General features: G+C 41.2%; 7 protein-coding genes and 1 long non-coding RNA gene across 37 annotated transcripts; 4 read left to right on the top strand and 4 right to left on the bottom strand.

The window, feature by feature from the left end:
• Positions 1–196,180: 196,180 nt before the first annotated feature.
• On the bottom strand, positions 196,181–201,399 carry SPRY1 (sprouty RTK signaling antagonist 1). Of its 4 annotated transcripts, none has more exons than XM_068680671.1 (2): positions 201,240–201,399; positions 196,181–198,423 (listed from the first exon to the last, which is right to left on the bottom strand). In XM_068680671.1, the coding sequence occupies exon 2, from the start codon at positions 198,366–198,368 to the stop codon at positions 197,406–197,408; it is 963 nt and encodes a 320-aa protein (XP_068536772.1). In that variant the 5' UTR covers positions 198,369–198,423; positions 201,240–201,399; the 3' UTR covers positions 196,181–197,405. The 4 variants fall into 4 exon arrangements, with proteins under 4 accessions (XP_068536772.1, XP_068536774.1, XP_068536773.1 ...); XM_068680673.1 differs by lacking the exon at positions 201,240–201,399 and adding an exon at positions 199,902–200,260; XM_068680672.1 differs by lacking the exon at positions 201,240–201,399 and adding an exon at positions 199,616–199,861.
• Positions 201,400–224,291: 22,892 nt separating this feature from the next.
• On the bottom strand, positions 224,292–412,898 carry AFG2A (AFG2 AAA ATPase homolog A). Of its 5 annotated transcripts, none has more exons than XM_068680657.1 (16): positions 412,560–412,896; positions 412,222–412,346; positions 411,522–411,679; positions 407,853–407,911; positions 406,178–406,807; positions 403,771–403,900; positions 403,043–403,099; positions 402,051–402,174; positions 400,492–400,747; positions 388,444–388,598; positions 381,298–381,507; positions 370,260–370,313; positions 369,784–369,863; positions 356,684–356,810; positions 260,522–260,686; positions 224,292–224,624 (listed from the first exon to the last, which is right to left on the bottom strand). In XM_068680657.1, exons 1-16 carry the CDS (start codon positions 412,759–412,761, stop codon positions 224,448–224,450), a joined length of 2,709 nt encoding a protein of 902 aa, XP_068536758.1. In that variant the 5' UTR covers positions 412,762–412,896; the 3' UTR covers positions 224,292–224,447. The 5 variants fall into 5 exon arrangements, 4 of the variants coding, with proteins under 4 accessions (XP_068536758.1, XP_068536759.1, XP_068536761.1 ...); XM_068680658.1 differs by having other exon boundaries at positions 412,564–412,703; XR_011096056.1 differs by lacking the exons at positions 224,292–224,624; positions 260,522–260,686 and adding exons at positions 314,917–315,080; positions 315,557–315,664 and having other exon boundaries at positions 412,560–412,898.
• On the top strand, positions 412,760–426,478 carry NUDT6 (nudix hydrolase 6). Its single transcript, XM_068679358.1, has 5 exons — positions 412,760–412,860; positions 412,913–413,451; positions 418,086–418,141; positions 421,869–421,923; positions 425,170–426,478. The coding sequence occupies exons 1-5, from the start codon at positions 412,760–412,762 to the stop codon at positions 425,556–425,558; spliced, it is 1,140 nt and encodes a 379-aa protein (XP_068535459.1). The 3' UTR covers positions 425,559–426,478.
• FGF2 (fibroblast growth factor 2) lies at positions 421,289–452,195 on the bottom strand. Of its 3 annotated transcripts, XM_068680667.1 has the most exons (4): positions 451,826–452,150; positions 432,690–432,793; positions 426,010–426,238; positions 421,289–425,539 (listed from the first exon to the last, which is right to left on the bottom strand). In XM_068680667.1, exons 1-3 carry the CDS (start codon positions 452,010–452,012, stop codon positions 426,053–426,055), a joined length of 477 nt encoding a protein of 158 aa, XP_068536768.1. In that variant the 5' UTR covers positions 452,013–452,150; the 3' UTR covers positions 421,289–425,539; positions 426,010–426,052. The 3 variants fall into 3 exon arrangements, with proteins under 3 accessions (XP_068536768.1, XP_068536771.1, XP_068536770.1); XM_068680670.1 differs by having other exon boundaries at positions 421,289–426,238; positions 451,826–452,195; XM_068680669.1 differs by lacking the exon at positions 451,826–452,150 and adding an exon at positions 448,840–449,041 and having other exon boundaries at positions 421,289–426,238.
• A 417-nt stretch (positions 452,196–452,612) lies between these two features.
• On the bottom strand, positions 452,613–505,450 carry BBS12 (Bardet-Biedl syndrome 12). 19 transcript variants are annotated; one of them, XR_011096071.1, is made up of 15 exons: positions 504,730–505,450; positions 504,108–504,213; positions 496,482–496,580; positions 494,240–494,397; positions 491,113–491,231; positions 480,829–483,431; positions 476,996–477,202; positions 476,798–476,888; positions 472,768–472,889; positions 466,566–466,606; positions 465,932–465,983; positions 464,501–464,635; positions 461,875–461,962; positions 454,309–454,495; positions 452,613–453,031 (listed from the first exon to the last, which is right to left on the bottom strand). XR_011096071.1 is itself a non-coding variant. In XM_068680661.1 (2 exons), the coding sequence occupies exons 1-2, from the start codon at positions 485,816–485,818 to the stop codon at positions 481,274–481,276; spliced, it is 2,415 nt and encodes an 804-aa protein (XP_068536762.1). In that variant the 5' UTR covers positions 485,819–485,847; the 3' UTR covers positions 480,092–481,273. The 19 variants fall into 19 exon arrangements, 1 of the variants encoding a protein (XP_068536762.1); XR_011096073.1 differs by lacking the exon at positions 494,240–494,397 and having other exon boundaries at positions 496,493–496,580; XR_011096072.1 differs by lacking the exon at positions 504,108–504,213.
• Positions 485,737–489,888, top strand: LOC137855944 (uncharacterized). Its single transcript, XM_068680666.1, has 5 exons — positions 485,737–485,888; positions 486,305–486,460; positions 487,558–487,686; positions 487,786–487,923; positions 488,142–489,888. Exons 1-5 carry the CDS (start codon positions 485,886–485,888, stop codon positions 488,229–488,231), a joined length of 516 nt encoding a protein of 171 aa, XP_068536767.1. The 5' UTR covers positions 485,737–485,885; the 3' UTR covers positions 488,232–489,888.
• A 1,632-nt stretch (positions 505,451–507,082) lies between the features above and the next one.
• On the top strand, positions 507,083–510,790 carry LOC137855946 (uncharacterized). The gene is made up of 2 exons (XR_011096075.1): positions 507,083–507,253; positions 508,458–510,790. It is a non-coding gene; the product is annotated as an uncharacterized lncRNA (long non-coding RNA).
• A 25,877-nt stretch (positions 510,791–536,667) lies between these two features.
• Positions 536,668–542,157, top strand: IL21 (interleukin 21). 3 transcript variants are annotated; one of them, XM_068680665.1, is made up of 5 exons: positions 536,668–536,802; positions 536,929–536,964; positions 540,682–540,819; positions 541,268–541,348; positions 541,452–542,157. In XM_068680665.1, exons 1-5 carry the CDS (start codon positions 536,668–536,670, stop codon positions 541,464–541,466), a joined length of 405 nt encoding a protein of 134 aa, XP_068536766.1. In that variant the 3' UTR covers positions 541,467–542,157. The 3 variants fall into 3 exon arrangements, with proteins under 3 accessions (XP_068536766.1, XP_068536765.1, XP_068536764.1); XM_068680664.1 differs by having other exon boundaries at positions 541,268–542,053; XM_068680663.1 differs by lacking the exons at positions 541,268–541,348; positions 541,452–542,157 and having other exon boundaries at positions 540,682–541,222.
• The last annotated feature ends 34,559 nt before the right edge of the window (positions 542,158–576,716 follow it).

Genomic DNA, 576,716 nt, shown 5'->3' with positions numbered 1-576,716 from the left:
ATTTATATTATTGAGTCATCCATCACATCCAGATTTGATGGGATAATCACAACGCAGAACAGCCAGGAAAGAAAGCACCTGATGGACTTGGTCAAATGAAGGTTGTAGCCAACTTAGAGGAGAATTAAGCAAAGTAAAAATAAAATAAAATTAAAATAAAAAAATAAAAAATAAAAAATAAAAAAAGTGGCCCCATGATTTCTCTCCCCATTTCAGGGAAAAAAGAAAAAAAAAAAAAAAGAAAAAAAAAAAAAGGTTTCTAAGGCATTTACTTATGAATTCACATTGGAATAGAGTAAGGTAGAAGAAAATCAGACTCCAGATTACTTTGTGGATCATGCTTACAAGCCCATCCATTGAGGAGAGGAAGGGACTGAAGGGCCAAAGGTGACTGATGAGACTCTTGGGAGGCAGAGGAGCACTGGTGCTCAACTACAGCCTCCCAAGAGTGCCTCAAAAGGTAGTCCTGCTCACCAACCCACGTGCCAGGTGGCATGCAGACACAGAGCAAAAAGAAAGGCCACACCACAAGCTGCAGGAGAAAAACAGTAACATCAGACAGGCATGAAAGCAAAAAAGTAATGTGAAACAATCCTGGTCATCACACCCACAACATCATCCTTCCCAAGGTTGTGGACTGGTAGCATGTTAACGAAGAGGAGTCTGAAGGACAGTAGTGAAGTCACTTTCTGCATGTTTAGAGATTTCCAAGCCTGCACATAGTTAAGAAGTGCTTGTTGGACAAATCAAGAGATCAACATGGCATTATAAACTAGATGGAGACATCACGATAGTGACTAATAGAGGGGAGAGGAAGGGCCTTCAGACTGAGGACAAGCAGATAGCAAAAAGATGCCAAGGGAAGGGGACTGTATTCGAAACATCGATGTAGGAGTGTAATCTTGGCAACCACATTCTGGGGGAGCTGCACAAGGGAGGACTGCAGTTGTCATGGAAAAGACACAAGGAAGAGCCTAGTCAAATATTTTAGCTGGATAAAAACTGCCTTACCATTAAGTTAATATAAAACAGAGAATCTACAAAAGTTACAGCACAAACATAGGTCAAACTGAAGACTGAACTCAGATTACGGGTGACAGGTTGGACCATGGCAACATACACTGTGATCGAGAAAGGAAATACATTCCAACTTGGAACTGAGCGAATGCATCATTTCACCTCCCCTCCACCCCTCCCTGTTTTTGAAAGAGCTAGCATGGAGTACTTGATAGCTGCTGTGACAACTTCCTGGCATGATCTTTAGTCACAGATGAAGAATGTTGAGGTTTAACTAAACCATCTTCAGAGAAAAATTAAAAATAATGGTCAAAAAAGCCCTGAGGAATTAGTTAATTCAATAACTCTCCATACAGTGTCGTGATTCTAGTGCTTGACATCTTAGTGCTACAGGAGGTCAAAGGCCTGAACACAACTGCTGTCTGCTTCCACATGAATGTGGAAATCCTCCCTTTGCCATAACCTTAACTTCCTACTTCTTGCTGTGAAGCTAACTGACCTGGCCAGAAGACAAGAATTCCTCCCCATGAAAAACACTGAGGTTTTGGCATTTGCCATTCAGACAAAAATGAGGGATTTCAAAATATTTCACCACAGGGGAAAGAATGTCTGTGAGCTACTCCAAAGCAGCACTGAATGCACTTGTCTAGTGGTGATTCAAGTCTGCTCTTCTCAATTTCTGTAGCTGACTTTTCAAAGAAAGAGGGGAAAACATCCAAATCTTCCTTTTGGATTCAGCTGTTCTTCTGAATAAAATTAAAATAGGAGGCTGAATGTTTCGTTCTCTGTTTATGACAGGCCATTATTTACGCATTCCTGAGATAAACTATGGGAAACATAAAGCAGGGTGATTTCTAACTGAATCAATAAAGATGAAAGAAGATGAGAATAGTTTTTGTATCTGGTATACAGAGTATAGCATCCAGTTAAAAGCTGCGCAAACTGCCAAGTGACTTAATAACCAGACGCACTTGGTGCACAAACAATCACTGAGTACAAACGTGTCATGTACAGATGACAGAGAAGTCAGGGCAGGAGCTGAACACCCATATGTCATGGAGTACCTTGTGGGTACAAATCCACACACCGCCTGCACAGGGGGTGACAGAAGCACCTAGGAAAAGCTCAGCCCACAGATGGGATAGTTGGGACTAGCTAGGAATATCACTAAGTTAACGGATAACATTATCTGTCTTGGCATCCCGTATAATTGTGGCATTTAGCTCGAGTTGTTGGAAAGGGGCTGAAACCAATCACATTCTGGTTAATCTTACTTGAGTAACTGCAGCTGGCTGGCCGGAAGAGAATTACTCTAAGATGAATTTGTAGTGTCTTATAATAAGGGTTACCGTTACCCAGCAAGAAGCATTCCTGGGCCAGCCTTGCCCCATGTTCTGAAAGACTTTGAGGAATGTGAGGGAGGAGGAGAAACTTTTTATTTGAATAACTTCTGAATTTTTTCATGCTTTGCCTTGGTCCTCCTCTCCTTTTCCCAGCCACCTTGTTCTCACAGCAGCTGAGACTCTCCAGTGAGACCTGCTTAGTTATCTAGATATTTTTCTGGATAAATTTGCCTTGTGGTTAAATAGATAAGAAGTTTTCTCATTTAAACCTGTCTCGGAAGATATCTGTAGTAAAAATGAGGCTACTCTGTTTCACTACACACCTATCCAACCGAATAACTGCTGCATGTTTCTTAAACCCAGAATACAGAAGTACATGTGTGGTTTTATAAGGTTACATAAAAAGTTATAAATGTCTTGTGTAAGTATTTGTCTTGTTCATAGTCAATGGGAACTATTTGTACATGTAAGGCAAGCAAGATTTACCCTGTAATGGATAATCCTTTCTTCATTTAATAAATAATCCTTTGTTTACTTTTCCTCAGTTCTCAAAGTCAGTCTTCAGAACCTAAAAAAACAACCCATGACCTCATTACCTTCTCCCATCGTGGTGCTGGAAGCCTAGGGATGACTGAGCTTATGTTAACATGCTTGCAATAGCAATTAGCCTTTTTTCCTCTCCTTTGAAATTGGCCTTCTGATGAAGGCTGCTCTGAGAACGGTCATGATGTTTTATACACGATTTGAATGCAAATCTGTTTCACTTACCCAAGGCAGAAGCTTCCCGGAAATTGTAGACCTTGCTCCCCATAAAGATTATGTGAGGTAGTCCAGAGGGGAGTTGTCCGCTACTAAATCTACTGCTGGCCTGCACAATGCTGAGTAATGCAGGTAATGCTGACAGGAGGGGGAGAGCAGTGCCTGTGTTCAGCTGACCCAAATGGGTCTTGGCTGCGTACTCACACCCACACACAAAACTAGTTCAGAAGCTCAAGCAAGCACAAGTAGCTCTGACCATGGTGCAAACACAGTGTTAGAACTGTGCAAACCCTGGGCAGCACCCAGAACACCGAGTACCTTCATTTAGGCACACTGGCTAGTTGCCAAACCAAGAAGGCCAGCATCAAGGCAGCTTTTAGCTGCAGGTCCACTAAGGCCTTATGGCTGGTATTTGGACTCAATATGCCTCCACACAGCAAAGACAGGGCCAGTATGGAGTCAAAGGCCCTGCCTGGAAGAAGATGATGACCAAAAAGAAAGGTGCAGCAGCTCCAGAGAGACGTGCTTGCAGCTACAGGGCTGGGAAAGCAGGCTGTGGGCTGTCGCTTGCCCCTGGCCAGCCCAAGGTGGCCAAAACACTTGAAGGGCAAGTAAGTGGGCACGGCTGTAGGGGCAACCTGTAGGGTTCTCAGCAATATGCTGACAATATGGGTCAGCCCTACCACCTGCCCTGCCTTGCCACCAGGCATGCAGCAGGATTGGGCATGGAGGAGAAAAGATAGATTTCAAAACAAGCAGGAATTTCAGGATTAATTTCAATGGCTGCTATTTCTTTTTTTTATTTTATTTTTATTTTTTTCCGTGTTTCAACAGCCTTCAGCTTCGTGTAACTTAGTTTTCCCACTTTCAGACTCTGAAACCTCCCCACTACACACCAGGGGCATACCCTAGTCAGCTCCTTCAACTTAGAAAAATCTGCTGTAAAGGGTAAGAAATTCTGCTTGGACTAAATGATTTCCTATCCAAATGAAAGCCCCTTTAACAATGCAACAGCACTTTACTATATATCAACATAAATATTGACATGATTTATTTTAAAATGGTTATTAAAATTAGGCTCCTAATCCCACACTGAAGCATTTAAATCAATGTCAACCTTTTCCAAAATGGCAAGTATTCAGCCAATACCCCCTGAAATATATGGCGGCCAGCACTTTTGAATGTCAGGCCATTAATTTATGTGGCTATCTTTCAGCATCCAATTTTGCTTGACCTATATTTCAAAGATGTCTTATAAAAGCTGGAGAAGGAGAATTTTAAATTCTGGCAACATTACAGCTGTTGCTATCAATGAGGACTTGATTTAGTAATAACATTGTTGTGAAACAGACCATAAGAAGATGTTGTTTAAAGTGGGACAAAATAACTCATAAGGTTCCTTTTCTTTTTGGTAAATTATGTACAGTGCTGCCTGTATTCCAGTTCCTGTAGCATACTTCCTACCATCTGTTTTCCATTTTTCTTTAATTTCCATTCATGCCCTTTGGCCTATTCCCTGTGTTCGGAAGAAAACAGTAATTAAAGTTGACATTATCTCTGTGCCTTTTCCAGACTACATAAGTTGAAGTTTTGTTTTTTTTTTTTTTCCATGTCCTTATACTCTGGCTCATATCTTTTACTACAAGATCAAGCCTACTGTACTTTTTTTTTTTTTTTTTTTAAGGATCAACACGTAGTGACCGATTACAGACTGTCATCAACCACAGTAATGAAGAGGTCTGATTTTTACTACATCTGAGTTCTATCATTCATTAGCACAGGTTTCAGTAAATAACCTGTTTCTTGATTGATAGAGTATAAAAAATATCTTTTTATAAATATAGAGCAACATAAGACTAGCACTACATTTCTGACAAGCTCCTCACACTATCAGTAGCTTTCTGAGGTAAAACTTAATATGTGCATTATTTTTGTCCCATAAGCTCAGAATAATTATTAATTTTCCTATTTTGTATTCATTTCAGGTACAGATAAAATAACATCTTACGGCCCATATGTAAGAATAAACTCTGAATAAAGCATCTGTTGACCCAAGAGACTGTCCCACACTGAAAGTGTGATCTTTCTAGGTAATCCAGGACCTGCTCTTACTGAAATTAAGTTCATTTTCAATCTATAATAACCACAACTTTTATAAGTCTGCTTTGTCCATAAAATTATACACAGTGATTCAATAACAAGGCTTTTGTCCATAGATTAGCTAGAAGGTAAAGAAATACTGGAGTGTCGTTACTTGAACCCAGTAGTCACAGCATCCAAAAGGGCACAAGTGCATCGGTTTACAGGGAACAAATTAAAAGAGGAACCTTGCCAGCTCGGCTGCCTTAGGATATTTCTGCAAGGACAGAGAATGAGAGAGACAAGCGTGTCCCCTTCTCATTATGTACATTCTGTAGGACAGAAAGACTTTGATTCTCCAGATTCAGAGTCATTTACACAATAACAAAGGTAAATGAAGGCTTTCAGCTCACAGCTGAACTTGCCTTGGAATTGAAGATCTGCGTGATCTCTCCCTTATTTCTTAATTTTCGGTTTTTAGTCTTTGCAGTTTCTAATCATAAGGTTTGCACATAACATAACCAAATCACCACCAGAACTTTACTTAAGAACAACTAGTCACTGTGTCTTTCTCTTGGAAAACAACATTTGACTTTCAGTTAGTCTTATATTAAGCCATATTTCATTACAATCGTGTCAAAACACTAAAATACAGCCTTTCTTTGACACTGGAGTTGTGTTATATGACCGCAGTCTTGTGTTTTGTGGCTGCCTTTCTAAAGTCATATATTTTAAATCTGATATATGTATAAATCACTTCTCGGGAAAGGGAAATAGTATCATTAAAAACGTATATATGAACTCTTGAAAGATTTCCTCAGTAAATACTGTCTTACAATAGCTACAGATAGTACACAGACACAATACACAAAACATATAAAATGTGTTTGTAATATACCAAATAGTTAACTGAAAATACATGGAGGATGCCCTCATACTAGCCTAAAATAAAAGATAAGTATAAATTCAGAAGCCATAAATTAACTTCTCAAACACATAACAAATAATGAACCTGCCTTCTAATTCCAACATTTCTATGTACCACATAATATAGTTCAAAACCCATAAAGCACCACAGAAATATTCTCAAAACTGTAAGGTAGAGCATATCTTCCTAAAAAGGGAGAAAAAATGGTGACATAAAGAATAAGGTACAAAATTATATGAAACAAATAAATAGGATGCACCGTCCTGAATTCTCACTAAATACCCATCATTAATGAAGTCATCCTTTGGACAGAGATTTACATAAATTATATATGTATACATGAACATGCGGGTGTGTTTTCCTATCAATTTTGTGGGTTTTTTTGTTTGTATTGGAAATATATTACCACAGTATTTTAAGAGCTTATTTTCTAATACTAAGTTATTTTCTAATGCTATTTTCTAATACTAAACTCCTTCAGAGTAAGCTGAGTTTAAAGCCTAAAAGGGGATTATAACTTTCTGTTAAAGAAGCTGTTTTCCGTGAAACTAACAGTCTCCCAGCCTGCCCAGTGGAAGAGTTCAGAGCTGGTTAAACATCCAGCCACTACACAGCACAATGGCCCGTGTGATGATCACTCAGATGATCACTTCTTTCTGTTTTCCCACCCCTTAGCAAACTTTATAACATCACAGAGAGCCAGCACGATAATGAGAACAGACAACTTTCATCATCATTTACATCCCTGCAAAACAAGCCACTGGTACAACCAGCCTGAGACCCCATTCAGATGAGCAGGTGGAATGAATTCCTTCCCTCACCACTCATTCAGTGAATCACTCCACCATTTCACTTCAAACCTCTTAATTCTCCTCCCCTGTCTTCTTGCTATCTTTTGTCTGCTCTTTCTACATTTTTCATTCGCCATTTCATTTTCACTTCACCATTTTGTTTTCTGAGTTCACTTTCCTGAGGTGTTTCCAGACTGTGGCAATGAGCACACCAAAACAAGGATACCACAACATAGCTGGCCAGAGGTGAGCTGCAGATGAGGAACTCATACTCTGGGCACTTCCACATTTATTACAAACATTTTGCTCATAGCTGTTAAGATCCAACCATTCCTCAGTTTCAATAAATTTGTTACTTTCCTCTAGCTCACTTTCTTTTAGCAAAAGGAACTTCAGCTTTGTTTGATATTTCATAAAAAATAATAATTTTCTGAGTGATCTCTAGGTCAAACAAATGCCATTTGTTGATTCCTCCATGCTGATTTCAGACAGCTGTATACAAAATCAGTGTAGTTAAAAATGTAGAGGTTTGTTTTCCTTCATTTTAACATGGTTTAATTTCTGTAGGCAGGAACAGATAGATAGCTAAATTGATAACATTGCCCTGACAACCAGCACTGGGCTTGGGAATAGAGTCTTCCAGCTTCTGATGTCAGCATTGCCTTCAGTGAAACTCTTAAGATGCTCAAAACTATGCACACTAACAAGTATTTCCTATGCCAAAGGCACAGGAATCAGAAACAAACAAACAAACAAGAAATCAAATATTCTAAAAAAAAATAAAATAGAAACAAGTCTACTATGGCTAATTTTTCAATGTAGAGGTAAGCACATTATTTTGTAGTCTCCTATGTTGCAGCTGATCTTTGGAGTTAAGGCCACGTGCTATTCATTATTTGCAATGTTTTAAACTTGTCGAGAAAATCTGTCAATATTAATCATAACTCTCTTCATAACATATATGAAGCTCTGTCAAGTTTCTGGATAGTGAATTGTGATGTAAAATTAATCTTCAGTGTAGGGTGTGAGGGTTTTAACTTTTTAAGCTTGCTACCAAAAAAAAAAAAAGTGCTTTTTTTTCATTGGATTTTCTTTGGTCCATCTTACAAAATGTTTTTCAGAACTCTACAGAGAAAGATGTAACTACTGGAACTGATTTCCTTGTTTCCACATTCCCCCAGTTCCCTGGTATCATATCTTTTGCATATTTCATCTTTCCTCGCACTTGTTCAAGGATATAGTGAACAATGTTGATGTCTCTGCTCTGATTAAAGCTGAGTGTAGATTCCCTTCAAACATGAATTAGTGCTACACAGAATGAGGACATATTTCAATTCTTAGAAATACAGCTTGTTTCTGCAATATTCATTGCATCCAGATCAATAAATCATTTAAATCCTACAGGACTGAAACTTCCCGAGGTACAGAGGTCAAGCTACAGTGGAACTAGCAAATACCAATTTCTCACAGATGTGCAATTAGAACATCTGTTTGTGTCCTCTATGCCTAATAAGATGTTTATTCTGTTAATTGTAGGCAAAACATAGTGAGCCATTGCATTTTTGTTTTTGTTCTAACATGAGAAACTTAGCATCCTATATTCAACTTAAACAAGCTGTCAGCATAGCAATTAGTCACTGTCATATCTTCAACGGAGGGTATTAAGCCTAGCAAAATTTTGGATCACGGATGCCAGTTGACTCAAAAGTAGTTTGCTACAGTTTCTGCCCTAACCAACAAACAGCAGACATGTCAGTTGACTGAATCACTTTCTTTTTATGTTTCAATCCAATGAGTTTCTGTTCTGTAGATATAAATGGAAGCTGTTGAGATTTTATACTGCTGTTGATATCATATGAGTGAATTAAAACTAATCTGATCTCTCTTAGATTCCAGTCTTACAAACATGTACTTGTATTTAGCTTCCAAGTTGTGAGTAGTTTGTGCATTCTCATCTGTAAGATTTGCACCCTGACAGCATTTGCATCATACAAAATGAATGAAAAGTGTCGTAAATGAAACTCTATCCATAGTGGTAGATACCTGGAAAGTGGAGCCAAGGCCTTTGAGTCTATTCATGCAAGACGGAGGTGTTACAAGACAGAAGAAGGAACACCAGACTGAGTCCAGAGTCTTCTCCAAATCACTGTTTGCTTGTGACAGAAACTTGGCATGCTATTTAAGTTCCCTTTGTCTCAGTTCCTCTGTCTATCTCTGCAAAACCAATTAAGATCCTGAGAGAAGAACCAGTTTCTCTAAGTGCTAAGTTCATTATTATTGCTCCTTTGGGGGCAAAATTCCCTTACTAGAGAGGATTAGGATGCCTGTTGTCACTTATTAAGGCTAACAAGACACAAACGTAGCAAATCCATGCACTTTTGCTACCTTTGTTGTTGACAAATAACTGCAGTGTCTTAAGAGGATGCATGGTCTAACTGGCTTTGAACTGAAAACCAAAACTTCCATTGGCATTCTTGCGTGAAGGGAAGAACTGTGCTGACCCAAAGCGCCCAAGGCAGCAATTGTTGAAAGTATGCTGATCTTCCTACCTCTGTTATCACCACCCAGTTCAGAAGGTGCCAGACTGAGACATCGGTTCATGACAAACAAGCTTCTATAAATCATCTTCTGCTTCACCTGCCCTCCTAAAAGTATAAGCATTATTTTTCAACCAATTATTTCTCAAATGCATAATCATTAGAAATGTCAGTAAAATAATAACTCGAGGGTGCTTCCTGTTAAATTTGTTAATAACCACATCCTCTGCTAATAAACACCTAGGCCTTTGGCCTCAAGTTTATTTAGCCCAGGATATGGGTATTATTACCTCATTAAGAGGAAACACCCTCAAGATATTATTTAAGTATCTCCAGAAGGAAAAACAGCTGAATGAAAGGGATGTATAGGCCAGCTGTTGAAAATTCACTGGGTGAATTTTAAACAATTCTGCAGAAACCAAGGCAATTTTACATGTAAACCATCAAAAATTAGATTTACATTACACAAAGAAATAGCTACTTCTTACATTATAGCATGCAGTTTCCTGTGTGTTTACAGGAACAAGCTGAAGGCAGGGAGAATTAAGGAAAGGCCCTTATTAAATTACCTGTGCACTGAGCATTTATCAATAGGTTGATAACTATTGGCTTTTCTATTGTTCTCCTTTGCTGTTATGCTGGAAAATGTTGGAGATGCTGTACTTTACTTTCCCCTAGCAGAAAAGGCTGCTTTTAAATGAAATGTGATAAAACTGTTCCTATAGCACTGTTGCTTCAATTCACATACTTAAATCTCACCACATGGGTAAGTTTTTATAGAATCTAAAGCTGGGATTTTAAGTATTATCATATCCTTTTGAATTGAAAACAGTTTTAAAATATCTTAGGTCTATTTCTAGTACCATTTTATATCTTCAAATAGCGCAGCATCATTTTATACATTTCTCCAGATAGGCACCCTTTTAAAAGGGTGGTTTTTTTTTGTTTGTTTTTGTTTTTTAATTCTTAGCAATGAAAAAGTAATGATGTCAGGCAATGATATGAACAGTAAGTCTTAGCTCCTCAAGAACAAAATGTTTTATATATTTTCAATGCATATTCATTTTAAGAATTACATAGCAATATTTCAGTAGAGGCAGGGACTGAACAGATGCTCTCACTTCACAAATCATATTTTGAAAGAAAATTTTTAAAAAACTGACTGTAGCACTTAGCAATGTGTGTGAGAAGAATGTCTACAATTTGCAATGTGAATGCCACTTTTGATGAAATAAGGACTTGAGAGTCACAACCAGGAATGGAAAGTGCTAAGAAACAAGATTAGTTCCAAGAGAAATGTATATGCAGTATACATCAATTCAAGACAATTGCTTTAATCTGGTGTAGTTGTATGTTCAAAAAACACATTTAAAAAATCCACTAATAATGACCAGCATCAAATCTGCAATTGAGAGAGGCTTGTTTCCCTGCTTTATGCTCTTGTTAAGTCACTAAAACTCAATATGGAAAGTCAAGCCCACTGCCACCCACAACATCCTCATTGACAAACTGATCAAGAACAGCCCAGATAGCTGGACACAGAGGTGGACTGAAAACTGGCTGAACTGATGGGCTCAAAGGGTTGTAAACCAGCAGCACAGTATCCAAACAAAGGCCAGTCACTAGCAGGCCTAAGATGCCACAATAATTTCATCCTCATTTACAAACACTAAGTCTTAGAGTTATTATATACAGTATTTGACTCATTCACACTCAGGTCAATTCTGTAGTAGAACCAAAGACATCACAGAGGACTCCTGATGACCATTTTACTCGTTATATGGTAGGTAAGTGCAATGACTCTACTACAGTTTGGTTAATGAGCAATAATGAGAGCCCTTCGGTATTCCTGCAGTTACTGCCACTCCATTTTCAACTACAGCTCACTCAGAGCTCCCCAGCCTGAATGTTCACCCCACTCCCTCATCAAGCATTTGGAAAACAATTAAAATATAAAATGACAAAATGGCAAGGGTTCCTTTATGCCATAGCATTGATAGAATAATGGAAACTTTACCCTTAATTTGGAGGAAGTCTGAGGATGATTTTCACTATAAATAAGAATAATGGCTCCAAATGCTTTTACAAATATTTTACTCATGTTCGAGGTCCAACAAAACAAGTATCCACTAATACCAGGCTTTTGCTTTATCTTCTCCTGTTTTTCTAACAGGTGCTCTGGCACAAACATAAGTCTAACTATAAAAATTTACATCTCAGTTCAAGTTTATTCACGTTTTATAGAAGCTTGCTTGGTTTGTGGTTTTTTTTTGGTTGGTTGGTTGGTTGGTTAGCTGTTTTCTGTTTTTGCCTTCCCCATTGCTGGGCCTTCTGCAAGCTTTTTAGTGGTATTTCGTCTGCAACTCTCATAGAATAGATGAACGGACGTAACAGAAAAGCCATTGTATTTTGTATCGCAGTGTTCACAATCTAAAAGTTAGAAAATGAAGTTTGACTATTATTGACTAAGTTGACTATTATTTTTTTTCACACTGGAACATAAAAACTACAACAGCAGAGCAGCAGAAAAACTCAGGGACATCTTTTGTTGACTTTGGAGAATCTAACAGTGCTGGAGATGAGAATGATCAGTAAGATGAAGCTGAAAAGGGCAGCAAGGGAAAAGAAACACAAAATGGAAGTGGTTAATTTGAAATACCCAAGGGATCTCTGCAAGGGACTGGTTGCCATGTCTGCACGCCTCAAGAAGGACTAAGAGCTTGTGTTCATCCTAGCACACAAAAAAATCTCACCAACCTGTCCATTAAAGAAGGGGGTGGAGGGGGGAGGGAATGACAGGATTTGCAGAACCAGCCACAAAGAGCTATTTTTGCAAAAGCAGAGGTTCCACTACAGGGAAAGAAACCAAAAACACTCTGACCTCTAAGCTCTTCCTGACTTACTCATCAGTGTTTATGGCATTAGGGACTTGACAGCGGCTTTCATAAACCATGTCACTATCTTCCTAAATATTTTTTCCAGAACCACACAGCCAGGTGTTGTAAAAAGTGACCCCACCGTTCACAGACAGAATGTGATCATGGGCAAAGAGTACTCAGGAAAAGCCACTTCACACCACAGGTCCTGCATAAATGCAAGTGGTGAACACAGTAGAAATGTCATTTTGAAAAGAGTACAAAAATGTGGTTTGGAGAATGTCAGTATCCATCAAAATAGAAACTTTTTTTTACAGCACCTGCCTCTTCATCACCTGCCTTCCTTTCTCCTCCACTCCCAAAAAGGAGATCATAATTCCATTTTGATCTTAATGCCTTAATTGTGTAGTAATACAAATATAGTAATTTTTAAAAGAAAAATTGATCAGTTTTTGAAAACATAAGGTTTAGGATGGTTAAGACACACCTTCAGCTTTCCTAATGCAAAATGTTGGAACATATTACTACGCATATTGAAAATGGGAGGGTTTTTCAATAAATTGGCCTTGTAGTAGTTCATCCGTGTAATAATACCAGATGCTATGAAATTGTGCCAATTCTGTTACAAGACGTATTTTTTTTTCTTTTTAAGGATTAATATAAACTTAGCAGGCAGTTACCATTAAACAGACAAGCAATGCTTTTCTGAGACCATCATTTTTATTTATTTATTAACTTTTTGTATGTTCATCTAGAGAGTGCATATTACCCAATTTGGATTTGAATTACCCAAGAGTGTATATTACCCCATTTGAATTTTACATGGATGCCAGGAATTACCCCTAAAGGAATTATGTCTCTCAGGAATTACCTCTAAAAGATATCAGAGTATGTCAGACAAGATCACCTGCGTGTTAAAGCTAGCTTTGGAGGACATCTTAGCACAGAACTTCTCTCCTACAGAGACAGGACTACCACAAGGGATATATCAGCTTTGTATATGCAGCACTTTGGATTACATCTGTTCTGCTTATTGCATTAGTTTGCTGTATTATTTAAAACTTTAAAACTCTCACGAAGATACTGCAGCATTTCTGCAGATGTTTCAACACCAAGCAGCATGGAGAGGATCTGTCTGTACACAGGACCTGGCACACAGTATGACTGGCACATATCAGCCTCAGCTCAGAAATTAGCATTTTGATTATGTAAGTACATTTTGCCTTCATTTTCGGTTTCTGAGCTCGTTATGATTCAACAGGAATGAAGTCAGGCAATGTAAGCGGAAGCCAGAGGATGATGCTATTATTGCAGGCTAACTTTGACACAATTGCTCCACAGCGATCATGTATTTTACATATGGGCACAGGAAGGGAGGGAGGAAGGGAGGAAGGAAGGAAGCAATCATCTTATGTTCTTCTTAAAATTTTATGATTTGTTAATTTTGACACAGATTGCCCTGCAAAGAAGAAAGTTTGGAAAAGGAAAAAACAAAACAAAACAAAAATTTCAAAACTAGAAGAGAAAACCGCTTGATTGCACTAAAACTATGAACATGAGCATTCATGAGACAGATTTAAGTGAGCCCCTAAGGAAAATGTAACCATAGGGCTGCTCAAAATTCCCTGTCTGCCGCTTCTTTCTCTTTGGGGCTTCCTTAGCTTCCTGCATTCAAATCAAACCATAAGTTTTTTGTTTGTTTGTTTTTGCGATTTCAATACAAAACAACTGGCAAAATACGGATCATTCTGTGGGAAGAAAGAGCCACATCCTGGCTCTTCCTCTAGAGCTAATGCTTTCTGTCTCAAAAACTGCAAAACTGAATAACAATTCCTCCCATTAGTTTCCCCGTGTTTCCATTTTTTGCATGCATGCAACAAATGAGTTCAGCATTTCTTGCAGCCTCAGCACATTGACCTCCCAGCCGAGTGGGAGGAAGAACCTCAGGTATGCTCAGGAGACGGCTGAAGATCACGGCTGTGCTACCTGCGCTCCTTCTCACTTGAGCAGCACCCACCTCCAGCTGCCTCTCTGTCAGCATACCAGAGCCGTGAAGGAATGGCATGTTTGTAAACTAAACAGGAAGAGGAATAAGCCAGACACTTACATCACCTGACAGATGTGTTTCTCAAGCACGCAAGTTTATTTAAGGCTTTTTCATGGTGTGTGTTGACCCAAAGTCAATAAATAAATGAATAAACAAATAAAGGTGGGGAAGAAAGGAAGGAAGGAAAGAGGGAGGGAGAGAGAGAGAATTGGTATCATGCTCAACATGTATTGCACCCTGTAAAAGGGAATTAAATGACTCAAGCTCCCCACCCCCCTCTCCCTTTATGTCTGGAAGTGAGCCCTTCTGAAATCCTATAGCTACTGGCAGCACAGCCACACATAATAACATGGTAGCAACACATAAAACTGTCAGTCTTCGATGGAAATGGATGGTTAGGCTGAGGGGGTAAACAGACTAAATCAATTTGAACATGCATGTTAAGGACTGTGAAAGGGCAGAGTTTAGTGCTGCTAGGCTGGAAAACATTTGTCTCTGTCTCGTTGTATTTCCCTGCCATTCAGCGGCATCCACCCACAGGCCTCTCACTTGGCTCCAGTCAGGCTCCATGGCTGATTAATGGCAGCTGGAGGTGTCCAGTAATTTCCTCACCTAATAATAAACTACAACCCAAAACAGGGGTTCCCCTCAGGCCCACATTTAACATAACTCTACTTACTACCAGGAGAAAGCCAATTACCATGTGTCTGCTCACGTCTGTGAGATAATGCACGTTTAAGTGGCTTTGAGAGGTTACTTAGCTGACTTTGGACATATCATCTTTGTCTATGGCAGAATAAACAAAGCTCAGATAACATCTGCATCACTCTTTCAAAGGAACTGTAAAAGAGACAGAAAAAACAGGGGGTGGGAAGAGACACATCCTCACAACTGGAAAATAGTCTCCTCTAAGAAATCTGAACAGCAACATGACCTCAAAAACAGAGCGACTTTCTTTCTCTTATCCTAATCCCAAGGTCACCAACACACACAATTACAATTTCAGTGGCTGAGGCTTAAGCAATCAGTCTGGCTCACCACTTCCAAGGGTGCCCAATAAAGCATTTTATATGAAGACACATCCTCAACAAGAACTTTTCCAGATTTTGTTAGCAATTAAAGCAAAGCCTTGTTACAGAGGGAGTGGAATGGGTTTGTGCCTTCAGTATTATGACTACAAAGACAATATTGTTTGCATGGGTATCATACTAATCACATAGTACTACCTCTACATTAGTAACTATATTATCTAATAACTAGTCATCAAATCGTGAGACTTTTTTATTATTATTATTCCCTCCCTTTATTTTTTTTAATGTTACTTAGGTGTGTGACATTTTAACTTCTATAGATTCCTTGACTGAAGGGACAGAGATTTGGCTGACAATTGATATTGGTATTCAGAGCATGTTATCATCTATTAATCCATTAAATGGCAAAAGTTTAACATGTAAAAATGCATGCAGGAATATTCCATTGTGCACCCGGCAAACCCCCTTGTAGTCCAGGTGCCCTTGTGACAGTATGATGTATTTTCCTGTACCTGATTGCACAGTTTCTTTTCCCCAGGATGTGACTGTAACGTTGACAAAACTAAGCTGAAACTGTAATATTTCAGGACAGTATACAGAAATGCAAGTCACTTCATGGGTGATGCATATTTATCTATGCAGCACCATCTCTGACATAAGTAAGAGTAATGCAACAGATTATTTCATCACAGATTTCAAACTCTTATATGGATATATGAAACAAATTATATAGAATATACAAAAATACTGAACTAATATTCAGTTTATATTGTCTTGCATGTCTTACAAAAAGAAGAAGCCTGAGTATCCCATTTTCTCCGTGCATGGACTATCACAAGCAATGCAGATGCCAACATTTTTGCAGCAGTTCTTCCTTTCTATAGGGACAGGACATACTTGGTGCCAAAAAGGAAGTAAATGGTGTTCCATATGGCTTGACAGGTCCTTACAGTTCCTTAATCTCTGTCAAAATTTGAAAATGAAAAAATGCATGTGTTTATGTGCATGAGTGTGCTTCTCCACAGGAACAAATCTAATTAACATGTGGACACTGAGGAAAGATTGTCAGACACAGACCACTGCTGGCAATATCTGGTCACACAGGCAACTGCTGGCACTAGGGGATTAAAAGGTAATATAATGATTTCTTCAAAAGTATTACAACAGCTTGGGAGGAAACTGATTTTCCAGACATCTGTGCAAATGGATTTTCCATTCTCTTCAAAGGTTTTTTTCTATCCCTTCCCTATCTCCCCTCCCTGAGGCACAGATCATCAGAAGGAAATTTAAAACAATCCCGGAGACTGTTTTTATGTTATTCCCTATATAAAGGCATAATGCCATTTCTACCATAGATGTCACTACACATAACCTTGCAATATATTAGGAACTGAGTAAAAAAAACAACAGTGAACAAGGAGGCAAATGCAGATACAAAGGCAATACTTTAGGAACTGGTGTTTTCAATCATGTTAGAGCTAAGCCATTTCACAGAAGGTGCTGGTTCTAACCAGTAAGTTGCAAGCAAGGCCACCTTTATGCAGCACTTTCTAAAGGGCTGGAAGGAGACAAGCTATTTTTTTCAAGAGCAAAACATCTCATCTTTTTTCACTGTTGTTCTAAAAGCTGAGGCTTATGTGTAGAATCTACATCTCCTCTCAAAGAGGGATACCTACATAAAATCTCCAGTTACATTACTTTTCCCATCGCAAACGCCTACATATGTGGTAGGTCAAGCCTACACGTTAGTAACTACAGGACCATAGTGGAAATTATGCTTTCCACAGCCACAGAATTAATTCTGTTTAGAACCACAAATGTATTAAATTCAAGGCTATGTGTATCTCCTTCAAAGATACACACACACACACATCACACAGCTTATTTTCTAAGTATATCCTAATCTTCCTGACTGATTAGTAGACTTTCTCCCATGTTGGGCAGCAGAAGGTAGATACAGAGGCAGGTATTGCACATTCCCAAATTTGCCTCAGGAGTATAGCAATTTTGCTTACATTTGCCTCAAGAACAAGCAAATACAACAGTTTAATATTACACAGTTAAGCAGCTTCCTAACACAAATTGCAATCGCCCCACTACTAGAAGTTACAGCAGGGACTCCTTTAACTAGCAAATGAGCTGTATAATTACCATAAACCAAATAAGAACTGAAGCTGATGAGCGTTCTGACATCATCAACAATATAGATTTATGGTGGCTTGCTATTAGCACTTACTGTATTATGTTTTGTATTAAGGAGCAATAAATATTTTTTCTCTGTATATTAATTATACATTTTACATATGTTTAAAATAAATGCTTTGCTTTCTCCACATGGGACAAGTATTAATATGCTCTGTGTTTTTCTTTCAGTATTATGTCAAAAAAAAAAATGGATCAGTTCTGTAACTGGACACATCAGAAGCAAGCTCAGAAAGCACACGATGCTGCCCAAGAGAAGACTGCTCAGTGTTTTGCAGATGTGAGCTTTCACCTGCCTCTTCTGCAGTTGCCTGTCCCCATTGCTCACAGACAGACAAAGCACCCCAAAGTAGGCTGCTCCATGGCACATCAAATACTGATTCAAAGAGGGGCAGTTGAGGGGACAATGATTTCTCCACAACCAGCCATCTTCCGGCCAAGCTAGTTGTCTCAGACCCCCACCTCCAGGGTCAACAAAGAGAGATGGTAGCTTTTAATACATGATTCACATGATCAGTTTTTGACTTCAGCATCAACTACATGACAGAACTAGCCCGTCCTACAGTAGAAGTCCCAGTATTTCCCCATTTACTGTGAAAGGGGCTGCGTACAGCAAGTTCAAAGACGTTAGAAGTGTGCACCTAGTCATGTTACTCCTTTACATTTTCAGCTATCCACTAGCAAACCTGGTGATCACACTCCTCTCCTGCATCACCACTTCGACATTCAACAGCTTCTTTGACCATACCTGTGCTTTGCTCATGAAAACAATTCTCTTAATTCCAGCTCATGGTTCTGTTTCACATTTTTGATGGCTGCCTTCAGCTGCCAAGGTGACCAATGAATCTGAGATATTAATGACGATATTACTTGCACTCTCTGAAAAATTATAAAGGCTCTCCTTTTATTTTATAGATAATAAATCTTAAGTGAATGGTTGGAACACATGGGAGAAAAGGTATCTTTTGTTGTAAAGATAAAACAAGCCATTTGCTTCTTTTTCTGTCAAGATATATAGCAGTAAAACTATCCAGGAAAAAAAAAAAAAAAAAGAAAGAAAAGAAAAAAAAAAAAAGCTTCCATCTTACCAGAAAAATAAAAAAGGGGGAAAAGAGTAAAAGCAACTTTTACCCACAAAGCTTCCAGTGATTTTTTTATATTTAGTTTTACTGCTAGTAGTATTTATATGGCTAAAATAGTCCCAGATGCAAAACCCAGCAGTAGAAATACTGACCTGTTAATCTTGCATACACTGAGGCAGCTCTGTAACAGTTAAACTGCACCTAAAATTCAGGTCTGATTTACTTTTCTCTCCAACTTCACCTTTTCCTGGTTTCATAAAATATCATGTACTTACAGAATTACTGATTTGTCATATCACAGCTCCTATGTGACTGTGTTCAGCAAAAAATCTTGAGCGAGTAAGCAAAACCCCCAATTATTTTGGGGGACAAGAACATCTAGACATTTCTTAGACAACGGTGAGCTACTTTACATTATTCATCAGTGAAGCAAAAATTCATCATGATCATATCTGTATCCTATTTCATAGGCCACACAAGTCCTCTCTATAAACAAGAAAAAGTTTATGGGTAGAATTATATTTTCTATTATACTAATTGCTATGTTGGGAAAAAAAATCTTCCAGGCACAAACGCCCTTTTTAAGATCTTGCGATCTTATTTGGGGATTTTTTTTCCCCAAATAAATCTGTACAACTAATAAAATCTGCTTCTCCCTTCTTATCTTTCCTCCCTGATATTCTTTAAACATAATATCTATAACAGCACTGAGCTCTCCTATATATGACTCCCTCTCTGACTCCCTCTCCTCTATCAAATGAAACATAAACTGCACTTCTTGCAAAAAATGGTTGTAAAGCTTTTTTTTTTTCCTGTATCCACATTCAAATCCCTTCTGAAACAACTCTTTTGCCATAAGGACTACTAAAAACATAGGCTGCTGATGTGCTGTGACAGCTGCTCTGCCTCTCCCTGTATTTAGATTGCTGGTTACAAAAGGCCTGCAGAAACTGGTTTTTCGTTATACGTTTTTCTGGTTTTGCATCTAATCCAACAGGCCTCTGGGTTCATGACCCAGGTTCCTAAGCAATATAATTAAACAAATAAATAATATTAATAAAGGTAGACTGCACGCTGCCTAGGCCATCTCTGTGTGGACTACATTTTGGGTTATTTGGATATTTATTTTTTTTAAGGACAAAAAAAATCAGATGAAATTAAAGACCTCTCTCTCTATGATAAACCTGACTGTTTCCAAAAGGAGGTGCTAGTATAACTGTAAAAGAAGATGGCACAAAAATATAATGAATTTACTTGGGATTATTAACCTAACTTGTCACACCATCCTTTCTTCTTCAGAATCACGCACATATAACACACATAGACACTGTTCAAGAAAACCTTTCCCTACTACACCTAGAAGAGAAAAGCACACGCACTGTTCTGGAGATTTTCTCCACAACAAAGCCACTTACTTCAAACTTGATCTAATGCCCACCACTGTCAACCAGAATTTTCTATCAGGTTTAATACACACGGGGTTCTTTGACAACTGTAATGGAATTATTGGGGAAGCAATGTTCATCAGCTTGGAAAAGACTCCCCAGTAAAGAGAGCTGGGAAATGCTAAAATTTTGGCATTGAGTTGAATCTGCCTCAAAGATGGATGCAAGCTTGCTTTTGTTAATTTTATGTACTGAGGCTCTGGTTTACAAATCTGTCTTTGAACCCAGGGACCTTGCAAAGCCGGCCTGTGCTGGCAAGGGGCTGAGCTCTTTAATGACCTCCCCAGCTCCTTCAAACACATCTCCTAAAGCCATAACACTACTCCTTCTGTGCCCAGATTACGTGTTCCCATACTAGGGAAGGGGCGAACAAAGTCCAAAAGAAAAAGGAAAGCTGCTCTCCTGTCAGAGCCTCGGCTTATCTCAGCAGCCCCCTATTTTTAACTCGATTGCAAACGATATCTGTGATCAAAGGGCCAGAACCCCTGGAGGAGCTTAGGCGAACAGCGTGGTGGCCGCAATTCTTCCTGATGATTTGTAAGCAGGAAAGGACTTTTGACATGAAAGACAGCTTAAACAGCACAAGAATAGCAATAAACCAGCTGTAAAATGCTTAACATTGCCCTTGAACTAATGCAAATTGTTCCAAACAATTTTCTTTTATTTTTCATTCTTCTTTTTTTTTCCTTTTTGCAGTCCCTGGATGCCCTGCTGGGACATTTAAACAGTCACATGCTCACCATACAAAAGCCTATATAAGTGGGGAAATACAGTGTACTAATGTGTTTAGAATAAGGGAACCAAACAAGGTCCACAATTCAGATCTGCTGCCTTCCCTTCTTTTGTACGAGAAAGTGTTCATTAATGACTAGCTTGTTTTGGATACTGACTGAGCTTCCAGACAGAAATGTTGAAGGGTAATTTATTGGCTTAAAATACTCAATTAAGCAATTGAGGAGATAGTTAACAAAGTAAGTAGAAACTGAATATTCTGAAAGTAAATTAGTTGGGTCACTGAATATTCTAGGTGTTTAAAAAATGATGTTATTTACATTCCGAACTTCAGCAATATTAAAGAGGAGCAATAACAAATGCTTATAGAAATTATATTTCAAGGAAGTGCTCTCTACCATAATTGCTCCCCACAGAAATTATACTACACGAGTCCTGCAGAATCCTTTAAAATCACCTTTCAAAGCTTCTTTTTTTCCCCATCCTCATGGATCTATGGTATATTTTTCATTTCAAGCAATAATACATATCCTTATCACCAGCGATTAGTTTTAATCTTTTTAAAAAATCCAATACAGAATAAAATATAACCATGTAGCAGTTAGAGATGGGAAGGACCAATGAGGTCATTGGTTCACTTTCCCAAAATGTTGAGTACTGTGATAGCTCTGTAAGACGGGTATATCAGCTTTTACAAAATTAGAAGTAATTAGAAGTAGTTTGTTGTGTACATGTATTTAATACATTAAAATTCTCTGGTAAATCTGTTCTCTTGTTTCTATTTCTTCCTAACAATGTTTGTGACTTTTATTTTCTCTCAAATCTTTTTCATTCCTGAGATCTCTGTATGAAGGATTCATAGTAAGAAATGAAGAAACATAATGACAAAAGATATGGTATCTCAAAGAGCACTTAAGTATCGACTTAACTCAGATGGAAGAAAGTGGAGCTTAAACAGACATTTAAAGTTAAACAACGTTCAAATTTAGAGTCCTGATTGGAGAGTGCCTAACTCTTTGCAAGGTTATCAAAGGCTGTGGTGGCAAACGGGAAAGAAATTAGATATTTTTTAAAGATTTTGTTTACTTTATGTTACTGTTAAATTGGTTAGAAGACCTTAAATCTAAGTTTAAATTGAGAAAAAAAATACATTCAAGATGTTATTCATAACTTGACACTGTATTTTAATTCATAGGACAGCAGGGCTCAAACAAGCCCAGGGTCACAAACACTTCTATGGCCCCTGTATGTTATTCTTCTACGTTATTCTTCAATTTCCCTAATTACCTTATTAATCAAATTAACTTCAGAACAGTATGGTAAGAAACACCACTGCTTAACTCTGCAAGTGAGGAGCAGGAAGAGAGAGGTGTGCATCCATGGTCATAAATATATGAGGTTTTTGACCAGTCTAGGGTGTGACCTCAGGAATCCATGTTCCAGTATATCAAGCCATGTTTTTTCTGATTTCATCCCCTGGAGATTTTCTTAACAATGACAGGATATGCACTTTTGCTAAATCTGTGTAGAGTAGGAACCTCTTTAGCTCTTATTTCTGGTGATGCTGTAACCACTCCCTTTCTGTACTAAGCACTTGGGTCTTGGAATAGTTTTAACTAGGATTGTTTGAGGGCCTGAATGTAACCATTAAGTAAAGTATCTAAAATGTTTTTGGCTCTCAAATATGATGTCAGTGAATACAGCTGATTAACATTTTATGTTAAAACTCAGACTCAGTCATTTTTCTTTGATTCTAATGATCTTATGCTCAGCAAAAGCCTTCTATTGTTCTACTTTATGTAAAATTTCAATAACTTAAGAAAAGCTGCAAGCATTTTACTGACTTCCGTTGTTCTTACTTTGTTTCACTTTTTTCCCAATGGATACGTTATGAAATAACTATTAAATTTGCAAAGTTTTACAGCACCTTGCCCAAATAGCAAAGAAAAGTCACTGCCTAGCTTTGTCTCCGTTTTCCTTAAGACTAATTTTTTCAAGTGTTAGAGGTTAATAACACTTATTTCATCCATTGCTTGGATCTAATAAAAGCAGTGGGGCATAACATTCTGTAAAACCAGGCAATAGAGGAAATAACACTAATGTTAACCTCTAACATAAATGTAGTGGTAATTACCCTGGTCTACTTTTAAAATGAATGCCTTTTGTAGTCTCCCAAGGGGCATGGAAAAAAACTTCTCTCTCTCTATGTTCTAGTTTCCCAGATCAAGAGCAATCTATCCATTCCTGCTTTTCATATACCCTTTTTATGCCATACTTCTAGGCACACTGATACAGATATAAAAGGAACAAACAGTGATAGCTACCTTTAATGTATGTATTTAAAATGCAGAGGCAGCTTCCTGCCAAAAGGCAACATTTCCCCTACTTTTCTTCTGCCTGAGATTTAAACAAATTGGAGTAGCATACACTAAAAGGCAAATGATATCATTCAAATTCACTCATAATGGCCTAATTGAGAAGATTTCTTCTTGTGACTGCTTAGATATATATTTTTATTAATTAAAAACAGAATAAAATTGTATTTTACATAAACTTTTAAAAGCTGTCTTCTATAGTTTTGGGGATAATCCATCAAGTGCATGAATACTGTTTGTTACCTAAAAGTCCCTGTTGATACAAATAGGACAGCCCGTCTTTGTGTGCTGATAGTAAACATTGAAAGTAGAATTTCACCTAAACTCATAAATTTATTCTCAGGATTAACCTTAATTTCCAGGTGTCTTCATGCATGGCAGGAAAGACCATAATGCTTAGAAGTCTAAGTCATTACATAACACCTTCTACCCTAAAATGGTCCTCACCTAATGGCATTAATTTTATAATAGATATATCAGAAACAACAAAAGGTTAGATGTTGCTAATTTAAATGTTGCTGATTTTAATATTACACAAGGGAATAAACAAAATGGAAATAAGTAAGTATTATTCTTACTCATTTTAGTGGATGTGTTGATATGGACCATAAGACATTTTACACTTCCATGTTACATCTCTTCAAAAGACTTTTCGGTGTTAGGAGCTCAGCATGCTACTGCTGATAGATACCACAGAACTAAACTAGAACAACACATTCAATTACAAATATACTATCATTTAAAAAATGCCTAACCTCTGGTTTCAACAATACAAGATTCAGTCACTACTATAACTATTCCTATCGCAATCTACAACTTCCTCGTGAGGGGAAGTGGAGAGGCAGGTGACCTATTCTCTGTAATCACCAGTGATAGGACCCACGGGAATGGTGTTAAGCTGAGGCAGGGAAAGTTTAGGCTGGACATCAGGAAGAGGTTCTTCACCGAGAGGGTGATCGCACACTGGAACAGGCTCCCCAGTGAAGTAGTCACTGCACCAAGCCTGTCTGAATTTAAGAAGAGATTGGACTGCGCACCTAGTCACAGGGTCTAAAATTTTGGGTAGGCCTGTGCAGTGCCAGGAGTTGGACTTGATGATCCTTATGGGTCCCTTCCAACTCAGGATATTCTATGATTCTATGATTCTATTATAATAATAATTTGTCAGCCTGCACCAAGAACCTCACAAACAGAACAGAATGTCTCTGGGCACTCAGGTCTTTGCTCTCCTGTTGCTGGTCTTAGCATACATTCTGCTAAAGCAAAACAAAATTAAATCAAACCTGGTAAAAAAAAAAAAAAAAGTGGAATTCCTACTTCATCTGCTTAGACCTGCAAGCATAGATCTAGTCACACATTTCAATTCTTTTCAGTGAAAATGTAAATAGGATTATATCTCTAAGGTCTAGAAAATTTCTAGACAGAAAGAAAAACTTATGCTCTGTCCTGCCGTGTTACAGATGCACAGCATCTCTGGGAGATCAGACTGTGAGACAGAACACAGGAGGGAGGTTAATAGTAATTTGCTTTGGTGGAGATTATTTTCAAGGTAACCGGCCATTTTGTTTCACCTTCACATGTTCCAAGGTGCATCTAAGAAATGAAACACACACATGCAACTAGATTAAGGACCATCTACTTTAAGGAACATCCAGCAAAACACACAGATTCAAATGAGTAAAAGGTGTATGGATGTGTGTACATAGCTATGCACGTGCATGAACTTACCAATAAAGTTATATAGGCAGTATACCATAGAGATACACTCACAGCTCATGTGCAGAGAGAGGTTCTATGAAGAAAGAACAGACATATACTTGGCTGCAACAATAGTGTTGTAGCTTTCTGGGGCTCACCTAAAACTTTGAACCACTGTTATAAAGAAATGCTCTCTTATCCCTCTCTCTGGCTTTGAAACATTTAATAATTCTCCAACTCAGTCAAAGAAAAAGTGAAACACTGTGACCACATCTTGCAGTTCTCCAGAACAGTTACTGTACCGTATTTCACTTTTGCAAAATCCATTACTACCTATTAGGACCACCAGACTCAATTCCTGAATCTGGTGCCAAGGATTTACTTGGTAGATACAACTTAATGACTGATGAAGACGATCAAGAGTGCTTCAGGAAGAATACTTCTTCATAATGTGCACCTTATTACTATAGGTATTAACTAGCAGAGTGGACAGAAAAAGTTGAGTGCAGGATGATGGTGATTATAAGCGTGTTGGCAAATAATCTTTGTTCAAGTAAATTAAAGGAAAAACATAGAATGATGGGTGAAAGCAAAACCAACACAAAGTAGTGAGTAACTTCTGCAGAAAGGCCAAAACTTGAAGTGGAAAATGAGAATGAAAAAGATTTTGAGGCACATACCCAACTTCTCTGCATAAAGGTTGTTTTTTTTCCACAGCATAAAGCTAAAATGGAGAAACCTGAATACCCATCCATCCCCCGTGAGCTACCTGGTACAGAGGGAGACTGAGACTGCTGTGCTGCCACATTAATAGTCTTCAGACGCATTACATTCACTGAATTCTTTTCTAATAAGGCAAGACAGCAGAGTTCTTTTCTCTTGACATTTATGAAGCCTGCAAAGTGGAAACAATCAGTACTTTGTCAACACCTGACATTTAGCCTGACCTTTTTTTCATAATTATATTAGAAGGCTAGACTGGACCCCAGAACATTTGGAAACCAGCTGGATTTATAAACAATAAAGTACACTTAAATCCACTATACTGAACTGAGCCAGTTCAGAGTGGATTCCTCAAACCTTAGTAGACATATACACAAAATTGCAGCATTGTAAAGCACCTTTTTAAGGAAATGGACCCAAGTTTGGTGCATAAAATATAAGTACAAACATAATCTTTCCATCACTGTCCTCACAGACTGATTTTCCTTCAGGATGTACAATCATAAAGGGAAAGCACAGTCTTCTGAAAGCTTTGCCTAAATCCCCCAAGACCTTTTCTGGATGCTCAGTCTCTCCCATGTAAGACATGGATATGGCTGCATGACAGACAAAAATCATTTCTAGTGATTGATTATTATGTTATTCACTTATATATTTCACTTATTTCATAACTTCATTATATTTGCAGGTCTCCTGCAAAACATGCTCAAGTGGAAATATGCCCAACAGCTTCACTACATCCAGGAACTGATTACATCTTTTTGCAGAGAAACAACTCTTCACACCTTCATTACTCTGTTATAGGACATGTTTGGACACACCAATGTAGATATCATCCCTCCCTACGTCACAGACTTTTTACTGTCTTCCAAAAGCAGAACTGTAGTCTGATTATCTCAGTCCTCTACATCATTACCATTTACTTTGCCAATAGCTATGTCTGTGGAATCTCATCTCTCCCGAACTTCCTTGTTAATTAGGGGATGTTCTCCCCTGCCTTGTTAAAAAGGCATAGCCTGAAAGGAAGGAAGAGAAGATGTCCTGTACTGGAAACATGGGCTTTTCCCTAGCGTAGGAAAAGCTATGCCCCAAAGAAGTATTTGAACAAAATAATCTTTCTAATGCAAGAGAAACAATATTATCATAGTCCAGCAGCTATGAAAGAAGGTATTCTGCTGTACCTGCTGTGAACAAGGCCCCTGCTTTAATTATGTCTGAAGCTTGGTGGCAAATATCCAATCCCCAACTGAAGGAAAGAAAAGGAACCATTTATTTATTTTTTTTCCCATTCGTTTGTAGGCTGATTATTCCAAGTCTTTGATACTTTGACCTTTTGTCCTTTATGAGTGTGCCCTGGGTATACCTATAGGGTCAACTTAAACTGGCCAAGAGCAGTTAAACCTGGCTTTAAACAGTGCTTTAAACACTCCACAAGTATCCAGTGCCTCCCGCCCTCCCTCCCTTCTTCTTCTCCTCTCCTCCAGCACTGAAGGACAGACCCCAGTCCTACCGGTTGGTAAGAGCCAAGTACTGGTGATCATATTATATTATATGGTGAGCATAGGGTAGGAAGGCTCTGCAGGAGGATCTGGATAGGTTGGACCGATGGGCTGAGGCCAACTGTATGAAGTTCAACAAGGCCAAGTGCCGGGTCCTGCACCTGGGGCACAACAACCCCAAGACCCCAAACAGCACAACAGGCTGGCAGATGAGTGGTTGGAAAGCTGCCTGACAGGGAAGGACCTGGGAGTACTGGTGGATAGTCAGCTGAATATGAGCCAGTGGTGTGCTCAGGTGGCCAAGAAGGCCAACAGCATCCTGGCTTGTATCAGAAGCAGTGTGGCCTGCAGGGCTAGGGAAGTGATTGTCCCCCTGTACTCGGCTCTGGTGAGGCCACACCTCGAGTACTGTGTTCAGTTTTGGGCCCCTTGCTACAAGAAGGACATGGAGGTGCTCAAGAGAGTCCAGAGAAGGGCGACAAACCTGGTGAGGGCCTGGAGAACAAGTCCTACGAGGAGCGGCTGAGGGAGCTGGGCTTGTTCAGCCTGGAGAAAAGGAGGCTCAGGGGCAACCTTATCGCTGTCTACCTTAAAGGATGCTGTAGCGAGGTGGGGGTTGGTCTATTCTCCCACGTGCCTGGCAAGAGGACGAGGGGGAATGGGCTAAAGTTGCACCAGGGGAGGTTTAGGTTGGATATTAGGAAGAACTTCTTTACCGAAAGGGTTGTTAGGCATTGGAACAGGCTGCCCAGGGAAGCGGTGGAGTCACCATCCCTGGAGGTCTTTAAAAGACATTTAGATGTAGAGTTTAGTGATGTGGTTTAGTGGAGGACTTGTTAGTGTTAGGTTGGAGGTTGGACTCGGTGATTTGGGGGTCTCTTCCAACCTAGACAATTCTGTGATTCTGTGATATTAAAGATGCAAAGTATTTCCTTTGTGACAAAACATGAGTACAAGCATCGCTAGCTGCTATGACACTGCATACATGACAGTAGTGCTGGCTAGTCACTGATCCTAGAGATTAACTTTGTTGATGATCACAATAATAAAAAGGACTTAGAGAGATACCAGTATGAAATTATTGGCCTCTAAGGAAGCCCTCTGTCCAAATGCAATCTGCAGCCAGCTTTTGGGGACAGATGTCTCGTTAATGACTTCAGAAAGCACCACACAGGGAATAAAAAAAAAAAAAAAAAAGGAAAAATCAGGATAAGGTACTTCAGAAAACATTGTTTCAAAAGCCTAATTGCACTGAAAGGTTTTGATCCCAAACATCAGTTGTGCATTATATATTTGACATTGCTCAGACAATTCCAACTGCCCTAATTGAAGCTGAAAGGAGATACTCTGGCAAACTCTAGCTAAAGGATTGAAAGGTAGGAGTGTAGGAAAGCTTAGGAGAACAGTTTTGCTACCAATATTGGTGTTCTTCTGTGCATTAGATGCATAGGGAGCCTTGGGAAACAGCATTTCTAAACCAGCATCTGACTGGTGTGCCCAGAATTAGGCCCGAAGAATAACAAGTTAATACTGCCCATGAAGATGTGGTAAACAGAATCTATGTGGCAGGACTTCTCTTATACCTGTGTCCACAATAGAAAAAGCACCATGCTTCAGAACACATAAGCAGAAGTGCTAAACATATACATAAGCCTTTTCAGGCCTACAAACCACTGTACTCACTCCTTTTCTGTTTCTATTCATTCTCCCTCTATTTTTTCTCATATTTTCTCCCATGTCTTACACTTTCCAGGGATTTCAGACACCTTTAACGTCCACCGCATCCAGTGCATTCAGAGGAGCCATATACTTCCACTAAACATTTCCACTCAAATGTATTCAGAACAGAGTTGAGCAGTTGCAGCAACTCCCATGCTACTAATTCAATGCAATTTAGCTTTACTTTGTAAATAAACACATATCCCCTACTCAGATAAGAGCCCTGCAAATAAATAAATACATTAGTACATTAGGTTATGCACCAATGCACTCCAAAAGCAACTGTTCAGTGGGAGGAACCCATTACCATCCCAGTTGATGAACCACAGATACAGTAACTGACGTAACCCAAATGACCCAATTTCTCTCTCAGTCAGATAAAAGAGTTATACTGCTGAAAGCCTTGTGGGAAAGCCAAGATGGAAGTTCACAAACAATCCTATGACTGGTTACTGGCCTGTTCCTGGCCTGTTCTGTAGCAGAAAAAAAAGGGAATGCTAGGTTTGATTCATCAGCATTATGAAGAATAGCTTTATAACTCGCTATAAACGGCAAGTCTGTAAGAGGCATCGAGTGAAACCTTCTCTACAATAACCACAAACTAATTAACTACCCCCTAAAAAAATAATAAAAAATAAATAATAAAATAAAATAAAATAAAATAAAATAAAATAAAATAAAATAAAATAAAATAAAATAAAATAAAAAATAAAAAAGCTAGGAAAGACTAGAAATTAGGAAAGACATGAAATGGTACTTAATGTACAGATGGAGATTTACATTAAAATGGATGGAAATGGATGGAAATTGGATAGTTCTGCATGGAAAAATACTGAAATCACTAAGTAAGTACCAGTGACCCAGCCTGTAGCATGCAGCCTGTCCAAAGGAGGCTAGCACTATGCCCAGACTAGTCAGAAAGGAGATTTGAATCATTCTGTGTTTTAGCTTTAAATAACCATGACATTTGGTATTCAACAATTGAATAAAATAATCTTCATTTAAAAACTGTTTATAATTTAAAAATGGGTTATTTAAAATTAAATTGTTGGCATTCAATCTGTGGAAAAATGTCTCGGTGCTGGGTTTTCATCTATCCTGTAAATCTATCTTCAACTGTCCTAAGTAAAACTTTGTAATTCAACTGTCACTCATTTAGGAAGGTGGGACAGATCTGTTACTGGACTCCCTCCTCAGAGGCCACTGCATATTGCCTTCTCTTCCAATCTGCTGTGGGATTTTCTGGTGCATACCCTATGGGCAGATGTTCCAAGAGAATTACTGTATTTGTTTAAACAAACTGCAATAAAATAAAATAAAAAAAAAGTTAAGGCAAGTAATGATGAAAAAAAGCCACAAGTTTTCTACATCTGTTTTAGTTACACATGGTAACCAGGGAGATGAAAATATCCACGGTCCTTGGTTCTGCTACTCATAACAAAGTGCTTCTGCTTTATACACTGAATGGTTTCATTTGATTTTTTTAAGAGACTGAAAATAAACACGATCTCTATGCACAGTTTCCTCTGTTTTCAGGAACTATGACCTTTGACTCCTGTAAATCTATTTAAAGCTAATGTCTAAAGTTGTGTTGTTCCAAGGATGTACAAAATATACCTAAGATTTATGTAACAGTAAATCTTTTCTGGGCTTTCCTTTGTCAATTTCATTTCATTAACCAAAGCCAGTAACAAAGCCAGTAACCAAAAGAGCTGCACATCCTCTGGAAGCTATCTAATGGGTTACTTATTTTTATTAGAAACAAGTATTTGTTTGTATCTCATATTAATGTTGAAAGCAGGTGAAGACAGTTAGGATTTACTGTCACCCACACACACATGTGCAGTAGCATTACAAACAAGCATTATTATTACAAGAACTTGTTTCATGCCATGATAGGCATTCATCTCTGAAAGCAGCCCCATTAAAATAATACATGAAGTGCATGCTACTGCAGATAGCACTCTTGAAAACAGTGTTTTCTGCCTTCTGGAAGTTGTCATGGGAAACATTACAATATTAACATGTTAAGATTCAGTTTTTGAGATCACCTTGATCCTTTTATTGTACCCTTAAAACTAATGTGGCTGCCTCCATCAGCCACAGCTTAACAATTTAAACTGTTTTAAAAATATTTTTTCTTCAACAAGAATTATTGAACAACAGCTACCTCCAATGCTTTGGACACACCAGAATTTTATGAAAAAAGCCTGACATAAACATCATAAATAGTAACAGAACTGCAGTTTCAGCTGCACTACTTCGTGCTATATCACAATGTGATGGGAATTATTATTTACTTCCAGAAACAAACATTCTGAGAACCACACATGGGATCAGAAGGAATGAGGTTGAGATACTTTTGTGCTTGTCTGCTTCCAGAGTAAGAGCTCCTAAGTTCATCCAGAATCACTGGTGGCATGCTGAGCTAACTAGCACATTAGCCTGCATGGCAAAATCATACTGCTCGGCAAGCAGGACTGGCTAGAGGGACATAGATGGTTATTTATACATATATAAACTATTGCTTTAAAACAGCTCACTTCACAGAGACAAGGAGAAAACGAGAAAAAAAAAAAAAAAGAAAAAAAAAAAACTGGGAGGAGAAGTTGCAAGGGAAAGAACAAAAAGAACAAGTGAACCAGCAACTATTTAGGAAAAAGTCTATCATATGGGAAAAGACCACAAAACCATACACAAAGAAAGACAGTATCTTGATTAAACCACCAGCTGCATCAAAATTAAGACAATAATGGAGGAGAATAGATACAGTACATAACTCATGGAAAAATAGCAGCCAGCAATCCATAGAAATCATGAATTATACACAGTGCAGAAACCTGTCAAAGAAAGCTTAAAAATGAATGATAGTGGTCTTAAGGACAGCAAGTGTTTTTTTTTTTAATAAATCAGCCAAAACAACAAAATAAGTCATCTTAGTAGTGAGATCAGGGTCCACCATAGTTAGCAACGGTTAAAGTGTTAATATCAAGGCAGAAACAGCAGAAGCCTCCAAGCTTGGGGGGAAGGAGTGTGGGGTGGAGATCACTGGATGAAGTTTAGGGTCAAGGAAGATGGTATCAGCTACCTATAACCACATTAAAACCAATTGACTCCTAGAAGAGTTGGCTGACTATACATCTGGCCCGATGAAGTAATTTTAATAAATCTTTTAATAATGGGGAAATTCAAGACAGGAAGAATGCTAACGATTTGCCAGCACCCACAAAGGGCAAGTTGGATGACCCAGGTAATTACAGGCTGGTTAGTGTAACATCTATTTTAGGCAAAATAATGGAAAACCAATAAAGGGTTTTTGATAAAGAACTCACAGATAGGAACATAATTACTGCCAGTTGGCATGTTTTACTGGAAAGCAGATCTTGTCAAATATATCTTATCCCATTCAATCCTTTCAGGAGATTATATATTTTATTAATGAAAGTAACTGTACAGATGCAATAATCTTGGACTTCTGTAAGACATGCAGTTCTGATTTCTTTAGCATTACCCAATGTCAATGAGACATATCAATGGATCAAGATGTAGCTTAGAATCATTTCTCAGTGAGGGATAACAACTGAATGGAAGATTCCTGAGGAAGCTCTGGCAAATTGGTATAGGTGCAATAAAATTCAACGTTTTCATTGGTGATTTACTAATATTAATTTCTACTCACCTCCATAGTGGGACTTTCACAGAGACATGTATATAGGCCACCACAGACCTATACAGTGGGATGCTAGATCTTTAAAAGCAGGAATAGAAAGGGATTTAAGTGTGAATGTATAAATTTAAATTGGGCTTGATGCTTTAACAAATATAAAGAAAGAAACCCTAGATATATAAATGGAGAAGTATTGAGTAGAAGTGTGTTTTAACCTGTAGAGCTGATTAATCCACTGAAAAATATTTGCTCACAGTTTTAATGTTCACTTTCTAGAAAGAAGATAGGAAAACCAGAACAATTAAAGTGGGAAAGCTACAAAAATGAAGGCTGGATGGGATACACTTCAAGACCTTACTTTCTTCATTTCAACTGATAATATTTGAGCAGAATAATGATGTATAAATACCTTCATTGAGAGAAAATACCCGACATTAAATAATTATTAAATTTAGGGGGAAAAAAAAGCTTTAAAGATCCAATGTCAAGAAACTGATGCTGGACATATTTAAATTTAAATAAGGTATTTTAAGTTAATTATTTACTCTTGGAGAGGGAAAGAGGAAGTGGAAAAAATTCTCCATCTCTACATATTTTCTAATCAAAATTGGTCTTTTTCAGAAGATACACTTTAGTCAAACATTACGTTACTAATAGGGTTCAATACAGAATCAACTGTCAGAAGTTGACAGATTGTATTGTGGTGCTTCTTGTATTAAGCTATATAAGCCTATGACTGAAGCAAAATTGTTTTTCCAAGCTAGTTAGGGGAAATATTTAAGAGACTTGAAAACTGGGTGTATAAACCTCATATTGGCTCATCTCTGCATCACTGAGAGGTAGACACTAATTGCCATTGATGGTCCTTTTCTAAGGATGACCCAGTGAAAAGCTCAGAGAATGCTATGTCCAAACTTAATTCTGTGTAATGTTTAGATTCAACTTTCCTTAACTTGTACAGGGCAGGCACTAGACCCACTGAAGCCAGTCAGTTCAAACAAATCAGGGCTTGTAAATAGGAGTTTATTGTCTTTGATTAAGCTGTGGCCCCCTTTTCTTCACAACACCCCCTTTTAAGGCAGTTCCTATGTTCCCTTCTGCAAAGGGAATGGGTAAATAGCTGTGCTAGGTCCTACCACAGATTATGTCACTTCCCAGAAGGACCTGCAGGACGTACTGCTGAAGGGGTTGGTACCGCACATCCAAACATTGCCTCTTATAAGTGAAGGGGAGGAGTTTCATGTTAGATCTTGTCTTCAAGCAGGAAATGACAGAAGATTGGAACTTTTAATTAAGAAAAAAAAAAAAAAAACTAAAACCATTTCACTACTATCTCACAGTACATCTAAGAGAACATTCCCAGCCTTTTCTTCCTACCACAATAATGTTTTTTTATTTATCATCATTAAGCAATAGATATTCAGGAAGGAATTGCTCCTGACTTACAGGTCTACAAATTTCAGAGGACATAAATAACATGGAATAACAAAAAGGGGTCTTTTAAAGTGCAAGTCGCAGATGAAACAGGAACCTTAAAAAGACTTGAGTATAAACATATAAGGCAAAACTTGCAAGCCGACTCAGGCAGGCTGTTCTGTTCAGCAGGGATGACATGAAAAAAAAGATGGTGATAATATGAGAAGCAGATGGATTTGGGAATACTGGAGGAGCAGATGGGGAGGACCGGGAACAGGAAGTTTGATGTGGGAGGACAGCTAAGGAGGGCAAGCTGTTCTTACACACAAAGCTATGAAAGTGGTGGCAAGCTGTTTAAACCTGACACTGTTAACAGATGAGGAGCCAGTAGAGAGATACAAAAGAGGGACACAATGTGATCAAGCTAAGCAAAAGCTCGGCAGATGCATTTCATGTTCACTGGAAAGGGTTCTACTTGGTTTAGGGAAGCCAAAGCAGTAGATGGCACATGGAGGACATGTAAAAAGAGAATCTGCGGGAACCAACATCTATGCGGATTTAAAAAAAAAATAAATCAGTTGGCTCACACTGCAAGAATTACTCGTTGTTAGATTTGGGGACAGATGTTTAATTGATGGAAATCAGAGAAGCTATATGAGTTTCAATGGAGCTATAGCAATTTACAATTACTGGCAGGTTTAGCCCTGTTTCTCATTAACTAACAACATATCATCAACAAATAGCATACTTTGTATATTTACAGCACTTAAGGACTATTATTTTTAGACTGACAAAGTTATTTTCTTTTCAAAATGAGCTAAGTTAGCTGATGTTTCCTCCCTTTCATAATACTGCTGCTACCACTAATGGCCATTTTCACTGGCTTTAGCTTAGTAAATATTTTGTATTTTCTCAAGTATTATGTCATTTCTCAGTATACGGCTCACAATCTTGTTGCTTAAATTTATATGGCATGCATTAGTCAATTGGAGATTGACATACGAGTTTGATTTAGGTTAAAAAATATGAACCAGAGCAGAGGACGAAGAATTCAATTTATAACCACTAAGATTGCAAGGAAAATACAGCCGAGAACAATGTTGGCATTCCTCAAAATAGCAAATACAAGTGTGGTTGTGGTTAGGAGAGGGAAGTCAAAGGGGAGGATTTTCCAAAGTAATGGAATAGAAATTTTACAGTGGTTTGTCTGGTCCTTCTATTCAGAGAGTTTGTTAACTGCCTAAATAAAGTAAGTACAGAATTGTAAGTACAGTATTTGCATTCTGAATAACAGCTTTTGCCTGAGGACCTAAACTTATTTTATTAAGCAAATGAGCAAATAAGTAAGTAGCAAACACATCTAGAAGATAAAAATTAATTCTAGCAGAATGTTCTCAAACTGTGAGACTATGACCACCTAAGAGGCCTTCCACCTTGAAAAAAAAAATCAAAATCTGTATATTTTCTCCGTTTTGGTTTGTTTTTTAAAAATAATTTTAAAAATATATCTTTGATTCATTCTTCCAATCTCTGCATTAGCAGGGAGAATTTTACTGTATTTAAAAATTTTCATAATTGAAAGAAAAAGGCTTCACCAAAAACTGCTGTCTGGAATTTCTTGAAAGTCGGCCCAAGATATATCTTCATACATGTATGTACACACAAACCACAGACATGAATGTATGAAAGACAAAATTCATATCTGTGTCCATCAATAATTTCTAAAAGAAAAACAGAGATCAGGTATAAGGAGACAGCTGTCTAGAAAATGAACATTTTATGTTTCTCTCCCAAACTAAGATACGAGGAGTTTGTTCATTTCTTTCTTTCCCCCACTTTCCCTCACTGGTCTTAACATTTTACTCTGTATCTCTGTATGTTGTACGAACATAACACCTTAAAAATAGCATTTTTTTTATTTTTTTTGCCACAGTCTCATCTAAAAATACAGATTTTAAATCAACAATAACCTGATTCATTACCCTTGCCCGTGTAACCAGACCAGGTAAATTTTTCCTCCTTTTTCCTGGTATTCCATCTCCTTTAAATTTTATGTCAAGTCTACTACTGTCTTATTTCTTCTCAATATGCAAAATGCAGCTGAAGTCTGTCTCTTTGACTGTGGTGGGTTAACGCATGTAGGCAGCTAAATATGACAGAGCCACTCACTCCCCACCCAGTGAGATGGGGAAAAGAATTGGAAGGGCAAAAGTGAGAAAACTCATGGCTTGAGATAAAGACAGTTTAATAAGTAAAAGAGAAAAAGGACAAAACAAAACAATGTGAACAAGTGAAACAAGTGTAAAAAACTGCACTCACTAAATCGGCCATATGATGGCCAGCCAGTCCCTGAGCAACAGCAACCCCTGGCAAATAACCCCTATCTCCGCTCCTCCCAGTTTTATTGCTGAGCACAATGTTCCACGGTATGGGCTATTCCTTTGGCCAGTTGGGGTCAGTTGTCCCAGCTGTATTCCCTTCCAGATTCTTGTCCATCCCCAGCCTACTCACTGTGGGTGGGGGCAGAATGAGAAACAAAGAAAGCTCTGATGGCATATAAGCATTGTTCAGCAACAGCTAAAATATTGGTGTGTTATCAACACAGTTTTGGTCACAAATCCGAATCATAGAACCATACAAGCTGCTATGAAGATAATTAACTATCACAGCCAAGAATAGTACATTGACTCATCGGTTTTGACCTTATCAACCTTCATTTTCAGAGCCCTTTCTAATCATTGGTTGCAAACTTTAATTTTACTTCCTTGTCATCAGTTATATGGTACTATCTTCTTGACTCTCCTTGTCAAGCTTTGCGCTACCATCCACATGTGCTAATGTTCAATTTTGTCTACTGGTCTTTCTGTCATTTACAAATCAGTTCTATTATTTGTTTTGCAAGTATCTTCTCTGGATAGAATAAGGCCTCATGTGTTTTTCTTTCTCTACTGATATTTAATGCCCCCTTAAAATCTCACCTCCTCCATCATTAATTGAGATTAGTTGTATAAAAATCACTGGATTTGTTATCCTAATATCTATTTAATGTCTGTTCTTTTACAAAACCTTAGTAGCTGCATTTGAGAAGACGCATGAATGGGTGCCACAGAATTATTAATAAAATGAAAATAAAGAACATCACAGCCCACACATACACAGATATAAATTGCTAACAATGATGATGATTATGGCAGTGTTCAGTTAAAATCCCAATGGTAAACTTTTAGCTTCTTAAATTTTTCAGATCTCAAAGACACAATTTTTATTTAGGTCTAAAACTAAGCCAAATGATTCACTCCCCCAAATTTATTACTGGTAACTAACCATATACCCGTGGTTACATAGTCAAATAGAAGTGCTCAGAAGGATCTTTTAAAAAGACAATGCATTTTGAAAGAGAAACAACGGGTTACTGATTAGCAACAGAGCAGAAACTCTGGTCAGGAAATGTCTTAAAGTATTAATAACCAAATACACCTAGATGAATATAAAATAACACATCTGCTCAAGCCATTATAAAGTCATAGAAATACATTTGTATTGGGCACTTACAGTTTCCTGCTTGTCTTCTTCCTGTTCCCCATTGATTCCATAATGTATTGGCATTGCTGAACAAGCTCCTGGGAAGTACAGTTAAACAGAGTTTCAGAAGCTGAAGAGGAGGAAGACAAAGAGAGCTTGATTTAGTTTGCAGTAATGGCAATAAACAAAACAAGAAAAATACTTAGTGAAAGAAGTGTTTTTGTACGGAAATCCTAGCCGTGGTCATTTTGGTTCTAGCAAAGAATGTCAATATTGAAGTAGTTCAACTTAGTGGAAACATATAATTCTCATGAGTGCAGCATTCTAAGAGATCTAGAATGTCCAAGCTAATAAATATCTCAGGTCAAATCAGCGTGGCGGCATTGTAGGGGTTTAATTTTATAATCTACATATAAGTTTAGAGTACTGCAATAGACTTTCCCTCATTTATTTATGCCTGTACCAACATTCATCCATTTAGCAACTCATAATGTAATCAAGTTAGGAAAATAAAGTCCTGCACGCCATGTTAGTTTTCATTATACAGCTCAGGATTACATTCGGCCTTTGTATTTCTAAATACTACCGTATTCGGGGTACCTGTACAGATCTGTGATAGCAGCAATGGCCTTCTCTCAGTTGGTGGGAAATTAGAGATTTATCTAAGTTCTTAAAGGCAGTTGAAAGAAAGTTGTCTAATCTTTTGTGGTAAGAACAATGTAGCAGGGAGAAGATGCCAGCAGAAGAGGAAGCAAGACCACGGATGCACATATGGATGTGTGTGCTGAGCATGAAGCTAGCTGCAGACCGCACAGTTTGACTGATTTCCGGGGATACAGAGCTGCTATGACAAGGTATACTTTCAAGGTGACATTCAGTCTGTGCTGCCACACTTTTACCTCAACCCTGCTGATTCCAAATCCAAAGATAATGCAGGACTGACTATGTTCAATCAACAGAAACTTGAACATAATTAATACATAAAATGCAAATAGAACTGAATGTAATGGAAGAATACATGAAAGTGAAAATTCTTAGTATTGAGGAGCACGAACATGAAAGATGTGACTAGGTTATAAAAATTAACACCAATAAGACAGTTTAAAACAAAAACAAAAAACAGTTTATGGAGCGTTTAAAGCCAGACAGCTAGAGATTCACGCTAACTGCTACGTAATTTGTTTGTCCCATGGCAATCCCTTCAGTTTCTATTCCCAAACTCTAGATGCACCATCAGGTGTGACCTGTCCTGGAATATTACCATCTCCCTCCATTTCCCACATCTTACAAACAAGTCAGCCACAACTAATTCCCATAAATTTATTTTCTATATAACTCACAAAGGCTAGAGATTACGCTGAGATGATAGCCACTGATGCAAAAAGGGTTCTTCAAATAAACTGTCAGATTTATTTCAGACATTCAGAGTTGGCAACCCATCTCTTGTTAGACTCTTTTCCAACCCCATAAACTAGGAATTATTTCTGAATTTATGCTCACTTGAAATTTTGGCATTTTGATGTACACATCATGGGATTTTTTTTCTTTCCCATACTGATTATTGACTCATATTGCCTGAATTTTTGCTACAGCACTTATATTTGAACAGTCATAACCTAGGAATAGGCATAGAAGTCACCTTTTCCTACATCTTCCTAGAGATTTGGGCTAGAACTGCCAATAATTCAACTCCTTCCTTCTTCCCAACCCTATTTATCTGCCATCCTATGACTTATTAGTAAAGGGGTTTGTCCTCACCAGGATCCTTAGGAAGCAGTATTCCTGCACACTAGAAATGCAAAATAGTCTGAAAAAAAAAAGTGTATTAATATTTTGCACTACCTGACCATTTTTGTACGGACTTTCTGGGAGAGATGGAGGTAAGTTTCTGCATGACCTAAATGCTCCGGTTAAAAATGAAAGTTAACAGTAAGATACCATGTCTAGAATACTCTCTCTTGTGAAGTGCAATTTTAATTTCCTGATCACTTTCCTCAGTCTCATATAATCCAACAGTCAGTTTTTCATAGCTCAACTAGGTATAGTCAGTCAGGTTTACTCTAATTATGTTTTTCTTATATTGTAGTCTATCTTTGTCATCAAATAAACTCACCACCATCCAACACTAGCAGCATTTAAAACGTCTTTTGCAGCAGCTCACTGCAAAAACATTTGGGCAGTAGACTATTCCTGGAGTTCATATCAGAAATCAGCCTCTTCTTGTGTTCATAGTACTTTACATATTCTCCCATAAAAATGAAATGCTAGCAACAGTTGTGAACACTGTGATAAGGTGATAAGGTAGATGATAGTCTTTTCAGACAGTTTCACAGATTTGGGGAGGATATCTTTGCTTTTTTATTTTTAATCTCTTTTTTTTTTTCTTTTTTTCAGGCAAGTTACAGGTATCAGACCTTCCCCATCTCACGTGCACAGGATGCAAATAGGTTCTACACCATTCTGAGAAACAAAGCATAGGAAGGCCTAGCGGCAGGGAGAAAAGGGATCGAGGGAAAAGCTGGTATTGCCCACCTGTGTGATAATCTGCATGTGTCTTACATCTCAAAGACTGCACAGCTAGATAGTTATTGTGCATTAACATTCGCTCAAAAAATGCATGGTTCTTAGGATGAGGACACTGGCTGCTGGAAAAAATGCATGCTTTGGAGAGTGAAGAAATTAACTTCCTTTTTATATTTGCTATTATAATTATACTGTCCTGATTTCAAATTAAAGACACAATAGCTTGTGCTATTCCACTATGTAATTATAGATTTCTGTAAACATTCTTTCCTTTAGTGGTTTGCTCTGCGCACACACTTTTTTCAAAATACATAAAGCAAAATAAATTCTGAATCAAAACAGAGAGAAAACAAATGGCGCCTCAAATATTCCTTTAAAAAATAGCTCTGTGCATCATCTGCAGGCACTTTTGTCATCTGTTGCTATAATAATAACCACTTTGATTACATGAACACTCACCAAACTGTGCTTGGCTGACTATTGGGCACTTCCCAGCAGCTAAATGAATAGCTCTAAAGTACTGCTCATTTCCAACTCAATACCAGATTTTGTCCTATCATATCAACAGCCACACAGCCAAGAAACTGAGCTTTCTTGCACATGGTCTCCATGGTGTTTATGTGTTTCTTCCCTAAACAGACAGATGCAGATTAAGCAATGCATGTCAATCTCATTATGAGACTGTGAAATGTGCAGAAAGTTTGTTACACACTCATGCAATCATACACATTGTGAACATCCTGTTTATTTGGACTGTTCTCTGATGATTGGCTGTGGTGTTTCAGCACATTACTGACAGCTGGGAATTGCTCCAATGGAACATGCTTTTCCTATGACAAAGATCCAGAGAGCAGCAGTAACAGTAACATGTGTCTGCCCATTATTTCAGCCATAAGGGGGAAAAAAAAAAAAAAAAAAAAAAGAAAGAAAGAAAGAAACCGTCACAGTCCCTCCAAATGAATAGCACATTGGTTGTCTGGGTTGTACTTGAGCACCACTAGACAGGCCCTCGACGACCTTTGGAGGCCATCTGAGATAATAAATCCTCGGACCCCCAGTTCCGGAATGCTTTGGGCAAGGTCAGGATGGCAAATTTCCCACTTCCACAATATCAGATGTTACGGTAATTCCTTTTAGCTAATGTGTAAGAGCAAAGGAATGTCTTCAAACCTCATCTAGGCCCTGTGGAATCTGTTGAAAATGCATGACAGCTGCGGGCTTTGGCTGGGGTCTGCCTGTGAATATATGAGATTTGGAAGCCTTTCAGACAAGGAAAGGAGGGAATGACTGTACATTCAATGTGTACCATTGGTCTCCCGCCCTCCCTTCCCAGCCCCATTTCACACAGCATAGCTGTATCACAGCTCTATGGCCATGGCTGTCATGCATTCTTTACAACTCAGTGTCGCGGCTAACATCCAGCACAGAAAAATACAGATGTGCACGTGCATACACCTACACACACTCACAAAGAAAGGGGGAAAGAAAAAGAAAGAACAATTTCCCTAAGGTCTGAGAACAGGAAATTGCATAGCTCATCCATTTTTTTTATAAAATGGTAGACAGCAGAAGTAAGCGACTTTGCTATGTCTGGATGCCCAAGATGAGGAATCCCACATGGATTCACTTGTTACCTGTTCTCCAGAACCCAGATAAGACACCAGGTCATGCTAAAGATCATGGCCCCCTCTGACATTCTTACTCACAAGAAAAAGTTCAGGGCCTCTTACACACCTATTTTCATATCACTAAGAGTGGGTATATTTATCTCTTTTGCAGTCTTGTGCTTTCCAAGGACTTCAGTCTTGGCTTCTCTGATTTGATCCTCTGAATATGTGGGAAGCCCTACTTTCTGTGTGCATTGCTAAGATACAATGCAAAGAAGGATCAAAAAATTGTTTTAGAGATCTACCTCCACTATACATAACTTTTTCATTGTAGTAAACAGCCCAGACTAACACAGGCTTTTGAATGTTTCTGAACCTCAATGGTGTGAGAAAGCTCCTAGGACATGGGTCTTCTTCAATTACTGTTAGTACTCCACACAGTGTTTCATAAGCTTTATTATATTGCATTCTACCATGAAGCCACCTGCATACACAATGCATACATCTTTTACACTCATATTAGCAAGACCCTGTTTTATGAGCAAGAATAGCCGCTACATTTTTTTTCAGTAGTAGTAGTATAAAATGAAGTAAAAGGACAGATTCAACAATATATGAATGCAATGCACTTGATGATGAGAGACTAGGAGCAAGTGCTTTCCCCAGATTCCAAAAGGGATCTTTTGTTGTCAGAAGAATCCAAAGTGATCTTTTGTCTCCAAAAGCAGCATTGAAAGGACTGGTATTGAGAACTTGAAAGCAGATCTCAATATATGTGTTGGCCTGTCATGCATGCCATGTAGCAAAGAGGGAAGAGCAACTGGGAAATTAGAAGCACATTAATTATAAAGACTCAAGTCAGCACACCTGTGCTTCTTGCAAGCAGCTGAAAAGTACAGTAAGTCTAAATTTATCAGCAAAGACTGTTAACAAGAGGTAATGGTGTCTTGTAAAATCTAAATATACTGAAAACTTTTCCCATTTTTGTCAAAGGGAGGAGGGCTAGAGAGGTTGTAATTTATCCCAGATTTACATGGGAGTAGAAGAGAAAATAATTTCCTTGATCATTTTAATGTAAAGGCAGTTGAAAGGACTGATTTAAGCAGAAAGATAGAAGAAAAATAATGTTTTGTCTACTTAGAATGCTGGTCCTGAATTAGAGAACTGTAGCTGCTTTGTTCTGCCACATATCTAACAAACATCTATCTACATGCATGTAGCTCTACTAAATGTGTTTTAGATGAAGGACAGTATAATTATCAAACACTGAAAAACAATGTCATATTTGATACCACAAAACATTTCAAATCCCCTACACACACATACTTGGAGGATTATAACCAGTATCTACAGATGTAACCTTTTCAGGTTTATAGAAGTCTGCACCTGCAAAAATAGATTTATCTTTATTCTTGCACTGATCACTGTGTTAAAAGAACTCCACTCTCTAGCATTATGCAGAAGGAAACTCTGCTGGACGTTCACTACCACTTTCTAATTCATCCAAATATGTCTGAGGCCCATTTTGCACTACATTTAGCTAAGTGAATATTACTAGTCCTTCCTGTCTCTTTCCTCTGCTCATGATTTTCAGAGCAAACAATATATTTTGAGGCAAATTAATTGTTCATTTATTCATCTGCCTTTCCTCAGCTGAGGATGCCTGATCTCACCTCATGCCACCTTGAATAATTCTTTACCTCCAATGCAAACAGGCTTAGCGTGTTCTAGTCTTGATTCAGAGTCATTGTAAAGGATACTGTATGTTGCAGTGCTGGAGAGTACAGACACAAACAGTTGTTTTATCCAAGCATACAAAAAATACCACAGTACAATACTGTCTTGAACACACAGGTGTCAGTGTAAATTGTATACTGTCCTAAATGCTTTAATATCTAATATTTGTATATATATACTCAAATATATATAATTGCATACTCAAACATGTATATAATTGTATACTGCTTCAGTAGGTAAGACACACTTTCAGATTTGTACTCATAGGTATGTAGAATTAGAATAATCAAGGTCGGAAAAGACCTCCAAGATCATATGGTCCAACCGTCCCCTAACCACCACTATCAGCCACTAAGAAGTGTCCCTAAGTGCAAGGTCCAACCTTTCCTTAAATACCCCCAGGAATAGTGACTCCTCCACCTCCCTGGACAACCCATTCCAATGCCTGACTGCTCTTTCTGAGATGAAATTTATCCTGATTTCCAAGCTGAACCTCCCCTGGCATAACTTGAGGCCATTCCCTCTTGTCTCATTGCTACTTATCTGTGAGAAGAAGACAACCCCTAGCTAACCACAACTTCCTTTCAGGTTGTTGTAGAGAGCAATAAGGTTTCCCCTGGGACTCCTCTTCTCTAGACTAAATATAAGTGTATATATAGAGAGAAGTTCCTGTACTTATACAGGAGTTCCTAAAGGAGGGGCCCATAACCTGAGTGTTGACCCATAGCATTGCAAACCAGACAACAAAGCGGTCTCTTGCAATATGTTTCAGACATGTCTTAGATTTTCTTTGCCAACATCAGGTCATATCTGAAAGTCATTTCTCAAGACACAGTGTCATCACACAGGTAAAGGAGTTAAGAGAAGACTCCGGTGGTTCTGAATTAGGAAAGGATTTTGTGAAGGGCTGTTTGCACAGCACTTATTTCAAAACACTGAGTAACACAAATGATGGGAAAGCAAATGGAAATATAGCATGCCAGGAAAGGAGATACCTCATACATTGGTATGAGACTTTGCTCAATGATCCTCCACCACTGTCTCTTCCCTTCCCAACACATCTGGTTCAGAGGAAGGACAAAGACAAGTCATTTAGTCTCTTCTCTGATTTTGTTAGTTTCTCCTTCTTTGAATGAGTACTGTAAAGTGACATGATTTCATATACAAATTGCTTACATGTTGATTTTGCCAGAAAACACTTAGTCAGGGAGCCACAGACACATAGTATTTCTTAATCTATTCCCAGATTTTCTTCTTTTAACTGTGCACAGAAAACTGATTGGATCATCAAGCTGGAAAGTTCTTATCAGTCAACCAGTTCTGAACCTATCCAAAGATAAAAAGGGAAAAATAATAATAATATTTAAAAAAAAAAAAAACAAAACACAACACATAGGTCACTGAATAAAAGAAGTCTCTTCATTCAGTGATCAATAGGTCTAATGCACGTCTGCCAAGAGAACATCAGCAATAAAATAAATTTTGCAATTGCTATAATCAACATGAATCAACCACACCGATTTGTTTTCTGAAGCAGCAATATTTCAGAGCTGATGTAATCTTAAAAAACAAAGTCTAATTGTTCGTTCGTCATGCCCCTGGATATAGAAGTCCTCCAATCATCAGCACAGGAGAAGGAAAACAAGAAACGTGTGAAGAACTGGCATAGCACCAGTCATTTGAACTTCCATTTGCTTTTCCCATTTTTCCTGGGAACACGTACCAACAGACCAGTTTTTGCTTTACCAGGATAGAGTCCTTTATATGCAATCCTTATAAAATACTACAGCAGTCTAAGAAATGAACCAGAACATTACCCTAACACTACTGTAATGGTTGTTGTCATTAATGCAGATTATTGTACCACATTGCTTTTAAGAAAACGGGAATGACAGTACACTAAGTCAAGTACAATTCTCTTTTTAGTGTGAAAAACTAGCCACACCTTATTAATAGACAAATTCTCCACAGATATTATTAGTCTGTCTACTGCATTAGACATGGTTTGTAATCTTGACTCTGTTTAATTGAGAGTTTTACCCTTGATTTCAGAGGGATTTTACCTACTGCCCCTGCTTTTATGCAAACTTCTTGACCCCTGGTAAAGTGCATGAAGAGCCTAAAGCGAAGGAAGAGCTCCGTTTTGAACACACTATCAAGCTTCAAAACAATCTTTCTAAAATTACTGCTACTGGAAGACTTCTTTTCACAAGTCTATGGACATGCTAATTTTTTTCCATAGTAAATTATCAGACAATCCCTCCCACAGTCACAGCTGATTTGCTTCCATATTCAAGAATTTTCAACAGAGCTTAATCAATTCAGCAAAAGAGAAGTTGCATTAAAAATACACAGAATTCATGAGGATAAACTTTCATTATCAAATAGCAGAGGATTTCTTGTGTGATCAGTGACTTTCAATTATATCACTGGGGCAGATTAAGCACTCTAACTCAACAATAGAAATATAGAATAAATACACAGGGTTACCTTTGTCTCAGGGAAATTCACCCAGAGTTATACAACTGCCAAAGAAATCAGAATTTCACCCATTCTTTAGATTATAACATTTCAATAATGTGTTTGTAATGTGATAACAACACTGTTTCAGAGAATCCACTTTTAAGAACATGATAAATAATAGTCCATTTTTTCAAACAATGTAGAGCAGAATTCAACTTGCATGCTAATATATAATAAAAAGAAGAAGAAAAAAAAAAAAAAAAGAAAACCGCTACCAAAAAAAAAAAAAGTGTAACACCAATATGGGCATACATATTCAACCTGAATGCCAGAGAAGCTGCAAAGTGCTTCACCACAGCAGCCATTCCCCTCTATGTAATATTATTTTCCAACGCTGGTCTACACAGGAAACTTGCACATGTTTAAAAGGTAAAGAGAGTATAGAATCCTCTGCTAGGAAATATTTGCTGAACGTCAGGTGATGCCAATACTAAAGAGATGTGTTCTGCCAAGAAGACTTCCAAGGGTTTTTTCAGTATTCATCTTCTAGTCTGCATTTAGATAGAAAAAAAAATCTCTCTCTAATGCGTAAGTAGAATGAAACTGTAGCAGCCTTTCCAAACTTCTAATTGTATAAATAGTCATGATTCCAAACTGCATGTAATAATTAAAGTAGCATGTTCTACTTCAGGAAAATCCATTTTTTATATTGGACATCACCCTTGGTTACACCGAGTGGAAGAACATTTCTGCTTTCTGTTACACATGCTTTTCATTTGGTATCTAAAAGTGATACTGCCATATGATATGTAAGCAAAACAGCAAGTGGGTGGAAAAAGTACTTTGGAGACTAGCATTTAAATCTTCAGGGCCTGCTCCTAGCAAAACAGATCCACTTTTAGTCAGTTTATCCCAATGCTGACCCGAGAAGATTGTCTTGTTCTGTCAGTTCCTAGGACCTGTCCACATACCTGAGAGCTGCTCTGAGAGCTCCTTGCCTAGCACAGGCAGCCCCACATTCCTTTACTTACTTCCCTTGACCCAAGGACTCCATCTTCTGCTGAACACCTTCATTTGCCCACACTGAGCAAGTCTGCACTGCATAGACAAGGTCAAGCATACCAAGACCATCTCTCAGCTTACCTGTGATATGACACAGAAAGAGAAAGAGTGGTGCCAGGCCGCGAGGTCCATGCTTAGCAGGACCTCCTCATGCAGAATCCACAGCTTCTCTTGACACCAAGTTTCCCAAGGGACAAATTCTCACCTCCACTTACTTTAACTCAGAAAATTTTGAGTGACATAAACTTTTTTTTTCCTAACACTTGTCTCACTGAACTGACTTGTTCTAAAACTAGGCAACACTACCAACAGCTTATATACATTCTTGTCTCTACAGATCTAGCTGCACATCTGACTCTAGACAGACTTGTTTACATAACCTACCATTTTTTTCAGTAGGAGATAAGTAAAGTAAAATTTACACTACATTGTACCGAATGCATTACTGTTAACAAACACAGTATCTTGGGACATAAACTATCGGAGGCTTATAAAAGAGTATTTAAAAGATGTGGCTTGGAAAATGCAGAAATACAGAACAGGAAGAAAAAAATACCCGCAGTAATCCCAAAATAAACATGGCAGCAACATTTGCAAATTGGAGGCAATTTGCAAAAGGCAAACTTCCTTAGGTAAAAGTACTTACTATTCAGGATGGCTTAGGTTTCCAGTAAGCAGCTCGTTTGAGATCTGCTTTTATAATCATTCCTGTCTCAGAAAGAAATATTTCTAACAAACCTGTATCAGCAAAATCACATTGTCTACAAAGTCTGACCAATTAGCTGGCAGGCTATAATCTACATATTCACTGTTTTCAATTGCATTGTGTCATTTGGGCCTTCTCCATTTGCAGGGGACACAAACAAGAAAAGTTTTGATGTATGCTCATTGATGTTTGTCCAAGCATTATGAAGCAATAATCCACACGAGCCACAGAAGCTTTAACAAGGCAAAGTGAAGTGAACAATCAACGTTTTCAGTAGATTACTGCAAATCCACACCCCACCAAAACCAACTTAGAGCTTGTCTTCTTGCCACAGTGATTCTACAAATACAGCATTAATAATGCTTTGTATTAATCCCTTCTATTATGTAGCCCTGCACACTGTCTCAGGAAGCAGAACACAGAGCCCATAATGCAAGTCTCCATAAGACCAAAGCGTGTTTCATGGCCATCTTATCAGCTGGTTGGTACTAGTTAGCTTTAAGTTGGGAATCAACAAAACTTTTTGGAATTGTTCTTTTGGACTAAAGCATTTTTGTAGAATATGAGGGAAAATCAACCTCCCATGATGAGGCTGTGCAAATTCTTATGCCTTTGATTGCATAACAGAAAGTCATTAGTATACACGTATCTTTTCCTTTTCTAAACAGGGCATGACGTACTGACAGTTCAACAGAAATTTAGTTTAATCTTCTCTTCCTCTCCCTCATAACACATTGGATTTTCAGATCAAACGCTATTGTGAAATCACAGACAAAAACATGAGAAACCTAACTGACAAAAATCTGCTTATGGCCCTTTTTTAAATCCATTTATGTGCCAATGTTTTACCTTTTTTTCTGTAACGTCTCCATTTTTACTCATAAGATCATAATTTCAAAAGAAAAAGGTTAGCCCAACAGTTATTCATATAGTCTTGCAGCAGGTGAAAGAAATTATTAAATTATTCTTAATGACAGAGCAATTAGGATCAGACCTCATTAAACTCAGCTGTATTTGGCCTGATATTATCAGCCATCTAATACCCCAGAATTACATCCTCATATTGTAAAGGACTTCAGTCATGCCAGAGTAGCATGAGGCAAAAAATTATCTTTGTTCCTCAGGACCAGCACCCTCATTTATGCTGTGCCTCACGTTCTCTCAGAAAAGCAAACCACACAGTGCCTGAAAAGGTTCAAAATACATCTACCTTATCACTGCTATATCCAAGATGGTCACTCATCAAAAGAGACTGGTAAGAAGAGAAAATATTCTTTATTGTTCCAGGTGTTATTACTGCAAAAATAGGGGCAAAAAACGCCAGAAACTTGATGTAGTATTTCAGCTGTTCAGCTACAGTATTTCAGTAGCTCTGTCAGAAGCTGCCCCTACATATCTCAGCCCGATCAGAAGTACTGGGACACTTCATTGTGCTGCTCACACAAAGCCACAGGGGTCTTTTCAACAACCCACTACTCAATGGGCAAAGTAATTCATTCATGGTCCTCCTCTGGTGCAAATCAGGAAAATAAAGTAAAAAAACAAACAGTAGTCTTTTGATATATTTTAATTTTCAGACTCGATTTAAAAAAAAAAAAAAAAAGTAAAAAAGTAAAAAAGAAAAGGAAAAGCACAACCAACAGGAGAAAAAAAAAAAAAAAAAAGGAAAAAAAAAAAGACAACTTTAGAACAACATCTCTATCCAGTCTTTCAGTCTTCCTTTTTGGATTTAAGTAGGAAATTTCAAGGAAAGCAGATAAATAAAATAAATGAACTATGCTTCATTTTGAACCAGTACATTTGGTGATGTTTCATTTTAACTCAAGTGACAGCAAGGCTCAAGTTCAGAGAGCTGCTAAATAATGCTAGAAGTTAAACATAGGAAAGATCTGCTAGACTGTTCAGTCCTACCACTACCAGTCCAGTGCTCTGTGTATTGGGGCATGCTTTCGTTACTGGTATTGATAAAGGGTGCAAAAAGTACTGTTTTTTGTCATTTCCTTGGGCATTTACTCTTTAATAAGAGACACCTCAGCATTAACCTTCATATAGTAGCCCTTTAGAAGTTATGGAGGATGAAACTAACATGCCACAAAAAGAATTTATATAAATTAATCTATTAAATTAATTAATCTATTAAATGTAGTAAAAATGGTAAACATATTTTTTCAAGGTTTTAAAAATAGATCCTATATCAGGAATAAGAGTCTTTACTCAGTTGTAAGAAGGTTCAGAGACTTTACATAAAAAGTATCAAATCTAAAGGCTTTCCTTACATATGCTCACAATGGTACAGCACTTATTTCACAGCATTATAAGCAAGTAATCTTCTCAGTTACCAGGGATAGAGGGAGTTTGTGGGTTTGGCATGCAGCCGAACAGGATATGAACTGCAATGCAACAACAGGCAAATAAGCAGCATTCTCCTTGCAAAATCCTTTAGTTCCTGAACCTAGACCCAGAGACTCCCAAGAGACTCCCAACACTTTCATACAGGCATTTTGGAGTTAATACGATACTTCTGGTTTGATGAGACTGCAGAAAATAAAATAAAATAAAAAAATAAAAAAAGCTCTCCATGAAGGCTCATCTCCTGTCACAGATATGTTATGACAGATCCCAAAACACCATCACTGTAACCAGCACTCTGAAAGGCTGCTCACCACTGGCCCCCTAGTTCACAGTTAACCCTATTTGACTGCACATGGGAAAAAAGGAAAAAGACAGAAGTCCACACTTTTACTGAAAAATAATAAAAACACTGATCAAAACAAAAATTAAAATTATTTCAACTAGCAAAAGAGTTTTAGTGGGGGAAAAAAGGCTGATCCATAGCCAAACTCTGTTAGAGAACTGGAGAGTGTAGCTGGCCTGAAGCATGCATACCCTGCTCTGCTGCCTGCTAAAGTAAAAATAATGTTTACATGTACAGACAATGAACTCTGCACGTAGAGTTCAGACCTTGGGCTTTCAACCCTGCCATCACAGCGCCTCAGATCCAGGCTAGAGAAGCATCAGGTTTAGATGCAGGAAGCAGCAGGCTGTTACCACAGAGGACCAGCTGTCAGACTAATCATATTCACAAGAGCCTACAGCTCTTATCCTTAATTGTTGTTTTAGATAACGGAACAAAATAAATTCTGTCCTTCTCTTATTGGGTATTCACAACAAAAAGCTAATGCTACAAATACTCACCTATCTATTGAAAGTATGACAGGTAAACTCTAAATGGCTCGGTTTTGTTTCACATTTTATTGTATTACACTTCACATGGCATCTCACAACAACTTTTCAATGAAAAAAAAAAAAAGAGGTTCAAAAAAAAAATGCTCACCCAAATTGCCTCCTGCTCACCCAAATTGCAGTGTTACCAGGTCAACACAAGTTACTGTTTCTAATAGCAAGTAAAACAGTAAGCAAGGACTTGAAAAAAGAACTGAATAGTATAGCTCTCGTCAGGTCACTTTCTCTTTTTAAGTAGCTTTCACCAGGAGCCAACCACCACATCAGCGAGATGCCATCTTCTTTGTGAAAGACTTAATACAAAATTAAATAACTCCACAGAGCTATTGGATTAGGTAAACACAACTTGTCAGAACTCAAAATTCCCTTTTCTGCTAAGAAAATTATGCGCAAAAGCAATATGATAGAAAAGCCTGACTTTATACAGTAATTTTAGTTTTAGTAAGATAGCTCTGCATGAGTAGCTGTATGCAAAATATTGCATACAGCAAAAAAAAATGTTGCATGCAAAAGCAAAAAAAATGTTTTGTATGCAAAAAAATTTACAATGGGATATTTTCTACTGAAGATGGAAAGAGAAAATAGGAGTGGTTTTGATTTTATGAATTGTCAATGTCTAAGGTGTTATTTTGCAAATATAAAATCTATAAATTCTTAAAACTTAGATCCCATTGTTCATGATTTGTGCTTGCAATTCAGGACTTTATTAAGATGTTTCTTATATTCAGGGGTGGACTCACTTTTCTTTCTCTACAGAGAATATACATTGCAAAAAAAAGGGAAGAAATATATCTTCTACCTGCCTTCTACCTAAGTATTCAGGAACTCACAAGAGCTTAAAATGATTTCATATCAAGAAATACAGAGCTGAAGTGCTGCATTTTCACCACTGAAGCTGAGAAAGCCAGAAGACTTTATGGACTCTCCCTTGCACAATGAGTGTCGCCAATACACCAATATAAACTTCTTAAGCCGAACTGTCTTGCAGGTGACAGCCTGTAAGTTAAATTACACAGTCACACCATCACAAGCACTAGAACTACCCCAAATCTAAGGCAGTTTAGAAGCAAAGCCTTGGCTTTGTACATACCACATGGTGACAGCACTACCAGAGTAATACATCTAGATTTCCTGTTTCCTTTTTGTTCTAGTAGAAAGGACAACTGATGAACAATGGAAAAATAACTGAGACATCCCATACCGCAAGGGCTGCTGAAGGCCAGGTCATTTGTCCACAGCCAGAGCAGGCGAGTGTCAAAAGATGTGATGTTCAGGCGCTGTTTGGATGCGTGCCCTGAGCAGATGCACAGCTTACCAAAAGTGCTTAAAAGGCACTTACTAAGAACACAGCAATACTTTTGGCATTTCTGCTTTCTGCCTCAGCCAGAAACAGAAACACAAAGGGAGCCAAAAGAACTCATATACAAGCATTTCAGTACCTTACACTTTTGTCTAAAGACCGGTTACAAACCCAGAGTGGCTCAAGGTGTATGTGCTAGCCACCATATTTACCCAGTGTGATTTGTTTCTCCTCACTGTGGGATGAAGGACTCACTAACCAGTTTGCATCACAGGCATGATTTCAAACATCCCACTGAAATCAAATACCTCATGTCATCAAAATCTGCCTGCAGAGACCAGTAGAGAAAAAACAAGAAAAGTACAACAGAAGGACAATTTCTTTGGAGAGTCACATTTTTGTTTGCTCTTTATTCAACACATTTAACCATTTCCATGACCCATAAATGCCATGGTTTCGCTTCTTCAATTTCCCTTTATTCCCACTGACTGGCAGAAAACGTCCCACCTATTTAAACAAGTCTTAGGACAGTGATGTTGATACCCAGAATCAAATAATTTCAAACTGGGGCCACTTCAAACTATTGCCCACCAGAAAACAAGCACCTTTCATGATGTGCCCCCTTAGTAAAGCTCTGTACTTTACTCAGAGAACTTCATCACTGCTCAGGGTTACTGAAGTTCACCAGCAGTAAACATACTAATAAATATATTGACTTTTTTTTTTCTTTAAAACATAAAGATCCCAGAGAATAACAAAAGAGAGTGCTTCAGTAAAGGGGGACAGGACAGTTTCCTTCTGAATGGTTAAAGCAAAACCTTCAACCTTCAGAATAACCGAGGTGCAATGTATACACTTAATTTCAGCTTTGTTTAGCTTTCTTAGACTCCAAGCCACCCCACTACAAGATCCTTTTGTTTTTAAAACTTTGGGTAATAAAAGAACCATCCATCAGCTGTCAGGGGAGCTATCAGGAAGCAAGTTTCTAATCCCCACTCATGTATCGCAGGCGTTTCCTGGAACACCTGCACTGACAGTTTTCAGAAAAACTACTGGGTGAAGGCAGAAAGCTTTGTGGGGGCTCAGAGCAAACCACGTAAATAGCAGCAGTGGCAAAGCCACAGGAATTTCTGTGTGCGCACGCACATGTGTGTATGTGTATTTGAGGACTCTAGACAAATTTGTTCTGGGATCAATATGGTTTGTGGATACAGCCTTTTCACCACGCTACCCTGCTGTTTTCCTGGCTTTTGGTAACAGATGATAATTGGATACACTACCCTAGAGTAGGAAGCACATAATATGAGAAAGCTGCTGTTAATTCAACACACAGGTCTTTCCCTGAGCTTGGGGACCAATGGTTATGAGCCTCATTACAGATGACTGGGGGGTTACAATTTGGCACCAGCTTTGGAGATTTTATCATCTGATGCTAGTCCTCTTAGGAGCAAAACCAAAATCTTCTGAGTGCTTATGCAAAAGACAAACTTAGCACAAGATTCTTTTTTTTTTTTTTTTATCTGAGTGTCAACCTGAGTTTTTCAATTAAGAAAAGTGGGTGACAGTGTTTACCTATGGCCAAGGATGTGAGAGGCCCAGGTTTGACTTCACTCAAATCAAAGCAGACATTTCCCCCAAACCACAGGGCAGCTAACATCCACACCCCTCTCCTGAAAATAAATGCATGTTACTGCCAGTCTTATTCATGGCGGGGAGATATGGAGGGAGGCAGAGGGGCAGCTTTGTTATCATAAATTCAGAGAGCAAAGAGAAAGTAGCATCGCGTGTCTTAGATGATACTGCAGAAAATAGATAGCTCTGTTAGCAACCATTCTCTCACCATTACCATCCCACTGGAAGCACACCAACTGAATGAATGAGGCTACTCTGTAGGACAAGACTGTTTGCCTTTCTACAACTGCATACCTTGGGTCCAAGAAGCCTAATTCCTAACCCTATTCCAATTGTCATTTTCTTTCTATTACACACTTTAAATTCAAAGTTTCTACCTATGGATCACCACTGCTCAGCTGGGATACTGCTGTTTGCTTCTCAGATCTTTCAAAATTCAGAACATGATGATCACGTAGCATCTGTGGAAATCAAAATTCCCAAGGTAAACACTTTACTTGCAGCTGACAGTTCTACTGGGCACTTTCATTCCTGGTGCAAAACTTAGTACAATATAAAAGGGAGTTATAAGACATCAACTTCCCGAATCAACCCTGCAAAGTTTAAAATTGATCTAACAGACATCACACTTTGCATTACGATCACTTCTTTAACATGTGTTTTTCAATACTTACAAAGATACAACTGTAATTACCAGTCCATTACTACATCTGACTGCTCCAGAAAAAGGGTCACGTGGAGCTTGCCTTTCTAGAGCAAAACCCAAAAGCTTTGCCTAAATAGTTTGTACTTGCTTAACTGGCTATATCTTGGACTGGCAAAACACATATTTATTTGTTTAAAAGAAAAAGTTAAAAACACAAAGTAAAGAAAAAATAAGTTTTCCAATGACCAAGTTTGCATCAAGATATCTTCCCAAAGATATTAAAGAAAGTTCCAAGTCCTACAAACACCATTTTTTCTACAGGAATCATGTTACCAGATTCACTCAATTTACACCAGTATACATAAGAGAAGAAAAACGTTCCAGACATCTATTTCAAGTAAATTATAAAAATGGAGAGAACGGATTTTTTTTTGCCTAGAATTTTAGGACTTTTGAGATGGACCTTTCTGAGCTATCTATGTGATGTCTGAAGAATGTCTACAGAAAAATATTCTCCATTGTTTTCTCCTATCCGCCTTTATTTTCAAGTTGCTTGATGACTGATAAAACCTGCACAACTTTTGTTCCAATACATGCCAGTGAGTCTGTTTAAGTGGTTTCAAACTGCAGAAAAAAATTCAATTCCCAAATTCAGCATAAAACAACACGGATGAGGAAGCATTAAATAAGATCCTCTAAAACATGAAATACCAGAAAAGAATGACTAAACTGACCCCTAAAGATTAACCAAACCCTCACACACATGTTGTTATTCTTTTCATCCAGGCAGTTAGGCAAAATTCAGGATGAGGTGGGCTGTTTCCAGGAGGAGGTAAAACAGGCAGTGGAGCCAAGTGACTTTTATGCAATCCTGCTTAATTACAAAGAACATGCACAGCCCTGTTTTCTTGCTGAAACACAATGTCACTTTTGTTAGACGTTTTTCTTTCCCTTTTGACGACATTTGACAACAAGTAGCAGACATCTTGATGTTTCCTTTCATGCCTTTCTATGATAGGTTCCTGGAATACCAGGAAGACTTTTCTGTACAACCTTCTTACACAAAGGAATGTCTGCTTCTCAATTGACATGACTACACCCACTCAACAAGAAGTCTAAAGAGATTTATCAGTTAACATTTTGGGTTCCTTGTATAATCAGTTGCGAGAAACAAAGCTCATGTCATCCTAAGGTAAAACCTAACATAGGTCAAGTGAATGAATCAGTCTATAAGTGCCTATAGAGGAAGCCTAGACTAAATTTCTGTGAGATAAAGCCTACCTTTTTTTTTTTTTTTTTTTTTTTTTTTTGAAAAAGAAGAGAAACATTATTTCCTGCTTTGGGAATGATCCCAGCAAAACAATGATGCTGTTGGATTAAGATTCTTTGTCAAACAGGGACTGGATAGATAAAGTTAATCATTGTCTGAAAAACAACTAAGAAGTCTTCAGTACAAAGCAATAACCCAGCATTTCTGATGTCCAGGATATCAGCAAACCATCCAATGGGAGTCATCTGACATCTGACTGCTGTATTAGTATTGTGTAGGTTGATATCCTGTCCCAATTGTAAATGTTATTTGTGGTGTAATCTACCTCTCACAACAGCCATTTAACACTTTGGCTTTCATGGGAAATAGGTAAGTGAAAAATCCAGAGAAATATGAAAACGTACAACAACATAAAAGGAGGAAAATCACTACCCAACTTGAGGAGAGGTAGAAAACTGATTATTCATCATTTATAACATAAATATTACAAATACGCACTTACACTATATAAATGTCAACACAGTATTGGGCTCCAACTCTTTGGAGCTAGTTATAGAAAACAAGTCCTCTGCAGAAAGAGGCAGTCCCTGTTTAAGTGGGGCTGTCCCTAATTATGTGCCTATTTTCCAGCACCTCCAGAGTTGCTGTTCCAACAAAGAGTATGAGTCGAGCTGACATACTCTATGGCTCTTATCAGAGCTTCTGGTTATGGCTTAGCACTTTGGAAAGTGAAGAGACAGACAAAGGCTAACAAAAAAAAAAAAAAAAAAAAAAAAAAAAAAGATAAACAAGCCAAAGATGTAACTAATAAGGAAATTATAAACTAAGATCAAAGATAAATAGTTGCTTTGTACCATCTGCAGTGTGACACTATATTCCAACACAAGAAGCCATCGCACTAACAACCAGTCTCCTGTCTGATGCTGAGAAACACAGATGTTCTGCATCACCAGCTTTCCTAAAAAACGAATCTGCCACCACATGTTTCACATAACAGTGTTTTGTTGTTGTTGTTTGTTTTTAATGGCAAAAGTCATTTATCCTGGACTTTTCTGCATTACAATTGAAAACGCTCTTAACAGTATGTAGTGTTTTTGTGAACTTGTGCCATCATTGAGGAGTCCATACTGCAAACTACCTTGACACACCAGAAGCTCCAGGTACCTCAGCCCTCCATTTGGGTATTATTTCACATTTTCAAAACTGCTACTTACTTTCTTAGCCTTACGGTTCACCCTACTTTTCTCCAAAGGGGAAAAAGACTTCTATTTTGGGTCCCTCAGAAAGGTGCATTGTGTTAGCCAACTCTGTTCTACACAGTGATCCTGTCTGAAGGATCACCAACCCACATGTTGCACCCAGCACACGAGTATGCAGCCCACAACAAATTCCACAAGGCAGCACAGAAAGGTTAAATGTCACAACACTGAATCAACCAGCAGCCTGCAACTTTCAAGGATGCATTTACCATGCTCAGACACCCCATGCTGCTCTCATAGCAAAGAGAAGGAGGGTGTCCAGTACTGAAAGCAACTGGACTTTGGAAGAAGCACATAATCCTAGTTTGCATGAAAACCGGAGTGAAATTCTGGTTCTGATGAAGACAATTGGACTTTTCCAGTTGGTGTTATTGAACTGGAGCTGACGTTCCACCCTAGAAACTTCCCATTGAAAACATACTACTGTAAACTTTCTTTCCTCGATCACATATTAACAACAACAACAAACAGAAGACTCATAGCAGATGGAACAAAGGAAGTCTCAGAGGTAAACTGAAGTATAAGATCAGATGTAAACTTTGTATGCAAAATGTCTCATGGTTAGATTCCCAAATTCATTTTCTAACGTGCTAAAGAAGCACTTCTTATCAATGTGAGTTAAGGTTAAATCTCTTATGTCTGGAAAGAGAGAGAGCAAGTACAAAAATTGCTTTTGATAATCACTTATTGCCTACACTGGAACAATAACTGGACTGTGTCATTACTTGGAAGAGATGAACTGATTAAAAAGAAGGAATGACTGTATCATTAAAAGCAGAAGAATTATAATTCATTAACTATTTTGGCACTGTACCACCATGTGTTGCGTGCTGTATCTTGCATCCTCTATGTTGTAATTTAGATCCTCAATTTCAATATTATTATCAGGGGAGTCAAGGGATGCCATTGTACGTCGCTTTACATCTCCTTTTATTTAACTGGCAAGTACTGTTCAATCTTTCAAGAAATGCTAATATTTTTAGTTTTAAGCTGCTGTTTTTTCTTGAGAGAGCTGTAACAAGTAACAAGGGGATTTGTTCTCTGCTGTAGTATCTCTAACTAGAATTAATTCTTGGGATAGAGTCATTGCACTGGCATTGCTCTTCTAGCAGCGTAGGAAAGAAAACAATGATGAGGGGGAACATCTTGTATGCTAACCAGTCACACAACTGGTGAACACAGTCTTAAGTAAACTAAGAACATACCCAAACTCCACATCACTGATTTCTCATCCAGCAGGAAACTAGCTTGCATGACCAGGAACATCTGCTACCACTCAGCCATGGGATGATAAAACTTATATAAGACACCATCTTATACTGTCAACAATTCTGTTTTTCTTTCATTATTCAGGTACTGGCCACTGCTAAATAATTACAATGGGATTTTCTCAAAGAGCAGGAATGTAACCCTTTGCTACATATATAGATTCCAGCATATCCTCTCTTCTGTGATGGCCCTGACTCCTGAAGTATGAATGCATTTTATTCACATTAATATGTAAGATAAAAATCATCTATCCCTGGCTGCTGCTCCCACAGTTACACTGAGGCTGGATTCTCAAGAAGAGGAATGTTGATTTGGAAACTTACATAGCACACAGGCATTTTCAGCATTTCAGTACATGCTGCTCAATGCTTTCATACTGCTTTAAAGGCCAGCAGAAAAACATTGTATTAGCTGTATTCAGGCCTCTGCAGAGCTGAGTTTAAAAATCATCAAATCTGTGTTGAACTAAATATTATCATGAATAGGATGTAATCCTTTCCAATGGCTGCAGGAATAGTATTTGCAATCCAGTACATTTTCTATCTGGGCTTTTGCAATAACATTTATTATTACTCTACACATGAAATTCAGTGAGAGAGGAGGGATCTACAACATTTCAATCTAGGCTCTCTGACTGCATTTACATTAACTTTGTCATTCATATCTAAAGCACAGACTATAATGTACACAGTAAAACATACTCCAGAAACGTACCTAATGCACTCTTATCACTAAAGGGTGTTGAGTCCCTAGATCCAAATTAAATACAATACAGCACAGGCACCAGGTCCTCAGTGTGAACTTTTCCACTTTCCAGATCCACTCCTACTGAGATTACTAACTGCTAATAGACACAGCCTGTATCCACAGACTGCTGAGAGCAGTCTCCTGTCAGCAGCATATCTGAGCTTCCCTCTTATAGACACAATAGACACTTAACAGTCTTCTTCCCCACCAACCAGGTCATGTGTGGTGGGAGCCATCACACGTGATTAAACAAAACACAGAAGCGTACCGATTTCACAGGTAATGGCAAATGCCATGAGCAAAATAGACGGCACCCTCTGCTGTACTCTCAGAACATTTTCTGAATGTATTTGTTTAAAAAGAACAAAAGTTGTTTTTATAATGATTGGGGTTTTGCTCACCACTAGCTGAACAGCCAACTTCATGGTGTAGTCACATGAACCAATGTTTCCTTTTGCCCCCTCTGTCAGAAAATATGTTCCCTTGCTTGTATTTCTACTGCTGCCCTTTCTACCTGGGTGCTTAACACATCTTGCTTAATAACACATCATTTAAGACCTCGGAGAGCCCAGACATTTCATTGAACCTTGCAGCAGCATCTTTTTGCTACAACCTGAACTATGCTGACTTGTAAGTTCAGGTAGTCCACATAAACCAGTTGCCTGACATCTTGTTCAAAGTCATCCTCCTCCCATTGTGAGCCCTTCTCTAAAACAAAGACAAATCACAACAGCGTGCTCTGCTCCAGAGCTTTTCAATATGTGATGGCGCAGAGAGGGTCAGAAAGCGATCAGAAATAGATCCTGGGTGATTTTCCATCCTTCTTTTTTGTCTCTGCTTGTGAAGACTTTTGAAATACTTGTAGCAACATACAAAACTAGAGATTGCTTTGCTTCTATTTAGCTCCCAGCAAATGACAAGAAGCAAGGAGCACCCTGCTTCTCGGCACCACAGAGCACCAGAGCCACCCATCCGCTTGCTGCCCTTCCCTGCTGCTCTCAGCTGTTTTCACTCTTACAGGCTCCAGTCTCTGGTTTCAGCTTCCATGGCAGGCTTTATTTTTTAACAGAGCAGTAATTGTACGTGTTAAGCATTAGAAACAGCAGCCCATTAACAATGTGAAACAAATCTGAGAACTGAAATGACTATGAGGCAGCTAAACCCAATGCAGCAGCGTGGTTAGACTGCTCCAGGTTTAAGTGCTCCAGAAAGAGGTAATGAATGGGTTCTCAGTGACATGGTTTTCTGCCAGAAATTTGCCAGACTTCCTGGAAATGATGTACATTTCAACAAAGAACTTAATTGGGATGGAATAAAAGAGATGACCACCACATAGTTACTTGTGTTGTGTGAAGAGACAACCTAGAAAGCACTCAGCACAGTATTTAGAGTGCATCTTCCTGAAATGGCAAAGATAGCAGTTCACCTCTGTGTTCTCTGCTAGAAAAGGACTAATTCTGAAGCCAGGTTCTCTCTCAGTATAGTGCACTAACCACAGGACTAACTACTTAACTACTCATAAAAGTCTTGCTCTTCCTTCACGAAAGACAAAATAAATGAATAAATAAATGTGTCTTGGTTTCACCCTCATGGGGATATCTTGGTGACAAAAAATCTGAGAGACTAGATAACCATTTCTTCTCCATCTATGGCTTCCTTCTTTTACTGAAAACCAAAATTTCACCTATCACAGTGATGCAAAGGCTCCAGGCCCAATTCAACTCTTCATGAAATGTGAATGGCCAGATGACACTGACATGTAAGTGAGATTTGTTTCATCAGTTTGCTTTGCCCTTTCCTCCCATATGCATGATCTATGCAATTCTCATGTGGCACGGGGTCTGCCAGTTGTATAGGCAGTGAGAAACTCCAGCTGGCTTATCCTGTAGCTGTCTGTCTGCTCCATCACCTGCTTTAAAGTCCTTCCACTGGACACCAGTTCTGGTTTTAGTTTAATTCCTTGATCTTCTTTCAAAACAACAAGAACAAAAAAATAACTGAAATTTAAATATCTGGAAGACTAAAAATCATGAAAGACTATTCTGGATCTCAGAGAACTTAAAACCCAAAGAACTGGAGAGCTGAGAAGAATTCCCCTCTCACAGGAGGTTTATCAAGCCTTGGTAAATTTGTCAAAGAGAAAAAAAGATGAAGGTGGTATGACAATCTTACAAAATACACTAAAATTCATTCAGGATCACTAAACATAAATGCACAAAATTCATTTCAGGATGTATCACTAAATCCTTGTCCTGGTCTTGCAGCCTTCACTAGAAGGCACTATTCCCTACTGTTGGAAATAGCATATTGGGCTACAAAGACCTGAGGTCTGAACAAGAATGGCAACTCTTTTGTTAAATACTTTTGAAACAACTATATCCTCAATAAATAAACACTCATACTACTAAATCAGCTCTAACCAAGTGAATGTTTATAACCACAGCTGAAATAAAAATATCTCAAGATTTTAGTCCTGAAATTACAGAAGTGTTAGAGATCACATGAACTCAATAAGTCTTCATTATTTTTATTGAATTGATGCTAGATTCTGAGTATCACAGGGCTGTTTAACTGAATAAAATAAATGGAATATAAAACAGAACATTTTAGAGAGTATAACTGTTAGCATCAAGTGACCATCTTACACTCTTCCTTCTTGATAAACGCTTTCCACAATTTTTCATCTTTTAACACTTCCCAGAGATTACTTATGCTACCATCTTCAAATTTTTGTTTCTACATCTTTACACTGTATTTCTACATCTACTCTGTAAAGATTTAGAAACTTTCTTTCTTTCATCTTTCTTTTTGACACTTGCTTCTTCTTATAGAAAACATTAAGTACATGACCTTTAGCCATCTCAGCCTCAGAACAGATCCTTGAGTCATTGCTACAGTCACAATAAAATAAAATTATAAAATATAAAATATAATACCACCTCAAGAAAAAAAAAAAAATAAAACAAACAATAAAAGATTCTTTACTCAATAATTCTGACATAAAACAAATGACAGTAAATGTAATGACACAAGTAAAACAGTAGTAGGAAATCAAATGCAAAACAGAAAGAATCTCATTGACTTGATGCACTCTTGTAACGTACAGAGTCGGTGAGCTGTGTGGGATTATTTTGAATGTATGTAAATGAGTTAAAATCATACTTTGTTTACAACCGTTCATTGAATATATGAAATACATATAGATCTCACTATCACAGGTTGTCTCATGGCATAGCATGTTATATTAAAAAAGCAGAAAACTGTTTTTTTGCAGTTGTTGGTTTATATATATGAGTATCTAAAAATTATATTGCCTTTTTAGTTCTCAAAGAGCTGCAGAACAAACCAAATTACTTTAGATCTATAAAAGTAATATTTTTTTAAGGTGAGCCAATGAAAAGATTAATGTTTCAATTTGTGACAAAACAAAACAAAAAAATCAGTTCTCTCCTTTTTTTTCTGCAAGTCAGCCTGGAATAAGGAGTGTTGTCTCAAATAAATGTGATTCAGGAAAACAAACATATAAAAAAATCAGTGTTATTCAAAGACAGCTAACTGGTGGATTTATTAGTGACCAGTCAATATGCAGCCTGCTCTGCGTGACATTTGAAAAAGTATTTCAAAATTTCATTTTAACACATACTCCACTAGTAATGAAAAATGTGCTGTCACTGATAAGTGGCCTTACCAGAAGAGTTTGTGGTGAAAAGGCTTTGAAAGAAGGAAATGGAAAGGGTATGGCCTTTCATTACATTAGGTAAATCTATTTGACCACAGAGAGGTTGAGACTCTGCTGCTGAGGTTACAAGCTAAACAGGCCATCAACTTAATTAATGTACGACTTTTCAACCAAGGGCACATTTTAGCTACACCCAACGATCAATGTAATTCCTTTACAAGGTTAACCCTCTGCCACCAGAGCCGACTTTGGCAGGTAGCCCGCGAGCAGCCCGGCACCACTCGCGAATCTCTCCTAAACCACCTTGGGGGAGCAGCCAGTTCTCAGGCTGCGGGCGGACAGCTGCAGCCAGCTGCACGCCGAGAAACGCAGCCCCCAGCCAGGCTGCGAGCTCCGTGCCAGATGACTCTCTTCCCTCGGAAAATGGTGGAAACAGCAGCAACTCCACTGCCTTCAAAGCCTGCCCTCCCCTCCCCTACCTCGAGTGAGAAAGGTGGCCAAAGCTGGGTGATTAACCAGAAGATGTTTCCCACAGTCTGCCAGTAAGCACATCCTGTACTTTGATAAGTACATTATCCTATTCTTCAATTCTGCCTTAAAATCCCATTCTTCTGCCTGACAGCTCCTGTCTCGCATACAAATCCAGTATTTTGGATTCCTGGTTGGGAGGCTGTCACTGGGCTCTTGAGGCTGGAAACTGTTACTCACGCAGAAGGCTTGTTGTGAAACCTGAAACCAGGTGAAAATTCACCGTTTCCTCCTTCCCTCCCTCTCCCCAGCCCAGGGGCTCACACCAGCTCTGCAGAAGCTTTTGCCAAGTTTTGGGAGCATTTGAGCACACCTGGGTTGAGCCTCCAAAGCCAAGGATGTGTAGATGTTGATAGAAATTATGCAAAGCAAATGCAACCCTCCCAGACATTTCACATCACCTCTGCTCCTAGTCACTCCTGCTATAGTCAACACAGCCTCCCTGGTTGGATGAATACTACTTTTAAAGCTGTATTCTGATCCACTTGTGTTGTTGGCTAGAAACACACACAAAATGTGTGCCTTTCTCTGCTTCCAAATAGTTTCATAAAACTGAAGTTTGGTGACATTAAGCACAAGAGCACCATTAAACCCAAACCACCTCTATGCGGTAAAGCAGAGGCATTTTCTGCACACACCAGGGACCTGGTCCAAAACAGGGCTTGGCTCATATGCTCCATGGTCACCCCTCACTTCTCCCTCTGGAAAGTCCTGGACTATGGGCCCACATCAGAGCCCGTGTGCCCTGGCTCTTAACTCTTAGATTTCCTAATTTCACTTCAAAACACTGCAACCACTAACTTTGTGTGAAACCTATAGACCATATTTAGCCTACAGCATCTACCTTCTTAGGCAAGGTATTCAAGTTTTGATTTGTAGGCATTAAATGACAGAGGCACAAACCCATATTACAAAGGGCACTATCTAAATAGAAGTTACATACATGATAACTATAGCTGAGGCATGGGTGCTCACCGCCCTTCTCTCTGAGACACTCACATTCGGAACAAAACACGTTTGAAGATCATGAAAGGAGGTACACAAGCCTAAATGAGAGAGGAAATCCAGTACTGTGAACAGAATTTGCTTATGCTATTAGTCATTTATGAAATAATTAGTGTTATTTATATGTTATCTCTACCACACTGAACACAAACACTGGGATTGTTTCCTATATTTCTCTCTTCTTGTACGGTATTTAAAAACAAAAGAGAAGTTGGGGCAATTTGAAAATCTTTTCTCATCTGCCAGCATCCCACCTTCCTATACCATTGCCACTTGCGTTTCAGCAACCAGCACCAGTTTCCTTTTTTTTTTTTTCACTTTTTTTTTTTTTAAACACCAGCAACTGCTTTCACGGAAGCGATTGATGGTCAGTTGCCTACTTCTGTACCTCTTCACACTTGGGCAGGGAGGGCACTTCCTTTACCTTTGGCTGTTCACTGCTGTGTCCCCTCTACATCACTTTTCTCACTTACACTCCGAACAGCATCAGCATTCACCCCTACCTCTCCCTCCCCTCAGGATCACTCCCTACACTCTCCACAGCAGGAGGAAGGGACACAGTGCTTCCACTGTGCAGCCTCACATCACAAGGGCACAGCCCACCAGGCAGACTGTGGCATGGGGCAGGTCCCCAGTGAACATCCCATAGACAAAATGCAGGGAACTTCTGTCTCCTTGCACAGTTAAGTCTGCTTTAGCTTGCCATCTTTGAGAAAAGGGTGATGGGACTTTTGTGCCTGAGGAGTGATGCCTGTCTGGACTAGCAGTGCAACAGCAGCACAACCAATAATGACAGACCCAGAGACCCAGAGCTGGGGTTAGATCAGCTGCAGACAGTTTTTTAAGGATTTCCTGTCATAACCTCACCTCCTTTAAAAGCACATTTGCATGCAAGCACATCTCTCATAAAAGCACATCTCTGTGTGTCACTGAGACTGGCTTGGTCTGGGAAAGCCAGGTAGCAAATGTGATCCCACTTGGAGCCAGACCTTGCTTTCTTTTCAACATAGTAAGAATGGGTCAGACAAAGCATCCTGATTTACTCAGGTGGAGGGATTTTTCAGAGAGGAATGGAAAAGGAGTGGGTGCGGTGGCTTATGCTAATTATCATCTATTTATTTTGGGAGATAAGCTACTTATACATGGTATGTTTGGTTTGGATTAACTTGGGCAGACACAGAATGACTGTCCACAGTTTGACCTTGACATGAGTAACTGGCCTTTGGCAGGGAGGGGGGACATTGACAGATATTGCCTGAAGAAAGGGATCAGTCACAACCCCAACTGCTGCAGAAGTTGCTCTGGGCAACAGATCAGTGCTGGGAAACACTGGCTGGAAATGGCAGAGGGGGCAGGGGAAAAAACACAAACCTTGGTAGGAAAAAAGGGAGAGCGGGGAAGAGAGGGTTGATGTGGGGTGCAGACACCTCCTGTTAATATAGTTTGGTTTGCAATGACAATGTTTGTACCGAGCTGAACTCGAGGACAGGAAGAGGGAGACAATAGCACAAGGCTGCTGCATTGTTCATCGAATGTGCTCTTTTCTTTCCCCTTGGCTTACCCAGCTGATCATTATGTAACCGATCAACTGGGCTAATTTTCAACCTGTCCAGGATATTCTCAATTATGTATTCTTTACAGAATGTCGTGGCTTATTTTTAAAAGGTCCAGAATATTTCCTGTGATTAATGTCTGGATTAGTCGTTGTTTTACATGGTATATAGACTTGGGTAACAAATCTTAATCCCGACTGAAAGGGCAGTTCAACATGAGCAAGCTTTTAATTTAAGTATCTTAACAAAGGGATTATATATTCTTCCCCTTCCTTACAAATCTTCAGAGGAAAAATACAGCGATGGCAGATGAAGTGGGGCATGAAACACATATTGTTTTCTGTTCTGGGAAGGTCTGCTTAAAAACTGAGCAGATTTCAAAATGACAAAACAATTTTTCCTGGCAAGTTTGGTATCAGGCTTTGTTTTGCTAAACCTGATTATGTACTTTGGCTCCACAGCACAAGCATATGTTCCAAACCAATTTAGTCCCTGCTCAGAATGAGTCTCCTTATTTGTCCAACAGCTTCGGAAATCATTTTTTCATGCTGACTTTGAGTGACCGTTTAGCACACACTGCAAAGGTATTCCAGGGACAACAGACCTCTGCAGCAACTGAATGTCCAATTCATGCCTCTTCTTTTACACTTCTGGTCAAGTTGCTTTAATAAAGCTTTCCCTTTTCTTTTTAAACCTGCTAGCTGTATCACACGGGTTCCAAAGGAAAAAATCTCAGACTGCATTGACTATACTGTAAAACATGGCAGACATGGATAAAAGGGATGAAAAAAAATTATAATGGCCAGGATTTCAAATATAGTCCTCATTTCCATGTGTTAACACAACACAGAAGTCTTCATATGTGCAAAAGTCAGAATTAAAGATATAAAAGATGCCCAGATCTGCGTAACCTTTCCCATAACCTCTTGCAAGATTTTGGCTATTCTGAGACACTTCTAGTGTTCTGTCTAGTTCAGCTTCCAATTCCCGAATGAGACATATGTGCTACCTTCAGGCAGGAGGGACCAAAGGAGAAGACTGATGCACAAGTTTCACTAGCCAGAACCATCCCTCACAGTCAGCAGAAAACTTTTTCAGATTAAGTGCATTCTCATATTGGCAAAGCTACTAAAATTCTGTTGGATAGTTCTTTATCTTTTGCAAAGGCCCGTTCATCCACACTAAATGTTCCCCTTCACTGTTATTCATATATTTCCCATACACTAAATATTTACAGGACGTCTTCCACTCTGAGAGATATCTGCAAGAACAAAACACAGTTGTGCTTGCTATGAGAGCAATGCATCTTAATATGGAGACCCAAGAAAACCAAACTAACAACCACTAGCACAGTCGCCTGGCTTGACTAGACAAAGGAAACCAGTCTCTCTGGGACCAGCAAAACAGTACTAGCAGAACTGGATCTCTCTGTGTGTAAAAAATCATGGGGCACCAAAGTGGCTGGCACTATTAGCCAGCTTTGCTGTACTTTCTGGCCAACGTGACTATCTTTGTCAGCTTAGGAAAACCTAGGCTGGGCACATTACCAGAGGCTTAAGACTCACAGTTGAGCTGGAGACCCCTTCCCTGGCAATTTCATTGTCACAGCAGCGTCACCACTGGACCTTATCAATGGGTTGGACAGGCCACCCAAGATAACCCATAACAGGCAGGCAGAAGCAGTGCATACCAATACTTTTAGCTACGCACAGTGACAGTGAGCAAACAAACTCTATTTAACACTTTGTCCAGTGCTAATATGACTTGGCTAATACAAGAGATTAACCTCTCTCTGCTTCAAATCGCTCTTCCTGCAAAGAAAAAAAAAAAAAAAGTACACCAACTTGCATACCTCAGGCAAAAATTTTAAGCAATAGTGCTTGTTGACAGATCGGCAATATAACGTATCACACTCAGCTTTCCTTGCTCAATGGGAATGACAGATATTTCAGAGTTTCTGATTGTCTTTCACCAGGACAAGCAGCCCCGGCACAAATAAGGTTGCTTCCTTTGCTTTCCCGTGGAACTGTTTCTGGAAGGAAAGGTTAAGGTGTTCAGCGCTATTAGCTACTATGACTGGTGGACGAAGAAGGCTCTTATTAAAAAAAAAAAAAAGAAAAAGAATATTTCCAAGGGTACTAAGAAGTCTCAGTTTCCCAGATCCCTATGATGGAAGGGGATGGAGGCAGGGATTTGTCATGCAGAGCAACACAAAAGCTTCACTCCTTAATTAGTGCAAGATAACCTGTGGGTACAGGATGGAGAAAATCCAAAACAAGTCCTACCATCCTCAGCTCCACAAATCTGAGCACCATCAAGCTCTTGCAGTGTGATCTCCAAAGACTTCAGGAAAAGCCATGTAGCTTACATGAGTCTTCTATAAGAGGAAAATCACTCAGCATATTTTCTTGAAAGCCACTTACTGGTGGCTGGTCACATTTACAAGAGATCAGAATAAGGTGTCTAGAATAACAGTCTTCAACAGCAGTGCCGACACACATCTTTGCAGGAGATTACAACTTTGATTAAAATTTCTAGGCCTCCCTCCATTACCCACGATGGCTTCTGCCTCCAGGTGCTGAGCTGAGGGGTACAGGCCTGTCATACTGACAGTTTCTCAAATGTGACAGGTTTCTGCTACTCATGCGTGAACTCACTCCAGGATCTTCTTGTAACGTTATCAGGCTGAAATAAACTCTTTTAGTCTGAAGTAATGGATTGTGTTTCCTTAGGCTCAGGAAAGAGAGGCCTGGAATAGATAATCTTTTGTTGCTGCCATAGCAGTCCTACCCCGGGCACCCTCTGGGGACATGACAGGGCTTTGCACTCAATCAGCTTCCAGCTTGCAAAATCTGGGTGGTCGACCACACAGCGCCTGCTGCAAAAGGCTCAGCCATTCCTCTGGTCCAGGAAAGTCCATCCCTGCACTGTGGCTTCTCCCAGAGAACAGCATTTGGACAAGCCAAGCCCAAACTGATCTTCTGTAGAAGGTCATCAAAGGAAACAGGACTAATGGGCACTTAACTCTGTCCATTAGGGCCAACAAGGTTGCACTCATGGCAATAGTCTCAGCAAGCTGAAAGTAACCGTAGTCCACTTTTCTCAAGTCCAGTGTGACATGACAGAGCAAGCCCACTCCTTACCCAAACTGGATGTCTAGAAGCAGCAGGGGTCAGGCTGACAAGTCCAGTGTGGATCAGGAGAGGACATGGTTGGGCACAGGTACACCTATGATGTAGCTCAAGCTCATCTCTTCATCAGGTCCTGACGACTGTCATATCTTGGGACATGAAGTGTTCCTTGAGATCTTCCAGAAAGAGTTCAAAATGCCAAAGTCATTTCCAGCCCAAAACAAACCTCTCAAATCAGACAACAAAAGTGAATTATAGATATACACTATTTCACTTCTTAACAGCTTTTGTTTTAAAAATATTCCAGAATTGTTGTCACCAAGAATATATACTATAGTGTTACATGCTCACTATGTGACTACTCTGATCAGGAGGACTCTAACACAGCAGCCCATTTGTCAGTCACTGAGTTTTACCACTTCCTTTTCTCATCAGTTCCCTCAGTATTTTGAGGAAAGCCTTTAGGTGACCATCTTGGCTCATTTTCACATTTGACAGCATACTGAAGTATGAATTCTGAAAGCAGCAACCACTTGTCACAGCTACCTTTTTTTTTCTTTTTTCTTTGCTCCCCCATTCCCAAATTCTCCATTTTGATTATGCCACTGGGCTGCCACAAACCATAGAGGCAGCTTTTATTTCTTCACCTGGTATTTGGTAGGCATTCCAGACCCATACTGTCCTGACGAAGATCATTTGCACTTTTGGCCCTAGACTCTCTGAAGGTGTAAATAGGTCATGATCCAGTGTGCGTAAGAGTATAGAAAATTCCACTAAGTCTGACAGGAGGTTTACCGCCTCCTTATCTAGGCTGTAGTATCCAAACAGCTAACTGCATTAGGCAGTCCTCAGGCAGCTAGCTCACAGTCCAAGTTACAAAAGTCCATTGGTCTGACCAGAAGTACTCAATGCAGACAGGTAATGATTACCAGCTCTAAGGAACAAATACTGTCCAAATAATAGAGAGCTGTCATATTGCATCTATCAATATCCCACAGTTTCAGCTGTTCTTGTAAGGTTCATCTTCACCCATGGCGATTGCTAAGTCAGAGGCAACACCTTGCCGTAGCTATCTCCAGTTCTGACAGGACACCTTGATATTTTCACAGTACAAATAAGCAAGCTGTTAAGTCTGAGCTTTTCTAATAACAGTTTTCTCTTGGATGGAGTGAAGGAGGAAGAGGAAAGGGGAATGTTATTTCAATATCATGGTTGTGGTTATACACTGATATCACTCTATTCCCTAGCTAAGTTTGTCCCATGGAGTAGAAGGGTCAATAGAAGTCAATTTAATTAGTTTTCCTACATAGAGTAACTACGTTTGTGTGTTAAAGATCTTGCCTAGCAGGTTTAACAGCTTGAGATTCAAAGCCTGTAGGACAGTCAAGTGAGACAGTGACACAGAAGTGGAATTTGAGGACAAAGGCAATGGACCAGCCCTAGATGAATGACACCTGCTTCCACCATTTATTTTAATTTACCTTGAATATAAGGTAAGAAGGAACTTTTCACCAGAAAGTGATGAAATTTGTCAAGACAGTGTATGCAAGCACGAGACTGTACAACTACGTGCCCTATAAACTTAAGCACAGTTATTTACATTCTGCTTGTTTTAACACTTCCGTTCAGCTGCTTGTAACATCAAGCTTTTCTTTTTGTTCAGATAAACCCATTTCTTCTGGAGTGTTACTACCAGCCGACGACTTTATTTCATAGGTAGCTGCATTCCAGTTCTGAGTGAATTGCTTCTTCCAAAGCAACTGTGTTTAGCCAGCATGAATTGAGAAGTGCTAGTGTAAGGTACACGACATGGCCTACCTGAGTACATTCAGTCAGACTGTAAAGAGATGTGGGGTCTCCTAGACCAGGACTAGAAGCTTTTGCTCAAGGAAACTTGCTCAAGGCCTGCTTATGTGAATGGGCAAGACGGGGTTGTTCAATCTAATACTGATTTTCAACTTTCTACTGCTGTAGCACTTAGACACAATTCTCCCTTGTTAATTAAATGCAATTCCACTCTCTACCAAACACATATTTATTTCTAAGCATTTGTTTTTAAGCAATTCCAGGAAAGAAGCCCTCTTGCCTGTTCTTCCCCCTCCATCAGAACCATCTCCCCCTCCATTTGCCAGAAAGATGCCTTTTAATTCTGACCCTCCACGTATCTCCAAGCTAATCCACAAACTGCACTGAGGGGAAAAAGCATGACAGCCCTGCTTGGGGCCCAGGGCGGTGAGCTTTGCAGAGACCCTTTTGTTGTCCCCCAGGTAGGATGTTTAGCTCTCCATCCATGCAGCCCAAATTCCTTTCTCACCACACCCAAGGTCATTTTAATGAAAATTCCAAAGCCCATGCCAGGGGGATAGAATTGCTCCTAATCCTTCAGCAACACGTCATTTGATCCCCAGGCCCACTGGGGTTATTATTGTGTGTCTGCAGAGCACAGCAAAGCAGACAGGAGTAGAAAAATGGCAACCGCTGCAGGAGATCCGCTTCCCTTTCCCAACCTTTCTTTCAGATGGCTTTTTTTATTTTCCTCCTCCAGAGCACATTCACTGCCTGCCAGTTTTCAAGGGATAATGCCATGTTTTAAGTCACCCTCTGCCATTCCCTAGAAGCTGCACAAGTTTTTAATGAAATTAATGAGGAAGTTTAATTTTAAAGGCAGATTGTTTCCTCTGGTTTGCATTTTAAAAGGAACTGCATGTCTGTGTGGTCCACGCCTTACAGTACTGTACTGATGTTTTACATCTGTGCTCAAGCACTGCTTTAGCATCATGAACAACAACACAAAAACAAAATTAAAGCAAAGTAGCATTTTTGGCAACATATATAGAGGAGGAAAAAGGAGCTAGTGAGTCCAGTACAACTACATTTTTTTTCTGGAATTCTTCCCACATTGATCCACGGGCCTGTGTTTTATACAGACAGCTTTTGGTAGATAAGGTTTAGTTCTTCTTTGGTTTACTTTCCACCCCATGGCCTATCTAAGCACTACTTCCCTTTCCCTATCATGCTGAGATCTGGAAATCCACTGTGTCCCTGCCTTAGGATGCCCCAGGCCTCACACACATCTGCTTGCCTGTTCTTATTAGCACCACTTGACTCTCTGGCACAGAGATTTCAGACATTTCTGCCCCTGCCAAGATGCACATATATAAATTAGCAAGTTTCCTCTCCTAGATTTAAATACTTGTAGGGTTGGGCTCACTAGCTATTTACTAACCTTTCATCTCTTCCCAAAATGTGAAAATTTCCAGTGTGTTTCCTACAAGGAAATAGGAGAGGGAATTTCCTTCCATAGAAGCAATACTCAACTTACATAAAGGCTGTGACTACTCTAAAACGTACTACAAAAAAATTTATGATTTTCATTAAAATTTGCCCACTTCTTTTCTGCTACCTTTCACTTGAAAATCCCAAAGCTGGGCACAGCTGAGATGGGTATCATTATATCAAAGAGGAAGTGGTAGCATAAGAAAGGCAGCTGCGTGGCCTGCTGTGGTTGAGGCAGGAACAGATAGCAAAGCTTTCAATCCAGGCTGGAAATATATCCCAGCTTTCTCTACACCTGATAGGGACTGTGAGGGAGCAGTACCTTGAGCAAGTCCTCTTCCAAATAGCTGCCCAAATCACATTGCTCTGGGATGAGGGGTAAGCAGAAAGCTTTGGTACTTTTCTGAACACTTTTGATCATTTCACCGAATCTGCAAGCACATAATTTTCTTCACTGCAGTCAGCTAATTGTGCATTGGCTTCACTCTGAACTGCTAAAGAAGCATTGTTCCTACAAGTTATAGAAACACAACAGTTAAAGGTACTTTGTCCCATACCCTAGAAGGTAGCACAACTGAACCAAGCTAAGCTTCTCCATCTGCTCTTCTCAGTGCAAATCCTGTAACGTTAATGTTACCTTTACGCAATTGATCCTAGCCCTCATGCCACCCCATATTCCTAACGCTTGATAAACTTCAGAGGAACAGGTTCAGCTACACTGATTATTTTATTAAGTTTTCTAAAGTGAATTGAAAATACAAACTTGACAGTATACTGGCAAACTGATGGTCCCTTATGACAGAAAACAGAAGTTATTATTGCACATGCTATCAAATAGACTACTGTATTGCTACCAAGGCCTAAGGAAGTCAGTTTATTTCCCTATAATTATTTTTTTTTTAATCTCATTTTTTAAAAAATCAGAGTTGAGTCACATAAATATATAGACTTTAAAGTATATTTATAAATAAAACCTTCTAATTTTTACCTTTTCTTTTTTTGTAAAAATTAGTAGCTATCTGAATGCCCACCCACCACCACATCCTTTGTCCACGTATGGAGCTCACCGTGCATATTATCTCTCCCTTTTTAACTTAGTTTCATTCACTACTAGCTTTCCATAACAATATTATCCTGCAAATCATTCTTGTTTTATGTGATATACTTCACCGTTAGCTGTAAAAAAATGGTAAATAGGGCCAAATCTACTGATAAACTGAGCTAGAGCCAGGGATGATGTAAACACATTTACTCTGCCAATCCACCTTCTTGCATCCTGACCTGTCGTACTTCTGTTATTCTAGGCCTGGGCCCGATCAGAGACAGTTCTTTGTGCCAAATGATTAGGTAATCACACTCACATACACACAAAACTTAATGGAAAAAAAGGGAAAAAAAAAAAAAAAAAACATAATTAAAAACATTCATCAGATTTTAGTTTAAAAAAAAAACAATTGACAAAAGAGGAGGGGAGGAGGCCATTGGGGGTGATATGTAAAGAATAGGTGAATTTGTGTTTTGTTTTGTTTTTTTATGTTATTTTACCTATTTTTTTTATTTACTAGGGGGAGGGAGCAGTCTGGCTTGTGTTATCCTGTAGCCGTTGTACAGGATGTTAGGAGACTGATTGATTGATCACAACTCAGCTTGTCAATGACCAGCATTATAAAGGTTGATGTATCCCCTGTGGAGGAACTGTGCAGACAGACTTGACTGATGGATTGAGTATAGCAGAGTCCCACACTAGTCTGAATTGTAAAGGTTAATGCCATACCACGCAGGGGTCCTCCTGATTGATAGGATGTTTGACTGGTTGGAGCCCAGTCCCACAAGGATCACAATTCTGGGGGTTTGTGGCATGCTGAATTCCTCAACCCAACACAAAGCCAGGCTTCAGTTCACATGGCTTTCTTACATGCTAATCAAGAAGGTTAATTCATGACAGGTGAGGATTGCTGCAGCTTTCTATTTGTTAAGTAAAATGAAGAAATGATTTAACTTGGCACCTATCTTGTGGATGGCTGCTCAGTTTTGGAGACAATATCTGCAATGTCACTGCTTTGTTCACAAAGGTGCATTGTAAAATCACCCAAGAAAACTTGGAGTGGTCAAATCTTTCTTCAAATCAAGCAGACTGTCTTTGCAGACTGCGTCTTACTGTTGAAGAGAGTCCTTGAGCCTTCCACATTGTCTCAACATAGAACCTTATACTCTTGCAGAATTAGGACAGCTTCATGCCTTTCTACCGTACTGCGTTCATGCCAAAATAGTGAGAAACAGAGATCTGAAATAACTGTTTACACACACCAAACAGATATTCTCCCAAGATCTAATATACTTTTAGTATAAGAACATTGTAGTTACTTTAGAAATAAATAATAATGTGGCAGAAAATTCCAAAATTATCTATGCCATCCTGAAGCATGAGTTCTGTATCAAAAAAAATATGTTTTGGAGCACAGGTTGCTTTTCAAAAGTTCGGGCTCCAAAAAATTTTGAATGCATTAGATCTCACCACTTACTACGATTCATCTACTACGATTATGAAAGATGATTTATATTTTATTCAGTATCTTTCAGTTTTAATATCAAGTTTTCTAGCATGCAGTCAGAAAACTAGAACCTTGTTCCTTTTCAGTATTTTCCCTATCTATTAGTGTGATTTCAATAAGGAACAACGTAAACAATATATTCACTCAGAATAAAATTTCAAGTAAATTTACTTATAAACATAACAGTCTATATGTCCTCCAGATATAAACTCCATCTCCAAACTGACAAAACTCTACTACTACCTTGATTTCCCTTTCTTCCTTTGGTACTTGGTTTCTCAGAGAAGAAAAAAGGAATCCTGAGGTGTAGTGAGGTGTAAACCTTTAAACAACATGAAAGTAAAAGTACCAAGACTCGTAGACTTTCACTGTTTTCCTCACTTCTAACGTAACTGAATTCCCATGGAAAGTCTCTGCTGCTCTACATGTTTCCTGATGTGCGTGATGTATTTTGTATCTAGATTCTTCAAAATCTCAAAGTGATAAAAGAAAAGTGATATATGGCAGCACTGCCCATTATTGGCAAAGAAACAGTGCAAATCAAGTGCAGATATTTCATGTATATTGAAAGTACAGCAATATATTGCCAGAATTCCTTCAAAATAAGAAGTAAAAACAGTCATCACAGTCCTCGTACAGAGCAGAAAGTGCAGGCTGAAATCAAACCTAAACCCTGTGTAGCCTCCAAGGTTACATAAAGTCCCAGTGTTCTTGCTGCTGCTGGGGCCACTGAGGAGGGAACAGGAGGAAATCCCCACCTGATTTTTTTTGGGCCACTCCATTCCATACAAAGGAAAAAAGAAAAGGGATTAAAAAAAAAAAAAATGGCAGGTTGGAAACCACAGCTGTTCCCCCAGAGGGTAGCACACTCTAGTTGGCAGAAGAACAGCTACACAAGTAGTAAGTGGAATTCTTCTACTACAACAGAGTGAAGCACTGCAGGCCATTTTGAAGAATAGGTGTAGGTGCAATCCTTGAACAGTTGCACAAAGAATCAGTGTCTGCAATTGACTGTCACCTGACAACCAAAAGATAACTGCAGTTAGAAAGTCTAAGGGCCTTAGCTGGAGACACAGAGACACAAGAGAAAAGGAGAAAGATTACATGTTCTAAACTGAAAAGTACCAATGCTAGGAATCAGTGAGGTAAAACTAAAAGTATCTGTAATGAACCCATAAACCTTTGGGCTTGGTTCATCATTAAAATGTGTTTCTGTAAGCCAGTTAAGTCCTCTGGAGCAGAAATGGGAGGGGGGGGAGGGGGTTATGAATCAGGGCATAGTTGATAGTAGCATGAAAAGATGCACATATTCCCAGTTCTGACATATGAAAATCCAAGAAGGAATTATTTTGAAGTCATCATCCTCAGAAAGAAATAATTACTGTTACCGGAAATCATGCTTTCTGTGACCTCAACTGATGTGGTTTAGATGCATGTTTGTTTAGGAACTTTTATGATTTAAAAGACAGAAAAATATATACCTAAGTATATGCAAATAGGAAAAACCTTGACTTCCACTTTGCAAGACAATTGTTCTGGAAACAGTTATACCTTTTTGACCAAAGGTATCTTAACAACCTACCTTTAATTTTAATATATTCGAGCATGTGTCATGCAGAAGGAACAGGAGCGTTACCAGACATGGAAAAGACTGTGGGCAGGTCATACAGTATTTGTACTGAAAGCACTGAATACTCACAAAGGAAATGTGACAAAATCTATCAAACTGCGTATGACTTCCTTGCCGTGAGTCAGATAGGTTTTTACCTCCATGATTGTATTCCATTCCTCCCACTGTTAAGAAAAAAATATCTTCTCCATTTGTGGATAGAAATAAGCATGAGTTCCACCCTTGACTCATACCTTGCTTTTCCGACTCCTTGCAGCTGAACAGTCTGAAGGTACACACAGCAAAGTGTAACTAATTGCAAAGATTCACTTTGCCAGAGTAGTTCAGGCCAACGCTTACCCAACATACTTTGCATCATTCCCTTGCTGTAGACACTGCTCTTCCCTCCTACACAATTATGTTCCCCTGTCAAGTTTTGTTTTTGTAGCTGTGTTATCTTCTTCACTGGAAGATCTGATATAGCAAGAAGAACTCTCGTTTCACATACTACTAGACAGTCCTGGCACAACCAGAGGCTTTTTTTTCTTTTTTTTTTTTCACCCCTCTCACCAATAAGCTTTTGAACCCTTCTCTTTCCCAGACAATCTGATTCTCAGGCAAACTCTATCAGCTGCAGGCTAATTATCTAGATGCTTCCTCCTAGCTAATGTGCCATATTGTCTAGAAAAATTGCATTCCCTGAGCTGTAAGTTAAATATAAACAAGAGGTCTGGCTATCCATGAGAGTATGTAAACCTTGATTCTTCAACCTGTTTCAGAGGCAGGATTTAAATCCAGGTTTCTAGAATGAGCCTGACTCTAAAACCTGATTCTCCTCTTATTTTCATTCCCCTTTGTATAAATATCCTAACATTCAGTGGATACCCATATGCCATATGAACAAATACCTCAACAGTGATGTTAGTCTCCCTTACTCTCTCCCTCTGTCCTGATCCCGTATCTTTTGCCTAGGCATCTTACTACCTCTTTTAGTCAGCAAGACTTTTGCCCTTAGGCTGGATCCACCCAAATTGCAGCCTCAGGTTGATAACACGCATGGATACCTAACTTAGAGCTGCAGATACCGCATGGTAGGGGGATGCCCAAAACCCAGACTGTTTAGCCTGTGTCTGTTTATGCTATAGCTTTATTTCCTTCCCACCCATCCTTTCTATCAAAGAAAGGATGGTCTGTAATATACCTTCAGGAAGAAAATAGATGAAATTAGTGGTAGCAACTGGCATTTTTGTTAACTACAGTCCTAAAAATACAAAAGGGTTATTTCAACCAACTGGTATATAGTTGGAATCCAAAACTTCCTTTCACAAATACCAAACAAACAAACAAAAAATAAAGAAAGCTTTTATGCTTGCTGAAAAGAAAATTAAAACATTCTTCATGAAATAAATTCCTTACTACATCTCACATTGTTTAATGAGGAGTTTTGTACTGAACGTGTTTATTGAAGGGGGGGTCTCCAAATAGCATGTGGAAAGAATGCAGCTAAGACCTGGGTGGGGAGTGGGTGGCCTCCCTGAAGATATTTTTCCTCTCTATTCACATAGCTACTGTGCAATCTTCCTTCCTGGAACTTAATCACCAAACTAACAACGGAGTTTCCTCCCACTCTACCCCGACACATCACACAGTTGACCCTTCCAGAAGATGTTACTAGCCAAATTACATTTTTCCTCTTCATGTTCATTTCCAGTATAATCAAAAGTGGGGGGAGATCTTCACTTAACAGAAACTTGGGAAGTCTGGCTTTCGGCCAGAACACATTTGCAAATAGGTGCCATTTCTTTTTTTTTTTTTTTCTCCAAAGGAAGAACTTCAGAGAAGTAGGTAGGGAAGAGTTGCATACAGTTACCGAAATAAACACCAAAGGAAAATGACAGAGCCTCAGGGACAGGAGAAGAAAAAAAAAAAAAAAAAAAAAAAAAAAAAAAAGAAAGAAAGAAATTATTAAAGGATATGACGCTTCCATTTGATTTGTTTCACACCTTCTTCTTGCATGTGACTCCCACTAACTTAATGGAGATCAAAAGTCATGGTCATCTGTGTGCTCCCTGAATCCCTCTGTTATAATGCATATGGTGTAGAAGTCCAGTCAGTCCTAAACACCATTTCAGCTTACACATGCTCCTACTAGGACCCTTAACACAATCAGGACTCACATCACAGGACATTGCTTGGTATCTGGTCCCTCTAGCCCAGTCTTAGAAGATCTGTGAAGTAGGACACTAACAGTTTACTTGACAATGAGTCCTCTCTTTGCATGTCTTTAACCAGTTAAGCCTGGTTTTATAATTGCCCTTTTACAATGCTCAATTACAAGCCAAAGAAATGAGCAGAGGTAAAGCAGAGCATAAGCTTAGCTCCCCTTGGCAATCCTGAAGAGCCATATATCACAAGAAAGAGCCAGAACATTACATCACCATCTCAACATATGTTGATGCAGGCTCTGACAACCTCTTCACGTCCCTGTTTTTCCCTGTGTCATTATACTTGAGTCTCCCTTTACAGTATGGGAAGCACTTTCTGGCTTTGTACAGTTGGCACACTTCAACTCAGGTGAGATGAGTGGGAGGGGATAATACCTGCTTTGACATTGCGCTAGCTGAGGCCTAACAACTCTGTGCTCTCAAGATTTGGGTGGCAGTGCAGGTATGAACTGGCAAAAATAAATTTACCAGAAGTTCTCAAGCAGTTATGCAGTGGCAAAATGAACAAGGGATTTTGGAGACCTAAATGGTAACTCCTTAAGTATGCAAATAAGGGAACAGAGAATATGAGAATTGAAGACTGCATTATAAGGTCTAACCAAAGGCCCACTGTTTGTAATGTCACATCTACAACAGTGATCAATAACATATTAATAGCAAAATATCAGAACTGGAAAAATAACGGTATTTTCCTGGTATCCTCTCCTGGCCCTGAATTACAGGTCAGGGTCTTCAAGCCAGAAACAAAACCTTAAATGCATTTTCCTACCATTAATTTGTTCAAATGTTTTTTCTGAACTGGTATTGCAACATTACCATTGGCAAGAATTAGAAAAGAACCCATAAGCCCTAAACTGGCTTTCCTTATCATGAAATATTTTACTATGTCTCCAAAGAGAAGTAATTAGACAGCCAAACTAGGTAGTGTTAGCTCATTTGTGGTCAGTGACAAACAAAGGGAAGCATGTAAAAAAAAAAAAAAAAAAAAGGTGTTTTGTGTTCAGGATAATGTATTTTCCTTCTATTGATCTAACCACCAAATAACATTTCCACACCTTAGGCCTCATGTTATTATCATAAGATAGTTATTGAGCTTATAAACTGCCTCATTTTTCTAGTGGTTGGCTAGGTACATTGTGTTTCTTTAGCTTAATCCCTTTGGCACTGTAATTTTGACATCTGTAAGCAAGTCACAGGTGCCCAAACCATATAAAACAACATTACTGTTTGAAAATTTAAGCAAATAAATATCCAGCGTAGATTTTAAGTCAGTCTGTGAGGCCTGTCAGCCCAAGTACGTATTCTGGATCCCATTTTCTGCTTTCCTGCCACTATGATGCCCAAAAGAGCACCAGAGACATAGGGACATTTCTCTTTGACCATGCATTATGTTTGTGACAAGATAGGGGGGGGGGAAGGCAGGCCGGGGGGAAGAGCTCTGTGCTGTGCAAGATTTTTGTAATTGTCTTAAATATAGATCAATGCTATTAAAATGAACACTGCCACTCACAACCATGATTTCATTTTGTTGTGTGTCAGCTTTATATTAATGCTCAGGCATAAAACTTGCATAAAATATAGTCCTTAAAAACATTGTACGGCCTTAATTTTCACTTCGAGAAGAAGCTCTTCAGTATCTCGCAGAGATGCTATCAAAAGGAAAGTGCTGGAAATTCTATTCCTGTCTGGAAAACCCATTCCCAGATGACCAGAGTATGTGATTCTGAAAACTTCCTATGGTTTACAGTGGCATCTTTGAAGAGTAGGATTAAAATGCTTCTAATTCTCTAAATGACTTTATGTCATCAATGAAAGCCTGAAATCCTATTTTAGGAATTCATCCTGCCCCTTCAATCCTAATTCTTTGCTTATGAGACTTCAGCTAGCATACACCCTGCAAATTGTTCAGGTCAAATATATACATATACACACGCATGTATTTAGAAAAAGACAATTCAACATATAACATTAGCAACGTCATACTCTCCACTGTGAAAGGTCTGTGTGGATACAGTGAATGTTGGTTCACCTTGGCAAGTTCCTTCTTTAGTACATGGTATGTAGAGTTAGGGCAGTGATATATGTTCACGGTTTCTAAAAGCTGGAGAAGCTTGCAATGGGCAAAAGTATGGTTCTAGTGTTGCAGAGTCCTTGAGGGCTCTGACTCAAGTAAGATTCCCCACACACCCACCCTACACCCACCCACCCATGATTTCTAGGGTTCCTTCCAGGAATGATAAGATCTTTCTTGGAATTAGATAAGGAAGTCGGTGAAGAAAAAGAATAATGGAAAAGTAGCAAAGCAATAGGGACAGCAGCCAACACACTTAGTAATAATGAATAGAGTTGGGTAATTATTCAGTTCTTTTTCCAGAGAGTATTTATTTTTCACCGGAATGGCAAAAAATAACTCAGACTATACAAAAGAAACTGTGACCATCTTGTTTCTGAACTCATCAAATATTTCTAGCAGTTTGGGGGGGGGGGGGGGGGAAGACTAGATAAACACAACAGTTGTTGTTCCCTTGTCTTGTTTTGTTCAGTTAAATTTGGGTTTCTCAAAATTTACTGTCTTTCTTCTGCTAAAGGGAACCCAAATTAGGATGCTCATCTTGTGAGGAATACATTTCTGGCTATGGATATTTGCAGTTCTTCTTGTTGAATCTGATACATGATGTAAAGCTGAGAAACAGCCAAATGAGGCAAAAAACTTTTCAGCTTTTGCTTTGGTTAATCGTTCAGGGATGACATATCACTCATATCACTGTCCCAGGTCTTGTTTCAACAGGTGGTCTCCCACTGAAGTAACATTGAAGAAGACCAGAAATTAAGAACAGCCTTGCAGTGAGCACATTTACTCTCAGAGAAGAAGGGGTAACAACCTGCACCAGTCTGGCAGATAAGACACACCTGGACCTCCCACAGGTCAGGCTAACGAACCAAGTCTTCTCACAGTCACAACACAGCTTTTTTGAGTCCAGTCCTTCATTTCACTTTCAAGTGCCCAAAGCACTTGTGTGGGAAGGGGAAGACTGGCATGCATACATATTGTTTCATATTAAAGAGGAAAAGAAGGGTGTTTAGGTACCTGGTCCACACAGAACTTCATCAGTATGACAGCCAAAAACATTAAGCTTCACCTTCTGAATTGTTATACAGAGGTCAGCTGCATTTCCTCATAGCATCCACCAAATTTTAAGCTATATCTACTCATCAGAAAAGTACAGGAAATGCTCAGAAAAACAGTTGTCAGGTAACAGATTTCCATTTCACTGAAGATCTTGAAGCCTAGTTTCATTCCAGTTAGGAGGAAAATATCCGTGAATATCAAAATTTTGCTTCATAATATCAAAAAGGCATTTCAGCCTTCTACATTTTCTTCTTCAGAACACTTAATGGAAACAGTTTCACAACCTGCCTCAGTTTCACTGAAACTGAGTTTTCTGAGAGAACCCAAATGATCTTAAAAGGGAAAACAAGTGAAAAAGAGCATCTCAGCTCTATTTCTAAGTTGCAAAGCCATCTGTCACTAGCATTAGTATTGATGGGGACAGTTGTTTGCTATGTATTCTGGCAGCCTTGCTACTGCACAGTCTGGGAACATGGCCTTTATAGCTGCGGTACATATAATGTAACTACATGGTTGCTCCATAGGCTTTAGCTAAAAAGAAGCTCCAGTGGGGAAGGAAAAAGCAAAAATGACCTCTATACAGTTGCTTTTCACACTCACTTCAATAAACAACTTTACTTAAAGGAGTGGCAGCAAGAAAGGAACCTTTTATAAAAATATGTTTATATATTAACCAAAATCAAATTAAAATGTACACTTCAAAATCAGGACTCTATTCCTTGTGTTGCACCCAGATAATCAAGACATGGATATGATACCAATGGATATGATACCACAGGATGCAGAGCCATAAATTTTGTATCCTTGCAAGTCCGAAACAAATGAAGACTGGATGTTTCAACCTGACGTCTCATTGAAGATTTCTAGAACAATGTACATTATGAAAATGATTCTTCTAGATCACCTGCTACACAGTTCTGAAAAATAAAAGTATTTGACAACTGTAACTTGTATGTAGCTCACATTCAGAATAGTAATATTCCTCTCCTGAACTGCTATATCGCTATTCACCAAACATCACTTTAACTCCATGCCTGAGAAAACGCCAATTAAAACACTAAAAGAGGAAGAAAAACAGTAAAATTATATATATATTTCTCAAACTCCAAAATTCCAAATTATATCCAAGGCAACAAACAATGCAAGGTACTCAATACCTCTGTGAGTAATTCCACCCACCAAACTCCTTCACAGGCAGCCTCACTATCTCTTTAGGAAGTCTGTAATAATAATAATAATAATAATAATTGCAGAATTTGCTTTAATCACAGAAGATTGGGTAAGATTTCAGATTTACTTAATTTATGAGTAAAGAATGCACAAGTGCCAAAGCAAGATGTCTGCAAGTGAGTGGTAACATGGTAAGAGTTGTACCATTTACACCAGCTTTTCCTTAGACACAAGGATCTCATCTCACGTATGTAACAGGTCAATTGTTTGGATAATCCTTGGCACCTTTTGAAATCTAGTCCTGAAGTCACTGATCTAATCTCTCTAGGAAGAGGGGCCTACAGGTCATATTCCTACAAATCCTCTTACACCGAAGACACAGCTCTTATGAGGCTCACCCAGGCAGAATGGACTTCCTGAAGCCCAGGAAGAGATGATACTACATAGATAGATCTGTTCATCAATGGATCTTGGAGGGTTCCTAAATGGAAAGACAGCAGAAGTACCAGCAGGGATGGAGTTTCATTATTTTTTACAATGATCTATTTGGCATAAACTCAGTTTAGCGTGATAGTTACAGTTAGGGCATTCATCGCTATAGTGCTTGTCAGTAAACACTCATACTAAAATTGGTAGGAAGGTTTATGCTCATAATAGAATTGAAAGCTTTTTTTTTTTTTCAGGAAACTCAATCTCATTCACATCTGTAAAACTGTTTCATGTCCATCCCACCATCTTATTTTGTACAGTATACTCCCATACATTTGAACTCAGTCCCTGTACACTAAAGGCTACTATTTGATCAGAGAAAAGACACAAATCCGATGCTGAACATTAGTCACAAAGCTTACAGAAATTCAAGCAGTTAGCCCATCACTGTCTCATTGCTGCAGTTTTTGTGACTCATGATGAAAGTCTGTCTGCACCTACCTTAGTGGCTGTAGGGTTATGTTTGCTCTGGTGTCACTAGCAGCCATGCTGTTAGCTTCTACAGGAGACCCAAGCCACTTAATTTTCTTTCCCTGACAATTTTCATGAGGAGTTGCTAACTCACTTTCTCTATACTTCCCCATCATTACTACATTTTTTCAATGGCCCCAGGGAATAGAGGTGATTACTACTAGTTGACATGAATTGACTAATCTTGCAATTTGCCCTAGTCCCAGTAATGGGAATAAAAATTGTATGCGTTCAGTGTCATCTTCAGTAAAGCAAAAAATATGAGCACTATCATTGTTAGATGAAGCTCTCAAGTGGTAAGAATTAATTTCTCCCCTTAGCTATGAAAATTTTCTCACAAGGGGGAAAAAAAGCTGGGGGAGGGGTTAGAAAAAAAGAAAACAGTACAAAAGGACAGTCTCTGATGCAGAACAGTTATTGGCACAGAACTAGCCTGAGTCACACACCAGCCTTTAGAAAAGTTGGTTGATATTTCTGCAAGCACTATCCACATACTCTTACCATCTACAAGTGAGAACCACCCCTGTTCCTACTTCATATGACAAATGACGACGACATTAAGAACTAGACCCAAAAGGAGTTAGCTCTAATTTTCTGTGAAAATATACTTCATACCTTTTTTCACATTGAGTCTGAGAACACCAAATATCAGGATGACTTGACAAAAAGACTAGTTCTTCCTCCTCTCCAAGAAAAAAAAATAAAAATGGAAAAAAAAAAAAAAAAAAAGGTTTTTCCTCCAGATGTAATTCTTCTTCCCTAAATCAAAATACTATTTTTTTCTTCCAAGTCCAGAGAACACTTCTCTTGTGACTCCCACCCACTTGAAACCTCCCAACAACTGTTGCAAGGACACCAACATCCAGATTGTCATAAAATAAATAAATAATGCCACACTATAATGATCTTTTTTTCTGGTTTAAATCTTTAAGGTAAAAGCTGAAGATGCTGAAGATTAAAACCACAAACTTGACACTGATCCTCCTTTTTGTAGCTTTCTCATTTGGCAAGCTACACACTAACATGCCTCCTCACCTGGTTGTCCTTATTCATGCAAGTCTCTTACATTTGTAGCAAGACTGCAAAATTCTTTTCATGCAACCTCCTTACAAAGAGGCATTTTGTTTAATTGACAGACATTTTGCACTTTGGTCAAATCCTAAAATGGCTGCAAACCCCGAAACTGTGAACAGTGTATAGCTACCAAGTCCGTGTGATTGGGCTGATATATACCATCTGATAAACTGTCACAATTACCTTTTTCTTCTGCATCATTTCTTCAGTAGTTAATAAATGAATTATTTGTGTTCAAGCAGTTTTTCAGAAATCCCTTCCATTGCAACCTCCCTCTTCATCAGAAAGTGCGTCCTGAACTTTGATGAGTCATTCATGCAGTAGAAAAAGAAAATTGGGCTCAAAGCAGTAAAACAGCAAGTGCCATGTCAAGAGCAAGAATTTGTAGCAGATACTGTGACTTGACTGGTTTATTTATCAGTATCAAGCACAACTGCTAGTCTCAGAGATAACATTATTGAAATTCCGGCTCTGCATGAGCAACATGCTGCAACATGTTTCCTAGCACAGTTTATCACCAAGTACTTCTTACAAGCAATTCAACAGACTTCTACCCAGAATTGGGGCATTTTCACTTTCTAGATTCAGGGTTTGGGGTTCCAGAAGCAAAATGAGAGTCGGAAAACACCCTTCCCCATTTTTCCGAGACAGAAAATCAGCATGAGTGGAACCTCTGGATCTCCAGTTCTGTGAGTGGCTGGTGCAAAGAGAACAGTGAAGATTTTTATTTTATTTGAAAGAAACATTTCCAATTATAGTAATTCACTTTTACTCTCCACAAAACAAGCCTCTAAAAATTTTTTTTGCCTCTAAAATTTGGACATCAAGAATTCAAATACCTTCACTTTTATTTCTCTGACAAGGGGTGGCTTAGACCATTATAGATGCTCCCAGGAAGGAGTATTTCTACAACAGTGTTTTTCCCCTCAGTAACTGAGGCTTCTTTGAGAAATCCAATAATTAAAAAAATAAAAAAATAAAAATGAAAGTTAAAGTTGTGGAGAAAGAGTATGCTGGAGGAGAAGTGAGAAGAAAAACACACAGCTTATGCAGCCAGCCATCTGCAAAGCTGAAGGTTTCACAAAGAAAGAAAAGCCTCCACTGTTCCTGAATCAATGACTTCCCATTTACAAGCTAGCTGTATAGAAAAAGATTCAAAATGGCTCTCAAGGAATTCATGCCAACCGTGAGGTCTGTTTTCTTTGCTGTATTCCTCCACCACCACCCCCCTTTCTTTCACAGTCACAAGGATGTAAGTATTTATCAGTCCTGTACCCCTGCCAGCATACACTGGAACGAGTCAAAGAGACCTGGCATTGAATCACAGGGATTTGTGTTGCTAATAAATACAGCAGGCCCCATCCATTGTTGATTAATTTTGACTGAAATCTAAACACCAAACAACAAACACTCTTCTGAGCTGCTTTGGTACCCATTAGTTTGATGTGTTTATTAGACAAGACTGTATTCTTTCAAGTTTATTAACAGCAGATTAGAGAATCTGCAAACAAATATAGGAGTTTTATTATTTAAAGGTGTGGGCACCATACACTAATATTTTTAGGATTTGACAATAAATCAAAACAAAAGCCAGTGTATCATTATAATTAGCGAGAAGAAAAAAAAAAAAGAAAAAAAAAAGAAAAAGAAAGAAAGAAAGAAAAGGAAAAAAAAGATCTTAATGTTGAAGAACAGCACAGTGACAGCCCTTAATATTTTTTTTCCATTTCCATTTCATTTACATATTTAGATATTTCATTTCACAAGATGCAGAATAGCACCTCTGGAGAAGTGCATAGGCCAAAATAACAAAAACAGAACTGGGGTGGAACCACAGAAATTGCATTAGTTCCTAAGGAAGTCCACAGTAAATAGCAGGGTTTGAGTATTTTCATAGTATATTTTGTAGCTTAAAAAAAAAAAAAAAATCTTTAACACCCTGCATTGTTTTAGATGTTTTATTTTCCAAATCAACATAAGAGCAAGTACTCCAGCTGAGCTCAGCAAAAACAGATTTCACTAGTGAACATTTCAATTTCTCCCCCCTCTCCCCAAGATCTTGTCAGGAAATGAGACAGTAGGGATGCTGCAAGTTTACTTAGTCCCTGTCAAGTTTACTTAGTTCCTAAGTACATGGTCAATCTTACCGCGGCCTCTAATGGAGCTGAGCACACCCAGCCAACTAGTGTCTTCCCCTGCCTATGGCATACTCATAGAGCTTTCTGAACAGGAGGAGGTACGATCTTGGCACCCAGCTTGTAAGCTTAGAAAGGTTAAGCTTCCATTGCACTGAGAAAATGATTTCTTTTCCCAGCTTGGAGTTTCTTACAGCTTTATGAACTCTTGAAATACTGCATTCCTCTGCCTTAAAGCTACAAACGCAAAGAAGGCAAGCAACCTAACTGGGCTTGGTTAAATAACTGGGCAGGTTACACCGCCTCTGGAGGTGATACCATATTTCTAGGATTATCTACATGCATTCTCAAAACAAAATACAGAAAACTATAAAGAACCTCTCTTTTGAAGTCAGATAGAAAATAAAACCTTTGTCTAGGATGTGAGTGGTCACCGAAGAAGAAAAATAGGGAAATATTCATCAATTTTCTACTTACAGTATCCATTCAAGACCCTAAACAATACAAAATGATGTCCCTTAATCTCTTGACAGAAATAAAAAACAGGGTTTTGTCTGCTCATATTTTAATTCATAGACCAATAAAATATATAAGATTTTTCACGAAGAGGGTGGTCGGGCAGTGGGACAGGCTCCCCAGGGAACTGGTCGCAGCACCAAGCCTGCTGGAGTTCAAGAAACATTTGGACAATTTTCTCAGACATTATCTGTTTTTTTTATTATTTTTTTGGGTGGTCATTTGGGGACCCAGGAGTTGGATGATACTTGTGGGTATCATCCAACTCAGATATTCAATGCTGTTTGTTTCTGTCATAAGTTTTATTTTAGTTATTTATTTCTCTTCAAATATTCAGAAGCCTTTGAGTTTCAATGCCAATAAATTAAAGTGCATCATTATTACTTAGATGGATGACAACACTAAATTACCCTCACTGTTTTCTCATATGGCATTTTAACCCAATCAAGGATCAAACCAAGGACAGTTCAAAAGAATTAAAATACAGCCTTCTTTGTTTGATGCGCTGAAGTCAAATACTGATTTCTGCCTCAAGGGAAGCATGATTCATAACCATGAGTTAGAAATATTTTATAAAAAACACATACTATTAGAGTTTGCAACTTAAAATTTCTAGAACCAGCAAAATTCCACTTTGTTTGTATCTGTGCATCCTTGACAGGGTGGACACTAAAGGTGTTTTTAACAGCATAATGTATCGTTTCTCCTTTTCTTTAACTCAGTCTAACTTTATTATGAATGCCACTGTGTATCAGACAGACATTTTCACTCAGTGGGCTTAAACTCCTAAATCTTAAATGTATCTAAAACTCAGTAACACGTCATTTTAAAAAGCAACACTGTTTTCCAATAAGAGAAACCTTATGCTTCTACCAGAAAATTTATTTTCCCATAGTGTTGTCTTCTCACTAGTTTTATGAGAAATTTTGGACTGACCTAATAAATAACCCTTGATACAGTCCAATATTTGTTCTGCAGATCAAATAGCCAAGTACCCAAATAGCTTTTCAATTGATGGACTCTCCCAAGCATTATTTCAATATGTTGTTTTCTCATAACAATATGCCAATGCCTGTTATTGATGACCATAAACTCATCCAAGAGGAAAAGGCATGCTGATCTTTACATGGCTTATTAGTTTTCATTATAGATTCAAATCTTATAACTTATTAATCTAGAGATGAAGGGTGTCTAATAGAAACTTTGTGGGATTTAAGAGCTTGTTTTGTATTACAGTTTTCCAAAGATAAGGAAATCTTTTGGCAGAGTATCTTCCTATTGTGTTGACCAACCTATCTGCACAATCAGATGTGTATGTCACTACAGACAAAAACTCATAGGAGCGCTTCACATCAAAGGCTTATTTGTTAGGGTTTTTTGCCATCTCCACTCTGGCTGCTGCTTTATACAAATCATCTCATGTGTTCCTATTTAAGATGGTTGAACACAGCCACTCCTCCAGCTTTTCCAAAGTTCTCATAATATGTTCTGCTGCCGGAGACTGTAATTGCCATAAGGAGGTAATGCACAGGAAAATAATCTTTTTGCATTTTCACTTGCACATGACAGACAACCTATATAGCAGAGTTCAACATACTTCAGTTAAATCCAAGTAGTTGTAAATCTAGTTTTAAAGTGATTTCAGTATCTCCAGTTGATTTCAATTGAAACACTCATTACTTTTGCTGCTATAACTTCATTATATTTACTCCTTGTAAGCCATCCCACTAGGAAGCATTGGTCAACATCTATATTTCTATACAAATTAGTAGGAAGTTCCAACTGAAGCCCACAGCAAAACTCCCCAGAAAGATTCCGGAAATTCTACAGACGTTATGCAGTGACAGTATGCTTTCTGTACTGACATGGTAACATTTTGACATTTACATATGAGAAAAATGTAGGAAGATAATACCAAGTCACTGCATTGAATTTGGAAATGACTTGCCTGGGAACAAAAGGAGAGAAGTCACCTTAGTGCTTTAAAACTTTGCCAAACTACCAGAAAATTCAATTGTGACTATGTCCCACAGATTCTTGAAGATGGTCTTAGCTTTTGGCAAGATAACATCACATTTGCGTTGCTGGTTGCTTGCATCGCTGTTCAGGTTTAGTAATATGATTTTCAAGTAGAACTGTGCATTTCACCCAGACAGCCCACATATTTAGGTCTACAAAGCTGTCTTACCAAACACAGTGAGTAGGCTGGATAACTAATAAACTCTAAAAAGACTCTCTGATCAATGCTGTGCAGGAAACACACAGCCTTTCCAAAACCAAAGCATTCTTTAATTAGTTATTTGGTCCTAGACAATCTGTATACATTTACTTGACAAAATGTTTACCATCTGTAAATGTTCGGCAAAGCAGACAATTTCTTCAGACAATAAATAAGTTTCAACAGACTAACTTCCCTTAAAAAACAGTCCCCCTAACTTGAAGGAGAAAGTTTTCTGCTAAATTTATCTTATTGAGCTGCATCTCAGAATCTGTTACCAGGTCAAGAAGAATAAATATATTATAAATCAGGCATCTTAGCAGGTTTTTCAAGCAATTTCCAAATCAGGCATCTTGTCTTGAACTAGTCTTCCTTTCCCAGCTACTCCACGTAAACATACAATCATCTCTTGACTAAAGTCAATACAGTCACAGAAGGACAGAGGTTCAACAGCCGAGTCAACATATGAATACTGTATTATTAATTATGACAAAATATTTATGAGAAGACTGCTCCAAATCTACTGCATGGCAGGGAAGGATGATGAGGTTACACCTGAAGGTTTTTGATTACTCAAGAAGCCCAACTGACTTGATTATAACAGTAGTTCTGTTGAACATTGTCGTGAGTACTGTATTGGTTATGTTAGCCTAAAAATAACACCAGGTGGAAAACGCCCCTGCTCAATGATAACCTACTACCACTAATGCAGCAGATTGTTTCTAAAATATTTCTGTCATACAGAAGATTCAAGTACACCTAATTTTAATTTGTAGATATTAATGTTGCTGAGCCATACTTTCAGTCTGTGAGTCAAGATAGCCTCAAACCTAAAAGCAAGCCAACTAAAGTCGCTCCATATTACTCAGTTTGAGCTATTATCATGAGAAAGTTTATTCACATGCATTTTCCTCCCCTTTTCTAAATCTTTACATTGCCTGCTCACTGCTTAGAAGATTGCTTTAACTTTTCTCCTAACAAAATTACCGAAGACCCCAGGCTAACCTTGAACACCAGGTTCCCAATAGCTCCTCTAACAGATGAGATGTATGTAAGGGTAACCTGTGTTCAGCTTAAGACAGTGCTATGAAATAATTCTCAGCCACTAACAGTTTGAGAGTGATTTTTACATTTTTCTACTATGCAAAGGAATTTGGCATGCACAGCATCAATTTTGAAGGAGGCTAACACTGCTAATGAAGGATTTTCCAAACAGCACAAAGGAAGCATTTAATTACATTTGGGCCTGTTGAGCACCCAAAGCCTAGTAAAACAAGTCAAAAGTGAACTGAGAATAATAAAACAGCATCTGTGTTTCACTCTGATTCCCTGAGTGAGATGGGGAATTTGCATAACCTTTTAACATAGAGTAAAACTGCAGCTCTAGGGGTTAACTCCTTTCAGTAACGTGCTAATGAGACGAACACCTTACAGCTAACCATGCTAATGATCCTACGTAAAATTTTAAATAGGGATAGGATTAGACAGGAAACTCCTCTTTTGCATGGTGAATTTGGAAGATCTAAAGAGATTTGTAGTGCCTGCAGAGGCATGGAAGTTAAAGCCCAGATATAAGAAATACTGAGCTCATTATTCAACTGAGATGGCTACTGTAGCCCTGCTTTATTCAGTGCCTGCTTTATAAAAAGTAATTTTAGACGCTGTCTCCAGGGATGTTTCAAATGCTTAGTTCATTCTTACGTTTCTTAAGGTTATACTTCCTCACATACTCCTTTCCTTAATAACATATTAATATCTACAGCTTGAAATACCTTCATTCCTCTATTAATTAAAACTAGCAACTGTTCAATTAACCCCAATATGTCCCATATAGTCATGCATTTCTAAGCCACCTAGCAGGATCTTGCAGTTGGAGACAAGCTATTAAAATCATCCAGTCTTATTACAGTAACTGCTGGAAAGTAATTCACTGAACTGAGTTATTTGAGGGTCGGTTCACAAAATGATACCAAAACATTCATGAAAATTGTTTGCTGATACCAACAAGTATTTTGTAGGTATCTGTTTTAAAATTAACTAACATAAACGTTTGGGGGGGGAAGGGGGGTGTTTTTTGTTTGTTTGTTTTGTTGTATTTGCTTTCAGATCTACAAGCTAGCACTACTTTTAATTTCTACCTTTAAAAATCTTTCTAGAATTGCAAACTGGGGCACAACTGCATCATATCAAGACCATTTTGAGACTTCTTTGCTCAAAACAGGATTTGAAGGTCATCTTCCCAAATCTGTCTTGGCGCGTATGCCTATCCAAAAAGTTTGAGGATTTGATACTTCTATTTTATTTATTTATTTTTTTTTTTTATAATAGGTACTTTTCCCCTGAAAATGTGATTAAATGGGCAATGATGTCCAAACATTACTACGTCATTTGCAGCATAATCACACGCTGACCTGTTTTATATCTTAACTGAGGTGTCTGCAGTCCCTGTACAGTCACTGGAGAAAAAATCCTCCAAAAGATAACAACGATTTTTGTATGTTTAGAGGTAAACTGTTCCCTATTACTTCACAAACTCTCTTACAGGGCATAAATAAATTTTTACTTCCTTGTGTTCCTGCCAACCATTCTTCTTTCAGCACTGATCATTATTTCATACTTTTAAATGCCAGCATCCTCAACTTAAAATTAATAAATGACCTTTCCGCTGTCTGGGCAATGCTCTGTTCATGTTCTTCTATGGTGCTGCCCCCATGAAGAACTCCTTGAGGCCAATAGCATCATTCTCAATTCCCTTTTCCAGGTCATACACACTACAAATTCTTGCAACTTAATATGATCCATTGCTGTTCTCCAAATATCAGGCATCATCCTGCACAGGTTATCAAAGCTGGCACAGTTCCATGGGCTGTTCTGCATGCTGTAACTGAGTTTTACATGCCTTTCTCAGGTATCACTACTTTTGTATCATGGATTTTGTCAAGTTTTAGCACATTTCAATTGCTTTCTTTAGTGTTAAAAACTTTGAGTGTTCATTAGCAACCCCTGGAAATTTATATTCCACAAAACAGTCTTGCATTTTATCAGACACTCTGTTAACCTCCCAAAATTGCAATATTAGCTTTTCAGCCTTAAAGCATTTAATGGCTTGGAAAGGCCTTACTGTCTGTGCTGTCATTATTCTTCAGACGTTACAACACTGTTTTAGTTAGCTTCTTTTGCCTAAAGTTACCAGAGGTTTTAAACAGTTTTCAGCACAACTGCCTATTGTTGGTGGCCATTATCCCAAATATGGTTGGAAACATTATGTGCTCTTTATTTGTCATCTGTATCACCAAAGAGTCTCAATGGTGGTAGATGAGGTAACTGCTCAGTTCTAAGAATATTTATCTTTGGTCACTGCATTTTTGCCACTGTGTATTTGTTCAGTAATCAACCAAAGCTTTTGACAGAAGCCTCTCTATTGTGTACCTGTGTTCCACAGCCATCACTGCTATTTACTGTGGTTACTTGCACAACACAAGTTACTTTCTGCTGAAGTCTCTTAATAGCTCTCCCCCAGCAATCGTCTTTCAGATAACCCCTTTCATCACTCCTGATCTTTACAAAGAACTGCAGTCATGTCAGGTTTAGACTAGCTACCTGTAGAGGTACAGAAAAGGAGTAAGAGATAATAAAGACATTTTTATTAAAGCTGTGTCTGTAATATGCATACTAACTCTACAGATCTCTTTACAAAGATATTATAATTTCATACCCTTAGATTTTCATACACAGCAGAGATCTTTAACCCCTGCAACATCTTATTGCAATGGCACAAAACCAGCCTCAGAATGGCTTAGAAGCAGCAACAGGCTCTGGAAGTTTCAAGGCTTTGTAGCTTTAAGTCCTAAATATTTTAATTTCTATAGCTATTAGTTTCAAGATTTGAGACATGACTGTCTCAGCAGTTGGGGAAAAAAAAAAAGCAAATACTTTTCGCTCTGTAGATTATTTAAAGCAACAACAACAACAAAAATCACTATAAGTTTATTTGAAATAAGAGTTAATCAAGTTATCAGTGTTCTTTGAATTGTCCAGAACTTACTTCATTGGGATGGAAGGAAAGAAGGCAAGACTTCAGATCTAAACACTAGAATAAGAGTCATTTAGGCAAGTTTACATTTGAAGTTGTTTCAGTTCACCAAGCAACTCCCTCTACTGAGCCTTTACACCACGGTACCACAGAACAGGTAAGGTACAATTTGCTGTCTGACCTCAGTAGGATGAACTCAATAAGCAAAAGCAATGGACAAAACAGCAACACACAAACCCCAGGGACTGACTTCAGTACTCAATGTACTCATCGTTACCTATTTCAGTTATACCTGCACACTGTGCTACCCTGGCAAATCCACAAAGAACCAATACAGTAAATGATTTATTACCCAAGTACAGATTTCTTTTTAAAAATAAAGTTTTCATCATGTTTTGTTTTGTTTTTGTTTTTTTTCCCCTGCCTGTAAACACATTCAGAGTACTTGTACAGTATGCTGCCTCTGTCTGGAAGAAAACTTGGAAATTCATTCAGTGGTCTGTAATTTATCTGGTTTCCCTCTGGCACTAATACTCTGACTAATGACATTCAGAAAGACACAGTTCAATGTTAAAAAAATAAAAAAGGAGGCTGAAATTATATCACAATCAGTACCTCACAGGCTAACAAACTTCAGACCTCTATATTTCAATTAATCACAATCCATCATGCACATTGGAAAAGGTATTTCAGGCTCCATATCAGTCACCATAATTAATTTAAAGAATTAGACTCATGACAGGCAATATAATTAAAAAAGGCAGGCTTAAAAGGACTTGGAGGGAAAGATTGTTGTGTTTGGATTTTATTTTTTCTTGTATTTTTTTTAAAACAATGTCATCTTCCAGTAACTTTCCTGTTTCATCCTCTTCCATCTCAGCCTCAGAGGTTACAGACTTTGCTTCAAAGAATTTCTTGGCACTCTCATAGTCATAAAACAAATATTCTATAACTTCCAAGATCAAACACACTTTGGTGGGATGCAAAATAGCTACCTCTGCTCCAGTTTGGGCAGACACGCTTGTAAAGTATTGAATTTTTGCCTCTGCACCTGAGCAGCACATGATATATCATGAAATATGCAGGTCTTCATTATGTTTGCCTTTCAAAAGATTGCTGCTTGTCCTTCCCTACAATTAGAACTAGTATCTATTTGAATCTGCTTTTCCAAAATGAGTCAACCATATGAAAAACATTCATGAAGAACCACTTCTACTTCAGAAACTCTAAGATTTTGTCTAATTCCACTTGCTCCCATTTGATATCGTAAAAGTTGCTGTCTGCTAAGGACACTGTTCCGATATACTGGAGTTTTTGAAGAAAATAAGGCTTCTTATTTGGGAAGAGCCTTTTACATTTAGGAAAGAACATTTGCTGATTTGTGGTAGAGGATGAGGGAACAGAAATTGACAAAAGGAAAAAAAAAAAAGACAAAACTCTGCGTAGGTTCAAGTACAAATATTCCCTCTCCATGTTTGTCAGTAAAAATTGGACAGGAATAAGTCTAAGGGTGAATGGTATTTAGAAGCCTTAACATTAAGCAAAAAGAAAAGATGAAGACTTGAGATAAAACAAAGTAAACTACATAGGGATTTCCAGTAATTGAAGCCATTCGTGTCCCAAGAGTCCTTCTTACAGACATGCCTACATTCAAAAGACACGCACATACATGCAAGGTTCAAGATAAAACAGCAAGATTAGCACAAGTATTCCCAAAGGACTGAATTCCCTGATCCAAAGGTTGGAAAGAAGTAAGGTCTCTAAGCCACTCTGCATCATCTTCTCTCTTTTGCTACCTAATTCTGGGCCAGTAAGAAGTAAATATAGTCCCTGCATAACACATAACCACCAAGTGCTCCTCCCACTCCCACCTTTCTTCCTTCCTGTAACACAGTGACGACATCACAAGCTCCCCTAAAGTCAATATAAATCTTCCCTTTTGTTAAGGCAGCTTCCCAGCTGCTCCGCGCTACAGAGAGGAAAGCTACTGGAGCAAAGACTAAGCACCTTACTGACCTGCATGTACTGTTAAAGCAATCAGGCGTGCAACAAACAGGTGCGTGGTCATACTAGAGAGATGGTATATGCAGAAAGAGGCCACACACCAACCTGCAAGGCCGTTGTCCAACAGTTCTCTTCAATAATTTAGATTGTACTGCCAACACTTTTGGCTACAACAGCAGGAATCATTTTAAATTAATTTAAAAAAAAAAAAAAAGAATATGCATATAATTAGTAAATTATAGTCAGAATACTATGATCCCATGGAAGGGACAAATGCTGCAGTGCCATTAACTCCTTATAACCTTTCAACAGAAACCAGGTGAACTGAGTTACCTCCAGTATTAGCTCCTAAAACGTTCTCATGCAACAGGCATGGTAGGTTCCCAAATTCACTGGTTAAGGTCAGGGTCTTAACAGTATAGCATAATATACATAAATCTTTCTGCTCTTTTTTAAAGACCAAATTCAAACATTCTAATGACCAAATCTAATTATCAATATTTAATGCAATGTCTAAAACTATTACAGTAGCTTGACTTAAAAAGTAAATAATAATAATAATAATAATTCAACTTTGTAACGCAAAATGAAATCAGACACATAACTTTTTATGAAGAATTCTATATTTACACATACATGCATGCGTGTGTTTATGTACACAAAAATACATACCCCTCCATTTGTTCTTCTAACATATAAGCTCAGAATTTTGTTCTATAGAAAACACTGACTTGGAATAGAAACATTTTTCAAGTTTCCGAACTGCCACAAAACTCAAATACTGTTTCCCAGCATGGTTTCTGCAGTAATAAGTGCAATGGAAAAAAACAAGGAGAAAATTAAGAAGTTAGTATTCAAAGCAGGGTTTGAAAAATACACAGTGAATGAGTCACAGGCCATGTTTTTGAACAAAAAAATAGAAAACAATATAGAATTCAGTAAGAACTGATGTTTTCTATGATGTAGGAATTAAGGAATCTGTAGGAAAAAGAATGGGCTAACAATTTTGGCATTTTTTAATTTGTTGCAGAATAAAATACTCAAAAGTTCTTTAAATACTATTTGCGAGCAAGAATACAGTCTCTGAGAAAACATACTTATTCCCAGCTTCTAGCATTTTTCAACGTATTTCTAAACTGTGCAACTATAATGTGACTTTCTCTGCCTACACCTATCAAGGAAAAACAAGTGCAGTTCGGTATAGATTATTAACCCCATTTTACAGTTTGGAAAGTTGATATGCAGAGGTGAAGTGAGCTACGAAGGTCAAAGACAAACTGAGCAAGCAAGAACAGAAAGAACACCAGTTCTGACATGGGATTTGCTGTTTTGTCAGTTGTTGCATACATGTTAAAGGTCTGCTTTTTTCTCCACAGTGAAGAAAAAAATTTTTCTCTTCCATCTATAGAATAAGGTGCTCATGGAGATGACAGATGTCCAGTTAAACTCCTCAAGGCTGATTTTTAATACCAGTAATCCTCAGCGAGTAATTCTACCAGGGCTACCAATACTATACCAAAGGACACTGTTGCCACCACATTTTCTGAACAGTCCTATGGCAACACTGCAGTGCCATTATGGCCATCGTACCACCACAACTGGAAGTGTTGATAATCCAGTGCTTGGAAAGACCATCTGCTTTGGAGATTGGTCACACACTCTTAGTACATTCAATTAATATCTAGTGCCATCCTATTCCATATGACCCTGCAATCTTTCCGCAGATTAAGGGGATAAAACTAATACACTGTACTAATAAATAGGCTTTACAGTCAGGAGGATCTCAAGGACCAGCAAAGGGAAAGCTAAAACATTTAGTAATAATTAGAAAGCATTAGATGAGGAGAGATAATGAGACAAAGATTTGTATAGACATGAGTCTCCAGCACTCAGGTGAGCTCTCTTCCCTGTATAATTTTCAAGCTTTCTTCAGAGATTATTGATAGGGACTTACTAGCAAAATTGTAAGGCAACTAAAAAAAAATAAAAATACTGCTTTCCATATGCAATTAATACAATTTTTCTTTATTATAGTAACAGCCAAAGAACAAGGAGGGCCTATTGTAATGGGCCTCCTCCAGATAAAGATCTTTTTCCCCTGAAAAGTTTACAATCCAAGTAGACCAGACAACAGACAAGGGGAGGTACACAACATCACACATCCTACCAACAGCACACAGCACCTGAGGACCACAGTGTCAGTCTTTCTGCTGAAGGTGATCCATACCTTACCCCTGAGCAGAAATGCCATTTTCCTACTTTTTCTATCTAACCACATTGTTCTGCATGGAAGGTCTCTGAAAACCCAGGATCCCAGAGCTTCTCACCCTCAGCCCATTTCCATTGCAGTCATTCTTTAGAAAGCTGCATCAGAATTATATCTTTCATATTTTGTGGTGCAGGACAATGAATCACACTACTCTGTCTTTTCAGCAGTCTATGTTTCTCCATAGCATCACACTTTCCAGGAGCTATTGAAGCTCTGAAGAAATGGCTGGCATTTAGACGACAGAGTATTGAAAAGGTCAGGGCTGTGCGGCACAATGAAGCCATTCACAGGGCACATCAGCTGCTGAAATGCCATTCCTTCTTTCTGATGACAAAGGCCACAGAGCACAACAGGAAACAAACCAGCATAATCGCATGCTTTCACAAACTAACAGGCTTTGATTTGCTTCATAAATCATGAGGTAAGAAAGATCATCAAATTCTTTCAAATGTGGCTTCTTGAGCTTCCAGCACTCACCACTGTCTGCTGGGCATTGTAAGCCAGTAGTTTCTTGCCATCTTCATCACAGACTGATTTGGTTCCCTACTGATTTTGTTTCACTTTGGAGGCAGGACTATCTCCTCACACCTGTCCACTCAAACCATGTTTAAACCGTAGCCCTAGATTAGGTACTTAGGCTATCCTGCTAAAACTTTCCCTGCCTAATATTTCCTATCCGAACTCTCCAAGGAGGAAGGGATACCAGTATAATCTCTTTTCTAGGTAGGCTTAAAATCATAAAGCCCCTTGAGATCTTCCAGTAAAAATGCTTGTGGACAGCTTTTGCTCAATTCTTTTGTTTCTGCACACCTCAACAGACCTACAGGACTAAACCTACTGGTGGTGCTAACTTTCTAGACCTCACAAATTTCCCGATTTTGAAGCACAAAGTTCTTCATTTAAAAACAGAGTGATAAAATATCACAACTTTCATTAAGAATTGCTGAATTTTTTTTTAGATGTCCTTAATTTGTCAACTGCACTTCTGAACAAGGCCAAAAACCTCTCTACAAAATGCTGGGGTCAGTGCACAAAAATCCTTTCTTTTCAGTCAAAGCTGCATGTTGAGTCAAAAAAATCCCTTTCAACTCCCTCAGCTAAGCCTCCCTTAACAAGAAACAGATGTCATTTTCAGATGAGATTGAGGGTAGCTGATAAACTGGGAGGTGAGGGCTCTGCTTGCCTAATTAAGGCATGAAGTAGGATGCTCATATCAACAACAATCCAGCTACATTCACCGCAACCCAGACTCTGTTTGGAACCACCACAGAAATTCTATGATTCACAGACTTCCCTGTAAAGTTTGTAGCATTCTTTATTCTCTTGCATATTACACTTGAAATTGAAAATAAAACACTTTGGTATTTTGTTCCGCAATACCTCACCAATCAAATTAAAGCTAGACTCCAAGGCAAAGTAAGACAACCTCAGTACAATTAATAGACTTTAGAGCAGCATATGCTTTGGCCCCAATTTCTTCTCATTCTTTCACCAGGTTCTCACATGTAACTGCAAAGACTACTGTGAGGAAAGGCTCTTAACATTTCCAGAAAACAAGTCAGTAGTATGGAGAAAGATGTCCTCTTGCCAAAATTTGGTGCCAAGACAACCATTCCATTCCTCCTGCTCCAGAACCACTCTTACAACATATGTAGGGGAAAAAAAAAGATTACCAGTCCTTACTGACTTTGTATGAGGCTTCTTCACCACTTTTGCTATCATTTTGCACACATGAAGATGAGAAAACATTCAAGACCAAGTTTGTGATCCTTCTTCATTTTTCACAAGACATTGGACATACAACCTAATGGTTCCACAGGCTCCAAAGTCCTGAGTAAACTATTTCTAGAGGAGCAGTGTTGTCTGAAGAATTGTTTCTAGGACAGTAGAATCATAGAATATCCCAAGTTGGAAGGGACCCATAAGGATTATCAAGTCCAACTCCTGGTACCATGGAGGTCTACCCAAAAATTTTTCATCCAAGGCTTTACTAATCTGTCTAGAGCATCTCTAGCAATCCTTTAGAAAATAACTATGACTTCCAGTGAAGAAGATTCAGTAAAACCACATAGGGAAGAAAAGATTCAACTTTTGTATAGATTTCTTAATTAAAATCCAAAATTAAATGGAATTAACTACATAAAAATATTTAAGTTTAGGCTGGATTAATTCAGTGTTTTGCAAAAATATTGGTTTCCTTCAGAACAGTACAACTGTAGGCTTTCAGGTACCCACCTGCTAAGTCTTCCACATGTAAATGGCACACACCTTGATGCAGACCATTAACTTGGGTCAGAAACCTCTCCTGTGTTATTGCACTGTGATCAAGGTTTGGTGCCCTTATGAACAGAACAAAACAGAACTAAAACCCACCAGGTATTTTTATTTAACTCTGTATTGAGATTATTAGAATAATAAAAATTCTGTAAAGAATCAAAACCATACTGTGACCCTCATACTTGAGTCCCTCTCTAAGCACATACTAGAAACCTAAAAGCTGCAAGTTTATTTTGTTTCTTTTATTAAACCTCCTTCTAAACATTTTGTAATTTTAAGTGTTAAAAGACAGTCACTGTAAGAAAGGCAACTGGGGTTGACATTTTCAGTGTCAAATATTTAGAGCTCAACTGTTCAAACTATAGCAAGACATACAGCTTCCAGTAATGCACAGCACTATCCACTCTCAAGAAAGCTTTAGGAGACTGCAGCATACTTACCATCTGTGAAAAATTGTACTAGGTTGCTGAAATTCTTCGGTATGGAGACAATAGCAGGCAAGTAAATTTAGAAAATAGTACAGATGGGCAGACACTGAAGAAAGATTTGTTTTTCTCACACACCGTGTCACAACCAGTTTAGACTCCCAGCTTCAGTAAGCAAGACGGACAGGGTTTTTTTAGGATACCTTTTATATGTTTATCTTAGTTAGAACTACATTTGAAGTCTGAAATAAAAAGATAGCTTTGGGGCAATATATTTCAATTCATGTGTCATAGTTCCACAGCTGAAGAATGTGTTTTTGGTTTCCATAGTCATATTTATATTTCATTTATAACTCAGTTTAGCATGATGTTTATCTGTTTTCACATTTCATGTCCTTACTGAGGTAGCTTTGTAAAATACACCTGTCAAATTCTCTCCTCAACCTTAACCTTCCTACAGATGCAAATTGAATGCACTGCATAAAAGCCTATTAAATGAAGCTAGTACTAATTCAGTAAAAAGACCTGTGACTGATTAAGATGCTTTTCATTTCCCTTGGTTTATGTGGAGAGTAAAATAAGAAAAACAAACATAGAAGATAACTGTGCTCTGTTAAATGACAATCCTTAGTATAATAATTATCTAGAAGTATTGAGTGCCACAACAGGCAAGAATCCAGTTAGTATTCAGTAATTATGTTCCCTCTTATTTATGAGAATTATGCTCTGACATAGGTTAAAGTCATTTAGAAATGCTCCCATTCTCCAAGGCCCCAGCTATATTTATAATGCTGTGTCCCATACTATTTCTCCTGGTGTTATGGCAACAAGGAATACAATATTTAGAGAGCTATCAAGTTCTGACAAGGCCAGGCAGCAGGCTCTGCATCACCACATCATACTGAAGAGGGGTAGGATGGGTGTGAGTGTGAGAATGTGTACACGTGTGTGTGCCTCTCTGCACATGGAGGCACGTCTGTCAGGTCTGCACAAATAACAGGCACAGAAATGGTAAAATGGGAGGATGGAGGAAGGGGGCTAACGAAACTGTTTCTTCTTTAAATCTCCTGGCTAGAGGCACTTAATCATAGTATAGATTAGACTGTGCTGACTCATTTTAAAAAGGCCTTGAAACTCAAGAAAGCTCAATTCCTTCCTACTTAATTTTATTGTTATTATAATAGAGTGAGGCTAGACTTACAAGATCATTGAAAGCTACAGAAAGATTTCTTTCTACCTCAATAACCGAGAGACTCCTGCACATGTTTCTACCTCTTATTTTTATTATTATTTCTTACATGTCAGTGAACACAGCAAGCAGAAGACTCTCCCAACCAGTTTGCATGTCACTATGGAGTATGTTTTTAACTAAATGGACATTCACATCTTCATCCAACTTCAGTTTTCCAGCACACTCAGTTTGCACCAGTCAACAGGTTCAGATCTGCATTCACCCACATGGCAGGTGACTTCACTGTGCTAACATCAACAGATCAGCATGCACTACTGCATATGGAGCCTAACCAATCAATATTGCTACCACCAAGAAGCTGAAGCAGGGGGATTGCCCCCACAGTTTGTTTTTTTATACCTCCTCAGTCTCCCAGCCACTTCAGGCAGTTAGTTCACAGGATTTCTTGAGTAAACTAAACTGTCTTGCAGAACAGACCAGTCCAACTGGCAACCCCTGCTAAGCATCCTGGAACCCTAACTCTGAAGACTTTGTGCATTGTCTCTGGACCTCAACCTTAATTTTTGGTCCAAATCTTAAATTTGATTTGGCCAATTTCTTTTCAATAGTTTGTGGGGACGGGACAAGGGGTAATGGCCACAAAATGGATCACAGGAAGTTCCGCACCAGCATGTGAAAACTTCTTCATGGTGAGGGAGACAGAGCACTGAAACAGGCTGCCCAGGGAGGTTGTGGAATCTTCTCTGGAGATATTCAAGGCCCATCTGGACGCCTACCTGGGCAGCCTGCTCTAAGGAACCTGCTTTGGCTGGGAGGTTGGGCCCAATGATCTTTCAAGGTCCCTTCCAACCCCTACAATTCTGTGATTCTGTGATTAACATGAGCAATTGGCCTTTCTGGATGTCAGGATATTAACATACCCTCCTAGAGCAATAAAACAGAGCAGAGTCACAAACGCACCAAATGGCTGAGGTTGTAAAGGACCTCTGGAAGTCATCTGGTCCAACCCCCTGGCTCAAGGCAGGGACACCTAAGGCAGGTTGCCCAGGACCATGTCCAGACAGCTTTTGAATATCTCCAAAGAGGGAGTTCTTTTTCACAGAGCCATTATCCTGTTCAGGAAAAGCTGAGGTTTTACTCTCACTCAGGCTAACTTCTGGAAGCAATTACTAATAGATGAACCAAAATTCAGCTGAGCTGTTTAAGTACTTCAAGTTTTCTAAAATTAGCAACTGTCATGAGTTTTGACACATGATAGAGATTCTCTGAAGGCTGGGCTTCAACAACAGTGTTGCTCAGTTACAGCCATGTCAGCAATACCACAAATCCACTGCCATCTGCCATTTCTAAAACCTGCTAGAAGGATGGGATGTTGTGAGGGGAAGAGGAATGGTCTTCTTTTTGTATGTTACACATGTGTAAAATGTCAAAACAAGTCATTGTGCCATTCCAACACTTACTATAGAGGGGCAACAGGACAGAGCAACGTCATCAGGACTATCCACTGCCCAGATCCCATTCCAGTTTCAAATGTTCACACTGCCTCCATTCTCCAGCCAAAGCTTTTCAACCTTTGCATGCAACAGAAATTTACAATTGCCTCATAATGCATCTCAGTTTACTGTCTACTGAACTTCCAATTGTGAAAATATTATGTAAGCTGCTAGTAGCTTTTGTAATAAAAAGAAAAAACAAACAAACAAAAAACACTTAATTGTTCTTATTCAAAAATATAAATGTAATACGTCTCGCTCCCTGAATTCTTGTTATAACTGTCTTATTACTTAAAAGTATAGTTACTTATTTGACCAGTCATGGAATGTGAATCACAAAGGTGTAAGATTCCCCTTCCCACCCTCCAAAAAAAAAAAAAGAAAAAACAAACAAACAAACAAAAAAAAAAAACGCAAAGGTCCTTAGTTAACTTCTGGTTTTAGTCCAACTACAAATACTAACAAATAAGGGGCTCTGAAGCCACTTTTTCCTTTTCAAGACACCTTTCTTTTGGTTGTCTGTTCTTTAAAAAATAAAAAAAAAAAAAAAAGCAGAATTAAAACCAGAAGACCAAGTAGGAAAACCTGGGTTTCCAGTTCAGTTGATAAAGATCTTCAAAACAACATCCTACACTTGAGAAACAAATTAGATATTTTATATTTAATACATAGTGTAATCTGAAAACATAGAGAAGTATGTAGACTTATGCAAAATGACCTCGCAATAAATAAAAAACGCTGTTCATGTCATGACTCCATCAGCAGTCTGTGAAGTATGTACACACCGCAATATTTACACAGCACATTTGTAGCCAGACAGCTCCCTCCTGGATACCAGAAGAGGCTCTGGTGCCCACTCCTTTCTCCTTGGTGAGGGAAAGCTGTACTAAGGGCTCTGGGCTTGGCACATTGTCCTTCCCTCATGGGGAAGGACAGGCTTGTACCACTTCTTCTCTGGCAACGGAAGTCACCCAGATGAAATGGGGAGAACTAAACTGTTCGTCTCCAAGGACTATTATCATAGATTTGTTTCCCTTCATCTACCTACTGTAAAGAGTTAAAACTGATGGATGAGTGAAAGCAGTAAGAATGAACACAAGACACCCTAGTGGATCAACTTTATTCCAGTATAACATGACAAACATTCTGGTCTTCCTTCTAAAGGGACCACTGACTTCAGAAGAGAAATGTATGAGCTCCCATTAAAAAGAAATGGTTTCTAATAGATTGATAGGGGATCTTCTACATAGGGACATAGGGAGTTTTGAAACGTGTCTGTATACTTCTTTAGTACATTAAGAATTTTTCCTTTGGTACATTAAGAATCTATTTTACAAACCTTTTCAAAGCACCTTGTTCATACTGTAAAGAGAAAAAAAAAAAAAGAAAAAAAAAAAGAAAAGGAGGAGGTGGATAAACCAGTGGAACTGAGACTGCACAAGTAGGTCTCATCTGTATCTAAGTATATCCAGATACACATTAAGTGCCAACTCCTTAGTAAGCTCGATAATAAATCTAGCACACAAGTGTAAGAACTACATACAGGAACTGAGACTTCTTCCATTAAGAAGTGGACTGTAAGCGCACACAACTTTTTTTAAACCACTAAGCAAATAATAAACACACACCTCAGCAAAAAAATAAACAGCAGAACACAGCTCTGCTTTTGCCCAACTGTTTTGCCTTAAATTACCTTTTACCATTGTCTGAAGGACTTAACTGTTTGAATTACCCTTGTTATTTATTTTTTTTTTCCCCATTATTTTTTCCCTCCAGCATCATCCAGCTTGAATAAAAGACCCATTGCCCTCTTGTGGCTCTGTTACTCGTGAGCAGACTCTTTTCACAAGGAAGCTGAATCTGAGAATAGCCCATCGCAGACTTTTTGTATCTCTTAAGATTTGCATCATGGAAGGAAATGCTGGCTTATGTCCAGTTCTGTGATTTACTGTAACGTTCCAAAGGAACATCCAGTTGATTAGTACAATTTAGTAGTCATGCCAAAAACAAAGAATAGGAATATTTCTGGCATGTTCTTTTTCCAAACATCCAAGCATAATGAGAGAGATTGTGCCTGTTTGCTATTTCTGCATTCAGAACCTGAGATGTTGTGTTCAGTTCCCTTATTCTTATTTGAAGTCCCATTTTTGATGTGGCTCACTGATGTGTCAGAGACTGAAACCTCGCTGCTGAAAGGAAATTGTTATTATTCCCTCAGATCAATAGAAATGCAATTACATTTGATCAGATGAAAAAAAAAAACACCACACAGAATGCATGGAAATATTCACCAATACAATGCACCGACCATGTAAACCACAAAAAATAGGCAGCAAAACAAAATGTAGAAATATGTCTTTTACTCCCAAATAACCCTGCTTTTTCTGTTTTATGGTTTCTAATCAGCACAAAGACTCATGTCAACCAGCGCTAAAACACTTCAACACTTCTCCCCTTCTCCCTCACATCACATCAAGGAAATATCGATAATTTGCTCTTCATACCTACTTTCTCTGAATCCAACCCTCACACAGAATCCTTCACCTTCCCAAGAGGGTTTCCTTCACTGCAGCCATGAAAACAGCAAGATCAAGTGGAAAGCAATAGAGCAGGTTATTTTTTCTACACCTTTTGTAGAATAAGTATGTCAAAGGACTAAAATCAGACAGCAGATAGATGTAACTGACAACACCAGTGTCTTTATATTATTTCCACAGCAAAATTTCAAAAAATATTACGACATCAGATACAGTGGTTATCAGATTTCTAGTCATCTTGTTCAGTTACAACTTGGCTGTACTTAATCACTATGACCTACCTTTATGAAGATCATAAATTACTCATCTAAGTTGCTTTACTCTCATTAGCTGACCATTTGTACAATAATATATTCAAGAACCATTGCAATGTCTGGATTAATCTGTGAGGCAAATTTAATAAAATTCCAAGTCATCTTTCTAGGTAAACTGAAAAGTCTGAGCTGAAAAATGCCTGGAACTTACTGGGGCAAAAGAATCACTGATTATTATTTTTTCCCTTAAAATTGTATTCCGTTCACTGCCCCAAAATTCTGGCTGCACAGCAGCAGCAGGTGGATAAAAGATTTCTGTTAGCCAGACTGAGCTCAGGAATGTGGAAAATGAGCCCAAAGCATAAAATAAAGAATAATTATTTAAAAAAAAAAAAAAAAAAAAAAAGGAATAATCGATGAACCTCCAATTCATACTTGGCTAGCAAAGCACATAGGATACAGGATGTGCAGTTTTATCTGTTTGTGCTAGCGCACCTCAGCATCTGGCTGTCATAGCAGATATAAACTTGGTGGCAGATGTTTGCAAGAATCCCTGAGGAAAGGCTGTTTCTGTAGTTAGAAGCGTCCAGGGAAGCTTGTTCATTTTGCCACGTTTTTGTCACCCTTCCATTTTGAATCATCACTCTTCTCCCCCTTGTCTGTCTGTCTTGGACAGGACAAGCCTCTTGGCAATGGCTCACTGAACTGAATCTTCTCCAAAAATGTCCTCACTGTCCCAAGTTCCTAATCTTTCCATACTTTCTCCAGTTTCATCCAGAGACCACTGGCAATAGCCAAGGCCTCCTCAAATACTGCACATTCAGGCACAGCCCAGATGCAAACTTGTGTTTCAAACCTCCACATCCATGGGCCACAAGTGACGTTTTGCCCTACAGTCTGCCTCTAGCCTTGCATAGTGTCCCTGAGAGGATTGCACACCTCTTACATGCCTTAGCACTGTTCAGCATTCATGAAGTGGGAATTTGCTAACAGCCCAGTTGAGATGCAACAGAATGGTGTCAACAACCCCTTCGCTTTACTCATCCCAGTAAATCCACACCCGACATGTAAACCATTCAAAGATACATTTCGCATCTCAGTTTGCCTGTGTTGCTACTACCTCCCTCCTTGCTCTATGAATACAACCTTTGGGAAAACAACCCCTACAATCCAAATTCAAACATGAATATACAACCTTTTTCAAGCCTCCTTTCATTTAGGAACTTCAATCTATCCCAAATGAGAGAGAAAGAATATCTAACATTCTCATGACTCCAGATAAGAAAAAGGTTAGTTTTCCACAAAATACATAGACCAAGTACTTGTCTGCATTTTAGGTGCCTGATTATACCCACTTCCCACATCCAGCTCTAACCTGAAAGATGGGGGGAAAGTACAGTCCATGCTAAGAATGACTTGGCTCATACATTTCAGTCCTGAATACAGCTTTTGACAAAGGAATCAGAGAATGCTAGATACCAGTCAGTGCTAGTAAATTAGAAAATGCATTTCTATTATTGAAAAGAAGCCTAGCTTTAATCCCTAAACAAGTAAACCAATTTGCAAACCACTCCATACCAAATGGGCTGAGCACTTCTCAGAAATCTAGCCCATCACATCAGTTGTCACACTTATTTGCTTCTTCGTTCATTAGGTGCCTCCTTTTTTTTTTCTTCATTTATTTTATATTGCAGAACCTTAAAGTTTAGTTTAGTACCACTGCAGATAGCCATGACCTTTAGCCAGGATGAAAGCCATGAATTCATAACCTACACACAAATGACTTCATACTACATTTCCAACCACCAGAGGCATGTGGTCCCCCACTTGGCACTCTCTTGTTGGAGCTCCCTGCCCTGTGGCTCTTGCACAGCTTTTTTACTCACAGTCTTAGAACTAAGATGAATTTCTACTACTTCAATGATTACTTTCTGTTGCTAGTTGATATGCCTTCTAATATTTACAGACAGACACCATGACTCAGTTTCAAGTGTCTGGCAGAGGTATGGTAGTGGATAGGAATTCTTTTAGAAAGTAACAAAGAAAATTAAGTTTATGAGTGTTGTCGTCAGTTGCAATAAGAAATTAGCTTCTTTCAGGAAACACTTCATTTTATGGAAATGTGCATTGAACTTCTCTGGATTTCAGATCTGGCCATGCTACTTCTTAAGTTCCACTGCAAAATCTTAGAGCCAAGTACCTGCAATTGTGAGCAGCTTTGGATTCGTATCCCAATTCTAACTTAAATTATTTCATTTGAGCCAGCTGGGCCCATTTTACATTCAACATCTAACTAGACCTTTCCATGTCATGAAAATTTTACACAAATGCCCATTAGTGTTTCCCAGGGGAGAATACTATCCAACAATCATTAAGAAAAACTCTAAAGAAACATCATTTATTTTCTAGTACTTTTAAAAATACAACCATATCAACTCAATAGTTACAACCCAACCTGCTTTGAGACAAGACCAGGTTAAGTCTTCCTCCTCTTTTCCCCCTTTCATTTTGAAGACGTGGAGGATTATCCTATTGCCACTCACCACAGGCACCGTGGTCTTCACAGAACCAAGTCAGAACTTCTCCAAAGCCAAAACCACAAGACCCTTCTCCTTCAGCATGAAGACAACACGCCTGTAGGGCTCTCAATAAAATGGCCTGAGGCATGTCTTGGAGCAGTACCTATTTCATGCAGGAGAGGGCAGTGATATACACATGCACACAGCAATTAAATACATGTGCGTTTGGTCACACTTCTTTAAAGTGCATGACTCTCCTGAAGACTCAGAAGCTATTCATCATCATGTAATTAAATCAAGGGAGATGTCACTATGGTATACAACCATCTCATGACACAGACTCCAAATGAATGCAAGTACTTCAGTGCTAAATGAGAGTAATAAATGCCTGGGGTTAAAAAGCAATTGTAAAAGGTACAGGATACTCAGGTGGGAAAAACAGTCTGCTTGAGAGCAAACAGAGATCCACATCAATCAGTCATTTCTTTAAGAGTGGACAATTCAAATTTTGATTTCATATAGGCACCCACAAAGATGATCAGAACAGCAAAAGGGAAGGAGCTTTGCAAAGTATCCAAAGCTGAAATCTGCAAGATATTTTGTCATTGGACTCAGTAAAACCTAGTCATCTAAACACCAGCATGGATCTGAATCTTGAACATGTTTCAATAGCAAGCTAGTGAGACTTGGAAAACCTATAAAGACTTGTTCCCAAAACACTGTTTATTAAAATTTCAAGAATATCTCTACTTATAGTTTTGGAAAATAATCAAATTTCTTCTCATGGCTGAAGTAGTTCCCAAATATGTTTGTCTGGATTATAATTTGGTTGATTCTTTTTTTCTCCTCCTTTTTAATACAGAGCTCATAAAGAAAACCTTAAGACAAAAATAATACTCCTTAATATAAAGATCAGAAACTAAAAAGCATGATTTAAAGTGGACTAATGTATACACAGACAAGAGTAGAGGTAAGTTAAAACCAAGCAAATGGTATTTGCACATCCCTCGTGTCCAGTACCAGCACCACCAAGATATATTAAACACATATCTTAAGGTAACTAATAGCAATCTGCAGAAATATTCATTTAGTAACAAATTTTGTATTCAGCCAGCCTACAGGGGAAGTCTCACAAGCGCACTGAGAAGTCCAGTACATCCCACAAAACGTCTAAAGGGTGAAGCTTCATGACTGGGGGAGGCAGGAAAACCTGCCACGTGGGAGTGCTCACCCACTGCTACAGCAAATGCAGGCCTCTAGACAAAACTGCCCCCTACAACTGCAAAGAGCTCCAGAAACAGCATTACTCAAAACAGAAGCAATCAAGAAGAGAAACAGGAGCAGCACCCTGGCTTCCTGGGAGGAGCAGGGCATGGACGTGGACAGAACAGGGGTGAGGGCCCTGCAGGGCACTGCCAAAGCAGGGCAGCGTTCATACAGCACAAGTCGCTTGAAGGTTACATATTCAAAGAGAGTGATCCAGTTGAGTTCAGCTCAGGAGTCAGAAATTAGTATACAGTCTTACCAACAAAATACAAATCTATATTCTTCTGTCTGAAAAGAGTCACAGCAGAGGATAGGACCACCTACATCAGGCAAAAAATAGGAACGGAGTAACCTTGCCCAATGCCTTCCTGTCTAGGAATAAGAAAATAGCCTACTGACCAGGTCAGCAAGCCCTCAGAGACATAAGGTTGTAACCAGCTAAAAGAAGTGGTTGAAGTTGTTCTGAAGCAAGCCTAGGAGATTGGGTATCATCTGGGTATATCAACCCCCACCACCAAAAGCACCCAATCCTGAAATGAGCAGCCCCAGTTGAGCCTGTACTCTTCCTTTGGGTATGCTCAGTATTCCTTCCACAATCCAACTCAGTCTCACATTGCTCAACAAACCACCCCACAGAAACATCACACAATGTACCAAGAAAGATCCCATTGCAATTTCTAGGCAAAGCATCCCTTTGTTAAAGGCCTAAGGGGAAGGAACTTCTCAAGCAGTTTTTGGGAGCAGAGGGTCATCTGTGGATAGTACATATGTTTGCAAACAGGTGCAAAGTGCCTGCACATCACCCTTGGGCATAAAAAAAAAAACACCCCAAAGGACATGTTATCAGCATGGGCTGACAAACAGGCAAAGCATCTGGCACATCCAGCTGCAGCATCTGGGAGAGGCAACCAGGGGGCTGAATGCCAGGTACTCACCCCATGCTGCTAACTCTGGCCCATACGACTTGTGTGCAACCCATACGCATGGACGGTACATGCACACAGAGCAGAATACCATAAAAATAAGTGAATATTTGAATATTCAGCTAATGTAAGCAGCCTACTTGTTTAAAGAGAAAAAAAAAAAAAAAGATACAATGAAAGAGCAGCTCAAGTATACAAAGAGGACATTAAAAGATCTCTTCGTTTCAGTAACTAAACTGCGGTAACTAGAGCTGTATCAACAGTACCTCTTAGTGGCCATAGTAATCTGCTACCAAAAAAGGGAACAAGAAGGAAAAACAACTCATGAGTGGAAACATTAGTGAGCTCAGAATAAGAAAAAAAAATAGAAATAAGGCAAAGTAGAAGGATCTGGTACCCTACCCGGAATAACCTTGGAGGCAGTGTTTCTAACAGATTGTTTTTCCCCTGTCATCTTTTGACAAGATGAATGTGAACAAATACAGCTCAACCTATGGTCTGTATGCCACATGCACACACTTTCCACAAGTCCTGCTACCATCATTCCCCCAGGTCTTGAAAATTCATGTTTAATGTGTTTAATAAGAAAAGAAGCCATTGGAAACATTTCAAATATGCAAAGAAATTTCCAAACCAAGGTAAACAATCTTCATATTCCTTTCCACCTGGGCTGCGGAAGGGGCACGTGGGGAATGGGACATATATACATTTACAGTCTATCTAGATATTTAAAAATAACAAAGCATAAAGTTATATTTTATTTTTTAAAGGATAAAGAATACACATGCTATTCTGGGGAGATCCTGAGCATACACTACATTACAATTAAAGGAATGAAAAAGGGAAACAATGAGAACCCAAGCAAAATCTTCATGGACATAATCATGCAAGTGCTGGAAAATACAGAATGAAAACAAAGCCTGCAGCCACCACTTCACCTTACCAAGACAGCCTAGAGAAGAGGAATGGTATCATGTAACATCATACAACCTTGATAAGCTTAACATTCATTCAATTTAATATAGGAAATAAGCAAGTTCACCACTGACAAAGTCTAAAATAGTACCCATTTGGTATACAGGAGTGCTCAAATGTCCTCTACCTATCACTTAATTGCAAGCTGGTGTGCTAAACTTCCTCTGACTCTACCTCATGCCTGTAAATCTTCCAGCCAGTCATTAACTGCCTGGTAAAGGGCTGGCACCTCATATATTGTCACTTAATTATGTTATGCTACATTGGGCTTCCTAGGAGGCACTCATTTAGCACAAAAACACCTCCAAAGAAAACCACATAGACAGACCGCCCGAGCCAGAGACGACGACGAATGCTGCTGACAGGGGAATAGAAATGGCAAGTAAAACTGTCGTTGGAGCGGAAGGAGGAAACATAGCAATGGGGAAAAAGAAACCAAGCATGGACATTTGAACCATCAGATAAACAGCAGCTGACAAGACATTTTAGATCTGGAAGGAGGGGGGCAGAGAAGGAGGAGAAGTGCACCAAAGTGGAAATAGAAAATTACCCTCCTGAATGAACAAGATGTGTTTGGAATGAGTCACAGGGGAAGGCGAGTGCAAACATCAGCAAGTCAAGAAGCTGACTGCGCGGTACCTTGCTCCTGAACCCAGTCTTCAGAAACAAGAGACGGCTGAATAAACACAATGAGAAAAAACAGCCTGTTCTGAGCTCCTACCTTGGCAGTATTGAAGTTAAAATGCATTTTGGGCACAGTACTACAAGCACAAGGAAGACATCGCCACCACTGACATCACCACGGGCAAAGGACATCCAGCACCTCACAATTGTCCTTCCTTCTTACCCCAGGGAAAAGATACAGAAACTAGGATATTTCAATGTTTGTTTTTGTTTGTTTGTTTTGTTTTTTTGTTGTTGTTTTTTGTGGTTTTTTTTTTTTGACTATGGAAGGAAAAATAACCCCGCTGTTGTACAACACACACTGTCTTCAGAACCTATTTGCCAACAAAATCCAGACCAGCAAAAACAAGTAGAAAATAGCCATATCAGTGAGGGATATAAAACAATGTATGCGCTTCAGTCACTGGAGCCACTAGAGTCTTTAAACACAACAACTTGTGGATGCAGCATTTAAAAAAGAAGTCTACAGGAAGGCAGGATTGGAACTTTTGCTACTGCAAAACTGAGAAATATTTAGAGCATTTAAGATGATATATGGCTGCAGATGAAGTTTTATTCCCCTCCTCTGACGAATTTTATCTCTCCTCCCCTTTGTAAATATCAGCTTTTCTCACAGCCCCAGTGACATCCACCTGGCTGGAAGTCAGTACTGTTCAAAGCCCTGTTGCAACTGCTGTGTTTGGCAGCTTTACGCTGAAGTCTGGTGTCATTCAGCTACATCAAATCACCGGACAAAGTCAAGAGTTATTTGGAAATTGCCAGTATGTGCCAATATACAAATAAGTTCCCTCCCCTCTTCCCCAATAGTATATTTCATTTGACATCACCAAATTTCAGGTAGTCAGAATTTAGGTTCAAAAAAAAGTTTCATGCACATATATCCCTGATTTGATTGAATAAATTGTCATTTTCCCCCATTTTTTTTCCATTGATAAATTATGCTTTCTACTTATGAAGAAATCTAGCTTCTTGACAAAGTGCAAAAGAATGAGGTGAGGAGTGAGAATTCTCCCTTTCATTTTCCAGAGACCTCGCAGGAAAAGCATCCTATGGAATCTATGAATAGTAAGGGATTAGGGACACTGCTTATCTATAGGAGACCAAATTATTTACTACCAGATCACCACATATCAGTAGTCTTCCTGGTGCTGAAGATGTTCACTGAATAACTTCAGGTTCCTACGTGTGCAGTTACCCAGTCACTGTTAGACACACAATTGCCTTACGTGCTAATTAAACAATAACCAAAACTGCACTTAGAGGACTTCTAAAACAAGAGGCAGCATTGGTGTTTACTCCTCCAGGATGGAGAAAATAAGTGAATGGAAACGTATCCTTTTCCTTTCCTTATCTTCACATCGCTTGCCAGCAAAGGTCAGCTACACGCTCACAAACAACCAGCTCATACAATTTGCAATATTAGCGAAACCTTAGTCACCAGTTCCAGTTGCATACAAGTATAAATAGAAGCAGTGCTGTGAGCCTGTATAAGAGCTAGTCAGGAAATTATACCACCATTTCCCAACCCACACAAAAGCATTTTAGGAAAACGAACAATTTTCAATTTAATTGGAATTTCCATTTTGCATACAAAGTTAAATTTTGTTTGGTTTTGGCAACTAAAGCCTTTCCTCACTTCAGTAAGTTTCAGCATTTTTGAAGACAGCCTAGAAATTTAACCCTAGTGGAAAAGTTTTCATTTAAGTTTCTCATTTTATCAAAAAGTTTATTTCTCTAATCCCACATACTTTTGACCAAATTAACTAAGCAATCTCGCAAAAAAAAAAAAAAAAAAAAAAAAAATCCCTTTCAACATACAGGACTTCTACCTTCTTACTTAATTATTGCACATTCAGCTCACACTGTACTGCCCTCAACCAAAATCAGAAATCTGAGTGTTTACCCTGGGCTTTTTTCCTAGTATTATTTACAAAGGTTGAAATCAATTTGTAAAACTTACTCTAAACCAGTGCAAATATGTTTTGAAACATTCATTGTAAATGTCATCAAACAATGCTGATATCAACATTTTGGACAGCTTTTTACAAGTACTAACAGTGCACAAAATCTGAGAAGATTAGCATCTCACTGCAAAGTTATAGGCAGATGACAAGCCTTCAGATAAATTACAGCAGCATAAACTTGTACTGTTTTCAGGTCACTGAGATCTCTGGACACACCTCAGAGCTGTCTTTTTTCTTTTCACTATGAGGATAGAGAAGAGAAACTCCATAAGGTGCTGCATGCAAGAGTTTCCAAATCTTTGGATAGTACCACCTTTATTGAAGGTGCATTGAGTTAAATTCTGAACAGGAAGAGGAAAGGCAATTGGAAATAAAAAAGGTAGTCATGGTACATAGGAGGTGAACTAACCTAAATTTTTCCCAAATTTAAATAAATTTATCAGATCTCAGAAGAGTTTACCATGTTAACTGCTTTTTGGTTCAATGTGTATTCACCCTGTACTACAAATATATGTATAGCATACAAACATGGTAACTGCCAGTCAGGTTTTCTGTCTACCAGAAGATATAATATCTGTGTTCCTTTGGGGGAGAGAAATGTCCATTAGTATCCACAAGTAACTGCTAAAGATTGCACTTATTTGAAATCTACAAGTTTTAATATTTTTAGATGTAAGCCATCTGATCTCAGCAGTTTAATTTTTATCTCCATTTTGTTAGCAACCCCTGATCTACAAACCTCCCTCAAAATTACCAAACTCAAAAAGGGAGGAAGAGAAGGAAATAAAAGTCAGAGCAAGCAAACTGGGCAGATAGATGCTGTCTCTTCTCCCTCCTTCTGCAGCCCATGCTCATGGATCCCCACCCTTTTCGTAAGCTAACATCTAAGCTACCCCGAGCTGCAGTCAAGACCATTAGAGGGAGCCAAATGTTTTGGCCCAGCAACTTCGTAACAGGATGGGATCTTCAGACCATACACTTGTTGGGCAGGGACATACACTGTTAGTGGGTGAAATTCTCAGTGGTCAATGGTCAAATTCCACTGAATTTAATAGAGTTACACCACTGATTATTTGGCCTAGCACAACAGGTTTCCATTTCTTCCTCCCTAAGGCAGCTTTTTAAGTTCTCTCTGCCTCTTTAGAATAGGTTGACTTAAAACTAATGAACAAGGCCCAAAAAATGACTATGCTGAAAACAACAGCTCCAATGTACAAATTAAAAAGCAACCTGCCTAGGAACTGGGAGAACAGCAATCCAAGGCAGTACCTCCAGAGGTGTTCTACTCAAGTCCACATGCTGGAGGACCGAGATGGCAGCTTGAAGGGTTGCAGTCTAAGCAGCTTTTCGCCACTTTTACCAAAGATGGCAAGAGCATGTACTCCCCCGCTACATAACCTACACACCACACCCCAGTGGCTACGTGAACAGCAGCCACCTCCTCACAAGCCCACCCTGTAGTTCCTCACAGAGGTTTTTTTTCTGTCAATGTTTTATAAGTCACCTTGGAGACCCTAGCATGAAACATAATACTTCACTTTGTAGTACTTTGTCCCAGCAGAATTACTTTTCTTCCTGAATCCAACAAAACCTATGGAGGAAATACTTTTGCGTTCTTTCCTGTACTGTTTCCTTAACCATACTTAACCATAAGAGTCACCTCAGAAGAAAATTTTCCCTCATGGAAAATCCAGACCCCATTTCTATGGAAAGATAAGAAGGACTACGATGTTAAGTGACAGGAAAATAAATCATCTTCCACAGTGTTTCCCATAAAGTCTCACCATGCCTGTTAGAAGACCAAATAATATGAGTGGAAAATAACTGACCTTAACTATTAGCTGTGATAGATACACATAAAACAGTTTATTCAGTTTTTATAGAGGGCACCAAAGATATATTTAAAAGAGATTTAATGCTTGCCAAGTTACGTGTTATATAAAACATTGTTTAATTAAATACACTCAGGTCATCCAAATGGGAGGGAAGGGAGGAGTTGTTGAAGGAGGGTGGTTGGAACAATTTTTTTTCTTTTTTTTTTTTTTTTCTCCCTAAAGAGTAAATATTTTCACCCATCATTAAAGTACTCTTTATGCCATGGTTATGCTATGTGTGCTGTACTTTACCCATGTATTTATGGTATTCAACAGAAAGCCACATGTCCCTATATGAGATCAGATCTTATTAATCCATGTTGAAGAAGGTGCATATCTTGTTTGTGTAAAATAAGCCAAAATAAGGTAAGGTGATAAAAAGGTAAAATAAGCCATTTAAATTGCACCATTTTTCAGAAGGGCCCTATATCACTGTATCCTTGGAAGCTGAAGATATACTTTATACCAAGATGTGGTTCAGTCCAAGTTTCCTTTTCTCTGGACTCATGCTCAAAACAATAAACTTATTTCAAAAGCTGTTCCTCTATAAGTCTTATTCAAGCATACCAAGAGGATAATACTTTTAAAGTTACCACTCAGGAAACAACATGTCTTATCCCAGTAAACTTGGGCTCAAAACCTTGAAACAAAAAGGAAGCAGGGAGAACTCTTAAATCTGTAAAGATAATGTAAGACAATACTTGCTATAACAAACAACTGCAATCATAAATAAGCCTTTGATAGAAGTAATATTTCACTATGGATTCAGCAAACTCTGTACTAACAATATATTTACATACTCCAAAAGCCTACTACAGAGCAAATAGGAATGATGATTAAGCATAGAAGATCATTAAATCCTATCCTTAACACAGTTGAAAGAGCACAACATTCAAAGATAAATGTAAAGCAAGTTTATAATCAATTTATTGTGTTCACCTCTTCACAGCATCAAATTCTGCTTGGAAAAAAAAGTGCATCTGGAACCCAACAGGGGGATCACCCAGGAGTATCTTAATGTAATAGAGTAATTATATTGCGTGCTCCCAGAATTCAGGTCAATACTTAAACAGAGATCTTGGGGAGCTTATATTCAGTGGCCCCAGGATAAATACACTAACCACATTTCTGAGCCTATGTTTGGAGAATCTTCCATTTTGTCATCAAGCTAATAATAATAATAATAATAATAATAATTTCTAGCAATGTTCCTACTCATTCACAGCTGAGGATTGCATTTTTTTTTTTGGTGAAATAAGTCTTACATTGAGTACAAGCTTGTACAAAAGTGTCATCACACAAAAGCAGAAATCTATCTAAAGTCAAGTTCAAAATGAACATCTGTGGGAGACCAAGTACAGATGATGTAAGCCTCATAGCCTAACATCTACACTCCCACATTTCTACAAAAAACACGAGTGAAACAAAACATGCACTTATTCAGCATCATGACCATACAAGAATTGATCCCAGGGTCCTTCTCAGCCTTTGCATCAGAAACTACATGAAATGGTGAGCCACTACCAATTACAGAACCATTCTGCCAGAACAGGGTGGCTGGAAAATCTGTGCTGCAGCATAGGTCTTGTGAAGTCCCACACTGAAATGTACCCAAAGGTATAGATCAACTAAGCACAGACCTAGCAAGACACCTGGAGACATTTAAATGGATATAAAATTATTCTTCTGAAAGCACTGAAGCCACATTTAAATGACCAGTGATAGATACACAACTGAGCATGGCTACTGTGATTAAACTCCACAGTGCAACCTGGACCAACATAATTCAGACTTGTATAAGCAGATATTTCTGCTCTGCTTCTTTCCTTCACTGTTCCTGTGACATTAAGTGTCATACCTTGCCTTCTACTTCAGAACTCCAAGTAAAGTAACAATCTAGCCTAGGAGCCAGTTTTTCCTTCACTAGAAGAAATTTCAGACCGTTTATTTGCATACAACCTGGCAGAATACAGACCAGAACAGAGAGATGTCTAAAAATCTGACACTGACACCACCACCTGCGATGGAGTTGCAAAATCCCACTCCAAATCACAGTTCAGGCATTCATATATTACCACCAAGCTTCCTTAAAAATAAATCCCACCCCCCTTGGCTTTTTAAGGCAGCTGGCCAAAGTGTTTTGGCTCGAGTCTTCCCAAAAAAATGTCATGTCTGAGACAGGCATCCAACAGTTGAACATTTCATCCCAAAGTGTGAGACGTCTGGCAAAATTATAAAAAGCTGTGCACAATATTACAAGAGAAAATCCAAGGGGTCACCAGCCTCACCTATAACACCTACTGTGGAAAGTGACTTTAAATGAACTTAATCCTGTCATGCTGGTAGCTGGGAGATTTCCCACCTTCTCTTGCGGAGGTACTGTGACTGCATCCAATATTTGTGACCCATAAGGCTGCCAGCACATTCTATTCTCCATGATGTCCCATACCAAAAGATGTATGCTAAAGCCATAGCTGGGACCTACAGCTGGGAGACAGCCTCAGAACAGCTTTCTCCCCCACCCACACCCCCCTTTTCAAACCACTGAATATTGGCTTGAATTTTTCTCGTCAGAGGAATGCAAGTGCTGCTTAACAACTGGAAGACATTACCCAAGGAGGATGTGGAATCTCCATCAATGTAGCCTCTTCAGAACAGGTCAGACAAACATCAGTCAAAGGATTTGGTATAGCTTTGGGGAAGGAGCAACCCAGGGAACTTGCTGCAGATCAAAGCTTCCAGCAATGATTGCTCTAGGTCCAGGATACGCAACAAAGAGCAGAGAAAAATGTTCTTGCATTAAGTTTATTGAAATAGGGCTGCCTGAAATGTTCATGTCAAAATCAAAACCAAGCTGAACTTCTCCAGTTTAAAGCTCTGCTCCACAGCCAAATAGAAATGCAAGCCTATCGTGCATGAATGAATTCTGAATGATTTGAGCTGGCTTACAGGTTTACAGTGAAAATCAAGCACCCCTGTGCAAAAACTAAGAGTTTAAAGTTTCACAGGAAAAAAAAAATAAAAAAGCTTTACTTCTGAAACTTAAAAGAAAAAAAAAGGGGGGGGGGGGGGAGAGATTTGGGGTTTTTGTTTTGTTGGTTCTTTTTACTACCTCATGACAAGCAAACCCTCCTCAATTTTGCCTAGACACGGTTGTATTTTCTACAGCTTGCATGACTGACAAATCTAAAAGAAATCTTCAAATACAACAAACTCAAAATAGAATTTTGGAGAAGATCATTTTTATATGGAAATCATCAAATCACAGAAGATTTTTTTCACCCTGTTGTCCTCCAGGGCTTGTACTTTGAGCATGTTTTCCAAGAGCAACATTGGTTCTGTTTGCAATTCGTCTCTCCAGTGAACATTTTTAAACTTGAAGAAGTGGCGGGGGGGAAAAAAGGAGAGGTCAGAAGACAAAAATGTGAACATATTTAAAACAGTGATTCTATAGCAGTGGGACAGTTCAGTTTTGTGTGCATGTATTTTAAAATTTAAAGGAAGTCTCACTTACAAGGCAAAACCGCTAGTGGTATGAATTATACGGCTCCAACTTCCTCCAGCTTGGCAGGGTGGTAAGAGCTCTGCGGAAGGCAGCCACTGTGGTTTGACTCTCTCTCACTGATAATAGCCGACCCTCCCTCCGCCCCCTGAAAACTCAGCACTAAAAATAAGAAGGAAGCAAAAGGAGAACCATTTCCTTGCCAACACCAGTAGCTGGGAGGCCTGGAATGATGCCATTAGATACCCTGCTATTTATTGCCCATTTCCACCCCATAGGAAGCTTGGGGAAGTAGTTGCCAAAAGAAAAAAGACGGGAGAAAAATAAACCTTCCTGTTTGGCTTAACATTTGACAGGACAAAGTCAGATAATTCTAGCTCTACATTTTGCACGTTCTTGCCCACAGTTGTTTTCCTCCAGAGACTCCTTGTAAAAACAAACAAGGATTTTTATACATCAAGGCTTTCAAAGCAAACACAGGAAGTATCTTCTTCAGTCTCCTACACGGTCTTTTCTCTACTTCGCCTGCTGCTTCACTGTCTTCACTAGACACTCTTGTTCTGGACAGCACAAAACCAGGGCAGTTACTGTATGTACACCCATGAAATCAGTTTCCTTCAGACATTACTGTTTTATCAATACCAAAAGCTTTTCAAGTCAGATACAATTTTAATTGTCTTGAATCAGAAATGTGGCTGGGGGAAAGGAAGAGGAAAGAGTGGGGAAAAAAGGCATTTCTGAAGAAATTTGCTCTCTCCTCTTTGTCCACTTCAGTGATGATTCAAACAAGTCTCCTATCTGCCCAAAGTAGGTCACATCTGCTAGGCTAGAAAGGCTTTCTGTCCACATGCCTCAGCATGTCTGTCTTAAGTTGTTCCACTTAAATTATATATTTCTGAGGACCAAGACAGACCCGGTCAATCTAAACTAATAATCTAGGGTTTCCAAAGCCTACTCCATTGAGGACTTGCCATTCACAATCTATATCAGAAATGACAATAAAATTCAAGACTTTTGGAGGCAATTTTGAGGTGAGGGGAAATGTCATAATGTGTACTTTTGGACTTGCCAAGTTGTTTTCTCCTTAATTCTTCATCCAAGTAAACTTAGTTTCGGAACTTAATCCAAGTCCGTAGATATTTCCAGGTTAATCAAAACTGCACTCATTTAATTTTTTAATGAATAAACTGCTTGCCAATAAAAAAATCCCCAGCCTCTAAGGGAGGGAGACAACCATCCTTCCAACATTCCTTGCAGTTTGGGGTCAGTCTTACAGCTATTCACATGGGTGCTATACCCTCCTTCATTCTTAATCCCCAAATAACCCAAGTCATAAAAATGTTTCATTTCTACAGACAGACACACCCTCTGATGAGTATTTACCTCAGGGAACACAGTAGCTAGCCCTTTTGGGGTCAACGTTGATCCTTTCTGAGCCACTGAGGTTGTGCAGCAGTGAACGCCCCAGCCCCATGTCAGATACCTAGGTACTCTCCATGCTCTTTGCACCAGCCTCCTCACACAGCCTGCCTCCAACGCAGAGGAAACGTAGGCAGTGACACAACTTCTCCAGCCAGGTCACCACTGCAGATCAGATCCCACCTGCCCCAAAGCCTAGAGATGCTGCAGTACAAGAGAAATTGCATGCAGTGGGAACATGTCATTAGGACAGGGTGGGACATTTGTTTCTTGCCCTGCTAAAGGTTTTAGGAATACAATAACAAATTCTTCCACAAGAGGACCAAAATGAAGAGACATGGTGAGAGATATCTCCCCCTTACCCCCATTTAGGAAAAGAGGCATCCACACAGAACGGCCACAAGCCCAGTAGTCATAGCTCATAACAGTTAAGGAGCAGGAACCTGAGAATCAAGACCTCATGTTTGGCATGCACATCTCCTGCATTCCCAGGAAAAGCTTTACCCTCCAGGGTATTGGCTATTCTGAGCTCTCTGGTCTGGCTTTGCACAGGAACGCAGTGCCAGATCCCAGAAATTTTTCCTCACAAAAGTTTCATCCAAAGTGACAAGTTTCCATGAAAGATTCTGATGAAAAAAATGTTCTCTTGGAAAATTCCTAGCCAGCTCTAATTGTCATGTTAAATCATGGCCTCAGATTTACAGCACTTTGCTCCACACATGTTGACTGGAGCCTAGTAAAATTGTACCGAGCTCTGGTTCCTCCTCCACCCCTCCTGTGGGACATGTAAAATCTTGCATCCTCTGGGTCCTATAGAAGCTCCTGGTCAAAAATGCAGTACTTTTTCATGTGTGTGTGTGTGTAACAAACTCATGTTATTTATTGGCAGCAAAGCATCCAGACCCAATTCTTCATAACTTTCCCTTTTGTATTCACTTGGTCCTACTGAGCTGTTCTCCAGGCAAGGCCATCTCATTTGTCCTGTCTGAATGGTGTGGCAAAGACCTTATAAGCATGGGAGATTTTCTGTTGCTTGAGAAGGGTTACAAGCAACTCAAATTCTTCCCTTGCTCCCTGCTGTTTCAGAAGAGTAGTGTCATCTTCTAAATAAGCAAAGTCAGTTGAAAACAGCAATGAATCTCCATCCAGTTTAGTGCACGATATGACCAAACTAATTCTGCAGATTCAAATATTTGAATCTCAATTCCCAGCTTTAATAGAATTTCTGCCTGCATAGAAATTAAGTCATTTTCTCTTGGCAGCTTTCAACATCAAGTGAAAATGATGGTTTTCTTTCACGAGCACTGAAGATCAGAAGGCAGTCTAGGCCCCCATACTTTTACATTTTAGGAGGATTTTTTCCTGTTCTTTGTAAAGCTTGCAACCTTACTCTTCACAGTCCCATTATTTCCTTCTTTTAAAAGAAAACAGCAAGGACTTAGCACAAAGCTAGCTCCACTTATGTGCCATTCTTACCAAAAATGCTGAATCCATCCTAAATTTGGGCTGAAAGATGGTACAGTGGTCATATTGGCACTAAAAATTAATGATCTTCATGACTTCCTATGTGGCAACAGGCAAAGAACAGACACTGAAGGATAAACTGTCTTGAATTATCTCATATTTGATGTAGGCCAAGTGTAAGTACATGGACAGTTCCCCTGGAGCAAATGAAGTGTAGTAATGTGTTATTCCATGGCAGTACATTTGCATGCTAAGCCCATACACTCATAGCTTTTGATCAGTCAAGATGTATAGTTGATCTGACTTTGACAAGAAGTAGCCAAAGGAAATGTGAACCCTCAGTCTCCAAGCAGATTTCTTCTTGCCCTGGTATTACAATCAGAATTACTCATTCTGAAGCACAGCTTCAAACAATCAGCCTACATATGAAACATCAGCCTACCTGGAATGGGAATAGAGCCATTCAAGCGTGTTGTACAGGCAACACTGTCAAATTTAGTTTCCTCTTACTTTAAGTAGTAAAGACTTGTGACACCAGAGCTGTAATCCAAGTCCTCTGATACTACCAAATTCAGAGAAATACCGTATCAGTAAAGAAAGAGCTATTATCATATACATCTTATAGATGTACATGGCAATCACAAGGGCACTGTAGTGCCTCCCAGTTTCTGTGCATTCAAATAGAATAAGGAGAAGAAAAAATATCCGCCTTCAAACCTCTTTTCCCTATACTGTCAAAACATCAACTACTCTGCCATCTTATCCTCCCCAGCTGAGAGCACACTGCACTTTTACAGTGTTTGTACTTGCTCTGCTTAGAATTCAATTTCCTCTGGCGATCTGCATGCAGGCAAATATTGCCAATGGCACTAATGTATATTTGTTCTTCTTGAATTGCATACAGAAATATTGTTGCTATGCGGCGAGCACAAAACAATCCAGAAGTCACCTGACATCCTCCATCAAACATTTCAGAGTCATCAAACTTAATTTCCCCTTTGTGCAATAAAACACCGAGAGGAAGCTTTAATAGATTGTATTATGTAACGGTTCTATAAAAATAGCAGGCCAGCGCTGGAGCACTTCCTTCCTGAGGCCCAATAACCTATGCTGAAAGGATACACACTGGTCTCCCTGGCAACCATGAGAGATGACACTAGGGGAAAAGCAGCAACAAAAGGACCATTTTTTGCTTAGTAAAATAAGGTCTGGCTTCAAGCTTGAAATACAGTGAATGCCGAGTGCCCGACAGCGAGAGAACTGGTTAATAATTCTGCTCAGGTCCCAGTGACCTTGCAAGGCTGTTAACACTTTTCACTCCTTTTTGTTCTGCCTATTAAAAACAAACAAACAAAAAAAATGCACACACAAAAAGCACCTCAGCAAGTAATACACTTTGTCTTTTTTAATTTAAAATTAAGGAAGACAGTTGAGGCAGGGCTGTGAGAGGTTCATCTGCTTGCATTTCCAGAAGCCATCCTCTTTCTTCCCTCCATTTTGTGTAGGTGGCTGGATGTTCACGTTTGTTTCAAAAGACTCCAGTCTGTTCCCAAGTTTGACATACTTAGTACCCCATTGTCCAGCAGACAGCTGTTTTCAAGACACAGCCTTAGCATACACCCAAAAAACACGCCCCCTCCCCAGGAAGGTGATACAGCTGAAGGCAGAACCCAGTGGCCCAGACCACGTAACAACAAGGCCGTCTCCCTCGCCTCACTCAGCCCTCCCACAGCCCCCACGCTCCCACGGGGAGCCACAGAGAAAAGTGACAAAATGGTTTTTGTTTCAGCCTGACCATAAGGGCTGGAAGGTTCCTTGTGGCACAACCACATGAGCTTATTCTTGTCGCCTTCAGCTTTCCCTGGCCCATTTTTAACCCTTGCTTGCTGCAGCAGCTCCAGCTGAGACAGTTCTCACACCACCAAGTTGCTTTCTTCACTTGCCTCTCTGAAACTTCTGGCACATTTGAGTATTGCGTACTGCAAAGCAGCAGTGGTAGTGAGCAAATAGGCATGTTTCTGAGGGGAAAAAAAATTGGTTGTTTTCTCCAAAATCTGGAAAGCAGCTGTCTCCTAAGGCTCGTTTTCACCCTTTATGAAAAATTCCCTTCCTCCTTCTTGTCAGTCAATAACAAGGGAGGAAACGCATTTGAACAGGAAATGTAGTGGTACATAACTCTCCCGCTGAGCAACCATACCATCTTGAAGTGATCCTGTGCTCCTCACGCAAGAGAGAGAAATATCACACATTCTGCAGAAGGGGAAAACAAGCAATGGGGAGACGAGGTGATTTATCCACAATACCTCATTACTCCAGCGCAGCAGGAAGGAGAGGAATCCAAAGCCTAGCATCTACCCCTCAGCAGTATCTCTAGCACAGACATACTTCACAGGCAAAAAAATAAAAGCATAGGTTACGGCCATGAAAGTGCCTCTCAAACTGTCCATCATTTCCCCTTCATCTGTAACAAAGTCTCCCTTGTGATTTCAAAGAAAATCTTTGCATCCTAACATGAACACGTTAAACATTGCAACTCTTCTTTGCACAGGAATTCACAGGTGCAAGCCACTGTATGACATTTGGCATCACTGCTTACACAAAATAACTACTGCACCTAAGAATGAAAAGGTGCATTACAACAACAAACGTAGTCTCTTCACAAGAGCTCTCATCTGACATAACACCTCAAAGCAACAATAAATTGCAAGTAACGAGAACTTCACTGCCCTGAGAGGCTTTGCTCTAAGAAATTTTCATATCGGTAGCTCGCCTATGAAGGGATTTGTTCCAGACAAGCAATGTGATAGAGCATGCAACATGTGCAAGAGCATAGTTTGGTTTTGATTTAGATTTGGATTGGGAATTTTTTGTTGTTTGGGGGTTTGGAGGAGGGAATGCTTTTACTGTTTGGGTGCTGTTTTTTTGTTTGTTTGTTTTAAAAGGGCACAGACTTCCATCACCAGTCCACCTTACCCATAGACACTCACACCTTAATATGTAATGAATTGGTAAGTCATATTACTAACAGATGCAAAGTAAAAAAAAAAAAATCAAAGTCCTGTGGAGATAGTTCTGTTGGTTAGAAACTGTGAGGTCACTATATTTACTAAGGATTGCAAAAGGTTTCTTTAAAACAAAAAGAAAAATAACACACACACAACTCCATATCTAAATCAATAAAAAATAATTCATTTTTAGCTTTATTAAAAACAGTGAAATCCCCTCTGGTACCCTTAATCTTTCCATATTTGCATTTATATATATATTTATATTAGGCTATATTTTAAACTCCTGAAAAATAATGTTACTGTGTTTCTTTCCTCTGGTTTCACAAGGCTACAGAGAGAGGTGATGTTTCAGATGGGAGCCGTCCCCATTACAGAAACAAACACAGTAAATGATCTTTCTTTATGGTACCACAGACTCTAGAAGTCTGCTTTTAACATGTGCTGACACCGTGCCAAATTTTTTAGCTACAGCAGCATAAAGACAGAAGAAAACTTCCCTCTAATTATGTTGCTTAATATCAGGATAACAGCAAGATTTAGGGCACAGACTTCCAGACAACATTTGAAAACAAGTTCATAGCAACTTGTGATTGCAAAAATCCTAGGACATTTTTAAAAGTAGTATTAGGTTGTTAAGCCCAGGTATCCTGGCTGAAATTCCATTTCTGGTCATTATAGTTCACTTGTTTAAAGCATGTCTTCAGTTTTAAAGTGGATATTTGGATATTCCTCTTCATTTCCTTTTAGAAGTGAAAAGGTGTTTGCTGTGGCTGTATTTCAGCAAGGGATTAAGTCACCCTTATGTGTTACCTACTTCACGGGATCATTCACATTCCTCTAGACCTGTTCACACTGGGTGAAATGCTCCCCTATGCTGAAGGCCAGCACACAGCCAAGGCATTGCATAAGCATTTAAGGGATTAAACAAGATTTGAGGGGTGTGTAGGCACTGCAGCTGGATAAATTTCCTTCAAGATGATTTAATTCTGACACACTGACCCTTTGAAATACATACATGAGGCCTTTCCCCAGTGTCCGGCTTAGTTAGGAACTGGTGAGAAACAAATGTTTCCACCACCTTCAAGGAAGTTACACCCACACAAAGCCCTGTGCATAAATTCTACCCAATGTGGTACGGGAATGGGTCAACAGGGCAGTGGTGCGATGCGCTGTGACTCCCAGTCCTGAGGCTAGCTCTAACAACTTGCCATAGTAAGGTAGCATCAGACCACAAGGACAACCATTGCAGAAAAGTTCAACCCCATTAACTCCAGCTGCCAAAGTCAACAGGATAACGTGGGACAGAGCCACCAAACTGCAGAGCAGTGTCAGCAAGGGAATCTGGCCTGGAGTCCCAAGAAGTGGAAAGCAGAGCACTAGTACGGATGAGATAGCAGCACAGTGCACACATTCATCCCAGGCTTGTCCAGCTGCAAAGGTAGCAGGTGTGGAGGCAGACTGGGTGATCACTTACCTGCTCATCAGCTCCTGTTCTACCTGCACTCACTATTTGGGAGGTGCCAGCTAAGCAGCCAGATTTGCTGACTTTGCTGCAGGCTTCATTAACTCAGAGAGAAAGCCCTCTATCTATCAGAAATGCTTCACTCATTGCTAATCAAGCAGCACCTCTCATTTTCCATGCTACTAACAGTGCCCACTTATGCTCCTGATAGGGCGCCACTCAGACTGAACTTGCTTACAGCCTAGTTACTTAGTTACTATGTTAATTAAGCACCTAAGTACCTTAACACATTAGGATTTCAAAAGGCAATATGAGTTCACTGGACATTTCCACTTCCGAGTCACAGCAAACAGCACAGGAAGAATTGAACCAGCTATAAATACATCAAAAAAAACGTAATCCTCACTCACATAAGGCAGACTGTTCATTAGGTGTAAGTTCAGAGTCCAATTCTATTTGAATTATAAAGGCAAAAACAAACAATATATCTGTTTTAAAAGATTTTAAACACAATGAGGACAAATTCACAGTGAAAGAAAGTAGCTCCATGGGAACCCGATTTCTTTGATATTTTTAAGAGAAAGCAAGCTTTAAAACAAAGTACGTGTCAATATGAGACCCTTCAGATTTGCTTCTTGATCCTTCTGCAGTCAAAAGGTCTCACCTGATTAAAGCAGGTGCTCATACAGTAACATTTTCTAATTTGGAGCAAGAGGTTATGCACAAGACCATAAGAGCTACCACACTGTCTCAGAACAAGGTATCTATGCCAACACCCTGTCCCCTAATAGCAGCTGAGAGCAGATGGATAAAAAAGAGCAGAACTGGGTGAGCACACAGATACCTCCCTGGCAGTCTCCCAGCAGCCAGCCATTTGAGGATCAGAGACTTCCTGTGCCAGACTTCTTTTTATCTGTTTAGTCACCCTCAATTAATTTCTCTTTCATGAACCTGTTCAGTTGACCCTTGTACCCATAAAGCACACTATCTGGTTGCTTTAAGTAGATAGACAGGTATCCACGGTATGCGAGTCAGCAGCATTTTACTGCTACTGAAGGGAGGAAGCTGCAAATCAGGAGCTTTTGCAAGACTGAATGCTTAGCAGCTCATGATTTCACCACCACCACCCCCTGCCATGCAGGCTACGTGATGGAATCAACAGGTAACAAGAAAGTTCGATAAGACAGGCAAAATATGCACATCTAAATGCTGCAGGTACATAGGGACACAGCAGCTGGGAGCCTGAAAACAACTCGGGATTCAAGTTTTATAATGCGATAGCTGAGCTGAGCTTCCAAAATATCTTAATGGAAGCCGAAGTTTGCAGGTGTATCTCTATTTAAAGTGCTATCAAGGTCACAATGGCAAGATTTATGGGAGGACAACACAGAGAGGAATTACTTTCCTAGGTCTAAATCCAAGAAGGAGAAACCAGTCACCAAAACCATTGACTTTAATTAGTCCTCCATTAGAAACTTGGTTGTGATGACACAATAAATGAAGACAAAGAAATGAGATGGCATAGAAACACTCCAGACACACCACCATGATTTTGAAGCCAAAACTCCACTGATTCTCATTACAGAAAGATCTCATAAAACCAGGAATAAATCCACAAGAAGCATCAAAGCAGAAGTTATTGCCTCCTGGCACTTCTGAAAGATTCACCCACATTCCTCCTCCCTGTTGTGCCAGCCAGAACTGAGGCACTTAAGTCCTACTTGAGCATCATAAATAGCCCTTAAGTGGGATGGAAGTGATGCAAAGCAACCGTGCAGACCCCTTGTGCAGAAGGGAATTCTACCATCTGTGCTCAACATGGGAATGACTCAGCACTGCATCTGCTCAGTGGGCCATCTTCAGTCCTGCAAATAACAACCAAACAAGATACCTTTCTCTCTAGATGTCTTTTCTGAGGTGAAATTTATATATATTATATATTAATATAAGCTAGTCATACTATGACAAAGAATTACTGCATCTGTTTTATGAATTCAAAATGAAGTGGAGAAGAAGGAAGAAGTTGAAGATATGGAAAACCCCTTCAGAAATAGCTGGCAACCCAGCTTTTGACTACAGAAGTACAAAGAGATTCTTGCAGACATCTCTTATTTATTCTGCATTGGGCAACTCTGACTGTGAGACAGAAATGGCTAATCCAGGCCTGAGAACTGAAATATTAGAGGAAAAAGCAAGTCATAGACACTTAATGAGATCTTCCTAACACACATACAGAATAAACCTGGGCAGATCGCCTACCATCTTCCGTTTGCCATTAAAACGGGCAGAGAAGTTTCTTGTTGCCTGGAAAAGGACAGGGAGGGAGAGGTCACAATCTCACCCTTGCTCCGCACCAGTGCACATGCCTCATTCTTGGTAGGGATGTTAATGCTGTCTCTGATTTACACTCTCCAGAGACCCCCTGGAAGGAATCTGCCTGAGCCAGCCAGAGCACTGCAAGGATTCCTACAGCATGTAATCCAGTAATATCATCCCAGAGCCACAGACAAGCCTTCTACATGCAGACCCGTTGCTCAGGAATTCATCTCTCTAAAAATAGAAAACCTTATGCCTGCAAGCATATCGCACTGACACACGTTAGCTTCTGTCACCAGCAGTGTTGATGAATCTGCTTCTTCTACAGCACACCACTGGCAATCTCCCCTAAAAGTCAGAGAAGATGATGGAAAAATACAGAGAAATAAGAGAATAAATTTTCTCTACTTATTTTGTTGCTTTTCCAGTAAGTATTCCATTTGTAGCAAATATTTTAATTTTTTTTTGACAGGTGCACAAAAGATGTCTCATGCAGAGACACAGTTTCTTTCTTTCCAAGAGCCTGCACAGGTCACATTCACTCAGAGGACAGCTGTGCTCTGCATATCATCCTTCACTCTCATGAATATATCTCTGCTCAAAATTGCTATTCAAGATCTGAGGCCACCGCACTAAACAGTGCACACAGTGCAGCTCTCCAGTAAGGGAAAACAAGCTTTACACATGCTGGGGTCTTGGACATTTATGCACCCAAACCTACAGTCACTGGTCTTCTACAGCAGTTTATGACAGCAATAATTTATAGACTCAAAACATGGCTATATTGTTTAGTGTAGCAACAATTAAGACAAAATGGTTGTATTTGGAACAAGGGACACTGAAGTAAAACTCACTGTTTTTCCAAACTGCTCTTAACTTCAGTTTTTAGCTAATCAAGATTTTTGGAGTGTGATTTTCAGAGCTTGCTTTTCAGGTGTGCTGCCCTCTCTTTTCACCTGCATGATCCTCTTATAAAGAACTGAAAAGAAATTCTTAGCGTTGTTTTCTCCCTTTCTAAATCAAGCCAAACAGAAAATAGATTCTTCCAGGGGGGGGGGGAAAAAAAAAAAAAAAAAAGTCCCCATCATATCCCGGCTGCTCCTAAGTTGCAGCTTGAAGGTCTGTAGGCCCTGTGGCATTAGCTGGGATTTCCTTTAGGCACCCTCTGGATGAAATTTAATTCTGTCTCTGAATCACAGTTTTAGATGTGACTTTTTTTTTTTTTTGCTGTTATGTAACTGGCACATCAAGGCAAACATTTGGAATAGAGCTTTGAATGTAAGCCACATTTGTTGCTGAATAAACAGTCATTCCTACCAAAAAAAAAAAAATGTGTACTTAAAGGTATAAAATAATTGACAATTGTGGTTTTTTGAGCAGAGGTAAAAAAAAAAAAAAAAAAAAAAAAAAACCTTAGCCTCTCATTTAGATAGATACCTAGCAAGAAATACCACTGTTGTCTGAAGCACTGATTAAGGCCAAAGGCAGAGAGCAGCTAGGAGATAAGCCATTAGCCTGACCTAGCAAATCATATCCTTTGTTCATCGTGTTTCCTGGGGATTTGAAACAGCTCTTCCCATTCTCTCTGAAACCAGATGAATAGAGAGTGATGGCTTTAGAGCTTTTCAAGTGACAAGAGCAGGAGGAAAGGCAGGCCTATAGTAACAGACTTTAACAAGGGTAGTACAGCTGACATAGGAACCCATATATTGGCTTATTGAGCAGATTCCTCCCCCGCAAAACAAAGTTTCCTTCTTCACGTGCAATTGCAGTAAAGCTTTAGTACTTCCTATGGCCATGTCCCTAATTTAAAAATAAAAATAAATACATGCTGAAAAGGCGAAGCTACAAGACAGAGTGGGGAGAGGAGGCTTGTTTTTCAGCTTTAACCGTTTCATGAGTCTTACCTGATTTCAAGTGTCTGATAAGTATCTGAAACCAATTTTTAAGTATTACACTGAAAAAAAAAAGAAAAGAAAAGAAAAGAAAAGAAAAGAAAAGAAAAGAAAAGAAAAGAAAAGAAAAGAAAAGAAAAGAAAAGAAAAGAAAAGAAAAGAAAAGGCAGTAATAATGCTGCATATAAAAAACATTTTGTGCAATTAGAGAATAATAAAGAGCTGGAACAGAACACAACAGTCTGCTCCATTGCATCTGTTCTTACTGATATTACACCATCAATGCGATGCTACACTGGCACTCAGAAGAGGAGATAGTGTGTTACAGCTTAATTAAGCTAAGAGAAAAAATATTTTCACTTTTCCTCCAGATGTTCCCACACTCACCATATAAGAATGAACAGAAAACCCACAATAAGGTTTGTGGTTAGAGCAACAGTAACCCCATTATCAAATTTCTCGGAGACTGTTCTGGAAGTTTACAATGTAAGAGTAAAGTAAAATTTTATGCACCTCATTAGGCATATCACACACCTCTGAAAGTAGATATGACTAGCCTGATTTGGGTCTAGCTGGGAGAGAAAGGGTTCACCAACCATAGGAAGAAATTTATTTTGCATGGTATTATAAATGAACTCTAACTTCTGCCAGCTTATTTGGACAGCTCGTACATACATAAACAGCCCTCATCTTTAGTTTGGTGCCTTTAAGTTCAGTACTTGTCTAAATAAATGTTGTATCCTCAAATACAACTATACTGACAAAAAAAAATGGTACAATATTCCATGACACTTGACAGTTGGATAAGGGATCCTCTCTACAATGCTTCTGACAGCTACTCTGTGCAATTCAGCAGATTTATCATATATTTCTGTTTATCTTTCTATAACCACACAGAAAGAAATAAAAACAACAACAACAAATTAAAAAACTCCAGCTAGAATGCAGTAATCTGAAGTTATTCCTGGATTTTGGGCACATAAGAGAGACTGTAAAAACATCCTGATGGTTTGTAGTATTTCACCCTAATGGTTGCAGAATAAATAAGAAAATAAATTAGTTCTAGATCAAAAGTTGTGTGTGTTTGGGGACTTTGGTGTCTTAAAAGGAAAGAGGCCATAAAAACACTCCTCACTGCAAGGAAGTTTCACAACTCTGGAGCAGCTTTAGATCAGCCAAATAGACAAATGCATATAAGATGTCCAGAACATTAAACTGTATGGTGGTTTCTACCAGAATATATACCAGCAAATGATCTCCAAAGTTTCAAGGCAATTGGATTTGAATCCCACCAGCGAATGGCTGGACTGTTCCCAATAAAATATGAAAACAACCTCCTTTCAGAGTTTGTCCAGAAACAGGTTTGAACAAAGTCAGTAAAGAAAAACACAGTTTCAAGATGTGTATTTGCCTACTTTTAAATGTCTTGTGCCAACGGAGATCCCAGAAATTATTCTAGGAGATAGGTAGTTTCCCCAAGCACTCTTGTTGGTTTAAACAAAATTGCTGCATGCTCCGTTTTTGCTCAACTTGAGATTCACATAAACTAAAAACCTCAGAATAATTCTCAGGTCAAAACCACGAGATCCAAAGGAAAACGGCTAATTTCACATAGTTTTGATACTGAATCATATGGTAAAGTCTCACACAGTAGTTTTTAGGAAAACGTGTTTACCCAAAAGTGGATAAACAAAATCTGTGAGGAGTTCACCCACAACTAAACTTTTAAAGAGCTCATTCTTGGCACAGACAGGGACACCTCCCTTCAGCTTGAATGGAAAACTCACCTGCTTGTGCCAGGACTAACTTTGGTCACTAGCATCTGCAAACATACTGCAGAGGATCTGCTTTCCCACAACTAACTGAAGTTTTACACCTTTGTCAATTCACCCTTTTTGATGAGGTACACAGCAGCAAAACAGCGGTCAATCAGGATGTGGGCTAGTTTGTTTTCAGAGAGATTCAATATGCAGCAGACACTGTGCCATATTTAAGCAATAAAGAGCACTGCTTCTGTCCATCATAAGGACTTGTTTGGAATTATAAAGACATATGGTATTTTTAGAGGCTGAAACAAACATACTGACTCACAGTCACCACTGCCAATTGAGAATAAGGCACATTTACTGATGCAACCAATGTTCCACTTCAATCCACTTTCCCATCAAACCTCAGTGTTTTATTTTAGCTGCAAAAAGGTTTATTAAAATCCTGCAGCCACATGATAACTCTCTCAACTGAGAAGTGTAGCATGAGGCTTAAAAAAAATATTGATGCAATCCTGCTCCTTTAAAAAAAAAAAATAAGGAATGAAAACACCCTTTCTGAGCTGCATTCGGCATTCTGCCAAATTCATATTTTCATTTAATAAAAGCACCATAAAGTCAGCACTACAGATGTTTCCATGATTTTTACACAACCAGAATCAGGAGATCTGGGGTAATCTCTCCAACTCTGTCACCAACTGTAACTTCAGACAAACTACTGAATGCTTTGTGGATTGGACTTATTGTTCTTAATTTGCAGATAATAACAATTTGTATTTGTACTACATTAGCATCTTCACTCTCTTCCCCACAAGCTTAGGTTTTCTATTACATGAGAGTAAGAGACAGCCACAGCTGACAAGCATATGTTTGTTTACCTACCCTTTTCAGCAAGAGCTTGAAGGTTAAATCCTAATACTTAGACTGTATGGGTTTGTTTTGTGGTGTTTTTTTTTTGTTGTTGTTGTTGCTCTTGTTGTTTTAATTTGTTGTACAGAAGACGATGAACACATTACAGCTATCACTTGGTTGCAAATATACTTCTTAGAGTAAGAATATCTTTACAAGAAATTACCTAAACTGGGGTCCTCATTCTTCCCTAAATATTCAGTGCTCCAAGCAAAACCTAGCCAAGTGAATGACACACTGCTGTTCTCCTAGATGACGGCAAACAAAAAGCACAGGAAAAATTTATACTGTAGTGAATCATATGCATATTTTGACTGGTGGAAGCTCTGCCAGAGAATGGAAAGAAAGATTAATTTAGTTGGTTTATCCCTTCCCTCGACTTCCACACAGCCTAAAACAGTGCCTTCTTACAAAGCCTGCCCACATCCTGGCTCCCCTCCAGGGAGGCACTGGTGTATGCAGGCTGTGTATCAGACAGCACTTTGTCCTGGGCAGGATGTGGTCTGCCTTTGTAACAAGGCCTATGCAAATGGGTGCCCAGGAGCCCTTGCAGCCGACTGTGGTGAATACCACTTGTTCCTTCACCAGACATAAATGAACTGTAACTACCTCAAAGCAGAACAAACAATATAAGAAAAGAAGGGAAAACATCCAGATTTAACCAGATTAACGATAACAGGTCTCCTGAGGAAAAGCTCCCTGAAGAGGAGAATTCAGGAATTATTAGCAGCCATTAACCGAGTTTCTAATTCGTGACGTGCCATGCAGTGAAAAATACAAGTCTGTGATTTCCGTTGTATAAGTATCTGGGAGGATTATTAACTTTGCAGAAGACAGACCGGCCACAGTGCAAACTGCTGTCCTAAATGTTTCATATTTGTTTTACATCCCCAGCATCCTACTGAAAATAAAAGCAAGAGGAAAAAACATGCATACACCTTTATGGGGCTTAGCTACAAGTGCACAGCTGAACCACCAAAAAGGCTGCCATTCCTCTGCTGCACTACACCATCTCGGCTCATCTTGAACCTTTCTTTTGGCCCTTTCATTTAGCCGAGAACACTCGACTTCAGAAAAACTGCTCCTTAGCACAAACCACAACTGCAATACATGCAAAAAAGAGAAAAATTAATAGTAATTCCTACAATGAATGTAGGAATTTCTAGTGTTTTTCCCTCAAACTTCCTTACTGTAGTTCTGCCATCACTCTGTTAAGGCATGATCTTGGGAAGAAGATGAAAATCATTAATGCTGTGACTCCATTTCTGAAAGCAGAGACATTAGGGTGACTGAAACCTGAAGTACTGATACTGTACTGGAAAAATGGGTGCTGGCAGCAACCTGTTACCTCATCAGCAGGTGTAGATCTTGCTAACTTCATTCAAGCTGGATCACAGAGTTAAAAAAAAAAAAAAAAAAAAAAAAAAAAAAAAAAAAAAAAACTATGAAAGCTGTAAGAAACAAGGAGCAAGCAGACTAGACTATCTTATGATTAACACAAGAAGTCCACCTCTATCCCACATATGGACTCCATCACCTTGAGCAGGAAAAGTGTCAGTGGACCACTAGATCCAGATATATCACGTTCCAAGTGGCACTCTTGGAACACATTAAAGGACAGTTGTGTCCTAGCCAGTGTGGCTGACATGGAAATGACGCTTTTCTCAGAAAGTACCAAGCTGTTCAGCAAGTTAAGGACTAGGACTCAAGTGTTAAAGGTCAGAGACCCCCTGCTCTCTTCACATGTCTCAGGACAACTAATAAAGAAAAAAAGAAAGGGGAAAGAAGAATAGTTAAGTTTCCTGGGCCCACTATATCTGCAGCATCCTCAGGCAAACAAACCCAAATGCCATCCTGACCCCAGCTGTTCCTTTTCCATGGAAGAACTGAGGACCATTCATCTTCTTTAATTTTTGAGAACAGTTTCACTGGCAGCCAGACAGCAGAGAAAGTGCATCCAAACCACACTGACAACATCCACCAGCACCAGCAGGCTCTCTGCACCACACAGCTTGAAGGAAGGTGCTTCTCTAATCAAGAGATCTAGGGCACAGTAACTGGGGACAGACACTGCCCTTCACATTTCTCTAAGCAATGCCTCTCCATGCTCAGTGCAGAAGGGGATCAACGGCACTTCTGATTTTCACCTACTGCTCAATGACTGGGGATCTTTTTGTGTCTAAAACACTGGCTGCTTGCACAGCTGTTAGCTGACAGGCAAGTTGCAGCTGAGGGTCAAGTCAGCAAACACAGCAAAGTCTGATGTTAGTTCAGGACACTGAATCAATGCATCAGAACTTGTTGTAACAGGACTTCTAGCCAAACCCATTTCTCTTTTTTATCTCAGTTATAATCAACACTGGGGTTACATGATATACCAGAACACCCTTCCAAAAAAAAAAAAAAATTAACTTCAGGTTTATAAATCTTTCTTACTCACTTACAAATCACCTGTGACTGTCTACAAAGATTTCACTCTGACAATAACACTTTTCTGTGTTATAGCACAATCTCAAAAACTTCTTGCTTCATGTTCCATTTCAGCTGCTTTTCTCTTCCCAAAGCACCACCACCTTTTTTCCCCCAGCCAGTTACCTTCCGTTCCTAATGGAGATAGGGTTAAATTTACAAAGTGTTTTTATCCTAATTACAAGCCTTTCAGCTAGTACCTTGGTTTTAGCCACAGCAGGAAATGATATGCAAAATATACTTTCATGCATCTGACAGTCCCCAAAACTACCGGTCATATAAATTCTGCCAATTTACTCTAATTAAAGCTAAGCAGTGTCGTGTGTGCTTAAACGGTCAATCTGTCTTGAAGTAATTATACCTGAAGGCAGGAATACATCAGGGTTTCCTTCTCTTGGAATTAAACTCAGATGGGCAACCGAGAAACAGTCAAGGGACATTTGCTAATGATTAAATCCAAATCACATCTCCTTTCAGTGTTCGTACCAAGTACAAGCTGCTGCATGGATGCTGATGGATTTGTGGAGGAAGGAGGCAGATGGTACAAGGCACTTGTCAACACCATGTTGCCTACACAAGGCTCTCTCTCACACCCACTATTGCGGAGGCTTGCACTATGAAGCAATGCACTAGGGAGTCAAAATGAGACTCTGAGACAATGTGATATAAGATATGCTCGCTCCCAGTGATAAGATTTCATGCGATTCTTAGTCATTTCATTTGCAATATAACCACTGCACTTATTGAGGAACTGTTTAATTCATCTTTATTGTCAACTCTGACCAACAGTACAACAATGAAGAAAGCCCTCTTCCACATCCAGTGTGGAGTTCAGGGCACCCTGTCTTTACCTCTGGAAGTTCTCAAGTCTTTGCATTTTATTTTGCCTTGTGAAGTCAGCTGAGCATAGAGGCCCTGAGACTGTAAACAGATTCTTTATGGGAAGTTGTCCTTTTAAGGAGACAGCTTATACAGAAAAATGCCTAAGCAACATCAAGTTTCAATGTAAGCAAAGTTGGAAGAGCATTCATGTAGAGCTCCCAGGGGGCAGAAGACTGTTAAAGTGCCACCTTCCACTCCATAGTGTCAAAAGACGTCTGTCAAAATTTGCTTTTTTTTTTTTTTTTTTTTAAGAAAAGACTAAAGACTTCTAGAAATAAACAACCAGATTGATTTAGTTAGCTAAAGGGGTTGGACTGTTCCATCCAAATCCTCCTTCCTGTTCTCACATACAGAGCAGGGAGCACAGAAGGCACAAAGAATGAGAAAAGAAAAATCATTAACCACTAGTAACACTTACACAACCATATTTTCAGTGCCACTCAACAGCATGTAACTCCAAATTCATACCACTCCCGGCTGTGCTCAAAGACTGTTAGTCAGAAGGATGCTTACTTCAGCCTTCTGGGAGCTGACAAATTCAGCTCTCTCTCTCTGGGATCTGACTACCCCATCCTGTCACACGGGAAGACGATTATGAATGACAATGTGATGAGTAATTTTTTTAAAAGGTGAAAATAATCTGACTTGAATATTCTGCCTAGATTCCCATCCTTTGCTGGTTCACTGAGGTGATGCCAAGATTCCTAAAAGGAGAGGAACATAACAGCAGAAGACAGTCTTCTTCAGTGAGGACCCAATTTGCTGCTATTCAGGTGATAATACGCCTACAAAAGCTTTTATATATTTATATATACACACACACACACAAACATATGTTTAAGCACAATTCCAGCCTTCAGAAACATCATTTGAAGGAAGAAAATCATAAAAAGGAAGTCTGAAAGACCTATGCAGCTTTTATCTGTAAGTTATGATTTGACCATTTAAAAAAAAAAAAAAAAAAAAAAAAAAAAAAACACCCCACATAAGGCTTTTCATCAAACTTAGGCTTGCAGTCCTTTCTCAAAAACAGGTGATACAGGTCCCCTCTCATTCTCCCTGTATTCTCCTCACCTATTTACCTATTTTACACAAAAATGATTTTATTTTACTTGGATTAAAATATTAGTACAGATGCCTATCTTTATTCCTTTATTATAATAAAATCCAGCTATACTAATCACAACAGGCCAGTTCTTCCTCCTATTCCCTGGAACCGGTCCTTTCCAAAAGAGCCAGAAGCGTATTTCTTCATGTGTACCTAAAATAATCTGTTGGTAATTATCCAGCAATATCCTGGGTTTTTAAAATGCAAGCATAAACACAGCAGATATCATTCCATGACAAAAATCACTGCTTACTTTGTTTTATTAAAATACTTTTAGGCCTTAACCTGCTGAAACACTTGGGGTGGGGGGAGTTTAAAAGTTACTTTAGCACTAAGGAAATGACAAACGACTAGTATTGGGCACAAGAGAGAAGAGACAAAAACCAAAGAACACAGGTGTCCATCATCAGAGTAGGCAAAGCAGGAGCAGCTGTTTTTGGAAGATATTTTCTTGAAAGAGGTACCTCACATGAGAGTACCCAAAACTGTATTTTCCATTCCAGTCTCTGTGGAGTTCTGTTTGAAAGGTGACTGTTAATCAGTACTAATTGTGAAGATGGGTACTAGGATAGGAATATCTGTCCACCATGAAGTCATCTGAGCCAGTAACTTCATTGTAGCTGATGTTACTGGTTTCAGATCACTAGCAGAAGGTATGCCTGCAGCCTAGCAATGAATAATGATAGAACTCTGAACTTATCTACTGAGATACCTAGTCTATTTCAGCTCAACTAAAAAAAGATGAACTACAACTTTTACAATCAAACCTGATTCCATTAGCCTAACCCAAGCTTGTTTCTCACTCACAGCTGTCTCGCCCTTTAAAAAGGGGGGGGAGAAGAAAAAATGCCAATTAAATATCTCCATAGAGAATGTTTTAGATTCCCTTCCTTCCCCCTAGCAGGAATAATGTTTGTATCTTCATCTTTTGGACATTTTCCAGAGTGCTTAACTTTGGAATTTACATGCTATGCTTGCCACAGCAAGTGTCTCTTTAGCTCCTCTCCTATATTGGTCTACATACTGTCACTCCTCCTTTTCCCCAGAGCTCGCAGTAATGAGTGGACAACTTCTTTGCAGTAATTGTGGTCTGTCAGAAAAAACAAAGGAGAGGAAGTGTGTATCATTTGGCTGTCTACTTAATTTTAGAGTAACAATTCCATTTTTAGGTACGCATAGTCTACAATAGAGTGGACATATCCAAGTTTAGCACACAAAGCTCTAAATAAGACTGTTACTTTACAAAACCACAGCAGAGAATAGCAATTGTTTCTAGCATGGTAACCGCAGTGATTGAGAGATGCCCAAAGTAACTTGTTTTTTAAAGGAGAAACTTCAGTGCATGGTGGTACACTCTGAAACCACAGATATAAATGGATTAGGCCATGAGCACAGCAAACAATAGTTCCATTACTTCAGCTTAGGTTTGTTTTCACAAAGCTAGACAGTACTTAAAAAAAAATCTCCTTGCTCTTTCCAATATCACTGGAGGGCAGGGTCAGGAAAGAGATATTTTCTGCAAGCGAACACCAGGATATGCTAATATTATCAAGCCTTTTACTTTGTTGTCAGGCTATTCTTACTTTGCTTCTAATGCTACATGAATGTTTGACTGCTGTTTTCAGTCCACATAACAGCTATATTACTGGAGGTTCCAGTCTGTTGTTTTTCTTCGAAGCTAGGCTTCAGTCTTGGTTAATGTTTGCCCAGAAATATGTAATTGCGGACTTCCTCCTCATAAACCGTTCCAGAGCACAGGCTGCCATCCTTCCATGCTATTATTATCTCTGTGCCTGCAGGCTAGAGCAGGGTGTGCTCTCACATTTGAGAGGATAGATAACCCTTTCCTTGCAGGAAAGGCACTGGATGCCTTTGATTGCTGCAGCTGCTACTAAAGAAAATTACCTGAAAGTTTTGTCAGTGTAATTTTCTGCCCCTAGATTATAGAATAAAAATAGTTTCAGCACAGGCCTAATAAGTCACAAATAGATCTAAGAGAACCTGAGAATAAAACAAATCTTTCAAGCCATCTGCTTCATAGCCATTGCATATACTTTTCTGAGCTTCTTAGTTCTCTATTCTGCCCGATTTTCCACAATTAAAAATAATAATAATCAAGAAAAACAAGTCCACATTCTATATTTTTCTTGTATTGTTAAATATTCTCACATACAGCAGGAAAGAAGAAACCTGGACTAGTTTCTGTACAAAGCTCAGATTTTCAAACAAACAGCCATATAATTCAGTATAAGAAACATTTCTAGGGAGAAAAAAAATAATCATTTTATTTTGGACAAAGTATTCAAACCAATACAGTGCTATAAATGCAGTATCAACAATGACTGTAAAGCCTCAGGCATTAGCAGACAGATAGGTGATGTTCAGAATTCAAAGTAGTAAATATGCCCCAATAAAGAAAGCCCAACTCATGTTGAGCTCCTCAAGTTCTTTAAAAAATCTATCCTCTCAGGAGCCTTGCCCACATCTTCCAAGAATAACATGGAGATATAGAGGCAACTTTATGTAAAAATGACAAGAAGGTTTGCAATAGAACAACCCCAAGAAACTTGAGAAATTAAACTGATGAAACCTGTTTAGATACTTTGTAGTCGACAGGTCTTCTAAGGTCTTGCCCAGATCTCTGCTGATGATACCCTGGCATGCTTTCCAGTCCTGACATTCCCTCTTTGCCCTCAAACCATCCCAATCTGGGACCTGTTGGAGTGTGTTGAGGCTCACATCCAGTCTATTCACCTGGATTGCCTCTAAGGAGAAACAAGGGGAAAGGGAAATTCAGTTTGAGCCCAGAATCTTACCCTGATAAAGACTGAGGGCATGTCTAGCACATGCACCTAGTCCCAGAAACTGGGAAGCCTTCTTGTTTCAAGTAGTGTGGCATAGTCTAAGATGTTCACTGTCCTTGAACAGGCAGATCCCACTAAAAGAGCAGATCAGGCAGAACTCACATGCACTAAACAAGATAAACCTGTGTCCAGCTCCTCTGCTCAGAGAGATTAGCAGATATCTGGAGTGCAGTGAACTAAGGCACTACCTCAGGTGGAACAATAGTCCAGTGAAAAGCCTTTGCTTTATTCCAGAATAAAATTCACTGATGAGCAGCAGCTGGAAAAAAAAAAGTTTTTATCAATCACATAAATCAAAAGGTATCTTTATTTCTGACAACAGATGGCTATGAAGCACTTGATGTAGCTTTTAGATGTCTTTCTCCCGAGCTCACTGCAGACTACATGGCAGTTCAGAGAAGGGCGATGTTCCACACAATGTGTTTCCAGAGAATGGTACCCTAAAACAGAACACCAGTGACAGCTTAGAAAGCTTTAGAAAGACTTGCTGTTAAAAGGCAGAGGCTGTTTTTGGAAGTGAGGAAGGACTAAATGAGTCTCTGGAGAAATTACTGAAAGACTGAGTTTATTCAAACCCAACGCCATTTGCCACACTAAAGAAGTCGCTTAGTCCACCTGTAAGTGAAAAAGGTTTTAGACACACATACAGTGGAAACTGTTCTGAATCAGTAGCTCCTTTACAAGATTGACAAACCCTACAGAAATTAAACATTGCCAGCCCAGACAAATATCTATGATAGTCATCCATTTATTACTGTCTGCCCTAGGATACCAGGGTACCAGAATATCACACAAGTAAAACGTTCGGCATTAACTGTCTTCTTGCAACAATGTAGTTGATGTCACAGAGACAAAAAGCAACTGCATGCACAACACACAATACCTCAGAGATTAGTCAGGTACTGCTAGCCAGCTCGTCTGAATAGCTCAATCATGAGTATTTGCAAATCTTTCTTCATTTCCCATTAATAATTGCAATTTTAGAGGTGCCTTTTAGTGAAACGGTGAACAAATTCAGAACTCTTAATTATAAGGGATTTCATGCTAAGCAACAATGAAATCTCAGACTGAATACTGAATGAAGTAGACCCCCATTGAGTAGTTCCTGAAGGACAGATTTACAGCTGCATCTCCCTTAGAGCATGTATCACAAAATAAATTACAGTGACATGCTATATCTGGACAGGTTTGGTGTTTTTTTGTTTTTATGTTTACAAACCAGTAATCTCTGATTCCATTTCATGAAATAGATGCTATTTATTTTTATTCCTTCCCTAACTTCAGTTACTTCCCTTAACTCATGAGGAAAGTAGACTATCATGCTTTACTTTAAAAGCTTAGTTTACTTAATTTCCTAGCTTAGTTTCAATCACTAAAAACAAAGGCTAAGAAAATATAGTGGTGTTTGTGAAGTTTTTGTTGTTGTTGTTGTTGTTGTTTTTTGTTTGTTTGTTTCAGGAAATGTCTGCTGGAAATTATCCATGAATTTACCAATAAAATTAACACACAATAACTGCAAGTTGTTCTTCTGATCCCAACCATCCTAAGTCGCTGCAGTACCAGATATGCGAGCATTCACACACTCATGAGCATGCATACATACAAGTTTGAGTTAGATAGCACAGCTTTGCTGCCCTTAGTTGGCCAGAAGAGTGAAGATTTACACCCACCGCTCATTAATGGTCTTTAATATTCAATAATGACAAATGATCAAGATAGATTCACTTCTTGAGAGATGTAAATTCAACAGAAAGGAAGCATTTGGAGATACAAAACTATCTCTTCTCAAAGCCAGAAATTTGCATGTTTCCATGTACAATGTAATAATTGAAGCATTAAAGACATCTGCATTAGAAAGTTGAAAATCATTCTATGAAGTCCCTCTATAAATATAAATATTTGGTTTACCAAATACTCAAAAAGGTCAATGAGAGTTTACTTCAGGAAGGAATAGTAAAAAGAAATAGAAGATGAACTACAGGATTGGGCCTCTGGCATATAGTAATCGCAAAATTAAAAAAAAAAAAAATAACCCGAGTAAGATCACTTTTGAACATGAATTCCAACAAAACCAGCTTATTGCTAGAAGGCAGTTCAGCTACTGAAGATTTGTCCTTGAATTCCTGTTGAAATCAATCCATAAAAATCATATTAAAGGATTAGGCATCAAACATTTGAGTGTTGATGTGTGTAAGAAATTCTTCACTCAGACTGCTGACCTTACATTCTTAAGAGGATCTTTTGCCCCATAATAAAGTGTTCACTGTCAACAGTAATTCTTGGTTTTTGTGCATCTGTTGACAAAGTCTGAACAGGAAGCTTTTCTGCAGGTAAAACTTACAAGTGCTGTGTTTTACAGGGGTTTTATACAAGGCATGATGTAGGATTCAGACATTTTGGTGAATGGCAAAGTACTGATTTTAATATTTATGTTACAAGTGAACCGTGTAAGAAACACAGTTGAGAAGATTCAAAGTACATACACTGGAGCTTGAGGAACTAACAGCTATCCTTGTGTATCTATACTTCTGTTACCATATATATTCATTAGGCATAGATGAACTTGGAACAACAAGCATGCAGAACTCCCCAGCATACAAGCAAGTGCTTACGTTGCATCAACAGTCCTTGACTGATGAATTACAATAAACACATACCCTGCATATATTCTTATAAAAATGCTCTGTTTCAAGTGTCTGCAACACTGATCTCACAGAGCACTGAAATCACCCCTGTCCATAATGTCCCAAATAAACATAACACTGAAGGACTGTGAAATTTTGAAACACAAAATTCCAGCTGAGCTTTCACAGCACTGGTGTTATTCCTGTATCTGCATGTATTGCACACCCATACATGCTCAAGGTGCACAGTTCAGCCCTTTTTGCCTGCCAATACGATATGCCCATAAGCCACCTGTTTTAGCAGGGAGCTCGAAGTAAAGGGATTTAACAGAGGCCCAGGAGAAACATTTCTCTTTACGGCCGTCTGACCAATTCCCAACAGTGCACATCCACAGAAAAACTCATATCCAGAGAAGAATGAGTCACAAAGCTGTGCTACAACTGCTCAATAGGCTGCAACCAGATAAGAGACAAACCAAATTAGGTCACTGCAAACAGGACTGCACTTCCTGCAATTCCTTGTTGCAACTCACGCAGCCCTGGCTGGATTGAAATCACTGCAGAAAGGTATGGAGCAGTGAGGTCCACTGTAGCTCCTCAATCTGTCTGTATCTTTACTGGGGACAAGGTGTCATGTTTTATCTTCCCTGGCCCTTCTGACTGCTTACAAAAATCTGTGCTCTGCTTTCTCCTTACTGGAATTTCTGAATGCTGCATTACTCACAGAAGTTGCATGACTCTGTATTAAAACCTTCAGCACATATGCATCATTTTGCATGCCATATATTTACTTTCCACATGTAAATTTAAACTATAAGCACTCAGATACAAAAGTTACATCAATTTAATTAGAGTTGATATTAAGAAAGGTTGAATTAGCATAAATTGCCAAACAAAAATTCTATCTTCATTTCTTTGCAGAGAATTTTCTGGCAGGACCCTTGTGAAAAAGTCTTGCACAGTGATCATGAAATTTACTGTGAGAAGATGGAAAAATAAATACAGAGAAACAACAGTTCTTCACAACTTTGGGTGAAATAACAGTTCTTGTACTTTTCCCCAGCTCCCCAACTCACTCTAGGTCTCCTATATCAGCCCCAAAAACATCTTTTACTTTTCACAGAATAGTTTACATAGGGAAGGACACTTGGAGGTCATCTAGTCCTGCTTCCACCTCAGAGCAGACCCAGTTAGATCAGGTTGCTCAGGAACTTGTCCAGGAAATAATAGATGCAGTATTAAAGCACTAGAAAAAATCATGAAACATTTCAAGGGAATCATTTAGGAAAGTAATTAAGTTAACACATGGGAGGTTGAATAGAGGCACTGACTTTAATAACAAACCCCATTCCTACTGCTTCACTGTCCCACTGCTACCTCAAAGCATGGGTCCTGAAACCTGGAGCTTCGTATTCCATTCACAGAACTACAAAATCAGGGAGGAAGAACTATCACAGCCACCCCTGCATAGCACAGGGTGGTTTCACTAACTGATGCATTTTGGAAGAGCATTTTTAAGATATATGCTATTAACCTAAAAGTGAAGATATGCCTGATGCAAAACAGCATTTGCTAGATAAACACCTACTGCCAAGCTACCTCACAATTTCCTTTTGTCAAGGAAATACTTTCTCAGTAAGAAAATCTTGCCTCTTCTCCTGAAATGCAAGAGGCAAGTGGGTTATGCCAAACACTGCCTGGTTTATACTGAATTATTTCTAGCACATCTAGTGAAACTTTGCTCAAAGACAAAGGACAGAGTTCAGGGTAACAAGCGATCAGTCACGTCTGACACATACTGTATTTCCACAAAATTACTCATCTCTTTGAGGTCTGACACGTGTTAAAGGATTTTTCCTAATTCACGCACAGAAGCCTTGTAAATAAATGGCAAGTGTTCCTATGACTAAATAGCTACTTCATAGATATTTTGACATAAGTGCTCATGGAGTTTCCAATAATGCCATCTTCAAAACAAAAAAATACGCACTTCTCCTCCTTTCACTTGTTTTTCAGGAAACCACATTTTCAGACTTCCTGTAGCTGACACAGCCCGGGTTAGTCAGGTGGTGTTGTATGGCAGCCCACAACTTAGGGCAGAACTCGGGCTCCCCACGTTGATGCACCACAACGTATCAGGTGAGAAAGCTGACTAGAAAATGAAGAGGAGCTTTGATTTGTTTCCTTTTTTCTTTTCCCCCCTCCTTTCCTGGCGTGACCTCCAGTTAAACAAATTGGCTGCCAAGTGAAATAGAAAAGATGCTCTGAGCTTAACTGTGTGGTTAGCACATTACATCTTTCTAGGAGTTAATACACAAAGCTTAATCCAAAAGAGGGATTTGGGCATCTCTCTCTGGTAATAATAACCGCCTTCAAGTCCTAATCCTAATCCTAAAGGTCTCCAGGTTTTCATCAGCAGATAAATTCACAGTGTAACTCCCAAGACACCAATTTTCTCACTTCCTCCTTCTGCAGATGGCATTTTCAGGCTAACTTCTCTTCTTCCTACTGCACTTGACAGCCTTGCTCCAGTAAACACATTGGCTCCAAACACAAGAGGAAATCTAGCCCCAGAATCCTTTCAGGAAAACTTCCTGGCATCGGATATGTAGAGCAGGCATCCCCAGCACAGCCACAGCCATACCATGCAAATGTAACTAAGGAGTCATTTTATCACAAATAATTTCAGCAGAGACATCCAACTAATAGATTTGTCCTGTTATTAGAAATGGCTTGAAATAGTGAATTGCTCATTATCCCAGGGTGCTGAGACAGTAGACAGCAAATCTAATCAAGTCCCAACAGAATGCAATCACCTGGAATCCCAGTTTGCTATTAAAAACTTTAGGAATCACCTTGTAACAGACATTTTTCTACCATTCAAGAAATAACAATATGTCACATTAAACACAACCAAATTATCATCTCACTCCTCTACAGATTTGTATGGTCATCAACAGAGTTTTCTCTGTAGAAGTGGCGACAAATGGGGACACCATTCAGAATCCCTTCACATTTACACTCTGATTTCCACACACTTGCGTGTTAGACAATAAAGGGGGTTGTGACAAGGGCATTACAGCCAGATGTCAAATTACCTTTCAAATATCTGTGTATTAGATTCTTATTAATTATACTACTGTAACAGTCACATGAGTGTGCACTCTCTCCCGAGGTCAGTGCCGTTTCAATACTTGGATTGTGCACCTGGAACAGACGGTCTCCACCTGGTCATTAATTGTTCTCCCTACTGGTTAATAACACTACTTATCTGGGACTCGTGTCCCTACACACTAGTAGAATTGTTCCCTTTCTTTTTGTATCTGCACATCTGCCAAAAAGCCACCCATGTACTATAAGCTTAATAGCTATTGAGTGAGCTACACCCATGGCTCTTCATTTTTCACTAACACGCACATTCCGGAACAAGTAATCTGCTCCTTCACTTAGGAACTCTTTGGTTAAAATAAAAAATAAAAGACATTCCTACATTCCTTGAAAAATCTAGAGCATAAAGGGCAAAAGCAACACAAGGAAAAATGAGCTTGCTTTCCCTTTGTGAAGATATCTACTGCATAAAGCCAGAATGCTTGACCTGAGCCGGAGAGAAACACTGTTGTGGCACAAAAGCAATTTCATTTCCAGACTAGTTCAGTCCTGGTTGGTTTTACCCACTCGTGTTCATGGATTCCTACAAAGTGAAAAACTCAAAGCTTATACTCAGGCTAGACTGGCATAGTGAGAAGAGAGAGTTAAGTGCTCTCTTCTTTCTCTTAGTTCAGAGTTCTCCTTTTTTACCTTGCTCCTCCCTTCTCCACACTTTTCTCTGAAGTAACTGTGACTCCAAAGTACATAGAAAGGTTTAAATGAAATCCTGCTAACAGCCTGGTTGTTAGAATGACTTGGGCTGCAGAAGCATTAAGCCTATATGCTTTAGGAGGAGACTGGATAAGTTCTTGCTTTGCTATATGATTTATTTGAACAGTAGCAGACCTGGGGAAAAAAATAAAATTAAAAGGTAACATGGGCAGACATTATATATAGAGGCACTTCAAAAAACTAATATTATAATATTAAACAAACATGGCAATGCACATATTTGTTCTCTTATCCTGACTCTGTCCTGAGTCTTTCTACACCCAAGTCTCACTGACATCAAACCGATGGCCACTAGCATAATCATGGGCATTAGTCTGCATGTAGGATATGCTTCAAAATTCCAGAATTAGCTTGAAACACTACAGCTCCCTTTCTTCCAGCACATGAAATATTAGCAGTCAAACTGCTCTTCGCACTGAATAAAATGCATAAGGCACTTGGCTTTTGTTAACAGTGCTTATTTTGGATATGCAACTCAAGCAATGGTTTGGATCTAAATTCACAGTAATCCTCAGTACAAAACTAGGCTTAAAAAAGTTACTGAAGTCCAGATGCTAAAATAAAGCCTTCGGGAACAGCCCTGATTAGCTGGTGGGGCGTAAGTGCTCTGTCCTTGGAATAGCTTGGCAAGGAATTGTCGGAATTCCTCCCTCCTCTTTCCTGGGGGGAGTGGATGCCGTAACAGCTCCCAGAAGGACGACACTCCCTTCCTCTCGCCTGCTCAGCTCCCTTCAGGGAATGGGTCCGGATTTGCTATACAGGGCAGCAAGGGGGGTGGGTCGTATTCCTCTCTATTCACTAGACATGGCCATTATCTGAACCCAAATTATTTACTTGTAATGTTGCCACGAAAGGAACCACTTGAATGTTTGCTGCATTATAAGGCTTGTGTAAATGGTTGCTTTTAAGTGCTCCATGAAGGCAAAGATTTGAGAGATATTTCAGACATAACATCTTCCACTACAAAATCCCTTTTTTAAGATCAGTCAAAGACTAAAATCCCCAGATGCAAATAACCAAAAGCAGTCCTGTATTTTAGATCATGGTGAACTCCAAACTCATTCACACAAAAGACTACTTTGACGTGTGGGTTGGAGGGTTCAGGAGAGGAGGAGGCAATAGCTTTTTATTAACAAGTCAAGAGCAATAATGTTTTGTGTCAACACATCACAGGCTTTCATCACCTGTGATAGCTAGCATCATCTTTTTCCTTTGGTACCCTCTGCTTCAGGCACTGGAATTTTTTGTATGGTTTATGCAGAACATAGCATCACAGCCATAAACTCAGAGCAGAGATCACAAACTTAACGCATGGAACAAGGATTACCTGTACAGTTTTATCTTGTTCTGACACCACGCGGTCTGGTGATAGTACTGGTCTTCTCGGGCTAATCAGTTCAAGCTTTGGCTCAAGTCCACAGGCACTTACTCATATAAGAAACCTTACGAGGTTACACGCTATGGGCAGCACATCGGGGTCCTTTCATTACACTGCTGCATTCATCTCCACACTGCGTGTCTCAGAGTAAGCAATAGAACTAGAAAAGAATAGAGAAAATGGTAACATACTAAGTAAAAGTTAAAAGTAGAGGACAACTTCTAGACAAGAAGCAGCTGAGTAAATTGGGACACACCAGCTGGCTAAGAGACCATAGAATCAACATCTAGAAAATTATGAATGGAATGAAGTGGTTAAAAAAAAAAAAGGCAGGAGGTGGATATTATTTACTGTATCTAATAAAGGAAGCTAGAGAGCCTGTTTTTAAACTGGCAGCCGCTTAGAGAGAGAGGCCAAGGGCAGTGCTTTTTCATATAAAACAAGAAGTGTGAAACTCAGTGCCACAGGGACTTATCAAGCAAAGCAACCTACGGGTTCAAGTGGAGATTAGAGAAATGAATGAAGAATATGTCCAGCAGCTGCTACCAAACACAGTGGTCTGAATACAGACTTCAGACTAGCACACGTCTACACGACTCTGTCAGAAGCTAAAAAGATCACTTCAAATATACATGTATACCCCTTTTCTCAGGCTCTTTCCCACTCCCTCTGTTGCTGGCCCCTGCTGGAGACAGGATACTCAATCACAATAACCTTTGATCTAGAGTGACAGTTGCTCTGTTCTCATAAATTTCATTGCTTGAGTAAGTTTCACACTGAACTTTACAGACCATTGAATCATTTTCAACACTTATTATTACGGTGTATGACAGGATACTTTCCTTCTTTCATGATTTCTCATTTTCTAGAGATGATCTCAAAGCACAAAACCAACTCCCTCTATACAATTTGCATTCAAGTAAATCTTAAGGAGACCAAAAACCTCTTGAATATTGTTTTGGTTTCACGTATCAATGATGAAGACACAAATGACTATTTTAAAGCTTCTTATGTGATCCATTGAGCCCTGCAGCCTTTGCAATGGCCTTAGGTTGCAGCTCTAGTGCTAGTATCCCATTACAGACATTCACCGTAATGTCTTTGGCACTTCTCTTGGCCAGGAATCTACTTGGCATGACAGCTGCAAGGAGTTTTTTGGAATCCTCTGGGTTTACAAGGAGTTGTTTCATTTGAACATCATGGCATGCTTCTTTTGTTTACCTGCTGTTCAGTCTCATGGCCTTCTTCAATCACTTCACAACCCTTATAACACAGTCAGAGGTTTTGTTACCACAGGAGATTGTGGTTTTCTCAAATTCAAGCAGTCAGCTTTTGTTGAATAATTCTCATACACAAGCAAAAAAAAAAAAAAAAAAAGAGAGAAAGAAAAAAAAGGCCACAGACCAAGTTGCAGGTTTTCTACCTTCCTCTCTCCTCTTATCTTTCTGGCCAAAAATCGAAATGGAGGAACCACACACTACAGCAGGTTAAAGAAGAGGGCTGAGCAGCTACTTGTGTTTATTTGCTCCTCAGTGCTTTCTCCTACTGCAGTCCTAGAGAATTTTGACTAAATATTGGAGGAAAAAAAAAAAAAAAAAAAAAAAGCTTTAATCATGAATAATGAAATTCCAATTACAGTCTTTGAAACATTCAGTTCAAAAACATGTTCAGTTCTCCCTTCAGCTTGCTATTTAAGTAGGCCAACCCATGTCACCACAGTGGGCACACTGGACTGGATATGGAGTGATCAGCGCAAGCATAAAGACCAGTATTAACTACAAATTCCTCTGCTTTCAAGGAACTGTTTAGCTTAATGATTAAAACCTCATGAGTGCTTGAATTGTGTGAACACCTGTTAGCATACTCTGGAAGAGAAGGTATTTGCTTGCTTGTTTATTTGAAAACTCTAAAGTATATAGTAGATAAAGGAATTTTATTTGGTTTTCAGAAAGACAGTTTCGGGAGAAAAGTACAAAGCTCCAGTACAAAATCAGCACGTACTGTTTCACTGTTTAGCTTTTGTTCATGCAAGATTTCACTGTCCTGTAGGCGAGGTAGTCAGAACTGTAAGTACTGCACCTTTAAGTTTCCCACTGCTCTGCTCTTGTAGGTAGCTGTACTAATACCCCCGCACCCCTGCATATCAAGGAAGTCTGCATATTTAACCTGGAAAAAAAAAAAAAAAAAAAGAGGGAGAGGACCAAGATAATAAGAAACTAGGCTGCCTTCACAACCTCAGCACATGTATATTACTTTTTGCACAGATTTCTCAGAAATAAAACATAGTGCTCGCTGAAAGACTAGTCCCTCTTTGACAGTTATGTCCAGGCAATTTTCTGCCTAAAACTCATCATGCCTCTGGGTCTACTTTTCAAAATTTTCAAGAGATAACACCCCTCCCCCCACCAGGCATTTGCACCCCTGCTTTGGGAGGAGAAGAAAAAAAAAAAAAAAAGTTTAAAAAAAAAAACATACTACAAACTGTCACATGGCAGAGAACAAGCCAAGAAAATATCAGCCCAAAAGAGGCAAGTTTTGGAAAGCTGAAAAACAGAGTTACAATATGATTGCTTATATAATCTTAATTATAGAGGATGCTTCTTCCATAACCACAACGGCATACACATGGCCTACAACTACATGTTACAGAGAACAGTAGCTATTCCACTGGTTTCTCTCTGTGCCTAACCCTCTTCTTCCTGCATTTTACAGAGCAGAAGAAATTCATTTGCACCCTCTTCCCCCAAAATGAAAAGGTTAACTGTCATTCTAAGGAGAGACAAAAGTGTTATCGCTACTACAGAATGATATCAATCTAAATAACCCTCACACTCAGTAAATCAATAGGATTTTTCTGGTTGCATAAGAACAGCAGCCACACAGTGTTTGCACAGGGAAACAATCAATATGAATTTCATCCAAATACGGAACTGACAACAGCAGGGGATGTGACCTAAGGAAGGAGATGGGGGAGGGAAGGGGGCTACACAAGAGGAGAAAAGGAAAGCGTCAAAGGCGCTGGAGTCAGGAAAACCCTTCCAAGGTTTAGTGCCTCGGCGACCTCCATTCATATCTTGAGAAATGTCAGAAATCAGGAAATATTACTTCAGGTTGCATGCTTCTGTCCTGGCCTATCAAACACGCGGAGTAGTAACAGCAAATTACTGGAAACTGCACTTTGAACTTAGCCACTGGCAAGGATCCCAGGCAAACAGAAATGTAAAAGTTCCTTTCCTCCGTGGGGCCTCTTGTATGGGGGTGTCCCCATAGACGTTCAATAGCTGGTTGCAACAGGTTGGAATGAGGCCCTGAGCCAGAAAAACAAGCCCTGACCAGTATTATTTCCTACTGCCTATGTTGTTTATTAAAAAGATGTTTTGGCACATCGCTCCCAGCTTTGTTGGGCTATATTAGAGGTTTGAGTCCCATCGAGGAAAAACTGGCACCATTTTCACAAACTGTTTACTCCTCCTTTTCTTCCAGGATTCGGCCTCGTGCTTCCCTGTATGCATGACTATAGGTGTGACCTAAAGATATATTTGAAGAAGAATTAGAAACAGTCAGACTGGTCGCTAAGCAAAGACTCTGGATTTCCTGTGATTAGAGAGGTAATTAGCCTCTAAACTCCATCAATATTTCTAGCATAGACAGAAGAAACAACATTTTTCCACACATCTGGCTTCCCCACAACACTGTATTAAAAAATAAATAAATAAAAAAAGCTACACTGAAGTGCTCAGAATGGTAACTTGATGTTATTAACAACCCAGAGAGTGCCGAGTGAGTGCAGAAAGGCATTGTAGGTTTCCCCTTTCCGGAGGTGAAGTGATCAAAAGATTGGCCTCTTTACAGTCTGATATATTTCTGTCTAAGAAAACCCAATTTGCACAAGCAAATAAACTAGCTCATTATAAAACTAAGGGGTCAACCTGAGTCAGATAAACTCGAAAGTTAGACAGCTGAAGAAACAAACTTTTATTTAAGCCACAGCACAGGTGATCCTAGGAGGAAATGGTAAATCCCCGTAGATCCACAACTTCCACATTGGGCAATAGAGAGCAATGGGAACGGAGGTGTGGGTAGAGTATTTGCAATTTTCTGAAGGCATGCAGCTCACCACACACTTAATCAGGAACAACAAATTCCAATTTTGCATACAAACGGGCAAAAAGAGGCAAAACACCATCACATGTGGTAGTCACAGTGCAGTAAATCAGATGTTACTGCTCATACCCCACCATGTTTCTTGATCCTAGAAATAATTTTTTTTTTTTTTTTTTTTTTTTGAGAAAGAGAGAGTGGGCAGGATTTCCTCTTTTTCCTTCTCCTCTATCTGGGGGGAATGAGAGGAAATAAAATAAGCCTTGGTCTGCTCACTGCTTTAGGAGATTCAAAATGAAGAAAAAACAATAAAGGGATAATAGTAAGAAAATGGACCATAGCATTTGCCAGGTATTTAGTTTCTCCATTTGTGTGTTTTCCTTGGTTTGTGTCCCCCCTCACAACTGACACCAACTCCAACCTTAAGGATATCTACACATACCCCTCCCCACAATCATCCTAAAGTTTCATCTGATCCCTCCTCCTACCGACACACCAGCCCAGTGAGCAATGTACCCTCAGTCAGGTCCACAGCTGCTGAACACAAGTTCTATTTTTCTTTACTGCTGAAGGGAAAAAAAACATGATCACATCAGGACTTGTGAAAAGGAATGACCAAAACAAAAAAAAAAAAAAAAGGTTTAAACATCTTAACAGCTATCAAGAAAAAAAATCCAATAAGTTTAAATATAACCTTTCTAGAGGTCAATCAGAAATGTTTTATTGAGCTTTATGGAAGCTTGGTATGGAGTTCATTCTCAAAAGGAAGAAACTTATATAAGAAAACAGTACACTAAACCTCACAGATGTTTCAATAGAGGCTCCGGATCAATAAATCCTGTTCCCAATGAGACATGCAAAGGCACTTATAAAAATAGAGTGCTCATGACAGTTTCAGCCCATTATTATCTGTCATAAAGGCAGCACTATTTACTCCATTCTCTGAGCCTCTTTTTCTTTTTTTTCCAGTGACATTATACTGCAGGCTGCTACAAGAGTAGTTTTCCTGATTGTACTGTCTGCTGTGCAAATCTTATAATCATTGTTTAACATAAACCTGCCACATCTTCAGTGGGAGAAAGCAGTTTACTATGTATTAAGTTGAAATCTAATTTTGCTCTAAAAGTAATTCTGCATTTCTTCTTCACTTCCATAGTTAACACATGGGAAAAAAAATAATAATGTCTGAACTACCATAGATATGTCTGTACAAGAATAAGATCATTAGATCCTCAATCCGTGACACTAAATTTTATTCCTTGACACCATCTCAAGCAAAATGACGTCCTATTACCTAAATAAGGCTAAATATTTTGTACTGCCTGTACAGCAGAGGACAGAAAAGTTTTGACGTTTTATAAATAAATCAATGATTTGAAGCATTTGCTGGCTGTCTTGAATGTAAGGAACACTCTACAGCTGGTAGTAACATACCTCATATCAGGTGTTAACCATGCCAGAAACAGGTTCACTGTTTCTTCTGCATGTATTTGCTTCACATGCAGTAAGGAACTACATTTCAGAGCATGTTTTAGTACCTGTGTGCCATCCCAAATCTTTGATATGCCACGTGGTTATGGCATCTAATAGGCTTTCACTGAGAGCTGTGTCATCCATAAAGTTGGGCTAACAACTTTCCCATTACATACAAGCAAATTCTACTTTGTGGTGTTTTCCCAAGAACAGCTCTAAGTAGTTAATGCTGGTCTGGGCTTTGCTTGTTTTTAAACTTTATTAGCAGTTTGCACTAAGTGGCACGGGTTTATTGACAATAAAGCTATAAAGCAAAAACCAAAAGCTGAGTTATTCCCCTCGTGCTGAATTATGTATCTCACAGATCAGACCTGGAGCTGTGGGTGAGCAGGTTAAGTATTAGTAAACTGGAATTCAGTGAAGCACAGTTTTGCTGAAAAAAAAAAAAAAAAAAAAAAAAAAAAAAGAGAGAGAGAGAGAGTTGTAAAGCATTATCCACCTTCTGTACTGCTTGGACTTCACGGATCACTGAATTTATCCCAGGGAGTAATGTTAGATGTCAACACAAATTCTGCTGGTTAGCTCATTGCAACACATAGTAGTTGAAGTTACACCTGACACATCATCAAATGAGAAAATCCACTGAAGTTGGGAAGAAGGTTTGTTTTGGAGGATGAAAGAAGAAAAATTACCAGGGTGGGGAGGTTGGGTGGGGTTAGACACAATTTCAGAAACTGTATCATTAACCATTTTTCATTATTACAAGCACTGTTATGAGGGTACTGAGCTGTCATTTCTGTCAAAGAGACCATATGCATGCAAGCAAAATAATTGTTTTTCTCTTTTTCCCTACTTTTTCCCTTTAAAAAAAAAATCATGCTGATATTAAAAGGTCATAGGGGAGTGGGGACAACCAATATTAACTCAAGGGTTTGATAGAAGTTGCTCAGTCATGATGATTTTGTTGTACTCTCTCCCCTTACCCAATTCAGACTTGGAAGGACTCATTTTTTAATGCCACCTTAGTTTTCCCTCACCTTTTTGCATTTCTAGTAGTGATTATTCTAACATTTTTTGTATTTTGGAAGGTTTACAAGACTAAGGTATCCTTACCACCACCGCATTTCATTTCCTACCATCAAAACTAGTTTCAACTCGATGAAAATTGTACCTATTGCCTATGTTTTGGCTATATTTTCTCTTTTGTTTTGTTTCAGCACAATATATATATATATATATATATATATATACACATCACTTATCCCCTAATTTCCTGAATATGATATACATTTCCTCATTGAAGTCACATGGCAACACAGCCTTACTCTACAGCCACAGCAGCTTTGGTCTACCCTGCCAGAGGCATCAAGTTACCAGGAATGTCGAAGCACTTCGAAAGGAGGAGTGGGTTAGGGGGAGAAAGACAAATACTTTTAAGATCTGTCTCAGAGCAGCACGTGCTCTCTGGAAAAACACTGAAGTACGTAGCTGATTCTGCTTGCAGAGAGAATGAATGGAAAAACAAGGGGAATGGTGGTTTTGTATTCAGGGAATGGAAGTTTTCAGACAATATTTGTCAGTAGAGTTGACTGACAGTCTCCCCAGAACAAATATGGAAGAGCCATCCTAAATGCTGGAAGACTGCACACTGTAATAGCACAACCCATGCCACACCAGGCAGCTGGCTTCCCAATTATGTCACTTCTTATGCAAGGTCAAGGGATCAAATTCTGTTCTACCTTGCCCCAGTAAACAGATTACGAGTACCGTAACTTCACTGAGCTTGCTAGAGCTGTATCATAACCATAAAGGAGAACAGGAGAGACCAATTCCCTTTTGGAAGGAAACGTTCCCTTCTTCTCTAGCAGAAGAGCAGGCTCTGCACGGTTTGAAGCACACAGAGGAATGGAACAAGAACACAGTCAGAAGGAAAAATAAGCAGAGTGGGGGGAGTGAAGGGAGGGGGGAACATGTAAAAATCACAGCTGATCCCCTTTCTCCCATACACTAATACCTTGAGGAGTTCAAAGGTTTTCCATGCCTATGGCATTTAGCAATTATAATCGCACAGTAAAATACCTAAGGTTAATGAGTAACCTCTAAAGGAAGTTACTTCACATAATGACAGCAATTTCTCTGAACTAAATGTTAATAATCAGGCCTGTAATACGGTGAGAAGGAAATAGTGGGCAATTGGCAAATGGAACTCTGTTACCTAGTAACAAGTCCTTAAGGTATGAGCCTGAAAAATTTGAGCAGGCAAAACATTTCCAGGCAGGCAGAACAGCTTGGCAAACAGAAAGCATTCTGTAAAACCAGTGACTGTCCATGACATGGAAAGTGGAAGCAGGTGCAGCAAATTATTTTGCTAACAGGCAGGCTGAGGTAGAATTAGCTAATGGCAAAGTAAAGGAAACACCGCCGTGTAATCAGCACTAAGAGCAGGGCAACGAAGTTCACGTTACTCTGTGTAACCCATCAAGCAGCAGCACTGAGGATAAACTGGAATGCTGTCACTGGTGCTTATACTGCTCACATTTAGCACTCCTGCTCCTGTGCCTTTTTCCTGCCCACTGTGCTAGGAGCAGAGAGCTCTGCTGTGGCTTTGGGTGCAGCCGTATGCGGTGCTGTCAGCGCAGTGCTGCTGAGTCAGCCACAACACCCCTGGCTGCCAGGCTGTGGAAACCATTGCAGAAGGGGTTTCAACACTTTACCTATTAATTGGGCAATAAGTGCTCTGATCCTGGTCAGGATTATTGTGGTTTGCGATGAGGAAGAGCATCAGGATGATTGTCACACTCTCACACACAAAACAGGATGTCCCAAATGCTCCTTTATAGCGATAAGCATACTGGCAAAGTTGTCTTGCAAATCCATCTCCTCTCAGACACAGTTAAGGAAACCACATATCCTCATTTTCCACCTCAAAATCTTTTGGTAAAGCATAGGAACTCCGCGGAAAAGAGAACTTTGTCAACCTCCTTCATGCATATTTTTGTGATAAGCAAATACCACATTTTATCTCAAGCTGGACAAACCAGCTCTTCACAGAATAGTACCAAATCCCATGTAAACCACAACTAAAAAAAAAAAAAAAACTACTACAGCAGCTGGGCTCTCACAAAGCTAGCCCTTCATCCGTCCTTTGCAGATATGCTCAGAAGTGGGCACAGAACCATCCAAACGCTGGGATGTGTATAGTCACTTTTGACTCTTGATTACTATCCCTGATTAAAGCATCATGAGCAAACAGGATAATGAAGGAGGCTTCATCCAACCTTACCTCATAATGTAGAGAATGCTTATTTCCAGAAGAAATTAATTTTATCTATTAAAAAGAAGCTATGGAACTAGGAGGTAGTCTCATTTTCAGCCCCTATGTCCTAGCTGAAAGTTTTATCTAACATTTACTGGGAAAGAAAGTCTGTTTGGAGTTACTGGCCAGGTTGGTACACCCTTATATAACTTTGTTGACAGCAAATGTTTCTAGAAAGTGCTGTGATAATGGTAATATGGCTAAAGCCTCTGCACAGAAGCATACAGGAGCTATTTTCTTTTGTAAGAGGAAAAAAGGTATTTATTCCTGACTGAGACTGTTGATTCATTTACAATCAGCAAGTGTGGCCGATTTGTTTATTTGCTTGTTTTAGTAAAAATCCAATCAAAATTGGCCTCACCATGTTTTCTTGGTGAAAGAAAATCCTGTTCCTGATTTTCTCCTTATCTTAAAAGCAAACAAGGAAATTTGATTTTAAGTTGTGATGTTAATGCAAAGGTAAATTTGATTTTTAAAATCCACAAAGGCCAGGAAATTCACAGTTAAACTTAGTTCTAGTCTGCGAGCAAAAACAGTATTTTCATTTCATGATCACAAGTCTGAAAAATATAGCACTGGTTAGTGCTCCCATGTTAATATAAACTGAGGTTTGAGACAATCTCTGAAGGAGATGACTGGAAAAGGAAGCCACGGTGAAGCCAGGTCATTAACAGAAGAACTGGAGGACAGGACCCTTCTTCTTTTGGTGATGCACTGTAGGTTACAGCGGCCTATTTCAGCAAATTTCCTTGAAAAAGAAATTTTTCCTTTACTTGAAAAGAGATGATATTCTACAGGCTAAAGTTAGGCAACAAGATGGAGCTAAGTATTTAAATAATCCTGACACTGAAAATCTAGGATCAATCTGAAATTCAAGTCCCTCTCTAAGAGCATTTCTAAGGAGCAAATACCTGTTTAGCCTTCAAGTGCTATGTTTACCCCACTTGCCCTTGATCAATCTGATCTAACTTCATTGGATTGAAATACCCAAATCCACTGTGTCTCCCCTTCATCATATTTGGAATCACAAGAAAGCTAGATAGAAACAACCAAAGAAAAACATCCTCAGCAAAAATCACATAAAAATTATGAAATTATTTTGCTGGCACACAACGCAAAGGAAGACCAAGTTCATTGAACACTAAGTTCTAACCAGGTATCCATTCTTGGAAGGAGAGTACATTTGCTCCTTATAACTTAGAAGTATAATCCTAAATCATAAAGCTATAGGCACAGCAACACAGACTGCTAATAAACATGGGCCAAGTCTAATGCAGCGTAGCAATGTTTCTTCTAATACTTGCACAGGTTCACCTTGTTACTTTACCCTAAGTCAACAAGCCATATCACGAGTATGAGGAGGACGGTAATTGGTGAAAAAAAGCACTAGTCACCAAGAGCACACAGGTAAAATATCAGCTACAAAACCATAGAATTATACATACAGAAATAATTACAGATTTGGCAGTTGCTGTTGTTCAGATATCTAACTCCAGGAACAGAGAAGCTGACTGCTTTTCAGGAACAGCCAAGTTCCTTCTGCCCCTTTACAGCACCCAAAACCAGAAGCAAGCAGAATTTCAGGGCACTTTCTACCTTGTTCCAACAGAAGCCAATATTCAGCATTGCACTCTTTGGATATTTGCTTTCAAGAAAGTCAAGGGAATGGGCAAGAATAAGGTGGGTCTCACATGGCCCATGAGCATGCAGTGTACTTCACGTGCCAAGGCAACACTGAGGCAGCTGGCAGCAAGGCCAGGCTGGCACAGGGGCTACTGGGCAATCAGAGCCCATGCAAAGAAGCAAGACAGCAGAAGCTACCTAAGCCAGTGCCACTAGGTCATCTTGGGACATGGCTACATACACAGCTTTGTTCCTTTCCATTATGGATGGAGCAAGGAAGCTCCTGCGGAGCTGCTGGCAACACCACCTGCGAGCTGTTCCTGGAAGAAACAGAGAAACACTCTGAGGTGTGCAGTTTGTAGCATGAGGCGTCTGGCAACATCTTGACTTTGGCAGGCTGCTTGTAAGGTCAGGAAAGCTGGCTGCCCCTCACCTAGAGGCTCACCAAGGACAGGCTGAAGCAGCTGAGGGGCACTGGCTGCAGATATTCTCACTTTCATTTGCCATGGTTAAATTCATAAGACGTGTAGCCATTCAGAAAGTTCAGTCATTGATTTTTTTTATTTTTTTTTTTACAACGACCAAAAGCTGCTGCTAAAAACCTTTCCTCCCTATAGTATGTACCATCAAAAATTTCACTCTGTAGGCTGACAGTAAAGATGTTCCAAGCAAACTCAACAACAAACTCCTGCCATACACCTCAGCCTAATCCTGCCTTTGCATACACTGCTCTTATAGTAGAAGAACCTCACTGACAATCAATCTCAAGCGACCCCTTTTACACTTCTGCTAGAAAGATCAGAAGAAGGAAGCCTCGTGACTTATAATCCATAGTTAAAACTGCAAGAGCATAAAGACAAGTTATCTGACAGAATGAAAGTTAAATAAATACAGGTGCCTTGTGGTTGCTACTTGCTGATCTGGCAACAGTTGTTAGTCATTTCATCAGAAGGCCCATCTGCAAGGATCTGAGAGTCAAACGCTTTGATTGCCTGCCCTTTATGTTGTCTGGCTCCTCTTCACTCAGCCTCAAGCACCAATGAAGACTTAGGGTAGTAACAGAAACCTATCCAAGCCATGCTGTTTTGCAGATGTTTAAAAGATAAATGCACAAACTGTGAAGGAGCTCACACAATACATGGCAGACATTGTGATTAACTGTCCTAACTAGAAGTCATAGACTATAGGCTCTCCTAGCGTGTGTTTTGGCTTTTAAGAAAGGAAGTTAGTAATGGGGTTTTCTGCAAGTGTCTGTCATTGGGATAATTTAGAGGCAGCTCAGCCCACTGCTCGGCAGTGGGTGAAGGCTGCACTGTCCTGGTACAGAGGCAGTTGCAGTGCTGGGAGAAGTGGGAATCAGATCCCTTTCAGAAAGACGTTATGAGGACCCCGGGAAGCTGCAGCCACCACTGGGCTCAAGTCAGTTTCTGGGGAGCAGCTCCACAGTCACTCCACAGCTTCAAAGGCATTCCTTCTCCTTGTTTCAGTCTGCTCAGTGGCCTGGATACCAGGGTCAGGCACACAGCCCTGGGTTCAGCCTTTTGGGAATTACAAGGGGAATGAACAACGGGCAACAAGCAGAGCGTGAGGTGACACTTGGGACTCTCTTCACAGCATGCTCAGGCTTGGAGTTTTTTCAGAAAGCCAGGCAATGCAATGGTTATTTCTTCACAACCTTAAAATCCAGGACAATGCTGTGCTAAAAAATTTTGTGCCAAAAAAGTAAAACCATCACATTCATAAAGTACCTCCACAAGTCCAGCAGTGAAACGGCCCCATGCAGTGCATGGCTTACACACGGGAAAAGGTCACATCCACACATGCAACTTAGATGCTTGCTGTTGAACTTCTGTCTCTCAGATTTCCTGTACTGAACAATATAGGACAGCCCCAGACACACATTAAGCATTGCAAGAAGCGTTGGCACAAACTGACAAAACCCAAAAGAAATTCAAATTCAAGGCTGAAGCGCTTTTCTTACCTCATCCCATTGTACTTACTTATTTCAGCACATAATTGCTAACATCCTTCATTGATCTGAAATTCCTGTGGATACAATAAGACCAGCCACGGATGGATGCTAGCTTTCACTTTGAGTTTATGTGCCTTTGTTACAGCCCCTAGGATCAAAATGTATAAAGCTTTCAAAGTGTCAGTGACCTAAATACGTTTCTGAAAGCCGTGAGTGTGTTTGTGGGCACCCCTCATGATGCATGCAGCCCATTTCCTGCAACCACACCAAAAGCTTTAGGCTCCCCTGCACACAACAGCTCCTCTTCCCAGACCCATTTATTTGTCCTTTTTCCACTTACAGTCATAAAATTATTTTCTCTTCCTTCTGAGCTCCACATTAGCTATGATTAACTGCCACAGGACATCCCACCTCTAAACTCTTTATGCAGCTCTATCTGAGGAGTTTGGTGTCAAGAAGTTTTATTATCCTGAGACAGGGGACAGATGTACATCTGATTTTATTTTTTTTTATTTTTTCATATATATAACTCCCAAGGCAAAAGGGAGACACTGAGATTACTGTATCATACAAGAGCATAATGGAATAGTACTGTTGTATAAAAAAGAAGAGCAAATTGGGAGATGCATACAAAAGTTTTCACATATACTTTCCATCAGCAAGAGGAAAGATGTAGTATATCCCACACCTTCAAAAAAAAAAAAAAAAAAAAAAAAAAAAAAGGACCAGCATACTATTTTTCTATTTCAGTAGCACACGTTTTAAATTCTGTTGTAGTGCAAGTTATTTAAACTCATTTACAAAACACTCTCCAAGAAGGATGTTATGGTTATTTCTAATGGCCCAGTAGATATATATGACCTATCTGGATGTGTTTGAAAATGTTGAACTTTATGTACTAAGAGCATATCACACTGAAGACGGAAAAAAATATTTTAAGGTTTTTATGTCACTTTCCAAGAACAACTCAGAAGACATTAGTGAAAACCACACAAAAATGATGGTCTTGGGTTTGCCTAAGAACAACAGGATCTGGAGGAGAAAGGGGCAGGAAAGCCATGTGGATACAAGAGGTCCTTCAAATAACCAATCAGGAAGGACAATTTCTGTATGTAGTATCAATACGTTTTGTTGAGATGGACGTTTTTAGTGCACAAACGTGACCACATATCTAGCAAATCTATTATACAGATAATAGAATAGATTCTGGATATCTATATATCTATCTATTATAAAACCAAACCAGACCAAATTTTCAAGGAAATTGAGAGAACCTCATTTTAAATAGCTGCTCACCCTATCCATCCCCCAGAATCAATCTTTATGCTATGCAAAATACATTAAGATTTGGGTATTTTAAAATAGTCATCTAAACCTAAACTTACCTAAACCATGACAGCCCCTACTGTGGGCTGAATTGCAGCAAAAGCACAGGTTTATTCCAGAACTAGTTTCTGGGGTTTCATGGAGACTATTTAAGCATTCACCTCAATCCCCATTTGGTTTTGAAGTATTATTTACCGAGACACCAGACTCCTCTTCTAAACACAGCTTCGTTAAAACTGCCATTTCCTTTTTTTTGCATTGACACATTTTGGGAGAGGGACACAGCTCAGATCCAGGCTTCCTCATGGCTAAGTGCACTCAGCAGCAGCCAGGAAAATGGGTCAGTGACTGACAGACCACTGACCCTACTCCAGGCTGAAACACAGGATGTGTCCTAATGCTCGGGGAACCAGAGGGTTTGTTTGCTGTCAGGGAGGTGAGGGTTATCAGCATGGCTCTGAGCCCTTCTCCAGGGAGCGGAAACACCCCCAACCTGCAGTTTGGGGCGTTTGTGACCATAGGAAATGCTCCAGAGCCCTGGACGGTCTCTCCCTGCTCCTTCCCACAAGGCTATAATAACACGTATATAACCTTCTTAACTACCCATAGAGTAACTTGGATGAAGGCCTCAGCTGCATCCCCCATTTGGGAACACACACACACACAAACCCAGGGACACCACCCTCCCCCCACAGCGCTGGTTGGAGATGTCCCTCAGGTGTCGCTGCCAGACCTGACGGGGCCCCCACGTGCCCACAAATCACTGTGATGCGGGAAGTGCACCCCCCACCACCACAGCCCTCTCAGCCATTTCTGAGGGACACCACTACCATGCTCTTGGCACAAAGGCAGAGCCACAAGCAGACGTGAAGGGCTTTTTGAGGTTCATGACAGCATTAAATCCAAAATCCTGAAAGGAACAATCTCCATGCAAGGCAGCAGTTTTATGGGAGATGTTGGCAGTTATCATCTTTCCTCCCTTGTTCCCTTCTTCTCCCTCCTCATTCTGCCCCAAACCCATCCCCCTACCACTCCACTTCCCCAAAAAAGAACCAAGTTTCACACACACATGCAGCAAAAATTCAGGGCACTCTGAAGACGATGTTTTGACAGCGTAGTACATTTTCCCTTTTGTAAATTCTTGTTGAGTCCTGCCTGGGAAAGTGATATATGGACAGAAAAAGACCCTCACCCTCAAACCTAATTAGAAGATTAGATGCCTTCACTGTTCAGCAGGGTTTTGAGAGGACAGAAGCCCAAGGCAGCTGGATGGGAATATGAACCATACCATGCTCCAGCAGCTTTCTCGTATTCTTCCTGTGACCAAGATCCATCTGTTTATCATCAGCTGCAATACAGTCTGAGACAAAGTGCATTGTTAATAGGGTGTGTTTGAGAGAAAAGTCACAAGGAAGTGCCCAAAACTAAGTGATTTCTGAAAGTAATAGTTACAGAGCATATAACAGCATATAACACAGTAGCACTGCTCTAATGGATATTTTTCTTCAGTCATCGCCATTAACTGTGTGTTTTTGCTGGCAAGGTTAAAAAAAACAGAAGTGGCAAAGCACCTTCTCTAGTTAAGAGACACTAATTCTTAGCACGTTTTAAGGTTTGTAAAATATGATACATGACCATAGCTGCAAAATAATAATGATATTTAAGAACAGAGTAAGCATTCAATTGAAGATGTTATCTTCCTTCTAGAGGACTATGGAGATATTGGACCCCTACAAAGACTTCAAACCTGTTAATTACTTTATCCTTTTAACAGGTAAAAAGTGAAATAACTGCACAGAAATTAATATTTGTGGAACTATAAAAACATACATGCATACACATGTACACCAAAATAAATGGTTAAAAACTCATAAAACATGGCACAACCAGGCCCATGCATGCTCAAGTATTTGGAAAACTTGAATTCTCTTTTCTTTCTTTTTTCTTGTGAAGAAAATTGGAGTTGCAATAGAGCATCAGAACAATAGTTCCTTTTGTCTATAAGCTTGTCTACAACGGTAACCCAGGCCAGTGTTTCAGAGTATGGTTATTATTCCTCAATGAAGTATCAATGTACTATCGTAGGTGTAAGGTACTAATTCCAAGGTATTAATTAGTTTGAAAGATCCTTCACCTCCCAACTCAAGTTCCTCTGTCTCTAGAATATTAATATGAAGGTATGTCTGACTAACCCTTACTATTACTCAGTAGCTAGAGATAATGATTTTAGGCCACAATCCTACTCTATCTATTCGTTACTGTATGAACAGGAGAAAGAACCACAAGATCACACCACTGGACTTCGCTGAAGCACTGTGAAAATGCACCTGAACAGATTCCACCGAGGGATGCCCCACTCTCAGATATTGCCCCACAGCCTGGATATCAGATTCTCTGCTGCTGAAAAACAAAACATCTCAGAAGTAGAACAATTTCTACATGAAGAAGTCAAAAAGTCAAGGTCTATCTCAAAAATATATATATATATTTATATATATATATGTTATATAGTACGTCATACACTATATAACATGTTTATAATATAGTATGTTATTATATAAATATATGTCAGAGTTCTTCCTGTGGTCACCGATCTGCACATGGCTATTGCCTTCCTATTAAATGTAGTGGGTGCACATTACTTCATGGAGCAAAAAGCTGGACACCAGGGAAGTAGAAGCATGTTAACAGGGAGACTAAAGCACAGAAAATGCTATCTAACCTGCAGGAGGGCTTAAGTCAGCTCTCCCTGAAAGCTCTAGCTCAGGAATAGAGACATCTTGCAAGTGACACACCCTTTAGTTTAAATCAAAAGTTATAGGGTGGATTTTTTTCCCTGTTGCCCTTGTTTCAGCTTTCAGAAATTTAACTACTTTCTATGCTATCAAAGCATTCATTCATCATTTTGATTTTTTGCCTCTCCCATTGTAAATGCTATTCTGACTACATTTTACTAACTTCTGTACAGTTGCTCTTCCTAGCAGACTCACCAAAGGTTGTCTGGAGGAAGGTAGACATTGGAGTAAATCATGCAAGTTATTTCATTTGATACCAGAGATCTTATACGCGTGTTTATTTTATAAAATAAAAACTCAATTTTTTATGAAAGAGAACTACTAAAAATAACTGTTTTCCTTTTCTATATGTACATACAAATGAAAGATGGATTTGTGTGCTAGTAGAAGCTTGAATATCTGAGTTGAAAGTCAGGATAGAAATAAAAGCTCGGACTGGATCTTTTCCAACAGGACCTAAACCCGGAAGAATTACACTAGTCTTGTGATACAGAAAGAAGTTATATAATACTTGCCATTCCCTTTCAGTAGTTTCTACAGATTACTTCAGTTTGCTCTATGGACACGTTCTGTATGCAAGGCGATCTACTTTCCAGGTTCATTTATTACTGGAAGAGATGACCCCAGCATAAGAGTCACTTTATTTCCTAAATTCACAGAACCTAAAGCTAAACGAGTCTCTTGCATCACTTAAGATCACATGGTCTGTGCAGCATGCCATTCAATCTCTGTTCATCCCCACAGTTTGTTTGGTTTAAGCAACTCTTTCAAACAGGCATGCAGTGCTGATCTGAGTATTTCAAGATACTGGGTGTCACTTTGTTTGGTAGTTTATCACTTTGCTTGGTAGTTATCAAACCTCCCTGGTAAAGATACGTGCCTAACCTCTGAGATTTTTTTGTTTCAAGTTCAGCCTTTTCCTGCTAAAGTACAGAGCCCTTATGTACCTATTTCCTCTCCACAACAGTGCTTAAGCACCGTAATCAAGTCATTCCTCAACCTTTTTTGTGATAAGCTAAATAGATGGAATTCTTGATCTCCTTCCCTCACACAAAACTCAAGCTTGAAAGCTGGCTTGAAGGCTTTCTTGCACTCTTCAGTCTGTTAGCATCTACTTAAAAGCACAGGCAGGCAGAGTGTGCTGTATTCCAGTGCCAGTCTCACCAAGGCTGTATACAACCCACTTCACTGTTGTGTTGTTCATACATCAAAGGTTAGATTAACTCTTTCATCCCTTCTGAGCTCCAAATCATTTCCCAGATACTTTTCGTGAGATACAGCTCCTGTTCAGGAGTCAAAACCTCAGCTTTTCGCTCCTAGGGGAATAACTCTGCATTTGAGTACAGTAAGGAGCATTTTGCCTGAATGGGAGCAACTCCTTAAGCTATCCACATCACCCTGCAGGACAGTGGTCCCCGTGCTGTTGCCTTCCTTTCTCCTGCAGGCTCTTCTCACAGACCCAAAGGGAGGCCAAGGCTTACAGCACACAGGTTATGGCTAACCAAGGGAGAAAGTGACCCCCAAGCATGCTGCAGTATAGACTATCTCCACAGTCAGCAGAGAAGTAGACCTCTTTTTCTATAAAGAGGTAAATAACAGGTTTAGCATTTCTTCACAAGCCTTAGTCCCTACCTATTAGTCACAGACCCCATTAAAAGCACGATATGAAGGAGAAGAAAGATGCCACCTCACCCCAACGAACTTGTGAAGGCATGAATCTGACCCAAGACATATCAGTCACTTGTATTTGTCTGTAGTTTTCTAATAAGCAAGGAATCTTCCTCACATCTTCCGTAGCAGCAGTACAATACTGTACAGATGTAATACTGCCAAGAAAGAGGCTTTGAGTTTTCTTGCAATGAGTTTTGCCATTTTAAAAAAGAGCAAAATAGACAGCAGTGTCCTGCTTCAGTGAGGCGACACACAAGGAGCTCTAACAGTGTGCCTGGTCTCGCAGCAGGCCTTATTCATGCAAACAGGCTCATTAGCTTAGTCAGGATGTGTCACAGGATGAAGCACAACTGAAGAAGCCAGGGCACTGTCAGTAAGCACTGGTAGCCTTTTGTGGTGAGGGAGTTGAAGAGAAAGGGAAAAGGGAGGAGAAGTCAGTCACTTCGTGAAGCAAAAAGGTTGCCCAAACCCTGTTCACTTGCTTGGGTTGATTATTCTGGCTCAAACTCCAAAGTGAGTTATAGCTACCCAGAAACAAATCCCAGCTGCAGACAAAGAGAATTCCCTGTTCATTTTATGAAAGGCGTTTAATTGGGGCTTATTTTTAAACAGACCACCTTTCACATCCCATTGCAGCAAGCCTGACACTTTTCCCTTCAGCTTCCACTTGAATTGCCACTGAAGCCACCATTAAATGGCAACGTACTTCAGATTAAAGGAAATAATCCCTGATTTACTTTGTATTGCAGATGACTTCTGGAGGAAAGGCACATTCTGCCAGCTGTTTCCATTTCATTGTGCTTTTTTGTTTTTGAAAGAAGAACATTTGTTTTCAATTTGTCTATAAATAATAGAGGAAAACACAGCTGAGGGGCCCAGTGTGATTTTTATAGAAAGTTCATTTTTAGAAATCTGATAAGCTTATAACCACATATGTTTGAAATCAGGGTAATATAAAATACAGAAACTTTAAAAAAACTACTTGTCAAGCAATCTAATATTTATTTTATCTAGCACTTAGCAGCATTTGTCAAATATCATGTGTTGGAGGAAACTTTGGACCTAGATTCTGCAAGCACCGGGAAATATCCTGCAGATCTTCAGCAAGGTACTGACCCAGAAGACTCCCCAACCCAGAAGATACTTAACATGTGAGTAGCCCCTGCAGAGCCAAAAGGTTTGCTTGCCTGGACAGTGTTTGAGCATGATGCCATGCCACAACAGACGGCTTTTGCCTGCTCTTTTGAGAAACAAATGGAGACAGAGCTTGAACTGCTAATCAGGTTATCTGCCACCAACTGCCTGCTGAGACAGTCCTCAAAGTTACAGGTCCTCCACCTGGAGGATGGAATTAGTAGAATAGGATTTAACCCTCCTGAAGTCAAAATAGTTGGAGGTTTTCCCTATCTTGAGAGTGATCTCACAAGCCAGCATAGGAATTACTTAACTCATGTTTATCAAAATGAGTCATGAAAGCCATGGACTACACCTTGATTTTACTCAAACCGCTTTGGTACAGACCAGACAGATTACCAATGCTATAGGTGATATCTGTTCCTCAACCCTACAGCCAGAGGTCAATCTATTTTCAGATGAAAAGCCTAAATCCTGATGACAGCCAGAGCACAACAGCAAGCCAACTAGTCCCCCTATTTTATCTATAAAACCTGTATCAAAATAAAAACGTCAAGAGGAGAAGAGTTATGCCGTCATTGTACCAAGAGAAAATTCCCCAACCTGAAGAACTTCACTTGACCATTCAGTATGATTTCTGATTTATAGTAGATTGATGTACTATATTCTAATACAAGGAGAATGGGGCAAAAGGGGGAGAAGGACAGAGATGAATCTCTGATGTAATAGCATGCCTTAGAATATTAAGGTCTCTCTTCACAGTCCTAGTACTATAAAAATTGTTTGTGATCCTAGTTTGTCCTCTGTTTTGCTTAAATATAATCACTTTGTGGCGTGCCCATGCCATTTAACTGATATTCTGTTAAGCTGTTCTTCATAATGCAATGTTGAAGAACATTTTAGGTCTGACTCAAATAGTTAACCTGAGTAGCTGAAGCCACTGGAAATGCTGTTCTTGGAGAAAGGCAGTTTTCTGCTTGCATCATGGCTTGTGAAAGCTACAGGAAACCATTAATAAACAGAAAGGTTTTATTACAGAGTCTCTGGCTGCTACCTCATAACATTTCCACAAAATCAGAAAACCCAGCCTGTTTCTATCAGCACAGTACCTGGAAAAGATACAACATGTAGCCTAGAGAAGCTCCTAAACCTTCATAGGAGAGGTTGCATTTCCTATACAAGGACGGATGCTCTGCGTTAAAGGAGAAGCTGGACTTCTGGGAAGTTTCCTGTGGAAGATTTGAGGTCAAAAAGGAAGGTCACCTTGCATCAGACCAGCTGGCTGGAGCCATCTGTCCCCTGTGGGGAAACCTCCTAAGAGCTTATCGGAATGACCAGGCGGCAAAAAAAGGAGACTACTGAGGGGCTCAGGGAACTACAGCAATCATCTCTGTCCTTTAATCAGTGTCAAATCCCTTCCCGTAAGAGCAATCACCGGTACAGAGGTGATTATTAGGGGCCTAAGGGGAAGAAAATGGGGGTAGTGGCCACTGCCACCCCGATTGGTAAGGCAAGCCCTGCTTACATGCCTCTGAGAATTGCTTCCTCTTCTGCTTTTGTCTAGGTAACAAAGAGGCGTTATTTCCCAAAGTTTTAGTGAGCCCGTAGCCACCTAGCACACACAGCAAAGGTGTCTGTTCTTTCCCTACAGCCCTTGTAGTTGATGGTATGGACTGCAGATTATATCACATCTGGACTTCCAGAGAGACAGAAGGGGAATTGCTGTGTCCACAGTCTTAGCCTTCCCTGCAGGTGCTCTGCTGGCAGCAGGCTCTACTGCTCCCCAGGGAGGCAAGCAGTGCTCCTTACTGCAAAGGTTAGGAGACAGTAACTTGTCATTTCAAGAATGTGTTCTGTTTTCAGATAAACACGTGGAACAGGCTGCTTGATGAAACAGGACATCTTCACAAAGGAAGCCAGCACAGCTCTCAGTAGACTTCATCTTGATTGTGCGTGCTTTGACATGAGCCAAAAGTAACTTCATTGAAACCCAAGGGGAGTTTTTTAGTGAAGTGCACTAGGGTAGGAGGTTGCCTAAAGGTCTTAGCCCCTCTTGATCTAAAAGCAGCAAATTAAAAACCACCCCCCATAATCTCCGTCTTTGTAATATATTGATTCACATTGCCCACATACACACCCTGGGAGGACATGACAGATTTGTTCCCGTCATCTTTTACCACTCCTTAAGGAAAATATGTAACCAGCATCCCACCTGTCACATACTGAGTCACCTCCCAGTTAAACACATTTCTTATTTGGATTTTTTTTTTCTATTCAAGAGATAAACATGTTTCATTTGTCAGTACAGCTCACTTCCTCAGGAAAACTGAAGGTTATGCTCTAAAGAAAATGCTAATCATCCGCCAAAACCCTTGCTGTAAGGCACATGCTTATACTGTATCCCTGGAAACAATAAAAGGCATGGGGACTTATTTCAATCAGATGCTGTGGGGAGGGGGTCCTCTGATGCTGAAAAGGAAAGGGAATAACTCCGTTGGCTTGCTGACTGATTTTGTCACACAGAGTTAACATCCTGCTGTCATGCTGTAATTCTAAGTGTGCTGGTTTTACGCACCACGATGCAATTTAAAGCGTGTATGGAAAGCTGCTAATGAGTCACCCCAGCAGGCTGCTCTGTGCCACAGCAACAGATAAGCTCCCCATACACCCGAGCTGTCTGTAGGTCCCCACCACGGCCAGGAGAGCTGACAGCTGCAAGCCTCACCAGCATGCAAGACTTGCCACAACACAGTCCTTGCTCCCCTTAATAAACCAGTGCTGTTCCCCATCCCAAACCATTCTAGCACCTCCATTCACTGCAAAACACCAGTGACGTGCACAGATTTTGGCTCACAGGACCAAGGGGGCTAACAATTAATGCTCGTGCAATAGGGAGCTCCTACAGTACGTTTGTGATGATTAGAGGACATAGCAGGAATGGTAAATGCCCAACAATATTACACACACCACAAATGAATTTTATTTATCATAGTGATTTTTGTCCAAGAATCTTCATATACCAAGCTTTCTCCACACCTTCTGGGGTATTATTCTCAATTCTTCAGCGGGCACAAAGCATGAGGCTTATTTGTGCACAGAGCAGCAGAAACAAGTTTGGCACTGCCACTCTCTGGGCTTTGTGCTTTAATCAAACCCTATAGAAGACTGAGGAGGCCCAGGAACTGGCCTTACTATCTCTAATGTCAGGAACTGATTACAAAGGCACCAGTGGCTCTTGTTCTTGCCAATACAGCTCCAGTCTGATAGAAAATTACTTGACTGAGGGCTGGTTCAGAAAGGAGCCATAAACTGATAATATCCACATTACTACAGGAACCAAGAACTTAATCTCTGATGGTTATTTCCCAAGGTAAATATTTAAATAAACTAACATCTAAAAAATAATAAAATGTAATTAGAGATAAGCAAGGTTATAAAATTTATTCCCATAAAATGCAGGAAATTTTATTTCCAAATCCCCTCAACATATGATGGGATTAAAAAAAAATCACCATGATAGAAATAGACATTAAAATCTAAGAACATATTTCCTACTAATAGCAAAAAATATTTCTCGTAACAGGAAGCTGTCAACAGACAGAGGAGCAAGAAAAGGTTGGTTTATTTTAGCACTGTCTTTAAGGAGCAGTGTCCATTTGGATATCCTGCCTATTTGCACCTGCTTACTGTATCCAGATTGATTTGCCATAATAAAACACTCCAAGTCACTCATAAAAGATGCATCTCCTATCCAATAATCCGGGAAGCATTATGAATGCACAGGCTTCTTTATTCTTCCTTTTTTCTTTTTGTCTTTTGAGATGAGAAGCGTCTATTTTATTGCCCTAAACCTTCAACTCCTAATCATTATTCCTTTATTTGAAAATTAAGAATTTGCCATTGCTGTCTGTTGTGTCCTTCCTTGACACTTTCTAAATCCTTCAAAAAAAAAAAAATTAAGGAAAAAAAAAACATTTTAGCCCAAAACTCAGGCATAGAGATTGCAGTGAACCGCAGCCAAGCAGGGCAGTGAGGCAGAGCATCAGCCCGAGCCTGCAGGCTGCCAGCCCTGTCATCAGCCCGAGCCTGGGGAGGAAGAGGAGGAGCGGAGCAGAGCTGAGGGCTGCAGCAGGTGCGGTGCTTCAATTCACAAGTGCGCTGACCCTCCATAGGAGCATGGCAGGAATTTCAAATGGGATTAGCCACCCGGACAAGGGAAAGGTCATACTTGACATTTCCACTGGAAATTCTAATGCAAATAGACCTCTGATACTCATGACATTTTTTCACACACATCTAATAGCCATACATATGTAAAAGGAAAATGATAAAATGTGATGACTAATTTATGTAAATCTCATGAAGGCAATAACGTTAAGGGCTGACTACCTAGAAACATTAGTCAGGCAAAGGAGCACAATATTATTGGATTCTTCTTGTATTTGCTACCATTTGAAATGGGTTTATTTTGATAGGGCTATTTGTTTAGCTTTCAGAAAGTGCTCAACACTGCACAAGGAGCAGGCTGCAGAGCCCATGGTAAGGAGCACAAAGCGATTCCTTGGCTTTATTTTGAGTGGCTTTGGGTTTTGCAGCAGGGATAGGAGGTGGGAGGGTGATAGAGGGAAGGCTCATTTTGCCATCTGCAAAACCAGTAACTTTCAGCCTACCTCTGACTTGAATTTTTACACACTGTAAAATCCTGTCTGAATACCCAAGGAATGCACAAGTCTGGAGTTAGATGCCAGTGCTATTTGAGTATGATACCTATAATAACATGAAGGTTACACAAAAAATAGATTTGTTAAAACAAAGCCTTTCCCACCACAAGGAGCCTTAACAAGAGCACTAAGTCATGTCCAGCTGCTCCCAAGCACTACAACATCAGCTTGCAGTTAACACCTATTTCTACCATTTATCTTTATAAACAAGTTTCCTGTCACTTTTTTCTTTCGTAGTTTCCAAGTTAGACGCGACACAAGTGCCCTGGTCACTCTACCTAAAGCAGAAAATCAAAGGTATTAGGCTGAACAGCAGCAAAGGGGGCTGATATTTTGGGTGTCACGCCTTGGTTGTTGCCCTACAAAGCGAACTGAACAGCACAGCAAACCATGGGAAGTGCACTGCGGTATTTGCAATAGTCTCCCAGTACAGAGGGAAGATAAATAAACCACAGCTAAATATAAGCTAGGCAGAGAGAACCCAACACTTTCAGAGGTCTTACTCAAAGTTTTGCTCTGATTGCACCTAGGTACAGACTTTTATCCCATTCGTTAGCATCATTTACTGTATTTCAATGCGTTTATTACTGCACTAACATAATTTAAAGGGCAGTGCCTCATATTTTCCCTGGTTGGGGGTGGGGAAAACATTTAAGCTCCTTAAAGCTTGTTTATTTTTCTTGAGGCTAATTACCTGCCCGCAATGACTTAATTTTGCTTATTACAAGTTTTAAAATGACAAGTTCATCTGAGACCGGAAAACAGTGATACTTTTGCAACAGTAAAAGGCCACAATCCTGTAAGTACTTATGCATATGCTTCACGCTTTGCATGTAAATAGGCCCATTGACTAAATCCCAGTTCTTTGAAAAGAAAGAAAAGACTGAAAGACAATCATTGTTTTCCCAGGCAAACAGTGCAGGAGAAGAAAGGAACAAGATAGAAATATAGAGAATTAACTCGTTTTCCTTCTCCTACCACATCCTGAAGCTTGTGAAGTGATTTCAGGTATCTAACATTTCTTCTAAGTAACCTGTTTTGTCAGGGTCTTAATGATTTTTACTAATTCTCCAGGGCAATTTATTCAGTCAGATCTAATATGGTACAACTTTAAAAGATTTTGAACAACCAAGGAAGCACTCCATTTGATATTCAGCCTCCATGGTTTTTTGTTTGTTTGTTTGTTTTTGGGGGGTGTCTCCAAGGAAAATCATATTTTGATACTGTAGAACTGAAATAATTAATCCCATGCTGAACAAAATAATCCCATGCTTCTCTTAAGCTTCCCGGTTAGATCCATCCCCATTTCTTTTACTCTGGATGAGCAGAGGTGTGTTGCTCCAAGTGGAGTCACCCCCTGCTACAGCTGGCAGGACCACTGAAAACAATACTGCTGCTGTCAATCCAGTGGCATGAGGGCTGGGCCCAAATTACAACCTGGCATGAGCTGAAAGTGGGCCTGGACCTAGCAGTGAAAAATGATGATAAGTAGCCCAGCCAGAGCCACCTCCAGCTGAGCACAAGAGAAATGTTAAGTGCCACCTCGAGCCACAGAGGAAAACAGCCTGTGCCCAGTAAAGGATGGCAAAGATCAAGACTGAGTCCAAAAGAAGCTTGTGGTTTATGGCTTTCCTGATCCAGGCAGCACGTAGTAAGAGCACTTCAGCAGCCAACTTGACATATTAAAACCCGTGTCAAAGCTGCATCATTGGAGGCAGGCAAGGTAAGTATGTGCCAAGTATGACACCAAACCAAAAGCAGGTGACCCCTGTGCACCATCAGTGAGTAACAAGGCACGAGCTATGACTCTGCAAGCAAGCACCGCCTTCTGGGAGGATAGAAGTTATTTTAGGAGCACTGTGACCCTTGATTTACGGCATGAAATGACCATGTATTGATGTGGGTTAGAACATGACTTCCTCTGTGAACATCTTACCACAGATGCTGCAGAGAAGCTAGGTAAGATAGCCCACATTAAAGCCTGTACTGCTGTGGTTAGCTTGCTGAAACTTCAGCTGTCTTGCATATTCCTGTACTACGTTGCAGCCCGAAGTGTTGACATATATTTAAGACCCTTCACGTGTAGGCATACCGTGAGAGCTGCAGGCTGTAGCCCAGCCTAGTGGCCCACAAGATGTATTCAGCGGGTAGAGGGTTGTCACTATCGGTGGAAAAAAATCTGAAAACATGCACAGATAGCTAAAAACAGCATTGCTAGCAGATGATAAGATGCCCATGACTGTTAACAGTGGCAAAGACATTAGTAAGTGGAAATCGCCTTATATTGCACATGCGTGGGTTCCTCTACAGGATGATAACTAGATACACTGTCTTGCCCAACAGTGGGTCATGTTTTTTCCATTTGATAAAAAGCACCACTCCTTCTGAAGTTTCTGCCATTATTAAACTTTCAAACATGAGTAACTCTTATGTAGCTATTACTGAGCCTGCATGAGAGATTTAACAAGTGGAAAGAATGAAAATAAATTTGCTAGCATTAATTTTCCTATAACAGCTCTTTATCACATTCTTGTAATAAAAGGATCCTAGATGTGCACAAACTAAAAACTTTATTAAAGCAACTGGGAACAGACCTACTGCTTCAAGGTTCTTTCTTTTTTACCTGACAACGTGCAAGTTTAGTTATTGCCGACACCATCAGTCAGTCCACCACAAGCCAAGCTTGTACAATACTCTTGATTTATCAGGCAAGGGGGGAAATGGAAAGGGAACTTCAGTAACAACATTACTTACCATACTTGAGGAACAGTTAGAACAGGAAAAAAAAAAAAAAAAGTGCAAAAGCTCTTCCAGACATCAACTCCATGAAGTGAGTCTCGCCCCCCACTTCAGCACAAATTTCCTCATGCTTTCATGTCAAAAGCTCAAATGCTACCTAACTCCCTGCAGGATAACAGTATCAGGGATGATCCACAACTCTCCAAATATCAGGCAGGTGCCTTGACAGAGAGTATTTCAGAGTTTATCTCAGAAACAAATAAAATACATTGTTCTTCAGTGATTGAAGATTTGATAGATGTGTACTTTTGAAAGACTGTGAAAACACATGGATATTCTCCTATGGAAAAATATGTAGGACTGAAAACCTTCATATTTGGCCTAACTTTCATTACTTAACAAGGAGTTCCTAAATAGACTTTGAAGTGGAAAGCACTGTGAAACAAGCACACCCAGGAAATGGTAACACTGACATTGTTTGTGCAGACATGATTTAACCTACCTGCACACAGCACACAAGACACATACCTAAATCACATGTATACACACTGTGCATCTTGGATCACACACAGGTATTATTTTATTTATTTATTTTTTTAATATAGCATCCCTGCTGCACTTTATGCATGTTTAGTGGGAAGGTTGGACTCCCACTCCATGCCATCCCATGTTGAGGCCTCGTAGCAAAACACTCAGGCCCCATGGAGAGGGAATGATTATTTACTTCAATGTTTTTTCCCATGATGCGCTCACCCCAGTAACCACTTACTTCACTTCCACTAATTGGTCTCAACAACTCCTGTGAGACAGATATTGTTAACATGTGGCTTTTAAAGGTGGAGCACGAAGCTAATTGGCTTCACTTCACAGAACTCCAGTAGAAGTTGGTTGCTGCCATGATAGCTAGCAGGCAGCCTGACAGAAAGGTGCACATCCCTCACCTTCCTCCCCAGGTTCCTCCACCACTCTTTTTCCTCCACCTACTGCTTTTAACATAAGTGATCGCCTCCCCGCAAGTGCCAGCTCTGAGGGTCTGTCATTACCCTGAAGGATGACACAGCAGGGAAGGGATCACCAGCATCAAACCCATCCATCAGCTTCAGTGCTCAGTTTGAGACTCCCGGGAAGCAGCACTTGGTAGAAAGGCACTCCAGCTACCTCAGTGGCTTCAGAAGTGCTGCAAGCCAGGCAGAAAGAAAAAAAAAAAAATTGTTTACCACCTGAAAAAAAAAAAAATGAAATTTTAGTGACCAGGGATAGGACACACAAAACTGCCCAGAGAAACAACCATTTACGTTATCCAGTCCCTGTCCCTTCTTGTCCTGCACATAGCTGCCACATCTTTATGGCCCAGACACGCAATCTAACAACACAACTAATGCCATCAACTGCTTTTTATCCTCTGTGCAGGAGATGAATGATGTTTGAGCAACAGAGACCAGGAGCAGCCCCCAGCCCCACATGACAGGGACACCACAGCCAGGTACCATTCCCCACTGAGCCCAGGTTTTGGGCAGCTGCAGCCATGGGAACAGAGCTCACAAACCACGATCGTGATGCAGGATGCAGCCAATTCACGCTGCGGATACATGCACTGTTACCCTAATGGAGCAGGAACAGTCAGAATTACAAAGCTGGTGATGAATCAGCGAGTCCAAGAGAGTTTATATATAAATATATTTTAAAAGATGTTATTTAAGGGAGCAATACAGCATGCATCAGTAACGAAGGGATTGTGGCAACCAACAAATTATCCCCTGTATGAAATTCCAACAAAATTGGGTAATGACAAAACCCAAATGAAAAAATTCCATCAGGGTAAAATAAAAATTTTAAAAAACAAAAACAAGCACTAGAAGCCTTGCAGAACAGTGATCTTTCCTCCTTTAACTTCTACAGGACTGGAAGCCAGATGTATTTTTTTTCCTCTCTCCATTTTGCCAGACTGCTGAAAACTAAGCCATCTTGAACACATATTGAAAACGTAATTAAAAAAATCTCCTTGATTATTGCTTTTGGATCACTGAATAACCTACAGGATGACAGCTTCTCTCCTATCTTTAAATCAGTCTAGAACAAGTTGGGGGAGAGCAAGGTGGGCTTGAGGTTGGGCTTAAGCTTAAGGATAGTTTGCCCATTTCCTTTCTAGAGGGAAGAGATTTTTTTCCACCCTAAGTAGATGCAGTACATTTTCTCTTTAACAGAAAATAACAGATTAGTATATGACTTATATGCTAAGTGATGTACAATGTACATTCAAATTCTAGTTTGTTTCTTTTATTAAAAAAGATTTGTAACCCCCCCCCCACACACACACACCTTTCTTACTGCATTTTACTGAATTTCCTTCACCTTCATTAAACACGTTTATGTGCCTAAAGGGGAGGTTTTCCAGTTTTCTGAGTCTATCAAAGCTGCCTTTCAGAACAAGAGGCATCATTTCCTCTATGGCCTGAGAGCATCTCCCAAGAAATAAACTTCTCCAGCTGCCCCACTGGGGAAATGGAGATTCAAAGCTCAACACCAGCTGGAGGATTTGGGGCTCCTGTTTTTGGGGTAGGCTTCAGCTTACCTGCTTGCACAACCACATATGAAAAATGCTGTCAAAGAGGAACAATGAGCAGCTTTGCTCCTCACCACCAACAAGCTTGGGAAGGAACGCACAGAAATAGGCATCGTTGCATGAGATGAATATTAAGAAAAAAAAGGGACAAACACACAATTTGTTTTTGCAGTTTATTAACGGAAATGTTTTCCTATAATTAATCACGGTCCAGAAAGCTGCTCTATAGCACGCCGTGCCTCCCTGCCCCCAGCCAGCCCCCATGCGGCCTGAAATTTTGCAAAGCCCTGCATTGTTCTCCCTGACACCGGATCAGCCAACACAAAAAAGCAACTGCCAGCTCAAAAGCAATCCGGCGATAGAGCCTGGTGCTATCTAATCAAGGGCAAAAGGTCACTTCCGAACAACTGGGCAATAAAAGATTATTTCCAGCCGCAGAACAGAAAGGCCCCGTGGTGGATGCTTGAAAGGGGGGGGTGGGAGGAGGGCAAAAGGGCTCCCGTCTGTGGGAGGAAGTGCATTGAATACAGCCAGCAGACGGGAACCATCTGGCTTTGTGAGCGGTCTGTTCTTGAGGAGAGAGAAAAAGCCCCCTCAGCGGGGCCGCTGACTCCGTGCATCGATTCAAGCCGCCTCCCCCCCCAGCTTGAGAGCAGCTTTCCCAGGCACAGGGACTCGGAAGAGAACTTTCCCAAGGGGCGGCCGCGTCTTATCAGGGGCCGGCTGCAACAGAGGGCTCTGGTCAGGCAGCCAGCCCTGCAAATGACCAGGCGAGGCTGTTTTTACCAGCTGTGTTTTTAATAGCAAAACAGATTTTTTAGCAATATTCCCCCCCCACAACACTTCAGCACTTCCCCATGCCTGCACACCAGGCTGGACGGACATCTCCTCAGGAATAAACTTGGAGCACGCAAATCGCATCCAGAGCCCGCAGAGGAGGAAGTCAGGAGCACTGCCAGTGCTTTGGGAAATATTCTCCTTTCCAAAAGGCAGGGGGGTGGTCACTGCACTCCTCTTTACAGCTGGCTGCGGGTCACCCCGGCTCATCTGAAAGGAAGCCGAGTTCAGAGGCGCAGCTTGACATTCATTGGTTTCTAAATCTGAACCTCTGAGCGATTGTCCCAGCAAGCCCAAGGGCTGGGGCCCGAGCAAATAGCCTCCAGCTAATCCTGTTGCAGTAGGGGGGAAACGAAGCAGTTAAATGTCCAGTTTATCAACAGAAAAACAACAACTGAGCCTTTGTCCTAACAGGGTGCATTAGGAAACCGTTTGGCAGGGCTCATATGCATGAGAAACCAGGGCAGCTGGGAAACGCTGACGTACGTTTTAGAGAGAGCCACGAAGATATCGGATGAGAAAAATACTCCTTGCATTGATTTTCTCCAAGGTCAGCTTCAAAAAGAAGAACTCAGGAATTCTGAACATGTCTGACACAGCTTGGCACTTCAGGGTTTCATTAAAAAATAACGCTCACCTAAAAAAAAAAAATCCTCAAAGCAAGAATTAAAACTCAGAAACATGACAGAACAGGCTCTCCACCATAGCCTGCTTGTGACAGGTCAGAAAACAACATTATCAACATCATTTTGGCCAAATGGCAAAACCAGGGCTGCAACAGCTGCAGTATTTATCATAAGCTAAGTCACAGGGCAAAAACACCAGCACTTCCACTACAGCCTCACCAAAACACTAGGTATCAAACAGATGTGGAAACACACAGAATATAATTCAGAGACAAGGCCAAAGGAAAAGCCTGGAGTTCAAATGGATCACTGTAAAGTGGAATTAAAAAAACACACATACACAACCAGTGTCACTCACCCACACCTCACTTTTTTTTTTTTTTTTGCCATTCAGTACCTATTCTTATTTTTTACTCAACTAAAAGTTTCTGATTAGGTAAAAGCATTTTTCTCTAAGGACTTTAAACACTCAAAAAGTAGTGGAAAAACACAAGCAAAAGCCTCTGCCTCCACTTTCCCTGTTTCCTCAGGAGCCGAGCAAAAACACTGCATGGTTAATCAGGGCAAGGTATTCAACCCACGCAGCATACATGGAAATTGTGTTCCACTCACTGTGCAAACCCTGTGGGGAAAACAACCTGAAGGCAAAATGTGCATATATATATATATATTATTTATATATAAATGTGTATGTATGTATATATATATATAAAGCAGGTGAATCTCAGGTCAAGTCTGTTGCTGCTATGATAGCAACACTTTCAGCACTTCAGAAAGGAAGAACACGTATTGGGAGCAACAAAATTCTGCCTAGGAGAAGACATCTAAGAAAACACATCCGCATAGCAGTCCCCTTACAGACAACGTGAAAGCAGATGATGAGATTGTTATCAGGAAGAGCACAGCCCCAAAATGCCATGACAGGAATTCACATAGAGCTTTTAAGGAGAAGCAAATTAAACTTTTCATTAACTGCCCTAAAAAAAAAAAAAAAAAAGAAAAGAAAAAAAAAAGGATGCTTCTGTACCACAGCAACACAATATTCATATTTCAGTCACAATCAAGACAAACATCTGGAGCAGGAGGGCAGTTTCTAGTCCCAAGTACAGTAACAAAAAAAAATAAATAAATTATTTCAGAGCCACATCAGCATCCTTTGAGGCCAGAGCACGCCCCAAGAACCCTATGCTAAGCAGCCACCCTGGTTTCCACTTAGCATTAATTACAAGCCTCTTTCTTAGATAGTTTGGCAGCTTTGTGGTTCAAGGAGGAAAAAAAAAATATATCCTATTAAGTGTAGCCCAGCAACCCAAAGACTGAAAGATGGGAAGCTGTTCCCAGCACGCACGAGCAACAGAGTTGCACTTGAAAAAAGAAGTTTTAATTGCAAGACGTATTTCCAAACTACCTCGCTTTTTGGGGGCCACCTGGATGGGGCAAGGCATGCTATAAGGCAGTTGATGCCCCCCAAAAGGCAGCTTCCCAATACCAGCCACATACAGGGCTATGCTTGCAAGGTTTTAAATGCATACCCTTCATATCACAGAGGTATCACCCAAAGACCTTGCCCTGGACAGGGACCATCTCTGGTTATGCACCAAATGGTTAAGTGTACATTCATTTGTTAAGTACCTCAATGTGGTCTCTTCAGAAAATGCAGAACAAGTACTTTGCAAAAAACAGATAGTATAATTCTCATACCAAATAGCTGAAGCTTAACCACAGGTCAAAGGCCAGTTTTTTCACAACACGCTACCTGAAGTGTGCCACTGCAGACTCTAGCATCATAGCATAGACTCACCAAATATATGCCAGGTGCTCCAGCACAGGAGAAGACAACAGCATGTTTCCCATAGCCATGCAGTGATATATTATCTCTCTCAAGTGATAAACAACTCCCCAGAGCTTAACATTACAGATCTTGTGGAAGGCCCAGAGGAGATCAAAACACACCGTGAGCTGTATCAAGAAGAACAGGCCTAGAGCTTACCTTTACATTTGAGCAAAGGCTCTTTTCCTAGGTGTGGCCCCTCTGAGATGAATTTGCACCTGCTGACTTTGCGGAGTAACACAGCTACTCCCTAGGAGCAGAAACGAGCCTGCACAGGAGCCTCTGATTGCTCACAGCTTTCAGGGCAGAAGGTTTTCATTTCACACTGAGCTTTCAGATCCTGGAGCACCAGTCTACCCTGTCCTCAGTACCCTAACTTGCTTAGCCAACGACCCACAGGTGCACTGCTTGATCTTACTGACTTGGGATCCTGCAGGGTTGTACCCTGAGGGAAATATACTGCAGTAATCTACTCTGCAGATTAGGTGTGCAATCACTATTTCTTACATCCAGTTGTAAATCAGACGGTTTCCTGCCTAGGCCTAGATAAGAGGATAACCCCTAGGCTATGCACCAGCTGACAATATCAAGTCCTTTTGTTAAGGAAATGATTGCAGATGACTAAGTGCTTTCACCTGTTTCCTTTTGTCAGGTAGCGTCTCTGCTGTGTGCCTGGACTGAACTAAGCTCACAGAGACAAGCATGAGAAACTATTAGTCCCCTAGAAAGTGGAAGCCAGGGGGTGTCAGGGACCAGTAACCAAGTGTGGGCATTGGGGTGTCCAGCCAGAACGACAGGCCAAAGCCAGGAGCAAGGGCTGCCCAAGTGCTGAGACAGCTGCTGAAGCCAAGGCTCAGGTGCCATGGTGGAGGAGCTTCTCCAAACCAGCCTTACAGGGCATCCCCTGTTTCCCCAGCTGGGGAGCTCCAAAAGGACAGCTACCCCCACCCAAAATGTTCCCTTTATAATGAGCTTTTAAAACAGTCATCTTTGAGGCCGTAATTTTTGTACCCAGTGGTTCCCTTTCTGTACTATCTTCTCACTAATGACTTCAGAAAGCATAATAAAAATACTTCGTACAGCTCAAATACATGTAATAAGTTGGAAAAGTCCCTTGAGATCATCAAGTCCACCCCTAAACTATGTCCCTAAGCGCCGTGACCACTCATCTCAAATACCTCTAGGGTTAGCAGCTCCACCACATCCCTGGGCAGCCCATTCAAATGCCTGACCACCTCCTCCATGAAAAAATTCTTCCTGACATCTAATTGCTTGTAGTGTATTGTTTATTTAAAGTACAGGACCAACACAGTAATGTCTCATAAAGTACCCATTATGTCAGCATTAGCTGTTCTGGGGGGAAATGGACAGGAAGATGGCATCGTTTCCTTGTTGTCCCAGAACAAGGTTGAGATCTGAAGGCAGGCCTTCCTCACTCAGGCTTTTGGTTCACACTGCTTCTTGTATACATAAAGTATAAAATACCACTTTATCAGGACATTGACTTTTTCCAACGGAAGGAGCAAGAATGCGAAGCAGGTTCCACCAAAGCTTATGATCAGGCTGAGGAGTGGGAATTGTTTCTCTGGAAGGAAAGCCTGGAGTCTCAGGGTCTGTTGGCCTCCCCTTGCACTTGTACCTCTGCCAAGGCTGGAGCCGGGATGGGGAATTTTACAAACTGTTTGCCCTTCTGACTCCGATGTGTCATCGCACATCCTCGTCCAACTCACCCATTGTTTCTGTGTTGTCATTCACACTTCTCTCTTCAGCACTCATTGCAGAGCAGCTCTGTGGGGTGCCCACCACCTTAGCTGCAGGGCCTGGGGCAACTGGCTCTGCCCAGCAGGCTGCGATGTCATGTCTCGTAACCCATCAAAAGCACCTTGTTTAAAGCAGAGAGCAGATGAGATCATGAGACGTCTTAACTGTTCTGTGCTTCTGGCATACCACCCACTTATCTGGGAGGCATTGTGAGAGGATATTGTAAAGATTACATATAACCAAAACAAAGTAGGCAGGCATTCCTCTGCCCATCATTTGTTTTGGCAAATTTACATCCTCTTTGAAAAACACGATGGAGGCATCGTTTTCTGCGGCAGAACATCATGTACAAGCGAGGCTGACAAACAGAACGGTCTGTCCAAAGTCACAGAGGAAATTTTTGACATGCGAGAGGAAAAACTTTGTTTTATGTTGACTGTGTATGCAAATATCCCCACATATCATCTCTGTGACCACAGAAGGCAAAAGCAGCGAGAGAACGGGGTTATCTATCATACAGGCCATGTCATAGGACATATTTTTATCACGAGTTATATTTTATATAAACACTCCAGAAGAGTCAGAGAAGTGTCTCTTTGAAAATATGTCTCAAAAGAAGTCAGAAAGCGAGCCAGAGGCAGAGATGAAAAATGCAGGAAAAAAGGACTTCATTGAGTTTAAGTGGCAGCGGGTGGGAGTCACCTCACGTAACTCCAGCCACCTAGCTCTTAGGCATCTGCTTTCATCTGCAATTCCTCTGCAGCCATCAGAGCGGGGTGCCTCCAGCAGCAGGGCTGGATCCCAGCCTGCACAGCAGTGCTTTCACAAAGCCCTGCCTTGCTGGGGGTCTGGCAGGGGCAATGAGCAGGTCCAGCTGAGGGACACCAGCCTGGGTCCTGCAGTCTTGCCCCTCCGTGTTAAGTAAGAAGCAGTACTTGCATTGCAATGGCAAATAATTATTCTATAAGGGAGGAAAATGTAATATATTATCTCAGCACTTCTAAGTCAAGGTGCCAAGAAGCACTGCATTTCCTCAGCATTATCCTCTGCCAGGAAAGGGTAGGAGAGCTGTCTGAAATAAAATGAGTGTGTGTATTTATAACAGAGAAAAAAAAAAGAAAAAGAAAAAGAAAAAAGAAAAAGAAAAAGAAAAAGAAAAAGAAAAAGAAAAAGAAAAAGAAAAAGAAAAAGAAAAAGAAAAAGAAAAAGAAAAAGAAAAGGAAAAGGAAAAGGAAAAGGAAAAAAAGAAAAAGAAAAAGAAAAAGAAAAAGAAAAAGAAAAAGAAAAAGAAAAAGAAAAAGAAAAAGAAAAGGAAAAAAAGAAAAAGAAAAGGAGAAAAAGAAAAAGAAAAAGAAAAAAAAAACACTCCTTACTCCTGTAAGAGAAGTAAAAATGCAGTAGATGCCTATGGTGTCAAGTTCCAGCTAGACACAAATTGAAAAAATTAAGGGTTATAATTATTCTCTCAATTTGAAGAAATAGTCTTTAGTGAACACATATAAAACCACTTTATTTCCCATTGTTTTAATTATCTTCACTGAAACTTCAAAATAAAATATTAAGAGTATTAAGGTTTACAAATCCCAATTGCTAGGTATGTAGATAGACAAAAAATACATCAAAGTGCTCCTATTCACTTGCACCCCTGCAGTTGTTCTGTTTCTCTTCTAGTGTGAGCCCTATACGTCGGGGTCAGGACTTGTCCAGAGAAGGGCGACCAAGCTGGTGAGGGGCCTGGAGAACAAGTCCTACGAGGAGCAGCTGAGGGAGCTGGGCTTGTTCAGCCTGGAGAAGAGGAGGCTCAGGGGCGACCTTATCGCTCTCTACAGATACCTTAAAGGAGGCTGTAGTGAGGTGGGGGTTGATCTGTTCTCCCACGTGCCTGGTGACAGGACGAGGGGGAATGGGCTTAAGTTGCACCAGGGGAGTTTTAGGTTAGATGTTAGGAAGAACTTCTTTACTGAAAGGGTTGTTAGGCACTGGAACAGGCTGCCCAGGGAGGTGGTTGAGTCACCATCCCTGGAAGTCTTTAAAAGACATTTAGATGTAGAGCTTAGGGATATGGTTTAGTGGGGACTGTTAGTGTTAGGTTAGAGGTTGGACTCGATGATCTTGAGGTCTCTTCCAACCTAGAAATTCTGTGTGATTCTGTGTGTGACTTGGCTTTATCTTGACTATTCCAGGTTGTAAATTAAAGGCGAGATGGACTAACAAGGTCAATATTTTTAAAAGACTGTAGTTAGTTTCTGAAATCCATATGTAGAAACTGAGTTAAGCTTGGTTTTCAGAAATTTTGAGGTCGCATCATCCAGTGAACAAAGCCAAATTTTAGGTAATCCTTCATGAATTTCACTGCAGGCTCTCATTTGACAGAGTACATTGAGCAGAATTTGCAGCTAAACCTGATGCACTTGTTTCCCTATTACCTGTGGAGCTGCTGAATCTACATACAAAGTGCATTTCTGTCCTCTCAGGTGGACAACCACTGGCTGGCTCATGTAACCTGCCCATCGGCACACTCCTGAGACAGAAACATGTAAGTCAGGAACTCCTGGGTTCTTTGGATTAAATCCCATTGGAAACAGGAATAAAGCAAATAGAAGATGGGCACCCTCCCACTTTGGCTGGTATTTTCCTGAGACGTACAGTGTGGGCAATCCTTGCCAAGTTCACCAGCACATTTGGAAACCTTGGGAGTGAGCATCAGGCAGGGATGGTGAAGGGCACCTGTGGTGGGTTTGAGCCAGGACCACTCTGTTGTGGCACCCCAACCCCTGCAGCTGTAGAGATCGCCCCAGGTCACCCCAGGCCACTCCAGCTTTTCCTCTGGAGAACTGGGACAACATCAAATAAACCTGAAACAAGTGTGGGTACAGGAGGGGCTTACGCAGCTAGAGAATTAGGGAAGGGTAGGTGTGATTGAGAACTACACTGTAAAGTAAGTTATGTGAACAAATACACTTGATGCTACAGCAGTTCACATTTCCCTAATGCAAGGGAACAAGATTTACCAGTGGTAGTAGTAAGAGGCAAAATTATTGAACTTTTCTAAAATGTATTGTAGTTCTCAAAAAAAAAAAAAAAACACCTTTTTTCACATCTGTCTCCTGTGTCTTCCTAAATTATCAACAAGGAACTGGAGAAAGAAGGAAATTATCACAATCACGACAAAGTTACAAATTAGGCAGTTTTGCAGCTTGGCTTTAAGACTCTTCCCAAAATTTCTCCCTCTTCTATTTCAGAGCTCCTGATGAAGATCAGCAACAGAAGGCCCATCCATTCATCTGTCCCAGCTCTGAAGAAAACACATCCAAAGTTGCTGCCATGCTTACTTCCTTTGGGGATTGTTTCTACTGCAAGATTTACAGTCAAAATGATATCACCTAGGTCATAGAAGTAAGAGCTACAACAGGAAGAAGGAGAAACAGAAGTGGGTTAATGAGTCAGACAGTTTTTCCGATAGCCTTGCAGATGGTGAGAACAAGAAGCAAAAACTGTGTTCACAGTTAAAGCTAATGAAATGCTAAAAGCCTCATGGGAAACTCAGGAACACAAGCATGAACTGCAGAATTGTTTCTCATTTTGTGCCTTTTTTTTTTTTTTTTTTGTACTTTCTTAATTGTTCTAATTCATGTAGATGGTATGCATGTACAGAATTCCATCAGGTGCTGCTAGAAACTTCCCCTGTTTGGCTCATAGCCCTGTATCCATATGTGTGTAGTCTCAGTAACTACCTGCAAAGCTGCACCTTCAGGCCAGGAAGTAAGGAGAGAGAGCAGATTACTGTCCCGGAGCCTAAGAGCTCGTTTAACACAGAGAGGCAGCCCTAACGCTAAGGCTGCAGCCTCCAGGTATGGAACTGTGTGATGTGATGCTTTCCCTGGTGCCAGTCAAGCGCCAGAAGTCCCTTCCCCTGGACCTTTGGTCGAGGTGCCCTGTATTTAGTGAATGGTTGCATTGGCATTACAGATTAAGGCAGCAGCTTCTCAGGCCAGCAGTCCCACCGCCAAACCCTGCCCTCGGCTGGCAAAGGGACAAACAGAACCAGAGGCTGCCTCGGGGCAGGGCAGTGTAGTAGATGCAGGGTTTCACCCAGAGCAAAAATGTGAGCGAGGCTCCTTGTATCAGCCAGGAATTACTGGAGCAGGTTTTGCCGTAGCAAACTTTTCCATCTCTCCTCCGGCTTTTGCACACATGATGTTTGCAGATGCGAAACGCAAGAGGGCATTTACATACTGGGCAACTACTTTATGTGCATGCACGAATCTCCCGCTTACTCAGGAAGTTTCCACATACGCAGCAAGGCCAAATAAATAGTTAGCTCTACAGGCAAAAAGAGAGACGTCTGTGCCAGCACGTTCAAAGGTTCATTTTTATTTTTCCCGTCTTTTCAAAACTTACCCACACACTGCCTCACAGCCTGCAATGTGCAGGCACAGAGCTTACTTCTGAGGCTGGCAGCAGGTGACACTTATCCTGATGTTAATCTCTTCCCTGCTACCCGCAAGGAACCCGAGCATCCTGATTCAGACTTTTCCTCTCTGCCCCAGCCATGTGCAGTGTATTTTTAGATAAATGTTAATAATGATGCAAGAGCAGCGTGGTGGGTTTTTTTTTCTTTTTTTTTTCCAGCTTCTTCCTAGGTGCCCACAGATAATTATCAAGATAATGATAAACAAAAGACACATATAGCTTTATGTGGTAAAACAAGCTTCTGTATTTAAGATAAACTTTAAAGAACATGTGGTTTCCTAGAACTGAATATACATAAGAAAATATTTAACCATCCTACATAAATGTCAACAAGGTTTGAGAAGTGTGCACCTAATAAAGGAGATAGAGGATACAATAAAAAGGGGCCCTAAATCAAAGAGCGGGTTCACAACAGTAAACACTCACATACTGGGCTGACTGAGACGGGCAGCCCATCCAGGCTCTGCTGCTTATCCTTCATCATTTCTAGCAACCAAACATCTCCTCTCTGCTTTTTCCTTTATTTGCTTGGATGTAAATCTGACCCATCTCGCTAAGGTTACGCCTGGGACCTCATCCACAAGACGGCATCTGCACTGGGAGCTCAGGGTGGGCTTCTGCCTCCGTTTAAGGGAGGGAAGGAGGGAAGGAAGGGAAAAAAGGAAGGAAGGAAGGAAGGAAGGAAAAAGAAAGGAAAAAAAAAAAAAAAAGAAAAGAAGAAAAGAAAAGAAAAGAAAAAACGCAGAGCAAACATTATCTATTGTTAATTACCTGTAAAGTAGGGCTTTAGCCACTTCCCCAGTTTCTAAGAGCTCTGAAGTGAAACCTGAAAGAAGCCACCCATTGTTTTCAATTGTGCAAGAGCCAGGAGCAAATAGGGCTCAAATTGCAGCTCTGAAAGGCAACAGGAAATTGGCATCCCGGTAATCTGCTCCCGACTATTCATAGTAACAAAGGCTACATTCCTCCTAAAATATTCACCATTAGAAACCCAAGGCTGATCTATTTAGTAAGGCCCACAGAATAAATCTGTGGAAATAAAGGTTTTTAATTAGAAGGCCATAGGATATGGCTCTGGTTTCCAGCCCCGCAAGTAACATGTATTATTTGTACCTCCGCCTCGTTTCCCACATCTCCCAATGCAGGCACCCGGAGATCAGGATCACTGCTGTTCTCAAATATTAAAATACATATATATTAATAAACGTGGACCTGTTCCTTACAGATGGATTGTAGTGCACAATGTGCTGCACGAAGAGCATTTTAAATAGGTCCCCGTGTTAGGATTACAAATTTTTCCGACCAAGAGTAAAAACATTGCTTCTAAATCATCATAGTCGGATGCATGTGCACACACAGCCTGTGGCATGTTACAACACCCAGTTTATAAATACCCTCTAGAAAGTGCTACAGTTTAGACCTTAAGCACTTTCCCCGTTCATTCATCTCTCTGTATGGAGGAATGACTTAACAGTAAAACACCACACTGCCAGTCAAAGGTGCTGGTGCCTCACAGCATGATGCCATGCAACCCTCAGGTCTCGGCTTTCCCAGCAGCAAGAGAAAAATATTTCCCTCAGCGCTGCTTTATCAGGCATAGTTCATTTAAAACAATTTAAGTACAAGCACAAAATGCTTTGAGTTACTTGGTAAGGAGGTACTATTGCACTTTTTGCCACCTGAACAGATAAAGTTATCCCCTACCAAGTATGTTAGGGTTGTCAGCAGGAAGAGCACAGCAGATTAACAATTACAGGGGATGTTATCTGCACCTGGCAGCAGTGATGGATGACTGTGGAAGCACCACAGCGAGTGCGCCTGCTCCAGTGTAAGGCAAGAGATGGAAAGGAGAAAACAAGCCTATGGACTCTAAAACTCAAGATTTGAGGAAAAAACGTAATTAAAAAAAAAAAAAAAAAAAAAAAAGAGAGAGAGAGAGATGTGGAGTCTCCAGAAAGATTTTGTATAAGTCTATCACTTGCTCCTACAATGATCCTTTGTTTAATGCAGTAGCACTGATGCATTTTCAACTATAATATATTTCCATATCTTTGTTCTCTTGCAGGTCAGTAAGCTCAAGCCCAGGTGCCAGGTACTGTCAAACTTTGGCAAAGCTCATATCCAGATTTGAACTTTGGACCAAAACAAAATCCCAAGATCCAACTGAACTGTATTTCCCACCCTGACTGACCAGGATCGCTTTCACTGTGACTCGTAAGAAAGACCGAGCATGCAGAAGTGCATTAAACCAGCAAGTGCCTCAGCAGCAGAGCAGCACAGATGGCTCGTATAGCCAGAGCGTTTGTCATCCAGAAGAACTCCACACAGTGTAAAACAATGAGCAAGCATACAGTTATTCTCTAAAAAGAGATGGCATGACATGATAGGAAATAGATTCTGATAGGAAATAGATTTTTCTGAAAATGGATTTTTGAGCAGGAGCAGCTAGGATACCTCAACGTTAAAAAGAAGGTACCATGCCATCTCCTAAAAATCAAGTTGGGGAAAAGCCATGGAACTTTCCCCTTTCTCTCTGGCAACTGGTTTATTCATTTTCATTTTAAAGTGTCTTCTCCTAAGTGTGCAGATCCAAAAGCATCAGATTGAACACCACAAAAGTAAGAAATGATGCCTTTGAAAGGATCTTTCCCATGTCAGATAACACCAACTTTTCTTCCTGCATAACATGTGGAAGAGGAGCTCTCACAGCACTGGAAGAACTGTCAGATGGTCTGGAAGTTGAAGTACTCTACAGAAGATGGCCAATGCAATTTAAAATATCCATTAAGTAGTCAATCACTTACATAATTCTAGCATGTATTTAGGGTATTCCAGCTGCTTCTCCCAGTTACTCTATCATATAAACTAGGAACACATTAACACTTATGAATCTTAGTCATTCGTAAGACTGTGTGTGGTATGAACCATCCCAATTAATAAAAACAAAATAAGAAAACAGGAAAACACCCTACCACCAGAATCAAGCCCATTCAGAACTGCCCGCTGTGACATGAGACACTAATGGACATACACTGATGTTTGGCAAACTTAGTCACTGGTGTAAACCCATTGACTTCATTCAGAAGGAATACTCTGCGTTATAAAACCAGTCATACTACGGTAGCGGCCCCGAAGGGTCAGGCAGTATGCGAGCTCCATTGTGCTCCCTATTGCACAAACACAATGAGGTTCAGCCCTTTGGGGTAGAGCCTCTGTTGAACATTTGTGCCTTTTGACAATGTGTTCTGTAGGATATTTGTTTTCAGATTCATAGCACTGTACATGTATACAAAGGTTTACAAAACAGGGCGTGCTGACAGTGCAAGAGAGGCACAGCTGTCACGCACACCTTTCTCTGAGGATTAAACAAATGGATGTTTCTTCAAAACCAAGCAATTGGCAATAATTGCATTTTCGAGCTGAAGATTGCTAGTTTTGTAACATGCATGACAATGTGATCCCTTTGGGATGGCACACTGCTTCCTTTCCTTTTACAGTATGGGCTTAGATTCCATTTCAAATGCACTGTATCAAGGATATGTATGCGATGTATCAAGAATACTGAAAGATCACAGCGATTTTCTGGTCCTTTTTGAAGTAAAAAGTAAAAGGGTTTCACACCTCCATAAGTAAACCTACTAAGGCTATGTGTGGCCTACAGAAAACCTGTCCCACATTTGTATTTACTAATAAGTACATGAGGAACTGTCTCATCTAAAGACACCTTCACCTGGAGAAGCGGGAGCAGCAGCTGAAGGCATTACACTGGGAAAATGATGGCAGTGCATCTCTCAGTCACAAATGCACACCGAGCAGTAGGTACCACTCCGGGAATTGAGCTTCATTCCAGCCATATTGTCTTCTGTTATGGTGGCTGACATGTACGTATTCCTTTTCAGCCTTTAGGAAACACCGAGTCTGGATTTACCCATTAACACCACAACCAAAGCCCACAGTATCTAACAGAATGCACTTACCCAGACGTAGCCAAGTACTCCCAGTCCAGCTGAAGCAAGAGCAGATCTGCACCTACACATTGCTACCTAGACACATGAAAACAAAGCCCATTTCAAAGCACACACAGTGAAAACACAACTGAAAAGTGTAATGCTTGCAGGAATCGACACCTTCTGTGGTGTTTAGTGAGGGCCTGGGCTTTGGCACTGTGGTTGATGGTGGGTGATGGGTGGTAAAAGAGCTCCCATCTGGCTGCAAGGGAGTAGTCACAGCACAAGGGAACACAAAGGGCCCAAATGATCCCGTATTAGGATTTCACAACGCTGACACAGCACCAGAAAGCAGATCCGGGGCTGCGTTGAGCACCCGACACACAGCCCAGCCCTATTCCCTGTGGGACAGCGACATGTCAGCTCCAGGTGCTGGTTACAGTCGGAGCCCATGCTCTAGTGGAGAGGCAGAACATGATGAAGGCAACTTTCTGAGTGACTCAGAAGTTTTTAAGCTAAGAAGTTTTTAAGAAGGTTTAGATCCTTCCAATAAATACAAAACTTCACTCAGGCCCCACATGGCCATGTATCCGCTGGTGAGGGTTGAAGCCACGTCTCAGCTACTCCCATCAGTGATAGCAAGACGAGAAATAACCACAGCTAGGAAGGAGGAACATTTAAGAGCTGCCCTGAAAGCAGCTTGCCCAGGGATGAAGGCTAATCAGAACAACACCTGTGCAAACCACGCACTTTGTAAGGCTGGTAAATCCAGTTGTGTGATGGTAGGACAACATTGCACTCCAGGTTGTTTTTTGAAGCGCTACCATGACTGACAGAAATGCTCCAGCTGGAAGAAAGCCAACAATTAATCAGGATTCCTCAGCATTTGGAGGTAATTTCAGCAGAACAAGAAACACAGAAGTATCAGTGAGTCCTGAACATTCCTCCAGGACAAAAATCTATTACTTCATATAAGTCCATTAAAACACTTCATATAGCCCGTTTAATCCCTCTTAACAGATTTGCTTTATCACAGGGAGAGGAGCTAATCCTCTCCCACCTGTCTTTACGATACAGAACCATAAACAAGAGCAAGCACTCTTCATTTCTTAAGTACTATTCCCCCTCGGATAACGCTATCATCCACACTAGCATTAGCGTAACGAAGCTGTCTCTAGCGGAACACCTTAACTCTCCAGTTCTCACCCTAACAATGTATTCCCGCGGCAGGGAACGTGGAAACTCACCATCTGTTTCCAAATCTCATCTCCTGCCACTGGGCTCGAGATGCTAGACAAACAGAGACTTGAATCCCAGCCTGGTGAAGCTTCCCTTTTCCCTTCCTCACAGATCTTACACTGAGACATTTCAGCACTCTGCCACGTACAACCAGATGGCCAGCTTGCTCACATCCGTCAGCAACCTATACAAATAGGTTACTAGGTCAGCTGCACTTCTTGCCTAAATACACAATTCTTTTACACCACATACTCTTCGTTTTTTCAAAATGAAAACTATCAAAGCTATCTGAAAATGGCTAAGAAATAATTTTCACCTACATCGTTACAGCAGCTGGACCTCAGACACTGTAGGCGCTGTACAGATGTGAAGGAAGTGACCTGAACAGCATGCTGACAACATTTGGACTGAAGGACTGAAATCTACACTTCAGTCTCCCGGTTATCAGAAGTCCCATTAGCATTTAGCAAACCCGTTCACCCCCTCACAAGAAGATGCTGTATCTGTAGGTGGTCATTCTACTTACTGTACTGCAGGCAGTAGAACAGATCATAGTGATTGATGCTTTGGGGATATGTGAACTAACTACTGTCCCTTCAATGTGTGGAGGATTACTTCATGCATCTGTCAGCTCGCTTACTGCCACACACCCACCAGGAAAACATCAATTTGCCCTCACACGACCCTGCTTGGTTCTACACTGCAAAAAGCCGTCTGTCTGCCCGAGAGACATCACAGCCACTGCCGTACAGTAAGGCAATCGCCCTGCACCCTGACAAACACAACAGTGAACTCAAATAGATGGATGTAAAGTACAAGAGATGCAACACCTAAAACAAGAAGGGAAAGGAAACAAAATGAGCTATTTACTTCTACTTCTTCAGTGCTGCCTTCTCTGGGTAACACCTGGCACTTAGAGTACTGCTTCAGACACACAGTGAATGGTTATCACCTAATTTCTGCATAGGTCAAAGTCAAATGTTCCCCTTCAGAAATGACAGTCTCAAATTATTCCCAACTTCAGTTAGTAAAGATTATTTAATCTAATTAGAGCATAGTTTTGTTGATTTCTTCGGAAATCTGGATCAATGGTGTGATGCAGCTCATAATGGAAGATGGTCACGGAAAGACGTACTATGTGTGAGTGAGTCCTTTGGGCTTTCTTCTGCTCTGCTAAGAAACAAATCCTAACAAAACCCCACATAAGCCACCTGGCTGAAAAAGAGAGAGACAGAAGTCAACAGCATGAATAGTTTTTTTTTTTTTTTTTTTTTTTTAAGAGGAGGAATAATTAACACCATTCACGCAAACATACTCAACACAGAGCTGGATTGCATCCAGTTAGGAAACTGCAATTGGCTCGGTATTTCTGAGTGTCAGTACACAGTCTTAAAAATGGCCCTATCTGACCAACGGTGACTGTTTGACAAGGATTTCATTGTCTCCCGAGGGCTGTTTGCAGCTGCCACTGTTAGAGAAGTATCAGTGATAAGGAAGTAGTGCCGAGCAAGTCATTTACTCCTCAGACACATTCTTCTCTTGGCTTTGCTTCATCTCACAAAGAATAAATTGTGGAAGGCAGATTATATATACACACACACTGCTACCCCACAAGGCTCCTCATCTGTAAATTTTGTCACGTTTATGTGCAGAAGTGAGATTGAGAGAGCAGTATTACCAAGAACATACTGAAAAGCAAGCTGTTTCTTAGATGTAACATTATTATGGTTTCGCTGTATACCTCACAGAAATTATACATGCTCTTTAATAAAGAATCCATTTTTTGGTCAGCTTTGATGCTGTTAACTACAAAAGCCCAGCTTACTCCAATGAGCAGCAAACTGGGAGTTAGAACAGCTTGAGCATGGCAATTCAAAGCAGAAGACTTCAAAATGCAATATGACACAGTTGTCAGATTATTAGAGTTCCTTAAGTGGAGTTTCTCTAGAACCACTTACTCTGAATACCATGTGGAATTACATCCATTTAATAAACTTTTTACTTTAAGAGAATTGTGATGTTAGCCTTGACCCACATGGACAGAAGAATGAGGCTTCCCCATTCACTCTTACTGAAAAGGGGTTTTGTTGAGTAAGTGTTAAATGGCCACAAGTAGCTGTGACACTTGGGTCACCCTTAAGAGCCTTTAATTTAAAGACAGAAGGTGGATTCAGTTGACATTGGGAAAACGTATGAGAAGAGAAACAAACAAGCCACACATATAGATGTGCTCACATACACAACTCTCAAAGCTAGCAAACTGCAGCAACCCAAATTCTACTTTATATCATAAAGTAACCAGCCAAGAAGGTCTATGTGGGAAAATTTAGAATGGGTTTACATCTTTACATCTTAATTTGGAATTCTTTAGGAAACTAAACTTAAAGCTGTGGTTTCCTCCTCCACAACTATTTTAATGCTCTGGAAAATAAAATAGGGCCTACACCTCTTGGCCCTGTTGAGCACAATGCATACATTGCGTTGCAAAAAACTTACTTGATCAACAGTTAGCAAACTTAAAATTAGGTAAACTAAACTAGAGCACAGACTAGTGGTTTTGAAGTATCAATAGGAAGTTACTTGCTACCTGACAGACCACCTGACCAGAGGAAGAAAATAACAAGAACCCAGAATATGCAAAAGTAGCTTACAACCTGTCATTGTAACAAAAGAACTCAAGAGCCATTTTCATTAATTAATATATTTTCTGCATTATAGTTAACATATGTACTTTCTTCGTGTCATCCTTATTTCGTTAAGTATTGATATTTTGTTATATTCAGACATGAGTACATTTTCAAAGTCTTTTGCAATAAATATCATAAAATAATAGAGATTCACATAATAAATATTCTTTACAATAAAAAAAGTTTTAACAGACTTTTGTCTTAAAAATAGTTGGGATTCAACTTTGTGTTTTATACATAAAATATACAAAAAAGGACCACAATTTGTGGCTAAGGCAATAAAACAGGGAACAGAATAAAATTATAAAGTACAGAGCAGAGCTAAATTCACTAAACCAGAGGATCACAAGAAATATTAAAGATTCAAGAACGTTTAGGTGACTCAATGACACCTGAAGGCTGTTTGGATATATGAACACCACCAACTTTAATATCAACATGATACTGATGGACTATAAAACAGGAGCAGGAGGGTGGAGTGAGCAATATCCTTCAAAGATTTGACAGCAAGAGAAACAAATGAGTACAGTTGCAGCCATAATGTCTCCAATGTGAAGATCTACATAGTGTAGCAAAAACTCAAGTTAAAAAAAAAAAGCAAGGGGAGAAACAATCAGCTAACTCTCAGGACTGAGAATATTCCAAAAGTTAAGACAAAAGAGGTGGAGGCCAAAAAAAAAAAAAAAAAAAGCAGGCTGCTTACAGAAGAATCAGGCCTTTCATTTGGTAAAGCCTTTATTTTACATCCCTCTCCAGGAAGAGAACACTCAAGAAGTTATTTCACAATCCAGCTCACTCATGAAAAGTTACTCCTTGGTACCCAGGGGGTTAACGACAAAAAAATTGCTGAGAAGGAAAAACATCTTTGGGAAGATATTCAGAGCAAGAAGCTGCAAGAGCCCAGTGAGCCCTCACTGTCTCTGTCAGGAGTGGTTCAGTTACAAACTCAGACGACCCTGCCAAAGTGAGCGGCAGACGCAGATACTAAGTCCACACTTACCAAAGAGCAGCAATGACTACGTAAAACACTCCACACTCAGTTGAGTGAAAAAAAAGAGGAGAACAAAGATGCAAAAGGGAAGAACTTGTGTATTTGAAGTGGAGGGAGAAAGCAAAAGAGCAGTCTCCCCACCCCCGTAAATGGGGGAAGGAAAAAAAAAGGAAAAAAAAATCAGCTACAACCTGAAAATCGAAGTTGGAGGAAGTAAACCTCCCTCCGAAAATCATGAGGGCTTGCCCTGACCCCGTGAGGGGCAGCTCTCCAGTTTACAATACACAGTGTTGGAGTTCTTGCATCGGCAGCCTGGACGATTGACGCGGTCGTAACACCCTCGACACAGTTTGAGGCATCCTTTCGCAGGAGGGTAGCAGAGCAAGCAAGGCAAAAACAAGGACATTGCTCCCATGCACAGGTACCTAGAACAGCAATGTGACTGGGAGCAGGAGCAGGGATTATCCGCGTACGAGTCCCCTTCATCGTCGTTCGAACAGTGGTAGAAGATCCCTTTGACCAAGCACATGCAGGTGCCGTACTCCACCATGCTCTCCGCGGAGCACAGGCACTGCCGGTTGCAGGCCAAGCAGGAAGGAAGGGCCCTCGGGGCTGTGCACTCACCACATTTGCACTTCCCACACTGTTCGCAGATAAACTTGTGCTGTGTCAAGTCCTCTTTCAGAGGACCCTTCAGATCATCTACAATCAAAGACGACTGCTTGGGCTGCGTCCGGATTGTCCGGTCGGACCTGTGGCCCGAACCCGGCCTGGATGGAGGCGACCGGCCCAGCAGTCCCTGCTCTGAAGAGGCGCTGCTGTTGCTCCCAGAGCTGGCTGCGCTCCCCGTGCTCGTTGATCTGCTCAAGACCGGGGCCCTCGCGTTATGCTGATGTGCCACATGCCCCACGTGACTGGGTCTGTGTTCGTAGTTATTATTCACATTAATCGGTATAATTTCGTGAGTCCTTTCATGCTTCTCTTGCCTCGGTGCTGTCCGCGGACCAGCTTTTTTCACCACAGATGGACCTTCGGTGTACTCGTTGCTGCCCCTGATGGCCTTGATCTGGTCCAGCGACAGGATCGTTGTTGGCTGGCTCTCTCTTTCATAGTCCAACCGCTGCCGGCTGTCCAAAGAGGGCTGCTGAATCACTACCAACGAGCCACCATTGCCATGTTGACTTTGGGGCTCCATCTGTAGCGATCTCTACCTCTGGCATTCAGCGGGAACCTGGCATGCATCTGAAACCCTAGAATAACAATAAGAAGTCAGAAAGTGTAAATAAACATTGCGTGTGTACATATATACATACAGACACAAGATCAAGCGCAAAAGAGGAACAAAGAACAGGATACTTTTTGAAAATAAAAGTGATATGGCAAACCACAAATTGCCCTAGCCACCTGGCGCTGATCTCTTTCAGCAGGGGATTACAACAACGCTGAGGATCTGGCCAAAGTCCAGCAATGGGGAGAACCTGGGTATGGCATCATAGGTGAGGAATGCTAAGGGAGACCCCTTGCCATTAAAATTACAATTCAGAAAGAAAATAGCTATAAAAATCAGCATTAACCTGCAAGCTCGCTTGGCAAGCCACAGGAACTAAGTGCTTCTCACTTGCTACCGAGCTCAATGTCTAATTAGCAAGAGCAATTCTGTCTGCCCCCAAAACTAAGTTGGAAACGTTAAGGAGCACAGCCAGGCTGTGTTCTGCAGAGCAGAATAAAGAGCACGCACAATTCTCACTCTTCTGGCTTAATCTGCAGCATCAGAAAGCTAAACAGATTTGCTTGCTAGCATGCTTCGGTAAGTATCCTTCTTAAGGTGAGGTACGTGCACTACAGAGCCTTGAAATCAGCACTGTCAAGCGTATGAGACATTTTCTGCAAGAAATCCAGCATGCAAATCTCATAGAACTAAAATAAGGGTGCAAACAGAAGCAATAAGGGTGCGAACAGAAGCCTGTTTTCAAGTATTTTCTGACCAAAGGGCAGAGTGTGAAAGAAAAACAGGTAGAAAAGAATAAGACAAATTAAGTGTCAGATAAGGATTTGTTTCAAAAAAAAAGTTAGGTACTTTTAAAAAACAGAATAAAAAAAACACAAAGAACAAATAATATTTCCCAAGATGAACTGATTAAAAGCTTCTGAAATACAAATTCTTCTATTCAATCTTTTAACTGTTAACACAAAGGTTGCAAATGCCGAGCTGGAAAACTGCAGTGACAGTTCCGTACCCATACGAAAACGTACATGAGACTACCTAAAAGCCAGGCTTACAGAGAGAACACATAAAACAAACTGCTTTCCTTCACCGAAAGCCCTAGACAAGCTCCCTGCAAGATGTCACGTACATTTACCTGCAGGAGCAACAAGCTGAGCGCTAGGCAATCGAGCACTGCCAAAGCACCCGTGGGGAAGAGCCGTGGGGAAGCGTCTCACCTCTCCAGCCCGCAGGTGGCACGGAGCTGTTCGCAATGCGAGCGACACAGGCACCACGGACACACGGGGAAGGACAGAGCAGGACTTATCCTAGCAGGTAGCCACGCATCTGCATCACCCTGAGCGCTGGCACAAGCTTAGCACCAGCTTCTACCAGGACGCAAAGTCTCCGTGCTGATCCGCCAGCCGAAGGTTTATTTGACGTTTAAATGTCACCTGCGAGGGCTTTAGGGTCACGGGCTTCGGAAGCAAGCAAGCAAGAGAAGCCGAGGAGCACCGCACTCACTTCTGATTCACTCCGCACACCGCCCCGCCAGGCGCTGAGGCTGAATGAAGGCGCAGCAGGAGAGCTTCACAGCCGCAGCGGGCGGGAGCCCGGCTCCCGGGGGAAGGCAAAACCACATCCCACGGCACGGCGAAAGGCAGCCAGTGCCATCTGGGGGGCAGGCGGAGGGCGGCAGGGGCCGAGGGAAGCCGCCGGGGGGACACCCCCGGGCCTCGCAGCGGCGGCTGCCCCCGGCATGAGGCGGGACGGGGCGAGGGGACCGGGCGGCTCCGCTCCGCACCGCTCCCGGGGCTGGCCGAGCCCCGGCCCCGAGGTGCTGCGGCGGGCGGCGCCCCCTGCGAGCCTGGCGGGGCGCGCAGCTGACGGGGAGGAAGGAAGAGGAGGGGAGGGGAAAAAAAAAAAAAAAGAAGGAGAAAAAAAAAAAGTTATGAATGAAAACAAGGGCTTCCCCCCCGCCTTCTGCAGGGGGAGGGCGCAGCCCGAGGTCGCTGCTCCCTGCGGAGGGCGGACTTCCCGGCGTTTAAAGCGCCAGCGCACGGCGGCACGGCCGCTGCCGGGGCGGGGAATCCCCGCAGACGGCTGCGGGCAGCCGGCACGGCTCGGCTCGGCTCAGCACAGCACGGCTCGGTATTGCACGGCTCGGCTCGGCTCCTTCCCCCCCGGGTCTGCCCGGAGCCCCCCAGCCGCTGAGCGCCGCCCGGGCTCTGTCAGGGCACCGCCGCCCTCCTCCTCCTCGCCCTCCGCCCCGCTCCGTGCCGCCCGGCACCTGCTCGCCCCGCCGCTTCCAGGCGCAAAAAAAAAAAAAAAAAAAAGCACGCCCCGAAACCCATTACCTCCCTAATTACGCCGGGAGGCGCTAATTGCGGCCAAGCCGGGCTCGCAGCCCACCCCGCCGCCCCTCGGGGGTCGCCTGCCCCTCGCTCCCCGCGGCTGCTGCGAGGGGCAGCGCTCCGCCCGTCCTCCCGAGGCAGACACCGGGCTGGCAGCGATGCTAAAAACCAGCAGCAGCGCTAATAAAAGCAGCACCGACGACCATAAAGCAGCTCGAGCCTCGCCGCGGCGGCTCCGCGGGGCGCTCCCGGCACCGGCCAGGGCTGAGCGCGGGGGGCAGCGGGGAGCGGGGCTGCGGGGCTGCAGCCGGAGCCGAGCGGCTGCCATGTGCTCGGCGCTGCCGTCGGCGGCCGCCTGACAGCCTGCGAGCCCGGCCGCCGCCTCGCCGCCAGCCGAGCGGCTCCGGGGCTCGCCCCGCCGCCCCCTTCGCTCTCTTTTCCTCCCTCCCTCCCCGCCCGCCCGGCCCCGCACCTGCCCCAGCCCCGGCCCCGGCGGCGCGCAGCTTACCGGAGGGCGAGGTGAGAGCCTGCCTGCCGGGGCACATTGGCGGCCCCGGCGCGGAGTCCAGCCCGGGCAGTGCAGGCAGCCTGGCGCCGTCCCGCCGCCGCGCCGGAGTGAGCGCGGCCGCGCTCCGCCGCCTTTCAGCGCGCAGCCCCCGCCCGCCGCCCGGCCGCGCCCCCGTGATGCCGATGTGTCACCGCGCGGCGCCCCCGAAATCCCGGACTGGACTCCGCCCGCGCACGGCTCCAGCCCGCGGGGGCCGCGCCGCCCGCCCGCCTCCCGCCCCGAGTCCCTCCCGGCCCGGCCCGGCCCGGCCCCTCGCCTCCCTCCCTCCCTCCCGCACGGCCCGGCCCGGCCCGGCCCGGCCCGGCCCGGCACCGCCCGGCTCGGCCCGGCCGCAGGTGGCCGCCCCCGGCCCGGCCAGCAGGGGGAGCGGGAGCCCCGAGGGGCCCGGCCCGCACGGAGGGGCAGCGGAGTGAGGGGCGGGGGGGCTGCGGCACGGCCCTGCGGGGGTCGAGGCTCGGCGTTGAGCCGCCCGGTTATATCGTTTAGAGGCACCTTGAAGAACGCGGGGAAAGGATGTTAAAGGAAATCAGCGTTTGGGGAGTTATTTCTAAGAATGTGCAACCTACTGGGACGTGCGAGGCGCTTCACTACTTGGCTAACCATCCCCTAGGTCCCAAGTTTATCCAAAATATTCTAACTGGCTTTTAAAATCTCTTACAGGAAGGTGAAGATCTCCCATCTTTTATCCCAAAGGAAAACAAAAAAAACACACACACACACTACAAATACTCAAAGCTGCTTATGGGGAACCTCCATCCTTACAAAATAACAATCCTTGCAAACAAGAAAATACCTGTGCAAAGAAAAGACCTGTGCAAATAATCCTTACAAACAAGAAAATAGCCATGCAAAGCTATTCTGCTGTAGCACCCCCTGTCCACCCAGACCACATGCACTGTCCCAGTGCAATTATTTTTCATTAATCTTCACCAGGCTTGGAAAGAAAATACCCAAACCACATTTTTTTTTTTTTAATTTCAATCACTATACAAAAAATTGAGTTCAACAATGTATTTCTCCATGAAATAAATACAGATGAACTATCAATTCTGAAATATCATTCGGATGTATCATCTGATACAGATGAACTATCAATCAGACAGATGAACTTCCAATCACAGAGGCTCAAGTGACAAACATGGCCATAAAATAAGCCAGTTCATTACTAATATTGCAAGGGGGATTAGGAAATGGGATTCCTCACCAAAACCACTCTCAGACACACCACAAGCAGAAAGCAAAAAGCTAACTTTTGAAATTTCTGAAACCCATCTGAAACCTTTGGAACCTACCACTCTTCCAACTAACAGTAATTCCTACTGAAGAACAAAAATAACCACCAAAAAATAACAAAAGTTACTATGGGAGTGTAGCGCTTCGCAGTGCAAATCTATCATCTCCCACTATACTTTAGCTTTATTTCACACACACACAAAAAAAAACCAACAACTCTGTTTTAAGTAAAGATGAAAAACCAGCATTATATAGGTGTGCTATACATACTAATTCTTGCAGCGGTGCTGACAGGAGGAGCATTGGCGGCAGCAGTAGGTAAACTGCAGATAAACTGCAGATAACCGCACTGCTGGGGTCAGCGGGGCTCTGCTGCACGGCCAGGCACACTCGCATCTAGCAACCGACTGTCTTCTCACACAAGTCAGTGCATTTCTTTCCTAGGAAACTGCTGTGAAAACATTGCTTAACACCTTTTAATGCACATCTCCAAAGCGGGTACTACCTTAAAAAACTATGCCAAGCGTAACAGCCTGATTTTAGAAATACAATACTAGGCTTAAATGGGTCAGTAAAATAATCAAGAATCCTGGCAGCGGTTTACTATCACTTGGCACCAGGACGAGCACTTCACTGAAACGAGGCAAAACCCTACAGCTAAACCAGAAGGCTCTCCACAGACTCAAGCAAACATGCCTGCATCTCACGCAAGTCATCTCATTAGATTTTTCTTGGAAATGGTAGCAGTAAGAAGCTTGTGTTAGAAAAAGGAGAGCTAAAATTCTGCAGAAAAAGTTGGCAGCCTGGAAGAGGACTGACACACCTTATGACTACATCCTGGCACAACCTGAATTTGAGAATTGACAGACAGACAGGAATCCAAACTGTCCTCCGAGGGAGCCTCTCCATTCCACTGACGATAATAAAGTCAAGAGAGACCAGCCCTCTGTGCCCAGCACTAATCCTCATGACAAACCTCCCAGAATTAGGTCCAAGAGACTGAATGACTGCTGATAGTCGTGATTCAGTCCCCGTTTCCGCTTTCACTTTGAGGATCATGTACAGGAGATAATCTCCACGTTCTGCAGTCGTATACTGCTTCTCCCTTGTGCAAGCATCAGGGTGCCAGAAGACGTTGCACAGAATAAAAGCAAAGTCCATGGTTGTTCTTGTTGTTGTTTTTCCTTTTTTCATAATCCATACCCAGAAGCAGCTTTCCTAAGTCACTTGATTGAGCTTCATAGGTAGTGAACTACACCTCTGTGAAGACGGATTGAATAAAACATGATCCTCCCACTATCAGTACTGAGTGACAGTGCTGCTGTGTTGCATCCCACCTGGGAATACCTTTGTATTTCCCCCTCAGCAGCATCTCCTGGCTCATGCCAGGGCACAGCTCCCAGCTGAGAACAGGGACACGTACCCGGTCCCAGACGTCGGCACCTCATTCCACCTCCTGAGCTGTGTAAGGTGGCTTAGTTTGTGAAAAGCAAAACCCATCCTGTCTATCATCACACACTATCATTTCAGACCAAGCAGGTGACAAGGCCTATACTTGAAGACTTCAATATTACTGTTCCCGTCACTCATCTTCCTTGGTGATAACCATCTTGAGCCAATATGGCTTTGAGGAAACTCAGCAGAGGAAGCGTCTACCTTTGCGCAAGGTATTTGTCAGTTAATAACCAGCCTTCACAGCTGTAACAACAATGCTGAAGTTATATGGGAATTTAATATGGATTTAAAACACAACAATGCACGTCAGTATTTATAGCTGGATACAGTTATAAACAAAACCGCTGTGCCGGTCGTCTTACCCCTAGCACGTGCAGGCCGCGTTGCCCCATGCTGTGCAGCCAGGAGCCTGCCAGGGTGGGTGCTGTGAGGAACAGCGGGGCTCTGCGGCTCCCAACGCTTTTGTGTGGCAGAAACTCTGATGTTGCACTTTGCAGGGACCGGTGTTGGGAAGCTGAGGTCCCACAATGTGCTCAGAGAGCCTCAAACTGAGCACAGGAAGACAGCGTGTGTTCTTTAGGAGAACGCGGTAACTGCGGCTTTTTGACATAGTAGGCTTACGTATATATGTGTGTAAATAAAACTACAATAGCTGTCAGACATTGCTGAGATACTGTGGACACAAGTATTGTGGGCATTTTTTTATCAACTCATTGAATCACAGAATCATAGAATTACAGAATATCCAAGTTGGAAGGGACCCAAAAGGACCATCGGGTCCAACTCCTGGCTCCATACAGGACCACCCCAAAGTCAGGGCCTATATCTGAGAGCATTGTCCAAACCCTTCTTTAACTCCTACAGGCTCGGTGCTGTGACCATCTCCCTGGAGAGCCTGTCCCAGTGCCCGACCACCCTCTGGGTGCAGAACCTTTCCCTAACACCCAACCTGAGCCTCCCTGTCCCAGCTCCATGCCTTTTCACTGAAAATCCTGGCAGTCCTGGCTGAAGCGGGCTGATGCATGGGATGAAGTAAAAGTATGCCACAGAGCCGAAGTGAAAACCATGCCTGCTGTGGTGAAGGCGCGCCCTGAAAAATAGGGTGAATCATTTCAGGGTAAGAAAGAGAAAGTGAGGGATGACGGGAGGTAGCATTTCCGATCACACTTTCTGCTCGACAGGTTGACCTTTATCTGAGATCAAAGGGACCCGTGGCTGGGGATTTCTTCAGCTCCTGTGCAAGGAGTGTTCTCGGAGCACTGTGAAGAAGTGCAGCCACATACAGCTGCTGCTGCTCCTTGCTGTCAGCGTACAGACTGGGGATAGGCACACAGGAAATTCTCAGTTGCAAATATAGTCTTGACTTTTCTCTTTAGAAGATAACATCAGTTTTTGTTAGAGACGGAAGAGATAGCACAAGGCAGCAGCCAGGTAAGCCTCTGAGAACAAAGGGACAAACCTCAACGTGAACCTGCTTCACGAGCATTCAAATGTTGAATCGAGGCATGGGGGAAGTGCTGCAGAGCGAGGGCTTTGCTCTGTGACCACGTTTATACACCAATGCCCAAATAACGACACCAATTAAAAAGAAAGAAAAATCAAAGGTTTGTACAGTGCATTCAGAGAATGCGCCTCCTTTCCCTATCTCTTGCACCAGCGCAGACAAAACAGTGCTTTCCAGGCACATTCGTCCCAGACATGGTCAGCAGCTGGAGGTACAGGGTTCTGTGCTGGGGTTACTGGTAGGCATTAGCTATTTCCAGATCACTGAAAAGTCGATTTCATAAACAGGGATTAGCAAGAAACACCAAGGCATGCTGTGGCTCAGAATATATATCAACTTTTGGCCTTCCCAAGTGGTAGTGCTTACTGCTGCCTTGCTTTTGCTGTCAGAAAAGTAATTGAAGACAACTAGCTTGGAAGGAAAGCTGTGGAAAAGACAGCACGTCAGTGAAGACACCTAGCAAGAGGTAAAATTGCTCTCCAAAGCACAGGGCACGGCGTGTCTGTTCATTGCTTGCTGTTTGCTTGTCATATAAGCAACAGGTCCATTCAGATAGCCACAGCTATTTGCTTTCTGATCAAGTTTCTTTCTTTCTCGGAGAATTGTCTCTTAAGACTTCACGTTTAGCTGCTGTACTAATTATCTGGCTTTATACAAGACACCCTAGTAAGGTACTGATGATGTCTTAATTACTTTGTATTTATTTTTAATTCTTTCAGCAAATCAGCTAATTAATACTGTTTCACCTGCCTGTATAAAAAAAAAAAATCCTTGTGAAAATGGAAAATTATCATTATTGCGTAACAGAGATAATCACTTATACACATCTATTGTAAATGAAATTATCTGCAACTCTTTTATTCCTGTCTGAGCACTAAGCAAATTACCTTTTACAATCCATTGAGACATGAGTCCTCGCACAGAAATTAGAATAATTTGTTTCTTTTCAATTTTCACCTGTACTGAGGGTACACGTGTGTTGAACTACTTTATCACAAGTATGCATACTGTAGTTTTAAAGTTGCCAAGTAGAAGGAAACGAGGTTCTGTGAACCTGAGAACAGAGCTAAATGTTAAAAGCTCTTCTTTCTTACGATTCTGGATTGTGCACGTTTCACAGTGTCTTGGTGTCTCCTGACTTTTGGTGTCTCCTTTGACCTATGTCTTCTTTGAAGGTGTGAATGCTCACCTTCTACTATTTTGCCAGGTAAAAATTTAGTCCACACGTGAGGTGAGGAGGCTTAGCAAGTCCCAGCTCCCACAAAGGAAGCAGCAGATATTGAACACGAAAGCCCATTACTATGCCAAAGGGCACAAAAAAATCCAAAAGATCTCATGTAGTGGAGTAGCTCTCATTTCTCTCCTTTGAGACAGATCATTCCAACAGGAATTATATTTTTGAAAGGTGCTGGGCTCCCAGATCACGGCATCAAATCCAAATCCCAGTCTCCCCAGTTTTATTCTGCTTTAACATACAATTGAAATTGAAAACCCCAACATTTACGTGAAGACTGAACTGAATCGGTGCATGGAGGGAACCTGGGTAGTTTGATTTCTGCAACCATCTGAATTTGAGTAGGTTCTCTAAGCCTGCTTTTCCTTTTCTCTCGCTGCCTGCCACAGCTGAGTTAGGTAACAAACAGGTAGAGCTACAAAGCTTCTCACAGCGGGATTAAGTACTGTAGGTCTAGCTGTGTAAGTATGTGCTGAGAGCTGAGTGAAAGGAGGTGGCAGTTTTAATAATAGCTGATAAAAAAACTAGCCAGAGGAAATCCACCATGACTGAATAATAGCCTTTCACTTCAAAAACAACCGAGGAACAAACCTTTCCCATTTCTGTTCGAGAAGTGGCCACTCCCCGGGCGTGGACTGCATTATCAGAGGAAGAGAGAAAGCTCTGTGCCAATTTAAAGACATTGCTCTGTGCGTGTTTTTATTATCTAACCACTTGTGGAGGCTCAGGTATTAGTACATCAGCACATCTCTAGGAATGCCTACTATTTGTCAGGTTGTGCAATCTGTCACTGTCAGCCGAAGGAGGGCTCGGGAGCAGCGTTTCTAATTTGATTTGAAAATATACATGGAAACCTGAGACTGCTTTTAGCAAGAACGGTGGGGTTGGCCTAATGAACACAATCTCTTTTGTTGTTCTCCAGAGCAGTGTGTCAACAACTAAGTGTAGATTCCCTCCACAGCTGTAACAGCTTCTGTAGAGACGCTGTAACTTGTGTCTATGTCACATTCTTGGTTCTGCTTTACCAATTGGAAGGCATTTCAATGAGATTTTAGAGCACAGCCTTCAACTCTCTGGAATGAAAGCAGGATTTTTTTTCCCCGTGGATCCCTAGAAAAGAAGTTTGTGCTGAGAGATGATGTTTTTCAGTGATGCTTCTTCCTCTGCACCGTCATACAGGTGTATGATACCAAATGGTGCTTATGAAAGTGTGTATCCAGAGACCCAGTTCTGAAATAGACCTGGCATTGTCATTGAATTGGGACCAAAAACTGGCTACAAGAAAATGAATATGTTACTTAATGTCTCTGCAGGCAGAGATGCATGCATTTCTTCAACAAACAAGCATTTAAGGACTTTGACTTCTCATGGGGAAAAAACAAACAAACAAAAAAAAAAAAAACAAACAAAAAAAACTTTTCCTTCACCCTTTTATGGTTGAAAAAACATGGAAAAGGTCTCTCACCACCACTCAAATAGTACAAAGCCACTGGCAGTTTGCTGCATCCCAATAAGAGAATGACACAGTATTATTTTGCTATTAACGTGCATTTTTCCTTGTTTGGGTCTTCTTTTAAAGACTGTATATTGCATTTGGCAATTCAAGTATTAAGTGCCAAGATATCCCGTGTGTGTTTGATGTAGTTTGTTGCACTTCACTTTCAGAAACTCAGTGAGAACTTGCTAGTCACATCTTGAAATTTTGCTCCATAATAACAACTGTCTGACAAGGTACAGTCAGTGCCAAAGGCCTGAACCTGTTCCTAGGGAAATCAAATGTTAATCTGTGTTTCCTTTGAGATTCGCAAAGTCAGGAGACTTCTGTATTTTGCGAGTAGTTTGTTTGCTCTCTGCTCTATGCCTATACATCCCATATATACATACATATCAACCCTCAAGAGCTTTTGGTTTGAAAAACATGAGATCTCTCTCCCTGAAAGTGACTGGGAAATCCCTGACAGTAAAGAACATAAAACGCATGTGACGATGCACATACTGTCACGTTATTGATGAAACCCCTCTCGTTTCCATCAGGCTGGCAGGCAGGCTGTAGCCGAGGCAGGAGCTGTGCTGCTCTAGCCGACACGAGCTGATATGAAAGCCTGCACTGCCTCTCCTGCTGGCTGGCACCCAGAGAAGCATGTACAGACACACACCAACACGTGTACATTATGACACCAAAAACTGGGGGGAGGGGTTGGGAGGGGTGTCCCTCTTTCAGACTCCCTCCATCATGCTCTATTTTGAAACCACCACAGCGATTCTTCTTTCTCAGATTCATTAAACATGCTGCTCTTGCAAAGCCAAAGAGCTTCGATGTATAAAGGCCACGTCTCCTGTTAAACATACACTGCTTAAAACATCTCAAAGCCTAATTAGGATCTTGCATCTATTCCTTCCCAAGTTCAGGAAACTGAAGGTCAGTAGTTTTGAAGGATATACAGAAAATGGTATAATACCCTTCCAAAGCACTGCAATAACGCTACTTCAGATGCATTTTTTTTTTTTTTTAGATCATTGCTATAATACCAAAGTATTCACAAGGGTGGTACTGTACTGTTGCTTGCAGCTGTTAGCATAGATTTACAATAGTATAACCTGGCCCCCAACAAGAATAAGTATTAAAAAAAAAAAAAAAAAAAACTGTGCCCAGTTGAATGATTAAGAGCCTCATCCAAGGGAAGAAGTGAAAAATAGAAAGTACAGTGCCTTTTCCAGCATTCTTACTGAGCATGTTTCCACTGCTTTTTATGTTAGCTTAGAAGTGTAGACATCATTGCCTGACTGAACTCAGTGTTTCCTGTCCTATTTGCTAAATAAAGAAAAAAGAAATCTCCCTAGTGGGTTCTATTTTTTTTGTGCACAAAAGACTAGACAGAGACCTCAGAGCATTCAGAAAGGTCTTCTTCAGCTTCAGCAGATATTGAGGTCAACTGCTCAGCTGCTATTTAAGCCCCTACCTCTTAAAGCAAATGCAACAGCTGCCACCCAGGACTGGCTTCCAGCCCCACGGAGGGTAAAACATCAGTCTGTAAGAACTTAAACACCACCCTGTTCTTACAGCTCAGGAAGCCTGCTTTTCTAATTTTTCTCCAAATGCCCAATCTATATTAAATTTAAAAAGAAACCTATCACATTCTCATGCTGATAACATAAATTTTTCAGTATGTTGCTACCGTATTCTGATTTTTTGACGCAGGTATGGTACAGGTTGCTCACCAGGACGGTCGAAATTCAGTGGTACTCATTTTATCACATAAATGCTGCAAAGCATGGAAATAGAGATTTTTTTTTTTTTTTTGAACTGGATTGGTGTCAATAATCATTTTTAAAAACCATTTACCAATCATTTCTTAACTTGCTACATTAAAAAAAAAAAAAAACGGAGTCAATTACTAACACTTCTGTAGACTCATTATCTCCTGTGGACCTAATTTTCCAGGGTGCCACGTGCTTTAAAAGTCAAGGCTTGGCTCTTAGAAAGCCAAAGAAAGAACCAGTTGCTTACAGAGTTTTTACTAAGGCAGAAAGGGAGAATTTCTATCATCTAACCTCCTGAGGCAGATCTTTAAAGCGTTGTTTTTTAGTCTTAGCAGTGTTATTGAAACATACTGCCTGAGCACTAAACAGTACCAAGTAAATTCTATGGCTGTTATTGGTCTCAGTTGTATTAAATTGCTGATACCATTTTGAATACTCCAGTCAGAGCAATAGTTAATATGGAAGATAACTCAGGGAAAAGGTAGGTGAAAAACCTTAAAAAAAAAAAAAAAAAAAAAAAAAAAGGTAAAACTTTATGAAAGAGTTTCTTCCTAAATCATAGGAAATATTTGATATTTAACATAAACTAGGAGTTTCAGTCAGCCACTGAAAGAGGAAAGAGTTAAGAGAGCTGAATCTTCAACCATCCCATACCCATATGAATTGCAAACTAGTAGAAGGTGCAGATCTTTTCTGTGGGTGAGAGGAACAAATTAGTTTATCATGGCTTTCCATCATTCCAAGAGATATCCTCCCACCACTCCACTCCAAAGAAAAGAGAGAGAGAAAGGAAGAACCATGGCAGAAAAAGCAAACAGGTTACTTGTTACATGGACAGCAAACAGAGAAGGCATGCAGAAGACTGCACATCTATGAGCAGCAATTAAAAGAGGAAGATCAGGTGGACACATCAATGAGGAGACGCTGAGAAGGCTGCAGAGAGCCATGAACCACAGAAGTGATTGAAGTGGAGGTGGAAGTTAAGAGACAGTGAGTTTACTTGTTCAAAACAACTCACCACCTAATTCACAAAATATCTGACTAGGATATTCTATCAGCTCTTACACATCAACAATAATTTTTGTGCCAATCAGATTAAAAACGGGCATTCAATAATGTTGGGGAAATTTTCAAGTATATAAAAAAAAAACCAACAACTTACTATACTGACCTCTGGATATGATATCCCTATCACATCAAAGGAGCAATATTCAAAAAGGAGTATGGGAGCCAAAGAGAGAGCACTGAAAGAGGCTTTCACTTTGGAGTAGGACTGGGAAGTCAGTCTTGGGTACATAGACATATCAATAAAAGCTTATTTAATCTCCAGCATATTTCTAGGTTAACTGATGCTGGGAACTTCTGAAGGTATGCATTTTCTACATTACACACCTCTTTACCTGTACTGTTAGATACTTGGATACCAGTATGTATGCCAGTTTGTACCTATAAAGATGCAAAGTGCAAGAGATGTGTGTAGTAAATGGGAAACACTATTTCAACTTTCCTTGCTGTGGAACAAGTAAACTGCTGACATTACAGGCAGTGTAAACAGAAGACTGTTCATTGGCTCTATTAGAAGTTTAGCCATTGAATTACAGGAAAAAAAAAATCAAGATATTCTCAGTGCACGTCATGAGAGATCAGCATGATTTCAGGTGAAAAAAAGGGGCAGACAACTTTAGTAAACATTTTTTAAAACATCAAGTGTATTTTAAAGGCAAGTTGAAGAACAGGCTCCAGAGCAACGCCTTCAAACAGGAGGCTCCAGTCAGCATTTGGATGCATGTTTTCTTCCTCATCCTTGACAAGGATTGCAGATTCAACAATCCAGAAAGAGCGCCCATATTTCCTGAAGCCCTTTCAAGCTCTGAGTTAAATAAAAATAAAAATAAAAAATAAAAAATAGACCAAGTTCCCAGTGCTGTGGGCTTCACTAACGTTAAATGCATTTATTAATATTGGTAAAATAAATAAATAAATAAAATAAAGCAGCTTCACTGCAAATAAAACGAATGTGCATCAAATTAGCTATTTAAAGCCTGCTCAGAATTCAACACCAGTCCATCGGCTCTTGAAGCACGCCCATAATGAAAGCAAGGCCCATGGTTTAGGACATGTCATTAATGCTTGGTGCTAACCTGACCAGTGCATTGTTTTAGCAAGCTCCCAATAGGTTTCCTGACAAAGATCATTACCAAAAAGTGAACCTCTGAGCGAAACAAAAGAGAGGCCTTCATGAAGTATGTTACAGTTGTAAGCAGGAGCCAGGTCTCACAACATTCAATACACACACATTGTTTTCAGTGGAAGTTAGATCGTTCCCCCTTTGGCAAACCCAAATGCAATGTAACTTTTTGCAATACACTTTTTCACAATTTACTTTTCCTGAGGTGAACTCCATACCCTTAGCAGAAGAGCGCTCTGAGCACAGGCAAATAAAAGCAGAAGAGTCAGATCCTGATACCCTCATCCAGTTCCCTGTCACACCAGTCTTCCACTGAGAGTGTGCCTCAGTAACAGCTTGTGGATGTTACTGTATTACATGCTTGTTTGCTGAAACGTGCCATCTTTCACATCACTTCCACATGACAAATATTCTCAGCGCTGCTTTCTGCTCTGCTGAGCTGCGTACAGGAAGAGGATCCTTTCTGACAGCAAGTGGCAAAGTGAGAGCGTAGCAGCGCACAAGGAGAGGGCAAGGTGGAAAGGGCAGAACAAAAGACGACGAAAGCTCAGCAGAAAGAGGAGATCAATACAGTTGGACTTGTCTTCTTGGCGGTAATTCACTAATTCATTCCACATTTCACAGAAGAAGCATGAGTAATTTCTCCTAAGGTGCTGAAAAAATAATGCAAAAATAATTTTCAGCACCTTTGCACCACATATCTAAACGCCGCGCTTCAAACTGCTGTGCTCCCAGCTACTCCTGGCGAGAGAAGTGAACGGCATCAATGTATAAAGGAGGCCGTGGCTGAGCTCCTGGAGGAGAAATACCTCTGCGGTATGGCCTGCGTTCTGTGTTACTAGCAGTCATTAAAGTAATTGCTGGTGCTGTAAGCAACGGGGCAAACACAAATTGATAGGTACTGGATTTGCATCTGACAGGGCCATACACACACTGGGCTGCTCCCGTGACAGTGCTGCATCCAACTGAGAGCTGTGTGAGTACTTTTTAACATAACATCTCAAGATCAATGATTAATTATGAGATTAATACACCCAGAAGCCTTTCGAGTTGCCACTTGATGTCAAAAGCGAGAAGAGCTTGCACTGGGAAGTCCACTGCTGGGGATGAGGCACCAGAAATCCCTCGTGCAGAGGGGGTTGTTTCACCAAAAGACCTGCCAAGGAGAAAACCTCCATTGCTACGCTTAATGCTCCATCCTAGCAAGACTTTAGCCAGACTACATTCTGTTCTAACTTTTTCTTTCGCTGTTTCCCCACCCAACTTCATACAAATTCTTATAAAGGTTATGTACAGACTTGTACAAAATTGAGACTGACACTAGCTGTTGGAGAATTTCCCAGAGCAAGTTTAACAGAGATTATATAACATGTTAAATCTTTTTTTTTTTTTTTTAATATAGATGTTATTATACTACTAGTTTCTTCTTCCTAGCTTAACCCTCCAACCACCCTTTCAAACAGTTAATTATGTTTTGTAGAGATTAAAAACCCAAGGTTATTATACACATTTTGTTTCCAGCCCTTACATAACACAGGACAAATGTGTTACAACTGGAGGGTCTTAGCAAGTCATAACAACCATTATTTTCTTTCCATATTTATTACTATCAAAGTCAGGGGTGAGGGGGGTGAGGAGGAGCAATCTTTCCTTTAATTGATATAACAGGAGAGTTTAGAGCTAGTACAGAACTTTATTGCTATTCTCTATTTTTTAATCAGATATCTTAAAGTACTTTACAGAAGAGGGAGAAAGCCTCAGGGGGGAGAAATAACTTCCAGAGGTGTCACAAGAAGAGCAGGCTAGGACTGCAGTTCAACTTCCTTGACTCCAAGCCCAAAAACCTTCCTACGGAACCACAGTTTCCAGCTGTGGGAAAGTAGCCCGGGTAAAGTAAGAGAGCTTCCATTGAAAAACAGTCTCAGTTTCAGAAAAAGAAAACATTTCATAGATGGCTATTTCATTTTATCCCATAGAGAAGAATTTTAACATCACGTGTGATTGGGAGGCATGGTGCAATTTTCAGGAGCTTAAGACATCAGTGGAAATGTAAGTTTAATATATTTCATGCAGATGGATGTGTTTTAACTCACGCCATCCCCGAGACCCAAGGAAGGAAATATCCAGGAGGCTGAAAAACAGACATCCCAGGACCAACACAGGGGAAGACAAACACAAGGCTTGCACGAAGCAGAAAGCACTTGGAGGTGTTTGTAAAGGAGAAACGATGAAAGCTGCAGACCTCATGTTGTTGTCCTGCTGGGACTGCCCTTCACTGCAGTAGTCCCTGCTGCTGCCAGATAACTGTAGCTCTCACAGTGGACAGACATTTTTTTCCCTTTTTTCTTACCTATAGAGCTCTCCTCCTGTCCTGTGAGGACCTTTTGGTCAGTCTGTCTATCTGCCTACCAGAGACCACTGAGTGGAACCAAAATAACTCAAGTTGCTCCAGTGCATGGTAAGGTATGCCAGAGGAAAAGTCAGCCTGAACACATTTTGCTCTTACCTCCAAGCTCCATGGGCTCCTAATTCACTTCAGAAACCTTGGTAGCTCTGGTCTGCACAGCTCTGTTTCACTTCAACTTTTGTTTCCTCTGTGGTCAACCAAGACAATATAACGGGATAGACTTAGCTTAAAATTGCAGGGCACTAATAATACTGAAAGAGACTGATTGTTCCCAAAAAATCCGGCTGAGTCCAATCCTGACAGAACCGACTTCAAGATACAGAGCACATCTCTGTGCAAAGCCACCTCCAAGATGCCCTTCCCAAATAAATGCTTTTGAAAGCACACCCAAGGCAGCGTGAACCACACTTTGTTCTGGAGGAACCGCCAGGCGAAACTCTTTTGTTTTTGTTGAATGTCCTTGACGTTCATGTACTTTCATTTTAGATACCATGATAATAGGAACCTGCAGTAACATGGATTTTTCCTTTTTAATCTACAGTGATTTCTTTTAATGGGGTTGGGGCTTTTACATTTCATGTTTAATATGAAATGTGAAGACTAAGAAAGAAAGCAAGAAAGCCTAAGGGGTTACCAACAATCCTCTCCTCTCTGTCCTCCAGCTGATGCTCAGCATGAGGCTGATTTTGTCATCATACTGTACCAGCTTCTTCCTGAACTCAGAAAACATACCAGATTAATTTGAAATAGTGACTGTGTCCGTGCCAGGGCGGATGCTGCATTGCTGGCAGGGGAAAAAGAGGGATTAGAACTGCAAATGGTCTAAAGCTCGTGTGGTCACTGTGTGGTCACTGCAGCAGAGCTTGCCAACAGTGAAGGCCACAGAAATGGCCCAGGGCACTGCCTCGGTTTCTCTTGATGTTGCTGGGCCTTGCTGCAGCACGGAGCACGGCAGCACAGGGATGCTGCTCTTCCTGGGGCTCTGCTCCAGCCCTGCCTCTACAGTGAAACACGGCTGCTCTCTCCCAGGGCAGGGCTCGGCTCCATCTCTTCAGGGTGCTCTTCTGGGACCCTATTCTTGGTGTCATGCAGTTGAGAAGCAAACTGTATCTCCCTGATTCACAGGGCCTGTATTTTTAACCTTTCACTGGCAACTACCCATGGATCAAGAGAAGGCTCTTGCTCACCTTTTTTTCACAAAGCTCTCTGTCTTTGCCCTGAGCCAGCTTCTTTCCTTTGCAAAGGGACCACGACTCTGCACGGTTGTCCTCTTCTCCTCAACTGCTCTTCTACATAAAGGACAGAAACCTCTCCTGTCCTTCCTGCCTTGCAGCATGTCTCCCCCACTGCTCCTCCTGTCTCAAGCAGCTTCTTAGCACACCAGCCTCTGAGCGCCTGCTCTCCCACAAGCCAACCACCCTCTGCCACGTCCTCCCAGGGGAAAACCAAGCAGCCTCACATGGAAGACAGCAGGGAGGAACAAAAGGGTCTGCTGAAGGTACGGGATCCTTTTGATGGCTACAAATACTGCTAGAAAAAATAAAACTTCTTTGAGCTTGTTAATGTTGCTGTGGGTTTTCCTTCTTCTCCATCTCATTGTTTTTCATGTGGAGTTTAGAAATAAACAATGAGCAGACCGAGAAGGAGGAAGTTTTCCACACATGCTTTCTATTAATTTCTCTTCCTCCCCACTTCTTCTTAAATTTTACTCCTTCACCTTTTCTTTCTGTTCTCATTGAGAAAAAGGGTAAAGCCACCTCCTTCAGTTGATATTCAATTTCTGAAAAATTCAGAGAACAATCCATTTTAACTTTTGTTCCTTTTAAAGTTTTTTTTTTTTTTCTGCAGTGATGCTGGCCCCTGTCAATGTTATAATAATGAAATATTGCTAAGAAGAAAAAAAAAACAACTGTAAAAAACATTATTTCATCCCATTCTAGCCGTAACAGGTAAAAAGTAACACATACAGGTAAGCCATCGTGGTGTTCAGGTTGGCTGAGGAAGGGTTTTATTATATTCTATAATTACCCTAAGTTAAGGATGACATCAGGAGGCTCGGGACTGGCTTCCACCCCAGTAGTAAAGGTCCATGAGTATGCCTGCAGGCCACTCCTCTGTGGACACAGAGACCAGGTTTGGAGGAGAGGTGAGAATTTCTTTTTCCTGGAAGACAGCAACTGCAGGGGAAGCAGTCAGCGGGAGCAATGCCGAGGCTGGGGTTGGCCTAGCAGAGCTTAGTCTTTGATGTTTAAAAAAAAAAATAAACAAACTGTAATGTCTGCCACTTCATGTACAGCTGAAGTAGCTGAAAGAGTCAAGCTCCAGAAACACATCTGCTCATCCAGTGCTGATGAGGTTAACGAGATCAAAGCCAGACTCCACTTAGTGTTTAGCAGGGAGATGCATCCTAACACGGGGCAGGGTGACTACAGCCCTACTTCAGTTCACAGACACACTGGAATCAGCATCAAAATAACACAGATCAGCCTTTGCTCTGATTACCATCAGGATTCCTACTTTGTCTCCCCCCAGCTCCAACAACCCCCACATTTCCAAGCTAAAATCAGTGTTTAATTTTGGGGTAATCTTCCTCATTCACATGTTTATTTTCAAATTCTTCTCTCTCTTTTCTCCCCTCCTCCCTCCATCACTGTTAACCCAGAAGGGCTTCTCGTGCTCTGCTGATTCAGGTGCCTACCTTCTCACCCAGCAGCCAAAAATTCGGAGCCACAGCAGTCAGGTATGCGAAGAGCAGCTCTCCCACCATCTTCTTTTAAGTCTCCCTGGCAAGAGCAAGAAGAGGCCTAACAAAGCTGTATGCAGCCAATTGTGTTATCAAGGCACTTGGCACTACCAGCTGATCCTTGATTACTATTCATCCCCCAGGAAAATAAAACACCCTTTTGTAGTAAAGTGTAACTGGTTACTATGAGGCACTACATTAACAAAAGCAGCTTTTTACCAAAATTACAGATGATGAAAGCCTGGAAGTGGAATTAGACCAAGGCAACCAGTTGTTTCTACACGTTTCAGAGAGAAAGCAGACAGTTTAACCAAGATTTTCACAATGCTAACAAGAAAGAGGTGGATGACTTCGGTTACGTCTGTACAAAAAGTGGTAGTGAGTTCTGTGAAACAAATTTACAGATAACATTCTCTGTCGCAGTGACTTTTCTGTTGTAGCATCCAGCATGTGTCACTGCCAGCACTAGTAACCTCAGTATTCATAGGGTCTCTGTCGGATTTTTGTGCTTTTCTTGAAATCCATGCAGCAGTTTTTGATAGGCTTTTACATTTCCACTTTTCTAAGGGTACTGCTTTTTAAAGAGGATAATTATCTGAAAGGCAGCATTTACAGGGTAGGAGGGTAGAACTCCCTGGTTTGTTGGAATAATCCCCATTTAGGTGGTGAGGAAGCATTCCAGAATATCACAGGTTTTGTTCGTGTGCTAATCTATTTAAGCACCCATTGGCCTTCACCTCCCCCAGTGTGTGCACTTTAGGGATCTTTCATTTCCATGGCCACTATCAATGCAAGAGCTCTCCATTAAAGCTGCAGTACATGGGTTTAGACTCATGCCACTGCAGCATGCTGACTAAAGGGACATTCACCCCAGAAGAGCTATATGGCTTTGTCCCCTCATCTGCCAAATCCCACTCTCCTTTCTGCATAACCAGTGCCTGCCTGTACGAGGCTGCAATAGGATATGCAAGTGCTGCACACACTCATGCTACTGCTTGCATCTTGCATCAAGCACAACCAACTCTCAGCTAGCACAGCAATCCAAATACCATGAAAATGTCTCACACTTAATGCAAATGAGGCCCTACAAACACATTTCATATCCCCAGGTTTGGGAAAGCTTGCTGACTGTAGGGGTAGCTTTAAACTGCATTAAGCAGGGCAAGGTCTACGTAAGCAGCTGCCCCCGTGTGAAATTTGAAGCTCTTGCCAGTGGTGTGAAGAAAAGACATGACCTCATTATTCCACAGCCCAGATAATCCATTCCTGGATAAAGTGAGAGCTGACAAGTGTTTCACCTTGAAGGTTATCAAAGCCCTTTCCACACTCAGCCGATGCGGAGGCGTTCACTTCCCCAAACAGGGATGTGAAAACTGCTCTGTGTTAGCAAAGGAGATAAAAAAGTCAGGAGGGGTTGCAGTTAAGACCACACAGCTGTGCCACACAGGCACAGGTACTGAGAGGAAGAGAACAGCAGCATTTCCAGACCCGTTTGTGCACATGGGATATATTCCCATGGGTTGGTAAAGTAGTGTGCTCAGGATTTCAAGTTACCGCTCTCAGTTCCTGCCGCCTACCTCTGGGCACTTGGTCTAGGTGAGTGCCTTAGGGGCCTCTCTTGACATCAGCCCTCGCCCCTGCACCTCCACGAAGGTACTTCAGCTCGTAGCTGGGATCAATCACTTGCCTGACCATCTCCCAAGCCACCTCCAACAACTGCCAAGGGAACAGTGAGTGATTCCTCTCCTCCAGCCATACCCTTGGGTGAATCCAAGCTTTACGGCCACGGCTTTTGCACAGTCACATGCAGGCAAGGCTCTAGCCTCAGATTTCTTTGGAGGGCCCCGTAATCTGTTTGAGCGATGGCTCCGCACTAGTTGAAGAGGAAGGAATGTCATCTGGTTGCCATTGCCTTCTCCTGCAACACCTGCATTCGTGCTGGAGGCCGGCCATGCAAACACAGGCCGGGGCTCTCTCCCCTCACCGGTCTGATCCTTGGCAGACTCACTAACAGAGAAAACACACATCTCCTTCTGCTATCAGAATGCCGGAGCATTGGGTTTAAGTCTGCAGGGAAGAATGACACAACCTAAAATATTTAGCACAGAACAAGTAAAGCCCTGGAGAAAATGCATGGCTTAGTCTTCTACAGGAAAGATTAATAAATGAACAGGTAGAAGCTGCAGAAAGAGCAGACAAAGCCCAACATTAGGGGCGGGTTTCAGCTGAAATATTTATCTTCCAGATGTTAACTTGCCATTCAAAAACATGCTCAAATACTGCAATTCTGCATGCCTCTTGTACCCCCTCTCTAGGAAAAGCTCTTTATTGAACTGCACACATTAGATCACCCACAACATTTTCTTTCATGTCAAAGGAAAAAGGGGCATCAGCAAAAGGAAAAGATTTTGAGGTTCACTATAGATAAAAATGATTGTAATTCAATACAACCAAACAACAACAACACCAAGCACAAATACAGAAGGGTCACAATATAAAACAACATCCCAGCTGCAACTCTCCTGAGAGCCAGTTCCACTTTGACCCAGACCTCGGGATAAAACTCAGAGCAGCTACAAGAAGCTGTACATGGCCCATCTGGCCACTGTGTCCGCTGCCCAGCACGGCACTCCGGAGCAGCTGGAAGGCACTGGCTGGTTGTCCACCCTCCCTCACCTCGTCCCTCTATGCCTGCTTACTCCCCAGATCCCTTTGCAAGCCCCTTCCCACAGCCCTGGCTGCATTACCATGGCACAGAAGCGAGAAGGAAGCACACGCAGTTTTGTCCCAACTTTGTGATCACAAAAAACAGGACAAGTTCTATAAGGCTGCTTTGTACAGGTTCTCTCAGGGGTCTTTGCCATGGTTTTGACAAGCAGTGATTAACTTTCAGGCACTTGAGTGTCCCTTCGTCTTCCAAACACAATTCCTTGTAAGTTCACTCCTTGCTGGCAATTAAAAATTGAGCCACCAAAACCACTGAACATTTGCTTTTCTATTTTCAGCACTGCTTCAGCCGCCCAACCCATACCTTTTCTAAAAGAGAGCCTGAGACAACCAGAAGTCTCACAGTCAGTCTCCTTCACAGGCTTGGTACTTGCCTGTTGCAATAAGGAGTGATGATTTTCATACCCGTGAACTCACAAGCATTCATCAGTTAACTTCAGCTTACTGGACGGCACACAGCAAAGCACCACGCTTCACGTTTTGGCTTTCTCTGTACTCCCTCCATGCCCCGTCAGCATGGAGTTTGAAGCTCGCTTCCCAAAGAAACACCATCCCCACGCAGCCTTTCCGCAGCACTAATCAACCGATGCTGTTACAGGAGCATTATGTTTGGCATGTGCCCAGTTCCTGGAGGAGAAGAACCACACTTTAACATTGAAAATAAGTAAAGAAACTAAAAGGAAAGAGCCAGAATACACAAACCAGAAAAATCTCCTCTAAGGACACCAAACTCACATGGCCTGACAAGTCTAAGTTCCATGATTTTAAAAAACCATCTTTGAAAATGATCTTTTTTCTGTCCCTGATGTTCTCCCTTGCACCTGAATTAAGCCGGCCTTATGCTCTATTCTCACTCCGAGACTGCAGGAAAATTATCCGCAATAAACTTCACTTCTTCCTTTTCCAGGATTGAGAATTGTATACTGTACTTGCAGAGCAAATCTGTTTTATGCATTAGGGAAAACACAGGGCTGGACTTTTTTCAAGTTAAGTGAAGACATTTTTGCATTTTGATCATAAATATTCTCCCGGTCATTTTTTTTTTGCAAACCTGTCAAAAGACATTTTATGCCATTTTGCAAGACGTTGTTATTGGAAGAAAAAGTTAAACTCTGTATTTAAACAAAATTTGCCTGAAACATTGAAAAACTGATTTAATGTTAACAATTCTGCAACTCAAGCAGTATTTGGGCCAAAAACTAGCTCCAAAAGATAATGACCGACAGGAAAAGAACTCTGCTTCTAAAGAATGTAAAGAAATAAGTACAGAAATCACATCTAGAGGTAAGGAGGGGATGGGAGAGAGACGTTCTTCTCACATCTGCTCTTTTCTGTTCACCAAGCCTCTGTTGTTTATATTAAATCTCACAGAAACACCCAAACAACAATAAAGGTGGTTAAACCAGCAGGAGAAAGAACACCTACCTTTGATTTACTCTGAAGTGTGTAAGTATTCAGGCTTATATGGCCTCATTCTGCAAGCAAATTGATTCAGTGCCAAGGCACGATGTGTTCAGTGAAGCATACTGCGAAAAGTTCAGCTCCGAATTAAAAACCACTCATGTAAATGATAGGTGAGGAGAAGACACTTGTGCAGTGCTCTGTCCTACAGTGCCCTCATCAGTAAATACCAGTGAGTTTGAGGGTGCAAAAGTGCTCACTGGCCTGTGATCTCCTGGCATATAGATTCAAGCCACATGCAGTAGCTGTTCTGCTGCAGTATTTGCCAAGGAGGATTCAAAATGATTACGAAAGGACTATGTTGCTGACGAGATTGGACCAAAACTGTATTCCAAAAGAAATTTTCAGTTATTTTCCAGAATTCTGATAAGAAGGTTTCAAGTTTCTGTTCCTTGATAAGAGCAATCTATCATTAGGAACCAGAAGGGAAACCATCATCCCTTTACGTCTTGTATTATCTGTGGTTTGCGATGGGGTAAGATTTTTGGTGGCGTCAGAATAGCCAAGCCTTCCAAATAGACTATTTGGGAGCAACCCGAGGATTTCACACATTTGCAATAACCACGTTTTTTTTTAAAAAAGAGCATCTTTGTTTTTTGGCTTTTAAATCAAGTTCTACAAACACAATGAGTAGCTTCCTACATTTAAAATTACTTCAGGCACGTAAATATGCATCAGGAGATTTAGCATCATGTGGAAAAATATGGTACCATGTGGATAAGAGGATGAAAGGATAAATATTTGCAGAGCTAGTCATGGGGAGTCATGGGCCAGCACTCTCTCTCTCTCTCTTCTATCTAAAAGACAATGTGTAAATCTTCCTCTGATGTCAACAGGAGTCCACTTACAGGAAGAGCAGCAAGCTCTTACCTGCCCCTCTCTTTGCCTCAGTTCAGATTCTCACATTGCTGCATGTTCCCAAGCAATCTCAGCACTTCCCAAGGGAGGCAATCCAGTTCTGCTACTCACCTGGAGCATCACTCAGTGCTACTTTTAGGACACAAAATCATGAACAGAATTTTTTTGTTGGCAGTAAAAACTATGATCCTTCATTTCTTCTTTCAGGAACACGTGCTGGAGGAAAGTTTCATTAGATTTCGTTTTTAGAAACATCTAAAATCTAATTGTTAGGATAAATGGTTCTCATCCTGAGCTTCAAGTTGAAGCATACACAATTTAGAAAAGAAGGATACAGTAGTTTTCAGATGTAACCTTGATTTTCAAGGCATTTTTTCCAGTTTACCATTCTTTTTTTATATCCCTGTCTGATGTACTATTAAACACTCAAACAATGACAGAAAAAAAAAAGATAAAAAAACAAAACCTGAACATACATCAGATGAACTAAGTAAACTACCTGCTTTTCTACATCTTCTAATCCTTTTCAGTGGTATAAAATTAAATGCTATTTATAGCAACAAGAGGTTAAGCTAAAAGTTATAATAATAATATATAATAAGATTTCTTTTTAAGAGCTACAAATTGTGGGCACAGTGGAACTGAGGAGAGAAAAACCATAATCAAGGCCAAGAGATTACTTCTTAAATTTCATATTGATACTATAATTAAATGTGGTAGAAAACTCTCTTAGACAAGTATATACAAGTATATTCCTTATGAAAGACAGAAATTTCTAAATAATCATATCTCATTTGCAAACAGATATATAATGACTGCAAGAAAGAAAAGTCTTCACGACCATCAATAAACAGACCCAAAAGTAATCTTATACTTGGTAAAGCCTGAAATGTTTTTTCTTTTTCACTCTGACAAGTAAAAGCAGGATTAGGCTAAAATTTTGACTTACAGATTCTTTTACTTACCTGCAAAACACCAGGGAAACAGAGATTTACCCACTGAAATGCAAGGCTTAGTCACCTTTTTTGTTTTTATTAAAGTTGTTATTGGTTTTGCTTTATTTTTCCCTCTAGTTTTCATGTCTAGAATAGAAAAGCTGCTTTTCCACTGTGGGGAAAAATGCTGAAAATAAGTTTGCTTCATTAAGTCTCACATCGTATGCAGGAGTAGGGAGCCCATAGGGATCTGTCGCTGTTTCAACAGGTGATATAACAAGAAATAAGTTGAAAAGATTTTATCTGTCCCTAAACTATTTTGTGGTCATTTATAACACTTTCTGCAAGGAGATTTTCTTATTCATTAGGAGTCATTGGGATTTCCATTGGCCGACTTGAAATTACCAATCACCACCCGTATTTATTTTGAGAGAAACAAACAACAACACAAGTCTGTTGTTGATGCCTGGAAGTGGTTTCAGGTTAGCCAAGAGTTGGATGCAATTCACTTTTCTGAAATGCAAAGGAAGCCTCGTGATGTACAATTTTTAACGTGCCTGCTCTACAGTGTGTGTAAAAAGGAGTTGCTTAACACCGAAGATAAACGGTTCACCGAAATCAATCAGGATACCTCCGCTTTCTCTTGGAAAGCTCTATGGTCGGCAAGCCTGTTTGGCAGCTTTTCTGGAGATCATAAATCAAAAGATTCAGAATAATTTTCAGCATTTTTGTAGTGAGGCCACTCCCCAGGTCTCTGCCTCGCTGGGATGGTCCCTGGGATTAAACCGAGGTTAAGGGCATGAACAAACGAAAGCAGTCATGACATTCGCTGCTACTCTTTTTAGGGCCAAGAATCCACCAAAACCTCAGAATTTGGTAATTATTTTGTGACACGTGGTTGTACACTCAGAAACACTGAATTACACCAGCACTCTTACTACCTCTAAAATGCAGATTATACCACATAAAACACAAAGTTTACACAATTTCTTTTACACTCAAAAAATCCACATGGGCATTTATTATGATGATTCCACATTTGAGTCAACTTTGGACACTCCACGTACAATACAAAATTCTTTAGCTCTTGACAGCTTTACAAAGGAAATTTGCTATTCACGCTATGAGTATTAATTTGCCTTTCAAAGTGCGTGCAGTCCACTTTGCTGCTGATAATCTGCATAAAACTGGATTAAGGAATTGGGAATTCTTGGTGTCACGACTGTCAGTGCATACCGAAAATGCCGTCCCATGATATACTCGGCATTTATGTCTTCCTGAAGAGCTAGCAGGGCTGCTTCTCTACAGACTGCGGTTATCTGCAAAGAAACAAACACAAATTGCACCATATTATTATTATTATAACATGTCCAAGTTGAAATGAAGAAGGCAAGCACAAGAATATCAACATGCTCTGAATGCCGGATACTTACAAGGACAGAATTTCTCCAATACTTTTTTTTTTTTTTTTAAAGTAAATGAAACTGTGGGTGATTAGCACTTCCCAGAAATGTGATAAAGCTCCAAATTCAAACAAACCACAGTAACTTTACATTTCATAGCAGAGTACATTGCAAATTACTTTAACTTGATAATCATATTACCTTGCCTTAAACTCATTGCAACACCTGATAAATTAAAACCCCAACTAGCAGCAATACATTTTTCTGTCCCCAAAGCACAAGAACAGATATTCCCAGGCTCCGTGGGTACTTTTCCTTTTAAACTTTAAGCTGGGAAAGAAGTAAAAACAATTAATTCAGCAAGGAAGGCTCGAAGGAGAGGGGTGCGTGGAAGGGGAGGAGGGTTAAGGTCTCATACCCTGAAATGTGTTTTTAAGCTCTCCGGACTTCAGACAGCGGAAACAGACTGATGCCAGTGTCATTCTAAAGACACATTACTGTGGTGAAAAGAGCTTGTGGAATGAAAAGAGATATTGTGATTTCCAGTGCAACAGGGAAAACAGTGATTGATATTGACTGCTCCCTTATATCTGTAAATGAAAGAGCCAGCTGAAACACATTTGTCCAGCTATTCAGCATATTTTCTCTGTTTGTTCACTTACTGAAAAGAGTTCCCCTGCTTATGCTGTGCTAATGGTTGCCAAAGCCGTTTAGTAGCTTTTTAGAGGATTTAGCAGCATGTTTAGGAAGCTTTCACAAGAAAACATGCATGGATTTAGATGGCTTTGTCAAGTTACAACAATATTACTTTTAGTTCCGTGCTGCTCTAATGAGCAGTGAAGCTAAACACTCCTGTTATGCATTTTAATGCTTTTCAGGACTTTAGAGACAGATAAAGGTGGAAGCAGAGCTGGGACTTAGTGCACCAGCTTCTTACAGAGAGGCAACGCATCCTTCTACACAGTAATGCAGGTGCTTTGGTCCTTCTGGTCAGGTTTTTCAGAAAGCAAATGGTGTGACTATTTCCTACTCGCTAACACAAATACAAAGCTACTCAAAGAAGAAGGAAAAAAAAAAAAAAAGGAAAAAAAGAAAAACCAAAACAAAGCTTGCACACAAAAAAGCAGAGCAGCCCTCCCATCCCAGTTTAAAACCAAACCCTGAAATCTTTCAGAAGGGAGAAGAGTGGGAGAAAAACAGATCCCAAACATCGAGGATTGCAAAGCTGTGCTGGTCCTTGCAGGAGGGGTCCATTTTCCCCCCACAAACACAGCACTAAAGGCACATTTTCCACAATATGAAGAGGACCTTCTGTGGGTTTTCATATGCAATATTGAAAAAGCCCAGAACGCAGCACAACAGGTTTTGTCCATTATGCCTGCTCGCAGAGACCACCACCTATCTGCAGCATCAAAACCATGGCACAGGGTATTACTGCAGCACAAGATGTTCAGTTGGTGGGCGCTGATACTTTTCACTGAAGGAGAAGCTGAAGGAAAGGCTGTCAGATCCAAAAAAGAAGGAATACCAGCCAGTCCTATCTCTTCCTGTTTCATTTGTACAGTGAGACTCTTAGGAGGAATTTGCCCATAAGCCAATACTGCAGAGGATGATTGGATGTTTCCTCTGTGCTCTGCCAAGAGTATCAGCAACCGTGACCATAATTAACCTCCACAGGATTTTTTCTTTTAATTGAATTCTTCAAGTCTGAAACACAAGTTCTATGATAACTGAAAATTACTAGACATGAGAAAACACCAGAAAAGTGATATTCTTTTCTTTGTTATTCAGGAGTATTTAAGGGAAGAGGAAGAATTTTAAGGTATCAATTATCATTCTCTCCCTTCCTGGCTGCACTCAGAATTTTTGTGGACTACATCTTTCATATATTATTCAGTAATGAAAGGCAGGCAGTATGGCACAATATTTGAAATTTGGGCCCTTGCATCTGATCACAGCAGTCCCATGGCACTGTTTCCATTCCTTTGCTAACCAAGGAGATAAGGTTTCTTAGGTAAGAGCTTGAACAAAGCAGGTTTAATTATTTTTCTTCATTCAAATATGCAAACTCTAAAAAGAAAAACAAATCCTCACAAGTGTTTTCACTAGCTAGTAAAGCTAAATCACCTGTGGGAAGCAAACATAAGTTTGCCGTTGTCTAGCCAAATAGAAATGGGACTGAATTCACCTGGTGAAATCTGCTGTATCACTGGGCTGAGGCCCATGGTTTTTAATAGACATTTTTTGTCACAGTCACATCAAGACATTTCATCCCAGAACAAGCAAGAGAACGGTTTTAAACTCTCATTTCTGCCTGGATTAAAACACAATGTAAGTCGGGTCAAGCGAGATAAAGAGGAAAGGTAGCAGAAGGTACTGGCTGGGACTGACCCTTGGCTGTGCAGCAGGATGCGTGGCCTTTCCAGGCTTAGCGTCGCTCCAAAACCAAGTGTTCCACCTAGATCACCAGTTTTAAAACCTCACAATAAATTTATCCTCAGTGAATTCATCCAATTACTTTCTTAAATCAGCTCTCCTTTTGGCTTCCACAACATCCTGTAATAAGTGCCACGGTCTAATCATGCCCTGTATGAAAAAGCACTTTTGTTTGTCTTGAAGCGGGTAATTTCAACAAGTACCTCCTAGTTCCTGTCCTCTGAGAACAGTGATTCATCTGCTGTTCCCTGCTCACCTTCCCCATATCATCGATGGTTTTAGAGCCTTTTATCTCATCCCCTCTCAGTCAAGTCTTTGCAGGCTGAGGAGCCCTGGGTGATTCAGTCCCTGCAGAGCCCGTCCATGCCTCAGACCAGCTGCCACGGCTCCTCTGGCTCTGCCCTAGCCCTTTGTGGCTAGAAGGAGCCGTGCCGCAGGGCTTCTGGGTTGCGCTGAGATGATTTTTCCAGAAAAACTGTCCACAACGCCTCCAGTATTTTTTACCGAGTAACGATGTCTAATTTAGATCTTATACTTGTGAATCCGAAGCCTGGCTGACTTTCTTTTCTCTTCACGGCACTTATCAGCATGACTAGCATCTGCCTGCCTCTGTAAGTGCACGCTGTGAAGCACCATTACCTACCTGCCGGTTTTAAAATAATCCTTTATTATTTTCAAATCCATATCCAAAGGACCACCATTTTTACCTTTTTAGAATAAAAAGACTTTCGGACCTCAGGGTGCTGTAAAAAATAGAAATGATGTCCTAGTGCTCCTGCAAAGGAAAAATTGCACCTCAAAGCCCTGAAGGCCAAAATAGATATTCTTGACTGCATCTGAATATGGAGTGGCTTTCAGTGCTGGCTGTTAGAGCAGTAATGAAGACGTTAAGTGAATGTCAGAAACAACACTGATTAAACAGCAACAGGCCAGGCAGCAGGTAATTAAGCAATAACTACCGAGGTGTGGGGTGTAATTGCAGAGATGAATAGGCAGCCAGGTGTGGCTGAATACTGTTGAATCTCTGAATGCTATAATATACCCTATTTTGATTGTTAATATTATTACCAATGAAAATTTAAGAAACACGATTCATTTTCAGCACAATGAGAGCAAATTACCGACCCATGCATTAGTCTGCTATCTGGAATCCTCTCTTAGCATGGAAATAATTTGCAATCCATATTTAAAAAGCAGATCATCAAGGTTTTTTTGGTTAACAACAGGAGTTGAACATAAGGAACAATCTGTCATCTAAGTGAGTGCTTCCAAGATCAGAAACTAAACAGCTAAAGTAGAGTCCTGCTTAAGAGTCAAAAAGGGGTCTGTGTCAAGTTATGCTGGGAGGAACGGAGAGCTCCAGCACGCCATCCGAACCACACACCCCCATCAGCAACCAGCAAAGCCCCACACAAGCTCACAGCTATGGTCCAACTAACACTGAGTACCAAAAAGAAATGGATTTACACCGAGTTATTCTCTCCTCCCCATTTCACCCCTGGCAACAATAAAATGCCCAGTGCCAGCCACAGCTCCCTGAATAAGCAGCATTCAGCATAACCCATCTTTCTCCTGCTGCCTGATTCAGCCGGGCTGACTCTCCCCCCTCCTGGCATTAAGCACCAACTGTTTCTAGGGGACTGAAAGTCCTTTTCAGCTTCTTTGTGTTTAAAGTGCTCTAAATAGCTTTAAAGAATCTTAAAAAAAAAAAAAAAAAAAAAAAAGAGAGAGAGAGAGAGAAAGAAAAAGAAAAAAAAAAAAGAAATGAGCTTCTGTGTTAAAGCCTTAGGTACTTTCAAGAAAGTGGTTTTGTTCGTGCAGGGTCTGTGGGGAACACCTGTGAATGTCGGCTTTAATTGGGCTGCAGCTGGTGTCGATTGTGTGTGCAGTCACTGGCAGACACTGCCTGGCTGTACATTGTGTTTCATTTTCCTTTTTCCTTCCTTTTTAACTCGCTCCTCCACCCCGCCAGTTAAAGTTGTAAGGGGCTGTGTGTAAGAGGGATTAGGAGCCCGCCAGCAGAATAGTACCCTGTGGTTTGTGAATAGCGCGAATTGTGGCGCTTCCTGGCTGCAAGCTACCTGCGAGCCTGCGTGCCGGTGGGGTGCGTGCTGGCGAGGCCGAGCGGGTTAGCTCTCCCCTCTGCTACGGGGAGAGAAAGGGGTCCTGCATGGCCTTTTGACTAGATGTGAATGGCTCCCGGGTCAGGACATCTGTTTCTCACTCGAGCAAATTGCTGCCTGTGTCAGACGTCCCGCTCAACCCAAGCCCAAAGCCGCTGGGAGCAACAGCCTTGTCCCACACCAAACTGGGGATGTCAGGGGGCTCTGAGGGCCCAGGGATTAGGACCTGACTTAGAAAAGAGATGGCCATGGAAGCCTTTCCAAAGCAAGAGCAGAAAATCAACCAGGCAGAAACTAAAAAGGAGCAGTAGGGGAAGATTGCTGCCCCTACTCTAAAGCTGCCCTAAGTACCTCGGCTCAGCTTGGTGCCAGCAGCTCACAGCCTCTGCAAGGGATGGGCTCCGGGCAGTGCTGGGCATGGATGGCACCTACCCCCGTGTGTGCTTCCACGAGGCGATCGACAGCCCCAGCAGGTCTCTCCGTGGTGGGGAGTGACCCCTGGGACATGGCGTCCCCTCTCTGCCCCTTCCCCTTTGTGCCTGCATTGCCACAAGGCTGTCCCGTCCCTGATCTGGGTCAAATCACCAGACCATGTGAAAACCAAACCAGAAAAACCAACACCAGTTCACCTCTATATTACTGAACTTCACCCTGTTTCAGCACCACCACCCCACTCCAAGAGGCAAGGCAGCCTGCTGCGGGTATCGCAGTGCAACGCTGGCTGGGCAAGGGAGATGCGCTGCAGATAGTGCTTTCGTACATGGTACTGCTTCTGGAAATAAAAATACTCTTTGGAGACAGCACAATTACCATTTTCTTCTTGAAAACAGACTTAAATTGAGAGGATCATAAGTCGTGAGTGGTGGACCTTTTGATGCATTTCAAAAAGGCTTCAATATAGTATTTCTCTCAAGAATCAATTTTCCTGTTGCACATATTCAAAAAAATATGGAAATACATGTGTCTTTTTTCTCTTCTCTGAGAAGAGAAAGTCTTATAGGCTACTACAAATCTCATTCTGCCTAGGAGAAAAAGTTTCCAATACTAGGAAATAATCGATTACTCTGCGATAAATTTTCATCTAACCTTTGAACAAGATAGAATTGACCCTATATGTCACACCTCTTCCTTCCACCCACAGCTGTGATCTGCAGATGTAAATCAAATGGATTCTATATTTGGCCATCCTGCAAATGGAAAACAATCTCTTCTAAACAGAAGACAATTATAGTGTATTAGCTTTTCATAGAGTCCCCATTCATTCCTCAGACTCACGTGCTGCCCCTATTGCTGGAATTTTGGAGGGAATTTACTGAATATCCCATGTCACTTTACATGGCTTGCAACAGCAATGCTAAAAAACCACAAGTGTTCAAGGCACTCACAGGCCATGTAAGTGCCTCAGTGAGATAGATGCTTCTTTGATTTCAAAGCAGCTATGTTTTAAAACATTACTTTTCCTGAAGTTAAAGCATATACATGTAGTCTGGTTCTGTATTCATGAACACTGCCGTGGAACAGATGAATTCCTATTTGTACTGAAACCATCCTATGCAACAAAATACTATAATTAAACGTTTTTTTTTTTTTTTTTTTTTTTTTTCTAAAAAGGTGGACTTCCTTCTTCCTTGTTTATTAAAGAGACATTCAATATGAGCTGACATTGGATAATCTACTTTAAAACATGTCTGTAGTAATGAAGAAGCAAGCACCTTTGCAATTCTTAAATAAAGAGGGCAGGTATTATGTGTATCTTGTGTCTATGATCCAACAAACTGAGCAAACAATCTCTACTATTCCTGATTTCTTTCATGAGAGGTTGTTAAGGAAATGTAATTGAAAAAAACATATCTCCTTTAATATCTGTAGGTGACCTTAGTTTAGAACAGACAGGCTCAAGTCTTCATTTAGTATTTTATCTAGAGTTTGCTTATTTATGTAATTTTGCAGATCGATCAATGCATTTGTGACCATGCATGTGTGTGCCCAGAACCTACCCGAGGTGCCGCACAGGGACACAAAGCAGCCGTGCCACCTGAATACACCTGGCCTGACCAGGACGATGGGTCCTGCTCAGATCTTCCTGTGGTGGCCACAACTCCCCTGGGAGGCTGCAACCGTGTCCTCCTCCAGGTTTCAGCCAGGAGGTCCAGGCTTCAGGTTCACCTCATCTACCTGCTGTGGTCCCCTGCTGTCACAGAGCCTGGCACGTTGGTGAGGGACTGAGCCAGACAAGTGGTCCTTTGCTCTCGTGGGACGCAATGAATGGCCACAAAACACTGCATGTAACAGCTCTCGCAGGACCAAAAGCACAGCAGGGGCTGTGCCTGGGCAGCAGACAGTATCACGTGTATCAGTAGCTCTTATTATTCTATAAAGCTTAAACACGCCCAGAGAAGAGAAGGAAGAGATGAGGTATGTAGCCAAAATTAAGCATATGTATCATAACTATAGCACATGATGACAGCTAGAGAGAATAAACTGGAGCCTTCAGTGGTACATGCTAAGTGTCATCATACATACCTCTACTCATCCCGACATGTTCTAACAGAGCAAAACTTCGAATCCATCTGTAAGCTTTCTTTTTTCTTCTTTCCACTCTCTTAAAAAATATTACTAGATGTGGTATCCTTCCAAGCAATATATAAAACATGTAAATTCCAATTTAACTTTTGTAACTACAAGCCCAAAACGCAGCTAGTTTCCAAAACGTACTATGTCGATATGGATCCCATCACTTTGGCAGAGACATGGCATAGCTACACCTTTCACAAAGGAATTCCGTAACAAAACGAGTTTTTACATGCTGGGACTAAATATTTTTAAACAGCACTCTCTGCCAACATCAAGTTTCAGCTATATTTGTGCAACTGAAAAAAAAAAAAAATCACACACATGTTTCTATACAAGATTAAGCTGCATTTCTGGTTAACCTCAGAATTATTTCATTTTTATATAAACATTTAATGAGAAAGTTTAACTTCTTCCCTTCAATGAGGAAAAGGAAGCCAAGCCACTAGAAAAACAGAGACTTTCTATATGTACAAATACATGTGTGTGTGCATGTGTGTTCATTTTAATTAAAAGTAATTAACCGAATACTGTGTTCTCACTCAGAGTACGCTGTTACTACAGAGGACCTGTACATACAGCCAGTGCTATTTTGCTGAATGCCGCTAGCAAGACAGATTGAATTATGCAACTAAAAATTAAAAAACTAAAAGGGTTGGAGGAGACCATTAGCTGCACATGTCATAGGTTTCTCTCTAGAAAACAGAAGGAAAAACAACAAAACTGATTTGGCAGCTTCTACTTTATGAAACCTACCATGGTAGGGGCATTAATTAGTTGTTTTGTTTGCTTGCCCTCTTTTCAGATGTTGAGTTACACAGATATGAGTTTGGAAGATACATTCAACATGTTCCTGATTTCTTGCATTGAAAAATAATTCATGCTTTTGCTTCTCAAGCCAGCAATTCCTTTCTCAGGCTTAACCTGGGAGAGTAGAGGGGCCTTAGATAGGAGCCATGAAAACAAAGCAAATAAATGCATTTTTGCAAAGGGAATCGGGAGCAGTGCCCTCCCTTCCCTAAAAATATTTTTCTCACCAGTAGAACCCAGCCAGTCTAGAACTGTCTTTCAACTCATTTCAGCTCCAGCTGCATTTCTATTACATTATGCCACCATTAAATGACGGCTACAGCTCTAAACTTCCAAATCTACTGAGCAAAAAGTAAAGGAAAAAAATTATTTTTTTTGGGGGGGGGGGGGCTTTTAAACTTCCCCTTTCATCCTGTCTTTAGACCTTCCACCATGGCAAATACTGTCTTTGTCTGGCAGGTTAACAGCAATTGTACTTGTAGTTACCTATGTATGAGATATAGTATACAATAAAGTAAATGCAAACAAACTCATCTAAAAATAATGGCCAGAAACTCTAGGAAATCTTCTGAGTCTTACTGTTTCTAGCAGTTGGATAGAAAGCATAAAAATCATATGATACTGAGAATAAAAGAGAATGTAATACATTTTTTTTGACTGCAAGATGAATAATGTCCTTAATGGACGCTCCCTTGCTTTTTCATTTATTGGGTCTTAGTTCCTAAAAGGTGCGAGATGTCTCACGTGGAGTATCTATTTCCTTGGCAGAGTGCTAGAGGAATTTCAGGCTGTTTCTAAGTTTACCTCTTGGAGCTTCCCATGGTACCCAGCTGCTCATGTTTCCCAAGAAAATGGGAGGACTGCATGCCTGTTTTCTAGGGAGGCAGAATATGACGGGGAGTGCAGTTAGCCCTAGGAAGCAATGCTCTCAGCCAACGCTAGATCCCTCCCTGCAAGGTTATTACTCCTTAAGGAAGAAGCAGAAAGGCTGGTAAAGAACTTAAAGTAAGTTTTAAGTCAAGTTTTGCTTGTGCAAGAAAAGCAAAGAAGTAATTACCAAGAAAAAGCAATGATATAAATAAGTGAAACAAGAATAGCAAGGGAGGAAGGATGTTTTGAGCTATTCAGACATAAACCATTTAACACAATTCTGTTGGCAATAACAGTGCATTTGCTAACTACTTCTAGGTTCAATTAAAAAATAGAGTAATTTATCTCAAGTATATCATTGCTGTGTTGACTTAATCACTGAGCACGTGTGGTGAGGGATTCATAACGCCATCCAAAGGCAGGAGCTCTCTCCCAAGTGGCACAGCTTGTCCCCAGTGTGGTGGGTACCTCATACGCTGGGAACAAGCCAAGGGACTGAGTGAGGCAACATGAGGTAAAATGCTTATCTGTAAGAACCTGTAGCTGCCACTTACCTTCAGTGAAAGGGTATGAGTGACCAGATCAAAATGGCATCTGCTTTTGCATTGTTAACATTAAAACATCTCATCTGAGTGCTCTCCTGCGGCTGAAAAAATGAATCCGTGCCATGCCTGAAAGTCACTTCAGTATTCTGGGTAACCAGATCTGCTACTCCTAAGATGACAGATCTGACTTAGCAAATTCCTTCATTTCTTCTCCTTCATACTCACTCACAAAATCCTCCTCAGTTTGTGCCACGTTATTACAAAAACCTCCCTGGTCTCTTAGGTTTTCTCCCTCTCCCTCTAAAAGAGAGAGTGTTTTAACTCCTGTCTGAATACAGTGAAAGATGAAGAAGCTCAAAAGAGCGAAAACAGCACGTACAGGATGCTAGCACAGAAGCGCTGGTTTGCATACTAAACAAAAAACAAAACGCTATTTTCTCTACTCTGAAATTATTCAGCATTCTAAAGCTCAGGATATGCTCTTAGCATTTCCTAATTGATAATAAATGAAATACATTTCATGATATCTGGAAGACTTTGTAATACTAATGATCTGCTTTGTCTGCTATGAGATAGTCCTAAAGATGTGAGGTGTCAAGGGGAAGTTGGATTTTGTTGATCCCTTTTTCTCATGGGGCATTTTTCCCACACAACCACCTCACCAGCCCAGATTGGTGAAGATGCTTGTTTTAGGCAGAAGCAGAGATACGAAGTGCCTGACCTGCTTGTTTGCAGGCTGCATCAGGAAGTGCAGGCTGCACAGTGCAGCTGTAATGCACAGAGTTGTGCCTGTGCATCTGTGACTTACCAAGCGTGGTAACGACTTACAAAACAAATCCCTCACCCTGCAAGATGTGGTGTGGATGTGGAGTTGCAGCAACCCTCTCCAGCACTGAAGTCATTTTCTCTCCCCACAGACAGGGAAGAGCAGCCGTAGCACCACAGAGCCCTAGGACAGCACAGGACTCTCATTCTCCTTCGTTAAATGCTATTCCACTAAACTAAAGCCCACAAGTAACTCATATCATATCCATAATCCCATGCATGCCACAGGTTTCACCTCTTTCGATATTTCACTCAGCTGTGGATCATTCAAAACCCCACGGAAGAAATATTTCGGCATTCATACTCTTTTTTTTTTTTTTTTTTAATGAGGACCTTCCACCCTCAGTGGACACAGTACTCAAACCGCACTGCCAAATATTATATGATGTCCTTTCCAGAGTTAATTTTTAATTTCCTGACTCTACTGCATGAGAAATTTTCAAATTGCCTTGGCAGTCACTTGACAGCATGTGCAGACCTAATTGCAGAAGTGAATGCAGTGTCAGCCCAAACGCAAACCTCCGGACCAACTGAAGAATTTCTGCAAAATTAGTTAGTTGGTTAAATTAAGTTCCAGTAAGCATGGCTGTCCAAAAAACCAATTGCAAATATAAGGTGAAGGGCACAAACATTTCTTGCCCCAGTCTGCCATGCGGTAAGGGGAAACAGGTGTCTTAAACACATCGCTCAAAAATCTGATGATTTTCCATTTTCATGTTTTAATGCCACAGTTCCAAACCCAGAGACGCTGTGCGTGGCTATAAATCTTGGCACCCTCTCCATTACAGCAGAATTTCCCCTGGTATTCAGTTTTCTTTGCTTTACCTTAAGTCACCCTAATCATGCTGACATCTAGTATCGATGATTATATTAGCTCTAAAAGATCCTTAAACAAATGGAAAGGACTGACTTCCACTCCTAAAGTTCTGCTTCCAATTTTCTAAAGGAAATTAAATAATGTATAAATCAAATGCTGGGCGCAGGCCCAGGCAGCTGAACATCGCTTTGTCCTTTCAAAGTGAAGAGGAAGTGTCTGCTACAGAAGGGACAAGCCAAGAGAAATAAAGCTTAACCTCAGCTCCATGTGAAAGTGATTTGGGATAATCGAGGGAATCTGCAAAGAGGTTAAAACTGGGACCACATACTAACAGGAGAACTTTACATGGTGATCAAAAATCCATCAGGAGCTGACCTTCACCTGGGGGAGCCGCGCGGCCCCGGCAGCTTGTTACGCTGGAGTGGAGCGTGAAGGGCAGGAGGAAGAGGAGATGAGCAGGAAGGGGAAATCTATTTATAGCCGGTGTTTGTCATGTCATGGTAATCTTATCATTTTTTTCAGGTTGCAGGATTCATAAATAAGTACTGCCTGACAACTTTACAGCAAGTCAGCTATGCAGTAAATGTGCATGCTGCTTTCCAGCTCTTCTTTCACTAAATACGTACTACTAGGGCTATTAAGGCAGCCACCAAGGGACTTCTTAATTTATGTACTAGTGATGGACTGCTGATCCTTCTCTTTAACACAGTATATATCTAGAAGGGGGAAAAACAGTAAAAATGTGCTAGATATTTTCCTGGTATTATTTGCTAAGCAAGAGATTGCTATAATTGCCACAAGGCATTTCATAAAACTATTGGGAACAGATGTATTTCGTAATATGATTTCTCTATTAAAAGAAGATCCTGATCAAGTTTACATGGTTTCAGCAAGAGTTTACGCTGACATTTTTGTACATAGAAGAGTGGTTTTGAAATCCGAGATCAGCCCTGGACTTCATAATTAGGGTCAGCATAACCCTAGTCACATAACCCTGACTCTGATGGAGGGAAAAAGATGTGACATTCAGCTGTTAATGCTACAACTACATACGTTCTTGGCTGTTTACAAAATCTTCCTCTCCCTACCTTCAAAGGCTAAAGAATATTTTAAATGTCATGCAAATGGCCCTTCAAAATAGTCTAATACCTACGCTTTCCTGAGAAACCAGCAAAATTATTTTCAGTGCTGTCATTTAGCAGTTGTTTGGTCTGTCACAACAGTAATTGGGCAGCTGGCAAAACAGGGATAGCCACATAGCAGTTACATATACATATGAATTCAACAAACATCCTGCTTAACTGTTACAAACATGTCAGGAAATGCTTCACAGCTTAAAAAAGTAAATCCTCACACAAAACCACTTTTTTTTTCCCCCCTATTTAAAAAGTAGTGTCTGTAAACACACTTATTTTGTAGATTTAAAGTACATAATGAGTACTACTGCATTTTAAACCTCAGAACACAAACTCATCTGAACATCAAGCACACTTGATTCAGAAGAACCAAGAGGTTTACTGGGTTCAAAGACATATAATTTACAAACAAGTATCCATATATTTTTTGATCACTGTAAAAGATTAGGCCAGGCTTCAGGAGCACTATTTTAGCAGAGAGGCAATTCAATCAACTGCCGTTAGCTGGGAGATTCGCCCATCCATCTTCCACACCACCTCTCTCTCAACAGAGCCTGTGCTAATGAAGAGTTAGTCCGTGCCAAGGCTGTGTTTGAAAGAGCAAAGCAAGCAAAGGAACTGGGGCTTTAGTGGGACCACAGGGCTTTATACAAACACTGCTAGAATAAACGCCTCTGTAAAGACCTCCGAGTTTCTCATCACTTCGTCTCTGCAGGTTACCAAATATCAATAACAAGAAGGAAAAAAAAAACCAACACACACACACAACACAACTTTAAGAAGGATGGGAAGAATAGGAAGTTTTCACAGAATGTGGTTGTTTGCCATCCTTGAATTTAAACAAAACCAGACGCACAATATGTTACTCACACATGAGAAGAGGAGAGACAGCAAGGGAAGGAGAGACTTCTCTCTCTCATCCTCTCTCCTTGTTTCAAGAAGCATCCCTTAAAGCATACAAGCATATGCTTCGGGCTCCACTGACGTCAGTAAACACGACTGAAGTAAAGCACATGCTTAAATGCATTCCAAAACACTTATCTGCTCTGTATAATTGGAAGCTAAGTGGAAGCTATAAATCAGTGACAGAACATATTCAATCAACAAGCAAGACACTTTTCATCTTTAAGGTGATGGTACTTACTGGTTCTGCAAAATCTTATACTCATTAGTATCCATTATTAGAACAAGAGACAGTTTCTAACACAAGACTCATTCAATTAATAAATTTAAGAATGCTAAGACATTTGCACCAGTAACAGTAACAAATCATGATTAACACCAATGTGTCACATTTCTTTGGTGCTTCACATCTTAAACACAGCATTAACTTTAAATAGTTAAAGTAGTTACAGCTAGATTACTGCATGCAAAGCACCTACTGGCAGCAGTTGCATCCTGGGTTCCCAATCTCTGATGTGGTGTGCAAAGATCTACAAATTACTGTCCTTCGTTTTCCTGGTCACCCAAATCCTTTGTTACCAGGGTGCAAACCATTTGCATTTCACATCTACACATGCTAAATTTGCATTTCACATCTATGCATGCTACACTCAAGAGGCCTGGGGCTTGCATGAGAGCTGCAACGCATGCAGGGCACAGGCAATGATAAGTGCCACCTCACCATACACTCTTCCATTCATTAAAATGGAGTTAACCAGTGAGGATTTCCACCTATATGTCTACAGTAAAAGGAAAATATGAAGACATGTGAAGGTCTAGTAGAAGGCTACCCTTTGCCACTGAGGCCAGCTGGATGATTTTGTTCCATTTCATTAGATCCTGTATGGTTAATGTCTGTGCTGTGCTAATCATCTTTATACAGGTACTTACTCTTTAAAAATCAACTGTCTACCTACTGGAGATAACAATGCTCACCATGACCTGCAGTGACTTTGAGGTTGTTACTGTCTGCATGACCTTTCATTATTTAAGCACGGGACATTGCCTCTCATGTCTCTCCTTGTGTGCTGAAGAGCAAAGGCAGCCTGACCCAAAGCTGAAAAAGTGTTAATGCATACTTGAGACAGGCACAAAGCAGCACAGCTCTCACGAGAAATACAATTTGCTGCAAGTGTGAGGTTGCAGCCTACAACACAGTTTGCTGCGTGTGCACTTATTTGACAATAACGTGTGACTCACTGAAGTAGAGATCTCCCAGACATGGAGCATAGGCTTTGTACTGGCAGCCTCAACTATGTTGAGGCCTACGTTAAAGCATCAACTTCACAGCAGCAGCAGCAAACTACATTATACACTTGTACCAAAGTGTATTTCTAGTGGCATGGGAAGTTAACGTTCTCCTGTATATTGCTTTGTGAGCTATTAGTACCTAGATCCTCTGCATGGTTGAAAGTGTATTAATGAGCTGGAAGACATAATGATCTAATCAGAAGAGATCAGCAGTAATTTATCCTGCAGATGATTTACATGCAGCAGCCATGTGTGTTTGTTTATGATCTCCACATCTGGCAAGGAGCTTTTGACATGATGGAAAGCTGTGGTAGAAAAATGCACTCTGTTCCTCACACCGACTAATTAATGCTCTACTTAATCTCAAGAAAGGCACTTTCAAAATAAACACTAATTTTCAGCAGACTGTAAAAATAGGCAACAACCGAATCACATAGTATAAGGCCTAAAAGCTATTGTAGCAACCTTACAAGCACCAAAGGAGGTGATTTGTAACTCCCACAGTACCATTCTGAGCGGGTGTGCACTCAGGTACCCCTCTGACACTGCAAACATTAATGCTTATTTTATTTTATTTTTTTCTAAAAGAGAAGCTTAAGTATGCATTTTCCTCTTGCAGAAGTTTTCCTTTTATACTGTTTCAGGAGCAACAGAGCAGAGACGACGAAACCCTACCTCATAATCTGTAGGAATCTCAAAAACTAGTAAGTGATGGCAGAGCTAAAACAGTCCCCATCACTCACACGTTGGGCATTAAACGATGGTTGGCATCTGGAAAGTAACACTGCAGGTTGTCACCCTCCGCATTTTACTGACAAGCGATCACATAAGCAGGAAATCCCGTTTTCCACAGAGAAATGGAGGGGAAGAGCAGCCGGTGCCCAGGCGGCCCCACCAAAGGAGTGTGGGGATGCGGTGCCCAGGCAGCCCTCGTGTCGCGGGGCTAGGCCTCGCTGTCCTCAGCTCCCACCGAAGCCATTCCACTGCTTTGAGTCACTTCGGCAAGGCCTTGTCTGCACAGGATGTTATTCTGGAACTGCGACCGCATTTAAATTCACGCCCTATCTCATTCCAGGATAACTTCCTCACGTTGACATGCCCTTAGAAGTACAAGAAAGAGCATTCGTCTGTGGCTGCATTTAGCCCTAGGCTGAAGTCTCACGAGGTAACAGAGAATAGAGATCTGGCTTTATCTTATAAACGGTGCTAATATATATATCACCACCCTTTGGAACGACACCAACTTTTTCTCTCTAATCTCCCAATCATTTCCCACAGAAAGCATGTACTTTCTCCAGCCCAGGGAAGAAGGCAAGGACGTTAGGAAAATCAGAGGGATTGCAAGGCATGGAAAGCCTGTGTGAGCGGCCTCCAAGAGCATATTTCCCAGCCCGTGACACCGGAGCTACAAAATGGCCTCATTCAGTGACTGAGAAACTACTGGGGTGGTGAAGAGAAAACCAGTGTATGCTACGGGTACGGAGAAACAATGCTGCAGAGCCTCAGGACTGGTCCCCAGCTGGAATTATAGGTAAACCAGATTACACTGATAAACAGAGGGGGAAAGAAAAAAAAAAAAAAAAAAAAAGTAGAGATTGAAGCTTTTCATGTATATTAAAGTGACAATGGCAAAACATGGTTTCTTCCGCCAAACACAACTACCACCCTTCAACTCCTACAGCTGGTGTACTACGTTTGTAACTCAGCAGTTCTCAAGTGCTCCTGAACTATATTAGAAAATGCATTTTTGCTTTCCTCGCAGGTCAGACCGCTAACCATATCCCACAGAGCTCATCTGCCCTCTTCCTGTCTCCCCAGGACAAGTCAGCAAAGAGGCTCAGGTTTCCTGACAGAGGCAGTGAGGACCAAAGCACCTCTCCGACAGGACATCACAGCAGGCGGATATACCCTGGGGGGTACAACCGGGCAAGGTCGATAGTGACAGGAACAGGGAGGTGTCAAACCGAGCCAGCAATTCCCTAAATGCTTTGGTTTCAGGAGACGACAATGAAGGCTGAAGTCTGCAGAGAAGTGCCAGCCCCTGCTGCAGCACTAAGTACCCGTGAGCAAATGGCATAGAGACTGCCGGTTTTCTCTGCACCTCCCCATCAATCCTTTTCTGATAAAGATTTTAATTAGTGTTTGTTTTTTTTTTTTTTTTTTTTTTGTGGGTTCCTATGTCTGTGAAGCACGTTTGTTCCCCTTAGATTAATTCCTTCTTTTCTTTTCTTCTCAGAGAAACAAGTCACAACTTCCAACCACGTCAGGCTGCAGCTCCAGTGCTGCAGACTCCTCACTCACCCACTGCGTCTCTTTCCTCAATTCCTCTCTATCTGATTTACTGTTTACTTGTGGAACATATGGGAAACATGCAGGGAAAGCATGCATCCGGGTTCATGTTCAGAATAAATACTTTTTATGACTATTCCCATGACCTGCAGCAATAGACTAGATTAGTCACCCACAACTATGTATAATCATACAATCATTTAAATACGTTTTCAAAACAGAGTACGTTTTAAGATACAGATCAACTAAATATTCCTCTATAGAGTCTCTAACACCTATTTCCTACAACTTTACTATTTCCACCTGAGAAAGCGTTATCTTCCAAGAGTTGAGTTCTCCCTCAAAAGTACTGTGCAGAAATAGAAATAAACGTGAAAGTATTTGTGCTACTCAGTCGTCTCCATGTTCTTAATGAAAGAACAATGAAGAAGTGTAGTACGTAAAGACTGAAAATTGATGCTCATGCTGAAGTAAAAGTGCCATTTATCAACATCTGCTGAAGTAGCTTTTTTTTTTTTTTTTTTATCTTCCCATTTCAGAAAACCAAACCCCCTCTCATTTCAGGTTCATCCAAAAGCAGAATTGCAAAGATTTTCTGCTGAACAGAAAACTGAATATTTCTCTAGCAGAATATGTCATTTAATCCAAAAGCAAATAAACAACAGTTCGAATTCAACCTCACACAATATGCTTAGCAGCAGAATTGAAAGGAAATCTTGAAAAAGTAATTTTGAATTGAAATACTTAAAACCTTTTCAAGCCAAAACATTCTGAAATCTTCTCCTAAGGTAAAAATAAATAAATAAATAAATAATAAAATAAATCAATGACAAGAAACCTACAATCTTAACTGCTTTTTTTTTTTTTTTTTTTTCTATGTAAGTAATGAGAGAGCAATGGCCTATACTACTTCGGTTAATTCGGGATTATTATTATTTTTTTAAAATTATCATCATCATCCACCTTTGGGTTGAATTAAAATCTGGTGTATCTCTTTTGGTTTGGGAAACAGTCCTGATAATCTTTTAAGTGTTGCTGCACATGCAGCTGTCAGCAGTGAAGAGCGCCTGTTGCTCTCCCCACGCCATCCACCACACAGAAGCCAGAAGCTCATCTGCTACAGGAGAGCTGGAGAACATCTCATCTGCCAGACTGCTTGATTGCATTGTGCTATAAGGTTTAACCAAAACACATGACCATATTCCTTTTCTCACAATCATGCACAAAAGATTAAAGAATAGATTTCATAAAGGAACTCTGCTTTTTGAGCTCTTTTTTTTTTTTTTGGTATGAATTTGAGGGTGGGTGTTATTTCTACAGGAGAATTTTGGAATACTGTAGTAAACCTTTAAAAAGGAAAGGATTTTGTTTTCCTTCTTTTCAAGAAATACTTTCCCCATATGTTTCTGAGACGATGTGCGAGGCACTATAAAGTCTTTCTGTCTCACCACAACAGGGCTGTTCAGCAAAACACTTCAGCAAATGCTCAGCTGTAAGCACACTTAGGAGCCCATTTACTCCCAGTCAGTGCAAAGGTTTCTGAACCAGAAGGGACTTGCCCTCACTTCTTAAGCCAAGCACATGGGTAACAGCTTTCCTGAACTGAGGCCTCTCAGTAAGTTAGTTGTCAGGCACACATGGACGCGTGGTACTGACCACGCTGCTGAAAGAGTCAAGTTGTTCTTGGAAGAAGACTGGTCGATCTCTACTGGCCGGCTCCTTCGCCAGCTCCATCTGAACTGAGAAAATGTGGTATCTGGAAAATTATTTGAAACAATTTCCCTTCAACAGGTTTACTTGTTGTTCTGTTTGTTTGGGGAAAAGACGGCTGAAATGAGAAGAGTCATTACTTGGTGAAAAGCAAAAAAACATTTCCATATATGATTACTTACATTAATATGTATCATTTTACATAGTACATCTACATATGGAATCTATTATTATTGAGGAAATGTTTTTTTAATGAGGAAGACTGAACAATACTTAAGAGAGAAAATGTTCAAACCAATGCTAATTTGCAGCAGAAGTAACAAAATATTTTAATAAAAAACAGTAAAAAGTCTGGCCTTCATACCCAATACCAGCCCTATCATCCTATGTTTACACCTTGAGAACAGGATTCAGCTCGTGTTGCTTTTCCAATCTTTGCAAACTTCCTCAGCCTAAGTTTAAACTCCACCTCTGTCAAAGAATTTTAAGAGTAAGAACAGTTTTTCAGCTCTGCAGAAGAATAGAGATAGCTCGTCAGACTTCTTTTTTTTTCATGAAAGTATTTTTTATTACCCCTGTTTTTTCACAGAGCCTGTGCCTGCCCTCCATCCCTAGTCCCAAACTCATAAAGAAAAAATAAATAATAATAATAATAAAAGGATTTAGGAAATACAATCACTTCTGTATAAATGTAGCTAATTATATTCTCAATTGCTGAAACACTGTTTCCTCTCCCTGCATGCTGGGATTAATTAAGCTTTCCTTAAATGCTGTATATGAATTAAGAAGAAGCAAACAACAAAAAACCCTCACTATTTTCAAATGAAAAAAATCTGGTGCTAAAAAGTCCTGGCAGGCTAAGCATTAGTACAATAAAACTGCTGGCTTTTCAATGGTAAAAATAAAGTGACTAAAAGCTCCGTTGTAAAAAGGGGAGACTTTCGAGAAAACCCCTTCATGGCAGGAGGGAGATACTTTCTTTCAGGAATCATATCAGAAACAAGGATGAATTATTACTATCAAATATAAGCCTCAAAATAGAATCCCTCTGTTATCGTAGTGCAAATATTAATGCGTATTTGCTATTCCTGCCAAATGTTATCAGCGTTGTTCCGACTTGCAGGGAACAACCTGTTCTGTGCGGATCCTGACTGGACTAGGACTGGACTAGGTTTATCATTTTAACACCAACAACGTCGTTTTGTTCACCTTGAGAAACCACAGCACGAGCGACGCTCACCAGGGGATATGGCAAGGATCTGTGCTGGCTCGGCAGAAAAAGCCTCGGGAGTCCCAGCACCGCGAGATGAGCAGAGGGGCTCCTCTAGTCCCCGGTGCTGTCACTGGCCCTGGCATCTACCTTAACTTGTTCTCTTTACTTACCTTTGTACAGACAGCAGTGTTAAGCACTTTTTTATAGGCTCAACTGCTGCATTACTCTTCCATCCCCTCCTCATTTATTTATTTATTCATGTTCATTCTGAATTTCCAGCCATTATCTTTGCTATGAATGTTTCTTTAGATTGATTACAATTTCCTGGAAGATGCACGCTTGGTTCTGATAATCCCTCAGCTTCTCCCATATTATTCATGTTACTCTTTTCCTTATTTCCTGTCTCTTCGTTTTTGTTTTGCTTTAATCCACATGAATTTCTTCACTACCCTCTGCTTTGTTAAAACAGACTCCTTGCTTAAAGCATGGTACGTCTGCCTTCTCCCCCCCCCTTAAAATATTTTATTTTATTTTTTAATTTATCAACTTTCAAAGCTTCCTTGCTATGTTGTCCAAGTCTCTCTTTCAATGACATGGTGTCAAAATGGCAGTGAAACCAGCACCAGCCCAAGCTACACTGGTTTTGATGGGGAACTTACTGGGAACATCCCACAGGACCAGGTGCTGAAACAGATGTGTGTCCTGCCAAAGACTCAATTTACAGTAATGCAGTTCACAATGGTATTGTGAACATAAGTCCTGATTTTGAGTCTGCACATTGCAAAAACAGTCCAACTTAGTAAATGAGAAGAAATAAGGCAAACGGACTAGAAAATTATCCTCAGTTCTTTTAGGTGATGATACCTCATAACACAAAGGGCTCAAAACCACAACTCTGAACTAAAATACCTCATGTATAAGAAGAGGACTGGATCATCATCTTTGTCATTGCAGCCATCTGTTTAGGCTTCTCTCGAGTAAAACTGGCTCGCAATCTCTCCGAAAGCCTCTCTACAGGGAAGACCAGCCCCAGCACCTGGCTGTATGTGGAACTAGGCATCACGATACAAGTGTTTCTCCTGTTACGTCGGTGGCCCACAGATGCTGCCACATACAATGCTGAATGCCTTCCGAGCCTTGTGTAACAACAGATTTCAATGATAAATCTGAACACCAGCACTGTTTCAGGCTTTGAAATACAGTTTACCTCTTACTGAATACGATGTGTCAAATGAATTATGAAATTCACAAGACAGAAGAAACCTCTTATACGATCCAACCACCTCCCTGCAAGTCCAGGGCTGTTTCAAATGAAATGCAGGATTGGCAGAAGAGAGATTTATTGCCACAGTTTCTTAATTCTATATTTCATACTTTAGCAAGCCTTCCTATTGTGCTCCACATGGTGCTTTTAACAAGTTAAAAGCTATCAGTTTAACAAAAGTTTAGTCAAAAGTTATCTAAAAAGTAAAATGCAGTTGTCATCATGACACACAATGCTGAGCACTACTGCTTATATCCTGTGATGATTTTTTTTTTTTTTTTTTAATAAAAAGAATTCAAGGCAGGCTGCAGGCTTGGCACTTCCTGTGAAGGTCAGCACTCACCAGAGTGCACCTACATCAAAGCTGTAACTGAAATGCCCCCAGCTGTGGCACTGGCATGGCATGCACCTGGCAGCTCACCTGAATTGCCACTGCCAGCCTGAGCTGGTGGCTTATTCCCCACCTGCACATCCTTGGAGGTGATTCTTGCACATGAAACTGGTTTTGAAAGAAGGTCTTGGATGGCAGAAATCCCACAGAGTTTGCTGCTTCAGAAGGATGTGAAAAGAGCAGCAGGCTTGTCGTTAATAGTAAAGCTGTCCTCAAGCACGCCTAACAGTAGCATCAAGTTGCTCAATTCCAAAACGCTGGTTAAAAGAAGAGTTATTTACCTGGCCACTATGTCTCACAAACACATATAGTCACGGCTCATATCAGAAATCTGCAAAAAGCAGTCCTGAAAGACCTGGAACTTGCAGCGCATTTACAATGACTTTCGCTTGGGACTAAATGAAACGGGGAACATGTCAACTCTTTGATCCAATTAAAACGTGAGGAGTTTTCTTGATCATGGAGGCATCATTTTGCTGAATCACAGCCTAATGGTACTGAGTGTGTTGGGTAGTTCATGATCAGCCAGACAAATGATGACGGACAAATAAATGGCAGCAATGGAATATGCCTTCAAGAATGGAACTTACCGGATACATCCTCTGTTATTCCTGCTGTCTAGGTAATAATATACATTAAATTGGAAGACATTTTAATCTTTAGGAATTAAATAAATAATCCTTGGATTTAGCAAGCTTAAACATGAACTTGATTTTCAGTGTATTAAATAATTCCATTGGTTACAGGGGAATTTTTATGCACATGGAGATCTCAAGAAATGCTGTAGGGTAACAACCTCAACTTTGACTAGGCCAGAAATGAGCTGGTATTAAAAGTCTGGCTTTGGCTGAAGGGATGAAGGCGATGAAATTCAGCTGAAATGCAGATTTCAACCCCCCTCAAAACCTTGAAACTGGGTCAGACCAATTTCCAATTAGCAGTTAGCGATTATGCAGGAAATCTCTTCTCCAGTGCAACAAATGTATAAAGAAAGGCAGGTTCACAAGACACTATGCGAGTTTCTTGGTGGAGCTGTGGCATCCCTTTGCACTTCTGAGACAAAGAAAACAAGAGCAGCAACATGCTTTCCAAAATGGAACAGCATGGCTTCAAATAGCTAACTGGAGATCTTTTTAGTTCACGTTTATGATTCATTCCTTCTTCTCCAGGTTTCATGTACAAACCAGACATCTTGGAACAGAAACCTGACGAGTTATTTATGAAATCTGTTGCACATACAGAATTGGAGGAAGCTGACTGTTGCAGTACATATCCAGTCAGCTGGAACACATATAATGAAAACATTTTTGAGTTCAAAATAGCTACAAAATGTGGTACATCTCCAGGACTACCTGGCTGGATGCTTCATTTGCAGTTTTTGTTCCTCCACCTTTAATAGCAAATTCACTGCATGAGCTAAGGGATGTTCACTTAAGAGGAAGAGCCAGTAGACTCAGCTTCAGCACAGACAGACCTGGGTATAACTAAGTGCTAAGACATTTACAGTACAATATACAATGTCAAACATATTGTCATCCAAATGTGAATTTCTAAAAAATCCTAAATCTTAGTGAAAGAATTAAACATGTGGTAGAAGCCCCTACTATACCTTCATAAGTAAGGAAGGAGACACAAATATATAAACAAATTTCTAAAGGGCAACACAAGGAGGACACAAAATCCAAATGAACACTGTTATTCCATGAGCAGCTCAAATGAATGCAATGATAATGCCCTTATAAAAATAGGGCCAATTAATCTTTAAAAAGCCTCTAACAAAAGTTGAAAACTTTTTCCATAACGTAAGAGCGACTTTTTGGCTGTTATAGATCATCCTGAGTAAACCGGTTGAATTGCAAATGCGGAACATCATCTCAGGATAATGAAAAGAAAAACATTTTGCTCAGCACTGACGTTTATCGATCCAAAATAGACATTTTTGCCATTGTTTGAAGTAAGGGAAGTAATTAAAGTACGCAGACGCATTCTGATACCACCACGCTATTTCCTGTCCGTGTCAGTAACAAAACGCCTCTCCCACCGCCATGCACACTGTTCATTAACTCTCCGCAATAAACACCGTACTTCCATATCACACATCTGAAAGTGTTCCTAAACTGTCAAGTTGGGCAAGAGCATTGCTCTATGCAAAAACAGCCAAGTCCAGTCAGGAAGCAGATTAATTTGAAACCCTTAATTAATGACTGAACATTTACACAGCCAAGATTTATGAGTTACAAGGAAGTAAGTCCAAAACATAACACTCCCTCCTGCATGCAAGCTCTCTTTGTAATGATAAACAATTAGCCTAGGGTAAGATAGTGTCTGAATTCACAAGTTCACTTTCTTTCTCCAACTTCCAAGCATTGACAGATGATAAATTGATTTCATGCTTTTTTTTTTTTCTCCACCTGGTCTTACATAAATACTGTTGTTAATAAACAGTTGTCAATGAATGCAAAATACAGATTTTTTTTTCAATATATAGAAACCAATAAGTTTCAAAAGATGATTTTTTTTTTTAAGCTCACAAGAATACAAAAACAGTACGTAGAAAAGAAAAAGAAAAGAAAAAATAAAAGATGACTAAAAGCTGACTGATCCAAAAATTCTCAGTTTTTCTTCCTTGAGTTTACTTCACTGGGTTCACAAATACTTTTGCAAATTTAGTAACACTGAATGTCAGCAATGAAGAGTAAGTTTTCAGTTTTGAACATTTTGATTATATTCCATTTTGGATCATAACCACTGTTACACTTTCTTCTGAAGAGAGCTGACTTTTTATTACAACGAGTGCTTACTATATGAATATTAAAACAAGACTGCCCATTCTTCTTTGGAAGTCCTCAGGCCTCAGACTAGAGAAGTCATAATCAGGAAAGGTTTTGTTCACTCTTGTTTATACCAAATTACTGAACGCTTTTTTTTGCCTGCAAATTCTGTTTCGCTAATAAAGCAGTGCGGTTTGTTTCTCCCCCCCAGATCACATATCATGTAAATAAGCAAAAATGACCACAGAAATGGCAAGATCCCATAGAGTGATAACACGTCTGCTCGCACGAGTCTGCAGCATGCCTGCATCCCCACAGACATGCTGTACGCCCCCCGACAAGGAAACTCCCCCAGACACCTCTCTTCATGTAAACAGCCGCGACTGCAACCACTGAGCTAACCAAGAATGCAAGCACTATATGGGTTTGGGTCTTTTGTTTTTTTTTGGTGTTTTTCTTTTTTTTTTCTTTTGCTTCCTCTAAGCAAAAGAGAGCTGTGCAGTGCACAACGTGAGCCCCAAGCCCTCACGGGCCAGGCTCACTCCCACGTGCTCTGGGCACCCCCATTAGGTGTGTGACTTTTGTTTTGGAAAGCAGAACCTGCCGCTGCAGCTCTGCAAGGGAAAATGTTTTGCACCTGTATTGAGAAAAAATCCCCAACAACCTGACTCCTGGCTTCTTCTGTTTGGTCCTTTCCTTCCATCTCAGTTGAGCGAAGAAAACCAGTCCTGGCAAGTGACAGTGGCTGCTGGAGAGAGATCAAGTTTTCCTGACACGGACTCACAAACACTTGGAAACATGCAGTGCACATACCCAGAATCTAGCCTAGGAGCTGGCTACATTATTTCCCCCCCTCCTTCATCAGTTTTTCATCAAACGGGAGCTCACTGGGAACAGTTCCGGAAAAAGACAAAGCTGGTTTATCCCAGTAAAACACAAAGAAAGACAAAAACGTACAAGACAAAACAGAAGACAGATTGCTGCTCCCCCACCCCTTTCCCTCCAATGCTGTGCTTCGCTGTGCAATGTAAGTAAAATAGTTATAGCCTACTTTTATGACAAATTAATTTTGTTCGCTAGGAAATGAAGTATGAAGCCAACCTCTGTAAATCATAACTAACCCCCTTCCCTAAAAAATGAAAACCCAACAACCCACCACCAAGAAAAACCCATCAAACAAAATCCAGAGCTGCCTTTTTAAACTGAGCAAAACGCTCTTAGTTCTCCTCCCCGACAATGGAGATGTCAAGACCAATTAACTACTGCAGTCATCTGGGGTTTTGCTCTGTTTTCTTCCATTGCAAGTGGTCAACCCAGCTCCCATGGCTCATTTCTCTACACACGGTGTCATAAACAAAGAAGACTACGACCTCGGAGTTGTTTTCTACCTGAGTATCCTTGATGTTTTCATTACTCAAAGCAGGGAGACGAAAGCTGAGACTGAGAACTAGGTAATAGTTTGAACCAGTTTAATTAAAAAGCAAAATGGTCCACAGGTCTGCATCTACCATGGCTAATAATTTGCTGCAGAGCTATTATTGTGCTGTTTCCATCTGCCAATAACCATTTAATCCTTCTGCCAAAGGCAATCAAACCTTTATGTATTTCCATATGTATTTTAGGGAAGCCATAAAAGATAAATTGGAAACAACAATTTCCAGTTTTTGACAGACAAAAATTTGAGCTAGAGTAGCACATACAGCCATCAGCATTTCAGCAGTGCTAAGAAACTACTTGACAGCTTCTACTCCAGGCAATGGCTTGAATGCTAAGACCAAAGTTTTGTGCAAATGCAAAATCCTTGTTAGGATCCAAGTACAAAACACAAAGCCAGCTACAGATAATTCCCCTTAAAGTGCCTTCCTCAACAGGACTGCAACTCATGAAAACCCAATTTTCTCATTCTCAAGAAAACCCAAGGTTCAGGCACACTGTCAAAACAGAAGTTACATGACAAAAGGGAAAATTTTCCTGTTTGACATGTAGGTATGGCTGAAAATACTTGAAGGCTGCTTCCCTCTTCCTGCATTCTGCATCCATGACTACCTTAATCCTAACAACTTCTCAAACCGTTTCAGAATTACCGCTGAACAGCTTAATCTCACCAAGGAACCTGAAATTCCAACAGTGATATTGCTAAAGTTTGTGGATAAAAAAGGAAAAGTAGAACAAAGCCTGATATTTCAAATATTCCTACCCCCAAGAAAAAAAAATCATGCCTAATCAAAACCCCTCTGAAAGAAATGGGATGACAGCAAGTTTGCAAGCTTGCGGTTGATGATACCCATTTATTTGGATGGTAACGATTAAAAAATATCACAGTTAAAATGTTAAAAACAAACAAACAAGCTTTCCAGTCACTGTAGTGTTAGTGATCATCTCTCCCAAAATAAACTCAACACTTACTTTATTGCAGTGAAATTTTGTTTCGCTTACATGAGAAAGCAATGGAAGCAGAATAGCTGGTGCATGTTCTGTACAAATGTAGCTTTAATAATGACAGGTTTTAAGTCTGAAATTCAGTATATCTAATGTTCAAGATATTCACAGTCTAATTTAGGCAGACTTACTGACTTTATTATTTTTCTATTATTTGTTTATTACAAGGCTCCAAATTTTCAGATGAAACAACTACTTCACTGATGACTGCAAAAGGCCAACATCTAATTTTACGTTTACACAAAGATACCACTATATATTCAAATATTTCAGTTCACACACACACACCTCTCCAATCTTTGCAGTTCAGTGAAGTGTAAACAGTTAGCGTTGTTATTAAAACACACGTTCTTCATTCACAGGAACAATACCCAGCTAGATTAATAAGCTTTTATTCCTGGGCTCTATTATTCCTCTGCCATTCATTAACATTTCTTCCACCTTGACGGCAATTTAGCTGGCACAGCACCAGCAACACAAGTAGGTCAGCACAAGGTGTTCCTCTGTATAGTTTCACAGGTTATAAACATCCTACCTGTGTTAGCCTTCAGGTAGTGCATTTAAATATTCCTAGTGCCAACTAAAATAATAATGAGAACTCTCCTGGATATTATTGTCCAAGAACTACCCTTGTTTACAGAGGACGGATTCTGTTAAGACTGACAAGGCAATTTTACCAGAGAAGCAGGGAGCCCTCTGCAGCTCTCCTGGCCGAGCTGATGCCTCGGTGCTGTCTCTGTGGGAAAGCCCCTTGCAATCCTCAGCATATCCGACGAGGAAAACGTACATACACGTAGAAAAAGCTAGACTGAACGCTGACAGTCAGACATTGCATACTATTAAAAGTAATCATAACAGAGACTTCAGCCAGCCAGGCATGCTTTAATCTCAGGATATGGGAAACAACAATAGAGATGTAAGAATATTTACTTTTTTCCCTCCTGTTTATGAAAAAGATGAATACAAAACAGTGGTTTCACAGAAAATGATACTAAAAACTTTGGGCAGATCTTTTGCTAATGTACTAAGACATATTCAGTATTTACAACAACTTGTATACATTAAGAATCTGGCTCTGAAGTTGGGGCATAAGAGTCAAGGGTCAAGATTTCACTGTCTAGCAAATGCAATGGCAATGACTTTTTGCTCACTTTCTCTAATTTGTATGCCTTGTCTTATACTTTAGGACTTGAGTTGAGTCAAACTCAAAGCAGCAAGCTCCTTTCTAGCTCCATACTCAACTACACATCATAACTTACAAGATCAAGTGTCAGCACTACAGGCTTAAATCAAAAAGACAGATCACTGAGAGAAAATGTGTTGGATTTATTTTTCTTCCTTTTTTATTTTTAAACATAAAGGCAAATTCTAGCACTCTGCACTGATATGAGCCTTTATATTATGTAAATGAAAATACTTCAAAAGATATAAATAAATCAATGTTTTCAATTCCTTCCTGATGACTGTACATGCTGTTTTGACTCTGAACGTTACATACCCACATTTATACTTATTGGTGTATGGAAAGTGTGTGATATAAGCCACTGAAGAATAATCCCTGCTGTCAGATTGAAAAAAAAAATAAAAGAAAAAGAAGAAGAAGAAAAATGAATTAAATTAGAAGTTGCTAGAAATAACTCACAGGCAAAAAATAAAACTAAAAGAAAACAATAGCAGTAGCCTAAAGAGACATTTTTCCTTCAGGAATGAATTCCCATCTGCTTTTAAAGAGCAACATGTTTTTCCATTACTGGAGTCACAGCCAAAAACAGGACAATAAAGCAGCAAAGCCACAGGCAAGAGTAGAGGGCAAGTGAAGCTGGCTGACAGAGTATCAGTCAAGGTCCCTCTTTTATACGCCTCTGCTGTAGTGACAGCTGAGCAGCCCCCCGCTGTGCTGGCAACACACTTCCCTCGCTATCCGCAGCGAAGTGGAGCTCCTGGTAACTCTGCTGCATAAAAAGTGCCCTGGAAAAGTGAGGGGAAAGGAAAGAGGAGGAAGAGGCAAATGGTATAGCCAGCAGGCCGTGCTCAGCAGTGGCTGTCCCCTGCAGCCTCGGCTTTTTTGGTGAAATTACCACATTTAGCAGTAGCTCCCTAAAAGCTCATCACAAGGGAGCAGCCCTGCCGACTGAGGACTGCTTGCCCCGTGCACCACAGGTGCTCGTGTTGCAGGCTCTCCATCCAGACGGGTGTGCAACACAAATCAACCCTGCAAAGGCACGGCGAGCATAAATGCAAATCCAAGTACCCCTGTACAGAATCTGGGCAGACAACACCATTAAAAGAGTTAACTAAGACTGAAATTAGTTCTAGAGGTCCCTGCACCCCAAGGGGTTCGGCAATTACAGAATCCAAACGTTCAGCTCTTTGGACTCAAATCCCAGGTCTGAGAAGCAGGCTAAGTTTTATACCTAAATGTTGCTCAGTGCACACTCAGGGGCTCATTCAAATTCCCTCTGGCATTTTCCCCAAGTTCCTCTAAGGATGGCTGTTCTTTGAGCTGTTTAGGAAGCAGTGTCGACGGTATCCTCCTGAGCTGTTAATGGGTCTGACCTTTTCAGAAACGCTAATGTCCCTTCAGCCAGATGCATTAAATCTCCTCTGCTTGATTAAACTATTAGCAAATCATTATCTCACTGAAGGATAAAATGTTCTTTCCCAGATGAGCAAGCCATGCATAAATTTTAGTGCAAACACTCTTCTGTATACCAAGCCCTACATTTTGCATAAACATGCCAATTTGTGACCCTGTTTTATATATCCATGGGATGAAAGCATACAGGAGGAACACAGATCTTTTTTGGGTCTCGGCTGAGACAAGACATGATGAAAATCAGCCCGCTTAGGGCGAACAATTCCCAGCCCCATCTCTGCAAAACATGGGAACGGAACCAGATCTTGGGCTACTGAGGAGAACGGGGAGATGCGACGCAATGCCACGACACCCTTGTGCCGATGAGTGATTACCCAGGCACTCACACTGCCCTCGTTCCCAGTCTGTCCAAGCACATTCTGCACGTACGAGGTTCTTGCGAGACCGGCAGTAAGCAAAATCCCATGGGAAGTCCTGTGTAGTTAGTTATTTCCTTTCAAGTGATTCATCTCGTTTATACCAAACACTGACACTCGGAAAACACTTTGAATGCCAGGTATTTCCTCACCTTCCAGCCACCTGTGCCAAACACATCCTTGGTGCTGATAAACGTGTGTAGGAAGGTGGTGATCCCTTATTACCCACACTGGATGAAGGCTGAGTCTCTTTTCCACACCCACCCACACAAAAATGTTCACTTTTCAATGAGTGATATAAATTAATAGATCCTATCCATCAATCCAAGAGAAGCTTCGGAGGTTCATCTGAGGCCTTAATCTTGCTGCGTTTCAATTTGATGGTGTCCTTCATTTTGAAAGTTGTAATTCAGGATAATACTGTGCCCTGACGTGAGGATAAGCAGGACTCCTTCAGATGGCAAGGCCATCCTGAAGTGTCCAGCAAGAGTCACTTGAGCCACAGATGCTTTAACTACCAAAGCATATTTTAAAATCATACGTTTCTGATAAGACACAAGGTTTTTCTTTTTTTTTCTTTTTTTTTCTTTTTTTGTATGTGTGTGTATGTGTTTGTATATATGTATCTTAGAAGCTAAAAATTTGAGGGTCCAGTCCCAAGCTTGATATGTTAAGCACTTTCAACACCTGTTGAAGTCAATGGGAATTGAACATGCTCTGCATCTAGCATAATTAAGCACAAAAGGAACAAACATCCTCGTGCTTAAAAATGAAAACCACGAGCTTCAGCTAAGATATGATTTCCAGAGTCACAGAACCTTTACTCTTGCCTTTTTTTTCCCCTGAAGTCTGTCTTTGTAGGCTGCTACATGTATATAGGACTAGATCCATTGCCCTTAAAAAATGTTAACTAGAAAGCTTTTCCCCTAAATTTGGAAGATCTTTTCCTTCATGGCAAGCTAGATATAAAGAAGATAACACATCGTAATTTGCCAGCTGTCTTGCCTTTCCTATATCTAAGCCCTCCCTCACCTCTATTTAAGATGCACTTTAGGAAAGAGAGACTGTTTTCTTCCCAATCTCTTAAAGCCTTGTTTGCCATCCCACACACCTATAAAGGAATACATCCTCACTTCTTTTGTAGTTGCTGGCTTCCTGTGTGAGAAAGAGAGGAGCTTTGGAAGGTTTTGGTTGGTTTGGGTGTTTGGTTTCTTTTAAATTTGTAGTTCAAATATGTCAGTATCTGATAAACAAGTACATGTATGTTTTGAAATAAATATTTTAATAGTCAAAGGCTTCAGTTGATTAGAGCTAGTGTGCTGCTGCAAAGATACTTTTTTGGCATCAACCGTGCACTCATTTGAGCCAGAGCAAACGTTCATTAGCTTTTTTTTTTTTTTTCCTCTCTGTGTTCCCATTGAGAGTTATTGCAAAGTGAGAAAGATATTTTTTACATTAACTATTCTACTTCGACTAAGAACCAGTGAAAGATTTACAGGTTCCCAGGTTCCCGCTTTACTATTGTTTCCTGTAAGCATGGAAACTGATAATACTATAGAAACAATGTCAGCCTCTGCTTTCACCATGACCTGCTTTCCACCAATTTAAAACCCGCCGGTCCCATTAGCTTATTTTTACAACCACACTTGTCTTAAGAATATTACAATGATATCCAGAATATTTAAATTTTATTATTTCTAACCATCTTTAAACTCAACTCAGCACTTGGTTTCAGTTTCTACCTAAAACCTCCCTCTCTGTACTGCTTTCACTACAGTAACAAAAACAAAATCTGACAGGGGGTGACATAATAAAAGAAGGTCCATCACTCTACTGGGTTTATTTTCCTTTTTATTTACCATCTACTTACTAGAATAAAATATTTCTACAGTGGTGAAACAGGGTCTTAGTCCCTTGTTCATCCCTTTTCACAAATTAAACTCTTAAGGATTTGAGGTAAGGAATGCTCCTTTCATTTCATTTGCAAATTATACCTTTTTTTTTTCTTCACAACACAAATCTAATAAAGACATCAGTCTTTGTATATATAAAGGCTGGTGTCCTTCCTCTTGGCCAAACCATGTTCCAACTTTAACCTTTTTTCTAACCTTTAAAAAAAATTTGGAGATAATGTATAATTTAAAAATCACATGACAAGCAATTTCCTACCAGATTCTGTCCATGTGATTGTGTCCATTTTTACACAAGAAGTGTTTTAGAATCACAGAATCATTTATGTTGGAAAAAACCCTTGAGATCAAATCCAGCCACCACCTGACACTACCAAGTCCACCAGTAAACCACATCCCTAAGCACCGTGCTCACACAGCTCTTATATACCTCCAGGGGTGGAGACTCCACCACCTCTGGGCTGCTTGTTCCAGCACCTGACCACCCTCTCTGTGAAGAAATTCTTCCTGCTATCCAATCTAAACCTCCCCTGGTGCAAAATGAGTCTGTTGCTTCACGTCCTATCACTCATCACCTGAGAAAAGAGAGTGATGCATACCTCATGGCAACCTCCCTTCATGTAGTCCTAGAGGGTGATGAGGCTCCCCTCAGCCTCCTTTTCTCCAGACTAACACCCCCAGTTCCCTCAGACACTCCTCATATGCCTCTGAGGCATACTGAGACTATTGGCATTTTCTACTGTAACAGAGAACAGCCATTAAGCATGAAAAATCTAAACTGATCCCCAAGTGAAGAAGGTAGAGCCCCTGAGGTTTTGGAAGACCCATATTCTGTAATGCAAGCTAGCTGGAGTGACATCATGACAGGAAACTAATGAGACCCAAAGAACTCACTTTACTTGCACTTCGTTTGTAAATGCTCCTGTGCTTGTATCTTTAATCATACTTTACAGAAACATGATAAGAAATGAGCCAGATAAAACTACTCAACGTGAATTATAGGAGCTCTAGATCATTCAGCTATGATCTGACTGAACAATCTCTGGATGAAGACATCTCAAAACTATTAAAAATAATCTTCAGTTATATAAAGGTACAATTTTGCTCTAAAAAAAATGCAGAAACACTAGAATTAATTTATAAAAGTTTTGAAGCAGCAAGATATTTGCTGCTTTAACCATTTTCATTACTCTCAAGGACAAGAGATTTCTCCTCCATGCCTACCAGAGCTCCTTGCTAATGCTACCGCATCAGCAGAGGAGAATGAGGCCGATAGCACAGCACAGCCTCTAGCTGAACCGTGCCCGGTGGCAGCTGCCTGGGCATGGCCTTTGGTGGAAATATCCTAGAAAAAAAAAAAAAAACAGGGGCAAGACCAGCTCTGACTCTTCCACCACTACACAGGAGAAACCCCCTGGCCAGCATGTAAGAGCTAACAGGCTGTACAGTTACTGTAGACACGTCCGCACAGCAAACAGACCTACCCTGTGCAAAGCTCTGGTTGCGCTAACAAGAGGTTGAGGCAGTCCTGGGAAAAGGCAGATGCCTTCAGGGTAGCCAAAGAAGTTGCCAGAGTGGGTGGATGGCATGCTTCTTGGTGGCAATATCAGCTCCGAGGCCAAACCTTACTATTTAGAAACTTCTAAAAACTATTTCTCACTGTCCTGATTTACAAAAAAAAGATTTACAAAAAAAGATTTACAAAAAAAAGATTTACAAAAGCAGAGCTATCGAGATGCCAGCATGCATTTCAGAAGGGCCTGGAAATAAAGATCAAGTGCAAATCCAAATATTTCTAGAAAGCTGAAGTTTCGTTTGACCTATCCAATTTGTATAATAAAAGCTAACTGTACAGACATTGGTCCACCAATACACTTTTTTTTAAACATTAGACTTCACCTGCACTTGAGAGAAGGGAATTCTAATTCACCCTCATAAATTATCTTCCATCTTCTCTCAAATGAAACAGTGGGAAGTAAACACCCTATTTTGCTATCTCGATATATCTTTAACGTACTCATTAAGATAAACATACATCCAGCAGGTGAATAGAGATAACTGGTCATAAGTGACGACAGGCAAAAATATACATGTATCTGATCTGAAAAATTGCCAAGTTGGAAGCCAGATGCGTACTAAACTATCCACTTTACTTGCTGTTTATTCAGCTCATGGTAGGAGGATTCAACATATCTTTACGTGAAACTCCCTATTTATACAGCATCTTCTAGTCACAAAACTAAGCATTTTCCATTCCTTTTCCAAACAAAGGGTATAACAGTGGAATGGGAACTTGCCATTCAACAGCGGAAACTATTTCTAAAGCTGGGAAGCTGGAGACACTAGGAAGAAAAGGCTTTAATGAAACTGGCCACTGTGCGTGCCAACTGTCAAGACTTTTTATATATTCTTCCAAGGAACACTGACTGAGGCTTTTTCTGTGTTTACTCTTTACATCCCAATTATTATAACTCTTTGAATGATGCCAAAGAACAAAATTCATGAGAAATGCCATATTAGAAACAGGCAGGCTTTTTTCCCCTGCAACTAGTCTGTACTTGTACTCAATGACCCATTAACTTATTTTTGGTTCTGTAGAAAGCCAGCACCAAGACATTTGCGACTCATTATCTAAGCTAAGCACAGGAATTCACCACTAGAGCCTCGGCTGACCCAGATCCAAAGGAAATCCCCATATGCTTGGAATTTCTGAAATACAAGCATTACAGTTGTTGCCTGGTAAGAAAACAGTTTCCATACACAACAGAGGATATGTTTACATTTATGTTTTTGGAGGCTTATATCTTGGCCAGAAGCAGGCAAATTTTCCCAGGGCAGCAAAACTCTTATCACTGACATCGGGGTAAAAACCTAGTAATGTTTCAAGTCACTACTCTTCAGCACAGAGGCAGTATAGCTACAACAGTTCCCTAGACCAACATTTAAGCCTGCAATAAGAAGTTGATTACTGCCTTCTTTTTTTTTTTTTTTTTTCATTATAAGATCCCACATTCTGTTGCAAATAGAAGTCCTACACAAAAAAAGTTTTGCTCACTGCTTTGCCTTTGAAGTCCTACACAAAATAGCTTTGCTCACTGCGTTGCCCCCATTCATTTGTCCCCAGAGCACAGTTTGTCCTGTGCTGCGGAGGAGGAAGGCTGTAGTGGATTTGACTTTGGTCCCTGCCCTTACACAGCTTCCTGGAACAAGCCTGGAGGCTTGTCTGGACACCACAGCTGCACATGGCAAGGTCTGACCCCATTCCTTTGACTTGGAGAAGCAGTCACAGCAGTGTCCTCACCAGGCAGAGGTTACTTGTGGGCAGTGCAGCATTGTAAAACATACCACCATTTATGTGGTAGCTAAATGTCTTCCCTGGAAGACATACAGCATAGCCAATGGCCAGTCAGTTGAGAAGGGACATCAATATCACAGGAGTCATGCAAACGCTTCAGAGTCACCCCCTCTTTTGAACCAAGCCAAAGCTTTAGCTTTGCCCTTGTAAACAGCACACAGAAAGATGGAGGAAGCTAAGGAAAGCAAATCACATTTTCCACTCTGCTATGGAAAAAGTAAAAGGTGACTATGTAATTAGAGATGGTACGATAATGCATTCACTAGGACTGGCTACAGTAAGGTGGAAACATTAACTCCAGTATCTCATACCTTTTAAGAGGTTGAGTTGGCAACCTTAATGACATTCTCTGCATTTTTGAAGTAAAACAATTACTTTCAATTAATCAAAATGAAGAAAACATGAAATATTCTTCCATGAGGCACTGCCATGAAAAATATTCAGGGACCACTATGCTGACCACTAACTATAATTACCGGGCAGCAGCATCTGAAGAAGTTTCTCCCCCTACCCAGGACAGGACGTAACAGCCTGACATCCTTTGTCAGAAGCTACTAACTGACAACAATGAGCTATAACAGTAAGTGCTGCTGTGAGCTCTTGATTATATGGAACAGGAAAATAGGAGCCTAAAAGTGATCTGTGACTCCTTTGCAATTCCCTTATGCTGTCTGAGAATTGTCTCTTCTTCCTCAATCCGAGTCTGTTTGCCACAATCCTAAATCATAGTATGCAAAAGGGTCCCTCCCTGGGGATGTAGGGAGGCACAGTTGAACTGTGCGGGCAGCTGGGAACATTTGCCCCCATCTCCCTGCACTCATCCTGGCAGCACACCCTTAAAAGAGCTACCCATGACCTTACTATGGCTCACCCTTTCCCTGGCAGCAGTACTCTGATGGAGATCTTGAAAGAAAAACAAAATAAACAAACAAAAACACAAACACAGGTCTTATTCTGTTTTCTGAGCAAAAACACAGAAATCATGGTGTACTCTGTCAAACAGTCTTTCTTATAATTCTCCCCACCACTTAGGGTAGACTCAAGGAATGATACTTGGATGATGCGCTATTGCAATTTTAAAAACACCATTTTGTGCATTGACTCTGTGACCACGACCATACAGAAAGCTTTACCTCTGCTCCTGAATATCTGTGTGTGTGCTGAACGAGCTCCACCAAGCAGACTTCCTCACTGACTGGCATAGACCGAAAATTAAGTTTGAAGATCTCCTCGCGAGTGGCTGCATCTGGCAATGGCACATAGATAATTCTGTCTATTCTTCCTGGTCTCAGCAAGGCCTGCAATGAAAATGTCACAGGAAAAGTTATAACAAATGACACATCACATCAATAAAGTAAAAAAACCATAAGTTGATTAAAAACAATAACAAAAAAACACACAACAATTTCAGCAGAAGCAAAGAACTACACAAGAACAATCAAGCTTATGTGCACAAGGGGTTGTTCTCTTATGCAAAAATGAATCAGTCACTGAAAAGACAGTAATGCTATTCAGCTTGTGAAATATCAGTTTATGGAAAAAAGGCATCATAAAGGAACTATAGTCATTTTCCTAAAATAATAATTTTAGGCTTGTTGCAAGGTGTGCTGGAATGTTAGGACTTGGCAAAAGGACAGGTGGCAATGGACATATCCCAAGTTCAGATCTTCAATCAAGACAACAAGCAGAGGAAAAAGAAATTGAAGTAAAGCTTACATTCTGTATTCATGTTGATTTATCCCACATTATTAGTGCTGTATACAGAAGAGCAGATTACTCTGTCAGGTTTTCACACACAGTAAGGTAATGATAAACAGAGGCCAGAGATATTTCAAAAAGGGAAAGAAAAAACAAACAAACAAACAAACAACAAAACACAAAACAAAACACCACAGACATGCAAAAGCACTGTAGTTTAACACCTTTTGGCATCAGGTTTGGACTGTCAGAAGAACCCTTCTGTGCCACAAGAGTTGAAAATTCAATAGTTGAAATTAATAGGTACAAGGTAAGGCCCCAGCTTTACAGCCTCATATGTGTGTATGGGACGACGACTACAATGGGCAGCTTTAAAGGGTTCAGACTGGTCTGAAGGAAAAATCTCTTCTCTAGGGGAGAAGTGTGGCCTTGGGGCAGGTCACTGGGGAGGCTGCAGAAACTCTGTCCTTGAGGTTTTGGAGGCTTGGCTTAGATGAAGCCAAGCCATCCCTGGCCTGTGCTGGTGCCGTGCTGGATGAGTGGGGGGGCTACAAGGCCTCTGGAAGCCCCCTTCAATCAAGCTGCCTGTGATTCTATGGTTTCTGGACTGGCTCAAAAAGTAAATGTTATCTATATATAAAGCAATTATATCTGATACGTAGGAGAAGCCAAGCTCTTAGATTTATGAGATGAGAGGAAGCTCGTGTCCCTGTATTTCTAAAAATCTCCAAGATTTTTTAAAAACTGTCTCCAGTAAAAAATAAAATAAAAATCCTCCCAGTCTTTCCTACTTGACATTTGACAAAAAAATGTGCATTGCAAATGTGCATAAATAGTATTTAAAAAGTATTTTTAAAAACTAAACAATGTTTATAAGATTCAGCATGTAACCTAAATTGTTTTTATGTTATGGTTCTCCCTTGGGCAGAGTAGTTTGAGTTCCAGATGACTAGAGATATTGCATGGCTGTCCTGGGCTGTCAGCCAATAAGTCTTTTCCCAGCCTGATCATGTCAGTGAAAGTCATGCTGAAAAAATAGTAGGAAAGAGCTTTCCTTCCTGCACAGCATTGATCAAGTTAACACCCTTCCTAGAGTTTCTTTAAAAAGACTGTTGTGGTGCTTCAGAGTGGAAAAATGTATCCTGAATGTTAAGAGATGTCTTGTTATTTTTAAAACAGAATGTGAAAACGTTCAGCAGAAAGTGCACAGCTCTGAGTGTTTCATTGAGTTACGCAGCAAAAGAGCAAGGCTCCACAGGGAAGCCTAAAGGCCCGTATCTAGCCCAGTACCCCATCTCTGGCAATGGCCAATGCTGGATCCCTTCAAAAAAAGAGTGAGAAGCCAGCCAGCCACCCGTATTTCCTTATCAGACAGTGCTGCTTGCCACAGCACTCTTGGTATAGCCACTGAACAACTCGACACACTAATGGTAGCTCAACCAGTGTGTAATTTGGTGTCTAAGCCATACATTTATCGGGATGTTGCCATTTTTTGCCAACAAACTTGAAAGAGAAATTTACATGCTTCAAGACTAGGCTTGGAGGGAGCGGAATTATACTGCAATTGCATTCTGTGTGCTCTTAAGGAAATGCCCATAGCAAATTCTGTTATTTAGAAGAAACATGAAATGCTCACAAGAATACAGTGGTATACCTCTTTTAAGTCAAAGCAGGTTTAATCAGGAAGCCTAGATAATTAGAACATTTTCTAAAGACAGCTTAGCTCACACTAATGAATGACCATGGCTGCGCAAGGGGGACAGAGAAGTGTTTGATGGAAAGCAAGTCTGACCAGCTGGGACTGAGAGCTGGAGCTAGCAGCTTTCTGCTGAGATACAGTCTCTTAACAGGATGCAGCACCCAATTTTACAAAGCACAATTGCAGATGTCAAAAAAGTAATATATTTTTTTCCTCAGTTATTTAAATTGGGTTTCCTCCAGTTTGTCCCAAATGCTTTGTGTTTTCTATATACGGTCTTAGTTGGAGGCCCGAGTTTAAAACATGCTATCATTACTTTTTGTTACAGTCAGGCCTAGGGACCCTATCCAAGACAGCCAGATGTGCTGGGAACCCTACAAAAAAAGCACAAGGCAGCCTCTGTAGCACTTCCTGCTTAAATAGACATAGACAAAAAGGAGGGGAGAGAAAACATTTGGTAACCTGACTTGAGAGAAGAGTCAAATTTCCGCTTACTTCCAAACAGAAAAACAGATTCTGCTGAGAACTGGTCTCTACCAGCCCTCATGACAGGACAAGCAGATGGGGAAACCTGGAAGACCCTGGGCACTGCCCAACTGCTCCTTGCTTCGCTGTTGCATTGCTTTTCCCTTGGGCAAGCTCCAGAGGAGCTAAGAGCAGAGGGAGAGGCCACAGGTGGGCTGGAGAGCTGGTGGGCTGCCCGCTGGTCTGAAAGCACACAGAGCAATGTCAAACCAAGGCTGCTCTTGTTTGCAGGCCATCGTCTCATCCTCCTGGGCTAGATGTTGAGGTGTCTGTGTACTGCTCACTGACTTATTTTCCTTTTTTGCTCAAAATAACACAGAAATCAGAACTGAACTGCACATAGAGGTTGGCACTAAGGGAATAAGATCTCTTTCTTGATGTTTTTGCGCTCTGTTGAAGTTTCTTTTGGAGGAAAATGAGCTCCTTCTATGTTGCTTAGCGAAGCCTATTGTAGCATTTGGTACCCACAGCACCTTTAACACTGAGGCCTTTATGGAGGGTGGCACCTTCTTCCTCAGCGCCACTTTATCTGCAGAAATAAAGAAGGTGTTTGGAGGTGGCTGCTCCCAGTGCTAGGACTGACAGGCCATTCAGGAAGACGGACTTTCCATCTTGCAGCTTGCTCATTGGAAACAGCACAGGGAGCAACAAGCACACCCAGGTCACCTGAGGACCACCCCACCACCCTCAGGGCACAGCAGGCACGGTGGCATGGGGACCCACCACTGACCACAGGCTGGAGGTGAAGCCACCTGGAATTGACCTTCGTTGCTGAGCCAGAGGAGGAGAAATTTGGCAAGATAAGGTGGCAGCAACAGCAGCAGGAGTGAGGCTTGGCTGTCTGTGCAAGAGGAGAGGAGAGGCAGCTGGGGGAGGGTGAAGAGTTGAAGCGGGGCTGCAGGTTCGGGCAGATATGAGCTGCTGGGAGTACAAAATTAACTGCTTGCGGCTGGGAGATGCAAAACTGATTTGAGGCTAGGAGCACACAGAAGGTGGGAAGTTGATGGGGCCAAAATTAATTGATGTGTGCGCAGAGCTACATAATTCACTGATGTTGAGATGTGAGGGTTGCATAATTTATGTAGGCCAGGAAAGGGCACAAAATTAAGTAGTTGGGGTTTTGGTAGAAACCAGAACGCTTCATACCATTAAGCAATTCTTTTGCAAGTTTATGTAATTTTTTTGTTGTTACCACAACAGTTATGAAAGGGGTCTGAGTACCCACACATTGAAAGATTACTAGTAGTAAACATACACAATATTCTTCAGGGGAGCAACAGGGTTCAGGAAAGTGAGATAACCATCAAGTAATACATGGTATCATCAATAGTAAAAACACACTTTAATTAAGAAGAAACTACTGCCCTTTCAAAAAGAAATGATTAAATTCTTTAGTAATTAAAAGAGAGCATTACTTCCAAATACAGCATTGGAAAAGATAGCCGATTCAAAAATGTGTATTTTGTGTGCAATTATGAAGTTAATTATTTCAGGAAAGAAAACTTAAATATGTAAAGCCAAGGAAATATTTGTGGTTCCTGGTAAGAATGGACTAGAATTAACTTCAGGGCTTTGCTAATTTTCTTCTTCTTTTCCTTTTCCTCTTTTTTTTTTTTTTCCATGCATAGTTTTTTCAAAGAACGCTTACCCATTTCAAGAACGACATTGTCAAACAATGCAGAATTGTACCACTGACAGAAGCATGCACAGATGATGAGCTTGGGCTGGGATGGACAAAAACGCTTTCCTACTGACAAACTTCTTCAGCCACGTCTACACTCACCACAATTTTCTTGATTGGATCATATAACAAAACTACATGGATTAAATATAATTACAAAAACATAGCAAACTGACACAATTTTCGATAGCAAAACCTAACTTGCATAGCAAAGCATACGCTGCAGAGGAAGCTGCAGACTGAGGCGTGTAAGGGAGCAAGTAGGTTCAGCAGGTAACGGAAGTTCACCTGGAAAATTAATGTTACCGCGTGTTGTTCTCTGCTGCAATCAATCTCCACAAGTAGGAACAGATTTTTATATTAAATTTAAGGCTTTTCCTTTCAAGTACACACTTTTTTTTTTTTTTTTTTTTAAATACAGGACCTACAAAATGCAACTAGAAGTTTAATCCTGCCCTTATAATCCATTGGGATTAGACCACAGATGAAAATGAGAAAACTGGAAATAACAGAGCAATCTGTTTCCTTTGTAACTAAACCCTTCCAACTTGAATTAACAATTGCTATTTATGAACCCTGGTTGTGGTCCCTACTTAACACAAACTCCTGAATATGAGAGGTACTTTATAACATGTAATCTAATTTAGTAATGCAAATCTTTTGACTTTCATCATTACACTATTTGAACATATGTAAAGCATTTAGAAGTAAGTTCCTGTAGCCTGCACAAGCCATAACTGTTTGTGAGATCCTTTCAGTGTTCCTGCCCACGTGTTCGGACAGATGTATTGCAAGTGGGGAAAGTATTGGGACAGGAGAGACTCTAAGGAAGTGAATTTGTTAATAACGATGAAAGGGCCTTCCTGCACCATCATATTCATCTCTTGCAGGACTGGAGTCAGCTCCCATGATGGTGTTTCTCCTACCATTTCAAGGCTCACCTCCGTGCCTAATATTTTCATTCTTATTCTGTGCCAGGTCAAGATCCCAGTGCAACAAGCCAGGAAGTGCTTAGCACTTCAGGATCTTCAAAAGTTTCAGGTAAGGGAAACTCATCCATGCTGTTCATTAGACATGCTGCCGGACTCTCGTTGCAACTATGGATTAATTAAGCGAGATTAGAAGGTGCTGAGGGGAAAAGACTGGCAAGCAAAAATGTTTGAGTATCACTATTAAAAACTATAGCCTACTGGAGAGCCGAGTGTTATTGTTCTACAAGGTTTTTCTTCCCTCTCCATCTAGCACAAGCTTCTTCAGGAGGCAACTGTGAGCTCCTCTGTTTCAGGTGTCACAAGGATGGAGTCTTGTCATTACAGGCTCCTGAGTCAAGCGATACTGCTTTTTTCTTGCCAAGAGCCCCTTTCCCCACACTCTTCCTCCTCCCCACTTTCCTCCTGTGCCAAAGTCTGTCACCACCTTCAGCACATGCCAACATCTCTAACCAGTTCCCCTCTTTGATGACTTGTTTGTTGGTCACCACCCTTGTACGTCTCCCAAGATTTGTGCAGATTATTTTCTGTTCTCGTTACACAACATCTACAATTGCACTTGGGGTGGAGTAGTTTGCGTCTTTAACCTACAGTATATCCACTATTTTAAAAACTTCATTTGCGAACAGATTTTTATTGGATATTATTGAAGACCAACTCCTGAAAATGCTGCATTTTCCTATTATCAGTCCCTATACAAAGACTTCACCTTCTGCATAGATTTCTAAAAATCAGGCTATACAACCCTTTTGTCATGTCAGTCTTGCTCAAGACCTGGAGCATTGTGCAAGTTGACAAGAAAAGACATGATACGTTTGACAGCAGGTGTTCAGGAAGAATGCGCACTATCAAGTGGCAGTGAGCACAGCAGGAACATTTTACTCAGGCATAAACCATAAGTACTAATTAAAGGCAGAGAACAAATATATGGTTTGATATGCCGACAAATAGTAAAACAACTTGAACAGGGAAACAGTTTATATCATCCGAGTCAAAACCCAGATGAAGCGATACAGGGAGTTAACCATCTGAAAAATAAGTATGCAACCTGTCCTTGACTGTTAAGCAAATGCCCCTGCTTGCGTGGGATTCACCTACTTGCTTTTCCTATCCTCCAGGTGTAAAACCAGTAGTTTATCTTTTTTACTTCAACCACTGATTTTTACCCATTTGCAGTTCATATCATCAGCAGAGGGAACCTTCTCCATGTAACTCACAGCATGCTCTGATACTGCTCTCTTTGCTAGCTACCGACAGAAAACAACACCTTCAGCTGTCATTACAGATTGTTCCCTTAACTTATTGCAGCAAAACTGAGCTTACCCTACAGTTCTAGTAAGAAGAAAAATTAAAAATTCATCTTTTTGTATGAGACGAAACTTGGTGAAAGAACTTATGCAACTCAACAGAAACCACTGGTGTCCCTTGTTTGAATGACATACCCGGCTTCTGCAACTTATCCAGCAAACCAGCCATTCCCACTAACGGTGGTGAGTTTAAACAGGTAAGAGCGTTACTTAAATGACTAGGTTTTAATAGGCATTGCTAAAAGTGAAAGCATTCTGAGCCTACACGTGCCCAAAGCATTCAGAGGTGCTTGTGATTTGGAGCTATCTTCTCTCCCCCACACCTGCTGTCAGGCACGGACAAGGTCCCACTGCGGGCTGGGTCCCCAACCACCGCAGCCACGCTCCCTCCAGGCAGCCAAGCCAAACGCACTGGCACCCAGCGATGCCGCCAGGAGCCTGCTGTCTGCTCTGCAGCCCTCACCTGGCTGCCAAACGCTGGGGTTTCGGGCTGCTCCAGGCAGAAAGCAGCTGTGCCTATGCCTTTGGGGATATGGCACCAGGCATGCAGCGCCGGGGATTATTCAGCTGCCTTATCTTGCCTATACAGCGCGGGGAAGAGGCTCCTGAGCCCTCCTGAGCTCATCTCCCACAGCCCCTCCTATGCAAGGGGGACGGGTGGCTGGGCTAAGGCCTCTCCACCATCTAGCCAAACTGCTTGCTGATAACGAAAACAGCAGAAAAACTGTGCAAATGCAAGCAAAGAAAACCACCCACCAGCCTTGCATTCCCACGCCTGCACAAAGTTGGACGCACCAAAATATCCCAATCTTTTCTGATCAGAGTAACAACATCGTCCCAACCGCCGTGCATCCCAGTCGTGCCGCAGAGTTTGATTAATATAGCTAATTCAAGGGGAATCGCGGAGAAAGAGGGCTTGAGGAGACTTGTTTCCTTGCAGCAATGAGACCATGTAAACACAACTGCAAGGAACAATGTGCTCCTTGGCCTATGCAGACAATACCAGAGCACGTTTTTATGTGTTTTTGTTCAGATAGGATTAAAATATCTCAAGAAACGGCGTTTCAATCACTTCTCTTGGCAGAAACATCTGCAGGCAGATACTCTGCAGCTGCAGAACTAGTATCTCCATGCTTTTTTTCCCTGATATTTCAAACAGTTAAATTGGCCAGTTGGCACGACTTACTGCAGCGCTCACTGGGAGCCAAGCTTTGCCCAGGCCTCGATCTATAAAAGTCTAAACCTGTCAGTAACACACCACATTTTCAATGCAGTAAAAGCAGTGCAAATCCAAGCAACCCTACTGATATGATTCCAGATACTCCAGCTTGCCACAACAGAAATTCAGCTCAAAATCAAGCTTCTTGAGTGTATTCAGAGACATGGCAGGCTCTGACAGCAGAATCAGGCTCTCCTCTGCTCTATGTTGTCAACACGGTCTTAGAAAAACTGAGGCAATTTAGCACATTCTCCACAATCAGCCCATACTTTCAGGACAACCTCATACCAGTGTTCAACCCATGAACTCTTTGCAAAAAAGGGTGCTTGGCTTTGCTGCTTCTTCTTGCTTAGGCTGCAGCTCCCATCCCTTCCTTGTGCCCGCGCAGGGTGGCAGAATCTCAGCTCAGGGCTGAGGCTCTGGCTTCATTTGCAAGGAGAAGTTCAGACACAAGCTGTTCTTGCCCCATGGCAAATCTGAGCAGCCTCACTGCAGTGGCGTGAGGAGAGAGGATGTCCCAAGTTTTGGCTGCTGTCCCGCAATGTTAGTAAGAAGCAGGAGTGACCTAGGATTTTGCCACTTGCTGGGTCGCACGGAGAAGTTTGGATACAGACGAGGATTCGCAGCTCCCCTTCCTCTCCTCTAAATGCTCTGCAGCGCTTCCTCCCTGGTTTCTAACAAAATGATTTTTAGTAAAGTTAACTGAAGAAAAAAAAAAAATCTATCATCAGCTAATAAACAATGTAACACACCCTCTTCAGTGTATGTTTACATAAGGGAGTCCTCCATGCTCCCGTCTAAGAGGTGCAAAACCTCAGGAATGTCAGCTCTGTTTTTTTTCTTTTCCCTCTTTTTTGGGGTGGGGGTTTAATAAAAGAACCCCTTTAGAAAAGATAACAATTACATGTAATGGAACCTGGAACCAGACTCTTTTGGCAATTAATCACCCAGGAGCCGTTGCAATCCTGCAGGCTGTTTCTGACAGATTTTGAGAGCTTTACAGGAATCACTGGGATAAGATGTGCCTGGGCTGGCTCCTGACAGGGACCGATCATGTACAAAGTGGATTGCTGGTTTGGGTTTTTTTTCAGTCTGTACATTCATACACACACACAAACGTGTGCACCCATATGCACATTTATTCAGAAGTCTCTCTCTACATACATGTACGCAGAACAACTGCAGACCTCATTTATTAGCCCAGAGGCGAGAGAAAGAAAGAAAGAAAGAAAGAAAGAAAGAAAGAAAGAAAGAAAGAAAGAAAGAAAGAAAGAAAGAAAGAAAGAAAGAAAGAAAGAAAGAAAGAAAGAAAGAAAGAAAGAAAGAAAGAAAGAAAGAAAGAAAAAAGCCTTTTCTTCCTCTCAGCAAAGTAGAGCTATCCATCACTTAACAGAGATACTTCCTGTTTTCAAGCAGTTGGGAAGGCATGACTTCCAACCCAAATACTTGGCTTGGCAAACTATTCCTGTGTTGACAGATGCTTTTATAACCACTTCATTCCACCTGAAGTTTCAGCATAAAAGGAGGTGCTTTTTTCTTTTCTTTTTCTTTTTTCCTTTTTTTTCTTTTTTTCTGAGGGAGGAGAAAGGGAAAGCAGAACGGAGAGGAAAGGGAAGGAAAAGGAAGGAAAATACCACAGTTATAACAGCTGGATGACAGAGGTTAGCATAGCTCTGACAGATGTTACCATATAACCTCAAAATGACATGTTAGCGAAAAAAAAACACAAAACCTGTTCCTTGTAGGAAAGAGAATTTTGAACTCCTGCCAAAATATTACAATTCTCCTCAGAAGCTTTTGAAAGCCATAACAATGATCTACCACATAATACAGTATTTTCCACAAATAACCTATGCCATATTACCACTGCACCGACTGGGTAAATTATCAGCACTGGAGGAGATTCTGTTCAGAAGAACAACAACTCCTGAAATGACAAATCACGCAGCAGGTCAGCTCCATCAGGACCTGCCTAGCAGCACCTTTTCCTATTCTGTGTTCTGTTTTCATAGGATTCGTAAACAGAATTTGCTCCAAACACTTCTCAGGATCGAACACTTCAGCGCGTAACAAACAGCACTAAAAATGCATTGCACACGAGGAGATATTTTTCTGAAGTTGCACGATCCACTTTACATAACCTTTTGTCATATCAGTTTCTGTACTGCTTACACCTGGTTACTTTGGTGACTATCCTACCACAAAAATCTTGATGACTTTCCCTGGCTTGTGACCAAATTTTACAAACCTGTCTAACAAACTACAGATAAATAAAGTGTACAAGAAACGTTCACAGACCAACATAGGTATGCTGCTTTTTTTTTTTTTAAATAAAAACAACAACAAAAAACAAACAAACAACAACAACAAAAAAAAACAGATCAGCAGGGATGGAAGCAACATCAGTGAAACAATTCAGAGGTTTCAAAAGGAAATCAATAACTTTCCATCATTAAAGCCAACACTACGGCAGAAAAAAAAAAGTTTCTGTTTTTTGTTATTTGAAAGATGTCATTTTACTATCACGGCTCTGGAAGACCATTTGAAGCAACGAAATAGGTGCTGGTCACAATAACTGTAAGCTCATGGAAAAGTCATTCAACTTGTAGAGAGAACAAAGTCACGAAAGAAGAAGAAACATCATTCGTTTATTCTTGCAATTGGAAACCAAGGTGATCTCTTTAAAATCTTTCTCAAGACTTATTTTCCAACAAGACAAGGAACAAAACAAACAAATCTTGGTTTAAACGTCTTTCTTGGGGAGGTGCAGCCCTCTGGCCCCCTACTAACACACACATATTAGGTACAATCCAGCTGCCTACTGCCATTTGGGACCACCTAAGGCATCCAAGATATCTCCACAAAGCCAGCAGGTATTACAATAAGGCCTCCTCTCCGCCAAGGGGGATAGCTGTTTGCTAGCCAGGAGCTTGCTGAGCATAACAAATAGCTCCAGATGCCTGTGTTCAGGCCACCCAGTCCTGCTTATGTTTTTGGTACAGGAACAATCAGAAAACATACACTAACTCATTACCTGATAGTCCAGATGTCTGAACACCAATAAAGCCTCCTCCCCCTTTCATAAAAATGCACTCTTAACTAATTTTTAGTTATAACCTGAGGAGAAAAAAGAAACAGATGGGTATATACAATCAGAAAGAAGCCGCTAACCAGCATCCGCAAAGAGGCAGGCACGTGGTAAGGCACTGCTTGCTGTAGGGTGTCTGGCAGCAGACATGCAACGTGAGTCTTCAGACATGGCCACGCAGCCGAGGAGCCGTGCTGGGGCTGGAGGAGCACCTCGAGGAAGACGGGCCCTTTGGGAACAGCCAGCTGTGGTCACTGAGGATGCCGCTGCCCTCACAGCGCAGGTGACATGGTTCCAGAGGCTGAGAAAGTGCAGGGCGTGCAAAAGAACTGCACGCTCGACTACAAAACCCCAGATAGCAACGTGCCAGGATATTAACATCGTCAAGACACGGCCTAATTAAGAACAGCAGAGCGCTGGCTGGGTCAGAAGCCAAGATCCTCTGCTTCAAGAAAAGGCCTCGGCAGACATGCCTTCTCTTATTATTGCAAGCAGACAATCACTGACTTCCTCCACCCGGATGCAGGAAGACAACCTGGTGGTTTTCTCCCTCAAACAGGCAGAAACCACTTTGTGTGTTGATCTTAGAAACTGGTGGGTGGTGCTGCGATTACACAAATTACAGTGCTTACTGTAGTTGTCAGTCGCAAGTGACAGATACAGCTTGGACTCTGGGATTAAAATATGTACTTCCTAGTCATTAGGCCTGGAGCACTGCTGATACAAGTCCTGAAATCATTTTACAGGTCTGCCAAGTGTTTATAGACCCTAAGAGATGTGAAATATTGGATGAAAAAATTTGGTGCCAACCAACTCAAGATTTTGCCCTACATTGGCAAGAGTTCCCTCAAAGATACGCGAGATTGCTGACCACTGTCCACCTGGCTTTCTCCTAACTGTCCCCTACTTTTTAAGTCACCTGTAATGCTTCCATCTCCAAGCACTTTTCAATGGAGGAATTATTTTGGTCAGCCCCTTTTACATCATCTACAGTCAGCCGGAAGGCATTCCTGCCATGACAGACAGTCTGGCATCAGATCTGGCTTCATTCTTACCACATATCCTAGATATTTCCATCTTCATTTCTGGATAATTTAAGAGATTAAGTCTTGTTCAACTCCCTGACGAATCTCAGTATTTGTTATAAATTCATTTCATTTAATGCCTAGTATTTCCCTGAGGCATTTACTTTCAAAAGCTTTTAGACGTCTGTCTGTACCTTTGGTGGATTTCCAGCTTTCACATCCATCTGTTAAGGTGGAAATAAAATTTCAGGGGAAGACTCATAGATCAGCTTTAAATTGTAGATGATCAACATCTGAACCTTCTTTATGCTGGTAAATGCAGCTGCTCTCTTACTGATACGTATTATTATTTCTTTCTAGACAGCCTGTTAGTTCACACTTAATGCCACGCAACGTGAAGATGCCTGTTCTGTGTATGGCTTGTTTTTGTATTTTTCTATCACATTATTGGAGTTGAAAATTACTGTGGTTCCCATTATGTCTATTTGGTTTTTAACTTTTTTTTTTTTTCCCCTCCTCTGTGCATGAGTGTCTGTTGGTCTGCTGGATCTGGGTTGCCTGGCAAATAACCTAGCTGTGGTTTCTGTTAAGTAACATAATGCATGATCTACCTGAGTCAACCTTTTCTCTCGCACTCTTTTTTTCCCCAGTTAAAAGAACAGTGGCTCCAAATAGCAGAGGTGAAAGACTGCACCTCTGCTTGACACCATTGTCTGCATGAAGCAGTATTCATCCTGTCAATACATACTTCAAGCAAGTAAGCTGCTCCTTGATCTAAAGCCTTGATGAGGCAATTACTTCTCTTAACATATCCTGTCATTCCAAGATGTTACAGAGTCAAGCCTGATGGACAAAGTCAAACATTATCTTTAAATCTATGAGTATAATCTAGGTTATAAAACACTGGGGGAGGGGGGGGGAGGGTAGATTAGTTTTTTCCTGAGTTATGGTAGGGATTAAATCCAATCGGCAAATGATCTCTGTTCTACTGAACTTGAACTGCCTTTTTTTCTGCCTGAGACAGCACAGGAAAAGTCTTTCCTACCCATGGAAAAAAATGCTTTTTCTACTGACCCCATACTTAAAAAAAAATAAAAAATCAATTACTTTTATCAGTTTTTTTTTTTTTTCAACATCTTCTGGGGACTGTCTACATTTATAGCTTTCCCTGTTTTTTTGGTTTTGTATCAAGTCTTTCCCTTCATGCTGTGAGCTTAATATCTACTTACAGATGCTTTATTTGATAAGACTGATAGATTACTGCACTGCTCAGCTGTTTAGTATTACCATTGCTTATTTTCATCCCTTTTTGTTATTAAGATTTGTTTTTTCCCTAGTAGGACTCTTGAAGGGTATAAACATATGCTGGTAAAGCACTTCCCAATCACCTTCTTAATGCTCATTTATGCTTCTCTGGTAAGGTCACCGATGTATCTCTTCTTATAACGCATTTACTCATGAATCATTTATAAAACTTTTAAGATTATCTAACATTTTTTTTTTCTTTTTTTCTTTTTTCCAATTTCTGAAGGATATTTTTAAACATTTAATTTACACAATTTTCTCAACTTTTACATTTACAAACCTACTGTGACTTCTTAATGCTTGGATGTCTGGAAAGCTGTATTTACTGTGCAAGCTGTAAAACCGCCAGGCAGAAAGGACCAAAACTGAACTCCTGAGGTGAATTTTGGTTCTTCAGAGAGGCTTTCTAGTTAAGTGTTGTGAGAGTATTACTCTTCTTTAGTTTACAGGTGTTCAAATAGGTGGAAGCTTTCTAAATGAACAAGCCTACACTCCTTATGGAATGCAAACTTTGGAAGCCTCCATTAATACCAAAACATATATGTGTATAAGTTTTTGCCATACCCAACCTGTATGGTTTTGTTTGTTTGCTTGTTGTTTTTTATAAATAATACAATGAGAAGCCATTTCGGTTGTATCTTGCTGCCAGTGTCACAGAATCCCACTCTACAGCACTGAGGAACTGTAATCTACTAGCCAAGCAGAAAAAAATACTGGATGACACCATCACCTAAAAGAAGCTCTGTGTTCTCCCTACCAAACCTAATGGGTGAGTGATTGCTCATTTGCAAAGTGGAAATGGGAAATAAAAATACCTTCAGTGTTCCTAGCTAAGATCTTCGCTGAACCTGATGGCATTTGATCTGAAAGTTTAAGTGACTTGCTTAGGAGTTGCTGTGAATGACTAGATTTATTTGGGGCTCTAATCATCGTTTAAAAATAGATTTGAGCTGTAGTCAGTTTAACATAACCATTTGATTACTTCGTTTGTCTTTCTGTAGTTATACTCAGAAGGTGCCATGTAGGCATGCAATGTATCATTTGATATGAACAACAGCACAGTTCAGGATACAGTTAGGAATAACATGCCCAGAGTTTGATGTTACCCAAAGGCAACATGGCTTGTAAGGAGACATCTATTTTTATTTTGTGTTGATCTGGATTTCCCAAAGCATTTTCAAATTGCAGGAACTGTATCAACAGACATCTGTATCAGACATCAATATTCAAAGCTGACCTCTAATGAAGAGAAAATCTGCATGATTACCCTCTGGATATGGACAACTCTTGAACTCTAATGTTAGAAGGAATGTAAGAAAAAAAAACCTACTCCATATTAGTAACTACATCTCTAACAGTGCTTCAAAACTATTGAGATTTCCTCCCACATATTTTTAGTTTTTAAAATTATCCTCATATTCATTCTTCAAGTTTCTGAACCCACAAAGCTGTGCTTTGGCTGAAGGCCAGAATATGCAGGATCAAACATTTCATTTTAGTCAAGCTGCTCAGATGGAAAAATCAGAATGTCAGATGCTTTCTGGGGATGCAAAGATATAATGTTATTTGTTTCCACAGCATATACACGAAGAAATTAGTTTATGGGAAGTCCACGTCAGGGAACTCAGCTCCTCTCATGATGAGCACCAGAATCAGAACAATGATAGAAGTGGGGAGAACTGCATGCATGTTCCCTGAAGGCTTGCACATTTCCACAAAATCCAGATTTGGCACATAATAAATCCCCATGAAGAATTGCCACAGTCACAGGCTCTGTGTAAACAGTACACTAAAGTGCACACATCCGCAAAAGAAGTACCCTCCAGGGACTTAAGGGGACAACAGTGGACCCAAACAGAAGAAGAAAATCCTTTGTTGGCCACTGCCACTTATGAAAGCGACCCCATTTTGAATTTATCACACACCAGATACCATCGGGAGGGAATTAAGTTAGTCTAAATTTAGTTTTTGACACAAACCACATTGTTGTAACAAAATGCCATTGACCCATGAGGAACTCCACTTAATGGGGACAAGGGCCCTGGTATACAGTAGTCAGGACGTGTACAACCATTTAGTATCCCAACACCAGGTAGAGGATGGGGGCTAGGTAATGAAACCATTTCTCTGTAGACTTCCAGGCAGCAAAATGCACTTGTCTATGGAACACCTTTCCACACGCAGTGGTAGAAGCTCCAGTTCTTGAAACTTCAAGATTGAACAACCTACTAAAAAGATTTCTGCAGAGAATGTCCCTATATATATAAGCAGAGCACATGATGGCATTTTCCAGCAATCACTCTTTTAATCTATATCTGCACTTCTACATTTTTTTCCAATGCAGAAAACAGGAACCAGTTTGCTTTTCAACAGGAGTTACTTAAGAGATTTCTTTGCGCTGTAATTTCTGCCACAAAAGGTGCTGACAATGAATCAAAAAACCTGTTTTTAAACATAAAAATGAAGATAACTAAACTATAAGCCGAAATAAGTTGCTTTCGAGACAGAGTTGGGGATTATGGATGTCAAATTTTGATGCAACTACAACTTCTCATCCGCCCAAGGTAAGTTAAAATTCAGTTGTTGATGCGTGATTTAAATTTTCCTTTGTAAAAAACACTTGGCTCAATATCTCTTTTTGACGGATGATATTTTAAAAACAGCATTTCCACAAAACAGAGACCATAGTTTCAAAACTCAGAAGCTTTCCATTCCTAAAGGCAGCTATCAAACTGCTAGCACTGGAAAGTAGGCAAAACAAGAAATGCCTCTCTACAGTAACCTACCAAGACAGGACAACTGTTGTACCACAGCTTGCTTTGTCTGCAGCCCCAAAACATTATTTCCATCCTCCTGCCTACCAGCATCTCTACTCAATTTCCTATCCATAAATCTGCGTAGCCAGACTCAATGGAAAAGGGCAGCGCTCCTGTCCTCCCAGCCTGTGCCACTGTGACAAAAGGCCTTTGTATGGTGCATGGCAAAGCCAGAGCACACCTGCACAATGAGAGACTGAACCCACCATCCTCTGTCTGCACAGATCTAAGCTATAGAAAAACACTAATTTATACATTCATTTATTGCTTATTATTTATGAATATTTATTATAAACAAAAATATTTTTAACAAAGGAGATGGAGGAGGCGGCTAGGCACAGGGATCAGAGAGGTACTGTTAATTGCAACTACGCCCTCGTACATCCTCGTAAATCAATCTAAATGGGACTTCAAAGCATTTACTAAGCACAGGAACAGAAGGGCTAATTACCAAGTCCCCAAAATTTTTCCAATTGTTTGTTTAGTTGAGATTTTGGTATCACATCTGACGTTTCCTTCACAAAGAAAGTAAGTTTCAGTTAAAATACATATTAGAAGAAAATAGCATACACCCAGAAAAACAGATTTTACCAGTGATTTCAAAGTGAAAATACTTCCATTTTATGAAGGACCACATTGACAACCTCAATCTATGGAAATCTATGAAAAGGCAGCTTCTCTCAATTATCCACCTTCCTTTCTTGAGCTCAAACTATAAATGCACACAAATAAAACCATTTTCTAAGAACTGAATTTGAATTTGTTATTGTTATAATATAATATAAACACTACTCACTGCTTAGGGATCCATGCAGATAGTAATCGACAAAGTAAGCAGAAATGATTCAGATCCATTAACCCAAACCTACCTAATTCAAAATAAAACAGTATGAAACAACTCACATTCATTACAATACTCACCACAAAACTATATCGAATTCATCAAATAAAAGACTATTGCTCACATACTTTTGAACAAGAACTTGATAAATATGGAATAAAATAAAAAGTGTCTTTTGAATTTTTATTATCTACTATGTATGTGATGGACATTAAATTATCATAATGCAGATGATGTCACTATTTATATTACTGAAATGAAACAACACATTATAAGTTGTATCAGAAATAATTCCTTTAACTTCCTCCACTTTTTTTTTTAATTAAAACAAGCTATTTGAATATCCCAGAAGAGCTTCTTTCTTTCCATTTTTTTCCCCCCCAATTACATATTTCCTGCTCTTTTCTCATCAGGTTTTCATTTTGTGAATTTCAGTGTAGCAGCTTTAAGAAGTAACAATTACAGCAAAAATGTTTAATTACCCAACTAGGTTTTAAACAGTACCTGTGGGCACATACAGTCCTCACATGAAGTTACTTAAAAGTAAACCCACAGGAATTATTGTTAAATAATGGTATGATTATCAAAGAAAATTATTCTCTGTGAGTCATTTTACATTAATTACAATACATTATTTGAAAGGTAACGTAGATGCAGCTTATTCCACAGTGCTCCTAAGAGAGTTTAATTAGCGGTCCCACCAGGAACAATAGGCAGGAACTGGACCTACACTGGGCACGTGACAGAGCTCTCACACAGACTAGCTGCATGTGCCAAATCCATCCTGCATACGCTGAAGTCTACATCAGCCTCGAACTTGGCAGGAATGGACTGATGCAGTAAAACTAATGAAAATCGGTTACAAGAGGCTACAAACAGCTCTAAAATATTTAGAGAAAACCATGGAGTTGAAGAGCTGACCAGATTTCCAAATCCCATTTTCTAATGCTCTTAAAATACCCACTTCACTTTTTAAAACTCTCTCCAAACAATGGTTTGATTTAACAGTACTCTCTAAAAACCTGTGAATTAATTCAGAAGAAAGCTATTCATCTACAATTTATAACTGATGGGAGAATATCACTCAGGCAACATTAACAAATGTATAAAGTAAAAGAGTAGCTGTTAATCTCTATGATTTTCACTCTTCCAGGAGGAATCTGGATCATGAACATGCTTTTCTGAAGACAAAAACCTCATCTTCTGTAGCAGTCATCATTTTAAAATGAGATTTAATAATACACACAGGTTATATATTACTCACATCTGTAATACCATGTTCGTGTGTGTTGACTTCAACTAGAGTCATGATTGCTCAGTTTTGTGAATTAGACTACAGAGATACTTTTTTTGTAGAGCTTGCTTTTGATTATTATTCATAGTGAGCTTCCATTACCTCCCCAAATTCCACAGTCTATTGAAGGGAGAATCGCTGTAACTACGTACACCCACGCTTGTTAAGAAGAGCCACAGCCTGCTGTAGCAAGCCAGCATAGCTCCACTGGCTTTTCCTGGCACTTTAATAATATTTAGGGCAGTAGAGAGGCTAGTTCCAAAAAATTAAGCAGTGGCCAGTAGTTTCTCTGTGATATGAGTCAGCAAAATTTATATAACCTCAAAATAACACAATTTGGGCAGTTGAATCTTACTGATAAGTCCATCGCTGACTCACTCAGCCACCAGAAAATTCCAAAACGAGGGAATTATCTTTAACAAACCTTGGTCAATCCACAAGGATTAAGGACAGCTCTATTCCGCCCAAGGAAATTAAAGCCCAGGTCAAAGAGCTTCCTTACTGAGGAATCCCAACTAAAATGGAAACCGGCAGTATTCCTACCACAGAAGAAAAGAGCTTAGAGTTGGAGCCAGACCATAGAGGAGCAAACAAGAGAAAAACAGGAAAACAAAAGAGCACAAAGAGAAAAAAAAAAAAAAAAAAAAAGCCAAAAAGAAGAAAATAGAGTATTTTCCATTAAGATCTGTCAAAAGAGCCAAAGATGTCAATAAGATTCACACACACAAGCAGTTCTTGAAAGGATCTGCCATAATTAGCATTGCAGCTTGACAGTGAATGAAAATGAACACGAGCAGTTAGAACTGGCCAGATTTTTGTTTCCTTTCATTTCCTCAAAAAGACTTTAGGCTAAGAACTCTGGGGTCAGAAAAGCACGCAAAAGACTCCGAAATGTTTATATGGTGCCTCCCTGGAGTTCCTGCTTGGAGACCATAAACCATGCAAGCTTCCTGGCCAAGCTAGGTCCCTCGGGATGCATGTGGCTGTCCTGGCTGCTGTGCAACCCCACACAGTGCCACAGGGACAAGAGACGGCAGCACAGTCCCCAGGCGTGGGGACACCCAGCACTGGCCATGAGCAGAGAGGTGAAGCACCTCTAGCACCTACAGCACTTGGCACCATATGGTAACAGTGTTTTCAAACCAAAGTACTTCTCCCAGTGAAGTAGGTATTTTATGTACAGGACACTATGGTTAGTCAAAACACTCCTAGTTTTTCTATTAAAACAAAACAAAAAAACTGATCAGAAATGTTGGTTATTCACATGTTGATCATTCATTCACTGAATGAAATCTTACTTTTACCACAGAGTTGCTCTTGAAGGAGCAACTTCAAAAAGTTCTCTGCCATAAGAGGAAAAGGAAACCTGTTTTTCTTCAGTCATATGGCTCTGTACATCTCAACTATTCTTAAACAACCTAGGTGTGATAAGACACTTTATTACAGAATCACAGAATTTCTAGGTTGGAAGAGACCTCAAGATCATCGAGTCCAAACTCTGACCTAACATTAACAGTCCCCACTAAACCAAATCCCTAAGCTCCACATCTAAACATCTTTTAAAGACTTCCAGGGATGGTGACTCCACCACTTCCCTGGGCAGCCTGTTCCAATGTCTAACAATGTCTATTAGGTCCTCTCCATGCTAAAAGGAACTATATTAACTCAATTAAGCTGATGGTTTTCTAGAAACAGGAATGGTAAAAATTTCTAGCTTTTGCTATTTGGGCTAGCTAAGGTCAGATCATTTTAGAAATTATTCTTGATATTTTTTGGTCTATGGAAACTATTTTCTCATATTTTACTGATAGCAAAATTGTTCCAAATTATTCCACATCAACATGGCTTATCTCTTAGCACAGAATTTCATAAAAGAAAGCACAGCAGTCTAGTGTAAGACCTGATCTATATAAACATAAAGAAAAAATAATCTGAAAGATGAATGGTGTAACAATGCCTATTCTTCAAATTCCTTTGATAAGCACATCCTAGAACTCCTCCGGGAAATAAGCCCAACCTTCTCTACCGTCTAAACATGTTACTCCACAGTCTCTACTATCTTCTACACATAACATACAATGACAGGTTATCCTTGTATAGTTTGCCACAGCATTAAAAGCAGGACTTGGGAAGGTAGCCAAACACCTGAGGCTAAATCCCTAGCACATTAAAATTCTATTTACTGTTACCCATAAGGCTATTTTATATATAAAAATGCAAAAGGCGATCCATATGGAATTAAACAGATTGCTCATTTCTGGGCTTTTCCTTTTTTTAACCTAAAAGAACTAGGTCAACATTTTCCAGAATTGCCCAACGTGCTCTAAACTCATGCGACAGGAAAAGTCTTACCATTACTCTTGTTTTGGGGAAGACAGTACAAAATTTACAGGAATTTTTCTCATTTGAGTTTTCAGAAAAGGAAGCACAGTAGAATAAACCTCCACCACATGGAATAATACAGATTTTTATATGAAATATCAGTACAGACATCTACCACTGGAGCTAATAAAACAGTAGCAGTCTATTACATGGGCCACTCACCAGAGGAAAATGAAGTATATATTGTGCCTTTGGGTTTCACAGTTCTGTTTTCATTTCAGAAGTATGCAGAGAAACCTAGATTCTACGAGACATTTAATGTACCAGTTACAAGATCCATCTGCGTGATTTTACCAATATCGCCTTCTACATCAGTTCATTCCAATTTGCTTAGCCACTTGGTACCCTGCTCCATGGATGCCACTGCTCTCCACTCCACATTGCTGAGTGCCCCACTCTCACCTTTTAGTCCCTGGAGTGATATGGGTGGGAAAACCAAAGGGTGAACAGATCACATCCAATGACAACTGGTTAGCTACCAAACTTCATCAAGTCTCTATTGTACATGAAGAAATCAAGGATTACTAGAAGTCACACCTGACCAAATCTGGACAGATATTTCACAAAGATAACAAAAGGCACCTAGATTACAAGATTTGAAATCTCTTCTCTAGTGTACAAGGGGTGACAAAGTTCTTCAACCAAACCACAGAATTGGAAAGAGACCAATATCAGTATGGTCAAAACTAAGCACCTGAAGGAAGAGCTTATTTCCATTAGCTTTGTCCCAAATACAAAAGTAGTATTTATGCTCAGTTGAAGAAAGCTTGAAACATCCTTTTAAATAAAAAATGGCAGGCAAGCTGGAAATATATATTTTTCATAGAACCTAAGCACCTGCTGCAGATCACTTCCAAGAGCCTTGCCTTGCTTCTTTTCAGTCCTGATGCCACACAAACACTCGTTGCCTCAACAACAGTCAAAAACCCAGGGAGTGTGAAGAGGAACACATAATTCCCCAGTTTGTACCTTCCTTATTACTAGCCATTCATAAAAAACACAGCCTCTAGAGATGCCAGTGGGTCTTACAATGGTCAGACTGTAGTTAATGCATGTTAACAATGTCATGGGTAGATACACACCTTCTGTGCACTGCTATAAATTACATGCAATTGCTCTGACAGTTTGCATCTAAAGTGTTTTGGGGTGTTGGGATTATTTTGAAGTTTATTTTATTTATTTTTCCTGCACACTAACATTCTAGTTGATAGCTCCGGAAGTATGTTCACATTCCGCTCTACTTAAAATATTTAAAAGATTACAGTAAGCAGAGGAAAAGGTAACAGATATGGATAAGTATACTGAATCATGTATTCACATTAAGTAATGCTTACCTTTGATGAAGAAAGTAAATAATTAGCTACACTTAAAGCATTTTTCTCCCAATAGCTCAGAACACTGAAATACAGGCAAAAGCTTTTGAAGACTTCAAGAAGGGAATAATTAAATTTCATAATCTCCCTGTACAGGCAAGATATCATTGCTGCAAAACTGAGCATCTATATACACAGTACCTTAAACTAATTATTAAACTGATTAACAACAGTAACAATTTTTACTGATGGATGGCCACATAAACAAAATTGATAATTTTGCTAAACCCAAAGTATTTTTCAGGAATGTGCCCACTTTGATGAAAGTTTTCTTCAAAACGTTTCAGGGCTTTGTTTCTATTGAGAGAGACGCAATGGTATAAACATGCAAGCCCAAAGCCCAAAGAAACCTTTTCTTTTGAATAATCCAGTGACTTAGTGTTTTTTTGTTTGTTTGTTTGTTTTTCTTATTTAAGTGTTGTGTCATGACCATAAATATCTTAAGTGTCAGATTATGAATCCCTGTGAAATTGTGCTCTTCTGGGTAAACGTAGATTCCAGCCAGGATTTGTAGCAATATTTGTTTTGTTACTGACTTTTCATTTAAGACCCTGGCTTTTTTTTTTTTTTTTTTTTTTTAACCTCTCTAACCTCAAGTAGCATCTCACTAGTCTGCAATATTTTGGTGTAGGCAAAAAAGATTATTTTATATACTTGAGTCATTAAATGATTAAAAAAAACACCCCACAAAACCAATTAACATCAGAGCATGATTTAAGACCAAGAAAGAAACATCAAAAGACATTATAACATTGTTTGATGCTCCTCTCTTGGCAATAAGCTTTCCCCCATTTCACAAACAGAGGGAAAACAAATGTTTCCAGTTACACGTATGCTCACACACTGTTGGCTAAGTGAGGCCAGATCTTTCTCTGTTAACTACATTGGTATGCCTTAGTTGCCAATTGGCTTTGAGTATTTGTCAGAAATAAGAGGTTCCTCCTGCAGCAATGCCTAGATAGTAAGGGGTGATTATGAGATGAAAACATACCAACCCGGACATGAAAATAAATGGATGTGACTACAGTGCAGTACAGCATTAAGAAATTTATTCTTGTATAGGCCATCACAGAAAATTTCATTCTCTTTGAGGAGTTAAGGCACTCACACAGCAATAACTAGAAACTACAGTCTTCTAGGGGTAGTTGAAACTCTAGGCTTCATTCAGAGAAGAGTAAAATGGGAATTACCCCCATTGGTCTTAGGAGCATGTGCTACCAGTGAAATGAAGACTGGTTTCCAAGGGCATCCCATCCCATCTTACTGCCCACTCCCATCCCAGTCACCTCCAGAAGGACAGTAGGGTGCTGCAGGAATGCAGGAGCGAGACCCTTTTTGTGCTCTTTCCTCCAAGATAACTAGAAACACTGGACAAAGCAGTCACGCTGCTTCTCAGAATTGTTCCAACAAACAGGTAGAAAAAAAAATCTAAACAAAATGTTCTATGCTTTGTAACATAAATTGGAAGAGTCACACACATCAAACATTTCAAAACTATTTCTTAACCATTTTAAAGAATGGTTTCTGGCTATAAAATTGTGCATAAATTAAGTGGAAAAATAAACAATTAAGGCTGTACAGATATTTACAAAGAAGCAGATGTAAATACTCTCCACAGCAGAAGAAATGCGTACAGAAAAAATTCTGGAAGGTTTTCTCCTCCTCAAACTAAAAAGTAGAGTGATGGCAGAGGGAAGCAGTCAGGAGAATAACTGGGGAAATCTAATGAGGTATAGCTGTTTTTTGAATATCCTCACACATACAGGATTATCAACACACAAATATGAATGAACAGGAGTTTTCTACAGAATAAATTATGACATTGTTTATCACATTGGTTGATATTTCCCTCTGCCTTCTACTGAAACAGAAGATGTTTTGAAGTAGGATTCTATCCTTTGTTTATGGTGCTCTCAGTCTTTCCAGTAACACAACGATATACATACAGCCTTTGACAAAATGGTGTATGGCCATGTAAATGTATCCACTCCCTGACTTACAAACCCAGTTGAGTGTTTTTACCCCCTTCGGAAACACAACAGCAGCATGGGGAATGACTGAGATAAAGTGTTTTTGTGGATTATTGATGGCCCGTCACATCACCACACAAAACACAGCAACTGCTTCTCCTTTTTTGTGCACTATGACGAACCTCAGTAATCACCTTCCTCTGTGTAGCAGGGAACATCTTACGGTGCCTGGAAGCCACAAAAGTCTGGCAAACCATTTGGCTCTGCTTTAAATATTATGCAGATCACAGAGGACAGAGAACAAGTTCTACTTTGTAAACACAATTAACAGCTGTTCCATCTGTACCTTTGCACTCAGGTTTTTCATTTCTACAATTTAATCTCTTTGTTCACAGAATGGCTTAGGTTGGAAGGGACCTTAAAGAGTTGCACAATTGTGCCCTAGCTTTACGTGTCAGACACCAAAATCCACGCTCTTTCCCTAAAATCTTTGGATTGCCAGCAGTGGGCAAGACTTGCTGCTGGGTTCCAGCATAACCAGGTTTCCAAAATATATCAGCGCCCTGGAAGACCACTCGGAGCTCAGGGAAGGTTAAAATCAAGGATGTCAAACTGCCATTCAGGGAAGTCTTTAAAAGCCAGTGAAAAACCCTATTTAACATAAAGGACTTAAAATACTTAAAACACTTTGGCCAACCATGGCCTAAGGAGAGGCTTAAGATTGCCATTTTGAGAATCTTTTGTTTCTTTTCCTCAAGCCTCTACAGCAAATTTGCTAGTGCTCTAGGCTCTCACTGGATCATCTATTTGAGAACAAATGTCTCAGGAATGACGTGGGGGAGTTATATACAGCAGGCACTGTATATGAACACAGAAGGTTGCCACACAGGGGAAGTAACTCTAGCTGTCTGAAAAGAGCAGATGCAATAGTAAAACGGCTGAGCTGCACAAATAGCAAAATCTACCAATTACCTTGTCAATGTAGACCTGATGGTAGCTGTAATAAGTGATTAGCAGATATAATAAGTACAGTATGGTCATACACAGTCTGTACTTCAATGGTTATAATGTGGTCTTACAAAGAACCGAAAAGTTTTTGGTGTACCTACAAGTCTAGAACACTACTAGCCATTTATTAAGCCTGTTAAAATGTTTTAGATTGATTTCCTAATGCCTAGAATGCTGCCATCTAATTTTATATTGAGTAACAAAAATGAAAGATCTGGATGTGCAATTCAACATGGAGGTTTTGGCAGTTGTAAACCCTTTCTCTCCATCCACCTGGTTTAAAACTGTCTCAAAATCTAAAACAAATGAAATAAAAACAACCAATAACAGAATCCACAAGCAGGGAAGGAGAGACTTCAACAGGCTATGAAAAGCAAATGGCTTTCACATGCATCTGAATCAGAGGTGTAGCTTCAAATTAAGCAATGGGTCTCTAGCCCTACTAATCAATTTAACAGTTAATTATGATAACTTCAGCACATCAATCAATTGCTTGAAAAAAATTTCTCCATTCAAAATCAAGTACAATTGCCTCTAAATCCTTCTATGCACCTGCATGTATCACCTTGGAAAAAGAAGAAAAAGTAAAAATAGTTTGCTCGGGCAAACTCCATGGACTTGAGGGTTAAAATTATGAGAGCAGACAGACTATTCAGCAATGCTAAAACATTCTTTTGGCTTTGCTCTGCAACTTCCTCTGTGTAGACAAGATATTCCTAACTCATCTTTGTACAGAACATTGGTAATCTTGCCTATGTGCATAGTATCAAGCATGGGTAAAATTAATCCACAGCGTATGAGGACAGACAAGAAATTTAAATAGGCTTTTCAATCCAAGCTGCCTAACTGGAAGAAAGCAGTCATTAGGAAAAAATATATTTGGAGTCTCCAAGTATTTCTTAGACATAATATAACCCCTTTCCCCAAAACAAAAAGCCTTCCTTCCATATGCACCTTCTATTTTTGTACACACCCTTCCTCACTTTTTAAGTAATACTTTGGCACTTTTAAAATAATACTTTGGCAAAGCATATGAAAATTTCAAAAATAATTGGTCGGGTTTGGCAAAGCTTAAAAAGTATAGGGAAAGTCTGGAGAACAGAAAGCTGGGCACATGATAATGATAACTTTGTTCTCGTTCATAGGCTGAGTTATTCATAGCCCTTAATTTGGTGTATGCCTGCATTCACAATTCACAGGTTTTATACAAGTGTTTGTATTTCTCTAGAAATGTCAAGCCTAAAAGGTTTTTAATTCCAAAATAAAAGGACACGAGCATGAAGCTGCAACGTATCTGTTAACCGAAATTTGCTTCCAGCAAGGTGTGACTTCGAACAATTATGTGTACCTGTTGCATGTCATTCCTCTGAAGAGATGCCAACCCCAGCCAGGCTAAATCTCTAACACGCTGTCAGAAGCTAGGGGAGTTTCACAGAATAACAGAATCACAGAATTTCTAGGTTGGAGGAGACCTCAAGATCATCGAGTCCAACCTCTAACCTAACGCTAACAGTCCCCACTAAACCATATCCCTAAGCTCTACATCTAAACGTCTTTTAAAGACTTCCAGGGATGGTGACTCCACCACTTCCCTGGGCAGCCTGTTCCAATGTCTCTGCATTAAGCACAGACAATACTATCCTGCGATTTGCTGCAGCTACAGAGAGCAGTTGTGCATTAGCTAGGAGGTGGCTGACATCACCTGAGAGGATTGTGTCTCTGCATTTCAATGGTCAAATTTAGAGATGTCTATCAGGAAGTATGGATGCATTGGTGTGGCATCTGCGCTTCCCATGAATTTGGCTTTGGGGTCCTTTATTGACCAAGTAAGCTGGCCTTCCAACATCCCTCAGAAGACAGCATAGATGATAGTGCCTTTACTCGTTTTTTGCTTTTCTTAAATTCTGCTTACATATTAAAATAATTACTTATTAGAAATTTAAACTCAACTTACTGTTGTATATAGCATAAAGGAAGTGTTCTACATGGCATTGCCAAAGAAAAGGAAATGCTCACCTGAAGGGGGTTAAAGGCAGGGAACAACATAGCAATCAGTGGACATAAAGTAGCAGGAAATACTGCATTTTCTCTGAAACACTGTACCAAAAAATCAGCAGGGGAACGGCAACGGGTACAGAAAAGTCACATATCTTTTGAATCATGATTTTTTTTTTTTTGAATCATAGTTTGCTTAACTAGAATAAGATTCAAAAATGTGCGTAGATAAATCAGATAGGGAACTTATACCTAAATTTCACACCACAGGATTTTTTTTTCCAAGGTGCTTTAGGAGTATGAGTCCCAAATGCCTGACGTAACAGTCCCTCCACTCTGAAAAACTTTGAGCCAAGTATTTTATTTTATTGAATTTTCACCTTCAGCGAGGTTGTATCATACTGAATTAATAATCCAGTATAAAATACCTTTAAAGAAATGGATGGAGCTCAGGCAATTTTCTGGGACACCTTCAACACAGTACAAGTTGCTAATAAAGTTTCACCAGGTGGAGGATAAGGGGGAGAGAGTCAAAGAAGAATCCTTACAAGAAAATCAATTTTTAAAACTCATTTTGAGGATAACTCATTCCTGAGCGCCTGCAATCCAGCAATATGCCACAAATGATCTTGGGTTTAAAGTGCAGTTGAACTTCAGAAAGGAGATGGACAGAGGCTGGAGAGATTTATGTGGCTACAGTCTGTTGTTGGTTTTACTGTTTGCTGGTGCCCAGCTCTGATTTAAGATGTGCTGAGCAGGCTATATATAAAGTAATAATAAATTATTGTTCTACATGGAGATTTATGTGTCAGGAGCCCGGAGCCCAGAATGCATGCTTAATGAGTTTTATAAATCTATATAAATAAATAGAAATGAAGTCACACTGCGGGATGTCCCTGTCTTGTGTCTCTCAATACTATCTAAATTACTTTAGGTTTATTTTCAACATGTATATAAGTATGCTCACAGAAACACGCTAATTATCAGCCTGCAAGATCAGCTTGGGTTTTGAAAGCCAATTAAGTTCCTTGTGGGTTTATTTTTGTCAAAAAAGTCAGCGGATACAACTCTAAACATACACAGGAAGCATATCTGCTGCGTAAGACGAGATTTTTACAATTACTTTTCTGACCATAAATACACTTACTTCATTTCTTCTTCCTAACTCTACATTTCCCATATATGATTCATGGTGTCATGCCAAGGTCACCCAGGTCCTCAGTATTAAAAGGTTATATAAACACGTATCTGGAGGAAGCAAAATGAATCAGATAGGCAGCAGACAGAGTACAGGCTCGAGCAGCTCGAAATTGCTAAATGGAGGGAGGGAGAGTTAAAGCCAGATGACCAACATTACAAAAATTCACTTTCATTTGTAACTTCACAACAAACACAAAGAAACGCGGTATTACCGGGAAAGAAAATTAGCAGAAAATGATTCATTTAACAGAGCGCTGTTTGGGGGGAGGAGCAGGGAGGTACAAAGGCAGCCCCCCCCCCCCCGGTATTTGCCCCTCTGGAGCTATCTGACAACCTCTTAGTCCTCTGCTTTCTTGTGCCAGTCCCCAAACCCAGCACCTAGGCAGATCACTGCTTCAAATACCTGGCAAAGACTTGCACTTGGAGCCCAGTCTCAAACTGCCATTGTGCAATTGATGTTCTGTTGGGCAAACTACTCCACAAATGAAACAAAATCAGAAGATGTAAAACTTATGGTCAGGACTAAATCCTTTTCTGTGGTATTTCTGTTAATCCTATTATCCTTAGCTACAAGTGCTGGCGTTGGGTAGAAAAATGCTGTTAGAGGGATGGTGCAAGACAGTATCGGACAATCAGACTAATAATTTATATATCCACATATTCAAAATACTGTAATATTAACAGCAACATTTTACATTCATAGCATCTCTGCAAACTAAGGCAGTTTTACAAGTGTGAAAATTGTGGAGCACAGTCTTTTAGTGCTTTGTCAGAAGCATCCTAGGAAGTCTGGTCAAATGAGAATTGGCATCCATTTTTTGCTTCTAGTCTCATACGTGTGCAGCCTTTTAACCCTCTTACACCTCAATCATTTTCTAAGTTCTTACAGACTTCTAAATGACTGCCACAAAGTAATCAGCAGCAACTCCAGCTCTATGATAAAGCACTGAAGTGGAAAAATGAGAGGCAGTGGCTGGCTTAGTAATGAGTTGCTGGTGAGCAGCTTGGATAATAGCACAGTACTGCAGGTCAGCTTTGACTCATATCACAGAAAAAAGGCAGACCTGTATCACAAAAAAAACATCCTGAAGAGTGATCAGGCTAGCATCCACCCCGGCCCCAGGTACCATCCAATTCAGACTGGTGAATTTGCATGTTGCCTCTAGACTGAACCAAGGAAATCCAGGCAGAGCTGGGGACACACAAGCTCCTCATGCAAGCCAGAACAGCTTGGGCAAAGCATCTCTGCAAACTTGAGCTTAAGCCTCAGAGCAGGTCATGCTGCTGCTCATGACTGCAGATACTATGTTAAAAGCACAAGCTGCTCCCTCTCTTGAACTAACTAGAGAGAACCATTCTTCTCCACCAAGACACTGACTGAAGATGAAAAGGCCAATAGTCACTCTGTGACTTCTGCATGGATAAACCAGGCAGAGAAAGAGCACAGCCAGAACACTTGAAGGCTCAGGCACACCTATTTGAAACTTGACAAGCCGTGGAGAATAGGTCACCCAGTGTGCCTGAGCACCGTCCTCAAAAACCCACTTTCCATTAGAACAGGAAACTCTCCAAGAAACAGAAGCAAGTTGTATGGGTAGTCTTGGTTTGATGACAGTCAGAAAGATTTTCATGTTCCCAGTAAGCCTCATTTTTCTCTCACTTAAGACAATCTCGAAGTATTTGATAGTCCCAATAGGCCCAAAAGAGTTACTGAGAGTTAAGAAATAATACATCTGCATATATGCACAGACACTTTTCATGGATGTATGTAATACCTAGTATCATTTTATTTCTTTCACTGCCTTTAAGTAGACTAAATTCCAAGTCTCTTGTAGACTAGCAATGGGAGAGGAAGAAAACTACTGTTATTCCTACCAGCCAGCAATCAGCAAGCTAAGGATGGTCTACCACTCCCAGACCTAAATTTCCTAATTTTGTTGGTTTATGTAACTGTGAGCTTCTCAACATAACTCCCTGAAGTATCTTAATCTGCTTTTCTTCTTGTCTTAGCACGGCCTTACTGCAATTTCTAGAAATCTAACAATACTCAATTCTGCTTCGCTCTGAATGCCTGTTCTTTCTATTACTCATCAAATAAGATTCAAGGCATAAATGGAACAAGGTGGCAGAAACTAGCTTCCAGCTCTAAATTCCTGACACTACAAACCAAAGTCTGTAATTTATAGTTAAAAAAAAAAAATAAAGCAATGACTTCTTGTTATTGTTACCTTTATTTGAGAGGTTACAGCCAAAAACTGTCCAAATTCCAGACAGTGCAGGAACAGTCACACTTTCTCCTGCCAACTTACAGCATGTTAGGACAGGAATAATTTTCTGTAAGAGGACAGCATGGTTGAGGCTTTTTGAGAGCAACATTTTTTCAAACAGTAAATTAAGAAACACTATCTATATTCACTGACAAACTGATAACCACACATCTGGCATGCAACCTGCGTGTTCCCAGCCGGACCAACACCCATTTCCTCTGCGCTTGTTCTTGTGCTATGGATCATCTTTGCTGTAAATCTTGAGATCTGGCTGATGTCCTCCACTGCAAGTTCATTCTCCCTTATAGTTTTTCCATATTCCTAGCAAAGGCAGCTCTGCTTCTCCAACTTCAGTGAAAACCATTTCCAAAATCCTAAACTCCTTTTTACCAACTTTCTGTTCTTCCAGTCCTAATCCCTGTCTGTCTCTGACTGACTTTTCCCACCACCATCTTTTACATGCATTGTCTGATAGCATCTTCCTCACCAATATTCAAACTATTTTTCCCTATCTCCCGCTGACGTCATCTGACATCAATACAGGTGTGCATGTTTGTGTCCTCAAGGCTTGGCTGCAGGTATCCCTTCCACCAATTTCTTACATTTTTCCTTCCCGCAGCAGCCCTGCTGCTCACTCTGTTTTCTTTCTCTTCTCCCCTTTCAATACACTGAGCTGCAAACATAAACACCACTACTATTCTCACACTGACTACTCATGAATTTTTCTCCGCTTCAGTCTTTTTACTCTCTCTGTCAAGCCAAAATCTTGAGCAGCACTTCAAAAAATCCTTGCAGAGAGCCACCATCAGCTAGGAGTGACACAGAGACAGCACTGATTTACCTCCATCACTTTCCCACTCAGGGTGAGCCAAAAAATTACCGTCAGTCAACATTATAACAGGAGCACTTCTGACTTGGCCCATTTCCTGAGTTCTTCACACTAATGTGAAATATAAACTTTGCAAGTTCTTCCTGCAAAATATTTCTAAAATAGATCTATTCTTTATCAAGATACCGATGCCTGCCTCACACCTCAGCCCATATTGCAGTCCTCCATCACTGACTCATTAGATGCTTGGTATACTTAAAACCAAGCACACACACAGATCAAAACCTAAAACATGTTACATGTCCTCCACCAGTTGGACTTGGGAGTGCTTTTTGCCAATAATTTTATCCTGCATGTCCTCCAAATAATTCTTTGGATTCTTCATGGCTATGAAATACACACACCCACATCAAACCCCACAGACCTTACAAAATCTGGTCCGTTGACATGCTGAGGCCAGTCCATGACGTTGTTGTTATTTCTTCTGTTTTCACCTTTCTGCCTGTAGCCATTTGTTGCCTCAAGCCCTGTACCGAGATTATCAGTTCTTCTGGTCAGAAACCTTATTGGTGCTCTGTCTCTGAGCAATGGGCCCAAGTCCTCAAATGAAGTCCAAAGGCATTGATTGTCATTTGGTAGATAAAGAAAAACTACAGTTTCTGCCCAGCTACAATATTTCAAAATGAATTAATGTGCAGTTCTCTCCTGTGCACTAGCTACCAAAAGTTTAACCAGAATCCGCATTTCTGAAATTTCTGCAGCCCTTTAACACTTGTGTTATGCCTCTTTTCCCTGCTGGCAAAAAAAAATAAAAACAAAACAAGTATGCCACTTGGTTAGTGCTTCACGCTAATTAAAAGCAAATAAATACAGTTCTGTAAGAACATTTTCAAGACATCTTCAAGTACATTATGTAAGCCTAAGAACATTTTCAAGAAGCACAAGTATTTACAAAAACATCAGAACCTCCATTTTATGGACAGAGTAATGCAAGGTAGAAAACTCAGTTAGTTTCTACCAGCAAAATCATACAAATTGAGCAATATAACCCCATCTGATGTCTCTTCATTTGGTCTTCGATGCAGATAGGCTTAAGCCAACAAATTAAGCAGGAAATCCTAAATAGTGCAATAGAAAAATATAAAACATTTCTACAATGACCAGAGGGGCAGAATGTTTTGTGAGCAAGGCACCTGAAGAACAACAAATCTACGAGTCTCATCTCTTCACTCAGACTGAGCAACCAGATGGATGAATAAATACCATCCTGATGTGCTGATTCTGATCGGCTTCTTAGCCAACGAATATTAGCAAGACAAACTACTTGGTTTTAGTTAGAATTATTAGCCCATTTCATACTGAGGGCTCCTAAAGCATGAGGCACTGCATCACGTCTCTGGTGTTGTATCGGCTGTCTCCAGGCCGGAACCTACGTTAATAGGATTACTTTGCATAGGTACCATAAATTAAGACTTTCAAGCAAAACAAGTCACCTCCCTGTGTTACTGAATTTCACAGTCACCTTTCAGCATGGAGCTGCCACTCAAAACTGGCAAAACCTTACATTAAGCTCACGAGAACAGGGACCAGGGGGGACAAAGAGAGCTCAGCCTGACTGCTGGGGATGCTCTGGGCACCTCCCACTGACCTGTAAAAGCGAAGACAAAGCTGCGCTGTGCCTTAAGGAAGGCTCTTGAAGTTTCCCCTTCCTGACGCAGCACCCGAGCGTGCACCAAAAGCGAGCCGCACCCGGCGGCAGGCGCTGCTACACGAAAGCCTCCGGCTGCCTCCTGACAACGCCATCAGGTGAAACAGGCACTTGGCGCCCTAAATAAACAGTGCTGGACGAGGGAGGGAATTACTGACATTTCCGGGTTTGGAAAGAGACCTCTGGAGCCTCAGCTCCCTTCCAGGTCAGACTGGCTGCCGCCTCGGATGCTGACAGGGACAGGGAGAGCCACGACGCTCGCCTTGCGGTGGGCGAGGGCCGGCCTGACAGAGAGAAACAAAATCTTGCTTCTGATACCTCTCAGGCTCCTGGGTTAGAGAAACCTGTTAGCCCAGCCTTGCGTTGCTGTTGTTATTTTATCGACAGGATTAAGATCTTTATCTCGGCTGAGCTATTTTCTTCAAGTTGAAAATCTACATTTGTTATGGTACCCGGGGAGGAGAAATGGTCTGGAAAGCGTGGGCTTGTTCACGTGCGCTGGGTGCAGGCTGCCGACTTCAGGCTGGCATTTCCACCAGGGACATGGCACGTACACGTGCTCTCCCGGTCCGACGGTTTTGAGCTTTGATTGTGTAATTTAAAGAACTAATGAATGAACAGAAGCTCCCATTCCACTCAAATCCAACTTCTCTACTCAAAATGCAGGTTTAGTATGGCAGGAAGATTGAAATGGAGGAAAAATGAAGTAGTTTTTTAACCTCAGAAACGAAACGACCTACTTTGTAATTCATTCTAACAGCACTTGCAGATGAAGACAATGGCATTCAAACGCTTTTCGGTGTTACTGGGAACCTTTTGACTTCAAACTGCACAGCCCTGACATCTCTACCTCTAAGAATTAGCTTGAATGGGAGAAGGAATATTCCCAAGAAAATAATTCCCATTGAGAGATACAACCCTCTGTACTTTCAGTTAGGGTCAGGCTTCCCACACAACTTACTCAGCAGGCACAAAGTTTCTTCAGCGATCACTCCTACCTCTCCACATCCCATCTCCTCCCAGTTTCCTTTGCCATGTCTCTCTCTGCTCCTCACCCTGGCGATTCCAGACAGTGGCTGTCATGGGTAGCGGCTGGACACATCAGGTTCTCTCCTTGCTCACAAGAAATTATTTAGCAGGAATCTTTGGCAAACTTAAGGCCCTCACAGAATCAACGACGACCTCTAATCTTCAAGAGTAACATAACTTGGTACCACAAACCCAAACGCACAGAATATCACAAGACATTTTCAGTATACTGATGTACTGAATTTTTCCCATGTCATTTACAACCAGCCTGTCATTTTTCAAGTTCATTCAAAAGGGGTGGGTGGGTGAAGACCCCTGTAAAATGCTGAACACATGCGACCTTATATTTTTTCTTATGCAATGTAAGCCTATTCCTTAGCTTTACTGTTATTGTTATGTGGCTGCTGTTCTTTTATCAGCTCTTTGAGACCATCTAGCCTTCAATGATTACTTACAAAATTCAAGCAGTGCCAAGAAGCCTGCACCCAACAGCTATTATGATGCTCTCCCTCTGCTCATTTGAGTAGGTGTCACCTTCCTAAGTCTCTTGCTGAATCTAGACAAAAGATGCGTGGAAATTCAGGCTACTGCATTTCCTTGCAAACTCATGCAAGAGTTTTCTCCACTAAGTGCAGCAACAGTTCAGAAACGCGTTATATTGAACAGAGAACGGGAAAGCAAGCAAGATGCGGCCCTCACACACTGCATGGCTTGTCACAGGCAGCAAGGCTGCCCCTGTCCCTAAGCAACTTGTTGAAGGACAGTTTTGTCTGAGTACTTATCTTAAATCAAGATTCCATTTACATTATCCTAACTGTCACTGCCAGAGCACAGTCTTCCTGAGACAGAAGGTATGGGGTCTTTAATGAGAGTGGAATAATTACATTCTCACACCAGGACCATAAGGTGTAGAAGACGAGTCTGAGGGAATAGTCTTAAGTGCATGACAGCAGGGCGAGACAGCAGTTTCCGAACCACGAGGCTTTCTTTGGGATTACAAAGCCTTCTGAGCCTTTGGTAATAGGGGTAAATAGGGGTATATGGGTGTGAGGCAGGCAGGAAAGTTTTCATCTAATGGTCAGGATAGAAACTGCATGCATACTTTTTTCTAATAATAATGACTTTTTTTTTTTGACCTATTACAGGTGTGGAACCAATTTCTTTCTTTTGCTTTGTGCTGTTTTTAACATGCCACCACTCTTGCACGGTTTTCCCCTCAGAGCTGTCTTGACTTGATAGTAGAAGTAACACTGCTTTTAAAAAAAATAAAAAAATCAATCTCCAGTACTCCTTCTCTGACCCAGTGAACCTCTTGTGTAACTTTACACCGGAGAACAGCCCTGCTCTGTGTTTCAATCTTATTAAATGCTTTTAAGATTTTAATCATTCATTCATTGGCTGCTAAGTGAATATTATATCCCTTTCCTGTAGGCAATCAGATACCGTAATACTTTAATGTTAAAACTTGTTACTGCTGCATACAAAAAAGTAACAAATAGTTTCTTATTTAGTGCTGGATTGGTACCCAGAACATCACCTAACTAGCTGCAAATATCCCAAAGGCACCTTTATTAAAAGAGCGGATCTGACAATACCTGAAAACAAAATTGCAAAAGACAATGACTATAATGAAAAAACAGGCACGGTTTTAAAACAATAGCTAGCAGTTGTGTCAGAGGGTTTTTAGAGGTGAACACTAAAACTCTATCAGTGTGGCATGACAACATTTTTAAGTCTTAGCGGAAAGCTTCATTACCATTGCTTTTTGTACTTTTTCCCTATTTTGGCAGTTCTCTTGGTAAGTATCCTGTTTGGTTACGGTATTGCAGCAATTCCTGCAATGCACAACAGAGAAAAACCAGTGCAGATGATATCCCTGATAAGCATGCTAGTGCTCTGTACCGCCAAAGAGCAACTTAAGAATTTAACTAATTCTTCTATTCTTTCAGCATCTGCTCTGTGGCAGCTGTGAGGGACTGGAAATGGCTTTAGATGAATCACTAGCCTGGCTAATCCTACACTCCCAAAATTTGAAAATAATCCAACAAATTGGTCAAAGGGCTGTGCCCAGCACAGTTTGGTGGCTGCTACACCAGCTGTGGAAGCGATGCTGATGCTCCTCTCCCTGGTGTCTGCTCCCACCCTACATCCCCCTGCTCCGTGCTGCCGCAAGCACTTGTGTGCATCACACTGGGGGAAATGGGGGCTCAGGCTAACGCTGCCAGCTGCTGGCTCTTCGGGTCCGATTCCTCGCCACACAGCACCAGGAAGGCATGTGAATGCACATGCTCCTGCAGAGCAGGAGGCAGCAACAGAGCACTACCGAACCTGCAGTTGTAAGCTCTTGGTGCATGCTCAGTTCCTTTTAAAAGAGTGCTTATTTTAATAAAAACACGATTGCCATGCTGGTAAGATTAGATTGTAAATACTGAAACTTTCATATTACCATGATTTAACTAAGTTTTCTTTTATGAGGAAACGTCAAAACTTTCTCCTGACTCATGGTTAAAACACTTGCTCTGAATTAAGCTATGATTTGACACAGAAACCAAATAAATTATGGAAAAATCTCCTCTTTCAAAACTTTGGTTTTGTTCTTTCCAGGCTTTTTCAAACCTCCAAGGATCTGACCCCAAGCGCAATAAAGTCAATGAATTTTTTTCTACTATCTTCATCAGATTTTGGGTCAGGACCAAAACAGGTTCCCCCCCCTCAATAGTTACAGGCAAAATAGACAGAATAATAACCTGTTGACAGGTAATACTAATTTACAGCAATATGAGAGACAGAAGCATTGCACACAGATATGCTGTAAACTGAGCTCAATATTATTTGCAACCTATACGGTTTCATGTCTCGGGTTTCTTTACAATCATAACAGCAAGTTGTTTTTTTTTTTAAGACAAGTTTTCCTCCAAATTATTACATCTTTTAAATCATTGGGTATCTCCTAGTCTGTCATCAAATAATACAGAACACAATACGTGTATAAGAAGGCAGCAAGGAATCCTTTAATACACTTTTACCTAGATGGTTCTGTCAGATCATGCGATGCTGGCTAATGAGATAAAGAGGCCCATGACAATTTTTGAATGATTATCTTTTAAAAAAAATATTAAAAAAAAAAAAAAAAACAACAAACAAAACAAACACACAACAAATTCTTGCTACAGAAATGTCTGAGTTAAAAGAAAGGAAGATGGGGGATGAGGGGGAGACAGGGCAGAAATCTTGGCCTACCAGCAATTCCAGCGTACGATTTTCCTTCGGTCCCCCCCAAACGTTCATTTCCCTGCCATTCGCTATTCCAGGAAAACAAACAACACCTTGCATTAGCTGATTTTAAATTCTGAGTAAGTATATTTGTGCAAGGAGTATTTCTTGACCATGCTGTGTACCAATAGCATTTCTATATATCAAATTGCACTACTGAATTGCAAAGCAAGTATTGTTATTTCTCATTTTATGCTAAAAGGTAACATCCTTCACACCTGATACACCTTTACTCTGGCAGCGGGGTCACTTTACCTTTCCAGAAGCTGTTAAGCCATTACAACCAGACAGGAGCCGTAACTCTTGGGGAAGCCTAAAGCATCACTTACAAATAAAAACAAACACCATCAGGCTTCTTCCTCACCCATATATTATTTGAAGTTTTTGTGTGTATGTATGTATACCTCTATAGTCCTGATACTTAGAGAGTTACATATAGATGGAAATTCTGCTTTACGGCCACTACAGTTACTATATTTAATGGGAAAACTTGGGGGAATAATGGTATGATCCTGTGGTTTTGCTGGACTGATTTGTTACGTGCCCATCCAAGAACAGTTGGATGCGTCAGTTGGGCCACACCACAACAGTCCCTGTGAGCTTTACACCAAGCACACACCGATTTTTCCACAAGCGAATGAGGGTGTTGTTAAAGCACCCTGCTAATCCAATAAAGGGCATTCTTTCAGCCGGGAAAGAAAGGGACCACTCAAAATCCCTTCCTTTATACTGCCTGTTTAACATAAACAGGAAGGATGCAAATTAGTGCAGTAACACGACACTTCACCGTCTCTATTTTATCGTAGTGTAATCCAGCCATTATTTTGCAATCAGAAAGGACTTTTCGCCATTATTACTGCTGGAAGGTAAAGTTGGTAATAAATTCAACATAAGCCATTTTGAAGGCAATTCTGTTCTTGACAGGCAACCAGTAGAGCCGTCTTAGAAAGCTGAAATACCTGTTAACTCAAACGTAAACATCTCATCTATCACTGAGCATCACTAGGTTTCTCTTTTGTACCGGTTCACAACGTTGCACCAATGTATTAATCTGCGCTAATGAGCGGGACGTCTTGAACAAGTTCATGAGCAACACAATTGGAGGAAAAAGAAAAAAAAAAAAAAAAAAAAGCAAGCTATTGGAACTACATATTGAAAAATCCCAAATCAAAAGGCCAGCAATGTGGAAATAGATTTCATCTCTAGAAAGAAAAAAAAAAAAAAAAGAAAAGAAAAGAAAAAAGAAAGACACTTCCACAAAGCCAGGCACTGTAAAATTAGTCCCATTTGAAAAAGCTTGAATAAACATTCTCAGCCCAGTATTTGCCTTTCTGCAATTATTGACTGCAATATTTTGAACTTAAACATCCACATATAAACAGATTCTGTTTAATCAGCAATCATATAAAATCAAAATGAAAATAAATTTGGCGAGATACCAAAATGAGAGTTCTAGCCAACAGCTACACCTACCCTGCAAGACATACCAGTGCAGACTTCCAGACAGATTTACTATTTATAACTGAAACTCACCTTGAAACAATGCAAAGTAAAGATGTAAACTTCACCTGAAAAACACACGGACTTTTAATGAACCACACACACAGCTTTTTTTTTTTCCCCCCTTTTCAGCAAGCTGTTTTGCAGGACATCCTTTTGTGAAAATACATGCACAGAAAATCTGTAACAAGAGGGGCTCTGAAGAATTTTGTGGCTTGATTTTTCTACCTGTAATAGTCATATTGCCACAGCAATGGGAGAGGTATGAGCAATTCTTTAAACAGTTGTTTTAATTCTGATGCCAAGCCTTTTGGTTAGGAAGAATTTTTCTGACTGAGTTGAAAGTCTATCGCAAGTACACAGAAAGACCTAGGGCAAGAACAAAGGTGCAGGGCAGAAGCTAGTTTATTCAGGCTTGTCAAGTTAAATCTTGTAAAGTATGTACACATTTAATTGTTTTCATCATTTATATATGTTTCAAGTACGGAGGGGGCCTCCTGAATCTCTTCAGGTAGAACGCGAGTGCTGATTCTGGAGGTCCTGCTTGCTCCGTGAAGAAGTCATTCATTTCTGGCACGACCTGAGGCTTTAAAAGATCTTTTTGTCACTCTAAAAACCCCGACGACTGGGAATTGTTTAATTGGTTTGAAGCAAAAATCTCTCAACTGCAGCCTGAACTTTGCAGGCAGCCTTACCGTTGGGTTAGACACATTATAAGGGATTAAACAAAGCAATAAAGTAATGGGGAATAAATGAGGGGGCAATGAGCGCGTAGGAGACACACTGTAATTGAGCAAGCATTATAAACCGAGGTACCAATTGCTATAACTGCAGTAAAACAGTTAATGAAAGCACAGCACAAGTCTGGTTTCTCTCTTTTGTTGTCACTTATTTTTCTGAATGACTGGATTTGCTGCCTCTTTTCTTCTAAAAAATGAACGATTACAAAAGGGACACCTGGAAAAACACGGATGTGGTCTTTTAGCTCCAGCCCAGCTCCCTGCAGCCCCCCATGCACACTCATCACTGCCCAGGCTCCTCCCCACCTTCTTTCTTTCCTCAAAAGCAGTTCCTCTCAGCCACAGGAATGCCAAGCCATTCTTTCAGGTAGCTCAGCCTCACCATTTCTCTTTTCACATGTCAGGATGTGCCATTCAACAGAGCTTTGTAGGTACATGTTGGGAGGGTGGTGTTTTTTTTTTTCCAGCATCTGTACCAGGAGTGCAGACAAATGGTTTAAGAACAAAACAGGGAGCAATCTGTACCAGCCTACCAGGTCATCAAAGACCATTTTATTGCTTTTACACAAAGATTTTTCCCTTCTGCTTGCTTTTTGTCCTTGTTTTGACAAATGTTAGCCACAAGAGATCCCGAGGAAAAGGAGAAAAGAAGTCCCATATCTGCATTCACCAGCAATACTATTTTAGACGGAAGAACAACAGCCTCAGAGGAATCTCAGTTATACAGCTGAGTTGAGTTTTTTCTTGACCAATTTTTGGGCAAGCCTCCCATCAGCTTCCCTACAACTAAGATGGAGTAAGGGTGCTTACCCTACTCCATAACCTGGGTTCCTTCTATGGCTAAAGGAGCAAGCACCTACAGAGTCTGATGAGAGCAGCAGTAGCTGAGGATGAAAGAGGCAGTATTACCACACCCTAGGATGCTACTGTGAATATCTGAGGGTAAGAAGCTTGTCCCCAAGTATGCATTTCAGTTAGTTTCTCACAGCAGGAAGTAGTCAGCAAAATAGCAGGACTGATGCATCACCCCATGGTTATGCAGAATTTGATTCTTGCTGTGTGGCTAAGGCAAACGGGATTCAAGGAGTAGAACACATCACTGAAATCATCGGTTTTGTCCTTATACCTGACAAAATTTTAAGAAAGTGACTTTTGGAACAGTTGCAAAATAACAAATCTCCCTCTACGAGGTTACAGCACTGGAAAAAATTGATCAGTTTTTTCCATGATAGAAGAGATGGTCTGATTTTATATAACCAAAAGCTCTGCAACATCCCTACTGACAACAGGATGCAGTTTAGGCATCGTGTCCCCTTGTCAGGGAGGGAAAGGATGGCCTAACTGAGAATCACCTGGGGAAAAGAGAAGTTTCTGCATAGTCTGCTGCTCTAAGAAAAAACATTTTAGACCTTTTGAGGAGGTCACTTTGCTTCTTTCCCATGTGGTGATTTTGTGAAACAACAATTAAGAAAATATCAGAGTTTTGCAGGAAATGCCAAGAGATCAAATGTACACCAAGAATCATACAACAGCTCACTGGAGGTACTACTGGGACAGGTGTTTGAAACTACAGATTCTTTTTCCTTTAAGAATACTGAGGGGAATTTAAGGTCTCTGAGCCCTTTCCCCAAAATGCAACTAATAAGATTATCAGCTTGCAATCCAACACTGAGGCAAAACAAGTACCAAAACAACCAGAAATCTCCCCATCATACCTGTTGCCTGCAAAGCAAACACTCGGCAAGCTCTCAGCCTCTTGTGGAGAGGTTCCTCCGATGTGACCTGGAGCTGTGCTTTATGGCAGAGCACATTGGTCTCATGTGTTCCTCAAAAAGCATTCCACAAAAGTCCTGAGGAATTAGCTGGGTGATTTCTACCCACAATGTTACTCAATAATAAATATCATATGGCAAGCATCAACAGCAATATCACTCACATTAATTGCTTACTTTGCAAAGAAAACGACGTTTGTTTTCTTTTGTCATAACAACTGAATGCTAAAAAGGGTTCCTTGTATCATGTCACTCTTCCAAAATCGAAAATAGTTGCCAAAAATATAATCTGTATATCGTTAGTGAAAAAAATTTCCTGGGGGAAAGGTAGTGTGCATGTAGTTTCCGCTATCTACCACATGGAGTATTTAGGAAACAAACATTCTTTCCCCTCTAATGACAAAACAAGTTATGTGAGCAAGATGAAATGATTCGTGAGCTTGGGCTTTATTCCAAAACCCCTATATATTAAACCCAACCATTAGCTGGATCATCGTGCCTGTTTTCTAAAGAATATAATAGATGGAAATCTGCTTCTTAAACTGTTTTTCATGTAACAGGAAACAGACAAAATAGCATTGCAGCAGCACTCACAGAGGCAGGAGAAAAGCACTGATCTTGAAATCAGGACTTTTCCCTGCTGAATGCTTTTTGCTTTAACAAAGGTTGAAAGCGTGGCACTTTCAGTAACAACACACAGCTTGGTGTACATTTGTATTGTGCCAGATTTTGTTAAGGTGCTTACAAACTCAAGACAGAAACTTTCCATTACAACCTGGTACACAAGGCTTTCATGCAGTTGAGTCACACCAGCATAAAGCAGCTCACAAACTACACACAAGCAGCTATGTGCAGCAGCATGCACACAAGCAAACACAGGCACACGTACACAAGCGTTCAAATTTTACAATGTTCTTAAATACATTTTTAGAAAATGTGGCTTCTACCACTTATGATGAAAAAAACATTTCTGAAGTTTTACATTTCCCCATTATTTAAAATCATTTTAAGGAAAGTGAAAACTTTGCCTACTTTCATGTGTAACATTAAAAATAAAAATTGTTTTCTTCTGAAATGTGGTGCTAATGGAATGAGGTGATTAAGATACGCACCTCACTGCAAAACACAGGTTCACTTCCACAAAAATAAAAACTGTTCAGTGGACAAAAATCAATGAGCTTCTCAGCTATGATCTGGTAACTTCCTAGCCTCGACATCCAAGCCACCAATGCTATTACCCTCTTGAATAAACACAGCGCTTGGAAAGGTTAAACCTGTGAGGTCCTCATCGGAAAGTCCCTGAGTAAATTATAACATTTGATGATGACATTCCTGTGTCTTTTGGAAGCAGCCAGGGGAAGTAAGGGTAGGTCATTATAAGCCACTTGCCTTTACAAGCGGCTGTAAAAGACAATGAGGACAGGAAGCTTCCCACCGAGATCAAGGTGCACAATCCCCAGCTAAAAATAAACAAGCACCGATAGTCACATCTGCTGGAAAATATCATTGGAGCCTGAATTCCCAGGTGCCAAAGCAACGGGAAGAGAATGCTTCAGTTCAGCAGGCTCCCAAAAGACCACAAAATAATAATTACAGGGATTGGAAATGATCGGTGGTTGTGTTAACACTGCAGATAAAAATATCAGAGAGCTAACTTGTCTTACAAAAAAAAAAAAAAGAAAAAAAAAGGAAATGAAAATAAAAATCACGTTAAAAGATTTTAAAAACTTATTCTTGTCATCTGCTAGCTCCCAGACACAAGTCTGAAGGTGGTCTGCTGAGAGAGCTTCCAATCAAAAGTAATGGGACCAGGAGAAAACCATAAATTTCTACCCCTTCTCCTCAGGTATCTCAACTGTGAAGTCTCCCAGAGCAAATTAGATGCTGGCTGTGCAGCCCCACCTAAAAAGCTTCTGACATTTCTGATCTGCTTTAGTTACCGGTGAGCTCAGGAGCACAGGCAGCAGGCTGTAGGACAGCAGAGCAGGCTGCACTTGTCCTCCTTCAGGAGATGGTGATCTCTTTCCTCACTTAAACTCACTTACCTTTAGATACTTAAGTCACCAAATTAGCCAGCACTGGACTTTGGACCCCTGAGGGCTACAAAGCCTTCAACAGCCATATGCCCATGCCAAGAAATATGTATTCTTTGCTGACAGAACAGGGTTGCCATAGCTGCTGAGATCCCCTCCCATCACACCAGTCACGGGCAAACAATCAGGGCCTGTGAGCAGGCTGGGCACAGCTGAGCAGCAGTGGCAGGAATGATGGAGAACCTCGTTTCTGCCTTGAGGATCGTTTTTCTCAGGGAGCAGAGAGATGTCAGAAGCTAGGAGCAAAGGTGGAGCTTGGGGAAGCAGCAATCCTGCTGCTCTCCAGCTAGTGAGGTTGGTGGACAAGGGAGCAAACAGCCTGGGGGACACAAGTCGAGCACCAGGGGAGGTCAGCAAAGCAAGCTCTTGGCATGCTCCAGCTCCTCAAGCAGGCAGAAGACATGATTATGTCACTTATTTATTTTTAACTTCGTGGAAAAAGTCAGCCTCAAAAGCAGCTTAAAAAGGAAATGGCAAAGTCTTACGCACAAGGCAAGCTGGAGCCCCCTCTCCTGCTAGTCCTCACCCTGACCCGGGGGACGGCCGTGCCATCAGCAGGCTGGCTTCTGCAACATGCCTGTGAAAAATGTGACTACAACCTGAGTCACAAAATTCTTTCCTATCCTGATTTTTTGACAGCTCTTCCTGCGCAGAAAGGCCTGATGATAGACTGGAGACTGCAGTGGGAATAGCGGAAATTCAGAGTGCTCCAAACCCTAATTCTGATGCCATTAATGCATACGTTTCTTGGACCTGAGGCAGTTTCATTTCATTCTTCGATATCCTAGCAAAGTTTTAGAAACAATGGACTGGAAACCATTTCTGGCTGTCAGAACGAGGAAAGACTATGTGCAGGAGCGTACCCTGAAAGCTGATATAAAGATTACCTAAACAAAACCAAGACCTACGACTAACATACAGAATGAAAACCACTCCAGTTGCAGGAGGGTTGGAAAAGCACTGTGCTCCAGATGAAGCCTTTATAATGTTTTAATTACTCACAGTGCACGGTGCACCACTTGAAGCCTTCTGCTCCAAAGAAGAGCTTTTCACATGCCCAGTACTCCTCACCTGTGTGCTAGGTGGTTCACTATTTCTCCTGGTTCTGAAAAACCACTGCCTTTTTCAGTGCCACCCCAGGAACAGCTACAGGTGACACAACTGTTGTAACCATACATTTATTGTGTAATCGTTGCATAATTGTACAGGTAACCTGGTTTGAAAAACAGAGTTCCTACATTCTAGGAATCAGCAGGAAAAAAGAGCTAGTGAGCAAAAACCGGTAATTAGCCTTATTTTGTTTTAGTCTTCCTTCTTGTTGATAACTGTTTCCATAGGACCCCTTCCTGCAAAGTGTTAATGGCTAAAACCTGTCACCTCCTGCGGACTGTCGCACACCACAGCCTGGGAGCTAGCACACGCATTCTCTTGGACACACTTTCCACACGATTTGAATACATCCTACCCTTACAACTATTCTGGCATGACATTGAGGAAGTTGTGGCTCAGGTGGTAAATCCAGAACCATCTTAAGCTTAAATTAAGCTAGCTTCAAATTAAACAGGAAACCACTGGTTGTTACGATTTTATAAAACTACCCCTAAGAACAAAAAGCATTTTAAATTCCTATTGACTGCCTAACAGCAGCAGGTATATTCTGCTTCCAGAGCTCTCACTGCACAACACAAAAAGCTCTTGCATATCCCACGTGAGACAAAGTTCAAGCTGGAGCAGTCCTACAGTCCTGTCCTGCCCCCGAAGCAGCTGGGTTCTCCAGCAGTAAGCAGCATCCTTGGAAGTGGCAGTCCTGTGCTCGATGCAGTAGCACTGCACCTACCACCCTTTGGGTGTTCAGCTCAAGGCCTGAGCAGTGTTTGGAGTTATCTCCTAGGTGAGGTACAGCCCTACCATTTTCTCTTCCTTTCCTAAACATCACATTCCCTTTGCACCTCCTCCCAGCACAGTCAACAAAAGTAACGAAGCAAAAAGCGAGGTTCAGTTTGGCTCCCTCCTGGCTGCAAAGCATCTTTTTTTTTTTTTTTTTTTCAAAGCACTATACAGCATCAAAACTATCTGAATCCAGTCCACTAAAAACGAGGTACTTCAGGTGTCAGTGCAAAATGAAGTTCATGAGCTGAATTCTTATGCCACTCTGCTCCCCCCCCCCCAACTTTACTTCAGTAGGATTCAAATCTGCTGCATATAAAATGCTGCTGACATGACTTTATTGCACAGAAGAGCCCTTTTCAGCATGGCCCAGGGTATCAGACTCCTGTATTATCTAGGTAACAGATCATGATTATCAACCCAGAAGGGACAGTAACACTCATATAGGAAAGAAACAAGTTCCCAAGTATTCTGCATACGGCATTGTTTTAAAACCATAATAATTAATTTTAAATCCACATTAACAAGACCCACAATGCCTTGATAGACTATTAGCTGAAGATGCAAACATAGGGAAACAGGTCAAGTTCTTTTTTTACACTTAAGATTTTTGCAGCAAAAATCTCTGCAAACTAACTTTGTGCATGAAAACTCCCCTCACGGAGGTTTTACAGACAAGCCACAGGAGTTTATTAGAACAGTAATTCATTTCAGTGTGCTCAAGCAGTTCAGCTTGATTGCCTTCTCGGACCAGTTATCGTCTCAGCTGCTTTTGTTTATTTATTTATTTTGGACCAGATGCAGAAGGAAACTTCCTTAAGCCAGAATGGCTGGGAGGACAGGCCCTTTAGTTCAATTGCTGTGCTGATGGAGATCAGACGTACAGCTTTGGGGGAAACATCTAATTTCACGTTTTAAACACCTGCATAAAAAAAAAAAAATCTGAGTCTGATCAGAGGAATCAGGGGACTGGGATTTATGAGTAAGACTGTCAAGAGTATAAGAAACAGAATACAGTATTTCCAGCTCTCTTGCCAAATACGTATTATGACTTCAGTTCATTTTACATAGATTCAAGCGAGCAAAAAAAAAAAAAGAGAGAGAGAGAGAGAGAAAAGGAAAAAAAAAAAAAGTCTTACAGTCTACAGAAACATCAGGGATTAAATGTCAATAGCAAATCTCTCAGTACTTCCTGCCACTATGCCAAATAAAGCCTGCTTCCAAGCCAAACATCTGCTTTGTCTGTCCCAAACAGGAACTCATGAGAAGGAAATGTAGCACCCTTTACCACTGTGGTCAAAAGACAACATTTTTAAAATTCCACTTAATTCAACGATTTACCTGTAAAATCTCTGAAAAAGTATTAAAAAAAAAAAAAAAGGCTATTTGTACTCTGTTCCTCAAGGGCTTCCATGACCAAGACATCATTCATCAATCATGCAAATGCTGTACTGGCAAGAATATTCACCCAGGCTAATGTTTTTCACAGAAGCTCTCATTCCACATACATTAATTCTAAAAGAATAAACCAGACTGACATTTATTATGTGCACATGTATATAGAGCCCTCTGTCTCTTTTGCTCTCTAAAATATGAGATTATACAAAAATCAGGTGTTCCAATGACATTAACACAACTCTGGGAGTACAGCTTTATCTGTGCCTATGCTATCAAGCCTCCGCAATAACTGTAGGGGATCACATATTTTTCCTATTTTCCTGCTCTTTGCTGCAACTGAAGAGTAATATCATAGTATACCAGATTATATTCTGCAAACCTATTCTGCAAATTAACATATATAAACATTTTTCTAGGCCAAAAACTCTAGCAGAGCTCCCCCAGCACAGCATTCTGATGTTCCAGGCTGCGGAGGCATCCTGGGAACCGCATTCGAAATTCCCTGCTGTCATTTGTGAAGGCTGACAGATTGTCCCCACAGATAACAGGACAGCATTCTTTATGAGGAGCTGGGATCTTTTCAAATGAATACAAGACTTCTACAATTACAGGTAAAGTGCCGTACTCCTCCCTTTTAGAAAGAAAATCCTCTTAGATGCCAATACCAGTGGAGGCAAAACTGTGAATCTTGGTACGTACTGTGACAGTGAGATACTCTAGAAATTGTTCCTGTGCATTTTACAGAGCTAAAAAAAAAATAATCAGATATATTTCTCTCAAACAATTACATATCTCAAGCATGAAAATGCCAGTCGATGATGACATACCCAACAGTTCAAAGCAAAAGGAGAACTGTAACAACATATATCAAAACATGTGCCATGTATATTGAGCTGCTGCTCCATTCAGCTGAGCTGTACCAATTTACACCACCTGACAATCTTGCCAAAACATTCTTTGCATTCCTAAAACAATTTGTATATGCAATTAATTAATTCCCACATCGCTTTGTTGAGACACTTAAGTCAGCTTTCTCCCTTTGGAGGCAGGAGATGTGTTGACTAACAAAACTTACAGAGCCAGGAAGGGGCAAAGCCCAGCTGAGCACTTCTTGCTTGCCTTAATCCTGTGATTGCTCTCACAAATAGATCACAGGGCACTTAAAGCTGTGGAGGTAAAGGATCCAGAAGCTATGTTACTGGTCAGAAAATATTTAAAATTTAGAATAGCATTATTTGGCTATGAACATCAGAGTTCAAAACCATGGTGAAGGCACTGCCACAGCGTGAACAGTAAAATAAGGAAGGGAAACAAGAAGGAGAGACAAAACTGAGATAATCCACCCACGCGTGCACACACACAAAGGAACAATAAATAAATCCATAGCACTATCAAGAAATGAATAAAACAGTTCAATACATTTACCAGCTGTTATGACCTTGAGGTCTCTTTTAAAAGAGATAGTGAGTTCTCCACACTGGAGGAAAGGAACCAGAAGTTCAAGTCAAACTATGTTTTAGATACGAATGTCTGCAGATAGGAATATGTCTATATCCAGTTTCTTTCAGGACTGATAAATCAGCAATGACTCAAGAGATCCTAATTCTTTTGGGAATAAAAAACTTTTGTTTTTCTCCTAATAAATCCCATTGGCATTGCTATTCAGATATTACAGAATTAAATGGCAAAAGATAGCCGCTAATAGTGAACAGGTTTTCAATAAAGAACAATATTTATTCAGTCTGCATTATTTAAAAAGCATTTTGTTAGGACTTGCTGGAGTTTTTAGTTGTTTTTATCTCGTAGATCTCTTATCAGTTTCAAGCCAAAAGTCATGTTTCCACACGAAATATTAATAGTCTCATTTTGCACTAGTGGGCATGCTGCATTGCAACAAGCTGCAGCTTGCTGCCAAGTGGAGCTTGCATTGCTGGGGACATGCTACATTTTTAGGTCAACATTTGAAAGACAAACAGCTATTAAGCATCTCTGTGCAATACACGTGGATTCTTCCCTTTGCTTCCTTTAAAACTTCCATTGTACTTACTAATCCTTACATGCATTGAGAGTGCAAGGATTGCTACGAGATACTTCTTAATACGGAATACTCCGTGCATCAGCTATGTGCTGTTGGTGGCAATGCTTTTCTCTGTTCTTCATCTAGATAACACAGAAGCAGACAGGAAACAGAAACTGAGAATTGCGAAAGAAGTGTTAAGTGATGAAACATTTTTAAAAAATCCTTCAGGCCTTCATTCCCATTTCCTCAAGTTTGCTGCTACGCTGGACGTAGGAAGACGGGGAACTGAGCTCCAAGTCAGACCACCTGGTAGGCTGCTGAAAAGCCAGGAAAGCCTGGGAACCTTTGTATCTCAGTGAAATGAAAGACCTTTTCCCATCCAGCCATCCTTAATTGCTCAGTGTATTTCCTGGCGATCGCAAAGGAAATGAGTTGCTGCTCAATTCACTAGAGCCCTGTTCTATAGCTCACTTTAAAAACAAAAAAAAAATCAATGAGGGGGAAAAAGGCATAAAAGAGTAGCCAAGCAAAATGGGTAACTGGACTTAAAGAAACTCGGATCTAATTCCTAGGTTGCTTTTAGTTTCCCATATGGTTTTGAGCAGATGCATTTTATCTACCTTACCACAGCTGCTCACCGTTTCACCTGTTAATGGACTTTAGCCATCACAGAAACTGCAATTCCCTCAAATATTCTGAGGGAGAGTACCATGTACATCTGTAGGTACCCTCCTTACATCCACTCACAAGCCTCCCACTAGTTGTTTGTATCTTTTCTGCTACTTAGATTTATTTTTGTAAAAGAAGGTCCCATGAACATAGTCACACAACAGCTGCCTGACAGTCAAGGCTGCAAGAGCTTGTCCCTCATAAGGAACACCTGCAATCTCTCTAAAACTTCCACAAGTACACAACACCATACGTTGGTACATGCTGGAGTGAAACCAGGCGTGGATTTGGAGTTGGAACCCCAGCAAAGGGCACAGGGAAAAGCAAGCAGACCTTTAGAAAAGTCAAGCAGTCCGTACTCTGGGACCAGTGTTTATGAACTTACCTTGCCATCAATCAGTTCCCGTCTCATATGGGAATTTTATTATCACTGTTCTTTGTGAACCTAGTCTTTGGGGGTATTTCCCAAGGGCGTTCCCTTTTAGTACAAAAAACAAGCACAAAAATGAAACAAAAAACTTTGACCGAACTGGAAATGAATGAGAGAATGTTTATTAATTCTCTGCATGTGAGAACTAAATTTGCAAAAGTGAATAGTTAGGAAATTTGGACATCTAAAATGGAATTGATTTCTGTGCATCTATTAATATGGCATATATTGAAAGACTTGGTTTTAGATGTACTTTTGCTAAGCTCATGGATTCCCTCATTACTGTCAGCCAAATAAAGCATTGACATCGTACACAGCTTTTCCCCTGAAGTATTCTCACATAATGGCGGGTAGGAAGCGGCTATTATTTCCGATTAATGAAATCATCATCTAATTTATTTTATCTGGTTTTAGGAGACAAAAACCATCTGAGGTTAAAATAAAATAAAAAAGCAATACTTTCCATATGACCTGAGCATCATCCACTTGCTAATTCCTCAAGTGTTTGAGTAAAGCACCAGACACAAGCCTCTGTTACCTGGGATCTGGCCAGTTGCCACACGTTAACTACAAGGAGCATGTGAGGGGAGCAGCGAGAGGAGAAAGGGAAAGAGGGAGACAATGAAAGAGTAGAAGAAAATGAGAAGACATAGGGACTCGGTGACTTAGAACATATTAAACTGCGGTAGTGTTCAAAAAAGGAAAAATAAGTGTTAGAAAACATGAGTGTGTTTCGTTAAGCATAACAAGTAATTTAAATCCTGTCCCAGGAGGCACCAATTATGTCCCATCCTCTTCAGCAACAGCGTGGTTTCAGCAGTAAATTCCTGTGTTTATTTCTGGAGGAAGGGTTTTCTCCAACTGCTATAAAATACTTGTAAAAAATTTCATTTAAGGAACACATTATCCTTTTGCAGATGGAGTAGCTAGAACATCAGCCGCAGAGACCTGATTTCAGACACAAGGAAATGGGCACATCAGAGCCCGGGTGACAATCAAGTGCAATAAATAGTTAGTCATTAGATTGCCTTCCCTCCTCCCTGCTGCTGGAACAGTTTCACTCTCTGTTAACCACAGGGGGCTGAGTAAAGAGACAGCTCTACCTCTTACACTGTCTAAAGACAAGCAAAATCCATGCAATCTAGAGTTTGAATGTGAAGAATAAACATCCTGAGTGTCTCTAAGTTTTGGATTGGCCTCGTCATCTGAAGGAGGAAGGTAATGCAAATTACCTTTTCCAAACCAGTGTACAGTTAAGAACAGACCTGTTTTGTTTGGTTCCCTTAGTTGTAGCAACTTCTGAAATACAAATACAGCTGATCCAGCAAAGCTTTAAGAGCTTCTTCCTTGCTTCCTTCTCCCAGGCAGAGTTAGGATTAATTCAATTAGCTTAAGTAGTTTCAGTACACACAAAACATTTTAGATTTACTTTGGTTATTAAATACTGAAAAAAATCCAGAGATACCACTACTAATCTCAGCCACAGCTGCAGTTTGCCTGACATTTATTAGAAGTCACAACACAAAGGAATGGAGCAAAAATGTACCCATCCTCTCAAACTGCTGTGCTCCGTTACAGGCTACAGGACTGGAACTGGCAGGACAATGAAGAAGAAAAGTACAACTAAAATATTTGGAGCAGGAAAGGAAGAATGGTTATTTACAATTCAATCACATAATTTTCAGTTTCTTATAGATAAGTTCCCCGTAGCTGAACAAATACCTCTCCCTTAAAAAGCGTGCCTATGATAATACATTTGGCTGCTCATAATTTAAGGGTGCTTACTACACAACGGTAGTCCGACCTCACTCCTACCTTTTAATTGGTGTTAATTTTGTCATGCCAAAATGAGGACAATGATTTTCTTGCAGCAAGAAACTTTCTGATACTTGTGCTGGTAAGAATCTAGCTTGTTTTAGGATCTAACAAAATGAGCAAAATACAACGATGATAGTAAAATGCACACTGAAAACCTAAATTCCATTATTTTACAGTAATTGCAGAGTAGGTTCGTCATGTTTTTCATCTGGTAGCAGAGAAACAATAGGAAGAAAAAGACACACTTTGGAAAGATGTAGCTGGTATTTCAGAGTAATTAAGATTGATGGAAGGCTTCCAAACGAGCCCGCTAATGTATCATGCACAGCCTATTAAGCTTGACACAGCAAGCTTTTTCTCATGGCCTTGACAGCAATGACTATTTAACGTATCTGGTGTGTGCTGTCCCCTAGGACCACAAAATAGTCTTTATAAACTGTTAGGACAAACACTGACGTGCATCTAACTTTGTTTATCACTGAAGCCAGGCCAAAGAGTGCTAATTGGAGCTCTTCTGCTAAACAATGTTTACGCGCTAATTAGTCCACTTCCTAAACTAAATGTTCCAAGACAAACTAAGAATATGTGGCAAGCTGCCACTGAATTGCAGTCTCATCAAGTGTGTTACTTCACAGACGGACACAGACAGGTAACAAAGGGTAAATTTAAAACGACAAATCAACATGTGTGGCTGCGCAACGTGCAGAAAGTCTCCACTACCTGAGAAAGGAAACAGTCCCACAGGTTTAGTTCAGATGGGAGGAAAGCCCTTGGGTCACAACGTTGGGGAAAATACGCTGTTGCACCCAACAAGAGGCAATAGGGGACGGGGGAGAAGGCATCAAGATGTTTATACGCTGTATCTTTACTGCAAATACATAATCTTACTATTATTTATGGTTTAAAACTACTTAAAAATAAAAAAATAAATAAGGAGGATATGTCTGCTAAATGATTTGGAAAGTTGATCACTCAGGTCTTTGAAGACAGCATATCAAACCAGTCAAACAGCAAACAAAACCTGGTGTGTTATAGAGACAAACTCAAGTCCATTTTGGGGGAGGAAGGATGGTTAAAAAAACAATTGAATCTCCAGTAAGGGCAAATACTCACAGCCCCACATGTGGGCAGCTCCAGGAGCAAGGAGAGGACAGGAGGATGAGGCAAAAAAGAAGAAAAGCCATCATCAGGGAGACAAACTTGCAAGAGTGAAGCAAGGAAGGAGACAGAATGGTCTCCAAGGAATTATCCCCCGTCTCCTTTCCAGGATGGATGTGGTTATGAGACAGTGGCCTCTGGAACACACATGTTTTTGTTTACTCTGCACATGATCAAATTTTTTATTATGCATATTAGAATAATTTAAACAAAGCACCAAAGAATTTGGATATGAAGGCTTTCAGTGCTATTTTTTTTTTTGGAAGATTAAGTCACAGGTTACTTGCACAAAAACATGGTAAAAGTAGAGATGTTTTCATGCACTGTGCTGAGTTCCAAGAGCATTCTTCATGGCCCAGGCGGTCAGTGCAAGGCCGAGTACAAAAGGATCCTACTACTGCATTATCAGCATCACTGATAATCACAAATGTCTTTTGCTCTGCTTAATGAAAGGAGGAAAAACTCCTGACCTGGAATTTCAAGCTAACTTTGCAATTTTTGTCTTCTGACCCCATAGTCTCTGACCTGCGTTTCATTTCACTCTGATGCTGAAAGACTTCCTTGTGCAGTTAGCGCCGAGCGCCAGACACGCAGTCTGATCTGGTCCGGATCTTCAGCAACCTTATCTCCAGCCAGCAACTTCCTCTGCAACTACAAAGGAGACCTGCACCACCTCCAAACAGAAAGGAGAAAAACCCACGGGCATGCCTAACTGGTCCCAGACACCCCAGGAGCCTCCTGGCTTCCCCTGCCTGCTCCATGGGGCAGCCTCTTGCCCACACACCTCAGGCTCCCTCCTGCCAGCCTCAAATAGTTTTCTCCTCTACTGCCAGGTACAACCTGGCAAGAGCAGCTAGCTCTGAGCAGTCCCTCTCTCAAGCAGGGAGATGTGGGGAAGAGGGAGGGGGAAAGGGGCACATAGCCCCAGCTGCCAGGAGGGGTAAGCGCCATGCCCCAGCTCTGAGGCAGAATTCCCTTCAGGATGTGCAGAAACACCAAGTGGCAAAGGATCAGCACAGGGGACAGGAGGGAGCCAGAAGAACAGTCCATTAACCAACATCCAACCATTTCTACAATGCATCTGGGAGCTGTGCTTGAGGCATCGTGCAGCGATACACCTAACTTGGCTGGCTAAAGAGGCTCCCTCAGCAACAGGGTAAGGCTGCAGAACATCCCTCCTGCTGCAAATCTTTTGACGCCACTCTAGAAAAAGTGGTGGTTTCTCCTCCCCGTGGATTGATCTTTTCTGAGCCATACGATCTTCATGTGATCTTTCCTAAATCACACGTTGCCCCTTCTGGAGCTGCTTTCTTTCTTAGCTCCTTGGCTTCTCAGTTACCAAAAACCAAGAGCACTGTAATCCTTAGAGATTATAATCATAAAAAAACAATTGCTCCCAACAGCTCATCAGTGCCAAAAGAAAGCAAACAGCTCATAAGCTATTAAAACTGTCCCTTCAAAACCTTCAACTGAAAAGACCGGTAATTTTCCTTATTTATTAACAGGCTGTTATATGAACCCACGTTTTCTCTTTAATTCAGTTCTTAATCTTCACTGTTATTAAAGGACTACGTTCCTTTTCCAGTGATGGGGAAATCCGCGCAGAACCCAAGGCTACTGGGTTAATTCACAAACACGTCACGTTGCTGGTAGAGGAAAACGCAGTCTCTGCAGCTTTGTTTATGCCTGTGGATGCCAAAGGATATACTCAAAAGGTACATGTAATCAGCAACCTGCAGAGTATAATTAAGAATAAAGGACAATGTTCCACACATGGTATACATTACAAATGTAATCAGCTTCAGAAGATTTCTTTCTTAAAACATGAAAACCTTGAAAAAATTCATGCCCTCAGTATAACTGAATTTGTCACGCAAGTTTTACGAATGCTCCCATGATTGGCAATCATGATTTATTTTGCCATTTCTTTATGAAGCAAGAATATTGTTTTGCCTGTACATGTGGTTGGAAGAATATTTCAGAATTCAAGCAGTTACTGCTGGGGATCGACTGTTCCTGCCGAACCAGGAGCGGCGCACAAATCCAAATGTCAACTATCAAGCAGGCTCGGTGCTATTTCGGGGTAGCGTACACTCAAAAATGCAAACGGGAGCTTCTACATTAGCATCACTTTTGAAATCAAAGTAGTAAGAAATATTTACCAAGAAAATGCATCCCCTTTTAAACTCTCGGGGTGTGATTTTCAGAATACTTCAGCCTGCAGACACACTTTTGGAAAAGCAGCCTTCTGGAGCAGTCCTGTCCTGCAGCTAGCAGAGAATAACAGCAATTAAAAAGAATAGTAAAGCTGTCAGCAGCTCCCTTCTTATTCAGGCCACTGTGATTTCTGTCCTTAAGAACACGTCCTCACTATAAGAGAAATTAAAAAAAGAAAGTTGAGAATGACTGTACATGCTAAGTATTCCTGAGCTCCGGTAGGAAGAAGGCGTGCATTCGTGTTACTTCACCACACAGCAACCTCTCCTAGCACCAAAGTCTGCCATTGTAGCAGGTGGACAGCCTGCTGCAGATTTTGGGTGGGATATGTATCAGAGGGAGGCCCCAGAGCCTTTCCCCCAGCTCAATGCAGCCTGCCCCTCTCCCACACTGATGCGTTTGAAGCACTGGACAGCTTTTTACATCACTTTATAGCAAAGGGCACGTTTCAGCAGACAGCTCCTTGCCTCTCCTCATACATGTGAACCTCCTCCTGATCCCCACAGGGGAGAGACGATGGCTTGGATGGAAAAACGATCACAAAAAAGTATCCCTCAACTCTGAACTTTGCCTCGGGCATGGTAATGAGTGTTTTGAACTTTTAGGAGAACATTAAGGATAAAGGACAGAGAATACAGGCTGCTTTAACTCTCCCCCTCTTCTCCAGCTTGTCTGCAGAGACATTAATGGCTTCACTAATCCTGCTGGGACACTTGTTTTCCAGGATTAATGCTCCTTACCCTGTTCTGCTCGTATTTTGTACACAGCAAAAACAGAAGAGAAGGGAATCTTCCTCCTGACCTGCAAGTGTCCCTGTGAGGAGTTGCACTGGGACAGCCACCACAGGATAACTGCATCAAAGAACTTCCTTGGAGGATAAAGTCTTTATCTCTGCTGCTCATTTGTTCCTTTCCTGTTAACTTGAAGTGAAAAGAAAAAGCTAAGGGCAGCAGTTCTCCTGACTGCTAGTTTGGGAACCGCTGGACAGCTCAGGGACTATTACATCTATCGTGAAAATTTTCTTTCTCATAAGATAACAACTTTTTATGATTAGGTCATGTAGTTTCTGGGCCAAATTCGCCCACAGTTTTCAGTGTAGACCCAGTAAATCCAAAACATCTGGGTGGATAAAACAAAGTCTAGAAGTTAGCCTCCTGAGTCTCAGAAATACTAATGTTTATCTCTACATGCTTATGTACCCTAACACTCAAGATAATTATTTTTTTTAAATTACAACTTATTTTCCAACCTCAGATTGTGGGAGAGACTTGCTTTTTATTGACTAAAGTAGAAAAATAAAAATGTATCTGTTACTTAGAGTGGGAAACAGCTACTGTTCCCTTCCACTAAAAGAGGTCTGATTCCGCCATAATCTGACAAGATAGAGATTCCTTCTCATCACTGCAGCTGTAACACCGTAGATTGTCAGATCCATCAGATTTCTCCTGCAACATCTGTCAAGAAGTAAGACATTTACTAACACAGAACAGGATTTGCTTAGCTGGGTCTTAAGCTAATAGAAGTATGGAATTGTAAACAGGCAGTGCTTTAGGACAAAACATGTCAAAGGAGCAGAATTTAAACAATGACATGTAAGGAAAAATGAAAAACCAATCATTTGCAATTAGACTCAAAGCATGTTTAGTCCCTGTTGCCCCCTGCCAATAGCTACAAGAAACGAGACACATAAAAGCGTCTCCTTTAGCAACTGTAAAAAGTAATAGTTAATAGAGGAGAAGCTTTATTTGGTGCAGCGGGTACAAAATAAAGGAGAAAAATTAGCTATTTTCATGGGAAGCACTCTCACAGTTTAAAGCTGCGTGTAATTTCAAAGCAGCCTTATTTATCTAGCTCTCGTGGTAGATCTACACAAAGACTCTGCGTTGGTGTTCCTTTACCAGAACTCTATGCTGACACCAAAGAATGAGTAGTGTGTTATGGCCAATCTCCTATTTTCTTCTACCATTCAGCCTGAGTTTTAACTTATTTATTTCTTGTAGCCACAAGCAACCGTGGCAGACAGCTGAGATCCAATCTTCCTTTTCTAATGAACTGTAGCAAATGCTGTGTATTTGATCAGAAAATACAGGGCTGTAAATAAAATATTGTTGTATTTAATAGTCTAATGTGTAAGCACAGATTTTTTTTAAAAAAGTATTTACAAAGTAAAAATGCTCTTTCCATTTGCATTACTTACTGAGTAGATTAGATTAAAAAAATCAATGCTTACTTTAATATCATTATGTTATGATCATATCCATAATTGTTTCCTAAGGTTCCCTCTGTTGGCAAAAATAATGAGATTCAAAAGTACAAATAAATGAAATACAGTTAAATATCTATGAGTTATACTGCTACGAAGAGAAGAAAAAATCACATCTGAAAAAATATACCTTGAGATACATCTGTAAACAGGATCAGACGTCCAAATCAACACAAGAATGTATCTCAGCAGTTGGCCCAACAAATTAAGTTTCTCTACCATGAGAGACTTCTCCAGTATATTCCTACAAGGTTCTTAATGAGCTTAATATCTCAAGTATGGGAAATTCTGCAAATGCTACAGTTGCAGTAAATAAGAAGTAATACAGCAATACAGTAAATAGTAAATGGAATTTTTACAAGGCATCATAAAAACAAAGTTATTGCCATTCTGTGATTTATTTTTCATGCAAGGCTTTAGCTGTCATTTAAAAGTGGTAATATAAAATTAAAATTGTCATTTTATTCTTCTCCGACTGTATATATTTCCTACAGGCCAGGAGGGAATTGACTTAATAATGCTCTTTTCCTAATACATACTTTTTCTTATGACCTTCCCCATCCAGTTCAAGTCACTGTGCTTGCTTTCTCCACAGGGGTAGCTCTGTTTCTCCCCTTGATAAATACACTAGTTGCATCAACACTGCAGAGCAAGTACAACAGTTTTCTACCTATTGTTGTAATGTGCATTGTCCGGGAGCACTTGGGGAATTAAACAGCGAATTTTTCCCCCAGGGCTGAGGCTGACTGGAAAGGAGTGACTGGATACAGAAAGCCTTTGGCAAGAAGCTCAACCAGGAAGGTTACAAGAGCGGATAAAAAAAACAGCTAGCCAAGAATAATGCTGCAAGTCCACTGCCAACTTGCAGGGAACCCATGGTGTATTTTAACTGATGTCATGAGTTTGCTCTCTGGATATGTGCACGTCCCGTGCCAAAACGGGCAACTGAGTTTCTATGGAAAGTAAAGTAAGACTGCTGCCCACTTGTGCCACCACAAGTTCCTTTCCATTTCTCCCTCTAACTTTAATTCACTGGGTATTGCAGTGAGGGGTAAGGAGAACAGGATGGCATCACTGCTTTTGTCATCACAGGAACCAAATACCCACTTCAGAAAAGGATCTGAACAGTCAGAAGACAGCAATAATGCACATTTAAAGCACAATGGCTGCTTTAAGAGGCAGAAGTAAGGAAGAAGTCACAAAGAACAGAAATAAAAATAAAAATAAAAATAAAAATATAAAAATTAAAATTAAAATTAAAATAATAAAAAAAAAAAAACAAACAACAAAGATAGAAAAGAGTTTCAGAATAGAAAAGAAAGATTTGATAATGTAACACAGCAACTGCCAGTTGAAAACAAGAAACACCATGAAAGGGAAATCTGGGAAGAAAGTACAGGGGGAGAAGGATAACAGAGAGCAAAAGAAATTCAACTGAAGAAAATTTGGGAGTAGGTAAAAGGAATCACAGAAAACACAAGTTAGAAAATACCCAAAGCCTTAAAATTTGCAACAAAACACTTTTAAAACAAAAACCCAACATACAAGTCTTTAGCTTCCCGAAACGTGTTTTACAGCATCATTTGTCCTGAGCCCACTGACATGTTTTGGTCTGGTCTCATCAGGCCATTAGGTTTATGTCATCACACTACATCCAAGGACAACTAAGCACACATATTGTCCCTACTGCTCGCCTACATTACACATTACAGGAGCAGAGCCACAACGTTCCTGCTTGTGCCATGACTGAAGAAGAGTGGACAGAAGAGAGTGAAACCACCAGCATCATGCCAAGGTAGGTTGTGGGGCACCCTCCCACCTTTCACCACCTGTCTGAGACTTCCTGAGGCAAAGGCTTTTCTGATACTAGCAGCAAGGAGGTGATCAGAGTCCTCTCTCCAACTGGATATACCTGAACAGGATCCAAAGCCAGTTGCTCTAGCACGTCAACTACCTAGTGTCTAGACTGGCCCTAACCCCAGTTAAAGTCTTTTTCCCTCCCTCGCTGGCAGGGCATAATACTTTTTTCCTGCATGGGTTTTCTGTGCTGTTTAATACACCCTAAGTTCAGCTGCAGCCTTCCAGAAATTCAGAGGAAAAGGTTGGCCAACCAAGATACAAATCAATCCATCAGAAACTTCATTAGTTGTAGTTGCTTGTGAAATTGCCATATTTAGCTCTAGGAGGAAAGGACGCTGGTGTAGAAATTGATTTTGTAGCCATGAAATATTTTCAAAATGCCTTTTTTTAATTTATCATTTATTTTCACTTTTTTTAAGGATAACTATTTTGACTCAGTACCTCTCTCATCACAAAACATTAATTTGTAAAACCTCAGACAGCAAGTGATTGCTGAAACAGGAGCAGAATCAGGGAAGACATATAAAAAGCAAAAATAAAAAAGAAAATACATTATGATTGCAAGCTTCCTCAAAGATGTTTGATTTTGTCAGATGTGACAAAATGAGAGGTAGCTAATGTGAACAGGAAGGGAGGGACACACTAAGATGGAGAAATACAGTGCCAAGGAAAAGACAAGAGGAGGAGTACAAAGAGAGAGGGAGGAAAAGCAGACTAAAGTTTGAAACCATGAAGTCAAGGGAATGAAGAAAGGTCAAGCTGAGAGCAACAGCGAATTTCAGCTGTTGAATAGACCAGTGTTCACAAAAGGAGCAAGTCAGAAGGAAAAGCATCATTAGTGGTGGAAAAGGGCAAGATGTGGTTCAGAGGGAAACAATTGAGAAAGATCTGGAGGGAAAAAAACAACACACAAAACACAGTTTGGTAAAGACTGACTGCAGTGATTGAACTGAAAGAGCGTACAGGAGATACCAACCAGAGAACAACAAGATAGCTCAGAGAAAAAAAAAAAAAAAAAAAAAAAAAAAAAAAGTATTCCAGGGATGCAGGAATCTAGTTGATTTTGACCTTGGTAAAGGAGAACTTGTTTGGCATATTTGAGAGGGGTCTCAGAGAACTTCAGGTGTCAAAGTACAGCTTGGTGCCCTTTCACAGGACATGACTTTGTCAAAACGTCTTTCCGACTTAAGGAAGATGAAGTGTAAAGAAAGACTGAAATAAATGCATTTTGAAATTAAAAACAAACAAACAAACAAAAAAACACGTGAACTCTGTATCATCACCCTAACTGTCCGCACTTTTGATGTTTCTGAAATAATTGTCACTCCACTGCTGCTTTGCAAGCAAATCTACTGATACAGACCGTAAGCAGGAAAGCAAATAGATTTTGAATACGTGAGAAAAAAAAGTGAGCACAAAGGCAATTACACAATTCCCTTATATTTATAATTTTGTGAAAAAATCAGTCTCAGAACTATAGCGCAAATTCAGTAGCTACTGTCTGAGAAATTCAAGAATGTGTCCTTTCACCAGTGAACTGAAAGCCTGATCTGACATTTCTGAAAGGCCGATGCAATACAGACATCAATCTTCGCTACTTAATGCTAGGATTGATGCAACCATCCAAAATGCACTTTGTAACTCTCCCTTCAACAGGATACAGGAAAAGTACTGTCTTTTATGAATCAGATGACAGGAAAAAAAAGATAAGGTTCCTGGCATACATACCACTCTCTAGGTCAAGAGAACACATGCCTGAAAGCTCTTCCATTTCTTTAATGTACTTCTCTGCAAGCCTTGCCTCTCTTACAGAGCTAGACCGTGATGCTGATAACAATGTGATTACCTATTGGTAATTAATCTGCACCCATAAATTGCTCTAGTCATTTATTTTGTGTTTGAGATTATAACAGTTTGTTGGCTTATCACTGGAAAACGATGTTTTCCTAAAACAACAACACAACAACAAAAATTTGCAGTAGTTTATAGGTAGTCCTTACATCATGATCAACATTTTAAGAAACGCAATGGCTCTGAAACACTGCTGAATCTTCTGAGTGTTTCACTTGACTCCCATTTCACAGAAATCTAATGAACAACATAAAGAAATCAGGCTTTGGAGGCAGAGGAGAAGAGTGAGAAAACATGCATTATTCCACAGAACAAAATGTTTAGTTACCTACAAAAGAGGTAATTGTAAAATTCTAACCAGTTCTGATTTGTTCAAATATATCTTTTATGCTAGCTCAGAACTATTTCCTGGTATTAGTGTATTGAATACACATCTTTATGAAAACCAAAAGGAAAAACAGCAAGACACATAGCAAAATAAACAAAGAGTAGAAAACAGTGCCAGCCAGAAGGAGATGCTTATGAAAGAGCTGCAATAACCTTTGCAGCTAAGGTCTAGTTAATACTTCCACTTATTTTTTTTTTCTTGTGAACTTCAGTATGGCACCAAATCATGTTTGAATTACAACCTGCTGCCATTTAGGTGGGCTTTCATCCTGGCAAGCCGTACAGCAGACTCAGAGCCCTTGTGAGGATTTCACTTCACTATGAATTAGTGTTTAACATTGAGAACGCCTTTCATCATCGGCATGTATTGCCTTCAGGTGCCTATAAATTCCTCTCAGTCTTTATGTAGCACTTGTCTATCAGACCATGTCATCAATTTTACTGCAGGCAAGAGGCAGCCACACCTCTTCCTGAGACACAGACAACACAACAATTACCACAGCCACTCTTGCATTAGCGTTTCGTATCAGCTCATTGCCAACTGCAAATCACCCATGACTCGCTATGGAAAACGCATCACACTTGCCAGGCTCCCTTCATAGCACTGGTGCTGAGCTGTGAGGCTGTCATGGTCTCAGCACCACCAAGCAAACACCTCCCTCCAACACCATGCACAGAACATGTGCAAGGGGTAGCCACGGCCCTTCCTCTCCCTCTCTCCATCAATGTGCAGTAAGAAACCACCTATATTCCAGGACAGTGATTTTGTCTTTGGTTATGACTTCACTATTTGCTTTTTATTGACTACATCAAGCCTACATAGAAAAAATAAAAATCGATACATGCTATCTGAAGTGATGTAATGAATGGGTTATAAATATTTACAAAATACTTTGTAAAAATATTTACAAAAAAAATAGGGCTTTTCAGCTTTTTTACTTGCTTGTAAAATTACAAGTTATTTTGTAAAGATGAACTTCCTGAAATGATGGCTTCTCTTGTGAATGTTAAAAAATAATACATGAACACGGCTATCCCTCCAAAGACAAGGCAACTCCGAGATGGGATAGGGAATGCTGAATGTTGAGGCTCACTGGCTTATTCTTGCCTACAGTCAAGAGCAATCTGAAGCTGTAGCCATCACCTCGTAGCTGCTTAGTTGAATGTACTGGCTCCAGCTCACCAGCAGGGATGAATTCATTCATACTACCCCTGTCCTCAATGAGCTGAGGGATTCCTCATGTAAACATAGTGATACCTTCAGGCAGAAGCTTTGGTCTCCCTCTTCTTTATCCCTATCTACCTAAATTCATATTTCAGATCCTAATTCTGATCCCAGTTAAAATTTGTGCTTCCATTAATAAACACTCAGGTCCTAGACTTGAATCCTAAACCTAACACTGCCCACAGAGACAGATTCCAGTTAACAATCAGCATTTTTGTATTTAACTTCTATTACTGGCAAAGGCAATTCAGCTAGGCCAAAAACAGATAAAATTAAACAAGTAGCCTTATGCCAGAACGATAATCTAAATACAGGGGATTATAAAGGCAAACTTTCCCATTTGTATGACACCTGAAATTGTACGTTGTAGGAAGCAGTCTCCTCAAGTTCATTTTAAGACTCGTTGCCAGAGTTGAGGAAGGAAGGCAGAGAGATAAGATAAGGTTTATTTTTTTTTTCTGTTTGTTTTCCTTTTTCAGAATTTAAATTACATTTTGGTATAAAGATTTCTTTTCCCCCAAAAGAGACAATGAGATCAATGGCACTTTCCTGTGTAGACCCCAGAAATGCTTCTCACTGGCAGCAAGACTCAAGCAGGTTGGCCTAGGTCAAACCACCTGACAAAAGCAGAAACAACCAAAAGCAATGAAGTCCCTCAATCTGTCTGCAATTACCACCCTTCCCCTGATAAACCACGACCGACCTCATCACTCCTAACCCACTGCAATTAACATCAAGTGAAGTGAACTCAGTTAAACCACCCTCACGGTGCAAACCATGACGCTTGCTTTGGCACAGAGGAACCCACTCATGATTCATTTATTTTATCTCTGCAGCAACTTCAAGCTCTTGGTAGGAAAGTCATGCGACCTGGTAACATCATGGCTTGTGATGCCAGTCCAGACTTTTATTTCGTACAGTACCGTACTGCTGTAGGCATGGGAAGCAGCTGACCTGTGCTGCCAAACACCTTCTTTTCTGCATCATGTGCAAGTATTTCAGGAACAATTTCAAGGCAACCTGCTTCTCTCTCTCCGGTTTCAGTAGTGACTGTGTCCCCTGCAGAGAAGGAGCATCCTGCTGCTTTTCCACTCTTGAAGAGCACACCCTAGCAGCTATTTCCCTCCAGGTCCCCACTGCAGGAGGGAAGGAACACAAACCATCAAATTATTCTTACGAGACAATTCAGTCTTCACACTGCTAAATCTCATTCAAATGTGTATTTTGCTTGTCACTCCTTTGATTCTGTTTTCATAGGAAGGAAGTAATGATAAACAAATTACCACACAAAAGCATGGGAGCTCTGTCAGGCAGTTTCAAAGCTATTGACAAAAACCAGTCTATTCACTGCAAGCGTCCTACTTTTACAATCTCTCTGATCAGGATGCTGAGGACTAATTCAATCGTTTCCGATGGAAAAATAGCTGGTGGGCGTGTTTAATTCCCAGAGACAATGGCTTGTCATGTGGAGCTTTTCTCTACCTCCATCCCTATCCCCCACTTTTTTCCCCCCTAAGAACTGCACAATCTGCTCTGAAATACCATAGGAATACTGAACTTCCACAAAACCTACTTTAAAAAAGGAAGAGAAAGGAAAAGAGCTTGGGGAGGAGGAGAAGCCTTTCAGTAAGGCTGGGACCTAAGTACTACTTAATCAAGGCAGGCTGCTTCCCACAGACAAGCCCACAGTATGGGACAGATAGCAAATGTCAAAAACCATCCGGTATTGCAATTTGTTAAGTAATTCAAAGAGAATTTTGTCTCATGTAGGATTTTAAATTGGAGTATTTCAAAGCTCTTTCTTAGTAACAGGCTAAAAACAGCAGACCATGCAAACAAATAACAGTGCTGCTGAGATCACAGCAATTCGCACCCTACTTGATGCCACTGGCACTAGGCAAACCAATTTGCTCCCTGTTATTCCAACCACCACAGGGCTCTTCATTCACATTTCACCAGAAAAAGAGCATGTGAAACCTCACAGCAAAGGTGTTTTAATCTCCCAGTAGCACTAGCACTACAGCTTCAGTACCTTTTGCAGACCCTCACCAAAGCAAAATTTGGTGTTGTAAGCCAAGCTATTCCAGTCGTGGTTTAGAATCTCATCAAAACAGTACCCTCATTGTCCTTTTTTTAAAACAACATTGTTTGTTGGGAATGGAAGAACCATCTCATGCAACTTCACCAATATTTCTCTTACGTTTCCAGAGGTGCCCACTCTCTTTTGCAATTGAGAGTAACTGAGGAAATAGCCTGACATTTAAGACATGACAGATCTGAGCCCAAATCAGGCGGCCTCCCTCTTTCTGAAAGCTACTTTTTTTTTTTTTCTCCAGCTACAGCACCTTTATGTTGTTCCCATTAAAGTTAGCTTCTAGCCACAGCCTTGCCTTTTGTTGGACCTCTAGGACCCATGGAAAAGCATTGGTGAGCCCTTTCAGAGTGGCAAGCCTTCTGCAGCAAGTGTGCCTCACGTCTCTGGACAGATTGCTACCACAGAGACTCACCACTGGGGACAAACAGGCAAAAAATAGTGAAAAGGTTAGCGAACACAAATGAAAAGAAAGAATTCCAGCCATCAATCTGAAAGCCACTGCATTCCCATCAACCTGGCCATCTTCACAGCATGAGTTACAAATACTGAAGATTTAAGAGGGAGTTCCCCAAACTGTCATGATAAAAGACAAAATTTTTGGAGGAGAATTGGACATAATTTTGAAGTTGTTTTCTCTCCCATAATCATCACAGATCACCAGTGAGAATCTGAGATTTGGAAAGGAGTGGATATATTCTTCTTCATTTTTGGCCAGCAATAGAAATGGATACAAATTTGGGAATTTGGTCATCTACTTAATCTTTACAACAGAAATGCTCCCTTTCAAAGACAAATTATTGCCTACAGCTTTTCAATCCAAAGTACATTTGCTTAATGCTTCTAAGCAAAATTAGAACAAGTAAGCAACTATTAGTTGTCAACATCTGAGTGTCCACCATTAGACTTTATACTTTGTGTTTATAATTTGTAAAAAGAAAGAAAAAAAAAAGGTAGTTGAAAACATTCATATTTGAGGTATAACAAATAAAAACTTAGCGCTTAAAAAAATTAAATTGTGATCCAAAATCTAAGATGACACAGTGCATTCAGAAGAGTGGTTGTGATGCAGGCATTTCCAGAGCCTTACCTGTGGGATTCTAGACAGTTTTACAGGGCTGGAAACCTTTTTCATTTGATAGTATTCCTCAGAGCAAACATGGGAACAGACCAGCTAATGAGCCTGAAAAATTACTTCCATTCAAGTTACACACGAAGAGATTTTAAAGAGGGAAGAGCCACCCTGTTCTTTCAATATTAGCAGTTTTGTACGCCTGGTAGAATTGCAATAGTACAGTCTCACATTTCAAACTGCAGAACAACCCGCACGATCTCAGGAATGATTTCCTTCCTGTGGGTAACATTACATGAGAAGTCAGGTGCATACCGAAAGGGCATGGATGATTAAAGCTGAGTAACCACAACAGAGAATGCAAGAAACTCCAATCAAAAAAGATACTATTGGAAAAAATTACCACTGACAAGGAAGTTACTATTTTCTTGATTTTTCTTCTTATTTTTTTTTTTATACAGGCAATACGTAATAATCAACTTGGAATTCCCATACAAGTAACTCCTAAAAAATCACCTAAACTCTGAATATCCTACATAAAAAATTACGATACAGATCCCTCTGAGCAGATATTTAGACAGTTAGACCAACAGCCTCAGAGCTTAGCAGGTTACCTCAAAATTTCTTTCATAAAGTACTGGCTACTCCTTACTTTTTATGCTGAAAACCTGTAACGACATTTCACCGTGCTGTCAGCAACTTCTGCTCCTGTGACTGGCAGGCAAAGGGAGCCAGTAACCCAGAACTCAGACATCATGCTCCAAGTTCTGGGCCCATTGTGCAAGAGGGGAAGCTGACAAGAACGTGTGGCTTATCACCTCTTACACCCCAGGAGCTTTAAGCCTGCAACTGCAGCAAGCAGACAGTTTTTCACTTCAGCCTCTTTAGCCTCTCTTCCAAATCCCCCTGGCTCTGCAAATTCTTCTACAGAATTTGTACCACAACCCAGTGTTGTGGTACAAACCCAAAAATGACCAATGACTGAAGAGTTTCCTTGCTGCTATCCCCAGACAGTGCCCAAGAAAACACAAAGCAGAGCTCAGCCCTTCACAGTGCAGAAGATACATACTGGATAGACTGTGCTTCAGAAGTTTAGGTCTGAGAACCCAGGAGTTAATATTTTTATCAACATCTAGGGCTCTGCCACAAGTGGCAAGACAAAGTATAATGTAGAGCTCTCACAACCCCCTTTGTCTTTGCTCTCCAAACATGCATGTATATGCACACCATTAGAGGACTTTTTGCACTTTTGCAGCTTTTCTTTGTTTCAACTCCAACCTGGAGGAAAACCAAAGCACCCTCCTTCTTCCCCACTCCTCTCCCCCCACATGATCTGCTTTTAATCACTGCTAACATTTAAAACAGACATTAGAAAGGAGAGGCTACCCCTTTATAATTACGGAGCTTGATAATTACCTGGTGACTTGTAACAGACCCGTTCTCAATGCATCTTCCTTCCTCTCCTCTCTCCCTTGATAATGTAATCTAATCTCCTGGCTATGCTTTCATCTGGCATCCAATGCTGCTCGTTGTTTATCAAACAACAATCTTTTTCTTAGGTAATGACAGAACAAAGGCAAGGAAGAGCAACTTTGGTAATACTACAGCACTTACCACTTCAAAAGTAACTGCGTCAGTATAATTTACATTGGCTTTGTGCTTTTTATTTGTATTTTTCCCTTTAAATCTAGCATTATCATCTCCATGTGAGCCTATGACCTCCCCTCAACCCTTTTACTGGACTCTATGTATTTACTTGTTACAGAAGCTATTTAGCTAGATGTCAACAGTGGAAGTCAAAACAGAAAATGTGGCTCCTAAATACAGAAGGCCAAAATATGCCATGTATGTCTTCATATTTGAAAGGATTTTTTTTATTGAAAGCAATTTCTGTGACACGAAGATCATGAGCTTTACGTTACAGGACTATCACAAAGTCTTAGCAATAACATGCAATGACTATTTTTTAAAAACACATTTTCCTCTCTTAATAACACATTTAGACATTCTGATAGACTCTAAAAATTAACGGTTAAGTTTCTCAAAAATTTTATACTTCAAGCAGATGTCAGGTTGTAGAAGTTTCTGCTTTGGATTTTCTGGGCCCAATGATCGTGTTTCCATATGTGCTCATGCTCCATATACATTGTATTAAAATTAAGATAGTATTAATCACTGAATCCCAGCTTGGTCACTCTTACCGTAAGTCTCTTCTACCACACACAACAGAAAACAATTAAAAAGTAGATCTAGGTGAAGAAAGAGAGAGATGAGTGTGAGCTATGCAGATACATAATACTACTGTAACCTAAGTTTTAAGATATTTGTACCAAAAGAAGCTTAACATATGCATTATAAAATAAACCTCCTGAGTACCACTCTCCAAGTCTTCACAAGGTGAAGTGTAACATGCCCTGGCCACACTTGGATTTATGCCTGATTAGCTTTATGATATAATAGCTTTATGGTGCACAATGCTCACCAAACTAATGTTAGCAAGACGATGATAATGCACTACTCCTGCTCACTTTTCATGTGATTTGTACACATTTGGAGAGAAATTCCACCCTCCCTAACCAACCAGTACCTGCGGTGCTCTGATGCTGCTCTCAGAAGATGTAGTGGAACCACTTGTTTAGCAAGGAATAAACCAATGAAAGACTGAGATTAATAAAATATTATTATTAATAATAATTAAAAACAAACAAACAAAAAAAAACACACTGAAAAACATGGTTGTGTATGAGTGTGAGGATGCCTCCAAGTTCTGATGCTGTTTCAGTCTGATTGAACACTGCCCTGGTACAGACAAATCAGCTCAACTCCAGAACGAAATGTGGGCAAAAAGGGATAACATCACTGAAAGGCAAGTGAAAGGATTGGTGTACACTTTGATAATTCATCAGTTAAGGCATCCATTCCCTGAAGCAGAGGAGTCCAGTTACCTAACAGCACTAAGTTAGCCCCCATTATTAAAAACAGACAAACAAAAACCTTTCTCCTGAGAACTTTTTGCTTGCTTAGTGAAGTTGAAAGAAGGCAAAAGAAAACAAAAAGGCTGTGCAAAAAATAATTATTATCCTTCATTGCAATGCGATTTCAGAAGCCTATATAATAGGGGTCTTTGCAGACATTCACGTGGTTATAAGGAAGCCCACAAGGACAAGCTGAAGAGTTATGTCAAAGCTCTGCTGACAGAACAGAAAACTGTTCTGATTCTACAAAAAGAAGAAAGGACTCAGGATCTGGTTATCCAACTTAAATTAATAGCTAAAAAACCAACACCTTTCGTGTATTTTCCATTGACAGCAATTTTTGCAAAAAGCCAAGACACTTCAGATAGGATTGTGTGATAAAATGTGGAAAAAAAAAAAGCCATGCTGTGAGAAAGCAGCAGTTATGAAGCCATTTCTGAAGCACGTGAAGTGTGAGCTGTAAAACGGCAAGCTGATTTCTTCAACACCACTGCTTAAGCGGGGAGCTTTTACCGACTCAGAGACATCATGCCTCCGGCGATGCTGCGAGAAAGTAGGGCACGCGGCTTCCCCTGCGCCGCTCCGCCATGCGCAAAGGAAGCTGTTGTGACACAGAACAGGTGTGGAGCTTTGACTCACCGGCCACGCACGACTTGCCATTACACACCCATCACTTACAGGACCACTTATATTGTCTTCTGCCACGAGGTTAGGCTGGAGGTGAAAGAAGCCATGCCACATCCTATCAATCTGGCAGCGTGCACACAAAACCTGTCTCCTTGCATTTGTTATATGCGCAGACCCTATACGTGCTGTCCGCCCTCCCCACGTGCTCCTGCTCTGGCTTCTTCTGCATCAGCAAAAAGAAAAAAAAAAAAAAAAAGGAATAAAAAAATAAAAAAGGCACTCAGAAGTTGTTAAATAAATGGAATAGATCCTAGCTAACGGAAAAGTTTCACCAGCATGCTATTTCTTTCCAATCACTTGGCTAGAAGAGTAAATAAATCAGACAAATTTAGGTTGCTTCTAATGGTAATATTTGTAAGTGGCTGCCCTACCAGCTGGGACAGCACCAACACTGCTGTAACTGGGACTTAGCAGCTTTTGCACCTGAACCTTTCAGCACAGTCCTCGCACAGCAACTCTGCTTACCCCCCTGCGGCAAAATACTGGGTCATGCAAAGATACCCAGGGTAATTCAGAACAAGTTAATTCAGGCACCAGTCACGCAGTTTGATTAATGCAACCCTCAGACTAACTAAAAACCTGTTTCTCCACAACGCCATGCGAGCAGCAAGGCTGCTGTTGTTGCAGCTGCAGCACTCCCTGCTCTAGCTCTCTCAGCTCAGTTTCTCTTCACGCAGCCCCGTGGCTGGTCAGACACCTTCCTCGCTCTGCTTTGAAATCATCCTGTTCTCCACCTGAAAAGGGCTTCTCAAACTGGTGCAGACACCAAAACAGCTTACACAAGAAGCGCTGCCAACCCATCTGTCTCTGGCAAATACTGGGATTTTTAAAATAAAAAATATCTACCTGTTACTCAGTGCACACCAACTGCTGCCAGTAACAAGTTCAATCTTACAGCAGGGCAGTTGCAAGTGCTTAACCACTTCTGCGTGTGTTTATGCCTTGTAGCCTTGTGCATTTACAGGAGGGAGAAGCATTTAAGAGCCAGGCAGAGCTGAGCCCTAAGCCAGGTTTAGCTTCGGGCAAACCAATACAGTAAGACCACAAGAAAGCAGACCCTCAGTGACAAATGACAGGCAATAACAGCAAGAGGGCTGCGCCTTCAGCCCAGGCACGAGGCGAGGGTTGCACCCAAAACTCCGGTGCTGGAGCAGCCCCGGTTGGAGCCCTGGGCGCTGCTGCAGCCCAGCGGGAGGGCAGGAGGCACCCCGCCGCCCACAGCATCTCCTCGGATGCATCTGGAGGGAGAGGGAAACCCCAGCAGGTCTTCAGCCCCTTCCATAGCTCTGCAACACAGAAATGGCGACCAAGTGTTTTCCACGAATGTCAGCCACCCAGCGGATTCCTGCTGCTCCTCACGGCGCGTACCACTGCCAATAATTCTTGGTAAGCACAAAGGTTAGCGAACCTGCAATACTTATTGAATATTTCTCGTAAAAATGACAAGCTGAGAGTGAATCATAGCTTTATGAGCCACCCATTACCCCAGTCTATAAGAAAACCATCACAATTAGCTTTCCCATTGCTGTTCCTAACCTTTCTTACCTTTTGTAATAAAATTTTAGTGTGATTACTACTACTTTTTGCTGAAAGAGTCATACTATGATTTTGCTACAAAAGAATATTTATCAGCTGATGAAGTGTGCATTCTAGAAAATTAAAATTGGGGTTATTTTCTCAGTTTTCTAAGAAAGTACTGTAACAGCTGAATAAGGAAAGGTTATTTTAACCTCCAAAGGCTATTGTTCCTTTTTTCTCCCCCCAAAATTGTCTGGAGCCAGACAACATAAGACTGCTGTGGCTGTGCCCTGGGCTAGAATGGAAGGGGGGAAGATAGGAGGGGGTGCCTGTTTACAATTACTCCATTCCTGTTTTTAATGAATCTTTTTCAATGACCACTAAGTGCTGGTTTTGTTCTTTGGAACAAGGGAGCTATTACTGGAGGACTAAAAAAAGGAAGGAAAAGGGAAAGCAAACGGAAAGCTGCCAAACTCAAAGGCGTTTCAAACATTTCAGCTGTATATCCCGGAGGTAATCTGCTCCACAGGCACAAGACTGTCCCTACACATTTACAGTCTCTTTTCTTCCTCTTCCTTGACGTGCTAAAGGGAAACAGCTGAGATAAAGGGCAAGCAGATAGTCTTAGAACTCACGTAAAAAATCACAGGTACCCACTAAATTATGAAGAATCGCATTATTCAAATGTGGGTAATTAGAACTTAATCACTATCTACATTTGGCTTCTACTGCCACTTGTAAATGAGTTTTGCAGAACCACATAGGCAGACTTAAAGAGGAAGGGATGGGTCACCTTTGTCTCACACCATCTCGTCGCCCTGTCACCCTTCTCAAGAGCTTTGTCTCCTATTCCAGACAGCCACTGGGGCAAAATCTCCACTCTGCCTCCCTGCTGCACATGCATACCAGCCCTCCTCTTTTCAAGGGCCAGAATTTCAGAAATTGTGATATTCAATACTGGGACAATGATTTAAGCTGAAGGACCATCAGTTCGCAAACCACCACAGCCAAATGTGCGTGACTTCACTGGGGAACCCGAGCACTTCACTGAGGATCCTGCATTTCTGTTTTTCTTCCTAGCCTGGCAAGGTTGCAAAGCACCCTGATAAGCAGAAAAGAGATTTTGGATTTAGTTCTTATTACATCTTAGTTAAATATCATCCCTTCTTCCAACCACTGGGAGGAGTACACCTTACTATAAACCAAAAAGAGTCATAAAGACAACTAATAAATCTTCCTTCAGCAAAGTTGTTTCCAAAAATATGGCATAGACACAAGAAAATGGCATTACATGATTTGTGCGGTGCAGTTTAAATAGTCTATTGACACATTTAGAAAAACCTCCTTACATCCACAGAATTTGAGTAATGCAGCCACAGCAGATGCATGCCAGCAAAACCAGGAGGTAACAGCAAATTACTGGCTTTTCTATACATGTAACTGAGCTTTCTTGAAAAGTCAATCCACTTTATTAAAAATGTTGCTTGGAAGAAAACATTTTCCTTTAATTCTTAAAAAGAAAAAATTGCAAATACTGTATGATGTGCCATATGACTGTCCACTATAAAGCTGTCTGGGTTGGCCAATTCCAATTCACTGACTGCTCATCATTTATTTCATTATTTTATTTACAAAAGATACTGATCATCTGCTGTGTATGAAACTGTCCAAGTCACACAGAGATGTTAAAAACATCCTGCCTGTGATCTCACAAGTCTGGAGCACAGCTCCTTATTGCACCATTTCCCATATCTTCAGAAGCCATCAGATAGACCTGGGCTTGTATAAACGTAAGTTGTACGTGCCTATGCTGTATGGAGGTATTTGAAGCTAAAACAAACATGTGTTAACATTCACCTGCTGCACATGGGGCGAAGAGGGAAACAGTTCTGCACTGCTTTTCACCTTGCCTATTCACACTGTACAGAAGCAGACGTTAGTTCTGCCCATTCACCACAAGTGGGGTATTGCAGGAAAGGGATCCCAAAGGAACTAACACAGCAAAGGGGAAAAGGTTGTTGGACAAATCTGCCATATTTCAAAGCAAATGGAAGGAGGAGGCAGAGGAAGGAGGAGGAAACAAAACCAGAGAAAGTAGTTTACCTCAAGGTCTGGTTTTTGTTTGTTTGTTTGTTAGGGGGGATAGGGGTAGAGAAGTAATTTAACAACAAAAATTGTTTTCTTTAGCTGTCTGAGTTGGAAAAAAAGAAGTTAGAAAAGGTTAAAAATGCAATAATAAGAAATCTATTTTGGTGAGTAGATATGTTTTCTTGAACACAATTAATTGCCATGCACACGTGGGATTCCTACCAACAAGAAATGAAATGGTTTATAATATTTAGCATGTTGGTTAATCATATGCACTTTTTGCCACAGCTCACCATGAAGGATTTAGCAATACTTCTGCAACCAACATAATGAAATATATAATAAAGGTAAACTAATAAAAGAGAAGCTCAGAACAACATACTGTCTTCACAGCGCATCTGTTCTCTCACAGAGAAACTGTTCTAAACAGAAAGTCAGCAGTCATTTTTTCACAGTAGTGGTAGCCATCTCATTTTAAGATCTTATTTCACACGTATCTTTGAGAGAGAGGTCGTCATCAGTTAAACTTTACCTGCGTACTTTCATCCTTCAACCTGAGGATGTACTTAGGGACCTGGAAGTGCCATGACTTATGTGAGGATAAGAGGTTGCATTGCTTTTACATTTCGTAGGTGGCAAGGCAGACGCAAGCAAAATTTAAGGCAGTCCATGACTCACATCAAGACGGGTAAGTTACCACACGCTTACCACAGACGGATGTGCCATGCCATGGAACAGCTCCCACAGTGCAGCTGACCACCTCTGCTGTTGTTTGTGTACCAAAGCTTTTGGTTCTCACTTTGTGAGGACCCTGCAAGCTGCAGGAAGCAGATGAATATCTCTACTACAAGGACTTGCATTCATTTTGAAATGTAAATGTGACAGAACACATTTATATAATATTTCTTCTGAAAATCTGGATGGTTTTGTTATCTGGATGAATAGAAAACCTATTTTGTAATCCGGCTAAGATGCTCACCTCGGTGATGCTCTATGGCAGTGACTGCTGTGATAACTCTCTGATGCTGTTTTCTCCACATTCAGCCAAGATTACAATCACAACGATAAAAGACCCGTTCCCTTATCGGAAAGTTGCTGTACTCCCCACACAGTTGAGATTGCTGATCTCTGAACCTCCTCCACAGCACCACATCAGCGCTGACCACATCGCTCCATGCGCGAGCACGGCGCTGACCTATTTTTATACCATCTCTATACTGCTCGGTGTATATCTCGGCACTTTGTTTGTTTTTTGATTGTTGCTACACTCAGAGCAGATATTTTCACTGGCGTTGGGCCATCCATAAGTAATCCCTCAAACAAATACTCTGTGCTCATGAAATCGCAGACGGGACCCTCTAACATACACACACAGGAGAACAAAATAAGGCTGCAGCTGCCCGTGCGGTTCTGGTAAACTCCCAGCATCTGCCTTTACAACCTTAAATTGGCTTTTATCAGATTCTGTGTGTTTTTTAAAGCTTAAAAGAAGACTCCTCTGCGAGGAAAAGCAGAAAGCCTGTCACACGGCAAGCCGCTGACAGAACAGGAACACGGGGTCACTGCCTCGTACGGTGGGCAGGGACAGGGTTTTTCTTCAGCGTTTTGCACGGTGCCCGACCCAACAGGGTCCTGGTCTGTGACCCGGGCTCGCAGCAGCCTTCCTGCACACACTGGGGGAAGGAGCCAATCCACAGACCAGACACTTGCCATCTGGATAAGGAGAACAATTTGTGGTAGCAGGAGGATGTTGCTCCGTGCGCGGAGCAGCCACCCGAAAGCCCCAGCACAGCCGCACAGCCTGCAGATTGCACTGCTGTTTGCAAGGCAGCGGAGAAATTATTTCTTTCAAGACTTGGCTTCTTCCTCTGGCCCCTAAGGAGGAATGTGGTCCAGTGGTTACCAGCATCACAACCAAACACAGGCCTCTCTGAAAGGCTGGGTGACTAAATGGATGCTATTTAAGAGCTCTAGCGCAGTTACAATTAGACCCCTGCTTCTCCACAAGTATCTAATATGACCACAAGCAACATCTCAATCATGTCATTTACAAATAGGGTGAACGCTCCCTGCTTGCCTTCCGTCTGAGATACTGTTCCACTGCGACCATAAAATGCAGGGAATTAACATTCACTCAAGAGATTAACATGCAAGTTGTGGTTTTATTTTTATTTTTCCCCCAGACACTTTGCCCTTTCCTTTACCACCAAGGATAGAGGGGGTGCTGCTGTTATCTCGCCTCTTTCCTCTCCCCAAACCCAAAGTCTAGCTTTGTGCTTTGCAGACGAAAGACATCATGGAAAATGAGGCTCTGCAGTTAGCACACAGAAAGCAGTATGTTGTCCAGACTACCCAAAATAAAGAGAAGATGTTTGGAGAATTTTCTGATAAGCTCATTAAATTTGCTGAGCAAATACATTTTCCACAGCCAAATCTAGGTGAATCCTCCCAGGGAAAGCAATTCTCCTGTCTGGACCATCACCAATGCTCCAAAGATGAAGAGCCTGAGCCTGGAGTTTTTCACAGACTTGATTTAATCTTGACAAATTATTCCTTTTTTTTTTTTCTTTTGAATTCTCAGAATCAGCTACAACACTGTCATAAAAACTTACAGAAACAAAGCACAAGCACAGACTATTTCATTTAGTGATTAACACCTGGCATTATTTCCTAGCAGTATCTACAGGTTTTGGTACCACAGCAGTCAAAGAAAGAGAACTGAAGCCTTTGGGTTTCTTTCTTGCCTATTTTACCTTTACAAATTTTACCTTGTTTGTTTTTGGGGCTTGGCTTGCATCACTCAGGGAAAAGATATAGCTACATCAGCAGAAAATCTCCTCCTCTGCCAGCTTAGCAATGGAAGAAGAGCTCACAGACAACCTCAGCTACAGCCACACCAGTGGCACCAGACCTATCCAGCACACTTACTGCTTACTTACACTTACAACTGCTCCAGCACACTTACAACTGTGCAAACCTTGCGAGCAGGTTAAGATCCAAGCCTGATTTTGGACTGATCAATGGAAATCAGTGCACTGCAGAGCTTTATATCTAAGTCTCTTCGATTTCCATTAACTGAAGTTGGTGTAATTTGCATGAACTTGCACGAAAGTGCAACATTAGTTTAAATTTCTTTTCACATACACCATTGCTCCTGCTAGTCTTTTGCCAGCTGACATTTCTCTAGGAAGCATATCTTGTACAGAGATTAAAGAGAAAGAAGGAAACAAGGGTATCTTAAAAGGAAATTCCCCACATTGTTTTTCCTCTCAGACCATAAAACAGGACGAAGATGACTTCAAGATTAAACACACTGTATCTTTAGGGTGTCATTTACAGACCAGATGAACACTGAAGCGCAACTGAGAGCACAAAGACAAGAGACTGTTCTTCACAGTATTTTCATCAGAGATTTTAACTGACGAACATGTAAAGCTGCAGCTAGCAACCTCAATTTGAAGGAGAAAAATCTATCTTCCTGAAAATTGGTTTATGTTTTCCATGTATTTTGGAAAAAAAAGCAACCACTTCATGTGTTCTGGAGAATAGTCTTTTGCCTATGTCATATGGTAAAAACTAATGAAAGGGTAAAGAAAGAAGACCCAGTGATATGGCCCAGCCTAAACAGTGTCATGTCAGACAACAGCAGCATTATTGTGCTATTAACTCTTACACAACTTACTTTCTCGCTTTTATTTCCCACACTTCTTTCTTTGCTTTCTCCTGTCACCAACCAGCATTTGGGTACCGCCTATTGTCTCATTGTGTAAAGCACCTTTACTGCAGAGAAAAGTGCAGTACTTCAAAACATAGCTGTAACAGCAACACCATCTTCCTACTGAGGAAAAAAAAAGTTTTCTCCCATTCATTCTTTTCCCTTCTCAATTCCTTGCATCCTTTGCCATCACCACACGACAGTGACTTACCATTCAAGTATCTGCTTAGACAGGATTCTTGCTGCTCACCTGCAAATGTATGAGGAATAATGGGTGGCCAGGGCATACTAGTGAAAACCCTGCTGTGCTCCTCAGTGAGAGGCTGATGGAGAGCAGGCAGAGAGGGGAACGGAGGGTAAGCACTTGCTACCACAGCAAGCAGCACTTGCAATAATCACCAGTGACTTAAAATGAGGCAAGGTGTAACCTTTTCCTCTTAACACCAGTACTGCTTGGAAGTTAGTGCTGGAAGATAGAGATCCAAGTCCTTTTCAAGACAAGTGCAAGTGGCCACCATGAGCACAGTTTCCCAGCAGCCTTGCATACATCTTGCCTTTCTTCAAGGAGAAAATGCAGGGATTGTGCCCAGAGGGCCCACACTTTTGACTTTTACTTTCAAAAACCAAAACAGGCCCATAAAAATCCGTAAGAACTTCATCTTCCTAGCCAACTAGGACACAAAATCTGCACCACGCTTCTCTAACAGCGTGGGAGGACTGCTAGAAGGAAGGAGAGGCATCTCCCTTGCTGCCTTTCCCTCCAGACCACAGCAGCTGTGCAGCGCTGAGGAGCACAGGAGTGCGGACGGTGCAAACAGCACGTGCAAGGAACAGCTAGGGGATGACACAAAGAGTCATTCCCAAAATTACTCTTTTAGACACTTCAGCAAAGATGCGAATTTTGTTGTTCTGAAGAAATAAGTATCAAATGAAAACTATTATCAAGACTTTTAACCCTTTAAACAACGGTTAGTTGTTTTTTGTTTTCTTTTTGTTTTAATTAACTTTGAAATTAGTTAGACAAGTCTCCATTGCCTCTATTTATAATCTTTCTCTTCTTTAGAGGCGAAATAAATTTCAAGAATAACCAAACCGTCAGTAAGCATCAGAAACGGGCTGCTGATAATACAATCTGAATTAGTTCTGACTTGATCTCTGTTGCCTTTTATCAGCCTTGGCCATCGTAAGAACTGCGCAGTTCCACGACTGCTGCAGACAAAACTGGGACACAAAGTTTGGTGAAAACTCTCACTCCTTGTATTTCCCCAGCCCCTTTATTTTTTTGCAAGTGATTTTGAACAGGAAGAATAGATTTACAAGGAAATTAGTACTTGCAACAAGCGCAAGTTCATCCTGACCTTTCAATTCCTTTTAACGCAGCTGCATTCTGCAGATTTGCTTTTCCGTATGACAGTACTTCAGGCTCAGTGGCAAAGCACCACACAGAGAAGTCTCCTTGCCGAAGCTACGACTTTCCCCTCATGGCTTATTAAAGCCAATCCAAGCCAGAATAATAAAAAGTAAAGAAACAAAACAAATGCATAACTGTCATTTGAAAACATATATTCTTAAAAGGCTTTAGGGGTATCATTTATGAAACACAAAGAGATTTCCTTCTTTAGCAGTGTTCCAACACATTACTCTTTCGTGCTTACTCCAAGACATGAATATACTTGCCTAAAATGTCAGCGAGGTATTTATACAAAGGCAACTCTTCAGAAACCTATTATTGTGAATACAAAACAGGAAGTACAGTAATACCACCAGTGTATGTTAAATAATGCTTAGTATATAAACTGTGCTCTTCAATTAATAAGTAGTGTTAACCCCTTTAGGGGAAAGGGAGATGTGAAGTGTGAACTGAAAATACTGACTCATGATAAAACCTTTGAGTAGTTTTCCCACAAGGTTTTTTGTTTCACTGGCTTGTTTTCTTTTTTTTTTTCTTCCTTCCCATCCTAATAGGAGAACACAGAGGCCAGAATTTGCAATCCAAGACGACGACTAATTTTCTAAATGAGAAAAAGCAAGGGTTGCAGTGGGGGAAAAAAGCATGAAAGTACAGTAAAATTATAGTACTATAAAAGTGTCACAACTATTTACAAAAGGATGCAAATAAAAATACCATATAAGAGTGAACATTCTTCAGCCACTTAGCTAGTATCCTACAAAACAGCAGGATGAAAAAGTTTAAAACGAATAAAAATATCTTTTTTTATAAGCATTAAGCACTGAGTTAGAGAAACATATTTTTAATATAAAAAACAACTAATTAATAAAAAACATATTACCCCATTGTGAGACAGACACTCCAGGCATAAAAGTAAAGCTCTTTCCCCACACATGTGGAATAACAAAATATTCTCAAATAGACAGACTTCTAGAATACAAGTAAGGCGACCCAATCACCAGTTTGTTCTTTGCAAAACAGCCACAGCTGCAGTAAAAAATAAATAAATAAATAAAAAAATCAAGAGCTTCCTAAGTACAAAGACGTGCAATAAAACCACATGCAAATCCCAGATGGGCAGAAATCAAGGCTCCTCTTCTCCTAAGGTCTGACAAACCTATATCTGTTTACCAATGCATAAGAACATCTCTTCTGACACAACTCAGTCACACAGTCTGCCTTTCTCTACTGTCTTTTACGTGCACAGTATTTTGAAATCTTCATGCAAGCTAACAGATTGAACTTTGGTTTGACTGCCATCTGCTGATCCCACGTTTTGTGAACCTGAGACATCATTTGAAAATGTGCACAAAGCTTTCAACATGTTCTATGTTTTCTTCTTCCAGATCTTGGTTACAAAAAAATAAATATGGAGAATTAGAGGTAGAAGGTATTTATGTTTAAAGATAAAGTAGACCAACTGTCCTGATATCTGTTATGTTTTTGCTAATTTTCAGACAAACAACAAACACAAACTTAATAACTGTGTGCATGAATACAATGACTATGGAAACAAAAGCATCTAACAAGTCCATCATGATCATGAAACAGAGAATCAGGTACAACAGCTGCTTCTGAAAGAAAAACCTAACTGTAGCAACTATTAAAAAATAATGAACACATAAAATAGTAATAGACTACCTGACTACCTTCATACTCCTCTGCAAGAGTGAAAATCACAACAATCTATTTGGCCACAAAAATATTTGATAAAGTCCTAGTTTCATTGCATTCAAATGAAAAAAAATAATCTCACACACAAAATAACAAATTCACTTTCAGGACTCTCTCATTTTGCTGTTTTCATTCCTTCAGAACAGCTTATACTTCTTGAAGAGCTGAACAGGTTGCTGATCCTGAAATGATGGGATCAAGATGAGAATACAATCCAACCCACCAGCCCATTTGGAAGTGACCATACTGTGGATGAGGACAGGACTTCAAAAGTTTTTTCTAACCAAAAATGTTTTTAAGAGTATAACACACCATTATGTTCATATTACTAGTGCTCAAGGATGAAACTGAAGTAGTAAAATGTTTATTCTCCTGTTCCATGTAGGAATGGCTGTCTTGGCTACACAACTTTAGCTTCTATAAGTGTCAGCATGTAGAAAAATCAAGTGAGTATATGTATCCAAGTAGACAGCATTAAAACCAAAGGGGTTCAGAATTGCCAAAAACAATGGCTGTTTCAACCCAGTCTGTATCCATGGTATATTTTTGCCTGATCTGATACTAACCCTAGCCACCTTTTTCTGGTTCCCAAAAGTACAGTTCTGCAAACATTCAAATATCTGCTTAGCTTTAAAGTAAAACATATGCAGAAATGATTCCTGCATTGGAAAAAAAAACAAAAACAAAAACAAAAACAAAACGCAATCTTTCACTTACAGGAAAAGAAAACAGTTACAAAGGTTTGAGTGTGGACTGAAGGAGTTCCAACAAATTTACCAAAGTCCCAGGTTGAGATCTTCTGTATCAGTATTTCTGTAAGATTCATCTGAATAAAAAGAAACTCATGGAAATCTCACCACCAAAAAAAAAAACAACAGGCTGACATTTGCATAAGGAGTTCAGATTTTTCTACAAGCCCAGAACTTCAGGTGGCACGCCAGGTACACAAAGGCTGGTGATTCTGAATGAAACCACAACTCTTATTCTCTTAGAACAGTACTAATTAAAATAATTTCATTTAAAATTTATTCAGTGTCTCAGAACATTAATGGTCCAATTCAAATTTTGTCTTTTCTAAGAACTTAAATTACTTGTGTTGTCACAGCATAGCTGGCAGATCACATAAGAACACAGTGTTTTATGAAAATGTGTCTGCTTAAACAATTTCTTTATTTGTGAAGTGGCATCTTATGTGAAACATATTCTGTTTTCATGTTCAAAACAAAGATGAAACAGATTCCTGTTCTCTGTAAAACCTGCAAATGATCTAGTACCAAACATACAAACAAACCTTTGATGCTGGGCGGGGAGGGTTCTTTGCTTTTCAGTCTCTGTCCACTATACATAAAAGTAACCCAAAAAAGAGCATACTCGGAAGCAAGAGGATTCCCCTTCAGTCATGACTCAGACATAGTGGGACTGCAGAGTCATAGAAAAGGGAAGGGTTTTGTTTTTTATGAATGTTAACCAGCAATACTCTTGAGAAGCAGTCACAGAAAAGCACCTAATGCCTCAGTTGTAGTCTCTACAGCAGTTACATCTTGCTTTCATCACGATTGTGATCACTCTTATCTAGGATGCACAAAGGATACAGAGGTCTTCAATAAGAAGGTGTCATTCTTCTACAGCTGCTGTGCTAGCCGTCACTGCAGCAAGGAGCACAGCCTATTTCCTCTTCACACCTACCCCTTGCACTGTTCCTGCCGTCGGCAATGCTTCTAGGAGAGCAGGCAGATGAAGCAATACCATAAAACACCTCCCTGTTCATGTGCGAGTCTGCATTCTGATAGTAAAATGCACACACAAGCATGACAAAAAAAATACGCTAGTTATTTTCTAAACAACAAACAAGTGCACTATTTAGCATACACCAGCACTAGCCAAGCCAGACCTTTCAGTTAAAAAAATCAAGTGTTTGACTTGAATTCTGCTGCACAAAACCAAGCCATTAGGAGTAAAATCCTGTGAAGACAATGTTTCTGGGTGAAGAATGTGATCTGCACTCTAGCTCTCCTGGGGACCGCATTGCTTCTAAGCGTAGGCAAGGAAGTTCAGAGAACCACAAAGAGGAACCAGTGGGGAAATCTAGGATGAAGCCAGTTACATTTCCTCACACCCACTCTAAAGGCATCATTAGCGCATGAAGACAAAACAGAAGCTCAGATATCAGATCGAAATAGTACTTAAACACTAAAGCAAGTATTTAAAGACTTTAACACACTTCAATATTTAATGTATGAAAGAATGTGTTCCAATTTAAAAGAGAGAATTTTGTAAGCTAGCGCAGAGTACTTGCATTCCTTCATAAAACTAAAATAAATGGCCATTTTATAAGTGCAGTAACATGTTCCAAGGTGTGCGTTTGCCAATTACACACACCTCATATGTTGACTGATGAACACACACACCCTGGCGTGTGTTCTTGCTTACATATCTCACGTGCCTCCCTGTTAAGTAATGGAATAAGACTTGCCTCGCAAACTGGCTAACGCTGCCTCTTCTCGCTCGGTGACTTCTGCAGAAAATATTCACGGCTAAGAAAAACAACTTCTGCAGCACAGTTAAGCTATTTACAATCTGAAATATACTCTCTCTGTCTACAAGACCCAATTCTGTGCTAGCCTCCATTTGCTGTACCATTGTCAGGCGTGCTGTTTCCCCCCAGACTGGGCTGGCATTCAGCATTTTTCTGCACTGGAGCCCACCACAGAGACATGGGTTTTCTTACAGATACCTTTTTCTCACACCAGCTAGTTGCCCCCACTGGCTGGCTGTTTCACCACTACCACCTTCATGAAAAGATGGGCACGCTCATGTTCTCCACACAATGACAAGCTAGACTATGGTATGAAGACAGCCTCCTTCTAGAATATTTTTCCCCTTTGAAAAAAAAAAAAAAAAAAAAAAAAACAAAACTTTTTTTCTTGTTTTGTTTTTCTTATACTTGAAATAGCAGGCTTATTTTGAATAAATGCTGACTAGTGTGCAATTGCTCTAACAGAAAAGTATGCTTTGTAGAAAACAATAGATTTCTCAGCCTGCTGGAAGCCAATCCATGGTTTTTTTTTCAGTCAAAAGACTTAACTCCAGAGATATAAACACCAGAACCTGCACCTCACGTGGTCATTTCTGACAGTAAGACAGAGTAAAAAGAAAACACATTGCCATGCTTATTGTTTTTCTCCCCTTCCTTTTTGGAACCTTTGTACAACAGAGTGAAGGAATTCAAATTCTCCAAGTTCATTATATTGTGTGATGCTTTATCTCTCACTCTGTTTTCAGCAAGTCCATCTGTGCTTCTCAGGAACTGTCTTCAGCTATCAGCATGCACTGGCAGGGAAGGGGCCTTTCCTATGTTATCTCTCTATAGAAACACAACACAGATCCTTTTGTCTCATCTATTTTTCCTGTATAAAATTTACATCTCATTTATCAAGGTTAATACCAAAGAAATGATATAATACAGGAGCCATGACTTTTGATGAAACTGATGTTACTTTTGATTCAAAGTAACAAGGAGGAAGACTGAGGGTGAAGAACCCTCCAACAATCTCAGGAGACTTTGCAACATTCAATAAAAGTAAATGTGAAGTAATGAAGATGGGAAATTCAGGCTTCCATTCACATGTAAAAGAAGAACCTCTCAGATGAACCATTACCACTTCAGAGACAGACTTTCTAGTTTTAACAGTCATGAAAACTTCAGCGTGATGCTTGGCTGCAGTCAAACAAGCAAATCAAGTGTTCAAAATTGCATACTGATAAAAGAGTAAAGAACAAAAACAGAAAGCACCACTATGCACCCATTCAAATCCATGTTTCACCCATTCCTTGGACATTGTTTGCAGTCACTCAAATGTATGCATTTCCCTCAAAAAGGATATAGCAGATCTGGAAAAGGTTCAGGAAAGGGCAGCAAGGATGACCGAAGACATAAAAAAGCTTTGGTATAAGGAACAGTTGGCTTTCCTCTCATTTTGCACACAGCCACCTTGCTCACCTATTCCGGTTTTTCAGAAGTTGACTTATTTTAATGAAAGGATTACATAACTTCATAGCAAGGTGGAAGGGTGTGCACAAGGGAAAGGTAAAGTTTCAGATTTGCATATCAGCTACTCTGAGAGCCAACTGCTTTGCTAGAAACAGAGCACAGAGAAATATACAACTGGGAAACAGACGTATAGCATGGATTGAAAAGCATAAATCCTGTGTCTTCTGTGAGAAAATAAAAATCATCATCAGCTCTGTTTGGAAACACTCGAGAATACCCACAGAGCTGTTTTGTTGTTGTTTATTGGTGGTGGTTTTGTTTTTTGTCATTTTTTTTTTTTGACTTGTTGATGAAACATCGACAAGAGCACTGCAGTGATGTTTCACTTTATCTCTTCCATCTGTGAAGTGATAGGTACTTACTTTGCCTTCCCTTCTCTTAGCAGGGTTCTGGAAGGTATTCTGGCAAGCAACACAGAACCATATTCATATACACATGCCATAGTGTCTAAGCCAGCAATGGCTGCAACCCTCTGAAGAAACAGCCCAGTGTTTCAACAGGTTTATTTACCTCTATTTATCATCATACTTCATTAGTTCTCTGCCTCTTTGTCTTCACCTAAAAAAAAAAACCCTCTGGTGGCACTGAAACAAGTTCTGTCATCCTTTTCTATCATCTTGCCAACCCAGTTTCCAAACACAGTTTCCAAAGCAAAACTCCATGTACAGGAAAAAACAAAGCAGATGTGGGGAAAAAAAAAAGAAATGGAGGGGCATAGGAATGAAAAAGACTTGTTTTTACAAAGTTACAGATGCTGATATGAGTTTACAGGGAAAAATACCAGTAGTTAGCAGTGTGAACTTAATGTGTACAATTAATTTCAAAACGGATTTTTCTCTTCCCCAAAATATCTTTTTATAATATATTTTTTATGTTGGAATTATAATTTAGAATGAAGATATTAATGGAAAAATGAACTCTGCATCCTATCAGAAGTAGCAAGAGCTGTTTTAAACTCTTTTCTGTATGCCTGGCATAAACATGCTTCTCTGTAACACAAAGCTTAATTCACCATGGATGGTGTGCACTTGCAATTACAACAAAAGAAGTAACTACACCCTGTTTAATTAAATTCTTCAGGTAAGTAAGAACGTGTAACAGACTCAAGCCCCAAAAGGAGCAGTCACTTCAGATTTTCAGAACTGAAGAGTGGACTCATATCAACCATTGCTTGGCATCACTGAATCAAAATACTCATTTGGCTTTCAGACACTTCTCTCTCAAGTGACTTCAAAGACCTTGTAGTCTACATGGTTTTCTAGGCTACTTCAAAAATTTAGGAAACTTGTGATTCTGAAACAGTTTCTACAGTTGTAAATACATCAAATACACGGAGCTTCAAATAAGGTTTTGTTATTAAACTGCATTGGCATATGCAACCCTGAGGTACTCTGGTGACCTACAAAATCATTCACCAAGCTTGCACTGATCACAAGAGATGTTAATGCCTCATTTGTATGAGAACAGAGCCCTAGGTTTGTGCTCCTGCACATATGCATAACAAACCTTCCACATACCTTATGAAAATGATATACTATGAATCAATGACTCAGATCGTTCCTTTTTTCTTTAATACTATATTATTACAGTACTGAGTTCATTTAGTTTGATGTTAAAGTCTTTTTAATAACTAAGATCTTACAGAAAGAACACGTTTTTCTTAAACAAACCCATTCTCTTTTGTTGTTATACTTACTGCACACGAATGGTATTTCTACTTGTGCCTAAGCAGTACATGTCAGATGTACAAGACATCAGCTTTTATCACTGCTGGAGCAAATAAAATGTAAAGTTGGAGCTCTTTCAACATGAAAAAAAAATCAGCTAGTGGAAACTGCCTATAAAGTCCTATTTTTCTTTCTCCCCATAGAAATTTCACAAAAAATATACTACTCATCAACTGAATGGGCTAATGATAACATCCAATATCCATAAAGTACCTTAACCAAAAAGCTTACTGATATCCTTACTGAGAAACAAGTGCATATCAACTAATCCCTACATTCAACAGCTCTTCGGAGTCCCTTACTAATGTAGAAAGTTTGATCGTGTTCCAACTTGCTCATTATAAAGCTCTGAGGTTCAGAGATTTTCTAAGCCTAAAACTAAAACATAAGAGGTCACCACCTTAACGTGTACAAGCAAACAGTGAAACTGTACACCAGCCACCTCCTGCTCCTCTCTCCCAGCACAGTCCCAAGCTGTACTCAGGTGTGATGAATACAAAACCTGGGTTACGGACAATGCTAAGCCTTCTGCTTCACCATGACTTCCATTTTTACTAAAACATTTTTCACTCTATTAGGGGAGAGAGAAATATCAGCACTTATTATTATGTAAAATGATGGGTGACTTCTATAAGGTCACGCATTTAGTAGTTTATGCTATTATGAGCTTTGACCTTCTTGTCCTTTCCAAACTGGCTGCCTGCCTTCAACTGATTTGTTTTGTAATGTTCCAGTCAAAACATTTCAGCTGTTGCATGAGAAGGAGACCAGGAAAAATATGTCGCTTTGTTTATAATTTTAAAAACTTAATAAAATGACTTCACCCTAACCTTTGGAGGGAGGTCTTGAGTTCTGACCATGTTAGAAGGATTTGAAACATCTTAATTTGAAAAAGCTTTGTGAGATTTCCTGACATTTAGCAGATACATTTTCCAAGTTTTGACCACTGAAAGATTGAAACTACCAAGACTCAAGGAGTCTGCAGGCCGTGTTGCATCCAGGCTCCCAAAATTACAGCAGGAAAATGACCTCTCCTCTCATTGGAGTTGCCTGAATCTAGTCAAGCAGGAGGAGGAGAAAGAGGATACCAGAGCCAGCACCGGAAGGAACAAGAGACATATGAGGAATGAAAACACTGAAACCAAGAGTTCGAACACTGGGGCAAAACCAAGGCTCATTAAGAAAGGACTAATTATGGGAACCCAAAAGGAAAAAGACACAGAGAATCCTGGCAGGGCAGGCAGATAAAGATGAGATAAAACCTGGGGAGATTATTCAGATGACTGAGAAGAGCTACAGTTTTGGGGAGAAAGACTGTGAAAAACAAAACACATTCAAGAACAAGCAAAAAAGTTGATATCAATGGAGCAAAAAAATTAGGAGCAAGGATCATACTGAGGATAGATGATGGTTTGCTGAAGGTCAAGAGGTCAGGAGATAAAGGAAAAACAAACCAAGATGATACTGGATAAAGAGAGAGAAGGCAAACTGAATACGGAGATGACACAAGGAAATAATATGAGGGAAGAGTTATGGATATGGGATATTAGAAAAAACATTACTACTGAAAAAGTCGTTTATCTACCTATTCCTATATTCTCAGAAAACATCTTGGGTAACAGGTGAAAGTCCCATTCTTGCCTAGTAGGCACCACAAAGAACAGCAAAGGAGTTGAATACAGTTGTTAATTTACCAATTATTTCAAGCAAACAAGTTTTCTGTGGCAGATCTAGAGGGTCCTGTACTGCTGATAACCATGAAGATACCAATAGGATATTACACCAGGGGCTCTGGATGCTCACTCCAGAAACTAGTAATTGTTCACCTGATTTGAAACAGTGTAAATCAAAGCTCTTAAAAGTAAGGAAATGTAAGTAGTAGGGCAATTAAAGTAGAGGCCATCATAATGACTTGTAAAAATAATTTTCTAAATTAATGCAATTTAATTAATCATGCACAATGAATAACGCTTTAATTAAGGTAATTAAATATGGCATGATGATGCACATGCACAACGAAGAATGAACGGAGGTTGTACACGCAACCTCACCTATGGCAGTTCTGAATTCACGAGTGCTCAACAAGCACAATGTGCTCTGTAATGCAATTTTAATATAGCATACACAAAAAACTATACGCGTACTGCACACTTCATCCACAACAAGGAAGGCTGGGCAGAAGACCAAGTGCAAACCAAGCCCTAAATGGGTCTGTGGCCACAGCCCAAGTACCCTAATTGCGGCCATTGCTCTAGCTCTGTAGCTGAAAGGACCACACTAACATCCTTTCCAGAGTCATTCCACAAATATTTAAAAAGCAAGTCCTCTTGGAACATCTTTTCCTTAACTGTTATCGCTACCTTAATGAAGCTTAATAAATATAAAAAGACTCATGCTGTCCAACACATTGACTGTGAAATACGCCTCGCTGCACTTTGCTCATCTGCACGGGGCACTGATCCCCACCAAGGCCTCGACAGCTCCTGAGGATGCTCCTTCAGGAACAAAGCCAAGCCCAGCACCCCAGCTGCACCCTCCTCCATGCGACCCCAACACTTGACATGAGCAAATTGGAAGGATTTAGCAGGAAGACGTTAGCATCCCGTGGGCTGTTCTCAAGTAATTCAGATAGGAAGCTAAAACTTGTGCCTTTACAAGCAGTTGCACAAGTTTTAGGGGTTAAAGATCACTGTACAGGTACATGAAACCACCATAAAATTGGTATTGCTTCTCCAGATAAAGGTGCTTTGTTTCGCACTAAACACACATGAAGAATACAGATGACCTAACCCAATGTTTAGGATTTTATACCCTGTTTAGGTACTGCTCAAATCCACTTCATTTTTAGAGGTACGATTCATGTTAACCCCAAAACATATGTTCTCATGTTCTCTTAGCATCATTTTCATGACAGAATTGAAAGAAAGAAACACAAAACCACGTAACAACCTGGTATCACCATTACGGACTCATTGAACTGAGGATGGTATTCACACACATACCAATCTGAGGGCCTTTCAGATTTCCTGCTTTGTTAATAATTTGGAGGCTTTCTGACCTGTTGTGCTCCTCATCTGGACTTCGTGAGGCTGGGAGGTACGAGAAAGAACAAACTTTGGCCCATGGCCCTTACCTTCCCCTTTTTTATTTTTTATTTTTTTTTACTTTTCCAAATGAAATAAATACGCCTTGATACCTTCAAATCAGTTTTCTGGCACGTGTTGCAGAGAAGTCTATGAAAGTTATTAGTGATGCTAAAATACACGACTGAGTCAATGTAAGGAATGCTTTCCGTTATAAAGAATAAGAGCAGGCATATTTACTTTTCTGTTCTATTTGAAGTAAAACTATTATATTTTTACATACACTGTTTGGTTGTATGTTTTCACAGACAAAATAAAGCCAATTTATCCTGGCCCTATACTATATCTGTTAAAGGAGAAAATATGCAGCCCAGCAAGTTTTCCCTCCAACCCTTCTTTTCAGGCAAGTAATAAATCTTGAGTGAAAAAGTCACAGTGCTCTTCAGCTGTCACCACTAAGATTCTGTTTTTTAAAACCAGAGCAGCCTTAAGGCTGATTTACTACTCAGTCCTCCACACTCTGACAATCGATGCTGGAAACAAAAATCACTTTTGCACACCTGGAAATATTTTATTTGCTGTACTGGTGAGAAAACAAAGTTTTCATCAGCGAGGGGGGTGGGGAGGAGAGAGCTTCAGGTGAATCTTAAAACCCAGTTCTTGACTTAAAGAGAAACTTCATAAATATGCCCACGAACACAGAAACTGCCTCGGCATTCAAACAGGGTGGTTAAGCTCTTCAGGGATTCTCGGGTCACTCTGCAATCCAGCCTCAAATCAACAACTCAGAGGTCTTGGCCAGTAAACAGCAGTGCTCATCATCTGTATCTATTTAGACTTTTCCGTTTGGCAGGTGAAAAGAATTTGTGACAATTTTAAAATCATTTCACTTACTCTTTTGCCTTTTTTCTTTTAAACAAACTTATAAAGCTCTTAATCACCCTAAGATGTAAACAACTTACATTAATAACGGTAAGATTAGACTCTGAGAAACAGCTACTTTCCAGAGCACCTCTTGGCCCTGGTCAGAATTGCAAGTTTAACTGCATTAAGGGTAAAACCCAAACACATACCAGAGAAAAGCAATTGAAGGAAAATGTGATGGTGCCAAGATTGTGAAATGATTTCAGAATATCAGATCCTTTTTTCAATGGCATGTAGTTCGATATCATTTTTCCCTAAAGCTTCATTTTCTGAAAATTTATTATATGCTCCAGAACAATCTTGTCTTCAAAAGAAATCCCACATCTTCTGTTATTTCAAAGAACCATGCTTGCACCTGGGCAAAATGATGTAAGCACTCTAGGTGCTGGCTGACTAAAAAGTCACAAGACACAAAATCTCTCTTCTCTATTTTTAATCCCAGGGCTTTAGAATAATATGAGGAGTGCCCTTTGACGAGCAGAGAGGCATTTCACTGTTTAAAGTAAAAATGTATATATATATTTAAAAAAAAAAAAAAGGAAAAAATAATGGTTCAGCAGTATAGAGAGGCATGGTGATTGCATTTACATGCTTTGATTGCTATTCTGAAATACATTCCCACCTGTTCTATTCTAGTGATGACTACAAAGCCCATATACAAATGAAGACTGATTTCAGTAATATGATATTAGGCAAGGCATGTAGTTTAAAAAATCACTTGTTAGTTATCCCCAGTGGTCCCAAGAATGGACTTCAACTCTAGTAACTTAGCAGTACCAAATCAAATAAATAACAAGGCTTCACTCTAACTCATGTTTACTTGGTACTAGTTTATCCAACTATCACGAAATATTTTGCCAAGCCTTAAGTATCCCAACACTGTCTCCTTCTAAAAGGCACCCAACTCTTGTGCCACTGGTCTTCCAAACCTGGATGAAATCGGCATAGAGGCAATACTGAGAAGTGGCAGCCAGAGGCATATCCTAGCTCCCTAGCTGGGACTCAGCTCACCTGACTGCTTCTCCTCAAACCAAACCCAATGCAGAGCACAATGAATAGGTAGAAATACTTACATTTCCCTCTCTAGAGTCCTGAAGTGGTTTAGCAGTTCCCCTTCACAAGTCTGTGTACAATTCTACCTGTGCTGAAGTACCTAAAGCAGCAGGGAGAGGTAGGATGGTTTGTAGAGCTGATGGCACCAGCCTCTTCTCAGAGATACACACTAGGGCTACAGGCACAGGTTGCAGCAAGCTAGACTGCTAGATAGAAGAAAAAGAAAGAAACACACTCTTCATGGTGAGGATGGTCAAACATGGAGCAGGTGCCCAGGGAGGCTGTGAAATCTCCATCCTTGGAGAAACTCAAAGGTCTCCTGGACGAGTCCTGAGCAACATTGAAGTTGGCCCTGCTCAAGCAGGAGGTTGGACCATAAGACCTCCAGGGCTCCTTCCAAACTGGAGCTATGATCTTGGATCAAACTTGGGGGCAGGGAGTTACAGAGGGGGAACGCAGCACACAGCTGGTGGGTAACGCGGCTCCTAACTCCACAGGCCCATACCTTATTTGGGAAGACCGAAATCCTACCAAGCAAGGCTGTAACATAGGAAGGCCCTTTCGTAAAACATATCTGACCAAAACAGGTATCACAGATAGGTAAGCATGTAAATAGAAGAACATAGAGCATGGCAGTGAGCTGGGTTAGTGCCACTGCATCTGACTTGCTAAGCATGCTTGCAGTGTCACCTGCTTTATAACAGCACACACACGTTTCCAGACAATAAGGAATAAATATGCAAGATTCTTTCCTATTTCTTTTAACTTGTAAAACGGCAAACCTAAATATTTGAATTTCTTCCATAAGCCTTCAGAAAGACAGAACTTTGATGTTTTTAAAGAGGAAAGATTATTTACTTTTGCTGCAGGCAAGAAATTATAATTTCTTTACTGATTCTGCCAAATGGCTCTATCATGCTTTTTTTTTTTTTTTTTTTTTTTTTTAATTTTCATCAGAACAAGCCACTTTAAGTTAAGGTTGTCCCAAAGCTATACAGTAATCAACGTTTTAAGGGTCAGATCAACTTGTTGAACCTCTGTTTGACTTTTCTGACCAAAAGAACTTGTCCAAAACCCAAATGAACCACAGGGGAAGAGACTTTTATTCTCTTTCCCCATACTTGGCAGTTGCTAGGAAGAATACAGGCTGCAGTTTTATTTTGTTCACATAAGCAGGACAACTCAGTATCTACACAATTCTTAAACTAAATAAGCTGAATTCACCCCCAGTGACTAATACATTGAAGTCAACAGAGCTTCTTCTCTGGTGCTTCTCTGCAGAACAGCATGGACCAAGCCTTGGGGGTAAAGGTAGAGAAAGAAAGTGAGGAGAAACGCTGGGGAGTATAAAGATTTTGAAAGCAAAATAAATGTGTAAAAGGAGGCAGCAAAAATCCTCTGTGCTGGCACAAACCACAGAGCACATGCTCTTATACTAGCACTTAAGATACTTCAAGATGAGAAGCCAAGCTCCCCTGCACTAAACCAGCATTTTTAAAGACCCAGTTCTTCAGTATTCACTCTACCAGTACAGTTTCTGATTTGAGCCCACGAACACCGATGAAATCCAGACCATCATCAATCTAGAGACAATGGGCAACACTGACAGCACAGCATCTCGTTAATCTTCATTTGTCCTATCACATCCTGTCATTCTTATGCAAATAGCATATTTGAGGATACATCTTTTCTGCACCCCATGACGAGGAGAAGTGGGGCTGTCAGGAGCACCAGGATGTCATCCTATACCACAGGCCATCACTTCACTCAGCGCCTCGTGTTTTACATCTCAGCTAATGTGTTTGACATTCAAATTTGACCCAGCAGGAGGTAAAACTATCTGATGCTGCAGCAGCACGCATCTTGCTTCCTGTGCTGAAACATTCACCAAGGTCCCCGAGGATCTGACAGCCTCCCTTCCTTCATTACATACGCTGCTGCTGAAGAGGAGAAAGGTATCTGCATGGGCAGATAATGATAGCAATTCACCCTTCTCATCCAAGAATTAAGCCCAGTGTTAAAAGTCTTGCAAAACCATTGCAAGAGAAAAAAAAAGGCCACCCGATCCTGTTAAACTGGCGTAGGTCTTCTTCCATGGAAATCTCTTGGACTACACCAGAAAGTTCATCCATGTATGTCTGCATAAAATGTTTAATTCAAGCTAATCAAAATAGACATGGTGCTCAAAATATTTTATGTGAAGTTTGTAGCCACAAGTGAAATCTCTTCTTAGGCTAACTGATATCTGAATACAGAAAAGCTCTGAATCACAAGCAGCTCCATAAAACTACTGCAAATTTTTTTTAGGCATGAAAAATCACTCTTGAATGTAGAAGTCACCAAAAATAAAAATATTTTTCCTACTATTGCTCATCAATTCTACGTCTAGAGTAAAATAAATAAATAAATCAAGAATAAAAGGGAAGTTTTACTATTATTACTGACTCAGAGTTGTTTTGTTTCTGTATCACTTTCAAAGAATGTTCAGAACATCTTGTTCCAGAATATCTCCCTTCTAGTAGAAACTGCTCTTCCTGCATCATACACGGGATGAAAACGGTATGTGCTGGTTTTGTTTTCTTACAAAAATAAAGGAAACTATCCCCAAGTATTTTCAGCATCACATGAATGGGATGCAAAGTAGCTAAGTGCTACAAACACAGGACACAACTTGAGGTTGAAATAATATTTCAATTAAATCATGACATCTCAGAGAAATTTTCTTATTAATAGACATTTGTAACAAGTCAAAACAAGTTTAAAATTAAACATAACTCTATAAAGGCTGACTCAAAACTACTCACCATGCAAAAGCAACACAGTGTAGTGTTTGCAGGGATGACGAAGTCTGCACTAGGCTCAGGGGAATACCCTTATATGTGATATTCCCATGTGTTTTTCTCAAAAGTGCAGAAGATTAATCATCACATATTTATCCATTAAGAAGCAGACATAAATGAAGATTGAATCAATTATTACCAATTCTGCAAGTATTTAAAACTCACAAAGCACGCACTCCTCAAACATTTCTTGGTTTGAAAATCTAAAACATAGTCACAAAAAAATATACCCAACATGTTCTCAGTACCTGGAAGTAAAGATTGCCTTGTGCCTTCATACAACATGTGAAGTTCATGCATTAAAAATTACCGTACAGTCACGATACAGCTATGCAAAGAGGACACTTAGTTATTGCACTACATTGTTGAACTATTATTCCATATAAAATATTAATTGATTTAATAAAATTTGACAGATTCATGGGCATCACTATAAACCCAGACTGAAAACTGTCCACTAAGTGAAGAAGTGAAGTTCATAATACACACACTTTCTGGTGTCAGTCTTTTTTTTTTTTTTTTTTTTTTTTTTTTCCCCTGGGGAAGAAAATGGGCAACTATTGCACTGGTGTAGCCTGTGTGGCCTGGATGAAGCATGATGAGCATTATACCGACACGAATGTGATTCTCCACTCCCTTTAAACATTAGTGTAAGCCCCTTTTCCGGATTGGTGAAAGTTTGCTCTGTTATTCTATAAGTGAACTCTTTCTACAAAACTATCAGAACTTTTTTTTCCTTTATGTCTTAGCAAAAATAGTATAAAAAATATCTTAAATACCCATTTATGGTTTCTCACTAATACAATTTCTATAATCACACAACTTGCTACTCTGAGGGGCACTGTCTCACACAGCATAGACCTTTTCTTTACATTTAGGGTCAGGACAAACAGCTTTATTGGGTTTAGTATCTACCAGCCTAACACTGCCATATGAACACAAGTGTGCTGCTTGTTCTACATTGCTTTTCTTCCAACCCTGTACCATGGGAGTTCCTTAACACTCTGCAGGGACACATATGTATAATATTCTTCCTCTCAGCCTTCACAGTGTCTAAAAATCCTCCCTGTGGTGGCTACCACAGCTCATTACGCACAGAGCTTTCAGATGTTGCTGATAAACACATGAAAGTAAAGCAGGTGGAGTTGACAGAGTGGTTTCCACAACGTGCTATCTGTTCATCCTTTCTGGCTGCAAGTATCGCTGGTGCCTCGGTTCAGTGATGCTGCAGGACCCAGCTCATCTCTGTGTAAGCCCATCTCTCCTCTGACTGGGCCACCTATTCTGTGATACGCCATCCCTCTCCATCTCCTGGCTTTTAGTTAAAACAAAGTATTCCTAGAAAAGTGGATATACCAACAGGTCTTTTCAGAAGCAACAGCTCCCCTCATCAACCCCACCAAATTCAGATGCACAGAAGTCAGGTTTTTACCATCAGATGAAAATAAAAACTTTCAGTCACGTCTTTAAGAGATCTGAGTTTGCATCGGTGATGGAAATACAGTTGACATACACCTAGAAAATTCTAACAAAAGTGAACCTTTATCAGGACACTGTCAGCTGAGTGGCTTCCTTCAGTTCAAAAGGAAAGAGGCTGTGTTCAGGAGCCAAAACACAATTTTATTTTTCCTCAAGACTTCATGTGTAAATGAACCTTACTTTAAAAGCATGCATTTGTACCTATTTTATGCCTGAACGCTTCAAGACCAGAAGAAAAAACACTATTACAGAAATATCTTAAAATGGAACATGGAAAATATTTATAAAACTTTTAAGAAACACTATTAAAGATCAGGAAAAATAAATTTCATTAGCTTGTCGTCAAATTATGTTGTGAGGGTGAAAAGCTGTAGAATCAAGAATCTCACCAACACTACAAAACATATCTTAAAGGAAATCACTCCAGCCCAGTCCGTCTGCTGCACTTAGCTGTGAGAAGACCCAGCAGTGACAGACTGTTTTAAAGTGGATTTTCTAAAGGGCTGCTGGGTTAGTTTTGTGTTTGGAGGCCTTCTGCTTTGTTACAACCCCTTTGTTTTTACAAACCTGTCGCTCCAGCAGAGCTGCTGTGAGACCTAAGGAGAAAGTGAGCTGTCTGCAGTTGGAACCCCTACTGCTGGCAGCAGGCGAGTGGCACCAAGGAGATACTTAATCTTTTGAAAGGAAGTAACTAATGAAACCGACAGTCCAGCAAACCCTTGCATAAACAAACACAACAGAAGCAAAACCCACAAAAGCAGTTTGACAGAAATGTTGTTTCACAAGTTCAATGAGCTTGATTTAGGAATAATTTCTTCTAGGAAACGGATACTTAGGGATATCATAGAACATTTTGTTTCTGTTGAAATTTTGTAAGAGGGGAAAAAAAAAAGGCAGGGACGTAAACCTTTCCTTTGCCTTGTCACCATTTCCCAACATCTACTCTTAATCATTAATTTATTAGACAACAGTTTGGAGAGTAAACAAAGAGAAATGAATTATTCCATAAACTGGTCTTCTCAAGAGAACAGTATATACCACCCTGCATCTATTTGTACCTTGTCTATCATGTCCGGTCTGTTTGTAGCTGCCAAAATTGTCACGTCCTTCAGCTGCTCTATCCCATCCATTTCCGTTAACAACTGAGCCAAGACACGGTCTGCTACATTTCCAGCACCTGAAGAGCTGATTGAAAAAAATAATAATAATAAAAAAATCAGTATTAGCATTAGCTTACCCTTCCCAGAAATTTGGAGAAAAGGAAGAATACATTTTGCTTTTCAATTTGCAAAAGTGTTTCAACAGAAACTTAGTTTCTCTTTATTGCAATTGTAATGTTTATTTTCACCTTCAATAGCTGAAGGTAAAATAAACAATCATATGAAGTGAGAAAACGCAAAATAGAGAGTTAGTCAATAGCAAGCCATCTTTCAAAAGCAACTGAGGTTTGTTGCTTTCTACCCTGCTGTATAGGCTGTGGAGATTTAACACAATGTGGATATCTGGAATAAACATTTTTATAACAACTGAATCCATGCAGATTTTTTACTAGTCAAACAAACTTCAGTTTTCAGCACCATCCAAGTCAGTGCTTACACCAATCCATGAAGTATAAAAATTCAGTAGTTATGTATTTTGCAGAGTTGCTCTACATTTTTGTATTCTCCCCATCAAACGAGTAAAAATTGAGTGTTGACCAACTCTTTCATAAAAGCATTGTCAGTCCTTTAGGTCAGCTGATTTTCCAGACACCAGGAAAAAAAAGACTGAGAAACAGAAAGTTCCAGTTTTGAAATCGCCAATATGTGAAAAACCTAAACAGGCCAGGCATAAACTATTTTAAGCTTTATTTATTTATTTTAGTCTGGAATTAACTCTGGTAATGTCAATGTTCACAGCAAATTGCTTGAATTGCTTAAATATATGTAGCAAAACACAATACAGAAATATACAGAAATGTATATATATATTTATATATAACACTTTCATTAAATCTTTTAACATCTTAAAAAGATTAAGTGATGTACCACATTCTTCCTATAAATTTATCATGTATTTGTGTGCATACACGTGCGTACATATATTCACATGAATAATGAAGGATGCAGAAGACATTGCATAAATCACACCAAGAGACCAAGGACCTATGTTGCAATAAGTAATAAATCTTATCAACAGCTGCATTCTTTACACTATCACATCTTCCTCATTCTCCATAAAGAGGCTTTATTTCTGAAATATTATAAAATAGGTGACTGCACGTCATGTCATGCTTTACTTTTGAAAAGGTGCTATGCCTAGGAGACACTGGGACTGCACACAGGTAACTGTATATGCTCAGATGCACTACACCCACGATGTATGGGTTTTCCTTTCAGCACCAAGCTCTAGGTACATACAGATGAAACTGCGTGTTTCAGTATGTGTTTATGGAATTAGTGTATTACAGCCTGCGGAATTAGTGTATTACAGCCTATTGGAATAATGTAAACAGGTGTCGGTTCTCCCCTAGTCAGAGAGGTGGTGGAGGAAGGAAGGATAAAAAAAAAAAAAAAAAAAAAAAAGAGGAAATAAGTGAAACAAAGCAAGAGAAGCTGCCCCACCACCAGGACCATGCTCGGAAGGGGCAGGATATGTGCCTCCTGTGGTGCCAGGCTGTGGGCCAGCATCCCCAAAGCTCCTTCTGGCACCCAGGTGCTAGAAGTGAAGCCCCCGTGAGCCTGGCTTTTGCCCACCACTGTTGGCAGCCATGGGTAGGGCTCCTGGCACAGCTCAGACACCAGCTGCCTCCACACACACCTGTGCCATTTGGGGGAAAAAGCCCACAGCCACACTTCTCCCTTTGCCTCTGGGAAGGGGCTGCTGGCGCTGCTTCCCTCTCTGCGCGCTGGGTAACTTCACTTTTTCCACCCTCAAACGGCCTTTTTCCAGTACAATTTAACAAAATAAGTCTCTTGATTTCTGAAAAGCAATATTTATTCTGAAATAGGAGTGTTCAGAGCTTTCCCAGTGGATGTGGCACCAGAGGCACCCACTTAGCCACAGAGCTGCTGCAGCTTCCCAAACACCTCGGAGGCAAAGCAATAGATTTTCTCTTAGCAATCTCTCCAACTTTCCCGTTCTACAACTGGTTCTGTAATTTTCCAGAGCAAAACAGTTAACTTATCAGACCTAGCCTGGAAAATATCTTTGAGGGGCTATAATAAATGCTGGCTAACAGAATATTTAGGTTGCTAAGAAATATTAGAGAAGGGACTTGGGTTAGCTCGTTGTCAGCTTTCTGGTTTGCTGTAGCCAGGTTAGGAGTTCCCGAGTGGGATCAGAGCATTTCTAACATACCCCCGGGTCACAGCCCTATTGACTTGCAGGGGTCTGCATGTGATAAAACACTTCAGGTGTTGTGCAAGGATAGTAAATGCTTTTCGAAGGACACAGAACTTAAAGGAAATTAAAATCAACTTTGTAACATAAGCTAGTCTCAGGAGGGATTCAGGCCTCCCATCCTGCACAAGTTTCACATTCACTCAACTTTATACCCCACGGATCACACACAAGAAAAAGCTAAGCAAAGGGAAAAAAGTATTAAGTCTGGGACCAAAATGTTAAAATTACATGAGATGATCTGAAGCTAGAAGACCTGGGGGGAGGGGGATGCTAAACTACTTTTTTTTTTTTTTTTTTTTTTAAAAGGAAACAAAGGAGAAATGCTTGTTTATAAAGAGGTGGCTAGAACGGATATTACATCTTTCCCCAATATAAACGTTGCTCTTACAAATATTGGACTAAAAAGAAAAAAAAATATTTACTCTAAAGAAAACCCCTGCTGTTACAGGGGAACGTACATTGCAAAAGCTTTCACACAATTAGGGTATAATCAGAAAATTGCAGTTAAGCAATCATTGATTATAATACCCAATAAACAATTAAGGGGAGATACCAGCACAATACTAAGGGCTTTTACAAGGGTAATACTAGGGGCTTTTACTAGGGGCTGTTAAAAAGACTAAGAAGGTTTCAAAACCACACAGGCCAAAAATACCAATAATAACAGCAGTACCAAATGAAGCCACGTCTGATCTGTGACCAGAAGTTTTCAATTTTAGTGCTTTTATTTACATAGTTCACTAAGCCGTCATACGATGCACCATATTTAGCACAGAGTCTAGAGCAAATTAGCTTTTGGCTTACGAGGATCCCCCGTGAAATCAGGGGAAGGCACATGTTTACCGAGCCAGATCTCTTTACCAGCCGCTCAGAGCCGGAGCAGCGCAGCACCGCGCGCCGAGAGCCCTCGCGCTGCCTAAGCCATTAATCTGAAGGGTGCCATGCAAGTATGCATTTTTCCATTTTCCCATGATTTCCCAGCAAGGGTTTCAAATTAACACAGGCAATGTTCATTAAGGCTGCCTGGACTTTTGACGCAAGCGGCAGTCAGAGCCACAAATGATGATTAACCCTCCAGTCCCAGGCGGGCGCTGCCAAAACCAACTTCCAGCCGAGCGGCGTCTTCGCCCCCCTCTCTCTACCTGACCTCCGTGCCTCGATGTCATCATCGCGACCGCATGGAAATAGTTCGCTAAAGGCACGTACGGGTACAAACTAATTTCCTGTCAACACGCCGCCTGCAAATCCTGGCGGTCGGCATCAGGAACCTTACATAATCCACGCAGGGCCACGTGTGCACGGGCGTGTGCATGCAAGAGCCGTGCCTCGACCAGAAATACCTTGAGCTTCAAAATGAAAACGTGTGAGGAAAGAGGAGCCTGGCTGCTTCGCGCGGGCCTGAGAATTTGAAGTAATCTCATAACAAAATCCATCAGTCTGTGGGATACGTGCTCTTTTAATCTTTTTGCCAACTCCTAAATCCTCGATGAAGTAGTTTTAAAGGCAAAAAAAAAGGTATTCATTTGTACTAGTTTACCACATCAGCCAGAGCCAGATATCCTCCCCTGCACGAGGTTCCAGCTAATGCTGCAAGAGCCCCAAGAGCCCCAGGCCAAGCACGCCCCCGCTCCTGCACGCGCTGCCCTCGACCAGCAGAGAAACTTCCAGAACTGCCGAGCCCACCAGCGAAGACTGCTGGTGGATTAAGACAGGCTATTCACGGGGAATAAGGAAAATGAAACCTCTCCTCAGTATTTTATTTTAGCTGAAGGCGCTTCCAGTGTGCATTCTGGCAGAAGAAAACACACCTGCTACAGCATACCAGAGCGTCACCGTTAACCTGAATTAATTTTGGCCTTGTCTGCTGGAAGTGAGAGACCTGGATACCAGCTCCAAATTGCATCAAGCAGGTGAGGGCCATCCATAGCGCCCTTCCTTCTCATCTCTGGCCTCATCCTACGCCCATCTAACCACCCAGATTCAGACACCAACAGGCACTGTCCCTCCCACGTGAGCACCTTAAGCCACTCTTGGACTTCTTCCCATGAACATAAAAGCAACTGTGACCCGATTCTACCACAGCATCAAGGAATACATCAGCATATCCAGCTCTTCACCCTAAGGAGACTGCTTCCAGACACCACCAGATGTATGCAATTGTCAGATCTCAGTGCTACCTTTCTTGCTACAGGTAGTTTGCTGACTGAAACAGCTTTCTTGTTTTGCATGGTTTTAGCTGTTTAGCACGGTTTTAGCTGTTTAGCACCCTTTTATTCTTTTCTCCCCTTTATCTAACAGGTTCCTTAATATTTGGACATAGAAGTTCAAGAAAGCAGTATGTACGATTTCACCTCATGATGAAATTCACTAAGCATCCCCATTGCAAGCCGATGCAAATGTACATTCACATCAGCTGAAAACCTAGAATACTTCCAAAGCCAAGACAATGAATGTTTTTTTCAGAACAGCAGATGTTATTTTCATTGGAAAATATATTTAAATCCAGACCTCCAATTAAATCCTGTCAAGGAGAACAAGCGACTCTCCATCTGCTATTGACTTCAGCGATGCTGAAGCCCATCTGAACACCTTCGGTACAGAATCAGGGCCTTAATTCGGTTACGTTGTTAAACTGTAGGCGTGAAAATGCAGAAACTATTCACACAGCAACCTTATGAGCACTTTTAAATTCACAACAAGCTGGGAAACCAGAAGGAAGTGTGGGAGGCCCCGTCCCGAGGAGCCCAGCGCTGCCCAGATGACCCCACCTCAGGCAGACCTGAGGGGCCGAAGGGGGAGGCCTCAGGAGATGCAGCCGGGATAAATTACTGCAGGGGGATTAATCTCCACACAGCTGAAATCTGTAACACAGGCTTTGTGAGAAGGGAGTGCAGCCCACCCTCTTTTCCAAAACTTCCTATCAGGCAAGATTTACACACAGATAAAAGCTGCCTTTCTTATTTTTCTCTCTAACAAAAGAATTGCAATAACAATCAAAATTTACGGGTTTTAAAAGTACTCTTGGACACGATATCATCTCAAATAATTCCTTCCCTGGAATCTCTGGAAATAATTTCATATCAAAACAAATGCAAAACTCATTGACACGACAGAATGGCTGGCATCAAAAAACGAGCACGGGTTGAAGCAGAGCTCTCTGGCAGGGCTCTCGGCCTCCCCACAGACGAGGGAGGCAGCAGGGTCCTGATGAACCGAAGCCCCCTGCCATCATGCTACCACACCAGCCTCGCCTGTACCATCTGCGGGGTTTTATCGAGTCTGACATTCCTGTCAGGGCTTTGCAGGGGTGAACTGTCAGCAAGGAGCACCTGCCAAGGCGGTCCTCTCAGTCCAACTGCCACGGCCGTAATTAACTGTCACGCTGTTTTATTTCCTTCCCTCACAAGACCCGGTGAAATACAGCTTTGGCAGTTCAAGGTTTTCCACAGCGTTAGAAAATAAAATATCTACTCCAATAGCAATACCAGACAAAAGAACGATAATGGCAGCATCTTGCCTGATTACAAATTTCAGTCAAAAATCATCAGTAGGGCATTCTGGCCAGCTGAATGGACACTGCCATGCCAGTTAGAAAAAGCAGGCTCCTCCATGCAAATATCCCTCGCTAAAATAGTAATTCAGTCAGAATATTCTTATCGGTCCAGATGGGCTGTATTTCAGCTGTGAACTTTGTTTCCCCCAAATGCTACTGGGGCTTCAAAACTGAAACCTTACTAAATATACTTGGTTTACAGAGATACCCATGCTTACATAAGCAGCCCAATATCACTATTTTTCCTATATAACAGCTTTCTGCCCCCCCGAAAATCAGAACACCTTTAACATCATATACTTATTTCTGCTTATCTATCATAGAATCATAGATTTATTAAGGTTGGGAAAGACCTCCAAGATCATCTTGTTCAATCATCACCTTACTACCAATGTCACTAAACCATATCCCAAAGCACCAGGTCCAACAAGCTGCAAAACCATCCTCCAGAATTACTAATTGATTCTTCTACACACATAGCAAATGAGGTATTTCATAAAACAAAATGGCATAGCAAGCATACTTAGGCACAAGTAATCATGAAAACACTGGGCCAAATTCACATCTGGCACATGTACAGTATAACTCCCATGCATATTATTAATTCAGACTGCTACAGATGCTAGAGGCTTGGATGTTATTAAAAATCTGGGAAAGAGACACAGCATGCAAATCCTGTGCGTAGTATTATCAGTTAAATCACAGAATAGTTGAGGTTGGAAGGGACCTCTGCAGATCATCTGGTCCAGTGTCCCTGCCAAGCAGGGTCATCTAGCTCACGTCTCACAGGACGGCATCCAGGTGGGTTTTGAGTATCTCCAGAGAAGGAGACTCCACAACCTCTCTGTGCAACCTATTCCGGTACTCTGACACCCTTACAGTAAATAAAAGTTTCCTCATATTCAGCCAGAAATTCCTGTGCTTCAGTTTGTGCCCATTGCCTCTTGTCCTGTTGCTGGGCACCACTGAAAAGAGTTCAGCCCCATCCTCTTGACACTTGCCCTTCAAATATTTGTATACATTGAAAAGGTCCCCTCTCAGTCTTCTCTTCTCCAATATGTTGGCTATTCATAAAGTAAAGTAAAGAAAAGTAAAAACTAGTAAGTGCTAAAACAAAAACCCACTGTCCATAGCAGGGAATTTTCCTGCCTGTATCATCAGAAAAACTCTGGAAGAAGATAATTCTAAACCCTTTCCTTCATCAGCACCCTACAATTAGATGTGGTCATACGTTACATGCACCTCTATCAGATTTTAACCACTATATTGTTCCGCATCTTCCCTTTTTCCTCAAGACCAAGATTCAAGCCCTACAGAAAGGACATCTTCAGAGGAATACTGGGGGAAGTCACGGAAATTCTGAGACTGGGTAGAACATTTAACTTTACGGTTACCTCCAGCCTCAAAATGGTATACTTCATGTCATTTGTTCTTTAAAGCATTAAAAAAGCACTGAAATATAAAAGAATTCTTATTCCTTGACTGACCTCCAATGTCTACACAAGCTTCCTGAAAAGAGAACACAAGCTTTGTGAAAACTGGAAATACTGCTCAGCTGTCAGCAGGTGACTTTATAACAAGTGGCCAGACTGCTTTAGCTACATCCTAATTAATCTCCACGTTCATGCAAGCAGCCTCTTTTACCCAAATTTCTTATTACTGCAGCTTCCAGAAGTTTGTGAAGTAGGTCCAGAAAAAGGCAACACAACTAAAGGAGAAGAGGAGCCAGTCTGTGATGGGTTTGGAAGCAACAGGCTCTTTTCCAGAGGGCTTTCCTTAAGCACATTACCAAATCCTTAAGTACTAGACGGCGATCCACGGCCTGTTCCCATCTGCCTGCAACCAGACACACGTCTATGAAAGATGGACATGGGGCCTTGCCTTCATTTGGCACTGGCATCATCCAGCTGAAACAGGAAGATGCTGACATTTAGAGCTCTCTTATTCTTTTAACAGTCATCACCTTAAAAAAAAAAAAAAAACAAACGTGCACCTGATGCACAGTATATTTCCCGTTTTCCTTCTTTCCGTTTCCCTCAGCATTTTTCCTCTGTGCATTCCTGGAAGTTAATCAAGTTGAAAAATGTAATCAATCATGTCTACCAGGGAAGTAAGAACAGTTTAAATTGGAAGCATTACAGACCTAGAAGTAAGTAACTAGACTGGATTTTGTTTCATTATAACAGTGTTTAAATATGAGAGGCTTACATTCACCTGGAATAAGTTTCATTTATAAGTTTTAATGACAATTATGTTCTCCTTTGATTTCATTAAAAAAAGACATTTGATGATGATAGTCCTAACCCTGCCAGCAGTTGTAGCCTGCTTGTTGGGCCCATTGCATGGGCAAGCTGAACGTTCTCATAGCCAGCACCACACCAGGAAGTGAAGTAGCCACCACTTATGGCCACTTCTGATCCCTTTAGTCCTGGTATCTATTTCAACTGAGCCTCTGTCAGGAATCCAGACAAAAGGCTCAAATTCATGGCTTGGTTGAAGCACCTTGCTGCAGGTCAGCCTTGCCACAGCCCTCCTGGGCAATGCAGAACATGCTTACCTACTTAATGGACTTGATTAGTTCCTCTAAATCCTGTAAATACATCCATATATTTAAATAATTGCAAGAAAAAGATTTGTAGATCTAGTCCTGCTTCCACTGATGCAAGTCTTACTGACTACAAATGGCCACAAAGCTTCAAATGTCAAAATCACAACACAGGCTGGCAAAATTACAAATACATATAACACAGAAAGAAACATGGATTTAAAACACATTGTGATAATGGATTTTTTTTTTTTTGCTGGACAAGAATCTTCATGAGTTTGCTTCAAAAATAAAGGGGTGCAGATATTTATCACATATAAATAGCATATGGGGAATGGAATCTGTTAAAACTGCTATTCCAAAACAAATTACAAGCTCTACTGTGCAATTCAGTTATTTCAAAACTTTACTTCTTCACCGCTTGTTAGGCCTAAAGTAGCTTTTTTTACAGCTTTTTTCCCCAGATACTAATTTTTTTTGGATACCAAGTACCTTACAGAACTCAGACCACAATCACAAAATTTCCAGTGCCTCAACTCTCCATCATATCCAAACAAAGGTGATATTGCCACGAATCAGCTGACGTTCCCTGATTCAGGGACAACCAGTGCCAACATAAGTCAGAAGATCAAGCTCCCTGCCTAACATAGCCAGCTGCTAGCATCAGGTCCATCACAACTCAAGTACGGCACAGGAAAAGTGCAGGGAAGCTGCCAATTACACAAGGAAATTTGCATAGATACAGAAGTGTGACTGTATGTTCAAGCGTACAGTGTAAATATGTACTATAATACTCCAGTAAGACATACATCTCAGTTTAAAATCAGAAAATTTATCACAGTCCCTGCTAGAAGCACAGCAGCCATACTACAGAAGAGAAGCTGCCATTCTTTATAGCTTCACCTAGAAGCCTGTGTGCCTCAGAAATTCAGATTGCAAATATTTTAACACCTGAAGTGAAACAGTACCTCTTTCAGACATTTTGAGCATTTTAATTTGTGGCTTCGGAATGTAGCCATGCCCCTGCTCCACTGTACCCCATCATACAGGATAACAGACATCCCTGGAAGAGCATCACCGTATTGTAGTTTCAGTGGGTTGGTACCAAAGCCCTCTCACTTTGTCATTTATACCTTCACTCCAAAAAAAAGTTAGTATTGTTCATCTACCAACTTGTTTTGGCCTTCACTAATCAAATGCAAGGTACTGATCTTTGTCCCTTGTCCTTAATTTTCCACCTTGGAAACTGTATTTAGCAGTATCGCATCAGCCTACATTTCCCATCTCACATTACAAAGATTTGCAGTTAAAGAGGAATTTTTTTTTTTTTTGCTTCTGAAAAACAAGAAAAGGAACAAATACATCCATTGCCCAAAAATCCTAAAAATCCTACTTGTATAAACAATGTCCCATTTCCAAAGCACATAGATTTCTTAAGTTCAGCAAACAGACTGTCTGTGCTGCATTTACACAGAGCCATGTTCATTCATCACTTTCAAGTCTAATTACCAAGCCATTTCCCTCTTGGCAACCTCTAATGGCCAGAAGAGTTAGGTTTTACATGGTCAGGATAGCAAGGAATAACAAATACCCATAATTCTTCGCAGCTGTGCAATTTGTTAAGAGTCTCGAGCACAGAGCAGGGAAGGGATTACTGAGAGGCAAACATTCCTCCCCGTGTGCTGCTGTATCTGGACCAGCCCTGCGGGTCTCCCTTCAGCACAGCCTCTCCTCCAAAGAGCTGTAACATCGACTTGCGAAAGTAAGGAAAAAAATAAAGTTGTCACGAGCTCACGGAACCTATCACTAATTAAAGCCACGGGAAAAGTTTACAGGACAGTGGAAAAGACTTTGTGCATCATGTAGCTCACCTCTCCCAGCACATTAATCCATGAAACATCAGTTTTGTTTGAAATATGTCAAGTGGTAGGTTGCCTGAGCTTCTCCCACAGGACCAATTCACAGTGAAGGAGAATTCACCATCTGAACTCTTTCTAATTTTCAGAGGTTTTTCCTGTCTTAATGTAATCATTTTTCCTATTCTAAATTCATTATGTACCTCTACTTTCTCCCCATTTTTTCATCAGTAGGTTTATCATTTCTTCTTTAGAATCAGTTACAGTAAATGTCTTCCTTTTTCCTCACTGTCAGTCCATTCTCTTTAAGCTTCCTCTAATACCTCGATGTAAACCAGAGTGAAAAATCTTCCAAGAGGGCTTGGATATACTAGATAGAGGGTTAGACGTTGTATTAAAATTAAGGAATTATGGCTTGGGACTGTAAAATAAATAAGACGCTGTGGCAGACCTGAGTGCACCTACGGTGTTTGCAATGGCTCGTGCAGTGATAGAGGCTCTGCCACGTGATGCAAAAGAGACATTGCACATTATGGTGCAGGCAAGAAGATTCCTCAGCTTTCTTGATCTACCTGGAGCTGGTTACAACAAATTACCCAGTCTATTAATTTGTATGCGCTGATATTAATTTGCATCTGCTGATGAGATGGGATTGTTTAGTGATCTCTATAGAGGGTTGGGAGCAAAACGTTTATGTTTTAAACCCACAAGCTTTAGTCAAATCTAAACAAGTAATAATGGGTTAATGAATATTTGGCAAAGTGCTCTGAAGAGCGTAAGCAATTACTCACTGTTATTTCACATCTGTATATCAGATCTGAACCGTGCATAACACTACACCCACAGCTTAATAGTTTATGCTTTTCTGTATCTCTGGACACATCCTGTGAGGATCAGGAGAGGGTACCTACCCAGGAAGTTCTGGGATGCAGTGCATTTTCTGCACAAGACCCACAGCCCACAGAATCCTAAGTAGGATTTAAACTAAGAGGTAAAACTTCTCCAAAATTGTATCACAGAGAGTTTTTCACTGCCAAGATGGAGAAAACCAATTCAACCAACAGAGGGAACAGGGAGACAATATAAACAGGTGTTTCCTTGAAAACTTCAGTATGGTTAGTAATAGTACAGGAAATGGATCTCCAGAGGCCACAAATCGTTAGCATCTCTAATGCATTTGCAAATTCCTACTGTGCAAAGTCAGCCTGTAAAAAAAGGCCATTTCTAATAAGTGCCTTGTCTGGTTTCCTACACCATTTAATTTCAGATGAATTTTATGAGAACTCTGCTACATATTTTACCTCCCATCTGGTTCAGATTTGACAATGAAATATTTGTGTGTCCCACCCTGTTCTTTTTAAAGCTCCAAAACCAGATGTCTCCAGCGCAACATGACTGCAGCAGGTCATACCACATTCTTCAGCAAGCTGTGCCAGGCCTACTACCCCCCACAGACAGTTCCAGGTAAGGTAAAATTGGGTTATTTACCCCCTAAAAGAATAAAACAAATAAACAAGCTCAATGCCTGTAGGGCATGGGGTGAAAAGGCTGATTAAAATATACTATGTCTTATTCTTCCAGAAGGTTTTATCTTGATGAAGCAGTGTTTCTGAAAACTAAACACATGAGCATTGCAGCAGAGGGTTTTTTTTTTTTCCTATTGGCTTGATTCCAGCACACATTTTTGCAACTTCTCTGTTGTGAAAAGTAGGCAGGTGTTTCAGTGAATACCACAGGGTGGCTAGCGTTTCTAGGAAGTTTACAAATGTCACAGTTGCATACACTGCATATGAGAAGGATGCTGATGGGGATGTCTTATATCAGCTTTTGCAGTTTCAGCAGAGAATGTTTTCATTTTCTTAGTAGTTTCAAAGGGCAGCTCTATGCTACGCAAGACGACATCTCCTTTTAAGTAAACAATTCTAGTTGCTGAAACATCAGAATGACTGATGTCTTTAACCCATTTTTGCAGATATAAATGGCCCCTTCACAATACGAAGGGATCTGTATGGATGCCAAGGTAGCTTCTTTTCCAGAAATATGATGGAAAACTGATGCTTCTTTAAACTAGATAAATACTTTCTACATGCATATATGTCATAGTTCTTCATGCAAATCAAGCAAAGCAGAAAAAAACACATACCTGTTCACTAGACAAATTATTTTATGAAAAACGTGTCCCCCAAGAAAGACTACTTCCATAGCCTGTCAAATTTTAAATGCCACAGCAGCAAATAAAACCTGCTATAATACTCCCTCAGACAAAAGCTAACCATCTCTCATATTGTAAGAAGATTGTTAGCTGCTTGCAGAAGAATCCCTTTTTAAGGTAACACGTAAAAGGACATACACGCTTCTATTTTTTTTCATGAAGTTTGTCCCTGTCTAGCAAAATGCTTGAATGTGAGTTTAAATTTAAGCATATGAGTAGTTTCTCTGGAAATCCCAGAGTTATATAGCATATGATCATTTGCTTTGCTTGATGGAGGCACTATACTAGAACAGTGCAACAACCCTGGGAAAAGAAAGGAGTTAGTTACTGGAAATAAACGCAAGTTAAAACCACAGAAAAGAGCCGAAGGGCATGAGAACCAGTAGAATCCTTCCTGCTAATGACATGAGAAAGGATGAACTCCACCAACTTACCTGTTTATGCCAGTGAAATACTCTTATAGTTAAGTCACAAATGCTACTCTTCTGCATGTGGAATTATTTTATTTAATAAAATAATTCTAGAAAGACAATATACTTGTGATTGCACAATGTACAAGTAAATTATCAGAGAATAATGTCTGTGATTTTTGTAACAGGCTTACTTACCTTCCCCTTTCAACTGCCAACGCATCTATTTCATCAAAGAAAAGAATTGAAGGAGACACCGCTCTGGCTTTCCTAAAGATCTAGAAAAACAACCATGAAGCACTCAGTTTTAAGGCACTGAAATTTCTTTACATACTGCTGTCAACCCCTGCACACCTCAAAATCTACAGAACATCACGGAACAGACGTAAGCTTTGTGGTCATTTTTTAAAAACAGACTTTTTAGTAATTATTCCTGATCTTGCGTAACACAGGCTTATAGTGAAAATTGCTACAGGATCCCTAATTTGATGTGCATCACTAGGCCAGTGCAGGATGAAATTAAACAGCACAAAGATCTCTTCTGGTTGTTGTTTGGTTGTTTAAAAAACTTAAACCAAAAGATTTTTTGGAAAATTTAAAGATAGCCTTATAAACACAGAAAAAAATTGAATGCCAAGAAAAGCAAACATCATGTATAGCTTGCACTTTCTCACCTCTCTCACTGCTCGTTCAGACTCACCAACATATTTATTCATCAGCTCAGGTCCCTGTAAAATTAAGAAAAATAAATATTTTAAATACATATTATATTTACATCCTAAATGACTGTCAAAATCTCCTAGTGTTACATTACTGATAAACTTACAAGGAATTTTGACAATTTCCCACTTGCAAAAGTCTTACTTGTGCATTTTTCAGCTTACCTTCTACCTATACCCAGTTTTCTTGCATTTATAGCACTGTGCATGCAAGTAACTATGCCTGTAGGTTAATCCTCTTACTACAATGCTTACCTAGTACTTTAATGAGAAACAGCACTAACCAAAAAAATAAACACTTGGGGGTTCTCAGGAGTTGTTGGATCAACAACAGCAACAAGGGGGCTGCAAGTCAGCCAAAAAGATCATTTACGGAAAAGCATTTACTTGTACACTCAACATGCATCCTACCTAGCCAAGCACTGAAGCAGTGACTTAAAACCATGTTTAACAACACTTTTTTCAATCAGACAGCCTGCAGGTCCAGCGAGGAGCAGCTGCCATAGCAGCACACCTGAAACCCATCCATGAGGCACTCCATCCCCAGCGAGAAAGCTGTTCAGTGTCTTCACTGATTTGCATTCCTTCTCCTCTCTGCCAAGCACAATTATTAGTGCCAGCTGCTGCGGTGCCTGTTTATACTCACAGCCCTGTCCACCAGGAAAAGACCGGAGACCACAGGGTCAGTGCTGAAGTCTTGAGCAAGTACTTACAATTACAAAAAGCAAAACAATGGAGAATTCTCAGAGCATTTTCTGTTTTGCTGTATCCCGTAGGACAGGCTGCTAAAATAACGCTTCTTAATGAGGCTAAGATTCTCATGGGATTGGTAATGACTCATTGACTTCAGCCTGGTTTGCATCAACATTGACCTACAGCCATGACCAGCGATGATTATCCACTGCCCTGAACAAAACGAGCCAGTGGCTTTGGTCTGTTTTCCAGGGAACAGGTGCCCTCATAATTTCACCAGCAGAAACAACGTCCTTCACAGCTGGAAAACTGCACAACCTTCCTGTGCTTCAGTGCTATGAGCACCTTCGGGCAATGCTCTGCTCTGAGCAGTAAGGCAGCTTCAAACAGCAGTTATGCTGGAACCAGGAACGTGTGGCAGACATACACCAGCAGTGACAGAGCTTCTGGTGGTCCCTCTTCCAACAGGACCACCTGGTCTTTGTACCCAGATGGGCAGAACACACATTCTTTACTCTGAAAATGTAGCATACTGTTTCTTTGCAGCCTCCCCTCTCCACTCTCATTTTCAACCTTGCAGTAAGTTAGCGCACCGACTTTATCCTGACACTGGCACCACTGGAAAGCACCTCTGCAAATGTTTTGGAACGGATGTATATTGTAATAAGAAAAGCATAAGTTATCTGGTATCAGCAAAACATATTGGCTATGCCACAGTACTATTTTTTATTTCATTTTATTTTTTAGTGTGGTCCATTACCCATAGGGCCAGGTGAGATACGGCAGCAGCCAGCCATACAGGTAAAGCCAACTGTGTAAGGGCTGAAGAAGAGTACCGTATGCCTTGCCAGAAGGAAACAGAAATGATACAAGCGCTGCTACCTTCCACATCCATCCTTAAAATTACTGCTGCAGTATCTAAAGTTAAAATGGCACCTGTAGGCTTTCAACAACTTCAAAGTCTATTGGACGCCTGTATAGGAACAGAACTGTTCAGACACATAACTCAGGAAGGACAAAGAAAAGGAAAAAGGAAGGTGAGAAGGTGAGAGAGAGTAATGCAAGGCCTTTTCCTATATTCACTGTGAACATCAAAGATGAGGAGCAAGCAGCCGTTTGTGCAGAACAGGCTTCTAGCTCTAATAGACAGCATCCAGCTGCCCTGGGCCCTTGCCATTCATCATGTTCATTGCAGATGAGAAATGTGATAGAGTGGGCCTAGCAACTGCTGAAGTAACAAGACAGCAGCTTTCACTTTCTGTCTAGCTTTTTGTCAAATCTCTGCAGATTCTACCCAGGATTACAGATTTCTCCTACTACCTTTTTCTCAGAGCTTCTCTCTCATGCCCTTGTTCCCACAAACTGTCTTCATCCACATCAGTATTCTCATGGAAGCCAACATCACAAACATCAGAGCCAACAGTGTACTCCTCTAGTATGACAAACAACATCAAATAGTCTGACATTTTCTCTTCTTTTGTCTGAGCAAAAAATACTTAAAACCAAAACTACTCCCTTTGTGCTTTAAGGTACAATATAATTTCAGATGCATGGAGTTTTATTTTTAATTACGCATTAAAATATGATCAAGGCAACATCAAAGCAATACATAGTGTTTAAAATGTTTCCAAAGAGAATTATTTTGAATGCATGGTTTTGCTGTAAGCTTTAACATGAAGTTTTTCTCAATTTTTCTCTTCATTAAGCAGCAACACCAGGTTAAAGACCACTATGTATTAATGACCTGTGCCCTATGGAGAATTTTCATCAAAGTTGATTTGAAGAAGGTCTCATAGTTTACCACTCACCAACAATACCAGAACTGCCATTCAGAAACATGTCTTTTATTACAAGCAGCTTAGAGCTCTTATTATACATGGCAATAAAAGGAAAGGACTCCAAAGTGAAAGAAAAAGCACACCAAAGAAGAGGAATTGGTATACGTTTCATCTAATGCAAACACTTGAAACCACAACACAAAAACTAGAAACGTTCAAAGAAGCTGGATGTAGGAACTGAACTGGGTTAGCTCTGGTCCCAGCCAAGCTGAACGTCCGCCTTACCCTGTGTGCAAACAGGTTGTCCTCTGGCTGAGATGGATGGCCGCTCTTCCCAGGGAGCAGTCTGGACGCCAAGCAGCCCAGTGGCCATCACCAAGCTGCTGGCTGACAGCTAAGCACTGCTTCCAGTTTTCTGAAAGTTCACCTTCTCTTTTCAGGAAACTCATTTAGAAGTTGGAGACTATTCAAGAAATTCCAGGAGATTTTTTATTATTATTATTTTTCAATGCTTTTCTATTGCTTTTAAAAAAATCAAATGACATGAACCGCACTTATTCAGCAAATTGACAGTTGGTGAAACATCATTTTTGGCCTGGAGGTGACCATAATGATTCCTTTAAAAGCTGTTTACAGCTGTTGATATACTGACCTAGAGGTGCTAGTAACAAATGGTACAGTTTAATGATGCATAGCTCTGCTCTCTTCTGCAAGAAGGAATCCTCCGTATGAAAGGATGTGAAGAAATAAAACCTGCTCCTTCTGGTCATTTGCACAGTGACTCCAAAACCAGCAAAAGATTTGGAGGAGGAAATTGGCAGAAGTAGCTGTAACTTAGCCATGCATATAAGCATACCATTTGTGAGCTACAACCCAGAACAATAGTATAAAATCTGCCAATTCAGGCATGCTGCATACTGCTGAGTTTTGTTTATTCAGCCTCAAAATAGAGAGAGTTGTTTCCATGCATGCTCTGTTGAAAGACTATCCCATCCTCCTTTACAAGATGCATTCCCCTTCTGTCATGATGCCTCCCACGTGTTTATCATGTGGATTGGGTGTAGATTTTTCTCTTATATTGGTAACCCTTTTTATAGATATAATATAAAGTGGTAGCCCTTTTTATATAATATATAAATATGTATTTATATACATAAAAGAAAAACATCCTTACATTTTAAATATGGTCAGAATAAACTCTTGAAAGATTAACTGCTCAAAAGATAAAACCTCTGCATACAGGCTGCAACACAAGATAAGCTTATGTACACATTGTTATGACAGAAGTTCTCAGTATTTTCAAACGGCAAGGGCAACATCTGGCATCCCTGAAGTTAAAGAGTATCAGAGAGTATCAGTAATTTTTCTAATCAGTGCTTAAAGCCACTTGGGGATTTTTTCCACCTGAAAATACTAGGGTAATGACTTTCAACTGATAAGAAATGTAATCTGTGACTTCCCTCTCTCTCTCTCTCTTTTTTTTTTTTTTAACTGTTGTGACAATCAGGTAAGTTATGTACTTATGCTTGTAGAAATTATTAAACAGACATTAAAATATCAGTCAAATAATTAACATTTAATTTCAAATTAAGTATATAAGAACAGAGCTCTGCACAGTGAACCTCAAAAAAAAAAATAAAGCTTCATGTCAAAGCAGTTCTGAACTCCTTAAAATGCATACCCAGGGCAAGGTTTATTTGCCCACATGCAGACATCTGCATCTGAGTTAGACATTCACACTAACTGATTTGGACAGACAGGCATCTACCTTGCAGATGCGATCCACATCACTCTGATGTGCTAATTTCTCAGCCTGCCGGAGTAGCGCTGACAGCCAGCTCAGATGAGCAAAGCGTGATCCCAGCCACCAGCAGCACAGCCTTCATGGGTTAGATGCAACATTTCGGCTTCCCCCTCCCCAGTTTCATGACGGTGCAAGTGAGAGGACCTACTGTCACATCAGCAACCGGTTTGGAAGAACTCCTAAATCAGTTATCTTGGTTAAGCTGCATTTTAGACAAACATTCAGTAATAAAATGCAGTATATTGCTTGCTAAGAATAAAGCCTCCTTCTTCTCTTTAATGCTGTTTAATGACTTAATCTGCATCGCTCAGATTCTCAGCAGCCTGTAAACCCCAGACTCAGCGCACTCACCGTTTTAATCACTTCCTCTCCCTCTGCCCTGCATACCAAAGGACCTTAAAAAAACTTGTTGGCACCTGTCTGGTGTTTTAAAAACTTCAAATTAGACAGGTGCTTGTGGGCTCAAAGTATCTCAGGGAATGGCTGGCAAAAAATTGTGAACTGTGGTCCTTGCAATTAAGTCTCTACCAGCAGCGCCATCAAACTGCTAAGGCACTTTCCTTTATCGACCTTGTTTGCCTTCTGTCTTGACCAGCAAGCTTTAGCAACAACCTGTCTGGGCTTCTTCATGTAACACAGAAGCCAGGATTTGTAGTGTGTAGTGAACTGATGGGAAACATTGAATTAATTCATGGCACATTCGGAGAGGGCCCTGTTGGGCACAGCCACCATGATGGTTTGTCAGGACTCGGCGCAGGCACCGGCACCACAGTATCAAGGGAGAAATTCTGTGCGGGCAGAGATGAAGCAGACACATCAGCACCCCATCCCACCCACCACAAAGGCCCCTTTGCAAGTCACTCGTGTCCAACAGGGATTTTCAGCGCCCCTTCCTACTCAGCACTGCATTTCCCTACAGCGCCAGCCCTCGAGCCCAAAGGCTGCCATCCACTACTCTGTTTAGGACCAGGCTTGTTACCAGAAGGGCACTATCCATGTGGGATCAACAGCAAGACGGTGAAAAAAAAAGGCAGGAAATCAGCCATCCATGCTGCAAAACATACCCAGAACCATACTTCACTGCCCCTCAAGCACCCGATCCCGTGACTGCCATTTTACCACAACCCGACTGCTGACAAACCTGGCAACTTCAAGAGGGGGAAGCTACATTCATTAATCTTGCAAAGTAATTGAGAAGGGAGAAGGAAACTGAGATGGGAGATTATTTCCAAATCATTTTCTGTCTGCACGTTCACTGTTGGAAAACTTAGGGTATGAATGGACGAATGCCTTATTTTCAGTTGAGTAAAACATGCAGATAGCCTGAGCACCCACAGTGTTCATAAAGTATCTCCAATTGCTCTCCCTTGTGGAAATATTAGAGCATTTTCAGAGTATGTTGTCTCATTATGCGCTAATTAACTAGCATGTTGCTGTAAATGTGTTACTACACAAATAAATATAACTATATGTAAATAAAATTTGCAAATGTTATCGGACGTTTGCCAGTTTCCCATAAAACCACAACACTTCTTCATTTTTAATCTTATATGCATCGCCCAGCCAGTCACAACCACCCAGCTTTCTTATTTCATTCTTCTACTCGCAGAAATCCCCATCGGAAGGCTAAACGATCTTCCCAAAATTCAGTGACAGTTCTTCACAAAGCAAAGCAGGCAGCCTTTCCAAGCCTCATTAATCTGTTTTAACTGCCCCAGCCAAGAGCTGAAGGGAAAAGCTGAGGAAACTTCAATTGGAAAATATTTTGACGTAATTGACCCAGATGACAAACTAAACTTAAGCACATGTCAAGCACGGGGAGTGGTACAAAAGCATCTGCAGGGTGATACAGGAAGTTAAATCAAGCCAAGGTGAAGTCAGAGCTCCGAGAACAGTGTATATTTTTGTAATTACTGCTAATTGAAGAAAAGAAAAGATGCCTGCAGCCCAAACTCTTAAGTAACGGAAAGTAAAATGCTGGGAAAAATTTCTAACCTGTTTATTTTTGTCTATCACAGAGCTCCTAACAAACAAAACTAATATTTTAGAGCAGTACGTTACATATCTCTTGCTGTTAACGTCCTTAAATGCTACTTACCATCATGTTTTGTTTTGTTTTTTAGTATTGCTTTCAAGATTTATCATATTTACAACAATTATTGTGTCTCACTTATACAGATGAATTCTGAGAAATTTAACTTTTGAAAATCTTAATTTTCTGTAGGTCTAAGCTGTTTTCTGTCAGTATCACTAAATGAGTTTTTGCTTTAGTTTTGCTTTGAAACAGCAAAATATTAAGAAGCACTGAGCAGCAAGAGGAAAAATGATGCTTCTAAAACCATTACGAACATATACAAGTTGCATAATTTTTCTTGGTATTTATTTTGTAAACTTGGGTAATCTGCTTGTTGGACAGAAAGCAGAACTCAAAATCCTTTGTTGATACAACCCTGAGCAAAAGCCTTCCGATATCAGCAGAAAGTCTCCCTCTGACTTTAGCAGGCTGAGTAAGTACAAGGTAATGCAGGACACCGTCACCAACAAACACCCCTTCTGGTACACTGCATCTTGGGCAACAAAAGGGGCAAAAGGATTTTCCAGTCCCCATGGTCCTTCTGGGACTGGCAGCCAAAGAACAGCTTGTACCTGGCTGATGGAATTTATCTGGGTAGGTGCTGCAGCGGTGCCTCATCAGCTTTACAGTGTAAGAGCAAGCTTCAGCATTCATTTCAAAACAGGTTAATACAAAAAAAGTACAATGGCATCATTGTTAGTAAAGTTAATCAAATAGATATCACAACAATGAAGAGAAAAAAAAACAACAAATAAAAATCAGAGATTGTCTCTCTGCAAGCTGCCTCCCAGGAGGCTAACAGAAAATCCATGAAGAAATGTAATATTCATTAGATTCTTAGCACAACATAATGACATAGGATTTCCTAAAAATAAAAAACAAAAAAATCTAAGGGGTCAGCCATAGCAAAATCTAAACAAAGATGCAAGCCAAATGCTGATAAAATTATCATCGTTTCCCAATCTATGGAATACAGCAAGATATGGAAGTTTCCTCCCCAGACTACTCTTACAGTATCACCTTAAAATCTCAGAGATCTAATCAACATATATTTCTAAAAAGCAGCCAGTCAAAGCTGACCCTAAGTGCACGAACTGTCAAAAAGTACAGTGAGATAATCACCAAGTAAACAGTGAAATGAAGCAGAAAAATCAGAGAAGCAATGCAGTAATATTCAACTCCAGAAAATTAGATCACGTCTAAAGCAAAAATGTCACATGTGGTTATATATAACAAAGACGTGTCATCAGCCTGGCAGAAGTTGAAAATTATATTCCCCATCCTATTAATATTTATAGACCTAATATCTGCATACAATTTTATTTTCCGCTAGTGAAAGACACATAAAATACATCTCTGAGGAAAATTACAAGCTTTTGGGCCTGCACAAGAGGAGCATGAAGAAGGACAAGAGTGCATGGATGGCTGATATGAAAAAGAATTCAATCAGATCAGAAATTGTCAATAAATTAAGAGTGATGTTCAACCACCAAAGAATGAAAAAATTATCTTAATTCATTTCTTCACCCCATCTCCTACTTGCTTATCTCCATGACTGCAAAACACTGAAAACTCCAAGAAGTTGAGAACAATTCAGCTGTCTTTTGATAACAGATTTTGGGGGAAAAAAGTATCAAGATGATCACTAACCCCCTGAAAAGCCTCAATGCTACAAGAGATACAGACAAAGGGGCGATAAGAAGGAACAGAAGGAGCCATCTCCTACAAAGCAGTTGACAACCTCCCTCCCAATAAATTTAGCAGATACACTGTAAGGGAGACAAAGAACGACAGTCCAGTAAAGGAATAAAAATACATGATTCCCCTTAGGAATTATATGCAAGATAGCTCTGTAAAAACAAACAAGCAAAACAACTGCTTTTCTCTGGAAAAGCGAAAGGTCACCGATCTTGATGAAAATACAGCTATAAAAAGGTTTTGGCCAGATATCAAAGAGCGTGTTTACAATAGGGCACATTCATTGTAATGCTAACCATTCAAACTTCACAATAGATTTTAGAGAGAACAGGATGCAACGTCAAACATCTGTTATCACATTATTTTCTTCGTCTCCTCTGCCCAGAAATTACATCTAGACTTTGCCTATCTCCCAGACCAGGTTAGAGACAAGTCAGACGCGCGCCGTTTGACCACGTCTCATATGGCGTTGTGACAGCCAGCTGCTCCTAAGACATATGGAAACATCACGTTTTAGGAAATTACAGACACCCCAGACAAAGTACCTTACTTAACAGGGGCAGCTGGCCAAACTGGAGAGACATTGCACAGACACATCTGGACGAGGAGCGCAAAGCCCTCCCCGAGCCAGGGAGATGCCAGCTGCACCCCAGTGGCACGACCAGCCGAGGTGAGCGCTGTCACCCTTTCTGGAAAGGGACGGATTTACTGTGTCCACATCGATTACACATGGTGTGCATAGTGGGGCCACCTTCCAAAAAAAATCACTGAACCAAGTAAGCAGTTCCCTCTCAGGTTTCAGACACAGGGGAGAGAGGTGTCATCCAGCCATGGACTCAGATCCATCGCCAGAGCAAAGTCTCCTGCCCACAGTGTCCCTGCCATGGACCAAAAACCTGAGCCCCCGAGCTATACTGCCAGAGCACACACGTCCTACTGGCTGTATTTTCATCAGGATTGCTTATTTAGGGCAGGACCAACTGGAAGGAAAATGCAGGTCTGAAAAGTAAATTATCACAAACAGGCTTCCATTTCAAAAAGCCTGATATCAGTTCCAGAGATGGATATTTGAGACACGATGCAGAGAAAGGGAAAATTAACAGAACCACTAGCTAGGAAGAAAAACTCTCTCTCTCTCTCTCAAAATCATATTCATCTATTTTGGATTTATTGCAGGAATACATGCAGTGGAAATGAATTCATGCCTGTTGTGCTTTAAGAAGTGCTACAGACAATGATGTTTAACACATTTAGTACATGATGGATGTTGCCTTTTCTGTCCAGGAAGCAAACGTGAAGTTAGGGAAAGTGGGCTGTGTTCCCTTCCTGGAGTCAACACATCCAAGGCTGGACACACTCCAGAGATGTGCCTCTTGGAACATCTGTACATTGAATATTCGACCAGTTCCAGGCCCAGGGATTTAAGCCGACAGGGAATAAAAGGCACTTTCCCCGAGCCAGCCCTTTCTGCTGCAGCTCATCAGGGCTGGGGGTTTGCACCCTGGAGAAATGCTGCATTGCTGTATAAAAGTATTTCGTATCAGTGCACCTTCCCAATCTTTTACGTATGGACCATACAGCTGCATCAGCTATTTTCAGCCATTAAGTTAGACTGATGAATACACCATGGTGCCAAGGCTTAGTTGTAACTGTTTTTTTTTGGTGGTGTTTTTTGTTGTTGTTTATATTGTTTGGTTTGGGGTTTTGTCTTCCAGATGGAGACTTTTATTTCCTCCCCTTTCAGCCCTCAGTGCTTTGGGCAAAACAAAGAAAGAATGTTTCCTTAAGCGGTGCAGGAGGAAAAGGTTACCTTGTTTACCAGTAACCGGAGCACAAAGACCGACTTTGTCTTCAGGGAAGAGGCAGGAAAGCTAGCGTTTCTGAAGGGCTGAGGTTTCCAAGGCTGCTCTTGTTGGTGTGACCGTGACCCAGAGGCCTGTCTGCAGCACCAGGAGGCAGAGGCAGCGCAGGGCTGCTGGCTGCAGGGTCAGCGCAACCGCCTCTGCTTCCAGAGCCACATTCACAAGGCGCCTGAAAGGACAGGCAGAGGAGGAAGCTGCGCAGGAACTAGCAACACAGAGAGCTTTGTGAGCGAAGAGATGGTCAACAGAAAAGAGTACGTGATCGCACTGTTGAGGAGGAGATACTTTTAAAAGAAAAATACTTAAACAAATGTTTTTTCTTGCACTTCATTAACATTCTGACACAGCTGCAAGACTACCCCATGTGGAATCGCTCTACTATCTTTTTTCCCTCCTATGCGCCGAAGCTCCGTATTATTATTTAATAACTTCCACTCATGTATTTTCCATATGACCCGCAGCAATCAATTTCATAGGCAATTTCTCCGTGTTTCTTAATGCTGAGAGAACATACCACTTATCCAAGAGTACTCCAGATATAACTGATTTTGCAAACTTTCTGAGAAATAATGGAATAGAATGATTTCCCCTGAAAAAGGACTAATAGGGCAAGAAAAATCTGTAATATAACACAAGCAGTAAGATGAAGAAAGCAACCATTCTTAAGGAACAAAAAGGAATGTAAGAGTTGAGATGGTATTATTTCCACGCAAGCAATTATTGCAGCAAGAATATCTATCCACTATCCAAAGTTGCATATTGCTACAATTGATTTAAGAATTCATTTCCATTAAAAAAAGTTTTTAAAATAATGCTAATAATTAATATTTTTCAACAGAATGAGAGAGGGATTTAAATGCCTCTGTATGGCTTCCCCCCCCTCATTCTAAGAAAACACAAGTCTACAGGAAGAAAGTAGTTGTCTTCACAAGAAAACACAAACGTCGTTTGATATTTACAGGGGATTTTCTGTAGCAGAGGCAATTATCAGAAATGCCAGGAGCCACTGCATTCTAGCACTGAACATTGGTAAATTGTGAACTGTTGTCCCAGAGTTAAGAAACCATAAGATTAAATGTCCTACCTTCACTGCCAAGAAGTTGAGGCCACTTTCATGAGCCAAAGCTTTCGCTATCATTGTTTTTGAGCATCCAGGAGGTCCATACAGCAGCACACCTTTGGGAGGCTGAATCCCCATTCGGATGAAGGAGTCGGGATGTTTGAGAGGCCATTCAACTGCCTGCTTCAATTTCAGCTTGACATCTTCTAGTCCTCCTATGTCTGACCAAGATACCTGCAAAGCAGACCATTTTGTTGAACTCACACAATGGAAAAAAAATAATTAAAAATAATAAAATAATAACATGACCATATAGGAAACAATACTTTCTGTGATCATTAGTGAGTCACAACTCAGTTTTCTCTCCCTTAATATGATTAATATGCTGATGTATAATTTCTAAATTACTTTTTTGTCTTCCTTGAAGACTTAATGAACCCAAGTAGGTTTTACCCAGTGCTGCAGAGTAAGGCCCTGGTCCCAGCTGCATGACTCCCCTAAGCTGAACTTCTGGGAATTCCTCCAATTGCCAATACCACCGCTCCTATGTATGACTGGGCACTTGAGATTTGAGTAGAAGCTTAAAAATAAACAAGCCACCAAACATAACTATGGAAATAAACAACATTCAAACACAACCGCATTTAATTTTTTTCTGCTGAAGACACCAGACAGGCTCATCGGTGATACACTGGGAAGCCACCAGTGCGTTCTATCCAAAACAGCAGATGGATCTAAAACCTGCTACACTTCTCTGTCTCTACACAAGCCTAAGAAGTTACCCCAGCCCTTTCTTTGTTCTGTCACCACCCATTCCTGTCCACCTCAAACAGTAAACATATCAAGATGGACCTAAATCAAATGATCTGGTGTCTTAAAACACTCTTCCAAAAATTTGTAAGATGTCAGGCACCCTTCAACTCCAGAAAGACAGCTAAACTTGCAAGGCTGGCAGAGTATAACCAAGACACAATGCATCACCTCTCGCCCGACTCCGAAAATTGCCATCCCTCCTGGTTCATCCCAATTGCTATTTGCCTGATACCATAACAAACTGGAAACTCAAACTGGAAAGTCCCTGAACCAGGGGACCCAATTCAGTCTACTACTGAAGAGGAAGAAAAGAACATTTGTGAGTGGTGCAAGCACTTTTGTGTAAGTACAAGCAAACTGCAAACCAAATAAAACTTCTCTGGTATTGTCAGTCTTTGACATAGAAGAAAATTACAAAGATAAGGGAGAGTAAACACAGAAAATCAACACATAGGGGTCAACCCCTCAGAAGTACTCTGAGATTAAAGGCTAGCTGGAAGGTGAGGAGCTGCTGATCTGCTGCCAGCAGAACACGTTGTGTCTCATACTGGGAACATGCTACAAAAACTCTAGAAAAAAAATCCCTGTATTTCTTCTTAGTGACTAACAGCTTCTGGTTCTTTGGTTCTTAAATAAATAACCACTTTATAAGCCTGAGGAAGTAAGAAATATGTACAGCTGATAGCCACTGCCCACTGAGAAGGATCTGAGGGCAGAGGGATATGCCAAGGGTTGAATTCCTTTATTTGGGGGAGGGAGGAATGGGACAACACTAAAATGGAAAAGAAATAAATTCAGTAAGGTCAGAGCAAAGGTAAGACTGAATCAGATACAGCAGAGTAACCCAGTAGCAGAAGAGAGGACAGGGCTTTAGGATTTTAGTGGGGGAATTATCAAAGTGGCAGGCCAGTTCCCATAGATTGAAAGCCAATTTTTGCAACCTGCCAATATTTCTTTTTGAATTGCGGTTTCAAAGTGGTATTGTGGAGGAAAAAAAGCAAACAACACCGTTCTGTTGCTGTTCCATAATACCAGCAAGACCAGCTGCACAAATCAGATTAAATGAACAGATGAAAATGAGCTGCACACAAGTCTCTGGTTTTGAAATACAAGCATTTATCTGAAATCATCAAAAACAGTTAAGTGAGAAGCTCCACAACAGTGCGGAAGGGAAGAGGAAAAGAGAACCACAAATTCATATCACCAAAAATTGACCTCAGCGCCTTGGGCTCCCAACACAGTTGAGAGTGAGAGAGAGACAGAGCTTCACAGAGCAACGCAGCCCGATTATCAGCCACCTTTCAGAAGTCCCATACGTGATCATCTCTCACCCAGCTTCTCCCTTTTTCCTTCAGTGGGAATAAACATGGTGATGAGATGTCTAACTCAGGCGCCTCAGCTAGGTGCCTGAAGTTGGAAAGAATCCTCCCTTCCTGCCTAAATTTTCACAATAAGAGGTAATGAATGCAAAAGATAATAAATAGAAAATCAGAGATAGTCATTCCTATCATAATGTCTTTATATCTAGACAAAGGGATTTTGGCAAACACAAAGGAAAAATTTCTGAAAATGAATTAAGACACCAGGAATTTCCTACAACTTTCAGCAACAGTGGCAAAATCCATTAGTGGTACTTTGCACACACAAAAGCCAGGGAGAAAACACCTACATGTTGCTTTCACCCCGTTTCAAATATGCAGACTATCGCACAAGCCTTCTGAGGTGCTATTCACATGACTTTTAGGATCCCCTACATGTCATTTAGCATCAACAAGATTGACAGAAGTGGACATACAAATAGGACCACTAAATGTGAGCTTGCAAGGTACGAGTTATAAAAGAAAATAGCTCACCAGGAAAAAATTCAGTCAACTTACGTTGAACTTCTATAATACAGGGCAGAATTCAAAAAAAGCAATGGTAAAAGCAAAAATAGCTAATTACACACTACATTCACATTCTGGTCAAGTCCAAAATGAAGTACATGTCTCCTCATTTTAAAAGGATATAGAGAAGTAGGGAAAAACACCACAGTCCCCCACCAACAATGCACTCTGAGGGAAGAATTCAGCTGGATTCACACAAGGCGGTATGCATGTATGCTCGGCAGAACTAGGTGGATTGTTTTTGCATACCATCCCGAGGAACTTGCTGGCTGCAAATAACCCAAATGACGGTGCACACGCTGCAATGGCCAGCTTCACATCTTCACCTGCAGACGGACTGAAAGGAAAGGTCTCGCAGCAGAGCAATGAAGTGTGATATTCTGTCGCTGTGGAAATGGTTGCAAAGACTAGCCTTAGGGCTGAGCTTACACACGCAGAGACAGCGCTCTGCTATGGTCTGTAAGACACCAAGATTTCATTACTGCCATAATCTTTAGCTCTCCCTAGGTCAACAGAGCTCAGAATGTGATGCAGAACAGCAACTCCCCGGAGGTTGTTCAGCAGCAGCAGTAAAGAAATAAAGCAGACGTGCAAAGGATGTCTCATCCAGAACCTTTTGGCTGCAAAGACACAAATCTGAGTGTTGAATTACAGTAAAGGGAACGAAGCGGGCAAGCAAAACCCATAGCACTGTACAAAAATTTCAGAAAGACCCATAGGAGAGGGAGGAACAACTACAGCGCAACTCTCCAAACTGATGAAATATTAACTTCTGATTTATAACGTGCATCCCCTTTCTCCTAAATCCCTGCTGCACAAAAAGCAGCCTTCTAAAAAGGTTGTAACACATAGCAAAGTTCAAGGAAGGTTCTGTAAAAACAGAAAACGAGATCCCATGTGGAACTGGGCAGACAAGGGTTTTGCATGTGCCTTGGTCACCAGCAATGTGCACGGCAGTCCGGACAAAAGCAGAAGGACAGGGGGATGCTGAAAGGCAAAGCACAGGGAGAAGCACACGGTGACACCTCCACCTCAGCAGCTCCTCTTCCTCCAGCACACAGCCTCGCTTTATCTGCCACCCCAATCTCACTTGTGGCTGCTTTCCCCATCCATAACTTTGAATATCCTTGGAATAAGAAAAGAGCTCAGGATGTGTCAGTGACAGTTCTTTCATTATCCATATAACATGTGAATGCCACCGGTGTTACAAGCAAAGGGCAACACGACAGGTTATGAATCACCTGAAGTGAGAGTTACAAATAAAAAGTTATTAACTAGCTTGCACCTTTCAGAAGCAGACAGCAAAGCATTCTGTAAAAGTTAGCAAATATCCTCCGACAACAAGAAATAAAGTGACTTCAGCAAGGCCACCCAAACCACTCACTTCTATTACATATCTTGTTCTTTAGCTACTACCCCAAGTATACGTATAACAGAGGTTTTTCTAAGTCTTAAACAAAAGACTGCAAGAGGGGGATTTTGCTCAGCAGCCTCCTAAGCAGTCAAGCAGTTAACACCCTATTCTAGGACCTAAGAAGTGAAGACTGATTCAAAAATTACATTTTCTTTACAGCCTACTTAAAATTCTGCAGATTTCAGAGAACAAGCTCTGTGTTGTCTAAACAATTTGGAGTTCATAATTAAAACATAATAATTTTCATTTAGTACCAGAGGTGACACCAGCCTCAAAAAACATAAATGGCAAAGGTGTCAAGACACTATGGGATGGAGCACTTGTACAAAATACCTTTACTTGTAGCTTTATTTTAAGTGACTTTGCACTCTTCTTACTCAGTTTGCATATGGCTACTTCAAATCAGTTAAAAATGGAAAAAATAACACCTTCTCAAGAATAGAAACTTAAAAAACACAGAAGTCTCAGCTTAATTCAGCATGTACATCAATGGATTTACTTGTCACCAACTGCATAGCCTAAAAGCCACCAAGGGGGCTGACAAGTGAATAATGTATATATAACAAATGGAAAAAAACAGGATATTATTAACGTAGATCAGATTTCTGTCTGCTATTTGGAAAAAATCCCATAGCTGATCAGCTATTTCATGACTGAAAATATTTTCCGATTGAATTTTTCCGATGACAAACAACATCAAGGTCAAACTTCAAAAGACGAAGGAATGTGATCCCTGATTTTCTAACAAATCCACCCATACAACCAACCATCTAGCTAGAGATTTCTGAGGCAAGGAAAGCAGGCAAATAAAAACCTATTCTTACAGCAAGAAAGGATCTGAAGGCTGATCAATATAGGATGACTTCACAAAATACCATGCATGCAGATTCTTTAACCAGATATATACACATATTTGTTTCTTGAAGAAAGCTGGACTCCTATCTTGTTCATGCTTTCTTTTGCTTCAACCCCCCATCACATTTTTAAAATTTTGCTGAGAACACCACAGATTGGCTACGTAAGGGAGCCCTGTTGGTGTACATTACTCTAGAGCACCTACGCAACATAGCACAGTGCAGCAGGTCAACAGCCAGCTAGGAAAGTGTTGGGTGGATAAGTGGAAAGAGGGGTAAATTAGTAGAGAGGAATTTAGTATGGAAATTAGGACTATAAGCATCAGTTCCACGGCAAGTGAGCAATACTGAGGTTTCCCTGAGCGTGTTGCAGGCATTCAAGCGAACAACACAAACCAGCAAAGTGTTCTAGGACATAGCACCACCAACACGAGATGCTGTGACCAATTAGTGGCCCTGCAACTGCATCCAGTTAGCTGTTAGAGGCTTGATTTCTACTGAAACCAAGTACTTCTATACCCAATTAACAGCAAGTGTCAGAGCAATCAGTCAAACACGTGGCTTCAGCCAGAGCACTTAGGCATGTAACCTTGACTGGTGAGGCAAAACTGAGTCTATAAAATTAGATTAAGACATACCTAGGAATCATTACTAGAAGCATGCAACATAAAATTTTGCTTACTCTTCTTAAAAATGTATCTGAGGAAATAGAAACTGCACTACATTCTCCGCTACAATGCATGTCCTGTAAGCACAGAAGGAATCTGCACTATGCTGTTACCTTCCCTTCAACAAAACAATGAGTCTCGGTAGTATTCCAGTGACTCAGCTGATGTTTAACAAATAAAAGTAAGTGACATTTGAGGAAGCCACTGGCAGGATAGTTTAGTGGCCAACTGTCATAGTAGGTTGACCCGGATTCAGAATAGATTTCCTTGAGACCTGACTTATGTATGTCATCATTGCCCTGTTTAGCAGCACTGCATCCAGCTCCAAATGGGTCGGTATGTCCAGAAGGCAGAGCACAGTGATAATGACATGAGCTCGAGAGACAGCAGCAAATTAAGCAAGAAGAGATTAGTAGCTCTGGTTCTCAGCAGAACCAACCAACCCTTGCAGATGCTGATGGCACTACACCGTTTCCAGAAAAAAGCTGTCTGGGGCCGACACAGGCATTTCCACCCAGCACTTCGCTGCACAGCACGGACTCTTAACAAGCCAAGTGTGACATCCGAGCTGGCTGCGTGCAGCATCCTGTTCACAGATTTCATTTCCCATTCCTATAGTTTGGGAGCGAGGGTCTGTAGCTGTGCAGCCCAATTCCCAGATGACTCATCATCACGCAGAAAGACAGAAATGTTTTCTTCAAGGGGTTGGGGAGCTGCTGAGAAACACCAGCACAACCGCTTGCAGACTCAAGAGCCAGTAAGAGCAAATACATTTTCTTTCACTCAATCTTCTTAAACCAGATCAGAATCTTCTTAAAGTAGATCAGCTCCCCAGTTCAATTTATGTAGTGTCTGTTACCAAATTACTATAACATAACTGAAAGAAAGAGTTGTCAGCGGGGCAATGATGACTGAAGATGGCACTGCCAAAAGAATTGTTCGTGTAATGACAGTCCCTGATGGGTAACTGCTTGGCAGCGATCACACACCCACAGCATCCAGCTCTGCCCTCAGTTAAAACCTTGTGATCTCACTGAAGACTTTCAGGACACAGCAGTAGGAATTGCATGGAAAATTACTCAACTGCTTTACACAAATCACAGCAATCACTCTCTTCACAGTCTTGTTTCAATACACTTTGATTACAAATGCTAACATTTGGTTTCTACTTAAATTTGTGTCTGCTTTGCAAAAGGCTCCAACTTACACAGCTATTTAGGATCTGCTCAGAGCAGACATCCTAAGATTTTTACTCCATTAGTCCCCACAGCATATAAAACTACGTATCAGGTCACATACTTATGCACTACCAACTCTTTCTAGAGCGTTAAGAACTCGGGTTTTTGTAAATGTTTTTTTGTTTTTGTTTTTGTTTTAATTTCAAATTAAATAAATATGTAAACAAAAGGATGATGCACAACATTTATTGGCAACTTGAGACTTCCACTTCTGAAAACGACTCTCTTTGGTAGGACATTTCAATGCGTAACTGTGACTCTAACAATGTTGCTAGTGTACTGCAAAAAATAACTTACTTTTGGCACATCAACTGCCACCTCCCTCATGGCGCTGGGCCTGACATCATTCATCCCTTGCAGGAAGTCATTGAAAGCAATCATCACTGACCCAGCCACCTCGTTGTCTGAGGGGTTAGCTCGCTTCCCCAGAGCTCTCCGCAGTGAGTACAAACCTATTAAAAACAAAACCCATAAAAACATGTAGACTTCATCCTGTTTCTCACAAACACAAAGTGCACAACACACAAACACACAGCAGTGCTGGAAAGGAAACGATAGTCAAAAGCATGTCCCAGCGCCGGGCCTTAACTAGGTCAAGGAGCATGCAAGACACTTCTGATGAGAGAGGAAGAAAAAGGGGATCTTATGACCACAGACAGAATATAAACTAAATCAGTTCCAAAAGACAGAACAAAACAGCCCTATCCCCGTGTTCCTGAGACGAAGCTAACAGGACAAAACCTGCACGTGGCCATACAATGATCCAAACACGTTTTTAAATGACAAATTAGGAAGAAGCGTAATGAGTATTTGAGACAAGTATTGATTTAACACTTGCAAGATACCCATAAACATGTCCATTCCCCTATTTATTAGGACTTCTTTTCCCCTCCCTTGGCTGCTCTTAAAAAATAATGCAACCAAAGTGGTATCTGTTACTTTGATTGGGATCCTGTTTTGCTACCTGGTAGGATGCCAAATACCATTATTTTTCTTGATATGCAACAAACACTCCACCTTTTCTATACCCCTGCAATTCTGAATGGCTCTTCCTTCCTTTCCAGCCATCAGTGCACCTTCCAGACATACACAGGCATAGCTTTCACCTTCTCTTTCATTTGGCCAAACCACTGACACACGCCACTCATGAATCTTAATGCTAATTCCTAGCTTGTCCCTAAAATCCAGTCCTTCACACCCTGCAGAGGCAGCCCCCACTCACCCCACAGCAGCCCCAGCAGCGCCACCCGCAAGCCCCACGCTCTCAGACCAAGCAGCCACAGCCCCCGCTGTGCAAGATGCCCAGAAGCACCATGTTTCTCCCACTGTGTAATTATGCCTTTTAAGGTCTAATGTCGTTTGGAGTTGCATTGCTGCTATTTCCAACCCTGCTCTATGACTTGGAGCTGTGAAATGTGTGATATATTAATGCGTGATGACTATAATCCTATACGCAGGCATGCAGACACGCAGACATGTAGTACACAGCCTGACGTGTGTTACAAAAAACTGGGGCGGTTAGTACGGCACCAGTTTGTCTTGCATGACCATAAAAAGACAAACATTTGTTAAATCTTTTCTATATTTAACCAGAGAAAACACCAATTAGTGCTAGATGAAAGCACAATAAAGGGGATAAGCCCTTTCTGAAAATAGATGTGGTTTTAACTTGCAGCAGATTATTGTCTTTTTTCTGCAGAGGCACTGGTAGATGGGGACATACAAAGTTTCTGACAATGACAGGAATTCTGCATTTCCTACAATATATACAGTGTGTGAAGAGATATAATATCTCCCCTGTGCACCGGTACAGCTGGTGTCTCTCCATAAACTGCCAATTATGACAGAGTCAGAGCACCTGCATTCAATACCCAGGCTCTTAATACAATAATGAAAAAAAAGAAGTTTGCAATTCAGGTTTCCCCTTGTGCAGAACATCCAGAACTAATAAGATATATAAATAAAAACATTCCACGAGGCCAAGGAGAAAATGAAAATCTGGTCACCAGAGGACATGCATAAAATACAACTCATTTTAACAACCCAGACAATTTTCATGGTTCTTCCTCCCCCACTTCTTCCTTCCTCCAAAACAGTTCATTTTAAGCAAACAAAAGCGAGAAGACACAGATTCATCCCTGCAGACTTAAAATTTGCATCCAAGCAGATAACAAAGCTGATAGGTTTTTCTAGAGCCAGAGCAGCAATGCCATGCGGGGAGGCAGGTACTGGGGGACAAGTCCTGTGCTTTGGTTTTGGTGAGGTCAATTCATTTGGCATTCTCATCTAAAAAAATTAAAGAATAAATAGCATAGCATGAAGTTAAGGCATAGATAAAGCCAGTAACTGATCGCTGGTCCCCATTTCTATACCTAACTGTTCCATCAGGTACTAGTTTAGCACAAAGCCCATCTGATGAACTGTAATCACAACACGGGTATCTTTCTCTCACTACATGACCAATTCCTAACATGATTGATTTTTTTTTTTTCAAAAAAAAAAAAAAAAAGCTAGAAACCCAGGTAAAAAGGCACAAAGAGAAGACCACTCCTGAGCATTGTGCTGCCAGGAGCACCCGAGTGAAGTTTCAGCCACCAGCAGCGGGTTTGCAATGCAGCAGCCCTGATCCAGAACAGGAATAAAGAGGTCACAGCTTTCCAAACAAAGCCTGAATTAATTTCAGCATGTGCACGCACACGCCATTGCACAGGTCAGCATTTAATTGAAACAATGTTTTACATTAAAACAATAATAAAAAACAGATTGGAAAAGAAAGCATGATTCTTCCTGTTTCCTCCTGTTATCATAATCATTCTTTCCTGCACTTCAGACTGACCTCTACCCAGAGGGGGAAGAAAGTCTTATTAACAGGAGAAGGATACAGCCAGTGGCTTGCCTGAGGGGAAAGAAAACACATCCTTGTCTAGAGACACTGAAAGATATGTGTAATGTAAGGAAATGCGGGGCAGGGTGCAAAATATGCTGCTACAAGCAGTGTACAGGCAAGGGGGGTGAATCACAGAGCGGACGCAAGTTGATCTGCCCCACAAAACACCAAGCGGCTCGGCTTGGCCATCCGGCTCCTTCTGCATGGGGATGATGGGGATGTCCAGAGCACGGACACAGTTCAGCTTCACTTGCTGCTTTCAAGACCCAGCTGACCTGCAGGGATCGCTGAATGCCAGCAGCCTCTGTCACTGAAACATCACTCAGAAGGCAGCATCTGCAACCGTGAGCAGTGCTGATGCTCAGCAGAGCATAAATGGAAAATCCCAGTTTACAGAAAAAAAAAAAAAAAAAAGAAACAAGCATAATAAGTCATGCATGATTACCAGCAATGGAAAATAAACAATCTGTTCTAGTCCAGCAACTGTGCGCCCTACCTCACTAACTCATCCTGCCTGTCTAGAACAGAGGAAATTAAGTGGACAGAAGGGGAAAGACCAGCAGAACGCCTTGTCCTGGTACAGCTGGTCCTCCTTTGGCACCGGGCTGAGCGTGAGGTAGATAGCATTGTTCCCCTGCAAGGTTTTCCTGCTTGTAGCTTGGCTAAGCCTTGGCACATTAGATCATAATCACAAATGCCTGGGTCTAAAAATAGACCCTACTACGCTGCTACATTTGTCAGTCTGTGTATAATTACACCCTACTGTAAATAATAGAAAGCATCCACCCAAAACAATGAACATACATACTTTAGGTTTCTAAACCAAATACACACAACACACGAGGAAATCAGGCAAACAAAACAAAATCATTAATCACGCTTCTTTCACTGCCCGTCAGCCGCTTCTTCCACAAATCCGTCTTGCCTCGACTTACTCTACCAGAAGCATAGCACCAGCATTTGTAAGCAGCTTCACAAAAATTGTAATTTTCATGCAAGCTTGTTTACAAGAGGAAATGTTTCTTCTTTCCCCACTAATCCGGCATTTCCCTCCCAAATTACTCTGGCCAAGCCCTGGAGACACATACCATTCCTTGCTGTGACAGCTCTCAGATCCACCACCATGCTCTCCTGCCTGCCTGCAAGAGGAATGCTCAACAGCAGAGATTTCAGCTCCCTAATGGCACTGTGTGGGGCATCTTCCTCTCCTTCTAGGTCTTTAGACACCGTACTTCAAAATGTAACAGTGTTATGCATAGAAATGAACATTTCATATAACTCAGAATCAATTTTGAAATTTAGAAGCCCTAAGAGGAGTGTTCCTGACTTCACAAGTAATGGATACAAAAGTTATTCCAGTGCTTGATAATTTTAAGATAAGGAGCTCTTCTCCTTTATTATGTGACAAATTGTGTTAGGAAAGCTTTTACAGAACTTCATGTATCACGTACTACAGATCGCATGTATTCTTGAACATGTAACCTCATAAATAAATGGAGTTTGTAGTCCTTTATTATGACATCGGATGATCAATTACAAGAAAAAACCACACGTGTCTTGTTGCAGGAACCACCACTCTCCATGGCCAGCTGAGGTGTATTCTGCCATTTGCATCCTAAGAAACTTCTATAATTTAGGAATGTTTTCTTTCACTTGGTGATTGTTTTATTTTCTGTTTGTTTCAAACAGAGCAATAAACTTATTGAGGAGTGAGAAAATACCCAAAGATAAGGCTACTACTATAATATGTTTTTAAAACATATTTCCTGTGATTTTAATCTCTACATAAAAATGTTTGTCCATTTAGAAATTCTTCAGAGAGCAGAAACCCTGAGCTTTTTTTCTTTTTCCTCTTGTAATCGCATACTGCAATTTGTCTTTAGCTGCCAGCGCTGTATGGTAAAATCCCCAAAGAACTTTCATATACTGTTTGCACAAGAAAGATAATGCCCTTAAATCCCTTGTAACCATAACATTGCAAATTCCCTCCGCTAACCTGAGCATTGATCTACTGTAGGGATTGCGGACGCGATTTATGGCCCTTTGTGAGGAGCTGCGGCGTTCGCTGGAACATGTCTGCAGAGCTGACTGCAAGTCGCTGGGAGGTGCAGCAGGGGAGGGAAAGGAAGGAAGGAGGAACTATATTTTCAAAACCCCTTTCATACAGGAAACAGTTTATTCACAGATCAGATACGCACACATCATTTATCCTAAGGGAATGACAGCGCGGGGAAGTAACGAGTCCCAGACTGCCCGTGTTTGTGGCCCGCTCTCATGTGCAGCACACCTAAGCTAAGGTGAGACCTGCACATGCAAGGAGGAAAACAGGGCCTGCCCGCCTACCTGAACAGCAGGACACCACAGAGAGCACCTCCATGCTGATCCAGTTGTCACTAGGAACGCTGTCAGGCCAGGATACAGCTGGGAGTCAGAGGGGGGAAACCAGCGAAAGCTGCCCTTACAAATACTCAAGTTCTGCGTCCCAAGAGCAGCATCCATTCAGCAGACACATACCTACTGGTCGCTGGTTTTACTCCTGCAGGACTAACAGAGACCTACAACTTGAGTTACATTTTACCAGAGAATCTTTTATGATCTTTGTTAACTATAAAAAGAACTAAGACTGCTCTCAAGCCCTAAGTTTGCCTAGAAACCATTTTATCTGGAGCCTGATGGGGGGGGGTCAGAAAGCCTTAACCTTTTCTGCTACTGCACCGTTTCTACACAGACAGGTTCTCGAGGTATAGCCATGCTTGACACGCAGGATGCTTCTTTCTCTGCCTCAATTACTACCAGCTATGGGAAAACAGCATTCTTGACTAAGATACTGAGAAAACCTGCACCTTTGCAACCTGATGATGAGCATCTACTCTGAACAGATCAGCTGGCACCTTCCAGGTGCAAGGAAGATGGAGCGAGAAGCCAAGGGAGGAAGAGGGAGTGGGCTCCACGTGCTCCTGCTGGCCGTGTCTGGCTTAAAGCTTGCGAGTGCTGAAGGTGGGCATTGACTATGGTCTTGTCACACTGCAAATCAGCAGGATGGAACGCGTTGTGAGAAAACTCAGACATTCCAGTGTAAATACCTATTTTTTAGGGTTAGGTCTATGTCACACCTGGGCTTTTCCCAGTTCTCCCAGTTTGTTTTTTTTTGCATTTTGAAGTCCAGTGTTCTACCATTTCTGCAAAAATCTCTCAGTTTCCTAAGAATACAAAGAGATGGCTTATCAAAAAAGTAAGTATTATTATCCCCTTGAGCTTAGAAAACCATGTTTTCTACAGAAAAAACATGAAAACCATGTATCTCTATACCAAAAAGCAAGAGGCCCTTCCCCACATCACTTTAAGTGGCCCATGGGAATCAGGATTCAGTCAGAGAATGCAATAGCAGGTAACTTGCAACAGCTCAATCTCAACCTTTTTCCACGCTTCCAAAAAAAAACAAAGTAGACGTGGTGTTTTCAGTGCATGTCAGGCAGTGCTTTGCCTTCATGATCTGTAACAGTGACAAGTTGATTTCAAAACAACCCCCAAAATACCCTGCAAAACAAACAATCCCATTGCCTCGGCCATCCAGTGCCTTTATCCAAGTCTATACTTTCAACAGTGTCTTGGGTCCAAATTCCTATGCTTAGGAATATAATCCAAGGAAAATACTTACATTTATTGCACATGCCTGGCAAAACTCTGGCCCAAATTGTCTTGGGAAAGGCTCAAGCTGAACCACAAACTTCAAGGCTTAGAGAAAGGGTACAGCTTAGTGCTGCCCTCACACCAGGCCATTTCACCAAGACCATGGCTGAGCTGAATGAAGTGCTCTGCTTTGTCTTACGAGGCCGAGAAGTCATGGAGTGAACACAAAGTTTGTCTGATGGAGGGGGCAGCCAGGGGCTGGGCCTCGAGGGCTCACGCTTCCTGCAGGTGGCCCATTTACCTAAACTGCAGAAAAACACCATCGATCTAACAGAGACAGTCCTGGATTTCAGGGGAATTTGCTTCCCCACCGATTACGGTGAAGAACAAAAAACTTATGAGCCCTTCAATTCCTTTTTCTTTGTAATGCAAGGGGGCTAAGGTGTGTGAACAGGAGCACAGGTCTTCAGGGTGGGTTGGAGACTTTCTTTTTTGGTTCATAAAAGAAGCAGCAGAAAGTGTCTCAGAGCCAACAAAAACAAAAATACAGTACCCTACTGAATTATTTGTATTTTTAAAGATCTAACAGCTATATATAATCAATATTCAGAGGTACAGATTAAATGGCGTATTGGCTTTTCATCCTAGCTGTATTATTTACCAGAAAGCAGGGGCAATAAAAGGGCCAAGTGAATATTAAGGACAATAAGACCTCAAAACCAGAGGAACCAGAGGACTCAACATCATGACCTTAAGATAGCAAATAATGCAAGCTGCATGGCTACATCAGTTCAGCAGGAATGCTGACTTACACTGGTCAACAGCGTAGCTCAATTTCTTCTTTCTGTAATGTTTTTGATAACAGCCAGCTTGTGTAAATGAAGCATTATAATCCTGAAGGCAAAGCAAGGTGATGCCTTCACCTGTATTGCAATCAGGCAGCTTGCAAAGCTTTGAAGCAAAGCAGAAGGATGACTGCTGCTTTCACAGAAGTCTGGAAGTTACACTGGTCGCAAAGCAGCATCCTTACTGGAACCAAATCGATGTTATTGCAAGAGCGACCACAATTTAAACAAAGACATTTGTTCTTCCTCTCCTCATGATGCTATCTTATCACGGTCCAAGTGTTTTATATCAGCACACTGAAATTATGTGTAGTGAACAAGGATGTTCAAGATAAATTCTAAGAGTTACAAAGCAAATACTTCCTCTCTCTGTAAACAATACGACTGAACCCACTTCTTGAAGAAATCAAGCTATATTTATATTCACTGTCTTGAAATGCTACAGGCAGCCATAGAAGGATAAGTTTATAATAAATTGCTATATTTGGAAACCTTTGTTGCTAAGCATCTTCTAACATTCAGTACAGTTTATACCATTCATGTCCCTGCTACATAATTAACATTTCATCTGTTTTTCCAAAAAAGTGGAGTGCTTATCTTTGTTGTTGAATTAAAACCATTATAATTTTTTAGGGAATGAATAAAAGGCTGTGTGGCCAATTAATTAAAGCAGAAGCAGTGAGCTCTCATGGGCATACAAACACTGACATTACATGCAAGGATAGGGCAGAGTCTATCTCCTGAACGCTGCCTCTGCTTGAGATAAAACAATTCAGAATTCAGCTGTTCACACTAAAAGGTAGCCCACTAACCAATTTAGGACATGGGAAACCTCTTCCAGCCTTGAGAACATGACTCTTCCAGCTGCACATATACGCAAGCCCTTTTCTTGGCAAGAATTTTGTGCATGTGAATCCCTCAGAGGGCACTCAAGCCCTCGAGAGTCAACTCATCACATGCTGATGTCCACAGGATATGGTCCAGCACCTGAGAAGGGATTTGCAGGTTTTCCATATTACGCTGTTAACCTTTCTGAAAGGTTACAGGAGGAAGCAACGTGCAGCTAATGGTGGAAATCACAAGCAAATTGCCAGGCAGTAGAGAAACTCAACAAATCACAATTTCTCCATGGTAGTCATTATAGATAATGTAACCTTGAACACAGATGAGGCATATTAATTCTGAAAAGTCTTTCATCAAAACCAGTGATACCTGCCATGTTAGAAATATCTTTTTTTTGCTTTTAGCTTTGACAGGCTAATCATAACTGCTCAGTTATTTGTCAAACCAACAAACAGTATCTTCCTTAACATGTGAGACAGAGACACGTGTGTCTTGTGCAACACCTCGGGTAGGGATACACCTACAGAGCTGATGCTGTCACCCTGGTGTCAGCTCTTGCAGCAATACCATAAGCTTCATAATTCTTCACAATTTTTTCATATGCTCATGTAATTTTGTCATTTCATTTTATAAAATGCTAGAACTCTATCTGCTGTAGCAGCAAAGAAGGTATTGAAAGAAAAATCCGCAAATATTTGAAATAATCAAAACAGTGCTTAACCGATGCTTATGACCATCTGTACTTCAGTATTTCACAGCTGCCTGGTCACAGTAACCTGTTTGGAAAAATCCAGTGCACAATGCGCTGATTCTCAGGTTTCTTGACCTCCTTTCCTCCCGTTGCCCATTCTAGCACAGACGGCACTGCAGTTCTGTACACACCATACACGCAGGAGCTGAGAAGCATTCAGCGCAAGCTGAACTTTAAAAGCTCCTTAAACTCCTTAATCACTTCCATGAAAATGCACTGAGCTGCTGAACAGAACAGACAACTGGCCTGTCTGACCCCAGAAGTATCGCTAAGCACTCCTTGCATGGAAGAAAAAACGAGTCCTGCCAAGAAAACAGTTGGAATATGGTTAACGCCACAAGAGCTATTTACTTTTCATTAATCCATGTTCTTCAGAATTGTATAGAAGACAAACAAAAGCTTTTATAACGAAGTATCTTAGGAAACCTAACTATTGACGCCAAAGTGAAAGTTTTGGCTGCCGGAGCCCTACAATTACTCCCATTTACCATGTCATATTAATTTCTACAGCCTTGGTTTATATAAGCAGTATATACACAATATATATAATATTGCGTATAAAAAAAACAGAGTTGAAGTATAAAGATAAGGAAGGAGGAGTCCTTTAAAAGTTATCTAAACTTTGTATTAAGAATATAAACATATTTAGCTTGTAAACTTTCAGGCTTTCCAGCCCCAAAGAAAGTAACTAAAGATGCAAATGGGATAACTGGGACTATGGAGTCTCCCAAAGACCTGTGCTGCAATACAACTGGCAAGCAAAATAATCTTGTGCTAAACACTGAACGGGTATTTCTGAGCTCAGAATTCATGCTTCTAAATTACTTTCCACGTTTTACCTGTACTTACATGCACATCGTGAGTGAAAGTTACATTTAACTTGAAAACTTGTGAAGGTACCTAACTCAGATACTGCCTGAACATTAAACATCTTGGCTACTCAGAAGCACGCATCAGCAGTCCTAACTATATGTTTATATCAGGTTTTATATTTTAATATACACGAATATTACGTTCAATTGTGAGCACCACATTACCAAAAGGTTATTGACAAACTGGAGGGAGTTCAGAGAAAATCAACAGAAGTTCTCAGAAGGCAGGAAGGACTTATTTATGAGGAAAGATTAAACGAGCTAAATATTTATAGTTTGGCGAAGTAATGAATGAGGAGGTAGGGGACATGGGAACAGCCCACAGATATCGTAAGGGTGTAAACACTACAGAGGGGGACTGGATGTGTTATACAAGGATGCAAATAGAAATAATGGGATAAAAGTAAACAAGGAAAACTTAGGATGAGTATCAGAGAACATTCCTGGACAGCAAGCCATTTTGGCCCACGGCACAGTTAGTGAAGCAATAGAAGCCCATTGCTCACAACAACAAACAAGACTAGACAAAACACTGGAAAACTTGCCATATGGAATAACCCTGCACTGCTAAGGAGAAATATTGCTTCATAAAAGCTAGTCTTTCCTAAGTTTAACTCCAGTGAAAGTAGTAATATTTTACAAGGTGTTGAAAATTTAATATAAAAAAAATAGATTTCGAGAGCTTAAATGGGGAAGAAAAAACCCTACTAAGAACATTCCTTAACCACAAAGCAATTTAAATTCAGTGTGTGTAATGCTTCCAAATCATGCTTATGCAGTTTTTTGAAAAGGAAAAAATACACGTCGGCTGCAAAGAATTAAAGCAGCTGGACTGTGTTCTCCCCAGCAGAGGTCACTCCAAGTTAGCAAATGACAAGGAAATATAACAGCACAGACTCGACTTCAGGAAAGGCTAATAAAAAGGAGACGTCCTTGTTCCCTTGTTCCAAGCACTGATGCAAAGCTCCCAAATGACAGCGTGTCCTGCACCAGTATATGCCAGAGCTTTTGGATCTATACAGAGTTGAGAAAAGACATAACATTTAATTTACACGACATTCAGAATTTATTGTCTAAAAAGCCCTCATGAAGTGGGTAAATATCACCTATTTGCAGCCCATATGAAGTGTCCAGAATCAACATGTGCATGCACAAGCAGCACCTAGGCTGGATTGTGTTTAGAATTCAAGCCACAACTTTTTCACTCATATTTTTACATTACTTGAGCTAAGGGTTTGCTATGTCAGGACTGTGACACAGGCAGACTGACAGACTCCCAAAAGCAGAGGGAGGAAAACAAAAAGGAGTCTGCTCTGTTGTTGTTTGTATACATTTGTTTTTAAAAGGATGTTTGGTATCTTAAAACACAACCCTAAGCAGCAGAAGAATGCTATAAAAATAATGCTCTCAGTCCATACAATTTTTTTCCTCTTGATCCATACAGAAAGCCAAAAATTCATATTTGAGGACTATCCCTTAAAAATTCTGTAAACTGGCAAGCAAAAGCCTTGCCATTCCAAGTGCCATCAGCCCTAATAAAACTTCCATCAGCTTAATAGTTAATTCTGATGCAAGAATTAACTGAGCATTGTGCCACTGCCAGAGGAAGCTGTCTGGGTGCCAAAGGAAATAAAAGTAACCAGCACATACAGCAAATACATATTTGCCAACTACAAGGGAGCAAATATGCGTAAGCAGAACTGAAGAGTCATATTTTGACTAGACTGCTTTAAGCAGCTCCTCATGGGCAGATTTAAGGTCACTTAAACCACGCCGACGCACTCTAGCAAAATGTAAGAATTGATAGAGCGCACTTTTAGTGTTTCATCCAATGAAAACAGAAGAGAACTTGTGCTTAAGTGTTGCCTGGAACATAGCGAACCCTTGCTGAGTGATGCGTGGACAACTCTCCAGAGCTGTGCCTGCACTGGAGGCCACAGGAGGCTTTCCAGCCCCCAGCACAGGCTGCACGCCCCAGCTCCACTGCCCAACCTCACCCAGTGCACACAGTCCCACAACGCCGCTCACAAGCTCCTTGTCTGTAGGTAAATGACACAAAATACAGAAGCAACCACGCAGGCTCATCACTTCTGCAACCTGGTGATCAGGACCTGCAGAACAAGCTGTCCAGCCTGAGACGCCTGGGACTTTCATACAGAAGGGGAATACTGGAGTCCGAGCAGAAAAACTTTTAGGGGTCAGTCAGTTAACTCGTTAAACCTTCACTAAACTGAGACACAGCTAGCTATCCAGTGTGCTAGGGATGGCATATGGGAATCCCTATTATTATTAACAATTATTTTTAAAATTGATGAATACTCAGAAGTGTTTTCCTGGTCTGCCCAGGAGCAGCTGGTTTTCTTCGTGCTCTATGCTTGGCTATGTTTCCTTCAACACAAAAATTATCATGTCTCATCCTTTGAAAAGCCATCAGTAGGCTGTGAATTTTTATTTTTTAAACAAAAGAAAAAGACTAACAATGAAGCAAGATCCTGAATAAGATACACAGACCCTTACCTGCTTCCTTGCACAAGGCTGCTAAGTCTGCACCCACGTAGCCATGTGTGCTATCAGCCAGTTGCACCAGCTCTGCAGCTGTGAGCGAATGGGGAACTTTCTTCAGAATCTTTTGGAGTATGTCCAGACGGTCCTGGGCGTTAGGAATGCCAATTTCTATTTCTTTATCAAAACGGCCGGGTCTGCGCAGTGCCGCATCCAGAGCATGGGGACGATTGGTGGCCCCAAGTACCACAAGCTGCCCTTCGCTGCCCTCCTGAACACATCAAATAACACAAAATAATTAAACTAAATTAATAGTCATGTAGCTTATAAGCATATTTCTTGCTTACTTTTCACTACTACCACACACATTAAACCTTGATGATAGATCTCCAGGAACAAAGCAAACATTTCCCAATATACAACCCACAAGTGATCCCACCCAACCTATGTTCACAATCTAGCACTACCTTAGGTTTTAGGTACATACAAATAACACAAGAGAAGCTTTACCCTCAGATGCCCTCATCACATTGTATCACACTAATTTCCAAGAACTTGCTTTCCTGTATCAGAACAGTAAGCACTGAAGAAAAAAATAAAAATGAAGCGTTTAAGCAAAAAGGCAGTGCTGGCACAAGATCAGAAAGGTATCAACAGGCCTTGAACAAGCAAGGCTGGGAAGCAAATCATTTAAGGTATAAAAACCATCAGAGACAGCAGGTTTTAGAACCTCCTGTAGGCTCAGCAGGAAAAGCAAGGTCAAAAATCCTAACCAATTTCCTCAAGCTCTGCTTTTTCACTGTTAAAGTGAGGCAAAAGCAGGTGGGTGGCTTGCAGTGCCAGTCTGGTTTTGAGAATGAAGTACTTCTCCATGGAGAACGCCCACCAGTCTTGGCCATCAGAAAATATTTTCTGACTGTGAACAATCCCACACTGGTCAGCAAAAATAAGTGTGCAGGAAAACAGCAAGAAATTTGCAGATTAAATAAACAGCAGAGACCGCTTTTTCATACCGTGGACAGAGTTCTTTAATCCTTCGTGCTAATAATCAGAAAATAATAGATGAGAGATTGGCAAACTTTATGGCCTTAATTCATAATGCACTAATGTCAATTAAATCTACTGTTTCTTGAGTAGGCTTTTTTTTATATCCTAGGTTTTACTATGGCAATCGTAAAATCATTTCCTTCAGTAATGCAGACCGCCTATCATCAGAAGTACCTTAACTTCTCTGATTTCAGAGCAATCAAAGTCCCTGGCTTAGTTCAATGATAGGCTATCACTAAAATTTCAGTTTTATCTCTAAAACTACAGAAGTTGGAGAAGGCAAATGAAAGATAGTGAATGAAAGAAAATCTATTTATTTTTTTTTTTTTGTAATTTCACAGTTATCAGGCAACATTCCCTTCCTATGCTTAGCATCTAAAAAAACATTAGATTACTATATGAAGTTTCACCTAAGGCTATTTTCTTTTCCCTGGATGATGCATCTAAAATTGGCTGCACTATAAAAGCAAAATTATTTTGCTCAGTTAGTCCCCATACGCATTAATTGTTTCTGTAAGACTACTTACTGAGCCAATGCCATCCATTAATGTCAGCAAGGAAGCAACAACTCTCTTTTCAACTTCATTCTGAGCCCCTTCTCTCTTTGGACAGAGTGCATCCAACTCATCTATAAATATAATGGAGGGGCGACTAGGAAAAACAAAACAAAAACAAAAAATTTCAGTAGCTCAGTAGGATTTAAAACATCAAGACAGAGACATGCAAAACAGTTTAAGGGAAACATACAGGTCCAATGAAAATTAACAAGCGTTCCACTCCCTTAGGCAACTGAAAGTTTCAGCCTTGAACATGGCACTACTCTAAGAGATAAGTACAACAGGTAAGAAATTAGACAGCTAACACCTTAACACTGACCAGCCCACTTTCCTATGCCTCACTCCCAAAAACTCAACACTAAAAATACTGTTTTCATAAGTAAAAGGTCAGCATTTTGTTTGCCATCTCCACAAATGTGATAGCATTTTGCTAATGCATTGTGAACAACCACCATCTGGAAGTCTGAAGGCTGCCTTGATCAGGTCTAATAATTTTGGGCAGACCGCCGCCCTGAGTCAGAGGCACGCTATACCCAGGACCAACACTCGCTCATTTAGAGCCAGCTACCATGTCTCAGCTCAGCACTGCTCCGCTCTCCAAAAATAAAACTAGACAGGAAAATTTGGATCCGGGTGAAACTCTGGCTCATGCTTCCATCTGCTGAAATAAGTGCACAATGCACTAATGATACAGAGCGAGCAATCCGGCACCATCTGCAACAGTCCCTGAACCAGGGCAGTGTCCAAAAGCATTTAACAGGCATACTAGAATTTCACTGCTTTCCTTTCAGTTAAGCACTATATAAATACATTTATTTCCTTTTAAAAACCGCTGCAGGAAAAAATTACAATTCAAAGATTCTTGCAAATGTTTTTCTTTTAAAAACACCAATGTTAACATGAATGCTGGAACCAGCACCGCAAATAAGTGAGCGTGAATACAATTAGCGAAAAGAACATACCGTAGAGAAGCTTCGGCAAATATCTGACGTAATCTTGCTTCAGATTCTCCATAAAACCTACAATAATTAAAATATTTTAATAAGAGACTTTTTTTTTTTTAATTGGTATTTTCCAGGCAACTTGGAAAATTACTGCTCGTCTGTTCCAAAAAGCCACAACACACCCTTTCAAAGTCTCCAGCACATTTACGAAGCACATACAAATCTACAAGAATCTTCATTTCCACAAGGACAAAAACTAAGGTAAAGCTGGGTTAAGGCAAAGATATAACTATTTTCCAGGTAGCAAAATAAATAAATAAATAAATAAGGGAAAAGCTTGTATCTTCTGATTCTGTATCTGTATTTTTAAAGAAACAAAAATAGTTTGCTGGAGTCATCAATCTGTGCATTGTCGCCTTTGAATTTCAAACACGCTTTAAAAAGTCACTCCTCCTGTTGCAGAAATAACTTAACACATAACTGTGAATGCAGTTTTAGCCCTCTTTTTAATTTAGTCCATGCCTTACCCAAATTTCTAAGCCAAATCCAATGAAACTCTTTGATTGCAAAAACAAACACAACCTCTGCTTGAGAGAACCCTTTTTCCCGTTTATTTTTGACTCTTGGACAGACAGCCCAGAGCCAGATCTACAGAGAGGATGATGGATCGCCAACGGGTAGATGCCAGCACAGATTTAGGCCTAATATATTTGTAGAATTAATGAAAATAAATTGGGTGAACTTACTTGCTTATTATTTCAGGCCCGTTAATAACAGTTACGTGAGCTCCAACCTCATTTGCAATGGCTTTGGCAATCATCGTCTTCCCAGTACCTGGAGGGCCATACAAGAGCACTCCTCTAGGAGGAGGGATTCCTTTGGACAAGCACATGCACACAAACAGAGAAGAAAGTTACTTGTGATAAATGCCTGACTGAACAAGCTGCATTTGCACATTACACTGCCCCGTTGTTATTACTGATTAGAACTTGAACTCAGCACTAACTTCCCTAGCCAACATTATTCTTACCCTTGTGATTAAATGGTATACCTTCAGGGGGAACAGCCCTCTGCACAAAACAGTTGTGATGCTCAGATGGGACACACATCTAGGTTTTATACTTTTGAAGTCCAAATGATTTTGTTTAAAATGCAGCCATTTAAACTGTTTTCCCCATGCTTTGTGCTTTTTTTTTTTCCTGAAAAATTATTGGACTAAGCACGAAATCTTCCTGAATGTACTTAATAAAGTTACTTGTGACTGTTACACACAGTGCCGTTATTACAAATTTCCAACAGAAAATCCCTTTTTTCCAACAGTCCAGAAGTTTCAGAAATACTGTGAGGCTTGATTTAAGTACATAGCTACACCTTAAATACTTTGAAAAAAGATGAAAAATACACATCCACTCATTAAAAGGATGAGTTTGTCTCTTTACAAGCAAACGTTGAGCACCAAAACAGACAGAAACATTCATGCACAGAACACAAAGGGCAGTGGAAGAACCAGGCATTCCTGGATATTGTTACAACTGGACAGAAACTACAGATAACTGCAGAAAAGTTAGATTATGATCCCAGGTCAACAGCTGGAAAAAGCATTTCAAACCAGCAGAGGCAAATTAAAAGGGCACAAAGCCAAAAGCAGAAAGTGAAAAAATAAAAAGCAAAAAGAGGAGACAAACTGTGGACAAAGTATGGACCCTGTGACAGAAGGCAGTGTTGAAGCATGACCAGAGAAAGAAACATCAGCTGGGTGCTGCAATTGAGTGATGCTTGAAGGACACGCTACATGACAGTGGTGACAGGGGTAAGTCACCTGGTGAGGACAGGAAGCCTGAATCTTAAGAACTAATGTACTTGAAAAGACAGCAGTATCTGCTAATCGATAGAGGCTAGCAGTAAAGTGTCTGTACAGACAGGTTACTTCCTAACAGCCCATTACAGCATGTGCTGCTCCCTCATGTGGTGTGTCTGGTGCTGGCAAGAAATGGAGCTGCTGAACCAAAGGTCTTGCCTCCAGTGACATCCTCCCTGCCTCATCCGCAGGCAGGCAAGGGCTCACGGCACGTGGATGGCTCCCAAAAGCTTAGCTGGCAAGGAAGCATCACCTTCTCCCAGGTTATTAGCAGAAAATCTGATCAAGCCCTTTTAGGACAAAGGGTGAAGAATGCTAATGCTGAAGCAAGGCGTCTGCCAGCACAGAAACACACAGTGGGCTGGAGGTCAAAGTGGAGCTGGACCACGCGGGGCTCAAGTCAACTCGCACCACCCTGCTGACACCCCCGGGCCATGCCCACACCACGCACACTGAAAGAACCACCCGTGCCTTACAGACGTGGTCTCCGTGGTCACGGCCATCACCTCCTCTTTAATGGGTGTGTGTGGGAAGAGTGGAGGCAGAGAAATAAAAAGCCTCAAAGCCACAATACGAAAGAAATATTTATAGGCAAGAGCCCTGTCTCACAGCAATGCACACCGAGACAAGTACAGTGAGCAGACGTGCCTGCTTTATGTGCGTATCCGTTTGTAATAAATACACGGTACAGTTTTATCTTTGTCACAAAAGTCCTCTCAGTTCATATATATGTTAGATATAATTTAAAATATGGCAGCAGTAATCACGTTAATTTTTCAACCCTGTAATTCCATACTAAACACAGTGAGCAGTTTGGGTTAACAGACTCGAATACTTCCTTAATATTTTACAGGAACCCTACAACAGACAGGGATAAAGACAGCAGAAGAATTAATCTGTCCTTATTTTTATCAACTTGAAAAATATGTCATCAGTTGACTCTGCCAAAAAAGTCTTATGAAGTCACAAGAAACACGTGCACCTTCCAAATGTCCAAGTATAAAACTCTGCTGTTTGCTATAAATTCTGCTGATGCATACCTGAGTTTTCCTGGAGATACATATTTCTTTCCTACTGAAAGCATATTCACAAAGCTAATAATTACATCTTCATTACATCCATACAGTTTAAACTATTAAACAGTTTGACATTGTTTGGACACACAAGTGTACCGAAGTAGCGTTACATAAAATCCAGGGCATATTTCTGGAAGAATAACTTGGTTAAAAAAGAAGTCACGTTAAAGGAAAAAAAAATAGTATCAAATGAAGAAAGCCAACTCTTAGGCATCATACCGTAACTCTTGAACAGTTCAGCTTGCTTCATGGGCAGTTCAACTGTTTCTCTAATAGTTCTGAGCTGGCTGCTTAAACCTCCTATCATATCATAGGTAACTCGGGATTCACAGTCACCGTCGTCTGCTGCGCTGGTCCTGGTTTCAACAAACTGGATTCTAGTTCTCGAAGAAATGTAATAAAAGCTGTCTGTGCTGCTTGCTGCTCCCGCCTTGCCAGGCAGCAGGAGTGCCTCCCTGCCTTCCACCCCAGCCAGCTGCGAGCCATGGGGCAGGTCTGCACCGAGCCCAGGGCTGCAGGTCGGGGCTCCCTCAGCAGAGCCGTGCCCAACAGCTGCCACGACAGAGCTGGGGGGAACTGGTGAGGCTGGGTCCATCTGCTTGCTTGGTGTGCTCACAGCTGCAGCCTCAGGGTTATCATCCAGATCCAGCCCGCTGAGCTGCAAGGACAAATCCAGCGTGCTCGCCTCCAGGTCAGATTTCTCCAGGTCTGGGTCCTGCGTTTCGCTGGAGGTGGCCGGGGCGGTCAGCTCTGCACCGTCAGTTCCTTTCACTCTCATCACCACGATGTTACAAAGTTTGCCATAGAAAGAGAAAGTCAGGAGGTTTCCTGGTAAAACTACTTTTCCATCTATGATAAAAAAAAAAAGAAATTTCAATCTATTTTGGCAGCAATAACTTTAAGACATCAGAACACTTCCTTCTCAGTAAGCCTTATTACTATAAATTAACCCAACCAAAGGTAGTTAGGTAATTTAATGGTAATTTCAGGTAATTTAAATGATCCCTCCATACACAAGCAGACTGCACTGGATAAACATTTGTAATCATATATAAACTCTCTACTAAGCTCATCATTACTTGGAGTTTTTTGAACTTCATATAAAGTGAGATTAGGGAATTAGTGCTGTAAGAAGTAAAAATTTTATATTTGCTGTGTGCATCATAGGTTCACAATATTGCATGGTTAGCCCTAGTCTTGCCCTAAAAAGGGGAAGGTTTTAGCCTTTGTGTTGACATAGACAGATTTGGAAATGGGATCTACTCAAGGCAACCTACAGGCAGGAAAAAAAAAGACACCAAAAGCAAAAACGTACATAAGATCTATTATTTACAGCCAAACTCATGAATTTGGAGTTCGTGTTCCAGTTCATGTTTACTGTTTCTTAGTTTGCCAACAGTGTTATTCATTCCTGAACCAGGAGATTACCATTGAGAAGAAAAACTACACCTCTCAGTAACAAAACCGTGAAATAAAACAAAACTTACCTTGTTTTATTTTTTTTCCTTGCACATATCTAGCACACAACGAAGAGCAATTTTGGTTATTTACTACTAATGTAGAAAAGATTCAGAGTATGGGATTTTGTGCTAATACTTATGCTTTATGTTGTTTTAAATGCATAACATTGTACTCTTGTTCTTCACAAAACAAGTAAATTCTGAAGTGCGCCGCAGTATCAGCCAGAAGGCCAACAACAATAGCTGAACAACTAACTGGAAACTGCAATATGTACATTGAATAAACAAACAGGATTAAGGCAAGTTAGATATTTATAGCATAGTAAAATGATTTGGCCAAAAGACAACAGATCCCTGAGAGAAGTGTGAGCAGACAAAACCTGACCTTCCACTACAAATTTAAAAAGTCAAACAAAATGCAACAAAATTTATACCTAGGTTTCTCAGCAGACAGACAGACATTTCCTCAGCTTTTATGCAGGCATCTTTGTCCCTGTGATTGGAAGAAAAAGGAAAAAAATAAATTTCCAATCAAAACTATTACAAAAGCAAAATAAAAGTCAATACCACTGAGGCACCTGGATGATAAAATACCACCTACTTTTCATGATATCATTTAGTCTCTGGCTCATAACATAAAGTCACACAGCTAAAAAAGAAGTGTACGTATAAGTTAACTTGTTTCATTTTTTCCCCATACAAAATGCTGTAATAAACAATACAGTTAGCTATATTTACTAATACAGAATACAGGCTTCTCATCTCACTGCACAGAATGGCCACTGCTATGTTTACAGACCAGAAAGGTCTCTTTCACCCCTGCAAACACACATACGTATCATCTACTGATTAAACTGGCACCTTGAACATTTGTAATACTGTGCATGTCTTTTAAACACTGCACATCCACTGTTAATACTACACTAGTTTTCTCCACAATGCATTTTCTAGTCTTCTATTTAATGAAGCTTAAGTGACTCAGGAGATCTTAAGCCCCTTCCCAAGCCAGCCCTGGCCAGGCATACAGCATTTTCTGAAACACAGACTCATCGCTGGGATTTAACACATGGCTGAGCACTTGTACTCTTAATCCAAAGCAAATGAAAAGTAAAAGCTGCCTCTCATGAATTGCTTTCACTGGTGTTTATGTTGACACATTTTACATCACATACATGACTCACGAAGAGCACAGATGTCATTAACTCTCCCTGCTCCTCAGTTAGGCTGCAACATCACACATGGTGGTGATTCAATCTCTTTTTCATGACAGTTTGTCCATACAATCTTTATCCTGTTTCATCATCAGCTTTACCTTTTATTAAAGCCATTAAACCATCTTTATAATCGATTAGCATTTATCCCACTCAGCCAACCTGTAAGCCCCTCACACATCAGCCCTTCTGTTTTCACAAGAAAATGAAGGTTTCACAAGGCCCATTCTGCAGATGGGTGTCCCCAGCCTCCGTAAGCTCTTTGATACGTGTCATGAAAAGCATTACACAGAGAGGTGAACAGCATCATCAAAGGCATTTAGAGCAGCTGCAAATAAAATTATGATCAAGAGAGGGAGCTCTAAACCTAGAAATAAACGTTAATTTCTCAACTTTAATGATTTGAGGGAAAGCAGGATATTATGCTAATATACAGGAGAGCTCTCAATAAAAACACAGCCATTCCTGGCAAATAAACACACACTCAATTACATTGTTAAGGTCTGAGGTTGGGGGTTGATTACTGATTTGGAAAATACAGCTAAATTATTCATGCAAGCAAATCCCCAGAGATAGTAATTTTCAGAGAATAAATTACACCTGTGAAGTGTCTAGAAAATTAGGAAACACTGGAATAATGGCATTTCCATTTATTCTTTTAATAATTAATGTTCTTATCTGATAGGAAGTTTGTTGATTTGCTATTAACTTAGGACAATTAATTCACTATAATTTACTACAAAAGTTTCAGGTAAATTAGCAGACAATTTCCTGTTTCAATGTTTTCTCTCCTTGACTATATCTAGGAGAAAAAAGCCATTTATATGACTTTTAACCTGGAGGTACACTACATATAACAATTCCAGGAGCCCGACTCTTGACACAAAATCCTGCCTGAAAGGAAAACTCTGTTTTTGAAACAGTTTCCAAAAAATGTACACAGTAACCATAACTATTTCAGAAGTTACATATAATTCCTCTGACTTCATCTGTAGCTTATCACAGAATCATAGAACATCCTGAGCTGGAAGGGACCCTCAGGGACCATTGAATCCAACTCCTGGCTCCACAAAGGACCACCCAAAAAACCAAACCCTATGCCTGAGAGAGTTGCCCAAAGGCTTCTTGAACTCTACCCGGCTCAGTGCCATGACCACTGCCCTGGGGATCCTGTCCCAGTGCCCAAGCACCCTCTGGGTGCAGACCCTTTCCCTAACCCCCAGCCTGACCCTCCCCTGTCCCAGCTCCATGCCGTTCCCTCGGGTCCTGTCGCTGAGCCCAGAGAGCAGAGCTCAGCGCCTGCCCCTCCGCTCCCCTCCTGAGGGAGCTGCAGGCCGCCATGAGGCCTCCCCTCAGCCTGCTCTGCTCTGGGCTGAACAAACCAAGGGACCTCAGCTCCTCCTCACACACCTTCCCCTCCAGGCCCTTCACCATCTTTGTAGCCTTCCTTTGGGCACTCTCTGACAGTTTTATGTCCTTCTTATATTGTGCTTATATATGCTGCCAGCTCGTATATTTCGGTAAAAGTCACAGCTTTAAAGAAGGGTTGCCTTACACAGTAATATGGCAACATATATGTAGATTAGTATTATTATTTAACACAGCTATTATTCTAGTTTGTTTTGTTTTTTTTTAAATGACCTGAGTGTTTTCAACCACTAAGTAAAAATAATCAAGCTTCCTATAGGACTAAACTAGCCATAACAAAAAGCTGAAATTGCATCTTTCTTTCATTTTCCAGTGAGAAGGGAGGCATGGAGGGTAAACCACGCTGATTACATGGAGTTAGGATACAACTGGAGCCATGTTAACCACTAGAAGTATAATTTAAGCTAGGCTTAAATTTTAAATATTACCAATGAAAGCTAGGCTGCCTCACCAACACTTCCGAATCCACCTGCTGGAAAACAGCATCTCCCCTTTAAAATGGGGAAAGACAACGCCACATTCAGCAATGGAGGTTTGAAAAGGAAGGGAAGTTAATTTATAGAAATCAGAGGTGTCAATAACTTTCAAAAGTATTTACAAAATGTTTTTAGTCAGGAAATAACTGCAACCAAATTCAGCATTGACCCAAATGCTGATCTGTGGAATGTTATGAGAACGACAAAGCAAAGAAGTCACTCAGCAGAATAATAAACTGCTGATACTTCAGAGCCTCTGTGATTTCAAGACAGCTTTAATTTGCACCTTCTGCTATTGTTGATGAATTTCAAGGAAGAAAAAAAAAAAAAGAACAAAAAACATTTGTGAGAGTTTCCAATACTAAAAAAACATTCCAGTAAACAGAAGCCACACACATACAGTGGTGACATTTTGAGGGCTCTCCCCAACCTGTCAGCCAGTAAATTGTCTTAACTGTGACAGGACTCGTCATCAAGAGCTTTTCAGATAGCAGTTAGCAGCATACTTCCTAATGACAACAGCCACAACACAGGTTCCTTCTGGCCCTTTCTAACCTGGCATCATCCTCATCCTTTACAGGTGACTTACAAGTATAAAGAATCCGCCTTGATCACGCAGTTATACACACCCGCCAAAAGCCTGATCTCTACTTCAGGAAGTGCTAGGCTAACATCACTGTTAGTTAATTTAACATAAAATGAAGAACTTCTTGAGACTAGTGGTCTTGTTGGCATTACAGTCTCACAATATCTCTACCACTCAGATGAAATTTTGTACAGCAGCTGAGCCACTCTTCAGCCCACAGAGGAGGTATCAGCACCCAGTTTTTAAACTGCAGTACAGATGATTGAAGGATTAAGGCATATTTGACTTTGTATGCATACTAACTCCATCAAAGCCAGAGAGAAAAGCGGCGTCTTCTAAGACCGCAGTGTAAAGCAGATACCTCATGGCAGGTACATCAGTGTGCCGTGACAAGTTCCATACCTCAACTTCACATCGACCTCTTCTGCCTGGATGACTGCCCCGGTCACAGGCTGCACAGTGACGGCATCACCCAGCTTTACCTTCAGGCTCTTCTGCGTGGTTTCGCTCAGTCCAACCTTCCCGCCTGGAAAGCCAGCGGTGGGCCAAGCAGTGCAGACCTAGGAAGCATTTCAGAGCAAACAGCTGTCAATTCAGAGATATTTACCCGCAGTTTTCAGTCCTCCAGTTAAAGTTAATGCTTTTTTAACCAAAACATGGGCTGAGGAAGGAGGAGGAATAGGCTGTGGTTCTATGGAGAGATAAGAAACTAGCAAGTACTTTTCTAATTATTTTTCTGAAGATAGCTTTCTAAAAGGAAGTGATTGTATTTTGCCTATAGAGCACACACAGAAATGGTACAAACCAATAAAAAAGAGAAAGGTCTACGCTCACATTTCACAATAAAGATGTATGTTTTGGTGTAAGCAATGTATACCTTCACGCAGCCAACTTCTAACCTACTTGCAGGATAAGCAGCGTGGGTTTTTTTGCCAGTACCGCGAGGAAACGGGGCCTCACATCGTAAGAGAGGTGGAAAAGGTGGAGGAGCCCGCTGGCTGTGTGTGTCCACGCCTGGTGGACCGAGGCGGGAGCTGACCCGCGCGGATGTGGGGCTGGCTGCGTGCAAGGCCCGCGGCCGCGCAGCTCGGGGCTCACTCACCTCCTGCCTCCCGTCGGCGGCGCTGAGCAGGACGGGGCGGCCAATGCATGCCCCTGCCGACTTCATGCTGCTCAGCGACAGCTGCGCCAGGCCCGCCCGCAGCATCCTCGGCACCTTGTCTTCCCCTGCAAGTCCCCGGAGAAGTCACCGCACTGCACCGCTCCGCTCCGCACCCCCCCGCCCGCACCACCACGCCACGGCTCGGCGCCTTCCCCCCGCTTTTCCTTTTTTTTATTTTCTCCATTTTTAAGCACCAACCAGCCTGCCCACGCCCGCCCCGGCGTGGCTGCCCGCATGGCGGCTCCTCGGGGCGCCAGCCCCCGGCTCCCCCCCCCTACCTGCCTCCACCGCCCCGGCCACGCCGAGCACCAGCGGCCCTGCCCGCGGGGCTCCGCCGCCTCCCTCCCCATCATCGCCACCCGGGGCCGGCCGCCCCTTGCTCCTGCGACGGGAGGCAGCGGCCATGCCGGCCCGGAGCCCAGCCCTTCCGGAGCCAGAGGCCGGCACCGCCCCGGGGGCGGCCGCTTCCCGCTGCGCCATGGCGGGGCCGGGCGCGGGGCTGCTCCGGGCGCTGCGCGGGGCTCGGGGCCGGAGGGCGGCGGTGGGCGGCTGGGCAGGGCTGCGGGGACGGCCCGATAAGTACGGGGGGGTGAGCGTGGAGCTGCCACAGCTGCCCCGGTCCCAGCCTCAGCCCTGGCCCCGCCGCCGGGAGCGGGCAGCCTTCGGGCGCTGGCTGCGGGGCAAGTGGAGGGGACACGGGGGGACGGGGATTCAGGGCACGGCCACGGGGCTGTTTGGCTGCTGTGAAGGCAGCGAGGCGGCTTGCTGTGTGTGAACACCACATAAAGGGCCGAGCTGGCCGTGCTCCCTTGCCTGTTGGTGCTCACACCTCTGTCGCACCCCTTGGGTCTGAGTGCAGCCAGCCACATGGGAACCCATTTTGTGGCAGAAAGGCAGAAAGCACGCGGCTGGGCTGCCCGCTCCCCAGAATCCTCACGCCTGATGGCAGCCCCGCGTCTCTTTCAGCCTCGGTCGCCCAGTGGCAGGAGGAAGGCCGGGTCGCCGTCTGGCTGCACGTCCCCATCCTCCAGAGCGGGCTGGCGGCGGTGGCCGCCTCGCAGGGCTTCGCCTTCCACCACGCCGAGTCGGGCTCGGCCACCCTGACGCGGTGGCTGGGCGAGGGGCCCAGCAGGCTGCCCGGGTACGCCACCCACCAGCTGGGAGTTGCAGGTGAGTCCCACAGGGCGCCCTGCCAGCACCAGGCAGGCACTGCCCATAACTGGGTGCTTAATACACGCATCTGCCAAAGGCCTGTGAAGAGGGCAAACTTGAACCAACAGGAATCACCCAGGAGGTAGCCCAAGTGTTAGCAAAACTTGCAACAGTCCGAAAGAGGCTCTGAAATAACCCTTATCTACGTAACAAGTAGGTTTCACAAACATCTGGACACCATACTCTTACCCATCGAGACCTCCCACAAGCAGAGTTGGAAAGGAGCAGCTCTAAAAATGAAGGAAACTCCCAAGGAACAAGATAAGACAGTTTCCCATTTTTTATACAGCACAATACAATACTGAGCCAAAACTAGAGTCAGCTTGAACTCGGCCACACCAGATTTGCATGTTTTTGCTGTCTCTCTCAGCAGTCTTGCACAGATACAGCTACCAGCCCCATCACTCCTGTAATCTGGAGGCTGGTTTGGGCCCTGCCATCCTGGCACAGGCTGTGTAGCATTCAGCGGCACAGCAGAGGCACAGCAAATCTTGCCTTCTACAAGCTTGGCTTGTTTGGCCTTGGCTACACAGACCATGTGGGACAGTAGTGCTTCCCTGAGTGGTTTTAAGCCCTGTAAGCAGCCCTTTGAAAAATCTAGCTCGAAGGGACTCTAAGAGCTGGATTATTCTTTGCAGCAGCGGGTCAGGGGAAAGCAAGCTGTCAGAAAATGCCTTCAATCACACAACTATTGTGCAGTACAAAACCGGCAGAGGGCAGCGTAGATGGTGACAGCGGGCTTGGCTTGTTTCAATGGACATGTTAGAGCATGTTTTCCTGAGGTATGAAAATCTCACCCTTAAAATATGTGGCAGTAAACTCGAGTAAGATAATGCAGTTCCCTAGAAAAAATCACCCCATTAGTCTTTATATTTCTTGCATATTTGAGGAAGTATGAATAACTGAAAGGGGATTTTCCTGAGGTAGGTTGTGTACAGCTGAAAGTGCTGAAAGAAAATCTTAGCACAAGTGTTGTGGCCCAAGTGATGGTTATCAGGAAGGGCGTACTGTAAGAAAAATCATAACTGAAAGCTCTTTCCAAAAAAAATGCACTTTCAAAACACCATTTGTTGTTGTACTTTTGAGATAAACACTTCGATTGCAGTCTGTGCAAACAGGATAAAATTCTTTGAGAAAAGAGCTTAATAAATGGAGGTATATGGGTTCACATCTTTTGCACAGATTTAAGTATTACACAACAGATAGCTTATATACTGTGCTACTGATTTTCAAATCTGTACAGTTTTATTTTATTTTATTTTTTTACCAAGAGGTGAAGACTTCAGGAAGGCATTCAGGCATTTGGTCATGTAAACAGATATCCGTGCATGAAATAATGACCACAATACTTGTTATTTTCCTGTTTCGTGCACTATCAGTGGGTATGGAGCATGTAGCAGGGATACACCAGGTAGCGTGGATACCATCTGGCACATATTTATTCCATTATCTTCCTACCTCAGGAGACAGAGCCTGGGTAGCAGAAGTGTTTCATTCTATTTGTAACTCATTTTATTGAAATATTTAATTATTTAAATATGTTCACACTTTACACTGTGTGTATGTGCCAGAGCCTCGATGTTTTTATTTCTTGTGCAGAAATCTCCATGTTTAAGAAAGTTTCTGCGATCAAGAGGAAAAAGTTTACCAATGAGTCTTCACCTCTAAGCTGTGGCCAGTCAGTTGAGTACAGTACTCAGTCCCTTGAGCATGCTGCAAACAGAAAGGGAGGTTTCCTCCTTGAGGGAGGTTTGCAGCGAGGTCTGCAGGAAGCCAGACGACAGGTAGCCAGCCCATGCTGCCAAGTAGACCAGCAGCTGTTTTTGTACTGTCTGGAGTTTCCCCGCATGGTGAGCACTGCACATCCAGGGCTGCTGCCTTTCCGTCGTCACCCAGCCAAGGGATGACAAAGGTGTGAATAAGCAAGGTCAGGTCTTATTTTGCCAGACGAGATCAGAGTCGCCAAGAAGAGAGAGTAGCAAATGTTACTCATAGGGTTTGGCCATTATTGTTTAGAAATAGTGGAATATGTGATCTGTCTGCCAGCTGAGTTACTGCAGCCATTCGTAGGTGGCAGGGTTCTCCAAATGTGTGAAGGTACAGAAAAGCTCCCGATGGGTGAAATGATTAAGATGTTTTTGAAAAGCACTTCCCAACTTCGTGACACATTTGTAAATATGCTCCTTAACAGTGGCACGTTGAGGAAGAAGAGTAAAATGAGAGGAAGAAAAGTGAAAAGTTATTCCCTTTTCCCTCTTGTGCAGTGAAAGCCTTACAACATGGATATTACTTTCCTTGTTACCTACCTTAATCTAACTGTTGAAAGGAAGTCCTTGGCGTTGAGGTGAGAGAAGGGTCATGACCATCAGTGAGCCTTGGCCAGCCCTGTTACTTAAGGAAAAGGGTAAAACAAGAGCTGCACAAATGTCAGACTGGGGGAAGATGGCCTTAGGCAGGTTACAGCTGTCCAAGGAACCACAAGTGATTAAAAAGAAGGCCTGAAGCTGTTTTCCAGAGCAATGCCCATTCCTGCCTGGCGATGTTTATACTGCAAGCTGCCATGTGCCATGCCTGCCAAGTGCTCTTCAGTTAGGAACATCTCCTCACACCGATCGTAAATAAAAAGCTAGAGTGAAGATGTTTTTCCCCCACCATTACTGTCTGGAGTCATCTAAGGGATTTTTTTTTTATTTTAAATATGAATCTTACCTATTTCCAAAGAGCAAACAGTCAAAACAAAGCGGTGTTGTAATAGCGAGTGCTGGGCTAGGCTACAGGCGCAAACCTTTCCAGAAGGCCAGCCCGGAGAGGGATGATTTAAAGCTCTAGGTACCACGTTTGTAGCAAGAATGAAAGCTTTTAAAGTCACGGGTAAGATTCCACAGCCAAAGTGTGATATCACTGATGGGAAACACGTGTGGCCCAGCAAGCTTCAGCTGGGGACTCCTGAGCTAGACTTGGGCAGATGAGAGCAGAGAGCAAATCCCATTAGTGGCTTCTCTTCTCGCTCTGAATTTAAGCAGCATCTAGCAGAGTTCTTGGAGATTTCAGGGAACTTCACAGCCAAAAGTTATATTCATGGACATCAATTTCTAGGGAACGAGGGGGAGAGAAGGTGCTTTCTGTTTGACTCAAACGGCAGCTTTGTGATTTCAGCAGCCCTCCCTGCTCTCAGCAAACCATCAGGCTGAAAAATGGCTTTTCTAGAAAATGATCCCTGTAATCACAACATGCATTAAAGCTGCCCCTGCTTTCCTTTCTCCCCTCTTGTAATCAGTACAGTACTTAACCCTGGGCATTGCTAAATATTTACAGGAGGAATTAAATCAAAAAGTAACAAATGGGGAGGCAGATAAGTGACTACCCTCTTAAAGCACGTCCTCTGGCGTATCTTGAAGGAAGACTGGTATTTCATCTTTTAAATATTCCTCCTACACAGAAGCCTGCCATTTGTTATTGAAAAACCAGGATTTTTTGAGCTGGACACTCATTTCTTAATAATTCCCTTCTGTGGAAATACTTCTCCCTAGCATTTTAAATGTGTACATCATCAGACCTATCCATACGCTCTTCCTTTTGCTGTGAAATGATAGAAGCATTTTTTTATCGTTACCTACTAATTTGAAACGCATGCCTGGCTGTTGTGGACAGCTGCCACCCTGCTCATTCTGCTCGCCACAGCGCACAACTGTAAAATCTGACAAAATGCCTGTTTTAAAGGGAAGGCATTTTTCAAGTATGACTAATGAGAGTGACATGATGATTAGACATAGGAGCACTTGGGTTTTAAAAAGGCGGAAAATCATATTCGGTAGGAGAAATTCTTGGGCCGAGCATGAGGTCAAAGTGAAAAGCTGAATTTCTCAGTCATACACGCTGGTATGTAGAGTTTTTTAAGTCAAGTGAAAGCATTTTCCTACTTGGGAGCAATGGTTTTTAATTAAGAGGCTTACTCACTGTGCACTTTCTGTCATCAGCTGTCGGATGGGCAATGCACGATGAATTCATAGGTAGTCAACTATCTGAACCTTCTCATTATCAACACAGCCCACTGAGTCAAGTAATAACATTTGTTATTCACCAGAAAACACCCAAGTCTTCACTGCAGTAGGCAGGGGTTTTGTGATGAATTCCACGGGAGAAACGTTCTTGCCTATCATGTCTATTTGGCCAAAGCCACTGGAAAATGTTCTGGTTTTGCAAGATTATAGGCACAGCTCTGCTGAAGAAAGCAGCTTTGCGAGATTATTTGGAGATGTCTTGATTCTCACATTCTTTAGTCCTGATAATATTAACATATGCAGTAGGACTGAACTTAAATGCGAGGAGTATTTATCTTGCTACTGCTAACTTTGAATTTTTATACAGGATATTTAGTCTTTTTTTTTTTTTTTTGTATTTTATTGTGTATCAGTCAGTTTTCCACTGACCAACTGCGTTCCACGGATCATCCAGACAAATCTTGCTAACTTTAATCTGAGTATTGTTAGGGGGTTGTCAAGCTTTATCAACACATGTTAAATTACAGATTTTAGGATTGAACATAATTGTCTAGCACTTTAATCTTATTCAGTGTTTTCTCTTTTTAATAGGTGCTGTTTTAGATGAAAACACTGGAAAGGTGTTGGTTGTACAAGACAAAAATAAGGTAAGCTTGCTATAGGATTATAAAACAGATAAGTTTGTTTAGAAAAGCCTGCTCTGCAATATAAAATGAAGGTCTTTTTTATTTTCATTCCAGACCATATTTGTGATAGTTAAAAGTTACTTCTTTGAAGCAGTCTTTTGTAACACATCCATCAACAGATAGCTGAATTTGCATTTCAAATTCAAAAAACCCCACACAAATAAATGATAGACTTCAGAAATCGTTTTAGAAGAGATGTTTCAATGATCTTAGTTTTTTAAAAGCAAACATACTACAAAAATTACTTCAGCATGTGGTTTCTTGATCAGCACAGATCTCTTCCTCCATGTGCATATTTTTAAATATTTCTCAAAAATAACTTCAGTTTGTCAAGTGGATTTCAGACAGCTAACTGGGCCATGCAGGTGCAGCTTCAACACAAGCTTTCATTTGGAAGTAGAACCCAGAATAAAACAGTTCCCTTATATGAAGTTCCTCCCTTCCACTCCACTCCACAATCACAGTAAATTTAAAGGGAGGAGAAGAGACCATTCAGAGGAAAAAGAAAGTGTTCGGTGACAAAGTTGTGATTCAAAATGCTGTCATTCTGGTTAACAAGGAAATTGCATGTTGCGGATTACTGTTGCAAGGGACACAAAAACCTTTTTTCTGGAAAAGTTGGTTTTGAGCAGTAATTCCTTAAGAGAAAGAAAGAGCAGAAGAACATTGTGCGACATGTATTAACACGTTACTCACATTGTCCTAGAGGAAATGAAACTGTTCAGTGTTCTAAAGCACTAGCACATCTATACAGAAGAACACCTAGTTCCTCAAAACAATTTCATTGATGAAGATGATGAGAGTTTGGTTTGCAGTTCCCCAGAATACTGTGAGGATGCATCAAATCACTGCCTTTGTATGTGTCCAAGCTCATTCTGCCAAGAAAGACAGCTCGGCTCTGCTCCCCTTCTTCCATACCACATATGTTAGAACAGAGCCCAAGAAACACAGTGCGTTTCTTGGCTTCATCACCCAATATCCTTTCTGCTTCAAGTTTTCTTGTTTCTGCTGTAACTGACCCAAGAGTCCTTGATCATGCATCTGGATCCATGCAGACCTTTGGAAAACCCCTGTGGCTTGAAGCACGTTTGCTGAGATTCTGGTTTTCTTTGGTTTCTAAAATTCCAGGCATATCTGTGGCTTTAAATAAGCAATACCACGATTGGCCATGACCTGGAAACCACCTTTGTAAGGCAGGTGTAAAGCTCATTCATTTTACACAAACTGAAGTGCTTGACCTCACTCCAGAGGATGCCAAACCAGCGAGCATTAGCGTGGTGGCGGTGGGTTCTGTGATGTGGCTTGAGGTGAGCAAGCATCCATCACAGCTGACACCTTCCAGCCCCTATCAAGGTAACACAGCAAGTGCACAAAGCTCACTAGCTCCGTCAGCTAGTTTGCACTGTCCTTTAAGTAAATGAAGGAATGTTCACAAACGAATTGTCTCTAGTACAACGAGGTTAAATGCTATTACAATGTGGAAACAACACTGATAAGTGCTAATTGAAGTATACTGGGTTGAATTGTTTTCATTTCATAGGGTTGTATCTAAACCAGAATCTCACTGGGTGGTTTTTCAGCCTTTCCTGAAATAACTACTGAGATATTTTTCTTAGAAACCAAATTAACCAACACTTCAGTTCCTCAGTAACTATAACACAGTTGATGAACTTTGAGGAAAAGGCCTGTCCAGTCGCTCAATTTGTAACACAAGAGTTCAGAGGAAGAGCAGCACTTGTTCCCTATAAACTACCACTTTTGCGTTTTTACTTACTGTAAAATTTCAATGACTTGTATATAGCAGGACCTTCAAGCTTTCAATCAATAATTAGCAATTGAAGCATAAATGCAGTTTGCAAGATACGAGCTTCAAAAACTGTTCTAGCTCTGGAGAGTCTCTCTGAAGAGAACAGCACACAATGGCCTTCAGAAATACTGCATTTGTTTTTTGCTATAATTTGTGTGGATAAAAGCAAAAAAACGCATTCAGTAAATACCTTAACTAAAGAGGTCTCAAAGAATCAAAATGGACATTGCACATTCTGCAGATTTAGAAGGAAATAGCAGCTTCCTAAGCCCGTGAGGTAACACAGACGTTCGGGTTCAACTTCCTAACACAGAGTTTTTGTTAAAGCTCACCCACAGCCATTTAAGAGCCAATATCTCCATCCAGTTTTACAGCAAGACATCCGATGTCCTATTCAGGTTCTAGGTCCAAGTCCACACTCACCAGAAATTGCTTCCCCAAAACATAGCAGGGCCAAGCATGGCACCACTGCTCCCTCCAGTTCGGTCTGAAGGCAGGGATAGGCGTGTTCCAGGTGAACCATCTCAGCTTATTTCAGCTTACCTTCCTAGAGCACAGCTGGTACTCAGCACAGTGGGTGACCAAGTTGAAAGGAGAAAAGTGGTTGTTTCTGACTCCCCTCCTTACTGCTCTTTTTATTGACTGGACAGAATTAAGTATAAAAACCGAGGTGTACGAATACCCATACATTTCTTGTGCAGTGAGCAAACATCTCAGTGCGGGCCAGTCCCATCCTCCCTATCCCCCCATGACCAATTTCCCTGAAATGGTGACTCTTAACAGAAATTACATTCTGAAAGCTTCAGAAGTTTTAAGTTTATACACAGCTTTATAATGCGAGCTAGTTGAACTTCGAGAGTTAGTTGGGTTTTATCTTGAAAGGACAATTCCACTGCATACACAGCAAGATTTCCAGGAACTGAAAGCATGTCTGAAAGCCAGCAAATATATGTATTTTCCATCTGCCCTATTTTTAACAAATTACTCTAAACTCCTATCCAAGCTCTTTAAGAGTGCCCAGGAAAAAAAAATTCCAATGTAATCAGTGGGGTTTCAAAGCACTGGAAGGCTTGCAGCTTCCCCCTCTTTGCTGCTTGTTCAAGCTACTTTTTTATAGCGTACTTTTTTTCTGCATTACTTTCTAGTTGAAGTTTAACTTCTTGCTACAAACACGGTTAATATTGAAAGGAATAAAAAATAGTATGTAGATGTCAAGGTAAAATCTACAAATCTGTGAGGTTTTGCAGGAGGTGTAGGAACTGGGACTTCTTGTCCAGTATTAATTACAGCATCAAGTCGTATTCTGTTTTAATTACTGAACTTTATTGCAATTCCATAAATGCTTCTATACACAAATCACACACAAGGCTTCAGGTTTTGTTCCATAAAAACAAATGACAAGTTATACAAAATGGTTATTACAGACACACAAAGTCATCTTAAAGCCAGTGCAGTATAGAACAGTACTACAATCATAATACCTGTTTGTAGGATTAAATATATACACTTTTTTTAAAAGCTAAAACCATGGAAGTGGGATACATCAGTGATTAAATACAAGATTATATAGTCTATAGCAGCTTTTTTAAATATTCAACTACTCTATCTAGTTATCTAGCAGCAACGTTGTCTAATGATTGTTAGACAGTTTGTTTTCAATCAGTAGATGTTTTGTTCCAATATTTCATACAGACCGTCGGTGTCTCTGATCATCACATTAGCAAGAACAAAGTAGTTCCTACCTAAAGCCTTACTGATGGTTGTAAGGGTAACTATAATACTGCAACTTCACCAAAAAACTTGAGTGTTAATCATCTCCTTCATATTAGAGAAGAACAAAATAGGCTGCATACTACAATAACATTTTTTCCTCCAATACAGACTGTAAATGCATGGAAATTTCCAGGAGGTCTGGCTAATCCAGGTGAAGACATCGGTAAGTCCTAGGATAACAGGTCAGACATCAACAGAGTCACAAAGACATTAACAGCACTGAAATACAGCGACCCACATCGCTCCTACGAGGCCTCCCTTCTCTGAAATAATGGCTGATAGGTGCAGTGCTGGGATCCTGTGACCTTAAAGTTAATGGCAGAACATCACCTTCAGGGTAGAGCAGCTTTGTAACATTTACACTTTTCCCTTAAAGGAGGGCTTGAAGCCAACTTTTGTTTTGTAGGCTTGTGGAGTATGTTGTAGTAAGAGCCAGAAGCACAGAGGATTAAGATAATCTGTATATAACAAAAAAATAAAACCGAAATAGCAAGCTCTCAGCTCACACTGCAATCCAGGGCAGTGAGCTCATTGATATACTGAGCAAAAATTTCCAACGTTCAATTTTTATGTGCAAAACAGCAATAAATACACTCGCTTAGTTCCACCCTCATCCATTTGTTTGTTTAGACCAAGAGCTCTTTGGCCCAGGACCAGCATCAGTACAGGTCTGGATTCCTGGGGGTACCTCCTTCCAACCGGAGGCAGAAGGCACTTCTCTATTAAAAACGGGGCTGATTTGAGAAAAGCTGTCATTTCTACCTAGCGTAGCACAGGTGATGCTGAATACAGCAGCTGCAGTTAGGTTCAAGAGGCGTATGAAAAAATAAAATTGTGCTTTCTCCTTGGATCACACCCCTTCAAATTAAGATCGGCAGACTGGTTAACTCTGCAGTTACACTGCAGTTACTAGGTTGGTCTTGTTGCCAAAATTACATTTGCTCACATTAATTTAGCCCCACATCAGTATTAAGATGTGAAAATATTCTCCCAATAAATAAACCACGGCTCAAAGACATTGCCCAGAGCAATGCAGCAGCTCTACAAACTGGGTATTGAGACCCTATTTCCTCAATCTGGTCCGCACCTTAGAAATCTCTCCATGCTGTCTTAGCAGTAAGCCTCTAACTGGAATACAATTGTTCATTACTTCAACACATGGAAAAAGTTCCTGGCTAATGTGATAGGGTTGAGTTGTAGTTTTTGTAACTTCTGAGTCACATTTCAACTACATCTTTTTGTAAAGCACAGTGGCAGAAATCAAAATTCTTTGCCCAACAAAGCAAACACATGCAAAGTAGTGGAATGGCTTCGTGTTTCAAAGAATCCCAAACACCACGCTTGTTGCCTAGCTGTGTCACCTTGAGAGACAGAGAAAGGATCTAGGCCAGGAGATAAAAGAGGAATTGTACTGCAAGAAGAGAATAACTAGCATGGGGAACAGTTTCACCAGGGGAGCACTGTCACTGCATGTTCCAGTAGCCATCCCTCAAGAAACAGGTGAGATTATGAATGGAGCCTGGATGTAGGTAGTAAGAAAGACTTGGGAGCAACAAAGCTCTTACAGCTCCCCTCCTGCCACTGTTTAACAGTATCATAATAAATGGTATCATTCTCTGCATCACATTTCACAATTACAAAAAGAGATAAGTTAGTGAAGCATAAAATACAACAGCATAATTGTCCTTTTTCCATCACTTACATCAAATCTTATAAACTCGCACCCACTCAAGGGCCTAAGTTTCAAAGTACAGTTACAATGCTTGAAAAACCCTGTGGTTATATAAAGCAACAGAATATGTGACTGCCTACTCTAACGAGCACAAACTGGTTTGCACAAGTCATCTGAATCGCTTCATAATGCAGATGAACCAAAGAGCACAGATTTTTGCATTTGCCTGTTTCTGAAATTCCAGCCCTAGTGTTTCTTCTAGTTTAACTGTCATTGAGTATTTAAATATATACATTTAAATAAAAAGGAAACAGCAAAAGGCACTTTGTCTAAAAGAAAAGCTCAAAGCTTAAATGAAATCCCTACCTCCTTTGACCCTTTATACTTAAAACAGCCCTTTGCCTAATAATAAAACCACCCACCTGCCACAGGGGGATTGCTTTGCAACTGCTCTTTTACACCAAAGGACTGAGGGGGCCACTCTGGGCAACATAAAACACAGTCCCCAAGTACATTCGTATCTTCTCCCACATGCCTTTTAATTAATACTGTAGAAGTCACATAAATGCAAACACCATGTGTTACTGGGTCTCCAGTCCTACAAAGACTCCTGTGTATTTGCTGTTAACTTCATACAGATTGTTCCATTGCAAGACAGAGTTGAGCTAGTGCAGAAGTACGTGCAGGGTCAGTTGTTTGGCCTGTGGCAGAGGAATCGTTTTGTTTCTATGTGTATTTCCAGCCACTGGATGTGAATAAGTCATTTTCAAAAACTGCTGTATATGCAGTTATCACTCACATAACGACAAAACTGTGAGTTCACTTAGATGAAAAAAAGAATCCAGTTAATTTTACCTACCAGTAGCTACACCAGGCAAGTAGGATTTGACAACTACAGTGAAACTGCAGAATTTTGGGGAAATAACTGGAGTATAACTGATCTTATTTTTGGGCTCTTCAATTTAAGTTACTATTCAAGAGTAAAACTTCTCCTTTGAAGAGTACTGGATAGCTGGGTAATTTTTGGCTTTAATTGCAGTGCACAGACCCTTAAAAGCTCTGAAGTTATGCCGAGTCTTGTAAAGAGAAATGTTAACGTTTTCATCACTTTGGTTGATATACATGAGATGTACACACACGCACCGTATTTTCTGCAGACACATGGTACGTGCTGTACAGGCATTATGGCATATTTGAAATGTCAGTAGACCAAGATACATTTTGAAAAGGACTTGGTGCCAACCTTCTTCAAACACTTTTTCCCCATGTTGTTCCACCCTGTGGCAATGTGGCAGGCAGTATATGAGCTGATGGAGTGGTCTGACACACGGGTGGGTGCTCAGTCAGCTGCAAAGGGTCTGAGCCTGCAAACGGACAGAAGTGAGGAGAGGAACGGGGCTAGGCTGAGAGGACTGACAAGGTGCTGCAGTGCTGCCCTGGGGTAAGAGATCAGCAGAGCCAGTGACCATCGGTTCCAAAACCATACCCTGTACAATATTATGGAAAGTTTTCTTTCATCATTTTGTAGGATATACACAAGAAAGGCACGATGCAATTAGTTTTTTTCAGGGACACAAAATTAGCTTATCCTCGTGTTGAAGCAAACAGGCCTTACGTTTGAAAAGCTTATGAAGCAAAACAGAGGCTGCTTTAAGTTAGAAACATTCTGTGATCAAAAGGTTTAAAGAGTGCTAAGCTATTAGTGTGTGCATTGTAAGAAATGCTCTCTTCACCTAGGAGACACAGCAGTTCGAGAGGTTTTCGAAGAGACTGGCATCAAGTCAGAGTTCAAGTCCATCTTAAGCATAAGACAGCAACACCAGCACCCCGGAGCCTTTGGGAAGTCGGACATGTACATCATCTGCCGCCTGGAGCCCTCCTCCTTCAACATCAACTTCTGCCAGCAGGAGTGCCTGAGGTGCGAGTGGATGGACCTCGATGAGCTTGCCAGGACAAAGCACGCCACTCCCATCACCAGCAACGTGGCTAAGCTGCTGCTTTACGGATACCGGGAGGGATTCGATAAGATTGACATAACCATGAGAGAGTTTCCAGCTGTTTACACAGGCCGGTTCTACAAACTATACCACAGGGAGCTGCCCGAGTCCTACAGAAACATGACATGATAGCAACAGATTTCACATTTCGTTATATTAATAATTTAGAATGTTTATTTTAAGAGTTATTTAGACCATATTAAAATTATTCATGGACCATTTGATTTTAGGATGAAAAATCGATATTTATTCTCTAATAAGCTATAAAGACATAAGTTATTTTAAAAGGTAAATATTTCTGCACACGTGCATCAGATTAGTTTCCCTTTACTCTGTAAAGTGAATGTAAGGTAAATAAAATAGCTCTATATAAATCTCTAGCAGAAAACAGAAGTGTTATTGATCCTGAAAATATATTTTCCAAGTAACATTACCTCCACACACACTGGCACAATAGGTTTAAAGAGCAGTATAAAGACAGTACGAAACATTCATGTTTTAACCTTTCTGCAAAAGCAGCTAGTATCAGCAAATAATTGCTTCTATTTTTGCTAGCTTGGAGAGGAGCGGGAAACTCTACCTCAAAATGTAGTGTGGCGTACGTTCAGAATCTGCCATGGAAATCAGCTTTTAGCAGACATTGGAAGAAAAAGGATAGCTTTCTGTCCAGGTCCGGTTTTTGGTCCAGGCTTGTACTGTCCAGTTCTTTTCAGTGCCACATACCAATCTGAGTACTTCCGTGATCGGTAAGTGTTATAGTTATTAGATTCCAAGCGCTCAAAAAAGAAACATTCTTCTGTTGCGCATTTCTAAAAGGGAAAAAGAAACAGATTATTGATATTTCATTGCAACAAATCAGTTGGTCTGATTCATGGGACTAACGTATCCAGACAATAACTTCACAATGTGTCCGATTTTAAGAAATTTGTATTGTTTGATGTCTAAATTGAGATACAGTAATTGTTAAAAATACTATTTAAAACACCTACAAAAAGAGTTTATAAACTATGATTCATTTGTTGTCTTTAATAAAGACAAAGCAGATTCTAGTTTGTTTACATTGTGTAATTCTTTGTTCCTGTCTCAAAATTTGGTCAGTTAAATGAAGAGCCCTATCCGTTGACACTGTGGGGCTCCTTACTCTAGGATGTTACGGTTTCTCCCAGCTTACAAGGATTCAAGTGACTTTTGAACAAGTTGATGGAAAAGGAATTCACTGAGGCTTACACTAAATACATAGAAACCATTCCTGGCTCAGAAGGCCCCAAAACTGAAATTGGTTGGAGGTTGCGAGGCTGCTACAGGGAATTGCTACGTTTTGCCTTCTTTTCCACTCTGCAGTTGGTCACCATCTGATAGAATATCCTCAACTGCACGTAACCACTCAAAAAGCAAGCCTGTTAACAAATACAGTGTGAGATACCTGCACATCTCTGCACGCAGCAGAAACCACTGCTCCCTAACAGTGAACATACTGGAGAGAGTCTTAATCAATGATCCCATTCATATCAGTGAGATCATTTAAGAGAAGTATTATCTATTGCAAGATAATACTCACAAGTGTTCTTGGATAGTTAAAACAGCCCAGGGGACTTAAAACGTAATGGTTTAGCTATGGCTATTATTTCTGGCTGTTCCCAGTCAAGATAAAACAGGGAAGTTTAATCAGTGTTTAACTGCAGTTATCCCATAGCATACTGACAACAGCAAAACCTCGTCAATGGGTGACATTGCTCTAACAGTGAAAGCAGCGTCAAATTTCCCTGCAGAACCTACACTTTAAGCAAGAAAATTTTCTCAAATAAAAAGATTGCTGGAGCCCAACACTGCAGTAACTTATTGGGGGAGGGAGGGAGGATGATCTTTTCATATAAACCATCTGTCAGCCCATCAAGTCAGCCGTACTCATTTGCCTCGAAAAAGATTCTGGGAAGGTTGGAGGAGGAAGAAAGCTAGCTGCAAAAATGAGAGCATGTAAAAACCTGGAGAGAAAATAGGAAACGTGAGGAAGTTCCCAAAATGAGCAGGTTGCTTTTTGCTACAATCTTCTGTTTATATTCAAGAATAAATCAAGCATCCCACCAGAACTGAAAAGTGAGCTGGGAAGAACCAGGCTTCACTGAGAATGCATGAACACATGCAGGAGTTAACTCCTTACGTGTGCCAAGTTTCTGTTGCTACGAGCAATTAAGTCATTCAAATGCAGTCCATAATAAAGTGATCTGTCTCCCAACACGTGCCTTCAAATGTAAGTCTTGGCGATAAAAAAATACAGCTCTTGCTACCATTTTCAGATATGAATTTTGATCTCTAAGAAAAAAAAATTACAAGAAATATATATATAATTTCTCATGTCTATACATCACTATTTTAACATTTAAAGTAGCAGAAATTGAATAATTATTATATGACTGCTACTTTAAATAATCTTTCTCAAGATAAATTATATTTTAATGCCTTTCACTCCACCAATGTGAGAACAGATGCATTAATCATCTCAAGCCACAATGATCCAAGTCTGAAATGGATTATAGCAGCCTTAAGAGGACTAAGAAACTGGGTAAGAAAAAGAAGCGCTTAAGAATAAAACAAAACTTTGAGCAGTGCTCAGGCAGGCTCAGTACAGCTGCCCGAACTGGAACTTGAGGCAAAGAGAAGGGCCACAGCCGGGGAGCATCTTGTTTTTGCCCCATGAACCCAGGGGTGCTTCTGGAAGCACTGAGACCTGAATCCTTATAAATAATCAGAAGCACCGAGACCGAGTCCCTATAAATACCCTGTCATACCCAGCTTCAACTGCCACTAGCAAGGAAACCACGGTGAATTTAAGCAAGCACTTGCAGACTCCAAGTGCAGACGAAAGGCAAATTTGCACACACACACACACCCCCCTACGCACCAGGTCCTCCAAGTAAACGCCCAGAATTCAAAGAAATGCACTGTGCTTATTTCACCTCCTTAAAATTTCTCAGGTTTAAAAAGTAAAATAGATTCAACTCCCCAAACACACCATTCAGGCATTTTACAGATGTTAGAAGCAAAAAGGGTGAAAGAGAAAAAGAAGAAAGAGAAAGAAAAATGTATTTTCTAGGGTTCATAAAGATAGTTTGCAAGGTGCCATGTGGTTCGCTCTGGCCAATGAAGTCCTAGTTTTTCCACAAAGCATATGTGACACAAGTGCCTTGCTGTAGTACGTTGCCACCGTAAATGTTTTGACAGCATTTAGGAGACAAATGAAGGTTCGTGCTTCACGAGCCACGCGTCCCTGAGCACTCAGCAGAGGTGACAGGGCAGCAGGCAGCCCGCTGCCCAGCGGGACAGGGATGCCAGCCACCCTGTTTGTTAAACACGGCCACTGGCAAGCAGCTGGATACCCACGTTTACATATTTAATGCATGCCAGCCCAGCAAAGCAAGGTTTCACAGCTCGTCATGAAACACCCGAACTGTACGGCCCTTTATGACAGGGGCAGGCAGACGGAAAATACTGGGGCTGCCGCACGCAGCAGCGCTCCCAGCGAGGACTGCGGGGCCTCCCCTTCCGCCAGTAAATATTTTGTCTACTGCCAAGCAAGGCCCCCAGCCAAAAGAAGGCCGAGGGAGCACATAACACAGCCCCGGGCGCAGGAGTGCTCCCCGGCAGCAGCGCTCCTCGCCCTGCCTCAGCAGCCATGGTGGCCGCTCAAAGGGGAGGCCGCTTCCTACGGCAGGATTCCCCCTCCCTGCTTCACACAGGTTCATTTTCAGCACAAACTGCGTCTGCCTCGGCATCAAACACTACAGGCATTAACCGGTTGTGGTGGTTTGGATGCTAATAAGGAATTAAATTTCCTCACACTTGTTCCTTCTCTAAACTGAAACCAGAGGGAGGCTGTGGTAGCCTGGAACTACCAGAGCCGATGGATTGCGGCCCTAGAAACACTGTGATCAGACTGACCCTTTAAAACTATAAAAAGGTCAGGAAATGAGCACTGTTGTCACAATATTCCTGTGCCACATTCTAGCATCAAAAGAGAAATACTTCCCTTCGAGTCCCTCAGTCTGACAAAGCCTGCCTGGTCACAGCTCAGCCACACAGACACCACGGATGGACTGGACAGGTTGCATAGTTAACAACAAGCTACTTGTTGTGAAATGCACAAGTCAGTCAAAATCACCATTCTCCATTTCCCATGAAAGGAAGAAGTTTCTTCATAAAATGAAATAATCAAAAATGTTTGATTCCGGAAAGCGAAAATATTTCAATTGGAATAATTTAATGAAACTACCAAGTCAAAATGAGATACAGTAGCCATACCAGAAGACAAATGGTGCATTTTTTCCATTAAAAATCTCGTTAACAAACTGAATCTGTTAGCAAACAGCACAAACCAGCTTAATTAAAAGCCACATCAAGCTCTCAAGACAAGAACACGGCCCACCATGCAAGAAGTGATATGCTGTCTGTGCAATAAACCACCGTGCAAAACCAAACTAGGAACAAACCTTGAAGACACATCGCGACAAAGTAATTACAAAGCCATCCAACTAGAAGAAAAACAAGCCCAAATAATCATTTTTCAAGTACTTACGAAGATGTCAGTATGTTTATAAAACAAGGATACTACACAAATTGATCCCTGACACCAGAAAGTAATAAAAAAGAAGAAACAAGACAGACATTAAGAAGTGTTTACAGAAGAACAGCAGGCCCATCCCAAATTAGAATTGATTGCTGGGCATTAAAAAGTTTGTTTCACGTAGCGGAAAGCTGGCTTCCACAACAAAGCAACACGTAAATACAGATAAGAGAGCTTGCAATTATCCAAGTGCCAAATGTATCTGGGACAAGAGATGATCCGTTTTATCTGATGTTCAAGTCAGTGTGCAGCTGCAATGCCAAAGAGATCCCAAAATAACAGACCCTCAAAGATCGGTGTCCTGTTCATTGTGCAAGGTCTCTGCAATATGTCAGTGTATGTGAACACAAAATTGAACGAGGAAGAAACATCAGCTTAGGTTAATGTACTGATGATTAAAAATGTTACCAGATGGGAAAAATAAAAAAATTAAAAAAAAATGAGGAAATGACCATCGGTTTCATCACAGCAGTTTGTGAAGGTTTCATAATGTTTAGGACTCTTCATTCCACAAATGTACCTCTCAAATGTTCTCTTAATCTAAAAGTACACTACTGAAAATTACAGATGGAAAAGCACAGAACGGTACTTAAACGACTCTTGAAATGGAGAACTAAATAGGTGTTTAGAACTGAAAGTTCAATACTGTTTTAAAAGAAGTAACCAAAGATTTCTGTAGATACAAACTCATGTGCACTGGTGAGATCACCTCACCGCAAAGATTTCCAGAATACGCTCTTACAAAGCTCTCACTGAAGCACCACTCCTCAAACTGAAAAAGAAATCCTGGCAATTATTAACAGTTCCATGAACGTGTTTACAGGCAGAAAACAGTAGAGACACAATTGGCCACAAAATGTTGGAAGGCATATTACAGAATTCCTCATGGAAAACACTGTCTGCGCTTCAGAGAATAATCATGAAATTGCAGAAGTATTCAGTAGATGTGAAACACAGGCTGGATGAAGAACAAAATCTTCCTAGAGTAGAGAGTTTTCATCTACAAACAGCAAAAACAAAGAGCTGCAGGAAGCAATGTTTGCAGCAAATATGGCTCAAGTCAGATCCATTTCCAAAAACAAACAAATGAAATGAAGAAAAAAATAATTTCAAATGAGAAGCAGAATGTGGTAACTTTACAAGACTTTGAGAGAGTAATTCCAAGTGAAAGGCTCTGAAAGCCTCTGACATTACTCTCTGTCACCTTACACAAGGTGTGCAGAAAAACCACGGCATAAAGCTGCAACAGAAGCATGTTCTACACAACCAGCACAACCAAGAACCACTATGCAGCAGGAGGCTGCACATCCAAATATAAACACACGTGGCTGTTGGTAATTTTGCAAATGATGCTACATGTCTATTTTGACCATTCGCTGCTGCTTGAGCTAAGGAGGGCGATTTGAACAGGAAGCCGAACGCCAGCACACCAGTGCCACAGGAAATTCCCAATTATCCTTCATTCAAGAATAGCTCTGTGGAGCACTACTCACATTTTCTTCAACTGAGCTGTCACACAATGTCCAAGTAAATAGCACTGTAACTTGAAACAGGTTATTTAACTGTATTCCCAGGCATAAACACAATCTGCCTCCAGGAGCAGGAGACAGTGCACTACATGCAGCTCACCAGGGCTCCAGCGCACACAAAGCTGTTCAGATGTTTTGTTTGCCTTTGGACTTACTTCACTTGGGGAGTGCATGAGCTGAGAGGTAATTTCTGTAGCTGGAGTTAGTAATTGGCTTTATCATTACCACCTGTTTGTTGTATTGTCAGCTGGGACTCTCAGAACACAAACGTGGCCATCTTCCAGATGCAAAAGCATCGGGGTTAATTTAAAACTACAATTCTAGTGGGATGCTCCAGAGTGATATTTCACTGGACACAAGCATTTAAAGTTTGTTTATATTCAAAGCTATGAACAAGAGATTTACAGCATCTGTGTCTCATAAGCACAATGACTGTAACTGCAGCTCTTAAAGTACAATTCAAAATCCAGCCCAAGGAGACCTTATTGTCATTCAGATTCTGCCAAATACTGGCTTTAAATCACAGTTAAAAATTAATATGATATGAAAATTAGTCTTTTTGGACTAGTTTTAACTAACTTATAATTTGCAAAAAATGTTTTTTCTTGCCAATTCTCTAGTTTGGAGGTATACGATCAAAAAAACTTGATTCTCCACAAAAAAAGGAAAATGAGAAAACAATTTATATAGATTACTACCAAAAGTCAATGTGTTTTAAAAATTGGCTTTACTTCAAAAGTCCTTACCATCACTTTATGTGAAAGTTAAGTGGAAGAGAAAAAAATTACTTTGGAGGAAGCAAAGGAAGAGACTTTATTCTTTGTTTGTTCTCATCATTTCCTTTCCTTCCTCAGGTGGTCACTATGGTTCTTCTCTCTCAGTGCCATTCCAGTTAAACCCTGCAGCATGCTCCACTGCTTGTAGGTGAGGGCAGAAACAGTCATCTCTTTCTCGGTCATAGTTCAATTAATTGACGAGTTTTGCAGAGCTAAATCCTCCTGATATGACACACACACAGTAGCTGAGCAAGTCCTGCTGCAGGAGAGGTTACTCAGTACAGAGCAGAGGACCTCACCATGCGGGTACAGAGATACATTAACCACTGCTGCTTACCAGTGCCAGCAATCTGCCATCCTCCTTCATAGCCAGAAAGCGATTTGCACTTACACCTTTGATCGACACCACTCCTCTTTCTTCTGCTTGAAGTTGCAGTTTGACTGTGAACAAAAAAAAAGGACAAAGTAAATTTTCATGTCCATGGTGATACTTCAGCACTTGACAGTGAAGCTTGTTACTTCAAGCCTAAAACCAGAGCAAGCCCAAGGTAGCATGCTATCCTGCAGCACGGGTAGCAAACCATCTACATCTAGCTTTCTGATCCCATTTTCTCAGGAAAAAAAAAAAAAGCCTATTACAAAGTAAGTATCTATTGTCAAGTTGGCAACAGGAAGTTATTCTCCTATAATGCATTTGATAGAAAAGCAATTAAGAAAACCCCCACAAAATTCCTTAAAGGACCTCTTATGGCACCATTAACTGCTTATAGAAGTGAACTTTTCACGTAATTTTTCAAAAGGATTTATTTCTCAGTGTTTATAGAACAGGAACAGAGATGGCATGCTGTATGGAGGTCTGTACGGCTGGACTGTCAGTGCTCACAGGCACGAGTCTGTATGTGCTGTGATTGAGGCTTAGAAAAGTGTCAATTAGTTTACACTATGACATCCAGAGAGTGGTTTGGTAAGAAAACAAAGAACTGCAGATGTAAATGAGGACAGCAAAGACGCAAGAGTTGGTGTTACACAAATTAGGAATATGAAAAGCGGATGTATTTAAATCAGTTATTTTAAAAAAACTCTGACCAGCCATTTCTTGAGAATCTGTAGGATGATACCACATAGCTTTCAGCTAGTGCCTATGAATCAGAACAAAATTTGCTCTGATTTTTCTAGTCATGAGGCAAATCCAGTAGTTGAGATTAACACACACAGACTTTCCCCCTTGCCTGCGGCCTGTTTCAAGCTGTGATGATAAGCTTTCTTCCTTCCTTTTTCTTCCCTGACTGCTCCCATCACTGCACACCAGGCGCACCAAGCCTGCCAGTGGCCAGCAGAGCTGAACGCCAGCCGGAAGTTTCATGCACACTGACTGCATTTCTGCCTTGCTTTGACACGTGTCTGTGACCACGGAGCTCCAAGTCCAGGTTTTCCAACCATCAGCTACACAGGCCTGAGAATACAATACAAGAAACTACACTGAGTACCCCAGAAAAAAAACACCAAGCATCTTCTACGTGCCTCAGGTATTTGAGGCTCAAAAGCAGTCGAACGGCTGTGCCCGAACTTCCATTTTGCTGGGGAATGAGCGGAGGGAAAGGAAGCCATGGGCACGTTGTCCTAAACCTCGCAGGAGGTACTGCTCTATTCCAACCATTTCAGAACATCTTCCACTGAAAAACCTAACTTTGATTACTTAAAACATCTCCTGAAAAGGGGAAGAGGTGCACACAGCAACTGCAGCAGGCACTCTGAGTGCTTGCAGCTTTACAAGTGGTCCACCCCTTTATCCCCCTGCCCTCAAAGGAAAAACAAGCCTGTTCCCCGCAGCTCCGGTCCATCAAGATAGTTTGTACAAGCAGCACGATTCAATCTGCTTTCTCCTAAAACCAAACATTTCAGTAACAGTAGAGCACAACTGCGTTTCCCAAACTCCCCAGCTTTCCCTCTGTTCTGGACAGCCGCTACTTCCAGCCCATACTGGAGCCCCAAATCCTCCTAACACCTAGAAGCCCTCCCAGATAAACACAATTCCTTTGCACAAAGCTTTGCTTTCATCCACACACACCGAACAGGCATTTTTAGGAGCAGCAGTACTCCCATAGCAGGAAGCAAGCTCACTGCAACACAGGCAGCCGAAACGAGGAATAGCTGAGGAACAGCTTCTCACCTTCCCGGGGCAGGAAAAGAGAAAGGGCAGTGCTGCCAAAGAAGTGCCACAGCTAACGAAAGCAGCAGCAGGGTGTTGCAAGCGGGTGCTGGCTGCAGCCCCGTCAGGTGTCAGAGCGAAGGATGTGACTCAGCTGCAGGGAGGCTGGCGGCGTTTCCAAACCGCCGGGATTGCGACTTATTCATTCCTCCGTTTTCATCCCAGAAATTATTTTTGGAATTAGCATTAATGCTAATAATATAAAAGGAATTAGATTTGAAGATGCAATGCAGAGATCTGACCACGATAAAAGCCCAGAGGGAGGAAATGACAGCGATGCTCCGTCCCCTCGGAAGCACTCAGCCACAGCCTTGCATCAGCCCGGGCTCGCTGCCGAGAGCCTGCAGCCCCTGCGGGCCTGCTCTGCACAACAAGGTGGTTTTTGTGGCTCAGCGGGGCAATTCGGGTGGGCAGCATGGGTATATGAGCTTCATTTGCCCACCTGCTGTCAGGGAGGGTTACTGGTTCTCCTGCGTGAAGATGCACTGTTACACAGCCTCACCTTTCCAGCTAGCAGAATAAATGTTTGAAACAATGGTAAGTTTTGGGGTGGAAGCACCCCTGAAGAGTCAGAGGGAGACTGCTGCTTATTTGACTTTTTGGTCTGAGGGGAGACGCTTTATGCAGTCCAAGTGGAAGACTTCTTGGTTTATTTCTGCTCCTCCGAAAGACAGGAGGGGAGCAATCCCAACAGGACGAATACCAGAAAATAAAACAATCTGGGTAACTGCTGCACCCCCTTCGTCAAGCTTTGTCGTTATTCCATCTGATCTTCCTGTAGATACAGGCAGACATAAGAGTTTCTAGTAAGCCCATTGTTTTTTTTTTTTATAAAAAACTGAAGCCACATGAACACAAACGCCGCACTATAAAGAAGATGAAATGGTCTCTTCGGAGTTGCGTGCCTGCTGCCATTTTATGCAAAAAAAAACAAAATACCAATAACACTAATAGCACTTCCAGGGAACACCGAAACTACAGTCATAAAAAGGTTGTTGAAACTTTTCATTTCACCCCAGAATGCCAAATCCAACACACAGCTTCCCCTGTGCCACTAGGCCCAGATCAGATTTGGGAACAGCTTCAGGAGCTGTCAGCGCAGCTCCCGGCCTGCTGGGGAGCCAGAAGGTGGAGAAGTGCTCGGGGCAGGGAGCGGGGGAATGGACTTTGCTATGTGCCCGAGCACACAGCTTTCACCGCAGGCTTAACGAGAAACAGCTGTGTGAAATATCTGGAAGGCAGCATTAATTACTGGAGCACGGCTATATTGCTCTTCGTGACTTTCTCTTGACAAAAAGAAAAGAAAAAGAAAAAAAAAAAGCTCGGTAACTCCTACCATTTCGTACTGGGCCAGAAGTTCACATTCTGTAAAAACAAACATTTTAAAAGTTTGTAAGGTCTGTAAAAATATTTGCGTAGCTCAGAGAAGCAAAAAGTGTTCCTCTTAAAAAAAATTATATCCCGTAGAGTCAGAAATGCACTGCAATGCTCACTAAATGCCCCGAAACCCAAACCAGTTTCTCTGGATTTCCCATTCCAACTTGAAAAACACACGAATAAGCTGAGCCAAAGTAATACCTTAAGTCTTCCAGGTTTCCGCGTTATTTTAAGGATTTATTAACGCAGCAGTACTACGTTGATCTGGAGAAGCCAAGACATAATACACGTTTGCTAAAGAAACATATTTTGACCACGGAATCAGCCCCAGAAGCAACTCTTTTAGGTTTAGCCGAATGCAGCTTAGCACAGCGTAATGCTCGATGCTGATGGCTTGCACCTCTTGCAGCCCTAAGGTCACCAGCAGCAGTGGTTCAGACACGAGCCATCATTTTAGACCTGGCCATAATGTTCGTCTTCAGCATACTTGAAGACATACCCCTCCTGCACAGCACCACGTACCTCACGGCTCACACCCGCAGCGTGCCCTTTAGTGTGTGACGAACACTTCCCGTATCTTTGGGAAGATACAAAAAGGGTTAGAAAACATGAATGGGAGAAGGATGAAGTTAAGGCACCGAGCTATAATAGATGAATCTGAAACCTTCTCCTGCCACAGCCTCGTTAAACTTGGAGCCAAGACTATAAAAGTATCCTCAATAAAACTCTCCTCTGAGCAGTTTCGCTGTTCCTGTGTTTAGCATCACCACAGCACTTTTACCTACAGAGATGAGCTGGTTAACACAGTGCCACGGGTGGATATAACAACGCAGTTCATAATACCGCAGTGCGGATGCTCCCAGAAGACGAGATGGCAAGCCCAGAAGAAGCCACAGTGCAGCTCTCTGATAAACCAAACTGATAAAAGCACAAACAAATAGATAAAGCCTTGACATTGTTCGGCAAAAAGATAACTAGCCACAGAAAGACAAAATTAAAGTAACTGATAGATATTTATTGCCTTTGGGACACCCTGCATTAAAGATGTCCTTCACCAGAAAGTTGTTTCTCATGGAAATGCCTGGCCCCAAGCAAGCAATGTCGATAAGATTTTCCAACGGCAGGGAAAAGAACTGTAAGGAGGTACACGATGAACAAATGTCTCCTTGCTCACCCTACAGGTGACATCAGGAGATCCCTTCACCCTGCTCTCGGAGCCACGTTTTCCAATTCCCGTGTGCCAAAGGAAGCCCAGAGGCAGGGTGCCACGAGCTGGCCACAGCCCTTCTGCAGTTACCTCACCCAGATGGCAGCGGCACTGCCAAGCCCCTGCAAGACCTTACAGCTTCAGTGCTCAACACAGGAGAACAGGCAAAGGAGATGTTTCTGGTTACGGGTCTAGAGATTTTATTTTTTTTTTCCAGTCATCCTGTTACCGTGAATTTCTCTCCAGGTTTGCAAAAGGATTCCCATCCAAAAATAAAACAATCAGTCTGTCATCCTCGGGAGCTGCAAAGTGCTTTCCACAGGCAGACTGCACCCAAATCCTGTCTCCAGCTGCTGAGGGTGGTGCATCCCATTTGCAAAGCAGGGGGATTCTGCACCTTATTGGCAGCTGAGCCAGGAGCTATCTGAGCCTGAGCTCTCCCACAGGGATCCACAGCAATCTCCGCTTCTCGATGCAGCAGTCAAATGGAGAACTTGGAGGGGGCTGTGGAAATGGCTGAAAAGGTAGGCGAACCATAGCTGAGCCAAAACACGGGAATTCTCGGTCCTATGAAAATTCTGACTACCTTCATTTTTGACAGGACATTTTTTCAGGGGGTCTGACTGGGAAAAAGGAGCCCTAACCCAGCACCCAGCTGTCTGACATGCGCATCCGAGCCATTGCTAAGGGCTTAGCGTAGCCCTCTGGAGCTGTACAGGTAACCTCAGAGCTGCCCGCACCGATTTTGATTTAGGTATATGACTCCTTGCTCATGCTGCTATCTCCATCTCTATACAGGAGATTATGTAAGCAGCCATTAACAAGGAGAACACATCACTCTGCGTGTGGCTTCAGCGCATTGCACAAGTATCAAAACAGGACAGAGGTGGGACATGGTCTTCTCACAACACGCAGAGGCTGTGTTAACAATATGGATACACACACAAATGATTATACAAGAAAAAAAAATGGTGGTGGTGTTTTTTTGTTTTGTTTTGTTTGTTTTGGTTTTTGTTTTGGCCAGCCTCCTTTCCATTACCACGGGAAATGTTCAGGTGCACTCTTCAACCAGTGACGCTCAGGAAAAGTGGTTCTCACCAGCATTTGAAAGATGTGAAAGGCAGGACTTAGTGGCCTTTTTTTTTTTTTTTTTTTTCTTTTTTTCTTTTTTTTTTTTTAAATTCTAAGGCAATCCAACAAGACCAAACCTCTTCAAGGCCACTCCCTGATGTGCATCTTCACCAAGGTCAAGAATTTCCCCCCCCAGGATCAGGCCCGGATGCCCCGGTAAGTGCTGTGTTACTGCCCTGCGACCAGCACAGGCTCCTGCACGCGCTCGTGTCATTAGCAGACCATGGACAAAAGATTACAATTACACCTAGGTGACCCAGGATGCATGGTCAGGGCACATTGACAAGTTGCAGGTTAATCTGGCCAGCATATTTGAGAAAGAGTTGTAACTGGGCATTTATTTCACAATTATGAGAAGCTTTTCTAGGAATACAAAAGCTGAGAAGTGGCATTCAATAGCCCTGTGGTTGGCAGGGCTTCCATCACATCTCTGCACTAACTGCACCTTCCCCACACTTCCTTAAAGAGCTCAGAAAGAAGTTCAATTCAGTTCTGTGTACTCCAGTAATGAGCTGTATGGCCAAGCAGCACCACGCAGGCAGAAAAGATGCTTGCAGATGTGGAGAATGCAGCAGCTGTGTGTATTTTCCAAAAGGTCTTTTATTGCCCTGAGTGCCAAAAGTGAAATGTTACGTGTAGGATGAAAGCTCTTAAGTCCTTTTACGGGACTTCTCCTTCTCCCAACCCCGCAAAGTTTCTGTAATGGCCCAGACCAGATAATACCGCACTGACCTAAACTATCCCAAATGGTTTCATTACTCTGCATCATGAAGGGTTCATCCAAAACACTCCTTGAAAATCTGTTTCTTTAGAAGGTCTTGGCAGAATCTAGCAACCTAATAGTTCAGAAGGCGTGAGCAGCCCATTCTGGAAGCCACTCGCTGCTGAGCTAGTGCCACCTTTCTCACGCACTCCCAGTCAGACGTGTGCTGGCACCCCGAGCTCCTTGCCTGGGGCACTCGCTGGGCCCCCCAGCACGTGCTGTTGTTTTGCTGAGAGCAGCTGCACTGCATGGGATAGCACAAAGGAAGAGGGAAAGCAAAGGTCACACTGGGGAAAGAAAGGAACAGAAAAATGTTAGGAAAAAAAAAAAAAAGAGAGATGTAAAGAGCAGACAGCAATGAGAAGGGGCATGTAGTACCTGAGGGTGCAGTACTGCAGCTCAAGGCAAAGCCCTGCAGCTCGAGGGAGTGGGATTTGAGATGTGTTAGCCACAGGGATTTGTAACATCTCCTTTTTTCTAGGGCTTCACAAGGAAATGGGAAATCTGCCTACTACATCAGGGTAGCCCTAAAATAAATATATGCCAGGAGCTCCTGGCTTTGGATACACTCACACAGCAAACAGAGGTGTGATTAAAGCCTAAGCTACTCCTGCACTACAGTCAACCTAGTAGAGATCACTGCAGACTTCAATGCAGGCGCACCCATGGCCTCACAGAACCGCACCAAATGCGGGTCCGACAGGCCCTCTCTCACAGAAACCGCCTTCTTTACACAAGAGGAGAGGGAAGGTCTTTCCATGACTACCCCACTCCTAGCTCCCTGGGAGAACGCAATGGGAAGGACAACGCTTCACCAAGGGGCAGCTGGGCCCCAAAACAACGGGCAGCTAATGCTCCAAGAGCTTATGTGCATGTAGTGAACATCTCGAGAGCAAACGCACTGCTCAGATGCAGCAAGTAACAGAGCAGCTCGGGGACCGTGGAAAAAGAGGAGGAATCCAACCCTATTACAGCCCCGTTTTCACTAGCATACAGCTGCTTTGTTTGAACTGCAAAGGTCATGAGCCAAACACCTCGCTCTCGGTTTACAAGAAGGGAGAGTTTCTGTACCCCCCGAAAAGCCCCAGGCTGCACGTCCCTGGATCAATGACTAGCGTTACTGCAGCCTCTGCTGCTACGGAAAAGCTAAATCCAAGCCAAAGGCTCAGGGCCCATCTCCAACATATTTGCAGAGGCCCTGTAAGGAAAACCCTTCCACAAGGCCCCCGAACGGCACCGCCGTGGTGAAGCTGTTGCGCCAGCCCCACGCCGGTTGTCCTCCTGCAGCTCAGCAAGGAGCAGGGCAGCGACGATTCTGCTGTCTCACTGCTGTGGTGGTGGCTCACCTTTGGAGGGAATAAATATCAGAAATGCAAAGAAGTTCAGAAAACAAGGAGCAAAATAGCAAGGGACGACGTGTTGCTAAATGCAATGCCCTCCCGTGTACTCGGTGGCAGAAGCTGCCGATGCCTTCGTGCTCGGTGCAGCTTCTATCCCCAGCCAGGTGCTCAAGCGAGGCGCAGTCGGGTGTGCTTGCTCCACACATAACGTCCTAAACCCTCCCAACACCAAGGGCTGGTTCATCAAAGACACACGTGTACACACACACAGCTTAATGCCCCCGCTTTGGCATTTCCAGGGCCAGGCAAAACTGCCCCGTAGGCCAGATCCAAACCTCAGCCCACGCGCTGGTGATGCCCACTGAACCTTATTTCTAGGAATTAGAAACACCTTTGGCCTCATTTCTCCCACATGTAGCCTACAACCCTTTGTGACATGCCTTTCTCACAGGCATATTAATGCCTTCCGCTGGCTGACAAGCTTTGCATACAAGGCATCCCCAGTCCGGAGACTGCAAACGTGAAAGCAATTCTCTGCTCGCTCTCATGGGCTGGTTGTAAAACAACCCTGCCACAGGCAGAGCTGCTGGAGCAAACGCCGCCTAAACCCTTGAACACGTGCACAGGGCAGACAGGAGAAACACACGTAAACAGCAAGCGAGCCTCGGCAGAAGAGGTGGTCTTTTCAAAAACAAAAACCACAGAACAGCCACCAAAAAAACTCGAGCAAACGAAGTGTCACAGTGAGAAACAGTGAGTCACGCTCCCGTACAAAGGCACATTTCTTCGTTTTCGCATGACAGCATCCCAAGTGTATCTTTTTCCTTTTTGCCAGCCAGAGGCATAAAACCACTTGCAGACAGACCTAAGGTCTTTAAAATGTAAACATCCACAACAAAAATATACACTCCTGAACTATGAGCACTTTGAAAAGTTCCGGTTACACTTAAGAGTAAATCCAAGGCTTTAAACAGAATAACAACTTATGGAACCAGGTATCAAGCCGCTAAACCAGCCTGCCACACTACGCAGGCATTCACAGGCCTTAGGAGCTTTAATCAAAGCATTACAAACACTGAACACAATGAAAATTATTTCCCTATTCAGGCTCTCCATCTATTTTCATTTATATCCCACCTCCGATTCCCACAGATGCCCAACTCCACCTAACACACACCTATCACATGGGAACCCCATTAGTGGTTCCTGAGCCTCCTCAGGAACCACTAATTACCAAATGCGCAGCATCCCCAAATGCTCCCTTCAAACATCGTGTAACAGATGGTAAAGTCATCCTGCAGAAAAATAATTTCAGAATCATGTAACACTTCTGGAGTTCCCATGTGCTGCTTACAAAACACAACTCGAGTGTTTTGTGCTGCTGAGTCAAGTAAACAGCGATCGCTTGGCATTACGTAAGGATTTCAAGTGCCAGCACTGCGAATGCACCATCTTATAAAGGACTTCTAAATACCTCGCTGCCACTGTTTGTGGTCTCCTTGTTGCTGCAGATGAACCCAGTGCATCGCTTCAAGTCAGGAGGGCAAAACTAAGCAGAAAAAATTACCTGCTTTACCAAAGAACCATTACTGGGTACTGGTAATAAAGCCCCATCTCTAAATATCAACAGCCTTACCCCCAAATACTTGATGGAGAACAAATGTTTTAGGGTTTCAAACCCATGAATGCGTATACACGTGTTTTTTAAGACTTTTCCTGAAGGACCTGTTTTAACAAGAATAAGGTAATTCTTCACGTTTCTTTAAATCGCTTTATATTAATTTAACGTTCACAAAAGTAAATGGTAAAATAACCACTTTCAGTTGTTCAGCTTTGAAACAAAGCTGCTGTAACAGTCTAGCCCACGTAACATCACTGAGTCATGTCAGAAGATGCACATGGAACTGGTAGAATTTAAGCTCTTTATGTCTATTGTGTGTTCACTAACGTCATGAGAGCTATGAACTGCTTTTCACGCAGCAAAATAAACACACGTAAAAGCAGGGACAAAATGAGGCGAGGCAAAGAACATCACTCGGAAGACAGAGAAGGTAAAACACAGCCATTTTAAAAGGTATTTTTCAGTGCTCCTATACTCAAACAGTAAGTATTCAGTAGCACACAGTGTTTTAGGGATGTCAGAGCAGTGGACAACTGATTCTGATTCAGATGAGATGAAAGGGAAAGGCTGCCACAGCAGCAGTAGGAGATTATCACCTCATAGATATAATAAGCTTCAAGTGTTACAGATGGAAAGGAAAAGCTGGATTTCAAAAATGCCAAGAAGAATCGTCAGCTGGATCTCAGGAGAGTCTGAAACACAGTGGTGAAAGAGGAACTGTGTCATGCATCCAGGGTGCCAGGGACACAGCATAGCTGAAGGGAGGAGGAAGAAATAACAAGCTGATAGATAAGGAGCTGAGAAGTTGCCCTTTGGAGCTATTTGCTCTGAATCCGGACAAAAAGGGTAAGAGACAGTTACCATGTTGGTTTTGCCCTTCCCCAGGCTTCAGTACCAATGAAAAGATATTTTATCAGAATCAACTGCTGACTCTTCAATAAATATTTGTGAAAAGTCAAGTAAAAGCAATCAAAATCCACACACATGCACATGGCATTTCACTGGTGCCTATTCACCTAGTTTGCTGCGAGGACAATGCAAAGACAACGCTGAGCCCAGAGCCTTACTTCATCCTCCATCTATTTTATCCCCTTCCATCAGGCTGCGTATCCACCCTGTGCTGACATTTAAATAACGCACCCTCAGGGGGACAGCGCGGGCTGCGCACCATGAGGCCAATGAAGGACAGCGGCTGTCAATCACTGCTGACCCAAAATAACAGCGAAGCAGAGCCTTCACAGAAGGGCCTGACCTTGCTTTTGAACGCAGTGCAATGAGCTGGGTTTTGTATGAAACCAAATTCCCCAGCGCCAAAAACTAAAACACATGCTGCACTTTCAGATTTTCCTGCAGGCATTTGGGTAACAATAAATAATTAGGATTATTACTAACATTAAACACTATCAAATAATTACTACTAGGTAACATTAAATAATTAGTATTTAGGTAACTTTAACAGCCCCTGGTGGTGGCTTGGAGGAGGCAGACAGAGTTTACCATGGGACTGGGCCTGTACTGGGGAGCCAAGAACTTGGGCCTATAGGACCACATGGAAAAGGATCATGACAAAGTCACTTCCCTGTCTTCCACTTCTTCCAAATAAAAACCCAGTGTGCACTGCTTGTTCTGAACACCTTCATATCATACTGGAAGGGGCACAAGCACTGTCCTGACAAAAGAAGAGACTTCAAGATCTGCAGCAGGCCTCCCTGCTGCTTCAGCCAGCCCACTACCAGTACCGTGTGGGTTTCAGTCTGTTTGCTGCTTTAAATCTCCACACTGTTCCTGACTTCACTGCAAAAAGCAAGCCCTCAATGTATCTCTTCAGCTTTTGTGAATATTCTAGGCCCAGCCTTTTTTTCCTGTCAGTAAAACGTCCCTACGGATCCTGTAAACACTTGTAAAACCATGAAGTGAATCCTTCGCATATACATATTGAGAGGCAAGGCCAGATGCATGTTTAGCTCTTCATCCACTTGCTCCACTCGAGTTAGTGACTGCCAATGGACTGAATCCACATGCTGTTTCCCAGAAACTGCTCTGCCTGACACGTCTGTGCATCAGGATACCCTAAGAGACCCGCCAACACAGATGACAACCTCTCCCCATACATCTTCTATATGACCCTTGCCGCCAGCTTCTTTACACTACAGTATGTTTTTGGTTTTGTATCCCTCTCTTAGGCATCCCTCTTAGGTGTTGATACCCATCGATATCAACAGGACTGTCCTAGGGAAGCATTGCACAAAACTCCTCTACAGGTGCGAAATCTGCATCCAGAAATTTCAGTCAGTCCTGCTCTTCCCAGAGCTGTGTGCCTGTGCAAACGCTCACTGTAAAACAGTCCTAAAATGACTATTCTAACCTGAAATGTAATACAGGTGCAACCTCTGGCCTGCTGGTGAACTCTGTGCTAGAAGTGGTGCTGACAGCTGAAGCTGAGCAGGGGGGAAAGGGAAGAGACGATCCCTTTTAGCAGCAGAGACTCCTTAGGCCAGCTGAAGTATCTAACCAGAGGACCTCCTGGTCAGTCAGCACTGACAGAGTAACCGGTGACGTTCAAATACAACACTAGGGAAAGAAAAAAAATATTAAAAAAAAAAAAAGCAAAAAGGGGAAATTTGAAATACCCAACAGACTTGAGTACTTACTCCCCAGTATCCAGAGTCACCAAGAAAAGATAGTCTGCCAAAAAAAATGGTGTCAGTCTCAAGAGGTGCTACTGACATTTCCCCCAAAAAGGCATACCACACAACGGCCAAGATGTTGTGCTGCCTGCTTCCAGAGCCTCACCTGTTTTGCCAGTACATTTAGAGTGTTAAGGACACTCTTTATCAGGAAAAATAACCCCAGGGCTACACCACACACAGAATGGCAAGAGGACTTGTATTAATAAAACACACTGGTGCAAAAACTCTTCCAAGTCGGCACCAGGCTGGTCAGCTGGAGAGCAGAAAGGAAAGATCCAAGAAACAGACTGCAGATATTTCAAGCTGTACTGCAACTGATAGCTCTCCTTGCTTTTACACAATACACCACCATGCAGGACATTATAGCCAGGAGCATCGGGATTTTGTGACTTTCACATTCCAGCTGGAATCCCGATGACAACTGTTTTATGAAACTTGCTCAAGTCTCATCACAAAAGGTAAGCTACAAGCTCTGTAACACAGGGATGTGATCACCCAACATCATACTGTTATTGCAAATGACTACAGAGTCTAGTTCCTAATTTGCCCTCTCCTACTATCCTTAACATCTTTCCCCTTTGAATGACTCAAGAAATGTGGTTTTGAGCTCTAAAAGTCAAACATGAGTGATAACTTCATACAGGATCACCCAACCAGAAGTGTACCATGGCAGTTTGTGTAAAATGACCTCCACCCAGCTTTGTAGACATCATCTCATTTATACACTCGGACGAGCATATCAGCCTGTAGTCAGAATCTGACCCTACCCTGAATAAACAAAACAAATACATAAGATAATAATCCTGAAATGGCATCAGCACTCCGGACAGTCACCCTTTAGATATTTTTATTGAAGAGTCAGGAGGCAGCAGAAGAGGCAGGCAGGAACTTTAGTTTACCCACATATTGTCACAAAACGCTATTGAAAAAGACAAATAATGAGAGCTACTTTATTTTGAAATGCATCATCTTAAATGGATACTAATAAGAGTAAAGGTTATTTATTCTCAATCAGAATTGAAATGCAATCCCATTACAGACTTCTGGGCTTCAAAAGTTGTGCCATAAATATTTCAAATATCACTTACTATAAATATCCACATTGGAGACTTCATGCAACTATCTGATTTTTCAGGAACAGTAACTTGAGCATTGGGGATTTTTTTTCCCAATTGTACTACCATTATATAGCCCATTTTTTAGTAAGTAATGATGACAAACATGATGCCACCAACAATCAAAAAGCTCCACCATTTCTAGGGTTATACATCAGTAGTACAGCTGATTGCCTCCCAAGTATTTTGAAACAACACACAGCCAGTGATCCGAGAATAATGCTCCCAAGAGTGTTAAAAGAAAGAGATAACAATCAGAATACAAATTTCATAAATCACGAGTTAGGGATGGATTCATTGATTTGATTCTAACTGCTTGAACAAATGAAGAAATACCAGAAACTATTTTTCTGGGGAATAAAAATGGAGAAAAAGGGAAAAAATACTAAGCTCAAGAAAAACACTTTCAAAGAAACCGTCTCATTACAAGTTTCACTTCAATGTGTTAACAGCCTTAAATGTGCCGAAACCACTGGACAATTACTTTTATAAGCAAACCAAGGGAGTTGGGAGTAGCTTACAGAAAAAAAGATGTCAGTGAAAAGATGAGGATTTAAAATTAAGATTGAAAAACTAATTAATTAAAGAATAATTAAATGGAATTCTGTCCCCCAAAACAGGAGTGGAGCAGTTCCCTGCCTTTCAGAAAATAAAACAGGTGTACATGTATGTATTTTGTGAAAACTGCACAAGAAACTGAGGCATTTTTCCAGGTTTTCCCTGGGACTGTTAATTCAACTGCCCAAACCAGTGCTAAATCTCTTCTTGCTCACTCAACTGCCTGTGCACTTGGCATTCCTCTTGCTTTTATTACGGAAGATGAATTTGAACGCCTTTTAAAAATCTTTGATAATATATGCCAAACATGAAGGGAAAAAAAAAAAAAAAGCTTTTAATTTAATTAACTGCAATTTTTGCTCTTCATCTAGTATGCCAAAAGAAATCATATCTATAAAGAATAAAAAAACTACTAAACTACTTTCCCTTCTGTAAAACATTTTTCAACATAGGTTTTCAACATATGTTCACAAGATGAACTTTTTAGGATCATCTGCACAATTTTGAGCATTTATTAGACAAATAAAACCATTAGCAGCTTGATCTCATTTGCTTGATGAGCAATTCACAAATATGTATAGCTCTGCTTTATCAAGTTGACAAACATCCGAAAGTTTTCACCATGCCTTCACCAAATATTATACTTGTGTAGCTGCAGCTTTTGCCAGAAGTTTTAACATACCCACATAAGGGGACCATACAGATAGCTTTTGCAAAAATTTGCGTTTTTGTGAGTACCTCCATAATTTGAGTGGATTTTGTCAAAGTCCTACATATTATCTGCATTTGCCATTCATCTACAGCTGCGTAATGGCTACACGAGTCGGACTGTTTTTTCTGTTAACATGAGTATTTTAGTACCTTAAGCACTCCCAATTTGTAAAGCCCGTCAGAATTTTTAAGGGCTAAATCCTGCCCTCTAGTGTACCCGTGGACAGCCGTGCCCTGGGAACCTTCCCCGCTCCAACCACCCTTATCCAACCCAGGCACAAAACAAGTAGGAGACGGGACAACTCCCTGCCAGCCTGGGGGCATCTCGCATTTGCTTCACTCCATCTTCAGAGCGCACCCGCTACTCAACCACACAGCTCTGGGGTAGGTAAAAGTTGCCCAATTTTGAGTAAGAGGATTAGCAGACGTGATGACAGATGAGGGAACATCCATCCCATCCCTTGGCAGCACGCTTGCCTCGGTGTGCCCAGACAACGTAGGCAGTCTGTCCCTCATTTAATTATTTTACCTTGCAGTGCCATGGAGAAAACACTATGACAGTATTTTGATGACAAATAAAGTAAGCCAAAGACACACAGGAAACATTCTCCCAACTTTCCTGCATGCAGGCTCTGTGCTACCTCACTCCCTAAAGCCAACTACATCTGAGAGCCGGGAAGAATTTCTGTCTTGACTATGTCGCAAAGCATTAGCGTTTGGCACAACAGCTGAGGGCTGTGCAATAGATCAAAGGTAATGCAAAATCAGTCTGCTTTCAGAGAGACTTGGGTAGAAGCAATGTATTCAGACGCTTAGATTTAGGGCCAGATTTAAAAAAAAAAAAAAAAAAAAAAGTCAACTCTCACCTACCAACAGGATTTGGAACAGGATGCCCTGCTAATAGTTCTGGCCACGTCCATGGGCCACCAAAACAGGAGAGATCTTCTGAGTCCTAAATAACTCAAGCACCTATATAAAACTCAGCATTGGATACTGAACCATCATACTAAATCACTTAGCTCGTTTTCTTCCATTTGCATGATTTTGCAGTAAGTTTTGTATCTTCCTCACTAAGCTGCTATGCTCCAAAAACATATACTTCAATATATTATGTTAAAAACATTTAGACAGTTTAACCATTTAAATGTTATGACACAAATAACTCATTAACAACTTCTTGTGAAAAGAACTTTCTTCAGAAGAAATTTTCCTGGGCCAATATTACCCTATTTTACATTTTCTTGACATATTTTTGGAAAGGTAGTTAGGCACTGAGCAGAAAGAAGGCATTTCAGACATTTGCAGGGTTGATAAAGCTCATGCTGCTGAATCCCTTCTGAGTGACTGGCTGGAGCCTTGTCATCTCATTAACAAGTGGATGAAAATGGCTCAGGATTCCTTGGATGCCTTGTTTTATACTTGTCATGAAATACAGCAGCTTGAGAAATTATGGAAATATACAAATGCCGACCATTCCTCAGCTAGGGAAACTGAAGGGAAAGCAGCTGTGCTATGAGACATTTCATAAAACGTATGGCTAAGCATTCCTTTCCCATTCCCCTTGCTTTTCCCCATCACCAGCTCTTTGAGGCAAACACCTCCGGAGAGTTTCTGAAAGCCTTTCCAAGCTGACTGGCTTCTTTGCACTTTTTCCACAATATAAACCAAAAGTTGTTGATCAACAACAAGAGATGTTTCTTTGTTTTGCTTTACAAAACAAAACCCTAAGAAAGCGCCTTCTGTTTTCTGTTTGTCTGAAACATACCTCTTTGGGGGAAAAAAACAGAAATCCCTGGGGTGTGTCCAAAGGGGCACTTTGCTGATGTCACTGAGCAGCACGCATCTGATGTGGCAATATCGACCATCGCAGATGTATTGTCCTGCTCTTTCGCTACGTGAATCATATGACTCCTCTCCTCCAGCACACAGGGCACAAACTTCCATTCCTTCATCTCACTGACGACACGATTATGAATAAACCCAAGTGAATGGGGTGAGTGTAAAACAGTCAAAACTCTTGATGCCAAGACATAAAACAGACTATATACTTCGAACAAGCTGTCCTTAGTGCTCGCGGCGGAACGGGGGAGGCAAAAAAGGACACGGATAATGGAAATTTGTTTACAGTATTAGACTTAGGTCTGAAACGTAAAGGGAGACTCATTCACCTTCTGAAACAAGGGTTCCCTTTAAAAGTCAAAGTGAGGATGTGCTAATCAAATGCTATTTTGTTTAATTAATTTGTAATAGCAGTTACCACAAGAATCTCTCCTAACTGCCCTTTAACTAGTTTTCTAAACCAAATTCTCGGCACCCAATACATTTCTTTTTTTCAAAACCATCTTATAAAACCTTTTATTTAAACCTAGAAAGCCTTCATGATTTGAGGTGCGTATTTTCTTTGCTAATTTTTTTTTGGAAGTCTTTTCACATTGTCTTAGGTTTACGTCTTCTCTTTGCCATCTGTCATGCCAACGTGACCCGCCAGGAATATCACAAGATTTCACAGGGACTTCCACAGAGCAGCGTTCACCAGATCAGAGTTCAACACTGTACAGATTTGTATTGAGTGACGTACTTATAACCAAGATGCTAGAGATGTGACCCACGTAATGTCGTAGCAACATGCCTCACTGACGCGCCAAGCGCTAATTTCTCTGCTTCTGAGAACTGACTTCTTCCAGGAAAAAAGAAAAAAAAAGAAAAGTTGTTTTCTGATAGCAAGGAAAGGAGGAGGGTGCGGGACTGTCCCCAGGCAAGCGTCCCTGCACAGCCTGACACCAGGGAAAGAAGGAGCAGCTCACGTGTGGTGGCATTCCTGTGCACACAGGCAATTGTTGGCAGCAAGCCCCACCAGGTGGGAGAAGTGGCCAGCTGTACTGTGCTCACAAATCGTTCTTTTTAACAAGGCATTTTCTGCAGATGACCAGAAAGTGCAGAGCTGAGGGATACCTGAAGAGCTCCTGGCAGCTGACTTTCTGCAGAGCAGGGCAGAGGCCACATCAGTTGTTGATTACTCAGGATTTCCTTCACCTGTTGCCACCATTCACTAAACAGGAAAAATGGTAGGAAGAGAAAGGGGTTTCAAAAAGAGAGACAGGCATCCAGTGAAAGAGGAAAAAATACTAATCAGCAGGTAACAGTGAAGAAACAGAGAAGAAAAAGGTAGAGATACAAAATGGGAGTCAGAAAGAAATGACAGGGAAAAATATAGAGGAAACCAGAGAAACCTGAAAGGGAAAGGCATAGGATGGAGTCAGGAAGGTATTACCAACACCAGAAAGACTTTCACATGTAATTCCCTATTAGGAAAGCAGCATGAGAAAGCAGTTCAAAACTCTAGTATCAATAAGGTTAAACGGGAAAAGAAAACACACATTAGAAAGACTCAGGAACAAAAAACTAGAATTGCTCAGGCAGGACATTAAAAATAAAAGGGGGGGGCAAGCCTTATGATGAAAAAGGATGATGACAACATTCAGGGCAGCTTGGCCCAGCCAGGGCAGCACAGAACAGCAGGCAGGGCTACTGGCCTTTTCACCACAAAAAGCAGAGCACAGCACAAGGTAAGCACCTGGGAGCACTGACAGCACCTGGAGACCTAGCTTCAGTCTCGCATGGACCCAGGTCATCGGCTTGCTTTGCGTCACATTTCCAGCAAATTCTCATAGCTACTTCTCATGGTAAGAAAACCTGTTTTATGAACCAAACACACTTCTTTCCTGTAATAATTTCCACATGTCCCAAACACAAAAAGGTAAATCGAGCTGAATACATTACTGGGTGCTTTCCAGCACAGACTTCATCCCGTGCAGTAACTGACACCCGGTACGCGTGAAGACCAGACTCATTAATGGTATATTAATGCCTTGCTTTAGGCACCAACATTGGAAAAGCCCATGTGCAGTAATTTACTGCATTGTTTTGGAAATATATTTTGTTACTACTCATGCAACATCAAGTAACACTTCCCTCTAAACCACTACCTGAGAAAGACAGAAATGCAAAACACATTGGATGAAATCTGAAAGTTTCCTAGCTTTTCCTAAGAATATTAGTCAGACTGACTGCTGACTGACTACTAACTTCCTCCACATGTACTGTTCAATATATACCTTCATCCATCCCATCTTACATAGAACAATTTTACCAAAGAGTCCCAAAGTAGAACAGCCTCAGCCTGAAGCCCAACCTAGCAATACTGCTATTCGGGAACAGTCTGTTGCAATACTTCTTTGGAATTGTACAAAAAGCTTGCTTTTTTTTTTTTTTTTCTTTTTTTCAGATGCGCAATGTTCTAACTGGAAAGGAATACGACGAGTCTCAGAAACTTTTGTTGCCTTTTTATCCATCTCCTCACATCAATCCCCTCCTTGTCTCTCGGAGTTCAGCCCCACCTGTGCATCCACTGCTCAGAGGACAGGTTGGAAAGAGACAAGGAGTCTCAGTAAGACATTTCACCTGCTCTTTGTGCCAAGTGCACAGGCAGCTCACAGTGCCCACCCTGTAAAATAATACATTTTCTAGAAGCAGGAGCTGCACTGAGACAATCAACCTGACAACTAAGCAGCAACCCCTTGCACCTGCTTCGAAGCATTTCAAAAACTTAATGTTACATCGTCAAACAAGCCTGTACTGAATGTTTTCCAGATACCCTGCGGGCTGCAAAAGGCACCTTCCCGGCAGCGGGACACCCTGCTCTGAGCCTCCTGCCCCCAGCACCAGGTGCCGGGCACCCCCCGGGCACTCACTGTGCGGGTCGCTCTTCTCGCGGACGCCGTCCACCCTGCCGTCGGGGTTGATGCGGAGGAAGAAGCCGCCGTTCTTGCAGTACAGCCGCTTGGGGTCCTTGAAGTGCCCGGGGGGGAAGGCGCCGCCGCCGCCGTCGTCGGGCAGCGCCGGCAGCGTGGTGATGCTCCCGGCCGCCCCCGCCGCCATGCGCCGGGCCCCGCCGGCTCCCCGCCGGCCCGGCCGGCCTCGGCCCCTGCCGCGCCCGTCCAGCCTCGCCTCGCCCCGGGAGCTGCGCAACGCCGCTGCCGGCCGGCCGGGGCGCCCAGCGAGGCAGGGAGGAGGGCCCGGGCTTCCCCCGGCCTCGGCCCCGGCCCCGGGCCCGGCCCCGGCCGCCCCGCCCCGGGGAGGGCTGTGGCGGGGCCCGGGGGGGGCGGCACGGGGCAGCGGCTGGGGGGCTGGGAGGGGCGGGGGGCTCGGTGGCTTGGCAAAGGGCAGCACGGCAAAAGCCGGGCACGGGCCCACCAGCAACCCAGCACGTCGTCTGTAAAGCACAAACCCCTCGGGTGCATGTTTTGTGCCTGAGGCTGGCACCACCCGGGCGCACACCTGGGAGGATGCACAGCTTTGTCTGGAGACCCCGCTCAGCACCCTCGCTCTCCTGTCCTGCTGCTTTGCCCCTTGGGACGCTCCCACCTCCGTGGCAGCACCTGGGCAACGCCAACCCCGACAGCTACACCGGCCTCTTCATTTCACTGAGCCAACATACCGCAACCTGCACTGGGGAACAAACACAACAGCAACACACGCTGTCCTGCAGACACCGTTTGTAATGTTGTTTTTGCTAGCAAGTATTTACAATAATTTCATCGCTGGTCAGCTTCCCGTCCCAACTCTGACCCTTCGCAAGCCGTAAATCGTAATTCTTTACCAGAATCGGTGACAATTACACTGCTTCCCACACCCTCACTCCAGAGGCTTAATCATGATGGATGGAGCGTGCAGAGCACGGCGCGTCCCAGCACGGGGCCAGTGCAGGTTCACCCCCGTGTCAGCCAGCCGCCCCCTCGCAGCACCGCGGGCACGGCCAAGCATCACGCGCCTGCCGTCATTCCGTCCACGCGTGGGGATTTCAGCCCCATTGCTCAGAAGGATCCGTCCTCTCCTTGTGTCCTCCAGATCCTGCTTCTTGCTGCCTGTCTGCTTCTGACGCTCTCTGCCATTTCTCCCTGAAACCCAAATGTTATCGCTGCACCTGAGAGTTTTAGACAGTCAGACCAATGGCGGAGATGCTCCTGGTTTCCTCTTGCTCTTCTTTTACAAGAGAAGCTACATTCAGGACATTTTGTGTCCTTGCTCTATAAACTCTTCACAAGCCCTCATCTCCTTCTCAGAAAGGAGAGAGTTGTTCAGGCAGGTGAAGGGAAAGGGGAAAGAAACATCCTTCTTAAACCTGTAAGAAGTTCAGACAACCAGCCAAGCAAACAAAAACCCAACCCAACAAAACCACATTTCTAAAGACTGAACGGTCCTAGATTCACTTAGCCATTCCTGACACAGCCCTCACCTACACACAGAGCAGGCCTTTCACAGCCCTCACGTAGCTCTGAGCACTGCCCTGGGAAATCACATTTCTGCACCTCGTCGGCCAGCACTCCTTCATTTGGCAAGAGGGACATCCCCGTACCCTGGAGCAGCACTGCCTTGGCTGGCTGGAAGCCCAAATGCACATCTCACAAGACAGGGCCCTGATATTTTTCAGATTCTTCTGAGCCCTGGCCCCTGTGATGGGGCCCAACCCAGGGGTGGCAGGGTAGATTATCTTTAATCAGCTCAAATTCCTTACCAAAAAATCCTTTTAACAATTTGTGCAGCTACCAGTAAAATTACAGAGCCTAAGAGCTCTTTAGAAGCTTGTCACTGGGGCTTCTATCTGTGGGGCCTCAAAATAAATGACAACAAAGCTAAATGGAAGATCATAGTCTCTCAGGTATTTCCACTCACCTCAAGATCCTTTTATAAATATATACACGTATATATTCATTTTTCACTTTCTAATGGAAAACATACCAATTTTTGTTTTCTCCATACTTATTTCTTCTGCACTCCAGCTTTGCGATATGGTCATTGACATTTCTCTTAACATTGACTAAAACAATTTTGGCAGTAGCATTTTCCTTTCGTGTGGCCTCGATCGCATTATCCCCACCACCACCCTTCCTCAACTCAGATCTTGTGCACAATTACACCCATAGAGCTACTTCCCCTCCACCCAAGCCATTAATTATCCCTGTTTTCAACCCCATTCATTCTCTTGGCCTGCTTAAAACATATTCCATGTTAAAATGCCTTGAACCCTACCTTCCTTCTACATTCCAAAATAAATCTTAAAAACCTATTCTGTAAGCTGTTCCATTTATCTAAATTACCCACCTTTTTGTGTTTGCCTTGCATTGTTTTATATGCAGCTAGATTGTTTAATAGCTTACCTCTTAGAGAGACAAACCTGTTTTATCTGGTGTTGCCCTCATGGTTGTGGCTCATACGGAACACAAGGCACTTCGTAAATGGGACAGACAGCCCATTCTGATGGTAGATAACCGTGGGCCAGGTGTATGCCCAAACATTGCCTTTATTCAGTACACAATGCTTACGTTTTCTTGAGACCCTCTATAGCATCATACTCAGAACACCTAAAAAAAAAAAAAAAAAACAGCTAAATTATATTGTTAGCCTAGTTACAGAAAAAAAATAAAAGAGTAATTTTTGAGGTATTTCAAATTGGGGGTAACAAACCCCATCAGTTTTATTGCTCTGGTTTTTAATTTTTAATCCAAAGTTCAAAACTCACGTCTACAACTTTCCCAGACTTTCCAAAAAATCCTGTCATAACAGAGCCCTAAGAAATTTCAATCCCCTTTCATGGAAATTGCTTCAGCCACATGTCCTTCAGTCTGCTAGGACTGTGTCCCCACAGAATCCCACACAAGATGGTGTTTGAAAGGCACGGTAAATTAATCTGCAGAAGACCTGGTTTACCGTGGAATTAAAATCATTAAAAATAAGCCCACCGTGACTTTTGAGAAGAGAGTTAAAACTCCTGGAAAGCAAAACCACAGATGAACACCTCAGCTCATCTATCTTCCCCCCACTAAGACATAACATCAGGTGGTTTGTGTCAACACAGCATGCTGGAAATGCTTCCAGGTATTAGAAATGGAGCAGCAGCCCCAGGCCCTCAGTCCATCGCAGCAGTTCCCGGCTTTCTGGGTTTCTTGGCTTCACAATCCCTCTCTTTGGTACACATCCAAGTAACCATTAGCCAAAAGCAGCAAGATAAGCTGTGTCTCCTTTGAAATTTTCCTGTGTTGTCTAGCACTCAGCCAGCAGTGGAAAAACTCCCCCTCACTTTGCCGGCACGTACCGGTGCTGAATGCCTCCCACTCTGGCATTCGCTTGTCAAAGGCAACAGCCCTCCAGAGCTTGCCACTCACAGCCAAATCTTCTGTAAGCAACCTCAACTTCAGTGTTATGCTAACATGCAGCCTGGCCCTTGGAGATGCTGCCAGACCCCCAGTAACACCACAGCAGGCCTCGTATGGAGCAGGTGATAGCCTACACATTGCCCGGGCTTGTGCCGTGCCTCAGTTCGGGCGAGCTTCATGCTCTCTAATCGTCAATACACATCAGTGCTACACAACACACCCTCTCCTGAATCTCAAGAATGCTGTGATAAGGAATCATACATCCAGATGAGACAGAGCTCGACTTCTCTGGTGGCAGTTCTTCTAATTCAGTCTCTCTTCATTAATCCTTAGCATTAAGTAACGCTGTTTTTTCCTCCACATAGCCCAGAGGGAAGAGGAGCTTGCAAAGTAAGACAACGGCATTTTGTAGTTCAGGTGTTGTGTGAAGAAAAAAGTTGTATTAAGATCAGAAAGGGGCAAGAGCACTCAGGCTCCCTCGCTTGCTCTCTTGTTCCTTCCCTCTCTCTCCCTCTCACTCTCACCTCCCTTTTTCTTCTCACTTTGACTACTACATCTCTCTGCTCCAGATGTCTCCCCCAGCCTAGAAAAAAATGACAAAATGTGTAATGTGGATGGCCCCTGAGTAAATCCACCCGAGTGCTCCCTCCAAGCAGAAGACAGCCTTAATGTGAGAGAATGGCTTCATTCAGGCAGTCCAGACAGATACCTGGATAGGACAAGTACAGTAAATGTCTTCATCTTTTAGTGGATTATTTATGCTCAAGGTAACACACTTGTAAATTTAAATGTAATTATTTCTTTCAAAGTCTGAGCATGTGTTAAAGAATTCAGTAGCAACTTATTCCCCAGAGTGTTTAACTCTTTCACCATCAACAGCTGATAGTTATTTTCTGGGTCAGCATCCCCATTCTCAGGAGCTTAACCAGATGCTTCATCTGCTTCGTATGATGGAAGCATACAGCCACAAATCTCTCTACAACACACCGATTTTTTCTTCTAAGCATTGACTACAACAGCAAGCAGCCTCATTTTTTGCTCACCTACTTTTGTAAGTGCAGCTTATGACAAAAAGTTTCTGTATTTTAAGTGTTAATGCATGTTATTAATTGCCTGAGAAAGTTCTCATGCACAGCCACTTTTTTTCTTCTATGTATATGTTCAGTATCTCATTTTCATTTCTGGTGATTTTATGGCACTATTCATCAAGATTTGTTTTTAAACAGAGGCTTATATCTTCCCTCTTCATCTTTTTTTCTGATACAAACAACAGAAAGAATTCATACATCCTCTCTATTACAAACCTCTTACTGTCTCCATTCCAGTTCAGAAGAGTACTTCAGAAGGATAAAGCACCAGTGGGCACTTTGTCTTTCTAAAGTAAAAATTTCTGAATATATACTTAGTCCAAATATGACCACAGATGGCCAAAGCTTTGTTTTGGGCTGTCTTTACAAATGGTTGATGTTGGAAACACGACAGGCCAGGATGGCTGAAGATAAGAGGACTAACAGACCGATGAGGCTTAAATTGGAAGTAAATCAAGTTTGTTATGGTCCAAAATGATTGCACTTGGAAAAAGAACTAGACTGTCTAGAAGCACTGACAGCTGTTGCAGATGTAAGAGATACAGTAGTGACCTCAACTTATGAGAAATAAGAAATAATGTTCTAAACAGGAACGTTATTGAGGTTAGAGTTCAGAATTAGTAAAATCACCATGTACATACAAACACACGTGCATTCTTACTCTCTCTCTGTATCCACATTACATATAGCAATCAACATAAGAACATACAAATCAGCAAAATTACTCTGGGAAGTGAAAATAAACAATGTCAATATAAAGTCAAGATTGAAACTACATAGGAAAAAAAAATCAGTTTTAAGAAATACCCTGAAATCAAACATGATAGACTCAAAGAATTTGAGTTAATGTTGGATTTCAAGGAAATCCAAATTTATTACTGTGAGAGACTCCTGAATAGGAACAATCATAAAAACACCTTTTTCTCGCAGGACTGCATTATACCCATAAGATCATCATTTAGGTATCACTCCTAACCTGATGCCACTGGAAGGGCAGTGGCTGAAAGGTCTCTGGTCCCGCTGTCCTACCTCTGGGACAGTGGTGCCTCAGCAGGGGCTCTGGGTCAAGGCAGTTTAAAGACCTTTGTATTAAGTCAGTAGTCCTGTGAGTTGTCCCAAAGAAACTTATCTCTGCTTATGACTCAGACGTGTTTTAGCTTCATCCTATTACTACAGGGCAGAGAAGCTGCTTGCTGCACTGAAATGCTTAGAGCCGTAAGACATTATAGGGAGATGTTTTTCTCTATAGCAGGGGAAAATCAGTGCTTGTAAGGCAAGTACAGAAATACAGCCACTATCTGGGTTTTTGCTTGTTTCTGTATTTAAGAAACACATTTGAATAAAACATACAAACGTTTAAGAAGTGGATCTTGGAAAAGACCTCTAGAGGTCATCTGGTCCAACCACGCTGCTCAAGCAGGGCGACCTAGAGCCCGTTGCAACAATTCTACTTGGGACCAGTGTAAGGATTTTCACTATAAAGATTTCCACACCAGCTACAGACTACTCTGGGAAAACAATATCTACCTCATAGTGTCATACTGCCCAGCAAGTGATCAGGAAATAATGGAAAATCTATTGCAAATTCTGTTTCCCCTTTTAACTGATGTTCCTGTCTTGTAAGGTTCATAAGATTCAAAACTTCCATCTGGGCTAATTAAGCAGAATGCCAAGTTATCCACAGGATATAAAAATATAGGTGGAGGTGGGGAAAATACTCTTTCCATTCACTGGTAAGTTATAGAAGAAAATCAGAGTAAAGTAACGGAGGAATACAGCAAAGACAGACTATTCCCAAGGAACAGAAGTTACCACATCATGCAGCTTTCATCATTTCACATTTGAGGGCAAGGAGAGATGAGCTCAGTGAGATGTTACAAAATAATAAATGTTGTTCTACTATAGCATGGATTTAGTTTCTCCCAGTTGTTCAACTGAAATCTCGCTCTGCGTTATTACTGTAGAACTTATTAGCTGGCAGGTAGAAAATAGCAAGAATAAAGAAAACAAAACCCCAAATCTCTCTCTTGGTAACAATCTGTACTAGCTGATAGTATTCCAGAAGGGATGTCACAACAGCTCTCCAGTTTGTTTTCTCTTTGTTTCAGGGCTGTTTCCATGGATCCCCAAACCTAGGCCCCTGTGAAGGGCTCCCCAGAGCATAATGCCATGTAGCTGCAGGTCACAGACCAGGCATCACATGCAGAACACAAACACAACTCCAGTGGCACTGTCAACACATTAAAACTATTGCGAATACAGTTCAGGATCCTAGCATACCAGTACGTGTGGAGAGAGAAACAGGCCCTGGAAATACTGTTAGAAGCGCAAAGAAATTACGCAGTCTCTTGTGCTGTATTAGCTCTTAGTTCTAGCAAGGGAGATCTGTTCTGAACAAGTTTGAGGAAGCATTTAGTGCTGGGGTGGATGTCAGTATTCTCACTCCACCACACCCCAATTCATCCAGCCATGCCATGGCTATCTTAGGTGAAGAGCTTTCTGGAATTCTCCCTTTTCTCCCTTTCTTACTACAAAATCATTCCTATACGTCTGTAAGTTTACCACTACAGCACATAAACCTACACCTCTTATGATATCTGAAGTTACAAGTACTGTAAGAGCAACTTAAGCCAACTGGCTCTTGTGAAATCTTGTTTGTTTCTTGGAGAGACGCTTGCAGCATTTCTTTGTGGCAGTTTAAAAAACTGTAATCTTCTGTCCACATGCCAAAACAGAATTTGTTATCTGCCAAAAAAATGACTTTCCCAATACTGTCCAGGCTATTATCTCAAACCTGACCCACAATAATTAACTTCCAAGCATCTGGGAGGTTAAATTGCTCAGTGATCTCTCCCCTTGTATGCACAAGTGATAGGTATTACATGAGAATTGCTATTTAGGTTACATTCACTTTTCCCCTCAGGAAAAATTAGAGCATGAATTGAGTTTTATTGAATACAATCTTCCATCAATCACTTGATGGAAATCTTGAGAAAATATGGCTATCTTTGAAAGCAGCCCAAAAAAAAGAAGTTTAAACTTTGCTACATAGTTCTTATCCCAGTGATAGTAAATAAATGTGCAAATGGATTGTCCTTCTTCAAACTGAACTGCCTCATTGAATATCCATGTAGAGACTTACAGACACAACAGCAGATAATCTGAAAAGTGGCAGAAGGACCTCATACTTCACTGTTTTTATGTTGTTTTTCCTCTGTAGAGGCTATATTACCTGTTTGAAGAGCCACCAGTGAATACTAAACAGTAAATTTGCTCCAATGTCACTGTGGCCAGCTACCAACTCTGCCTTGTTCAGCTGCCAGCCATGAATTCCATTCATTTCTTAATTTGGATGGCATTTGGGAGAACGCTGTGTCTGTAAATTCAAGCAAGAAAGCCTAGCCTGACCTTAAAAAGAACACTGAAGGTGCAAACTCCATGCAACAAAATCTCAGGGGTGGAAAGCAGGAGTTAAGGTGCCATTACTACTCTTGTGTCTTTTATCTGAAACCTGGTCTGTTAATGTTGGTAATCTGCCTTAACCTAAACTGACAAGTTCTCTATTGACACCCCAAGTGAGTTATCAGCTGATAATGCAGAGAAAGCTAGGCTCACTGGCTTTGCCACAGGCCACGGTTACTCTGTGACATTAAAAGGTTGTCCCCAGTGTAGTGAGCAACAGTAGTGGGGGTCAGCATGCGCGTGTCAGCAGTGTATTTCACAGTCTTTCGACAGCAGATGAATGGAAAGGCTCTGTAATCCTCCCGGGACCCAAGAATGAAAACTACAAGGACACTGAAATAGGCACAGACTTGTCTTCCTTTCTCTTCTTTGATCCACCCTCCACCCCCAGCCTGTCTCATCTCCTCATCCTTTGTCCCCACCCTGTTCCTTTCCCATCCTCTGATTTCAGTCGCAGGTTTTTAGGCTGTTTCTAAATCTTTCCTCAGTAATTCATGCCAAGCTCTGTCTTCTGGACTACTTTTCATTTGTATCTCACCATGGCTCCCAGCCATCTACTCCACAGCTAGGTTTCCTTTCCCCACTTCCTAATTTCTGCCTCTGTTCTTGAAAGCCCATTTCTCTTTCTCCAACCAATCCTCACAACTCTATAGCTTACTTTTTCCACAGAGTTTTTCCCTTTCCTTTCCTCTAGCACTTTTCCTCCTCCCAGTAGCTCCCCATTTCACTCTCCTTGCATGTTGGAAACCTCCAGTCCCATCAAATTGTACATCACCATCATGCTGGTGTACCTGCCTACATACTTTGGGTAACACCAGAGTTTCCAACCAGCTCTGCTAGAAGCCCTGCTCCTCAGGCCGCCCTTCAGCCCTGCTCTCCCAGCACAGGCCAGCCCTGGGCACCAGGCAACACTCCACACCATCACATCGCTTTGGGTCCTGCTGTCCCCAGAATGTGAAGGAGGGGTTCAGAGGAAAACGGAGGCTGGTTTGGCCTGCCTGATATCTGCCTTTCAACTAGTTTCCAACTCTTCGATATAGAAGTTCTAGACAAAGCTATTCTGAAGCATCTGTACCAGTTTAATACATATATATATACAATATATATATATATATATATATATATATATATGTAATAAATTAAAAGGTCAGTTACGAGGCTTCTTCTAAAACTTTGTGGAACTAGATGAAATTTTAACTGTTCAGTTTCAAGCTTGCCTGAACTCCAGTCTGACGAAAAGCCAGCAAAACTGAAATAGTTTTTAAAACACAACACATCTCTTATGACAAAACTCTTTCTCTTTTTAAGAAGTTAAGACACTATTGCACAGAATTCCTCAGCAGCTGCAACCAACCACAAGCTCGTGTGTAATCCAGGAGTGCTTCACTGCAAGGAAAAAATAACAAAAACACATTTGGCTAACTTTACTGCCATAAATGTGAAGGGCTTTAATTCTGACTAATCACACACCTTGAGTCATTTCACTGTAGTCAACAACTATCTTGTAAAAACAACAACAAAAGTCAGTAAGCAAATAATGGTAAAATCCTTTCCCTCAAAGACCAACAAGCCAAATTGATTTCAATTTACTATATTAATTAATTGAATGAAATCAAGGTGGTCAGCGAGCATTTTTAGTTTATATGTTTGCATACATAAATTACACATGCAAGGATACATACAGATGAGTACTCGAGTCTTTTTTGTAAAATTTACTGGGCATCTTGGCCAAGAAGAATGATGGATTTTAACTGTTATTTCTGTTCATAATTGAATTGCGTTTCTCAAAGAGAATAATCTCAGAGTTTCTATATTAAAATAACATCAGCTTATGAATCAATTTACAGGCTTTGTCATCTGCTGATTCATTTATTTTAGAAAGACCAAGTCAATATTGATGATTCCCTTAGTTGTGTTACACATATTTTATGTCAGTTTCTCCTAGGATGAAGTAGGGCTTTTTGTTTATTAATTTCTCATCCCATTGTTGCATTTCATACTGTTGTTGTTGGAATGCCAACAAATAAGGACACTCACCTCCTAGGTATTAGTCTCTTCTTATGACATCAGTGTGTAGGCTGTACAAAATCGAGGGATGTTAGTCACTCACACCATCTGTGTGGGCCTGCAGAAAGGAAGATGTAATCTCTCATATGGTGTTTTATACAAAACAGCAACAATCCATATTCAGCTGCGCAGATAAAATGGATCCCTGGAGGAACTTCAGTCTGCCAGAAAGCATGTTTGTGGCTGTCAGCTGTTGGGGGTAAACTTTTTAAAACACAGTGACAGAAAACCTTTTGTTTGTCCAGAAAATAAATTTGAGGGTGGTGGCAGTCAGTTTCACAGACTATGATTTGTTAGTCAAACTGTGTTGGTATTAAGTTGCATTTTAAAAGTTCAGGGCCAACATCTCTTCTCATTTCTACTGACGTAAGAAAATTTGCGCTGGAATGATTTGAATAAAAGAAAGGAGAAAGCAATGAAATCATTTCTTCATTCTTTCTAGATATTTACTTCCCACAGTTTGAGGTTTTGTCTTCCCTAGCCTCTCAAAAGCTACCATCATGCTGTTCCTCAAAGTGGGGAAAGCTGGGTCTACCACACAAAGGAGAAGTCTAAATGTATTGTTAGCAGGTCTATAAAAGTCTCCCTGCATAGCTGCATGCAGAAAGAAGAACAGGACATGCACAGCATCTATCCCCAGGCCACCTCACCTATTTGTTTAGAAACACTCTTTTTTCTACTCATGCACTTCAAATAGTGCCTCTAGAAAGGCATCTAGAAAGCATGATTAGTCACTGAGCAATGGTTCTTCTTTCTTCCTTATGTTGGTAGTTACACTTTTCCAATTTTTTTTAACATAAAAATCTCTGATTAAGACTAAAACCTTGTGTCCAAATTTATTACTAAACAGAGTTATTTTCAATCTTAGGAGATAATTATAATTAAATTTACTTCATAGGAATTGTTAGCTTGATGACAAGACTCTTCAAATAATTTTCTGTTATTCTTCCTTAAACTCTTACACTCAACATCCTTGAGTGTAACTTTCCAAAGAAATTATTTGGGGGAATCTTCATTTTGCCTACCATTCCCAAATGCCAACTCCCATGTTACCTAAATTAAGCATCAATAAAGCATCTCAGCAGTCTAAAACTGAAGACAACTCGAGTTTCAACCCAAATCCTTTAAAACTGTACTGGACTCTTTCGATTGATCACAAGTGGTTTTAGGACATTTCAAACTTCTCACTAGAAGTCATGTATGTGAACTAGCTTAGTTCTGGGACGGCAAGGACAGTAGAGTAAATACGGGACAGAAATACTGATTAAATGATTTGCATAAAAGAATTGTGGTCAGCATAATTAGTAGCTTTATCCAGTTATTTTTAAAGCAATTGTACTTAGCAGATGGAAGTAATTTTTCTGAAGGAGAAAAGGAGGCCCCTGAAATTTCACGAAGGGGTGAGCAAACAATCCTTAGCTGCCACATATCCAAAATGCAACATTCCTCAATCCAGTGTTCTAGGAGAAAAGCTGTGCATTACTACATCATATGTTAGGAGGTGACAAAGATGAATAGTTTTGATTGTTAAAATTAATAAAGTGGGCTACCCTTGTTCTTTTATTCACATACAATATAAATCAGCAACAAATAGTCTCTATTTATTTTTATTTCAGTCTCTGTATGTCAACTTTGTGTAATGTCTATTAAAAAAATAGCATGTATTGCATGTATTGTGATGTTTGAATTACTACCATGTGGGATAATTGGAAACATAATTATAGTACCTCTCGGACACAAGGCTTTTTTTCCAGTATGGTTACACGCAAGGGAGGCAGATCAAGCAATGAGAAGAAATGACTGGAACAAACTGTAAGCAATTAGCTTAGTTAACTATATGGAATTGGCCAGAATTCAAATGTGGTACAAATAAGTATAAAAAAAGGAGCTGCATTTGCTCACCTCATGTCTGAATTTGATCTGTTTGCCTAAGCATAGAAAAGCAGCAGTACTTTGAGTAATTTAGCTGTAATCCTTGCTCTGTCGTAATTAACTAGACCGTCACTGACTTCAACCTGCAGAAGATCAATCTCAGAATAGTTAAGAATTTTCCCACTTTTAAAAGCATTATCTTCAATGCATTATAAAGTAGGTGCAGGGCGTAGAGATCTGATCCCAACTGCCTTTTAAAGGAAAACATCCATCAGATCTTTGCTATGAAACTTGGGTGGAATCAGGATTAAGGTTCTAGACCACATCAGAAAATTACATGTAATAAAAGTAACACTGCACCAGTCCTGATGAACAGAAGAGAATTCTACTATAGCATGCTTCTGTGTTTTAAGACATACCAAAACCTGTTAAAAAAAAAAAAAAAAACTTTATAGATGTGCAGTAATATAAAACAACATTAAGAATAAGCCTAACTCAAAGGAGAGTTACACATAGCAAATGAACGATGATCATAACAAAATGCATGAGACATGCTTTCACTCAGTGGAACACATTTTATGATTTTCTAATCTATCTATTCTCACTAGGAATCACTGTACATAAAAAGGGCATGGCTCAAAACCTGCTGTAATCTCAAAAATTACTTTTTAAGGCACAGAGTTTGTGAGAAGGAAGAAAGGAATATTTTTCTTAGACATTGTACCTGTTGCTGGCCCCTTCTGAGGATACAGCAGCCTTTTGCAGGGCAGTTGTAGCATTCTGTGGGTTAGGGTACAGCCATAACAACTTTCTTTCCATCTCCCTTTGGTGTGTGGTTACCCTTGTTAATTCCCAGTTCCTAAGGGGTAGGAAAAGACGAGACTTTTGATTGCAGGGACTATAGCCACAGCCCATGGAAAGTAGAAGCAAGCAGAAGTCATTTGGTACACCCAATTCCCTGCCCAGGCCGGAGATGCATCATTTTTTCAGATGAGACGCAACCCGGCATTCCACAAAACACAAACAACAACAAAAAAATGTTCAGCCTATGACACAATGGAGGAACGAGGTTAGTGCTGAGGGCAAATCCCAAATATTTCAGCATGTTTTCCTGGATCATCTCTTACGTAAGCCACGAAATTCAGTCTCACAGCAGCCTGCTGAGAGCAGAGGGGAGTGGGCTGGGAGCTCACTGACAATACCAGGCACATGTACACATACACACAGCCACCATGCGCACAAGGCAACAACAATTAGCTAGTCCACTGCAAATGTCAGCCAATTTATGTAATATCCTTTTACTCAGCATTTCGTATTCACTTAAGGGTGAAAAATCTCAATAAACTGTCTCAGGGGCATTGAAAGTGGGGGAAATTATTTGGATTCAAGTCCTGCTCTGATCATTGCTGCCGTTGGCTGCTCGATAGCCTATACATTACTTCAGTCAAACAACCAGTGAAGAAGCAGGCATTTATTTCATAAGAATCACCAATGCAATTAGTGTTAACATGCTCTAATTGTTATTAACAGCAGCTGAGCAGCTGTCATTTTAAGTTGACTAAGCACAATGGCTCTGGGCTGCTGCTGCTCAAGTTATCCCATGAGGCTACTCCAGAATCCCGTTTGCCCAGAGAACAGTTTTACAGATGGTAAGGAGCCAGAAATTACAGACTGGATGACATTAGTGCTATGACTTGCTGATTTAACACACCTAGGAAATAAGGGAAGAGCTGAGAGTATGGAGATGAAGGGGCTAGATATAAATAATACCAATGTCTTCCCCACAGAACCTTTTAGTAACCAAATATGTTGGTGGCATACATCCATCACATTCAAACGGGACCAAGAACCTTACCTGGTCAGTGCTTAAGAATTACTTAGTAGACGGGTCATGAAATGCAACTTTTGTCACTACACTACATTGTTTTTTTAATTATATTTTTAAAGTTACTTTCATTTGAGACCTCCAGTTCCCTGTTCTTTCTAGGAAAGTGAGCAGCAACAAGCTGCTACAAATGCTGCATCTTTCTTAAATCAGGAAAGAAGGTGGAAGAAAGCACTTTCCCTACTCATCACAAAACAGAAGAAATTTCAGTTTGGCTTACAACTGGAAACAAAAGCTGTTGTGATCAAACCAGATCAAACCAAAACTTACAATGCGCATCAGACATCAGAATTCTGAAATTAAATCATATCGTCTCACAGTACTGCCAAAAAAAAAAAAAAAGGAAAAAATAAGATTAATTTCCAAAACCAAGCACAGAAATTCATAATGAAGTACTTGTTACTTCTGTAATGATGTCATAAGGGTAAATAAAATCTAAGCGGCAAGCACAAAAATTTAAATTATTACACTTGGTTTTACAGTAATTGTGTTTACCATAGGCACCTTTATCGATTTAGAATGTCCATGGAAAATTCACTTGATTAGTCTTCCTTTAAAAGCCATTGGTTTACACTCCTCATTGAGGCACTTAATTCAGTTTTCCTTAATCAAAAGTTCTTAGTAACCCATTACACATTTAGGATTATCTATACAAGGGGCAGCATTTTTTAAAAGTGATGAGAGTTCCAAAATTTTGTACTGTTTGGTGTACTAGTTTGTAGCTGACTGGTCAAACCATTTTCTTGCAGCTATTTAAAATCTTCATGATGAAGTACTCTGCTTGTTCGGTCTCATAATGGATCTGGTCTACATGAAGAAAAGTTTATTTTGGACAGTGTTGTCATAGTCATCTGTAATTCTAATGAGTACTTGTGTTTTTGATGGAGAAGGAAGACTTACTTACCATATGGATCTAACCTCCAAAACAATGGTTAGCATCATTCTCTGAAAGATAGATGTGTGTGTAGGCAATTAAAAAATAAATCTGGTTTACATGAAAGAAAATGTCCTGCAATAATCTTAAACATCATGTCAGCATCCATTTCATCTATTTACAAGATCTGAGATCTTTTCCCGGCTTTTCTTTTTTAGTAACTGAAGTTTCCATTTGTTACTCTTGCTCCTCCTGGAAATCCAGCAGTAAATGATAACAAAAATTGTTACTACAAATACTTAGATGACTTTGCTGAAAGAGTGTTTACTTCAAGCATGTACCAAGCGTCATCAAATCCAGTTTGGCTAAAAGCTTCTGTCTAACATGAGGTGCAAAATTTTCCTTCAGATAAAAATGAGATATAGGATATGTTACCAAAAAAAAAAAAAAAAAAGCCTACAGGGAAAAAAGATTTAATGTTACACTCGTTTAAGTGTAAAAAGATGAGGTCTCACCATATTATCGCCAGTGATCCTTTATTTACATGACAGCAGTTGATATCAACTGAATATAGCATTTTCAAGAACGAGAGGCAGATTTATAGACGTCATAAACATAGCATATCACTGTGTGTCGTTGTGTAGTATCTCTAAAAAGACTGAAAGCTCCAAAATCGCTGTAAATACCCCCTGAATCCTACAGAAGTCTCTTTTGACTGGAATATGGCGCCAGTATTGAGCCAATGCCTGGTGAGGTGCCCGCTCCAAGAAACCCCATTTGCAGGGAACGTGCAGACACCACAGACCTTTGAGTACACAGGGGAGTGGCCAGTAATTTCTAAAAATGAGGTTAACGTGTTGCTCTGCCACAAAAAATAAGCAGAGGTCTGATGGATTTCTGTTTTGCTTTCAACTCAGAATTTGTTTTATTTAGAGATGTTTAATTTATAATTATATCGTGCTGGCTGAATGCTCAGTTGTGTTGTGGAACCCTGCCCAGAGGTCCTCATTGTTGCAACTTTTAACAATTTTTTTTTGCATTTCACAGATGGTCTGAATTTGCATTTTTCTTTTTTTAGTTCCTTTAAATATTAATTAGAAGATTTAAAAAATGAAAAAGAACAATAACAACACTGGAACAGTTTTAGGCTTCATGTGATTACTTGCCTCTAGAACGTATCGTGGAGCTGAGTTGCTTTAGATCAACACACACACAGCAGCATGCATATCAAATCAGTATCTAAGTATGGTTTGAAATATTAGCAATATGTAATACCTTCAGCATTATGCCTGATATAACAGAAACAGATCGTGTGCTGTACTGCAACAGCTACAAAGCCTCTCATAAGGAATTGCCATTTATTGTTAGCTGCTAGTGCGTCACCGCTGCCTCAAACATACCTAAGACAACAAGCAGACTTGCTGGCTGAGGTAATAAAAACCTTTGAAAACCTACTTCAAGGAATCAGATATGAGCTTACATGGTTAACAACAGATACAGACTGCTGGAAAACTAGAGATACAGGAATGGTGATTTTCTCCCTAATTGGGAAGAAACAATCTTCCCTGGGGTACCTGTTTCTGAGACTGCCCGTCTATAGGCAGCTCCCTGTATGGTACCTTGACGTGCCCACAGACAATCCAGCAGTTTGAAAAGGTCATATGGCTCCCACAGGTGTCCCAAATATCACCAGTAGCCAGCTTTTTTTAATAAACTTACATAATGAAGAAAAAAAGAAGGAAAAAAAAGAAAAGATTCGTAATATTCTATAGGCTGACATCTGTTACTTCACATAATACATACACAGTAAAACTGTCTTACATAACTCCATTTGGGGTGAAATTTCTTCTACAGGACTGAAAATTCCTGATTTATTGCAGCACATTGCAAGTAGCCCAAGGTCCTCTCAGAAGCAAATACTGAGATCTTGATCCGAAATACTTTATATTTGAGATGTTCCTGGGTTTGGCCTGAAGTCCCTCACTTTCCTGCCAATTTCAAATGATTCACAATGGAGTTTATTTTCTGATCTGTTGTAGTCATTCTCACAGGACTTTGTCAGATGCAGATACAGAGGGGATTTTAAGAAAATTAATTAGAAGAATTTCTGAAGTTGGTATGTCCAAAAGGATTTTAGAGGCTAGATCAGATCACGAGGCCACCATTTTTATATTAATCCCTTCCTTCCCTGCACATTTTGGAGGTGTAGGAAAAATCCTCTCTTGCCTGATTTCTGATATGGAAAACTACTCTTGTAGAAACATGCTCTGCCATAGAAGATACACTTTCTTTGATTGTCTTGTCAGTAATTACCAAGAAATCAGCAGCTAATAAGAGATGATGACACAGTAAGGCAATCCAAGAATAAATCCTATACCACTTGTGATTCATTCCCAGAAAGTCAAATTTCAGTGGGACTTTTGCTATTGTTCTCAAAGGACTGCAGTGAGAAACTCCATGATTTCAAGCCAAAGAAAAATGAGTAAATAAATGCCTTGGAGCCACAAAGAATCCTTCTCAGGCTGCTGCCAGAGCACGGCACAAAATTAGCCTCTGCTTATGACGTTCAACCAGATGGGTGTCACCCAGGTGGAACAGATGACACATTAAACAACAGACAGTCTCTCACTCTCTCATTTGACCCCCAAAGAATGACAACACTCAAATTTAAGGAAGAAATTCCTATTATCTGCTATGCATATTATGCAAGTCATCCCGTGTACATTTAGAAATAGATACAGAGCAGATTGTGTGATATAGGTGTGATATAGGGGTTTTAACTACATTCATTTACCCTACAGGCATTATGGAAAGGTAAGTTGGTGGCCTGAGCATCCCATACAAAGTAAAGCCATTTTGATTTGTCGCTAAAGCAGGTATTTGGCTGCACAAACAGGAGGAGGGAAGATTATTAATTCAATTAAAAACAAACAAATCATAGAATCATAGAATATCCTGAGTTGGAAGGGACCCTTAAGGATCATCAAGTCCAACTCTTGACACCGCACAGGTCTACCCAAGTTCAGACCATATCTTCAAACAATGAAGATATAAAGTGCTGGGAAAGAAAAAATACAGGCTAAAGATAGAGTTACCTCAGCAGATGTACAGTGCTTCTGCCTTTAAGAAGAGAAATCAGCAGATCAGTGCAGGTGGTCTTATGGGAAGTAAGTGGATAATGCATGTGGGAAGTACATTTTTCTGTGGATCCCACAGTTCTGATACAGCCATACAGCATAACAGCTGAGGCTATTTATCTGATTATTGACAGCACATTACAAGTATTTTGCTGAATGAGATCCCTTACCATTGTCAGATCCTTGTCCTTAAGGCTGTTCTGGGGAATGGAGACATCCCAGTAAGCTGATAACTCGGCTCCTGGGGATGACAAAACGCAAAGCAGAAACTCAGTGCAGCACTGACCATGCTAGGAGACCATTTGCTGCGTAGTGCATACAGGTCTTACAGGGTAAGTGAAACTTCAAACAAAGCTGGATTAGTTGAGTTAGAAACAGATTTAAACTCTGAGATGTCAAACCAGGTAACTTGTAGTATATTTTCTCCTCAGGAAACTTTTGTTGTTGTTTTGATTTATTTTTTTCCCAGATAAATGTTTTAAGTAAATCTGGTAGGTTTTCAGGGCTTCCTGCTGAAAGCAATGAATTCGTAAACAAGGGGAGCAAAATATGGTATGAATTCATCCTAGAGGAAGCATAATTAAGAGCACTTTATTTTTACAGCCCACAGTATAAACCTTCAACAACTAGAAAAGTTTGCTGTTTTTCAAAGGCTGAATATTTCAAAAAGACTGTTTTCCATCCAGTATCACAAGAGGGAAATAACCAAGACCAAAATAATGTCTCACAGATTTTATTTTATGTATGAATCAACTAGTCTAAAGGAAATACTACCTTCTTTGACTGGAAGCACGGGAGAGTTCAAGGATACAGTATGTATTTTTAAAGAAAAAACTAATACACATGTTTGGAAAGGAAAAGGACAAGACTTAAGCTCCTGGCAGTATTTGCAGACATCCACAGACATTTTGAATAGAGGTATTCTTCTGGGGGCTTTCACCTTGTCTGAAGGTTTTGTATTTGTTCCAGGTCTTGCACTGTTTATTTTAAAAAGTCAAGTTATTCTTTCCTACTGCACTGCAAACTAGAACATTACTCCTGCTAATTTTGGGGACTCGAGCAAACAGGGCAGAAGAGCCAGGCACAGATGAAAGCATAACTCTAAAAAAGTAATTTAAGTTTCCACTTAAAAAAAAAATAAAAAAAAAAAAAGGAAAGAAATAAACAACAAGAAGAGGTAAGGATTTTCCTCAAACTTGCAGCAATCAAGTTAGTTGAAGTCAGTACAGGAAACACAAGGGGCAACTTTTTATGCTTTTGCCAGACCACGACTAATGAACAGAGATCTGACACTGAAGATTAATATTAAAGCCACAAATAAAGATCTTAACTAAAGTAAGTGATCACAGATTATAGGGAACCATTTAAAACACATTAAAAATAATTAGTGAAACTCCAAACACACACACAAGAAACACATACACGGCAGTCTCAGTTAATTTCCATATGATTTAAAAAGAAGACATTCATTCCCTCCTGCCAAGTATGCCAATTTGTATGTAGAAAAACCATTCTGCTGTGCTGGGTTTGCACTGTATGTTATATGACTTCTGGTAGCTCTACTTGGCACACTGTAACTACAGTGCTTTAATCTTTACCCTATATCCCAAAAACAGAGCTACTGTGTTCATGGTCAAGACTTACTACTACCCTCCAATAATTACTCTGTCCTGTTATATTCCTTACAGAATCCAAACTTTTGGTAATTCTGTACAGGCAAGCAAGGCAGAAGGCTTTTAGACAAAATCAATCAGCTTTATCAGGTTTGCAAATCTGAAAATGTCTTTGAAGGTGAAAAAGCCGAATCTTAGATGACATCAAAACTTAATTTATTACTACAATAATTCTGGCTTGTAGCATTATACAAGGCCTCACTCTATTATGCACTACATGAACACAACAAAGTTTCATCTCTACAGAGTTTGCAGTTTTAGAAATAAGAAACAGACTGAGAGAGCTGAATTAAGATTGTCTCCAAAGCTGACCTCTACCTGACATTCCCTGCAGGGGACATCCTTTTACCACTAAGGATGCTGGACTCTTACTCCACATCACTTTCTTCAGTGGAAAGGATGGTTTGACCTCCTATATCTCTGATGCAATTTTTTTTTCCAGGTCATCATTAAGCACTCAATTACTACTGCTGTTAGAGCTTATTAGAAGAAATATCATAGAAAAAAAATCATAGAGCTGCTTTTAATCAATGTTGCACTCCTCATCAGGATTTGCAGTCCACGATTTTACTCTTCTTTCCCCTAAGAAATGATCAGAAAGTCACCCTTTTCCAATATTAACAAGAATGGGGAAAGACAACCATGTTTTTGAAATAACCTGTTTCTTAGGGACAGAGGTTTTTACTCCCCAAAACAACGGAAACTTTACTGGTGTTTTTAATGAAAAAGGGATTGGTTCCTGTATTACTTTACAACCAAAGCATGATTCCCCCTTCCCCTTCAGCCTCCTGAGAATAACATATCACTGAAGGAACATCTTGTCACACATGCACATCAGCAAAAGCATCTGTAAATTCTCGTTCAAGAACTAAATTTGTGGTAGAGGCTCATAGCAACACTTAAAACAGAAAGAAAACAACCTGACTGGCCTTTTAAAGGAAAATCCAATTCATGTCAAGTCTTATTTTAACTTGTTAACTGAGGTAATCAGACATGAACATTTGAGTGAGGGCAGGGAACACAACATGTTATTTGTATAATGTTGCTTCATATCATGGCCACCTGTTAAATTCCAAGTATCAAGTTGTAGGGCAGTCTAACATCATATTTTGCATATAATTAATTAAAGCAACACCTCTTGGCACATACAGAAGTCATGTACTTTTAAATTAGCCCCTGCATTTTGGCAGACCTTTCTTAGGCAAGTTAGCAGTAAGTCTGTTTAATAATCAGACTGGAGCAGATAGGAGGCACTAGAAGAATCAACTTTAAGTCAGTTCCTCCAGCTTCTGCACAGTTACTCATTTTTGCCATGACTTACCACTCTCCTGGGCAAGCAAGGATCAATATACATTATCTTCTATTAAGGTTACAAGTGAATTAATGCATTCAGTTGCAGGTGAGGACAAAATCCTTCCTTACCTGTTGCCTCCAAACACCACACAGAGGGCTTCTAGCAAGTTACTAAGAGCATTTCTCCTGGCCTTGAAGCTCCTCTTTCCTTCCATAGTTTCACTGGTCGTCTGAACGGTTGTGAAAATAACCTGGAAGGCAGAAGGTTATTTTCAAGAAGGTCCTCTGCAAGCTCTGTTTGAAACAGTCCCTAGAACCCATCAGTGGAGCTGAAATGTAAAAGGTGTTCTTGTATTAACCACATATACTATTTACTGCTAATTACTGAGCTGACATCTGGTAATTCTGTTAAGTTTATTTAGAGCACTGCTTTGAGATGCCACATGCTTTAAAAATAAAGGCTTGAATAACTGCACAGCCAGGTTCACACACCTTTTCTTTTTAGTAGTTAATTGCCTGGTATTTCAGATAAACAGAAGTAGATTTGGGATCCTTTTCCAGTCAAGTTCTCTTACCATTGATTCCAACTGAGTTTCTTGGCTTCTGGCAGCCATCAACTTACTGCCACAGTTAAAACGACCCCAGAAAACAAGAACATGAAGAACTTGAATAATAGGCTTGGGATGGTTATTTAAACAGTGCTCACATAAATTAAGAGATGAAGGGAGTGAGAAGCAGGGCACTGAACACTGACTACCTGTTACATTGAGTGAGGCATACCTGATGAACTGGAACACTGGTGTGAGCAGTGGCAGCAAATGAAATACAGGAATTTATATCCCAAACAAAACCTAATTCCTCTGTGTTTTCTGTGATTATTATTATTTTTATTTTTTTTTTGGCAAAAGACTGTTCTTGGACAAAATTAGGATTTACTGATAACAGTCTGAAAAAAGAGAGAGATGGTCTTCTGTGACATAAACAGGAGGCAAATACATTAACTGTCCTAGCTCAGGATTGTGTGATGACACAATCCTGATGTGTGTGATGACACAATCCTGATTGTGTGATGACACAAGGTTAGTGATGGTAACTGAGAAACTATGTCTGTTCTGCTGCAGAATGCCTGTACAATAGATATATCTGCTTTCTACAACTACTCTGGAGCTACTTTGGCTCTAGCATTAACAAACAGATGTTTTGTTTTGTTTTTAAATTCACATTTAGTCAGTGAAAGCAGTGACAGATTATACCTTGGAAATAAATCAGTTCAACAACTGTTCTGTCTTATTTTTAGTCGTCTCTCAAAATCTGTAATGCTGGTTAAATATTTGGTCTCGCAACATAGCGGACAAAAGCTGTGAACAGCACTAGACTCCAACCTACTGATTTGAGCTGGAAGTGGTCAGGGAGCAATCTTCCCACTACTTCTAAATAAAAACTGCCTGCTGTCTTTTATGCTCTTGCCATAATTAAAGAATAATCCTATTGTTTGAAGTATCGCTTGGTCCCCAAGGAAAGAATTTCTTTCCATCTAAACAGATTTTTCTTTTTTTTTTTCTTTTTTTTCAGTCTCTGCAAGGCAGAGAAACCAAATACAGGCTTTCCCCACTTGATTCTTCCCCTTCACATGTGTTCATTTGCCATCTGTGCATGATCATGGCCCAGCCTTTCCTTTCATCTCCCTGAAAAGCACCCAAGAATCCCTCCCAAACATGTCTCATACCCTTGTTGCATCCCCTGAGACAGCTCTAATGCAATGCTACTGACCTGGCCCCTATGCTGTAGCAATGTTTCCTACCTGACCCTGGAGGGCAGACCTACATGGAAGCCTTTTTAGAATATATTAGATTTAAAAAGCAGAGAATATCTACCATGAAATATATTAGCACACATTAAATAATAATAATATGATTATTATAATTATAATATATTAGCACACATTAAATAATAATCATAATAATCCAGGTGTCTATTCACCACTCACTAGAGGTACATTTCCCACTGAAGGGAGATGTGTATTTCATAGAGACAGCAGGCAGGCAGCAATCCAGTTACCTTTCAACTAAGCATTTAGTAGAATCATCCTCCCTAAAGGTGCAGCTCTGTGAGCAACCTTTAACTCAGTGGTGCAACATCTCCATACAGCAACCTCAGCTCTCATTACTCTGTTCTACCTCCATGCCACTATCAAAATCAACACCTCAGGTACCTTCCTGCTGCAAGAGCTGTTTGTCACGCAGGGATCGTGACCATCAGTGAGAAAACAGGCTGCAGTTTTCCTGTGCCTCCAGTGGAGTGAGCTGGCTGGCAGCACGACCCATGTTGCAGGTCCTTAGGAGAGGGACATGTGAACACGTGGCTTCCAAGGGTGCTGCTGGTGAACACTGGGGTGGACCAACCACAACACAAAGCCATCTGGGGCCTGATGTGCAGGGAGAAGTGAGGGATCTGTTTAATCCACCCACTCTGGGAAGTGGGATTCTTCCTTGAATCCCACTGTACCTCCCCACTTTGACTGCTCTGAGGGCTGCTGCAGCTGTTCTGCAGGGTTTCAGCCTGTAAATCTATGCACTAGCAAACTCACTAACCCCTCTCCTATAGGGCCCTGCCAAACCACCAGGCTATTACGTAACATCCCTCTTTACTGCCCAGGATGTCCTCCGAGGGGATTCAGAGCTTTGCACTCTAAGGCATTAACGTAAGGAGATGGTGAACGCTGTGGCCAACGCCTGGCTCGTACAAGTCACACATGAGTCAATTTGACGGAAGCTTCCCTGTGCTTAGTGTTTACCCTGACAATGTCTTGGAAAAGCTCAAGCTAGAAACTCCCTTCTAAGAAACACTGGCTTTTCAGAAGCCACTCAACACTGCAGACACGTGACTATTGACTTCATTGCTGTTCCTCTGCTAAGCCTTGAAATGCACGCTGCATGTCCGGAAAGGGAGCACTTGCAGGGGAACAGGAGTGCAGTTGTGCCTCAGCCATTGCTCCTCCGCTTACACGCTCCTCTCCACTCCCTGACGGATCTGCAAGTATTGCAGGTATTTGCCAGAGGTTCCAGCTCCGATTACGTCCTCAGGCCTCACTGTTAAGCACCTAACAGTTCCAGCTCTGCAGGGTACTGTGCAATACACGCTGCAGGATCTGCAAAACCTGCATTCATGGACAGCCACAAACACCGTCTGCAGCTTTCGGAACTGAAACAGCAAAAATAACAAGGCTTTCAGGAACAGAGTGCAACAAACAGAATCACAGTGCTAGCACCGCCGTGGGTGTTTCCAAATTCTAAAGAAGTGGGTATTACTAATGGAATAACCAGATAGAAAGCCAAAATAGATGGAGCAGAGTGTTCTTTTATTTCTCCACCACTTAGGATCAAAACCAGCCTCCAGTCTGTCCACTTGCCTGAGTTTTTCTCACTCTCCCTTCAACTGCATCCCTACATCAGGTTTTGGAGCGTTTTTATCTGCAAAGAAAAATTCCACTGAGTGCAGCTCTATCTACACCATGCTGACACACTGCAGAGAAAACGGTCTGGTCCTGCGCCTGCACAATAGTTGATGCAGCGATGCTGGTAGCGAGTGGAGGAATTTAGTCTGAGATTTTTTGATTTTCCAAATTTGTGTCATACAAACTGCTCTACTTGGACTCATGTGCAACTGATCTCAAGAGGATTGCTGATTTAGGATCTAAGAGACTGGGGAATAAAACTGGAATACAGTCCTTCTGCTTCCAGATGCTATCAGCAAATTATATTTCTACAACTGAATTTGAGGGAAGAGTTGTAGAAATAGCACTAGGGATGACCACATTCTGGTAATTACCAAAAGCTTAAAGCTTAGCTTCACTCCCAAGGTGAAGAATTAACACAAAGAACTTGTGCAAGGGGCAGAGTAAGAATAACACAGTGCTACACTTTTGAACATCCTGTCACCCCCTAATCCCTTCAAAAAGGAAAGATATCCCATAAAGCCCGTGGCTTTGACACACAAGAGAAAGAGCATTTCTAGTTGGTCAGGATCAGATCCAAGTTTTAGATTCACTGTAGAAAAACTCCTGAACAATTCAATATTCCCTGACAAATTCCCTTATGTACATATGTGCAGAATGTATGGCTTGTCGTGTCTCTGTTGTTAAAGGTTCAGCCAAACGTACCTGTTATGCACAGCACTCCTGGCAACAATTCAGGCTCCAGTAACAGCAAGCACACCCTTAAGTGGTAGCTCTAACCCATCTGAGTACAATGCTGGCATGTAACAGAGCGTTACCGAGGTTAAACACAGTAAGTTTTGGTTTTTTTTTGTTTTGTTTTGTTGTTTTAATCAATAGTGAGACATTTAATGCATTCATTACCTGGCAGAGCTGGTGCAATTTTAGATGTCCTGCCTGAGCTGGTTATGGGAAGCTGACCTTCTTTTCCCAGCAGAGGGCCAGTTCTCGATGCCAGCCTGCTGCAAGGTCCCCAGTTACTTTGATCCACTGCGGCCAGCCTTAGAGAAGGAAAATTCTTAACATCACAGGGCAAGATGCACGCTGGGAACATTTGTTGTAAATCAAACACTGGCAGGAGTAAATCAAGAAGTTCAAAAGCAAAGAAAGAGGTTAGTCAGCTTCCATACACAGACACCAGAGTAAGCTTATTTCTTATTCAATTAGATGATGCTATTAGTAACTCCACACAGAGATGGGAGGGGGGAAGCTATGGGTGCTTAGAAAGTACACAAAAATAGTTTATACCTGGTAGTAACATTGTGAAAAAGTTGTGGGTTTTTTTGTTTGTCTGTCTATTTTTGGAGCCAGTTTGTCAGTATCGGTTTCCGAAATGTATACAGTCTCACTAAGGACAGACCCCAGCACGTGAAGACGGAACACGCCAGGCAGGTGGTGTTTCTAAGTAAAGGAGCAAACTGTGTTATTCCCACTGACTGGGAAACACAGGACAGCAGACTGATTTTTGAAATGTTCATCTGGTAAAAAAAAAAATAAAAATCCACCCTAATCCCCACATTTGAATGCCCTCCAGGACAAACTGAAGTGGAGCCAGTGCAGCCCAGAAGAGCTCCCCAAACAGTCTGCTTCCACAGCCTCCCCCCAAGCTAACCCAAAACACCCTGGCCCGATGCAAGCCAGCCCCAGCTCTCTGTGATCCCGCACTTCCTGGCTAAGGGATGTGGATTTTCACCTCTGGTGGAAGATGCCCAGCAGCCCCTGCCTGCTTCCTGGACTCGGGCAGGGCAGGGCAGGGCAGGGCAGGGCAGGCAGCACGGAGCTGGACAAGGCAATGGGCAGCTCCCGGGTGGGATGGCTGGCTGGGGCAGCACAGGGCACCCACCAGGCTGCTGCAAGCCCCAGTGGTGCATTCAGCTCACTGTGAGCACCATACGCCTCTAAACACACACACATAATTTACTCTTACTGCTATTTTTCCATGTGAGAAGGTAGAGAGAAGGTCCAATGAGAAAAACCTCTGAAACCTCTTCTGCTTTCCAATACCCCAGGCACGTTGAAAGCAAAAACTTCGCTCTTCCATCACACCATACCCCACACAAACGACCTCTGTGTACCCTAGGAGGAACATCTGCCAAGAGGGAAGCTGAAATTGCCCGTGGCAGCTGCTGGAGTAATTCCTGTGCTGAGAGTCGTGCCAGACACGCACAGGACCCGATTCTGTGTTGCTTCTTTAGAGACGAGGTGCTGAGGAATCCACACGTGTACACCGTACGTCACAACGCCTTGAAGGCAGCTTGCACGTTCATCCTCTGCACGTATCAAAGGAATTAAGTAATCCCGGATGCAATATCCAGCTAATTTATAAAACAGCCCATTTTGTGGGTCTGTAGGAAAGCAACTGTTAAATAATCAAAATATAATGTCCGAGGGCTTTTGAGAAAACCTCCGCGTCGCAATATTTAAATACCCTGTTATGTACTTTTAAACAGCCTGATTGGAAAAATTACATCATTTGGGATTTTCTCAACATTTGGTGCGTCAGCTCTCGGAGTCTTAGAGCCCTATAAATAGACATTTGGACCACTCCAGTACAATTCATGTATGAAATTTTTCCATAATCCACTTAACTCTATTATTCAAATAGAGCACAACTGGATCTTTTCTTGGGAACAGGGATTATGCAATGCTAACTATAGGAGGTTCAAGAAAAACAGTATAAAGCCAGACATGAGCTGCAAACATTTGCAAAGAAGCAGAGTCTTCTGTATTTATTTATATGCTGGGCTTTGGTTTCTTTCTCACCTAACACTCACCAGCTCCTTTGGCCTCTTTTGATCTACCAAACCATTTTTCTCTCATGTCTTGGGGTATCAAGAGTATGGCCAAGCTCTTACACATCAATTGCCCAGTTAAGAATAAAGACGTAATTGCAGTATGATTACAGTGATAATCTAACTCGATCCTTATCCTGCTAGGAAGGATGGTTTAGAATTAAAATTATAAGCCTGTGCATTACGGATGAGATTTTGCCAAACCCCACTGCATTCTGGAGTTGGTTGGAAAAACAAAATACCGATGTTTTCAGATCAGAGATGGCCAAATACTGTGAGCACAGCTTTCCACGCACAGAAATTATTTTCTCTAATATTTCTGAAAAGTAACTGCAATTCATATGCTCCCTTAGCTTTCCTAAAAGTTTTTCATTCACACTAAATTAGAAAATATACTCAATTCAGCAATGAGAACTCTCAACACAATGTTTACCATGCAACACGACTTTCATAAACAAATGCATACACACACCTAAACATGTCTGAGGATGAACTTCATTATCTATGCCTTTCTTTGCCTTACATACTGAATATATCAGTTACTCAGTGTGAACCACTCAGGTAAACAGCACCATGAAAGCCCTACGTATGCAATATGCTAGAATATGTACAGTGTAGAAGAAAGGTCCAGCTTAAAATGCGTGTAAGTGGATTTTCTTACTAAAAATTGAGTTAGAGCCTCTGGTCAGATCAGGGCTCAAAAAATGTTTCTTGGATCCCAATTCTATCCCACACTTAAACAAAATTGAGAATGTCGATTCTCAGTTAGTAGCTCAGGATTCCACCTCTCCTCAGAGCTCCCAGCCGTGCAGCCTCCTAAGCTGTCTCAGGAAGGGCGATTTTTTGCAGAGCATGGTGTAGGCTATGGAGCTTTGTGTTATAGAGATGGAGACATCAAGGGAAGGATCACAGGGATTTGAGGTAGCTGAGGGCTCTTCTCTAAAATATCTTCTGGGGTGGGGACCTACAGCAAGGAAAGTAAGCCCAGAGGGAAAAAACATCCGCTTACAAGAGTAAATGGCCAGTGAAGGCTCTAACAATAACATAACAACCCCGTTTTCTGTCTGCCTTTTCACTGAAGGATGCAGAGAACATACTCTTAGCCCATCCTGTTTCTTAGCGCTGAACACCACAGGACTGTCTGCCACCAGCAATTAAAAGGGGTAAATTCACTACTTCAATGAGAATCAATTCCTAAGAGCAAGAACTCACTTTAGTAATGACCATTTCCATTCTTTTTCCATGCTGTTTTCACCTGATTCATCAGACACTCACTGTGTGATTTAAATTGCCCATTTCAAACAAAAATATCCCTAGAATGCCATACCTCTTTCTCGCAACAAAATGCCACTCCTGAATCACTCTGCTTTTAGATGTTAGGTGCAAAAACACTGTACCATGGTTGTGCTTCAAACATCCCGGTAAGATTCATTTTCAGGTTTTAGCCAATACCTGATACAATTATGTTTTTCCTCTCTGCAAGGGTAACTGAAAGAACCCAAATGAAATAATCCAAAAATCCAACTTGTTACGTAAACCAAACTGTGTAGAGATACATCCACTCCATAATACCAAAAGGGGGGATTCAGCCTGAATTTGTATCAAACACACAGAAGTTTCAGATACGTATTTCAAAATAGAGAATATATTGCCCATACAAGTACACAAAAGTTAGATCTACTAATACGATCTCTTAGCTTAAGCAGTAACAGTCATAAATTATCATAATTATCTCTTACACTTGTGACGTGCAGAAATTAAGAGCAAGATATTAATTAAAAATTAATTACATCTTATATAACTCTCATATAACACAGACAAGTATGAGAATGTTATGTAAGAATTCCCTACCCTTCTTTAGAAGTAAAAGGCATTAAATAATTCTCAGGATACATTTCCCAATACCTTATACGGGCAGCACACGTTCAGAATAGGAGTTTATCCAAGGACGCAAACTTTTCTCCAACTCGGCTTGACAGATAGTGCCTCTTTTGACTTGACAGCACTCCTCTTTCTACTGTGAACAGAAGGGCACATCTGCTCTGCTGAATGTTACAGACATCAGACGGGATTAACCTATCCATACAGACAGTATCATTAATTAGAACGCACAGCTGCAGTTAGAGGTTAGCCCACAAGTGAGTTTTGTTTGCTATTTAACTCATCTCTAGAAATGGGAAATTGGATCTACCTTGTTACTGTTTCACAGGCAGATTTCCACTGTTCCACACACTCAAGTCATAACCACACCTAAATGCTTGCTCTATGACTTGATGAAGAAATGCAGATCGTATCTGGACTTCTTCCACTCACCGACTCATGGACTTGTTAAAAAAAAATCCTACAAGTCCTACAAAAACATAAATTCACTTGACGCAGGTGAATTTAACAGCTGATTGCTTTGGGGACCTGAGATAATTTCAGCATCTGTCTGAAGCACCAGCAGCACCAGGTCTAGAGCTCTCCGCCACGCCTCTGTCTTGGCTGTAACATTATCATAAACCCTACAGCCCTCTGCACTGCCCGTGGAGGGAACAGGACCACCTCGGAACATACCACCCGTCTGAAACTCTTTCAGTACGTATGCTGAGGGAGAGCCACAATCGGCTGCTTTTTTGAGGTGATGCTCAATTAAGGTCTGTGCTTCAAAAAGTGACGTTGCTTTTGCGGTGTTGCACATAACTGCTGCAAGATACTGGCTCCAGCCACTTGCTAACGCCTGAAGCACAACTGGTTTATACTGTGCTGAAGATGCTGCCAGCCAAGGGCTGTGAAATTCCTTCACAGGCTTTTTATTTGCTAGCTTTAAAGCCTGCTCTGCCAGCGCCTGACTGTGACTCAGGCATAAGAGCTCAACTGCGCCCCCACCGAGGAAAACCTTCCCGTCCCTGAGAGCGTGGTGCAGTCGGTACACAAAAGTCCAGAATCGGTCTTCCACGAGCTGCATCTTTGCGGGCACGGCAGTGGTAAGCACGGCCGTGAGCAGGGCGAGCCCTCGCACCCTTATCCTGACGGGCACCAGCTCACCCAGGTCCATCGCGCGCCCGTCGCTGGCCGTCCACAGCTCCAGCTGGGCGCCGCTGCCCACGCAGGAGGCGCTCAGCTGGGTGAGGTACGTCACGGGCTGGGCTCCGCTGGCCTCCCCGAAGGCACTCAGCACCTGCTGAGGCACGGAGCCAATCACCAGAATCTTGTTCGCCACGCACCTTTCCAGTAGGTTTTCGCACACGTGCCCTTTGACCAAAACTAAGCTCACTTGGCAGCGCATTAGAATATCTAACGCTGTATTTAGCCACGCGTCTCCCGGTCTGCCCTCCTGTAGGTCAGGACGCTCCAACACGGTCCTGACGTTGCGTGGCTTGGTAAAACCTAGGTGGCGATACGCTTCAGTCAGGTCACCCTCCGTCAGCAGAATCCGAAGAGGTTTGTCTCCAAAGTGTTTGATAACTGTGGCTTGTTCTGGGGATATTAACGTGACAAAACCCGGGCAAACGCAAGAATAGCTTTCAGGCAGCCCACGTAAACAGCACGTCACGATTTCTGCAATATTGAATTGGGAAGAGCCACTACATTCTGCTCGCTCGTGTTGATACGCAACGATGCTTTTAAGCAATTTCATGTTAGGCTCATTGCCATGGCTCAGAGCTCTTGCCAGGTGTCCTAAACCATAACACTCACACGGATGTGCTGACTGTCCTGAGAGGCATACCTGAGAATCATCGAGCTGACTCGAAGAAGGGCTTGTTGCTAGAGCACTGAAGTATCTGCTGTGGGTTAATCTTTTCTGTTTGCAGCTGGATGCACTAACACCACTTCCAGAAATCACAGATGCATTGTTACCATCTGCTGATCTGACAGGGGAAGCTATTGATCCAAAGCCAGCCAAAGGTAAAACCAGGCCCTTATCAAGATTACTGTCAGCTTCTTGACGGGAACAATAATTTCTTGGAACAAGTTCTTTTGATGGAGAAACTTCTTTCTGAAGGCACAGAAAAATCTGAGGATTTAGAAAACTGTCACATGCAACCTCGTAAGTTTTGCTGCTAGAAGTGTTTGGCCTAACGCTGCTAGAACACAGCTCTTTATTTACATCATGCACTGATCTCTGAAGACACTGGACTTTCTCACAGCAGGAGTTCAGCCCCTCTGACATCGCCGACACTATTGCTGAAACAGGAACGTTCTGCTGGAGGCACTCCAGGACGGCATTGCTCCATGCACCAACAAGAAACAACAGGGTGCTCATCCCAGTTTTAAACTCCTTGTTTTGTGCCTGAATGGTTTCATTTAGAAGCTGTCCGGCAGCACTACTTAAATCCAAACTTTCAATCAGTCTGACAGCAGAACAAATCAACATGCTTTGGTTGGTGCTTTCATCCACTATGAATTTACAGGATTTCATTGGCCCCAGTAACGTTCTTCCAGCTGATGCCAAGGATGAGAGCTGCTGAAGTCCTATATGCCTTCTCGAATTCACATCCCTGAAAGCCATGGCCAGCGGGCAGCATCTGCGAACAGAACACAAACTTATTGTCCCACCCTCACAGTACTCCAGAGGACACATCTCAAAATAACTAAATTAACAGCTGAATACTGAACAGAGCTCTTCTGTGAGGCACTCTGCATAAAACAGTCCTTTATGCTGTGCATTGACTATGAGATACATAGCTGCTGAAATGATGTATTGCTAAAATACCATGGATTTTTTTTTTCTAGTAGATAGTAAAATGCCATTAATTCCAGCAGTTTGTTAGACGTGAAGCAGCCCAGATCTTACAGAACTACCACTTCTCTCGTGACTTGCTGTCTGGAATTTCAGCTGTCTTCCTTAGGGCAACAGTTCCCTTGGGCAGAATGGACAACTGCATGCAAAACCAAACGCTCTGCGCAGATGCATCTTGGTACCAGTAGCGATACCACTGAATTTACCCTCCAAATCTGGACAAATATAAACAACTTACTTTATTCCAACAAATTCATTTTATTCCAAATTCTATTTATGCCATTTAACATACATAAATACTCCATTTAATATGCATGAAAAGGAAGGCCATCTCTTTATACCTCACAAAGCAAACTGCCAAGACTTCTAGGTTTTGGCGTATTACTTGGTTTTAACGTGCCAAAAATACATCTTCTTTCCCTTGAAATACTCTCCATACCACACTCCTGTGGCAGACCACATGGATTAAACTAAAGCACTTTTTTATTTTTAATGAAAGAAGTACACACACAAAGAATTAAAAAGTCATAGCTCTTACACCTTTTATGTTCAGATTCAAATAATATTTCATCTCCTTTGTAGAACTGTTGTCAATTCAAAACCTCTTTTGCTACCCCACTTCGTGAAAGGCCAACCAAATACTAACTCAAATGAAGCCAAAGCAGGAATTTAAAAAGTAGAGTGGGCAGTCAGAAATAACCATCGTGTGTTAATAGACCCAAAGTTCTAGTGTAGCCTGAATTGACAAAAAAAAACAAAACAAAACAAAACCAAAAAAACCCTTTAGTTACTAGAAGTATCTTCAAGTACCAAAACAACCATTAATCAAGAAATTTTATTTTTTTTAAGTTATCTGTAATCAGTACTTTTGACTTTGAAGCTGTACTGGGAGTGTACAACTGAAAACCTTCATCCAATATGCTTAAGGATTTTCTGGAAATTTTTCTTGGCAGTCTCTTGTGACTACAGTCTAGGCGTGCCATGTATCCGTATCAGTACTTCCAGTAATACTTTTTTTTGAAAGCCTGTTTTTTCTTAATGAACCTTAGCTTAATGCCATGGCTAGTTTGTGTTGCAACAAACAAAAAAGATCATTGGCCCACAGAATCTGATAACGAAACGTGTTTCCCCTACATTCCAGCTGACTTTTTTTAAGGATGTACTAAGACAGTAGGTTTTGACATCACTGCTTCAGAATTCAAAAAGTTCTCAACTACTGATGATTGCTTCTTGGAGTGTGCTTGCTTTGACAGAAAGATTAGATAACCAATTTGTGGTTCCCTTTGTAAAATTTGGGAAATAGATACAGTAACTATGTGGACGGACCATGCCCCTGCTTTGATGGGAGACACGGAAGGACATTTGGGAAGGGCTTTTCCATTTTCCAGCACAGCGAGCTTCATGCTCTCCAGCCAGTGCCGAACACGGGCTGGGCTCAGCCCCACAAGCTGCTGCCGTACCTGTAGGGCGTCGTGATCTCCATGCGCGTGGAGCCAGAGCAGTGTTGGTGCAGCTCTTCCATCAAAGCCATGTGCTGCCACCAAACCTCAACGCAGCCAACTACAAGTCACTTACCCAAAATTTCAGAAATCATAGTCGAAGAACATGCCTCTGATTTTCACTTTTATGTTCATTCTGCAGAACTGTCGCTGTTTGGGCTGCCAGGCTGTACCCCCATGGGTACATAAACCCAAACCAAGTGGACCAAGGGCAAAACAGACGAAAGCAGGGCACGTGCTGACAGAAAATGATGTTTTTATGTCACTGCCTGCACAATCTTTGCGGTTCGTGTCCCGGGCCCCGGTGCTGTTTCCCCGCTGTGTTTACGCTCCTTACCTCGGCATTTACCTGCTGCAGGAACCACCGGACCCCAAACTCCGCTTCTGTCCCTCCCCGCCGCCCCCTGCCCTCTTACCTTTCTCCACCCCGTGTGAGGGGAAGGATAACGAGCGGGGGGAGCGGGTTTAGGGTCAGACGGCAGAGCTCGGCCAGGAGCAGGGGGCGCCCCCCCCCGCCGCCATGAGCCGCCGCCGCCGTTGCCAGGTGACGGGCCCGGCCGCCATTTCCCTGCCGCCCACCCCGCCTTCGCGCTGACCTCACGAGCCCTCCGAGCTCCCCATTGGCCCGGGCCGGGGAAAGGGGCGGGTCCCCGGCGCGCCCCGGCTCGCTCATTGGTGGTTGCTCGTGGCGGCGCCGAAGCCTCTTCCGCCCGGCGTTGGGAAGCGGCGGCGGCGGGCAGATGGTGAGCGCCGGGGGGCGGGCGGGGCGGCCCCGTTACGACCGTTAAAACCGTTAAACCGTTAAACCCTGCGGCCGTTACACGGGCGGGGCGGGCTGCAGCCGGCCCTGACAGGGCTAAGCCACGGGCAGGGGGTGCGGGGGGCCTTAGGCAGTGCCAGGGCGGGCACCTGAGAGCCGGGTCCGAGCCGTGAGCGGCGATCGCGGTTTAAAACGCTCAGCCCGGGCGCTCCCCCCCTCCTCACGCAGCCCCCAGCTCGGGGTCCTTCTAGAATCATCCAGGGAAACGCACCCAGCCGCAGCCTGCCAGCTGCCCTAAGGAACACCCCTCAGTTCCCTACAGCTTCGCTATCGCTCCCTACGCAGTAGCTGCGTTGTGGATTGTGGATTTTCTCAGTTGCTCGTTCTCTCTTCCTGAAGGCATCCAACTACAGGAAACCTGGCTTAGGCACGACCCAGCGGAAGAAAAGCGGCCTGAAACCCGAACTTACAGAAGAGCAAAAGCAGGAGATCAGAGAGGCTTTCGACTTGTTCGATACCGATGGATCCGGCAGCATCGACGTGAAAGAACTCAAGGTTCTCTCACTGCTTTTCCTTGGATGGAAGTATCGTTGGTCACACAATCGTAGCTGCGTTTTCTGTGTGCCCAGCCCTAACCTGCTTTATTCTGAAATGGCTTTGGTGTATGAACAACAGTCACGGCTTGCTCTCATGGCCAAATTTGGGGTGTATTTCACAGTTACCCTAAGCAAGATCTGTATGCAATACAGAGCAGGCAGGCTTCTCTAATACGTAGACAGTTGACTAAGTAGCTTTTAATATCTGAGCATGTAAAATTCTTGGTGAGTTGGCACTTTCCACTAGAAGACTGTTCAGCAAGAAAATTTCTGCCCTGCCCTGTATTTCCACTAGATCATATAGGAACAATGAACGTTCACAGGTCAAATCTTCCTCAAGTTTTGTGGTGAACCAGGATTAGGAAATGACTAAGCGTTTTATCAGTACTTAAGTCATTGTTACAGAGCTTGGTTTTGAACAACATTAAGATTAAGCACTACCTGTTCGTACAGTAGTATTTTGCTTGTGTTGTGTAAGCCTCAGAAAGTCTTTCTTTTTCCTTGACTAGCACAACACTCACCCTTTGATTTGCTGAAGCTGAGAAATTTATGGAATATTGTCAATTGCCTCCCCATGTAGCCAAAAGTGCCAGGAACTATACATCTGGTTTTCTTCTATCCGGGTACTGGATCGCCCAAGTTAACCACATGTAATCAAAACTAATAGGCATTCTGCCCTAAATTTCAGATGGAATGAAATCACATCCGTGATCCTCCCCCTTGATGTCCCTTTTAGGAGCTAGGCTGAAAATCAATCTGTAGTTCAGAAATGTAGCTGGAGCTTTTACGTAAATGTGACCAAAAGTTTCCCTTAGTTTCAGAAATAGATCCGTGTTCCACATAGATCCAAAGACAAAATAAATCTGGAGTCTCACAAACTTCAAACCTACACTATTAGTAATTAGAAAGATGAAACAAGCAAGTGAGAGCTGTCAGAAGGTCTTCCTTGCAGTGAGCTGTCATTACAGTTTTGGAAGAAGAAATTAAAAGAGCTTTAATGCAGCTGCTGCCACTAGAATTTTGGTGGCCTCCTAACAGAATTGCTTTTTGGCACAGGTTGCGATGCGTGCCTTAGGCTTTGAGCCAAAGAAAGAAGAAATTAAGAAAATGATAGCAGATATTGACAAAGAAGGAAGCGGAACCATTGACTTCGAAGACTTTTTGGCTATGATGACACAAAAAATGGTAGGAATTGTTAAAAAAAAATCTTGGAATAAAAAAATACCATAAAGGGATATATAAATAGCAGGTGTTTAATTAATATATGTTGTACTTTCATTTTAGAGTGAAAAGGATTCAAAGGAAGAAATCTTGAAAGCTTTCAGGTTATTTGATGATGATGGCACAGGAAAGATTTCATTCAAAAACTTGAAAAGGGTTGCCAAGGAGCTGGGAGAAAACTTAACAGATGAAGAACTTCAGGTAAAGTCTGACTTGCCAGAGGTTTTCTACTAGGAATGAACCAATCGTTGTGGGAAATTCATGCCTATATGAAAAGAGCTGAGAGGTTAGAAATGTGCGGAATAATCAAATACATAGTTACAGTTTTGTATGAAGTACTTCTGATTTGTTTTGTAACGAAAAGATTTTTGTTTAGAGTCAAGCCCCGTGCCTGACCAGGTGTACAATATGTTTTGTAGGAAATGATCGACGAAGCTGATCGAGATGGAGATGGAGAAGTGAGCGAGCAAGAATTTTTAAGAATCATGAAGAAAACGAGCTTATATTAGTATTTGTTGCCTATCTTTACAGCTGCTCTAAAAGATAACCTGGAAAAGACTTAAAAATGGGTTTGTCTCCCCTGCATATTATATGCCAAGTCTGAAACGACAGAATTTTGGCTCATTCTTCTTTTTCAGCAAAGTTAATTGGGGAAGGGGGGCTTCAGTACCCAAAAGAACTGTTCAAGTGAGGTACTGCAGAAATGAAAAGGAAGGATGAACTGAACCTGCAAGGTAAGGTCCCTTTAGCCCTGGCCCCCAGCTGAGGATGTCAGTGATGCCATCTTGGAGAAAAAAGGCTGTGTCCTAACTATTTAACTGAAAAAGTGAACAACATCTTGCCTGAGACGTGAAGGTTACCACTGTGGCTGGAAAACACCAAGTCTGACTTTCCTAAGGCTATATAATAAAGAGATTAGTTTATAACACCTTAAAGAATGAAAGTACAAGCACAGTATTTTTATTCCTTTTAAGGCTTTTAGGTTATCTTGTGGTATTTCTGTCCTTTTGTTGCTTTCCGTAAAAGACTCTGAAATCAATTGCACATTTATTTCTGTATGAAACACTATTCTCATGGCGATTTGGTTTTGGACCTCAACAGAAGCAAATGTAGGCAACCAGTTTTAGTTCTTTTGTTTAACTATTCCATCATCCAGTCATCTGAAGCCTGGTTTAATTGAGTCTCACCTGGTGGCAGTATCAAAGGTTATTGAACGCTCAGTTCTAGGGCATGCTGTGGTAAATTCTCTCCCAAGCTATTCACAGTCAAGTGGCAGGAAGGATTGGCATCTGAAGTGAAAAAAGAGCTCACCTGAGACAGCTGTGAAACAGGGAAGATATTTAGAGCCATGCAATCCAAATTCTTTTCAGATGTCACTATTTTAAATTAATTTTAAGGAGTATTTTCATTTTCTTGAGTATTTTTTGTATATGCTCTCACTCCAGGACTTAGCATCCATGCTGACAACATGGCAGTGACGCACAACATAACATCTAATCATGCGCTCCTGCAAGGAGGGTTTATCCTTGGGTCCTGATTAGACAATCAGCTTCAAAACTGCAAGGAAATCCTATAACCCTAAGCCACCTCTCTCTCTAAAAGCTGTTTGGAGAGTTTGTTCCTGCTCACAGTGGCAACTAGGTAGCAAAATGCCAGGAAAGGGTTCAGTGGGAAGAGGAGGGAAAGGACAGAGTTCCAGCAGTATGGGCTAAGATCCCTCTTTTCTCCAAACAGCTCCATATGCTTCACAGCCACTAGCAAGGTTTGTCTCTGTAGGAGGAAGGAAGAGACAGCTCCTGGACTGGCTCCCTGTTACAGCTGCTTCTGTAAGGGCCCAGCAGGGGGAGAATTAGTTTCAGCAGTGGAAAGGGGAAGTGTTCATTTACATTTCTTCCTGGCATACAGATGAGGAGCTGGCACATTCTGTCCAAGTCCTCTGAGTTTTGTGCTCTGAACTACGCTCTCTGAGCAAACCCTCTCTAACCTATACAGAAGTAGGCTTAAATGTGTGGGGGAACAGGGATTGCATAGGGCCCTATAAACCACCAGAAATCTATCTGTGAAGTCCCCTAATTAACATGCTCGGTGGCAGTAGATGTAACTGTACGCTTTTTTAAATGTCTGTTAACTTTGTATAGTGTGAAATAAAACTGTTTTGCAAGTTAATGACGTTGTGTGTTCACAATGAAAATTAAATTTTTTCAAAAATAACTTTGAAGCACTAAGCAGTTTTACCAGGTACGTTTTTGCTTTATCTTCTCTTTCTAAGAGAGAAATTCCTAGGTGCAACTGTCTATCACATAATCCTTCTCCCTCTTCCACTACGCTGATTAAAAGTTTCTAGTACTAACCCGTTATCACCAGAAAGGGAAACTTGAAGTTCTAGTTGATTATGGGGAATCCCAGCGCCTATTAGAGTGACTACTTTCAACACCACCACAGGAAGATGACTGTTGCTTACCTACCTATGATGCATGTCACGGCTCCCTTCCTGTTCTAATCCTGTTACTTTTCTTCTGAAGGGAGGAAAAAGACACGCAGTCATACCTACTGAGGAGGAAATTTTATTTCTGGCCTGCACATTAATCTCTCGAGTCTGGAATGTTGGAAGGTGCCTCAATTAGTGCAGAGCTTGCACGTGGTAACGTAACAGAACAAGTGCCTCATGCTGCTGCAGTCTGCGTTATGGCGAGGGAGATCTTGTCCCCCCTTCAGCCACAAGACACGCAGGAGGAGAACTAACAGCAACGCGGACAGCAGCCCACAGCCGTGCTGTGGTTCTCTGCAAATGATTTGTAGTGTCACTGTGAATCCTTCCCACACCTTCAGAAGTGTATAGAGCTTACAACTCTATACGTGGTGGAGGAAAAGGAGCCTGGCTGAGCTCAGAGCTCGGCTTTTGTGGGGAACTGAACTGCACATGCAGTAATTCACCCTTTTGCTGGGCTGGAGGCGCTCGGCTTGAGGAGTTGGGAACATACCCAAGCAGATGTTTTTCCTGGCTCTGTTCTAGTGACTGCTCAAGTAACTTACCCTAAATCAAGCCATGTTTCTAGAGGCGATGGATTACTTGCACCCCTCTCCTACCCTTCCCATTCACTCATTGCTAAAAAATAAGCCTAACATGAAAGCTGGGGCGCTTTTAGGAGACTTGGATTCACTTCCTTTGCACTAAAGCACTGAAGAGGAGGGAAAGCAGTGATCTGCATGACGGGACCCATCCCTCGAGGCACCTGAAGCTGAGAGCAGCCATCTGTGGGTGCAGAGAGCGGCACCTGCTGCAGCGGGGCTGGCTCCAGGCCTGACCAGAGGCAGGCAGCCGCGAACCCCGTTCCTTGTGCCCCTTTTCCCCTTGGTGGTGACGGGGAGGCCGGGCTCCCAGGCTCCTACCTGCCTGCGCAGGGTCCCCTCAGGTGGATGGCTGCAGCGCGTATTTCCAGCTGGGACTCTCCCTCCTGCCACGTCAGGGAGGCTGGGCTCGCAATTTGAGTGCTCACACTGGTCGGATGCTGCACGAAAAGGAAAGCGGAACCGCAGTTTGTATCGGCGAGCATCTCAATATCAAAGCACTTCGGGATGGTAGCTGCTGGGGAGATAACATTGCAAATCACTTCCAGTGAAAAATGTCTCTAAACAAAAATGTACTGCATTTTTCAGAAAATACAAAGTAGTTCAAAGAAAAAAATAATTTACTTACAAACAACATTGCAAAATATGGCAATTTTAAATTAATCTTTACTGCTAGCTCCCCTGGGCAACTTGGAATTCTTCATTATCTCTCTGCCCCACAGAAACTGTTGTGATATTTTCAGTTGGCTTTGGGAAACCAAACAAAACCAAAACGCAAGGTGACAGTCTAATTTGCAAGGATGTTTTAATTAATCTGAGCTGGCAACTTCAGGCACTGGACTGCCGTGCTTTCTCACCTTCTCGAAGGCAGTGCAAGGAAGGAACTGCTTCCCGTTGCACTTGTGCCAAACACGTGGACAGCAGCACGCCAGGCAGGCACAGCTGCCTGCAGAGGCTCAAGGAGCGACCTGTGGTTGCTGGAGGTGCCCACGGAGTTACCTGGAAGCGGGTGCTATCGCTCACATCGCTAGGCACGCATTTGGGTTTGGATGAACAAACACAGGGCCGATTTCTAACGAAAAACCGATCGCTTCTTTTTAGGTAATCTTGGTATTTAAAAGGGGGTGGGGGAAAGTAAGAACAGAAAACCCTGGTGTACTTTCACATGCCAAGAGCCCTACCAACAGTTACAGCGGGAGCCAAAATATCACCACATCGATGAGACACCTGATGCCAAAGCATTTGCCATCTACAGTTTTGCAGAACAGCTCTCATGGCCTGCAGACTGCCCGGCGGGGTCACACCACGTATCTGAAGCGTTAAGAGCCCGTTCCCTGGGAACCTCCTCACGGAGCTGATCCACGTCGCATGCTGACGTGGTACATTTGCTTTTCAGCACCCCTGGATATGGTGAGCAGAGTTTGAGAAAGACTCAGGCAATGGAAATTGTTCTGAGCCAGAATTCACCATCACCACACGCAGCACGGAAACGCTGTCAGAAGAGATTTTTCTGACATGGGTTAAATCTTTCTGTGAACCTAACTCACATTACTCTAAGCCTTGAATTCATTCCATTCGCTGCTTGGTGCTTTTTGCAGTCTTTGCAAGCCTACTGGCCCAACGAAGGCTTTGGGTGGTGCATATTTTCACAGATATTCATTCTCCCAAAATAGCAATGCCAAAGCCAAATCAGGAGTGTTGAGACCACATCCCAGTATCATTGCTATCAGCCCTCCTGCTCACTCAGAAATTACTCTCCCTGCTACAATTTGTTTGAAAGTTATTTTTATTTCCCTACCCAGACAAAAAATGAAAATGAGAAAAAATAATGCTCCTAAGAGGCTTCAAAGCACAAGTTTTCTTTCAAATCTTAGTTACGTGTGCTGACAGCAGCCAGCCACAGCCGCCCGATGCAGTTTACAGCACTCGGGCAGAGAGAGGAAATAATCAGAGAGTTTCGGGAGTTGTGCAGCCATCCTGCAGCACACTGAGCAGCACACGGGGCTCACGCATCCCTCCTGCAGCAGGGACCAAGCAGCCTGCTCAGCCTAGCAAATGTCAAATCCTTGACATGTAAGGAAGGCATTCCTATGAGAAGAATTCCAGAAAACTCTCCTTTCTGCCATCCACATATAGCTATCAATAGCATACCCGTGAGTGACCAGTGGAAAGTGACACAAACACCCTGTGTGCTCAGAGCCTGGGCACGGCCCTGTCCCAATCACCCCAGCAAACGGGGGGCCACGAGCCCCCTTCGTGTCAGCCCACAGGCATGGGGAAGGTCTCTGCTGAGCAGGCGTACAAGTCTCATTTCTGATTTTCTGGGCATTGCACATGCTGCTCACCTCCAGGATGTGCTCCTGCGTTGTTGCTTTAAGGAAAGACGCACAAGTCTTTCATTTCTCCCCAAGGAAGTAAAGATCAGAGATCTGAGAGCGTGACACAGTCTCGCTAGAGGGCATCCAGTTACTAACATCTAAGATGAGTGATGCTGATTTCCCTCCTCTGTGGCTTTTAATGACGATCAAAAGTAGGCTAACAAACACCATCCAGCTGGGGCTTGAAATATGTGGTTGGATACTTTTTTCTATTTTAAAAAGAACACAACACTTTTCACACAAGTGCAATACAAAATACTGTAATTATTAGCTGCTTGTTCAGAGCTAAACCCCCAAACCACACTTTCTGAAACTCCCACTCTGTATCAATAGTTACAGACGTGCTCTTAGGGGAGCAGGGAACTGAACTTGCCTTTCACACAGTCCCCCCGAGTGCCCTGCCCACTACTCTGTAAGCTCATTTTCTCTTTTGGGGAATATTGCTCTCAAATGGAACCGCTTCAAGCAGAGAGACAGAGACAGATCCTTTGTGGGATGCTTGTGGGCCCCTCTTGGGACGTAGGAAAGCTGGAATGACAGTTTTGCTTCGAGTCAACAGGAACAAGGATTTGAGAATTCGACTCTTGCCCCAAGGTGAGTGTGTTGACCTTTAAAAGAATGTCTACGCTGGGATGAATGTGTCTTATCTCAGTGGCCTTCTGGGGGTGGAGAGTGACCCAAGAAATAAGTCTTCAGGAAACTGCCTGGCCAGAGCTCATAAGCAAGGCAGATGGACATCTGCCTTAAATTAAAGGCTGCTCAGAATATCTGGGGCATAAGAGCTCATACTTATCTACTGCTGCACAAAGATGGGGGCCCCATCAGGAAACGACATGGAGTTAGGGCTTGTGCAAGACAGAGAGCCTGAGAAGTCTGACTATCCAAAACCTGATTTATATGTGCCTGATCCCTTAAGCAGCACAGGCAGGCAGAGGGCCTTAAGCCACGTCTCCCTGCTGAGTCAGGAGCCCAGCAGGGCTGGCTAATAGGAAACGCGCTCCCATGCAGTCAGCACAACGTGCCTGAGCAGTTCAGACCTGGTCACAAATGGTAGGGACTGGGGCACCTACCTTTGAAAGCCTCTGCCCTTCTTCGACCTCTGCTCTTTGATAATTTTAGGGGTGCACTGGCATAGAGCTGGAGACCTAAAACCGTAGCTGTCAACTTCTTTGGAGGTCTGGCTGCCACCAACACAAACTTGAAATTGCTTCAGCCGCTTTTTGCTGGTCTGAATGAGATTTGATGCTGTGAGTAAGAACAAAGCAAAATTGTCCAACCTGAGTTGCAAGCATGAAAGACGCTTGGCACAACCATAGGCACAACCATAAGCTTCACCTGCATTTACTCCCCCAGCGTTTGATGCTTGTGCTTGGACGTGCATGCTGTATGCACGTATGCAAATCTCACCATCTTGCCACTAGTCGAGTTCCACGTACTTTTGATATGCAGAAAGTACAAATGCAAGCATAGATTTACAGGTGTCCTTCGGAAAGAGGGCGGATTTGCTGTAATATTTTAGTCCCATATAGGATAGGGTCTGTACACTGTGGAGTTACTACAGAACAGAAATCTAGCCCTTACTTTCCTGGGGTGAAAACCCGGAGGGTTAAGTCCACGGACAAAGTTGAGGCAAGGGTAGGATGGATATTGCCACTCCAGTGACACAGTTAAAGCCCCCAAGGCAGAACTGTACTGCCGGGCATCGCAGAGAGACTCATCAAGCTTTTCAATAGCTAACTTTGGTAGCTGTGGCAAACGAGTCCCTACAGGACATGCAAAGGCAACATCTGCCCTGTAGCACGAGCACAGCAGCACGCAGGGCTCCCAGATGGGAAAAGGACTTGCCACGTGAGCCAGCTGCAGGTACATGGCAAGTCCCAGTACTGGCTTCGAGGTCTGCAGCAAGCTGGTGCAGTCCCAGCGAGCTGGCTCTTCTTCTCCAGGCCGCTGTATTCCCTTTGGAAGTTTGATCACTTCTGGCAGAAATCTCACTAGAAGAAGCACAACCCTCCCCTGCTTCCCTCAACATTAAATAAATTTTAAAATAGGTTTCCATAGGAGACATATAAAATGGCTAACCTAGCCAGCTTGTCAAATTATTTTAGAGCACTCTGCCTAAAAATATAGCTTAGCTCAAATAAAACTAGCAGAATTTACAAATCCAGGCCATTGTATGAAGTTCACACTACTGTATGAAGGTCTTTCCTATTACGGTTTCTTCTTTACCTGCCTCTACTCAATTTCCTCCACAAAGAGAAAACAGATGTATGCTTTCTTGTAAATTCTGTCAGACGTACAAATGAGAACCATGAAAGATCTAAACATCAAGGAAAAAACGATTGCAAACATTGCAGGTTTGATTTATAAACACAAGAAGGTATTTCACTAGGAACAAGCCACATTTACAGACTTTAAATGTCATATCAGATCATCTCAATTTCAGATTCTCAAAATCTGTGTTCTCCATTTTATAAAAAAGAAAGCTGACGGGTCCAGATGTTTCCTCTTTAGATAGCTTGTGCCATGATCAGACAAAGGTGAAATCCACAGAAGTGTGGTTTCCACACACCTTTTGAATGCTTTGTGTACCATGCGCCATGTAGTCAGCTATGCGAGGTCAAAGACGATGGCTGCAGAGTAGCTCATTTTGGAAAGGGAGGTGCATAAATTTACCAAACATTTTGTTTCTTTGCCCTCCCCCCTGCAGATAATAAAAATAAATGAAGCCCAGGTATAGATGAAGTCTAAAAAAGTGGATCATGAAGAACCACTCTTTCCATCTTAAAAAGCTATCCACCAAAACCAACATCTTTTTTTTTTGTTGTTGTTGTTGTTGTTTTTTTAAGTTCATTTTTAGTTCATTGTTTCAGATTTCTGATGACTTTTTCTGCAAGTTCAAGTATGCAGGATTGGTAGTCCCGCATTAAAATCCACAACTTTTTAGGGTGTTTCTACCCGTGACCAATTTCCAAAACTGTCAATTACTCAGTTCTTGATGGCTAATTAGTTACACAGGCAAATAGAAACCAGCTTTGTGTATGACACTGCCAAATGAACACAACAAACAAAGATTTTTCAGTAACTTTTTCAGTTCTCGTAGTCCAAGCTGTTACCGGTAGACCTAAAGGTGCATTCTGCAGAAACAAACCAGGATTTTTTTTTCAAGATGAGAAGAAAAACTGAAATATGCCAGTGGATGCATGGTCTGTCTACAGCAGATGTATGCTTCTGTAAGCAACGTTTTCTGAAATCGGTGCAATTATTTTCTGGGAGCAGAAAAGCACTTGGAGTTGAGAACAGAATTTGGTCAACGTATCCCTTACCTGGCAACTTCTCAGCTTTCTGTTTCGTATCAGGGTCCAAAGTATTTAACAAACCGGCCAATGGTCCTAAGTATTATTTCTGCTCACGCTGCAAAACAAATAAATATTCGTTGTTGAATCCTGGTAAAGTAGGTCACTACACGGGGGAGTAAATGCTTGGGATCCTTGTGCAGAAAGCAATTTCGCTATTTGCTTACATTATTAAAAATAGTAATGTTACAAATCCAAGAGAAAATACGAAAACGCTTAGGTATCAAAATTAGAGGAGCTTTTCCCAGAAATATAGCAACTTTGAGAAGCGTGGTGGGAAGACGCGAGTATTCTCGTTCTTCCTAGTAGCAAAACAAGATGTAATACACGTATTAAACAGGATATTATTTATTACGTGGGGATTTTTGCGTGAATATTCAGAATTCTCCTGACTGTCAAGTGCCATGCAGTACTATGACTCACTAAGTCAAGCTCTAGGACGGTTCAATCCTGACAACCTCCTGCTAAGGGCTGAGCATCACCTATTCCCATTGCCTTCAACAGGACGGAGCGGTGCGTAGCACTTCTGCAAAACTGGGCCCTAGACAATGAAGGCTTTAGGTATGGGCTTCCTATTTCCTGCGGTGGATTTGTGTAGGTGGCCTTGTTACCAGAAATCCATACTCCTACACAGCAATTTCTGACTGTGTTTCTGCAGAAATGACTATGATGAAAGGAATGAAATATTTTTAAAATAAAAATCATGTGTTTGTTTCTCCAAAGCGATTAGAGTGCATCTTGCTGGCGAGATTAATTTATTCACCTCCTGGGTGGCAAAATTAAGAGCAGGACGGAAAACAAGAGGATGAAGAATTTCAGAGGCGCCGAGGCACGGGCTGCTGGCGCACGAGGAGGCGAGAGCCCGTCTGTACTGCCCCGGCTCCATCGCCAGCGGCTGAGTCACTGGCCCAGCCTGCAGAGCTCCTCGCGGCTGCATTTCGCAGCCAGGAAAATCCCACATCCTCCCAGTGGGTGTAGGAAACGCAGCTACGGCCTTTGGATGCGTCGGCGCCAGAAACAAAGGGCAGATTGTGGTGTAGGCCGTGCCCGCGGGCGTGGGGCCAGCGCCCAAGGGCCTCGTTGCCGGCAGCCCAGGTTTTGGGGCACGAGAGGCCATCAGTGGGAGCTGGGGCAGGTCCCCACGCAGGGATCTGCTGTGGCCCATGGGAAGTGGCCTCTCCTGTCCCACCCCAACCTCTTCCTCTGCTCTATCATGAGGGGCAGGGCTCACCCAGCCCTTGGCCGTCTCCCCCATGCTTTCACCTTCAGGTGCGAGGTCTTACCGAGGTCAAGCCTTGCCATGCTGCCATGGAGGTCTCCAGAAATGCTCCTCTCATCTCCCACCTGTCTTGGCTCACCTCTCAGCCACTCCCCGGGAGCAGAAGATGGAAGAGGTGGGTGCAGTCAGCCAGGGTGACCCAATCCCAGCTGAATGCTGCCAACGCTGCTTTAGACAGTGGCTCCATACACATACTGCTGGGAGGGCACACGAGGATGGTGCTCAGCGATCGGTGTTATTTCCTTCTCCAAGTTCCTCACGGCGCTTCCTGAGCTCGCATTTAGAGTGCTGCTGCTCTGAGCAGACCACAAGCATCCTGGGTCAGGCAGCCAGAGCCTGGCTCTCCGGTCTAAGGCTAAGTATTGCTCTTTGGAAAGGAAACACATGGGCTGACTGACATGGGTTTGCCTGGCTGTCTGGGTGATTGCTGCAGACAGGAGCTCCTTTGAGAATCTGCTCTTGTAACGCTGACAAGAGGAGACCTGGCATCCCCAAAGCTGTGCTGGTGCCCACAGGTGGCAGCAGAGCTGGCAGCAGCAGGGATTGCCTTAGGAGCACATTTAAACAGCCCCATTAACCCTCTGCAGCACGAGCTGTCCCACAAAGTCTCCAATGGCTTAAGAGCTCGGCAGGGGCTTCTCGTTTTCCTCCAGCACAAAGCTGCTGCCCCTGCACCTCCAGCACTGCCTTCCTGCTCTGTTTGACTGCTTGTATTTTTCCTAGGAAGCCCAGGAAGCGAGTACCGTGAGGTAAACAAAGGAGAGAAAAACCTTTCCTGGCACCCATGCCCTGTTAAATTTTTTCATGCTCACATTGCACAAAACAGGAAAGCCCAGGCAGAGGAAAACAACTCCATCCCAAAGGGAAAAATAAACCACCCCTTCCCAGCTCCATCTCGGCAAGCATTCTTGGACTAGACCAAGTGCCGTGACCGTGGGCAGCCAAGAGAGCCTGCCTCTGTGAGCCGTGCCAAAGGAGGAGCACTTCGCCCTACCCAGGTCACCACAGGATGGTTCAGCACCGGATCACAACACCAACTTCTTCTTCAGAGGGGGCACCGCAGGGCCAGCTGTGCCATCGGCCTGGCTGGGGAGGAGGCAGCCACCTCGGGATGAGATGGTCACACCATGGGCTCCCCCTTCCTTGGGCTCATCACACCCCCTGTGAGGCAAAATGTTTAATACCCAACATTTAATACCCACGACAGTGGGTTTGCTTTACAGGTACTTCGTAGCTACCATCAAGGATATTTCTGAATACCTGTGGCTGTGTTCCTGGGGTGAATTTCCTTTAACAAGATGGAAAGGCTGCACACAAGTGACTAGGATGTGAGCTGTCCTTATGTTCAAAAGTTTAGGGTGAATTTTTCGAATGCCCCCTGAAAACGTAAAGGTGGAAGATGAATTCCTTGTAAACTAGAAAATAATCTGTTTTTAAAGACTGAAACACTGATTGAAACTGAATCTATGTATTTAATGGAAAAAGGAGTCTAGGACAGTATTTTTTGTGGCATAGTTGCCATCCTGAAACTCTCATAGTTCAAAAGGTGGCATAAGTCTTTGACAAAAATGAAATCGTTTGACACTTATTTCAGCAGTTTCCATTAAGAAATTGTCTTGTTCGAGGCACCATCTCTTCAAAAACATTACATCGACTTCTGTAGATGTTGCTCGATAACACTCACCAAGTTCCTAGCAACTACCACCATTTGTTATCTGCATGTGAGATTTTAGGGACTATCCAAGCAGAACAGAAGAGCCCCATGCCCTAGAAAGTCTTCACCCTCAGCGGCAGACAACTGATCACGAACAGTACACACAGTGTAGCGCTGGCCAGAAATCCCAAGAACACTAACCTCCTTCTCATATTCTTAAGAGTTTTCCAATGCCTCTGGGAAATCTCTGAAATTGGGGTGCTTTGGAAATGTCAAAAAACACATACTTTAAACGTGTAACAAGAAAGTGGTAGAGCCTCGAAACACAGATTAGCAAGAGGCAGAAGGGAACATACTGAGAGTGAGTGGGAGATGCTAAGGAGGCTGCATCACAGCCAGCCTTGGCTGAGCAGACATTTATTTTACTTGCATTCAGTGCCACGGAGCAGTGAGATGTCACAGAAGTTATTTAAGCAGAGGGGTAGGCTTGGAAAATTGTCTTTGCAGCAGCACACAATGACTGAGGGAAAGCCAAGAAGAATCCTGCAATGGCAGATACATGAGAAGAAAGGTTTCATTCTGTGAATAAAATCTTTGTGTTACTGAATAAACACATCCAGATTTAAGCGTTCTCTGGATTCAGTGCTGTCCCTGTCAAACATGATGCCCAAGTTGGAAGTCTGAGCAAGACGCTGAGGCTTTTGTACTCGAACAGCAAGTACCATCAACTCTCAGGTGTCTGTGGGTGTCCAATCCATACGCCCTGCTGTAAGTGCAGAGGCACTGCAGAAGTGCCTGAGCAGAGCCAGCATGCTGAGGCATAGGTGAAGCAAGTGAAGCCGTACAGCTCTCTAGGCCTGGAGAGGCCCAAACCCAGTTTTTGTGCTTTTGGCTAGGAATCACCAACATGTGGCTTAGTCAGCGTGATGCCAAGCCCCTTGGCTGCTTTTGGATAGGGCTGCTCAGAGTTTTAGGTTCCAGCAGCACCAAGAAAAGTGAGCAAAGGCTTTACAAACATGTGGAGTCAGCGTGGGTCTGGTGGCATATCCACAATGACAAGCCTTGGTGGGGACCGAAGCAATGCTTGTGGAGACACGTGGGTGGCTGCTGCAGAGCTGACACACTGGGCAGGCTGAAGCTGAGCCAGGTGAGGCCACCTTGCTCCACCTCAGGCAGATGGACACACGCTGCACTCTCTGATACTCCGTCTGCTGTGCAGTTCTGTCACAGAACGGGCCTCCCAGCCCCTTCTTTGCTTGGGCTGCAGCTCAGAGAGACGAGCGGGAAGCACTGAGAGCTATGCGGAGCTTGGGCTCAGCAGATACTGCCTGAATCACCCTGGGGCTAGAAGCACCCAGTGTGACACTGACCTAGTAAGCATCTGGGATGGCTTCGGTGTCAGGGACTGAACGTGCCCTTTCGCCGTCTCGTGCTGGGTCACGTCCTCCACCGTGCTTCCTGTACCTCCCCAGTCTAGAGCTGGGGAGCCGTCAGCAACCACAGCGCTGTGACTAACGCGGCACCGCGGCACGCTCGTGAGAACGGTCGGGTCCTCCTCAAAGCCAGACAGCCCAGCAGGCAGGACAGCACGGGCACAGCTCTCCTGCTGCCTCCCAAAACCTGTGCAGCACCCAGCAGGGAGCTGGGAAGAGGTGCAGACAACAACAGTAGCAATACACGTGTAGTATGATGGAGCACCTTGAGAAAACGTACAGCAAACTGCAGAGAAGTGTTGTATTGGGGGTGCTGTGCCTTTTGCAAGGCTGGCCTCCTGTCCACATCCCACCCCGAAGGCCAGCAGCTCCCTGCCCGCCCGCGTCCCTCCAGCTCACTCTGCACCACCGCCTCCTCCCACGCCGCCAGCTGCTTTGCTGCGCCCCACCTCTGCCCTGCACGGATCTGCACCAGTTTCAAGAGTCAGGTTATTCTTGCAAAATAATACACTCGCTCAAAATAGCACTGGAGGCTTTCTCACCCAGGTCCTTTACGGTGGCGAGCTGACCAGATATAGCTACTACTGAGGTGAGGTGACGGGGTCCCCTCAGGGAGCTGCAGGCTGCAGCTCGGTTTAGCTGGGTTTCGATTTGACCAATGCACCCACCCGCATACGAACTGCAGCCGATTTGGAGCACATCCCCAAATCCAGAGCCTTTCCTTCACAGGTGACGAAGGAAACGGGTTTGGCAGTCACACAGGCAATGAGTGACTCTATAAACACTCAGTAAGAATCCCTGCCTGGAAAAGCGTAAAGGAACCTCGTCCCACTGCCAGCTTTGGGCGAGGGATGGGTGAACTGAAGCACCTTCCCATAGCAAGATGGGCAGGCCCCAGGTGCTTTTAGCAGGAGCAGATATGCTTGCTCTTCAGAGTCCGTACTCTTACAACTCAATAGTTCCACTTGTTTGCCCCCAAAGGGGGTCATGGCACTGGGCAGGAATATTTACAAAGCATCCACAGGACTTGGAAGTACAAGTTCTGTTGCCCGTCACTATGACCTCTGACGGAAAATATCTGCAACACTTCTGAAATTTTCCTTTAAAGGTTAAAAACTGAATTCTGTAAGAGATTTAGATTGATTTTTTCAATTCACTGAGACGGACACAACAGAAAAATCACTTCAAGTTAGAAACAAAAGCCTTTGACCAGACAGTGATGGAGGTGTGGTTTATGGTATATATGCCACACATACAGATAAGATACCTAAACCTTACCAGGAAAACTGGGGCACAGGGCAGTGCTGGAGGAAAAATGAAAAAATAAGGAACCATGGTGGTCACTTGAGCAAGTGACCCCAAGCCCTTTTATCACACCAGTCCCAGGGGAGCTCCCAGCCTTCTCTCAGGGCAAGGATCAGGACTGGAGCCCCTGCTGTAGCTTCTCCCCAAAGGGTTTCACATCATTTCCCTGTTTCTCCCACTCCTCTCACACAACTTACGAACCTGGAAAAGGCTCGCTGGCTGGATGGGAGCTGAGGGCTCCCCAGCAGAGATCTGAGGGGCGAAAACTCTTTTCCTGCCAGCAAGGCAAGGCATTGCCCTCTCCCCCTCCACGAGCCAGGTGAAAGCGGGGCTTGGCTCATTTAGAGTGCCTCCAGGCTCAGAGCAGAAAATGGATCTCAGTTGCAAAATTACTGCTTGCTAACACATCATCTACACAATTTAGCCCAGGGTTCTGCATGCAAATCATTCACAAAGCAATACTGGCTTCTGCAAATGACATTCATCACCAGTTTTTCCCCCATGAGAGACCACTTGCCCAGGAATGGATCGTGAACAGTTCCCTTCAGTCGGGAAGTCCGCGTGGTGACAGTGGCTGGCGCTGGATGGCTGTGCCACACGCTGTCATTTCTTACCCTTTATCTGAGCGACAAGCTTTCTAGTTGGAAGACTGAAACACGAAGTGAGAACTAACAAATAACACATCCTTCACGTCTTCTCGGAGATCTTCCTACATGTTAAAATTCAGAAATGCACAAGGGAAATAAAAGCACAGGGAAATAGTACAGTTTTCTGAAACTAACAGCAGCGATATGATTTCAGGGACTGGCTTTGGAACCGGCAAGCTGAGGGTTTTATTCAGCACTCTTCAACTCATTATTTCTTGAGCATCTTCAGCAACACACATTTTCTGCTTTATTCTCTGTGTATTTTCTGCTTTACCCATTTACGTGGGTTTTCGTTCAAAGTAGTGTTAAAGATCGAGCACAAGACTACACGAGCTCCTCTCCCCCACTGGCTCAGGCCAGCATTACACATTTATGCAGCGCATTTAATTTGGTTGTCAAGCTTTCCATTTGACCTTTTAAACACTGGCAGGCAGCCTCAGTCTTTTTGCAGCCCCACATCTGTCATTAGCGACTCAGCAGCTCATTGGACACCCTGTGAAGTCTGCAGGCATGCAGGAGAGCGTGGTTTTCAGTGATGATTTTCCATCAATGCTTTTTACTTCCTTTTACACTCAAGTAAGCCTCTTATTAATGAGTAAAAGATGGAAGTCCCTGATAATTTCTTCGTCAGCAGACCAGACAAGGTATGTTAATTATATGTATGAAAATCATGCTGCTAAAATGAGGCATACCACGCCACCTTATGACTGTGTGTCTTAAAAAAAAAAAAAAAGGGGGAGGAAAAAGTTGTTCTCAATGTTTTTTTTAAAGACCCTTTGCTGATATTTAGTGGCTAATAAAGTAATGATTTGCAGACCTGCTCATGAATGCCTGATATACTTGTGTCATATCACAGCACTTGTGGCCAAATGCAATTTCCATGGCATAACTGAGAACGCAATAGCACGAGGAGCAACAGGATCCTGGAGGAGCTCTGCAGTCTGCACCACTTGCATGATTCAGCCATGGGTGGCTGCTTGTTTGGCGTGGCTGTAGAAGTGCACATGAAAGGTTATTTTTGGCAAAGACTGATCTACTATAACAAAAGGATTTCAAGTGGTTAAGAAGTGTTTTTAGACAGAAGTGTAAAACCTTGGGAAATGGTTTTGAGCACCTCCTTTTCATCCCTCTCTCTTAAAACCAAGATTTGCTCAGGTACGAAGACAAGAGGAAGTGGAGGAAATCAGAGGTTAGTAGTGAGATGCTAAGGGTGAAAAATACTGGGTTTAGAGGGGACCGTGGAGGCATACACCACAATACTACTTACGGCTATGCTGCAACTGAATTTAGTCCTTCCACATCAGGCAGCTTGAAAAGGAAACTCCAGATACAGAGCAGAGCAGCTTCAACAGGACCAGAAGCTGTCTGGCTCTCTGGAAACATAGGAAATTGCCAGGAAAGAGCAGTACGTTTACAAAGCCAAGCTTTTATAGTTAAGAGCAGCAATAACTATTTTGGCTTAGTTAAGTCCCTTGTTAACTATCATTACTAGTTTTTAATTGCATGATTTAAACAGATTTTTCTATACAATTCTTGCTACTGACAGAAAAAATTACTCACTCAATTAACTTCTCATTTTTTGCATTATTTTGTGTACTATGTAAATACAGCATAAGCTTCTGTATATAAACACAGTAATGTTAGGAGGTGTGCTCATCCAAATCTCCTTCCTCCTTACACAAACCCACTGACTTGCGAACAGCTGCAAAACAGCATAGTATTGTTTCCATCTTTCTCTCACAACATGAAGCCCAGAGAAAAAAACAAAAGCAACACAATCAGGAAAATCAGCGAGATTCTCATGCTGAGAGCCAAATCTTTCCAGGCCTGCATGTTTTTGTGCCAATTCCTAGCACAAGGCCCCACTTTCTGACACCTGTAGCGCTCACCTCTTAATCCAAGTCCCAAGTATCCTAAACTGGGCATCCAGGAAATGCACAATTTCTGGCTCTGCATTGCAAAATTCTTGGTCTTTGCAGCTTGCTGAGCATTGCAACCAGCCTGGGAGGGGAAGCAAAAGGGCTTCTACAAATGCCTTAACAGAGGAGGTCAGTGGAGGATAATGAAATCGGGGCAGAATTAATTGCTGGGATGAAGGGCAGGTGGGAGGGGAGTGAGAGGACACAGCCTGACTTCAGCATTCACAATCTAGGGAGCAGCTGAAAGCCCCTCACCATCACACAGATATTGTCCCCTATCCACAGGCCAAAAAGTTCTGCCTCATGCACGTACACACACAAGAAGCGTTGGTTACATAGACCAAAAAAAATCCCCTATCCCCCCCCCTTTTGAGGGAGTCTGACTCACGATTTTCAAATTTTGGGGGACTTTTAAAGACTTTTCTCACAGTACAAGCCATAGCCACAGCCTTGAAAAAAGAAAGGTGGGTGGGAAAGGCATAAACACAGCAGCATCATGAAGAAAGGAGCTGTAATGCTGTCGGGGCATTTCTTAACTTTGCACAAAGGATCCTGAACTCTGAGCAAGGTTTTTCGGGGATTTCTGTTGAGGCAAGGTAGAATTGCTGCACTGATTAGGTTTCCAACATTTAAAACAAAAGGGAAGCCTGCACTCCCTGTTCAGAAATCAGGCGGATACCTGCGCTTTGTGACCAGGGTAGCTGGGACACAGACAGCCCCAGCGCTGGCCTCTGTCCCTTGACCTTAATCTCATTCCTTGCCATGCCACTACCCCTGTAGCACAGACACCTCCTGTCCTCTTTTATTTATGTCTTTCTTCTGCCACTACCTATTTGTTTTTGCCTTCTTTTTCCCCTCTTCTGCTCCCACCACTGTGGAGCCCTGCCAACTCCTTCTCCTGCCCAGCCCCCTCTTGCCTTACCCAAACCATCCACCCTCCAGTCTTTTTCCCCTCTGGGTCTCTCATCCTCTGACACCACTGCTTTCTCCACTAAGGAAATTACAGAACAGGTTATTAAGGAGATATTAGGAGAAACTCAGTTCTGAAGCCCCGGCCAGCTCATTCTGATGAGGAAGATGTGGTTGGCCCTGCTACCTCCAGCCACAGCAGTAAGATATATACAGCCACAGATATAATCACCTTGGTGGAAGGTGACTCGGGCAATTTCCTTGCCAACCTCTAGAGAGACCCTAGCAGCAAGACACTTGGGGTTTGTCACCTGGCTGTGCTTGAGGAAGGGATTTTTATAACGCTAGCAAGGATGACACCTTCCCCCTCCCTCTGGCAAAACACGGCAGTCCTGTTCCAGAACTGTTAGAGGCTCTCCATGGAAGAGCTGTAAAGATTACATTTACACGTATGTTCTTGGACTCGGAAATGGATCAATTATTGTAAGTGAGGTTTAATAACAGCCATAATCACTAAGGAGTGATTCCTCAGTGACATGAAAACTTCTGCCTCTGTGAGCCACAAAGAAGCAAGTGCTGAGTAGAAGTAACAGGGAACTTCAACCTGCACTGGCTGTAATCCAGACTCCAAAGCAATGCACCCAAACAAGACACTCCCTTTCTTCCCCTAAAAGCAAAATCATTACTTTTTTTTTTTTTTTTTTTCTTGTTTAGAATAAAATCGGGCTTTTAGGAAAAGCATTACCCAAGGACAATGCCAGGTTCTCCCTGAAGATGTTTGATTACTATCTCCTCTTGAGATGCGATGAGACGAGACACATCTCTGCCACACATCTTCCCTTCCATGCAAATTTTAGGAATTTTGAAGCCCAAGTCTGCACATCTGAATTAAAAGGAATCAAGCACACTATTTAAGCAGTAAAGTATCTGGTCTGTAGCTGGAGACTTCTTCGTTCAGATCTTGTTGTACCAATATTCTTTATTTCCTTTTTCTATTGTCTTCTTCACTGCCATATCATCTCAGTGTTGTACCATGTGTTCCTTTTAGCAATCTTTACCTAGAAAAAACAACCATCTTCTGGTTTCTGCCAAACTTCATTCCAGTAGCATGTGCGCTGATGACCTGTGCTCGTTCCTCAGCTTTAATAATCCCTAAAAGTTATGTTCCTGCCCTAAATAATGCATTACTCTCTTTATTACTCTTTTTTTTTCTTTCTTTCTTTCTAGTTTAGCTCCTTTGCCAAAGGTTATATGTGGTTGATCAGATGCTTGGTAAACAAATGTTACTGTCAGTCTCAGTTCACTTCTGAGTAAGAGAAGCCCCCACAAGCCGGCCGATGCACCAGTGTACAGGCGGAACCAGCGGTTAGACTGATATTGTTTTATTTTAAGAAGCCTCTTTGCAGACCCACTTGCTTCCTACCCCAAAGAAATGCAGCACTGCAGACATGAGCTTTTCTCTTCAAACCATTGGTAAAGGCAAATGGTTTAATCATATTTTTTTTCCTTTGCACAGCTTTCATTTCAGAACTGACATTTGCATTTTATGGATGAGTAATTCGGAGGGAGAATGCACACTAAAAAGGTAAGACTACAGAACAGTGTCTGCTTGGCTTTGGGAAGACTCTAGCCCTTATTTAAGCTGATGTTCCTGCTTTGTATTTCTATGCTGAACCTGTCGAAGTGCACATGTGCAGATCAGTGTATTCTGGATTAAGAGTGATAGGTCCCAGTACAATTTGTCCATTTTTATTTTTCCTTGGGTAGGTTGCCAAAGAGAGGAAGATGTTGTGCTGCTGATAACTTCTTCCAAATATTTAATTGTAGGATGTAGAAGCAGATTTTTCCCAGCACAGAAATTCTTCCTGCATATTTCTGATATGGAACAATAGTCCAGTGGATCCTGTAAATCTTTCTATTCCTAATGTCAGTTTGTCCAGTCTGAATATTAGACAGGTCTCTGCCTCTCACATGCCCTTCCAGCAAAGCCTTTCCTCCTTCATTATTTAATCAGAAAAGGATTACATTTGGGAAACTGCAAGAGGACCCCTTCCTTAGGCAGCTTTGACCAACTCCTCAAGACACAAGACAGTCCTGTAACACCCCTCCACATCCTGTAATTTTAAAGATCCTTCTCCTTCTAGTTGAAGCTATACCTTCTGCTCTTTAGGCCTCGGCTTACCTCTGAAAAAAAAATAATTCTTAATGGGAGTTGGCTAACTCAAAGTGAAATCCTAGTGAAGATAAGGCAGAGGCTGGTTTTCCCCTAAGCTAGCATTAAGGTCTTTGGAGTGGCAACATGATAATATCAAATGGTTGCACAGTATTTTCATGCTTCTTGATTTTTGATGGATACAAAGATGCAGCTAGCCTCTGTGCAGCGTTAATCAGCAGAATTGCATAGCCCAAATCCGTCTGACATCCTCAGCTGCCCACACAAGTCACCCTGGACTTGTATGCTGCTCCCAGGAATTAAGCAGGAGCCCAGCCTCAAGCTTCTGCTCCCTGCTGCAGCTGACATGACAAAATCTGCTTTGGCCCTGACCCTGTTTGCCCCAGGCCAGTAACACTGTGAGCAAAAACTTCCTCGGTCATCTCCAGCTGCTTTTGCATCCCGTCCGCTGGTACCGGGCAATTCCACTGCTGCTTAGAAAGAACATCTTAATCGAGGATAGCTGAAGCAAAGGCAGACGGCCACCCCGTATGTCCCCGAATATTTCTGCAGAGCACTCCCTAAAGGGCAATTTTTTCCATTTCTAAAAACAAGAATCCTGCTCTTCTTATTCTAGGTCACTCACAGAACCACACAGATAACAGATCTCAGCAAAATGTCACTGAAAATAAAGTCCGGGGTTTTCAGAGCAGTGCTTCTGAAGTTAGGCACTTTATTGAGGTGTCAACGTGCAGGGGACAATTTCTGCATGCAATTTCCAAGCCTTCCTTTTGAAAGCATTGGCCCAAGCAGCACCGTTATACTTGGATATTCGACAGGCGAGCAGTCTGAGCGCTGAGACTGGGAGAGGAAGACTGCAGTGGTCAGTTTAAAGGGTGATTTGCCAAATAGGATGGAGCAGAGGCCACACCTCAACATTGCTATTTTCTGACTGCCTGTGGCCGCTCAGGACTGAGTCACCTAACCCACAGCTGCCCGTGCAAAGCAGCCAGCTTGTGGGCTGGAAAACAGCAGGTGGGCTTTTATCCCAAAACATCCATCCCTCTTTGCTCCCTGCTCCACCAGGACCGAAACCTTTGTTGCAGCTGAGCAGCTGGCCGAGAAGAGGGCCTGAACACGCACAACGTACCACATGCAAGGGAAAATTCTGCAACACGTAGGGCTGATCGTTGGCTGCATCGTAGCTTCTGTTTGGCACCTGATCGGTGCTTTCCTACCATCTCCTCCATGGTTCAAAAGCCAAAGCTGGGGGAAAATTCAACACTCACTATCTTCATCGGCCAGCCCGTAAAATAACCGCCTTTGGCTGAAAAAAATGATGATTACTGAGCCATAATCACAACACCCTTTTTTTTTTAAAGAACAGTTTAGCTTCAAGGCCCGATTCCATCTGTGACTATGGAAGCTGTTCTGTGTCCTGGCATGCAGGAGGAAAAAAATGTAGACGTGTTTCCACTTTTCTCTGTGCTCACTTGAATAACGGGACCAAGGTCAAACAACCTCAGACAGAAGGAAAAACGATCACTGAACAGAAGTGGAAATGTGAAATACGTCAGATGATATTCTTTTTTTTTTTGTCGTCAGAGGTGCTCGGGGATTGTGGCCGCCAAGAAGAGAATAGACAGGCAGTCTGCAGAACGGGAGATTTCTGACGGTGAAGTCCTATTGGGGTTTTTTGGGACAGTTACATATAAGACACCAAAGGAATGGCTCAGAACTACTATCCCCACCTACAGTGTTTCTTTTCCTCTTCATTTACGGTAACAATGTTCAGGCAACAGTTTGTTTTTTTCAGTTCCCACTTACTATTCATTGCGAAACTTGGTAAGATTGGCCATGTTTTAATGTGACTCCACAAGTATACAGATAAACACATCTTTCTTCAACAGCTTCCTTCTATTTACAAACCTATTGCATCGTTTGGGTCATTCCTTGAGGCACATAGCATGGTTGGCTTCATTCTGTCCTAAACCTTCTGCTATTCCTCTCACTTGATTCCTGTGTATAGAAAACATACACAAGTGTTTTCTGATACTTTGCCGAACGGCTTAAACACTGAGTATCAAAACTGACTGCAGAAATCTTCATCCCGGGTACTGCAGGTGACTTGGTGATAGGCATGATTTGGAGCAAAGGGCTGATCTGTAAGAACAAATATTCAAGGTAAAACTCCATGGGACAAAAGCAGCAGCAGCAGCATGGCAAACTACAAAATCAAGTTACAATCTGAAGCATTGCAGAGTTTTTAATGGAAGTAATTAGCTTGAAATGAAAGCTTCTACCTTAAGTCAGATTATATGTGCACAGGAAAGGGATTCATTCGGTTATGCTGCAGAACCTTTCCAAATTGCACTGCACTGCTGCTATTCCTTTTCCTTAGTAGCTGCAAAATAATTTATTTTAGGTTATCCAGGGCTTAAGTTCACAGAAGAACGCATTTAAGTTGACTTCACAGTCATCAAAGTTTAGCGGCTTTATTGAATTCAAGCAAGAACCGCATGGAATATCTGAGTCCGAGGCTGATAAACGAAACTTGACCTTCTACGGTACCAGCCAAGTAAAAACCCCTCTTAATGTCACTTCCAGCTGCAGTAGATAGATATCGTTTTTAAAGCAATCTTGAACAAGAATTTGTGATGTCTGACAACTTTTTCAATATCCGGGAATTACCCGCTGCTGGAAAACTTTCTGCTGGCTGAACATTGCTTTGGTAGACAGGTTTGTCTTTGACTGCGGTTAAGGACAAATTTACAAAGTATCTCTCTATATACTGAGGAGCAAATTTTATCCTCAGAAATTCAAGCGTGTGAGCAAATCAGAGTTTGAATAACAATCTACTGTATGGGAGTGCATTATAAAAAAAAAAAAATTATAAAATGGTACAAGTGAGTGAAGATCAGCCTACATTTCTATATTATAACTTCATTAAATGAAGATATTCTAAAAAGCTCCCATTATGCTGTCTTGTTCTTATCTGCTCCTTTTAAAACGCTGCCTTATCACTGTTCACATGCTCGATATTCTCGGTGGTAGTTCCAGAGTCCAGGTTTAGTCATAGCTTATTCATTATTTGATGCTGAAGGGGTACATTTATAAGCAAAAGACATCACCTGGGCACCCATGAAAACAAGGTGTGAACGTCCTCGTGCTTGCTTAAGCCACAAAACAGCCCAAGTTTGCACGCTGACACTTGCGTTTTGAAAACACAGGCAGTGAACAAATTGACACCAGCATGCACCCAGGAGCTAGCACTTGTGACCACAGTGCCCACCAAGGTTTCTGAAGGTGCAGGTTTTGACACTTGCACATGTAGAGTTGTCTACTGACAGCTTCTGGATATTCCCAGCTCTCCAGCTGCTGAGGAAAGCGGCACTGACATGCACATGAGAAACAGCAGTGCTTGTGGTGCTGTAGCTGTGAAGACTTATGGATGTAAGTGAATCAAGGTTGGGGAAGGGAAGCTGTGGCTTGCCAGTCTGACTGAAGATCTCCCACTATTTCTTTTCAGGCTGAACAATTGTTTCTGCTGTTGCTGGTTTTGAACTCAGTGCAGTATATCCAACTCCAATAATGGCAGCAAATTGCCCTGAACAAAACACACCAGTTCTCTCTTCCACGTGACTAATCTCACCCACCACTTCTGCTGCCTTACAGTAAACACACTACGTAAGAAAATGGCCACAGCTGGTCTAACCAAAGATCCAGTTGCCAACTTTTAATAGCAGTCAAACAGTAGAGAGGACGAAGAGGCACAGTACCTGGGTGTGCTGCTGAAGCTACCCAACTCATTTAGCACTGAGATGAACCACGGGTGCTCATACCCTCAGCTATCACGGCTCAGCTACGGGCTGTAACTGCAGACATTTATCTTGCTGTGCTCTACCTTTTCATGGCAAAACTTGGACATCTAAACTGGCTGTGCTTGAAGCAATGCTCACAATTAAAATCCACTATCTTATGCATAAGCCTGGAAAAAGCAGCTGGCTGAGCATTCATCGCATTCTGAAATGGGATTGAGACTGCCGTTTCTGCCCTTAAGAAATGGGCATTTACTGGTGTGACATCTCACAGTCACAGAACAAACTGAAGGCATGAAAAATATCTATTTTTCCCCCATGATACATCCAGCTGGAAGTTCAGTTATGGCTAAGGGATGTTAATTTTTCCCCACATGAATACAACTACACCAGCACACTAGGAAGAACGCCTCTGAAAAGCAATTTCCTCAGAACAAAGCACACCAGCTCTCTCTTTTGTGTTACAAATCAAGTCTGTCACTTTTGCCATTTTATGCTAAACTTGGTTGATAGCTCCTTCAAAAGTGTGTCTAACAAAGTGTGCAGACTGGTAAAATTAGGTTAAGAGGCAGTTTGATTGGTTGGCAATCCTTACAGTCTGTCTGGGGAAACTGCCAATGCGTATGCTTTGTGTGCACGCTGCAGATCAATTTCTATGTCGCTGCTGCCATTGTGCCTCTGCCAAGAGAGAAAGTTTGCCCCGTCAGCAGTGCTTCTGGCCACACTCGGTGCTGATTCCTCTTCATATTTCCACCTCCCACCAGCTTCACAAGAATTAATCAAAAGCCATTCATTGAAAGCTTTTGCCGTACGGCAGTTTTTGATTTCTGCTCCACACAGCCTTGAACAAAGAGTCAAAGAGCTGGACCATTTGACCTCATGTGCCCTTTTTCTGCCATCTCCCAGAACCCACGTCAGCACTGCCAAAATTATCACACCTCGGTCATGATAGGTCTTCACGGCAGCCTTTGTTTTGCTAACTTTTGCCACCCTCTTAAACACACCTCCTCCAGAAGTCCCCCAGTGCTGCACTGACCTGCAGGGTGAGAGCACGCAGGGAACATGCCCAGGGGCTGCCAGCTGCAGCAGGGCTGGAGGAGCATGGGGCACTTCTCAGCTCCTTTGCAGCAATGCTTGGTTACTTCCAGTCTTTTTGGAATAACTTGGGAAAAACACCTGTTTGGGAAATGCAAAATAAAGAACACTTAAATACTGCATTTAAAGCTTTTGTTTAAATCCAGTGCAAGTTGTTGTGAGCTCAAGACATTTCCCTCACCCTCCCTGACCAGTCCCCAGGACAGGTTTCTGGAGGGCTCCCACAGCTCATGCACGCAGTTTGACTTCCACCACAGCAGCTTTGTGGTCCTCCTCTTGGAGGACTGAGGGAGAATATAATAAAAGTAGACCAAAAGCCCACATGAGCAATGTATGTTTTCACGTGGATCACAAAACGCTCCCCCCGGTCACTACACAGAAATGGGAACATAACCTCACACCGCAGCAGACTTTTGGTCTGTTTTCACCAACACAGTCATGAATTTGGGTGAAGGCAGGGAGAGCACTGTCCCTGAAACCCCAACATACAGCAAGTCAGCCAGCAGCCCACCAAATCCTGCACAAACCCTGCTCGCCAAGGGAGTGCCTCACAGAGGCTGCAGAAGCCTGAAACCCAGCAGTGCCCAGCCGAGGGAGCACCAGCAGCCCGGGCTGCACAGGGCACAGCTTCTGCACCCCAGGGAATGCACTGGCTCCAATGGTTTCTTTTTACCTGTTTTAGGTAAGTTACCAGGTATAGCCTAGCTGCTTGGACTCTCACCAAGGTCTTGCCCTTGGTACTGCTAAGGCAAAAACTCTTACAGTGCCAAGAAGCATCTCCTTTCACTGGTTTTAATTGTGCTGCATATTTATTGCATTACTTGTTATAATTTCTTATACATTTACTTAAATTTTCCAAAATAGTCTGTAGTCTTAAATACTATGCCATACGTTCTTGATGATATAAGCAAAAATAGTGTTTAAATTTACCAACAAAATAAAGTCATCTCCCAGAATGAATCAATCAAACCGCCAGACCATTTTCAAGTAAAGCGATACCGCATTGCCAGAATGACAGGCACAGAACTGCCTCACAGATAATAAACCAGAACTGAATTTGAGAAACCTCACACAGACTTTCTACAGTGAATCATCTTTTTTTTTTTTTTTAGCTGGGGGTTGAAGAAAGGGTGATTCATTCTATTCTGAACTTGTTTTCTGTTTCAATACAATACAGCTTTGTTTTCTGCAGCATCTTTTGAGCAATCTTGGAAGTGCAGAACAATAACCCAGTTATTATTAAATCAGCCCCAGCAGAGGAGAAAAACAAGCCTGGAAAGGAAGGAACACTTTCCCTCTGAGACTTAGGAATAAGTGGAGAATTGATGATGCTGCAGGAGCACCAAGCCCCGGCATGCTCACAGGGCCAGAGCGAGGGGGAGCATAAACTGCAGGATAAGGAGGAATCAGATGCTAAAATAGCAAGTAGTAAGAGAAGCCAGGTCTGGGAGAGTATCTCTTGCCCAGATGGGGAACCCTGACTTTGAGACTTGCAGCAAGGAAGCTGAAATGAAACCACAAGCCTGCCAGCATGACTGCAGGCTGGCACTTGCTGTGACTAATGCTGTAGGTAATTTTATTGATGGTAAGAACATGCAGGTCCTGGGTCTTGCAGCAGGAGGTACACACAGGGCAATGAAGGCATGTACCTATGTATCTCTCACCGATAAATTCAGGCGGAAAATATTGCCTGTACTTTTATCTTTCAGAGCTTTGACTAAACCGACTTATCTGGTGTAATTACCCTAGGAAAGCTGTTTGCCAGGAAGGATTTCACGGAGGTGGCTTGGCACCTCCACTGCAGCAGCTGTTCCCAAAGGTGCTGGAGAGAATGCCTCCTGGTGAGGGCGAGACAAACAGGCAGGGGCTGGGTAGGTGCAGGTGCCCAGCCAGGAACTGCCCCTCTGCTGCTGGGCCCTGACTGCATCCTGCGCTCTGCAACCACCCAGGACTGTCTTTACCCACTTTCCAATCTTAAGAAGAAACCCAAATTTCAAAGAACCTTTTTGGTCATCTAGCCCCGGGCTCAGCTCGCCACAGGCAGCTGTCTCCTGCAAGTGCACTGCGGAGTCACAATGCTGTTTTTCCAGACACAGAGGATGTGGGACTCTGCTTCACCTTTTTTCTCCAAGACACCCTCTATAACCTTATCTTCACCCCTACGAACTGCATGCTGACATGACCTGTGCAGTAAGTGTCCTGTACCAATCTCAGACCCTTGGGTGTTGTTCTTACCTCAGCTGGTGACATCCAGCATGGACAAGACCACGTTCACAATCATGAGATGCATTCTCAGCCACATGGCACCCCAGCAAACAACTGCCACCTCACATAACCAGGAGAAGGACATTTACTGTTTGGGGGGGGGGGGGGAAGATGCCAGAGGGCTCCAGTGCTGCAGTGTAATGGTAAAAGGGCAAAAAGCAAAAAGGAAAAGAGTCAAAAAGAACAGAAAGAGAGGGAGGAAAACTCAGGGGAATGGGGGTGAGAAGAAAATTCCAAAAAGGGATCAAGGTATTTCTTCCTCCTATCAGAAAAGTCCCCCTAGGTCTAACCGATAGTTCCTTTCTTTCCCTTTAGACGTTTATAATGAGATCACATTCACGCCTGTGTACCTTGCAGGCCTTGGGGAGCAGGGCTGCAGGAGAGGTGTACAGCAGCCTTCCTTTCCTCTGTTAGCACTGGCCCGTGTGTGATGTTCCTGCGTCTCCTGGAGGGCCGTGAGCCCTGGTTCTTGCTTTAGATTGCCTGTTCTCGGCACCTGTTGTGAATAAACATGAGAAAGAGACACCAAGTATAGATATGCGGAAGATGAAGTGACCTCTCAGGGCTCCTTCCAGTCCTCTCCTAAGACTATGTCACATCCCAAATATTTCCAATGATGAATCCTTTTTCTGAACAGGCATGGCAGCAAAAAAGTCCTCATGTGGGACCTAATATATCTCCTTTTCAACCCACATGCGAGCAACAATCTTAACAATGGGAGGAGTCTGGAGTGCAGCTACAATGCCATTCAGTTAGTAGTGCCCCTCATCAAACCTCTTAATCCACAAGCTCCTGCCAAGATTGTCTATCAAACCATAACTGTGTACTGCATTCAGGCAAAAATCCTGCAATGACTGTAGAATCACAAAATCTCCTCAGTTGGGACCCACAGTAATCATTGAATCTAACTCCCGTCTCCACATAGGACCACCCAAAAATCAAGCTGTAAGCCTGAGAGCATTGATGAGCTCTCCAACTAGGTACTCGAGGATTATTTAACCAGTGGTGCACGTGGGCTGCGTTTCTTGCACTGATGTGATGCCTACGCTACCACAAGCCAGCTGCGGGGAACCTGGCTCAAAACTGATTTTATTCTAGCATGAAGTCAGCTCCAGCTCAGTTCCCCCCACCCTCTGCAGTACAGCACTGCCCACAGGATCACTGCAGCTCACAGACTCCAAGCCCTGCTTATTCTACTGGGCTGTTAGGGTAACCTCTTTGCCAACCAGAGTCAGGGCTTCAGGAAAGGAAGCTGTGGGCTACTCTTCTCTACTCTCCTCCTTTTCTATGTCCTAGATTATGCACTTCAGCTAAGTCCAGTCCTCAGTCATGTAAAAGATTTAATATTAATGCTTTAAATGTAATGCTGGGGCTTTTATTTTAGATTTTTCACTCAAAGCTCTTAGAAGAAGGAAAAGAAGTCACTTCCCCCTCTTGACAGCCCAGGGAAGACAGGAGTGGCACAACGAGCACGGCCTCTGTAATTGAGTGGCCCCGTGAGGTGCTGGGGCATAAACCAGCAGCACTTACAAACGGTTTGCACAAGATTTACCTGCTACAACTTCATTATTTTTAAACCTCTTATTGCTCCTTTACTCCCTTGTGTGTAATCTATTAGGATTAATTAACGATCTGCTCAGCATTACACTGTGAATGGAGCATATGGAAAAAGCAGCCCAGAAGGACACGGGGGTTTGTGCTGCTGCCCTCCACACTGAGTCACAGCGAACAAAACCTCCGAAGTCTCGAGTGTGAGTGACCTCGTTAGCTCCCAGCTGCTCTCACGCACAGCCATGCAGCACATCAGCAGCGGTGTCACCAGCGAGGAACAAAACACTATTTAGAACATGGCCACTTGAAAGGGGGAGGTTTCGGGTTATTTGCTTCCCTCCTAGATAATGGTCTATCAAAATATAAACCGCCCCACCCTAGTTTCAGAACACCAACGTGCAGTCCTAAGGTGGGGTAAACCAAGTGCATTGCCTCCCTGCCTTTTTTTAATAAACATTATTAGTGATCTCCATTTAAGCAACAGCAGTTAAGCAAAGCAAAACAAACAAAAAAACAACGCGAGGAGACCCACCTCAAAGAAAACCTTTCTTGCTATCCACGTACGATAAATATCATCTATTTTTGCCTAAGATACAAAGGGCACGTTCCTGATACTTGCGCAAGCTCAGAGTCATGAAGTTACGTGGTGGTGAATGTAACTGCCCGTACTGCTGTCTGCCTGTCTCCTTTGGAGAGATGCTCAAGCACCTCTCGTGGCTTACCTGGAGGGGCGCAGACTGCATTGTACCGAGGGTTTGGACAATGCCTGGTCTGGGAAGGTCCCTGTGAGGCAGCATCCCTGAGCGCCAACTCTTTTATTTCTAAAAGGCCATTGAGCTTTGCATTGCAGCACTCTCTCTAAAGAAGCAAAGAAACAAAACATGGATACACTTCAAAAAGTGTTTGACAGCCTCCACCTACTTAGATTTCCAAGGCAAGTGAAGAAATCACTTTTTTCCATGCAAAAGGCCGATTGCCACACAAGGCACTCTCCCAAAGAAAACTCAGCCATTTGTCCAAGTTAAATTAGAGAATGGCCACATCCTAGTGCCTTAGCTTGGTTCCTAAATAAATCCATTACATCTTTCCTCTAAGCATTCACACTTCCTTAAATCTCCACCTTTGCAGGAAGGACTAAGCATTTATTTCATGTTTTGTAAAAAGAGTGTGTGGATTTTCAGTTGAAAGACTTCAAGGCATTTTGTTATTTACCAGTAACAAATAAGACGATACTCTGTGCTTTAAGTTACTTCCTACTGTATCCTCTTCATAAAATGAAGGCTATACGCCTTCACAATTTTCCATTTACACGGAATTCCACCAGTTTAATCAAAGTGAAACATAAGGTACTGTTATGGTCCTTGTACCTTCAGATTTCCTTACTGATAACCCACATACTATCCGTTAACCCATTGCATCATTCAGAAGAATAAACAACTTGGGCTCATCATACAGGAAGTTGAACAAAAAGGCAGTAGAAAATATTAGTTTTCAAATATATATTGTGACCTCTGCACAGCTCAGACTGATACATTTTCATACATCAAGGCTACCTGTCAGAAGAGCCCACTAGGTTCACTAGAGACAAAAAGCATTTCCTATTTTTATTTTTCATCTTCGAAAACTTTCACATGTAAGCCATTTTGTTACCCCTGTCCCATCCCTACCAGATGGATCTGGTGGTTAATAAGGGTAGCAAATTTGGACTTTGTATTCTCTCTTATCAAGGTACTGAGAACCACCCAGGCTATACCAACATGAGTATGCACTTCTCTACGCATCCTCCTTCTGGTTTAGCCATAGTGCCATATGCATCTGTGTCCTCCTTTCACAGGCTGCATGGACTTGGGAAGTGAATTGCTTTAACATTGCTGAGATGAGCATGAAGGCATTTTACCAGCTTACAAGGCTGAAATCAACTGAATGCGGATTGGCTTTGTATGAATTGGAGCAGCGTGGTGTCATCACAACGCGCTTGAAGAGCAGATGTCTTCACCCATAACTCCTCTTTTTTTGTGTGCCTTTAAGTTTTGGGATCACCTCCTGTCACCTCCTATCTCTAAGGGCAGCTTTCTGAGTGGCATTTTCTACTTAGCAGGCTATCAATGCACCACAGCCGGTGTGGTGTCTGAGCCCTGGGGAAGAGGGACAGCCACAGCATGAAGGCTGGCAGGAAAATTCCTGGTGCTCCCCTGAACATCAGCTCTCATGCAGAAATGGCTAGAGATATTCCTTTATTCCAAACCTTCTGACGCCAAGCCAGACCATGGTGTGACAGAAGCATGCCTCAGAAACTTCTGCAGTGCCAACATGAGAATGGAACACGGTGGCACTTCTCCTTTGTGTTTCCTGTTACGGTCAATAATGAAAAAAACAACAAACCCTTTCCAGATACTAGACGGAAATTTTAACAGCACCAGCCAAGGTGAAATTCCACCTAGATTCCCCAGCCATCATTCAGGCAGTTTTTTTCTTCGGCAACAGACCACCAGGAAGAAGGCTGTGCCACGCTTCCTATACTTAATAGCACTTGCCGATCCAGCTATACTGTACCAACAGCAGACATATAACCTATGGTTGAATTCTTCCAACAGAATGTATTACATCCCTTTCTAGGTAGAAAGAGCCCTTTCTAGGTAGAAAGAGCTCTCTTGATGAAGGACATTTTCTGTCGATGTAATTACATCAACACGAGGTGCTGTATATACTAAAAGTGCCCTCAGCCCTTCCTTATACCTTCCATACTTGTGTTCTACAAGTTTTATAAGTGATTACAATACATTTACTCCAACATCTATCTTCCATTATACAAAGTGCATACCACTACTGCTACTATAAAATACTCTAGGAATCAAATCAGCTCAAAGTGAGCCGTATCTTCTTGAGGCCTGGGACTTTATCCAGGCAGCACACTATGCTCCTTACTGGAGTGGAACCAAAAGGAACCATTTGGTAACTCTTTTTCCTGTTTTTTTTTTTTTTCCCAGCTAATTGGGAAAACCTTTTTTTTTTCCCTTTTTTTTCTTTCTTTTTAAATAAGTTTCTGTGGGCTAAGGGGGCTATTGTCCATTCAAAATTGAATTAGGTAATAAAACTCCAAATACAGCGTATTTAGCACTGCACCAAAATACCTTGTTATTAAAGGTAAAGTTAACATACACAAACAGTTAAGTGCAAACTTCATAACAGATTTTTTTTTTTAATTTCTTCAACACTTTGCTAGACTTCTTTATGGTGGGATTACTTTTCTCAGTAATGTACATTGAAATCTAAGAAATGGGATGTCCAGGTTATTTCTAAAGCTATTTGTGAAATATGTCCTACATCGTAAGCAAACCTTCTTGCAAATGTAAAAAAACTACGTTGGCTTACTTGTCATACACATCATTTTGCTCATATTAAAGACTGTATTTTTAATTTGTTTGTTTGTTTGTTTTCAGGCAAATCCATAAACCTTCAGTGGGTTTCAATTACATTGTTTGGACCCTAAGTTACTGCAAGGCTGCTCATGAGCCCTGACACTGACTGCTGCTGAAGTTACTGCAATAAAGGAATGCAACCAATAGATTAGTTCTGAAATTCTTTCAGGGACTGCCCATCAAGAAATCAAATACAGGCAGCAGAGTCATTCTGGGAGCATTTGGTAGACATAGGAGAATTCCTTGACATCTAGAGGGGAGCCACCCAAGCACTGAGCCAGTGAAGCTGCTACTGCAGAGGTCAGGAGCAGAAATGCCACGTTGCACCCCATGAAGACCTCACCTTCCCAAATGTCGAAGTCCTACATGCACTGGGTAATTCCCTTCTTCTCTGCTTGCTTTCTGTACAGCATTAGCACAAGGAAATAAACACGTGTACTTTGCCCACCTGCTCACCTTTTCTGATACATGAGTTTTCCTTAGCTGTAAGATATCTGCCACTCTTGCATGATGCTAAACGGTAGCACTGGCTCCTGCAAGTGAAACACATGCTTAATGAAATATAACTCACCACAGCACTGGACACTACGCATTTTTTTTAAGTTGCTTTTGCACTCTTCACAGTAACCCTGGTGTAAGTCAGCTACATAAGGAGGTGAGAGACAGCAAGGATGCGTAGGAAGTTTTCATCTTTCTGTCACCCAGCAGAAGCACCTACATGGTTATCTTCTGGGGATGTTAACTGTCTTTACACTGCTGACACTATTCACAAGTCCACTAGAGAGCAGCTATGCCTCACACTTACTGAGATGTTTGGTGTTTTTTTTATTAGTTTCTCTGGCATTTATTGCACTTAACACAAATGACTAATCAGACCTGAAAAGCTTTCTCAGTACTAGACTGAGAACTGATGGAGAGGTGGACTCAGGGTGCTCTGATTCATACCAGTGTAATGTCTCTCTCTTACTACCATCTGGTCTTGTTCGTACCAATGCACAATAGCAGTCTTAGAGAAAGCTTGGTTCATATTCTAGTTTGGGATATTTCCTTTATACTGAAGAAATACAGAGCTGGGTTAGAGGCTCAACCAAGCCTTGAGAGCCCCGTATTGTGGCCTGCCCTGGACTCCTTCAGGAAGGGCAGGGCAGGAGTACAGATTCTTTGGAAGAAGCCCGGAGCAAAGCGCAGCCACGGCGCTCGCTGTGCTTCCAGTGCCCAGCCTGGCCTTTCTGATCAGTGGTTAAAACAGGAATCATTAATAGATAAATAAAGCTCTTATATACCCTCTCCACTGTGCACAAAGAGTGCTGTGCAGGCCCACAGAACTAGCGTGGCACAGCAGTCCACATCAACCTGTATTAGGACATCTTCCACTGAACTTACAGGAGATGTTAAATGATACTGAACAATGTTTTACCTGAATAAGGAGGTAAGCTTTTACCAAATAAAATATTGGCTTATCTTGACTATTGATGTTTGAAAGTAAAAAAGTGAAATTTGCCTTTCTGTAAACATCAGTGAGCAGGTTAGATCTAAAGACACATCACATTCCAAAAGGCACACAATTTAATTTCTTCTAAAGGAAGAAACAAAAAAAAGGAAATAACTACCTGTCATAACAACTGGCAAGTCCAGATTCCCTAACCTGGTCTGGTACGTCAATGAAACATGCTCTGGCCTTATTAGAAACAAATAAGCATCACTGAAGTAGGAGGACATTGCCTTTTGTCCAGCCCCCAGACCTAAGAAGATACACACGGGTGGTTAGGGTAAAGGGCCCCCCGCACAGAGTTTCCCAATTAACCTAAAATTGTGAGGGTAAGGACTCATTTCTGAGTTTGTATATGCTGAAGGTGAAATTTTCCTTGCACACGTAAGCAGTTACTTCTTTGTCCTTCATTTTCTGGAGTACTGATTGCCCACTGCATACAACTGTAGCACTGTGTCCCACTTGTGAAGAAATAAAGCAAGCACAGCTATGTTTCAGAGCCACCGGGCGTGTGTATTCTATCAGAAAGACCTGAGAAAGACAGATAATGACTGGTAAATGTTAGGCTGGTCACCCAAAAAAAGGTGGTTTTGTTTACCAGAAAATACTTGCAGGGGCACAGATCACGCTGCAGTTACTGAGATGATCAAGCAAAAAAAGCTCCCTTCAGGCTGACAATTCTGCATCAGACTAAGAAGAAAGATTTCCTTCCTAGGTTTTAAAACCAATTACAAACAAGACTTCAGAATGAAATATTATAAACAGAAGACTGAAATGCTCACATAACAGTGTCAGCATGAAATATTTTGCTGTTTCAATTTATTAGTTTTGACAGAAATTGGAAAAATCAATAAAATCAAAGAGAAAATGCTGAAGTACAGAGGTAAGAGGGAAAACATGTTTTGTTTGATCCTTAAAAGCATCAAAACAGATCTAGCAATAAAGGAGAAATCGAGGCAGGTCAGGGAATGAGTAAAGAGAGTTTCCATGGCATGTGATTGTGTCAGAAGGTAAAATAGTTCAATCTTTGGTCAATTAAAGATAATTTAAGTGAAGTGAATGGTGGCTTTTCTCTCAGAAAAACTTAGCATGGCCAACTCAGAAAATGCAGAGGGCAATGGCAAGAAGAGAACCAGGAGGAAAGCTACAGGGCTCACTGCTTTCTGCAGTACGCAGAAATACTCCAAAATAATGTTGGTCTTTAATCTTCTCCTGCAGCTCCGCCACAAACAGCGATCTGAAAGAACGTCGTCAGTCTCTTTGATCTCCAGTTACTGTTTTGGAAATTGCATCTTTGTCTCCTTTCTTCCTTCAGGCCGTTTCTGACATTCTCCTTTGAACATAAGCAGAGAGTTCTCAGCTTTAGTGTTTCCACTTCCCTTCGTGTTGTCACCCATTGTGCAGCAACATCAAATACAATTATTTTGCAGACTCTGGAGTTCAATCAATATTTCCTTACTGTGTGGTGCATCACATAGACACACAACTACAGAAGACCAAGGCGGTGTGGCTAACTGTACTGTTGCCTGTGCACTCTCTGAGCAGTCTAATGCAAGCTTCCTACTGATTTAAGCTCTTAATATTTTATTTGCAGAGGTGGTGAGGCCCTGGAACAGGTTGCTCACAGAGAAGCTGTGGATGCCCCATCCCTGGAGGTGTTCAAGGCCAGGTTGGACAAGGCCCTGGGCAACCCAATCTAGTGGGTGGCGTCCCTGCCAATGGCTGGGGGATTGGGACTAGATGATCTTTAAGGTCACTTCCATCTGGAGCTGTTCCATAGTTCTATGATTCTGTTTTGGCTGTGGTTGGGCTACAGGCACATACGCAGCTGCAGCTGACAGCAGTAGATGGAGGTCTGGGTAGAAGGTAAAGGCTGGTTAGGACACTGTCACATCCACCCTCTCCTTCTCTTCCCTGCTGCTGCCACAGCCCTCCATGCCCAGTGGTGCAGAGACAACTGCCCTCCTAAATCAAATGGCCAGAACGATCAGAGTTAAAATGAGTACCCCGAAAAGGGGGAAGAAGATGACAGAAGAGGTGTAGCCTTCTAGGCTGTGAGGTAACGAAAAATACCCTCAAAAAAGTTAAAAACAAACAAACAAAAAAACACCAAGTTGGGTTTCCACTGTTACCTCAGTCCTTTGCCCATGGCCTACAGCAGCATTCATTCCTCAGCTGGTAAAAGCACCTCTCGCTGGGAAGGCCCAGATCACTGGGATGGCTGGTTCTGTCTAACAGCTCCCTACCAGAGCACGGCTCAGTTCTGGCTGCATCAGTGAGTGAGTTTGTTCCCTGAAAGGCAAATGCAAAGCTGGTGGGTGGCTGGCACTGGAAAGAGGGGGGAAAAAAAGCCTCCTGTGGCTTTTGAGCTAGGTCCTCAACACTGAGGGATGAAGTCTGATGAAGGGGAGATGTAAGCTGCTGCTTCTTTTCCACAGCGCCCTACATACTTGACAGTCCCGGGAGGGAGAGACATGCCTGGTGCAGGTGTGCAGCACTGGTGCATCACTGCCAGCAACAGGCAGGTAGGGTAGGAGGATGGCAGCTCCAGAGGCAAGTGGAAAGGTAGTGAAGTGGCTAAGAAACCACCTCAAAATGCTGCCAACCAAGCATCTGAAGAACTGTAGGCTTAGTTACACAGCAAAAGAGTTAACAGGAATACACAGTTTTTGCTCGAGTTCAATTACAAAGTAGTTGTGTAATCCTTGTGATAATCAGAGTAACAGGATGTGGACTGCAAATCCAGATATATGGAGAGGAATAGTGAATCTTAACATATTGCACCTGAGTAAATTTTGGACGCTCAAAAGATAGTTCTTCCTTGGTTGTCTGCATTTTCCACATTTGAAATAATAATGTGGGAAAATATTATCTTCTATAGCCTCCACTGATTTGGACTAGTGTCTTCAGTGCATTCTCATTTTTCTCTGTTTCCCGTAAGTTAGTTCAGACAAATAGCACTGTTTGCTCAAGGAGCGCTGTGTCAAGTGTTAAGTCTGCACATAAATAGCAGGCAGTAAAAACATCATTCATACAGAAAAGTAACTAGATCGTAATTTTATTATTTTATTGTATAATTATCTGTTGCTGTAGCTACAACAATTACTGACTCAGGTTTCTGGAAAGAAACACAAGCAGGACAAGACATTTTCCAGTGAACAGCACAATATTAAAACTTTTTTTTTTCCTTTATGAAAAGGAACAGGTCTATCAGGAGGAGCAATGACCAGGACCAATCAAAATCTATTGTTTTCTATTGATGTTTCAATATAGAAATTACTTAAAATTAGTACTATGAATCTTGCCAGTCCTCCCTGAAGTGAATTGATAGTGAGTGGTCACACTTTCAATCTCTGCTTACGCAGAAGTATTATATAATCTCTGACTAATGCTTCCAGACAGATTTTTGTACTCCCACAAATGCACTGAGTAGTTATTTTTCACCTAGGTAGTCAATTTTTTTTTTTTTTACATTTTAGCGAGAAACTTTGTTTTGTACCTTGCATTTTCTTTTTCTTCATATTTGCTTTCTATTCAGAAAATAGTTCTTTGCTCAGGTTTTTGATCGTTTTGAATACATTTCCATAGATTCACTTACCGTGTTTGGGCACAGGGAATGGAGTCTGTGCTTCTGGGAACTTACCTGACAGAGGCAAAACTTGCTGTTAGTCCATGTGGTTCTGTTGCTCCTGACAGAGAAGGGAACATGATATGCCAATATTACAGACTTGGGTATCCATTACTGCCACAGCTCAGCTTTCTGGGGATTTACATGATTGTAGATCCAGAGCAGAAGGCAGCAGACAAGTAAGGAAGAGACGGGGATGCAGGTGGGTCTGTGACTCTCACAATTCCAGTTCGGCAATGCAGACATGGCGTGTTTCTTCTACAGCTACACAACACAGAGACGCCAAGAAATATGTTTTCCTCTCCTTCCAGTTCGAGCTGTGTATACCTGCTTTGTCCTTTGCACCAACATTAGGGCACTTCAACTGGCAAAGAACTGGATCGATTCACAGGAATTAGCATTAAACTAGCTGGGAAAGAAAAAAGCTCATTAACTGATCTAGTGATGAATTTTGTTTGTGTATGTGTGATTTCAACTGCTTCTGCTGCAGAACCGTTAGTCTTGCATTTGCCTTGCCTATAAATTTACTAGTGTGTTTAGACCATCTGGAAGCCCACAGATATTGCAGGTTATCCTAAATAGTACTGGTACTATGTTTTATTCTAAATTATATATATATTTTTTTTTTTCCAAATCATGTTCTCAACTTGGGAGAATTTTGTTTCATAATGTCTATGTGACTTCCCACAGCTAATTTATCTATTTATCTCCACGCTTGAAAAATACTTTCTTCTCACCCCCAACTCCCTGTATTTAATTTTTATTTCCTTCTTAGACCTTAATTGTAATCAAGAAAATCTTGATTCTCCTCCCTTTTAAGGTCAAAACAGGTTCACAGCATATCTTAAAACATTTCCATTATTGTTTCCACTGAATGCAGGGAAAATATGTTGACTTCATTAAAAAAAAAAAAAAAAAAAGAATAAAATTAAACCAGAGATAATTTTCATAAATTAGATGTACAGATTTCACAGCTCAGAAACAAGGATGTCAAACGTGTCCAGCTTGTACAACCTCCTACACAGAAACCACAAGGTTTCAACGATAAGTCACTGAAACCACAGCATTCAGCTTTTTATCCAAGACTGCCTTTACCGAACGGGTGCTGCTGCTTCAGTGCGATGACTGATCACACAATAGTTTTTCCAAGGTTCGCTTAAGGTGCTGACCTGTGAAAAAAAATGAAACTCATTATGCAAAGCAACTGTGCTGTGTAGCTTTTTACATTTCTTTATGTGTGCATATGAAAGATGTATCTGGGGATGCAGGCACATACATTCATGTCTGTTATATATGTCTGGTTATAGATGAAGGCAGAGAGAAAGGCTTCTGAAAAAGTTTAGTGAGAGAAGCTTTTTATTTCAGAGACACTGCATTTCAGTTCTATCTGTTAAGGACTGTATGAGGCAGTTAGCTCTAAGCATTCCCTAACCTCCTGTAAATAAATCTGCTATTTTATTGTTTAAGTATGAAGTCATAAAAAGGTGCGTTATATTTACAGAGTAACTCATGGATAAGAAACAGGACAGTTAGCATTCTGGACTATATACAGATAATAATTCAATTCTACTCTAGTAATTCTATTCTATATAATTCTAGATCAGTATAGTTGCAACCACATTGGAGACTTTATTGGTATAACTGCAAAAGGGAAAAAAAAATAAAATTAAAAATCAGCAAACCAACAATACCTGCCTGAGTGAGAAATTTTTACCTGCAAGTTTTAAATAGAGACCAGTTTGCAGAGTTTAATGTTTCCTAAATCCTCTTCCTTGAAATGATTCTGTCAGAAACCATATTTCAGCCACAGCTAAAGGACTTAATTCCTTTTGCACTGGCACTGAAGCGCTGTTCCTGGAATGCTGTTGCTCAGTGATACCCACCGGCCCCCTCAGACTTGTGTGCTGAGGAGGTACTTGTTGCGTAGGCGATCCATGGTTTTGATCAGCAACAGAGCCAGCAGAAGAGGAGTTTCTGACTTCTAGCAACTCACTGGTGTTTGTAAATCTGCCAGTTGTGCTAAGGAGAAAGTAGAATTGATAGTGAAATGATTCTGGTTAAAACAAAGCAAAACAAACTCTCAAGCTGTTTCCAAGAGGGATTTTTAACCTGGATCATTTCATTGATCCTAGCAGCCTTAACAGAGGCTCCTGACGGTGCGATACACTGTGATGCAGAGCCACAACAGTGGTGGTGACCTGGAGTAGCAAGTTCTTTAAACTGCTTTGCTGCTGAAGAAAGCACTTGCATTATTACATCCAGAGATTTTCAGAGGTGGCTCTGGCCTCAGCCTTCCCTTTGGCTACACAGCATGACACTGAAGTGTCTGTTCTGCTGCAGGAGCTGAAGTGTAAGCGTCATCTGATGGCTGATCCAGTGGCTTGCAGCACTCATCGCAGTGGTGTACGTAGAAGCTGGTCTGCAAGCTGGTACGTGGAGTCACTTCAAGGGAAGGTAGACCACATCCTCCAGTGCATTCTCACGCTGCTGCTCTGCCCTCACCAGATCTTGCTGTACCACAGAAGCGCCCTAGCATGGTATGACAGGACAGTTCCTGGGCCTGGGAAACAAAAACCGCGGCAGGAGAACAATGTTAATGAGTTTACAGAACTTTAAACCAGCTTTATCATTAAATACTTCTACCAGCAACTGAGCATGCATGTAAACATTTGTACATATATGAAGAGTGGTTCAATCAAAAGACAGCAATATTTTGGTTATACATGAGAACCAGAAAGTGAAACTAGCTAGAAATAAAAGCAGTACTCAGTCATCTGCTTCTACCAAGACATGCCCAAAGGTAAAACATAATAAAAAGTGAAAAGCTGCATTTGATTTTAAAGATAACTTAATGTAGAATATATCTGTAAGGAAGGTAAAATTCAGTGCAGATTTGCTGGGGAGGAGAGAGAAGAGGCCATAGTCCCTCACCATCTGTGCCCCATCGTTTGCTCCAGACCATGTAAGAGGGGAGCAGTGGTACTGCTGCAGAGATCCTGCACCAGCACAGCAGCCTCACTAAACCTGGAGAGTGACTTCCAAAATAATCCATAACAAACCTTTCATTTTGATACTGAAGCACAGGCTGTAATGTCATGCTGATCACTATGCAAAGCATGTCAGGCTATAGGGATGTCCAAAAGCCAGAGCAGTAGTTATGCATGTCACATGTTGCCAGAGACTGCAGCATAATCTGTACCAGACTTGTCCATCTTGAACCTGTAATGGTTTGGTTTTAACTTGTTTGGTAGCATTGACACTGTAACATCAAAGCATCTCTCTTCTAACTTGTGTTCTCTCTCTTTGTTAGCGTTAATGAATGAACAAAGGCAGCATTTTGTATCGTGTCATTCTGCTTCCTCCATTCACTGTCCAACATCTGCATTTATCTCTTTTGATTTTTCTTTCTGAACACTTTGAATGAACATGACATTTACTTCTGGGTTTCAGTGCTACCACATCACTGCTTTTCACACTGCAGGCCATGCTGTCTCTTAGTGGAGTTGTCAGGAAATGCGTTACATACAGAGAGCAGTTCTGTGGTAGAAAGATTGCGTGCTGCTTGACCACGCTTCCTGAGAAGACCTAGAGATCCACAGTGCAATGCCACCAAGCAGCAGAGCTGCAGGAGAATCCAGTGTTGCAATACCAAAGAGGAACATTGACTTTTCTCTTTTTTTGCCACTACTTCTACTTACACCTGTGTCCTTAAGCCAAAGATCTACCTCCTGCCCTCAAATTGTTCAAGAAACTGCAGAATCTTGATTTCCTATGAATTGTTGCCTTGTCTTCTGAAACTGGCTGTCCTTCAGTAACGGGCAAAGATCATCAGTAGCACTGTAAATAAAAATGAAATTGCCCAAGAAAAGCTGGAGCACAGCAGAAGCACAGAAAAAAGCTTTAATCTCTTATCGTTACGAAGATTGAAGTGATAATGCCCCATGCAGGAGCTTTTTGCTGAGATGTGAAAGGGACTATATGACGTGGATGCCTGCACTGGCAGAAGCCTAGACTCAGTGACCCAGCAAGGCTCCTTCCACCCTACATGCAGGGAAAGGTGTGACCTGGCAGGTTGGAGGCTGCTCCAACATTAAGAGGAAGACTTGCAAGCGTGCGGCCACCAAAGGATGGTTCTTCTGAAAATCTCGTTCTGTGCATAGCTGGCCCAGGCTTGTCTCGGGCTCTGGATGTCAACGGGCTGTCTTCTCAATACAGCTTGTCATTGTGAATTGATAAGGCTGCAAATACATCAAGAAGATTATGTGGATAACAATCATCACTGGGCTGACCTAGGAGCAAGATGCACCTGGTATTTAACATGTATACACTTACTGTTAACATTATGCTGTTCTGCTTTATAGGCAGTCACCCACTTTTGCTGAACAAGGGCGAACTAAGACAATAATGCCTTGTACAAAGCAAACGAGGCAGCATAGGAACATTTGCAAACAGCTTTGCATTTCTCTTGCATCTTCACTAGCTGAAGCAGTTTCCAAAGCCTAGATAAAACCCTGAGCAGGGCTGTACTATATTCAGAAAGATTTTGCCTGTTCTTGAAAGCTGGTTCTACTTTCCATCCACCAAGTCTCTTTCATTCTTACACTGCCTCTTTTCTGTTACGTGGCATTGTATCTCAGCCTTAGCTGCAATTGAGAACCACAGATTATAATGTTGATGTTGGCAATGTTTGCAACCAGAAATGTAAAATAATGATTTTTAAATCTGGAAATAGCTGGAGGCTGAACGCGGGCATGCCCACAGTGCCTAGGTACCAGCTCACAGCTCCCACCACAAACTGCTGATAGGGGGCTTCCTTGACGCTCACAGAAGTTCTCTGCAGACAGCAGAAACCTGTCCAGTGATTTCTCTGTACGATATAGCAGGTCATATCTTTCTCATCTCAATGGCCTTTGGCTTTGAAAAAACAAATATTTTCAGATATAATAGTTTTTTGGCTTCAGGGCTGCAAACTAGGTGTGCTCCAGCTGTCCATCTTCTTATATTAGTTCAAAGACACCAGTGCTGGGGCTAGCAGGGTCTCATATTTAGTCCCCGCGTGGAAGACATTCCATGCATTTGGGGAATTTCTTGCTCCTGAGTTTGATCTGGTTGGGCAAGTATAGCAATGGAAGTTTAACTGTATTTCTCATCACAAACAGGAGAATAAGAGAGTGATTTTGTTCTTTTAGTGTTCATAAGCACGGAAGAGATGGAATACAATACAGATACTTTAATTTGACTTGTCAGTGATGAATTCTATGATTTTATTTTATAACCCAGCCAGGTGGGTGCTTGTTGTACTCCTTTCCTTGCTTTCCAGCAACCAGAAATTGTCTTGAACACTCAGCTCAATGTAATCTCCCTTCCATGATATAAGAAGGATATTCCATAATAAAAGCTCTTGCTTGGCATTCCTTCCACGTCTGACACGTTCTTTCAGGACAGAAATTCACAATCTCCTGTAAGAGCTGTTCTGTTTATTCCTCTAATTCCTTCATCTGCTGCATGGGACCTTTTATTAGCCAGCGTTAAGCCCACCTCAACATGGATTAGAAATTGCTTATAACGTAACTGTGGAGAAGCATTATGGAGAATCTTGGTGGTTTTATAGTGCTATATGTAGTCTGTTAATTTTGCTGTGTCTATGCACCACACTCAGAGTTGTAATTATTCTGATTTATATAGTAAATAAAAATTGGAGTTAGTAATATTTTTTCCCTGCTTTTGGTGGTTTGCTTTCCTCTTTTCTAAGCAAGGCTAAGACAGAAGAATTATACAAAAGCTACAAATAAGAAAATAAGATTTAGAGATGGCAGAATGGACTTGCAGAGCTGTCAGAAATACTTTGAAAAATAGTTTTCCTTGATCTTATATACAGAGGTCCTCTTCCAAGTCACTCATTTTCCAGCATAACTCTCTCCCCTTGCTTTCCTACATTCCTCCCATGTCGCAGACAGCACCTACATGAAATGGCACATACACGGGTTACAAAAATTCTTTGAAAGCAGCCCTGTGAGTTACAGGCTTCTTTTTTGGCTGAGCCATAGCAATGACTAAGCTATGGGAAAAGCCTCCATTCAGCTACACTGTAAAGGAAAATGTGGGTGGGGGAACTGGGCTTTCATTCAGCACTTGGGTGTGGAGTGGCAATGTCGCAAAGAGGAAAGAGGAAGACAGCCTCGTGGGCCAAGGATGGGAGATTTCCACTCTGCAGCCAGCCCTCCAGGGCCAGGCAAGCGATGGTGTGAGCGAGAGTGTCGTTGTTTGACTCAGCATGTTCCTAAGCCACAAAAGAGAAGTGACGTATGCAAAAAGCAGGTTGCTTGCTCTTATCTGATAAGAGGGATATCAAGGAGTTTTCTCCACTGCCTAGACAGAAAGGAAGTTCTTTGTCCTTGTATTTCACTTTCTCTGTCAGGTGCCTTTCTTCAAGCATTTACTGTGCTCTTACAGCCTCTAACCCAAGACAGAAGCCTATAGGGTTTTAGGGAAATGATATGCCAGCACCTGCTACCACGTTACCAAATACCTGTTGGTTAGCTTCCCACTCTAATGGCTCTGCCAGCTTTAGAACTGATTTACTACATAATGGATTTAATTGAGTGTTATTTCAGATAGAGTCATCTCACCAGTATGCCTCCAACAAAACCACAGATTATCCTGCTGGAACAGCAAATGAATGAGGTATTTCTGTGATGCTTCTGGGTAGAAAGAGAGAATGCTTCACTTCCTACCTGCTGCACAAACAGCCACTGCTCTTGTGGTACAGACATCCCTTCACACAGAAGGTTTCATGGTAAAATACGCACTCATCTTCACCACCATCTACCTTTCACATTAAAAAATGTCATCTCTAATACCATAAAGTGCCTTTTACAGTGCAGTGCCATACAAAAACAGTATGCACAACCTGCCAGCCATCAGCAGGGTTCTCCCTTAGTTTGCAAACCATTAAGTAAACCTAAACATCAGGGGATAGCCACTGCCCAACAACACAGCTTTGCTAAAAGAAGAACCTTGCAATGACACAATCTCCTCAAAACAAAGAGTGAATTTTATAACAGTTCTCATCATACCTGAGCTTGGTTCAGCGAATTTAAATCTGATTTTGCCTACCTTTAAAACTTCTGTCTTTCCTAAAGCAACAGCATCTCAGGACCATCCAGGCTAGAAAACTGTTGAGCCTCACAATTATCTCATTGTTTTTGTTATTCATATTTTATCTCCAGAAACAGCAGCATTTTAAGACCTGATCAGTGCATTAGATCCCTAATTATTACAATTTTGGGAAAACACAAAAGATGAAGATTAAAATGGCTGTTAGCTACACAGGTATGATTCTACTATAGAGCTGTAGGATCTTGTTAAACGTGACTGTAAAGGTCAGGACCAGCATCTGGAACTGACTCCCTGAGACACAGCAATATCCAGAATGCAGCTGTGCATTACTCTTGTCCAGCGAACCACCAAGGACCAACAAAAATACAACATTAGTCCATAACAGGTGAAACATTTCTAGCTGGTATGATAAAATATTATAGCTACTGCACAATGAGATGTTGGGATCTCATCCAGAATAACATCTGCCATTCCAATGAAGAAAGATGAAGTGGAGGTGTGCAGGGCAGAACTGATGGGATGTCTGGGGAAAGGTACACTAACCAACCTTGTTTTGTCTAGCTCGGAGTCAAAGAGAGTATGACTGCTCTCTCTAAGCTGAGCAAATGAGGAAGCATCGGGCAGGGGAGAAAATGACTTACGCTGAAGGACAGCATCAGTGTAAAAAACGAAGAGGCCAAACTAACAGTCAGTGCATTTAGGCTGGAAACGTGAAAGCTCTTGAGCTAAATACAGAGAAATTACACACCAGCCACAGAGGTAAACACAACTGTTAAATAATTATGATGTATTGTCATGGCAGGGGACAGGAGCTGATGCCCTCAATGTTGTCCCTTTAAGCTCTGCGTTTCTGAAAATATAAGGAGAGCACTAACCAAAGTTTGTGAGTAGCCCTGAAGTTGCCTGGTTAATGCAGACTCTGCAGGAGCATCTCTGCATGGGTAATTGCCAACCATCTAATGAGGATATGGCTAACAGAGGCGATCCTACATCCAAATGGAAAGCTTCCAACCTGTCAGTCACATACAGCTGCATAAAACCAGAGTAGCCAGGGCTAACACTATCACCTACAGTAGCTGGGTTCAAAGGAACTCCTCAAAAGAATTCAAAGCTGAACGCCTGACAACAAAAAGCAGCAGCAGGCATTTCCACCAGCCTGCTCCTTTACTATTAACACTCCTAATGGCAAAGTCAAAACCTGGACTGAGAATACAATGCATGTTGATAACCTACAAATGAAGATGAAAGTTCAGTTATGGTAAAGAGGAGCAGCCTTAAGTACCACCTTCACGTAAAAACACTATCAGAAGTCATCTCTCCATCCCCTCAGCAGCTTTACAGAGATGTTGAACGACAGATTAAAAAAAAAACAAAACAAAACAAAAAAAAAAAAAACTTACCCTACAATGCTTCACATGAATAAAATGGGGAAAAGGGAAATACATTCATGGTTTATCAAACAAAATCTCTTTATTGCTGCTGACTTCCATTACTGAACCTTATCTACAAATTAATATAACTTTGGAATAAAACCTGAGACACACCCTCCACTTCACAGTCCAGCTGGGCTGCTTATCTAAAATGATTTCAAAGTACATCCCTCAAAAGGGACATGCTTCTGTTGGGTCTGTCTGAGTTGGAGTCACCTTTCCCTGCAGCAGCCCACACAGTGCTGTACTCTGCACTCGTAGCTGGAACAGCACTGATATCACTCCAGTGTTGTGTCTATTGCTGCGTAGTGCTGGCACAGCACCAGGACTCCTTCCAAGCCCGCAGAAGCCAGCAGGCTGGGGGTGGGCAAGTGATGGGGAGGGGACATTGCTGGGGCAGCTGACCTAAACCAACCAAAGGGATATTCCATAACGCCTGATGTCACACTCAGCAATAAAATCGGGGGCTCTCGTGGGGGAGGGGGCTGTTCCTCCTGAACAACCACTACGCGTTTGACGCCCTGCTTCCCAGGACGTGGCCGAACACTGCTCGCTGATGGGAAGTAGAGAATAATTTTTTCTCTCTCTGTGCTTCCACGCGGACTGGTTGTTTCTTTTGTTTCTGTTTTTCCTCCCCATTCCCTTTCCCTTTAATTAAACCTTTCTCATCTCAAACCTCGAGTTCTCTGTGTTGTATTTTCTCCCCCTTCCTTTTTGAGGAGAGGGGGAGTGAGAGAGCGGTTGTGGTGGAGCTCGGCTGCCCACCTGAGTAAAACCACCACACATGCAAAAAATAATTGCACTACTTTTTCTTCAAGAAATTAAATTTTAGACTATGTGACAGAAGAAAATTTTTCTCCTTTCTTGTTTCTGTTCTCATTCTTCAGGATTTCTGTTCTGTCAGGTGTGATTAGCTACCCCTTTCACCAGGAGAGATTTTGTACATGCATACTGGAGAGCGTGAGTGCATTTGTGTAGACACATATACACCTATAAAATCTATTCCTTTAAGCTATCTAGTTTCTTAAAGATCATAAATAACTTAAGCACAGAAAGAGTGTGCAGTGAATAATCATACATATACAGAAGACAAACTCACCTAAGCATGCCAGGTTAGTCTCTCACCAGGTGAAATGATCATTTTGACATGGACAGCCAGAAATAAGTCATCTCACTTGACTGCCCAGATTCACCGGACAGGTGAACACAGAAGCATTTTACACAATGCTAGTTTATTACACGGACAAGCATTCTAGGTAAAGACAACATTAAATTCAAGTCCGTACACTGATGCCTTTGTAAGGCATCTCCACAGCCACAAGGAATCTCTGGACTTCCAGAGCTCAAGATTTAGGACACTTAAGCACCTTTTTATTCACTTTCGTGAAGGTGCCAGGTGACTCTATCTGCCTTCTACTAGTTCTATATACAAACCTTTCAATGGTCATACCACAGTGTTTACAACCATTTATTAGCGATAATACATAATAGTCATTTAAAGTCATTTTTCTTTCTTCTGATGAAATATTAGGAACAGTGATCTTGAAACCATCTGATTCCTAGAGGTTGCAGAACACTAAGTCCCTAGTGCCCACTCAGATCCCTTCTGAGAACAGGGCAGCTCAGTGAGAGTGACAAAAATTAGGCTTGGGCTGGAGGAAACTGATCTAAAAAAATAAAATTAAAAAATAAAATTAAAAAAAAAAAAAAAGCATTTGAGAAGAATACCCTCAAATACCTTAAACTTCCACGGAACTCATTGAGAAAGGAGACATCTGTGGAAGTCCCCATAAGAGAGCATTCCTTACCAGCATTTGTTGGAAAAAAAATCCTGTCATTAATGCATCATTTTTCAAGTAATAATCTCAAAACTACTTCCTCAAAAGCAGCCTATGTACTTAATTACAATAGGAATTAATTTTGAAGAAAATCACAGGAGTATGCTTTATTTCTTAGATCATTCTGATGGTTTTATTCTGGCTTTAAATTTTGTGCAGTATGTATTTTTAATGGATTTCACACCAAACAAAAGCACTTCTACATTCTCAAGAGAGTTCTCTGGTCTCACTATCACATCTGCATTGAAAGGGTGGCATAAAGTTGCAAAACTAACCTCAAGCCTAACTGTGGCAAACCTAACTGAGCATCTAGCTGCCATAACCACTGGTCTACTGACAGCCACAAAATGATAACGTCCTGAGGGACTCACTGGGATTTAGCCCCTATTCCTCCAGCAGCATTTCCATCTGAGGAATGGGCATGGTATAGGGATTGACCTCTCCAATGGCAATGCATCTCCTTGAGCTCAGACTCCTGCAAATGCTTTTCACACCCCAATGGACACACTCTCTAAAATGCTATTAAAATATCTGGAATTAGTCTGAAGTAAATACATGTATAAAGCACACTTCAGCTCCCTTAAATGCTAAAATGAGCTTTTCCTCACAGTTGTCGCAGAAACCAAGCACGAATGTAAAAGTGGCAGTTCACAGACAGGGGAACAAGCTACACATCCTTTGAAGCTATAAAGTAGGAAAAATTACATTAAAATTGCTAAAAGAAGTCCTGCCATATTTCATCAGCATGAAATGGAGATTCAGTTGGATTGGAGAGGTTCATTGCTGCAAGAAGCAGGAAAAAAATGCAGAATCTTTGTTTACCTGGGTCTGTGGTTTCTAAGTACCTACTTTTTACTACGTTCATTTCTTGACTCAAAGCGAAAATGGGAATTCACCCTTTTCTCTTTTTTTCCTGTCCAATGTGCAGATGGGGCACATTTTCATTCACTCCATCAATCCCTGCCCCCTACGCACGAGCTCGCATACATACACCTAGCCAATGGAAAAGAAAAAAAGGTTACTCATTAATCCATTCTACAAAGCTTTCCAAACTGAAATGGGTGGGTTTTACATCTCCAGCAAGGAGCAATATATAGGTAGACATGCAGCATACCTGAACATAGCTGAAGCTCAAGCATTCATCTTGGATAGCACAACTTTGCTTCTAACACATTTTAAAACAGAACTCAGCACTATGGAGAGGATGATTATTTTCTGTATGCTCTTCTTCTGTTCCAGTATGGTTCTGACTGCAACTCCACATAAAGCAATGAAATACAAACAGCTTCTAAAGACAATTGATCAGTTAAAAGATGTAGTGAAAGATAAGGTAAGCAAACTATTAGTCCTAATACTGAAATTATTTTCAAGCATTAGATACTGCTTAGAATGTAACTTTTGAGGGATACTACTGCAATGTTAAACTTTTCTAACTTAGATTTGTTTTTCATTGTAGGATGCTGAATTGCTGCATACACCAGAAAACCCTGTGGTGAGCCTGCTTTAACATTTCCTTTTAATTATATCAAATTTATTTTGTATTGGTTAATTCCACTGACAAATGGCAGATGTCTTCTTTTAAGTATCTCTGACCTAGAACTCTTAATGCAAGCTAGTTTGAAAACACTTTGATAAAAGTTTCTTATTCCTGGGTTTTTAATGTCTGAAGCGTTTATATTATGCAATCTTTATTAGTAGGTTACTACACTCTGTGTATTCTAGAACACCCACAGATTCCAATTTGTACATATTCCTTTTATTCACTGATAAGAGCAGGAGATTCAAACAAGACCTATATAACTTGCAATGCTCTTGGGGACGCAGTTTTGGGGAGAGGAAGTGCCTCCAGCTACCATGAGCTCCAACCACATTGGTATTATCGCTGCATGGAGCCTAAAGGGAGCCCCCTTTCCTTCCCACCATAAAACCGTATTGCATAGTGCTTCCTTGCATGCAGTCCCAGTGGCTGCTGTGAGACTGCTTGTGGGCAAGGGTTGTGCTATCATGTAGAACAGGAGAAAAAGTGCATTCTGCAAGTATTCTCTTTACATTATGACTAGTTAAAAGAACAACAACAGGTCTTCATAGACCCCTTTTTGTACACATTATTTACTTAGACACTTTTTAATGGTGATATTTGGTGTAACCCAAAGCTAGGAACTTCTTGGTAAGCTACATTAGAGTCATAGAAAGTGTGTTTATGTCTAACAGTTTATATTTTAATACTAAAACCAATTAGAAACTAAATGCATTCTGCCTTCTTTCGATAATCCCAAACATGCAACGAAGGTCCAACACTAGCCACAGCTGATACAGTTTAATACTTCTCCTGTTATCTGCTGTCTTAGGGCACTGACAACTACTTTAGCAAGCAAGCAATTTTGATGGACATATAAAAGTATTCAGTACGTGTAGTCATTAAAAAAAACAACTCGCAGAGTATAAAGCTATTTATGCAGGGCTTTACACTTTCGTGTAAAATAAAGAAGAAAGGAAAAAAACTCACCTCATTTCACACGGGTTTCATTAGCCTCCTCCAAGGGTTTACAGTTGGGCACGTTTTTTACTTGCCAAAAGCACAGAGAAGTATGACCAAAAAGATTGCTAGAAACAACTCATTGCTAGAAACAACTGCAATGCAAAAATGTAATGCACCCTAGCTAATTGCTAGTTTTTTTCATTAACACTCTTTCTAACTTGTAGTGTCAAAGTGAAAAGAATCAGATAATTAGCTGTCATTTCACTGCAGAGTTTGCTGCTACCTCCGACACAAGCAAATAGAGCCAGTGACTAATCGCTTTATCAGTGTTTTTTTTTCTCTCTCTCAAAAACATGGTCACCTCAGGAAGGAAGACAACAATTCATTTGCAGCTTAGGGCTTTACAGGCTGCCTCTGGGAGGTCCTGAGTACTTTCATCATAAAATATAGGAGATAACAAGTTCAGGTATTGGAAGGTACTCAGTGCAACAGAGGTTTGATCTCTGATGAAAAGCTAACAGTAGGAATTACCAGCAATCATATTAATAAAGTTTTAATTCTGCAGGGCGAAATTTGCATTTGCTGAGTTGTCCAAATGCTTATCTATGAGTTGTGGTGTGCCAAAGTTGTACTCATAACTAGGTAACTGGGTACAATTACACCTGAACATACAAAACTGTATTTAACAAAAAGTCTTTCGTGTAACTGTATTTCAAATCTCAAAATATTGTTTATATGGCAAGCTGCTTATGCCAGTTTTGAATGTAGCCTTGAATATGCAGGAAGACGGCTACCTTTTATAACATCGAACATTTAGTGGTTTATCACTATTTGTTTTGACTTCCTTGATCTTTCTGTGTGTGGACTGATAGCCTCACTTCAAACCCACAGCACTTAGCTGTACACTCAAGTGTGAAATTATCAGAAAATACATTAGGAGGTGAGAATAAAACCATAGGGGACATCAAGTCAGGAGAAAACATGCTGAGGTCGAGAAATTAGTCTTGAGACTGAACTGGTTCAAGACAGGAGGGAGAATACGATCTGCTGCTGGTGACAGCTCTGGCTCTAACCCCGCTGGTTGCTGGTTCAGGAAGTGCAGGCTCTTCAGGGTATGCTGTACAGTTCAGAGTCTCGCGCAGAGCATTTCTGCAAATCCTCCCTGACAGCTGTTTTGCATGTTTACCTAGCGCCCCTCAGACATCACCAGCAGCCCGTGTTTTGAATGCCTCTTCATCAAAGTGCTTAATCCATTGCAAGGCAAACAAAATGCAATCCTTGTGGCCCTCTGACTGTCGGCCTGCTTACAGTTAACTGTTAACTCAGCAAAAGAGAAAAAAAAAGCAGCATATATGAGAAATGCTGGTTTCTCAGCTCATCACGGATGAGGCACAAAATGTTTTCAGTTTCAGCTGGAAAATCGATCTCTTTTAAAAAGAGTGTTGTTTTTTTTCCAGTAAGCAAGTCTGGTTACGGTAAAAAACCTGAAACAAACATAAATGTCTGGTTTTTAATAAAAATAAAATATATAAATATATGTAATATATATATATATATAACCAGTATAAGACGTTGCTATTAACATTTGCTATAGGCAACATAAATGGAGGTTGCCTTGTCCTTGCAAGTGAACTGCTGTGGCATCAGCAAACCAGATGAGACCCAGCTTTGGTAGCAGTTGGTATGCAAAACAAAGATGATGTCTTTGGAGCCTTTCTAATATACACAATCAGCATTTCTAAAAGTTTCTTTCTTTGGAAAATGGAAAACATGTTAGAAATTGGCTTCAGTAAACACTGCTTTTCTTTCTCTATTGACAATAGGTTGGTTTTGGTGGTATTTTCCACAGTTGTGTGCCCAGCGAGGAAAACAGCCACTGCACAGGAAAGGAAGTTCTGGAAAGCTTGTAGTCTTTGCACCATACAAATTAATATGCAACTGCACCATGAAAGGAAAAAGGCAGTTGCTCTAATTCCAGATAACTAGCAGCAACAAAAGAATTACACCACCGTCATACAGCACACCAAGTGAGGGCTTCTTTTCAAGTTAGACACAGATGATGCTTACTGGCCTTGACTCAGGTTTAACATGGCTCTGAATTCCCTGCAATTTGGCAAGACAATCTGAGCTAGGAGCCTGGCTCCTTGTCTTCTCTCTCATCCTCACTCTCTCTTTTCTCTTCAGTACAATTACTCACTAATTTCAGCGCTTCCATGTCCCATGCTATTGAGGGAGAATATTTGAGTAGCATTTTAAATCATGCAGTTCTATGTCAGTTCTAATTAGTAAGTAGATAATACGAGAAATGGCACAAAAATAGGAAAAAGAAGTATATTCTCAGGTGTACTATTGAGGAACAACCCTGAGAGAGATTAGGAATATTTTTAAAAGAAAATATTCATGCCTATGCATGCTTGTGAAAATCTGCTGCATATGGGATCTACTCTTCAGTAGCACTTTCTTTTAATTATTGTAATGATCAAAATTCAAAGGGCGATTTTAGGAATTTATATGATGAGGAAATACTTGAGCAATTACCAAAGAACAGGCAGATCAAAGGTCAGTGATCTCTTGTATTTCTAAAAATAACTTAAAACAATTAAAGGACTGTTGAATCTTCTCAATGAATACCTTGCATAATTAAATTTGAGCATAAATCACAATGTAACACGTGTGGAAAAAATGCTGCAACATTCATTTTAAAATTATTCCTTGTGTTCTTGCCCATAGGACGAGTGCCTGTTCACAGCTGTGACCTGCTTCCAGAAGGGCACACTGAAATTGCAGCCCAAGAACAGCCAAGTAAATTCTACGTTCATCAAAACAGTTAACATCTTGAAAAGACCCATTCTCAAAGACTCTGGAAAGGTAGGATTTCCTGACAATGCCCATAATCATGACCATTGCTCCTTACTTTCTGTAACAAATACTACCTACAGCAGTGAAACTGTAAAAGCCAAGCTTGTTAGAAAAACAGATCAGTCTTTTATTACTTTGGAAATTAGAAATATCCATTTTTCTGCACTTCCAAGAGAGACACTCACTCTGTTCCTATCCGTCAGTGGTGTCTATGCACTTTAATAATGGCAATCATGTGATATGCACAACAAAAGGATTGGGATTACTGCAAAAAATGTGAATTAAAGATGTAGTTATTATTTTCTTTTCCTTTATGAAATAGCCTGCCTCTCAGCTCTTCCATTTGTAAAAGGCTTTGATTACAAAGATTACTGCTTGATCAGTAGGAAATCTTTAAATATTATTTATGACTATGATGAGCTCTTTAGAAGTGGAATGATTTTTTTTTATATTTCAGCAGTGTGAGTCTACATGTGAATCTTATGAGAAAAAAACCCCCAAAGAGTTTTTGCAGAGCTTCTCAAAGTTGATGAAAAAGGTAACAATCAGAGTTGACTCCTTCTGTCTGTTTTTTGATGTTTTGTAAACAAGAACCGATGTCTGTATTTTCCATTATTCCTAACATTCTGTTGTTTTCACAGCTTTTCAAGGAGTAATACAGGACACATGAGACCTGAAGGCTACAGAAAATCTACTATTTAAGGCAGACACTATACTATTTAAGACAACGTGAAAAATGTAAATATTTTCTATTTCTACTGTGCTGTGTGTGTGTGGTAAGTGAGAGCTTCTCCCCAATATTAAGGAGGCTTATTTGGATGGCTATTCATAAGACAGATGCTATTTTAAAAGTGATCAGAGCCTCACCTTATGGTGAAAATTACATTGTAATTTCACAAAAATAGGTTCGCGTAAGGGACTTAACCATAACCTTATGCTGAACTAGATATACACGAGATGGCTGCTATTCTAGTTTTGCATTCATCTCAAATGAACATCATACAGAAGTGTCTGAAACTTTTTAAAGAAAACAAAACAAAACAAAAAATGATCAGAGGCTTTGAAGCCTCAAGAAGTACTTTGATTGATTTCCTTATTTAAAACAATACCACACACACAACTTATTTGTAAGTTCATAGATTGTATCTTAGCTAACCAGAGAAAAATACCCTGAATTTAACTCTCACAGAACTACTGGAAAAACATTTACAGATAATACAGTATGGTCTGGGTCTGACCTGTTTCCACGTTGAAGTTAATGGCACATTTGCCATGGGTTTCAACTTGTTAACCCAGAATCTCCAAGCAGGGATGCAGAATTTTGGGTGGAAAAATACATCTCTGGAGATGGAATTCCACCTAGGCTCCTTCAATTTAACAGGCTAAATGCAGCAGGGGCATGACTGGCTGGATGCCTGGCCACTGCAAGAGAACCAACAAACACAGTAACTGATGATTATTCAGAACAAAGCAGCCCAAACGCATATTGCTCTTTCTCAGAATATTTTACACTTACATTCATGCACCAGAACACTATTCCTTCTGTTTACTCTTGATTCTTTTTAGTGGTTTAAAATTGCCTTTTTCTTTTTTTTTTTTTTTTTTTTAAACTGTCAAGTTTTTGTTATGTGGAAAGTTCAGTTTGCACTTCATGCTTTTTGAACATTTCTGTGGAAGTTTAGCCAGAGCTAGCACTGAATTATTACTATTTTTAAATAAAAGCAAGTATCACAGCCCTTAAAACTATTTCTTAGTACATTAATTATAAACGACAATATTCTGCTTGCAATGACTCTGTACCTCAAGATTCTTCCAGCTGAGAAGTAGCTGTTAAGTTACCCCCCAAAGAGGTATTAGCCCCACAAGAAACTGTTCTTGGAAGGGAGTGTAAAGCCTTCCAGTTAAAATTAACCTTTCATCAAACTTTCTCATTACTTAGTAGAAATGTGGTATAGAGAGGAAACTGGAAAACTACATTAAGTGTTATGATGGAAAATTGCAAGCTTAGTTACCTCCAAAAATAATGAGGTACTAATAAAAACATTTCCATTCCTACAAACGTTAGCCTAAAGGAAAACTAATACAAAAAGCTTTTTTTTGCCTCCACATTTTCACTGTCCTGAAACGTGCATCTCTTCAAAAACATATGTCGAGAGGAAGGAGGAGGATCTCAGGGCAAGAGTGAACAAAGTTTCCACAGTGAATTCTTTTTTTGCCTTGCATCTCCTTGTTTCTGGCTGATGACAATTCTGATCCAGCTTGTCTGTTATATTTTTGTTTCAAAAACCAAAAAATGTTTTTCTTCTGAGTAATGTTCTATGATATCTCATATTTCCACATTACGGCATGAAAATTAATATTCTAAAACTGAACTGCCACTTGGAATTAAGCTACTCAGTTTAAATGGTGTCCTGTACCCTTTTATCTCTGTTTCTCTGACCTTATTATGCATAACATCCCTTAATGACCAACTGGTAAGCAATATGCAAAGCTGCTGCTGTTACTGCAATGGCATTTAGAGAAGTAGAGAAAGTTAGGGGAAAAAAATTAATTTCTGATTTGGATCAGAAACTGAGGAAAATATTGGAGAGAGGAGTTGAATGTGTTTTGTTGTTGTTGGCTAGAAAGCCAACAAATAAAATAGCACTTCTCATTCACTTCATGGGAGGTATTTATGGAAGGACCTTTATTTTTGTACCACGTATATAGCATGTATTTTTATTTGTAAATGTTTTTCCCAGTAATTCGCAACGTGCATTCAAACCAATATTCTAAAAAAGCCTGTGAGAATTCTTGTCATGCAAGTAGAATTAGCATGCCCTGTCACAAATTGTACATGACATATTTCTAAGTAATCATTACAAAGCATTGAGAAGCAGCATTTGTACCCAGGACAGACAACTTATTAGAGAAAAGCCTTTAAAATTGCCTTACCAGAATATCATAAGCTAATTAGTTACTCCTGCCTACACTGAAACAATTGTTGGGTTTTTGTATACAAGGCAGCACGCAATGATGTAAGTAATGTAGCTACTTCTGTTTAGTGACTTGCTCCGCTGTTTTTAATCTTGGAACTTATCACACCAAGTGGTTAAAGGTTGCTTGGTGTTGTGTTTTTTTAAATTATTATACTCATTTGTAAATTAAGACCATTTCCTATACCTGTAGAACAACTTAATCACAGTGCTATTCATATGACTGAAAAAAAAATAGGGAGGAGCTGTAACGAATGTAACTTAGAGTTGACTGTCCCAAGATGTTGGAGGGAACCATATTTACTGGATAATTCAGTCCACATACGTATTGGGAAAAATTAATCACAACATTATCATTGTTGATCTTAGTTAACGCCACTTCTGCCAAGCATTAGCACAATCGCTCTGGAAATCTCTGTACACTTAGAATACCCTTAGATTTGCATGATGTTGAGGTCTTCTATTAATTCTTTGATTTGTCAAAGCTATGAAAGATTGAGCGTATTATTCAGGGGTGTGCTATTAGAATCCCAAATGAGGAACGTGAAATCAGTGAAGGACGGATCAGTCTTCAATACCACGTTATCTTGTTCAACACTGGTCTCTGGCGGAACTGAAGATGCCCCAGGAGGAACCCACGATGTCGGAAGGACTGGTTATCACAGTTTCAGACCTGTAACAATCTTGATGTATTTTTACTTGTCAGATGAACTCTCTTTGTACTAACTGCACTCTTTGCAGAAACGGTGTATGTTTCTTTAGCTGAGTACATAGAGTAAGTCCTAAAAGCTCATTACCTCCCAGGGAGGTTTAATAATGTATTTATGATTTTGGTCATAAGTGTCCTTTGCAGGCACTTCAATATGTGTTTTAGCATGGTATATACAATTCTGTGTAATATTTACTTTTCCTGAGAAGATTTTTTATTTTTATACTAATTGTCTCATTTAATTTAATTATTTATTGCATTTTGTGAATGGAATTTTCATACTAAAGACTATGTGGTCTGATTTATTTATATGCCTGTGATATTAAATAATTTTAGCTAATAAGATTTTCTCTTGTTCTTTTTTTTTTTTTTTTTTTTAAGAAAAAAAAGCTTCTAGCCATTCCTACCCTCACAATGACTCATAAAACCCCTCAGTGAACTTTTTTAGCCTACTCTGTCATATATGTTGCCAGCTCAGATCAAGGACACGATATACAAAGCTTTTCTTCCCTTTAAAGTAATGAGTATGTGACAGTCCACAAGACAAGGCATTTTTACTACCCATTACATGCGGAGTGAAGTCTCCTCCACTACAGGGTACCTTCCAGGGGAGCGTGGTGGTCAACCCACAACCCCGCATATGCCCGTATAGCTTAAATTTTGTTGACTACATCAAGTTCTGATTGCACACTTAGTACTGTCAGAACAGCCAAGCTTTCAATACACCAAGTAAATGTTACCTTAATTTACTGATTTAAAATTAACGAGAAACTGTTCTATACAATGGTGAAGAAGAGGATGCTATTTATTTTTTTTTTATTGTGCCCATCTCTCATTTTTTAAACATTGCCTTTTCAGACTTAATAAAGTCCTTCAGGCAAATTCACAGCACGTTCAATCACTTCACTATTTCCTTAGACTGACATGAACAAAAACCCAGTAACTTCATGTTTTGAGTCTACACAATTCAAATACGTCATTTGCCTGATTAAAAAGAGAAACATCTCAAAACACAATGCCAGAAGAAACCCAGTCTGTTTTGCACTGTTCTCTCTCCTCTCCCTAACTTTTCTCTTGCTTTGAAATGTACACTCTTCCTTTCCCATTCCAATTTGATATGTTGAAGTTCCCCAAGAAATTAGCATTTTCTGCTATTATACTTTTTAAGGATAGCTATAGTTCATCTTTTATAAAAAGGCTTTTCCCTCTAAAATGTAACAGAAATGCATTTTGGTCCAACAATAAAGCAGAAAACTCTAACAAAAACAAAGACTAAGTCAAACAGATCTTCTTTTCTTCATGGAAAAAAATTGTTCAAAAACAAACAAGAAAAGAAAGCATCATAAAACTTCACATTTGAACTGATCCAGGATAGAAGTAGATATTCAGGACAATGCTGCTACAATGCATCTCCTGAAGGCAGGCAGTTCTGCTCCTCCCAGAAGATGTTTTCCTCTCACAAAAGAGACAGCAGACTGACTCCCAAGGTGCTGCATTAGCTAGTTGGGTCCTGCTGGCTCCTAAACTACTCGGTGGTGGCAGGTACCTGAATTTGAAGCCCAAATCACCCTGTAGAAGTCTTTGAAGGGAAAAAGCAAAAGGATTGGGTCTAATCCAAGAAATTGCTCCTATCTTTCCACACAAAAAAACAGTGCCAGTCAGATATCCTGGTATTCACCCCAAGTCAGGTGCAAGTCAAATCTGAATCATCTGAGTCAACTATGCATATATCCTCTTATTTCCAGATATGACATTTTGAAAATATAGAATTCTTTTATTTCTTACTTGCATGTCTCAGTATTTTCCTCTACAGCCATAATAACATTAAAAAATATAGTAAAGAAAACATTTGGAGTAGACATTTCATAGAATCATAGAATAACCCAAGTCAGAAGGGACCCACAATTATCATCCAAGTCCAACTCCTGGCTCTACAGAAGACTACCTAAAAATCAAACCATGTTTTGGAGAGCCTTGCCCAAATGCTTCTTGAACTCTGGCAGGCTCAGTGCCATGACCACATCCCTGGGGAGCCTGTCCCAGTGCCCGACCACCCTCTGGGTGCAGACCCTTTCCCTAACCCCCAGCCTGACCCTCCCCTGTCCCAGCTGCTGTCCCATATTCAACTTGCTGTCCAGCAGGACCCACAGAACCCTTTCCACAGGGCCACTCTCCAGCCTGTCATCCCCCAGCCTAAACGTGTATCTAGAATTGTCCTGTCCCAGGTGCAGAATCCGGCACTTGCTCAGCTCACCATACAGCTAGTCTTCAAGGCCTCCCTAATCATAAGGAAGCCAACAGCTCCTCCTAATGCAGCATCATCTGCAAACTTTGTTAGCATGCGTTCAAGTCCTGTGTTCAGATCATTTATAAAAACACTGAAGAGAACTGGCCACAAAGTGGAGCCCTGGGGAACCCCAGTAGTGACTGGTTGCCAGCCTGATGTAACCCCATTTACTATAACCCTTTGAGCCTGATTTGTCAGCCAAATGTTCACACAGCATATTATGATTTTATCTAGCTATATGTCAGACATGTTGTCCAGAAGGAAACTGTAGGAAACAGTTTTGAAAGCTTTGCTGAAATCCAGAAAGATCACATCTACCGGTTTCTCTTGGTCAACAAGATGGGTGACCTTATCATAAAAGGAAATTAACTTTATTAAACAGGACTTTCGCCTTGTGAACCTATGTTAGCTATGACCAATGACTGCATCGTCTTTCAAATGTTTCTCATTAACTTCCAGAATAACCTTCTCCATAATTTTACCAGACACTGAAGTGAGACTGACAAGCCTAGAATTACCAAGGCCTTCTTTCATACCCTTCTTGAAAACTGGGACAAGATGTGTCCCAGTCAAACGGGACCTCTCCAGATTCCCAAAACAATGGAAAAATAACTGAGAGAGGTCTTGTGATAACATCAGCCAGTTTCTTCAGTAGTCTGGGATGAATCCCATCACGCCCCACAGACTTATGTGCATTCAGCCAGAGCAGCAAATCCTGCACATGTTCAGAGTTGGCTGGGAATTTATTGTTCCCACAGTCACAGTTTTCTAACTCAGGGCACCCAGGGTCCCAGAGCCCATCATCAGTGTTGAAGACAGGCACAGAAGGCTTTAAATTTCTCTGCTTTGCCTATGTCCCTATTTGTGAGGTGACCAACCTCATCAAATAACGGACCAATGTTATCTCTGGTCCTCCTTTTGCTGTTACCATATTTTAAATACATATATACATACGTATATATATATATATATATATTTGCTTTTAAAGTCTAAGGAAACTGAAAAATAAATATAAATTAAATACGTAAGTTTATCTTTTCAGAAATATTATTAGTAGCCAATGTTCTAAGTGTCTCTGCTGCGTGCAGCCAACAGTGTGTGAATAAGCACCTTGGCACTGCATTGTGGAAAGCAAATAGCCTGAAGTCCTGTGGCAAGGCTACCTTATCTCCCTAAGAACATATTTCCTTCATGGTCTCTTAACTCCAATTATAATGACATAGGCACCACAGAATCTGAAAGAGATCTCACAGCTTTAAAACAATACTTGAGGCTTCCAGTACATTCAGAACTATTTGCTCAAGCAGAGAACACATTTACATTATGCACTGTATGGGCATCTGCTCTGCAACAGAGTACAAAAGAGCCTCCAAAATCAAAGACAATCATACTAACACTAGAATAACTCGACTATTTAATCCCACTGAGAAGTCTAGGCACAATTTTGCCCATATTGACCCAGATATCTGTGCATTGGCACTGCTGTCAGAACCTTCTTTCAGATTAAGAACATCTCAAATATGGCAGTTTGCACTGTACAGACATGCTATACTCTGTCTCTCAGCAGGTTTTGTTTGTTTCAAACATCCCCATAGGCATATTGTCCCAATGGCTGCCAGGTAGGAGCAACAAAGCGAGACTGTCCTATAACGGTCTTGCTTTTCACTTGTGCTGATGACACATATTGTAAAAGGAACAAAGTTTAAAGAGAACATCTACTCAAACATCTTTTTTTTTCTTTTTTCTCCCAACTAATAATGTGAATTGCTGTACTGCCACCTGCTGGTAATTTTATGGAAATTCAGAACAGTTCTACATAACAGATACATGTAGATGAGCTGAAAGACTCATTCTCCTGGCAGTATGCTTTGATGTGCACTACAGAGAAAATTATTTTCTTCACTTCCCATTTTATTTACCCCATTCTGCTTACACAGCTGAAGACTTCCCAGTATCCTTTTCTTGTCCAATTACATTACTGTTGTAAGACCATGAAGTACACGTTTAAAAATACCAGAGTGAACGCAACCAAACAATTACTCAAAACAAGTTTCTATTTTCTAGGCTTCAGAGATGTTAAAAACACCAAAGATCAGGCATTACTCCACTCACGCTGGACAATTTGTTTGTTTATGATGGAAGCTTTCTTTCTCAGCAGCTACTTGCAGGGTGGTCTGGGGGCAGTAGCATTCCCAGATAAAAGGAAACATCAGAGAAAATAATCCGTCCAAATGAATGAATACCTCCAAAACTTTTTTTCTGGAGCAGCACTGATCACAATAAAGATTTGTATGCTACGGCAAGAGAACACCAAGTCCTCAAAACTCATTGCTGGTACCAACTTACCAGCAGATAACAGTTTACACGTACATTCATAATTAACTGAGATCATCTAGAACATCCGTATCTCTGTATTTTCTGTACATTGAGTTTAAAACTATTCTCCTAATTTAGGAACTTAAGAAGGTTAGCGGGGAATATTCTCACTGTTCTTATCACTGTCATTGGAAGGGAGTAAGATTCCTACTTTTGAATAGACATAAATGCCAAATATTCATCATATCCCGCCCTTATGCAATTTGCCATCCTTATGTCCAGCAGCCTCCCCTGTGATTCTTCAATCACAGCAGTGTAAGGGAGATGTTGTTGGCACAACCCCTGAATGCTTGTTACATCAACAACCAGTTTGGGGATTTGGGAATACCATTTCAGACAATGAACTGTCTTGACTCCACGACAGTCATCTCTTCAGTCAATCCTTTGTGCTCACCGTAAGCAACTTTGGTACCTCACTGTAAATTTCCACTATTTCCACTGCAGTTTGTAATCGTCAGCAGTAAACTGGTTAACCACATAGCAAACAATAGGAAACGTGATAAAGCACTACTCAAGGTATCTTGAGTCACATCACATTACTCCTAGATGCCAAAAGCTGTATTCTGATCACATGACATGCAGACTGACAGATTGACAAGAGACTTGAAGAGATCAAAAGCAAGCACTGGTTTCAAATCACAAGAGAAATTACATGGACATCTTAAATGTTCTTACAAGGAATACAGAGAAGTTGCAATTTTTCTCTGAATATTTATCATGTGCAAAATTTATCAGTGCTAAGTTACAAGATAGTAGAAAAACTCACCTTGCTGAGGCTTGGCCTGTGCTATGATCTGTTCAGTCCAGACTTACATGGTCCTGCTGAGCCGAAGCATCTTTGACAGCTTCCAGCCATCTCATGAGGCACTCTCTCCACTCAGCTTAGCACACAAACACTGGCACAGAAAGGCCTAACAGCTTTCTTTGTACTGCTGCCTTTCCTCAATCGCTATCAAGTCCTTCCTCTGAGGAGAGGTGAAGGAGCTGGCACTAAGTGCATGACCTGTGAGCAATCCTGTTGACATGCTGACCACGTGTTTGTTGTGACACAGGTTCCAAGGCACCCACTGCACATGGTGGTCTCTCAGGTCACCTTTACAGCACTAACTCCATTCATACCAACAAGAGGTGTGGTGTGGCAGCTGGAGATGGCAGGCAGGGCATCGGTCCTCCGCAGAGATCACCACCACCCAGCCAGAGACGGCCCTGCCACAGTTCCACTGACCTCTCACCAGACACTAAGTCAGATGAACTGGGGCCAGGACTTCTGAGTAGTTGTGGAGGAGGACCAGACTTCAGCACTACCTAAGGAGAGAGAACATGGGTCATTACTCAGATAGTTTGATCCACACTCTAGCACTGCTCGTGACCACAACATGTGACCCTGGTCAGCTCCCAGAAGACAGGTTTTGGACTTCTTTTGACCAGGACTCAAACTTCCTTCTGGAGAAAGGATGTGCAGGGCACAATTTGCATGAAAGCCAGGTCTCCCTCTTCCATTTCCAAGCCCTGCAGATTCTCACATACACAATGTGCCATCCTGCAAAGAGTGCACTGATGCTGACCCATTATTGTCTTGGAGGAGTCCTCTCTGACTAGCACTTCTTTACCACTGACCCACAAGATACTATTTAAACCTGATTTACTTTTTTTTTTGGTAGAAGCCTTTCACATGCAAAAGCATTGTCTGATAGAGCAAGCACATCCTTTGGGGCCATGGAGGTAGCTTTCCTAGCTGAGCTTCTGCTGTGCCAACCTCACTTCCATACACAGGCGGCTGAGACCAACTTGATTTTCCACAGGATGAGAGGCAGCCCTTGCACACGTGTACACTCAGCACACCCAGCTGCAGTCCCCCTTCACACACCTCCAGATGCAGAGTACTGAATGCACTTCTCCCTCACCTTTCTATTTACAGACAGGTGAAGTTACGGACCTCAGCCGGGGTCCAGGAATGTTGCAGGGCCTTCCTCCTGGCCTTGGCCAAGCAGTCCATCACAGGCAGCACCACAAAATCCTGATTACTGTAAAAAATATTTTTGTCCCTCACCAGCCATATCCCAAGCAGTCTATACATGAATAAATTTAAGATGTCTCACATCTATGAGTAGTCAGTATTATCTGAGTGTTCTACTCCATACCCAACATCACCCTCCTTATTTTTACATTTCTTATTATATTTCACATTTATGTACTTTTCACTAGTATCCCCATCCCCTTTCACTTCTTCCAGTTTTTGGTCCTGTGAGCACTTGGTTTTCCATAAGTCTGCTTCTCTACGCTTCCTCCCCACTTTGGCACGGGACATTCTCTTTGTTTCTTCTCTAAACACAACAGAAACCATGAGCTAAAACTAAGGAAAGTCAAAAACATAATTAATACATAGGATGTCCCATAATGTTTCCCCAGACTTAATTTTCTGCTCAGACTTTTTGATCCAGATATGCTTTCTTTCTACTTAGTAATCTTCAATAGACTTCTAATGCATTGCCAGGCTTCCTTTTGAATATAGGAACCTCTCTGAATTTACAGCACAGAGTGGCGTAAGTTCCACGCAATGCTTAAGTCACTGCACATGAGCCCTTGATTTCATCTTGGCTGCTACTAGCTTTATTTTAGACTCTCCCATTTACGGGTAAAGATAACGTATAAAGGCTTGTTATCTACTCATGCTCTGACACACACAGACCAGACCTTTAGGATACTCCCCTTTCAGGTATCTGTTCCCTGTGACAAGTCCCAGCCTATTTGACTGCTCCGTTTATGGAAGCTTTTCCTTAGTTTTGATCATAGTTGTTGATCTCCCACCATTTTCCAGGTCTGGTATACATGTTTTTGTATTACAATCTGGACAAAACACACAGATAAATTAAAAAAATAAATAACTGAATCATTTCTGGTTAGAAGGAACCTCTTAAGATCATGTAATCCAACCCTCCAGAAGCAGGGTGAGGTAGTGCAGGCTGCCTAGGATGATGTCCAGTCATGCTCTGAGTACCTCAGACAACCTGAGGCAGTGTTTGACCACCTTCAGAGTAAGGGAGGTTTTCCTTGTCTTCAGATAGTTTCATTAAGTGCCCATTGCTTCCTGGCCTGTCACCAGGCACTACTGAGAAGATTCTGGATCCATCTTCTTCATTCCCTTCTGTCAGGTGTATGTAAGGTTCACCTGAGCTTTCTCTTTTCAAGGACAACAGTCCAGGATCTCATCTGTACAGAAGATGCTCCAGTCCATTACTTATCTTTGTGGTCCTTCACTGGACTCTCACCGCAGCTGTGGCCTCTCCAGCACTAGGCAGACAGGACCTTGACCTGCTGGCAACTCTCTTTGTAATGCAGCCCGGGACACCGTGTGCCTTCTTTGTCAAGAGGATGCATTGCTTGCTCAAATGCAGTAAGCACGGTCATGTTTTCTGTCCTGTTCTTTATTATTTTCTCAATTTCTAATATTTAAACTTGCTTTTCCAGCTGCTCCTGAGCCATGGGCTGAATGTTTTGTACAAGTATCCAGTTACCTGCATGTTTCATTCATGTGTGGTTATGTGCAGCTCAGAGCCTGCTGTTTTACATGGGAAGCAGGGATCTCTCCTGCACAGATACATTCACATGACTTTATGTCATTCAACACTGAATTTCATCATTTCTTTGTCCAGTAAATTTTGCAAGGTCTTTCCAGAATTTCTTCTGATCTGCCTTTGTCCTCAGTATCCTATGACAAGTGAACTTTCCCAAGGTTATCTCTGTTACGAGAATTGCCTTACATTTAGTTTCATTTTCTGTTTGCTATCTTTTAACCACCTTGCCCTGTAATGATCTTCCTTTCAAGCCCTAGAATTATTACCTTTCAGGAGATACTTTTGTCAGTTTTGGCAATCCAAGTGACTAGGGCAGCCAAAACACCTTTATCCATATGACTTAATTCCATCAAAGATTTCCAATGGATTTTTAAGGCAGGATTTTCCTTTCCAAAAGCCACAGTTACTCTTCTGAAGCAGATTACATTTACTCAGGTACTCACTAATTCATTTTTTTTCTCGTAACATCTGCTAGTTTTCCCAGTTTCCTAGATTCCCTGTGGAAGCTCTTTTAAACACTGGCTTCCCATTTGTCGCCATCCAATTCTCACAGATCATGGCAGCTTGAAGTGTGAGGTTATATACCCTGCTTAGCAATTCAGCTATTTTGGAACTCCTGGGTGAATACTGTCTGTGGCCGGCTATTGTTTCTTTTATAACTCTGTCCTGTACACACTTTTTAGCCACTTTGGTTTCAAAGAAATCTTTTGATGATTACCTCATGAAGAAAATTGCCAACGTTCTCGCTTTATTCCGACGTGAACCTTTTGGCTTCTTCTACACAAGTAATGAACTAGCTTGCCTTTGATAGGCCTCTTCTTCTTTTATCAGTCTTTTTGTATTTGATCATTATCTTACAAAGTCTTGGAACATTTCTTTCTCCTGATATATGTAAAAAAAGATTCAGTATTAGTTTTTGCTAGGTGTTTTCTCTTTTTTTTTTTTTTTTTTTCCTGGGGGGGGGGGTACCTGTTGTTTATTTTTTTTTTCACATTACTTCTTCCATTTTATCATCTTTTATTTTTTTCTTCATTGAAGGATGTCAACAGCCTTCCTTGCCATGCCAGTTAGCCTCATTAGCTTCTCCTTCTCTTTTCCCTTTTTAAGACACAGAACACATGGGTGCTGTGTTCACAGTAGGTTGTTATACAGTTAGTGAAGGGGAACACCATATCAGGATTTCCTCTGCCCTTTTAGCTTCTTTGCAAAGAGCTTTCTCATTTCTATGTCGCTCTACCTTTTGAAGATGAGCTTATTCTTAAACCTCTCTCTACACTGTTTCACATCCCTTCTCCATGCCAATCACTGATTCTCCATCTCATTTCATTCTTCTTGTTTCCCACATTTGTTCTCCACCTCCAACTCACTTTGTTCCTTCTGTTCTACTTTCTCCAGTTTACTCCTTGGGTTACACTTTCTCCTCTTTCTTCCTTCTGTTATGATTCCTCCACTTTCCTTTTTGTTTTCAAGAATTTTCAGACATTTACACCACATGTAGTGCAAAACATAATAGGCTGTACAATTTTATTAAAATGGAGAAACAGTTGAACGTAACTTTAAAAGGGTCGGTAGACGTTAGTGTTAAACTCCTTATTTATTTCAACGGATGTTTAGCAACCACTGAAAATTCATAGAAAAAAACATAAGCTTGGCCATGAATTCACAGCAGACTCTCTAAGCTGAGCAGCACTGGATCATACACAGGAGAACCCCTCTACAAGGACATTAGAAGCATTTTAGTTTTTAAGCCACAGAAGGAAGGAGACCACTTACAAAACAGATGTAACAGAAGAGTTGGGGTGTTTCATATCAAGTTTATCACAATAGAACACGCAAATGCATTAACGCTATGAGGACGCAGCCTTCTCCATCCATCCTTAAAACCTTAAACCAAATATAGATAGAATTAATGAAAAAGCAGACAAGGATGGAGCTGGTTTACAGTAAGACAGGGGCTGAATGGAGGACAGTATCTATAAGGAGCAGAACACAGAAAAACATATGAAGTTAGTACATCAAAACTAGCATTTCATCAGATCACGAAGCAACTCCAAGTTTATGACTGCCTGGATGTGTGCTAAGTAAACACGAATGCAAAGACCAAATCACGGCACAAGAGGGCAGCAGGCAACTGAAAACGGGAAACAGCCCTCCCTGCCTTCCAAATTTTATTTTATTTTATTTTTAATTTAATCTCTCTAACTCTCCAAATGTAGGGAAATAATATTCAGAAAGACAATTTTACTGGGAAGAGCAACAATGCTCCCATTTCTGAGAAATAATTAATGATTGAAAGTTACAAAGTTGTTTTTTTCAATGCAAACGAAGATACTTTAGGATACAGGTACCTCCTTCTTATGAGGAAAATCTAACATTTACCTGCAACGGCCTGAACTCAGTGAAATAGATCTGATCAGCCCCGAAAATAATTTTCTTGGGTTAAGAGGACAATGTCTACACAGAAAATATTAACTGCAATAGGCTAAAAACAAGGAAGAATATGAGTAAAACAACAGAAAACATTATTTTTTGCTTTAGGTATTTATAAAGCACATTGTCATTGTGTTTGAGGACCTCATAAATAATGAATCTGATTGGTATTATTGTTGTTCCCTATTTTACAAACAGGGAAATAATGCAGGCACAAAGCCACTAGACAGCCTTCCCAAAGCCTTGTATGCACTCTGTATCAGACGCATACAGTAAAGCCAGCTGAAGCTAATGAATCCAGCACTGTGCCTTTGCCAGGTAGGTAAGAAGACACATAAGCATGACACTGAGTATCCACATCCCTCCTAAAGACTCATGTAGTATCCCATGAATACTTTTCACACGGGGATGAGATGCTGTGTTCAGACAACCTGCACTTGGTAAAGGCAAAGCCAATTTTAAATTCAGGTGAAATACGTTGTATCTGTACAGAAATAATCTGGAATTTTCTACAGCTTTGCTCCCTCTGACACCTATTATCTTTCTTTTCAAGACTGCTTAATAAGTGCAGCATATAAAAACACCAGTAAACGTGTCAACAAAGGAAAAAACATCTGGCTTAACTGCTGCTATATTAAAAGTAACATCAAGAAAACTAAAGGCAATCTGCCTGGATTCTGTGAGCAAAGAACACACGGGAGACCCAGAAGGCCCATCGCAATTTACTCTGCCACTTAAACACATTCTGTGATGAGAACAAACATTTTTCATTTTTGCAAATTGATTTTTTTTAAGTTCATTTTGTGGAAAATACCTTAATATCAAGTTTACTTTAACTGAAAACAGACATGAACCTACACGGAAATACCACTACGAAGTTTTAAGACAGTCTGTGTCGGTTCCCTGTTGTGTTCTCTTTCATAGAGACAGTTCTCCAGTTCAAATGTTATCTACTTCGTAATTTCTATTTCCTCTTCCCACATCAACCTCTTTCCCAGCCCTAATTTACTTCGTTCGTTTTCACTCTTTCCTCTGCCCTCCTTCTCTCCTTAGATAAAATCAGTTTAACTAATGGTGCATGACATCTACAACCATTCTGTGTTAACACCTGATAGGAGATAGCATTAGCACATCTTGCCCAACCGAGTCACAGGTCCTTCAGCGTTCAGAAAAGCACTCAATTATTCTCGGTCACTGCCGCACTCTGCTTTTATAAGAAAGTGAAAATGGCAAATTAGCCATACCTAAAACCTTTGCTGTTGGGATACTGAACAGCTAGAAGGAATCTGTTGTCATCGCTAGCTTCTCAGCTCAATACAGCCTATTAATCAATCATAAAATGGCAGAAGCCATCTGTGTTTGGAATATGCTCATGAAAGCTCTGAAACATCAATGCCACACTGGATGATTAGGAGAAAGAGCACTTAAAACCAAATACGCATATAAATCATAGAATAACAAGCCAAAAAGAGCTCTTTGCTGTCCTTGGAAGCACTGCACTCTCCTTCTAACAGCTTCTAATACAATTTCTCTCTGACAGCAACCATGAGAGCCTGCCCAAACCAAGCGTTAATTTTTGCAAGGAAACACAGCTGGCCCACAGTCGGCACGCAGTGTGCCGGGGCAGGAAGTGTGGGAGGGCTCAGTGGTTAGCACACCTCCAAGGCAGTGCTAAACCTGGCCTCCGAGGTGCTCAGTGCAGCAGTGGCCACCTTTGGCACGGCACAGCACGGCTGCTCTCCGGCCGGGGAGCTGGCAGCCCACTGCTGAAACACCCACCGAGTGCCTGCAGCCCAACAGTACCTGTGATCATTCCTCATCAACCTGCTGCCTGCCTTCTTGATGGACGCAGCGTTACTGTTCGCATGCTCCATCTCTTCCGGGGTCCCACGCTCTGGCAGAGAGCTGCTACACTCTACCCACCATGGTTTTTCAGTTCCTACGTCTACAGCAATGTTTTTAGACAAACATACATCATCAAGTTTTGTTTGGAGACACGAGCATCAGAAATTCTTGTTTGTTCCCTAACCTCTTTCAGCTCACTCAGTCCCAACCCTTCACCGTTGTCTTAGCCAGGCAAATGTATCTGTGCCACTGCTCTTCAAACCTGAAATGGGTCAAGTTAAAAACAGCCTTGGTCCCTTTGTCCCTTTGGAAAAAAAAAGTATTTGTGGGGGATTAGTTGGGCGGTATTTTTTTTTTTACTGATCCTTTCCACCATGGCCCTGCAAACATCTGCATAAGTACCAAGTAACAACGTGGTCTGGCAGTACTGGTGCTGAAGAGCCAACTACTTACAGCACCAAGCCCCTGTTGCACCGGAGCAGGGCTGGTATTAATCTGTTCCCAGTTCTACCCTCCCAGGAACCCCACTACGGTTGCATTTTTTGGGTGGAAGGCTTGGAGGAGTGTGAGGCGGTAAGTTACATTTAATTTGCATCTGATTTCCCTGGCCCAGACAGACACACTGCACAACCACGTGAAGCAGGACAATGGCACAAGCAGCCAAAGGATGGGATCAAGAGTCAAGCATCCAGAAGATGAGCCCAGTCAGCTCAAGGAGTGCTCACTTGTCCCCTTAAGCACAAACGTTCTGCATCACAGTAAGACTTTCCTTAAAAAGACATTTTACAAGGCAAACTCAGAAGTAGAACAGGCTGGGAATTTTTTAGTGAAAAGTTTTTCCACTGGAGAATAACAAATTTGTTGAAACTGAAACTTTTCTTTGCAACTTTCATTGAAACAGTTTGACAAATCTTTCAACAATAACCATTTCTCAGGTCCAGAGTGGAATTTCTGTTAAAAACAAGAGCCAGTGCACCAGAGCAGACAGCAGCTTTCTGCTGTGGGGCATTCAACAGGGAAGTGACTGCTGGAGTTGGGGTCCAGTCCCTCTTCTGCTTGATTTGGCTTTTGTGTTTGAACACGCTCCACCAACATCCCTGAGGAGGTGCCTACTTAACAGGCTAATGAATGCCATGGATCAGCATTTTTTTAAATTAAAATAGTTGAAAGCATCCAACTTCATTTCAGTGTGACATAGGGAAAAAAGAATGTTAAAATTGAGAAAATGACATTTCTGTGAGACGGGAAGATATTTTCCAGCTAGTTCTATCTGGTTCTCATAAGCTTTATCTCAGGGCTGACACAACGCTCTGGCAAATTTCCCAGTCTGATGCATGTACCTTGTTTACCCTTTAAGTAAAATGCAGTGGGCGGCACAGTGATGAATGTCAGATGAAGAACAGCTGGGGTATAACAGCACCAGCAGCAAATCCCTTTATGGAATAAAACAAGCTGGAGGTTGAAAAGTCAATGGGAGAACCAAAATGGATAATAATCTAATTTAAAACTTCTCCATGAAAGTTTCCGTATGAGTATCAATCCATCAATAACCCATTTCACTATCAAAAGCACCCAAGGTGTTTTCCCAGCCCCCACGGATGTCCTTATTTTCCACCAAGATGAAGCACCAACACAAGTAATTCACTTCAGCACCAAGTCAGATATCAGCAGTCACATGACTTTGGATAACTCATGCTCAGTTTTCAAGGTAACGAACGATGATTTATGCTTTAAAATATATCATAAACATATTTCATACTACTTCAAACTTCAGACAAATGGCTCCACGCCTATGGAACACAGTATTTTATGCTTTTAATCATAAACTATGATTAAAATCGCAGTTCTTTCTGTTGTTCTATTTGAATGTTGCCCTTGTACCAAAAATTATCCAGACATAGGTGACTTGCTAAACATTTCGCAGCTCACATAATGCAGCATACACATGTCCCAATCCTCCTAACCCTAGAGATGGATAATTAAACAGTTTATGTGAACGGGCCATATTTCACTTGTCACCCTCTTTTACTGCCTCTCCAACAGTTAATACTGATTAGTTAGAGAGCATCTCTAAAGAGCTAGGACTACACTGGTAAATAAACAGGACAAAAAATCAATATTATGTCATGAAAAATACTGAAGTTACCAGCATTTTACTCATCACGTAGCCAGTGTCATTTCAAAAACAGCATTTTTCCTTTAAGCACTGTCACCAGGCCCACACAAGGTCTCTAAGTGGTGTTATACAGTAAGTAACATGATCTTTCAGTTTAGTCCTTAGTACAAGAAATTACATTCATATTTCTGTAATTATTTCTAGCAGATGTTTTGGAGCTCTCTCTCTCTAAGCTCAATGTCTGGGGATGTGTTTTTATTAGGGACAAACTGAAATATCAGTACAGGGGGATTCTCCAAACAGCATGGTTTGGAGCCAGCTTGAATTGCACACGCCAAATCCGATTGCAACAGTTGCAGAAACAGTAATTCAGTGCTTCTTACCAACTTTATTTTTTTTTAAATCCTTTTGATGTTACTGAGTTTTTGGGGTTCCAAACTGTCCCTTTCACCACACCCAAGCTAATGGATACAAATAAAAATCAGTCATGTTGACGGGCTCTAGCACATGTCCCTAAATGCAGAGAGTGGTTAGATCTCAGACTCAGACCCCTGATACCCAAAATCATACCAGATGTGGCCCACTTCTTATTTATTTATTATTTACACACATTTTATCAATTTCATCTGTTTTGCAACACAACAACATGGAACATCAGCTTACCTACCACACTTGCAGTTGCAGATGGGATGACAGTTTTAAGACCTTGCTTGTAAATCCGAATTGGACGTTTGTTTATGTACCTAAGCCTTTTAATTGATTTCTAACACCAAATATCACTTTCAGACCTACTCAAGAGTAAGTTCTGGTCTCAGCTATCCAAGCGTAATTCAAATTGTCATTTGAAAGTGAATTCAAATGTGGCATACAAAAATCATTTCCAAAGGAAATTCATGCAAAGTGTTCCTAACCTCTTTCTCACAAAACCCCTTTCAACAGTATTAAATCTTTGTAATACTCAGATTCCTCCAAGTAGACTGTCCAAGTCATCAAACACAGAAATAGTAGCAGGCACATGACCAGTGCTGCCTGAAAATGTTATGAAGGCAAAACAAAAGAAAGCTAAATTGGCAAGCTTTATAACATGTCTTGGTATAAGAGCAGTAGGAAAAGCAGTAGGAAACCACTGGGAGATCCAAAATGTCGTAGCGCTTTGTCTCATCTAGCAACATTTGTATTACTGGATTACACTGCAGCCATTAGGACACCTCATAAAGAAGAAAAGCAGATGAAGGATCATTTAGGGAAGCAGCTTTAAAACTAGTGAAAAACTTGCTTGTAATTTTCAGTTTTCAGCAATTTCAGTGATTTTGTGTTTTTATCAAAACCACAGCTCTCTGCATAGCTGCTGCTCGTTGTGAGGCAGGATCTCCGATACTTTCAGCTGTTTTATGTGCTACTTTCCCATTCCCACCAGCACAGGCTTCCTCTCCTCTAGATTAGAGGTGAAAAAGAGCAAGGGCAACTAAGAAGAGCTCAAGACACAAATGATGACATGCTTTACAGAACAGGCACAACTGAGAAAGAGTGACTGTTCATGGATTCTGCATCCTCTTTATGCCTTAACATCTTAATGAAGGTATCGTTTTGGCCATTGTCAGTAGTAGTCTATGCTCAGTGTTGCAAGTTGGACAAAAGATGCGTGTCCAATTGACTTTTTCTATGTACACAAAATACCTGTTTTGAACTCACAGCGTGATAGTTTGCTAACACTGGCTTGTGCCTGACGCTGCCTCTGTGTACCTTCACTGAAGAATATCCTAACCACCTCTTTCAATCAGTATTGTAGAATTAATACCAGGAGGGCACATTTCATGTTTTTATTTGTCTTGTACCAACAGACCTTCTTAGTGATTACTCTATATTTATTCCTTATCTTGCACTGTAAGGTTTTTAATCCCCATTTTATCCTGGGAAATTTAAATGAAGGGAATAGGTTCTCACTGGCAAAACAGAAGCACCACAGTCAACGTCTCTCCAAAAAGCAAGTCTTAGTAGTGTCAGGTATACAGCATACTGGGATAATTTCACCTGACAAGAGAAAGTTGCTTAGACATCCCTATTACAGCTACATTGATTCCCACTCTAAAAATTAAACAAACCCGGGAGGTGGTCCCCAGCAGGCCAAATGAAGGCCCTGGATAGAGATGTTCCTCTTGGGACTTCCTCAGCACCAGCATGCCAGCGGCTTAGTAAGGCACGCTCAGAAAACAATCCAATAGCATCGCCTCTGCTGTTTCCATTTATTACATTCTCCAGAGGCAGCCTCAACAGATATATGCAATCACACACCACTTCTGGTCAAAGCAGACTACAAGTGGTGCTGTGCAGCAAGTTGGTTGTGCTGGCTGCAAATCCCCAGCCTTGCCAGTTAAGGGAACAGCAGCTGACCAGGAACCAATGTGACATTTTGTGCCTTTGGAGGAGGAAAGGGTAGAAGGACTGCTGGCCTGTCATACGTATCTCACTTCACATACATTATTTGCCATTACAATAGTGAGCTCAAACCAGAGACTCTCAAGTATTATTAATATGATTCAGTTGTTTCTTTAAATGGCTAGTTCTTTAATGGTAGGACCATTTCATCTAAAGGCTCTGGAAAGACTGTTCCAAGATCATCAGCTTCGTTCATTTCTTCACTGAAAGGGTTGTGGAGCATTGGAACAGGCTGTCCAGGGAAGTGGTTGAGTCACCATCCCTAGAGGTATTTAAAAGATATGCAGATGTGGTGCTGAGAGACATGGTTTAGTGACAGACTTGGCAGTGCTAGGTTAGCAGTTGGACCTGATGATCCCAGAGGTCTCTTTCAACCTAATGATTCTACAATTATCTGTGGGAGAGACCCAGGTATGGGTTTTGGGTGCCTTTACCAGGGAAGGGTCACATCCAAAGACCTTGCATTCAGCAGAGGCAACAGAACAAAATACTGTACATCAACTGCTCCTCTGTAACCCACTGCTCAGTAAAGGGAAGCTTACCTGATGGTAACTGCTCCTGTGCAAGCCTCTATCCTAAGGACTGCAGCAGCTTAACTCCCAGTGGAAGGTGAAAATGTCTTGCTGCCTGAGGGTGCCTAGTTTCTGTCTGCAGCCATGGCTGTAGTGTTAAGCATGTACAAGTTCTCAGGCTGAGGGTTTTCTTAGATTTCGGTGACTGCAGACAGGCTTGACAGACTGGTATCCTGGTGTAAATGCACTGCAGGTTTCTTCACTCCTGTAAGTGGATATGAAGCAAGAAACAAAATTTTTATGACATGGGATTTCAAGTTCCACAATTTCAAACTTGCCTGGCTGGTACTATGATCTAATTAGAATTCTATAATTCCAAGGAGTAATTTTGTCCCTTCGTGTACCCGTATCACACTCGCTATAAGTCTAACCTGGCAATGAGCTGCTAAGATAAAGGGACACTTTGTGAGACAAAACTTACAGCAAGGATACACGCATTCAGGAAGCATCCAATGGTTAATGAAACATAATGTATCCTGAAACCTCTGGCTGAAATGCTCCAGTGTAGAGCACACCTGACTTTACAGGGACCCTTCGATGACTTTCTAAATCAGCTCAGTCAAGCATCAATGGCAGTCACCTTTACACCCCTTCTTCAAACTACCACCCTTACACCTGTGTCATGGGGGTTCTTCTCCTTCCATTTACTTCTCCCACTCTCAGCAGCAGGCCCTCTGACTGTCAAACTCATTTCCAGACTACTGTCTCTGGCCTTCCTATCTGCTATAATATTTCTTAATATTAAAATATAAATATAAATATTAAATTATTAAATGTCAATATTAGAATATTAATATTTTCTCTTCTGTGCTCTTTGGCACAGAAGAGAAAAAAGCAGCATATTTGTGAGTTGGCAGGTGCATCATAGTGTAAGTAATGTAACTGTCTTGTAACAGACAGCAGTCTTCTGCATACAATCCCTCACCTTTTGGAGATGCTAATAAGTCAAAAGCTGTTACACATAATAGCACAGATAAGTCTATTGCTTCTGGGAAGAGTTATCTTTCATCACAGGAAAAGCTGGGAACAAAGGAGTTGATTTTTCTCTTCCCCTCTTGGGAATTCACTTGGAAATCATTAAAACACTACAGACACAACATAAGATGACTGAAACAAACTGCAGGGCAATACAGTAGCCATTACTTCTTTGCTGTGGAGCAGCCCTGGGACAGGTTTGTACAAGATCGGGGCAATGACAACCACCTTCTCTGAGAGCAATGGGATTTGATTCAAATGAGAACAGCTGGTGCTCCATGCTGTAAAGAGAACATACAGACTAAACCCCGCATGTAACAGATAGCCATATTCAGCAGCCAAATGAGGAGGCACCAGTAGGTGGTGCCCTAGAACAGGTACTGCAACACCTCCTGAGGTTTGCTGAGCACCACACAACCGCTCATCGTCAGCAGAAAGCAGTTCCTCTCTGCAAGGTGCTCTTCTTACCGGTTAGTGTCCCTGAAAGTCAGGAGCAGATCATTTCAGTTTCCATAATTATCAATTTCCAAAGTACCAATTCACTTAATGAAAAAAATACTTTTATTAAAAAAATTAATCATAGGAAAAGCTTGCAAACAGCAAAGCTCCTTTACAAGAAATCCTTCAGAGAATATGACTAATGTACCTGTACTTTTTAAATATTATAAAACATTGAGTCAAGGCCTACTCATTTTCTGATTTTTTCTTTTGTTGTTTTCTCTTTACAAACTTTCAATCATTTTCTGGATGGAAAAAAACATCAGGCTAGTTTCTGAATACAAGTAAAAGTCCTTTCACTTTTAATTAGAATTCAGGATTCTCACAAGTGCTGCAGTGTAAGAGGCCCCTGTTGCCTACAGCAGGAAGAGAACTGCTTTTCAGGGCACTGCTTGGCACAGCTGGAGTTCTCCCACATCCAGTGAGCTTGAGCGTTTCTCTCTGCATCCACTAATGTATAGAGGATGCCCAGATGCACACAGATTTAAAATAAATGTTTGAGCCTTTGCATGTGTATATTGACAAGGAAGAGGCAAACTCTTTTCAGTGTCAGTCACTGCTTGTGTGCATGCTGAAGATTTAGTCTGTGAGCTCCTAATCACTGGTACAATGGCAGTTACCCGAAGCATATTTTAGCATGGTTTTAAAAGCTTAATATTAGAAACACAGAATGGTTTGGTTTGGAAAGGACCTTAAAGATCACCGAAGTCCAACCCTCCTGCCATTAGTACTTTCCAATTCCTCAACATTTTTGGCATTCTGTGATACTGTACGAATAATGAATTGCATAGAAAAAGGAATATTAAAATAACATTAACATGAAAAAGAGGGGAACTCAAACGTTATTGCTTGCCAATGTGTTTCCTGTGCAGACATGCTGCAAGGGCTTTAATTCTGTATCTTCTGAGGAATGGCTACGTTCACTTAGTAGTAACAATGCACCTCCCCTCCCAGGAGCTGCCAGAGCTGATCTGCTTTTTGGTTTTCACACCCAGATCCCTTGTGCCACTGCCAGAGCCCTCCTCAGTAACATCCTTCCGCCCAGCTCTGTCCACCAGCCTCCCCACACCTTAGGGCCCCAGACACAAGCTCTCACCTTTCTTGGAGCCCCAAGCCCCCTAGTGCACCCTGTGCCCTGCACCCTAAAGGCATCCCTCCGAGTCTTGTCTCCCCACCACACGAGCACCATTTCCTCTCCCAAAACCAGCTGCTCTCCCTCAACCCCTCCACTACACTCCCCATTACCCTTCCCAGTCTGCTCTCCTCTGCAGCCAGGGATAGCTCATTTTCTCTTCTCTACCTCAGTCAAGCTCAAGGAAGACTTCAAGTAAGATATGAACAGCTTGTTTCCTAACTCATCAGCCTCCAAAAAAGTATACAACTTCTTGGCACTAAACCATTTCGGCAGAGAAGGGGACTAGAAATAAATTGAAGGGAAAAAAAGGTTAAAATATTTAGGAACTGGGAAGCTTTAGTTTTGTCTTACAGGATAGTCTGAAATATTATTGAAATCAATACAAATTTAAACCTAAAACATTCTTTTTTAAAAACATTGTTTAAAATCTCACAACAAAATATGTGTGGTTTTTTTTTCCATTTTTTTTTCCTTAGAGCTTTTTTGATGATTCATGCAGATAGCCACTAAGGTAGAAAAGACTATTAAAATAATCACAAAATAATACAATCCTTTGTGCTGGCCTTATTTTTGGAAGAGGCAGACCCATTCTTGCTTGCTGTTTCAACCACACAGAAAAATGATTTCTTTTCACTTTTGTAGTTTCCACTTTCAGCGCTAAATTAGACAGCCTAGCCTGCTTTAAGTTCCCCATTAATGAAAGAATAATCCATATAAAAAAGTGTATGAGAAATTTAAGAAGTCTAATATTATTATAAGTGATTAATATTATTATAATTATGCTTTTGCTAACTTGTGCTGAGTATTTATGCTTCCTGTTTAACATTGGAAATCTGGCTCCCCCAGATCTTGGTTTCAATCTTTGTATTTTTCTTAGGCATTTAAATGGAATTTTTTTGACATTTTTGTTTAGCCACATACAGCTAAGGTTTCTGGAGGCATGGTAACAAAAGTGCTTCATGAGATAGTCATAAAATATACCATATCTTATAAAATATTTCTCCAGTTTCTTTGAATGTAGAATTTGAACACCAATTTTCACAGATATCAGACTTTTTTACACCTCATGCGCCAACTGGAGAATTAAGTCTCACATTTAACGAAGGGATTTCCCCTTTCTTTCCCTAGGCACTAACCACATGCACAGTAGACATCAGCTATCAATTACATGGTCCCTGTGTTGTATACGTAAACTCCCACTGAATCAACAGGACTGGAAAAAACCACAGCGCCTTGCAAGGAAGAGGAAGACACACAGGTTTGCTTGCTAGCTCCATGATCTGACTGCTGGATTGTTGGCTTTTTTCCCCATCTTTTTAAACTATACAGACTCTGTCACGCAACAGATCATGAAAAGCAGAACACGTTTAATAACTATTAGTGAGCTCTTCATTGCCACAGAAGCAACACAGGAACCACTCGTAAGAAAGACTACAAGGATAAAGAAGCAGGGGTAGGGAAAATCATTTTAAGAGAAAACGCTCCCAAAATAACATCACGAATGTTACTAGAGGACCTAGGTTGGGAAGGTAGCAGTACTGCCCCTCTAGTCAACAGTCCCTGGGTGAGGTACTGCTGCCTCAGTTTGCAAAAGCCTGTTGCTGGTCTGAAGGTGGATATATACGACTGGCTGACCAGGCACTGTTAGGAGCACTCCAGGCACATGAGAGACTTAGAGCATGCTTGGGACAGCGTTATTCTGCACAGGTGTCAAATCATGCAAGTACTCCTGGTAGTCAAAACCAGACTCACTCTCAAGATAATGCTGCATAGGAAGAGTTTCGGTAGCGAGGCAAGAAAACCCAACTTCTGCTCTCTACCTTCATTCAGTCTCGTGACATTCCTTGATCAAGATTTCCTACCGCTAGCTTCCAAAACCTGACACAATCAGTGTAACAGAGACCAGCAACACACCCCCAAATCTCCTACCCTTAAACTAAAGGCAGCAAAGGAATCTCAAGTACGAGGTGTCACTTTAAAGACTGTTCTGAGACACTTTTTTTTACCTTTTATACATTACTATAGTGTTTATATCACACACTCTCTCTTCCTCTTGGGCTGTGAACTGGAATTTAACTTTGGACCTTGACGGACAGAGCAATGACATCTACTTTCAAGAGCTGCTTACAGGATTATGCAAAGTTTTACACATAAGTACACACGTTAGTGTACACATGGCATAATTTTACACACGAGCACTATCACTGCCTAGTTCTTAAAGGAGGAGGTTGCCAGTAGATAACCAACTGCACCTTAGATGCTGGTGTATAAATTGTTCTTTTTACCTTTGCAATCCAGAAGTTAAACGTAATAAAGTAGTAAGATTTTTGGGGGAATGAAGGGAGATTTCCTCTAGAGGAGTAGGCTTCTTCAGAACTACATGGCACCCTTACTGCCGTTGTTAGAGCTACAGTGCATTATTTTATCACCAATTCCAGAAGGAAAAGAGAGCCAAAATTAGGAGATATTTCTACGATAAAACTTCCAAAGCTGTACATTACAATGAAGCAAATTATCAATGCAAAGCTTGGTTTCTGTGAGATCAGGATTAGGGCTGGATTCACAAGTGGGCACAAAGTTCCTGCAGAAAGTAGTGGTGAAATTTCATTCTCATGTAGTCACAAGGAAGATTAAAGCAGGACTCAGCAACTTCCCCAGGTAAGAGGGGACGCAATGTCATAGCTAGAATGACAACATGGGAGTTTCTAAACCACATCCCTGCTTAAAGTCAGAGTTCACCTCACCAGGCAATCCTACAAAAAACTGTCAGGATTGGACAGAATGGAAGAAATTACTACACAGTCATCTAGGAGAGCAAGAAGCATTAGCCTGTGCGTCCAACTGAATAGGCATGAGAGGAAAAACCCTGAATTACCACAAGCAGGGATATACCATACACCATAGGGGGAAACCCCTGTGTTCTACATATGAATCACGTCTGTTAATAATGAAATTAGAACCTAAACCACAAAGGGTATTCTGTGTTCACTCTGACAAACTTTTTTTTTTTTTCTAATTAAAAAGGTAGAAAATGGGGTCATAATGGTTATTTTTCTTGCACTCTAAGAGAACGCTGCCTCAATCCTACAGACATGGCACATGATGTTTGTGAGGTAGTAGTAGATCAGGCTTTCACATGGGAAGACAAGCTAGTATTTCAAATGAGTATTCTAAACAAAACAGAACCCTAGACAGTTTTCTTGGTGCTTAAATCAAGGACAACTATTTAGCCTAAAATAAATGACAGAAAACAAACAACCAAGAAGAAGCACAGCACCCTTCACTGTACCAGAACTACATCATTACCTGCATCAGAAGCCCCTGGTCCTTTATTCATACACTTTTTTCTTCTCTCACATTTGGTCATTAAGCCACAGGAACGGCCACTCTGTGAATGCCCTGGGTCGCATAACTTAAGCTGTAAAGTATTTACAGCATGAGGGAGAGCATCTGAAAACTCTGATATTTTTAACTATTTTTTAAGTAATGCTCATGAACACAGCTGCAGAGAAAACTGCTGCGGAGAGCCTCCACGTGTCACGGTCCTACCTGATTCAAATCATTGATTCTATCCTTGGAAAATGTAGCCTATGAAATGACACAACCTGTCTCCATTATCTTCTTAATACACCTCACCTGCATATTGTGCTCCACAAGCTCAGTGATTCTCCTAAAATTACAGTCATAAACAGCACGAGATACGCAGCAATGTTTTATTTCACAAACAAATGCACAAGATTTCCAGCCCTGAAAGATTCAGGTTCAAGCTCAACCTGAAATTTGATCTGAATTTCCCTTACAAGCTATTTCTGTATTGCTATTACCTGTGCAGTATTGACTTGGATCTATCAAATGAACAGGGTTTCTCCACGAACCTACCAACACAGTTGAAGCTTTAAAGTAGAAGAGCGTTGGACTCATCATAGATTTTGAAGCCACAACCAATATTTTTAAAGATATAATATTTTTTTTTCATTTGGGAATAAATGCAACAAAAGCAAGCAAAGCAAAACAAAACCACCAACAACCAATCCAACTACCACGGTCTTCTGCATAATGTACGTCATGAAGTCTCAAAAAAGCACGCTGAACACTATGCAGTTCCCTTACTACTCAGTATTTTCTACAGAAGTTGAGTCATGTTTGTCAAGTGACCTTCCACATGAAGCAGAATCACAGTTGTTCCAACATGACAGTTGCTTCTGATGCTTTTGGCAGCTACTAAAGTAAGAATTTTGGCATAACGCCTACAAAAATGAAGAGAAGAGGTGCAACACTAGGACAAATCCTAAAATTCAATAGCTCATTTTCGTACCTCCTACAAACTAGAAATTGGATTATTGGATTAAAAGAAAAATCAGAAAAAAACCTCTCGTGCCTTCCTCTAGCTGTTGCCATCTGAACAAATGGCACCTTCCCAGGAAGGAACTCCTTTTCTCCTGCCATTACTTCTTGCCTCTGCTTAGTAAGTTTTCACATTTTCTTGATTTTTTTCTTTCTTTAAAGACAGGCTTTAATGTCTACTATTATCAGGTGATATCAGCTGCCCTTTAAAATGTATAATGACTTGCCTCTGTGATCGAGGAACATGACTTTTTTTTTTTTTTTAAATCATAACTCTCACCAAAAGGGAAGAGCATCACCCACAAATACACGTAACTGTAACAGCCTCAATCTTCAGATGTTCATGCTAACAGCAAAGTTTCACAGTCCAGTACCATGAAAGGAACAGGATGACCCGTCAGCATTAAATCTCTTTTTAAAAGAGTCAGAATCAAAATCTGAAGCTAATTTCATGTCAAAATACATTTTGAAAACAAAACCAAACAAAAAGGCAAAAAACAAACCAACCTATACCACACTTAATCACAAAATCTTTTGAAATAGGAGTTGTTTCACAGAGGTAATGTTTCATTTCCTTCTGGAAATGTCACGAGCTTTTCCCCTGGGGTACTCGAAGGCTGATCAAAGCCATCCATTTTGCACAGAAGTCTTATTAGAAGAAAAGACTTCTACAAAGCAGAAATTACAAGCCAGTGGCTAAAGTCTACTACTTTATTTTAGTATCTGGCTCAAATTTCCGCACCTCCATTTAGGAATAAATGGCTTGCGATAGGTCACCCTGTCCATTAAAGATTGAAAAATACTATAGAAGAATGATGTGCAATAAATATATTATGTAGATACAGCATTAAAATAATAGCTAACATCTTCCAAGAGTCTAACAACACTATCACACGTTCACTTCTCCTCCTCTAGCCTCAGTTCTAAATGAATGCGCTGGATAGATGAATGCTTCATCACAACTGTTCACCTTCATCCTACTTTATTTTTTCTCTTTTTTTTTTTTTTTTCCAATCCTTTATTACTACTTTTCTCCCATGTGCCTGGTGACAGGACAAGGGGGAATGGGCTAAAGTTGCACCAGGGGAGTTTTAGGTTGGATGTTAGGAAGCACTTCTTTACTGAAAGGGTTGTTAGGCATTGGAACGGGCTGCCCAGGGAAGTGGTGGAGTCACCATCCCTGGAGGTCTTGAAAAGACGTTTAGGTGTAGAGCTCAGTGATATGGCTTAGTGGAGGACTGGTTAGTGTTAGGTCGGAGGTTGGACTCGATGATCTTGGAGGTCTCTTCCAACCTAGATGACTCTGTGATTCTGTAATACTGTGATAACATACGGTAGCCATTTCATACACTGAAATGCTGGTGTATTTATCCCTCTATGATCTCCTGAAGTGCCAGGAGAATTGTGTTCTATTTGTATTGGCAATACCAATGGGCGATAATCTGCATCAGATTGAAGTATTTTGCTTCTCCCTTTTCCAGAGGTGGAAGGTGCCTTTCACATTTTCTGTACGCATCTTTCCCCACCTGCTCTCCTCTCCCATCCCAGGCTCTCTTCTGCTGCAGCGCTGCCTTTCAGGAAGCACCACCTTAACATTGGGATGTGAACATCTGGTCCCTTCCACTGACAGCCCATCCCATAGGGAAAACCATTAGGTGAGTACAGTCTAGAAAGGTACAGTCATTTTTAGCCTTGTTGCAGTGACTGGTATTCTCTGTGGTTAAAAAGGGAACTTTTCACCGCTCACACCTTCGCTGTTCCCCACTTTACCTTATGGAAGCCGGGCTTCCGTAACACAAAAGAGCAAATCCAAAGTATATTTTTATTAAAAGCTTTAAAATTCAATTGGGATGAAGTGACACGTTCAAGGGTCTCTCTGCTCCTAGTCAATTATACAAAAACCTTCGCATCACTCCAACATTTAAACTTGGGTCTGAACGGGGTGAGGGCGCGCAGTGCTTACTCTCTCACGCATTCGGTTACGGAATATATGACTGAAGTTGCTATGATGCATTTGACACCAATAAATCACTGTCAATCTTTCCTTCAGCAAGACATGGAAAGTAAAAAGTACAGTAATTTGAATAATGGTGGGAAGACCAATACCGAAGCAAATTTCTCCATCCCTCTTGCTTCCATTGACAAATTTGTCAATAAGAAACCCCAGACAGCAAGTGAAAACTCAGCACTAAATTTTCAACTTTTGCTTTCCACAGTATCGTCTGCTGACCTTCATACCTAGTGATCGAGCAGGAGAATCATGCAGAATAATTACAGACCACGTGCACAACTCGTATGCAATTTAAACTCAAACTCTGTGGTTTAATAGACTTCTCGTATTCAATCAAGATTGCAAAAAATAAAGCGAGACTAGAATAAACTCTAATCAGATCACTGTGGTCCTTTCAGAAACCTCTAACAGCATGATCAAAGTTTCAGTTTCCTGAACTTTTTATTACTGATGAGCAAACAAAAATGGTAATATACAGACATAGTGAAGTTACAGAATTTGGATATGGTAGTCCACTGCCCTCAGATTCTGATCTGCTGCACCCCCAAGGACTTCTTCTCTTGCGAAAATCAGTCATGGTCTTTCTGCTACTACACTGCTCAGTCCTGCCTCTCTGAGAATTGCTTCCAGAGCTGCAGAAATGTAGAGATGCTCCTCTCAAACTCCAGCAAACCTAGCAGCGCAAGACTTAACACCTGAGCCCTACTGAACGCAGTTTTTCCACGGATTATTGCCCTTGATTACTTAGGAATACTTCCAATATAATCAAACGGCAGTTCCTCTCTTTCTGTCTTCATCAAGGTAACACAATGCATTTGGATTTAATTTGTCATGCCAGAGCATTACTGTAACATGAAAACCAAAATGCTTGAACAGATCACGTGTTCTGGGTCTGAGGAGTTTCACGCCCCTCGTTTTGCCAGGCAAGTTCTCTCCGCTGCTTTGGAATTCAGTGCTCCCAGTCTCCAAACTGCCTTAGCACTATAGAAACTTGCTCCCCCCCATCCCACCACGAACCTTGGAAAAACGTGCTTTTAGCAAATTTTCTGGGCATTTGATGTCGTTCTTTAGCATTAAATTATGGAGTTACAGTATAATTTCTGATTTCTGCCCTTAGACCAAGTGATGACAGTGAGCTGATATGGGTGTTACACTGATCATCCAGATCACAGCCTAGCTAGAATGCACAGCATCTCCTTTCCAGCCCACGCATCTGCATTTCCTTTCTGAGAAAACCAAGGTACAGGAGGGAAGGTGACGCACATATGGGTCTTGCACGGGTATGGGGTCATGACGTGGCTGGGGCACACATGCAGATTTAGAGGCATGCACTTTTTTAAAGCTACCATAGGACTTTAGTTATGAAATAGGCTACTACCATACTACGATGTACAAACTCTGTATCGTTTTCTAGTGAGGTATTCATTTCATTGTAATTTTTCCACATACCTTCTACTTTCCCCAGAATTGGGTGCAAAGAATATCCTGGATACTGCTATCTTGCACAGATGAATTATCTGGTGGAAACTTTCTTTTAGCCTTTCACAGCTACGAGGTCACGTCCCATCCTTTTGCTCCAGCTCAGCACCAGAACTCTCCCCTTTGTTTGCACAAATGTTGCAAATAGCACTACGTGCAGCTAATGACTAACCTAGCTGCTTCTCATCAGTCTCTGCTCTAGGCTTTAGCCAGGAGAACCTTCTTTTCCATCCCACAAATGCCCATTCCATTGCTTTTCTGCACTTCATCAGTGCTCAGGTAACAGTGTCACGAACCACTTTTACTGTTGCTGTGGCTAGCAAAAGGCTTCCTCAGCCCAACAAACAGGGGAAGCTGAGTTACAGAGCAGCTGCAGAAGAGCTGAACTGTCAACACAGACAAAAACCAAAGGAAAACACACTCCTTATTTCATTGCAGAAAAGACTATGGAGTGACCACAAATGACCAACTGTGGAAATCACCTACATGAATCAACCAGCTTCTCTAATGACCCAGCAGCAAATACCCTCACCTCCCAACAACTGCACGGGATTAATTGCTCAAGCGTGCAACAAATCACCCCCAGCAAACAGGCTGCTTCAGACAGTGCCAAGTTCCTGTCATCCCAAGGGCTTTATAAACAGAATAAAATGACACTCTTAAACTACAGAGAATTACAGTAATTACATTAAAAAAGCTGGAGTAGAAGTAAAGGTAAAGGATTTGGTAGAACTTTTAATAGTCTTAAGATAAAAGAAGACTTTCACCCCAACTTAAGTCAAAAAGACATGGAAGGAAGAAGGATCAAAAGAAATTATCCTAAGTGCAGCAGCACCTCTACAGCTAGAAATGACCACAGAGTAAGATCACACTTTAAGACTGTAAAACTGAGGTCTAATTGCTGAGAAAGAGAGAAATAGCCTAGGCGTACCTTGCCAGATTATTCAAAATGACAGCTATATAGGCAGAATTAGATAACAAGAGGGTTCCTCACTGAAGGGGGGCTCATGTGGCCTTACCTTTGTGATAGGTATGGTCTGCCTGCAGATAAAGAAATACTTCTGCTTCCTCACATCATCATCTGAAACTTCATCCCTGACAAGCTACTCATCTAACCATGTTTTAAGCATCCTAGAAACACAAAAATTTCTGTATTAAGATTCCATCTACCAAATTCATTGTGATTCCATGACTGATTTTACATTTATTTTACTGAAAATATCCATACACTGGAGTACTTTGTTTTTACTGGAACTGGTTCCTCAAGCTCTTTTGATTCCTACCTCCTGTCTAGGGGTTAGCAGTCAACAATGACACCTGGGGGGCAACAGCCAAGTGTTCTTCCACGCTACAGAGAACTGGCACACAGTACTCCCCCAAATATGAAATATACACTATGCAAATATATATGATGCTGTGCTTTGAGATCCTGATGGTCTGCTAAAATCTCACGTCTAAAATCTTGCCCTTCTGAATTGCTAAAGCCCTGTAAAATTCTGCAAAGTGGAGCTACAGAGCAGGACCTAAAGGAGCTGTCTCCTCAACTTCAGCCTTCTCTTTCTCATGCCTATATTGTCACGACTGTCCACTCAATACACAGATGGAGAGAGTGGTACAGAGTCTGCTATATTTATTCTTCACCACAATATATATAAATCAGTTCTGTGTTTTCCTTTTTAATGCTGTTGTATTTAGAAGTATTTGCTTTAAAAACAACACTAACACAAAGGCAAAGATGAAATGCAATGAGAACTCCAGACATTACTTGCTTTGGACTCAGACTCCAGAGATCTGTGGTTATCCTGAAGTGTTTTTAATACTACAGCGTGGGGCTGCTAAACGGATCCAGGGTATCTGGAAAGTAAAACACTTCAGTGACATTGCAAGCATACAACAATCTTTGAATTTGAAGATGATAATATATACACATTACCTGATTTACATCAACTGTTCTCTAGGTAAAGATATACAAATTTTTTGCTGGATTAAATTAAATATACCATTGGTATCTGCCCAAAAATTCACACAGGCAGATACAGGTGAAAAAAAAACTGATGAAAGGATTCTATTGAAAAGTGTGCCCATTTCTGTGGGCACGAGAAAGTAACTATGGTATTTTATCTGATGTTTGGCTTAGCAAGGTTTGGAGTTACCGTGTTCAACTCTCACTATGAGCACTAACGTGATTCAAGCAGTCCCATGTCACCGAGAATGACTGAACAACGATGATTCAAGGTTCATTAATTCAATGGAATCTCAATGAGGAAGATACAACTTGTACCCTGTGGTAAGTGCACAGTGTGGTGGTACCACTCTGCCTACATATTGGAAGTACTCCAGAATATAAGTCACAGAAAGAATAGATAACAAAAGTTAATCTTTTGCTAGCTCTTCAAAAGCAGCTGGGTGAAATTGCACCTTCCATATCATCACTTCATGAAGAGATGCCCATCCCCAAAAGCTTATCAGTCTGTTAAAAAACAACAACAACAAACAAATACTAATAACAACAAACCACCAACAATAAAACGTTAATCATTATGGCACAAGTAGGATGTCTCAGAAATAACTTGCAGGATTATTATATATACCACTTCACATTGCAAGTAGAAGTGCCAAGTCTCTATAGCATTACCTAGAAAAATCTCAGTGCTAACACTTACCCTAACTATTTAGACCTTGATCAGTGTAAAAATTTAGATCTGATCACTATCCTGATGAATTTACAGCAAATCAACTGGTTTGGTGATTTTTCTATAAAGAAAGAAAACACTTGTGGCACGGTTACTGACTTCAGCTGAACCATACAGTGAACTCCTGTGCCTCAGCAGGAATAAACAAATAGGAATAAATAGGGGAAAAAAATAACAGTAACAAAGCATTGCAGACGCGTGAAGTTCAGCCTATTAGAGCATTTGTGTTAGGAGTGAAGCTGGCTTCGCTCCATCTATTAGTAATGAAACCATTTTCAACATGAGTGAAAGGGAAAGAACCAGGAACATTCCTTAGCTCTGAATAAGCCACTGACACCCACTGAGGATTTTCCTAGCAAATGATATTTTTTTCTTTGGTTTAACGTTCAAATTCAAGTCATTCCAGGCCACTAATATGGAAATCTGCCTTTGTAATCATCATTAAATTTGCATTTTTAATCATTATTTCTGCAGTATAATCCTTAAACTCCCACTCCCACTGAAGACTGAAAGGAACTGCAAATTTTTTTAAGTTGATAAATGAATTTATCCATTATGAGTAGACTAAAGCACTACATCAAATCTCACGTGCTACATTTGGGACAAAATGGATGTACCAGCATGGCAGAATTTTAAATGCCACAGATGCCAAGTGAAAAACCAACCACAGCCTCCTCATTTGATCAGGCTCCATGTTTCCCTGACCTGAGCATCATTCACAGCAGCGAAGACCATGGAATCACAGCATGGTTTGGGTTGGAAGGGATCTCAAAGACCATCTAATGCCAACCTCCCAACCTGGTCTTAAACCCTTCCAGGGATGGGGCATCCACAGCTCCTTTGGACAACCTGTGCCAGTGCCTCACCACCCTCTGAGTGAAGAATTTCCTCCTTCTATCTAATCTGAACCTACCCTCTTGTAGTTTAAAGCCATTCCCCCTTGTCCTATTCCTACACTCCCTGACAAAGAGTCCTTCCCCAGCTTTCTTGTAGGCCCCCTTGTACATCTTGTAGATACTGGAAGGCCTCTGTAAGGTCTCTCAGAGCCTTCTCTTCTCCAGGCTGAACAACCCCGGCTCCTTCAGCCTGCTTTCACAGGTGCTCCAGCCCTCTGATCATCCTTTAGGCTCTCCTGTGAACTCAGTCACTCACATAAGTCCAGTTAACTGTCTCTCGCATTTTCATTCCATAGCTCATCTGCTTTGCCATCGTCTGTGTCAGGATACAGGACCAGAAACACACGTTCTTCAAGATGTGGGTGCACCTCCCATGTACACAGCTATTTTGCTCTCCTTTCCTAACAGTACCTAGCATTCTGCTTTTTCATTAACACTGAGTACTACAGTGAGATTGGAACTTATCTACTCTAATGCCAAGGTAGCCTTCTGGGGTGATAGCAGCTACATGTCACTGAGGTAAGATCAGGGCAATTTTTCTACAGTTCCGTAGT

The sequence above is a fragment of the Anas acuta genome, chromosome 4 (assembly GCF_963932015.1).
Source record: "Anas acuta chromosome 4, bAnaAcu1.1, whole genome shotgun sequence".
In the NCBI taxonomy this organism is placed as follows: Eukaryota; Metazoa; Chordata; class Aves; order Anseriformes; family Anatidae; genus Anas; species Anas acuta.
Note: the sequence above shows the minus strand (reverse complement) of the source record. Positions and strands in the feature narration are given on the sequence as shown.

Coding starts and splice junctions, on each gene's coding strand:
- SPRY1 (XM_068680671.1), bottom strand. CDS start 198,368: ATGGAGCCCCAAAGTCAACATGGCAATGGTGGCTCGTTGGTAGTGATT.
- AFG2A (XM_068680657.1), bottom strand. CDS start 412,761: ATGGCGCAGCGGGAAGCGGCCGCCCCCGGGGCGGTGCCGGCCTCTGGC. Junction 356,811..369,783: donor TTGGCAGTTGAAAGGGGAAG/GTAAGTAAGCCT, acceptor TTTTTCAATCAG/CTCTTCAGGTGCTGGAAATG. Junction 260,687..356,683: donor GACCGGACATGATAGACAAG/GTACAAATAGAT, acceptor TTTTCATTGCAG/GCCTTGCTGAGACCAGGAAG.
- LOC137855944 (XM_068680666.1), top strand. Junction 487,687..487,785: donor CTATGATGACACAAAAAATG/GTAGGAATTGTT, acceptor CTTTCATTTTAG/AGTGAAAAGGATTCAAAGGA. Junction 487,924..488,141: donor TAACAGATGAAGAACTTCAG/GTAAAGTCTGAC, acceptor TATGTTTTGTAG/GAAATGATCGACGAAGCTGA.
- NUDT6 (XM_068679358.1), top strand. CDS start 412,760: ATGGCGGGGCCGGGCGCGGGGCTGCTCCGGGCGCTGCGCGGGGCTCGG. Junction 413,452..418,085: donor CCACCAGCTGGGAGTTGCAG/GTGAGTCCCACA, acceptor TCTTTTTAATAG/GTGCTGTTTTAGATGAAAAC. Junction 418,142..421,868: donor TTGTACAAGACAAAAATAAG/GTAAGCTTGCTA, acceptor CCTCCAATACAG/ACTGTAAATGCATGGAAATT.
- IL21 (XM_068680663.1), top strand. CDS start 536,668: ATGGAGAGGATGATTATTTTCTGTATGCTCTTCTTCTGTTCCAGTATG. Junction 536,803..536,928: donor AAGATGTAGTGAAAGATAAG/GTAAGCAAACTA, acceptor TTTTCATTGTAG/GATGCTGAATTGCTGCATAC. Junction 536,965..540,681: donor ATACACCAGAAAACCCTGTG/GTGAGCCTGCTT, acceptor TCTTGCCCATAG/GACGAGTGCCTGTTCACAGC.
- FGF2 (XM_068680670.1), bottom strand. CDS start 452,012: ATGGCGGCGGGGGCGGCCGGGAGCATCACCACGCTGCCGGCGCTGCCC. Junction 432,794..451,825: donor CGAGAAGAGCGACCCGCACA/GTGAGTGCCCGG, acceptor TTTTGTTCACAG/TCAAACTGCAACTTCAAGCA. Junction 426,239..432,689: donor ATGGCAGATTGCTGGCACTG/GTAAGCAGCAGT, acceptor TTTCCCTTTTAG/AAATGCGCAACAGAAGAATG.
- BBS12 (XM_068680661.1), bottom strand. CDS start 485,818: ATGAGCGAGCCGGGGCGCGCCGGGGACCCGCCCCTTTCCCCGGCCCGG. Junction 483,432..485,561: donor CTCACACGGGGTGGAGAAAG/GTAAGAGGGCAG, acceptor TTCTGTTCGCAG/ATGCTGCCCGCTGGCCATGG.